At 40.5% G+C, this 524,980-nt stretch overlaps 4 protein-coding genes across 4 annotated transcripts; 2 read left to right on the forward strand and 2 right to left on the reverse strand.

The window, feature by feature from the left end:
• Positions 1–99,828: 99,828 nt before the first annotated feature.
• FZD8 (frizzled class receptor 8) lies at positions 99,829–104,411 on the forward strand. The gene has a single exon (XM_080812556.1). It carries the CDS (start codon positions 101,603–101,605, stop codon positions 103,685–103,687), a length of 2,085 nt encoding a protein of 694 aa, XP_080668682.1. The 5' UTR covers positions 99,829–101,602; the 3' UTR covers positions 103,688–104,411.
• A 24,779-nt stretch (positions 104,412–129,190) lies between these two features.
• On the reverse strand, positions 129,191–134,919 carry GJD4 (gap junction protein delta 4; the record flags this gene model as incomplete). Its single annotated transcript, XM_080810295.1, has 4 exons — positions 129,191–129,341; positions 131,111–131,286; positions 132,162–133,231; positions 134,856–134,919. 4 exons carry the CDS (start codon positions 134,917–134,919, stop codon positions 129,191–129,193), a joined length of 1,461 nt encoding a protein of 486 aa, XP_080666421.1.
• Positions 134,920–162,805: 27,886 nt separating this feature from the next.
• Positions 162,806–400,977, reverse strand: CCNY (cyclin Y). The gene is made up of 10 exons (XM_080810070.1): positions 400,695–400,977; positions 252,061–252,135; positions 234,874–234,908; positions 219,523–219,623; positions 213,298–213,333; positions 212,102–212,159; positions 211,896–212,015; positions 176,891–177,057; positions 167,551–167,713; positions 162,806–163,551 (listed from the first exon to the last, which is right to left on the reverse strand). The coding sequence occupies exons 1-10, from the start codon at positions 400,846–400,848 to the stop codon at positions 163,435–163,437; spliced, it is 1,026 nt and encodes a 341-aa protein (XP_080666196.1). The 5' UTR covers positions 400,849–400,977; the 3' UTR covers positions 162,806–163,434.
• LOC308346947 (uncharacterized protein) lies at positions 400,864–404,518 on the forward strand. The gene is made up of 3 exons (XM_080810071.1): positions 400,864–401,696; positions 402,130–402,190; positions 403,337–404,518. The coding sequence occupies exons 1-2, from the start codon at positions 401,036–401,038 to the stop codon at positions 402,162–402,164; spliced, it is 696 nt and encodes a 231-aa protein (XP_080666197.1). The 5' UTR covers positions 400,864–401,035; the 3' UTR covers positions 402,165–402,190; positions 403,337–404,518.
• The last annotated feature ends 120,462 nt before the right edge of the window (positions 404,519–524,980 follow it).

Here is a 524,980-nt window from a genome sequence, read left to right on the forward strand (position 1 = left end):
AGATTGACTGAGGAACTGTTAAACTAGATGTATATTTTTCAAACTGTGTTGAACAGAATCCTAGGTTTTCAGAAAGATGCCCTAGGAACTGCCTGGAAAAGCAAGACTAGTTCCACCTCTCCCCCTTTTCTCTTTGAGATTTGGCATAAAAACATAAAAATTCATTTTTAATGAGGAAATTTTTTAAAAAACCACTACTGGATGATCTTCAAAGTTATTTCTAGCCTTATGTTCTATATAATTCTATTAGTCTACAGAAGTATCTCTATTTGTTAGTTCTGTGTTTATATAATATTCAAGTATTCAAAACAAAAGTGCAAGGTGATAAACCTTGAGAAAACATATTATAACATTGCACAGGGTTTTTCATCACTACTGAAATTCTGGCCTCCATGATTGTTTGTTGTGGGAGGCTGTGCTGTGTGTTGTAGAACATTTAGCATCATCCCCGTCTCTGCTCATTATATGCCAGTAGCAACCATCGCCCCCGAGTTGTGACAACCAAAAATGTCTCCAGACATCACCAGTGTATTTTGGGGAATCCAAATTGCCCCAGACTGAGAACCACTGTGTAAGCCAAATTTTCTCAAAACCCATTAAGAGAGGCCAGGAAGATATGATCTCAACCCATGATTCTCAAATATACTCTCATGCACTTGGGACCAACGAGATCTCCCACAAGTTAAAAGAAGAAGAAGAAGGAGGAGAAGGAGAAACAGTAACACAGTAACAGAAGAACATTCATACACTGTGTTTTTTCTTTGATCCAGAGAAGTTAGGTGAACAGTTGCCATACTTGTCACTTAAAGGAGGGTCAGTAAGGAAATTGTGTTGCCCTGCAGAGGCTGGCCTCATGACCCCACAATCTACAGGTTCTCATGGAGATCTGCTCATTTAGAAGGGTCCCAACCTCAGGGCTTACTGCTCTGCTCTCTCTGTCTTTAAATTCTTTAGTTGTACCTTTGAATTTGTATTTTGTGAGTAAATTCCCAAGGAACAGTGAAGTGTGTGCTCCCCCTCCCAACCTCCCCACCTCTCTGGGATTTGTTTTTGTCCTCTCCCTTCCCACTCCTGCATCAGCTGTACCCCCGTGGTATCTCAGGGCCAGGCAAGGCATCAGCCATCACTGTCCTATCCTGGCAGAGCCAGGAGCACAGTTTGGAAGGGGCCTTCTGCCAACCCCCAGTCCAGGCAGGATTGTGTCCACTATAGAGGATGTAATCCCTTGGCAGTTTGGTGGTACCATGGAGATCAACTGTCTTCTGTGATTTGGGGCTGCAAGCAGGGGGAGGAGAAACCAATTTCCCCGCCCCCAGAGAAAAACCGAACAACTTCTTTTTCCTTTTTCTTTTTTTTTTTTTTTAAGATTTTATTTGTCAGAGAGAGAAAGCAAGAGAGGTAGGGGAGCAAGCAGGAGCAGGAGGAGGGGCAGAGGGAGAAGCAGGCTTCCCCCTGAGCAAGGAGTCCAATCCCAGGGACTCAGTTCCAGGACCCTGGGACCCTGACCTGAGCGGAAGGCAGAGGTTTAGCTGACTGAACCACCCAGGTGTCCCGAAAACTGGGCATTTTCACTTTGCAAACTCTATAGTTGGCCCTGCAGCCAACAACAGAAAACTGGAGTTTCTCTACCCCTGCCCACAATATACTTGGAACTGCCTTGTAATCTCTTGGAAAGTAAAATTAAGCACTAATCTAGGTCAGGGCTATCCAGAGGCTGCTGGGTCTCAGTTTACCCTCTGCCACCATACATAAGAGCAGCCTGCTGGAGGTCAGAAGGGTGTTAGCCACATGGGTGTGGAGATGTAGGGTACCTTCCAGGACCAACCAGGCCCAGAGAGAGTGTACACCAGACTATGGAGAAGAGAGACCCTCTCCAAGAACTACTTGTACACCTAGTGGGAACCAGAAATATTGGTAATGTGAATTGGCTGCTGGGCTGAGTGCTTGGAACCTACCTGTGTAATGGATAGGCTGGTGGTTTGCTCTTTGGCAGACTCTTGGGTCTTAGTTTCCTGGACCCCTTGGTGGTTTGATCTGCCTTGGAGTTACTGCTTCCCACCTTGGCTCTCCTGACTCTCCCACTTTCTGGCTATTCCTTTCATCTCCTTCAAGGGCTCCTGCTTCTCTGTTCTTTCAAGACTACGTTTAAACATACTTTTCTCTGGGAAATCTTCCCATGTTACCCCACTGAGTCTGCTAGCTGCCCCACATTCACAAATCTTTTGCAATTACTGGTACTTCCAGTGATTATAATGCATTACTAGCTTACTTGTCTGTTTTCTATCAAAGTCGTGAATGTCCCTAGTACAAGGACTGTGTCTTATGCATCACCCAGCAGATAGCATGGTGCCTGGAACATGCCAATTGCTCAATGGTCTTCACTGACTGAGAGATGTGATAAAAATAAGATGAACCACAGAGTATCTAGTTGATTCCAGTCTAACTATTCCACTTCTAACTGTATTGCTCTGTAAACTTTCCTCCTAGTTAATGAAATAATTTATTCTGTTTCCTGGGAACTATGGTTAATTAGACTGATGTTTTTCAGAGACATTCTTTTCCCTGTAAGTACCTAGTAATATACCATGGACCCAGAACAGGCTTGCTTCTGCTGTGTCCCCTGGAACCTAACAGAGTTTCTGGAATATAATAGGTCCTCAATAAATACTGAATGAATGAATGAATGAATGGGACCCATCCTCCAGTATCCAGTTTCACTCCTCAGGAGACTCTTTAGTGTCTTATTAAAGAAAGGGCAGGGAAAACTAAAACACAGAATTATTTTTGTATTTGGTTCCAGAAAAGCATCAATGGCAAAGCCAAAAATAATAGGCATTTATTTAATCCCCACACACTGAAGAAAGAAAAAAAAATGCCTATAAAAATAAATCCTGTGAATGCTTTAATTTTCTGCCAAAGTCAGGAGATATACGAGTGAGCTGGATTACCACAAGGTAAAGAATGCACTCATCTCTGGGATCAGAGCAATCTCTGCATCATGTTAGAACTTGTATCATAGTGTTGTAGTGATGGACTAAATCAAACTGTTGCAACTGAGATTAATTGACCATTTTCTGTGACAAAGTGCTCTAAGTGCTACTGGAGGCCAAAAAACCCATATGTTTGGAGGTCCACAAGGAAATTCTTACTGCAGAAGGGTAGAATTGTCATCAAGTTCTGAACTGAAATAATCATAATGTTTTATACAATTTCTAAATGGTAAAAGGGTCATTTTATAGGTCAGTAATCATAAGTACAGTTTTTTTGTGTTGTTTTTTTTTTACTCTGGGAATTTTCCAAAAGGCTACTAATGAACCCAGAGCATTTTCCCATTATTAAATTGACTGATGTGGATCATGCGGCAATAGGTCAACACTTGAATTAATTCTGAAAGCAAACTTTTCACGGGGAAGTAAGGCAGACCATGCAATCACCACTCACTTTATATTCTTTTCTAAAGAAAGAAAGAAAAAAAAAAAGAAATGAAGTTTCCTATTGTCTAAGATCACCAATGACTAGACCAAGAAGACTGTAATAGGTTATTCAAAGTGTATTGCAATTCTCACAGGTCATATCCATTTCTAGGATATATGCTCATGTTTAAAGACACAGTAAATACTGATCACCGCCTCCAAAGAAACCAGCTCCTATCACAATAAGGAAAGAGAAAAAAAATGGAATTGTACCAAATTTACCTCAAAAGATGTTTCTTAACAGCAACAACAAAAAAAGGATTTCTGCTCAAGCAGCTACTTCAACAGACAATGAAGTCATCCTTCATACACAGTGAACATGGGATCTGCCCTGAGTTTATAAATAGAAAACACATTTTTTACATGCAATATCAAAATATTCCTGGTAAATGATATATTGAAAATTGACAAAAGTCCCTGGACTCATTTCAGCTCCATTTTTAGTATGTATTTTCTTATAATTGCATATAGATAAAGCTCAGTAATAAACCAAAAGGATAAATTTGAATACAGAGATCAGAATACACAAAACAGTTGCTCACAGAAAATAGTCAGTGCCAGAGGGGAATTGAAAACACAAGTATTCTCAGCTACTTTTCATCCAGCATTCCTCATTCGAAATGTGCTGGTAAGTCATTAAGGACAAACGATTCTGCCTTTCATATTTACACCATCATACAGAGTCTAACCTAATGCCTTACATGCAGTGACAGCAAACAAAAATTACTTAATCAAATTTTACTTCTGCTCATCACCACAAAAAGGAAGATTCCTTTGATGAGAAATAATAGAAACCTGACACAAAGTAGCTATAATAATAAATTTTTTTCTAATTTTTACATTTAAAAAAAGAAGTTCAGATTAAGCAGGTTTCCAGATGAACTCAGCAGCCATATCCAGTATCCCATTGCTTTGCATTTCTTCATTTTTTTCACCCTTAGTATCGGCTTTAACTGAAACTGGTAATTGTTACTGACATTATATTCACATGTAACAGTCTAGAGAAAAGAAAAAGAGAGAAAAACAACTCTTTTCTGGCTCTTTCTAAAGGGAAAGAAAACCTTTCCCAGATGTCCTCCAACAGACTTATTGTCAGCTATCTTTTTTATATTGGTTCACAGACCACTATGGTCTGAATGTTTGTGCCCCCCAAATTTCATATGCTAAATCCTAACCCCCAAGTGATGGTATGAGGAGGTGAGACCCTTGGGAGCTCTGCCTTCATGAATGGGATTAATGCCTTATAAAAGAAGCCTCAGAGGGCTTGCTTGTCCCTTCCACCACATGGAGACATGACAAGAAGTCTGTGACTAGGGAGAGGGCTCTCACCAAACATGCTGGCACTCTGATCTAGGATTTCTAACCTCCTGAACCATGAGAAATGAATTTCTGTCATTTAGAAGTCATCAGTCTTTAGTATTTTCTAATAGCAGCTCAAGCAGGCTAAGATACAGGCCCTCGACTAAACTAAGCTAGAAAAAAATAAATCTTATTAGGTCAGATTTATCTTCTGAGGCTGTATTTAGTGACACAGTGTCACCCACAATGACCAATAAAGGCAAAGCATTGTTTCCCCATCCAGAATTTCATTTCAGAAAGTCTGAAACCCTAGCACATGACAGAAACACAGATGGAAGGAGTGGAATCCCTTAACGTCCCTGATGGCCAGGAACACCTACACCAAACTTCTGGTATGTTAGGCCACTGAAACTTAGGTTGTTATCTGTTGTAGCAGCAAATGTCAGGATATTTATGAGGGATTTCTGAGACAACACAAATTTGTTGAGAATAACTGAACTCATATTGAGGACTTGGGGCAAAAGAAAATGCAGTTATAGCCAATGGACCCTAAAGAACTTAAAGCAGGTGTCTGTTTCTTATTCTCTTAGGAAAGAGCCATGAAATCCCTCCAGTGTGGCCAAAGGCTGCTCCCACGTCATGTGGCCTTTCTGGAATATCTACTCCTTGATTCAGGGAAACTGGTACTTGGTCTTGGACTTTGCATATGCTCATGTTCATGCTTAATGGATTTCTACAGAAGCCTCTGCTCTCCCCTAATACCCCTGAGAAACTCTGAGCAGAAGGCTGTATCGCTGTAGCTGACTATTTAACAGAAGAATGTAATGTTGATTTTCCCTCCACCAAATCAAACTCTACCCTGTGGTAAGTGGCAGGTGACCAAGAGGGTAGCAGAGCTGGTGGGCGACGTGATGTGGGGTGATTAGCATCATTTTATAGAGAAGACTTGCTGTGTGCTTAAATTTGGAAACAAAAACTTGTCCTCCAATTTCTTCAGCTCTGACCCATCAAGGATTCTCAAGCATTTTCCTGCAGCAGTCACATGAGATGGTTATTATTTATTCACATCTGACCCAGGTTTCTCTAGTTTATAACTGCATGAAAATCATACTCTGGGATATATGCAGATAAAAACTGAGTAAGACAAAAATGTGGAGTTCAGGTAATTCACTTTGGAGAACACACATTTTGAAAATTAAGTTAAAACATTCAAGAACATTTTCCTCAGCTTTGGTGAGACTGTATCCCAAGAAGAATAGACACAAGAATGGTTTTTAACCTTTCAGAAGTACTGAGGTGAATGAAAATTCTTCAAAGCGCAATGAGTATATTATTCCTTCTTTTATTCTATTCCTGTATCAAAACCAAGGGTTGAAAGGGAGTAAAGGGGAGAGGGTATTGGAAGGCACCAATTGTTATCCAGTTTGTTGAGGAAGGCTTTGTGAAATAAGTGAAATTTTAGGAGTTTAAGTAATGACACAGAGAAAAAAATAAGCAAACAAAGGTTGAAGGTGGTAACTGAAGAGTAAGAGGTCCTGACCCAGGCAAAGCTCAGAGACGAAACAGGATGAATCAATAGAAAAGCCAATCTTATTTTCCCTTAACCATTCAATCAGAAGCTTGGATTCACAGCTAGACACAAACACCTTTTTTGTGAGTTTACAAAATCTATCTTGTGCCAAAATCCTGACTCTCACCACAGTTTGCCACAAACTGTTTATCTCTTTAGCAACAAAATGTAGCAACAAGATACATAAACAAGTTATAAAGTTTCTACTAGAGTCTCATTATTCAGCTAGATCATGCTTCCTTCTAAGGTTGAATTAGAAGATACTAGTTATAATGATTTCTGAAAAATTCAAGAATGAAGAATTAGAAGAAAAAGCAGAAAATTTAGGTTTGCTTTTGTCCTAAAAGCAATATTGACAGAGGAAGAAATTAATTTGTAACAAAAATATAAGTTCACTAAAAGAATAAAGCTCTAAAAAAAAACAAACAACAACAAAAAAAAGTGTACATCTTTTTGGTCTATGATTTAGACTGAAAGATCCAAAGCAACTCACTGCCCCCCACCAAGAAGTTTTGCCATGATTATTTCAGTTAAACACTTAGCAAGTAGGTCAGCCTGAGATGCAAGGAGGGACAACAGAGGGCTTCTATTTCAACCACCCCATTTTGCAGACAAGTGACCAAAGATCCAATGACTTCCCCAAAAATAACTTGAGGACTTTAACAGCATCTGGGCAAGCACTACAACTCGGGGTCTTCCCTCAACAATAAAATCTGCACTCCTGAAAAGACACTTTCAGTCAAATAAATAAATAAATAAATACCCAGTTAGCATCACCAGAACATTTTTAAATTAGTGGATTTTAACTGATGGAAAGAATAAGTGAAGTTGTAGGATTTTGATCAATTTGTTTGAACAATGTTTACTTTTTTCTGGGTAAAGTCTTGCCATGGGTCCACTTGTCAGGAATATATTCATGTTTTACTAAAACAGATTCTCAATCTACCTTTGGAAATACAGTTCAGTACTCTCAAGCAAAATAAATGCAAATCTGCACCAACTGAACTGAAATATATTCTCCTTGTCTTTCACAAGAATTTGTGAAGTCTGGACCACTTCCTTCAGAAACTATCAGGATAGAGTAAATGGGATTCACACACTAATTCCACTGTGTTTCTGATTCCATCAACAACTTTGTACAAAACCTGTGGTCTAAAGCTGAGAATTTTGCCTTTTGTCTTCTAGTTCCACATAATTATTAAATATGTAGCCTCAAAACATGCAAATTTCTACTACTGAATAGAGAGGGGAAAAAATCGAATTAGAAATTCTGCAGAACTCCCAGAGAAGAAAAAGAAAAAGTTTATTCTAATAGATTTTACATATTGGAATTTGCTGCATCTTCTGAACAAATATTTGTGGAAACATAATCCACAGTTTTTCAAACTCCTGCTTCCTTTTCAACATTCTCTTCCAATGCCGTCATAATAAATTTAGCATTGCATTCATTTTTCCACCTTGCCTCTTAGTTAAAAACCATCTAAAGGTACAAAATGCAAAATCAGATTGATATTGTTGAATTTAATATTTGTGAATTCAAGTAAAGATAATCATTGGTTTCAACAAAAACTGCAGGATGCAGACATTTTATGGATTTCAATTACAGAAAAAACTGTAAAACCAGCACATAAACTCTGAACAAATTGCACCATTATTCAAATTGTTTTAGCAGTTAGCCTAAGCACATGGAAAAAAAATTTATAATAGACCACAGACTGACAACTAAGATATACAAATGATAAATATTAGATCAATATGAACATATCATCTCCTTCTAATCCAGTAAGAATTCTTTTCATAATAGACCAATGGTTCTATATGGAGACTTCAGGGTTTGTCTGTTTAAAATGCTACAATACAATTCCTTCCCAACTTCTGTCAAAAATATATTGCTCTCTCCCCATATTAACTACTCTACCACTTGCCTTTTTCTCTGAACTCATCAAAAGGATGTTATTATAAAATAGGAGAAAAATTAATGGAAGCTGAAAATGAGAGGGGGGGGGGGAAGAAGAAAAGAAAAAGCCCAAATCTCAGAGACTCTATATAATTAACTTTCAACCTTCAATTTAATTTGCTCCACTACTATGACAGTAAGTGACCCATTGGATTCTGCACAGTCAACCTAAAATGACCATTTTGTAATTGATGCATTAATAGCTAATCTGATTAATGATGTTGAGTGGCCCTAAAGAAATATCTACTGAGCTAAAACAAGTCCTGGGTTTGTGTATTTATGAGTCCATAAGGAATACTCAGTTTCATTTGGCAACATTAGATGGAAAAAGCATATTATTAAGAAGGTCAACAATCAAGCAAATGAATATCAAGAAGTTTTATTTCTCTTGCCAACCATTTAACTCATTCCTTCCCTTCATAAATACAGAATAAGCAGTCAACTTGGCCTGTGGAGCTCTTCTACCATTCCTTAAAGGTACTTTGGTACCAACTGTACACAAATATTTCTTTGCAGACAGAAGATTAACAATCCTATCTTGGATCATCCTATTTCTCTAGCTTTAATGTTCTTTGTGATTATTTTGTAAATAGACCCCATTCCTTCAATATTCACACCCATTTCCTTCTTCTCTATGGGGATTATGTCTAGGTTTCCTCCTTCATGATCTATGCCAATGATCCTCAACTAGGGTAATTTGGCACCCCAGGGGATATCTGACATTGTCTGGAGACACCTCTGGTTGTCACAACTTGGGCAGCAGGGGATGGAGGCATTGCTAATCGTATCTAAAGGTTAGAGACCAAAGATGCTGCTAACCAACTTACTCTACAAAGGGAAACCCTCCTAACAGAGAATTATCTGTCCCAAAGCTCAACAGTGCCAATGTTGAGAAACACCTAGCCTTTGAGACCAATAAATGTGATGGGATGTTCCGCCTTGGCTTTCCCAGCAGCCATTGAAATACAGACCGAATCTCTCTCTTCCTTTTCATCAACGTATCAAGGGGTTTTAAAGCCATGAGACTGCATGAGTTGTCCTATGAAATAAGTATACATAGTAATTTTTATATTGTTTTAAGAGGCCTAAGAACCGTGTCCTGGGCCAACCCAGCATGCAGAGGTTGGAGAGATGAGGAGGATCCAGCAAAGGAGACTGAGAAAGGGGGCTTAAGGGGTGGCAGGAGGCCAGGGCAATGGTGTCCTGGAAACCAAGTGCGGACAGTGTTCCAGCAGAGAGTGATCAACTGAGAAAATGCTTGATAAGTCAGGGAAGAGGCAGACTGAGAACTGGCAGGTAGATACCACTTCATGGAACCATGAATGACTTCAGTTACAGCAGTTTGATGAAGCCGTAGGGGCAGAAGCCTGATTAGGAAGTGTTCAAGAACATCCAGCTAAAAACTGGGAAGGGCATCCACAACTTTGGAGGAGAATGCCCCCAACTCCCATCCTGCAGAGTTCTTTTTGCTTACCCTCTAGTTACCTTTAGGAGATATTTTCTCCCCATCAACTATTTCAGAAGTATCTCCCATAGACAACATGTTTGATTTGGCCTTATAATTTGAACAGCTCTTTCCTAATTACAGCAAAACAAAAGGTACTTTTTAAAATCTTACTATGACCCAATGGTTTAAGAAATACTTTCAGAGTTCATACCATAACATTTCATGCTGAATCCCCTTGCACCCATGATGTGACCCTGACATATGTCTGGTTGATTTGTATCTGCACCTTCCTCAATGTCTAGCTTCTTAGAATAAAACTTTGGACTTTGCCTACATTCCTGTTTTAATTTTTTTATCCTAGATTTTTATCTCTTATCAGCAACTCCTAACTGTACAACTTTTGAACACCAACTCAGGCTTCAAGGTGCCCCAAGTTCCCCAAGCATTTCAAGTTCCAGGCTTTTTAAAGAGTACAATTAAATATTATCTTTAACTTAATTCCAGACCATAAATCTTTTAAAGCATAAATCTCATTTTGGATCTCATATGACTGCTTGATTTGATCTTATTTATGTCATTTTACTTTATGCTTATTTTAATAATGTTTCTTGGGGTTTTTTTTGCTTGGAATGTCTGTGTGTGTGTGTGTGTTTATAGACTGCATTGTTTGCTTGACTACTACAATGATTCAGAAGGTAGAAATTGTGTTTTTAATTCTATTAATGCATAATTCTTATATATGCATTTAATTAGCAATAACAAAGCAATTTTTATTGAAGTATCATTGATATGCAATATCCTGTTGATATTCATATTTATCCTATTGATACCCCAATTTGATATTTTTATGCAAATATCACATGCAAAAATGTACAAAATTCCCATAATAAGTCTAGTCATCATGCAAAGTTATTACTTATTGACTATATTCCTTATGCCCTACATTATATCCCCAAGACTTATTGGAAGTTTGTATCTCTTTTTTTTTAATTTTTTTATTTTAATAAACATATAATGTATTTTTATCCCCAGGGGTACAGGTCTGTGAATCGTCAGGTTTACAAATTTCACAGCACTCATCATAGCCCATACCCTCCCCAATGTCCATTTCCCCACCACCCTCTCCTGTCCCCCCTTCCCCCCCCCCCGCAACCCTCAGTCTGTTTCTTGAGATTGAGTCTTTTTTGGTTTGTCGGAAGTTTGTATCTCTTAATCCCTTCATCTATTTCACTTTTCCTCAGTCCCTGCCTTTCTGGTAACCAACAATTTTTTTCCAGTATCTGTAAGTCTATTTCTGTTTTGTTTTGTTTGTTTATTGTTTCGATTCCACATATAAGTGAAATCATATCGTATTTTTATTTCTCTGTCTGACTTATTTCGCTTAACATAATATCCTCTAGGTCCATTCATGTGGTTGTGTATATATATACACACAATGGAATACATATATCACATAGTCTTTATCCATTCATCTATTGGTCACTTCTATATCTTAACTATAGTAAATCATGCTGCAATGAACATAGAGGTGCATATATCTCTTGGAATTGGTGTTTTCTTTTCTTCAAATAAATATCCAGAAGTGGAATTGTTGTATCATATGATAATTCTATTTTTAATTTTTGGAGGAAGCACCATATTGTTTTCAATAGTGGTTGCGCCAAATTACATTCCCACCAACATACAAGGGTTCCCTTTTCTCCACATCTTCACCAACACTTGTTGTTTTGTCTTTGGGATAACAGCCAATCTGACAGGGGTGAGGTAATTGTGGTTTTGATTTGCATTTTGCTCATGATGAATCATGTTGAGCCTCGTTTCTTGTGCCTATTGACCATCTGTATATCTTCTTTGGGAAAATGTCTCTTTAAGTCCTCTACCCATTTTTTTTAATTGGGTTGGTTTTTTTGGCTTTTTTAAATATATATTAAGTTGTGTAAGTTCTTTATATATTTTGGATGTTAATCTTGTATCAGATGTATGATTTGGCGAATATCTTCTCCTACACAGTGGGTTGTCTTTTCATTTTGTTGATCATTTCCTTTGCTGGGCAAAGCTTTTTAGTTTGATATTATTACCATTTGTTTATTTTCTCTTTTGTTGCCCTTGCTTGAGGAGACTGGTCCAAAAAACTATTGCTAAGATCAGTGTCAAAAAGATTAATGCTTATGTTTTCTTCTAGGATTTTAATGGTTTCAGGTTTTTCATTTAAGTCTTTAATTCATTTTATTTTGGGGTCTGGTGTAAGAAAGTTGTTCAGTTTTATTCTTTCATATACAGCTATCTTTTTCCCATTGTATATTATTGTCTACTTTGTCATAGATTTATTGACCATAGAGTGGTAGATTTATTTCTGAGTTCTCTGTTCTATTCCACTGATCTGTGTGTTGTTGTTTTTTTATGCCAATACCATACTGTTTTGATTACTACAGCTTTGTAGTATAGTTTGAAATCTGGAAGCATGATACCTTTCTTTGTTCTTCTTTCTCAAGATTTTTTTGGCTATTTAAGGTTAATTCAAGTTGTTGTTTAATAATTAATTGAGTGTATTAATAATTTATTCCTTTTTGTTGCTGACTGATATTCTGGATATACCACAATTTGTTTGATTATTTGCCTATTGAAGGATACCAAGATTGCTTCCAGTTTGGAGCTATTAAAAGTAAATCTGCTATGAACAGCCAAACTATTCCTGAGCGATTATATCTACCATTTTACATTCCACCAACAACATATGAGTGATCCAGTTTTTTCACATCCTTGCCAACATTTGGAATCATCACTTTTTTTTTACTTTAGCTGTTTTGATAAATGTGTAGTAATATCACATGGTAGTTTTAATTTGCATTTCCCTGGTGGCTAATGATGTTGAACATCTCTCTATGGGCTGATTTTCCATCTGTATATTGGCTCTGTTGAAATGTCTGTCCATGTATTTTACTTATTTTCTAACAGGATTGCTTTGTTTTTTACTGTTGAGTCTTAAGAGCTCTTTACATATTGTAGACTATAATCCTTTGTTCATTGTGTGGTTTACAAATATTTTTGCCCTAGTATGTAGTTTGTCTTTTCCCTCTTTTCACATGAGCTTTCACAGAGTAAAAGTTTTTAATTTTGATGGGGCTCAATTTGTCCATTTTTCCTTTTATGGATTATACTTTTGTTTTTATATCTATAAACTTTTTTGCCTAGCTCCCAAAGATTTCTATTTACTCTTTCTAAAAGTTTTATAGTTTTACACTTTATGTTTAAGTCTGTGGTCCATTTTGAGTTAATTTTTATATAAGGCCTCAGTTTTAGGTCGAGATTTCTATTTTGCCTATAGATATACAATCACTACAGAAACATTTGTTGAAAGGTTATTACTCCATTTTCTGGTAACACCTTTCTTTGGCATCATTCATAATTGACAACTTGCCTGTGTGCACAAGTCTTGTGCACTTCACTTAGCATAAAGGCTACATTGCCCTAATAATGTCAATATGTTCATACACGGAAGAAGTCTACTTCTCTTACATGTAACAGTCCAAAGGGAGCAATCAGAACTTACTAGTAAGTCCAACAGCCCAAGGTCACTCAGAGACCCAAGCTCCTTTCATGTGCAGACCCAACAAGTCCTCCAGGTACTAACCTCTTCCCAAAGGTCTAAGCATTCCAATTTGAGAAACATTCCAATTTGAGGGAAAGAACATAAGAGTCCAACCCAAGCAGCTTCATCTTTAAGAGAATAGCTTGACACATCAATTCTGATGCTATCTTACTGGCCTGCACTCTCACGTGACCACACCCATCCAGGAGTAAGGCTGTGAAATGTAATGTTTATGTGGGGAGATGGTGACCAGCTAAAACCAAGAGTTTCTGTTTTGAAAAAGAAGAAAGAGTGAATGCTAGGGATAGTGATCAGTTTCTGCCCCACCGGGTTTGCATATTTCTCTTCAAAGTTCTCTGTACTGGGCCAAATTTTCTTCTTGTATTACTGTTTGTTTTTTAAGACTATTTATTTTAGACAGAGAGAGAGCGCAGGAGCAGAAGGGGCAGTGTGGACAGAGAGCAAATCTTAAGCAGATTCTGCGCTGAGTGTAGAGCCCAGCATAGGGCCCAATCTCACAACCATGTGTTGGCAACCATGAGATGGTGACCTGAGCTGAAACCAAGGGTCAGATGCTCAATGGACTGCACCACCTAGGTGCCCCTTGTATTTACTGTTTTAAAGGTATGTCTGTAGTTACCCTCATGGCCTCATGGCTTTGTTTCCTAAATGCTTATAGATTTTTTTTTTTTTGTCTCCAGTGTTTAAAATTTTTGGTACAATCTCTAAGAGTGGATCTTTAATAATTTTACCTAGATCATTTAAAATATTTTTATTGAAGTCTTTTTTTAGGTTGAGAAAATTTTCTTCAATGTTTTCTTATTATTTATATTAAATTTGTTCTGTTTTATCAGCAAGCTTATTATCCCTTGACTTATTATCCTTATCCTTATTATCCATTGACTGCATCTCTGCTAAATACCCTCCATAAGTATTTTTTTCTCTTACATTTTCATCTCTCTGTTTTCCTTTCTGTTTTCTAAAAACTCTTCAAGTTTGCTTTCTGTTTCACTGATTTGATTTCCTTCACTTAGACATCTCTTCACTGGACTCATTGAATTTCTTTTTTCTTATAATAACTTTTTTCAGAAAAATGTAACCATATCAAAAGTTAATTAAGAAAAGTATAGCTGCATACTCTTTCTATGTTCCCTCCACTCATAGCGAGATTTATTGCATTCCAGTTATTGAGTATTGCCAAATAAAAATGAATTTGATTGTGTTCCAAATTCACAAAGCAACCTCTGATCCAATGTAGAAGAAAAGAAAATTGAGTCAGTACAAAATGGTTTTGTTTGGGGCAAGGAGCAGAGGAATGAGGTCTTGTTTTTTTTATTTTCTTTCTTGTCTTCTGCTATAGTTTGGAAGGTAGATACTCTGCTGTTAATCTAGATGGAATGGCCACTTCACCGAGCATGGCATAGTATAACCACACAGGAAACCTCAACTCTATAGTCAATAGATGAATCTCCAAAGGCAGACCTACTCCACGCTCAGGTTTCAATTTTGTGTGACAGCCATGTTAGGATCAATTAAGGGAGCCTTGAAAACTATTGGGCTCCTAGGACTACTGGTTCACAGAGGTCAGGAGAAGCCTAAGAATTGGACATCCTGAAATTCTGTTAATCTATTTCCATTTACTACCAGTGTCTCTGATGAAAATGTTCTCACTTTTCAGTGACAGAATTTATCCATAATTTATGTTGGGCATTCCTGTGACTCTCAGCTATGCCATAGTTTTGCTCAGGAGTAGTGTTATTGTTTTGTCATTTGGGGTTTTTTTTTCCTTTCATTCCAAGGCCCTTAGCAGATATGTAGCAGAAGTTTCTCTGGGTTTCTATTATGTGTATGTATTAGAAAGTTTGAGAAAAAAGGGGAGGGAGTCAGGAAGGGAGAGGGAAATTGGTTATTTTAAAGGTTATTTATGGGTGGGGAAGTTCAATGTCTCTAGACTACCCAAATATCCTGCCCTACTACTTAAAATATCCAAATATCCGCAAACTGCAGTATAACAATGGTCACCTATAGTTAAATTGGGCAATAATCTTCAATTTTACCCCTTCCAAGCCTCCCTCCCCTTGGTTTTGTAGTTTCCAGTCCTAGCACAGACATGTGCCCCAGGAGAACTCATTCTGTGTCACTTACCAGGCAGCCATAATGTTCCTCAGCTTCCAAACCCAAAGCTTCAGGTGGGCCACAGCTACTCCCTGGGACCAGAATGCAATAAAATGCCCTGTCTGACTCTTTACTTAACAGATGTGGTGTGTTTTTCCCCCTAATGTTAAAACCAGGTTCAAAATGTTCCAAAATAAGCAATTTGCTGTCATTAGATATTTCCCTTATACCACAGAAAGAATTCACACACCATATCTATACCATGAGGAATCCAGAAAGATCTCACATTCAACCCTTACAGCCAGTTGCTATTCATAAAGGCTATTCAGCACCTTCAGGTCACTCGTGAATTTCTTTAGTTATTCAGGAATTGAACAGCTTTGAGACCTTTGGGTCCCTGTTATAGTACAGAGCCAAGTATTGTATTACAAGTGCAAAAATTAATCATAGCAATTAGGTAGGGAAGGGAGGTGTCAAGCCAGCTCATGGTTCCTGGAGCAGAGTTAGGTTACCACACATGTATTACACAGAATATTGTTGTAGTCAGCTTCTTTAAGGCCATACTGGGACCTCAGATGCCTATATTTTAATTTCCTTGATATATTTAAATTCTGAACTGCTATTTTCTCAACAATGACAACAAAAAAAAATACTATTTTGGTCTGCATTTGGATCACTTAGATCCCCTTTATGTTACATTTCTTAATGAACATAATCTTACACTGGTCATTTTTAATTATGAAAAATACATACTGGGCTCAAAATATGCCAATCCAGTATGTTTTTTAATCCCTTTACAATGTGGACAATGCTTTTACCTAAGCACATTCTCTTCTTTCACTTCTAGAAAGGCACACGCTGTGCAACCAGGTGCTAAACTATTCAGGAAGTGCAACAGAAGTTCAGTGAAGAAAGAAGTCCCAGGGGCACAGTAGTGGAAATGCTTTATGAAGAATTCAGGGTTTGAGTGAGACTATGAAACATAAGTGAGCTATAGAGAAGTAGCTGGGAAGGAGGACATATTGTGATTGGAGAAACAGCATATACAAAGGCATGGGAATCAAATAATTACATCAAACATATACAAGATACTCCTCTATGAGATAAACAAAGAGAATAAAATCTGCCCTTAAGGAGTATGAAACTGGTTGGAAAAATACACACAGAGTTAGCAATACATTTCAGAGATATAGGGGACCATAACAAGCATTTCAGTGATAGGGTTGCTATAAGCAGAGGTGTAGATGTGAGGATGAAAGAGGACTGAAAGATCCACACTTGGGAGTCTGGTAGGAAAATAGGTGAAAGAAAGAGAGTGGGACCAAGTTAAAAGCCTTGAAATCAGTTAGGGTTAATTTGTTAAATTTGTTAAATTTGTTAAATTCAGGGAATCTGTGTATAATCTTGGTGCAAGAATCAACAGGAAAAAGTCATAGTAGAACACTTAAAAGTTTATCCAATTACTTCAAGTCCATTAAGTACTGGTCCTCACAACCATACTGTAAGGAAGGTAGACTGATTAGTAAACCAATTCAAAAGCAAGAAAATCAAGACTCAAATTTATCAAGACCCCAGCCACTAGTTTTCTTGATTTTAAAACCAGTCTTCTTTCTACTCTTGCTTATTTAATGAAGCATAAGTTTGGGTTCACTTAGCTTTTATGTTAGACTTCATCTCTGCCCAACCCATTCACATATATTATCCTAAAGTTCCAATAGCACTCAGCAGATATTATTCAGAAATGAAACAATGAAGAATAAATTAAAGTTATCACAATAAAGAAACATGAAAAGGAAAGAGATACATACTGTGAAAGAATCAATAAGATTCAAGGACTGATTAGTCACTGAGAGTTAGGGACTTTCAACTTCATAAACCCCTTCTTCTACAAAATGTATATATATAGTGATTTCATTAGTATAAAGAGGAATATATCAGCATTATATTATGTGTGTGTGTGTATGTGTGTGTGTGTATAAAAAATATTTTTTAACCTAATTTTTTTCCTTTCTCTTTTAGAAGGAATTAAAACATTTTCACAGTTCTCTAAAATTATCACAGGACCTGGCCATTGTGCTTACTATGCCTAATAGACAAATCAGTTCTAGCCAAGGAGATAAAAGGAAGATAAGAGTTTTAAATGATTGCAAAATGTTTAACAAGAGAACCTGGTAGGATCTTTAAACGTTAAGAAGTTAAGAAGAGAATTTAATTTGAAGAGGAGGACAATAATTTTGATTTTGTACATGCAGAACTTGAAGCGACTAAAGAAATCCAAATGAAGATGGCTGGTAAGTAATTTGCAAAGTACCATCTAGTTTCTTGAATATTTAAAAATCAATGGCATAAAGGTGTTATTGAAAATCATTAAGTGAATGATCTCCCCAAGGAAGTGGATTATAGAAGGAACCACTAGAATCTAACAGAAAAGGCTTATGAGGTGTTCTGTAGTTAAGGTGATATAAGAGGAAGAGGAATCAGCAGTACCTTTAGAAATGGTGGGTTCTTGTACTTCTGTGAAGTACAGTGATGTTGTACAGTGAAGTACAGTGAAGTTGGTGATTGGGATTGTGGCTGTACCTTACTTTCAAAATGAAATCCCAATTAGAAGTGATATAATTATGACAATGAAGATGAAGATAGCAGTCACATCTTTTTCATTCTTTCTTCCTGTGTCCTTCACTACCTTTCAATACCCAACATACATACACACACACACACACACACCCCTTATCATAAACTTCCCACATTATGGAACATTTCCAAATGTCTCCATCCAAAGATACCCTCTGAATAAAGATACACAGATTCAATTGAAGAAAATAATCTGTCAACTCAGCCATCTAAGGCAAGCACACTAATTTGGCAAAGGAAAAGTTAAAACAGTACATTTATGATCAAGGTATGGACAGATGGGAAATAGGGAGCTTTTCTCCTTCACCCCAGAAAAATTTTCCTTACTGGTAAACTACTAGTTCCACTATGTGCAGTCCAAATCACTATAATCATTGTCCCTGGATTTATTGAAGTAGGTACGGATAATGCAGTCATATGTACAATTCATGGTGAAAGTCTTGTTTTCTGTGCTAACATTTCCTTAAAGAAAATTACCATTGATGAGGATTGCAACACATTTCCCCTGAGACTCTAGACACTAGGTATTTCAGTGCAATTGCAATAACCTACTCAGAAACAGATGGATTTGCGAATGATTGATGGATGAACAGGGAGGTGGTTGTTTAAGGTCAGTCATCTGAATCATGTCTTGGGAGAGTTCCCATAAAGTTACATAGGATGGAAATCTGGGCCAGTATTCACATGCCTGATTATTGAAGTAAGAACAGCTGCATTTATTTCAACATTCTCAGCTTCACACATACATACATGCCAGTGAAGCTTAGAGGTTAAAATGTAAGAGGAAAATCACAAGTAAGATAATTTAAAAAGAGAACTGAAAAAATACCCTGAAAAACTAAATACATGCCTCAGAGAGGCTGGAATATAAATACAAATAAATTACTAAAATACAGCACAGAGGGGAAAAGAAGGAAAAATGTGAAAGGTTATTAGATGTGGAGGAAAGAATGAGAATCACTAACATTAATGTAATTGGAATCTTAGCAAAAGAGTACAGGAAATACGTAGAGATAACAGCTGAAAATTTTTCAGAATCAATTCAAATCATGAGTCCACAAATAAAAGAAATACAAAGTGTCCCAAGCAAGTAAACGTAAAGAAAACATTAATTCTTCAAAACCTAGTCAAATTAAGGAACAGTTTTAAGAAGAGAAAATATCTTAGAAGCACCCAGAAAGAAAATCTAGATCACCGGCCAAAGAACAATTAGACAGACAGCAGACTTCTCAGCAGCAATGGTGGAAGAAAAATAGGAGTGGAATACTTTCAAAATGGTGACATTTTCTGTCTTTATAGAATGTCAAGCAAAGCTCTCTTTCAAGAACAAAACAATAATCAAAACATTTTCAGATGTTAAAAAATCTGAAAAATCTCTAATGGAAGAATTTTAGGAAGAAGGAAAATGATTCCAGAAGGAAAACCTACAATAAAATCTATGGTAAAAAGAAATGGCCAGCAAAGAAATTGGTAAATTCAAATTGGTAAATTAGAATAAAATTAAACAAGGAATTTAAATAATAAAAATCAACATTGGTAACATCTAATTTGTAAGGTTTACAAAATAGAAGATCAATCTCAAAGACTGGCAGTAGTAGCACATGGGCATGTTGGGGTTACTGGTGTTTGGTTATAAGTCCTTATATTTTTCTAGAGGAGTAAGGAAGCTACTGATTTACTTTACATTTAACAAGTTCAAAGGAAACCAATAAATGACAGAAATAAAGTTTAATTTGCACACAATAAGAACTGAAATGAAAAGGGGGGATATACAAAAGACAGAAAGATGTAAGGCAGTGGATGAAGCGTAATAAAAGTAGGATAAACTAAATGAAATGGTAAAAAAAAAATCTAAAGATAAACAGAAAACATCCTCGTTAAGAGACATGGATGATCACAATCTCCTTGAACAAATGGAATGTAGTCATAAGAAACAAAGAAAGCAATGTCCAGAGAACAAACACCTATTACTAAAAATTAGAATATGCATTACTAACACATACGCTAAAAGTGTGCAGAGAAGCGAGAGCGGGCTGTGTAATGTGGTGGCAGCAGACATAACATGGTTTGGACCCAATCTTCTGCTCAACATCTGTGTGATCTTGAGCAAATGTTTAATGTGAATTTTGCTTTCTAAAGCAATAGAATTGAGATAATAATAATGCTGACATTGTGAAGTTATTGGGAGGATCATATAAGATAAAATGTGGGAAATGCTTACAACAGCACTTGGCACTGAGATACACACAGAGAATTACAAATAGGGTAGACTGAGGGAGCTCTGACAGGTTTTAGACTATGAAAACTTTTGAACATAAGCAATAGGTGGGTGGAATTAGAGAAGTTAAGTCAGTAAAAAGAAGAGAAAATAGAAAAAAATGAGCAAAGACAAAGAGACAGAACTGTGAAGATGAGATGCAACTGGTCTGGGGTGGAACAGAGGTGGGTGGGCTGTCTGGGGAATGGCTCTGGTTCCCTTAGTGTTCCATTTCCTCTCAACCTCTCTTGTCCCTCCAGAATGTATTGCTGAAAGTCAATGGTTACCATGAGAAAACATCTGTATCTAAAACAGCTGTATGCACATTTATCTCATTAAAAAAAAAGAAGAAGAAACTTTTTCAGAGTCTGGACATTAATGTTGTGTGTCACAACCAATGTCATGAGAAATCCAGCAAGAAAAATGTAGTCTGTGCAATTAGTAGCCTTCAGGCTATAAAGCTTCTGTTTCAAACAGTGTCAAAACACTGCAAGATCCAGGAAGACAGAGCCAATTGCCTGAGCAGAAGCTTAAACTCATATTGTTTCTGGCTTCACAACACACATACACACTTACACATATAAGAACACATGCACATCACATGCACACACAAGTACATACACTGGCATAATGCATGCACAGACAACACACAAGCACACCTGCATAGCAAATGGGCACATGTGTTTACACATGCCATGTATGCACACAGCACATATACCATACATATATACACACATACGTAGACACATGCACACATGTCCAACACACCATACTCTACACAGCACACACATATGTTGTACATACATGGGTGGAAACATGTGCACATACATACATGTACCACACACAACACACACATGGTCTCATACCACCCATACAGACACATGTCATACACATATATGCGCACATATACCACATGCTTGTGTGCACACACATACCAACATACATACACACCACATATGCACTAACATACCTACCAGCAAAATAATTAAACAGCAATTAACAATAATCAGATGTCCTTATATCTAGCTTTATTCTAATTCTGTATTTATATTTCGTGTGTTCTTCCCAATATTTGAATCATAAAAATGAATTATATCAATGTTAAATTTATTTTAGGAATAATTAAGTATATTCTTAAGGGTTTACATTATTCAAATAGTATTCTATGCTTGAATCTGTCCTGAATAATGAATTCATTTATGTACCTTGAGAATACAATGATTATAATTTTATAACTAAATAATTGTCTCTCTCCAAACAGTGAAATGTTTTATTACTTTATTATATTATGGTCAAATTATAGCTATATATATATATACACACACACACATATATACACACACACACACACACACATATATATAGCTATATAATAAAAAACATATTTCTATGTAATCCATTGAAGACTATTAAATTTGAATAGGAAATATTTGGCACAAAGAATCCAACACTTGTAAAACATACTACAACAAAGTTCTGAATTATCTCCTTGTCTTTATGCCAATATATAGCAATTCCCTCTCTTTTCTAGTATTTTCCCAACTCAGTCATGAGTCTAAAATAGTTGTACTTTTCACCACTTCCCTTGGTAGCATAGTAGAACATGAAGTCGCATGTAATCATGCTGTAATTTAGCCTGGATTTGTGGAGAAAAACTTTCTCAAACATTTGTGTGTGTGTGTTGTGTGTGTGTGATCCAATGAGTTAGCTAGCTCAAGAAAGTGTACAGTCTTGGAGATCTGTGTTTAGATTTCTACACAAAATAACATAATTGATAATGTGTATATGGGATTACAATCATTTATCAAAAGTCTTTCTTTTAATGGAAGGGGGTTTATACTGAATTAATAAATTTGTTAATTTATTAATAGCTCATGAAAGCCATAATGAAGTCCAGGAGTTTAATGTAAGTCATCACATCTTGAGGTTAAAAAAAAAAAAAAAAAATCCCTCGGAGGAGGAGTCAAGATGGCGGAGAAGTAGCAGGCTGAGACGACATCAGGTAGCAGGAGATCAGCTAGATAGCTTATCTAAGCATTGTGAACACCTACAAATCCAACGGGAAATCGAAGAGAAGAAGAGCAACAATCCCAGAAACAGAAAATCGATCACTTTCTGAAAGGTAGGACCTGCGGAGAAGTGAATCCAAAGCGACGGGAAGATAGACCCCGGGGGGAGGGGCCGGCACCCGGCAAGCAGCGGAGCGACGGAGCACAAAATCGGGACTTTTAAAAGTCGGCTCCACTGGGAGACATCGCTCCAGAGGCTAAACTGGGGGGAAACCCAGGCGGGGTCAGCATAACCCCAGGACCCGCGGGGTCACAGAAGGACTGGGGGTGTCTGAGTGCCGCAGAGCTCACAGGTATTAGAGCGGGGAAGCCGGCTATAGCGACAAAGCCGAGGAGTGAGCTCTAAGCCCAGGGTTACCTTGTGCCGGTCGCAGGCTGGGTGGGCTCGGAGCGCGGCCGGAGGCCACGGAGACAAAAGCGACCCGGCGCTTTTCTCCAGCTCCAACAATTGACTGCTTTCCTCAAGGCGCGACCACAAGCCAGGGAGGAGGGGCTATTGGGCGCTTTGCTCTGAGAGTGCACTGAGGAGCGGAACCCCAAGCTCTCGGCTCCTCCGGGCCGAGAGATTGGGAGGCCGCCATCTTCATTCCCGTCCACCGGAACTCTACGGAAAGCGCTCAGGGAACAAAAGCTCCCGAAAGCAAACCCGAGCGGATTCCTTAGCCCGGCCCCTGGCAAGGGCGGTGCAATTCCACCTGCGGCAAGGACACTTGAGAATCACTACAACAGGCCCCTCCCCCAGAAGATCAACAAGAAACCGATCCAAAACCAACTTCAGTCACCAAGAACAGCGGAATTCCACAGCAGGAGAAAGCAAATCCTACCTGGACAAAATGACAAGGCGGAAAAACTCACCTCAAAAAAAAGAACAAGAGGCCGTACCGAAGGCTGGAGACCTAATCAATACAGACATAGGTAGCATGACAGATCTAGAGTTCAGAATGACAATTCTCAAGGTTCTAGCCGGGCTCGAAAAAGGCATAGAAGATATTAGAGAAACCCTCTCCGGAGAGATAAAAGCCCTTTCTGGAGAAATAAAAGAACTAAAATCTAACCAAGTTGAAATCAAAAAAGCTATTCATGAGGTGCAATCAAAAATGGAAGCTCTCACTGCCAGGATAAATGAGGCAGAAGAAAGAATTAGTGACATAGAAGACCAAATGACAGAGAATAAAGAAGCTGAGCAAAAGAGAGACAAACAACTACTGGAACACGAGGAGAGGATTCGAGAGATAAGTGACACCATAAGACGACACAACATTAGAATAATTGGGATTCCAGAAGAAGAAGAAAGAGAGAGGGGAGCAGAAGGTATATTGGAGACAATTATTGGAGAGAATTTCCCTAATATGGCAAAGGGAACAAACATCAAAATCCAGGAGATGCTAAGAACGCCCCTCAAAATCAATAAAAATAGGTCCACACCTCGTCACCTGATAGTAAAATTTACAAGTCTTAGCGACAAAGAGAAAATCCTGAAAGCAGCCCGGGAAAAGAAGTCTGTAACATACAAGGGTAAAAACATTAGATTGGCAGCGGACCTATCCACAGAGACCTGGCAGGCCAGAAAGAACTGGCATGATATATTCAGAGCACTAAACGAGAAAAACATGCAGCCAAGAATACTATATCCGGCTAGGCTATCATTGAAAATAGAAGGAGAGATTAAAAAGCTTCCAGGACAAACAAAAGCTGAAAGAATTTGCAAACACCAAACCAGCTCTACAGGAAATATTGAAAGGGGTCCTCTAAGCAAAGAGAGACCCTAAAAGTAGTAGATCAGAAAGAAACAGAAACAATATACAGTAACAATCACCTTACAGGCAATACAATGGCACTAAATTCATATCTCTCAATAGTTACCCTGAATGTTAATGGGCTAAATGCCCCAATCAAAAGACACAGGGTATCAGAATGGATAAAAAAACAAAACCCATCAATATGCTGCCTACGAGAAACTCATTTTAGACCCGAAGACACCTCCAGATTTAAAGTGAGGGGGTGGAAAACAATGTACCATGCTAATGGACATCAGAAGAAAGCTGGGGTGGGAATCCTTATATCAGATCAATTAGATTTTAAGCCAAAGACTATAATAAGAGATGAGGAAGGACACTATATCATACTCAAAGGGTCTGTCCAACAAGAAGATCTAACAATCTTAAATATCTATGCCCCTAACATGGGAGCAGCCAACTATATAAACCAATTAGTAACAAAATCAAAGAAATACATCGACAGTAATACAATAATAGCAGGGGACTTTAACACTCCCCTCACTGAAATGGACAGATCATCTAAGCAAAAGATCAACAAGGAAATAAAGGCCTTAAATGACACACTGGACCAGATGGACATCACAGATATATTCAGAACATTTCATCCCAAAGCAACAGAATATACATTCTTCTCTAGTGCACATGGAACATTCTCCAGAATAGACCACATCCTGGGTCATAAATCAGGTCTCAATCGGTACCAAAAGATCGAGATCATTCCCTGCATATTTTCAGACCACAATGCTCTGAAGCTCGAACTCAATCACAAGAGGAAATTTGGAAAGAACGCAAATACATGGAGACTAAACAGCATCCTTCTAAAAAATGAATGGGTCAACCAGGAAATTAAAGAAGAATTGAAAAAATTCATGGAAACAAATGATAATGAAAACACAACAGTTCAAAATCTGTGGGACACAACAAAGGCAGTCCTGAGAGGAAAATATATAGCAGTGCAAGCCTTTCTCAAGAAACAAGAAAGGTCTCAAATACACAACCTAACCCTACACCTAAAGGAGCTGGAGAGAGAACAACAAAGAAAGCCTAAACCCAGCAGGAGAAGAGAAATCATAAAGATCAGAGCAGAAATCAATGAAATAGAAACTAAAAAAACAATAGAACAAATCAACAAAACTAGGAGCTGGTTCTTTGAAAGAATTAATAAGATTGATAAGCCCCTGGCCAGACTTATCAAAAAGAAAAGAGAAAGGACGCAAATAAATAAAATCATGAATGAAAGAGGAGAGATCACAACCAACACCAAAGAAATACAAACAATTATAAGAACATACTACGAGCAACTCTATGGCAACAAATTTGACAACCTGGAAGAAATGGATACATTTCTAGAGATGTATAAACTACCGCAACTGAACCAGGAAGAAATAGATAACCTGAACAGACCCATAACCAGTAAGGAGATTGAAACAGTCATCAAAAATCTCCAAACAAACAAAAGTCCAGGACCAGACGGCTTCCCAGGGGAATTCTACCAAACATTTAAAGAATTAATTCCTATTCTCCTGAAACTGTTCCAAAAAATAGAAATGGAAGGAAAACTTCCAAACTCATTCTATGAGGCCAGCATCACCTTGATCCCAAAACCAGACAAGGATCCCACCAAAAAAGAGAATTACAGACCAATATCCTTGATGAACACAGATGCGAAAATTCTCACCAAAATACTGGCCAATAGGATCCAACAGTACATTAAAAGGATTATTCACCACGACCAAGTGGGATTTATTCCAGGGCTGCAAGGTTGGTTCAACATCCGCAAATCCATCAATGTGATACAATACATTAATAAAAGAAAGAGTAAGAACCATATGATACTCTCAATAGATGCTGAAAAAGCGTTTGACAAAGTGCAGCATCCCTTCCTGATTAAAACTCTTCAAAGTGTAGGGATAGAAGGCACATACCTCAATATTATCAAAGCCATCTATGAAAAACCCACTGCAAATATCATTCTCAATGGAGAAAAACTGAAAGCTTTTCCGCTAAGGTCAGGAACACGGCAGGGATGTCCGTTATCACCACTGCTGTTCAATATAGTACTAGAAGTCCTAGCCTCAGCAATCAGACAACAAAAAGAAATTAAAGGCATCCAAATCGGCAAAGAAGAAGTCAAACTATCACTCTTTGCAGATGATATGATACTATATGTGGAAAACCCAAAAGGCTCCACTCCAAAACTGCTAGAACTTATACAGGAATTCAGTAAAGTGTCAGGATATAAAGTCAATGCACAGAAATCAGTCGCATTTCTTTACACTAACAACAAGACAGAAGAAAGAGAAATTGAGGAGTCAGTCCCATTTACAATCGTACCCAAAACCATAAGATACCTAGGAATAAATCTAACCAAAGAGGCAAAGAATCTATACTCAGAAAACTATAAAGTACTCATGAAAGAAATTGAGGAAGACACAAAGAAATGGAAAAATATTCCATGCTCATGGATTGGAAGAACAAATATTGTGAAAATGTCTATTCTACCTAAAGCAATCTACACATTTAATGCAATCCCTATCAAAATCCCATCCATTTTTTTTAAAGAAATAGAACAAATAATCCTAAAATTTATATGGAACCAGAAAAGACCTCGAATAGCCAAAGGAATATTGAAAAAGAAAGCCAAAGTCGGTGGTATCACAATTCCAGACTTCAAGCTCTATTACAAAGCTGTCATCATCAAGACAGTATGGTACTGGCACAAAAACAGACATATAGACCAATGGAACAGAATGGAGAGCCCAGAAATAGACCCTCAACTCTATGGTCAACTAATCTTCGACAAAGCAGGAAAGAATATCCAATGGAAAAAAGACAGCCTCTTCAACAAATGGTGCTGGGAAAATTGGACAGCCACATGCAGAAAAATGAAATTGGACTATTTCCTTACACCACACACGAAAATAGACTCAAAGTGGATGAAGGACCTCAATGTGCGAAAGGAATCTATCAAAATCCTTGAGGACAATGCAGGCAGCAACCTCTTTGACCTCCACCGCAGCAACTTCTTCCTAGGAACATCGCCAAAGGCGACAGAAGCAAGGGCAAAAATGAACTATTGGGATTTCATCAAGATCAAAAGCTTTTGCACAGCAAAGGAAACAGTTAACAAAACCAAAAGACAACTGACAGAATGGGAGAAGATATTTGCAAACGACATATCAGATAAAGGGCTCGTATCCAAAATCTATAAAGAGCTTATCAAACTCAATACCCAAAGAACAAATAATCCAGTCAAGAAATGGGCAGAGGACATGAACAGACATTTCTGCAAGGAAGACATCCAGATGGCCAACAGACACATGAAAAAATGCTCCACATCACTCGGCATCAGGGAAATACAAATCAAAACCACAATGAGATACCACCTCACACCAGTCAGAATGGCTAAAATTAACAAGTCAAGAAATGACAGATGCTGGCGAGGATGCGGAGAGAGGGGAACCCTCCTACACTGTTGGTGGGAATGCAAGCTGGTGCAACCACTCTGGAAAACAGTGTGGAGGTTCCTCAAAAAACTGAAAATAGAGCTACCCTACGACCCAGCAATTGCACTCCTGGGTATATATCCTAAAGATACAAACGTGGTGCTCCGAAGGGGCACGTGCACCCGAATGTTTATAGCAGCAATGTCCACAATAGCCAAACTGTGGAAAGCGCCTAGATGTCCATCAACAGATGAATGGATAAAGAAGATGTGGTATATATACACAATGGAATACTATGCAGCCATCAAAAGACATGAAATCTTGCCATTTGCGACGACGTGGATGGAACTAGAGGGTATCATGCTTAGCGAAATAAGTCAATCGGAGAAAGACAACTATCATATGATCTCTTTGATATGAGGAAGTGGAGATGCAAGGCGGGGGGGGTTGGGGGGAGGTAGGAAAAGAAAAAATGAAAAGATGGGATTGGGAGGGAGACAAACCATAAAAGACTCAATCTCAAGAAACAGACTGAGGGTTGCAGGGGGGAAGGGGGACGGGAGAGGGTGGTGGGGAAATGGACATTGGGGAGGGTATGGGCTATGATGAGTGCTGTGAAATGTGTAAACCAGACGAGTCACAGACCTGTACCCCTGGGGATAAAAATACATTATATGTTTATTAAAATAAAAAAAAAAAATCCCTCAATAAGGCCACATGAACAATACTGGCCAGACCCACGGAATTAGAGTATTCACACACTGAACATCGGCCAGTACTGCTACTGAATAGATAGCATGGAAGTGGGTGCAGTGATAGAGGAAATAATATGAAAATGTTAGAAAATAGACCCAGGGCTTTAATTTTAGTTGATTATCTATTAAAGCTATTGTGTCAATGTTTATCTCCATATCTTAAAAGGGATATGTAGACATTAATGAAGATCCAGGGTGGACTAAAGACTGATCAAAATGCAGAAAACAGACCTGATAGAGAAAAATTGGGATGGTGTTGTTTTGACCAGATGTAGAAAGCAGAAGAGAACCTGGTTTCTCTCTTCAGGGCTAGAAAAGATGATTCCTCTAGGTACCTTCCTTAAGGGGGAGAGAATGGATTTGTGCACTAAAAGGTGGGATGCTGGATAAGGGTGAGTGTGTGAGGACACATCCTGATGTGAGCTTCTAACCAACCCAGGATTCCCTCAGAAGGTCTCAACCTCAGGTATTCATTTCCTGGTGAGAATGGGCCTAGCGAGGCCTCATCCTATATAAGTCAACACCACATTGTACTGCAGTAGATGAAAGCATGAGGTCTCTTGACTTAAGAGCACAGGTTCTAGAGACAAATAGCTTGAGGTCCCATTTCAGCTGAAAGTTGGACAAGTTCCTTCACCCTTCTGTGCCTCGGTCTCTTCAACAGTAACATGAGGATAATGTGATTGTATGTACCCCCAGGTTGTTGCAAGAATTTAACAATTATGTGTAGAAAACACTTGCCCCAGAATACAGCACATGGTAGACATCAATCAGGTAGCTCATATGATTTCATTATATAGCAATGGGGATGGTTGGCAAAAGAGGAACATAAGATTTAGGGGCTTTCCAGAACATCTTGTATGCCCAACTATTTAAACTATTAATGACAGTTCCTCATCAGTAATGGTGGCATGAAATGAGCTCTACACTGGAGGCCAGAAGAACTGGGTTTGAGTTCTGGCTCTGTCACGCTTTACTAGGGCCATGAGGAATGCCTTCCCTCCCTCTGGGTCTAGGTTTCTTCACCTCTGCCTTATTTAGCTCAAGGTTACTGTGACAATCAAATGGAAATATACATTTAGCCTCTAACTTGTGCTGATTACAGCTCCCTGGCCTGGACTGCTCCAGAGAGGGCCAGGCTAGTGGGGAGGATTATTCATGTGAAAGTCATCACCAGGTGCTATAGTAAGCTGCAAAGTGCAAAGCAAATTTTAGTTGTGGATGTGCACATTACTGTTACTAGGACATGAATGTAAAGTAATGGCCAAACAAGAGATATTGAAAAGTGCTTTAAAGTTCAAAGTAGTATCTACCTAATGTTAGCAGGCTAAGTATTTAGTCAAAGACCACAGATTTCCTTGTGAAACTAATGAGACCAGAAAGAACTCCTTAAGGGTGAGACACTGGGACTTTCAAGCTTACTGCTAATGTCATGGAGTTCTCCAATATCTAAGCTAATATTTTTCTGTTAAATTTGTTTTGGTGTGATTTCAGTTATTCCTTTCCGTTTCTCCCCATCCTTCCCATAAGTGGCCAGTCAGGTCACACTGATAAGTAGTACGTTCCAGACAAAGCCAAACATGAATATAGCAGTGTCCCATACAGGTCCCAAATACCTAGAAAGACTTTTGACAGCCTTGAGGCAACAAAGTATTTCTCCCTCAGAAGAGAATTAAAATATCAATAAGAAAACATTACAGTTGCTCATTTGAGTATAGATTGGGGAAGGAATAGGAGATATTCGTTTCATTTGGTCCCAGGAATTCAGCTAGATAGCTATCAAATCATTGTGAAAACCCATGAACTCAACCAGAGATCTAAGAAAAGAAGAGCTGCAACTCTACAAATAACAAAGTGACAAATTTCTGCAAGAATGACTAGACAGAAAAACTCACTTCAAAAATAAGAACAAGAGGCAGTACTGACAGTCAGGGACCTAATCAATATGAACAAAGTAATATGTCAAAATTAGAGTTCAGAATAATGATTATAAAGGTATTAGCTGGGCTTGAAAAAGCATAGAAAGCATTAGAGAACCCCTTTATGGAGAAATAAAAGAACTAAACTCTAATCAAGTCAAAACCAAAAAGGCTATTAATGAGCTGTAATAAAAAATGGAGGCACTAAGTGGTAGGAAAAATGAGGCAGAAGAGAGATTTAATGATATATAGAAGACAAAATGATGGAGAATAAAGAAACTTTGAAAAAGAGAAACAACTATTGGATCATGAGGGGAGAATTCGAAAGATAAATGATACCATAAAGCAAAACAATATTATAATAATTGGGATCCCAGATAGAGAGAGGGGCAGAAGATATATTGAACCAAATTATGGCAGAGAACTTCCCTAATTTGGGGAAGAAAGCAGGCATTCAAGTGCAGGCAGCACAAAGAACCTCCCTCAAAATCAATAAAAATAGGTCAATACATCGACATATAATGGTGAAACTTGCAAATCTCAGAGATTTGAGAAAGAGAAAGAGAAAGAGAAAATCCTGAAAGCAGCTCCAGACAAGAGGTCCATAATCTACAAGGGTAGAAACATTAAACTGGCAGCAGACATACCCACAGAGACCCAGAAGGCCAGAAAGGATTGGCATGATATCTTCAGGGTACTAAATGGAAAAAAATATGCAGCCAGGAATACTTTATCCAGCAAGTATGTCATTCAAAATAGAAAGAAAGATAAAAAGCTTCCAGGACAAAGAGAAATTAAAGAATTTATGATCATTAAACCAACCGTGCCAGAAATATTAAAGAGGATCCTTTAAGCAAAGAGAGAGCCCAAAAGCAACATAGACCAGAAAGAAACAGAGACAATATACGGAAACAGTGACTTTACAGGTAATACAATGGCACAAAATACATATCTTTGAATAGTTACTCTGAATGTAAATGGGCTAAGTGCCCTAATCAAAAGACACAGGGTATCAGACTATATAAAAAAGCAAGACCCACTTAAATGCTGTCTATAAGAGACTCATTTTACACCCAAAGACACTTCCAAATTAAAAGCAAAGGGATGGAAAACCATTTATCATGCTAATGGACATCAAAAGACAGCTGAGATAGCAATCCTTATATCAGACAAATTATTTTAAACCAAAGACTAATAAAAGTTGAGGAAGGACCCTATATCATGATTAAAGGGCCTATCCAACAAGAAGATCTAACAATTGTAAATATTTATGCCCCTAACTTGGAGGCAGCCAATTATATAAACCTATCAACAACAAAATTAAAGAAACACATTGATAATAATACAATAATACTAGGTGATCTAAACATCCCCATTCACAGCAATGGACAGATTATCTAAACAGAAGATCAACAAGGAAAGAAGGGCTTTGAATGACATTGGACCAGACGGATTTCACAGATATATTCAGAGCATTCCATCCAAAACAACAGAATACACATTCTTCTCTAGTGCACATGGAATAGTTTCCAGAATAGATCACAGTATTGTCAAAAATTGGGTCTCAACTGGTACCAAAAGATTGGGATCATTCACTGTATATTTTCAGACCACAGTGCTTTGAAACTTGAACTCAATCAAAATAGGAAATTTGGAAAGAACTCAAATATATGAAGGCTAAAGGACTTCCTACTGGGGCACCTGGGTGTCTCAGTCATTAAGTGTCTGCCTTCAGCTCAGGTCATGATCCTTGGGTCCTGGGATTGAGCCCCACATCGGGCTCCCTGCTCAGTGGGAAGCTTGCTTCTCCCTCTCCCACTTCCCCTGTTTGTGTTCCCTCTCTCACTGTGTCTTTCTGTCAAATAAATAAATAAAATCTCAAATTAAAAAAAAAAAGAGCATCCTACTAAAAAATGAATGGGTAAACCAGGAAATTAAAGAAGAATTTTTAAAATTCATGGAAACAAATGAAAGTGAAAACACAACAGTTAAAACTTTTCAGATGCAAAAGTGGTCCTACAAGGAAAGTATATAGCAATACAACAAGCCTTTCTCAAAAAAACAAGAAAGGTCTCAAATACACAATTTAACTTACATCTACAGGAGCTGGAGAAAGAACAGCAAATAAAGCCTTAATCCAGCAGGGGAAGAGATTTACTAAAGATTAGAGTAGAAACCAATGAAATAGAAACCAAAAAACAGTAGAACAGGTCAACAAAACTAGGAGCTTATTCTCTGAAAGAATTAATAAGATTGATAAGCCCCTGCCAGACTTATCAAAAAGAAAAGAGAAAAGACCCAAATAAAAAAAATCATGCATGAAAGAGAGATCACAACCAACACTGAAGAAATACAAACAATTGTAAGAACATATTATGAGCAACTATATGCCAACAAATTAGGCAATCTGGAAGAAATGGATGCATTACTAGAGACATATAAACTACCAAAAGTGAAACAGGAAGAAATAGAAAATCTGAACAGACTCATAACCAGCAAGGAAAATCTCCCAACAAAAAGAATCCAGGGCCAGATAGCTTTCTAGGGTAATACTACCAAACATTTAAAGAATTAATGCCTATTCTTCTGAGCCATAGAAATGGAAAGAAGGAAAACTTCCAAACTCATTTTATGAGGCCAGCATTACCTTCATTCCAAAATCAGACAAAGACCCTACAAAAAAAGGAGAATTACAGACAAATATCCCTGATGAACATGGATGTAAAAATTCTCACCAAGATACTGGCCAATAAGATCCAACAGTATATTAAAAAGATTATTCACCACAACAAAGTGGGATTTATTCCTCAGTTGCAAAGGTGGTCCAACATCCACAAATCAATCAATGTAAAACACTGTATTCATAAAAGAAAGGACAAGAGCCATATGATCCTCTTAATAGATGCAGAAAAAGCATTTGACAATATACAGCATCCTTTCTTGATTAAAATTCCTTGCAGTGTAGGGATAGAGGGAAAACACCTCAATATTATAAAAGCCATCTACAAAAAGCCCACAGCAAATAATCTCAATGGGGAAAAACTGAGAGATTTCCCCTAAGGTTGGGAGCACAGCAAAGATGTCCACTCTCACCACTGTTATTCAGTATTGTACTAGAAGTCCTAGACTTGACAACAAAAAGAAATAAAAGGCATATGAATCAACAAAAAAAAAGTTACACTCTCACTCTTCACAGATGACTTGATATCCTATGTGGAAAACCCAAAAGACTCCACCCCAAAATTGCTAGAACTCATACAGGAATTCAGAAAAGTGGCAGGACATAAAATCAATGCACAGAAATCAGTTGCATTTCTATACATTAACAATAAGATAGAAAAGGAGAAATTAAGGAGTTGATCCCATTTACAATTACAACAAAAACCATAAGATACCTAGTAATAAATCTAACCAATAGGCAAAGGATCTATACTCAGAAAACTATAGAACACTCATGAAAAAAAAAATGAGGAAGACACAAAGAAATGGAAAAACATTCCATGTTCATGGACTGGAAGAACAAATATTGTCACAATGTCTATGCTACCTTGAGCAATCTATACATTCAACACAATCCCTATCAAAATACCAGCAACTTTTTTCACAGAGATAGAACAAATAATCCTAAGATTTGTATGGAACCAGAAAAGATCCCAAATAGCCAAAGGAATGTTGAAAAAGAAAACCAAAACTGGTGGCATCACAATCCCCCACTTCAAGTTCTGTTACAAAACTCCAGTCATAATGACAATGTGGTATTGGCACAAAAACAGACACATAGATCAGTGGAACCAAATAGAGATTCCTATTCAACTAATCTTTGACTCAACTCTACTCAACTAATCTTTGACAAAGCAGGAAAGAATATCCAGTGGAAAAAAGAGAGTCTCTTCAACAAATGATGTTTGGAAAATTTGTCAACCACGTGCAGAAGAATGAAACTGGATCATTTCCTTACACCATACACAAAAATAGACTCAAAATAGATGAAAGACCTGAATCTGAGACAGGAATCCGTCAAAATCCTAGAGAAGAATACAGGCAGCAACCTCTTCAACCTTAGCCACAGTAACTTCTTGCTAGACACATCTCCATAGGCAAGGGAAACAAAAGCACAAATGAGCTATTGAGACCTCATCAAGATAAAAAGCTTTTGCACAACAAAGAAAATAGTCAATAAAACTAAAAGGCAACCTACAGAATGGGAGAAGATATTTGCAAATGACATATCAAATAAAGGGCTAATATCCAAGATCAATAAAGACCTTATCAAACTCAACAACAAAAACAAAAACAAAAACAAATAATCCAGTCAAGAAATGGGAAGAAGATATGAACAGACATTTTGCCAAAGAAGACATATAAATGGACAACAGACACATGAAAAAATGCTCCAAATCACTTGGCATCAGGGAAATACAATTTCCACAATGAGATACGACCTCACAACAGTTAGAATGGCTGAACAAGGCAGGAAACAACAAATGCTGGCTGGAATGCAGAGAAAGGGGAAGCCTCTTACACTGTTGATGGGAATGCACCTTGGTGTAGCCACTCTGGAAAACAGTGTGGAGGTTCCTCAAAAAAGTTGAAAATAGAGCTGTCTTATGACCCAGCAATTTTACTACTAGGGATTTACCCCAAAGATACAAATGTAGTGATCCAAAGGGGCACAAGCACCTCAATGTTTATAGCAGCAATGTTCACAATAGACAAACTATGGGAAGAGTCAAGATGCCCATCAACAAATGAATGGATGGAGGCGCCTGGGTGGCTCAGTGGGTTAAGCCTCTGCCTTCAGCTCAGGTCATGATCCCAGGGTCCTAGGATGGAGCCCCACATCGAGCTCTCTGCTCAGCGGGGAGCCTGCTTCCCCCTCTCTCTCTCTGCCTGCCTCTCTGCCTACTTATGTTCTCTTTCTGTCAAATAAAGTCTTTAAAAAAACAAAAAACAAATGAATGGATGAAGATGATGTGGTATATATATATACAACAGAATATTATTCAGTCATCAAAAAAAAATCTTGCCATTTGCAATGATGTGGAATGGAACTAGATGGTATTATGCTAAGCAAATTATGTCAATCAGAAAAGACAATTATCATATGATCTCACTGATAATGTGGAATTTGAGAAATAAGGAAGAGAATCATAGGGAAAGAGAGGAAAAAATGAAACAAGACGAAACCAGAGAGGGAGACAAACCATAAGAGACTCTTAATCCCAAGAAACAAACTGAGGGTTGCTAGAGAGGAGTGGGGTGGGGAGAGGGAATATCTGGGTGATGGACGTTAAGGAGGGAATGTGATGTAATAAGCATTGGGTATTATATAAGACTGATGAATCACTGACCTCTACCTCTGAAATTTGTAATACATTATATATTAATTAATTGAATTTAAATAAAAAATTAAAATTAAAAAGTAAGAAAACATTGCAGTTTATTGGAAAGTTATCAAACTGAATAGTTAATCAGCTTAAGCAGTGAAACTCACCAGTCAGAGCAAATAAAGAAAATCATTCTCTGGAGGCTTTCAGAAGTAAAGGAAATGACCACCCCTTAGAATCAGCCTTGTGACTATTATAATATTTGTTTCAATCTTACACCAAAATTATTTAGGTCATTTCCTGCAATTGATAGAATTGTCCATTAGTGTGATGACATTTGTAGTCTCAGAGTCAAGGAGATTTGTTTGGAATGCTAAGAAGCTTCACACGAGTCTGCTCCTATTAACTTATTTACTCTAACAGTATATAAATGTTTTAGAACATTTGGTTGCAAATATCAGTCAACAAATGGACAACTTAACAAAGAAAGTCACCGCTGCTGGGTTCACCAGTTTCTACTCTGACCTAAAGAGGAGTGGAGGTAGGGGGGAGTCAGTCCATGCCAACTCAAAAGAAAGCGTTTTGCTTCCAGGACTGGCTGCCCTCCCAATTATTAATGAAGACTCCTTTTTTCTATTTCCTAATGATGTCCACAGTTGAAGTGCAAACTGACTGCAGCTGAGGATTTAAGTAGAATATTTCAAGGACATTCATCATAAGTGGACACAGAGAGACCGGACTCCTGTTTCAGCTTCAAGGTTTAAATGTCAAACACCTGGAGACATAATTACTCAACCTTAAAATCATTCTATGAGTTCATTGCTCTGGTTCAGGGAAAGTCAAACTAGTAAGTTAAGTTCAAGATACCAGGCTGGGGAAGGAAAGGGTGCAGAAGGTTGTGGGAGGGCAGCAAGGGAGAGATTCATGATTATGGACTTAATCCAAGAGCAACTTTGCCCCATTACACTACAGCTAGGACATAGTGCACTAAAAATCTGTCTATACATAAACTTGGATGGAAGAATGAAGGATCCCCTGTATGCTTGAGCAATCAGGTACAAGCAATTCAAGGTTCTTACTGAAAGTGATCCAAAATTTTGCCATGAAGAATTTTAATAGGAATTTTAATATTGAAAGAGCTTCTTCTTTGTTTCAAGTTTAAGTCAGCTACTATTTCTAACTTCTTAGGTCTAATTCCTGAGACCTAAAGGACCATTCGCTAGCATCAACAGATTTCCAGAGAACAGACCTTTGTCTTTAGTTTCAAATATTCTGATCCTGATTTCTTTACTTTCTATACTTAATTTCCTTCTACTACTCATCCACTGTGCTGTTTCAGTCAGTCTGAATATAAATGAAAAAACAAAAGAACATGCAGACTAAGGATAGTCTGATCAATTCCACATACTTCCAGGAACTCTTGACTTCAAGATGTTTCAGAATTCTGAAAGGCAGGGCTCACACACTCTTCTCAACTGACCAAATTCCACTGCATCTTATTACTCATAAAATACACTTTTCCATTTCCAGTGGGCATGTAAAAAGGATTCCTACTGTACTCATGCAAAAATCACAGCTAGAAAACAGTATCCTAGCTGCCCAGCAACTTCCCAGCAGCCAGAAACAATCCTCTCACCCCAAGATGGCTCCTAACACTCACTGTCTTCTGCTATGGCACAAGAAGCAGAAATGACCAGAGTGGCTAAAGAAAAGGAAGAAAGAAAAAGTCCAAACCTTAAATTAGGTCACACAGAAATGGTGAGTGACAAGACAAACTAGAAACCTTTACAAACTTGTGATTTTACCTAAAACCATGAAAATGCTGAATTCTAGTATATTATCACACATATATCAAATACTTATAATTCCTACTGCTTGTACATCCCCTAGAATCTAGCCAAACATTCATTTTCTTTTCCTGATCACCCAGTGGAAACCCTGCTGGATGGAAATTATTTCCAGGAAAAAGAAAGCTTTCTTGATTCACTCATCCTTACTGAATGCTAAACAAAGTAAAACAATTCAAAGTAATTTTTTTAGCCTAATAAAATCTCTAAATTTGACTTGAGAATTTAGTCAATGCCACCTTCTTAATTAATAAGGATTATAAATGAGAATGTAAGACGGGCAGTAAATGCAAATCCAGCTGTAATAGAGAACGAGGGGTCACTTCTAATCTTGAAGTTAAGGACCCAGTTAAAAGATAAAGATAAAAAAGATAAAACCAGTATATCTCCAATACAAAGTAGATCTTAGTTTATCTTTCCTTTTCTTTTTTAAGATTTTATTTATTTATTTGACAGAGGGAGATCACGAGTAGGCAGAGAGGCAGACAGAGAGAAGTGGGGGGGGGGGGGGAGTAGGCTCCCTGCTGAGCAGAAAGCCCGAGGCAGGGCTGGATCCCATGACCTGAGCGGAACGCAGAGGCTTTAACCCACTGAGCCACCCAGGTGCCCCAGTTTATCTTTCTTCTTGTTAAAGTTTTGGTTTATGCAACCAAACTACTCTACTTTGGTAGAGTCTTTGGTTGAGTAGTCTTTTTCTTCCTGACTGACTGCTGAAGAACATAATCCACCCCAATCTATTTTTGCCAAAACTGCATGTGATCATTTCAACCAGATTAATGGAAATCCTGGGCATGAACGTACGTGTGACATCAGTGTAAGAAGTGATATCAAGCAACCTAACTGCAAAATTCATAGCATGTTTTCACATAAAAGCTTAAAGGGCCTAACAATTAGCTATAATTTATTATTTTTAAAGTTGGTGGTCAATTTATCAAAGCAGGAAATGTCCACAAAATATTTGTTTCACCTTCCAAAAGTAAGAGTTCAAAAACTCAGGTTCCTAACAGGATAGTCATGGAAAATAATCGTCCTTTTACATCTATACACAATCACTTGGAAATGATTGGCCCTAACCTCTTCTCAAAGATTATTCATTAAAAAGACAAAACAAAACAAAAACAAAACACTCAAAGGGCAATTTGCTGGGTGCTGGAAATAAGAGGATAATTTGATGTGGCCTCTTCATTCAAGGTGTTTACTACCTGATATATATAGAACTAATTTTAGGACAACGTGATATAAGTCGTAATATAGGTATGAACCAAATATTGCAAGTACACCGTTATCTGAGAATCCCTTGTCAAATTTAGTTCAAGTAGGAGCTCACTTTTTACAAAATATTTGTTTCACTTCCCAAAGCTAAAAGCTCACAAACTTGGGTTCCTATTAGGACAGTCATAGGAAAATAGTTGTCACTGTACCCACCAGCAGCTTAAACTCAATTTCTGTTCAGTAGATATGATCATTTATTACACCCATGGTGTTGGGAGTACCCACAGAGATGCAGTCCTATTAGAGGGTCTTCTTGAAAGTACACCACAGGAGTTCTCAGCTTGTGCAAATATCCCAAGAATTACTAGAATATTTAAGTTATTGGAATTATTTCCCTTACTGTAAGCCTTAGAGGTTTAAAAAATGTGTTTTAAAGGCAGGGAGAAAGAAACCTACTGTGTGCACAAATTTTAAATGTTGTTTAAGGCGGTTTCCAGAACTATAAAATGAATTTCCCTTTTTTCTTTTTAGCAGCACAGTTGCAGTGCTGCAAACACAAGCCAACTTGCAAATGCAGACTCACTCTAAGGTGGCAAAAGCCATCTCAGGATGCATCAGGAGAGTTTTGCTGGAAGTCTTCCCCCTCTCATTTCTAGTTCAATGTTTCCACTGGAAACATTGGAAACTGGAAGGGAAGGTTAAAAAAAAAAGAAAAGAAAAAAAGTTCCAGAGTTTAAAAATGTCAGCATTTGACTGATTGGAGTAGCTTTCCTGGCTTAACCACCAAGTTGATTTGATGGGTTCATCCGTTAATACAGTAAAACACATGTTAAAGATTACAAATTGTTTAACAAGTTTTGACAAACAAGTCCCCTGGTGGTCCCGAAATTTCTGAGAAGCAGATGGAAGGGGGACAATTTTATAGATTCCCCCTTCCTTTCTACACAAAGCCACAGAGGTCTAAAGTAGGTATTAGTGCAAATAAGGGACATTGTCAGACAATAAAGAGACACAATTGCCTCTGTTAGCACAACAATTAATTTTGTTTGCAGAGTACCAGTCAGTCTATTTGTTACCAGGAATGTGCTAATTATTCTTGCTAATTACATGCAAAACATTCATTATCACCTATAAGTGGAGCCGGACCCCTCAGGTTTCAGTGACAAATTAATTACTGTGTTTTCCTTCTGAATGTATTTCTAGTCAGTTCTGGTATTATCTGAAAAATAAATGGTTTAGCAGCCCACTTGTCTCTCAGAGCCACTCATTAAAATGAAAAGTAGGCCTGCAGAGCTATATCAATTTTCCTTCCCTATTCTATTAGGATGGTAGTCCCTGAAATTCTCCAAAGTTCTACCACAAATTTATAAACCCTGAAGCCTGGTAAAATGCATGCAGCTATGTCATTTAGTACCAGATGCATATTTCCACCAGTGACCACTCACTGAAATCAGAAAGATACAAACTAAAGAGCAAAGGATCCTATACCCTGAACACACACGGGCCCCTTTGGCCTTGTCTTTTTTTTTTTTTTTTTTTAAGATTTTATTTATTTATTTGACACAGAGAGAGAGATCACAAGCAGGCAGAGAGGCAGGCAGAGAGAGAGGAGGAAGCAGGCTCCCCGTCCAGCAGAAAGCCCAATGCAGGGCTCTATCCCAGGACCCTGAGATCATGACCTGAGCTGAAGGCAGAGGCTTAACCCACTTAGCCACTCAGGCGCCCTGGCCTTGTCTTTTAAAAGGTTGGGGCAACATCGTGTTGTCTAGTCCAAATTTAGAATAACTGAGTTTTATCCCTCTTCAACGTGGGATTCAGTCAATCACAAAGCAGATCTTGAATTGCCAGCTTCTTTGGCCCTTCCATCTTGGTTGGGAACAAATCTGACAGTATAGATGCATATATTTGTATTCTAAATGTGGATTACATCAGAAAGACCAGTATCTGCACATATGTAATTCTGCCTTGACCCTGTATTGCCTGGAATTGTTCTGTCTTGACTGGTCCTAACGGACAAGGAGCCAATCTTTTTTTTTCCCCCCAAGATTTAATTTATTTGAGAGAGAGTGATGAGAGAGAGTACAAGCAGGGTGAGGGGCAGAGGGAGAAGCAGACTCCCCACTAAGCAGGGGACCCCACCCCCACCCCATGTGGGAATCCATCCCAGGTCATGACCCAAGCCAAAGGCAGAAGTTCAACTGACTGAGCCACCCAGACCCCCAGGAACCAATCTTTCTCTTCCACTCTCTCCTCACCTTACACTGGCTCGCCCTAGTGGCTGCTCACTAAAGGCTCATGGAATGACAAGGTGGATCTGCCTGGCTTTGGGCCCATTCTGATGTGTATCCTGAACCAATAATTTGGGGTTAACTCTCACTAACTCCTCTTCCCACCATTTAAGCTCCTTTTCAGGAAGTCTTTAAATAGCATTTCAGGAGAAAAGTTTGCTCCTGAAAGGGAGGTGGGAGAAGGCTATGGTGCCACCGTCTCTATACTCCCAGAAGCCATTTAAGACTAGTTCAGGTACACAGCTCCTTGGAAAGCCAGCATCATCGCCAACCCCAATGGGTTCAGAATGGACCAGAGCCTGAGGAGAAACTATCTCCTTAATCAATCATCTTCCTTTAACCCACTATGTGCCTACAACTCTCGTGGCATATTTTACAAAGTCAGGTTTTCATGGTCCCATAAGTTTGTATCCATGTTCTTTCTAAATCTTCCTCTTATGGGTCCCTCCATATTTGTCTGGGCTCTTTTCAGGTGCCTGTGCCTTTTATACACCAACATTTGGCTTATTTCTGCAATTATTCTAAAATAATGACGTTTTCACTGTCACATACTTTATTCTTTACACTATTTTCAATTTAAAACAGCGTATTAGTGGACATATAGCAAGTTAAATGATCATCCGCTGGAGGCACACATAAATTTCACATTGAAATAATCCACTGTAGGGACACCTGGGTGGCTCAGTTGGTTAAGCAGCTGCCTTCGGCTCAGGTCATGATCCCAGCGTCCTGGGATCGAGTCCCACATCGGGCTCCTTGCTCGGCAGGGAGCCTGCTTCTCCCTCTGCCTGCCACTCTGTCTGCTCGTGCTCACTCTCGCTCCTCTCTCTCTCTCTCTCTCTCTGACAAATAAATAAATAAATAAATAAATAAATCTTTAAAAAAAAATTTTTTTTAAAGAAATAATCCACTGTAGTTGATTTTTCGAGAATTTGGGTTTATGGGCTTGTGGCTGTTATGTTTCACAAAGGAAGAAGTTTAGAGTTTTGGCTTCTTTGTTTTTGATATCACACGTATTTCTTTCTCTAATTTTCCTAAGTCTGTGATCACCTTGTCTGAAATGTGTAAGTTTAAATAGCTAAAGTAAAGCTCTATGTGCCTTAATACGATGAAACCAAAAATGCCTGTAACAGATCATGGGCATATCTCTGCCTAATTTCTGGTATGATAACAGGGAGGCCACCTAGCTGAATTTAACCTCTGTAGCAGGTCACATCTATCTCAGCCTCCCTTTCTTCACCTCCCTGTGCCTTTCAATGTCCTATACCCTACCAGGTCACTACCATGTCCACACCTTGCTTCTGCTTCTCCCACCTTTCTAAAATCCCATCCCTTGTTTTCATTCATTCTCCAGAGTTTACCTGTTTACTATTTAAAATTTTTTTTTTTTACTCTTTTACTATTTAACCACTGTCTAACACTTTTTATATAGTTTAATTTGTCTTCTTCCTATTTCTTCAAGGTTTTGCTAATATCAAATCCATGTTATTTTAGCCAGCCTCCTACCACTTGTAGATCTTCACGAGAGTTCTAGAGGTCAAGTTAACTCAAAGGAATGAATTTCTAATGGTGAGAATGGCTAATAACGTGGTCTCATGGTGATAGAATTATTTTGGAAGCGGCAGGAAGCCCTTGGCAATCCAGCTGCACAATCATACACAGTATGTGACCACTTGCCCAAATGAAACATTCGTCTGGCCTTCCATTCTTTCTGTTCTTCAAGACCTTCAGGGGGAAAGACCACTCTCAGGGATACACTGAAGGAATTCTCTACACTTAAACTGATCTGTTCAACTAAATGTCTAACAAAAGCTTCAATTTCTTAAAATAATAGGTGTTCTAAAATAGAAAGTGACTTTGTTATTCTGAGGGTAATTGTCCAGCATGCAATCCTTGAATGTCAGGCTTTGAGCTCAGTGACCAGACCCCCTTGCAGAGAAAGTTAAGAGTATGCACCTTGGAGTCAAGGAGACATTGACCTTGCACCTGGTTCTTAATATTCTGTGACAAGTCGTTTCTACATGAGTAAGACATGAGAACATCACAAGGTGGTATGAGGATTAAAGGTAAAAAAATATCTGACATTCAAGTACCTTATAGGCCAAGTAAATCCAGGCATGGTTAAAGAACGGCTCTACCATCTTTGCATGTTACTTGGATTTGCACATTGTTGTCTCACCCATCTCCACAGAATTAAAGAAATAAGCAAATCCTAATTTCACTAACCTAAAAACTGAAGCTCTCTTTCCCATTTAGCCTACATTTTCAAAAGAAAACAAAGCAAATAAAACTCCTCCCACAAGGAACCAAAAAAATTTTATGAATTTCTGGTATTAACCAGTACCATCATGCTGTGAGCCTGTGACACACAAAGGATTTTAGGACAAGCAGAAGAAGAGGAAAAGAGGCATGGTAGGGCAGAAGAGAGGAAAAGGCTGGACTCCAGGTCCAGACTGGTTTTGAGGACAGTGGGCACAAGCTACAGCAACCTTCTCCCGACTCCGGAGCTGCAGATCCACCTCTCATGCTCCCCACACTGCACATGAATATGGAACCCTCCACCAGGGACATTCCAACCTGAAACACACACATGCCATTGGCAGCAGATAAGAGGACATGTCAGGGGAAAACCTGATGTATCTTTGCCCTAGAGCTGAATTTCACCTGGCAGGGCCATGTTTCCAAAATCTTCAGTTCCTCTCTTACCCTGCAGCTAAATTAACCCTAAAATTCTACTTCTCGGGCCCGGTTCAGAGCTCCAGGTTTCACATATTTTCCTCCTACACAAATTAAAACTATACAGTGTATCCTTCAGCAGCACTGATCTTTTATCAATTCCTGCAGAGAATGCTGCGCTCCACTCCAGTGTAAGGGAGCGTCTGTCATACCACTGGTAAGAACTACCAGCCCAGAATGAATGCCATAACTGTCCTTCTCCAAATAGTTCTGGTATAACTCACCCTTTACACTCTTTGGCAAACTAGCAGCATTCTATTACATTGGTCACAAAGACATCTTCTCTATGATACATAATCCATTTCCATTTGGTAACTCCCAAAGCAGTTCATTGAGAATATCGTAGAAAGAGTAAACTTAATGAATGATCCTTCTGAGAAGTAATGTCAGAACTGGATTTCTCACAGCAGAAAAATCTTAATAAAATCAGTGTTCCTTTAAGTTTTATTATGGAAAGAATAGGTAATAATTAATGATATGTGCATGTACTATTTTCTCTAAGACTTGCAATGTTACATAAGACTTTGGTCATCACACTTACATCCCAAAAATGGACCACTGAAAGAAAGCTATTCACATTCATTTCAAAAGAGTGTTATAAAATATCACAGAAACTTAATTTTTGGATTTAGGTGGTTTTTACTTACTGATTCCATGAATCAGAAAGCATTCAGTCAAGAAAACAGAAAGGAGTGCTGAAGAATTATACAAAGCTACAGAGTTTTATAGACCAAGGTAAGCATGAACAAGAAGTTATACTAGTTATACTAGTCAAGCATGGATTGGCTGATGCAGGGTTGCCTTCCATATCTGGAATAATAAGGATCTTGGCTAGGTTAAGTTACAGAGCTGAGCAGGCAAGTTCTGAGTGGCTGGGTTTTGGTTTTCTTACATAGGCTGCTAGTTCTGGTTGGCTTACATAGGCTGCAAAGGTACTAGAATCACCTCAGTCTAAATTTAACTCAGTTTAGACTACTATTACAAAGTACCATACACTGGGTGGCTTAGAAACAATGGAAATGTATTTCTCATAGTTCTGAAGGCTGGCTGTCCAAGGTCAGGGTTCCAGCTCTGGTCCTGGCGAGAGCCCCCTTCCATGTTATAGACTGCTGACTTCTTGTATATTCATGGTAGAAAGAAAGCAAGAGAGTTGTCTAGGGTCCCTTTCATAAAGGCATGAATCCCCTTCATGAGGGCTCACCCTCATGATCTAATCACCTCCCAAAGGCTCCACCTCCTAATACTGTCTTAGTGGAGGTTGAGAGTTCAACATATAAAAGGGGGGTAAAAAGGATACAAACATTCAGTCCATTGCAAACACCTGTGAAACTGAATAACATAAGCACAACCCAGACCGCGCTCAACACCTCCATACATTAACAGTCATTTAATAAGTTCCTGGAAAACTGAGTTGCTGGGTGTCATTTGGGAGGTCTCTCTAATATCAAACCAGTCATCATCTCCCTGGTATTTAACATGAAGTCAGGAGTCCATGATAAGGTACTCAAAGTAAAAGAGAAGTTCCACCAAAATAGATGAGAAAGCACGTTCCCTCCAGAGTGGAGTGTTTAAATTTCTTCACAAGAGTCAATCACATTGGTTCATTTAATCAGTAAAACAGATCTAAATGTACCCTGAGCACCTGAAACTTGAAGGACAAGGAATAACTGGTTTACTCAGCTTTCACATCAACGCCTTAACGAATAGTCTGAGCCCCTGCTGTTGCCTGGTGCTGAGTTGAGCTGGCAGCTCAGTGACTGATCTGGACATAGATGTGATTTATTTGGCCAGAACAGTGTATAGATTTTTATGGGCCAGAATTTAAAAATCAGGAGAGCTCACATAAAATCTACAGTTCCAAATACTTTTTTAAAAATCAGAAGTTCTGACAATATCAGGCCACATCCCTGTATGACAAGAGTTGGCTGAACTGGGTACAGGCACCCTCTGTAGCAGAGACCAGTAATCTTGAGGGCTCTACTGCCTCCCCCCACCTTCTGTAATCTTCTATCTGGCTCACTTGTCTCCTACCTTATCTGCTTGGCCCATGTTGGCATGACAGTTTCTGACTGAGCTATAAATATGTAATAAATATATTTAATATTTACTGATTCTTCAGGTGTTCTTGAAGATTTATTTATTTTTTATTTGAGATATTTTAAAGAAGAGTGAGCATGGTAAGAAGGGTAAGGAGTGAGGAGGGGCGGAAGGAGAGGGAGAGATAGAATCCCAAGCAGACTTCGTAGCGGGTGCGAAGCCCCATGTGGAGCTTGATCCTATGACCAGAGATCATGACCCCAGTAGAGAACAATAGTCAGACGCCCAACTGACTGAGTCAACCAGGCGCCCCCTCAGGTATTCTTTAAAGGTCATACTAATCCTGAAGAGAATCTTGGCAGAAAAAATGGAAAGACTTTTTTGCCTAGCACAATCTAAAAAGAAGAAAGGATCCCTAAGAATGTGAAAGGTTATTAAAGACTTGGAGGAAAAGGAGTGGTCACATTAAGACCTAGAACCAAGAGGATAGAGTTGACCACAGAGCAGAAATTCTAGCCAGGAGGTGATACAGCCACCCTGTATGTGAACGATTCTATTCCTGAATGGGACAAGGAGTTGCAATGAAACCAAACCATTCTGATGAGAAACTAAACACATTTTTGGTTCTGAGATGTATTCCATAATCAGATTGCTTTATAAAGCAATGTATAACCAAAAAAAATGCCATCGGTCTTACAGAGAGTCTGGAAATCAACCTGTCCCTGATTCATGAAAACACTGCATGAAAAGCTAGCCCACCCAAGACCCCTGGCAGATGCAAGCAGGTAGACAATATGCTATCTAAAAGACCAAAGTAATTAAAACAATCTCCAGAAGATGAAGGAGTCTTATTCACTAGGAAACAAGGTAGATTGTTAGCAATTAGGCAAGTCAGGACAAGAGAGGAAAAAATGATCAGAGAGAAAGCCCTTTCATGACTAATATCAGCCTTTAACAATGCCAGAGCCCACAGCGATCCCATTTTCCATGGATGTGAATCCTGTTTAAATTGCAAGACACAAAAAACACTTGAAATTGTTTCACTGTTTGTCCTAAAAAAAATCAGAAAGAGCACAGTTAAAAGGACCCTTGGACATCACCTAGATTGAAAATCCTCATTTTACAGATGAGGAAACTGAGGCTCAGAAGGTAACTTTGTTGGCTATGACAGAGCTAGCTAACAGGGAGCCGAGATGAGCACTGCCTTTCCTACCACCTGCTGCTGCAGCCTTCTGATTTCTGAAACAATGCACAGCATGTCATTCAAGGAAATAGGAAATTCTGTGATGCTTTGAATAAAAAAATAATATCTCTTCAGAGAAGAAAATCTAAATAAGAGAAATAGAAAGTAGAATGGGCCTACTCTCCCTTCCTTATTAATTGATAGGAAGGATTCTTCTGAAAAATGCATATCATTTGTAACTCTCATCTTCCACTATGCTATTCTTTACCTCAGAGTAGAAAATGTTTCAAATATTTAACAAATGAAGCTAATTATTCAAAAATAGCTGAATCGCTAATGTAATGCCTAGGAGAATTCGTTTTTTGAACATTTCTTCATTTCCAATGTAAATCCCAGGTAGCTAAGACAGCAGACAGGTTTGGAGAAAGAAGAAAACCCTATCTTTATTTTCAGGCCTGCACTTGACTCAGGAAATAAGTTAATTATTAAGCTAGTTTCATTTTTAAAAAGAAAATGTAATCATTCCTTCTTTATTCCAAATGTATGCTTTACTTAGGAGTAGAGATGTCTTTCCATTTGAAGAACTGTTTGCTTGAGCTCAGAATTACCCCAGGGCAATGTATTATTGATAAATCCATTTTCTTATATAATCATCACTTCACATTTACAGCATTTCATAGGATTCTATTCTGTAACCTTAGCATGGCTTTCCTAGGCAAGGGTGCTAAGATCCATGTTGCTCAGAAAAAAACAACCCTATTCTGCTAGGTTAACTTTTGTATTTGAAGCCTTAGAATAGTTTGACAAGACTTTCTCACAGAAAACACACAATTGAGGTTACTTGTAGCTATAAGGCCTGCAACATTTTAAGACTCATATGCTTATCTGCATACATTTACATGTATTTAGAGCACCTCCATTCAAAAGTATAAAGGTCCACTTTATAAAGATGGATATGGAGGCTATGACTGAGTGACAACACAAAGGCTTATTTAAACATTATTGGTCTCTGCATTCATTTATTTTCTGATGACAGAGGGGTCAGCTAAGGAACTTTACCTCTAATACCCTTCACTAAACCAGTATTGTACTTTTTGTCTTCCTTTTTTATTCTTGAGGGTTGGTTGGTCGGTTTTTGGCTTGTTTTGCTTTTTTGTTGTGTGTGTGTATTTGGCATTTACTTGTGCAATGGGAGAAAAAAAAACACACCAGCTAACATGAGGTGAGAAAAATGCATGGTGTACTATAACAGGATACTCAAGAATCTCTCAAGTGTTTGAATAAACACATACCACACCAATTAAAAAAAAAAAAAAAAGGAGCTGGTTTAGCAAAAAGACAAACATAGTCTTCCGAGGCTGTCCAATGGACAGGCATGTCCAAGTGCATTCCTGGAGCCTGGGACGGCACTAACACTTCCTTTCAGCCTAATGGGCCCTGAGCCCCATCCTTTGTCTGCTGATTAACTGCTCTGTTCATTGACCAAACCACTAATTGCATGTTCCTTATAGTTACCCTCCATTACTGTAAGAATTAATGAGACACAATTACAGCTCCCAGAAATCTCAGGCCTAGCCAACTGCACAGTACTCCAAATGAATTAGAACTCTCGAAGAGAAAAGAGGAAAAAAAAAAAAACTAGTCGATTGTTCACAGGAAGCAGAATGTTTTTTTGTTTAAAAATTTGTATTTATTTGAAGTCGTTTCATAATTGGGCCCAGGGGTGAAAGTAAGAGGAAAGAGAGAAAGAATGGATGAAGGACTTGGGAAACCATGAACTTTCCCTGAGAAATCATGGTGAATGCAAAGGAACATATGTAATTCAGTTGTAAGAAAAACTTAGGTATAAGAAAAATCAACAGAATTAATGCCATGAATTGTACATAAAACCAGTAAGAAATTTGCTACTTAAGTAGAGCATATAGTACACAGAAACATACTGTAAGAAAGTCTTCTTCCTTTTGTCCCCCATACAAATGATATTTTCTCCAATATTTTGCCAAAAATGCTAAGTTGTATTAATATTCCTCAGCTGGTGGAATTTGATGTTCATTAGAACCCATGGCTCATTTGCCTAGTTTTGTGGAAGAATTCCAAGTGACCCAAGAGGGGCTGGCTCTTTATACAGTGGAGGGAAAAGAAGTAATTTTCCCATTACTAAATCTTTCCAAATTAAAAAAAAATAATAATAAAATCTTAACTCTGAATATAGACATAATTCCAGGATACTTTAAATTGCAATTATTCTAAGACTCCTTATAGATTTTACTGATCTTGGTTTTCTTGACTTGTTCTCATACATTTCTATTAAGGTTACTTTGTCACCAGTCTGATAAAAGTACTATTTTATTCCAATTTTCCCCCAAATAAGGACATATTTACATTCTTACATACATATATATGCACACTCAAACAAATTACTGCTACCTTCTCAGAGGAGGTTTGTGTATAGACACACCCCATCCACCCCAACAGGGCTGTGTCTACTTTCCATATCTCCTTCCTCCTTTGCAGAATTCCCTCACCCTCCCCTGCCTCTCAAATCTTATCCGTGCTTCAAGGCCAGCTCCTTTACAACCTACCTCCCAACCCCATCCTCCCGTCAAAAGAAATTACTCTCTCTTCTGACATCCAGAGGCACATATTGCTTGTACCAACTTGTACCAAACATTTGTCACTTAATCATATGCAGTATCAACTTTTCTGCAAATAAATGCCTGAGTCTTTGACTAGACTGCAAATTCCTTAAAGAAAGGAGAGAAAACTTTTCCTCCTCCCTCTACCACCTCCATCCCAAAGGGGCACTTAGCATTTGCTGCCTTATGTATCTGTGAGAACTTAATAAGTATCTTAGGAATAAATAAATCCATGAATAAATGAATCAGTGCAGAAAAAGGCACTTGGGAGTAAAAAGGTAGATGATAAGAAACAGGAATGATTTAACATGCTAAAACGTCTATGAACAGATGTAGAGACAGTTGGCTAAGGGTTAGGGACCCAATGTCTTCCTCAGATCCACTTTATTTGAATATGCTTCAGGGGGAGGGGGTTTATGAATGACTTTAAGGGAGGAGAGGGTTTCCTCTGGAGCTCTAGAAGTACAAGAACTCATTAAAGGGAGGGGAAATGACCAAATGAATGGATTAGCAGGGCAATCAGAAATGCTGTGAGATGAGATATTAGAACCCCAAGAGATTGAGAGCAAAGATTTTGGGTATTGATATGGATATAAAGGAAGTGGCCCATGCAAACATCCAAGGAGAATATTCATCTTAGTATCTGAAATGAGAACAAAGGTGGAGGTGGAGGCAACGAAGAGGAGATAGGAAGGTGAGCCCACAGTAGGTAGTTTCCTTGCTCTCTGGGAAAGGAAAGAAGAAGAAGAGGATATTGTGAGAAGAAAGGAGTACACAGCTGCAAGTGAACATGAGCACAGGAGAAATAGAAAAAGTTGCCTTAGCTCTTCAGGGCAAGGAAAGGCAAACTTCCTGTCTCCCACTGGCACGTCTACCAGTTTGCCAGCTTTCAAACAATTGCAGCTAGTGTTTATCAGTACTGGTACCACCTCAAGAAACTAAAGTCTAGTTAAGAGGATAGGCTACCTCAGTTTTTTCTCAAAACATTATTTGTCAACAGGTATTCAATCTGGACAAGAAATAATAATATTAAATAAATCTGAAATTTCAAGGAGTTTCGATGGGGGAGGGGGGGACAAAATACACACATTTATTCCTGACAAACACACTGAAAAGTGCAGCGTTAGGGACAAGTACACACAGAAAGAGGATAAAGAATTTTGAAGAAAGGAGGGACACAAATACATAAGCTCACCATCCAGATTGTTATGGTCGTCTATAGATTGTCAAACTAAATTCTCACTGTACATCCAGATATTTAGTATATTGTCAACACCATCAGCTTTCATAACTTTGGGGATGTTGTATTGGTTTAATTTATCAGGCAAATTAATAGTTATGGTTTTCAGCTAGACTCATTAGCTGCAGGCATCTATAGAATAGTGTCAACCAAAACCCAAACAACTCCATCACCTTGGCTACTTAATTTAAGAAAGTCAACTACCTATCAGTAAAGTACTCAACTAAAAATTGCATTCATTAAAACACTGTTTTAATTACAAACAAGGATATCAAAAAATGTTCAACCTCACTAATAGTATTTTATATTACATTTATATAATAGACATGTATATTTGTTATTATATGTGAAATTTAAAAACCAATAAGAACATTTTCATCATTAATTGATTCTAGAAGATGCACAATAACCAAGGTCCTCTAGAAAACTAGTGAACAGAAGTTTAAATTGATATAAGCCTTTTGGAGGGGAATCTGTCTCTAGTTAGTAAAAATGAAAATATGCATGTCCTTTAACTCAGCAATTCTACTTACAGAATTTTTCCTAATGAAGTGTTCTCACAAGGGCACAAAGCTATTTCTTTCAGCATTATTTCTAAGTGTGGAAAAATTAGAAATAGTGTACTTACTCAATAATAAGCAATTGGTAAAATAAATTCTGGCAAACTATAAACAATGACATAATATGCAATACATTTTTAATTAACTTATAATCTGTACAGACTAACCAAAAATGTACAAAGTGTGTTTAATGAAAAAGTTAGTGCCAGAATGTATTCAGGAAATGTTAATATGCATCAATAATAATTACATACTAACATATGTGACAAAATTTGCAAGAATACAGATAAGTTATCATGAAGGAGTGGTGAGTAGGCAGAGAAGAGATTACAAGAGCCTATTAATTTCCATTCTACACCTTTCTGTGCTCTTTTGAATTTTTTTAAAACAAGAATATATTATTTGTGTAATCAGGGGAAAAAAGCTAAAATACAAAGAGTCAGTGCTCTAATTCTTTTGAAGTTTCTTCCCAGTCAAGGTCAGCAATTCTACTACTAGGAAACATGAATTTTTCCTCCCTGAGCGGCATACTAAACAACACTACAAGCACACCCACATGAGCTATCAGGCACCTTCTCAAACTCTCCAGGTTTTAACTAGCTTATTTCCACGTCTATCATTAGTCAGTTCCATTGTACCCTACATTCAAAAACAGCTCCAAAGGGACTTGAAGCTATACTGAAAGAAAATGGGGATAATTTTAGACTTTCCTAATTAACATTACTCAGAGTAAATTGAACTCTTTTTAAGTAACATACGCGTTGGATTTTAATGTATTTCAGTGGCACAGATCTGTTTTTATATTTTAAAATATCGGTTGTAAACCCACTTTGTGAAATTGATTTATACACATATGTAAATATCAGTGCATGAACATGAGTATTTAAGCAAATCTGCACCTAGTGGAATCAAATGTCAGCTTTAATACATGCTGTTACATGCTTGGAAACAGTCACTTGGCCTTCTCCCCACCACCATGCAATGTGAAGTTTCATGCAGGTTTATATTTTGTATATTTGATCTTATATACAGATAATGTTGACAAGGTAAGTCAAACTCTCCAAGAATGTAAGTCAAACTCTCCAAGACTAGTAACTTCCAGTTTCTGGTCCCTCAGGTGAAGAACTAAGAAGTTGTCACTGCAACCTAAGGCGTTAAAAGCTGACCAAACTAAAGTCAACAGCCATTCTTAGATCTGCTGGAGAAGCAAGGTCACAGCACAAACTGCTACCCTGAAGATCGGAGAGACAAATTTACCTGCGCAGAAACCAGTGCTGAGGTAGGAAAGTCTAAAAACCGCACTTCACAAATGGCTGGAGACGGTGTTGGCAAGTCAGAAAGTTAAAAATTCCAGAGGAACCCAGTTGCAGGGACCTCGATGCTTCTGTGTGTTTCAGCTCCAATACCTCTAACAGGTCTTCACAGTTAATATTGGAGAAAAATCCCACTGAACCTCCAGCAGGGGAAGGGAAAAAGGAATACTTTGAAACATGTCAGAGCACCAAGTCTTCTTCCCTAGGGCTGCTATCAGGAAAAACGAGCTAACCAGAGCCTAACCTGCTAGGACTTTATAAGAGTATAACCTACCTGGCGAGAGGGGAATGAATACCCAACTCCAGCGAACTCTAACCATTCTGTCCCATCCAAGAGGGGTTTAAAAACAAATCAGAAGCACTGGCAAAGTTCACAACCTCAGGTCACAGGCCCCTCAAAAGACTGAGATCTAATTATTGGGCAATAAATTGCTTTCCCTTCCCTCACACTCTACCACTCCATTACTAAAGCACTATTGATTACAATTCCTTTTACCTAGTATATCATGTCTGCCTTTTAACAAAAAAATTAGAAGGCATGCTAATGACAAAAGCACAGTATGAAGAGATAGAATAAGCATCAAAACAATAGTCAGTTATGACAGAAACATTGGAATTATCAAGCCTGTAATTTTTAAAACTGTGATTACTAACTTAGGTGCTTTAATGGAAAAAGTACACAGATAATGTAAGCAGAGAGATGGAAATTCTAAGAAAAATCAAAAAGAAATGCTAGAAATTAAAAACACATAGAAATGAAGTATGAATATGATGAGCTCATTAGTAGTCTAGACACAAATAAGGAAAAAATCTCTCTGCATGAAGATATGACAATAGAAACTTCTAAAATTGAGAAGCAAAGAGAAAAAAAATGGAAAAAACAGAATAGAGTATTCAGAAACATTGGGATAGTTACAAAGGGTATAACATATGCATAATAGCAATACCAAAGGAAAAGAAAACAAGAAAGGAATAGAATAAATATCTGAAGGGATAGTGACTGAGATTTTACCAAAATTAATGTCAAACATAAAACCACAGACCAAGGAAACTCAGGGAACATTAAGCAGGATAAATAGGAAAAACACAAAACAAAATCCTACACTACAGCATATCATACTTAAACTTCAAAGATAAAGAAAAAAATCTTGGAATAAGTCAGAGGGAAAACACCTTAATTATAGAGTAGCAAAGATAAGAATAATTTGACTTCTTAGAAATCATGCAAGCAAGAGAAGAATGGAGTGAAATATTTAAAGTATTGAGAGAAGAAAACTATCAACCTAAACTTCTGTACATGAGTAATTACCCCTCAAAAATGAAGGAGAAATACTTTCTCAGAAAAACAAATACTGATGGAAGTTGTTGCAAGTAGGCCTACCTTGCAAGAAATGTTAGAATTTCTTTGTTGAGAAAGAAAATGATTTGGCCAGGGGCACCTGGGTGGCTCAGTAGGTTAAACATCTGATTTCTTCTCAAGTCATGATCTCAGGGTCCTGCGGTTGAGTCCCAGTTTGAACCCCATGTCAAGCCCTGCAATGAGCTCTGCACTCGGTGTGGAGTCTGCTTCTCTCTCTCTCTCTCCCTCTGCCCTTCCCTCCACTCATACTCTATGTGTCTCGCAAATAAACAAATAAAATCTTAAAAAAATAAAGAAAGAAAATGACTTGGTCAGAATTTTGGATCTACATAAAGAAAATTATTCATCAAAGAATGAATTAATGAAGGTAAAATAAAAACTTTGATTTTTATCATTTTTAATTCATTTGAAAATAAGTTTTTTAGATGAATTAAAAGTGATAAAAATAAAACTTTAAAAAATAATTTTTAAATGATAATAGCAACAATCTATTTGCTAGATAATATCTATATCTATCTATATATATGCTTATGTATTAATCAGCAAAATGAATGATAGCAATGGCACAAGGGACATGAGAGAGGAATTAGATGTGTTTCATTATCATAAGATACCTGTATTACCCCTGAAGCAATAGAGTGTTATTTGAAAGTGGACTCTGGTTAGTTGTAAATATATATTGCAAACCCTAATCACCTTAACCATCTTAAAGAGTAAAAAAAGAGATATAATTGGCAAGCTAAGAAAGGAGTTCTCTCTTATTTTCCAATAGAACCATATGAAATGACCAATTAAAAAAACCACAAATGACAGGGACATCTGGGTGGTTCAGTCTGTTAGGTGTCTGCCCTCAGCTCAGGTCATGATCCCAGGGTCCTGGGATTGAGCCCCACATCAGGCTCCCTGCCCAGTGGAGAATCAGCCTCTCCCTTTCTCTATCCCTCTACCTCTCCTGCTTGTTGTTTTTTTTTTTTTTTTTCTCTCTCTCTCTCTCTCCCAAATAAATAAATAAAATATTTTTTAAAAATAATAAAACCACAAATAACAGAAAAAAGTGGAAGATAAAAATACAAAGAACAAGGACAAGAAAGAAAAGAGCAACAAATATGGGAGAAATTGGCCCAAATATGCCAATAATTATGTTAAACATCAATGGTTTAAATATACCAATGAAAAGACAGAGATAGAGTGGATCAAAAAGCTTGTCCATAAGAAACCTACTTTAGGGGTGCCTGGGTGGCTAAGTTGGTTAAGCATCCAACTCTTGATTTCAGCTCAGGTTATGGTCTCAGGGTTGTGGGATGGAGCCCTCATTGGGCTCTGTGCTTGGTGTGGGGTGTGCTTGTGATTCTCTCTCTCCCTTTACCTCTGTCCCTCCCCACAATCATGCTCCCTCTCACTCTTGCTCTCTAAAATAAATAAATCTTTAAAAAAAAGAAAGAAACCCCCTTTAAATATAAAGACACATATAGATTAAGAGTAAAGGGTTGGAGAAAGATGTATGAGACTAAAATTAATCAAAAGAAAGTAAGAATAGCTACTTTAATTTTGGAACAAACTTTATATCACAGAAAGTTACCAGGGATAGAGGAGGCATTACATAATGATAAAGGGATCCGTACTTCAAGAAGATATAATAATCCTCAATTGTATATAACAATCCTTAATTGCATATACCTAATAACAGAACATTAAACTGTATGAAGTAAAAACTGACACAACTGAAAGGAGAAATAGATGCCCACACTACTATAGTTGGAGATTTGAACACTCTTCTATCAGAAATGGACATATCCAGAAGCAGAAAACCAATGAGGACATAGTTAAACTCAATAGCACAACTGGATATAATTGACATCCATAGACCACTTTATTTAACAAGAGCAGATTACTTATTATTCTCAAGATCACCTGGATCGTTTGCCAAGACAGACAACATTCTGGGCCATAAAACATACCATAATACATTTAAAATAACAGAAATCATACTATACCTGCTCTCAGAACATAATGAAATTAATCTATAAGTTAATAACAGATAGCTGGAAAATCTCAAAATACAGATTAACCAAAACGTTTTTCAATAAAACATGGGTTAAAGAAGACATCTTAAGAGAAATTTTAAAACATTTTCAACTAAATGAAAATAAAAATATAACTTCAAAATTCACAGAATGCAGTAAAAGCGGTGCTTAGAGGAAAACTTACAGCATTCCATGTATATAATAGAAAATAAGAATAGCCTAAAATCAATAATCTAAGCCTCCACCTTAGAAAACTAGAAAAAGTAGAACTAATTAAATCTAAAGTAAGCAGAAGAAAAAAAATAATAAAAATTAGTGCAGAAATCAAAGAACTTGAAAACAGGAAAGCAATAGATAAAATTGACAAAATGAAAGCTGTTTCTTTGAAAACATCAATACAATTGATAAAACTTTAGCCAGACAAAGAAACAGAGAAAAGACACATATTACTAGTATCAGAAATAAAAGCAGGAACATCACACAGACCCAATGTGTTATTAGAGTAGGCAGATAGGTTTTAACAGGATGCCTGGAGGCCAGAAAAGGGGAAGTCATGGCCAACCCAGCAGCAAGAAAGTCAGAGGCCTGTCCTCTAAAAGTGCACTTTTCCTTCAATACGTTTTCCTAGTTACACCACTCAACTGCTCTGTCTGGTTTGTTCTTGAATTCTTTCTGATAATGAGAGACTCTGGCAGCATCTTTGGGTTGAGTTGAGTTGGGGCCTCAGGGCCTGGGGTCTTCCTAGTCCACTTGACAACACATGCATATTAAAAGGACATTACGAAAACTCTATGTTCACAAATTGGATAACCTGAATGAAACAAATCAATTCTTTGAAGGACATAATCTGCAAATTCACACAAGAAGAAAAAGGTAACATGAATCGATCTATATCTATTAAAGGAGTAGAATCAATAATTAATTATCTTCCAAAACAGAAAACACCACATCTGGATGGGTTTACTGATGAATTCCACCAATTACATGAGGAAGAAATTATACTAGTAGTCTACAATCTCTTTCAAAAGTAGAAGGAAAACAAAGAAGAAAGAGACAAATCAAAAACAGACTCTTAACTATAGAGAACAAACATGGTTACCAGAGGGGAGGTGCATGGGGGGGTGAGTGAAATAGGTGATGGGGATTAAGAATACATTTATCATGATGAGAGGAGGAGACAAGATGGCGGAGAAGTAAGAGCCATTGTATCGACCTGTCCCCTAAAGTGAGCTGATTACCTACCAAAGAACTCTGATCACCCATGAAATCAGCCTGAGATTAGAATTATACACGTCTGGATCTCTATGGGGGCAGAAGATGCCACTGGGCAGGTAAAGTGGAGTGGGAACATTGGACTGATATCAGAAGATAAACAAAAGGGGGAGGGAGCCACCAGAAGCGACCCATTGGAAAGTAATACCCCAATACGAGAGTGCCCTATGATTGGGGACCAGCATTAACTTGGAGTCTGGTTGAAAGCACTCAAAAAGAGCAAAAGATCTTAATGGGAAATTGGTGGAATTGGGTGGTTAGGGACAGGGACTTAAGTCCATGGACCCAGAACAGCTGCTGCTGGCAGGGAACCAGAGAGTGCCGCAAAGAAGCCAGGTCTTGGTCCCTGAGCTGCCTGCACACCTGAGAGCATCTGGGTGGCAGTGCCTGTGAGGGTGAAGGAGCCTGCTGTGGACACCAGCCCAGTCAGCAGAACCACAGCCTTTTGCACTCTGCACGCGCACTGTGCGACCAGGGTCTGAGTCACACCCCACACCCTCCCCTGAGAGAGGTGCGTGCAGGTGCCAACCAGCTGGCTCTCTCTAGGATCCGGAGAGTCTGAGCACTCTCAGCCCAGGCCAGCGTGAAAATCTCAGTGCTCTATCTCTGCTTGGGAACTCTGGCATTCTGGAGCTGCCCAGACAGCCTCGGCTAGTATTTCTTGTGGTTTTGGGTACAAGCGAGAGTTCCTGTGTCCCCAGAGACTGTGACTGGGGACATGCTCTGCCAGCAGGCGTGGGGGAATTTATGTGCTCTGGAGCACCCACAGGGGAACAGACTGAGGCTTCTCTCTGAGATTGAGGTCTGGGTGCAGTTTGCTTTCCTCTAAACCTCCAAAGAACCTCCAAAAGCCACCATGGAGAGAAAAAACAAACTAACAAACAATAAAACCTCCAGAGAACAAAAGCCTGAAAAACCGGTTTCCTCAGAGCCCAGCCCCTTGATGGGGGCAGGAGGACTCAACTCTAGCAAGAGTCTCTGACTCCCTGACAGGCCCCTCCCCAAGAAAGCCAGCCAAAACAACAACAACAACAAGAAGACAACCACCACTACTTCATAGATACAACTTTCATGTTTAATTTGTTCCCACTATTCTGGGTCTTTTCATTTTTTTTAATATAACTTTTTAACCTATTTACCATCACAATGAGATGTTCAATACATCAAATTCCATAATAACCTTTTAACCTGAACTTTTTTGATACATATACCTGTGTTTTTCTTTTGTTTTTCTATTTTTTAATTTTTTAATTTTATTTTATTTTTTAATATTCATATAGAGATAGGCTTCAAGGTAATCCCCTTTCCCCAATCAATGTTACCCCTATAGGTAGACCAGTTTTAAGCCCCCTTTTATCTCAGGAAAGTTGAGTCCTTTAACAAAGATATCAAGATACAACCAAGAAGAATCAAAATAAACTTTCTCGCCCTCACTGAGAATTTATAACCACCCTCCCATCTTTTTCTTCTGTCAGTGTTTCTGTGTATTTGTTTTTGTTCTGGTAGTATATAAATCTTGTACTTGGGGTTCATTTTAAGGGGGTTCTTTTTTTATTTATTTTTTTTCTCTTGTCATCTACTTTTGTTGGTCTTTTGTTTGTCTGTTTTTGTTTGTATACTTCATAAATCTTACCTTTGGGGCCCCTTTGGGCTGGGCCTTCCTTTTTATTTTATCTTTCTTTTTTTTCCTGTCTCTCTCTCTCTCTTTTTTTCTTTTTTCTTTCTTTTTGGTGGGGACTCTCAATTGCTCAGAAGCATCCAAGGGTGCACCTTGCCTGCACCACAATTGATACATTCAGCTACACATCCATTCAGCCATCTCTCACCAAAATGACTAGGAGGAGGAAGGCCCAACAGAAGAAAAATTCAGAGACTGGGCCCTCTCCATCAGAGCTATTGAATATGGACATAAACAGTATGTCAGAAAGGGAATTCAGGCTAACAATTATCCAGGCAATAGCTAGGTTGGAGAAAGACTTTAATGAAAAAAATGGAATTGATTAGGGCAGAAGTGAAAGCCACCAGGGATCGTGTTAACAATACTCTCAATGAGTCCCAATCTAATCTAATTCTCTAAAAGCCAAGGTAACAGGGGCAGAAGATAGAATTAGTGATCTGGAGGACAAACAGATAGAGAAAAAGGATCAAGAGGAAGCCTGGAACAAACAGCTTAGAAGCCATGAAAACAAAATTAGGGAGATAAATGACACCACGACACATTCCAACATCAGAATTATTGGAATCCCTGATGGAGGAGGAGAAAGAAAGAAGACTAGAAGATATAGTTGAACAAATTCTCCATGAAAATTTTCTGAATCTGGTGAATAGAACCAACATTCTTGTACTAGAGGCAGAAAGGTCTCCCTCTAAGATCATAGAATCTAGAAAGACCTCGAGATACCTCATTGTGAAACTGATGCATCATAATTTTAGATAGGAGCTCTTAAAAGCAGCTAGGGAAAGAAATCCCTTACATACAGAGGAAAACCCATCAGAATAACATCAGACCTGTCCACAGAAACCTGGCAAGCCAGAAAGGGCTGACAAGATGTATTCAGGGCACTAAATGAGAAGAACATGCAGCCAAGAATAATTTATCCAGCAATACTGACATTCAAAATGGATGAAGAGATAAAGAGCTTCCAAGACCGGCAAGGTTTAAAAGAGTATGTGACCACCAAGCCAACACTGCAGGAAATATTAAGGGGGGTTCTATGAAAGAGGAAAAAAACCCGAGAATATCACTGAACAGAAATATATGGAGACAATCAATAGAAACAAAGACTTCACAGGTAACACGATGTCAATAAAAACGTATCTCTCAATAATCACTCTCAACGTGAATGGCCTAAATGCGCCTATAAAATGACACAGGGTTGAAGACTGGATAAAACGACAGGACCCTTCCATATGTTGTCTACAAAAGACCCATTTTGAACCTAAGGATACATCCAGACTGAAAGTGAAGGGATGGAGAAGCATCTTTCATACCAATGGGCCTCAAAAGAAGGCTGGTGTAGCCATTCTCACATCACATAAATTAGATTTTAAACTAAAGACTGTAGTCAGAGATACAGAAGAACACTACATCATTCTTAAAGGGACTATCCACTAAAAAGATCTAACAATTGTAAATATTTATGCCTCCAATATGGGAGCAGCCAATTACATAAGAAAACTGTTAATCAAGATAAAGAGTCATATTAACATTAATATATTAATAGTAGGAGATCATAACATGCCACTCTCAGTAATAGACATATCATACAAGCAGAAAATCAATAAAGAAACAAGAGCATTGAATGACACATTGGACCAGATGGACCTCATAGATATATACAGAACATTCCACCCTAAAACAACAGAATACTCATTCTTCTTGAGTGCACATGGAACCTTCTCCAGAATAGACCACATACTGGGTCACAAATCAGGGCTCAACCGATACCAAAAGATTGAGATTATTCCCTGCATATTCTCAGATCACAATGCTTTGAAACTGGAGCTCAACCACAAGGAAAAGTTTGGAAGGAATTCAAACACGTGGAAGCTAAAGACCACCTTGCTTAAGAATGCTTGGATCAACCAGGAAATCAAAGAAGAACTTAAACAACTCATGTAAATCAATGAGAATGGGGACACTTCAGTCCAAAACCTAAGGGATAGAGCAAAGGCAGTCTTAAGGGGGGAATACATAGCCATTCAAGCCTCCCTCAAAAAAAGTTGAAAAATCCAGAATACACCAGCTATCTCTACACCTTAAAGAACTGGAGAATCAACAACAAATTAAGCCAACTCCACACACAAGGAGGGAAATAATCAAGATTAGAGCAGAGATAAATGAGATAGAAATTAGAGATACAGCAGAATGCATCAATGAAACTAGAAGCTGTTTTTTTTAAAGAATCAATAAGATCAATAAACCATTGACCAAACTAATCCAAAAGAAAAGAGAGAAGGCCCAAATTAACAAAATTATGAGTGAAAGGGAGAGATCACAACTAACACCAAGGAAATAGAAACAATCATCAGAAATTATTACCAACAGTTATATGCCAATAAGTTAAGCAACCTAGATGAAATGGATGCATTCCTGGAAAACTATAAACTTCCAAAATTGAACCAGAAAGAAATTGACAACCTCAATAGACCCATATCTAGTAACAAGATGGAAGCAGTGATCAAAAACCTCCCATAAAACAAGAGCCCTATGACCCTGCAATTGCACTACTGGGTATTTACCCCAAAGATACAGATGGAGTGAAAAGAAGGGCCATCTGTACCCCAATGTTTATAGCATCAATGGCCACGGTCGCCAAACTGTGGAAAGAACCAAGATGCCCTTCAACGGATGAATGGATAAGGAAGATGTGGTCCATATACACTATGGAGTATTATGCCTCCAGCAGAAAGGACGAATATCCAACTTTTGTAGCAACATGGACAGGACTGGAAGAGATTATGCTGAGTGAAGTAAGTCAAGCAGAGAGAGTCAATTATCATATGGTTTCACTTATTTGTGGAACATAACAAATAACATGGAGGACAAGGGTAGATGGAGAGGAGAAAGGAGTTGAGGGAAATTGGAAGGGGAGGTGAACCATGAAAGACTATGGACTCTGAAAAACAACCTGAGGGTTTTGAAGGGGTGGGGGGGTGGGACGTCGGAGGAACCAGGTGGTGGGTATTAGGGAGGGCACGGATTGCATGGAGCACTGGGTGTGGTGAAAAAACAACGAATACTGTTACGCTGAAAAGAAATAAAAAATTAAAAATTAAAAAAAAAAAAAAACAAGAGCCCAGGACCTGATGGATTCCCTGGGGAATTCTACCAACCTTTCAAAAAAGAAATAACTCTTGTTCTCCTGAAGCTATCTCAAAACATTGAAGCAGAAGAAAAACTTCCAGATTCTTCTTATGAAGCCAGCATTAACCTGATCTCCACACCAGGCAAAAACCCCACCCAAAAGGAGAATTTCAGACCAATATCCCTGATGAATATGGATGATAAGATTCTCAACAAGATCCTAGCTAATAGGATCCAACAGCACATTAAAAAGATTATCCACCATGACCAGGTGGGATTCATCCCTGGGTTGCAAGGATGGCTCAACATTTGCAAATCAATCAATGTGATAGAACAAATCAATAAGAGAAGCGAGAAGAACCACAGGGTCCTCTCAATTGATGCAGAAAAAGCATTTGACAAAATCCAGCATCCATTCCTGATTAAAACGTTTCAAAGTATAGGGATAGCAGGAACATTCCCCAACTTCATAAAGCCTATCTATGAAAAACCCACAGCAAATATCATCTTCATTGGGAAAAAGCTCACAGCCTTCCCTTTAAGATCAAGAACACAACAAGGGGGGTGTCTGGGTGGCTCAGTGGGTTAAAGCCTCTGTCTTTGGCTCAGGTCATGATCCCAGAGTCCTGGGATCGAGCCCCGCATTGGGCTCTCCGTTCCGTGGAGAGCCTGCTTTCTCCTCTCTCTCTGCCTGTCTCTCTGCCTACTTGTGATCTCTGTCTGTCAAATAAATAAGTAAAATCTTTAAAAAAAAAAAAAAAGAACACAACAAGGATGCCCACTCTCATCACTCTTGTTCAACATAGTATTAGAAGTCCTAGCAACAGCAATCAGACAACAAAGAGAAATAAAAGGTACTCAAATTGGCAATGAAGAAGTCAAACTCTCTCTTCACAGATGACATGATACTTTATATAGAAAACCCAAAAGACTCCACCCCTAAACTACTAAAACTCATACAGCAATTCAGTAATGTGGCAGGATACAAAGTCAATGTACAGAAATCAGTGGCTTTCTTATACACTAACAATGAAAATACAGAAAGGGAAATTGGAGAATTGATTCCATTTACTATAGCACCAAGAACCACAAGATACCTGGGAATAAATGAAACCAAAGAGGTAAAGGATCTGTACTAGAGGAACTACAGAACACTCATGAAAGAAATCAAAGAAGACACAAAAAGATGAAAGACCATTCCATGCTAATAGATTGGAAGAATAAACATTATTAAAATGTCTATACTACCTAGAGCAATCTATACTTTTAACACCATTCTGATCAAAATTCCACCGGCATTTTTCAAAGAACTGGAGCAAACAATCCTAAAATTTGTATGGAATCAGAAGAGACCCTGAATTGCCAAGGAAATGTTGAAAAAGAAAAACAAAACTGGGGACATCACGTTGCCTGACTTCAAGCTTTACTACAAAGCTGTGATCACCAAGACAGCATGGTACTGGCACAACAACAGACACATAGACCAGTGGAACAGAGTAGAGAGCCCAGATATGGACCCTCAACTCTATGGTCAAATAATCTTCAACAAAGCAGGAAAAAATACATAGTGGAAAAAAGACAGTCTCTTCAATAAATGGTGCTAGAAAAATTGTACAGCTATATGTAGAATAATGAAATGAGACCATTCTCTTACACCATACATAAAGATAAACTCAAAATGGATAAAAGACCTCAATGTGAGACAGGAATCCACCAGAATCTTAGAGGAGAACATAGGCAGTAACCTCTTCAATATCAGCCACAGCAATTTCTTTCAAGATATATCTCCATAGGCAAAGGAAACAAAAGCAAAAATGAATTTTGGGGACTTCATCAAGATCCAAAGCTTCTGCACAGCAAAGGAAACAGTCAACAAAACAGAGGCAACCCAAGGAATGGGAGAAGATATTTGCAAATTACAGTACAGACAAAAGGCTGATATCCAGGATCTATAAAGAACTTCTCAAACTCAACACACACAAAACAGATAATCATGTCCAAAAATGGGCAGAAGACATGAACAGACACTTCTCCAATGAACACATACAAGTGGCTATCAGAGGGGCGCCTGGGTGGCTCAGTGGGTTAAAGCCGCTGCCTTCGGCTCAGGTCATGATCCCAGGGTCCTGGGATCGAGCCCCACATCGGGCTCTCTGCTCTGCGGAAAGCCTGCCTCCTCCTCTTTCTCTGCCTGCCTCTCTGCCTGCTTGTGATCTCTGTCTGTCAAATAAATAAATAAAATCTTTTAAAAAAAAAAAAAAAACAAATGGCTATCAGACACATGAAAAAATGTTCATCATCACTAGCCATCATGGAGATTCAAATCTAAACCACTTTGAGATACCATCTTACACCAGTTAGAATGGCCAAAATTAGCAAGACAGGAAACAACGTGTGTTGGAGAGGATGTGGAGAAAGGGGAACTCTCTTACACTGTTGGTGGGAATGCAAGTTAGTGCAGCCACTTTGGGAAACAGTGTGGAGATTCCTTAAGAAATTACAAATAGATCTTCCCTATGACCCTGCAATTGCACTACTGGGTATTTACCCCAAAGATACAGATGGAGTGAAAAGAAGGGCCATCTGTACCCCAATGTTCATAGCAGCAATAGCCATGGTCGCCAAACTGTGGAAAGAACCAAGATGTTCTTCAATGGACAAATGGATAGGGAAGATGTGGTCCATATATACAATGGAGTATTATGAATCCATCCAAAAGGATGAATACCCAACTTTTGTATCAACATGGTCGGGACCAGAAGAGATTATGCTGAGTGACATAAGTCAAGCAGAGAGAGTAAATTATCACATGGTTTCACTTATTTGTGGAGCAAAAGAAATAACATGGGGGACATGGAGAGATGGAGAGGAGAAGGGAGTTGGGGGAAATTGGAGGTGGAGACGAACCATGAGAGACTATGGACTCTGAAAAACAATCTGAGGGTTTTGAAGGGGTGGGGGGTGGGAAGTTGGGTGAGCCTGGTGGTGGGTATTATGGAGGGCACGTATTGCATGGAACACTGGGTGTGGTGCATAAACAATGAATTCTGGTACACTGAAAAGAAATTTAAAAAATAAAAAAGTTTTTAAAAAGAATACATTTATCATGATGAGCAGTGAATAATGTAGAGAATTGTTGAATCACTACATTGTACATGTGAAACATATAACACAGTTATATTAGTTAAAAATATATACTGGAATCAAAAAAAAAGAAAAAAAAAAAAAGACAGAAGCCAGGAGAGTATGTTCCAACTCACTTTTTGAAGCCAGCATAACCCTAATACCAAAGCCAGAGGAAGACATTACAAGAAAAGCAAACTACAGACCAATATTTCTCATGAGCATAGATACAAAACTCTTAACAAAATAGTAACAAATAGAATTTAACAATGTATAAAAATAATTATACACCATAGCCAACTGGAATTTATCCCAGGTATGCAAGGCTGGTTCAGCATTTCAAAATTAATTAGTGTAATCCATCACATCAACAAACTAAAGCAGAAAAACATATGATCAATATCAACAGATGTAGAAAAAGTATTTGACAAACTCCAATATCCATTAATGATACAAACTCTGAGTAAACTAAGAATGAAGGGAACTTCCTCAACTTGAAAAAGAACATCTACCAAAAACCGATAGCTTAGCGATTTGAAACTCAAACTTCCCCTCTAAGATCAGGAATAAGGCAAAGATATTGCCCCATTGTTTTTCAACATTGTATTGGAGGTGCTAGCTAACACAAGATACAAAAAGGAAGTAGGAGGTATATTGGGAATAAAGAAATAAAACCATCATTTTTCATAGATGACATGATTGCCTATGTACAAAATCTTTAAATATCCGCAAAAAAATTCCTGGAATTAATTAATGATTATAGCAAAGTTATAGGATACTTGTATCCCTGGGTAATAAATACAAAAATGTTGATCACTTTCCTAAATACCAGCAATGAGCTGCTGGAATTTGAAATTAAAAGAACATTATTTAAAAAAAAAAAAAAAAGAACATCGGGGTGCCTGGGTGGCTCAGTGGGTTAAAGCCTCTGCCTTCAGCTCAGGTCATGATCCCAGGGTCCTGGGATCGAGCCCCGCATCGGGCTCTCTGTTCAGCAGGGAGCCTGTTTCCCCCTCTATCTCTGCCTGCCTCTCTGCCTGCTTGTGATCTCTCTCTGTGTCAAATAAATAAATAAAATCTTTAAATATAATAATAATAACAAAAAGAACATTATCATTTATATTAGCACCTCCCAAAAATGAAATATTTAGGTATAAATTTAACATAATATGTATAAGCTCTATAAAAGGAAGACTGCAATATTCTGATAAAAGCTATCAAAGAAGAACTAAATAAATAAATGTTTCATATTCATGGATAGGAATTCAATATTCTCAAAATGTTGATTCTTCCCATCTTGGTCTATAGATTCAACATCAACCCAATCAAAATCCCAGCAAGTTATTTGGTGGTTATCAGTAAACTAACTCTAAATTTATTTAGAGAGGTAAAAGATGCAGAAGAGCCAACTCAATGTTGAAAGAGAACAAAGTTGACAGACTAACATTAGCCGACTTCAATACATATTTAATCAAGACAGGGTGGTGTTGGCCAAAGAATAGGCAAAATAGATCAGTAGAATAGAATAGAGAAACCAGAAATAGACCCACAAAAATACAGTCAACAGATCTTGGACAAAGGAGCAAAGGTAACACAATGAAGCAAAGGTAGTATTTTCAACAAATGGTACAAGACAAACTGGACATTCACCTGTCAATAAATGAATCTAGACAGACTTAAACCTTCACAAACTCAAATAGATTCTACAATCCATTTGGTATATACCTAATTATAAAATGCAAACCTATAAAACCCCTAGAAGATAACATAGGATACAAGTGAAATTGAGTATGGCAGTGATTTTTAGAGACAACACCAAAAGTACTATCCATGAAAGAAGTGAATGATAAGTTATACCTATTAAAATTAAAATCTTTTGCTCTATGAAAGACATTGTACAGAGCAGGAGAAGATATTTTCAAAAGAAACAACTGATAAATGAATGTTATACGAACTATGCAAAGAACTCAACAATAAGAAAACAATAAGAAAAAGAACAACCCAACTAAAATATGGACAAAAGATCTGAATGGACGCCACACCGAAAAGTTACAGAGATGGTAACTAGGCATATGAAAAGATGTTCGACATCATACGCCATTAGGAAATTGCAAATTAAAACAAGGAGGTAATAACACACATTGTTAGAATGGACAAAACTCAAAACACTGACAATATTAAATGCTGGCAAGGCTGTGGAGTAACAGAGACTCTCATTCATTGCTGGAATGAATGCACAATGACATAGCCATTTTGGAAGACAGTTTGGCAGTTTCTTACAAAACTAAAAGTATCCTTATCATGAAATCCAGCAATTGGACTTCTTGCTATTTAACTAAATGAATTGAAAATTTATATCCAGTAAAAACCTCTACATGAATGTTTTTAGCAGCTTTACACATAACTACCAAAATTTGGATGCAACCAGGATATTCTTCAGTAGATGAATGGAAAAATAAACTGTGGTACATTGAGACAATAGAATATATTAATCAACACTAAAAAGAAATGATCTATCAACTCATGAAAAGATATGAGGATACTATAAATGTTTATTACTAAATGGAAAAAGTCAATCTAAAAAGATTACATATTACATGATTCCAACTATATGATATTTTGGAAAAAACAAAAACAAAACTACAGAATATCAGTAGGTTAATTATTGTCAGATATCAGTCAGGGGAAGGTTGAATAGGGAGAGCATAGGGGATTTTTAAGTCAGCAAAAATTCTCTGTATGGTACTATCATAATAGATACATGTCATTATACACTTGGTCAAACCCATTGAATATACAACACCAAGAGTGGACCCTAATATAAGCTATGGACTTGGGTAATAATGATGTGTCAAAATGTAGGTTCATTAATTGTAAAAAATGTACCACTCTGATGTGGGACCACAGATAATATGAGAAATCCCTGCACCTTCTGCTCAATTTTTCTATGAACCTAAAATGACTGTAAAAAATGAAGTTTATTAAATAATAAATAAAGCTTATTAATTTTTTAAAAAATGAAATCATAGGGCATCTGAGTGGTTCAGTTCATTAAGCGTTTGCCTTTGGCTCAGGTCATCATGATCTCAGTGTCCTGGGATGGAGCCCCATGTCAGGCTTCCTGCTCAGTGGGGAGTCTGCTTCTCCCCCTGCCTCTGCCCCTCTGCCCCCCACTTGTGCTCCCTCTCTCAAATAGAAATAGTTTTTTTTAAATGAAATCATAACTATTCTATAATCTAAAAAATGCCCAAGTTCATGGTGTCATGCTCAAAGTGAGTTCCTCAATCAGAGCAATTATTGTAAGTAATTGGAATTTGTCTAGATTCATTATACCATAAATTCAAATTATTTTGTCTAAGATACTAAAAATATTGACTCCTATTAATGTGTCATGAATAAAAATGTGAAGTCAGCCTTTTTCACAAGACCTTGTGTTTGTGAGAGTCTAGGAACCCTGAAGATGCAGGAGATCCAGTCCCCCAAAACAATTCTGTGATTAAACAATGTGCTGTCACCTCTTACAAACCAAAAATAGAACTATTTGTTAACAAACATGGATACTTGTCAGCTTTATTGTTCACACCAGGGATTTGCTTTTAAAAACACAGCTGTTGTTATCACTGTTTCTGTTGTTTTTGCTGTTACTGTGCTTCCTAAACAGATACAATTTTGAATTTAGAGTGTAATGTGGAGGCATACCTTGGTTTGTACCAGAGCTGGTTTACTCCTTGTGGACATGGCTAAGTTTGTCTCAGACCTTCTGTCTCTCTCATACTTTGTCTACACACTCAAAGGAAAAGGAAGGTTAATCATCTATTTATAATTAAAATATAAAATCTATCTGAAATACTTCAAATTATTGCTTCGCATTTCAGCTTATATTTTACAGACATGGAAAACTTTCACTTACCAGTAGAGTAACCAACTCTAGCAACACTTCCATGAGGATTCAGACAACATATTAAAATAATGTGTATTGTAAGGGAAGGATAGTATCTTTGTACATCGAGTCCTAGCACAATACTCAATAAATGTTGTTGATACCCTTTAAATTCAAAGATGTCACAAAATAATTTAGTTCTCTATCGAATCTTTGCCTAATCCTTTGCCGACCCTCCATAGCTCTGAGATTCTCTCTCTTGAGAGAATATTTGTAGTGAAGAACACAAATAGTCTGAATTCTGGTGAACTGTGAGGAGAAAACATCTTCAAAAGTCACCAGCGGAGATTCTCAATGCTGTTGGGGAAAAAAAAAAAAAAAAGACTATAGTCTGCTGGCCTCAAAAGGCCTCACTCAGCACAGGTGTCTTACTTCATGGAGCCATCACTCTAATGAGACCGCTTATCTCTATCTTTGGCCACTTGCCAAAATGCAAGAAACTCTAGTCAAGCATATTCTTACATATTATCATTCTCAAATTATGTTTCTTCTCAGCTACCCTACCTTCCAACTCTGCGGATCCTCCTTCCCATTGTTTCCTCTGGCCTTTTATTTCATTGTAAGTAAAGTATCTTTTATCCTCAACCTCTTGTATCTTTGTCCATTCATTTTCTGAATTGATGAATTATAGTTACATCACACCATTTTTTTCCTTTAAAGTCATCTACTAATCCAATTATCAAAACCATCACAGCCTACCTCCTTCTCCCACCCACTCACACACAGTCATTTCTTTTGTAAGGACTTTGGCAATAGTTCAAGATTTTTTTTTTTAGATTTTATTTATTTATTTGACAGAGATCACAAGTAGGCAGAGAGGAAGAGAGAGGAGGAAGCAGACTCCCTGCTGAGCAGAGAGCCCGATGTGGGGCTCGATTCCAGGACCCTGGGATCACAACATGAGCCAAAAGCAAAGGCTTTAACCCACTGAACCACCCAGGCACCCCAAGTTTTTATTTTCATCTCAAAATCTACTGTCATTGCCACATGGCATCAATGTCCATGTGGAGGAGTTTCATTTTCAGTTAAAATGTAGATCATGAAAGATCTTCACTCTTGCTATAAAAAGAAGAAATTAGATATGCTAAAAATATGTTATTAATAAGTGGTGACTCCAAAGTAGTTTAAACAAACTAAATTTCAGAGAGGAACAAGTCCTTCATAGATTAGCAGAGCTCAGAGCTGCCTCCATATTTGGGACTGGGCATTGCCTCATCCAGGCATGAGTGGACAGAGATCAGGGCCTGCCATAAGTAGAAAGACTTTTCTGGGATGAGAAGAAGCAAGCCAAACTTTTAAGAACAATTGGAGCTGGCATGATAGATTGAATTCTGGAAGAGTCCCAAACACAAAATGAATCAATTAGCCTAACAATTCCACCCAGTGGGAGTATTGTTGAATAAATTGTCTTCGGAGTGGAACTGGAAAGTAGAAAGCAATTTTGTAGTGCTATTTAGTGCTTAAGTTCCAAGGTGCTGCTGCTATTGAATTTAGAGGAAAACTGAAACTAACTAAAGCTGGAACCCAACTTCCTGCCAGCCCAAATCCTGATAATATCAGCAAGATAAGTCTCTCTATGATGATGGCAAGGGTAATTAAACTGAAGGGCAAAGAGAGATCCCTATAATCTCATTTGAAACCACAGGATAACTGAAATTGAATAAAGCTGTAGCTAATCCCCAGCTCAGCTTGACTCAGGGTGGGATCTGAATGGTCACCCTCTTACCCTGTCTTATAGAGGAAATGGAATAAATACCCTATCTGAGAAAAATAAACCAAAACAAAAAAATATCTAGTTTAATCTCTGCTGCTTTTTTGTTTTTTAAAAATGTCCAGCATACGTTTAAAATTTAAGGATTGGAAAGAAGCAGAAAATTCACCGATAATCAAGAGGAAAAAACTCAACAGTGGTAGATTGACAATTGCCCCTGCTGTTGAAATTAGACGATAAGGATTTCAGAAAATAATTATCATAAAAATGTTTAAGAATTTAGAGGAAAATATGGATAGAATGAATGAACAGATAGGGAATTTCATCACAGAATTAGGAGTTCTAAAATTTCAAATAAAAATTCCGTACTGAAAGATCTAATATCTGAAATGAAAAATTCAGTGGATGAGCTAATAGACTGACACAGCAGAAGAAAGGATATGTGAATTCAAAGACAAATGCACTGAAAATACCCAAATTGTAACATGGATTAAAAAATGAAAAAAAAATGAACAGAGCATAGGAGGCCTCTAGGATAATTCTGTAATATATGTAATTGAAGTCCCTGAAAAAGGATAAAGAGAACAGGAAAGAATAAATATTATCAAAAAATTTTTTCAAAACTTATAAACGACCACTCAGATCCAAGAAGATTAGCAAACCTCAAGCAGAATTTAAACATTTAGGTATATCATAATCAAATTTCAGGAACTCAAAGAATAAACAGTTGACTCTTGAACAACATGGAGGTTAGAGGCACTGACTCACTAATCCCCATGCAGTCAAAAACTCTTGTATAATTTTTGACTCACTAAAATCTTAAGTAGTAATAACCTATTGTTGACCAGAAGCCTTATCACTAACTCAGCACATATTTGGTGTATTATATATTGTATTTTTACAATAAAATAGGCAAGTCATAAGGAAAAATATATATATTTATAGTACTCTACTACATTTACTTTTAAAAAATCCATGTACAAGTGGGTCTCACAGTTCTAACCAGCCAACTGTATAAGACAATGGAATTACATACACCTTTAATGAACTTAAAGAAAAATATTAGCAACTTATGATTCTATACCCAGTGAAAATATCCTTCAATATCCATGTCAAAAATCCTGCCAATACCTTTCAAAGTTCCTAAGTCTCTGTCAGCACCCCCTCCTATGATCAGTCTGTCTTAAGCCTCCCATAACTGAATTATGTCTGAAATTTTAAATTCCAATAAATCACTGACCATAGCAGGCTCTTCTTTTAATATGATTTCATTATTCTTACTATGCTCATCTTTGTACTGATTCCTACACCACCAATTTGACATATTCTTAAAATATTTTTCATCATTAAAAAAAGTAGAAACATAGTTGATCCTGTATCTCCTTTTAGATTCAATACTATTTTCTTATTTCTTATAGCCAAGTTCTTCAAAGGGAAGATTTACATGTACTGTCTTTATCTCCTACAGCTTGTCTGTCCAACCCAGAACAATGTCCACACAACACCATATAAACTACTCTGACTAAGATCACTAATGGCATATTGTCAAATTGAATTGGTCATTTTCAATATCATCTGAACCTCTCAAAAGCATTTAACCTTGTTGACCACTCTTTCCTAGGAATTATCTCCTCCTTTGGCTGTTTCTTTCTGGCTCTCCTCTTGTATCTCTGATCTTTTTTTTTTCCCTCCAGTTTCCTTTCCGTTACATGTTCTTTTTTTCTGCTTTAAGGAAGTGTCTGCGAGTAAGTTACCAGCTCTAGGATTCTAATATTTTAAGAGAATTGGTTAAAAAAAAGATAATGCATCATTTGTCTATACGTGACTATTTCAAAATAGTAATGACTTTACTATAAGAAAAAGTGTCTGAACTGTGGTTAATGTCATTGATCAAGTGAATCACAGGGGATAATGACAACTCAAAATGATGATTCTCTAAATTTTGAGAAGATAGAAAAGTAAAAAAAAATTATGTTTTTTTCCTTAAGTCATTAACCATGTTAAAAAAATTCCACTTCTATTTAAATTAAATTATTTTTTCTTACTGCCAGTTAGATGCTACTATTCAGTTACTATGGTTTAGGGCATCCACGAGATTGACATTCCTTCCGATTTATTTTTCTGTTGTTTTCTTATTCTGACTTAAATTAAAATATATTAAAATATAAAATATATATATAATACTAAGAATAGGTTCCATATCCTGTTGCAACTTATAAAGAAATGCATTACAATTTACTGTTTTGCTATATTATATAATTGCTAAATTATACCAATTTTACTGTTATTTCTGCATCTGTTATATAAGAATGAATTTTTTCATTTATCTATTGCCATAGTAATATTGTATAACAATCACAAAACATCAGTGCTTAAAACAATAAACATTTATCTTTTGATCTTAAGTCTATAGGTTGGTTGATGATTTTGTTGGGCCCCTCAAAAGTCTGTATTCCACAGGTGGGTTGACTGGGGCTGGCTATTTTAGGATGGTCTCAGGTGGGGAAAACTCAGCTCTCCTCCATGTACCTTCTCATCTTCCAGTGGACTGTTCCAGGTTTGCTCTCACTGCAGTGACAGGATACCAGGAGACCTAGCAAACATGGACAAGGCTTTTTGGGGCCTATGCTCTGAAGTGGCACATAGTCACTTCTGCCATACTCTGTTGGCCTGGAAGAGTCACAAAGCAGGCCAGATTTAGGATGGGAGGACACAGTTCATCTTCTCTGCGAGTAGCTGCAAGCTCATCTTGCCAAGGGTATGGACACAGGGACAAGTAAAAATTCAGGGTATTTTTGCAATCAATTAATCATAGTTGGTCAATTTTATTTTTTGCTATGACTTGGTTTATACAGATATCCACTGAAAGTCGTTACCTGTAAATTTATTCTGTTACACTGTTTGTCATACAGACACATCATATTCACATATATATATATGTTAAAAGACAGATAGAAGTATATCTAAGTGTGAATATGCTGTGTACAAAGTTCACACACATACATGCACACATTTATTAGTATATAAAATTTTACTTTTTTATATAAGTGGTAGACTATTATTATTACTGCATTCTAAGAACTTATAGTAGATGCAATTATACTGTATTCACTTGTACAAATGTTTTCCCTAAAGAATCAAATTTAAATCATTTTCAATGCATGTACGACTAAAAACTTTTCAATTTTTCTGAAAAAAAGATGAGAATGTAGCTTTAAATGTGTTTAGAAAAAACATTAGCATGTATCTTCTGTAAGTGTATGGTCATATGTAGAAGTGAATATATTTTCTTCTTTCCTCTTTTTAACTTGAAAAGATTTGCCTTTACTTGCTCTCTATTTGTATTATGGTTTATGTAAGCTTACTGCTGTTTAAATATCATAATGTTGGACATTAAGCAAAACACAAGAAAGATCATTGAAAACATGGTATTAGAATCCCCAGACCCAGCTTTACACTCTCTCTGCATCTGTGGTCAGATACTGTGGGCTCCAACTGCCAAAGGAGTAGGATTTCTGGATGAGACTTTTAAGAAAAACATCTCTGGGGGCGCCTGGGTGGCTCAGTGGGTTAAAGCCTCTGCCTTCGGCTCAGGTCATGATCCCAGGGTCCTGGGATCGAGTCCCGCATCGGGCTCTCTGCTCAACAGGGAGCCTGCTTCCTCCTCTCTCTCTGCCTGCGTCTCTGCCTACTTGTGATCTCTGCCTGTCAAATAAATAAATAAAACCTTAAAAAAAAAAGAAAAAGAAAAACATCTCTGAAATGGGTGCAAAAGTCGTATCTGTAAGCTCACTCCCTGTTCTTCATTACTTGTTACATAGAGGGAGGGGTGGGTGGAGGGTGCCAACCTGGAAACAGGTAATCAAACATGAACAAGGACGTAACCGATATAAAAATTGATGAAAAGTTTTATAGATGAGCTTGGGGCCTTCCATCCCCTGTTCCTAGGAGCTAATCCTTATTAGCGCACTATTAGACCAATAAATTTTCCTACAATTCAGCAAAGCAGACTGATTCACTGCTCCTGACCAAGGGAGGCCCGAATTACTAACATTACTCCCACATAAGCCCTTCTCTCCATTTCCTTCAAGGAAGTCTTGACCCAAGATTTCAGTGCCTTTCACCTTGATTACTGCAAGTCTTGAAATTAGAGCTCCTGTCTCTGTTCTCACAATAAGTCATGTTGCTGGTCATATCACCCTCCTACCCGATGTTCTTCGGTGGCTCCCAACGCCTGCATAATAAAATCCGATATATTGTCACCCACAAACTCCCAGGTACTAAGGCACCTTCCTGCTGTTGTACTTTGTTTACACTGTCTCCTCCTTCTGGATTGCCCCTCCCTACTCACCATTCCTGGCATTGCTTTGAAGACAAGACCCCAATGTCACCTTTTCTATGAAGCTTTCATGACCTCTCCCCCTCCCATTCTCTAATTCCAGTAAAATCCAGCACTCCCTCTGGTTAGGCAGTGCCTGGCTCTGGCATGGTACCTGCAGAACTCCACTGCACATTTGTAGTACAAGGGAGGGCTCTCGCCAACCTGGCAGCAGTGTGAAGTAGGAGCCACATCAAACTTCTCTCATAACCTGAGTATATGGTCAACATGTAACTGCCAGCTGTGTGAGAATTTACTGTGATAAAGGAACAGATGAATTCTCAGGGCTATAGCTGTACCTAGATGCCTAACCATTTTGAAAATTTTGAGTAAACTTCTTAATATTCCCTCTTTAAGCAAAGGATTTGGATCATAATCAATCAATATAGTCAACATAAGACTTCCCTAAAATAAACCCAAAAAAAGGATGCCACTTACCACAAGCATAATAACAATACATGGTTAATTAATAAAACCAAAGAAAGATATCAACAACTGAATCCCTAAAACAAAACAAAACAGAACAAAATAAAACAAAAAACTGAATCCCTGTCAGCAACCAAACTTATAAAGTATTTAAGGGTATTCTCAGAGGTTAGAAAAATAATTCTTATTTTCTGTAGGTATGATTAAAAATCCATAAAGTTCAGGTCCTCAAAAAGGGAGAAATAAACACATTACTACCAAATTATTTTCCATGTTTGTAAAGACTCTCATTGTTGAAGAGTGTGGTTTCCCAGAATGAAAGAGCATGAGACCTCCTTGTAGTTTTAAGCCTGGAACTGTAACAGCCCTTATTAGCCTGGATGTCCCTGAGAGCAGAGCTTGAGACAAAGGCGTGTGTGCAGGTAGTTTAATTGGGAGGTGACCCCAAGACTCAGAAGGGAAGGATTAGGGAGGATGAAACAGGGCCAAAGGGATAGCAGCTATAGGGATGTGTAATTGAATTGGCCACTGCTGCAGGCAGCTGGTGTTGGATCCTGCCAGGACCTTCTGAGGCGCCTTATTGAGATGCAGGTCATAACTGCCTGCCTGGGGGAGGTAAAGGGGAAACGTTTATGCACTGGCTTTTGCCCCGTTGGTCAAGGGTGGCCCCTCAGGCAATACTCCCTATTAACTCCTGCCCACCCCCCCAACACACACTCACACTCCCAGTTGCTTATGCCTGAGTGTTGAGCCAGTTCCCATGGTTAGGTATCCAACTCAGGGAAGCTCCCAGACTAGTACAGACAGGAGTTGTTATATATTGAGGTGATTCTAGCTGCTACTGTAAGGACCAGTCCAGTGCAAGTTCCAACCGGTTGGAACTTGCACTGGACTGGTCCTTACAGTAGCAGCTGGAATAAAATGAAACAGACTGTGGTGCACAAGTTGTGTCTGATGCACTCAGGAGCTATGCCCCAAATCCATTCCAAGTTTCTAATATATGCAATATAAATGCTTACATAATACATTATAATACTTATGTTTATTATTAACAGACTTTTGAATATAGTTCTTTCCAGATATCCAGAAACCTACTGTAAGATTTCCATTTCTCTTGCAAGTATAGTCCTCTCCTTCATTAACTGAATGGTATCTAACCCACAAAAGAAATGTAATGGAAAATTCATTCATTTATTCATTCAACCAATGTTTATTGTGCATCAAATATGAACTTATCAATGTGCCACCTGCTGGAATTACAGCAATAGGTAAGGCATAATTCCCATCCTCACCATCCAGGAGGGGAAGAAGCTCTGCCATCTTGGTGGAGCCTAAGTGCCGTAATAGAAGATGAATGGAAGAGCACCTGGGTGGTTTTGTTGATTGAGCCTCTCACTCTTGATTTCAGCTGGGTCTTGATCTTGAGGTTGTGGGATCCAGCCCCCCATCAGGCTCCCCACTCAGCAGGGTGGGGAGTCTGCTTGCGACTCTGTCTGCCCCCACCTCCTCCCCAACACCTCCACTTGGCTCCCTGCTAACTTGTGCTCTCCCTCTCTGTCTCCCTCTCTGTCTCCCTCTCACTCAAATAAATAAATAAAACTTTCAAAAAAGAAGATGATAATGAGTGGGAATTCCAGTGGCCAAGTACAGAGGAGGCACTGATCAACAATGTGTGGTGGGACAAATGGGGCTCAGGATGTAATTCCAAAAGTAAATGATGCAGGAGCTTAAATTTGGAAAATAGATTAAAGTTAGCCAGACTGGTGAGATGACAAAATAAATTCCAGACATGAGTAAAAGGCATAGAAGCAGGAGAGATTGATCCATTCTGGAAACTACAGTGGGCCTGTGCAACTGAAGCCAGGGGGCAAGGGTACTACCGTCAGGAGATGGACATGAAGGGACAAATTCGAGGCCTCTCTACATCAGACCATGATGTGACCTGAGGAATGAAAACACTGGATTTTAAAAGGAGTACCATGATCAGACTTGCAGTCCAATGAATAATGGATGGGAATGAAATGGAAGGATATCCATTAGGAGGTGATTGGCAATAGTTAAAGTGCACCCGTTCAGCCAACAATCATGGTCTAGTATGTGACAGGCATTGTTGTGGGAGGGAGGGGCTGGCAATGGTGGTGACAGTGGTGGAAGCAATGGTTACCATGGGGGGGGAGTGGTGGGGGTGCTAGTGATTCTAGTTGAGGGAGTGGTGGGGGTGATCGAAGTGTGGTGGTGGTATGGTGTTCATGTGTGTGGTTTAATGGAGATGGTAACAATATCTAATTTTAGATAACATTGTCTCTGCCCCACGAAATTTCTAAGTACTTAACATATATCTGATTCATTTGATGTTCCCAACAACCCCATAAGGTAGACAATACATCACCCTCCATTTCACATGTGAGGAAACTGGTAATCAATCAATCAATAAAGATTAAAAGAGAATAATTACAGGGTGTAACTCTAGATTGGGGGGCCAGGGAAGACTTCTGAGAGGGTAATTTTTAAGCTAAGAGCAGAATGACAAGAAAGTGCCCAGTACACAAGGTTCAGATTAGGCAGGGGAAGGGTCATTTGGGGAAGGGGAAGTGTTCCAGGGAGAGATACGCAAGGCAAAGACCCTACAAATTGCATGTGCCTGATGAATCAAGGATTGCAAAGGCAGCAGTGCCCTTCAGTTGGTCACTAGCTCAGCTTGTGACAACAGCTGCAGTTCAAGTGAGAAATGGTCAGGGCCGTGAGGCTGGGTCTGTGAAAAGGGTGTGTGGATCTGAGAGATTTTGGACATGGAATCACAGGGCTTGGCTGGTACTTGGGTCAGGAAGGTGAATAAGCCTGAACAGGTCTCATATATCATACACACAGCGAAGCACAAGCCAAGGTTTCTCCACTGGCATCTCCAATCTTTACACAACTGATTATTTTTTTAAGATTTTATTTTTTTTATTTGACAGAGAGAGAGCACAAGTAGGCAGAGCAACAGGCAGAGAGAGGGGGGTAAGCAGGCTCCCCGCTGAGCAGAAAGCCCGACACAGGGCTCAATTCCAGGACCCTGAGATCATGACCTGAACCAAAGGCAGAGGCTTAACCCACTGAGCCACCCAGGTGCCCCTACACAACTGATTATCTAACTCAGACCTGAAAACAGCCTGTCCAGTCAGGTACCATATGCCCATTTTTCTCACGAGGACACTGAAACTTAAAGAAAATGAATAATTTGACCAAGATCACACAGCTTGTAAGTAGTGAGGAAGGTATAATATTCAATATATTTGATTCCAAAATCTCTCTTCTATAATAAAAATTTCTTTAAAAATTCAGAGACTTAAGCCATTCTTATATGTGGCCATTATAGAGGACTATATCCTGACTTCTTTCACTTTTGCCACTAACTCATAATCACCAGAGTCAAACAGATTTTTCAGCAATCAATCAATATAAATAGCTGAGTAATGTATATTTTTAAGCAGATGTAAAATATCAATTTAAAAATAACAAAAATGGTCAAAAATCAAAATTTTATTTAAAATATCTTTACTGGGGTGCCTGGACGGCTCAGATGGTTGGGTATCTGCCTTCAGCTCAGGTGATGATCTCCAGGTCCTGGAATAAAGCCCCATGTCGGGCTCTTAGCTCAGCAGGGAGTCTGGTTCTCCCTCTCCTTCTGCCTCTCCCCCTCCTTGTGCTTTCTTTGTCTCTTTCTGCATCTCCTCAAACGAACAAGTAAAAATAAATAAATAAATAAATATCTTAAAATCTCTTTATTAAGATGTCATAAGTACTTATCCATGATGAGATATATATACACACTTATTTAAAATACATTATCATGATGTAAAAATACATTATCACAATCAATTTAAACCAGACTAAATAATCATAGAGGTGCCTAAGGATATATTGCATGGAGATTTTCCCTACAGCATGGTTACAAGGATTAACAAAAATGGAACAAACCAAATGCCCAACAATATTGTTCTATAACTTATGGGTGGTTTTTAAAAAATAAAATTAGTATCGCGTTTTAATAGAATATCTATTAATGGGAAAAAAGATAGTCACCATGAAGCAATTTAAAATAGAAGTTTATAAAAAATAGCTACCGCATGATCTGCTATTTGTTAATGGATAATTAGATGCATAAGGGTGTGCACAGATGAATGACCAAGGGGCTAGGAATCTAACCAAAACTGAATAGTTACATCTGAGTGGTTGGAATATGGATAGTAGAGTGTGTGTGTGTGTGTGTGTGTGTGTGTGTGTGTGTGTGTGTAAATATATATATATATAATCTGAATTTTATAAATGTTATATAAATTTATATAAATACTCTATAAAGAACACATATTTTATTTTATAAGAATAAATAAAAATAAAAGCTGATGTAGTCTAAAAATTTTTAAATACATCATTGTTTTACTCCAGACTACCTATAAAGAAATAGAAGTATTGAAAGTCTCCATAATGCCTATAATGTTATGTAACAAGATGAGAAAAATGTCAGGATTGAAAGCCTGGTCTCTAAATCAGGTCTTTAGCTGCTATACTCTTTAATTGTCTGGAAAATTAAAAATTGATCAAATCTGTCTAAACAGTGTTGAACTCTACCTCAGTTAAGACTCTTTCCCTCATTTGTATATATTAAAAACAACATCATTTCAAATGAAACAGAAAAAAAATGTTAAAAGCTTTTCTTACTGTCAGAGTAATATGAATGTAAACAATGTGAAAGAGCCCTTCAGATGGTTTAATCTAAACAAACAAAAAAAAATTAAGAATTCAGCCTTGTTTCACTTTTTCCCCAGAAGATAGACTCATAATTAAACTTTTCACCTTTCCAAATTACTAACTCTGTATCCTGCACAGTGGGTGGTTTTCTTTCCAGACATTCTGACTTGGAACAATGTATAAAGCAGGAGTCCCTGAATGGAATTTATAGCTAAATTTAACTAGGCATATTTTAATAAGATTAGCATATCTTTGTTTTTCAACACTAAGTACCTTGCAATTAACTGAATTTAGACAGCATATTGTTTCATCAGAAGTGAGATTTGAAGCCTTAATTTCCATATTTATTGATGTTGTATGTGGAAAGAAGTCTGAGTAAAAATTCCTCTGTCTGCCCTAAAGAGATTTCAAGAAGGAAAGTGTGTTAACCTTTCCAGGAAGCTCATGTAGACACAGAATCTCACCTAGTCAATCCTGACTTCTGGAAAAATTCAGTGTGGCTTTTGCTTGGGGGAAAAATAATGAAATAGGAATGCCTAGATGTTACAGCTATGGGTACTCTGTCTAGACAGAAAGGAACTCAAAAGTTGTCAGTGAGAACATGGCAGCATGTAAGGCTGCCCCCAGCTCCATGAAACATCTAAGAAAGAGTATTGTCAGAACCTTTTGTCTTCTTCATTACCATCAGGTGACCAGATAAAAACCCTCAGTATAAACAAATCAATATATCTTGCTTTCAATTAATTCAAAATTGGCCAAGACTCTTAAAAAAACATAACTACAATGTAACCACAAGAATATAGTTTTCAAGAATCTATAAAATTCAGTCCCAAGGGATAGGAAAGATATTTCTTTAACATCCCCAACTTTTCCATCTTGGATAGCATACTTACAAGAAGACATCCGGTTAAGAATGCATATACATAGGCATTACCCACAGAGAACTACCTTGAAGGGGAGAAAATTAATTTGGCAAATTGCTCAATTCCTCACTAGAAGCTGTGAACACAGCAGTTGGTCACTGGAGGGACAGGCTCTGTTTACTGAAGGTAATGAGTGAAAGATGAAGTTCCTCCCAGGTATGGGGACTGGCTTTTCATGGGGCCACAACCGAGAGATATACAGAAATCTCCCTCCTCCCTCCCTGAAGCTAATTAGCAGCAATGCTGCATGTAAATAAACCCAGGAGGAGGTAAATAGAAATGAAGGGAATTAGAGCTCCAAGTTATCACACACAAATAACTATATGTCAATAATACAGTATATAAGATAATGAAGGAGCTCAGAGAATAACACCAGAATCAATATCGTCTACGTGTGTAGGTCTACACTCTTTTAACATGTTATTAGATGGAATAGTCTTCTAAATATGAAAGCAGTGTCTACCAAATCAAGCAGATAAACCATCTTGGCTGAATGAAAAATTGGACCTCCTTAGAATAAATACATTCTCAGAAATGAGCATGTCAGTATTAATCGAAACTTTTAGTGGTGTACTTGATATAAACATTAAACCACATTTAATGGACTAAAAATGTGGCTACAGAATCATCTCATTCACTTTTAGGAAAATTGAGTGAACTCACAGTTAAATATTTACAGAAGTCTCACTATAATATCCAAATATTTAACAGAAAATGAATTTATTAAATAAGGAAAGCTTTATGTATATATTAATATTTCACTGACACGTGGGAAACGTTTTGGCAAATTACAGATTCTTGACTTTACTTTCCAGAATATTTGTGTCGGACCAATTGTTTTGCTTTCAGTTGCTGCCAATCGGTAATAGTCATCTTCTAATTAATTTGTGAAATGTTTTAATAGTGTTAAATGTTTTAATGTTTTAATGTTTTTCCGATTTTTAACCAATTAGATAAAAATCTAGTGTATGGCATCATTCACTGAATTGGAAGAAAAATTTAAATGTTAGCATCAAATATATTACACCTGTATTGGTTGTAATATTATTCCACCAAATAAGAACTCTAGCACCTGAAGAAGGACATTTGATACTCTAAAAGTTATAATTCAAGTAGAAACCCCACACACCTCTGAATCAAGAAGCTTTATGGAAATCACTGTATGCTCCATCATATAATTCACAGAAGTGTCCATATGCAGTTAGTACCAGTGATTCTGTGATCAAACCAAAAAAAATCAAAGAGGCTAACGTTTCTCAGAGATTGAACAGTCTCTCCAAATGTAGAATGATGACATGAGTCATACTGTATATGAGCAGTGCACACTATTCTATCCTTGTAGGAAAATGGTCTTCTTTACAAATCTAGTGAATAATGTGTGTGTGCATGCACGTGTATGTATTCTACAGTAAAACTATCTGTATATTTATACAAGAAAAAGAGACTAGAAAGACTAGAAAAGACAGAATTTTTAAAACTGCAGTTGACAAGTAAAAAACTGTATTTTTAAAATTTTTTGTCATAGTAGTTTAAATTTTTCCTTCAAGATAATAAATCAATAATATAAACAGATCACTTAGCACAGACACAAAGAATGAATAAGAAAATACTACATAATTATCATAAGCAATCTTCAGTGGTTTCTGAAACAAATTTTTAACTGTTATGATAAAACTAGAGTTTTTACTCTTAGTTTCTGTCTGTTCTAGTCTAATTGATCAATAAAATGAAGCATTCTTCGCCTTATTTTTTGTTAAGTTATATGTGCATGCCAATGAGATAACTTTGGTATTTTGTCTGCCAGTACTCCTTTCCCATGGAACCACAAAGGGGTGATACAGACAGATAGAAAATAATGAAATAGTCCCTACTGACAGTGAACTAGCTTTATGTAATACACTGCAGAAACATCAGAAATTTTAGAAGGCTAAAAATTTGGACTGGAATGAACAGAAAGTGGTAAAAATTTAATCTCTACTTGTGTCAGTTCCAAAATTATAATTCATTAGATTCTTGAATGTTTCACAAAAGAGTAATTACTAACTGAATTCAGACTAAATTGAAATTATTTAGGAATGATGATACCATAACATTTTGTGTAGTATTTGCATTCAGGACTTCAAAACTACAGAGAAAAAATTATGCCAGCTGACACTTTAGACACCATGATGACTAGGCTGAATGCTGTATTTTCAAGAGGATAAGTCCCAGAAATTTGTCCTTTCTTGGAAACAGTTTACTAACCTTGAAAAACAATAAAGATCTATCTCAGGAAGAAACTGAACACAGAAAAAAGAAGCAATGTGTTCTGAAGAAATAGTTATAAGGAGTAAAGCTAAGGAAAGACATTGTTAGAGGTGTGGGTAAATCTGAGTAAGTATTGATCATGAAAAAATCATGACAATATTAATGATGATGAACAATTTGAATGATTAAAAACAAATTGGAACCATAATACTAGAAAACAACATATGAGATGAAGAGGGAGTAGAGCCAAAGCAACAAATGTGGTGAATTATAAAGAAGTGACTAGACATCACATTAACAATCCATTAATGGATAAACACCATCTCAATACATGTAGAAAACCCATTTGACAAAATTCAGCATTCATTCATGGTAAAAACTCTCAACAAGATTGGTTAGAGAAAAACACCTCAACATAATGAAGGCCGTATGTGACAAATCCACAGTCAACATCATACTTCGTGGTGAAAAACTGAGAGTTTTCCTTCTAAGATCAGGAATGAGACAAGGATGTTAACTCTCACCATGTTTATTCAACATAATACTGGAAGTCGTGACAAGAAATACAAGAAAAAGCCATCAGACAAGAAAAAGAAATAAAAGTCATCCAAATCAGTAAGGAAGAAGTAAAATTGTCATTATTTCCAGATGACAAAATATTACATACAGAAAATTCTAAAAACTCCATCAAAAAACTATTAGAACTAATAAATAAATTCAGTAAAGTTGCAGGATACAAAATCAGTATATAAAAATCTGTCATTTTCTACACCAATAATGAAGTAAAAGAAAAAGAAACTAAGAAAATAATTCCATTTATAGTTGCACCAAAAACAATTAAATATGTAAGGGGCGACTGGGTGGCTCAGTGGGTTAAGCCTCTGCCTTCAGCTCAGGTCATGATCCCAGGGTCCTGGAATTAAGCCCCGCATCGGGCTCTCTGCTCAGCGGGGAGCCTGCTTTCCCCACCCCCACTTTTCTCTGCCTGTGTCTCTGCCTACTTGTGATCTCTCTCTCTCTGTGTGTCAAATAAATAAATAAAATCTTTTAAAAAAGAATAAAATGTGTAAGGAGATTTAACCAAAGAGGTGAAAAACCTGTACTTTGAAAATATAAAGGACTGATGAAAGAAATTGAAAATGACACAAGCAAATGGAAAGATACCATGCTTATGAGTTGGAAGAATTAATATTGTTAAAATGTCCATACTACCCAAAGCAATCTCCAGATTCAAAGTGATTCTTATCAAAAGTCCAGTAGTGTTTTTCACAGAACTGAAACAAATATTCTAAAATTTATATGAAACTATAAAAGACTCTCAATAGCCAAAGCAAACTTAGAAAGAACAAAGCTGGGTGCATCACTGTCCCAGATTTCAAGGGAAACTACAATGATCAAAACAGTATGGTACTGGCACAAAACCAGACACATAGATCAATTATAGAGCCCAGAAATAAACCCACATTTATAAGGTCAATTAACCTATGACAAAGAAGGCAAGAATATGCAATGGAGAAAAGACAGCCTCTTTAATAAATAGTGTTGGGAAAATTGGACAGCTAGAGGCAAAAGAATAAAGTCGAATCACTTTCTTATACCATACACAAAAATAAATTCAAAATGGATTAAATACCTAAATGTGAGACCTGAAACCATAAAATTCCTAAAAGAAAACCTAGGTAATGGTCTCTTTGTCATCAGCCTTAGCAACATTTTTGTAGTTAGGTCTCCTCAGGCAAGGGAAACAAAAGTAAAAATATACTATTGGGACTACATCAAAATAAAAAGCTTCTGCACAGCAAAGGAAACCATCAACAAAATGAAAAGGCAATCTACTGAGTGGGAGAAGATATTTGCAAACGATATATCCAATAATGGGTTAATATCTAAAATATATAAAGAACTTGGAAGTCAACACCAAAAAAAATGACTAGTCCAATTTAATAATGGACAGAGAATCTGAACAGATATTTTCCCAAAGAAGACATACAGATGGCCAACAGATGCATGAAAAGATGCTCAACATCACTAAACATCAAGGAAATGCAAATCAAAACCACAATGAGGCACCACCTTATACCCATCAGAATGACTAGTATGAAAAAGATAAGAAACAAGAATTTAGGGGATATGGAGAAAAAGGAACACTTGGGCACTGCTGGTGAGAATGCAAGCTGGTAATAGCCACTGTGGAAAAGAGTATGAAGGTTCCTCAAATTTGAGATTGAAAAAATTGAAAATAGAAATTGAAAAAATTGAAAATGGAAATACCATCCAATCCAGTAATTTACCCAAAGAATACTAAAATACTAATTCAAAAAGAGATATGCACCCTTGTGTTTATTGCTGCATTGTTTACAATAGCAAGTTATGAAAGAAACGTGTGTCCAACAAGAGATGAATGGAGAAAGAAGATGTGGTCTATATACTTACAATAGAATATCATTCAGCTATAAAAAAGAATAAGATCTTTCTATTTGTAACAGAATAGATAGACCTAAAGGATATTATTCAGGGTGACACACAGAAAGACAAAGACCATATGATTTCACTTGTATGTGAAATCTGAAAAACAAGAGGGCACATGTGGTGATGAGCACTGGGTGTTATATGCAGCTAATGAACCGTTGAACACTACATCAAAAACTGATGATGTACTATATGCTGGCAAACTGAACATAGTAGTAATAAAAAAGAAATCTTAAACAAATAAAAATGGAAGCAGAATCATCATACAGAGGACAAACTGATGGTTGCCAGAGAAGAAATTGGGGATGGATGAAATGGATAAAAGAGATTAAGAGGTACAAACCTCCAGTTATAAAATAAGTAAGTCATGGATATAAAAAGTACAGCATAAGAGATATAGTCAATAGTGCAATAACATTGTATGGTGATAGATGATGTCTACACTTACCATGGTGAGCATAGCTTAATATAAAGAATTGTCAAATCACTATGTTGTACTCCTGAAACTAATATAACATTGGATGTAAACTACCCTCCAATTAAAAAAAAAAAAGTGAGTAGAGATATTAACTTTATTAAATCAAATATGGATGTCAAAAACTTAAAATTTACAAAAAAGAATAAAAATAAAATGTGTAACATCCAGTCTAGTAGTGGAAACTAAAGAAAACTCGATCCAATAGAAAGCAGGAAAGAAGGGGAATATATTCCAGAGAAAAAGAGAAGTCAAAGAGAAAGCAGAATAAACCATAAAATAGCTTTCATATCATTATGTATAAATAAATTATAAAATATTTCATCAATTCTAAGGTGCACATGTGTTCACCTTTTAACATCTCTGAAATCAGAATGCATATTTCAATTGGTGGTGTTTTTAAAATGACTGTTGGCCATGCGGCAATTGTAACAAGGATGTCAATAACTCTGTGTATGTGAACATCTAAGTACCAATATCAAAACTTGCATAATGGGTGGCAATACCTCAGAAGAAAAACCTGAAAAAAATTGTAGAGTAGTATTTTAATTCTTAAGAACCAAATCGTTGTGGGGAGGGAGTGAGAAGGTGATGAATCAAACAGGTTTAACAACATTTCCAAAGCTAGACTCAAAAAGAGATTTAATGAGTTAAAAGCCAATAGCATTGGCTTTTAGTTCTTTTGAAAAATGCTGCTTTGGACAGCACAGAAGGTGACCGGGCCTGGAAAACACAAACATTGGTGACCCTACCTCAAAATCTAATTGAGAAGAGTTAGACTCTGAATTTGATGATATTCAGAAATACTTTATTAATTTATTTCACCTATATTTATGCAGAAGAGCAACATAGTATTTTTAAATATCTATAATTACTTATAAGAGCTTTTTTAATAAGGTCCAAATAAGCATTGTGTTGCTGTTTAATTTTACATTTTTTTTCTTTTTTTTTTTTAAGATTTTTACTTATTTATTTGAGAGAGAGAGAGGAAGCAAGCCAGAGAGCGGGGCAGAGGGAGAGGGAGAAGCAGACTGACAGCTGAGCAAGGAGCACTTTGTACAGGGCTTAATCCCAGAACCCCTAGATCATGATCTGAGCCAAAGGCAGACATTTAACTAATTGAGCCACCCAGACGCCTATTTTTTTGTTTCTTAATGGTAACTAAAATGATGTTGTATCATTTAATAAATGTAAAGAAACCAGACCTCCCAAATAAAATACAGAGATTTGCAGATTGTATTTTGAAAATCTAGTTAGATGTTAATAGGAGACTCATCCTAAACCTAATGACACAGAAAACTTGAAAGTAAAGGAATGGAGGGGGTATATCTGAAAAATACTAACAATAACAATAGCAAATCCCCATATAAACATATAGCCACCAGCAAAATTGACTTTAAGGAATAAAAAGGGTTATCACCCAATAATGAAAGGAACAATTCACCAGAAAACTAACAATTTTGACTCTTTATGCACCTAGCAACATAGGCTAAAAACAAACTAACAAAATGGATTTACTGGGAAGAACCTAGAAATTTATAATTTTAAAAGGAGATTTTAACTTACATTTTTCAATAATTGATTAAATGGTCATTTATAGAACCCTACAGACAACAGGGAAAATCATACTCTTTCTAACACACATGGAACATTTTAAAAAATTGACAATGGACAGAGCCACAAAACAAGTCTCAAAAAAAAAAAAAAACCTACATCATTCTCTAACCAAAAAATGTTAAAAGTTAGAATTAAACAACAATTCTGAATAATTCTTGGTTCAAAAAGAAAGTATAGTAACAATTAGAAAATAAATTCAACAAAACCAAAGAGAAAGCCCTTAAAAAGACTGAAAAAATGGACAAACTTCTGACAAGATTATTTAAGAAAACTACTCAAATGCTAAAAATTAGGAGCAATGAGGAAACAAACCATAGACACAACAGAATTTTCACAGACTTTTTAACAAAGTGGTCCTGAAATTCTTGGAGGAAAATGGATTTGAATCACCAGGATAATTTTGAAAAGGAAAATCAATGTGTCCTCGCCTACTAGAATCTAAAGCTCATAAAACTACAGTGATTAAAATATGTTAGTGCAGAGATAGAAAACAGATCCGTGTAGCTGGATAGAAACTAGTTACAAACTTAGGTCCATATAAGATAGTGTACAAGTCATACACTAGAGGTTACCTCACAAATGAAGAGAAACAATGGACCATTCAGTAACTGTATCATCTTAACTGCCAATGCATATGAGAAGAAATAAAATTAGACGCCTACTTCACATGAATCACAAAAATAAATTCCAATGGGTTAAAACCTAAATATGACCAAAAAAAAGCCTCAAAACTTTTAGAAAAAAAATATAGCCTAAATAACTTTTACATGTTAGGGAAGGATTTCTTAAATAAGACCAAAAAAAACATACAGGAGAAGATTGATAAATGTGAGTAGATTAAAAATTTTAAGACTCTGTATTACTAAAGATATAATAAAATTACATATATATGTACATATATGTGTGTGTGTGTGTGTGTGTGTGTGTGTGTATGCATGCCACAGACTCAGAGAAAACATCTTCAAACATCTTCAAAGCATAAGGGATGAATAGCCAAGATACTTTTAGGACCTCACCATATCAAAAAGGAAAAAAAAAAAAAGACAAAATAATGCAGGAGGAAAAAATGGACAAAGAATAAGAAGAGGTAATTTGTGGAAAAGGTAACTCAAATAGCCAAAAAACATATAACCATTAGCAAACAGAAACACAGATTTAAACAATGAGCTTCCTTTGTAAACCCATTAGACTCATAGTCCAATCTCCCCAGTGTTGATCAGACTGTGGGAAATCAGAAACTCCTGCACAGTCAATTTGAAATTAAACAGTCTATACAAAGATAAAGAGGATGTGAAGTATCAAAGATAAAGAAGTATATATATATATATTTCATATAAATATGTGTGTGTGTCTGTGTGTGTGTGTGTGTGTGTGTGTGTGTATTCCAAAAACATTCAAGGGTTCGATTCACATCTTAGGAGCCTGTTTATTTTAGGGAAGAGAAAGGTGGAGGGTGAATTTTAGTCATATTTGTGAAGTTTTCTTTATTTAAAAGAAAAGAGATCTCAAATAGGTCAAAATGTTAACAAATTAAATATGACATATATTTATTGTATTTATTTCTATTGTTTCACAATATAATTTTTTATAAAGTTATAATTTTATAATTTTGTTTTTATAAAGGAGCAAACCAAAGTATCACAATGGGGTTCAGGTGGGGAGATAAAGAAGAATTATATTACTCCCTGGATTATAAAATAATTGAAAAATAAGATACGAGGCAAATGGTGGAAGATAAAATACATCTTTATAACCAACCAGGCTGATTCCACTGTTTAAAAACATTGTGATATAATACATGGTATTTGAATGAGCCCCATCTGTAAAATGTCACTTTTAATACCTGTCTTGCAGATTTTTCATGAGCCTTAGACGTTATGAATATAGAGAGAGATAAAAATAGATATGGACACAGTCATGTAGCAGATTGTTGGTTGCTAGCCAACATTCATCTCTACTTCCCTTCTTTCTTTCTTAGAAATCCTAATTTTATTCACGTATTCATCCTCCTCCACATGGCCAGGTACTTTACAGGAAGAAGAAATAATTCCCAGCTCAGGAGATGGGGTAACTTGACTTCTTTAAGCCAGTTGTGGTAATCCCATTTCTCTTACCAATGAATGGTTTAGGAGTGGGGGTCCAGCCCAATGCTGCCAGGAAGTATTCCAGAAGAGTTTTGAGGAAGATGTCTTCCTAAGAAAGGGGAAAGAAAGAAAGAGCCCCATTGTTGTTTGCTTGTTTGTTGGATTTTGTCTCTGGATGTGAAGCTGAGAATGCTTCAGCCATCATCTGACCCTGAGATCACCACCGTCAACACTAAGGGAATCAGAGAAATAGAAAGAACCTGACTCTTTGATGATATTTTTGAAAATCTGTTATCAACCAACCTGTGAATCTACCCTTCTTCTGTACTTCTTCTTATGTAAGAAAATAAATTTCCATCTTGAATGAACAGGTTTGAGTAGGGTTAACTGTTACTGGTTGCCAAAACATCCTAAATGATTAAAAAAAAAAAAGGTCAAACCCAAAGCCTTGCACATCAAAGGCAGACTATAAATGGCAGCTAACATTATTATTCCACTCCAATCTTGTCCATCCAGTCTCCCCTCACTCTCCTCCAATACATTACCAATGCAACACAGATCAAACTACTTCCATCTTTATTCCGGTCAGTCCTATTCTTAAGTGAAGTGACTATTCCCTATAGTAACTATTAGCATAGAATCCAAACTTCATTTCCTAAGTACAGTTTTTATTGCTCACTCGGGGAATTTAGGAACAAGGCTCACATTCATCACTCTGCAATTATGAATTATAGGTTAGGATTCACTCTTTTAGTTTTACATACATTTTTTACTCTAATCAAAAAAAAAAAAAATCAGGAAGTGTAATTTCGATGGATTACCTTCCAGCAGAAACCTTGGTATATTACTACCATGAGGCAACCAAACTCCAATAGAATCCTAATAGAAAATGAATCCATTCAGATTTTTGACAGATAAAACGTAAAGTCAATCTTTTTGTTCTATTTATTTTAAGACTGGAGGACAAGACCAAAGACATCACAAAATGAAGAGATGATACCACAGGAGATGTGAAGATAAACATTTTTTTTTTAAATAGGAATCCAGAGATCACATTGATCCCACTGCAAACCATAATGATTTGATAATCAACAGGGTAATAGACAAACAAGTAAAACAAGAATCCTTCCATTTTAGCCCCCAAAAGTGGCAGAACATAATAAAGCAAATACACTTGAAGAAAAGATTCTCCCCTAAGAGTGACAGTGGCTTACTGAAGCACAGATTTACAAATGGGGGTGAGAGCAAATACATAACATGAAAAGCCACCTGAAGGTGGAATCTGGTTTACCTTGGGTGAGACAGGAGAATCTCCTGGTAGAAAACCCTGTCCTAACAAGTGCAACAATCACATTCTACTAAAAGGTTTGTAGGCAAGAGTTAGTAAGCAAGGAGCCTTCTGAGCTAGCAGCTACAGAAGAAAGGCAGTTGGATCAATACAGAAACATTGCTCAGCCACAAAGATTTTCCTAAGAAGCATGAATGATGCAAAAATTGGAATAATGTATGGAAAGTGAAATTGAATAAGACACAGAATGCTACAGGAAAGATAAAGAAGAAATAAACTTACATAGGGCATAATTCTCTGCACACTGGATTGTTTGGGGGCACTGGCTGCAGCAGGTAGACATAACCACAGACTAAAACTCCCTTATGGTTCCTATGGATTCCATGTTCTCTGCAGCTTCTTGCAAGCTTTTCGTTACTCGGCCCCACATGGTTCTGGAAACCACACAGGTGAGAAATTTTCATCTCTGGCAGTCTTTAATAGTCATGCTTCCCAGCTGTTCAGTAAGGTGTTCCTTCAAGTAATTGCCCTTAGGGATTTTGTGGTGAGACAGGGACATGAGCAAACACTACAAACCACCCAGCTCGTTCTGCCAGACAGAGTCATTCTCCAACCTGGCCTGGCCAAGAGGCCCTAAAGGCAACCGGATTTCTGAAAGCAGGAATATACTACTCCTATTGAAATAAATAACTGCAACCTTATTAACAGATCCCACCTGCACGTAGTTATAGGGAAAGGAGAAGGAGAGACTTGAGTTTTGCTGGTAATTAACACACAAAGAGCATGAGAATCTTCTTCAAAGACTGCAAGGCTATACCATATCTGACCTTGGACAGCAAGAGTTACACACATACTGGCCTCTTACCACATGGTGTAACAGGCCTTGGGGTTCCAGCGGACACCTGTGGTTACCTACACAAGGCCATCCCCTTACCTTTTCCCTCATTGGCAAAGCTTCGATTTTGTTTAAGTGATCCTTCCTCAGCGCACCGGATCTGAATGTTGTGGCCTATCATCTAATTCTGTTCCAGGAAAGGCTAGATTACAGAAAAATGTCCCTCTTTCTGCCTCCAGATATTGGTATGTGAAGACATGAGCTGTAACCAGCAATATGAAGCCACTTTGGAACCATGAGAGAAACTAACCAATACACTGAGGCTAACAAAGAAATAACTAGAAAGGATATGGTCTCAACAGTGTCATAGATTCACAGAATTAATCAACTTTGCAGCCATCCCACCCCCAGATCCCATGTAACATGAGATAATGTGTCCTCTGGGTCACTTTCAGCTAACACCCTCTTATTGAAAGCTGAAAATACAGTAACAGATGCTGAACTCTGTCTATCCAAATGTAACCTGCCAAAGAAGCAAATTATGTCAACTGATTAAATGCAAATAAAAATGCTTCTGTTCAAGGAATGTTCTTGCTGTTACATGAACAAGTGTAACAAATGTGAAGGCAATTCATCTTCCAGATTCATAAATGCTTTGCCACATGCATTAGAACATTAGGCCTCTCCTCAAATTAACAAACTCAGTGATCGTTCTTCAAAATCTCTGTGAAGGCCTTTCCCAGCTTCTTACCGCGCATGTTTAGTTGTTCCCTAATATTGTGTATTTTGTAGATACTTCTACCAAACAGCTTGTAGTTGTGTATCTGTTGCTGTCCTATGTGAGTTCCCTACAAAAGAAATAATATCTGTGATGGTTAATTTTATGTGTCAACTTGGCTAGATCACAAGGTACCTGTATATTTGGCTAAACATTATTACTGGGTGCATCTGTGAGGGTCTTTCTGGATGAGATTAACATTCGAATCAGTGGACTCTAAAGTATATTGCCCTCCCCAGTGTGAGTGGCATCATCCATCCATTGACAGCAAGAATTGACCAAAAGTCAAAGGAAGGGAGAATTCACCCCTTTTCTGCATGTTTGACCTGAGACATTAGTCTTCTTCTCCTCTGAGATTGGGAACTTCACCATCAGTTCTGGTGGTTCTCAGGTGTTTGGAGTTGGACTGAACTACACCACTGGCCTTCTTGAATCTCCAGCTTGCAGATGGTGGATTGGGGGACTTCCCAGCCTCCATAATCACATGAACCAATTCCTTATAATAATTCATATATATCCCATTGGTTTGGTTTCTCTAGAGAACTCCAACACAATGTCTCATCTACCTTTATAGCCTAACACTTAACATAGGACCCAGCACTTAGCTGGTGTGGCTATTTTAAAATATGGCTCCCCAAATTCCTTCCATTTTGAGGAAAGTCCATGCCTCTGCCCTTGAATCTGAGCTGGCTTTTATATCAACTGGTAGCTGCATGAGTCAACCAGCTTGGTCATTTATGCTTGCCAGGCCTGCAGATGACTGCGATCCTACAGATACTTGATTGCAACTATAAGAGAGATCCCAAGCAAGATCTGTAACCCCCTCTTAAATTCCTGACCCTTAAAATTGTGAAAGGAAAAAAACGTTTGTTTTAATCTACCGAGATTTGGGGTCACCTTTACACATTAATAGTAACCAGAACAATTAGTGCTAAATATTAACTGAATTTATGAGTGAGAGGTAAAGGAGATCTTCCTACCATTAAAAAAAAATGTTTTAAGGATAAGTTCAGGATAACTTCATCCTGTAGCAATTTTTGTGGTCAAAGATACATTTCCTATCCCTCTGTGTAGTAAGAGTGAACTCCTACGAAGCTCAATTCATTTATCAAAGTCTAGACATTGTGCTTGGTGCCTGTAACTTTTGGCTCATCTAACTCTCACAACCAATGGTGGGAGGGGGCTCATATTTGTCATTACATACCTTAAGCATGAAGAAATGAAGCTCAGAGAGGCTACAGGTTACCTGTCTCTATGGGTAGCAAATAACTAAGCTGGAATTGCCCCCAGGACTGCCTGTTCCAAACCATGTCTTCTCTCCACCACTGCACAAACTCTCCTTCACTAACTTGCACTTTACCCATAACCAGTAAAAAGAAAGGTCCAAATAGTTCGGCATATCAGTATGTAATAGCACAGTGGTGACCTAAGAATACATGCAATAGGCTGCATCAGCCTAGGGCAGATCTGGACATTGTGCCAAGGACAGATAAGGCTAGAGCCATCAGAATTCTACTTCTTTTTTTTTTTTTTTTAAGATTTTATTTATTTATCTGTCAGAGAGAGAGAGCATGAGCAGGGGGAAGAGCAGGTAGAGGGAGAAGCAGGCTCCCCGCTGGGCAAGGAGCTGGATGCAGGACTCGATCCCAGAACCCTGGAATCGTGACCTGAGCTGAAAGCTAATGCTTAACTGACTGAGCCACACAAGAGTCCCCAGAATTCTACTTCTAATGCCAGTTCCATGGCCCTGCAATAACAAACTTTGTCCTTTCCTCCCTCACATCCCATTCAAAACCACAGATCTTCAATCAGAAGGATAGCTCTGGATCACTGGGATAGAGAATCCAACCAAAGGTAAGGATAATAAGTCAATCTGTAAATTGCCCAACACATTTTGACAGCACAGGGCTATACATAGGATTGAATATCTGTGGGGGAAAAGATAGCTAAGACATGATTCCTGATCTTTGGTAATTTTGATCCATTTAAGGAAAAAGGACAAAATATATAAAATAAAGAAAAGCACAAAACAATATACAAGTGCTAAGTCTAGGGTTGTTTCAAGACTTTTTCTAAGTATAAAATTCAGACCATTAAGAAAAAATAAAGATTATTCCTAATCAATCCAGTTCAAATACGTAATAAGTAATATTTTTTTGGATTCTTTCTAGTTTTTTCTATACATACATAATGGTATAATTGAGGCTTAAACCATATTGTTCTATATCCTGCTTTATTTCACTTAATACTATATTCTGAACACATTCTAGAATAGGATTTTTTATTAATTTTTTAAAAAATTTTTATTTGACAGAGAGAGACTGCACAAGCATGAGCAGGGTGGGGGAGGGGAGAGGAAGAGGGAGAAACAGACTCCCCATTGGGTAGGATGCCCAATGTGGACTCCATCCCAGGACCCCGAGATCATGACCTGACCTGAAGGCAGATACTTAGCCAACTGAGCCACCCAGGCACCCTACTGGAAAACCAAACCAAACCCTACAGGACTGTGTTTTGAGAAAGCACCCAGGAGTTCATATTAATGTGATACAATTTATATAAATTCCACCTACTAATGCATCCTTTTTTTCTTATGCTGTCTTTATGAATTATTATACTATGAATTATACTTATTATAAACTAATAAGGTTAATCCTATGAAAGTACATTTGCTTGAGAGAGCATGTGAGACTCATACCAGACAAAAAATAAAGTGCTATCATGTCTCAAATTAAAATTACATCCGATTACCTAAGCCTGGTCAAAGATAAACAAAATAGAAAGAAATGTCATTGTCACCTCATCGCCTCCATGCACTTAGTGCCCTTATAGTTATTACCGTATTACTAATGTAAAAGACCATCATTTTAAATGATTCATTGTTACCAGAAGTAAACTCTTATACACCAACATTTTTTAATATAAAGATTCTTTGACTTACATGAGCCCTTCACAGATGGTATTCAGTACAGTTTCTCCTGTAGTATATTTGACTATTTTTTTTAATTACATGGTATAAGACTTAAAAGAAAAAAAAAATCTAAAATTCCAGAATCATGTCCTTGTTTGTAACAAAGTCTCCAAAAGGGAAGGAAGGGGCTTAACAAAAGGAACTCAGCAGTTATACTACCCAGGGTATACACATTATAAATAAAACACGTAGTAAACTGTTTGACATTTATTTCATACCAACTGTACAGAGAATTGTATTGTGTGAATTTCTAAAGGAAAAAAATGTAGATATCAATGTTTTCTTGGATCTAGATCATACTTAATGAATAGCCTGAACAAAATACCCTGGAAGACTATGCATATCGCTAAATGATATTGCTTGAAAGTTAATTTCAACTAATAATATGCAGCTGACTGTGGTTTACCTGCTCAATAGCCATTCTCACTTCCTTGACTTCCTGCCACTAGACCCCACCTGTCACCTGCCACCCACCAGATGCTCGGTCTCCCAGCCTCCCTTGCAGCTAAGAATGGTGTATTGCTTCCAACAGTGTGACCTAAAGAGAAGATCTTCATGGAAAGCTTTTCTTTTCTAATAGGACAGTTGCACAGGGGCAGGCTCTGCCATCTTTCTTGCCTCTGTTGCGGTCCCATGAAATGTGATGACCTGACAACGGGAGGCCCCATGTAACCAAAGGGGAAACCAAGAGCCTAGAAGCCTATCTGCAGGCCTAACACTGAGTCACAATGGTGGAACTTCCTGCTTCAGACTGACTGACATACCATATTAATTAAGTAACCTCCTTAACTAAGCCAGTTTTACTTAGTGGTCTATTGCCCTGAAAGTTCCCAAACTAAAGCACAATGCACCCTATGGCATGAAGAGTTTCAGTATCTGGCCAATATTGCAGTATGAATGAGAAACAAATAATAGTTATTGATTTTTAAAACACATTTTAGAAGAATTATAAAATGAAATAATGACAGTGCAATCACCATTTTTTTTTTTTTTTTTCAAAATGGCAGCTGCATGTAAAGTGAGAATCTGACTCCTGGCCCTTAGTGTATATTTGGCTCCATTGTCTCCAGGCATTCATAACTGGGCCTTCCTACAGCAGACAGAGCAAGAGTAGTTCCTTCTGACAAGATCCTTTTCCTGGTGGTAGAGAAAACAGAAGAGGATGATGGTTAATAGAGTTTAATGTTAATATGGAAATAATCTCACCCATTTTAATTCTAACAGAAATTGAAGCAGGGTCAGTTGACCTCTCTACCTTTTCTTCTATTCATGTAGCAAGTGATTCAAAACATAAATTTTCTGAAAGATTTTAAAATACCAAGAAGCCCCAATATTAACCTATCAAGTTTTATAATCTCCAATGATATAATACTTGCTTGTTTACCTGAAAGAAAATAAGCTTTTAGAAGAAACAATTGCTGTTTTATATAATGTCTAAGAATTTTCATTAGTTACTAAAAGGTTCTCCATTTAATCTTGAATGAATCATTTTATTGGTGTTGGTACAGGGGCCCACACTGGAATCAAGATTTTTATATTGGATTTTTAAACTATAACCCACTGAAATGTAATTTCCCCAAACTTCCTTACAGTCAAGACATATACTATATTGATAGTCTCCTATCTAATTTGGTATCCAATGTTTTATGAAATATTCCCTCCTATGAGTTAGATTCCTGCCTCAACTGTATATATTATTATGCTTGTAGGCTATTCAGTAACAAGACATCTGTTCAGAAATCCCTCTAGAAGGTTTCTTACATTATTTATGTCACTACTAAAACTATTTCCCCTCCCTTAAAAAACAGCTGCTTTACATACATACAAGAGAAAAAAGATCATTATTTAGCCAGCAATGTTGATAAATGATTCTGGTGTCTTTTAGCTAACTGTCATTGCTTTCTATATACTAATTAGCTTTTTATACACTAATAAGTCTCTTCTGCTCTCAAAGACTGTCAAGTAGCCATTTAATAGTAAATTTTAAATTCTATTCTTATATCTTCTCAATTAAGAGCAAATTTTAATGATTTTTATGTAAATGGCTTCAACCTCACAAATCAGTAAGCTCTCCCAAAAGCTTGTACCATGATTTTTGAAAGCGCTGAACTTTTGTCTGCTTATTTGCTCCTGCAAGCTAATATACTTACCAAAAATTTCCACATTCCACATCATCAAAGCTTTCATCTTGTCTCAAAAGAAAAAAAGTTTAAATGCCGATTAAAAGCCAAAATCAACTATTTTCAGACTCAATTTTCAAATGTCAGTTTGTTTTTACCTAATTCTAGTAAATTTATATAGTGTAATTCTAAACTTCACTCTTTGACGTTTTCCTGCTGAAGAAAAGCAGTAGAACTTTTCACCACCTGTGTTGCTTTTGGAAACTAGCCCCTCCCATCTGTGGTCTGGACAACATAGTACCCAGGCGGGTCCTTACTAAGGGGACTGCCTACACACTGCTCTCAGGACTCCAGCAATTACCTGCGGTTGCTCTGCAAGCTGGATGTCCTGGAGAAGGCCCTCTATGAACAAGGTACCAACAAAAGAGATAGGTGACTTTCTACATTCAGCACACCATAAAAGGGAATTCCGAATGCGAAGAGAGGGGAAAGGAATCCATAGAAAAGACCAACTAAAGGTCAAGTCTTTGCATTTTTGAACAGCAACCATTTTCTGCTGAATTAGCTAATACAGTATTTCTCAAGCCTTTGAATTAGATTCCTACGGAGTTTAGCTTTTCCAAAACAAAAGTGGGAAGGAAGTGTTGTTTTTCAGTGTAAAGAGGTTCTAACTAGATTTCAATTAAAAGAAAAAAAAAGATATACAGCTTGATGGATATGCCTAGAATTCTTGGCCAAAATACAGAATTTGCCAAAAACGGGGGGGGGGGGGGACACAGATTCCATTAGCTCAAGCAATATACAAATGCTAATTATTTTTGTTCCACGACAAGAGTTGTTTTTATAAAGATAAACACCACCTACCACCAACAACACCCCCCCCCAAAACTGAACTGGCCTCAAATATACCCTTAATTATTCTTCTCTGTTCCCACACAACAACTTTGGTTCCTAGCCCTACTCGTTCCTGCTATGAAACCTGACAAAAATCTTGAAACAGAAAGACAGAGAAAGAGGAGAGAATCGGGTGGGGGTAGAGGGGGGAGACACAGAGAGAGAGAGAGAGAGAGAGAGAACGTATTTTGCCACCCTCCTGGCTAACTGAAATGCTTGTTCCCGAGATTACAGTAATTACAGCCACAGCATGAGTTCCATACAAGCGCTAAATGAAACAGCACATCAATTAAAAAATAAACACTCCATTCTAAGAGAAAGACAACCCCCTGGGACGTCCTAACAAGCGTAAATGAACCTGCCAGGCCGCCGGCCCCTCGGGCCTCCGCCTCCCCTCCCCATCTTAAAGTAGTTGCGGAGCTGGCAGGGGCAAGTACTCTTTGGCGTTGTCCCAAGCGGCTGCTAAAAGCAGCTTGGGTCCCGCTCTGCTCCTAGCGGATCACTGATACGTGTGGGTGCGTCAGCGCCAGGGCTCAGTACCGCCTCCCACGGTAGAAAAGGAGGCTCTGGAAAAACGGTGAACTTTAGACATGTATTTGTTCCAAAAGTACGAGGCGAAGAGAGACAATCCAGACGCAGTCTGCCCTACTTATAAGTTGGTCTTTCTTTTCTTTTTCTTTTTCTTTTTCTTTTCTTTTCTTTTTTTCTTTTTCTTTTCTCTCTCTCTCTCTCCTTCTTTCTTTCTTTCGGAAAGGAAATTATTTTTTCATAAGGAAGCACTGTGTCCTAGATGCTTTACAGACTTTAGCCCACCTAACTACCGGAATGCCCTTTGAAATCCGCACTATTACCCCACTCTTCAGGTAAGGAAACTGAGGCCACTCAGCGGAAGCGAGAGAATACTGAGCCAGCCCTTGTGCCTGGCGCCTCTCGCGCCCCTGGGCACCGGCGGCTGTGCTCCCGTACACTTCCTGGGGTGCACCCCCCTCCACCGCCCCGTCCAGATCCATCATCCAAAATGAACTGCCGTCCTTCCGCTCCTCCCACATTTCCAAGCCTCAAACAGCATCATTCTAAGAGCCCCCAAGAAGAGCACCCCTTCCCGAGTCTCCTGCAGAGTCCGGCCCCAGTCAGGCTCCCGCGCACTCGCGTCCGCGTAGGTTTCCCACTGACCCAGCTCACGGAGGTGCGCGGGGTCACCGATATTACCGGCCATGAGTAGGCAGGGACGTGACTTGTTTGAAACGAGCCTGGAAAAGCACGCGCGTGCATAAAACCCCCATCCCGGTCCCCAAAAGCAGACTTGGGGAAAAGGAACCAAGAACTCAAACGCACTGAGCTATGTGGCGACGTTTATGGCAAAACCTCGCTCTCTGCGGTCAATCCCAAGGTTACCGAAACTCCAGCTGCAGAAAGCGCGCATGGCCATGGGGGACACTCCTGACCGCCTTAAGGAAGGCCGAGTCTTGGGAGCGCATAGACTCCGCCCCGTCACCCGGCGATTGGCGCTCCCGGCCGAGGGCGGAGACCGAGTCCGCGCTGTATAAATATTCATGAGCCGGCCGGGCGGCGCGAGCTGGGCCGGAGCCGGGAAGTTGGGTGAAGGGCGCTGCTCCCGCCGAGGAGGAGGAGGAGGCGAAGGAGGAGGCGGAGGCGACGGCGGCTGAGGCGGTGGTGGCTGGGCGCGGGCTGCGCCGCTCAGGTGTCTACTCCGCCTTGGTCTGGATTTGGTTTTGTGTCTAGCAAGAAGGGGTCTGCCTACACCTCGCCCGATTGCCGGCCGGAGCGCGGAGCGGACTTTTACCGGAGGCGGAGTCTGTCAGTCCCGGAGGTGGACAGACGGACCGACGCCGGGGAAAGAGGGCGGCGGCCTCTGCGGAGGCGGGTCCCGAACTCAGGCAGCAGAGCTGCGCAGCTTTGGGGGCGAGCATGAGTCCCCGGGGACAGAAAGGGGGCTGCAGGGGCTGACCCGGCGCGGGGAGCGGCCTGGCCCAGCCATCTTGACTGCGCACCGCGGCCCGAAAGGAAACTTGCCGTGCCGCCGCCCTCTGTGTCCGGCAAAGTCACCTCACCGTCGCCGGCGCCTCGTGGAGAAGTGGCCGGGAGCGCGGGAGAGAAAGCGATCGAAAGAGGGACGATGAGCCGGGGACCAGCCACTGTGCTGCGAGAGGGCTGAGTTCGACCGGGAGTCAGCAGGGCAGACTCTCGGGGACTGTGGTGCACGCCTGCAGAACCCTCGCCGCCGGTGCCCAGGCTTCGGACCCCGCTGTGCGGACGCGTCCCGAGAAGGGACTAGGTTATCTGCAGACACCCTCTCCGGGAGAGGCAGGAGAGAGACCAACAGGGCACCCGCTTTACCCTTCTCCGGCTCCCTCGCCAAATCTCCCGGCGCCCCTCCGCGCGCCGCCTGGAGGGCGAGGGCGCGGGGCCGCGGCGCGCAGCATGGAGTGGGGTTACCTGTTGGAAGTGACCTCGTTGCTGGCCGCCTTGGCGCTGTTGCAGCGCTCGAGCGGCGCGGCGGCTGCCTCCGCCAAGGAGCTGGCGTGCCAAGAGATTACCGTGCCGCTTTGCAAAGGCATCGGCTACAACTACACGTACATGCCCAACCAGTTCAACCACGACACGCAGGACGAGGCGGGCCTGGAGGTGCACCAGTTCTGGCCCCTGGTAGAGATCCAGTGCTCGCCGGACCTCAAGTTCTTCCTGTGCAGCATGTACACGCCCATCTGCCTGGAGGACTACAAGAAGCCCCTGCCTCCTTGCCGCTCGGTATGCGAGCGCGCCAAGGCCGGCTGCGCACCCCTCATGCGCCAGTACGGCTTCGCGTGGCCCGACCGCATGCGCTGCGACCGGCTGCCGGAGCAGGGCAACCCCGACACGCTGTGCATGGACTACAACCGCACGGACCTCACCACAGCCGCACCCAGTCCGCCGCGCCGCCTGCCGCCGCCGCCTCCGGGTGAGCAGCCGCCCTCTGGCAGCGGCCACGGCCGCCCGCCGGGGGCCAGGCCCCCGTCCCGCGGTAGGGGCGGTGGCGGCGGGGACGCAGCGGCGCCCCCCACGCGCGGCGGCGGCGGCGGGAAGGCGCGGCCCCCTGGCGGCGGCTCAGCGCCCTGCGAGCCGGGCTGCCAGTGCCGCGCGCCCATGGTGAGCGTGTCCAGCGAGCGGCACCCGCTCTACAATCGCGTCAAGACCGGCCAGATCGCCAACTGCGCGCTGCCCTGCCACAACCCCTTCTTCAGCCAGGACGAACGCGCCTTCACCGTCTTCTGGATCGGCCTGTGGTCTGTGCTGTGCTTCGTGTCCACCTTCGCCACCGTCTCCACCTTCCTCATCGACATGGAGCGCTTCAAGTATCCCGAGCGGCCCATTATCTTTCTTTCGGCCTGCTACCTCTTCGTGTCCGTCGGCTACCTGGTACGCCTGGTGGCTGGGCACGAGAAGGTGGCGTGCAGCGGCGGCGCGCCGGGCGCGGGCGGCACGGCAGGAGCGGGCGGCGCGGCTGCGGCGGCGGCGGGAGCGGGCGCGGCGGGCGCGGGAGCAGGCGGCCCGGGCGGGCGCGGCGAGTACGAGGAGCTGGGCGCTGTGGAGCAGCACGTGCGCTACGAGACCACGGGCCCCGCGCTGTGCACCGTGGTCTTCTTGCTCGTCTACTTCTTCGGCATGGCCAGCTCCATCTGGTGGGTGATCCTGTCGCTCACGTGGTTCCTAGCGGCGGGCATGAAATGGGGCAACGAGGCCATCGCCGGCTACTCGCAGTACTTCCACCTGGCCGCGTGGCTCGTGCCCAGCGTCAAGTCTATCGCCGTGCTGGCGCTCAGCTCCGTGGACGGCGACCCGGTGGCTGGCATCTGCTACGTGGGCAACCAGAGCCTCGACAACCTGCGCGGCTTCGTGCTGGCGCCGCTCGTCATCTACCTCTTCATTGGCACCATGTTCCTACTGGCCGGCTTCGTGTCGCTCTTCCGTATCCGCTCGGTTATCAAGCAGCAGGGCGGCCCCACCAAGACGCACAAACTGGAGAAGCTCATGATCCGCCTGGGTCTCTTCACCGTGCTCTACACCGTGCCCGCCGCCGTCGTGGTCGCCTGCCTCTTCTATGAGCAGCACAACCGCCCGCGCTGGGAGGCCACGCACAACTGCCCGTGCCTACGGGACCTGCAGCCAGACCAGGCGCGCCGGCCCGACTACGCTGTCTTCATGCTCAAGTACTTCATGTGCCTCGTGGTGGGCATCACCTCGGGCGTGTGGGTCTGGTCTGGCAAGACGCTCGAGTCGTGGCGTGCCCTGTGCACCCGCTGCTGCTGGGCCAGCAAGGGCGCCACGGGGGGCGGGGGCGCGGGCGCCGCGGCCGCTGGGGGCGCCGGGGGACCCGGGGGTGGTGGGGGCGTGGGGTCCGGTGGGGGCGGGGGTCCGGGCGGTGGGGCGGGATCCCTCTACAGCGACGTCAGCACCGGCCTGACGTGGCGATCTGGCACGGCCAGCTCCGTGTCTTATCCAAAGCAGATGCCGTTGTCCCAGGTCTGAGTGGAGGGGAGGGGGCACCCGGAAGGAATGGGGAGGGGGGCGAGGAAACCAAGTGCAGCGAAGGGACACTCGATGGGCTGAGGTTCCCACCCCTTCACCGTGTTGATTGCTATTAGCATGATAATGAACTCTTAATGGTATCCATTAGCTGGGACTTAAATGACTCGCTTAGAACAAAGTACCTGGCATTGAAGGCTCCCAGACCCAGCCCCCTTTCCTCCATTGATATGCGAGGAGCTCCTCCCGCCAGGCGTTAATCTCTGTTGGCAGAGGAGGGTGGACTCTGCTGCGTTTCAGAACGCAAGGTTTGGAGCCCTCGCTGGTTGCCATTTGCTGAGCTTGAAGCCAGATCTACAGATTTCACCTGAGGGACCTATTTTTCTCCCTCGACTGTCCTACGTAAACTCTTACTCCTAACATATTCTAGAGGAGGGATGACCGCGACCTAATGGAATTGCACGGTTTGGGTATTCTTAATGACCAGGCAAATGCCTTAAATAAACAAACAAGAAATGTCTTAATTATACACCCCAAGTAAATACGGGTTTCTTACATTAGAGGATGTATTTATATAATTATTTGTTAAATTGTAAAAATGTGTAAAATATGTACATATCCAAAGATATACAGTCTGTACATTTTTTGTAAAAAGTTTAGAGGCCACCCCTGTAAGAACAAATATAAGTATTCTATTTTGTCAATAAAAATGACTTTTGATAAATGATTTAAGTATCACCCTTTCCCCCTGCCTCTTCTAAGCTGTTACCTATTTAAAGTGCTTGCTAAGGACACATTGAAAAAAATGGACATTTTCTGGTTTCTCATTCTGTACACTGACCTTAGGCATGGAGAAAATGACCTGTTAAACTCTATTTCTTAAGTTGTTAGCAAAGTAAATATCATTGTTGAACTGAAATCAAAATTGAGTTTTTGCACCTTCCCAAAAGATGGTGTTTTTCACGGTAGCCCTTTTCTCATCCATGGATAACAACACTCATCTTAGTATATGTAAATGGAACTTTTGCAAGGCAACAATTGCACTTAGGCCTTGTTAATTTATCTTGTACAATATCACTAAAGGCTTCAAAACCCCACATTTATTTCTTGGTGTCCCTGATTTTGAAAGCACCTGGGTTTTCAGGGACTGAACACACTGCTGAAGTGTAGAGGTTAATGTTTTAAACCATAGATCACACTTTACAGTGTAAGTCACTTGACTATCTGGTAGTGGAGCAGGCGCTCTTTAATGGATTAGACTAACGGGTTAACATCTTAATAACCTTCCAGGCTTGTGTATATCAAATGTGCTGCTTTTCCTAGAGAAAAAGCTATTGTTCCTCTGTCAAGACTAAGCTAATTTATTTGAGCAGAAGGCTGTTGAATTAGCAGAAGAATGCTTTGGCAATTGTTGAACTTTTTACCTGTCTGCCCAGTGGCCCAGCACATCATTCCTTTAAGAGGAGCTAAATGAATAGGGTTAATCTGTAGGGAACTTGGTCTTTTGAGTTTGAAAAACTTTGATCTTTTCTCCTCTCCAAATGTGCTGTATAGTCTGAAGTTTCTTTCCCTGCTGCCCGGCTCCTCTTGGTGCAGACCAATTGGCCACCGCGGAGCCTTAAAGTTCTTCCATTAAAGGGATGTGGGACTTTTACTTTAAAAAGGAGAGAGAGCGAGGGAGAGGAAGACTTGTAACAGTTAGTGAAGACCAGAGGCACAAGTGCGCTCAGCCTTTTAAACAGCTTTTCCCGGCATTGTTAGCCAGCCTGCAGGCAGCTAGGCATGGGTTGAAGCATTATAGAAAAGGGCTCTGAATGCCCTACAGGTGGTCTGTGCACATAATCCCCCAATTTAAAGCGTTTTCCTTTGCTGGACAATTGCATTACAAAACTCCCTTCTTTTTCGCCCCTAATTGAACCAATGAACTATTATAAACTACAAGTTTTTCTTAAAAAAAAAAAAAAGAAGAAGAAAAAGAAAGAAAAAAAAAAATCCTCTGCCTAAATTCTATTGACTAAATTCTGGCAAGTTTTCTGAACTGAACCTTTTAAAGCACCGGAAGTAAAAGCTTCTTCAGACATTTCACTTTTTCAGATATTTTTATTCCCCATGCTTGTTATTTTCTGACAGATTAGCAATAATTTAAAAGTAATTGGTAAGGTTGTGTGTTCATACTGAAAAGATAGCCCCAGGTCCCTTATTAACCTGTCAATCAAGATAAGAAATGGGCAGCTACGCTGCTAATGATGGGGGGCATCAAACATTGCAGAGTGGGAGGGGACATATTCCCTGCATCCTGCTAAAAATATTTGTTCTCTTTACTTTCCCTCATAGGAATGTTTATTGGTTAAAAAAAATTTTTTTTTAATTAATAGGTTGGAAGCTACTTCTTTGGCTGATCTTTCTCATGTGAGAGGCTTTTAAGAAGAGTTTCTTGGTAGAAACATTTTGCAAATCCTTTCCAGAGCCACTCTTGGTGTTAATTGGATTTTTAAATTAGGTATGCGGTAAGGACACCTACATTAGCTAATCATGCTGTTTATATTTCTTAAAGTCAGAGGCATTGTAAAATCTTCACCTCCAAGAAGTTTTATTTATTAAAGAATTACTATTTTATGACTTATGTTCCAATAAGTGGCCTGCATCTACCCCAGGGGGTGATACTCATGTGCTGTAACATACATAAGCCAGCCATAAACTACACTTTCAGTTATAAAGTGTAAGTGTGAGAGCACTTTTCATACTCTTTACCAGATATATGGAATAGGGAGAGAGCTAAAAGCCACTACTTAGCATACTGGTTATCTAATGTAGCAGTATTCTCATTACTGAGACATTTTCACTACCTGACATGGTGGGAAATGTCCAACTTTGAAGCTTTTTTCCTTTATTAATCTTTGAACATATCTTTGTAAAATGTCATATTTGATAGCTTTTACTGGCTATAAATGTGCTCAATATAAACAGGCTTATTAAACAAGCAAAAAATCCCTCCCATTCTAGGGCAACTCTTAGTAAGAAGCCATGCACCTGTAATTACTAAAAACTGATTTTAGAGACTGATACTAAAACACAAGTGCCAGTTCTTTGCCTTTAAAACTAAAACTTGAGTTGCAAATTTACTAATATCCAAATGATAGATATACGCAAAATTGATTTGGGGGTTGGAAACATGGAGGAAGAGTATCATTTTGGAAATTTGCGTTAGACAAATGAATAGGTCCCTTGCCTGAATACTCCCCTTTGTGATATACAGGTGTATTCTTAATTAGCTATATGGAACAAGTGTTAGTTGTTTTTTTTTTTTTTTTTTAATTTTGTCTAACATGGAGGTAGCAGACTGGGGAGGGGATATGGTTACTGTGTGGCTAGAAGATCAATATGAATAAAGTCTAATATGGTTAAATCCATTATTAAAGCCAAAGCTCATTACAATTACTTGTGGGAAAAGCTATGCGAAACACTTTCTTTTTGCTTTATAATATGTGCATCTTGTAAGTACCATAAAACAAAGCGGGGGGGGGGGGGCGGTGTAAGAAAGTTTAAGGAGCAAACAATGTCACCATTACAGTTTCTTAACCTACACTGTTGGTGTTGCTGGTTCCTGTAATACTTGAAAGTTTGGGGGAAAGAAATCCGATTGTCTCGCCAAAACAAAAATTAGACAAAGAGACTCAAGCAGTTGCAGAGTACAGGATGCAATTGAAAGTATAGGTGCAAACATTGTTAAGATTTGCCAAACCAATCACGTGTAGCCATCTGCTTTCCACGTGTGATGCCATACTGCCACCTTGTGGTGCCCACAGTTCCAGAACTGGGAGGAGGGGGCAGTTTCCTTCATTCAATTCCTTCATTCAGAAATACTGAGCTCCCACACTGCTGGCCCTGTCCCCGCAAAGAGCCCACCCAGAGGGCCTGCAAGCATTTTGTATTCAGAATTTTGAATTCTTTGGGATCCCCAAACTGCATCAGTTTAAGCCCCCACAAGATCTTATTGAATTAAATCCTCAATATAAAGATTATGTTAAAAATGTAGTTAAGCTATATTGAAATCAAAAGTCTATCTTTTGTAAATTATCTTTTGAATGACTTATTTAAAGAATAGGTTAGTCACCAAAGATTCACCACCTAACGGGAGAGGATCCAAAACTTAATGGGAGAAAGGATGAGTCATGAAGAATATTTTGAGGTGGCATGTTGTTGTCTTGTTTTTTTTTTAAGTGCTACTTTCCAGTTTTCCACATAGAGGTTGATCTGCCGAGTTCCGTGGACACCCTTCAGTGCTGCACATAAATGCTGTTGGTTTGGGTGGGATGCAGGCTCTCCCTTTTATCCAGCCAGGTGTTTGTGGAAACACACCCAGAAATAGAAACTGTGCTGGGAAACAAGGTCAGCCAGGGGAGGAAGGGGGAAGCATCTGCATTGGAATGTCTGACCCCGAGGGAGGAAGATTTCCATACACAGCAGTGTGGGAAGACCAGGCCTTTAACAGGGGTGGGAGGTGGACAGTGCATGTAGAGAAGAGGCAGCCTTACAAGGCCCACATCTGAAGGCTCCTTGTTCTGAGGACAGAATGGTTGGTAGGGACAGGAAAGAAGGAGGCGGCACTGGTCAAGGAGATACAGACTAAAGATCTTAGAGGTCACCTACCAAGATCGTGGAATTCTTAAAGACAGAGATCCCAGGATCATCGAGAACCTGGCTACTCCATTGACAAGTAGCAGGGGAATGTGGAGTTTCAGGTCTTGCTTACTGAGTCTGAAGATGTATTGTGAACAGAGCCCCAAAACCAGAAGCCCAAAGAGGTCTGGACTTGCCAAAGGTCATGCAATCAAGAGCAGCCCTGGGCCTAGAAACTACTGATCCTACTTGCCACTCCTCTTTCTATAGGCCTTTCCCAGCTGCCTGGCTCTCTCTAAATCCCTAAGACCACCACTATGTGCAGGCATCACTGACCATCAGCTTACCAGGGCTGTTTTTACCTAGTTACACAGTCAGACCAAAGTACAGATTTCTCCATGGCATGGTGCTGACCTACACACAAGAACGTACAAACACACACACAGTCTAAGAGCCTGCCAGGACAGCTTTGGAAAGGTTTGCCTCTCTGGTCCCTGGTTGACTTGGGCTAGCTCACCTACTCTGTGCTGCCTGTGTTCACAGTAATGCAATCATTGGCATAGTTTACATTTGCCTAGTTGATAGGACAGAGCCTGTCTGCTAGGCGTAGTAAGGAGCAGCAGGGACCTGGAGAAAGGAGAAGAGTCTGTGGCTGATAGAGCTCTCGCTGGCAAGAAGAGCCAGCAGTGGAAAATGCCCGCTCAGCCCAGGCTCTAGGGGCCTTCAGGGAGAGCCCCGCAGGGACACAGAAGGCAAACAGCAGAGCCACTGGCAGTGAAGGGAATGGAAGGGAGCAGGATCCAGAGCTCAGGGCCTATGGAGTCCAAGGAGAGCATCCTGGAAATCTCTGGAGTGAGAGAACAAATCAAAAAGGAGATTAGTTCAGCCGATTTAAACCACAGGCCCCAGGAGATGACCTAAAAGTCTGGGTGGTACCTGAAAAGGCCAGCCAGTGGCTAGAGAAGGACGGAAGTAAAAGAACCCTCCTGCCAGGCCAAGAGAAAAGTTAGGATGAACTTCAACTCAATGAACGAGTTGTAATGGCTTTCCCAGCCTTGGCAGAGAACCATTACTCACGGAGGACAAAGGTACCTATTTATCTCGCCTTATTTAAGGCTAGCCATGCACTAATTTAAACTAGAAATGCAATCTCCCACACTTGTCCCCTAACAAACCTGTTTCTAATCAAGCAACACACGGGCAGTAGCTCTCACCCCTGCCTACACATTACAAGCACTCAGGGTGCTTCTTAGACATATTAGTGCTGCGGCACCACCGGAGACCAACTGAATCAGAATTTGGGGGGATGGAACCTGGGAAGTCAATGTGTCTAAAACTATCCTAGGTGATTCTCATGTGTAGCCAGAGTTGAAAACCAGAGAATGTAACCAAAGCTGCTGGGTTGTTTTTTTTTTTCTTTCTTAAGAGAAAAATGTGTTTTTAATGTCTTAACTCATAAATGTTTATTATAAGCATGTTAGGACAATAAGTAACATCTCTTCATATTTTCACAGTTTTGTGTAAGCTTATTAAATATAATTTTGAACTTCTGCAAGTAGGTTCAATACGGCAATATTAGGAAAATAAAATAAAATTTTTGTTACATTTGAAAGAATAGTTGCAGATACATTGAAGGTAATAGACGTTATCTCAGAGATTGAAATGGCTTACCTGAACCGAAATGTGTTTGATATGTGAACATGTGAACATGTGTCTCTAAGTTACTCAGGCATTGGGTATTTTTATTTCTTTTTTTTAATTGTGTTATGTTAGTCACCATACAGTACATCATTAGTTTTCGATGTAGTGTTTCAAGATTCGTTGTTTGCCTATAACACCCAGTCCTCCATGCAATTCGTGCCCTCCTTAATACCCACCACCAGGCCAACCCATCCCCCACCGACCTCCCCTCTAAACCCTCAGTTTGTTTCTCAGAGTCCACAGTCTCTCTTGCTTCCTTTCCCCCTCTGATCCCACCCCCCACCCCCGCCTTCACTTTTCCTTTCCTTCTCCTAATGTCCTCCATGTTATTCCTTATGTTCCACAAGTAAGTGAAACCATATGATAATTGACTGTCTTTAAAACTGGTGTTTCGATCTAAAATGAAACAAAATAGAAATAGAAATTAACTAAGCAAATTAGCTATTGTCATCCAACTTGACTAGTTTAAATAGAAGTGGGTTGAGTTTTTTTTTCCCTTTTTGTCACCTAGAGTAAATAAATATTTGGAAGAGGACAGGAGTGCCCTCACCTGGTCCAAAGGGAGAACTCCATGCTTTGTTGTTGGGAACTGAGGATCTTAATCACACAGAACAGTTTTGGATAACCCCTGCTTTTTCTTTCACTTGTAAAGAAATAACAAAGAATTATTTACACAGGGATGATTCTATTAAGCTAGAAATCAAACCCAAACTGTGATCCTAAAAGGAGCCAACAATGTTGATGTATTAATTAGGAAAGATACTTCAAATGTTTTCTTTTTCTTCAGTAAATGTTTATTCAGTGAAACCAGCTCAGCTAGAAATGAAACCTCATCTTGTAGTGACCTAATAAGGGCATGACTTTCCAAAACCAGGTGGTCTGTCATATTACAGTCCAGGAGGCAGGTTGGCTGAAATCCTAGATATGTGTTAATATGTGTTTATATCTTTAAAGGGAACCTGATACTATCTTACCTATTGATGGAATTTTGGTCAAGTTTTAGAATTTTAGGATAATGTTTACTGAGTGCAGAAGTCTACTCTTTCTCTGGATCCCCTGAAATCTGTGACAAGCCCTTAACCAAAGACCCAAAAAATGAGATTCATTTCCACAAGTAAACTCCGAGGTTTTCCTGAGTCTATGTAATAAATATGATTTTAGATCCTGACTGTTAAACCTCATGCAATCACAGATCATGGAAGGGATATAAATTTGCATAATACCATTAAAGGGCATCTTGTAGCTATACTTAATGAGAACGAAAAAAGAGCAAATAACTCAGTTTAATCGTCCTGGAAAGGATCTCATAATGAACATTATTCTTACCTGATTAACTTAGAGCATCTCCAGTAAGACACAGAGAGGCAATAAAATGGAGATGTTAAGAACATAGACTCTGAGGGGCATTTGGATGGCTCAGTCGTTAAGCGTCTGCCTTCGGCTCAGGTCATGGTCCCAGGGTCCTGGGATCCAGCCCCACACTGGGCTCCCTACTCCATGGGAAGCCTGCTTCTCCCTCTCCTACTCCCTCTGCTTGTGTTCCCTCTCTCACTGACTCCCTATCTGTGCCAATTAAATAAATGAAATCTTAAAAAAAAAAAAAAAAAGAACATAGACTCTGAACCCCATTGCCCAGCTCCACTCACGTGTGATCTTCAGCAAGTTACTTGTCCTCTACCTGCCTCAGTCTCCTCTGCGAAACAACGCAAGAATAGTGCCACTTCATAGCGTTGTTAAGAGAATTAAATCCTAATACAGATAAAAAGCCAGTAAAAGCAAGCCACCATCATCAAAGAGCCGGTTTTTATTGTAGCAATGTTTCCACCTATGTTTTGCATCTTGATTATTTTTTATTGTGGTAAAAAACACAAACTTTGCCATCTTAACCAGTTTTTAAGCATACATATTTGCAATGTTAAGTATATTCACATTGTCGTGAAACAGATCTCCAGAACTTTCTCATCTTACAAACTTAAAACTCTACAGATTAAACAACTCCCCTTCCCCCCATCCCCTAAGGTTATAAGAATAACCATTATTCCTTCTGTTTCTATGAATTTGACTATTTTAGGTACCTCATATAACTTGGACTCATACAATATTTATCTTTCCATGACTGATTTATTTTACTTAGCATAATGTCCTCCAAGTTCATCCAAGTTGTGGCATGTGACAGTGTTTCCTCTTTTTTTAAAAGCTGAACAATAAGCTGGTGGATGTATATACCACATCTTTACCCGTTCACCGACTGATGGGAGACTCAGGTAACTTCCACTTCTTAATTATTATGAATAATGCTCCTATGAACATGGGTGTGCACTTATCTCTCTGATACCTTATTTAAAATTATTTTTGAATATATACCCAGAAGTGGGATTACTGGATCATAGGGTAACTCTAATTGTAATATTTTAAGGAATTGCCATACTGCTTTCTATAGCAGGTGCACCAATTTATAATCTCACCAGTAATGCACAAGAGTTCCAGTTTCTCCACATTCTTGCCAGTAATTATTATTTTCTCTTTTTAAAAATTTTTATTTTAATCCCAATGTGGTTAACATACAATGTTATAAATTTCAGGTTTAGAATATAGTGATTCCACAATTCCATGTATTACTTGGTGCTCATCATGGAAAGTGTCCTCTTAATCCCCTTCTCCTACTTCACTATACCCCCACTAGCCTCCCCTGAGGTAACGTCAGATTGTTTTCTGTAGCTGAGAATCTGTTTTTGGCTTGTCTCCTTTTCTTTTCATTCGTTCATTTGTTTTGTTTTTCTTAAATTTCACATATGAGCTAAATCATACGGTATTTGTCTTTCTCTGACTGACTTATTTTGCTTAGCATAATACAATCTAGGTCCATCTGTGTTGTTGCAAATGGCAAGATTTCATTCTTCTTTATGGTTGAATAATATTCTATTCTATAGATATCCCGTCTTCTTTGCCCATTCCTAAGCTATGGAATTAGGAATTATTTAGGAAATACTTAGGAATTAGGAACATTATTTATAATGTTCCAATAAACGTAGAAGTACACATATCCCTTAACTTAGTTTTCGATAGTCAAATACCCAATAGTGCGATTACCAGATCACATGATAATTCTATTTTTAATTTTTTGAGGAACCTCCAGACTATCTTCCCTGTGGCCACGCCAGTTTGTATTTCTACCAAGAGTGCACGAGAGTACCTTTTTCCACATTATCTCCATCACATACCGTTTCACATATTTTCAATTTTAGCCATTTTGGGGGGCATAGTTCAGTGCTAGAGAACTTGACTGCAATTTTAACCATTCTGACTGATGTGAAGTGATATCTTATTGTGGTTTAGATTAGTATCTCCCTGATGATGAGTGATGTTGAGCAACTTTTCATGTCTTTGTTTGCCATCTGTATATCTTCTTTGGAGAAATGTCTGTTCATGTCTTCTGCCCATTTTTAAATTGGATTTTTGCAGTTTTAATGTTGAGTTGTATAAGTTCTTTATATAGTTTGGATACTAATCCTGTATTGGATATGTCTTTTGCAAATATCTTCTCCCATACAATAGGTTTTTTTTCAGTTTTGTTGTTTGTTTCCTTTGCTGCACAGAAGCTTTTTATTTTTATGTAGCTCCGAGAGTTTATTTTTGCTTTTATTTCCCTTGCCTCAGGAGATATATCTAGAAACATGTTGCTACAGCTGTTGTCGGAGAAATTACTGCCTGTGATCTATTCTAGACTTTTTACGGTTTCAGATCTCACATTTAGGTCTTTATCCATTTTGGTATGATTTGAGGAAGTGGTCCAGTCTCATTCTTTCACATGTAGCTATCCAGTTTTCCCACAACCATTTGTTGAAGAGACTGATTTTATCAAATTGCACATTCTTACCTCTTTGCTGAAGATTACTCGATCATAAAATCATGGGTGTATTTCTAGGCTTTCTATTCTGTTTCATTGATCTCTGTGTGTATTTTTGTCCCAGTATTTTGTCCCATACTATGTGAGAAGGAGAGGGAGAAGCAGTTACTACAGATTTGTAATATAACTTGAAGGCCAGAATTGTGATGCCTCCAGCTTTGCTTTTCTGTTTCAAGATCGTTTTGCCTATTCAAGCCCTTTTGTGGTTCTATACAAATTTTAGGGTTGTTTGTTCTAGTTCTTTGAAAAATGTTGATATTTTGATAGGTATTGAATTAAATCTATAGATTTAATAGATTATATTAATAGATTTAATAGATTATATTATATAGTAGTATATATTTTATATATATATATATATATATAGTATATATTATATAGTAGTATAGACATTTTAACAAAAACTGTTCTTCCAATCCATGAGTATGGGGCGTCCTTCCATTTGTTTGTGTCGTCTTCAATTTCTTTCATCAATGTTTTATAGTTTTCAGGGTATGGGTCTTTACATCTCCTCAGTTAAGTTTATTCCTAGGTTTGGGGGGGGTGGTATAATTGTAAATGGGATTGTTTTCTTAATTTCTCTTTCTGCTGTTTCATTACAGGTGTATAAAATATAATGGACTTCTGTATGTTGATTTTGTATCCTATGACCTTATGGAATTCATTTGTCAGTTCTAGTAGTTTTTTGGTGGAGTCTTTAGGGTTTTCTATACATACCATCATGTCATCAGCAAATAGTGAGAGTTTTACTTCTTCCTTACTGATTTGGATGCATTTTATTCCTTTTTCTTGTCTGATTGCTATAGCTAGGATTTCTAGTACTTTATGGAATAAAAGTAATGAGAGTGGACATCCCTGTCTTATTCCTGACCTTAGGGGAAAAGCTCTCAGTTTTTCACCATTGAGTATGATGTTCACTGTGGGTTTTTCAAAGATGGCCTTTATTACATTGGTATGTTCCCTCTAACCCAGCTTTATTGAGGATTTTTATCATGAATGGATGTTGTGCTTTGTCAAATGCTATCATGGGCTTTTATCCTTTCTCTTATTGATGTGATGTATCATGTTGATTGATTTGCAATATTGAACCACCCTTGCAACCCATGATCACACTTGATCATGATGAGTGATTTTTTTTATGTATTGTTGGATTTGGTTTGCTAATATTTTGTTAAGGATTTTTGCATCTATGTTCATCAGAAATATTACTAGACTGTAGTTCTCTTTCTTGTGGGTATTGTCTTTATATGGTTTTGGTAATCAGAGTAATGTTGGTCTCATAAAATGAATCTGGAAATTTCTATGTGTTAGGAAAGTCAGCTATGTCTCTTGCTCTTGAAAGTAGGGGCCTTATGAAGAAGAGGTCCCTTAGTGCCTTGCAACATAGGGAGGATCCACTGCTGCTGCCACAGGATTGAGGCCCCCAAAGTGGGCGGGTGAGAAGATGTGGTGTTGGCAGAGTTTACACTAGTCTTTTGGGGGAGGGGGCTCACAATACCAGGAATCAAGCAACCCTGGTGCAGAAAGCAGATTCCTGAAGGCTGGAGATGTAGGGCTTGGTGTAAGCAAGTTATGTAGTAAATGTGTGGGCTGCACTGGTTCTTGCAGGTGGATGGATATGTATTTATGCTGGAGGGCAGGGGAGGGAAATGGCACCTGCCAGCTTCTTAGTTCCTAGAGGGATCTCCCAGTGATCTCTGTCCCTCTAAAACCTGTTCTGAGATTAGTAAATAACTCTCTCTCCCATATTCCCCAGGCATTTTTCAAGCTGCTGGTTTCGTGCTATACCTCTGTGGGCTGTTTGTCTTGCTATTTCTTGAGGGCAGGGACTCAGCTTCCTCTCATCCTCCCATCTCTCCCAGAGCTGAGTCCACTGATTTTTCAAATTCCAGATTTTAAGTTCCACTGGTTGTAAGAACTCGCAAAATTTGGCCCCTCTGGTTTTCAAAGTCAAATGCTATGGGGAATTTCTTACCCAGGTGGGCTCCCCCGTGTGATAGTCTGTTTCTCTCCCTTCTCCAGGTCCTCAAGTCCCTACCTCCCATGGACAGTCCCACAGGTCCATTTAGCTCCCCACCGAGTCTCCAACCCTTCCTACCCTCTTTGATGTGGCCTCTTCTCTACATTTAGTTGTAGAGTTTGTTGTATCATTCTTTGGGTTGTTTTCTAGGTTATTTATACTAATGTGTTATCTAGTTTTATCCATGGGACAAAGTAAGCTTAGGGTCTTCCTACTCTATCATCTTCCCAGCAATCCCATTACTTGTTATTTTCTGGCTTTGGGGTAGTAGCTATCTTAATGGGTGTGAGGTGATATCTCACTGTGATTTTGATTTGCATTTCTTTCATGATTGGTGATATCAAGCATCTTTTCATACAATTTTTGGCCATTGTATATCATCTTTGGAAAAATGTCTATTCAAGTCCTTTGCCCATTTTTTAATCAGGTTAGATGATTTTTGTTGTTATTGAGTTATAAGAGTTATTAATATATTCTCAATATTAGCACTTACCAGATATATGATTTGCTCCTTTTCCATACATTGCCTTCTCATTCTGTTGATTGCATCCTGTTATGTATACAAGTTTTAAATTTTGACATAGTCTCATTTATTTATATTTACTTTTGTTGCCTATTCTTTTGGTGTCATATCCAAGAAATCACTGGCAAATCCAATGTCATGAAACTTTTTGCCTGTTTTCTTCTCCATGAGCATTTTTAAAGCAAAATGGACAAACTGTCATTGGCAATAAGTAAAACAAACCTATCATTTTAAAAGACATAGATAGCAGAAAGCTCACATGACAATGGATTTGGGATAAAGATGTTAGTGTGTTTGCTGGCCTTTTCTAGTAACACTCCTTACTTCGTATGGGACACCTGCCTATAGAAGAAAATATTCAATATGGGTCCTGCCCAGAGTCCAGGCCAAGCCTAATGTTCTACTGTGAAAATAGCTCTCTGTTGGAAAACAAATCCCAGGGCATAGTCCAGTCTTGGAAGTTGTCCCAACCCAGGGACAGAACTTTACACCACCTCTAAAGCCAGTTTCAAAGATGATGTTATCATTTCCTGACTAATAAATACTAACTTATGCAGATAATTTTTCTCTTAGAAACCATAATTATCTTAAAGTGTCTACTCTTAATAAGCATGAAATGTTTATGCCTTAAAAAATCTTTAATCAAATTTGATTATTAAAATTCTATTTTTAGAAATAATATTTTTTTAAAGATTTTATTTATTTATTTGACAGACAGAGATCACAAGTAGGCAGAGAGGCAGGCAGAGAGAGAGAGGGAAGCAGGTTCCCTGCTGAGCAGAGATCCTGATATGGGGCTCGATCCCAGGACCCTGGGATCACAACTTCAGCCGAAGGCAGAGGCTTTAACCCACTGAGCCACCCAGGTGCCCCTAGAAGTAATATTCTTAAAATATTAAAATACTATTAAAAAGCAGTTTGTTAGAACCAAACAATAGGTATCATTTCATCGCATCATGCCATTTCTGACCTAAAAGGAAACTGTGAGCCCATCTAGGTCAGTGTTTTTTATCCTTGTTGTGAAATAGAATGTTTATAAAATGCTGGTGTCTGGACCCTAGTCCTCCATCAAAGGTTCTGATTCAGTAGGTTTGAGAACCACTCAGCTTGTACAACCCTACATCTGTACTTGGAAATGGAGGCATACAGCAGGTGACCTGTATCACCTTCCCTGAGCACTTTCTGTTCCAATTCTCACTGTTTTGCAAATACTCCCTGCACACACACCGTGCTTTTGAATGTGTTACCCACTGCCTGGAAGTCCCTTCTCTATTAGCAAACTGCTGGTTAGGAGTCTTTTATTTTTAAAGGCCCTGGCAAAAAAAATTTTTTAAAGATTTTATTTATTTATTTGACAAACAGAGATCACAAGCGGGCAGAGAGAGAGAGGAGGAAGCAGGCTCCCCGCTGAGCAGAGAGCCCAATTCGGGGCTCTATCCCAGGACCCTGAGATCATGACCTGAGCTGAAGGCAGAGGCTTTAACCCACTGAGCCACCCAGGCACCCCTCCCAGGCAAATTTTTAATTCCCTTCTAAAGTCTTCCTTGACCACCTCACACTGAGTCATTGTTCCTTCCTTCTCAATTCATTCCTCTCAATTGTATTCTCAATTCATCCTTCTCAATATAACCCTTGCCACACCATATTCTATTTGTTCATGTCTGTCTATCTCTCTCTCTCTCTCTCTCTCCCATTGGATTGTGTGCTATTTGAGAGCCAAGCACCATCTTACTTACCTTTTAGGAGGCTTTCAAAATTATGTTGTACAGAACATTACTTCTTTAGAACATTGTGTTGGTGCCTAGAGAGCAATGCAAAGAGACTTAAGACTTGCTCCTATTTCCAAGGACTTTAAGTACTAATGGGTGACAGAGGACCTTGTCCACTGTCAAAGGGATTAACAGACCTAGAATTCTCTCAGATCTGTGATGGTGCCAAGTGACTATTTTCCTGTGGTACAAAGGGCAATTGATCTATTCTAGTAACAAATAAAAATCCAGTAATGCAAATTCAACTTTTTTGAGAACTCTAAGGCAGAAGAGGCAAGTGTAATGAGACTGTTCCCATCGATAACAACTTCAGGAACTTTCAGTATCACCTTGGGGTGGTAGGGTCAGAGAAAACTTACCCATCTGACCTGGGTTTGAGCAAAGTTTATATGTTTCTCCCAGAAGTGGTGACGGATTTGTTTTGAGTTTCCTGTGTTCTTCTGCTAAGAGATTTGATCTCTTGAGATCTCTTGAGATCAAATATCAACAATAGTAAGTAATTGGGTGTATTTACTTATTGCCACTCTAACAAATTACCACAAACTTCATGCCTTAAAACAACACAGATGTATTATCTTGTCATTCTGGAGGCCAGAAGTCCAAAATGGGCCTTACTGGGCTAAAATCATGGTGTCAGTAGAGCTGTATTCTTTCTGGAGGCTCTAGGGAAAAATCTGTTTCCTTGCCTTTTCCAGGTTCTAAAAGCCACGTGCCTTCCTTGGTTCATGACCCCTTCCAGCAATTGCATCACTTCAACTTCTGCTTTTTTTTTTTTTTTAAGATTTTTATTTATTCATTTGAGAGAGAGCAAGAGTGAGAGAAAGTGTACACATGAGCAGGGGGAGCGGCAGAAGGAGAGAGAGAAGCAGTCTTTCCATTGAGCAAGGAGCCGGATGCAGGGCTCCATCCCAGGATGCTGGCATCATGAGCAGAGCTGCAGGCAGACAACCAACTGAGCCACACAGGCATCTCTCCAACCTCTGCTTCTGATGTCCCATCTTCTTCTCTGACTCATCTGCTTCCCTGCTTTACTTATAAGGATCTTTGTGATTACATTGAGCTGACTCAGATAATCCAGAATAAGAGATCATCCCATCTCAAGATCACAATTTGATTGCATTTACGAAGTTCCTTTGCCACATAAGATAACATATTTGCAATTTTTAAGGATTAGAGCATGGATCCTTTTGCAGGACCATTCTTCTGCCTACCATACTGGGATTAGAAGTACAGTATGTAGCTATAGATACTTTGCCTGTGAAAATGAACATGGCTGTGCCCTGATTTGTAAAAATACCCTCCTAGAATCCAGTGGTTTGCACTTTATTTGATTCAGAGCATTTAGGATATTGATTCAAAGAGATACTAGTCATTTTCATTCAACCATTTACTCATCTCTCCATTTACCCATCATTCCATGCATTCTTTACTCATTTATGCTTCTTAATTTCTGTGTCAATCCACATAAATTAGGCTTTGCTGCAATAACAATTTCAAAATCTCAATGGCTTACCACAACAAAAAAAATAATTTATCACTTATGTATGTCCATCGTGTTTCAGCAAAGGGCTTCTATTCAGCCTAGATGCTCAGAGATCCAGGTTGGTGAAAGCTTTATCTTGCCATGTGCTTCCATTATCCTAGCATGGGTTGGGAAGGAATGTCTTAACTGATTCTTACTTTCTGCCTGGAAATAAACATACGTCATCAGCCATAGCAAGTCAGATGGCTATATGGTACCCCAAAGGGCATAGGAAGTAATCCTGTCATGTGCCCAGAAAAAGAAAAACTGGAAATATTTATTAAATGCCACAGCTCCCCACACTAATATATTCATGTATCATCTTACCCTTCACCATATTTAAGTCTGTCTTCAACTGAAAGCAGTGAAGTGAAATACAAAAAAAAAAAAAAAAAAAGACTAAGATCAGAATTTCCAGGTTCTTACCCTAGTTTTTCATTAGCTTATAATCTTGTTCATTTTTCTGGACTTGTTTTCCCTTATCCATGAATGAGAATAATAATTATTGCTCTTACCATTCTTTTTTTTTCTTTTTTTCCTTGAGGTATAATTAACATAATATTGCTCACCTTCTCACCTAATTCTGAGAAACAAATGACATGATCAAGACAAAAATCATATATTTTAAATCTCTACTTACAAAAACATAGAAGGAAATTCAAGATATACTCCTCAATGAGATGTTTGTGACTTCTAGTGTGTTATAATGGTTAAGTATCAGTGTTTTTCCCCCTCAAAAGAATTTCTTTTATTTTAAAAACTCATGCTGTTCTAAAAATTCATTCAATCAGCACATAGTTTTTGAGAACTGAGAATTACACTGTCTCCAATAACTGCCATGATATGGGAGGAGAAGTCTTTGTACCATTTTCAGTTGTAGACACTTTCTTCATGTGAAACTGAATGACCGTGGAGAAAATGAATTTACAGTAAAGCTAAATAGCAAGAAGAATAAAGAAGAAAGAAAGAAGAAAGAAGAAGTTTTATGAAAAGTAAAGTTCAGATGAAGCAAAATAAAACACTTAAATCAGAGTTGCAACAAAATGCTGCAGTCACAACAGTATTACATCGAGGCACGGTTCCCGTGTTTTAGACTTGTAATTCCATACACTGGAAAACTTTACACTTCATATTTTTTTATGCTGGAAAGTTGGATTTCATATGAAGGAAATGACTAAGTCCAAAATACTCTAAGTTTAAAATGACTCACATACTCTTAAGATTAACAGAACCTAACACTGTATTATGATTTGTATATTTGTACTTCAAAATTCTCAAAGGATTTAGCAGTCTGAGACCAAAGATTGAATTTTTCCAAATCACACAGAAGCTTTTAAATCCAAGTTTAGTGTAATTAAAGGATGAATGTGGTGAATTCCATGAGTTTCCAACACAATCATATTGCCCAACTCAAGAAGGATTAGTGCAAGACTAACACAGATGTTTCCAAGTTCAATAAAGTAAGGGTGGGCCTGATGTGAGTTGATAACTCTTTTGCAGGCCCTAAAGTTACTGATTTAGTTTCATTGTAAGCTGTTCGTTAACTTGTGTGAGAAGTGTCAAGTTAACAGCAAAAGGTGTTAATTCCATTAGGATTATCAGCAGTGTAATTTCCCTAGCATAATCAAGACTTACTAGAACAATTTGGTTGCCATTCTAATCCCTATTTTATGTGATGCTCCAGACCTATATTTTGCCTCTAAATCTCCCATAATATCCCCCATTGGGCCAGAACCTATCTGGAGGTACCCTGCTAGGCTTAGGGCAAGAACCAATTAATTTGAGAAGTAGGTGAGTTGTATCTTTGGGCTCCCATGAGCTCTTGTACTGCATCCTCCTCTTTGATGACTTCCATGTTTCCTTCTCAGGTACGAAGTTCTGTCCTGCATCCTCTTATTTACAATGAAATTTATTATCAGTCTCTTCACTAACCAAACCCAATAAGACTCCAAGGAAAGGAATACAGAACAGATTACACACCCTGTCCATACCAGAATTTCTGTGAAACATAAAGAAATATAGAAAGTATGCTTTCTGTCTCAATAGTACCTAAATGAGTAACAATTTGTTAGGAACAATTGTTGTTAGGAATACATCCAGGGTTACTGACAAGTTCCACTGGGGAGTTATACCTGGGCCGAGTTTTCTAACACCCTTCCATCTTCCATCTCCATCCATAAAGGAGATATATGCACTCCTTTACTTTTGAGTGACTCAACGGAACATTTTCTGGACTTTTGATGGTCCCATTTAGGGATATGGAGTTATTAACATATCAGGCCCTTTAGACCTCTTTGATCTACATACACACAAAGGCAAGACACCGTTTCTCCACTTCCTCATTCAAAGCTACCATGGTCCCTCTTCATCCTATCCCAGCCTCACTCCGGTTCCAAACTCAAACTCAGGGCCTTAAATTCTGCCTCTTTCCCTCTGGTCCTGGTGTTTGCCTTTGATCTCCTCAAGCACAAAAAGCTGCGTGTCCTAGTACTCCCTGCTAGGCTCCCTTCTCTGTCTCTGGGCATCTCTTATACAAAGTTGGTCTCTGTGACTCCAGTCTCTCCTACTTTTCTCCCACTTCCCTCTTTGCTGCCAACAACTTCTCCTCTCTATCCCCAAGAAATCTGGGACTTCCCTTATCTTATCTTCCTTCCCTTCCCCCTCCTGTCTTAGTTGTATCGCTGTTCTGTTATGCTCACCAGTGCAATTGACCCACACACGATGATACAGGGAGCCATTCCTCCCAAGACATTTGGATTTTACAAGGTATCCAAGCTTGAATATTTAGATAAAGTGTTGAGTCTTTAATGGGTAATTTCAAAAATCAGCCATAGGTGGGCCCCACTCAACTAGGAAAAAAAATGTAAGAGTTATAGAAATAGCATTTCACACCTCTGTCTTCAAGATTGGTTGGAGTCACTTTATGAAAAATGAATTTTGAAAGTTTTGTATAACTTTTGAAATTTAAGTTGTGGAAAAAGACATGGTTGAAGTTACTTATACCCCATGCAGACTGATTCTGTGCATGTTGGAGATCTGATTTAAAAAACAAAACAAAACAAAACAAAAAAACAAGTGCAAATGAACTTCTGCATACCCAATTGGAGAGAGATACATAGAATGGGTTAATCAAGCAGCTGAGAAATCCTCTTTTGATTAAAAAATCAGGAGTTGGCAAGGTAGTACTTCCGCAACCATAAGCGTCCTTTCTGTGCCTGGCCTAGAAAAGGAGTGATTAAAAAGCCTTGAGCTGGCCAAGAGTTGATTACAGTGCGGGGAGAGCTTTTCTCCATAATGAGCCGAAAGTTCACAAGAAGCAGTAGGGTGTGGGAAAAGAACACAGGTTTTTAGAGTCGGGTTTAAATTTCGACCCCAGTTGCCTCCACTGCTGTGTGACCTTGAGAAAGTTACCAGTGAGCCTCAGTTTCCTTATCTATAAAATAATATTCACAGGGCTACTGAAAAGACCAAATGACACGGCCTGTGCCCTTGACATGCAGTAGACAATAAATGCCTTTTTCTCCAGACTTGCTTTGTGCATTGCTGGTCAGCTTCCACCCCGATTTCTTACAGTGGCTAGTCCAGACTTAAATCCTCTTCTCGAGCCACCATCCTTAGTGCCTCAATTCTCTCTCCAAACACATGTGGCCTATAGAAACTCCCTAACTCTCCAGTGAACATCCTTATTTGCTCCCACTCTTGTCCTTTACCTCTAGTCTCTAAAGCCATCTCCTTTCTGCTCAAAGCCAGTCCTCTCACCTGTGTTCTTTGTCAGATCGTCTTTCAACTCAAATAGCTGATCTGTTATTGATTCCCTCTCTAATATCTTCGAAACTTCCCTATGTGCTGCATTTGCCCCATAGGCTTTACATTAAAACCAATTTTTTAAATTGTTCATTGCACACCTACCCAGTCCCAGACACTATACCATATATTAGGGCTACAGTGGGGAACTTGGAGCTCATAGAACCTTCTCTAACTATAGCTTCTTCATCTGGACATTGAATACCACTATTGTATTCTGTCTATGTCATGGAGGGTAATGATGTATTAAATTTGGATTTCAGGGGCGCCTGGGTGGCTCAGTGGGTTAAGGCCTCTGCCTTCGGCTCGGGTCGTGGTCCCGGGGTCCTGGGATCGAGCCCCGCATCGGGCTCTCTGCTCGGCGGGGAGCCTGCTTCCTCCTCTCTCTCTCGCTGCCTGCCTCTCTGCCTACTTGTGATCTCTGTCTGTCAAATAAATAAATAAATCTTAAAAAAAAAAAAAAAAAAAAGAAAAAAGAGGGCACAAAACCCCGCCTGGCACACAGTAAATCTTTATGCAGTGTAAGAATCTAATGAGACATACAGTTAAGTAAACAGGAAGTCAGGGAACAGGGTAAATAGTTGTGGGCAGTGGATAAGTTCCCATGGGATGACTTCTCCATACAGCAAGAAGCAAAAATATGAGGAGAGAAGAAAAGTTTAAAATGGTTTCTGGGAAGCACAGGAAAGTGAGATAATGAGGAAAACATGGAGTTGGGGAAACAGTCTTAAAGGTCCTCCTGGAGACCCTGAATGTATAATGGTACCGGTTTGGGAGCTAGGACCATTTTCTCCAGAAAGATCAGCTACCAGGCAGCCCCTTCAGGACACTACCCTGGCCATATTCTCTTCCTAGCAACTTACGCACTGTCCCTGGGGCATCTTGTCCACTTGTGTCTGGAAGTAAAATTGGCAATAAAATATATTAGCATGTTGAAATTTAGTATTTCAAAGAGAAAGGTAAATAGAATCTGAGAAAAAAGACAATTTGGCAACAAGACAAAAAAAATGGAAAAAAGAGTTTTAGGACAGTTTCAAAACATGATTGAGTTTAACACTAAGTCATGCCTACACAATGAATAAGTAACTCTCTGTTCTATCTACCAAATAAGGTAGTGTAGGACACCCTCTGGCAATGACATAGCAATACCAAAGGGTAGAGAGTCAGGGCCTCTTCGGCCAGGGGAGGAGGCAGGACTGTGAGCCCACATGGGATGTGGTAAATACCATTCATCCTTTCAGGTTTGGGGTGGAAGGGGAAACACAGAAGGAAAGAGTTGAGAGTTTTAAACTCAAAAGTGGATACTTGAGAACTTCTGGGGTTCTGGCCCAGTCCCTGCTCAGGGCAAATAAATCAGGGCGGCTTTGACAGAGGGTCTGATTCCTAAATTGGAAAGCAAGAGATTCACTCCCTTAGTAGTGATTGTAAGGATCTTGATAGTCTTGCTGACACCATTCACTTTTCCTGTCCGTTAGGGTCACAAAGGAGGGGTGGGGTCACCTGAAGCAGAGGCAAGAATGCCCAAGGATTTAATAGCAGATCTACATTGATTATTTCCAAATCTATCTCTGTCATACCACTTTCTAAGCTGTGATCCAGTAAGTCCACCTTCCCTCGAGGCATCTCCTCCTAAATGCTCAACAGAAAACTCAACATTGGCACTTCCAAACCAGAAACTCTTTACATCTATCTCCTCCACCAGGAATTTCTCTTAGGAGATGGAACTCAGTAAACTGAAACAGGATCTCCTCCTCTTCCTTATTCCCCATGTCAAACCAGTAACAGAGTCACATAGATGCTGCCTCCCAAACATCTGTCTCCTGTAAACAAATCCTCCACTGAGAAACTTCACTGGAAAGCTTAGTGAGGAGAGCTCAGATAGCCCATCTACCTGGAGGGATGTCACCTAAGTTCTAGACAAAGCACCAGGGGGAAATGGCATTTTCAAGGTTAGCATTTTAAATTTAACCCAGGAAATTATGGCAGCACCCCAAATACTAGTCAGAATGTGGCTGAAACTAGTTTAATAGTTAAGATTGTATGAGAACTTAAATTTTAAAACCTAAGAAGCTAAGAACACAAGCAGATTATATTTCATTGTGGGAAAAGAATAAGGGCATTATTTCAAAACTTCTGTGTTCTTGTATTTCCATTATAATTCTTTAACTTCAAGAAATGTTTGATCTAACTTGTAACCAAACACCAGTTTCATTCTATTCTATAGATCCACTGTAGGACCCTCATTTTGCCTCAAATACCACTAAATACTACTAAAGTGCCCCTGAACCCTCTTTCATTTGTTAATACTCCTAGAAACCTTACACTGTTGTGAACATTAAACTTTATGAGCAATAACACTTTCTATCTGACTACCTTCAAGAAGGCATCCTGAAGCAATAAAAGGAGGCAAAACCAGCTAGGAGAGAGAAGGGTTGGCCACTAACTGACCAGATCGTCTTAAACGAGTTACCTCCCCTTCCTGGACCTTCATCTCCTCAGGTGTAAAATGAGTCACTGATTGGAGTTACTAAGATTCCTAACAAATGGAAGATTCCATGATGCTGAAGTTGGTGCTAAGGGGAAGGGGCTTGGGAGGCCTCCTGAGGGTGGAGTGGGATGTGAAATGTGGGTTATCTAGAATTAGAAGTCACAGTCAGATAGGGCAGAGAAGCAGCAGGTGCCCAAAGGTGTGGCACCCAGAGGGAGCTGAGGGCCGCAGGAAGGTTGAAGAAAGAAAGATAACACCGGAGGTTCAGCCTTCTTCCATTCCCCAGCTGAGTAATGGAGGGGGCCCAATTCTTAACTTGATGCAAAAAGTTTTGTTATTTGGCAAAATGGTAGTTTACTTATAAAAAAATAGATATTTTATGGTAAAAATCTGGAACCATGAAATTTAATTTTTTGGTATATGTTGCCCTCACGTATTGCCCAGTTGTCTCATTGGAAGAGATTGTCAAATGCAAGGATGATCTTCCCTTATCTTTCTCTTGTGACTCATCTCATGCCTTGCACAAGTACCAGACATACAAGAGATGCTCAATAAATACACAGACATATTGAGTTATCTTCAGTATTTACATTTATCTTACTTCAAAAAAAAAAGGTAAAAACTCTTTAATCCACACTTTGATAAATATCATGTTTCTAGGTAGAAAAGTGGCACTTCTTTTTATAGATGAGGAAATGAAGACACAGAGAAAAGTAATGCTCTCAGAGCCCTTAGGTAGTGAGAGAATGGAAAACTTTCCTTGTCCCTGGCGTACAGGTCTTCACCATCCTCTTTACTTCTCCCTGAAGAAACACTGTGGGCACACAACAAAATTTGATGAGCTTGCTTTAACATGAGACTTTATTTCCTTCAAATGGTGAATCGCATACACCACTCCTATAAAATTACTGAATTTTCATTTCTGGAGGAAATGGCACTGGGTATGCCTGGCGTAAACTTTAATAATGCTTTAGGCTTTATTCAGATCAAATATCCCAGGTAAGGAAGACCAATTTATGGACATTTAAATTGCCTCTCGAATACCACTTCTGAGATCAAAAGCACTTCAACTTTCTAAAGCACAAGAAAAGGAGAAAAATAAATTCTTAAACATAAAATAACACATCATTTCATAAACCAAAGGGGAAAACCTCACACACTTTTGCAGATTCCTTATTTGACAACTTAATACCAGAAGGAATTTTTTGTAGCTGTTCAGTACACAGCTGAGGAATCTTACGGGACGAAAGAATATTTGTGTCCTGTTGGCACCCACCTCACACCTTCCTGAGTGGTCACACCATAGGGTTTGCAATATTTACCAAATTCCACCATTGTCTGTCTCGGCTGTCATCTTTTATTATGAATCTACGTCTCAAGCTAAACCTTTGCAGTTAGCAGCCTGATCACGTGAAAAGTCAGGGTGAAGGGCAATCTGACACTTGTGGGCAAAATAAAGAAATTTAATTAGAAATAAGGGACTGCATCTTAACCCAAGGGGATGACTTGTTGTCTTTTTAAATTATCTCCTTCCCATGAGGCCAGATTGTCCACAATTTCTTCATTATCCTTAATTTATCACCTCCTCTGTTATCCAAAGTAAACTCATACAATTCCCAGACCTGCTGCTTAGAGTTCCCAAATCCTGCTTTTTCTGGGCAGCTAGAAGCAAACAAACATAGAGAAGTATGGAAATAGTCAAGAGGTACCACCAGAAATAAATTAACATTTTTGCATCCATAAATATTGCATCCTAAATATGGTCCAAGAGAGGCCTGTGTTGGTAAGAAAGGCTGTGGGGAGAAGGTTGGGAACATTCCTAGGTCTGTGAACATCTTTCTCCTCATGCAAATATTATACGATCACAGATTCCTGGAGAGACCTGTTTGGTGTGCTCTGTCAAACATGGACCAGTTCACTGCCCAAGGAACACCTTCCTGTGACAGACAAGTCTGTCTCAGGGGGCTTCCACACCCACTCTCTCTCATCTGAGCTTCCCAACAAAGCCCACAACTTAAGGCTGTCCTTCTAAGTGCCCAGTTCAGCACTGAGAAAATGAAAGTTGACAGGAATTGGAGGAGTTGTTTGAACAGTGGTACTGAAACAATGACATTTTGCTAGAATTCCTTCCCACCAATTTGCTGACCTGTGACATGATAAGGTTTTTTTAGCTTCCTAGAAAGAAACAGAAGCAAGAGATTTAACGCTAGGTACAGAGGCGATACTCAGTAAATACTAGTTTATCAACGTAGCTTATTTGATGTGAAATCTGATGTCTCAGTCTATTGATAAAACAGTCAGGGGCTGTGTGAGGAACAGGAAGCACCGCTAGAGGAGGGGTGGAGGTTTGGAGGGAGAGAAACAGGACCAGTGACACACAGGTGACAGCCCGAGGAGTCTTTCAGCTTTAATATGGCCAAGGAAATGAATGGCCAATCAATGTCATGGTCAGGCAGGAACACTCTTTATAATCACTCAGTATTTTAAACATGTCATGCCTCCACCCTGCCTGTCTGGAGAGGGAGGAAACTCTTCTTAATAAATCTAGTTCTTGCATTTGACTTTTAATTTCCTGAATTCTCCATGAAACTCATTTCATCCAAGTTTGGCTTATGAGAAAATTAAGTCACTTCTTTCAGTTCTATTGTCTGCCACTCACTCTCTGAGGTTACAACACAGAGAGAAAGTTCCCTGAGGAAAAGATTTGTTCTATGATTGACAGGAGAAAGGAAAAATATATATACATACATTTCCAATGGTCGGGTGGGGGTTGGGAGGAGACATCTGTTTGGTTTCTAGGGAACATTTATCCTAGAGCACAACCGAAATGCAGCTGGCAGGATTTACAGGCTCCACAGCTGCCCCTGCCCCTGAAATGCTCCAGTTGGGGGGGGGCGCGGAAGTAGGGGGGCAGCATCTCCTTCGCAGGAGACATTCGGCAAGTCTGTGTCTGAGAAGCCTAGATGCCCCCTGTCTTCATCAGCAAAACACCACCCTCCTCCTCGTTTCTTGCCTGAAACCAAATTTACACTCAGAAAATTCGTAATAGGTTCTCACATTAGATTGCAACATCCTAGAAAAAGGGAGTCACATTTATTAATTCTGTAAATAATACTTTTCTTGAGTAAACACGAGCATAATCTCATTGATCTTCACGAGCTTGCTTTTGCGTTTGTCTCCACAGCCAGCCAGCTGCAATACGTGTGGATTCGGAGTTTGGATTCCACCAGTGGGCTCCCGTCACTGCCAGACCACCTGAGAATCACCTGGACGCTAGCTGACAAGATTTCTGAATCAAAGTTCCTGGAAAGTTAGACAATATCTAATGAGCCTTTCTTACTGAGCAAACACGAAAGAACTCCACTACAACCAGGCACACGGGCAGACATTTAAACCAACTAAGATCCCTTCTTATTTAAAATGACTTATTTAAAAGTATTTAAAATTAAAATTAAATTAATTTAAAATTCAATTTTATTTATCTATTTATTTAAATTTAATTTAAAATTAAATTAATAATTTAAATCTTATTTAAAATTAAGAGGACAGTCCAAAAGTTCAAGGGGCTTGGGTTCTAGGCCCAATTCTGTCAGTTCTATTCAGACTTGGCACCTCGTTTTTCTTCTCTCCAGCCCTAGTACATCCAAGCAACTGAACTAACGCCCTTGCTTAGCTTCCCCTCCTCGGAGACTCATCCTGTCCTGTTCTTACCATCATTTTCAACTTCTCAAAACCCGTGCTTAGGCATTTAGCAGAATGGAAGGGTCTAGTGAATAAACCCTTATTGTTAAAATGACAGCTCTACACAACACACGGCATCGGCAAATTTCTAAATGTGTGGACCCATAAGGAATCATCTAGTCTAGGTTCCTCTTCCTGCAGAGAAGGAAACTGAGACCCAGAGCTATGAAGTGACCTGCCAGGTAGTGTGGATATGGGATGAGAACCCAGATATCCTCCCCTTGGCTTCTCACCTCTCCCCTTCTCTGTTGGTACCTATTGCTCTGAATAGTATTTACAGTTTTCCATGAAAACATTTCCCTGAAGTCATTTCTCTGATAGTGGGATTTTGGACATCAGCAGACAGGCAAAAGCAGCCTTTCCCAGTGCCACCCAAATAAAATCACACTTGCTTGCAAACCCAAACTTGAGCATAGACTCCAGCAAGAGAAAGAACACAGACGTGCTCTGCCCTGTTGTCTCTGGGCACACGGCCAAGAGGCAACCTCAGCTCAGCCCTTACCACCTTGCTTTCCCAGCTGCTGTCCAGGTACCCTGCATGGACACACACCACCCCCATGTGTTGAGTGGATTTCGTCACTCAGTATGATCAAGGCTAATACTGGGGGCTTGAAAGACCTGTGAAACTTATTTTTAAATAATAATGAAGTGCTAGAGAGTTCTTATATCTCTAAAACTGTGCCCAAACTTGGGAGGTCCACCAGAATTGCATGTGGCAAGGGACAAGAACCAAATTTTCCCCTGAATGCTTTAGGAATATTAGACTCAAAAAATCACATTTATTTAAAAAAAAAATCACGTTTATTGAGCACTTGCTATGTACCTGACATTGAACTACATATTGAAGAAAGGAGTCTGAATCATGGCTTACTGCTTCCAGAGAATGGAGTCAGAGGAGAGATGTACTGCATATATTAAAAACAGGCACATTCATTCAAATAGTTTTATGCCAAAACGGATTTGGGATGATTTAGGTCTTAACCGATTGCTTTGACATCCTGTGGATTTATCAAAAAGGATGTTATTCTCCATCCTGGCAGACGTTTTATTGTCGAAGTCCTTCAGAACGCCTACAAGTGGCCATTGGGTTCATGAGTGCATCAGTTCACCTTTTTATTATTTGCTGGAGTGAACGGCAATTCCTTGTCCTTAGCCATTTTGTGTTGAGTATATCCAGATGGCTCTTCCTCCTCTCTTGATAAGGTAAGCAGGTTTATCCTGCCCCACAGTAGCTCTTTCGGCTACACTGTGTCCATCTGTGTGGCAGTTAAAGGCGACCCTAAGTCCCTCACAAAAGTCACCTCTAACTTGGGCAGCTCCTAGACCCAAACCAGAGCAACTGAGAAGCGTAGGGAAGTGCTTCTGGGAAGCTCATCTCCAGACATGAGGCAGTTTTCTGTTTCCCAAAAAACAGGAACACGGACTGCGAGGCCACAACACTAACAGCGTTTCTCATCTGCTCCACTGGAACATGAAGCCTCTCGGACAGCCTTAGCTGTACGGCTGTCTAAAGGACACAGACGAAGCCCAGACTGGAATACATGTAACAACTCTACCTCCCCTCACCAACGGCGCAAATGCCTCCTCTAGGTCAACTACAGTTCAATTAAAAATTAAAAATAAAGCAAACAAAAATGTGCTCCCTCACGTCAGTGAGGACCAGCCACTTAGCACACACACAGGAACAGCAAGCACCAGGGGAACCCAGCGGTCCCGGGCACCTTATACTCACAAGCAAAAACATCTAAGAGGACTCCTCCCAAATCCTCAATTGTTTAGGAGCCATGTTTTCCATATTTCTCATTTCTCCTATAACAATGTGAGGTATGATACTACAATTCCATCACAAATTTTAATAAAGGCGTGGGGAGAAGTTAAACTAATATCTCTTTATTGATAACATGCATATCAAATGCCTCTTTTATCCAAACAGAAAAACAAAATTAATACTTCATAATAACTCACCGGAAAACATGAAAATATTAATGAGTTCTATTAATGGAAGACAACACACTTAAATTAAGCACATACTATGGTAAAAAAAAAAAAAAAAAAAAAAAAAAAAAACAGAGCGTAGCCTCATCCATCCCCTGACACTCTCCAATTAATCATTTTAGCTTCCAGTCACATTGTCAAAAGCACAATGTGAAGTGCTTTTGTCAAGAGAAATTGTCATCTAAATCAATCTGTGTCTCGAGGAGGTTAGTCTCCCGCGATGTCCATGTGTCCCATGCCCGCTCGCCTTTCTGCCTGTGGATGTTCTCTCGGAACCTAGAGGATTAGCTTTCACACAGGCCAAAGTGAATCTGCATCTTCGTGGGCCACGTGTCCGTTTGGACAGGACAGGGCACCCCGGGGCTGCCTGGCACTCCCTCTTCAGACCCACTCAGACTTTCTGGATCTGGAGTTGGCGAGCCCGTCGGGGGGCTGTAGCTGACCGGATGGATAGCGCCGGCCCAACCGGCTCCGAGACACTAAGAGATGCTCCTCTGACCTTGTGGGACCCTCGACCCTGGGGTCCTGGGAGGCCTCCGCCTTTGCCCTACTCCCGGGCTCTTTGCAAGCCGTGGCCAGCTTCTCGCTGGCAGAGGACAGCACCTCGCTCTCATCTTCATCCGGAAGCCCCATCCGCCCCGACACAGCGGACTTCCCACTGGGGCTGTCGGCACCCTCCGCTCCAGTCCACAGGCCGGGGTGGATGGGCGCCCCCTCCTCCACCCACGCACCGTTGCCGGCCATCGGACCCGACCTAGCGCCCAGGCTCCGGGACAGCGGGTGGCCGGTGGTATGGCCCAGGGGATCCTTTGCGGGGCCCCCGCCCCTGCTCGTCCTCCCACGAACGCTGCAGAGGAGGTCAGCCACACTGAGCAGCAGGGAAAGCGCACTGACCGCCCACATGAAAAGCATCATAATGGACTTCTCCGTGGGCCGGGAGACGTAACAGTCCACCACACTGGTGCAGGGAGCGTGGGTGCAAGAGAATCTCTTGGGGACCAAGAATCCAAAGAGGAGGTAATGCGAGGCACCAAAAGCTGCCTCGGTCAGCACCCGAAGGAAGAGGTGGACGATGTAGCTGGAGGAGAAGTCCGGCACTGTCAGGCGGCAGGGCTCCCTGCAGGGCGGAGGGCGGGGCCTGTCCCCAGGGCTCTGGTCACAGGGCTCAGGGTGGATGGGACCGCCATCTGGCCTACAGAGTCCACGGGCGGCGAGCACGGCCCCTCTGTGGAGCACGTAGACACTGAAAATGGCAGAAGGGAGGAGGACAGACACGCTCTGGATCAGCCAGAACCGCAGGTGGGACACCGGAGAGAAGATGTCGTAGCAAACATTGGCGCATCCCGGCTGCAGAGTGTTACACACAAACCTCTCCTGCTCATCCTGGTAGACGGGGGAGCCTGCCAAGATGATCACCACCATCCTCAGCAGTACCATGAAGATAAGCCAGATCTTCCCTAGAAAGGAGGAAGCAGGAAGGGCACCATCACCAGCATACAAACATATTCCCTTCCAACAACAGTTTTGAATTATTTACAGGGGTGGGACTGGAGAACTGAGAAGTCAATAAGCATGTATTTTAGTCCCCGCAACAGGGGCTAGTTAGCTCATCTCCCAAGTATTTCCAGAGGCCGTGCAATGTGTCAGACACTGTGCAGAACTAGTTGTTTGTAAAATGCTTTGAGACTGACAGATTTTAAAGAAGCATTAGAGTCAAAGATGTTTGATCTGACTCCACTAGTTCAGACTTTTGGTAATGTCTCCTGGACTGAAAGTTCTAGAAAGAAAGTTGAGCTAAGCAAATTAATGATGTAAATAAGATCTTACTCTCTGCAGATAATAAGCTTTCTAAAGAATGTTAGCACATTTGTGTAACTGTGTGTAGCAAATACAAGCTACTAATTATAGTTCAGTCATCTTTATTTTGGTCCAGAAGATCTTTATTTAATTGTTGCTTTATGGTCCTTGAAATCAGATTTCCTTAACGACATTCAACTTCTCAGATTTTTCAATGATTCAGAATTTATTTTCCTCTATTACGGTTATTATGAAATAAGGATGTTCCTCTTTCTTCAATTTACCATGAATAAATTAGATTAACCTAGGAAGTCAAAATAACATCAAAGTCCTATTTTCATGTTACAGGTTAACTCTTTTGGAAGACGGCCAAGGCTCAGTTAAAATAATCTGTAAATATTTTGTGACACGATACAGAAAACATCACCTGACATCAGAAAAAACTCTATCATAAATAAAGGCAGTTAAGCTCAAAGAATAGCATTATGTGATCAAGTCATTGACTTAAATTTGTAAGACCAAGTTGATTTTGTTTAAATTCTACAAGATAATGAGTAAGAAAAATTTCAACCACATCATAGGCATATTGTAATCCTTTTCTCAAGTTTTTTTTTAATGTTTTATTGTATCATTTTGATAGACAAGATAGTAAGAGAGCACAAGCAGGGGGAGCGGCAGGCCGAAGGAGAAGCAGACTCCATTTGGCAGGGAGCCTGATGTGGAGCTCGATCCTAGGACCCCGGGACTGTGACCAGAGCTCAACCGACTGAGCCACACAGGTGCCCCTTCTCAAGTCTTTTTTCTAAGATATCCATACTTCTCTAAAAACTTGACACATCTGCCTCAAACTCAGAAATATTTATTACTTTCTTTTTAAAAAATAAACTAAAATTTGGATTTGGCTGAAACTGCACAAGAGAAATGACTAATCCTTGCAAGTTAAGCTTCAAGGAAAAAGATGCACAAGAAGGAAGTATAATCAAGGCATTGATTTCTCTTTAATTTTTACTGCACTGTTCCTTCTCCTGATCAGGTAGTCAGAGAAAAGGTACTCAAAGATACTCCTTCCACTTGCTTCAGTCTTTGGGCTCAGCACCCAAGTATCAGTGAGAAAGCCCCCAGGAGAGAACACACACATCCAAGACTTCCTTAAATGATGGCGGAACTGGGGAGCCATAAAAGAAAGCTTGAGTACACAGCTCCCTTTCTTCCAGCAACAAACAGGCCAGGCAAAGTGATGAAAACAAAAATACAAGAGCTTTGGAGCTGTTTCCTTACACTCACCCACAATGGTCATGTTGCAGTTGACGGTGATAAGAAGGAATCCCAGCAGGTCCAGACGTTCCATCTTTCCCGAGTGTTGCAGACCCAAGGCTGCTGGAGACGTCGGAAGGCTGTATTCTCCAAGAAGGTGGCAAATCTTTGCAGGAATAAATGTATCTTCTCTACAAAAGACTTAAAGGTGAGAGCTGCAGATATAAATGGAAAGCTTCGAGCTCAGGAATGGGAGGTCAGTTTTCTGTCTCCGAGCTGAGGCGGCCCTGAGCTGTTTGCCTCTGAGGCAAAGCATTCTTGACAACTGCAGTGACCAGAAGACAGCAGGAGTCATCTCTCATTGTAGGCTATTCTTACCCTCTTGAGACATTCCAGGCCTGTGGCAGTGCTCACATGTCTTTACCGGGAGAGCCAGATGCTTCAGGATATAATAGAAGTGACTACATTTAACCCAAGAAAGAAAAAGTTCTGTCAACTAGCCAAGGACTCTTCTCTACTAAAAAGATGTTTCCTCCTTGCAAATATTTCCACAACCATTTCACTTATTAAAAAAGCACTGAAATGTTCATGTTTTGACTTCTCTATGAAGCATAGACTTCCTGTATCATGGATGAAAGCATAAATCTGCATCTTAGACATGTGTCCCAACTTTAGGCTGTGCCTCCGTCATCCTCTAGCTACTTCCTGTCTAGGTGAGTGACAAGAGCTTCCCTGGGGAAGTCACCGAATCTCTCCACATATTCTCACCTTGCATGAGGGAGAATCATGCTGTTCCAGTCCGGGCTTGTGAGAGGCAGACACAAAATGATGATGTTGAGCACTCCTGGCATGGAATGAGTATATAACAACTCAAATCAGTGGAATTTCGATCCCTAACTGGTCCCCCAGACCTTCATAGATTGCATCTTCCTTTTGTATCTCTCAGCCCCATCTAGCCCAGGGCTGCTCCCATTGAATCAGCTTAATAAATGTCCATTAAATTTGTAATAAAGTATCACTGCCTGGCCCTGCTGACATCAATCACAGTTGCATCAAAATCCTCTCGTGGCTGTCACCTTTATATCTAGGAAGAACCCATCCTGCAAGGCTGGGGATCTATCATCAGGGTGGAAATTGTGAACTTTAAAAGGAATTATTTCAATTTTCCATGAAAGCTATTCTTTTATTCCCATCTTTTCTTCATTTCTGATCTATTCTTGACTTTAGTAATATCCCTAAAAAGATTCCCAGAAGAGGAGTACAACAAAGGTCCTTTCATCTTTATTCACATGACACGTTTCCATCCACAGAAAACATTTTGACCCCCTTGAAAGGCACAGTAGTTTTGCTATATTTTAGTCAAATGCTTCAACATGAACAATGAAATTTAGAGAAATTGTGGTTAAGAAAAAAAATATTGAAATAGCTATATGGTTCAAGTATAAAATAAGGGAAAATATCTTTCCTTCTTAATGGACTGTTCATGATACTGGTTTAAAATTTGAAATATCAGGAAAGCAATTTCTGAATTTTGCTGTGTGATTATAAATAGTCCATTCTGAACACGGAATAAAAGGGAATTTTGCGACCTAGAGTAAATTGCTACAGCTTTTCATGCCTCAGTTTTCTCATCAGTAAAGTAGAAAAAATGTGTCTTCTGCATACATACACAGAGTGGCTGTGATATGAAAATGAGATTTAGACATGAAAATGATTTTAAAATATAATGAATTACATGCGCATCTCAGGGTCTACTCCTCTGGGCTCCCATTCTTGGTCTGTCCCTTTGCTCCCACAGCATCTTCTGAACCAGTAATGCTGCCTGTTCTCTCTTCACCTTAATCTATTTTGCTCTTGCTTCTCTAAGTCCATACCATCTCCATTCCTTGCCTTTTTTCCTACTAAAGGATATTTTTGCTCTGCCTGGAGATTTAAATCCCAGTAGCTGCAAGAAGATGTGGACAAAAGAGAAGGAGGATGTGGCTGGAGCATCAAACATATAGCTCTCTATACAATTAGCCCAGCCCCCCATCCCAGCCTCCATGGCCTCCCAGACCTGGCACCCATGGCCTGTGTGGGTACTGGTGGACATGGATGGCGTGCTGGCCAACTTCAAGGCCAGCCTCCTGTGGGGCATCTTCTACAGCCTCCTAGGGGAGCCATAGGTGGCACTGGAAATGCAACTTGGATTCCCTCAACCAAGAGCAGTACTGAGCCCTTTGGCGGGAGCCAGCAGACAAAGTGGCAAGTGTCTGAAACCCAAGGCTTTTTCCTAGACTTGGAGCCAATCTCTGAAGCCTTGGAAACCATGCAGGAGATGAACAACATGCTGGACACTGAAGTTTTCATCTGCAACAGCCCTCTGATGAAGTATGAATTGGATGAGAAGTACCACTGGGTGGAGAATCAGCTGGGGCCTCAATCTGAGAGTGAGATGAGGGACAAAAGTGTGGTCCTGGGGGACCTGATCATTGGTAACAAAGACACCATTCAAAGCCAAGAGGAGACCCCAATCTGGGAGCACATCTTGTTCACCTGCTGCCATACCAGGATCTGGCCCTGCCCACCCACAAGGAGACAGTTGCTCTCCGGGAGTAACAGTTGGAGGCAGATCATAGACAGCAAACACGGGGACAGTGGATGGTAGCTGAAGGAAAGAAAGGAAGGTTGACAGGCAACCCCAGCAGAGCTGAATGACAGGGCAGTGTCATGGTGGTAGCCCCCAGCACTTTGGAGCAGGGAGACATAGTAACCTCCATTCTCACAAGCCAGCCACCTGGAAACTCACAAGATGGCTGGCAAAGAAACATGGTGGGAAACTCACTCAGGAACCTTTTTAATAAAACACTTCGGCTCAAAAAAAAAAAAAATATATCCCAGAATCAATAGGAAGGTTTCTATTTGTGTGGCTGTAGAATGAAGAGAAGCTTTCGGGAGCACTGTGTTCAATTCGATGGAAAAGAAATCCAGTGGGAGTCAGGGACATGAATATGACTGAACCAAATGGCTCCTGGGATTTGTCCACAAATGAACTGAGGAAAAAGCAAAGAGAACAGCAGAACCATATGCTATCCAGCCTTGGCTTACCTCCCTCCTGCTTAATGACATTGCCAATTATTTAGGCCTGAGTTTTATTATCTATAAATTAGAGATGATACTTGGTTTTTAGAGTTGTTGAGGAGTAGTTAGTTTAAATGAGGTTCTAGCACATTATTTGGCCTATAGGAGGCTCTCAATAAATAACTACAGTCATTTCTCATTATTCATGGTATTTGCATTGCATAAAGTTGCCACAAACACTGAATTAGAGATTGCTGGGGACTCCTAGGGGAAACACGGAATTGGTCTGGTCACAACGTTTTAGTCAGTTAATCAATACATAACCTTGTTTTATGGGTGCTTCTGTTAAAACATACCTTATTTAACATGTATGTTTTTTATATATATTTAATATAGTGGGCTCATTAACACTGACCTCACAGCCTATAGTGCTGTAACTCATGCCTGAATGAAACTCAACATGTGTTTTCTCTGTGAGGCACATCACAGGCTTCTTGCTCTCGGGAACCTTAGCATGTCAGCACTGTTTTGGGGGTATTTTAAACAGCACAATCACCAACAAAAAACACAAAAGTCTGAGGGGCACCTGGGTGGCTCAGTTAGTTGAGTATCTATCTGCCTTTGGGTCAGGTCATGATCTCAGGGTCCTGGGATCGAGCCCCATGTGAGGCTCCCTGCTCAGCTGGAAGCCTGCTTCTCCCTCTCCCTCTCCCTCTGTCTGCTGCTCTGCCTGCCTGTGCTCTTATATATATATATATAAAATATATTTATATATATACTTTTTATATAATATATATTAAATATACATATTATATACATAAATGTATATTATATTTTTAAAAATATATGTTTTTTCTAAAGGGCACACAAATTTGAAAAACACAGCACTAAGTAGACCTACTCCCCACCCCAAAGGCTTGTTTACAGTTCCTGAAACAAGAAGGCAGCTCATCAACATGTTCCACCTCAGCTGGGAACGCCCGGGCTGATTGAAAAAGTCTGCAGTACTCCGTGCGTGTCCACAAATACCATGACAGCCTGCAGGTAGAGATTCTGGGTTTACAAAAACAGCTAGCAGTTAGACAAATCTGCAAATACAGAGTGTCCATGAATAATGAGGATTGACTAATAATAGGGACTTACTAGAGGGAAGAGAAACGGAAGCTGATAAAGCATGGATTTAGGGAGGGCGGAGTTATGATAGTGGAGGGAGGAGTCAAGACAGACCCCACCCACTCCCAGTCCTCCTCCAGTCAGAACACTTCCACGTCTCCCTTCATTATATTTATGTTTTGGCCAAGATCCCCCTTTAATAAAGGAATGTGCCTCTAAAAAGAGATGTTAGGAATGTGGACTATGTGAAAATAAGGATGGAAGGCAGCCTAATATCAACGTTTAGAATACAAGTTTTGGAGCCTGATGAGCTAGATGAATATTCTAGTTTCTTGGCCATATGACCTTGGGAAGTTACTTTCCTCAGTTTCCTCACTGTAAAAGCACATTATCTAACCCCTACCCTGGAATGATCGAGAAGAACTGATGAGAGAATACCTGAAGCACAGAGAACAGCGTCCAGCCAATGATGTGTACTCAAACTATTCGTCCTTCGTCTTATCACCCCAAGAATGAGGTGCAAGGGAAGGTGGGGGTCTCACAGTGGCTGCTTCTCCTGACGATGGGTGCCCCAGGACCCTGAGCAGCCAGCCCAGAACCCTGGCATGGCAGGAGGAGGCTCAAACTGTCAAATGGTTACTAGGGAAATAGAATTCATGTTCTGGAAGGCTTGGAAATTATGGCATCTGTTTTGTTTTGCTGCGTGTGTGTATGTGTGTGTGTGTGCATGCGCGCATGTTTAAGGAATAGATTGTCTAATTTGGGAAATGAAGGTTTTCATCATTTCAGGATTAAGATGACTTTTTCAGGATTGAATAGAAAGCAAATGTTCAGCACCAGCACAATAGACTAATCATGCTAGTAGTCACATTTCCTGTGCATGTGTAAATCCAGTAACAATTTATTATAACCACTTACTTTTCTGGCAATATAAGCCTAGGTAATCTAGGGTGAACCAGCTCTGTGCAGACCTTCTACCACCCAAACCCACACACTCTCCCACACCAGACTTACAGCTAAAAATTAACAACCTGGGCAACAAGAGATCCCAAAGAACAGGTACAAGGTGGGAATTTTCTTCTGCTGAGGAATTTTCTTTCCCTGTGGTCTAAGAGCTGCCATTCTTAGACTGTATTTTCAACTCCAGTTCAACTCAACTTCATGGCTTTTAGAAACCAAGGTAGATCTCTTCTCTCTACAAAGCTGACATTGACAGTGTCCCATGGAATTTGTTTTTGTAGCACTTAGACTGATTCTTATAAGCAGAGAGGTATGACTTTCTGGCAAAGGAGGAAAAATATTTCAGGTCAGCTTTTATTTGTGAAGAAAGTGAAAGTCTCCATCATAAGCTTGCTTTATGTTCACAGGTCTTTATGTTAGCCCTTTGAGGGCTGAGTGCTGTGGTTTAAATATTTGTGTCCCCCCAAAATTCATATGTTGAAATCCTAACCCCCAAGATGATAGTATTAGGAGCAGACACAGCAAAAAGAATGGCCTTCTCTGAGCCAGAAGCTTTCCCTAACTAGACACCAAATTTGCCAGCACCTTGATCTTGGACTTCAGCCTCCACAACCTTGAGAAAAAAATTTCTATTGTTAAAAGCTACTTAGTCTATGGTATTATTTGTTATAGCTGCCCAAATGGACCAACACATTGTGATGTCAGCTGAAATCAAACCCCATAGATTTTCTCCCCCTCCAGGCAGGACGGAGTCATCCTGTCCTCATTAATGGTGCTATCACTGCCCTTTGAACTTAGTGATGGCTTTCAAAACATTGTTGATAGTGTGATGAACACAGGTAAGTCAATAACTATTTACTGAGCACCGACTTTGCCTCAGGCACTATCCTAGGCATTGAGGAAATGGCAGAGAATGAAACAGATAGACATTTCTGCCCTCTGACCTTGTTGAACTTACATTCAAGTGGAAAGAACTGAAAAAAAAAACCGAAATAAATATCTTTGGCAAAATGAATTATTAATTAGATGGTGATAAATGCTAAGGAGAAGAATAATGCAGAGAAGGAAGTAGAGGATGTCAAGGTTTAGAGGCGTGACAGCCTCCTTAAGAAGAGCCCATCTGAACAGAGACTGAAGCAGGTAAAGGAGGGAACACATGGCTATCCTGATCCACAAGACCTTCTGGATTGATTCCTATTCTTTCTACTCTTCATGGGCTTACACTGTAGAGCACATTTTGAGAATTCCTAAATGTCAAAAAACCCTTTATAGGGCATGCATATGGACCATATTACCTAGTGCAACCTCCCAGGAACATCATTTACCAGCTCAGTCACAGGTTGAAGCACTAAAGCCACTCTACAGAGCAGGGACCAAGCACAGAGTCAAACTGTTTCCAGTTGTCCATGCCATTTCCTCATATGGCCACCACAGGTGTCCAGCAGGGTCTGTACTCACCGCAGATAGGCCTATTCCTTTCACTGGTGGCATTGTGTGTTTGTTTTCAGGTAGAGTCAAATCAGTTAAAAATTATTCATCAAGTGCACCTGGGTGGCTCAGTGGGTTAAGCCTCTGCCTTCTGCTCAGGTCATGATCTCAGGGTCCTGGGATCAAGCCCCGAATTGGGCTCTCTGCTCAGCAGGGAGCCTGCTTCCCCCTCTCTCTCTGCCTGCCTCTCTGCCTACTGGTGATCTCTCTGTCTGTCAAATAAATAAATAAAATCTTTTAAAAAAATTATTCATCAAAGCAGTTGCTAGTAGACAAAGGAGAGAGATGGCAGACTTTGAGGTTAGTATGGCTGGATGCAGTCCTGGTCCCATGCACTTACCAGTGAGGTTGTTTTTTTATCTTCAAAAGGTAAATGATGATACCTATTTCATGGAGTTGAGGATTCATTCATTTCAAATGTATTGAGTACTCACTAAGAACTTAGCCAAGTTTTGGGAATGCGGTCAAGCAAAAGCTAATGGGCTCTTGACTGTGGCAGAAAGATAATTTAAGATACAATAAATGAGGAGTTCTCAGGAGGCTCAGTCAGTTGAGCATCTGCCTTCGGCTCAGGTCATGATCCTGGGGTCCTGGGATCAAGACCTGCATTGGGCTCCCTGCTCAGTGGGAAGGGTGCTTATCCCTCTCTCTATCCAGTTCCCCCTGCTTGTGCCCTCTCGCTCTCTCTCTGTCAAATAAATAAACTCTTTAAAAAAATAAAATTCAATAAGAGAGCACTTACAGTAAAGTGTGAGGAATAGAGCATAAGGAAAGTACGGGGTGCTGCTTTGTGGGAACATGTGAAGGAGCACCTGCTCACAGGACCATTAGAGAGGATTCTTCCCGGAAGAATCTAGTCTCTTAGCATCTGAGGGCAAGTTATGAGGCAGGCACCAAATTCCTTCCTGATTTCAAGATTTGCCTTTATTATTTTGGAAAAGGGAGTGGAAAGTTGAAAAATAAAAGTGATACTATTAGCAACCCTAAGTAAAGATCTCATCAACTTCACAGATCTGAGGAATCACTGATCAGACCCAAAGGGGCAAATCTTTGGCCCCAACAAAGAGCTAATTAGACTTAAGCTAGTTAACGCTGTGTTCAGTCTAGAAAGGAAAGAAAAAATATTACAATTGCATCATAAACAAAATGTCTCAGGACAAATTCTTCAGAAGTAGTAAGATGATATTAATCTCCCACATATTTCATTCAGTGAGAATTTTCAGAACCGCATTATATGGGAAAATCGGAGACTGTCAGTTCAGCTCCATTCTGGACATCACCTAGAGAGTTTCACCTCAAACTCACAAGTCTAACCAAACATGCTGCTCTTTTTCCTGTGTTCTCTCTCTAGGTGAATGACACCAAGATGCACCACACCCAAGGCAAAATCGCAGCATTCAACTTGCTTTAAACACTTCTTTAAACATTTCATTGCTTAATGCGCTTTAAGATCTCCCCATTGCCTCCAGGCTGGTGTTAAGCAGAGCTCACCAAGCCCTGCGAGACCAGGCCTCCCATCTCCCCAGCCCAGCATTATCCCCACCCAAAGACCTGAATTTCTTGCAGCTCCCCTGACCTGTGTGACCTCAGAGACTTGCCACAGCTGTTTCCTACATATAGGGCACCTTACCTTCCCTGTAGCTGGCTTCCAAAGACTTCCTTCTCCTCCACCCAAGACCAGGTTAGGTGTCCTCACTCGTGCTCACGTAGCATCCTCTGCTTATTCCCGTGTCGTGCAACCCTGGGCAGTATCGATTGTGTATGGCCCCTGACCAGCCTCTCTGCCTCACCACCTCAGCCCCCTCAAGATCACAACTAGACTCCAGTTCTCCTCACTGTTCCGCAATCTTCCTTTACACTCATTTCTTCTCACCTGAGCGTCAGTTCAACTTAGCAATCAAGGGTAGAAAGAATGCAATAGACAAATACGGATTTGAATCTTAGACGCATCTCTTACTCTGGGTCTTATTTCCTCCATTGTAAAACAGGGATCATAATGGCATCTACCTCTTAGGTCGTTAAGAGAATTAAACAAGATACAACATATATGCACCTGGCACAGTGGAAACATTCAATAAATAGTAGCTAGAATTAAGGTCACTTTGTTTTGTATCTCCTATGTCTTTAACCTCATTCTTTTTTCTTTTTCTTTCTTTTTTTTTTTTTTTTCTTAATAAAGGGCTGGGCTTTTTATGGTGAACCAGCTGGAGTGGTTCTTTCTTTTTGCTCAATGAACAGGGCAGTCACAGCACACCAGCAGCACTTTGAACACTTCCTGACTCAATTTTCCTTGGGATTAGACGTTTGTCATCAACAATTTTCCCCCAACTTTTCTGTGTGGAAGGAAGGGAGGAAGACACTGGGTGACTGTGATGTTATGTGAGCTCAGTGTTCGATGAATAAAGAATAAAGCAGTTCATGTCCCCCGCCTCCCACTCTGTGTTTCTCTCTGCCTGTTCTCTACCATGAAATATTAGAAGGGGGAATGAAGGAATTTGATCTATTTTAAAACTCACAACTGTTAAATGCTAACCCTCCAAATATTCACAACCTCTTTGATTTGCAACGAGTGATTAGCCTGTTTGTTACAAATGAAGGATATATTCAGAAGCCCTAGACAGTGGTGTCTCAAAGAGCAGGCGACAATTTGTCTCTGAGCCAATATCCTACCCTGCACACCAGCAATTTGAGAGACAGGGGATCTCCTCAGGCAGTCTTTTTAACTCAAGTTTTCTCTTAAGGAACAAAATGAAAAGAAGGTAGGGAGTACCCATTTCATTTGCTGCGAGGCAGTTGGTACAGCCAGGACCTCCACAGAAACTAGCCGTGCAATTACGAAGCTCCATTTCCATATGAAAGCAAAGACAAACAACAAAGCAGAAAAATTAAGTGTGAGGAAAATGGACAAGGGTTTAAAATAGAGTGACTGGGTGATAATGCAGAGTTGGATCAGGCAGCATCAACCATCGAGAATATCACTTTTATATCTAAGAGTGTGATTTAAGAGTAGGGGACAGCTCAGAGAAAAACAACAACAACAAACCGTGTCCTTCCCATGAGCCAGGACTGACCAGGCCAGTGTACACACAGTCCTTTATGTTTTTTTAAGATTTAAATTCCAATTAGTTAAAATACAGTGAAATATTAGTTTCAGGTATACAAAATACTAAGTCAGCAACCCATGCAACACCTAGTGCTCATGACAATAAGTGCCCTCCTTAATCCCCAACACCTGTTTAACACACCCTCCCCCCACCTCACCTTTGATAACCCTCAATTTGTTCTCTATAGTTAAGAGTCTGTTTCTTGGTTTGCCTCTCTTTTTTCCCCTTGGCTCATTTGTTTTGTTTCTTAAATTCCATGCATGAACGAAATCACAGGGTGTTTGTCTTTCTCTGACTTATTTCACTTAGCTTAATACTCTCTAGCTCCATCCACGTTGTTGCAAATTACGTTTCATTCTTTTTTGTGGCTGAGTGATATTCTATTACCCATTTTCTTTATCCATTCATCAGTTGATGGACATCTGGGTTCTTTCCATAATTTGGCTGTTTGTATAATGTTCTAAATCCAACGTAAAGGATACATTGGGGTGCATGTATCCTTTTGAATTAGTATTTTCGTTTCCTTCAGGTAAATAACCAGTAGTGCAACTGCTGTTTTATAGGGTAGCTCTGTTTTTAACTTTTTTTTTTTTTTTAAGATTTTATTCATTTGAGAGAGAGAGAGAGAGCATGAAAGGGGTGAGGGGCAGAGGGAGAAGCCGGCTTCTTGATGAGCAGAGGGCCTGATGTGGGACTTGATCCTGGGACTCCAGGATCATGACCTGAGCCGAAGGCTGTTGCTTAACCAACTGAGCCACCCAAGTGCCCCCTGTTTTTAACTTTTAACTTTTTGAGGAACCTCCATACTGTTCTCCGGAACTGGCTGCACCAGTTTGCATTCCCACCAACAGTGCAAGAGGGTTCCCCTTTCTCAACATCATCGCCAACGGCTGTTGTTTCTTGTGTTGTTGAGTTCAGCCATTTTGGCAGGTGTGAGGTTATATCTCATTGTAGCTTTGACTCACACATTCCTTTATTTGATGGCTCAAGTATAGGTAGAAGAACAGGAACTTGAACCCAGGGCCTGACATTAAAGCTTTCACCCAGTACCCCTGTAAGAGAAGTATGGCCTCAGCTGTAAGGGAGCTACAAGAGAAACCTGGAGGAGTTTTAAAAATTTGTTTTGTATTGTTGTTTTCTTCTCTGAAGAAGGATGGAGAGCTTATTCAGTGCTTCTAAAGAAGAGCGAGGGTTTCATTCAACAATAATAATACCACCAACTCTGTGCCAGACACTGTGTCCAGATAAGGACATAGGTGAATAAGACCCATCCCTTTGCATCAAGGAGTGTGAGGCAGACAAGTACAATTCTAACAGTAAGAACAGTAACCAGCTTTCCAGATTCCAGAAGATCTAAGACACGGTCATGTTAGAGTAATGAATGATAAGACCTATAATAGAGGTATAAGGTGAGCATTGAGGAGAGTACTAGTATTTGTAGTCTGTGTGTGTGTGTGTGTGTGTGTGTGTGTGTGTGTGCATATGTGTACACAGCCATGTTATAGATGAAGAAAATAAGTCTCCGTGATGTTTCCTGACAGCCTATGACCACACAGGTTATAGTGGCAAAGCTGGGATTCTTTCCCAACTTATTTGACTCCAAAGTCCATAGTCTTTCTGTGTTACAAAGAGATAGAAGCAACCAGGAAACCTGGGGAAAGCTTCATAGAGAAGGTCACATTTCCAGACAACACTAGATGAGGCTTATCTTTTGGGCAGCTCCTTTCTGGAACCAGCTAATATCTATAGCAGGTTTGTTGGTAAGCTACTTTGATCTTTTTTTGGAAAGAAGTGGCATAAATAAATTCAATCATTCATTAAGAGGCAACAAAGAGCTCTTCCCGTTAGCTGAGTTTGGATTTATGGATAAGCTCTTTTAGGGATAATCCATTCTAATCCCAACACTACCCCCAGGCAGTTTTCTTGGGAAATATGACTGAATTTTAAAAGATTAAATTGTGTATATAAAGTGGAGTTTTAAGAATGATTTTTCCCAAGGAGTGGCTCCTTTCTCTTCTTAAGTGGGACTGGTTTAATTAACTATAATGAGTGTGAATCACCCTGAAAACCAATCTTTTTTTCTTTTTTTCAAAAGTATTCTCCTAATGTGAGTGCACTGAGGGCTCACGACTTGCTTCTAACGGGTAGAAAGCGGGATAAAGGGCCTGCAGCAGCTCATTGCAAGACTTATTTGGACCCTAAAGTAGATCTCTGTCTTAAGCAATATTAACAAAGATCTTCTATCAGGTTCCCAATTCTGAGGGTTCTAGCTGAACCTAGAAGTAAGGGTCCAGTAGTAACTTGGGCATAGCAGGGATGACTAAGTAGTTACTACAATGTTTTTAAGACAAGGAACTAATACCTAAAGATGGAAAATAGCCAACAAGAGCTAATGATGTATTTGATTCAAAAATTGAAAGACAGAAGCTTAAGGAAAAAAATACATGAGACATATCTTTTAATCTTTTAATTGCTGTGTGTGTGTGTTCTGTATTTCAGTCTTATTGTGAGCTCCTTGAGGTCAAAGCCAAATCTGTTAAATTGTTTTTCTGTCCCCCTAATAATGCCCTGGGATAGTTTACTCAGTAAATCCATGGTGGTGAAGACAACCTTGAGTAGCCATGTAGTATTTCACTTTTCAATTTAAAACAGCAGCTATAGGGCACCTGGGTGGCTCAGTTGGTTAAGCAACTGCCTTTGGCTCAGATCATGAACCTGGAGTCCGGGGATCAAGTCCCACATCAGGCTCTCTGCTCGACAGGGAGTCTGCTTCTCCCTCTGACCCTCCCCTTTCTCATGCTCTCTCTCCCTCTCATCATCTCTTTCAGTCTCTCAAATAAATAAATAAATAAACATTTAAAACAGCAGCTATAGATGTCGTTTCTTGATTGACTAGTTTATGTAATTTGAAGTTTTGTTACTGGATGCATACCCATTAATATTTTTACATCTTATTGATGAATTGACTCTTTTATCATTATGAAATGTCCCTCTTGATCTCTAGTAACGTTCCTAGTCCTGAAGTATATTTTTCTGATGTTTATATAGTCATTTTCTTCATTATTTTTGTTCTTTTTTAAATTCTTGAGTTTATTTCATTGGTCTTATAGTCCTTGTCTGCTAATTCCATCATCTGGATCTATTATTTCTGAGTCTATTAATATTGACTGATTTTTCTCCTCATTGTGGGTCACATTTTCCTGTTTCTTTACATGTTTAGTTATTTTTACTGAATGCAGGACATTGTGTGTGTTACATTGTTGAACACTGGGTTTTATTTTCCTTCAAAAAGTGTTGAATTGATTTGATAGGCAGTTAAGTTGTTTGATTATTAGCTTGATTTTCCGGAGGCTTGTTTTAAGCTTTGTTAAGGTGGACCCCGTTTGGCCCTTTTAAGGGTATTTCATTTCTAAACTCTTTATTGACCCTTCCAGTTATTTAACAAGCTATCTTCACTTCAGCTGGCCAGAACCTAAATGTCTCCCTACTCTAGATGAGGCCTAGGAATTGTTCAGCTTAAAGCTTCCATTTCCTGACCATATGGAGTTTTGCTCCTTGCATTTGCAGCTTAGTATTCAGCCAGAGACTCAAGGGAACTTCTCTGCACATTTCTAGAGTTCTATATAGCTCCCTTTTCTCTGGTGTCTTATCCTACACTCTCTGACTGTGTCAGTCTTCCCAAACTCTAATCCCTGTCTTCTCAACCCAATGAGACCTCCATGCTCTGCTTGGGTTTTCCCTGGGTCCAGTCTAAAAACTGCCTTCAGATAAAAAAGCTTAAACAATTATAGTGTTTACTTCATTTCTCCCCCTAAAGTCAGGAATTGTAATCCTTTGCTGGCTATTTTCAATAACTGAAAACTTTTGCTTCACATATTTCATCCAGCCTTTTTAGCTATTTACAGTGGGAGTCTACTCCAATCTCATTTATTCTGTCGTGACTATGGGCAGAAACCTGCTTAATGATCTGTGTCAACCTTGACCCAAAATCCCTTTACTCTGGGGGCAGGATTTTTCTCCCATCAATCCTTAATTTATCCTTGCTATATAGAGATATGTATTTGCTGCCAGGATTCTGCAAGTAACTTGATCTGAAGTATCCTAACCAGGCCGTGAAAATGATAGGTAAACCTGGCCATCAGCACATGCGGAGCAGACTGAGTACCCGAAAGAACGAAAAATGAAAAGCAAGAGAATGGAAGAAGAGAAAGGGCAAAGGAAAGAGGTGGGGAAGAGAGAAGATCCATGAGAAGAATGGATGAGCAAAAGAACAAGAATTGTAAATCTTCAGGAATTAAGTTGTTCAGAAGAATAACAGTTCTGCCTATAGCCGGGGTGCTGTGAGCATGGAGGCACAGATGAGAAAAAGGGGACAAAATATTTCTGTTTCAGTCATTGCACTTCCTTCCTTTTGCAAGGAAGTACATATTGATGATAAGAAATCCTTATAATAAGACAATGAAAAGTGATAATGATACTGGAATATTTAAAAAATTTTTTTTTCCATTATTAAATTAAGACAATGGATTTTGGCAATGGAGTGAAGGTGGGTATTGAGTGCTGGAGATGTCAATGAACAAGTGTTCTACCTGTGCCAGATAACACAGCTAACACACTTTCGTTGCTTTCAGCTTCCACAGCAAAATGGCTTACTACGTGCAGTCTATGACATCAGTAAATAATCCATCCTGGAAGGCAACAGGTGTTGAGTTCTCACTTCTTACTTGTATTTCTAATTTATTACTTATATTCTAGACTTAGCTCTTTAGATACAAAGCCCATTCTGTTGCCATGGTTGCCAGAGTTATCGAAGCTAGGAGTATTTTTTTGTGACAAAAGACAAATGATTGGAAATAACATGTTGATGTTGTGTTGTTTTTTTGTCTCTGTGGGAAAAAAAATTCTACGATTCAACAAAAATCCTCAGCCGGACTAAACGGACTGAACAGGCTGGGAATTGCAGGGGATTTCCTAGAAGTGTTTTTGGCCATTTCTCATGGACAACCAAAATCTAAGAGTAGTTGTTTCTTGTTTCTCCTTCTTTTGCTAACTTGGAACACTGAGACAGACCAGAAACTGAAGATGCAAAAAAATGTCTCAAAGTACAGCTTTTTAAAAATGGCCATCGGGAGCAATTTAAGTGTCTGTGGATAGTATGTGCATGAGCTTCTAACATCAGCTATGTGGATGCTTCCTCTACTTGGAGCTGAGAGGAGAAAAGCCTAAAGGATGATTTCAAGCAAAAATTTATTTTGGCCATCGACATGAGAGTTTGCCGAGTTTTTCTGCCTTGTCCACCACTCTCTCTACTACAAGTGAGGGTAGATCAGAAGGAGGTGGCACTCATTGATTCTAAAGTAAGGAAGGGACAATTACCAGATGTGGGACAGGAATGCATTTCCTGATCCACACTCTCAAAACAAGTATTTAAAGAGATCAGGGGTATGCTTGTGCCTCCCTTCAAAGGTGCTCTTAATGTGCCTGTGACAAGTAGAACCCTAATTAAAAATGATATTTGTGATGTCAGGGAACCAGACTACACAGCAGCTGCAGTGTGGCTGGCCTCAGTCCTCTTAGGAGTGCTGTTTGTTGACTGCCATTCTTAAGTCTTAGCTTGATAGGGGGCCAGTTCAGATGACCTTGGCAATGGCAGCACCAGCAACTGACAATGGATGAAAGGGGACGGGTGTTATCTTCAGATGGGGAAGACAACATGACTAGTGCCATTTAAGTATTTAAAATCTCGTGAGAGAGAGCAGCACACATTCCCAGGCAGCATTGGTAGAGCAGGTAAAAGACCTCAGACATCATTGGCTCATCCGAAAAAATTCTTCAGACATAAAAGAGTAAAAATGAAGTTAAGGAAATTGTTAAGGGCTGAATTGCCTTTCCCCCAAAATTCATATGTTGAAGTCCTAACCCCCAATGCCTCAGGATGTGATTGAATTTGGAGACAGAAACTTTAAAGAGGCAATTAAGTTAATGAGGCTATTGGGATGGGCCTAATCCATCCAACTGGTGCACTTAAAAAGAGATTAGGATATACACCTGGGATGCAGGAGCACAGAGACCACAAGATGACACAGGCCGAAGGCAGCCATCCAAAGGCCAAGGAGATAGGCCTTAGAAGAAACCAACTCTACCTACACTTTGATCTTGGATTTCTAGCCTCCAGTACTGTGACGAAATTGATTTCTGTTTTGTAAGCCACGCAGCCTGCAGTACTTCGTTCTGGTAGCCTGGTAGCCCTTGCTGTAGCCTACCTTTATTCAAGGTAGCCCTTGCAAACTGATACAAAAGGTAAAGGAATTTGTCCAAATTCGCAGAAGAATTTGGAGTCAGAGCTCTTAGTCTTCCAGAACTGCAACATTTGACCACAGAGCACACACGTACCTAACAGAGGAGTCACTCAAACTTTAGGAGGGTTTTTTCTGTATGGTTCTATCAAGCCACAGAGGCCCATGATGGGGAAATGTGTGCAATTCCAATGCTCCTTACAGTGATCGTGAGAAGCCTACCTCTGGAAGCTCACGTGACAAGCAGAGCTGGTGGCACAGCAAGCACTCTGAATCTGATGTCTTGGGGCACAGGTGCTGGGGATGGGGGCACGTGTGTGACAGAGCCTGAGAGAGTGTCGTGAAGGGGGGTGGTGGTGGCAATGGGCTGAGGTAAGCTGCAGGACCTCTGACCCCTTCCCAGCTGGTTCTAGCCTGTTCCAGGCAGTAAGTGCCCTGGCTACCACCACCAAACACTCCCAGCTTATGGGTAAATGCCTCCCGGGCTCCTATGGTGCCTGAGAGCTTAGATCAGGGCTATTTTTGAATGGCTGTGCACAAAGAACAAATAAATAACTCCGGTTTAACTGCGAGCTGCTTCAAGGCCAAGTCCCTAAATCTTCAGGTCCTCTTCTAATATTGAATGTCCCCAGGGCGCTCTCTCTCTCCTGTCCATTTGGTCAGAGTTCCGCTCACCTCACCTTTTCTTCAGGCTTTCCACTAGCACGGTTTGCCTGTTTTTAGCCTTGTTCATGGAACTGAGTCATTTCCCTTGAAGTCAGGTTGGTTAATGTGTTTTCACGCAGGAACTATCTTCCGTGAAATGCCTCCTCCGGCTTTCCCATACCCCTCGCTGTACCTTATGTCAACACAGTGTTTTGCTCTCCACAGGCCATTTCCACTCCCAGCGGACATGTGTGCTGGGCTGGGAGTCTCCAAGGGAAGCAGTCTCCAGCCTAGGCAACAGGGCAGACAGGGCTGCCATTCACTGAGATGAGCACCTCAGAGAAGGATCATGGGTGGGGGAGGGAGAGAAAGCAGAGACGTCTGTGACAGTGGGATGTGACTCTGTCCTGGGCTGGAGGCAAGACTCAGAGAGTCTCACGCAGAAGGCTGGCTGGTGAACGACCTGCTCATCGAAGGCATTTCCTTGATTTCTCCACACGTTTCTGCCTTTATCAGCTGCATCACAGGTCCCCACCAAAAGCAACTTCCCTTTTTGTAGATGTACAGTGAGACCTCTGTTTTGATACATAAGGTATTGGCCTCTCTACAGAAGCAGGGATAGGAAATATCACCAACCCAGCCCACCGTGAAATGCCCTTTCCCTAACTTTGACTCTGGCTGCCACCTGCTTCTCAAATTCCTCCTTCATTCTCCCTCTCCAAATGCAGCTACCCGTTTGCACCCATGCACTATTTGTTCAAGCCTCCTTTGCCAAAGGGAATGAGGTTGTGTGCCTTGCATTGGCCCTTTTGCAAACACTTTCTCTGCCACGATCATCAGTGGGAAGCTGGAGCAATCTTGTCTGCCAGGCTGGCCGCCTGAGGCTTGCTGAGGTATAACGCCCAGTGAGTGGCAGGAGGCGTGGCTTGGATGATTTCCTCCAAGCCAAGCAGAGGGATGTGATCATTAAGACCTCTTGAACTTAATCAACAGGGAGTCGATTTTCAGAAATGAGTCAGCTCTCCTAAAGCTGGCACATCTGCATCTAGCCCTTATCTATGCCTTTCTGGAAGCTCCCACCACCCTCAAGGCCATGAGCATCCAACCCTGGCTTTGGGATGGGACTCCACAAAAATGAACTGCAATGCTGGAAAATCCTGTGTGATGCCTAGTTGTTCCAATTATTTGGGGACATTTTCCTGCTAACAGGTTGTCCCTGATTACCACACATCTTCCCGGGACCATCGAATTGTCAACCTAATTCATCCGAAGCTGACAACTCTTTGATCTGAGGGCTTAAGAGTAGAAATTGTTTACTCTAACAAGTATCATATGCAGTCAGAATGTAGCTAAGGAAAATGTCTTCACATAATTTAATACCCCAATTCCTCTTTATCATAGGTAACATACACAAGATGCACAAGTACTTGAAAATATCTAGTCACAAAATCAAAGATATTTCAATAGCTAGGGACATTCAGATTTCTCCAGTATTTGGTTCTAAGAGATTTGATCAGTGAGATTGAGGGGAAGTTGCAAGAAAGAAAGAAAGAGAAAGAAAAAGGGGCGCCTGGGTGGTTCAGTGGGTTAAAGCCCCTGCCTTCCGCTCAGGTCATGATCCCAGGGTCCTAGGATCGAGCCCCGCATCGGGCTCTCTGCTCAGCAGGGAGCCTGCTTCCCTTCCTCTCTCTGCCTCCTTGTGATCTGTCAAACAAATAAATAAAATCTTAAAAAGAAAGGAAGGAAGGAAGGAAGGAAGGAAGTAAAGCCATAGACCCTGATCAGGGAAAGTAGCAGAATGAGTTTGATGTTGTACCAAGTTAGGCTAATTGTGTACGGTGGACATAGACTTGCTTCAGGGCAAATCTGTATTCTATGGAAACTCAAAAGAACAGGCCTGGGAAGACGAAAATAGTTGTCAGGAGGATTTAGAGACTATCTTGCCTTGTTAGTATTAAAGTTTTCTATCGTTGCAGTGTCCCTAATCTTATGTTTGTAACATAATTATAGCTTTTAAAAAGTTTTGGAAAGTGATGGGTCAAGCAATCTGCAAAAGCAAAGGTCCTCTAGTGGAAACAACAAAGTATAGTATGCTTTGCTGTCAGCAATTTCTGCTACTGACCTGTGAGCGAAAAGATAAAATATGTAATTGGAGCGAAAAACCTCCAGCACCCACAAGTGTCCAATTTCAAGTTCAAAATGCCGTGTCTAGGACTAGCCAGTGGGTTTTTCAAAGCCCCCATTTATTAGAGCGTGAAGGTAGCAAGGGAAGGCAGCACTGTGGATTAATGAGCTGGACACCTAAGGGGGCAATGGGTGGGAAAGTATTTTCATTGGTATTCAGTACTAGGCTCTTTAATAAATAGACCATTGACGACTGGGAGAACTCTTTTCTCTTTGCTCAATTCTTTTCAAGCAGTGGATTTGCACTCACAAGACTTTTTTAAGCAATATTTTCTTGAAGCGTCTCTGTTGTTAATGTCACCAGGATGTCTAGGGAAGCAAAATGAACAGAATCTGAAAATCCAAGAAATCCCAGGAAGCTCGTTCTTCCTCCCGGCGGACTTTTTAACAATGGACTGGTTAAGAAGCAGGTTGGCGTGAGTTCAAATCGCCGCTCAGCCCTCCTCGACTTAATGAACTTCTCTTCACCTAAGTTTTCTCAGCTAGAAAGTGAGGGAAATAATACCACTGCATAGAGTAATTGGGGGAATTTAAAAATGAATGCGAAAAGGGATTCTTAAACTTGTTTCTCAGAACGCCGGGGTCTGCCCCTGGTACTGCAGGAATGGCTAAGTGGGTGGAAAGCGGCCCTGCGTGGTTTCTTCCACTAGAGCAGATCCGGGTGCCTGTGCCCTAAACACACTGGGGTTCTAGAGAGGAGTTCACGCTGGGAAAGGGCTGCGCTGGCGACACACTCAATGGGAGCCACTGGTGTGTGCGTGGCTGGTGGGGGGGCGCAGGGAACCGGAGCCGCTGGCATGGAACCGTGGCTTACGCCGGTCGCCCCACCCTGTCGCAACCGACAGGGGTGACACAACAGGGACACCCGGGCGTCCGACGGGGAGGGGCGCCTCAGCCGCCAGGGCCAGGGGCCTCTAGGGCACACCCTCTCCTTTCTCACAACCGTGCGTGCAAGCTGAACAAGATCCTGGGAGAAGGGGAAGGGCGCTGTGTGGGACGGAGGGCCCGTCAGAAACCTTCCGAACTGCTAGTGTTCTTCCAGAGAGGCTCAGCTCGGGAGCCCGGTTTTCTAGCCCATCAGGGGAGTAGGTAGGACCTGATGATCTTCTGGGGAGTCCTGTTTTATAATCATTAACAAGAGGGCTCCGGGCTCCAGAGGGCTGGCAGCACCGCAAGGGCCACCCTGGCCGGGGCTCGCTCAGCCCCAAACACTGACCCTCTACCTTTTGGTGCAGATCCAACTCCGTACTTGGAGTCCACGCACCGATTCCTCCTCCCCTCCCCTGGATCCGGGGACTCAGCATGAACATGGTGAGCACGGATTCTCCACCTCACCCAGAACACGCGTGTCCAGCCGGGCACCTTCTGCTCCAGGTGGAACCGAACTACAGACATGTTTGGGCAGGGGGTGTTTTCTGAAACTCCAGGGGAGAATCTACAGAGCCACACAAATCGGTCATTTGTAGATAGATGGCAGGGAACCTGCTTGGCCCTCCTTTCTGAATGGCTCTGTCTACACATTTGATCAATTGTCCCCGGATCTTTTAGAAACGAGGCTTTCTGCCAGGACGGGAGAAAGTTTCTGATCCACGTCTTTGCAGACAGTGTCTGGGGCCTGGTGCCAAACACCGTGATTCTGTCTCTCTGATAACTAGAGTAGGAGAGAGGTGCCTAGTGCACCCGACTTGGAAGAGAAACCGAATACTGCCTTTGACCACATGTCCAACGCACAGGATTTCTGCGACCATCAGGCCCAGCCACTTGGGGAGGCATCAGACAGGCCCCGGAAGCTCTCCGTGGCCCAGCCCGTGCCGCAGCGGTTCTCAGGTGACACCAGGACCAGGCTGGGCTCTCCACCTCAGCACGCCTGCCGCTCTTCCAGGGTCCTCCCTGCACAGAGCAGATAGCCGCGTCCCCATAACCCGGACGGACCGCTGGGTCCGGTTCTCTCCTCTGGGGCCACAGAGCCACACCGGCTCCATCTTTCAGCTTCTTCGCTCAGTCCTCCCGAGCGCAGATCTCACAGGCCCTCCCAGCACAGGGAGAGGCTGAGACCAGTTCCTGGGACGATGTTTTATTCCCTCATCCAACCAACAATATTTACACAACTTAGAAGGGGCATTTTTCTAAGCTCTGGGGATACCGCAGTGAACAAGACAGAATATCCTTGGCTTCAGAGAGCTTATGGGGGCGGTGTGCAGAGGCAAAAAGTTTCTACCCACTCAGGAAGGACTGGTCACATGAGTAACCAAAGAACTGGTTTAAAACCCACTCTCACGGGTGAATAAGAGCTTCCCAGCAGCAGCCAGGCCAGGCCAGTGTCACCGCAGTAGCCACGCCTCTACAGGTCAAGGTCAACCAACCTCGGTGCCCTGGGCACTGAAGCCCCTGAGGCCCACCCCCTCCAGCAGCCTCCAGATCAGCTGTCCCCTGGGCTCCGAGACCGCGCCTCACAGCTGTCTGTCCCTGAGCAAGCAGTAAATTCAGCCTCCTGTGACTAAGGCGAGTGGGAGGCTCCGCCTCTGGTGGAGAGAGGACTGACCCCCCAAGTGAACCAGCAGGGGCTCTCGCACAACGCCGTGCCACGAAAGAAGACGAGGAGGCTAAGGTGAGTGGTTGGGTGGCAGGTGGGGAGAAGTGCTACTTCAACGAGGGGCCAGCAAGGGCCGATGGGATGACTGAGACATGCACAGTGAGGAAGAACAGGCCACACTAGGACACCCAGTGAAAGTCCGAGGCTGGGCATCATTTTGAGCTAGAAAATGCACCTCAAACTTAAAAATGAGAAATCACAAGCACAGAAGGATAAAACCACAGCCCAGCAAGACCCATACATGCCAGGGGACGAGCCGTGCCTCAAGGGAGGAGACAGGGGTGGCTCTGGGACAAAGCCCCAGGGATCCAATTGTCTAAAGCCCTTAAACTGAGACCTGAGGGGTAGAGGGTATCACTGGAGGGCCAAGCGGGAACTCTGAAATAGCAACTCCTAGATGTCTGCAAAATGGCTGTTAACACACCGGACCCACCATCTGCACAGTAGCTATACTTAGAGCCATAAAAATAACAACCCCTATATTCATGCTTTAGGTATGGCGAAGCTTCATTTAAAAAGCTAAATATTGCAGCTGTCTCTTCTCCCAGGATGCCGCGCACGCAGATGCATGCGACAGGTGAAGCCTGCCTCCTGGGCAGCGTTTCGGGCCGGCGGAGCCGACCTGGACGCCCGCGGGTTGCTGACTGTGCAAGCCTCTCCAACTTCAGCTCCAGCTGGAAAACGCAGGAACAGCACCTGCTCCACTGCCACCAGGGAGCTGCTGAGATGAGGAGAAAGCTTAGTAAACTGAAAACACCCAAGATATAAGGGGCAAGGATGTTTCTGGGGGAAAAAAAACGTGATGTTCAGGATGGAATGACACTGTTCCCACTTCCCAGGTTGATTTCCAAAGCCACATACGCACACATACATCTCTCCCGAGAGCCGTGCCTCCCCAACACCGTCCCTCGGAGCACTGAGAGAACATTCTGGAGTGGAATTCCTTTCCTTTCTATTCATCCAGATCCCACACACACCCAGTTCAAGTTCTGCTTCTCTCCTTAAGCCTGACTCAAGGCTGTCCTGCCTTCTACCTGGGGGAACTCCCCTCCCTCCCTCTAAAGGAGGAGGTCTCGGTTGGGTGTGGACACAGACAGGACGGGGGCAGGAGGCCCGTGGAGACGGGAACAGAAGAGCGCACGGAGCAGTGGCAGCCACACAAGGCTGAAAGTGGGGTGCTGCAGGAGTCACCGGGAGGGCGACCTTTGAGGGCGCCAAGGTCACAGCAGGCCTCTTGGACCCGTGACTATAAGCAGAAGTCTTAAATGAGTGGTGCCAACTTCTGGGGGAACATGCCAGACAGAAGTTCCAGCTCAGGGAAAGGTCCTAAACTGGGACAGAACCGGGTGTGCTCAGCATCCGCTGGCCAAAGGGAAGAGTCGCAGGGAAGAATGAGGGAGAAGGGACATTATTCCAGTACCGTGACTTCCCACTCAAGACACAGTGTGTCTCATGCCTTTTTTGTTGCCTGCCTGTGAAGTTCAGTGTTCTATTTGGGAATCGCACGTGTTGGTTTCCCAGAGCTGCCCCAACACTGCCACACGCTGGAGGGCTTCCAGCAGGCACGGAGGCTCTCACAGTTCTGGAGGCTCGAAGTCTCAAACGAGGCGTCAGCGGGGTCGTGAAGGGGTCTCTGAAGACCCCTTCCTTGCCACTTCCAGCCTATCAGCTGGCCTTGCCACCCCTCAGCTAATGGCTGTTTTGCTCCATCCTCTAGGTTGTCATTGTCCCTAGGTCTCCCTAGGTCTCGGTCTCCAAACCTCCCTCTCTTTATAAGGACACAGGTCATAGGACAATGGCCCATCGTAATCCAGTATGACCTCATCTTAACTAATTACATCTGCAAAGGCCCCATTTCCCAGCAAGGTCACATTTGCAGGTTTGGGATTAGCATGACTTCAGGGGTGAGGGTGGGAGGCTATAGCACATTTCTTGATAGGTTTTCTTCCCTGATGAGGGCAGTGAAAGGCCATATAGCAGGGTGGTTAAAAATAAGCTCTGGAGTCAGGCTTTCTGGCTCTACAACTCTCTGACCGTGGGCCCAAAGCAAGGTTCTAACCTCTGCAAGGCGACACAGCCTCATCTGGGAATGATAATGGCAGCTACCCTGAAACCCAGTGAGGAGTAAATGAATTCAGGTACGCTAGATGCATTGTGAACGTGTCCTGTTTCTGTTCTCAGGTAGGTTGTAACTGGATACCGCTTCGAATGGCACCTCCTTTCCACTGGGTTCTCTAACTGGTTACTGCTGGTGATTAGGGAAACTATCATTTCTGTACAGTGATCTCCTAACTGCCATCCTACTAAATTCTGATTCTTTTCCAGTGGTTTCTCCTCCATTTCCTTGGTAGCCATCACATCAGCTTTAAGGTCCCCTCCCCCCCAAATACCGGCATGAGACACTAAATGACAGTGGAACTCCATGCATGTCTGCAGGGAGAAATGATGTTTCAGAAGTCCCTCATATACATGTCCATGACCAGAGATGGGTTTAGACGTTCTGCCTCATGCTCACGACAGGATGAAATGTGTGTATTTTCTTTATTGTCATGTTGTTTGATCCAGTGGACGGAACCAGTTTTCAGTCCTGATGGACTCCCACCGTGTACAATGCCTGGTGCACAGTACAGGGTTTGTACTCCTAACCTCGTGAGCAGCTCCTCTGCACTCAAAATGCCTGACACAGGGAAGGAGGGATCTTCCCAGGCACTGCTCGGGGAGAACCCTATCACATGATTTTGCTAGTTGTTCTTTTTCCAGATCTAATCAATGAAGGGCCCAGAAATTCTGGAATGCCACTCTTTCAGCCTGCATTTAAAATAACTTAGTTATATGAACAAAGTTTCAAAATAAAGACCTCTACCTAAATCAAGCCACTAAAAGACACAGGAAAGCTTACAGAGACCTGTAAAATCTGAACGCCATCCAGTCAGATAACTTCTGAGCTCATTTCTTACTGTCGTAGGCTCTTCCAGAGGCCTTCGGCAAGGCCTACAAAGGACAGCCCAGTGGCCAGGACAAATCCGCACCCGAGTGCTTGCGGCCCAGAGCGGCACGACGCAGACACACAGTGCCCTCCAAAGACTTTCAATTGAGAGACAACCAAGAGCAGACCATGTCAGTGCTGGTCACAGAACTCTTGAAGCTTCTAATGGAAAGGGACTCAGTATTCCTTTAGCAGCTTCCAAATACAAACTTGATAAGAAAATCAAACAGGAAAACTGGAAACGAAGTGTCCTGAATTGGTCAGGTCCACAACCCATCACCCATTTTGTGACTGCAAGCACACTTCTACAACTCCCTCATTCGTGCTGAGGCAGGGGGCTGAGGGGAGCATTTGTTTTTAGATGGAAGAGCTCTAGTTAACAGCAAATCCTGACCTTAATGAAGTTGCACGTAGCATTTTCCTTGCAATCCATATAGTTTAAAAAATAAGTCTCAAGCCTCCTTTTCCCGTTTCAGCTTGAGGGCATGTTTCTGATCTCTTCTCTTTTTCCACAAGGATATGGGCTCTCTCTGGCTGGCCTCTCAAACGACGATCCATGCTTCTAAGATCCACCCAACACAGTCTTGAAATGTTGACTCCAATGAAGTCAAAGGGGATCAAGTTATTGAAATAAAATAAGGTATCAATATAAAGTGACAATATAAAAGTATCCATATAAAAGGCTCTGAGAGGTCTCTCTCATGCAACATCTTAGTAAGAGGTGTTCAGTATTCTTGTGAATTGCTCAAGACTCAAATGGACTAGGAACACCTTTCCCATTGCTCTTGCGAAGAAGTGGTTCACACTCAGCAGCCATAAATCCTGTGGAATTTTATCTCAATACGGTATTCAAAAAAATGCAGCAGGAAGGCACTATTTGTTCTATGTATTTATTTATTTAACACTTATTAAGTACCTACAACGAACCAGGAATTATATTTTATTGTTTAAAAAATTCAAAGCTGTAAAATATGGCCCCAGGTGAGAGGTTACCAAAAGCAGCCAGATAGGATCAAAATTGCTCACTCCCAAAATTCTGCTTTGCAGTTCTGCTGAGGATCAAAATCCCCAGAACCAAGGGAAACCCCAAGATGGAGATGCCCCTGCCGAAGACCAAGAGAAGGAAGTCGGGAGAGCCAGCCCAGGAGAAGAGCCAGATGACGGGCACGAGGCTCTGACACCGGCCTCACCTAGTGCATTAAGGCATCAGAGCACAACTCGGATCTTGGCAGGATCTCCCACCTTGCCCTCTAATTTGGTTCTAAATCCCTGACTTCTTACCCTTTTCCCAGTGAGGGGGGTGGGGGGAAGTAAAACAAATCAAAAAATTTCACTGGGATATATACTTATTGTCCCAATGACTTTATTTGTTGTTTAAGTCTAATCTAAAATTAAAGTCAACAAAATGTGTTGTTTTCTTCATCCTCCATTAATGAGAACTGTCCATTCAAAAACTACACTAAGACGATGTCATCCCAAATAGCAATCCGGCTTTAACTGTAGGGCATTGAATCACCTTGCAAACAAATTACAGTCACTGTGATTTACCAATGGTACTGTACTGGGTGTTCTTGGGGTTTCTTTTTGGCAAACTTAGAACAAACCAGAGAACAAAATTTAAGTCTTCATCATCATGTAGAAAAATAAAATAAACAAACCTAAAGTGTCTACCTATGTGTCACGTGATTCATACTGCAAAAGTAAAACTAAAATCTACACTTACAGCAGAGTTTTAAAAATCCTCAGTGCAAGAAACATAACCAATTAATACAGATCAATACTTATTAATGAATATGGGAAATTTCCCTATACAGAGGTAGAGTCCAGTGCACAAGGCTAAAACAATATTCAATAGTCTAAACAAGACTGAGTCAGGTTTTACGGAATCCACTTCAAATTTTAAGTTATCAGACTGTATGTACATACATACAATAAATAGACTATACAATTTTTTAAAGTAGTTTAATAAACTCCACAAAATAATAGCAGATGCATTGAAATATTTACATAATTCAATTTTCAAATCTCTCTCATTCAAATAAAAGGGATAAAAATAAGCTTTCTGCTTTAAAGGCAGCAGAACCTCTTTCCTGAAATGGATCGGTAAAATAAGATACTTTACATGAGAGGAACTAATTTATGCTTGAGAGGTATTCATATTCAGCTAAGAAAATATGTCCCTTTTTAAGCTATATAGGTTACGGAATATAAAATGATATTTTCTACATTTTTAGATCTCTATTTAAAGTTCTAAATCCGACTCTTACTTGAAGAGAGAAGCTGATTTTGGTACCCATACAGAGTATATCAACACCTTTATAATGGAAAGATAATTAACTTTTCAGATTCTGTTGTCGGCTTTTGAAAGTTTAGGCCAGAAAGACCTTGACAATATTTCTGGTCCAACCAGTTGTTTACACGTGATAGAAATCTCACTGAAACCTGACTAGTACTTTTGGCCTGGGGATCTTGGGATTTCAACTTTCTGAGTCTCTTCCGTTTCCAAAGTATGTTTCATCAGAAGCAGGCATGTTTGAGGATCAGGTGTAGGACGTGAGGGTACCCAAGACTAATATTCCAAAGTTCTCCACGTTCACAGAGGAAGAAGGTGAAACACAGAGCATCTGCTGCCATTCGCCTCGCAGAGACTTGAAAAGGGAGAAAACTTAGAAGCCTGTCATTGTGACCCAAGAAAATACGCAAAAACCCAAAGCATTATATGCTTCATTGACTCAGATTCTTAGACTTAGTATCAAATTTACTCTGATATTCTATCATTAACCTTTTATTTTACTTGATACAAAAGATTCTCATCTAGCCCACAAGGAAATTAGGGATAATCAGAAAATGAAAAAGTACGGTCATAATTAATGAAGCATAAACCTTCACAGTTTGAATTTTGTGTAACTTCGCTAAGCACCCACAATGAATATGCAAGTTGAGTTTTTTATTCAATCATCCTGTGAAAAATACCTCAGTAAATAGTAACATTTTGCCCTTCAATGATCTTCCCACTGGAATAACCCACCCCCCCTTTTTTTTAATTTTAGATTTTTAAAAAATTTTTATACAAATAGACTAACTTTGATTTAAAGTAAACATATAAAAGTTGAGAAGAATATTGCTTGCAACAATGGACATGGAAGTAGAGGAATGAACTGGGCAGGGGGTACAGAGAAATGGCTCCTACTCAGTAACTGTAGGCAGACACCTAGCACTCTAGAAAAAACTTCACCCAGAGGACACCCTCCACTGCACACGGTTTCCTTCAGCCCACAAAATCTGACTGATTTGTAACTATGATTTCAGGTCAGAGAAAAAAAATTTAAAAACAACAACTGTGAATAAATTGGAAGGCACAAGCACCCATGTGATCTAGAATTTTCTCGGGGTGAGGAATAGGAGGGAAAGGGACACTTTTGGCTCAGCACTACAGTCAAGTTAATTTTGCCACCGCTGAAGAAAAACTGTATAAAATAAAGGCATACAGAAATATAACAAGCGCATCCCACTTGTGAGGAAGAAAGCTCAGAAGACAGCTCACAGGAATAGTGCAGAGAGAAACAACCAGTACTATTTATTTGGATGTCTGTGCCATGGTGGGTACAAACTATATTCTCTGCTCTGTGGGACCAAAACCAAAACAGAAACAAAACCAAAACAAAAATCCCCCAAATCCCAAAAAAGCAGCTAGAAGGAATGCAAGAAGTCTTACAGAACATACTGATCCAGATGGAGGTGGATAAGCGCGCACTCTTGTCTTTAATGCACATCCAACTTTGTTACCTACTGCTGGGTTTTTCCATCATATTCATCTACTGACCAGACGGGGACTTAAGAAATGGCCGAGCCATTTCACCTTTTCCCTGCCTCTACACGACTTCCCTTTCCCTTTGTTTCCTTCTCCAGGATTAGTCTTTTTCCTCCTTGAGGGAAGTGCTGTTAATGACGATGGGGAAGGGCATGAAACGGGATTTCCAGAATACTGATTTCGCTTCCCTGGAGGCCTTGCTGCGTGCGGGCCACACAGCTTGGAGGCGGTCATCAAGGCAGCCTGACAGAGCTATGAATTAAAAAAGAAAAGGAAAGGAAAACAAAAACAAAACCACCCCAAGTCTGTCTTTTCTCAAACTAAAGGAGAAATGGAGGGATGGTGCGGCCTCCAGCGGAGCCCCCACGGTTAGGAGATGATGGCCGGGGACCACCTGGGCAGAGTCAGATTGTCAGCACTCGCTGACCGCTTCCTCGTGGGTCGACGCAGGTCCTTGTACTTGTCCTCGCAGAGGCGAGAGATGGCCTGAGGGGCAAAAGAGAGACAATTCAGGTCAGGGCCAGCCTCTAAGTGCCCTCCACGCCCTCACTCATCAGACACCAGCCACTGCCGGGGGCCAGCATGGTTCCAGGTACTGCGGACACATGGGGACAACACTGACAAGAGTTCCTGCCCCGTGCGGTTTTCACGCTGTGGCCCAGAGCTGTGCCGCTCACAATGGGGGCCACAAAGGATGTACAGATGCAGGCCCCATCTCCAAAGTGCTTACGGTCTGAGAAAATCATCACAAAATGTGCAACAGTTACAGGACAGTGAAGCCTGGTCTCAGCTAGACGCAGGTTCGATGCTGGCTAACCGCTCAGCAGGAGTGGGACCCGGGCCTGTGCCTATTTCAAGTCCCGCATCCTCGTCTGCAAAAGGGGCAAGGAGCACCCACCCACCTTGTGTGGCGGTAGTAACACATCACAGCTTCGTGCTGGGCCACACTGGGAGTCAGAGCCGTTGACCCAGTGTCTGAGTCAACTCTAGCCAACTGATGAAGAAAGGAACTGGGAGGGGCCAATGTAGCAGGGACAATCCACACTGCCCTCATTTTCTTGATGAAGACAGTGAGACTTTGGGGGGAGACCCTCAGCCAAGAGCAAGGCTCAGCCCTTCCTGGGAGTCAGAGCCCAGTCAAGGCTCTTTCAGGGTTACTCCTGTGTGTAGGTTGAGAGCACATCAATGACAAAGTGGGAGCCAGCTAACATCACCCCAGATGTCTTGTCCTGGTCACATTCACCTTTCTTTCTGTCAAAATAACCCAGGGGTGGGGCTGACTTCACTTATGATGATGCAAACATGAGGTCTTTTAACTTGTATACAATTCAAGCAATAGGCCAGGGATGAGGCAGGGGCTAGGAAAACACCTGGCAAGAAGTCACCATCAAGGGACAAAGGCACAAAAGCAGCAGACCCTGATCACATCATGGCTCTCACTGGAGTGACAATAATCCTTCCAGTGGCTCCCTTCAGCTAATAATCCTCCCTGCTTCCCCTTCAGCTAACTCTGTGATCTCTTCCCCCACATCTTCCCCCCACCTCACCCACCCCGCTCTGTGGCGTGCCACTCCGATCCCCATCACCTGAGCCTGAGCTGGCTCCCACTGTAGGTTCCGAAGCAGCTCTTCCCTCAGGCTGGAGGTTTTTGCAAAGCTAAGACATCCCACACTAGAGTCCTCAAGGAACCATGGCCAACTCAGTGAGGCTCCTGGCAACAGCAACCCCCACCCCACTGCTGCTTTTGTGCTCACCTCCTAACACACTAGTTTATTATTATGTTTAATAAACTAGTATTATGTTTACTGTTTACTATCTGTGTCCTCCCAGCAGAACATAAACTCCACTCCAAAAAGCCAGTTTTGTTCATGGTGTCTGGTAACCAGTGCCTGGGATCAGGGGACCCTAAGTAAATAGGTGCCGAATGGATGTGTAAGTTCCAACCAAGACGAGCACGTGACGGGGCACGCGCATATCAGGCTATGGTCGAAGTACTGGGAACAGGGTGCTGACAACTGATTCTCATTTATTTTCCAAAACCCGTAACTGCACTTGGAACTGCAACTTCAGCGGCAGCTGGGAGCAGGGATTAGAAGAGAGAGACAGGAGTTGGAGACGTCTTCCTCCAAATGACAGATGAATGAGGGCAGGAGATGGGCTAGAACACTGGGAATTCCCCATGTGAAACACATTTCACACACATAATGCAGGTGACACACTTCAAGAGAAAATCAGATCCCTCACAGACATGAGAGCAACGATTTTTGAAAGTAAATTATTTTCATTTATTTAAACTCTCTGAGATTACTGTGTGTGGTTTCTCAGCTTATGAACAGTACACAGGTCTGAATGGAATATCATAATGATGAATGAGCAATGTACGATCTTATTCTAGATTTCACGATGTAAACTCTGAGCTTTCACCCCATCTCCCACATGCATACAGAGATACTAAGTTATGTCAAAGAGAAATGACCAGGCTAATGAAAAGACCACTTTGCCTTGGTTCCTGGTGTATGCTAGCCTCCACACTCTACCTTGCACCTATCAAATCAGCCACGTGTACTGCACCTGAGCAATACAGAGCTTCAGGTAAAGGCCACTTCGAGTATGTCTCACTCCCCCTTGCTTTCCATGATGGGGTTCAAGTTTGCTAACCAAATGGACTAGGAGGGAGGCTGGGGTCTGGAGAATAATGAAATCCCATTCCTTAAAAATTATTTCAAAGGGGTGCCAAGTGCTTTTCCAGATAGAAACACTATCCTCCCACAGAGGAGCGTCTCAGGAAGCTCCGATTCTTGGGAGGAGGGAGAACACTCTTGTCAGGACTATGGGCCTTCGTCAGCCCAGTGAGCCCGTGGAGCACTTGGTGTGACAGCCCCAGGAGCAGGCGAGCACCCCCTCTTCCCACTCAGATAACCCACCGGAGTTAACAGCAGGCACCAGCGAGCCCCGCATCAGCCAGCCTGTGTACCCGCCGCGCAGCTGACCCGCGGCACCGGACGCTCTCCCTCGGAGAGCCACGAGCTGCAGACGAAGGGGCTGCTTCCAGGAGCTCCACGCCCGTCCCCTCGGCAGGACTGCAGCCACTGGCCATGAGGGCTTCTGGGGCCTGCCGCTCGGGCTCAAACACGGCGCCTGCTCACTGTGAAATGAATCCTATTTCACGTGTGTACCCGTGAGAGTCTGACAACACTTGTCTGGTTTTCCATTTCTTGCTCAAGAGAAATGGGAGATTTAACTGAGCAGCTGCTTCCTAACAGCCAGCACATTATAGTAAAGTGGCTGAGTTTGGAAAACCACCCTGGGCTTTTATTTTAAACACTGTGCGCCATATCCAGTCTGTTCCACAGTTTTACTGAGTTTCTTCTTGGGATTGGCATACTATGTACTTTTTACAATTTTATTTAAAATCTTGGCTTGTTTAAGCTTGCAAACCATAATAACCTCTTCCCCTGTATCTCTAGACTTTGTTTCGTTCACAGCTATTAACCCTGTTATACCAGCATGCTAGCCACCCTGACCCTGTACCGAATCAGGGGATAACATGTCACTCAGATTAGACAATAGGGCAGGCAGTACAGACCTCCTGGGTCTCACCAAGCTTGGGACATGACTGTACCATCTACTGCTTTGATCAAAGGGTCTATGGGATGTGACCACAACAGTGCCTGGGGATGAAGGTACAGAGAGCCTGGGCACCCCTTCTCTGGAGGAAGGGGTTCCACCAGTGATCCTCCTGGTCACCCCACCACTTTTCATCCAGTCACCAAGTCAGATGGGAAGTGCTAGGTGCAAATATGAAGCTGAGCTATGTACACAAGTCATGAGCACAGAAGGTACACAGCTTAACAGTGATGACCCCAAATCCAGACCAAGACCCATGGGGCTAGCCCCAGCTCTAACTGAGCTGTGGGGAATAAAAAATAAAAAGCAGAATATACAAACTGAGGGTTGCTGGGGGATGGGGGAGGAGGGACAGGGTGGCTGGATTATGGACACTGGGGAGGGTATGTGCTATGGTGAGTGCTGCGAACTGTGTAAGCCTGACGATTCACAGATCCGTACCCCTGAAGCAAATAATACTTATATGTTAATTAAAAAAAAAAAAAGCAGAATATAACCTTTTGAGATTCCCAATCATTAGGGTCGTCTGGTATCTTTTTCCTTATAACAGTGCATGTCGAGAAATACTTTTTTCTGAGCATATCTTTTTAAAAACCAGGTCTTTTTTTTTTTTAACATTTGAAGAATAGAAATGATGCACATTAAATAGAAACTGATATTTAGAAGGTTATTAAAACTATGATTGGATGAGTTATAATCAACTAAATGACCTCACGAACTCTAAATCCAGGGTAACCGGTCTGTATTTCCTAACAACACGCAGTGGGAGAAAATAGCACGGTGACCATCCTCTTCCGGGAGACCCAGATGAGGCTTCTGCAATAGGGCTTCAAAAACCAGTATGTGAAAGCCTCTTACCTCGAGCTTGTGAGCCCTCTCCCTGCTCAGGGGCTCCAAGGGAAAGCTCAGGTTGTTTGCTTCTGCCAGAGAACGAAGATCAAAATAATACTTGGCATAAACACTGGAAGGAACGTTGATGTTGAACTGCAGCAATTCAAGAAACTGTCGCTCCAGCTCATTCCTGCAAGCAAAGACAGCAAGAGCCCATGTTTAGCTGCCCTACCGGGCTGCATGGCCCACCACGGCAAGGTGCTAGAGACCAGACTCCAGGAAACTGTGACCTCCAGAGAGGAAAGCCATCCAAGTAACTGCCTGGCTGGACACCAGAGTTGCAGTTTAGCCACCAAGTAGGTATTAAAAGCCAAATGATCAAGTGCCCAGAAGGATGAGGCCTGATTAGCCAGGGGGACCACCAGCAAGTGCTAGAGGGTGATGCGTCTCACGGAGACCCAACCGCACGCACAGCAGCTCTGGCTGCAAACCCCAGCACGATCCACCAAACATGGGGCAGATGAAGCAGTCGAGAGCTGCCAAGTGGAGTCTGGCAAGGGGCCAAGACAGGAGCCCAGGGGGAAAGCCTGTTACCCCTAGAGGCCCATCTTTCCCCAGTGGCCCTTCCCTGGGAGAAGAGTGGAGGAAGAGCAGTAGGGGCCTCCCCAGGCAAAGCGGGGTGTGGGAGAATGAATCACAGCCCTGGACTCACAAAAAGGGAACCCGCCAACTCTGAAGAATGAGAGCAGTAATTCCCACACCTGAGCATGCATCTAATCCCTCGGAGGGCTTGTCAACATGGACTGAGGAGCCCACCCCAGGGCCTGGTTCAGCAGGGCTGGAATGGGCCTGAGAACGTGTCTTTCTAACAAGCTCCCTTGGGATGATGACACGGCTGGTCTCAGCCCAAACTTCTAGAACCACTCACCCCCAGACACTGGTCAGTAAAGGAGCCAACACAGGTATTAAGATCCAACTGGCCAACCCATTTATAGTTTGATGGAAATGAATGATGGGTAGCCAGAATAAATTTTAAAACTTCTATTTGGAGACCTTCCCCATGTCGATTATCTTTTAGATCAGGGTCATTTCTTGACAGTTAGTACCTGGAGGGAGAAAAGTCCTCAGTGATGGCTCAGTTTGTTGAGCACTGGTCCCAGGTCAGGCACGCAGTTTCAGCATCATCTTCCCCTCGAAGCACCCTGTGCTCCCAAACACACTACACAGCCCTCAATTTCTGTCCTTTATCAGACTCCTCCGCAAGTGTCACCTTAACTCAGTGTCCCTGTCTCCTCCTAGCCAGAAACCGGGCCACCTGGCCCCATCACAATACCTGACATATAGCTAGTGTTTGGTAATTACCCTTACTGAATGGAGCAGGCCAAGCTCAGCTTGGGTGGAGGGACGGAGGAAGGCTTCCCAGAGAAGTAAGAGATGAACTGAGTGTGGAAACAGAGCTCTGGTGGAGAGGAACAAGGGTTGGGGCAGGGGATTTCTGGCAGGAGACCTGATCACCATCTCCTGTAAGTGCACCTGATCACCATCTCCTGTAAGTGCATCTGAAGGCTGACAAACCCTGTCCCAAGTGCTAGGCCTCACCCCAACTAGCCCAGACCCCTCTCCATGGGCTCCACTGAACACCGAGCCCCAAGTTCCAGATGCCGGATGCAGGCACCTGATGTTTTGTAGCCTCAGACTAACTCAGCACCATCCTGTCCCCATGGTGTACCCGAGAACTTGTCTGTCTACCCCCGGTGAGTCACCTCACTAAGCCATCAGAGACTGAAAGGACTCTGTCCCAGTCTTGTGCTGCTGTGACAGCAGGGGACAAGAGCACCGAGGTGGTGGGGAAGGCAGGTTGGGATGTGAGCAAGACTGGTCAGACAGAGAAGGTACTGGGTGAATGCGAGTTAGTACAGAAGGTTCACGGTCCTCAGACGGGAGGACTGAGAAGTCACATTCAGGTCTTTTCATCAGAGAAACACCATGATTTGTCGTTTCTATACAGTCTAGTGAAAGGAGGTGACCTCCAAATGGGCGTATCGTGCTAAATTTTAGAGTCTTTAAAGTCTTTAAAGAGTCTAAATTACTTTGACTTATTTAGGATAATTTTTACTTTAAGTAACTTTTATTTATGCTTCCTTTAAATGAAATTTAACAAGAGATCATCCTGCAAAATACTGGAACTCAGCTAAGATTTTAATGAAACAAGAGTGTAAAAATACTGCTAAGGCCAGAGGTGCCAAAACAAATGGGCTAGAAGGCGCTCTCCCTGGGGGACCGTGGGACAGCCCAGGGACAGACTGCCGCCTGGTGGCCAAAGGCGCCACTGCAGCTCTTACTCTGGAAGCTAAGAAAAACTGGCCTTTTTTCTACAGCTAGTCTGTTACTCCTGGCCCAGAGGGTAGCAAGGTAGCAGTGACTCCTGTTGAGGGGATACTCTCTGACTAAAGTCAAGAGGAATCTCTTTTTGAACAAGGTGGCACTTTCCTCAAGTTTCCTTGGGGAAAAAAAGTCTTCGGGGGTTTCTTTTTTAAGCTCTGAGGGAAATACGGGCCTCAGAGCTGCTGTGCTTTCTAACTAAGGCAAGATTTAGCAAACAAAAGTAATTCCCGAAGTCTGAATTCCCAAACTGCAGTGGGACAGCTTCCAGGGACATGTGACAGCTTGCTACATGACAAATCACAAGAAATACTAACAGTGACGCAGAGAGAACAGGCTTGATGGAATTACTGGTCTCAACAGCATAATCATGAGAAAATCGTTCTGATAAAAAATTTATAAGAACTAAACTCAAATCCGTAAACAAATATATTCAGAAATACATGTTATATTAAATCAAAACTGTAAAGAAACCCAACTGAATTAGCACAATTCACAACTTGTGAAGGGGCCTCTAAAATGGAGTAAGGAGAGTTGTTTTTATCATCTAAACATTTACCATCTATCTGCTTTTCTAGAAAAATGGGTTCACTTTACAAAACCAGCCACTAACAGCCTAGCAATCCCACTTCTGGGCACAGACGCAAAGAACTGGAAGCAGGGACTCCAGGAGAGATCCGTGCACCCGTGCTCCCCGCAGCGTTATTCACAGCAGCCAAGGGGCAGAAGCAGTACAAATGTCCAGATGTCCAGCAACAGGTGAATGGATAAACAAAACAGAGTATGTACAAGGACTGCAATATTTTTTACCTTAAAAAGGAAGAAAATTCCAGTATGTGCTGCTACACAGATGACCCCTGAGGACACCATGCCAAGTGAAATAAGCCAGTCACAAAGAGACAATACTGGGCAAGTTTGCTTCTGTGAGGCATCCAGGGTAGTGACATTCAGAGACAAAGCAAAACGATGGCCAGGGGCAGGGGGATGTGGGGACCTATTATTTACTGGGCACACAGTTTCTGGTTGGTGATCATTGCACAACAATGTGAACACACTTAATGCCACATAACTGTACACTTAAAAATGGCTAAAATAGTCAGTTTTATGCCATGCATATTTTACCACAATTAAAACTGAAAACCAAAGACCAGGCACCCTACACCATGGAGGGTGGGAGGTTTTTGCTGCATCTATCTGCTATGCAGCACTGAAACCAGTCTCTTGGAGCCTTCCCATTGAGATCGGGAACACAAAAAGGATGCCCACTCTATCCACTGTTGTCCAACATAGTACTAGAAGTCCTAGCAACAGCAATCAGACAACAAAAAGAAATAAAAGGTATTCAGATTGGCAAAGAAGAAGTCAAACTCTCTCTCTTCACAGATGACATGATACTTTATATGGAAAACCCAAAAGACTCCACCTCCAAACTCCTAGAACTCATATAGCAATTCAGTAACGTGGCAGGATACAAAACTGATGCAAAGAAATCAGCTGCTTTATTATACACTAAAAATGAAACTGTAGAAAGGGAAAATTAGAGAATTGATTCCATTTTTGTAATAACTCCAAAACCATAAGATACTTTGGAATAAACCTAACCAATGAGGTAAAAGATCTATACTCGAGGAACTACAGAACACTCATGAAAGAAACTAAAGAAGACACAAAAAGATGGAAAAACAATCCATGCTCATGGATCAGAAGAATCAACATTGTTAAAATGTCTATGCTGCCCAGAGCAATCTATACTTTCAATGCCATTCCGATCAAAGTATCATTTGGCATTTTTCAAAGTGCTGGAACAAACAATCTAAAATTTGTCTGCACCCAGGAAAGATCCCGAATCACCAAGGAAATGTTGAAAAAGAAAAACAAAGCTGGGGGCATCACATTGCCTGATTTCTCCTTATTTCAGATTCCTTGTTTATATTTGAAAATGACTCTTCCAAGGTTACTGCAAAACAAAAACAAACCAACCCCAAAGTTTAATTTCTTTTAACAGCATTTTTGCCTTATCAAAGTTCATCCTCCCTTCCCATGCATAGCAACTGTCATTAAGTGCTCAAAGCTGACATGTGGTGGTGTGACCACTTACTGTTGGCAAGACAGAAAGAAACAAAGACTGGCTCATGGCCCTATCTTGCCGCACAACGTCAGCCTGAATCTGAAGTCTGACTGACTGACGCTGGTGGCCCCAACGGTCTACCTGCAAGTTTCAGTGACACCTGTCTTAAAATGTTCTTCAACCTGTGTTCCCAGCCATTTGCGCACATCACAGCTGCCTTCCAAGCCAGAACCCCACTGTCTGAAGGTGGAAAGGACTCCAAGTCCAGGTCCTTAACTGTTGGATGATTCTTTAGCTGGAAGTAAACCTGGGCTCAGAAACATCAGGAAGGTCACATCAGGACACTAGGACACAGGCAAGGCCACAAAGAAGGGTGCAGAAGGAGACAGAAGTACAGATGCCTGGAAACAGCACCAACACGCACATTTTTATAAAGCTTCCCATCTGAAACTTGGAGTCGTCTCCCCACTAAGGAGCCCCAAGGGAAAGCCTAGGGTGCCTCTGCCAGGAAATGAACACTTGCTACTGACATGAGACTAACACAGTGCCAAGTGCCAGAGCCCCTAGTTTCCAGCGATGTCCCACACTGCTCCCTCTCCCCAGACAGGGTACCTCGAAGCCATTGTTGCCCCCAAGTTCATAGAGTTTGACTGAAAAAGACTGAAATCAAGCCTCATTTTTTAATATTTGAACAGGAAATCTAGGATTCTGTACAGATGCTACAAAGTAACTTAAAGCCCCCTCCACAAGCGTAGTTCAGCCACACGACCCCCTGAATGGCTTCTTGAACACATCAGATCTCATTCCTTCTCAATAAAGTTTACTGGATGTGTTAGTTTGCTATTGTAGCAAAATACCCCAAGACTGTCCTTCTGTCTGCTGCCTATAACCTAATCTCTTGTTTAGGACACATATTTGATTAAGGCCTATTCTAATGACCTCACTTTGACTTAATTACTTCTGGAAACACCTGATCTCCAAATACGGTTACACGGTGAGGTACTAGGGGTTAGGACTTCACATGTGCATTTGGGGGAGATGCTACTCAGCCCTTAACACTCTATCTTCTAGCCCCTCAAAATTCACATCCACCTCACATGCAGAAAACATTCACCCCCTCCCAACAGCCCAAAAGTCTTAACCCATTCCAGCATCAACTCCAAGTTCAAAAATCTCAACTAAATCAGGTATGGCTGAGACTAGAGGTCTGATTCGTCCTGAGGCAAAATTCCTCTTCAGGTGTGAACCTGTGAAGCTTCCTCACTGTGGAAGTTATCTGCTTCTGAAGTACAATGGTCACACAGGGATAGACAGATGTTCCCGTTACAAAAGGGAGAAATCAAAAGTAGAAAGGGTTCTTAGGTCTCAAGCCAGTCTGAAATCTAGCAAGGCAAATGCATTTGATTTTCAGGCTTGAGAATAATCTTTGGCTGATGCTCTAGCATCCAGCCCAGTGAGAGGGGAGCTCTGCCGCTGGGCTCTCTTAGCCAAGAGCAGCAGCCCCACATCCTAGTGGAGGGGGAAGTAGCCTCAGCCCCCAAAGACCTGGACCTCCTGTGCCCATGGTGGCAAAGGCAGCCCTGCCCACTTGCAAACTGCCTCCATAGTCATTTTCCCTTTTTAAGGATAACACGTCATAGTAGAGAGGTCTTCTGGAGAATCCTGAAGTGCGACAGCCTTCCTTCATTTTGTCCTGTCTTGTCCCCTTCAGTTTAAAATGGCAGCACTTGCGCTGGGATGACCGATTGGAACACCAAGCCACACTCGTAATCTCTTGAGCAAATACTGTACAGCCACACCATCACTGTTCTCTCCAGAGCACGCTTTCTCATTTTTTGCAATAGGGATAAGCAGAGGTTGGAAAATTTGAGTTCTTCCAAATCTCCAACATCTGGTCCCTTCTTACTTAACAACTCCTTCTTCAATTTCTCTCTCCTCAGATTTTATTAGAGGCAGCAAGGAGAAACCAAGCACAGTTTCTACACACTCTGCTTAGAAATTTCCTCAGCTAAATATTTGAGTTCATTCTCGAATATTCCACCTTACACAAACACTAGAACATAACTTGGCCAAGTTCTTTGCCACTGTGTAACAGGTATTGCCCTTGGTACAGTGTCCAGCATGTTTCTCATTTCTGACACCTCACTCCAAGAGCACCTTTAACAGTCCTATTTCTAGCAACATTCTGTTTGCAGTACATGTCTATCTCTTTTTTTTTTTTTTAAAGATTTTATTTATTTATTTGACAGATGGAGATCACAAGTAGGCAGAGAAGCAGGCAGAGAGAGAGGGGGAAGCAGGCTCCCTGCTGAGCAGAGAGCCCGATGCGGGGCTCGATCCACATGTCTATCTCTTAAGACTGCGAGAAGCTTCCTCTAAAGCTCTCTGCTTTCTGAGTCCTCGTCAGAATCACCTTTCTCAACCATGTCTCTACCAACCAGCTCTTCAAGGTAATCTAGGATTTTTCTAATACGTGCCTCAAAATTCTGGAAGCTTCTACCCATTAGCTAGCTGCAATGCTAGCTCCACATCTCTAGGTAACTGTTAGAGCAGCACCCCACTTGCCAGTATCAAGTCTGTGTCAGCCAGCTAGGGGCTGCCATAATACAATACCGTAGACTGGGGGTTTAAACAGCATTAACTGGTTTTCTCACAATTCTGGAGGCTGGAAGTCCAAGATGGGGGTGCCAGCAGCAATATATTCTTCTGAAGCCTCTCTCTTGGCCTGCAGATGGCCATCTTCTCTCTGTGTCCTTGCATGGCTATCCCTCTGCCTGTGTGGTATCTCAGTCTACTGGATTAGGGCCTGCCCTCCTGACCCTGTTTTAAATCAATTACCTCTTTATGACCTTAGCTCCATATACAGATACATTCTGAGGCAGTGGGCCTTAGGCTTCAACACAGGAATTCTGAGAGAACACAATTCAGCCCATAACACTGGCTATCTGCTGCAGTGCTCAGCGGGGCACTGGGCTTCGTGCTGGTCTATGTATTCCCTTACAATACGCAAACGCTTTCTCCAAGTGTGCCTAAAAACACAACAGCATCAGGGAACAGATTTCTAGATCTGTAACTTTCATATCTCACTGTTAGAACTGACTTGCCCAAGAACACATCAAGGATGTAGGTGCTCCTTCTGGCTCCTCCCGTCCCACTCTTTTGTTCTGGGAGAGAAAGGCAGGCTGCTCACCCTCCCTTACTAAGGCTGCCTCCCCCATGTGAAAAACCTGCATGGTGGGGCAAACATCGGATTACCAAGCATCTGGCTCTTTTTATCTGCCTCTGAATTGCCCCTGTCCCCTTCGAAACCCTAGGCCTCTATCCCATTCCTGAGCTCAGATGGCATTTCAGCCTCACTCGCCTGAGTGGCTTTCAGTCTCATATTTTTATGGGGCTCCCATATTTACAAAATTAAATTTGTTTTTCTCCTCTTGGTCTTATGTCAATTTAATTATTAGACCTAAAAGAACCTAAAAGGGGGAAAAGGGAAAATTTTGTTCCTTACATACATACATCACCAACACAAACAGGAAAGGGCAACCATGATGTCATTCCTACAGCACACAACTCAGTGTCAAATGGTATCACAAAGTTGACGAAGTCACCCCCCAATAAAGGAGATGAGCTTCTAACCACTTCTAACCACCCTGCATCCTCTTCTGTGGTCCTGACGACAATTATTTTAGTAGTTGTTTTCACTTTGAAATATAACCAAGACTTTAATTTTTCTTAATATCAAAAATATCTTTACACTTGTCCTACTTTTTTATAATAAAGAATTAGAGACACAGGAAGGAGTTTTATAGGTCTACAGCAGAAATGGGCTCTGTAACAAAAGACCCAAGAACACAAACAAGTGTGCCTCACAGGGTACCCCAAAAATGGGGTCCCATCCAATCAGTGACCAGAGACAAGGAAGGTCTTAGGCTAGTGAAGAACCCAGGGTGCCCACATGACACCTCCACCAGCAGTCTGCACAGGCACTGTGAGGCTCCCACATTCCCAGGACTACTGGGTCCAGGAACACGGAGGTGGACTGAGACACAGCTGGGAAGCTCCTCCAGACTATAAAGCTTCCTCCAGGAAGCTGTAACAAACAATATTAGAAAAATTTTAGCAAAAATAGTGTCAGAAGTACTAAAAACCATATGGAACTGTAGATAGTTTATCCTGATTGTTTTCTAAAACAGCTCCTTTGTCCTAAGAAGCTCTAAACCTATTTCCTGTATTCCCAGACCCCAGACATCACAGACAATAGGCCTGCAGGTCTCCGGTTAACAATCCTCACCTAAATCTAAGGACTCAACCATCTGAGAAATCCCAAGACTGCCCTGAGAGCTATGGGGATGGACCCCCTTCGCCCCTCAAGCTTATGGCACCTCCACTGAGCTGAGGCTCTGAGACCAGCTGGGGGAGAACATGCAGCCCTGATGAGACCCATGAGAGGACCCACGGACAGAATGAGCAACTGAACTTGCGAGTTCTTCCCGAAATGAAACAGAAATATACTATTTCAGCTCTTCTGCTTTTTGGGGAGGCCGCTGCCCACAAAAGACTGGTGTGGGACATTGTTATGAGTCTGCAGTGAGGTACAGAGCCAGAATAGAAGCCATCACAGTCTGGTGACAGCATTAGTCTATACCTTTCTGATGAAGGTAAAGGAATGTCTGTCCACAACACAGTCTCAGTAACTAGTTTCACAAAATCAAAAAGTGTAACCAGTACCTGTTCATGATCCTAACGAAGAGCAGTATAGGTGATTGCACGTAATGTTCCAGAGCTGTGTCCTTGTTGTACCCACTCACGAGAGACCGTCAGTCAAATTCATTCCCTCTTTACCACACAGACCATTCAGAGGGACACGGTTCCTTCCCAAACACGGCCTCCCCTCGTCCCCACGCCAGCACACACACTCACATGTCCTCCACCGTGATGTCTTTCAGGATCTGACAGTAGTCCACATTCCACACAGCCTGGTCATCCCAAACCTTGGAGGCCAGCAGGATCGCCCCTAGAACAATCCGCTTCCAGTTGGCCGGACAGATGTCTATCTCTGCATATGTTAAAAGTCTTTCAAGGTATACCTGGGAAGACATGAAAATGCCAGAGCTAAAGGACTTGACTCGTTTTTGTCCTACATGCTAGCATACATAAATTCTAAAACCGCCTGACTCCATTTCAACAGCTACTTTAAGCAGGGATTTATCTTCTGATCATACCTATTTTTTAAAAGTCAGAGGGCCCAGCTAGTGTGATGGGAAAGGGACACCGTCCATAACTGAACAGTGTGGATGTAGCTGGATCACAAAATACTGAGGCAAGCACAAACTCCAGATACCACAGGTTAATTTCTCACTCATATCATATCAACTACAATATCAATACAGATTCAACACACAATAGTACAAATTTCAACAGTGTCAAAGGAATAAACCGATTCTTCTCTATCTCATAAAGTTTTTATTTTGAGGTAATTATTAATTTACACACAGCCATCGATAAACCTATTTTTTATTATTGTGGTAAAATATACGTAACATTTACCATTTAGCCATTTTTAAGTGTACAGTTCTGCAGCAGTAAGTACATGCACATTGTTGTAAAGTCACCGCCCATCTCTGCCCCCAGAGCTTTCTCATCATCCTGAACAACTCCCTGATCCCCTTCCCCCAGCCTTTGGCAACAACCATTCTACTTTGTCCCCATGAATTTGACTACTCTAGGAATCATTCAATATTTGTCTTTTTGTGCTGGCTTTTTTCATTTAGCATGTCCTCAAGGTTCATCAAAGTATGTAGCATATGTTAAAATTTCTTTCCTTTTCAAAGCTGAATAATAATCCACTGCCTGTATATACCACATTTTGTTTATCCCTTTTTCCATCAATGGACATTTGAGTTGTTTCCACCTTTTGGTTATTGAGAATAACTGGTGTACAAATACCTGTTTGAATATCTGCTTTTGATTCTCTTGGGCACAGGCGGAGAAGGAGAACTGCTGGATCATATAATTCTATGTTTAGTTTTTTAAGGAACCACCATACTATTTTTCCTAGGCCACTTAACATTCCCACCAGCAATACACAGGGGTTCAATTTCTTCATATCCTTGCCAACACCAGTTATTTTGTTCTCTGTTTTGGTTTTTTTTTTAATAATAGTCATCCTAATGCGTGTGGATTAGGTACTTCACTATGGTTTTGATTTGATTTCTAAATGAAATAATTTTAGCTGAAGTTGGAAAATGAAACCCAGTAACATAAGATTTATAAACTGGCAAAATTTAGCTTGAAGACAGATATCAGAAATACCCACAAAGTGCTTTGCTTACTTTGGGTAACAAGGTAAGAATTTCTCTTGAAGTTTCCCTTCTATTTATTAGTATGTTTTATACTTCTCTCAAACATGGAATTATTATTTCTATAGTTTATCAAACACATTTTATAAATGTGATGAAGGTAAAGTAATGTCTGGAACCACTGTTATCAGAACCCTCTCACACCATTGGTGGGAATGCAAGGTGGTGCACCCACTTTGGAAAACTGTGTGGAGATTCCTCAAAAAATTAAAAATAGAGCTACCCTATGACCCTGGACTTGCACTACTGAGTACTTACCCCAAAGATACAGATATAGTGAAAAGAAGGGTCATATGTACCCCAATGTTCACAGCAGCAATGGCCACAATCGCCAAACCATGGAAGGAGCCAAGATGCCCTCCAATGGACAAATGGATAAAGAAGATATGGTCCATATATACAATGAAGTATTATGTGTCCATCAGAAAGGATGAATACCCAGCTTTTGTATCAACATGGACAGGACTAAAAGAGATTATGCTGAGTGAAATAAGTCAAGCAGAGAGAGTCAATTATCATATGGTTTCACTTACTTGTGGAACATAAGGAATAACATGGAGAATATTCGGAGAAGGAAAGGAAAAGTGAATTGGGGGAAATTAGAGGGGGAGACAAACCATGAGAGACTGTGGACTCTGAGAAAAAAACTGAGAGTTTTAGAGGGGAGGGATGGGGGGGGATGGGTGAGCCTGGTCATGTGTATTAAGGAGGGCACGTATTGCATGGAGCATTGGGTGTGGTGCATAAACAATGAATCTTGGAACACTGAAAAAATAAAATTAAAGGAACAAAATGAATCATATATAAACTTTAAAGAACCTGCTTTCTACAACAGATAAATCTACATAGTGTTAAATTTTTCATAGTTTATAGTGTCCATAAAGTCTTAAATATCATGTAATTTTTTAAAAGGCATGTGGTGGGGGCAGGGGTGGAGGATGTTCCTGGTTGGCTCCATCTGTTGAGTGTCCAACTCTGGTTTTGGTTCAGGTTGTGATCTTGAGGTTGTGGGATCAAGTCCCATGTCGGGTTCCACACTTGTCCCTCTCCCTCTCCCCATACCGTCCCCCAACTTGCACTTGCTTGCTCACTCTCCCTCTAAAATTTAAAAAAAAAAAAAAATCTTTTCTTTTTTTTGAAGATTTTATTTATTTATCTGACAGACAGAGATCACAAGCAGGCAGAGAAGCAGACAGAGAGAAGACGAAGCAGGCTCCCTGCTGAGCAGAGAGCCGGATGCGGGGCTTGATCCCAGAACCCTAGGATCATGACCTGAGCTGAAGATAGAGGCTTTAACCCACTGAGACACCCAGGTGCCCCTAAAAAAAAAAAAAATCTTAAAACGGGAAAAAATGTTAACACAAATACACAAATAAAGATAATTATCAGTTAAATATCAATACTCATAAACGAGATAGTAAAGTCCACACCTGTTACATCACCACGGTCTGGAGAGGAGACTGCACTTTGGGAAATTCTAAAGAAACAGGGCAACTAACCAACTGATTGAGAGAAGTTCACTAAATGACATGAATCTGTCAATAGAAGCACAGGATAATGCCAGAAGCAGACTAAGAATTATATAACACAGGGCCCACAAGATGAGAACAGATACATCAGAGGTGGTGTTAAACCCCTGAACTTAACCATGGCTCCCTGTGTAACAGAGCAGTGACTATGTGCCAGGCATGAGGCCCATCACTGGAGACATAGGAGGGAGGCACCAATGGCTCTGGCAGCACAGTGGAAAATGGGCTGGAAAGGAGCACAGCTGATAGGCATGGGAGACTCTGCCACAGTCGGGATAAGAAGATCAGGGTTTGAACCGAGGACATGACAGGAGAGACTGACAGTCCTATCAGACCGACCTAGAGTCCAGCGACCCCTGACAACCAAGAAGGTGAGCTGCTGCAAGAGACCTGAGGCTTCCAGCTCGTGCAGCTGGATGGGCAATGCCTTCTGAGACGGGGAGCCCTGTTGGGGGAAAGACACTTACAGGTGGACAGCCCAGAGGACGTTCCCCATGTAGGCGGTGCACATACACCTTGTGAAGCTCAAAGAAAACAGCACTCAGAAATGTGTCTGTGGCACATAAACAGAATTAAGCATGGATCCCAAGGCCTGGGGAGACAGCTTAGGGAGAGAGAAAAGGAGGGGCCAGGCCAGAGCCTTTAGAGGCCCTCCTGTTTTAACATCTGGAGAGAGGGTAAAGAGGCAGCAAAGGGGGAGGAGTCAAGATGGCGGAGAAGTAGCAGGCTGAGACGACATCGGGTAGCAGGAGATCTGCTAGATAGCTTATCTAACCATTGTGAACACCTACAAATCCAACGGGAAATTGAAGAGAAGAAGAGCAACAATTCTAGAAACAGAAAATCAATCACTTTCTGAAAGGTAGGACCTGCGGAGAAGTGAATACAAAGTGACGGGAAGACAGACCGCGGAGGGAGGGGCCGGCTCCCGGCAAGCAGCGGAGCAACGGAGCACAAAATCGGGACTTTTAAAAGTCGGCTCCACGGAGGGACATTGCTCCAGAGGCTAAACTGGGGGGAAGCCCAGGTGGGGTCAGCATAACCCCAGGTCCCATGGGGTCACAGAAGGACCGGGGGTGTCTAAGTGCCGCAGAGCTCGTAGGTATTAGAGCGGGTAAGCCGGCTACAGCGACAAAGCCGAGGAGTGAGCTCTCAGTCCGGGGTTACCTTGTGCCGGTCGCAGGCTGGGTGGGCTCGGAGCGCGGCCGGAGGCCATGGAGATAGAAGCGACTGGGCGCTTTTCTCCAAGTGGCAGCAATTGACTGCTTTCCTCCAGGCACGACCGCAGGCCAGGGAGGCGGGGCGGTTGGGCGCTTTTCCCTGAGGCCGCACTGAGGAGCGAACCTGAAGCTCTCGGATCCTCCTGGCCAGAGACTGGGAGGCCGCCATCTTCATTCCCGTCCTCCGGAACTCTACGGAAAGTGCTCAGGGAACAAAAGCTCCCAAAAGCAAACCCAAGCGGATTACTTAGCCTGGCCCTTGGCAAGGGCGGTGCAATTCCGCCTGCAGCAAAGACACTTGAGAATCACTACAACAGGCCCCTCCCCCATAAGATCAACAAGAAACTCAGCCAAGATCAACTTCACTCACCAAGAACTGCAGAATTCTAGAGGAGGAGAAAGCAAATCTTATCTGGACAAAATGACAAGGCAGAAAAACTCACCACAAAAAAAAGAACGAGAGGCAATACCGAAGGCTAGGGACCTAATCAATACAGACATTGGTAATATGACAGATCTAGAGTTCAGAATGACGATTCTCAAGGTTCTAGCCGGGCTCAAAAAAGGCATAGAAGATATTAGAGAAACCCTCTCTGGAGAGGTAAAAGCCCTTTCTGGAGAAATAAAAGAACTAAAATCTAACCAAGTTGAAATAAAAAAAGCTATTAATGAGGTGCAATCAAAAATGGAAGCTCTACTGCTAGGATAAATGAGGCAGAAGAAAGAATTAGTGACATAGAAGACCAAATGACAGAGAATAAAGAAGCTGAGCAAAAAAGAGACAAACAAATACTGGACCACAAGGAGAGAATTCGAGAGATAAGCGACACCATAAAGTCGACACAACATTAGAATCATTGGGATTCCAGAAGAAGAAGAAAGAGAGAGGGGAGCAGATGGTATATTGGAGACAATTATTAGAGAGAATTTCCCTAATATGGCAAAGGGAACAAACATCAAAATCCAGGAGATGCTAAGAACGCCCCTCAAAATCAATAAAAATAGGTCCACACCTCGTCACCTGATAGTAAAATTTACAAGTCTTAGCGACAAAGAGAAAATCCTGAAAGCAGCCTGGAAAAGAAGTCTGTAACATACAAGGGTAAAAACATTAGATTGGCAGCGGACCTATCCACAGAGACCTGGCAGGCCAGAAAGAACTGGCATGATATATTCAGTGCACTAAACGAGAAAAACATGCAGCCAAGAATACTATATCCGGCTAGACTATCATTGAAAATAGAAGGAGAGAAAAAGAGCTTCCAGGACAAACAAAAGCTGAAAGAATTTGCAAACACCAAACCAGCTCTACAGAAAATATTGAAAGGGGTCCTCTAAGCAAAGAGAGACCCTAAAAGTAGGAGATCAGAAAGAAACAGAGACAATATACAGTAACAGTCACCTTACAGGCAATACAATGGCACTAAATTCATATCTCTCAATAGTTACCCTGAATGTTAATGGGCTATATGCCCCAATCAAAAGACACAGGGTATCAGAATGGATAAAAAAACAAAACCCATCAATATGCTGCCTACAAGAAACTCATTTTATTTTTTTTTTTTTTTAATGTTGATTTCCCATTTATTTTTTTTTTTTTTAATTTTTTATTTATTTTCAGCGTAACAGTATTCATTGTTTTTTCACCACACCCAGTGCTCCATGCAATCTGTGCCCTCCCTAATACCCACCACCTGGTTCCCCCACCCTCCCACCCCGCCCCTTCAAAACCCTCAGGTTGTTTTTCAGAGTCCATAGTCTCTCATGGTTCACCTCCCCTTCCAATTTCCCTCAACTCCCTTCTCCTCTCCATCTACCCTTGTCCTCTATATTATTTGATATGCTCCACCAATAAGTGAAACCATATGATACTTGACTTTCTCTGTTTGACTTATTTCACTCAGCATAATCTCTTCCAGTCCTGTCCATGTTGCTACAAAAGTTGGGTATTCGTCCTTTCTGATGGAGGCATAATACTCCATAGTGTATATGGACCACATCTTCCTTATCCATTCATCCGTTGAAGGGCATCTTGGTTCTTTCCACAGTTTGGCGACCGTGGCCATTGCTGCTATAAACATTGGGGTACAGATGGCCCTTCTTTTCACTACATCTGTATCTTTGGGGTAAATACCCAGCAGTGCAATTGCAGGGTCATAGGGAAGCTCTATTTTTAATTTCCTGAGGAATCTCCACACTGTTCTCCAAAGTGGCTGCACCAGTTTGCATTCCCACCAACAGTGTAAGAGGGTTCCCCTTTCTCCACATCCTCTCCAACACACGTTGTTTCCTGTCTTGCTAATTTTGGCCATTCTAACTGGTGTAAGGTGGTATCTCAATGTGGTTTTGATTTGAATCTCCCTGATGGCTAGTGATGATGAACATTTTTTCATGTGTCTGGTAGCCATTTGTATGTCTTCATTGGAGAAGTGTCTGTTCATATCTTCTGCCCATTTTTTAATATGATTATCTGTTTTGTGTGTGTTGAGTTTGAGGAGTTCTTTATAGATCCTGGATATCAACCTTTTATCTGTACTTTCATTTGCAAATATCTTCTCCCATTCCGTGGGTTGCCTCTTTGTTTTGATGACTGTTTCTTTTGCTGTGCAGAAGCTTTTTATCTTGATGAAGTCCCAGAAGTTCATCTTTGCCTTTATTTCCTTCACCTTTGGAGACATATCTTGAAAGAAGTTGCTATGGCTGATATCAAAGAGGTTACTCCCTATGTTCTCCTCGAGGATTCTGATGGATTCCTGTCTCACGTTGAGGTCTTTTATCCATTTCGAGTTTATCTTTGTGTACGGTGTAAGAGAATGGTCAAGTTTCATTCTTCTACATATAGCTGTCCAGTTTTCCCAGCACCATTTATTGAAGAGACTGTCTTTTTTCCACTGGATATTTTTTCCTGTTTTGTCAAAGATTATTTGACCATAGAGTTGAGGGTCCATATCTGGGCTCTCTACTCTGTTCCACTGGTCCATGTGTCTGTTTTTATGCCAGTACCATGCTGTCTTGGTGATCACAGCTTTGTAGTAAAGCTTGAAATCAGGTAACGTGATGCCACCAGTTTTATTTTTGTTTTTCAACATTTCCTTAGCAATTCGGGGTCTCTTCTGATTCCATACAAATTTTAGTATTATTTGCTCCAGCTCTTTGAAAAATACTGGTGGAATTTTGATTGGAATGGCATTAAAAGTATAGATTGCTCTGGGCAGTATAGACATTTTAACGATGTTTATTCTTCCCATCCAAGAGCATGGAATGGTCTTCCATCTTTTTGTGTCTTCTTCAATTTCTTTTAGGAGTGTTCTGTAGTTCCTCGAGTACAGATCTTTAACCTCTTTGGTTAGGTTTATTCCGAGGTATCTTATGGTTTTTGGTGCTATAGTAAATGGAATCGATTCTCTAATTTGCCTTTCTGAATTTTCATTGTTAGTGTATAAGAAAGCCACTGATTTCTGGACATTGACTTTGTATCCTGCTACATTACTGAATTGCTGTATGAGTTCTAGTAGTTTGGAGGTGGAGTCTTTTGGGTTTTCCATATAAAGAATCATGTCATCTGCGAAGAGAGAGAGTTTGACTTCTTCCTTGCCAATTTGGATACCTTTTATTTCTCTTTGTTGTCTGATTGCTGTTGCTAGGACTTCTAATACTATGTTGAACAAGAGTGGTGAGAGTGGGCATCCTTGTCGTGTTCCTGATCTCAATGGGAAGGCTGCAAGCTTTTTCCCATTGAGGATGATATTTGCTGTGGGTTTTTCATAGATAGATTTGATGAAGTTCAGGAATGTTCCCTCTATCCCTATACTTTGAAGCGTTTTAATCAGGAACGGATGCTGGATTTTGTCAAAAGCTTTTTCTGCATCAATGGAGAGGATCATGTGGTTCTTCTCTCTTCTCTTATTGATTTGTTCTATCACATTGATTGATTTGCGAATGTTGAACCATCCTTGTAACCCAGGGATGAATCCTACCTGGTCATGGTGGATAATCTTTTTAATGTGCTGTTGGATCCTGTTTGCTAGGATCTTGTTGAGAATCTTAGCATCCATATTCATCAGTGATATCGGTCTGAAATTCTCCTTTTTGGTAGGGTCTTTGCCTGGTTTGGGGATCAGGGTGATGGTGGCTTCATAAAAAGAGTCTGGAAGTTTTCCTTCTGCTTCAATTTTTTGAAACAGCTTCAGGAGAATAGGTATTATTTCTTCTTTGAAAGTTTGGTAGAATTCCCCAGGGAATCCGTCAGGTCCTGGGCTCTTGTTTTTTGGGAGGTTTTTGATCACTGCTTCAATCTCGTTACTAGATATCGGTCTATTCAGGTTGTCAATTTCTTCCTGGTTCAATTTTGGGAGTTTATAGTTTTCCAGGAATGCATCCATTTCATCTAGGTTGCTTAGCTTATTGGCATATAACTGTTGATAATAGCTTCTGATGATTGTTTCTACTTCCTTGGTGTTAGTTGTGATCTCTCCCTTTTCATTCATAATTTTATTAATTTGGGCTTTCTCTCTTTTCTTTTGGATTAGTGTGGCCAATGGTTTATCGATCTTATTGATTCTTTCAAAAAACCAGCTTCTAGTTTCGTTGATACGTTCTACTGTATCTCTGGTTTCTACCTCGTTGATCTCTGCTCTAATCTTGATTATTTCCCTTCTTACGTGTGGAGTTGGTTTGATTTGTTGTTGATTCTCCAGTTCTTTAAGGTGTAGAGACAGCTGGTGTATTCTGGATTTTTCAATTTTTTTGAGGGAGGCTTGGATGGCTATGAATTTCCCCCTTAGGACCGCCTTTGCTGTATCCCATAGGTTTTGGAGTGAAGTGTCTTCGTTCTCATTGGTTTCCATAAATTGTTTAAGTTCTTCTTTGATCTCCTGGTTGATCCAAGCATTCTTAAGCAAGGTGGTCTTTAGCTTCCAGGTATTTGAGTTCCTTCTGAACTTTTCCTTGTGATTGAGCTCCAGTTTCAAAGCATTGTGATCTGAGAATATGCAGGGAATCATCTCAGTCTTTTGGTATCGGTTGAGCCCTGATTTGTGACCCAGTATGTGGTCTATTCTGGAGAAGGTTCCATGTGCACTTGAGAAGAATGAGTATTCTGTTGTTTTAGGGTGGAATGTTCTGTATATATCTATGAGGTCCATCTGGTCCAATGTGTCATTCAATGCTCTTATTTCTTTATTGATTTTCTGCTTCGATGATCTGTCTATTTCTGAGAGAGGCGTGTTAAGATCTCCTACTATTAATGTATTCATATCAATATGACTCTTTATCTTGATTAATAGTTTTCTTATGTAATTGGCTGCTCCCATATTGGGGGCATAGATATTTACAATTGTTAGATCATCTTGGTGGATAGTCCCTTTAAGAATGATGTAGTGTCCTTCTGTATCCCTGACTACCGTCTTTAGTTTAAAATCTAATTTATCTGATATGAGAATCGCTACCCCGGCCTTCTTTTGAGGCCCATTGGCGTGAAAGATGCTTCTCCATCCCTTCACTTTCAGTCTAGGTGTATCTTTAGGTTCAAAATGGGTCTCTTGTAGACAACATATGGATGGGTCCTGTCGTTTTATCCAATCTGCAACCCTGTGTCGTTTTATGGGTGCATTTAGGCCATTCACATTGAGAGTGATTATTGAGAGATACGTTTTTATTGACATTGTGTTATCTTTGAAGTCTTTCTTTCTGTCGATTGTCTCTATATTTCTGTTCAATGCTATTCTTAGGATTTTTCCTCTTTTATAGAACCCCCTTTAATATTTCCTGCAGTGTCGGCTTGGTGGTTGCATAGACTTTCAAGCCTTGCCGGTCTTGGAAACTCTTTATCTCTCCATCCATTTTGAATGTCAGTCTTGCTGGATAAAGTATTCTTGGCTGCATGTTCTTCTCATTTAGTGCCCTGAATATATCTTGCCAGCCCTTTCTGGCTTGCCAGGTCTCTGTGGACAGGTCTGACGTTATTCTGATGGGCTTTCCTCTGTATGTAAGGAGGTTCTTTGTCCTAGCGGCTTTCAAGAGATTGTATCTACAATTATGATTCCTCAATTTTACTATGAGGTGCCTGGATGTTTTTTTTGAATTTATAATCTTGGGGGGGGACCTTTCTACTTCTAGTACATGAACACTTGTTCCATTCGCAAGGTTGGGAAAATTTTCATGAAAAATTTGTTCCACTATATCTTCTAGACTTCTTTCTTTCTCCTCCCCTTCAGGGATTCCAATAATTCTGACGTTGGAACGTTTCATGGCATCCTTTATTTCCCTGATTCTGTTTTCGTGGCTTCTAAGCTGTTTGTTCCAGGCTTCCTCCTGATCCTTTCTCTCTATTTGTTTGTCCTCCAGATCACTAATTCTATCTTCTGTCTCAGTTACCCTAGCTTTTAGAGAATTTAGATTAGATTGGAACTCATTGAGAGCGTTGTGAACCTCATCCCTGGTGGCCTTCAGCTCTGCCCTAACATTATGAACCTCCTCTCTGGTCGCTTTCAATTCTGCCCTAATCAATTCTGTTTGGTCATCCATAGCTTTCTCCAACCTAGCTATTGCCTGGATAATTGTTAGCCTGAATTCTCTTTCTGACATATTGTCTATGTTGATAGCCGTTAGCTCTGTTGCAGAAGGCCCATCCTCTGTATTTTTCTTCTGTTGGGGATTCCTCCTCCTAGTCATTTTGGTGAGAGATGACTGGACAGATGTAGCTGGGTGTATTGACCGTGGTGCAGTCAAGGTGCACCCTGGAACGCTTCTGAGCACTCAGGATTCCCCACCCAAATGAGAGAAAAAAGAAAAGAAAAAGAAAAAAGAGGGAGAGAGAGAGACAGGAAAAAAAGGGAAGATAAAAGTGAAGGTTCAGCCCAAATGGGCCCCAGGGTAAGGTTTATGACGTATACAAACAAAAACAGACAAACAAAAAGACTGATAAAAGTATATGACGAGAGAAAATATATATATATATAAGCAAAAAAAAAGGAGGAGCCTCGTCAAGAAGAACCCCAAGTATAAGATTTATATACTATCCAGACAAACATAAATACACAGAGACACTGGCTGAAGAAAAAGATGGGAGCATGGTTATAGATTCTCGGTGTGGGCGAGGAAGGTTATTTTGATTCTTCCTGGATGTATCTTGATATCTTTGTTAAAGGACTCAACTTTCCTAAGAAAAAGGGGGATTAAAAATTGGTTCACCTATAGGGGTAGCATTGCTTGGAGAAAGGGGGTTACCTTGAAGTTTAACTCTATATGACTATTAGAAAATAAAAATAAAAAAGGAATAAACTGGACTAAACTAAATTAAAAAATTTTTTAAAAATTAAGAAAATAGAAAAGCAAAAGAAAAACACATGTGTATGTATCAAAAAAATTCAGGTTAGAAGTTTATCATGGAATTTGATGTACTGGACATCTCACTGTGATGGTAAATAGGTTAAAAAATTATCTATATAAAAAAAGAAAAAAAAATGAACCAGAATAGTGGGAAAGAATTAAAAATAAAAGTTGTATCTATGAAGTAGTGGTGGTTGTTCTCTTGTAGTCTTTTTTTTTTTTTTTTTTTCCTGATTTGTTTTCTGGGGGAGGGGGCTGCCACGTGGGTTTTCAGTCAATGATGTTCCCTGAGTTAAGTCCTCCCGACCCCCTCAAGGGGGTGGGCTCTGAGAAAAACGTTTTTTTCAGGTTTTTGTTCTCTGGAGGTTTTTATGTTTGTTCACTTCTTTTCTCTCGCCTTGACAGCTTTTGATGGTTTTGGGAGGTTTAGAGGAAAGAAAACTGCACCCCAACCTCCCTCTCAGAGAGAAGCCTCAGTCTGCTCCCCTGCAGGTGCTGCAGCCGCTGGGCCGCTGGCAGAGCAGGTTCTGAGTCGCGGTCCCTGGGGACGCAGGATCTCCTGCTTGTACGCAAAACCAAGGCAGCTGTGGCTGTCTGGGCAGCTCCAGACCGCCAGAGAGGTTCCAAGCAGCAATCGCACACTGAGATTTTCCCGCTGGCTGGGGCTGAGAGCTCAGGGCTTGCGCGCACCTCTCCCAGGGGATTTTTTGGGGCGCGGCGCCTCCAGCTCTATCGGCTCTATCGCCGCGTGGGTCTATCACCGCGTGGGTCCCAGAACACCAGGCTGGGCGTTCGTGCACCTCTCTCAGGGGAGGTTGAGGCACGCACGCATCTCCAGTAAGGTGCGCGTTCTGCCGTCTGGTGTGGCTCCCAGTCCCTCACGGGAGCCGGACTCCACCCGTTCTCGGGCGCACTGGCGGCTCCGGGACAAAGACCAGGTTTCTCCGCCGCACTCTCCGGCTCAGCGCCAGGGGATGCTGCCCTGGGTCTGGGGACTTAAGCCCCTATCCCTATCCGCCCCGATTCCCACAATTTCCCCGCGCGAGTCTTTGCTCTTTTGAGTGCTTTCAACAAGACTCCAAGTTAATGCTGGTCCCCAGATGCCGGGCACTCTCGTATTGGGGTATTATTTTCCAGTCGGTCGCCTCTGGTGGCTCCCTCCCCCTTTTGTTTATCTTCCGATATCAGTCCGACGTTCCCACTCCACTTTACCTGCCCACTGGCGTCTTCTGGCCCCCGTAGAGATCCAGACGTGTATAATTCTGATCTCAGGCTGATTTCATGGGTGATCGGAGTTCTTTGGTAGGTAATCAGCTCACTTTAGGGTGCAGGTTGAAAAGGCGCCTCCTCCTACTTCCCCGCCATCTTGTCTCCCCTCAGAAACTCATTTTAGACCCGAAGACACCTCCAGATTTAAAGTGTGGGGGTGGAAAACAATGTACCATGCTAATGGACATCAGAAGAAAGCTGGGGTGGCAATCCTTCTATCAGATCAATTACATTTTAAGCCAAAGACTATAATAAGAGATGAGGAAGGACACTATATCATACTCAAAGGGTCTGTCCAACAAGAAGATCTAACAATCTTAAATATCTATGCCCCTAACATGGGAGCAGCCAACTATATAAACCAATTAATAATAAAATCAAAGAAATACATCAACAGTGTAATACTTTTACACTCCCCTCACTGAAATGGACAAATCATCTAAGCAAAAGATCAACAAGAAAATAAAGGCCTTAAATGACACACTGGACCAGATGGACATCACACATATATTCAGAACATTCCATCCCAAAGCAACAGAATATACATTCTTCTCTAGTGCACATGGAACATTCTCCAGAACAGATCACATCCTGGGTCATAAATCAGGTCTCAACTGGTATCAAAAGATTGAGATCATTCCCTGCATATTTATAGACCACAATGTTCTGAAGCTAGAACTCAATCACAAGAGGAAATTCGGAAAGAATGCAAATACATGGAGACTAAACAGCATCCTTCTAAAAAATGAATGGTCAGCCAGGAAATTAAAGAAGAATTGAAAAAATTCATGGAAACAAATGATAATGAAAACACAACGGTTCAAAATCTGTGGGATACAACGAAGGCAGTCCTGAGAGAAAAATATATAGCAGTACAAGCCTTTCTCAAGAAACAAGAAACGTCTCAAATACACAACCTAACTCTACACCTAAAGGAGCTGGAGAAAGAACAACAAAGAAAGTCTAAACCCAGCAGGAGAAGAGAAATCATAAAGATCAGAACAGAAATCAATGAAAAAGAAACTAAAAAAACAACAGAACAAATCAACAAAACTAGGAGCTGATTCTTTGAAAGAATTAGTAAGATTGACAAACTCCTGGCCAGACTTATGAAAAAGAAAAGAGAAAGGACCCAAATAAATAAAATCATGAATGAAAGTGGAGAGATCACAACCAACACCAAAGAAATACAAACAATTATAAGAACATACTACGAGCAACTCTACGCCAACAAATTTGACAATCTGGAAGAAATGCATACATTTCTAGAGACATATAAACTACCACAACTGAACAAAGAAGAAATAGAAAACCTGAACAGACCCATAACCAGTAAGGAGATTGAAACAGTCATCAAAAATCTCCAAACAAACAAAAGTCCAGGACCAGACGGCTTCCCAGGGGAATTCTACCAAACATTTAAAGAAGAATTAATTCCTATTCTCCTGAAACTGTTCCAAAAAATAGAAATGGAAGGAAAACTTTCAAACTCATTTTATGAGGCCAGCATTACCTTGATCCCAAAACCAGACAAGGATCCCACCAAAAAAGAGAATTACAGATCAATATCCTTGATGAACACAGATGCGAAAATTCTCACCAAAATACTGGCCAATAGGATCCAACAGTACATTAAAAGGATTATTCACCATGACCAAGTGGGATTTATTCCAGGGCTGCAAGGTTGGTTCAACATCCGCAAATCCATCGATGTGATACAATACATTAATAAAAGAAAGACAAAGAACCATATGATACTCTCAATAGATGCTGAAAAAGCATTTGACAAAGTGCAGCATCCCTTCCTGATTAAAACTCTTCAAAGTGTAGGGATAGAGGGCACATACCTCAATATTATCAAAGCCATCTATGAAAAACCCACTGCAAATATCATTCTCAATGGAGAAAAACTGAAAGCTTTTCCGCTAAGGTCAGGAACATGGCAAGGATGTCCGTTATCACCACTGCTGTTCAACATAGTACTAGAAGTCCTAGCCTCAGCAATCAGACAACAAAAAGAAATTAAAGGCATCCAAATTGGCAAAGAAGAAGTCAAACTATCACTCTTTGCAGATGATATGATACTATATGTGGAAAACCCAAAAGGCTCCACTCCAAAACTGCTAGAACTTGTACAGGAATTCAGTAAAGTGTCAGGATATAAAGTCAATGCACAGAAATCAGTCGCATTTCTTTACACTAACAAGACAGAAGAAAGAGAAATTGAGGAGTCAGTCCCATGTACAATCACACCCAAAACCATAAGATACCTAGGAATAAATCTAACCAAAGAGGCAAAGAATCTATACTCAGAAAACTATAAAGTACTCATGAAAGAAATTGAGGAAGACACAAAGAAATGGAAAAATGTTCCATGCTCCTGGATTGGAAGAACAAATATTCAACAAAAATGTCTATTCTACCTAAAGCAATCTACACATTTAATGAAATCCCTATCAAAATCCCATCCATTTTTTTCAAAGAAATAGAACAAATAATCCTAAAATTTATATGGAACCAGAAAAGACCTTGAATAGCCAAAGGAATATTGAAAAAGAAAGCCAAAGTTGGTGGCATCACAATTCCAGACTTCAAGCTCTATTACAAAGCTGTCATCATCAAGACAGTATGGTACTGGCACAAAAACAGACATATAGATCAATGGAACAGAATAGAGAGCCCAGAAATAGACCCTCAACTCTATGGTCAACTAATCTTCGACAAAGCAGGAAGGAATGTCCAATGGAAAAAAGACAGCCTCTTCAACAAATGGTGCTGGGAAAATTGGACAGCCACATGCAGAAAAATGAAATTGGACTATTTCCTTACACCACACATGAAAATAGACTCAAAATGGATGAAGGACCTCAATGTGAGAAAGGAATCCATCAAAATCCTTGAGGAGAATGCAGGCAGCAACCTCTTTGACTTCAACCGCAGCAACTTCTTCCTAGGAACATCGCCAAAGGCAACAGAAGCAAAGGCAAAAATGAACTATTGGGATTTCATCAAGATCAAAAGCTTTTGCAAAGCAAAGGAAACAGTTAACAAAACCAAAAGACAACTGACAGAATGGGAGAAGATATTTGCAAACGACATATCAGATAAAGGGCTAGTATCCAAAATCTATAAAGAGCTTAGCAAACTCAACACCCAAAGAACAAAGAATCCAATCAAGAAATGGGCAGAGGACATGAACAGACATTTCTGCAAAGAAGACATCCAGATGGCCAACAGACACATGAAAAAATGCTCCACATCACTGGGCATCAGGGAAATACGAATCAAAACCACAATGAGATACCACCTCACACCAGTCAGAATGGCTAAAATTAACAAGTCAAGAAATGACAGATGCTGGCGAGGATGTGGAGAGAGGGGAACCCTCCTACAGTGCTGGTGGGAATGCAAGCTGGTGCAACCACTCTGGAAAACAGTGTGGAGGTTCCTCAAAACACTGAAAATAGAGCTACCCTATGACCCAGCAATTGCACTACTGGGTATATATCCTAAAGATACAAATATGGTGCTCCAAAGGGAATGTTTATAGCAGCAATGTCCACAATAGCCAAACTGTGGAAAGAACCTAGATGTCCATCAACAGATGAATGGATAAAGAAGATGTGGTATATATACACAATGGAATACTATGCAGCCATCAAAAGACATGAAATCTTGCCATTTGCGACGACGTGGATAGAACTAGAGGGTATTATTATGCTTAGCGAAATAAGTCAATCGGAGAAAGACAACTATCATATGATCCCTTTGATATGAGGAAGTGGAGATGCAATGTGGGGGGGTTGGGGGGAGGTAGGAAAAGAAAAAATGAAAGATGGGATTGGGAGGTACACAAACCATAAAAGACTCAATCTCAAAAAACAGACTGAGGGTTGCTGGGGGGAGGGGGGATGGGAGAGGGTGGTGGGGATATGGACATTGGGGAGGGTATGTGCTATGATGAATGCTGTGAAATGTGTAAACCTGGCGATTCACAGACCTGTACCCCTGGGGATAAAAATACATTATATGTTTATTAAAATAAATAAATAAATTTTTTAAAAAAGAGGCAGCAAAGGAGAGGGAGGAATAAAATCTGGTACGTTCTGCTCTTAAGATGTGTAATACTTTGCAGAAGAAGCTACAAGGCAGACAGAGGTGTTTCTAAGTACCTGCATTAGGCTTACAATATTTTACAGGGCTTATAAAAAGGAAATTGATTTCTTTCATAGTGAAAAATAAAAGATGTAAAAACACTTCAGGCAGTGACTGTGTGGGTGGAGCGGGGTGAGGAGGCCATGGGGGTGAGGTACTAAGAAGGGAGAGTAGGGAGAGAGAGGGAAAAGGGGAGAGAGGAGGAGAAGGGAGGGAGGAGAAAGAGAGGAAGGGAGGGAAGATGGAAGAAATGAACCTTAATGGAAGTGAAACTCTAGGCCAATAAAGAAAAGTCAGATCAGGGGCTCCTGGGTGGCTCAGTCAGTTAAGTTAAGAATCTGACTTTTGATTCTGGTTCAGGTCATGATCTCAAGGTTATGAGATCAAGGCCTGAGTCCGGCTTCATGCTCAGCACAGAGTCTGCTCTCTCTCCCCCTCTGCCGCTCCCTCATTTCTAATAAATAAATAAAATATTTTAAAAAAAGAAAAGAAAAGTCAGACCATCAGCTAGCAGTTCCTCCACAGAGCTTCCCATGGTTCTCCTGATCCCTAAACCACAGGCAGAGGAGAGTCCTACACCGCCTCCAAAGCAGCAGGGGCTCCCTTATGGTTTCTGTGGCCAGCTTGCACCAGCCAACTGTCTGTGAAACAGGTGCACGGTCAATGCCCAGGGAAGTCTGTCAGCCGCTCCCACTGAAACAGGGGTTCTTCCAAGATAGAGAGAGGCGGTGGCTGGCACTCAAATGTTTGCTGAATGAGCAAATAGATGAATAACAGTTCTTTTAGAACTGTTTCTTCTTAAGAAATGTTATTATTCCACTTTTAGTCCTTTATTAATGAATAAACAATTTTTTAAATCTTAAAAACCTAGACTCTTAAAGCTAACCTCAGATACCAGGTGTTCCTCAGAATGGATCAAGGGGGTACTATACTAAAAGCCAAAATCATGAGAAGAAATTACTAACATATTTCAAATTCCAAATAGCCAATAACTGCTAAGAAGTCCAGTCTTAAATATATTGTAAGTAATGAAACAGGAAACCATTATAGGGCAGGTCTACATTGATGTACCAGCAAATTAGTTTGGGTGACCCTTCCACTTACCCCACACCCCCCTGGCTGTGTTTTTCTGAGTATAGTGTAGGTAGTTGCCTTCTCAGTCTTTCCACCTAGTAAACCCTAAGTTCCCTGAGGACAAGGACTGCGTCTCATTCCCACTTGTGTGCCCAGCATCTAGCCCAATGCTAGGACAGGGTGTTACCTCAGAGTGCTTGATTCATGGACACATCACCCACATAAGAGCTCTGGCTCTGGAATCTGGCAACAAGAGGGTACATTTTCATAGAGGGACTGAGGTAAGAACGAGGCAGCCACAAAGAATGGCATCCCAGAAAGGGAACTGCATTGACAAAGGCAGAGTAGATTTAAAGGTGACACTGAGCCCATGGTTTGTGAGCCAGGTGTAGTAGTCAGAGGAGGACTGAGTCCACTCTGCTGTGCCAAGCACAGAAAGGCAAGAAGACCTTCCACGAAGCCCCAGGAAGTCACACAGCATGACATTCTTACTACCTTCTAGCACCTTTGTGGGAGCTTCCAAGCCTCTCAGTGAACAGCAACATAACAGCATTTGGTTGTGACACTTACTGGTGAGAAAAAGTAGGTCACTGACTAGAGCTCAACGATATTTTCAATTTTTGAAGATTTTACTTTTTAATGGCATTTATTGTATTAAATGAGCAAAAAGAGTGGGCTAATGTTTTAGATCATGACTTTCGTTTGTGTGAAAATTGTCATTCTTCAGGTTAAGATCCAGGCCAGGTCAAGCAAACTGCAGCCAGACTCTGACCTTGGGACCCCAGACTGCATCTTTTACAAAGGTGGACAACGAACTCTTTTCATTCTCCATCAAGAAGAGCTACACTTGGGGTGCCTGGGTGGCTCAGCTGGTTAAGTGACTGCCTTCGGCTCAGGTCATGATCCTGGAGTCCCAGGATCAAGTTCCGCATCCCAGACTCCTCCACGGGGGAGTCTGCTGCTCCCTCTGACCCTCCCCGCTGCTTGTGCTTGCACTTTCACTCTCTCTCTTTCTCAAATGAATACCAAAAAAAAAAAAATCTTAAAAAAAAAAGGAGCTACACTTGTGGTGAGCACAGCATAAAGAATAGACTTATCAAATCACTATGTTGTACATGTGCAACAAATCCAACACTGTGTGTCAACTACACTTAAAATAATTAAAAAATTAAAAATTAAAAAAGAATCACAAAATATATAATAATATATGATAATACAAATTAAGAGCAGAAAACTAAGACTGGACCTAAGTAAGTCTTCAGCTTTTTAAAGCATGAGACAAAGGCGGCTGTGGAAACAATGTTCACCCCAAGACTCTAGTCCTTTACACACACAAGGTATGCAAATCTCGCCAAGCTCCCCACTGAAACAGATTCTCACTGGCTCGGTGCAAGTGGGTGATTACTCAATTTTCTTCTTACTTACTTTATACCACAGTCAGTAGACTTATTAATAAGTGTGTTAATGATATTTACAGTAACATTTAATACTAAAAAAGAACAAAAAGAATTCCATGTCTGATATTCCAGTAGGGTTAACTAAAGGAAGTAGGTATTACAACACACTCCATTACCAAGGGAAGCCAGCTGTTATGCTGGGAGATGAGGCATTCATAATAAGCTCCACTTAATAGCATGTAATTTAGCAGAACTTGTCAGTAAGGCCATATTCAAGGGTCAGCTTCAATTTCTTTAGTAAACTCCCAGTTGGATATTTTAATTCTCTGCCAAGTAAAATAATAATTGATTTTGCCTAAACAATATTCTTAGACCATTCATTGCTAATAGGACAAGCTTGCTCAATTAAATTTTCGGATTTAAATTCATGAGAAGGACTATCCTAGGAGTCTCTAGAAAATACAGGTTAGTGAGCAATTATAGAGTAATGAAAAGCATTCAGCTGACTGCATGTAACAAAACTGTTCAAAAGCATGGGGGAGGAATAAAATGCAAACTCATGGAATCAAGGATATATACCAAAACCTTGATGATACTGAAAGTATTCCAAACCGATTTGAGAGAGTTAATCTAGGACTACCAGGGAACACAGTGATGTAGGAGGACCCGAAGCTCACCTCTCCCATGGATACAATTAAGTAACACCCACATCAGTGTGAATAACCCAGAAAACAACCTGAAGACTGGCAGAACAAACTCTCCACAGCTAAATGTAGAGAAGAGGACACAATGAAGAGGGTAGCTAGGGCAGAGACATGACTGGGAGCCAAATGGACTCACAGGGGCTATCCCAAGGAGGGAGGGACATATGGGCATGGAGAGGGGAGAGAAACAGACCCTCACACCAGGGAGCCTGCAGGGGAAACCCACAAGGGGAAGACACATCCTAGCAACAATAGGCTTTGGAAACCAGAGGGGCCAAATTTTGCAATTTCTTACAACCAGTGGGGCTGAACACCTGGAACTTTATTTTTTTTTTTTTAAAGATTTTATTTATTTATTTGACAGACAGAGATCACAAGTAGAGAGGTAGGCAGAGAGAGAGGAGGACGCAGGCTCCCCGCTGAGCAGAGATCCCGATGCGGGGCTTGATCCCAGGACTCTGGGATCGTGACCTGAGCTGAAGGCAGAGGCTTTAACCCACTGAGCCACCCAGGCGCCCCGAACACCTGGAACTTTAAACATCAGTGGTCTCAGCTCTGGGAAAGTAGGCAGGGTGAAAAGAAACTGAGTCTCTGTCCTTAGACAGCACAATAAACAGCCCCGCAGAAATACAGCATACAAAGAGCAGTTTGAAAAAACCATTAGGGGAGGAGGATTTGCTTACTAATTCAAGCATGTCTGGAGGGGCAGAAACCCTTGGGAGACTTCCCCAGGAACAAAGGAGCTGGCAGGGGCCGTTTTCCTCCCCTGCCCCCTAGCCAAAACACAAGGGCATGTGCTGGAACCAGCACAGTGCAAACATGCTCCCACCTAACTTGCTTAACAGCATCCCCCACACCCCCACATTCTCCTGTGGACATGCCCCCTCCAGCCAGGCCTCTTCTCCCACAGGAGGCCCAAGCAAACCTTGCTAACACTGTGCGTCCCAGACCTAGCTGCTTCTGCAGATCTGCCCCCTCCAACCAACAGGCCTCAGTCCCCAAAGCTAAGGTCCCCTACCTTACTAACAATGCCCACCTGCACCCACATTCTCCTGCAGTCCTGTTTCCTCCAGTATGTTTTTGGCCGGAGCCCATCCAATGTGGTGCTACAACCCTGGCAGTGTGCAAAGAGCCCCAACAGAGGCTAGCACAACCCCAAAGTGACTTCTACCCTAGGGACAGAGGAAGATAACCTCATATACCAATCCAACTGTGTGACCCCAGCAGTGGCCTAAGGACAGATATCTGGTATGACTGCAATACCTCCTTCCCCTCCTCCCCGTCCCCCACACAACCAACACTTCTCAGGGGACAAAACAGGGAAAGCATCTGCCACTGGGTGCTACTACATCTCTGGCAAATGCCAAGATGACTCAACTCAAGCCCAAGGCAGTCCCAGACTGGCCTATGTAGGAACCAAACTGTCCCAAAACAAGCAAAATGAGACACTGCAGGCTACTGGACTAAAAGCAAAAGTGGCTTAGCCACAATAGCAGGGCACACACAACACACCCAGGAGACCCTCCAGCGAAGCACCAGGTTCTGGGGAATAGGGGACACCGTAAGGCAGGGCACTACTTCTTTACAAGAACACGACTTTCAACAGCAGGAGACATAGGTGACTTTCCAAAAACATAGAAACATACACAGACACAAAATGAGGAAACAGAGGAATATGCACCAAATCAAAGAACAGGGGGAAAAAAACCACACACACACACACACACACAGCAAGAGAGTTAAACAAAACAGAGATAATATGCATGACAGAGAATTCAAAGTAATGGTCATAAAGATACTCACTGGACTTAAGAAAAGGGTCCAAGACTTCAATGAGACCCTCAGCAAAGAGACAGAAAACATAAAAAAAGAACCAATCAGAGATGAAAAACTCAACATCTGAAATTAAAAACACACTAGATGAATAGCAGACTAGAGGAAGTAGAACTGATCATCATCTGGAGGACAGAGTAACAGAAAGTAATTGAGCTGAATAGGAGAGAAAAAAATAGTAATAAATGTGCAAAGACATTCACATTACAGAGATACCACAAGGAGATGACAGAAGGAAAATAAGGCAGAAAATTTATTTGAAGAAATAACAGCTGAAAACTTCCTGAATCTAGGGAAGGAAACAGAAATCCAGATCCAGGAAGCACAGAGAGCCCCCAGCAAAATCAACCCAAAGAGATCCACATTAAGACACACAATAATTAAAATGGCAGAAAGTGATGACAGAGAATGTGAAAAGTAGCAACAGAAAAGAAGACCTTTACATATGTGGGAAACCCTATAATCTGATTATCAGCAGATTTTTCAGCAGAAACTTTGCAGGCCAGAAGACAGTGGTATGATATATTCAAAGAGCTGAAAGGAAACAACTTGCAGCCAATCCTTCAGAAAAGAAGGAGAGATAAAGAGTTTCCTAGATAGACAAAAGTTAAAGGAACTCATGACCACAAAACAGCCCTACAGGAAATGTTCAAGGGGATTCACTGAGTGGAAAAGAAAGACCATAAGCCAAAGTAAAAAAAGCAGGAAGCACAAAAGGAATAAAATTAAGTATATCTATAAAAATCAGTCAAGGGGTTCACAGAATTAAAAGGAAGTAAAGTATGACACCACATACCTAAAATGTAACAGGGAGAAGAGAAAAGAATGGGTTCAAACTTAAGTGATGATCAATTTCATATAGACTGCTATATGCAGATGTTATACACAATTCTAACGGTAACCACAAATCAAAAACCAGTAATAGATGTTAATATACCAATAATAAAAATGTAAACATGTAAACATGTAAAAAATAAAGCCTATCACTAAAGAAAGCCACCAAAATGTGAACAAAAAGAGCAAGAGAAGAACTACAAAAACAACCATAAAACAAGTAAGAAAGTGGCATTAAGTACTTAACTGTCAATAATTACTTTGAATGTAAATGGCCTAAACACTCCAAAAAAAGATACAGGGTGACAGAATAGATAAAAAATAAGACCCATCTATATGCTGCCTACAAAAACTCATTTCAGACCTAAAGACACATGAAGATTGAAAGTGAAGGGATGAAAAAGTATTTATCATGCAAATGGAAGTGAAAAGAAAGCTGGGGTAGCAGTAGTCATATATGACAAAATGAACTTTAAAACAAAGACTTTAACAAGAGACAAAGAAGGGCACTATATAATTATAAAGGGAAAAATCCAACAAGAAAATATAACAATTGTACATATTTATGCACCTTACATGGGAACACCCATGTGTTCTGGAAACAACACAAATACATGGAGATTAAATAACATTCTACTAAACAATGACTGGGTCAACCAAGAAATCAAAAAGGAAATAAAAAAATAATAAAGACAAATGAATTTGAAAATACAATGGTCCAGAATATTTGGGATGCAGCAAAAGAGGAAAGAGGGAAGTTTGTAGCAATACAGGCCTACCTCAAGAAGCAAGAAAACTCTCAAGGGGCACCTGGGTGGTTCAGTGGGTTAAAGCCTCTGCCTTCAGCTCAGGTCATGATCTCAGGGTCCTGGGATCGAGCCCCACATCGGGCTCTCTGCTCAGCGGGGAGCCTGCTTCCTCCTCTCTCTCTCTACCTGCCTCTCTGCCTACTTGTGATCTCTGTCTGTCAAATAAATAAAATCTTAAAAAAAAAAAAAAAAAAAGCAAGAAAACTCTTAAATAACCAACCTAACCTTACACCTGAAGGAACTAGAAAAACAAGTCCAAACAACCCCCCCCCCAAAATATGAAGAAGAACCAAGTAATAAAGATTAAAGCAGAAATAAACAAAATAGATACTACTAGCAATAGAAAAGATTAATGAACTCGGGAGCTGGTTCATTGGAAAGATCAACAAAATTGATATACCTTTAGCCAGCCTCACAAAAAAAAAAAGAGAGAGAGAGAGAGAAAGAGAGAGGACTCAAATTCAGAAATGAGAGAAACAATAACCAACACCACAAAAAATAAAGAATTATAAAAGAATATTATGAAATATTATAAGCCAACAAACTGAGCAATGTAGAAGAAATGGATAAATTTCTAGAAACTTATAACCTCCCAAAACTGAATCAGGAATAGAAAATTTGAACAGACGAATTACCAGCAATGAAACTGATACAGTAATCAAAACACTCCTAAGAAACAAAAGTCCAGGACCTGATGGCTTCATAAATAAATTCTATCCAACATTTAAAGAAGAGTTAATACCTTTAAAAAAAAAAAAAAGAAAGAAAGAAAGAAGAAGAGTTAACACCTATTTCTCTCAAACTATTCCAAAAAAAGAGAAGAGGAAGGAAAGGTTATGAGACCAACATTGTCCTGATTACCAAAACCAGATAGAGACAACATAAAAAAGGAGAACTACAGGCCAATACTTCTGATGAACATAGAGGAATATAGCGAATCCTCAACAAAATGTTAGCAAACTAAATCCAACGATACAGTAAAAAATCATTTACCACCATCAAGTGCGATTTGGGATGCAAGGGTAGTTCAGTATTTGCAAATCATTCAATGTGATATATCACATTAACAAAGAAAGAATAAAAATCATATGATCATTTCAAAAGACAAAGAGAAGGCATTTGACAAAGTACAATATCCATTCATGATAAAAATCCTCAACAAAGTACGTTTAGAGGAAAAATACCTCAACACAATAAAGGCCTTATAAGAAAAACCCACAACTAATAATATCCTCAGCTCTTCCCCTAAGGTGAGGAATAAGACAAGGATGTACATCCTCACTTTTATTCTACATAGTACTGGAAATCCTAGACACAGCAATCAGACAACAAAAAGAAATAAAAGGCATCCAAGTCACTAAGGAAGAAGTAAAACTTTCACTATTTGTAGATGACATAACAGGACAGTACATACAGAAAACCTGAAAAACTCCACCAAAAAACTGCTAGAATTGACAAATTCAGCAAAGTCAAGGGTACAAAATCAATTTACAGAAATCTTGCATTTCTACACACCAATTAGGAAGCAACAGAAAGAATACAACCCCATTTAGAAGTGTACCAAAAATAATAAGATACCTAGAAATAAATCTACCCAAAAAGGTGAAAGATCTGTACTCTGAAAACTATAAAATACTGATAAAGAAACTGAAGGTGAAACCAAGAAACAGAAAGACATTCCATGCTCATGGTTTGAAATAACAAATATTGTTAAAATGCCTATACTATCCAAAGCAATTTACACATTTAATGCAATCCCAAACAAAACAGCAACAGCATTTTTCACACAACTAGAACAAATAATCCTAAAATTTGTATGGAACCACAAAAGACACAAAAGTAATCTTGAAACAGAAAAGCAAACCTGGAAGCATCCCAATCCCAGATTTCAAGTTATATTACAATGCTGTAATAATCAAAACAGTATGGTACTGGCAAAAAATGGACACACAGATCAACAGAACAGAACAGAAGACCCAGAAATAAACCCACAATTATGTGGTCAATTAATCGTCAACAAAGCAGGAAAGAATATCCATGAAAAAAGTCTCTTCGATAAATGGTGCTGGGAAAACTGGACAGCCAGATGCAAAAGAATGAAACTGGACCATTTTCTTATAACATACACAAAAATAAATCCAAAATGGACTAAACAACAAAATGTGAAACTTGAAACCATAAAAACCATACAAGACAACACAGACAGTAACTTCTTTGATGTCAGGCATAGCAAGTTTTTGTTTTAGATATGCCTCCTGAAGCAAGGAAAACAAAAGCAAAAATAAACTCTTGGGACTACATCAAAATAAAAAGCTTCTGCACAGCAGAAGAAACAATCAACAAAACTAAAAGTCAACCTACACAATGGGAGGAAATATTTGCAAATGGCATATCTAATAAAGGGTTAGCATCCAAAATATATAAAGAACTTAGAAAGCTCAATACTCCAAAAACAAATATTCCAATTAAGAAATGGGCAAAAGACATGAACAGACATTTCCCCAAAGTAGACATACAGATGGCCAACAGACACATGAAAAGATGTTTATCATCCCCTACCATCAGAGAAATGCAAATCGAAACTACAATAAGGCACCACCTTAAACTTGTCAGAAAGGCTAAAATCAACAATACAAGACATAACAGGTGTTAGCGAGGATGTGAAGAAACAAAGACCACTCATGCACTGTTGGTGGGAATGCAAACTGGTACAGCTTATGTGGAAAACAGCATGGAGGTTCCTCAGAAAGTTAAAAATGGAAATACTCTATATGATCCTGCAATCACACTAGTGAGTATTTAGCCAAAGAACACAAAAACACTAATTCAAATGGACACATGCACCCCAATGTTTACTGTGGCATTATTTACAATAACCAAATTACGGAAGCAGCCTAAGTGTCCACTGATTGATGAATGGATAAAGAAGATGTGGTATATACATACACAAACAAAGACACACACACACACAATGGAGTATTATTCAGCCATAAAAAAAAAATGAAATCTTGCCATTTGCAACAACATGGGTGGAGCCTGAATATAATGCTAAGCAAAATAAGTCAGTCAGAGAAAGACATATACCATATGACTTCACTCATATGTGCAATTTAAGAAACAAAACAAACAAGCAAAGGGAAAAAAAAGAATAAGACAAACCAAGAGACAAACTCTTAATTATAAAGAACAAACTAATGGTCACCAGAGGGGAGAGTGGCAGGGGGATGAGTTAAATAGGTGATAGGGATTAAGGTGTGCACTTGTAATAAGCACAAGCCTAATGTATGGAATTGCTGAATCACTATATTGTACACCTGGAACTAATATAACACTGTAAATTAACTAAATGTAATTAAAATAAAAACCTAAAAGAACAAGAAAGTCTGAGAAACAATTATAGACAAGAGGAGCCTAAGGAGATATGACAACTAAATATAATATGGTATCCTGGATGAGATCCTGGGAAAGAGAAGGGACAATGGGTAAAACTAAGGAAATGTGAATAAAGCATGAACTGTAGTTAATCACTATCAGTTCTTTAATTGTAACAAATACACACATATAAGAGGCCAAAAATAATGTTACAGATGTTATATAATATTACAGATGTTAGAAAAAAACTAGGTTTGAGGTATATGGGAACTCTGTACTATCTTCGCAATTCCTATATATCTAAAATTAAAAACTAACTCAAGAAAATGTATCAATAAAAATGGAAATGCAATATATGAAAATTTATGTAAAATACCTGAAGCTTAGAGGGATATTTATTAAATCCCCACATTAACAAAGGAGAAATCTCAAATCAATAACCTAACCTTCCACCTTAAGCTGTAATTTCTTTAGTTTAATTCCCGCTTGGGTATTTTAATTCTCTACCAAGCAAAAAAATATACAATTGATTTTTCTAAACAATATTTGTAAGTAACCAGAAGAAAAAGAAGAGCAAACTAAACCTAAAGTAAGCAGGAGGAAGGAATTAATAAAGATTAGAGTGGAAATAAATGAAACAGATAACAGAAAAACAGAAAATCAATAAAACTGAATTCTTTAGAAAGAAAGTTCTTTAGAAAGATCACTAAAATTGATAAACCTTTAGCCAGACCAATCAAGAAAGAAAGAAAGAAGACTAAAATTAGTAAAAGCAGGAAGAGAAGGAGACATTACAATAGACTTAACAGAAATAAAAATTATAAGGGAATACTATAAACAACTATTATCCAACAAACTGGATAACTTAGCTGAAATGGACAAATTCCTAAATGACACAAACTAAGTGAAGAAGAAATAGAGAATTGGAATAGACTTACAATAAGGAAAGAGATTGCATTTATAATATAAAAACTTCCAACAAAGAAAAATCCTGACCAAAACGGCTTTGGTGGTGAATTCTACCAAATATTTAAAATAAGAATTAACATCAATCCTCAAACTCTTCAGAAAAACAGAAAGGCCTGGCGGTGTGCGCTAAGGAGGGCACATATTGCATGGAGCACTGGGGCACGGGGTGTTATATGTAAACAATGAATCTTGGAACACTACATCAAAAACTAATGATGTGTGGTATGATGACTAACATAACACAATAAAAAACTAAAATTAAAATTAAAAAAAAAAAAAAAAGTGGGGCACCTGGGTGGCTCAGTGGGTTAAAGCCTCTGCCTTCGGCTCAGGTCATGATCCCAGAGTCCTGGGATCGAGCCCCGCATCGGGCTCTCTGCTCAGCGGGGAGCCTGCTTCCCTTCCTCTCTCTCTGCCTGCCTTTCTGCCTAATTGTGATCTCTGTCTGTCAAATAAATAAATAAAATCTTAAAAAAAAAAAGAAAAAGGAAAAGAAAAACAGCAAGGGAAGGAATGTTTCCTAATCATGAGGTCAGCATTATGCTGATTTCAAAACCAAACAGATCACAATACACTCAAAGAGCAATATCCCCTACAAATATAAATGCAACAATTCTCAACAAAAATTAGCAAACCAAATCCAGCAACATATAAAAATAATTATATACCACAACCATGTGGGTAATTTATCCCAGGAATGCAAGGTTGGTTTTAACATATCAATAAAGTAAAGGAAAAACCACATGATCAATCTCAATACATGCAGGAAAAGCATCTGACAGAATCTAATACTCTTTTAAGAAAAACAAAACAAAACTCCACAAATTAGGAACACAAGGGAACTTCCTCAACTTGACAGAAGGCATCTATGAAAAACCCACAGCTAACTTACCCAACAGAAAAGGAGGGAAAGCTTTCCCTATAAGATTTTGAACAAAACAAGGATGTGCACTCTCACCACTTCTATTCAACACTGTGCTAGAGGTCTAGCTAAGACAAATATGCCAGAAAAACCAGGAAAAACCATCCAGCTTAGAAAGGAAGAAGTGAAACTATGTCTATTTGCCGATGACATGACCCTCCATATCAAAAATTCTAAGGAATCTAGTAAAATACTATTAGGACTCAAATGAGTTCAGCAATGTGGAAGGATACAAGATGAATCTATAAAAATAAATTATATTCCTATACATTAGCAATAAACAATCTGAAAATGAAAATTAAGAAAACAATTCCACTTACTACTACATGAAACAAAATACCTAGGAATAAATTTTATGAAGGAAGTGCTAGACTTGTGCACTGAAAACTATAAAACTGCTTAAAGAAAATGAAGAAAATCTAAAAGGAAAGACATCCCATGTTCCCGGACTAGAAGACTTACTAGTGTTAAGACTAAAATAGTCCCCAAATTGATCTACATATTCAGTGCGGTTCCTGACAAAATCCTAGCTGGTTTTGTTTCTGTTTGTTTGTTTTGCAGAAACTAACAAGCTGATTTTAAATTGAAAATGTAAGGGTCACAGAATAGCTAAAAAATCTTGAAGAAGAACACAGCTGGAAGATTCAGAGAAATACCTTCTTTTTTTCTTTTTGAGAGAGAGTGGGAGAGTGGGGGGAGGAGCAGACGGAGAGAGAAAACCTTAAGCAGGCTTCATGCCCAGCACAGAGCCCAATCTCAAGATCGAAGGCAAAATCAAGAGTCAGAAGCTTAACTGACTGAGCCACCCAGGTGCCCTGAGAGTTATACTTTCTAACTTCGACTACAAAGCTATGGTAATCAAGACAGTGTGGTATGGACATAAGGAAATACAAACAGACCAATGAAATAAAACTGAAAGTCCAGAAATAAACTTGCCCATTTATGGTCAACTGATTTTTAACAAGAGTTATAAAACAATTCAATGAGGAAAGGACAGTCTCTTCAACAAATGAACTGCAACAACTGGATATCCACATGCAAGAGAATAAATCTGGAACCCTACCTCACAAAAACGAGTTCAAAATGGATCATACCTAAATGTATATACCTAAATATAAGACCTAAAATTACATAACTCCTAAAAGAAGACATGAGAGTAAGTCACATCACCTTGAGTTATTTAATGATTTCTTAGATACAACACCAAAAGCACGGAGACAAAAGAAAAAATACATACAGATTGGGCTTTATGAAAATGAAAACCTATATTGTAAGTGATACTATTAAGAAAGTGAAATGACAACACAGAGAATAGGAGCAGATACTTGTGAATCATTACCTGACAAGGGACTTTTAAGGCAGAACATATAGAGAACTCTCATAATTCAATAATAAAAAGACAACCCAATTTAAAAATGGGCAAAGAATTTGAATAGACATTTCTCCAAAGAAGATAAACAAACACCCAATAAACACATGGAAAGATGCTCAATGTTATTAATTATTAGGGAAATGCAAATCAAAACTACAGTGAGATAACACTTTATACCCACTAGAATGGCTAACATCAAAAAAGACAACAACAGTGTTGGCAAGGATATTATGTGGAGAAACTGGAACCCTCCTATTAGGAAACTGCCAAGGGGAATGTAAAATGGTACAACCTCACAGAAAGACTGTTACTCAAAAAAATTAAAGACTTACCATATGACCCAGCAATTCCACTCTTAGGTATATAGCAAGAGAAATGAAAATATATGCCTACTCAAAAAAAATGTACACAAATGTTCACAGTAGCATTATTCATAATAGCTAAAAAACAGAAACTCATATGTCCATTAACTGATGAATGAATAAATTAAATGGAAGATTATTTAGCAATAAAAAAGAATGAAATACTCTACATGTTATAAAATGGATTATGTTTAAAAACATTACGGTAAGTGAAAAGCCAGTCACAAAAGACCACATATTGTATCAGTCTGTTCTACGAAATGTCTAGAATAGGCAAATCCCTTGAGAAAGAAAATAGACTGGTGGGGTTATCTGGTCTAGAATGGGGTCTGGGGATGGGGAGTGGCTGCTAAAGGGTTTCTTTATGAGATGACGAAAATATTCTGAAATTAGGCTGTGGTGATGGTTGCACAAGATACCAAAAAACCACTGAAGTGCTTACTTTAAATAAGGGGATTTTATGGTAAGTTAAACTATATCTCAATAAAGGTACAAAAAAGAAGAAATTAATAAAAAGGTAATACATCTTCTGTCTGGTTAGTCCCATTTGTTGCCATCCCCATTTCTTCTCCACTCCTTTCTTTATGCCCAACTCCTCTCTATCAGCTACTAAATAACTTCCTCTCTCTCTCCCATCACCCATCACTGCAGCCCTCCAGATAGAACCAACCTTATAGGCAACATTCAGCCAGGGGCTCAGCTGAGCAATGTCCCCAGGCCAACGACTTCGCCACCCTCCCTTCAGAAAACTTACCTTAATACCTTAAGCAAAATAGCAGAATAGGAGTTTAAAGTTATAAAATTCCCAGTGTAGGAGAAGACTACCACAAGTAGCTCCTGAATGCTCCCCCTATGTTTCAGGCAAAAGTACAAGGCACATCAACACCACTTTCAATTACCTCAGCAGTAGGCAGTTATTCTACACTAACTTTGATATTTAATATTTATTAGGCACTCAGCTTTGTTCCAGATGTTGGTCACAGTGCAGTGAACAAGAAAGACAAAAAGATTTTTTAAAAACATCTTAATCATGGAACGTATAAACAAAATAAGATAAACGAGTAAAACACAAAAAAGTGTTAATTGGTGACAAGTGATATGAAGAAAAACAAAGCAGGAAATGATGAGAAAGGAATGTGGGGGAGGAGGGAGATTACAATTCAAAGTATGATGGCCCCACAGACGTGCCCTTTGAGCAAAGACTTGAAGGAAGGCAGGGTGGCACCACATGCCTATCAGGAAAGAGGATTCCAGGCAGCGGTGCCACATGCCAAAGTCCCAAGGCACGTACTGGTATGAAGAGAGGCAGCTAAGTTGAAATGAAAGGTGGCCTAACCCTGCTATAGGTTACATAAGGGCCTTCTCTGTGTCTTCCTTGAGGAAGATGAGGAACCACTGAAGGTTTTGAACAGAGTAAGAAAAACAATGGTTCAGCACAGAGCCCTGGGCCCCTCTGTCCTATCACCTCTGGGTCATGACTGCTCTAAGTGGTAAACATCTGACCCAAAGGAACTGGGTTAATCACTGATAATAAGCCAATCAAAATTCATCCCCTTTCCAAAATCTGAACTAAACACAAGAGATTGAATTAGCCAGTGTTGGGCCTTCAGTGAAAAAGTGATGGACAGTCAAGGTTAGGGTAGCTACTTCCCTGCCACGTCGAACCAGCCAGAAGCCAACCTGAAATTCAATACTGCAAACCCAAAGGGAGGAGCAGAGACAAGAAGAGGCAGCCCCAGAAAGGGGATGGATAGAGGAACCTGCTATAAGGTGAGTACACAAAATATATGGGATTCCCGAACCTTCCAGTAAATCTCCTGCCTTGGCCTCTTTGTGTGGGTTTCTCATCCTTATAGTCAAAATCCCTGGCTTAGACAGGGAGCTGTATTTTGTTATCCAAGTATCACACATGGGACTGAAATGGCTGTCTGTTCATAGCTCTAAGTTTAACTCAGCTCTAATAACCCCTGAGGGAAAGGACGGGCTCTACAGAGGGGCAGCTGGGCACCATGGCCTTCCAGCCAACCCCGGCTCCCCACAGCTGTGGGTGGGAATATTATACAATGCCCCTAAGTAAAAACTTATCAGAAATCAGCAAAGAGCGATTTCAGTTACCTATCCCCTTTAATTTCCTCATGTGTCAATATCAGTGGCAGAGCTTTCCCAATATTCTGCTAGGCTAAAAAAAATACATTTGGTGATGTAAAGTTACTGTGACTCTTTTAGAACAAAGTTAATTAAGCTGTGAAATATTTGCTTTGCAGTAACTAGGTTCTGAGTATTTGAAGGTCATTGGAAGCTGTCTTACCACAGGCAGGCTGCAGTTTTGTTCCTTGTGGGCAACAGGGCCACAGCTAACTTGCTGTCCTCCCTGCACCACCAGCCTCCTCCCACCATCAGCCTCCTCCTCGGCAGCAGACCAAGATGCCAAGGGAATGCCCAGGAGAAAGGCAGAGGTTAATGCTCTCTGTCTATTCAGACTGAACCCGCTCTGAATGGCTGCTTCCAATTCCAAGGGACACAGCAAAGGGAGAAGGGTCTAGCTCAGAGCACGCATAGATCTGCCTTCTGCCCACAGGCATGCAGGCTGACCCTTGGCCTCACAAGCAGCAGCACAGCAGCAGCAGCAGCCGGGGTGGGGGGGGGGGGGCTCAGTCTGCAGTGCTGTACCCACCACACAGGACCCCAAAGCTGCTCATCTTTAGGCTGGAACTACCAAGACCTCAATACAAGCTAATCTCCTGCTAAGCCACCAGTTTATCTAAGAGGACAAGTGAAGATTTCAGTAGTTATGATTACTGACAAAAATGCACCACTCCTACAGCACTCCAAAGACATGAATTAACCAATCCTCCATGTCACCCTTGGAAATGGAATGCACTTTAGATGTTCTCTCACCATCTCCGCCAAAGCTGGGAAAGTGGCAGGGATTAAAATCTCAGCTCTCTGTCCTCCACAGAACACTAACCTCTTCATGCTAATAAGTCTAAACAATCAGGTCACAGTTGGGTCATAATTTTCTTTCTTTTTTTTTTTTTTAAGATTTTATTTATTTACTTGAGAGAGAGGCAATGAGAGAGAGCATGAGCGAGGAGAAGGTCAGAGGGAGAAGCAGACTCCCCGTGGAGCTGGGAGCCCGATGCAGAACTCGATCCCGGGACTCCAGGATCATGACCCGAGCCGAAGGCAGTCGTCCAACCAACTGAGCCACCCAGGCATCCCGGGTCATAATTTTCTTAAGAATTAAAGGTAAAAAAAAAAATCCCCACCATGTTCCATCCGCAGCAGCTTCAAAATAAATCATCATGGCATGAAAGTTTAGTACGAATCTCACCTGTGGTTTCATCTGGTTTTCTTACCCTCCTTTTCTCTTTATCACCATTTCCCTTTACAACAATTTCAACCCTGTTTCCCTGCTGCATGTTTTTGTAAGAACTTGAAATCCACTGGGTGAATAACTAAGCAATAAATGTACTTCTCACATAGGACCGAAGAGCTATTATCATTCCAAATACCCAATGATTACTTGCTCAATGTCTGTTTTACCCATTAGGTGGCAAGTTCAGTGAGAGAAAGCCTGAACACACAAATGACAAACCAATGAATGAATAAACAAACAGGTTTACTGTTGAATTAGCTGAAGGGCATAAAGCTCTCAGTGTCACAGAGATACAAAGGGTCCTTGGGTGGCCTGTAAACTTTCTAGTGGACAACAATCTCTTCTCAGAAGCAACAGGGAATGGCTTTCTGCTCTCCCTCTGGGAGGGTTCACTCACAGGCACAGCTAACACTTATCTGAGTTGCATGTAATGTAAAAGGTCAGTGAGAATGGGTTCTACTGTCCATCTACTTCCCAAATAAGATTTTACCTAAATAGCCCCTAAAGTTTTAAGAATCTAAGTAAGATTATAGATTTTTATCTCTGTGGGTCTTAAAGTACACATCCATGTTGTCTCTATCTTACAAACACATTATTGACACAAAAATCACAAAAGAGAAGGCAGCAACATATAGTACCCTCTTCCTATAACGGGAGTCATAGAGGATGTATGTGTTCATCATATCTTCTTAATGTCATTAAAACCTTTGCAGGGTTTAACAAGAAACCGGGACATTAGTAGGGCGTAAGTGGTCTTGGTCCTTCTTACTCCCCTTTAGCCCAAGGTTTTACTTATGTGCATTTAATGTTTCAACATTCATTGGTTTTGAATGTGATTTTACAACTGACTTTAGGTGGGGATGGTGGAACAGAATTCACACCCCCTTTTGGGAGATCCATTCTGTACTCTCCCGGGGCGGGGGGGAGACAACCTTGAAGGCGAAGATGTAGTTTCCCGAGGGTACCTGGTGAGACTCCCTGCTTGCAACCACTCCAGTGATCTAGAGAATGGCTGTGGTCATTGGGAAGGCACTCACCAGGGTGACAATGGCACATTCGGCCGTCAGCTGAGCAGCACTGAACAGTGTCCGAACAAACCGGTAAATCTGCTTCTGCTCTGGGTTGTGTTTATCATAATCTGGTGGCACTTCGGATTTCTAGGGAAGGAAATGTTTTCAGATGACTGGCCACCCAATAAAAACAGAAGAGAAATAATTAAACACCATCAGAAGGAAGAGATTACCGAAAGAGGGTGAAGGTTTTCATCAAAAATATCTAAGAGCATCCTTCCATCTGGGTCCCTGGTGGGGAAAATAAGAGAAAATGGAGTTTACTTTCTGCAAGAATGTCACTCAAAATAAAATAAAAATACATTTTGATTTAACATATTTCAAAAAACTAAAGTCAATGTTAGATGTCAGAGATGCTACTGGTTATCCACGAATAATCTCTCGTGTACAATATTTAATCATTTTTGTTTAATGTCTATGAAATGAAGGTTATAAACCACATTTAGCTGAATTAACCTAAGCAAAAAAAAAAAAAAAAATCTAGATTTTTCATTTTCTGAGTTTTCAAATGAACCAAATCTACGCAAGTGACAAACTTCTTTAAACATCTTGCTTCTCAGCAAAGGCTAATGGATATGCTTAAACCATCACTATATGGTAGCTGAAAGGAAAGAAGTTCAAGGGTAAAAATGAACATTCAGTGTGCCCTGGAAATTAATTTGAAATATTCACAACATGCAACTTAAACACTTCATTAAGAGTTTCACGATTTTATACTGAAAAACAAGAGGTAATGTGTAGAAAAGCTTAACTCAGTAATCCATACATCTCTAAAAGAATGGCTGGTTGTTACAAGGCTAGTAAATGACATCAAAAGTGGTGACTTGCACTGGACGCACAGTGCCTTGACCTGGGCGCCACAGAGACCACCGCACTTCACCGGGCCAGCTCCTCCTTCATCTGTTTTGTCATCTGACTTCTACCAGAGAGAAGGTTTCTACTACATTAAAATAATTTACATCTAAATTTACACCAAAGTTTCTTCTCATTTAAAACTATAAACATTTTTTCTCGTGTTGAAGTAGCACATAGTAAATTTTTAAAATAGTAGTTTATAAAAGAAAGACTGTTTAAGCAAATTATACAGAAACTCAAGAGTGAAAAGAAAGCTGGGCATTATCAAGAAGGTTTGCTGTGTTCTGCTGGCTTCAAACACGAACACCCATTTGGTTCCCTCTGACTGAGCTGCTAGCAGTTCAGCACTTACCTGGGAAGTTTTGGTAAATTAAACTAACTCTAGAAATTCCATGACAACATGAGTAAAGAATACAAAGGCTGAAGCAACTAGAACATAAGAGGAAAAAAATAGGAGAAACAATATAAGAGATAATGTGTAATGTTTTTAGCACAAAATTAATCATCCACATACCTGTTTTTGATGTGGTAATATATTGCGAGAGCTACACTGTAAAATAAAATGCAGGGTTCAATGTTTTGTAAGCATATTCAAAATGTTATATATTATCTTTCTGACCATAAATATATAAATTGAAGTAAAAGTCAAACAATTCAACTGAATAGTCCCATTTAATTCAGAACACAGATCAAGAAGTCACACTCTCCAAAGAAGTCAATCTTGTACTCATTCCCTGCAACTATTAAATCTTTTCCAGGAATACAAAAATTTCAAGAGGTATTTAGAAACAAATTCTCTTTCTACTTGAAATTTTAAGCTTTCTTCACTTGTAAAATGCAGGCACTTTGTAAAATCAGGTACTGAAAAGCAAATACCATTGGAAATTTCCAACTTAGTACCTCCTAATTTAGAAAAACTGTAGTTTCTTTATAACTACCTAAAAATTTGAGTATCACCCACAGTGGTTTGCTGTTTTTTTTCTTTTAAATCAATAACCTCCTGGCAATCCACCTAACTTATTCATTCACTTACTGAAATAGTACTATAACTCTTTATTTTTTTTCCCAGATTTTTTTTTTAAGATTTTATTTATTTATTTATTTGTCAGAGAGACGGGAGCAGCACAGAGAGCTGCAGGCAGAACAGGCAGAGGAGGCAGAGGGAGAAGCAGGTTCCCTGCTGAGTAGGGAGCACGATGTGGGACTCAATCCCAGGACCCTGGGATCATGACCTGAGCCAAAGGCAGACGCTTAACCAACTGAGCCACCCAGGAATCCCTATAACTCTTATTTTAACACTACCTTAAAATTTTATTTTACACTTTAAAAGATGTGAATTTAATGAAGAATCTCCCCTCCCCTGAATATTTTTTTCCAAATAATGTTTTTCTGATTAAAAAAAATGTGTTATATTCATATTGTAGAACTTCTGGAAAATATAGAAAGTATATTAAAAAAAAAAAAAAAGTAAACCGTCTGCCTAAATATGACTACTGTTAGCTTGAGATATATAGGTATCTATTCCTATTTGGGGCACCTGGGTGGCTCAGGCGGTAAAGCGTCTGCCTTCAGCTTGGGTCATGATCCCAGGGTCCTGGGATCAAGTCCCACATGGGGTTCCCTGCTCAGCAGAGAGCCTGCTTCTCCCTCTCCCTGCCAGTCTGCCTACTTGTACTCTCTCTCTCTGTCAAATAATTTCCTTTCCTTAAAAGGAAAAAAAGATATCTATTCTTATCTATAAATGATATGTATAAACAGGTTTGCATACTATTTTTTCCTCATTAATATTTTTCTTGCCATTAAAATATGCTTTAAAAACATGATTTTAAATGGCTGCTTACAGTCCACTGTATAGCTGCTGAATAACTACTACCCTGCTACTCAACACTTGTTTCTGGTATTTTGCAATTATAATTAACACCATATTGATACCTTCATAGGTAAGTACTTGTGCAACCTAGGACCATTTTATTTCCATAAGGAAACATTCTGTAATTGAAATTACCCAATCTGAAGTCATTAACAATTGTAAGGCTCCCCACATACACTGCCGCCAATTTTTGCAGAAAAAGGATGCTGCTTTACTTCCCCACCAGTGTCTGCTGCAACTTCATCCTTGCTGACACTTACCTTGACTATTCTGAAAAATGGTTCTCCAACCGGAGAGGTAAAGAAGTGTACTTGTTTTCAATGTGAGTTCCTATGACCACCTATTAAGTTAGCAGGGTTATTCATGTTAACTGGCCAATATATTTTTTTAATTTCCTCTTCTGTAAGTTGTCTAAATCATTCCACTACTTTTGTTTTACTTCAAAATTTACTGAGGGGAACAGAATTTATGCTTAGGCTTCTAAGAATTTCACTAACTGGCTGCATCAGACTGTGCTCTGGGTACTCAGCACAGAAAGCGCCATCCAGGGCACAGGACGCAGGTGGAGGGCTCAGTCCGAAACACATCCGCTTACTCAGTGTTGGATTTCAAACAGCTCAAAAGCTCCCTATGACTTCCTATGACAATGACAAGAAACCTCTCATCTTCCAAGGCACTCTCTTTCTCTGGACATATTCATTCATAGGATTTCAGCTAGGTGTTAAAAGTCCTCTTGAGCAAATGGCAATATATTCTCTTTCTCCTAACATCTTCAAGAGTGTCCAAGCTGACAAAGGAATTATAACTGGGGTGAAAGGGCTTCAGAATTAAAAAATAAAAATTACACAGTTTTCAAGCATACATTAACAGCCCTGTAACGAAAAACAGTAGATGTTATCAACTCTATTTCATAAATGAGAAAAATTCAGGTTCAGACACTGGACTCCAGGATTTCTGACTGGTATAGTGGTTTGGGGCCCTTTTGTGCTACCATGTTGCCTCTGGGAAAAGGGAAGAAATTACTGTTAAACAATTCATTTAATAGTCATGCTGTGATGATAACTGTTTTCTAATCTAATGTCAGATTTAAACTGATGTTTCATATGACTGGATGTGGTGTAGTGACTAGTTTAATCACTTCAATTGACTGAGAAATAAAATGGTTCTTGCCTCCTCTGTAAGGGAGCATGACACAGGAAAAGTATTTCTGGATAGGGAGAACAAACTGGGTTTAAAACCTGGCTGCTTCATTTATTAGAGTTCATTTACCTCCCAGAGCCTATGTTTCCTAACCTACAAAATTAGGACAATTCAGCCTATATTACAGAGCTATTATTATAACCAAACGAAATATATAAAAGTGTTATTTCAAACAAAGTTCTAAAACAAAATTCATTATCATTATAGTTGTTACCCTGGCATAATTTCAACTCAAGGGGTATTTTTGCTTCTGCAAATTGAGTGAAATCTTCAGGGCCCCAAGGTCTTCTGAATCTTCTGAGTCTCCTAAGCCAAAAGCAAAACTGGACATCACCATGGCCTTAGATCTTCAGGAAAAAGAGAGCCACAATGTAGGACAGTTTCCACTCAAGATGATATCCCCAAAAGTAGGAAAACCAAGCTCAGAATTCACCTACAGCACAGCTCCATGGGCCAGTTTAGTTGGTCATCTTGAAAGAAATAATTGTGGGAGCATGGGGCAGTCAGCTGAAAATCAATCCCACACTTTGGGCTTCGGAGGCCTGGTCAGTTCTGCTACATCCTCAGAAAATGGTGACATCTCACCAAAGATGGGCTGGGGTCAAACCAGAGGTATATTTGGACCAAAAGGTTTGCTCAACTATGTTTGCCACACAGTTGGGAATAAAGAAATGCTATTTTCTTGATGAAGAAAACAAAACAGATTTGTGGCCTTGTACTTATCCTCTGACCTAGAGCTAAATGAGCAAAGCACATGACAATCCTGAAACCTCTGAAGACCAAGAGGTGGTGGGTTCCAGCAGCAAAGAGGAGCTGAGCCAGTGGGTGCAGGCATGCGGGCAAGCAGCTGCTCTCCAACCCTCGGAGGCCAAGGACCATGGGTGATTTGGCCACTAGTGTGCATGGGGCTCCACTAGCCCTAGACCCTTTTTGCTCATCATCATTCCTATGTCTGTTATAGGATTTTGGAAGGGAGGATGGAGGTCGGCTGCAGAGGCATGGGGGTTGGTTAGCAAATGCTAAATTCATACCACACAGCTGTTGGCATTTAGGGGAAAGATGGGAAAATCAAGTTCTCAAAAAAGAAATTATGCCTCTGAGAAGAATGAGCACAGAATACCCAAACTTGTTACATTTAAAACTTTTCGTTCACTGTTAGAACAGCACTTGACCCCCATGCATTCCTCAACTAGAATTTGTAAATATGTTTGTTCCTTTGGCAGCCCACATTTTACAGAAGGGTTTTCTTTTAAAAAACTAAGTTAGAAATTGATGTTTAGAAGTCAGAGGATTTTCTCAAAGAAACAAGGTCATACTTGGTTTTTGGGAAGTAAGTTCAGCCCACAGGTACTCACCATGTCCATAATGAAGCTCAAGAGTTTTAATGGTTTTGGTATTTTTAATGTCCCAGGAAACGGGACCAAGAAAAGGGCTTAGATTTAGGGAAAGCAGAAAAAGGAAAACAGGAGTTTCCTTTTGCTAGGTGTCAGGTTAAGTTCCAGGCAGAGTTCTAGAATAGGAGGGCATTCGAGTTTAGCTTCTTCCTACCCTGCTTTCTGACATGACTCCTTCCGAGTATCCCTCTCCCCTTACACCATCAAAGACCTGGCTAATGCTCAGCCAGGCCTGTTAACACCCATGTCTTCTACTCTTCCGCTCCTTGACTACAACACAGCCAAGTGGGATGCAGGCGTTTACGGGGAAGGATTCTGATGGTACTACCTCAGTTAGGGTCCACCCTAGTCCCAGGTCCAAAATACAAATAAATGAACTGACTGAAGGGATTTCAGGTGGTGCAAAGAACATGTCTTCTGGATCAGGGAAGTCACAGTATCTACACTAAATGTTTTGTTTCAACAGTCTACTCTTTAACTGGGCCAGCTTTTAGCTCTTCTTCCTCCACATATTAACCTATAATTTAAAAGTTTTGAGTGAACTTTGGTGGGGGAGGGGAGAGCAACTGTCCACTTACATCAGGAGTTCTCAAACTTGGCTACCTACTAGAATCTCCTAGGGAGGGTGTTAAAAATCCAGATACCAGATCTGCAGGGCAAGACATCAAACATCAGCATACTTCCCAGCTCCCAGAGGACTCCAAGGTGTAGCCAGGGCTTGGAACCACTGATTTGCACAGCAGCACATTTATAACTTAGGTAACACTGAAATATCCAAGTGTTAACCGGTTTTCCCACCAGGCTCCTAAGTGTCTATGTCACAACCAGTGGTCATTTTCAGTTATCTAAGGGGGAAGTATTGAACAACTGAGTCAGATCCATTTGTAAATCCCAAGAGCTCCCGCTGGCCCTGAAAGTGAAGGTGCCCTCTGCTCCACCTGGCCTCCCCTCCCGTTGAAGAGGATCCCAGGATTAGAGAGGTTAGCAGCTTTCATTCCAGGCTCTCTGGAACTTGTGCGGACGCCAACAGCTACATGGTACATAGATCCTCAGGGCTTTCCGCTCCTCTCCACAATCACTAATGATTAAAATACTCCCAAGAGGTACTGCACTTCCTATTTCCTGGCAGGAAACCGTGCCCGAAAGGCTATGACATGCAAACCACTTCCCAGCCACAAACATGGACTGTTTGGGTTTATGCCCACTCACCATTTATCACGCCCTTAAATGCCAAGGTAATAAGGGAAGAAGTTGCATTTCTATTTAGATCTTAGAAAACATGCAACCCTTGAGGACAGAAGGCAGCCTCCCTCCAAGTGGCCCCATCTTCCACCTCCCCCCAGCACCTGGAGTGGCTGCTGTCCACAGAAGACTGACACAGTCCCTGCTGCCTGACTAAAGTTGTGATTTATTGTTACATTTGGCCACACTCAGAATAGGGCTTCTAAGCCTGAAAACATGGCCTACTGAAATGAAAGAATACTTCTTATTTAGAAATTTAAACACTTACATCATACACTAACTTGGCCTGCTGTTAAATGTGTAATTTCTTAAAAACATATAGAAACAAAATACCCCAGGTTTTCTGCAGTTGAAATGATGACCATAGACCCCAGCACATCAGGTTTTCTGCGATCTCTGTCAAAGGCCATTATTATCGCAATGCTAATGGGGAACATTACAAGAAAAAAGTGTTCCTTCCCTATTACCTTCCATTTTAAAATAAGGAAACTGAAGCCCGAAAGGGAAAGGATTTTATGCAGATTCCCCTTTCCCCTTAAACCCCACTTTAAAACAAGGTTTCAAAGAGAAGGGTCTTACCCAAACCCTTCCTGTTGCTAAAGAGCCAAGATCAGGACTCAGATCTCTCAACTCTGGGCAAATACACTTTCACTGTCAGGCCTGCTTTCAACTGTAGCCCTGAGTCTTAAATGGGACCACAAAAGCCCCGCTTTATTTCAAAGGTAAAATGTTAGTAGAGTTATTCCAGGATGGCTTTAATAAAAAGTGGGGAGGTAGAAATCAAATACATGTTCTCATCTACATTTAAAATAATTTTAAAATCTGGTCTTTTATGTAAATGGTAATGTACACAAATATTTTGAACACCCCACATTTTAACTACCAAAATCACTTTTTAGACAGATATCTTCAATAGTCAAAGGCCTGTCCTCCAGCCCAGTCTTACCACTTCCAGACCCCACAACCAACCAGTTAGCTGTCAGGTTAAGAAACAGAAAAAAGCATTCAGTCAAGCAAAAATGTATATACCCACCATTTAATTGTATACTTGAGGTTTGGTTGACTGACTGTGCTATCATCTAGGAAAATAGTGGAGCAGGAGCTGTATTTCCTCGCTATTTGTCCTGGAGGATGCTAGAAAACAATGGCAACAAGACAGGACAATTAAATGGGACTCACGATTCTTCCAAGAAACATCATCCCCTTAAACTTGATATCAGACCACAGAAGGAAAGTGTCTTAGCAAGAAATATTAATACCACCAACAAGAACAGTACAAAAACACTTTCTTTGTACAGTGAAATCCCTTGTTTTTCTACATGTAAAAGTCACCACCACCATTGCTAGTCCCAAACCTCCTTCACTAGGAGAACAGTACTCTCTTACAAGCAAGCACCAAAGAGTGTGTTGCAAAATCCACAAAAATCACCTGCCCTGGGGACTGTGTGAAACAATCAGTACACTGCTCATTACACCAGTGAAAGGCCTAATTAAGGCAGCATCCTGGTTTTATGCATCGAGATCAAGGCAAGAGACAACTGTATCCATTTTCTTTATTCCTGGGGTGCAGTTGATTTGGAGGTCATGGAAAATGCAACCAATGTAAATTTAGATCTCCTTGTTTATCAGCTTGACTTCAGGAGGTGAAGATATAAAGAAAAAAGTATTGCTTGTTGGGGCGAAGCGTATTTTAAAGAGGAAGATTATCGGACACTTTTGAAAATACAACCAATGGATGGCCTTCAGGTAGTGTCTGTTCCAACTTATGGCTGGTTCTTTCACAAATGTATAAACTTTGAGCTCTTTGAAGCACCTCAGCACTGAGAACTACTTCTGAAAGGTACTGGTAAAGAAAAAAGAATTTAAATTATAAACTTATGACATTCTAAATGAATACTAAGTATATTTTTGCCAATATGTGGGCGATATGATTAGTAGACATTACTCCAGATAGTTCTTATTCAAAAGCAAGTTAGGGGGAAAAAAAAATCGAATCACCCAAACAAGTTTCCATTTGCCTGGTGCTATGTTGACAGTGTAATAGGCATATTCAGCAACTGAAGCAAATAATCCCTTTAGTGCTAATAAAACTGCCTGCCTCAAGTGCCCAGCTGCAACAAATTCCTGTGTCCACACTTTACAAAGGTAAAGGAAGCCTCAAAGCTAATCACAGACCAAATGAAAATTTACTTCATTTTTAATAAAGTTTCCTCTGTAATAAAATTATGAAAATATGCAATAGCCTGAGAAATGTAAAACCAATGTATACACAGAATCTCCCCTCAAAACTAAATAAATGGCAGACAAAAGTCACTATTTCAAGTATCCAGTTCCTCAGATCACAGCTAGAGGGCACTGCACTACTGAAACATTATAGCCCTCCCTAGCACTGGTTTATAAATAGCATGTGGGTCAGAAGGAAATAACCAAAGTCAGGAAGGAAATTCAGTTCTCAGGCTTTCCTTCTTAAGCTTACATCCTTTTGTGCCTGTGTAAGAAAAGGGCACAAAGAAAACTCGCAAAGTTGAAGTTACCGTTTGAATGTCAATTTTATGATGGTATTTTCACATCTATCAAATTACAACATTCTGATTACGATAATCCAAAGGCACTAAAAATAATTTTTTCTCTTCTTAACCTCTTATAGCAATCATATTTAAGTCACATAAAACACATCAAAAACTCAGAACATAAGACAGCTCTTAATACAGGCGGCAAACTTTTAAAGGTCTTAGGAAATTTTCCCCACCGGCGCAAAATCTACTACAAAACAAAATCTCAACAGGTATTCCATTTAACACAAAATTCTGTAATCAACTGATATGTTAATGAATTTTTAAAGACACAGGATAACTTTAGATATAACCCCAACAATGAAGCAAAGTACAATGAGAATTCACTTCTATTTCATGTGGTTTCAACTATTCCTTCTGACACACATTTCCCAGGATTAAAATGGGATGGGAACTGCAAAGAGTAAGTAGTTACCCTAAGAAAACATGAGCACGGGTGTCAAGGAGAGGCGATGAGAGACGCACGCAGGTGAACATAATCTACCCCCCTTCAATCTAGAAACTCCTTCTGTGAGCCTGTAGGTAGGCACATCCCTGGTGCACACAGTCCCTGAGGGTCTGAGGGTTCACTGGACAGGAGTCCCACAGAGCGCGGCAGCCTCCCGGCAGTCAGGGCTGGTGTGCAGAAGCCTACAGTTTGCCAGGAGAACACCAACTAAGCTTTCAAACTCTGTAACAATGTCTAACTTGAAGACAAAGCCTCCGTATTGAGTTACAAAGAGATTTTCAGTTGCAGGATGCCTCATCACTCTGAAATACCATTCGGGTGTGAAGTCACTTGTTGAATGTCAGGACCGCAAGAATCAGAGAACGTGTACTTCTCTGGATCCAAAACCTGTGTCACCAAAAAGCTCAAATAAAAAAAGCTCAAATAAACCCATGTCACTAAAAAGCTCAAAGAATCCTGCAGCAGAAAAGCTCTGGACTCTGGGGTTGCTCTCCTGCTCTGGGTTCTGTGTAGCAGCGGGAAGGCCGAGCCAGCCCAGGCACCAGCACGTGCCGACGCGCAGCACCAATGTGTGTCCGGCAACACAGACAGCGGGAAACGTCGGCGATGCCTCTGAAGCAACAGATACATGTACTTCACCGAAACGTGTGTTCTCATGTGTTCAGTATTTTGAATGAGTGCATTGTGCACCAGATATATGGTTCTCGGTTTCAGTATTATCTAACATAATACCACATTAATTTAGTCGTCCCATGATTCTGAAAAGTCCATATGCTTGGACATTCTATGTTTGGCACATCTGAAATCTTCCAATTAGGTTTCAGTCTTTGCTCATAAGTTACACGGCCATACGATGCCCTGGGGAAGAGCAGTCAAGAAGACAGGTGAATCGGACTCAGCCACAACTCACGCCGTGAGCTGGCGCATCACTCAGCCTCCCTCTCTGCACCTCCACTTCCCTGTCTGTGAGACGGAAATAAGACACAGACCCTACCTCCCAGGGTCATAATGAAGAGGAAATGAGGTCGTATTTATAATGCGCTCAGAGCACGGCCAGTGCATAAGAAGCATTACATCAGTCCCTGTTAAATAAGAACATTAAATATGTCCAGAAAAGTGACAGGAATGTTTTTTTTGTGCTAATGTCTGTAACATACTAGAAAGACACAGAACAAAATACCTTAGACAATGTTTTACTGGAAAAGGAAGGGCAAAACAGTATCGTTGGCTGGCTCAGACAGATGGTACCAAGAAGGCCAGTCTTGGTGAAATTACAGTGACATTACAGTAGAGACTGTAATGTCAACCATAAACTGCGTGGAGGGGGAGCAGAGAACAGTCCAATTAGCAAGAAGCCCAATTACGGACTACAAGGAAATAAATGCTCTAAACTATTATTCAAAATATTTTAAGAAAATAAAAATTTTTATCTTTGTAATAGTGTATATCTTACAAATTAAGTAATAAATATGTGGCAAAAAACCTTAGAACTGGAGTGAAGATCATCTAGTCCACCTATTTACATAACGTCCACAGTATAAAATAACCTATTATTTACAGCCAGACCCACTAACACACAATTGTTGGACCATGTATTTAAGAAGATTTTACTGAAGAGTTATCATGTGTCCCAAATAATGAGATCATCCCTTTCTGTGATTCCAATTAAATATCTGTCAGATACAAAAATATGTAAATACACACTCACACATGCACACAGGCACACAAAATCCAAGTGCAGGACAAAGAGAAATGGGGTAGAGGGATAAGACCACCACTGAACCCCAACTATCCCAACCCCCCACCTTCCCAGGTCCTCTGTCAGCGCCTCACTCTGAGCTCCCGCAGGCAGCATGCACTGCAGAGAACTGAGAGGCCATCAGGCAGCATCCGCTCACTTTACTGCTTCTTCCTCCCTGCCAAACACCTACACGCACTGCCCTCCTCACCTCCAGTGGAAGACCTACCATTCTCCAGGCCAGGGCTAGTAAATGACTCCGCCTCTTCAAATTTTCTAGAAGTTGGCTCACACTCCACATGCAACACCCACTCACAAAGACCCCCAAGCTGCTATTGCAATGAGGGCTTTCCAGTCTGAGCTCTCTCCTAGTGTCCTTCTCTCTTTCTGGCTACCTAGTCCCTTTTTGTGGACTCCAATTCTCTCAACTCCCTGGAAGGTGATAGTCTTTTCCTCTCCCTGTACACTCTCTCCCCAGGGGGTCCTCCTGTAGCCCCATTAGTTCAACTTCCTTCTGCTCTCCTTTGAGTCCCAAATCTCTCTTCTTTGACCCAACCTCTCTTCTGAGCTCTCCACCTAAATGTTCCTCATAGGCACCTCTAATGACAAATGAACCTCTTCTTCCAATCAATTATAATGACTTAAAACCAGAAATCCACAAATATTTTTAAGTATCTTGTCTTTCCTTTGGTCTCCTTGCATCACATACTATTGATTCTACCTCCTAAATACATTTCAATTAGCAATAATCGCGCCTCGGATAAACCTCATTGGCTACGATACTGCCACTGCGCAAAGCTTCCTAAATACATTTCAAAAGCATTTTCCTCTACACCCCTCCGGTCACTAACTGGTATATATGAATGGCCTCCATCACCTCTCACCCACATTACCATAGAAGCCATCCTGTCTCTAGGCTCATTCCTCTCCAAACCAGTCTTCCTCTGATGTTACAGTGATCTTTCTACAAAGCAAATCAGATCATGTCCCCTCCCTGCTTAAATGATTTGGAGATTCTCCATTGCAGGGAGGGGACATTTCTTGTCTCTTCATGGCCCCAGGTCACCACGCACTTCTTCCTTCCACATACACTACACTTAGATATAATTAAATGGTGACATGATGACAATAACAACTTTTATTTAATAAGTCATAGGAGGTCAGAGAAATTAAGTAATGTTCCCAAGGTCAAATGTAAGACACCAGAATTCACATTTGTGAACACATCTGCCTGACTCCAAAGTCCATGCCTTCCTACCAACAGCAGAAAGGAGAGTGCCATATATTAAGAAGCTGGCAAACAGGCAAACAAGCTTGGCGAACAGCCAAGGGCTCTTGCCATTGGACAGAGAAATAATAATGACACACTCAGGACAAACTGCTGTGAGACAGTGACTGGCAAAACAAAGGGGCCAAAGTCCTGGCTCTCTTGCAGTCCTGCTAGGACCTAATGTGGATGAGATACTCCAGTACAGGTGAAGCGAGAGTATGGCTGAAATCTGAAAGCCTTGAGTTCAGGATGTAGCTCTGTCACTGATTAGTTATGTAAACTTGGGCAAGGTAGTTAAGGAGGATGATGACACGTCCTGGCTTCCTGGGGACAGTCCAAGTTTGCCCCTGTTGTCTTGAGTCACCAATAACAGCATCCCTTTTCAAATTCAATGGAGTCCCGGCTTGGAAAATAAATTATAAGGTCACCATATGCTTTACTTCCCCTAGCTTCAATGCCTTCATCTGTAAAATATGCAGAGCTGACCCACCCCTCATCGTGGTGCTGTAAGGGCTATCTCAGGGTAACATGTGGGGTGCTGAGCACATGGACATGCTCAATGAGTATTATTAAGTCACTTAATAACACTTAAGTCTCTGTGTTTTAACTTCCCATTTTCAATGGTTGGACAAAACTGACCTACTATTTCTTAGGGCTTGTTAGGATCTAATAAAAAAAAAAAGCATTAGAAAATATGAGGTAATATCAGTAGAGGAAAAAAGTTGTACAAGTTTGGAAACCAAATCAAATCTCCAAAAATGAACATTCCCTCATATTTTTAAAACCATGACCTTCATTGAGAAGGCTAGTTTCCCAGAGCACAGAGAAATGAAATTTGCACTAGTATTCCTTCATTAACAATTAACTAAAGGTCTGATGTGTGCAAAATACATGTAGAAAGAGCACAGAACAGGTGGGAAAAGGGCACTGCCACCACCTGAACACAGTCTCCCAAGACCATGAAGGCAGGGTGTGGTAGCTCCCTCATTAGATTAAGTATTTTTGCCCAAGTCACACAGCCAATACGGAGTGGACACAAGGACATTCTTGTAACACCCAAGTCCATACAAACCCACTTATCCAAGTGGGTAGAAGCATTCACAGCTGAGAGGAGGGCCACAAGAAAGGAGAGCTCTACCAGCATCCTTCCAATACCACCACAGGCCTCAGAGACACAATGACAAAAGAATAGAACAAACAAAAGGAAGACCCCCTCATCTTTGATCTCAAGGTATTAACAAACTAATAATTGTGGAAAGAAAAAGGGAGACTGAACAGCTTTTAGCAGGATCAATTTTTTATAGCAGGGAAAGACTACAAATTCTGAAAGACTAAAAGACTAAAAGGAAAAGCAAACATCCATGGAATTAAGAACAGAAGCAGACAAAATCACTAATTTATGAAGGCAAAAAATAAACCAACATTGGATTTCAAGAACAAAAACTGGGTAAATGCCAGCACTGAGGTCAAATCTTGCTCTACTGTGGGTCATGCATGCTGTCGCTACAAAATAATTACATTCACATTGTACTTCAATCCCAGGTCAAAGCTTGGTTTTATTATGGCTTAGTGTACCAACTCTACAATGAGAAGTACCTTTTGTCATTAAATTTCTGGCTGTGAGCAAAATCCAGAAATATAATCTTTTAGGCCTGACACCACCTGAGGTGGAGAGATTTCCCTGATAGCAGTGAGGGCATGTGGTGCTGCCCCAGGCCTCCCAGCCCCTCAGGAGGCTTTTGCACGGCAACAAGCATAGGGTGTATTTTTTGCCACCTGAGTTCCTTCTGCAGCTACAAAAGAAACAGAGGTTGATTTCTGAAATAACATTTTTCTATTACTTCATTTCTTAAATGCAATGGTATATACAGTCCACACTACATTTTCTGGGGTAGGGTGGGGTGGGAAAATGAGCATATCCCAAAATGCTAGGCGTAAAGTCGGGTGGATGTTTATCCAATGTAGGTCTTAACATTTTTTATTTACAGAAAGACTCAAAAATAGGTTAGACTTGGAGCACCTGGTGGCTCAGTTGTTAAGTGTCTGCCTTTGGCTCAGATCATGATCCCAGGGTTCTGGGACCTAGCCCTGTGTCAGGTTCCCTGCTCAGGGGGAAGCCTGCTTCTCCCTCTCCTGCTCGCCCTACTGTGTTCCTTTTCTCGGTTGCTCTCTATGTCAAATAAATACAAATCTTTAAAAAAATAAAAAAGGTTAGACTTGTCTCAGAATATAAGAAATTCAAGTTTCTTTCCCACTTCATTTGAGCTCACTCTTCTACATAATTAGGAAACTGTTGCAGAAGCTCAAATATGCACAATGCAAATTGTTTAAGGGCCCACACATATCCTATCTCCACTGCCATTCATAACTATCCTGCGAGACAATTCTGGGAGGTAAGCAATAGCACTCCTCTTTTTGGGTGACAGAATCAAAGTGCTATACCAAGTCATACAGGAACCGGGCATCACGAAGTGGCGCTGTGTCAGAACAATCAGACTTCAGGCCACCTGACTCCTAATAAAGTGTTCTTGCTACACCAACCTGTTCTGAAGCATCATCCACTCAAAATTCCTAATGAATGCAGTTATAGTCATATTGGTAAAAATGTTTCTGGTTCCAGAAGGTCATTTCTTCTCTTGGGAAAAGTTTAAAAAATAAAAGAAGGAAGTAAAGAAAAAAAAATAAGAGTTGCGATTTGAAGAAAGAAGTAGCTAATTGTTGATCAGAGTTTAAAACTGAATTCATAGGACTGCAGCCACAATATGAAAAGCCAAAGACCAACTACTCTGAAAAACAGTTCGGCAATTCCTCAAAATGTTAAATATAGAATGGTCATATAACCCAGAAATTCTACTCCGAGGTATATGCCCAAGAGAAATGAAAATACATGTCCACACAAAAACCTGTACAAGAATGTCCACAGCAGCATTATTCCTAATAGCAAAAAGGTGGAAACAAATCAAATGTCCATCAACTGATGAACAGATCGATAAAATATGGCCTAGCCACATGATGGAACAGTATTTGCCATAAAAAGGAACAGATTTCTAACATAAACTAAGTCAATATGGATGCACCCTGAAAACATGCTAAAGAAAGAAGTCTGTCACAAAAGGCTACATAATGTATGATGAGATTTATATGAAATTTCCAGAAGAGACAAATCTGTAGAGGCAGGAAGCAGAATAGTGGTTGCCAGGAGCTGGGGGGAGATGAGAACAGAGAATGACTGCTAATGAATACAAGGTTTCTTTTTGGGGTAATGAGTATATTCTAAAAATTGACTGTGGTAATTTATGAATATACTAAAAACCATTAAATTATATACTTTAAAAGGGTGAATTTTATGGTATGTAAATTATATCTCAATAAAGTTTTTTTTTAAATATATTTTTCATAGAAGGAAAAAATAGTTAAAAACCAAAAGCAAGTAAACACCTGATGGAATGGACTAGAACTGGAAATTAAAATATCAGCAGGAATGATTTCTAAACGTCTTTTTGCTGTTTGATGAATGGGCCAGTGAGAAGCACTGATGTCCAGCAGCAAGAAGTACATATGAAGCCTAGATCTGGGTTTCTAATGGTCTTGTCACCACAGTGGGGGGGAAAAAAAAATCACGGCTCCCTGAAGAAATGGCTGATTTCAGGGCTGACCCAGGGAGGTACAAGTGAGCCTGAAATATCTTAGTGTGCCAAAAAGCAAGAGAGTGCTCCCAAAAAAAAAAAAAAAAAAAAAAAAGTTGGGGCATGCCACAGGAACACAGAACCAGTTTGAAAAAACTGCCACTAGACAAATCAAGGGAAATGTGAGCATCAAAATAATTAAGGACAGGAATGGCTATAAATCACTGAAAAAACAGAAATCCAGAACTCTACACTAAAGATGGATGGATGGTAGAATGGGTGGATGGGAAGAAAGGGTTCCCCTGAGAGCAGAATGATGACTGCCACATGGGAAGGAAGCAATGGAGCTGGATAATCAGCATTCTGCAACCAAAACATAAAGACTGGTTCGAGCAAGAATGATCAACAGATGCTAAATCTGGGGTTGGAGATAGGCAGCAGGATATCTGCATGGCCCAAAGACTACTTATTGGTTGGCAGGGGGAAGGCATTAAGTACTGGGTAGAGAATCTGGACAGCACCTGGCAGGGTGATCAAAATCAACATCACCAATGAAGTCAGAAGGTATCATGTCTCCAGATTTGAAACACTAAGAAGCGCAAGGGAGCATTCCATGAAGAATTCTGGCTGCAAATGCTTTCCTAAATCCTTCACTCAAATCCAAAATGAGAAGCATTTTTGCTTAAAAAAACAAAACAAAAACTGGGGCACCTGGGTGGCCTAATCAGTTAAGCGTCTGACTCCCGGTTTCAGCTCAGGTCATGATCTCACAGGTCTGGTCGTGAGACTGAGCCCTGTGTTTGGCTCCATTGCTGAGTGGAGAGTCTGCTGGAAGATTCCCTCCCTCTACCCTCTCCCAAAATAAATAAATAAATAAATCTTTAAAAAAACAACCAAACAAAAAACACCTGGCCCTGTATTCTTCAACAATGCCAGTGTCATGGAAGACAAAGAAAGGCTGAGGATCTCTCCAGATTAAAGGACACTGAGAGGGCATACCCACTAAATGCCGTGCTTGATCCCGGACTGAAAGCAGTACCAGAGAAAAACATGCTACACAGGACATTATGAGGCCACTTAACACAGTTGGATTATGGACAGTTAATAAAAAAGAATTTTACCAATGTTAAATTCTTGATTTTGATAACAATATTATAGTTATACAGAGAATAGCCTTGTTCTTAGGAAATACACAGTAGAGTAGTAGGAAGTAAAGGGAATGATGTACTCCCCAACAATTCAGAAGAAAATACATAGGCTAATGATCAGAGGATGGGCAAAAAGTGAAAAAACACTGGCTTAAAAGTGGTAAATCTAGGTAAAGGGTATATAGGAATTTGTTGTACTATTATTATTACAACTTCTTTAAGTTTGAAATTTTTCCAGAAAAAGTTAAATATATACATGTGTAAAAAGTTCCACGTTTATACGACTACACATATAACACATATAACTTTATGTAACATACATACGTATAACAATGTTTATATAAAGTAAAAGAACAGACCGTAAGCAGAGATGCTGGGGTGGGAGCCTCTGCTTAAAGGGTAAGGGACAAGACAGTCTGCTTCTTAAAGGGCTTTTCTGGCCAACTCCATACTCCTTCTCAGCCTTCTGTTTTTTCTTTGCTTTCTCTACTCTAGAAATCTCTAAGTGAGGTGATGAAATTGAAACTGACATTAAGAGCAAAACGTGAAAAATAAAATGGCAGTAGTAAAGAGGGTGGCCTGTCCAGCTTACGTAAGGAACAGCTATGTCCCCTCTACCCTTAGTAAATGACAACAAAGGAACTGGGAAGTCACAGACTGAAATCATGTAAGAACAGCTCCTTCCACCCCTACAGGAGTGTCTAAACAATGTGAAAAACAGGCAGCCATGGTCAAGAACTTGTGCTGGCTTATTCACAGATGAGATCTTAACAGCATATACAAAAGACCAGGATTTCAAACAGAGCAACTCCCAACCGACATTACTGCCCTGAATTTTCTAGGACAAATCCTAACACTGGTTTAGTGACTCCTTCACTTGTGTCTTAACAAGGACAATGTAGTTCTCAAAATGACCTATGAAGGCACCAGAGAAGCAGTTTCACCTGTTAGTTATCCTGTATTTGCAGACCTCATCACATTTTACCGGCCACCCTTTATTTGTGCCACGTAATGAGTGACCAAATGAAGAAAGGGAAGGGTGGGTGAGGAGGAAATAGGAAAGAAACAAGTGTTTCACAGACATAACCAAGACACTCAAGGACCTGACACCTTATACCAACTTCTCATCTGTATCAACATTACCAGTGTGTACACCATGATCATTTCCTGATACTCTTAAAAAATAAAAAAAACTGAGATAAAATAACAAAGTGTGCCCCCTCTTTCAATACCCTGTGTCAAGCAGAGTGAGTGTGTGAGAACCAGAGTAACTAAGGTTCCCTTAGTGAGCTGTGAAAATCCTATACACTTGTATTACTGTAACTTTCCTATAAATTTGAAATTATTTCAAAATATAGGTTGGATCTTTTGCTCTTCCTGAACTTTTAAAATCTTACTGAGATTAAAATCTTAGTGAAGCTTCCTTCACACTGTCCAAGCACATTGTATTGATGCTAACATAGCATTTACTCAAAAAATTTGTGTCCTATTACAAGCAAATTTCCCAAAGAGGCAAAGCAAGTTTTAGAATTTTTTAAATTTCAGTTCCTGGATCAAACTCATTCTTCATTCTTGGACTTCTATGGCTTAGCAGATGGAGACGATAACAGAATAGACACCGTTTGAGAAGGAATCTACTCCTATCCCACTCAACACTAGATGGCAGAAATCAATTCAGAATTTAACTATTTAAGAAGACCATCAGCTCTCTACACAGCAGTATACCCAAACAAAACTGAAGAGAATGTATTCCACCCTGATCTTTACAATTATGAAAACACTGTATCCAAAATTAAAATACCAGAAAGACTTTTGTCGGTTTTGGTACTGAACTTGGAAAATTAAACAGAATTTATCTATATCCCAAGAGGCAGTAATAGTAATAACATTGACATATTTATATGGTGTTACAGTTAGTTTGCAAATCACCTTCCTTTCCATTATAACATTTGAGTCAGGTAGGCCAGGAATTATGCCCTATTCTATAAGACAGGAGAACTGTGACTTCCAGACTTTTTCAAGGTCCCCAAATCTTGGGTGCTTGAGGAAATCCTTTTGGCTCTAAGTCCAGCTAACAGTGTGACTATCACTTAACTGATATGTAATACCCTATAGTTACTTTATTCTTTCACAGTTTTTTATCTCATTATTAAGACAAATACTGTATTTGTCTACAGTATTACAAATACTGTAATTATTTTTCATGAGACTAAAGTAGTCCGGCCATTCACCTTCTGATACATTTTTTTTTTAATTTCTCTTCTTTTTAACTTCTTAGAATGATCAATTCACTTAAGGTATGCTGTCATCAAGTGGCAAGAGGATGTCACAGAAAAATTAGGCCGAAGTAAAAGGTGTAAGTTTTCCCTCAGTTTCAAGAGTGATTCTAGACTCCAGACACCTGCAAGGCCACTCACAATTTATAAGAGAGATCTTAACATTTTAATTAAAAGATTTATTAAAATAGCTAACCTTAAAGAAAAAGCAAAGCCAAAACTTTAGCAAATGTTGAATAAAGAACACACTTTAAACAAAGCTCTTAACGCAGCCCTCTTTTTTAAAAACCTAAGTGTCTTTCGTAATGTACTATATTTTCCTACAACTGTTAATACTAATTACATCTAAAACACAGATAGATGCTGAGTAGAATATTAATCTTTAAAATTCACCCTGACTTAACTACCAAAATACATAGAGAGGTTTATCCTCAAATGGTTTCAAGCTTTAAAGCCTATAATAATTCTTTCAGAAGCAGCCTCCTTTTACTTAATCTTTTATGTCTGTCTTGGCTCTTCTGAGTCAGTTAAAGGCCCATCTCTTTTCCAGACTGGGTGGCCTGGGTGGCCTGGGTGGTGGTCCATTCTCAACTGATCTGTTCCCTGCATGATATTCCCAAAGTCTACTCCTGTTACTTGCTAAGGTGTTGCTACCTGGATGCCAGAAAAGCCTAATTTCCCTCCAACTAGTGGAAGTTATTTCCCCACAGTCATCATTGCCCGGAGTAGAGCTGACCACCCCTGCCATTCTAAAAATGGCTGACCTACAGCCACTGCTTTCCTTGTTATTCAGCAGTAGCCTCTTCGTAGATTATCCTAGCAACATGCACTAAGTAGGTTCTTCAGAAACGTGAAAGAGAAATTAAAGAAACAACATCCCTCACAGCAAAACAAATAAAAAATGAGGAGGTTTTATAAGCAAGGGCAAAGAATAACCATCATTCCACAGTTCAACAACCTTTAGTTAGGGCCCCTATACAGAATTGAGTCCTACAAAAGAGCCTATAAAAATTTAATTATAAATGTCATCTCTAACTTTAGATAACTAAGCTTAACAACTTCCATCTAAGTGGGAACTGGCATCATCCTCTGAGAAACATACAGGATGAGAGCTAAGAGGGAGTTCTGGGGCCAGACCACCTGGTTCCCAATCCTGGGTCCACTATTTATTTGGCTAACTTCTTTGTGCCTCGCTTTCCTCAACCATAAAATGGAAATTATAAATTGTGCCTGCCCAGAATGGTTACTAAGTAGGTTCAATCAATTAGAACAGACCCTGGCAGAAACATGGTAAAGTACTCAAGAGACATGGTAAAGTACTCAGTTGCTGCTCCTGATCTGTCTAGTGCTCTAACTTGTAACTCCCCAGTGTTTCAAAACCTGAAAAGCACAGTTGGTTTATTAGCCTAATTGAATCTGCAGTAATTTCGTTCAAATTATATTCCAGTTGGTTGGAATGGCACATTCCAATGGCTCTTCCCAGCACAGCCAGAACCAATATGCTATTTGGCAACTAGGTCTGTTCACGAACTGGAGGGTCACGCTGTTACACAGTCATCTGTTATGGAAGACAGCACGGAGATGTTCTCTACGTAGGAACAAGTACAAAGAGCAGATTTCAACAACTGTCTAATCCATATCCTCAGTCCAAGAGATATGTACTCAGTGTGTGCCAGGACTGTACACAACACAAAGTGTGAGGTTAGGTGGGAGAAATTATACAAACACATCTGCACGTTAGCACGAGGAGAGTACATCTCTATCTCATTAAGCACAATCACAACAGCTGGCACGGACGAACGCCTAGCCTCCTCTTTATTCAAAATGCCTTTACTAGAGCTGCAATGCCCAGGAAAGGTAAGCTGTCTGCAGTTTCAGCTCTTCTCTCTTCCTTGCAAGTTCCTCATCAGATGTGCTAATGAGTCAGAAAGTACGCGACAGCATCCAGCAGGCAAAGAAATGAAAAGTAAGGATTTATAAAATTAGCTCAAATCACTCAAATTTTTGTGTCTAGGTATACACTGCCTTTTAAAATAAGGTGTATGTTTTCCTTGTGACATAAATTTTAATTTCACAGATGCTTTACACAGTGATGCTTCAAAATTTGAGACAGCCAGGGAAGAGGTCACAAATGGTTTAAGAATACAATAAATACTACAGACCCCTCTCTCTGGCCCTTCACACATCGTACAGGCATGTATAGACTGACTCTGCCTAAGAAGATACTACCGATCTCCTAAGCGCCAAGCATGGAGCCCCTTTGAGAGTGTGTGTCCGGCTTCTGAATTTCTTTTCAACTGCATTTTGTCCAGATTTCCAAAGGGCAGGGAAGGCAATATTATAGCTTTAAGTCTCTTCAACGCAGCTTCAGTGCCAAGTATTTCAAAATCCACAAATACTTAAAGGCAGACAGTCTAGAAATTCTCAGAAAAACCCCTGTAAGGTCAAATACATCATTCTTCTTTTCAATATGAGAATTTATAGCATACTTATTTTGGCAATTCACCTACTTCATCCTTCCATACCTCACGGAGACAGTTTTCTTTCCTAAATGAAGAGGCATATATTGAGAGGGAGAGCAAAGTGGCAGGTCTCCACCCTCCTGAAGCGTGCAAGTTGGGGTGCCATGGGTTGGGGAGGTGTTGGTGGGAGGGCGGACAGAGCAGAGATGGGGCCAGCCAGCTGCCCCTGTTGCTCAAAGAACAACAACAAAGTATTTCCAAGAAACACTTTATGCCCGGCCAGCAGGGATAGAGACACTGCTTAGAACTGGCCAAAAGCCTAGAGCTGAATTTTTCAAATCCTTTTAAAACTAAAGTGATATCAAGTTTATTCTTTTCGTGAGCACCCAAAGAACAAAGAGACTCTACTGGACCTATAAATACCAATTAAAGAGAAGCAAGAGTGTGTGGAGGCAGATAGCCTCACAGAAACAAGTATGGGTTTATTCAAATAGAAGTGAGCTGCAAGGAGAAACATAGTCATTTGGCGGTGGGGTAGGAGAAGGAAAGAATGAGAAATTTAAAAGTGGCTTTCATTTGGACCTGTAGTGTGTGCTGTGGTACTGTTCACACACACCTTCCCATGAACAGGAGCAGTGTGGGTTTTCTGGAAAAACACTTCAGACAGTGGAAATACCAAGCCAGCTTGTCCAATTACAAACCAAACTGAGCATAAGTACATCACAGCATTCTTCACATTCTTCCACGTCTTAACAAAATACATGAACCAACTGTACCTACTCCAGACATGGTGATTACACAGTATCATCATTATGAAGAACACAAGAAGACAGCTTCACTTACATGGTTAATGAAGAGACTCTTGCGTTTTTCTCTCACTGTGAAAACAAAAGATGCAACAGAAATGTTACACGCCTGCACGCCAACCCCCTGCAGGTTGCTGAGGACTGGGCCTCTGGCATCATGGCCCCATCCTTCCACTAACCAATGCCCCCAGATGCTCAATTACCATATTTAAGACTACGTGAGCTGCACAAGTGAGGATCCAAACTTGGCTAACAGAGCAAAATACACACCCACTTAAGTACAGCATCCTAACAAAACAACTGCCCCCACGATTAACGGAGCGTAACAGTTTTCCAGTAAGTAAAAAGTACATTATATAGTGATTTCATAGAACTTGTACGCATCCATTAATTTAGAATGCTTAACCAATAATAAGACTATTTATTTCTAACCCCACCTGCCCACAAAGGGATGGGTGAAATATAAAAATATAACAATATATTGTTAATATATTGACACTGAAATATAAAAAAATCACAATAACACCTGCAACACATGAAGACACAAGACAGGTAATGTACATCAGAAGTGTTATTCACTGCAGATACCGATTATGCTCCAGGCTGGGTGCTAATGAATAAAACCAGGCTTCTGCTGTCCAGGAGCCCTTCCAGGGGGGCATCTGCTGTACCTTCTCCCTCTCATGAAGGCTGATAGGACTCATAATAAAAAATACTGCCCTGTCTACGATTTCTCCTATTACTGTCTGCATCATGGCTCAGCCTTTCCCACACCAGACCTTCATGTTTCCCAAAACAGGTGTCCTTAGCCCCAAAGATGTAGAAGTGACAGGGAACCCAGAGCATTATTGAAATACCCTAATATCATTGAGTTTTGCCTCTTTTTTCCTAAACACTCACTTTTGAGGGTACATACTAGTCAGCTGACACGTTTATCGAGTAGGTCACTGTAGAAGATATGAAGAATAGGTTTCCTTCAAGAAGATGACATCCTTGGTCCCTGGGAATCACTAATGCTACCTCAGGGTATCCTAAACATACAAACAGCATAAAAATCGAGCTCATCTGAGGAGGACTTTTTTTCTCGGCAGTCCATGACCCAAGGCAATTTCAATAGTTTTCAAAAGCCCTCCAGCTGATCTGACTGAGGGGCTATGGAAATGTTTTCCTATGTTTACGTTCTGTTCTTCAATTCACAAGGAAACACTTTGCTTTTCCTTAGAAGTCTTATCATCTCTGGAATGAAAGCTGCCCCTCTTGCTATCTCAGAGATGGTTGAGGTACAAAGCAAAAAACAGCATGAGGATACTGCTGAGAGAAGGTGCCTCAACCTGGCCATCAGATGGATTCAGCTGCAGGCCACAGGCACTGCACACAGACTGGGGGGCCACCTAGCCACGCTGGAGGCCAGACCAGCACCCAGCACCCAAACCAAGTGCACATAAAACAGCAGCAGACTGAAAGGGCGCCTGGGTGGCTCAGTGGGTTAAAGCCTCTGCCTTTGGCTCAGGTCATGATCTCAGGGTCCTGGGATGGAGCCCCGCATCGGGCTCTCTGCTCAGCAGGGAGCCTGCTTCCTCCTCTCTCTCTCTCTGCCTGCCTCTCTGACTACTTGTGATCTGTCAAATAAATAAATAAATAAATCTTAAAAAAAAGAAAAAAGGAAAAGAAAAAAACAGCAGCAGAACTGTGTCTGCTATTCACACTGTGGAGGCTGCAAGATTTCTTTTGACCTAATTCCAAATAAGCATCATCCACATGTGAACAACAACAAAAGAAAAATGAGGGTCTGGCAGAAGCACTGGGCTTTAACTTCCTGGCATACAGTTAGTGTGCGTGCACGTACTCTGTGCATGTGTGTGTGCGCATGTGCATCTTTTCCTTAAATTAATTCAATACTAAATTATCATGCATCTATTCAAGGTTGCTCTGCCACATGGGGGTACGATGACATTTCCATGCTGGTTTCCCATTGCCTGAAGGGATCTAGAAACACTTTCTACACAGGCAATAGACCTCACAGGATTTCTAGCGAATTCTGTAGGTGACAGTCCTTCCTAGAACATCCCAGAAATAGGTTTGTGCAGAGGCTTTGTGTCTCCCAATTATGGGAACTGCCTCCAAGGTCACCTTAATGCCCCATATCACCCAACCTCCAAAAGATAAAATATATCCATGCCTCAAGTAATATTAAAAATTCTTATATATGGGTACTACTGAAAAAATTAAGCATTATTCAAAAATAGAAGGAGAGGGTTGAAAATCAGAATCTTCAATAGTATGGACTGAAAGTTTCAATAAGAAAGTTTATAACAAAAAAATAAAAACAAACCACACAAAACAAGTATACTATTCTTGTACCTCTCCTACAAAACTAAGTCTCAGGGAAAAATCAGGCCATTTCCATGAAGCCCACCGGTTCCAATTAAAGAGTAAAAAACAAAATTCCCTAAGACATTATAAAATAACTAAGGATAAGGTATCCAAATCTATTACAGAATATCTTAGGCACTCACTGTTTTTATACAGTGAATACCTCTACCTTATCCTATTTCACTCAGATCAACTGAGTCTGCTGATTCTAATCTGAAATCTGGGTTCATGGGATTATTTTGTATTCTTTATTATTGTGTAATGACACTCCTAAGCGGGCCTTTGTCTACATAGTATCTGAAAGGCTTTTCCACCCATGCATCCCTATGACTGACTTCCTTGTGGAGTGTCTCCTGAATCCCCAAACCAACTGCCAGTCCCGACACAAACAAAAACAATTCCCAACATCCATGCTTATACTAGGTGACCCTGACCGTAAGTGCCTGGATCCAAATAGATACCCATTCCTAACTGGGTGAATTCTCTCTCCTAGGAATCTGGAGATGCTAGTTCGTCACTGCTAGCACCTCATCTGAAGATATGGGGTGGGTGGGATGAAGTGCATCTCCCTCTATGCAGAAAAGAGTTAACACAGAAGGTCTGACTGCCATCCCTGTAATGGCCTGTTTGCAAGGGAGGCCCTAAGCTGATGTCTGGGAATACGGATTTGGGGAGGGTTCCTACCATTCCCTAACTGATAAAAGTGGCTCACTGGACTTACATTGTGCAAACAATACAGTTTATGCTAAACACCTGCTCCCCTCCTGGGAATCTAATTTTGGTACATATTGGCAGAGGCTGCCTACATAACCAGTCCTCAGTGAAAATCCTGGGCTCTGGGTCTCTAAGGAGCTTCCTTGGCTGGCGCATATCAGGGACTGTCGCTGGGGAAACTTAGTGCATCCTGCATGATTCTAGTTGGAGAGGACTCTTGGAAGCCTGTGCCTGGTTTCCTCCAGACTTTGCCCATGCGCCTTTTCCTTGTACTGATTTTGCTTTGTATGTATTCTTTGTAATAAGCCACAGCCATCAATATGACTATATTTTGAGGGCTATCACTCCTCCTGCTGAGTCATCACCCCTGGGCAGGGGAGGGAGGCTGTCTTGAGGATCTCCAATGCAGCTGCCATGCAAAGAAGAAAGGAGGGCAGGAGGGTGAGGAGGAGAAGGCAGGTGCTTCCTTATTCCTAATGGCTTTTAGTCCTTACTTCCAATAACTTAATAAGGTTTCTCAGATACCCTGGTGCCCTTACAACTAATTATTCCTTTTCCCCTAAGCTAGTAGGAACCAGGACTAAGACACTTCCAGAGGAGAAAAAAAGTAGGTGGAATCTCTTACACTGCTAATACCAAAAAAGATGAATTATATTGCTTAAATCTAAATCTGTCTTTAAAGTCAATTTGAAACTACTGAGGCCATTAGTCAGCTCTGAAATTCAAATGGCTTTTAGCCGTTTTGTTATATGTAATAGAATAAGCAATATACCAATTCATTTCTGATATTAGCTTTAATCATTTTTAAGCCTGGATATTTTGGGTTCTAATAACGTATCAATCAAATTTCTCTGGAGTTTTCAGAGTTTCTATATAATTGAGTGACTAATAGGTTTTGCTTTGTTGGGAAAACAGACAATAAACTAATGTGGATCATACACCTCACTCTCCTGGAAAAGGAATAACAGCTCTCTCTCCTAGGATCCCATTCATGATGGTTTTGTAGGAGAATTTTTAATTAGCTATTGAAATAACTCCATAATGACTGAAACAGAGAATGTATTTAAGGCTTTAAAAATAAGCCATCTAAAATGAACAAAAACACTACCGTTAACATTAAGTCTTCTCCAGATAAAATGAGAAAATGGCAGTGTTTGCCATCTGAGAAAACCAAAATTTCACTTAGATTGAAACATGACATTCCCTTATCACAATGTCATAGAAGCAAAATTTCTTTACTTTTTAAAAATACAACTTTCTAAAAAACAACAACAACAACAACAACAACAAATCAAGCAACCTGCCTAATTACTGAGGATTTGTTAACAATCTAAAGGCAATTACAGCTAACCTCTTTTACAGACAGGCATTTAAAAAATTATCTTGGCTTCCCCTGTTCCATCTCTAAAATAGACCTTCCAATGACTGGCATCAGCCACTACTTGACACAAAATGAGGGGACTAAATAAGTCCTAAAACAGGCAATCCAACATCCTTCCTTTGAAAATGAGGAAGCAGGGGTGCCTGGGTGGTTCAGTGGGTTAAAACCTCTGCCTTCAGCTCCGGTCATGATCCCAGGGTCCTGGGATCCAGCCCGCATCAGCAGGGAGCCTGCTTCCTCCTCTCTCTGCCTGCCTCTCTGCATACTTGTGATCTCTGTCTGTCAAATAAATAAATAAAATCTTTTTTAAAAAAATGTTAAAATGAGGAAGTAGCCCATGCAGTCCCAGGCAAGGAGTGACCAGAATGGGGAAGACTGGGGATGGCTTGCCGGGTTTCCCAGACTCCATCCTCTGCTCTAGCCTCCCTCCAAGGGCAGTGTGGCCACTGCCTGGAATCTGCATGAAATGAATTCCATCTGACAACAGATAATTAGGATCCAGTATGAACAGAGCTAAGCTGCTCCACAAAGAAAACCTACTTAGTTTATTAATTATTCTGGATATGAAGGACTGGCAGGCCATTCAAGTGGGAGGCCTTGACAACAATATAAAGAATTCTAGAATTTGTTTTGAAATGTAAAGGTGATTGCTGGGAGAGCAGAGTCAACTGGGACCACTAAAGTCTGGTTCAAAAGAAGAGGTGTTCTTTCCCTTTCTTTTTTCCAGTGTGTGAACACCATACAGCTTTAGACAATCAAAGGATTATATTAATTTTTCTTATAATATGTTTGAGATTACCACACAATTTCCACAGTTTTCAAAATTCAGTGAATTCAATTATTCAGTTAATTCAAAACACAACCATTGAGTCCCATTAGGGAACACAGCTCGGAGGCAAATGCAAAAATATTCTGAGGTCCCAGCGTGTCTAAGCTCACAGCTTCACAGGGCTGTAAGTCATGAACACCAGTGACCGGGACACAGGTTTGTACAGTGTAGGAACACATTCACCCCACACCTATGGGCCCTGTACGAGGTGTCCTGATGAGGTCACTACCCCACGAGGCACCTCTCCTGCACTGCAGGAGAGCAGCTTCTCCCACTTCTCCCAAGAACTCCAGCCCACTCTGAATTATCATGGACCTGCATTTATTTCTAAATCTGGGCACAGAGGAAGGGGATATTCTGAACATTCAAAGTGAAATCTAATTAAGCAAAGCAGATGAAACAAAAATGAAAAGATAAGTTGCAAAGACATCTAGGGCAGATCAGTTGTGGAGAGCAGAAGATTCCAGAGAACAGAACAGGTGGCAGAAGTAGGTACAGGCATATGGAGAAAACCATTCAAAGATCAAGTGTCCATCTAATAAATTGCCAACTAACTTTAGATGTTTTCTGTTCACCTTGGAGAACACCAACAGTCAAAGTATTTACTCAGAAGCACAGAAACCTAAATAAGGTGGATTCTTTGAGAACTTCGCTGATTATAAGAGAAATGCATGCTTACTATAAAAAACACTGGAAAATACTGAGCAGTATAAGGAAAAAGACACAAATAAAATTTAAATTAGGAAAATACAGAGAAACAGAAAGAAAAAATATATAATTCAACAACCCAGAGATAACTGAGTATTTTAGTGTATATCCTCTCAAAGGGAGTCTTTTCTCTACGCATATGTACACAGATGTGTTAAATGCCCTTTTGCATTTTAATATATTAAGATATAAACATGCCAATATACATGTGCACATATGCAAGCACACAAAGAGAAATGTTACCCACTCTTCTGTTGGTATGTTAGCAGTGTCAATGGTTGTACAACGATTCTTTAATACATAAGGGTATTAATTCTTTGTCATATGTATTACAGTATTATTCCCAATTGATGGATTAATTTTTAGGATGCATTTGGACATAAGTTTTCATTTTTAGGCAATTTTTTCTATTGGTCCTATAAGCATGCATGCCCCCTTCCCATCTGAGATTAATATTCACTCATACTGTTTCTAGATATTTATAATTATATTCACCACAGTTAACCTTCAACTAGCGAACCCATCAGAGATCCATTTTGGCACATGGTGGCAAAGTTATCACTTGATTTTTTTAAGGTGACATTCAAAATGCTCTCTATACTTTTATAAAGGACTGCTATCAAATGTTGGTTGCTACCATTTCAGATCTGACCTCTTCCTGGTTTGCTTCCAAGGTGTGTAGAAGCAACTCTTAAATGAGAGGGTTGATCTATCTGTATCAAGACAAGAAACACGGACAGCAGAGCCCAGAGACCATCCTTTCCTCTTCCACTGTAGTCGTCACGTCCCCCCCCAGTCAGACCCAGGGTTCAGTGTGAAGTGCTGCAGTTGGCATAAAGGAGGACCCATACCTAAGAGACCGAGGTCAGGGAAGAGCCTCAGTCCAAGAGAGCAAATGAGGACCTCCACCCCAGAATAAGGACTGCACTTACTGAGAGCCTCTGCTGTCTTAGATTCTGTGCCCAGAGCTCTGACAGATTACATAGCTGGTCTTCCTGACAGTGTCATGAGGAGGCACTAACTCTAGTCCACTGTGGTTCAGGAACACCCTGCGGATCAGGTGGAATCATACAGACTGTGAGGGATGCAGGCTCAAAGCTCCAACAGGTTGATTCTGGAAGGGTGTGCTTTAATACATGACTATCTTCAGGAAATCTTTCCAAGGCATTAGTTGTTCTTACATGGCGACTGACTCGGACTTCTCAATGAAATTCAGTTGCCTCCCTGATGTCGCAGAGGAGATGACCACAGACTTCAACAGTGTAAGGTAGGCTATAGACATGAGACACTGAAAAGCAGGAGGGAGACTGAAAGTCCTCACAGTTTAAAAAGGGGACTTGAAAGAAGCTATAGGAGAGTAAGAGTTTATCACTCCAACTACCAAACCAGAGGGCGCTAGTGAACAGCAGAACACAGCCGTGGTGAAGAGTACAGAAAGCCCTCCCCTCACCCGCCTACCCCCAGCTTGGGGTAGGGGGTGGAATGAATGACTACCCCAAGCCTTACCTCTGGGTTTCTGCTCACTGAGCAGTTTTCTGACAACTGAAACTAGGGAAAGCATAGGTCAAGAGAGACAACAGAGTACAAGGCATATTGAGGAAAAACTGATATCCTCGGTCTCATTTGATTTCATAGAGTTTGTACTGTGCAAGCAGCTTCCTCCAGACTAAAAGGCTCAAGAGATCAGACACTGGGGCAAGGCAATGCTTCCAAGAAAAGTGGGCCACAGAGCCCAAAAAAGACCTCCCTGGACCATTTAATTTACAGGGCTTAGCATGGCCAAGAGACCTTGCAATACCTTGCCTTGTGCAGCTCAACAGATGACTGCAGAGACAGGAGAGCTTCCTGAGGGTGGGATGGCCATGTCAAGTTCAGACCTGGGAGAGGGAAGTCCAAATACACTGCCTGGGCCTCAAAAACCTACATCACCTTTATAATGAAGTTAGGAAAGGTAGAAGAAAGTGATGTTGCAGCATAAACTAGAAAGCCACCTTGTCAGAGAGACTGTCACAATGCCCTAGCATGTCTGCCCAGGAGTGACTCCCTCCCTGCCTTCACTCTTTTATTACTTCACTCATTCAATCCATTTTCTTTTTAAGTTTCTAAGATGTGCTAGCCTCTGTGCTTGGTACAGAGAATGCAAAATGAGGAAAACAGTCCCTATATAAAGCAACATGGAATTTAGTGGCTACATTCACCCACTATTTCTTTACTTACAAACCATAAAAAAATGAACTCCACAAGAGAGGAGGAATATACAAACTGCATTGAATTTAATGCCACTGATTTTATTCTATTTGCCCACTTGGGAAGGAAAAAAAAGCCGCCAATTAAATGTTGAGAAGCCATTGCCTATCTTGACTTCAGAGACATTACAGGTGGGGAACAGTCTATCAGAATAGAATGGATGAAATGGGGGGAATCCGGGGAAGTACCACATAAGAGGCAGACTCTGGGCTGGCACAGGCAAGAAGGAAGAGCACTGAGAATAAGGATGGTGCATCAGCTGCTGTGTGACAGAGCAGAGGGCCTGACCTTTCGGGACTGGGAGCAACTCCGGACTGTGGGAGTACACAGCAGGAGGCAGGGGAGGACTGGCAGGTAAGGCTTAGAAAGGGTCCAAGGGAATGGCTGCATGCCACGCCTAGGGCTCACTGTCCCTTGTGGGTGAGTGGAAACCACTTGAGAAGGACAGTTTGAGCAGGAGGGGCGCTAGTCGACTTGTGTTTCAGAATGTTCCTTCTGGTAGCAAAGTGGAGGAAAAGTGAGAACAGAGTTGGAAGCAGGAAGGTAGGAAAGGGCCCGTGGTCACAGACCAAGTGAGGGAATATGAGCTGAGAGTCATGACACCGGAGGAAGGGATACCAAGCATACAGGGGAGAGATGGGACCTAAGACAGTAACCACAGGACTCCTGGGCTGCTGGCCGGGGAACCAGAAATCCTTAAAATACGGGATGAGGAAGTAGACAGGAGAGGAAAGATGGTGGCTTCCAATTTAGACATAACAGTCCTGAGGGATTAGTGGGACTGCCAGATGGAATGTCTCTCAGGCAGTGGGAGATATGCATCTGCAATACCTAACTACAGTGCCAAGGCAGGGGATGGCTTCTCCTTGCCTGAGGTCCTGGGGCAGAATGTACCTGCTAACAGGTACACGAGCAGAGACTGACTGTGGGCACTGACTGACTGCCCACTGTGTGTAAGTTCAAGACATCTCCCTATTGCCTCATGAAAACGATCTACTAATATGACAGTTATGATCACTGTCCATTTATAGGAAATTATGACCCAGGAGATCACATAACTATAAAGCCAACTAATGGCACTCAAGAGCCTCAGGTCAGTCCCAGAGCCCTGACTACCAAACTAGAGACCAAAGAATGATTCCCTGCAAGAAGGGGTTCACCACAGGCTAAAGATAATCAGTCAGCCTACTTATGAACTCACCTTCCACTACTCTGGACTTCTGAAGTTTCTTGGGCATCTACTCCCTCAGACCAGAAGGAGAAGATAAGGTAAGGCAATCCTAGTTCTCATCATTCTTTCCCTCAAAATGATCTTGTCAACAGATAATTCAGGGCTGGATTAGAGCAGCAGTCTTGAAAGTAGGTTTCAAAGAACTCTTGAACATGGCTGAGGTATGAGGCAGGGGCTCCACGCCCCGCCCTTTTTCTTCACAGTTACCTTTCTCCCACTTCTCAGAAAAAGGCATGCCAACCCACCCCTGGACATGCACGAGCCTGACATGAAAGACCTCTCCCAGGGCACCAGAGGGACAAAAAAAGACCCCGGGGGTGAGGCTGCTGCCTTTATTCCAAGTTCCATAACCTGCAGCACAGCCTGGAATCTGCCCTGGTCCTGTGGCCATTTCTACTAGGGGCACAGTGAGGACATCTGGCTCTCACTCTACAGATATCACACAGGGCTGACAGTTTCTCCTAGCACCATGCCTCCTCAGTGCTTAGACTCCGTCAAAAAGACAGGCTCTGAGGGAGAGACCAGGGGAGCACAGGGATGAGCATAAAGGTACAGCAGACAGCTGGCAAGGCACATACTTCGTCCTACCTGGCTGGCCATCTGTCGTGATCATATAGAGTGAAGGTGGTCACGCGCATGTGTACTGACACATGACATGAACTGAAAAGAAATGAAGTCAGACCACTTCTGGTAGAAAGTGAGTCTGACTTGACTGACTGGCTTAACAATGATGCCTAGCTTTGCCATCAAGGTCACATGAAGGACATACAACATTTTGATAAAAATATATTTAAATCAAAAGAGAAGCTAAAAAGCAATAGTTCAGAGGGAAAAGGACAGCTGGGGAATCTTTCATTCCACATATATTAGAGTTCCATGCATAGAGATGTAAGTGTGAGAAAGGCATGCAATAAATTAAAACCATAAAGTGAAGATCACTCCTCCTTTCGAGGGGTATACAGAATGCAACGGGGTGAAACGAATCAGGCAAGGTATTCTGAAATGAATCACAGATTTATTTTCCCAAGGCTCCTGAATGCACCAGGTTAAATCCGGTGCCACCAAATGGAAATGCTGTTCTTTAACAGCAGATATAATTAAAAGTCATTTGTATGTCTGGTAAAGTCTTTTTGGTATACTTCCCAGAAACTATAGAAGTGAGAAGCTGCTCTCCGGGTGAGAAGCTCTTTTGCAAATCAAAGGATTCCAATTCCTTTCTGTCAACAAAGCAGAAGTAGAACAAGACTGATTTGTAGCTCATCACTAGGGAATGGTTTTGGATGATAAATCCCTTGGAGATTTTTTGACGTATGAATCAGATGAAATAGAATTTAGTGATATTACTATAATAAACCTCCTATTCCCATGTAGGTAGCTATATGAACAAAGTTCCTCAGCATTTACATCTATAAAAACAAGGAATTTGATGTTGACTAGCACCTCATTCCAGTAACATGTAATATTCAGCCATAGAAGCATCTCAGTAAGAAATGTTTTCTAAAAATTACTCCACTTCTCTGTTGACTAATTATCCATTAAAATCTTAATATGTTTGTGTTGTTTTGATCAACTGAGGGTTAATGATAATAATAATGATTTATCAATCCAGAATTTACTTTTAACATTTAGAGATTTGTAATTGTAAGAAATAAAAATTAAATTAAACTTAGATCCATATTTTCATAAAATGGAAGTATGATGGTGTGACAAATGACTTAGAAATATATTACATTAGGATAAAATTCTATAGAGAAAATGACATGGAAATACAGGTTCAAGGTGAAAAAGAAATCATATGAAATTTCCAACAGTTAAAAACGAGTTGTTCATACATTTTTAAATGATTCATGGTGGATTACTAAATCAGTAAGATATTGAGATATTATTTGAAACATTTTTTAAAGATGGATAGTTGCATTTCTAAATGTCCATATTTAAAATACATCAAAAACTACATCCTTTGATAAATGAAAAATTTTTATAGTCAACATAAAAATGTTCGAAGGAGTTCAGAGTTTTCGAAATTATTTTCCATGGTATGTAAGTAAAGGAAAAAAAGAATGAAAACCACTGGTGTAAGAGCTTTGGGGTTCTATGGATTCTTCCATATCTAACAGCAAAAATATTCTCTATGGAACCTGATAGACTGTAAGGGAGACGCACAGAGTGATAGGGACGTGGAGAAAAGGGCACGACAGAGCACAGTGCATACAAAGGTGATAAAGAGAGCTGGGACATGTAGGAAAGGGGATGACAGAAAGGTCATGGGAATGCTCAGATGGAAGAGATTCCTGGCAGGGCACAGGGGTCAGCTGCTTCTAAATGCCAGATAAAAAGAGTACAAAAAGGTTGGTCCCCTCGTGATAGAGAAGTTCAACACGGCCCAGGAACAAAAACATGACCCTGAACAAAGGAAGGCCACAAAACATTTTTTTTCAATTTCAGTATTTCTGAAAGAATGTGCAAAGAAAACCAGGGATCATATTTTTATTTCTGAATTTCAACACTTCTGTTTTGGCTTTAAGTCACTCAAGAGACATTGGTTTTCATTCCTTTAATTATTTCAAGAAATTCTTGAACACAGAGATTACACATATACACACACACAAACACAGACACTTAAGTTTTTATTTTTGTCCATACTCTTTTTTAAGATAAAGAATGTCTAAAAACCATACTAGTTAAAAAAGATGTGGTTTGGCTGCTTTCTCCTAGTACTTAAGAGTAGGCTCTCATGTCTTTGAAAACAATGAATTAAAATAGTATAGAAAAGGAAAAAACCACTAGGAACTATAACTCTTCTCCACAAGCCAAAATGATAGCATGAAAAGCCAAGGCAGGCTAAGCAAACTAATTTCTCTCTCACCTGGCAACCCCACCCAGTCCTGAAAGGAACCTTTGGTCGCTTCTTTGTTGAGTGGCTCTCATACAAAGATTCTGCAATGACATCCCACTTGTGTGAAGAAGAGACTGAGAGAGCAGTCAGTCTGGCTTTGGACAGAATATCCCTAACTTCGGCCAGCTGGCACAGATCTAATTAGGCAAGCACTCTATTATCATTCTGTTATGGTAAAGTTTCCAGTCTCCTTCTGAACACTGAGAAAAAGGATCCAAGGACATCCTAAATCTCTGATATCAGAGGGAAAAGGAACTTAGTAGGTTCTAATTTAACTCCTAATGACTTAATACAGGTATCAGCTAGAGCAGAATAATGAACAGTTGACCCATGGGGAGCATGGCAGATAGTGTGTGTTCATCAGACCATCCAGTGCTGGAGAAGGAAAGAGGATGACGGGTCTGCAGAGTGGAGAGGGGCAAAGGCCGAAGAGCACCTGGCTGTGGCCCCAGGCAGGAGCTGCCCTCAGAAAGAACTGCCATCACCCCACCAACAGCCTCCTACCCACAAACCTAGTGCAAACTACTGAAGGAGTCCATCACCCTGAAGAAGAGAGGGGAGATCACCAAATTCAAAAGAAAGGAATCTAAAGGGTGCTGTGTGCCTTATAATCTGAGATTACAACATTTCTTCCAAAAATTGAAATAAAATAAAATAAAATAAAACAAATTGGTGTGGGTGGGACCCACAATTTTGGACTGCTCTAAGGCTCTTAGACATATGGTCTTATAATGAAAATATAAGTCTGTGCAAGCAAAGAATGATCACAAGCAAATCAAAAATGTCTCGTGGCTTTGTCATTTTTTCCCTTCTTTCAATCACCTAAGTTAAATATCCTCGGTACCAGGCAGAGCATGGCACAGGAGATACTGAGATCCATGACCACTTGCTCTCTAGGAGCTAGTTGTCAACACAGACAAGAAAATAGTTCTAAATACCACAATATGGTTCAGACCATGAAGAAAGCGTTCGTAGATAGAGTGGAAACCCACCAAAGGCCCAGTTAACCCAGCCTGAGGGATGAGGAGAGGTGATAGCTGAAATAAGGCTTAGAGACTGGAGGAATAAGCTGTGTGGGAGACAGAAGGGGAAATGCGGGTCAGTGCAAAGGCACAGGAGGCCACGTGGCACACAGGGGAACCGCAAGGGATTCCATACCGCGGACGCACGGAGATGCAAAAGAAGAAAGTGGGCTGAGAAGGCAGGCAGACAATGGATCACGAGGGCCTTGTCTACTATCACATAAAAATGTTCGAAGGAGTTCATAGTTTTCGGAAAAGAAATCATATGATATTTCCAACTGGCAGCTGAAATTTAATTCTAAGGCAACTGGAGAGCCATTAAAAAAGTTGAAGCAAGCAAGTGACATAGTCAGATCTGATTTACAGAAAGTCTTTTCACCTAGCAACAGCAGCGCCATAGGACTGGAAAGGGATACGGTCACAGGTGGGTCCACAGGCTGCTGCAGTAATCCAACAGGGAAAACAGGAGTCTCAGCTAAGGCGGCAGCAATGGAAATGGTAAAGAGCAGTCGGATTCAGGGAACAGTTTGAGGCAGAAACTAGCACACCTTTGATCACCTGGCTGTAGTGATGTGCCGGGAAGTGCTCCACAGCTGTCCTTTAAAAAGAAAAGAAAAGAAAAAAACAAAACAAAACAAAAAAAAACCCCTGATTTGTAGCATTTGTCAATTTCCACAGGGTAAAATTCCCTTCGTGGCTGTTCTCAAACTCCCAAAGTGGTGTCACTGAACTTGGAACTGGGCAGAAACGTGCACCATCAGCTGCTGTGAGTCGGTGTGAGTGAGCTCCAGCACTACTGCTGGCACAGGAGACTTGGGACAAGGGATGAGTCCAGGAAAAGTCAAGCTTCCCCTGCTCTGGGGACCTGGGTAGAGTAGGAAACACAGGGCACTACCTGTAGTTACTAAGTTCTGACTGGGACATACCGAGTTAGAGGAAGATATCAAGATGTCCAGCAGGCAGATGGATATAAGGGATCTGAACACTGCAGAGAAAAACCTGGCTAGATATCATCGCTGAAACGGACATTGTGAGAAACTGTGAACTGTGTGCAAACCCAGAAGATAAGAGGATAAAGCACAGAACCCTATAAAATACCAACATTACGGGGATGAATGGAGAACTTGATCAAAGATGCCTGAGGGTTTCCCAGGACCTTTAAAAAAGGGAGGGTTTCCCAGGACCAATTCCCTAAATATTTCCCTGACTGATAATCAATTCACCAAAGAATTCACTTAGTAAAGTTACCAAATTTACCTTTTTTTAAAACCCACTTTTTAAATTATTTATATAGCAATTGTTCATTAGAGGTACTTGCTTTCAACAAATTGGCCTGTTTGAATATAAAAAGCCAGAAGAGGAGTTTTAAGGAGCAAGGAACAGTCAGTGGCAGCAAATGCCACAAGGGAGGTCAAGAACCAAGAGAAGCAAAGATGTCCCTCTTGCTCCAGAGAAAGGTGGTGGTGGGAAGATGCTAGGGGACAACTGAATGGAAAGAGAAGTTGAGGTGGTATAGAAACTTCCACTGAACAGAGTAGAGAAGAAAACCTCAGGGAGAGGCTATTGATTATCTTTCCTTTTCTTGTATTTCTTGTGTAACTCAAAAAGGTTTACATGTTGAAAGGAAAGATCCAGCATTTGGGGAGAAATTGAAGGATTAAACAGAAGGGTCAGAAGAATCAATATCCTGATGTTCCAGAAGAGGAAGCAGGAAATAAAATTTGTAGTAAAGGTAAAGGGGAAAGATACACTTCCCTAACTCATTTGTGGAGCAATCCTTCTGTTAGGTCAGAAAATGGCTGAGTTTCATTTTACCAAGACAATCAAGGTACATGTCATCTACTTAGAGACCCTTCTGTAATTCCATTTGATTCCAGTTAGAAAATTTCCTGAATGAGGGGCGCCTGGGTGGCTCAGTGGGTTAAGCCTCTGCCTCCGGCTCAGGTCATGATCTCAGGGTCTTGGGATCGTGCCTCACATAGGGCTCTCTGCTCAGCAGGGAGCCTGCTTCCCCCCTCCCCTCTGCCTGCTGCTCTGCTTACTTGTGATCTCGCTCTCTGCCAAATAAATAAAAATCTTTAAAAAAAAAAAAAAAAGAAAATTTCCTGAATGATATTGGTCTATACCCTGAAGTCACAGGAAACAGGAACCAAACCTGAAAGTATGCCAATCTATTAAGTGCAAAATTTAATTGTTTTAGATTCTCCTCGTTCCAAACCCTCCTGCCTTCTATCACTGCCCTTCCCTTACAATATCCTAACCCTCCCAGTGACTTCCCACTTTACCAGGTCAAGAAAAACATATTCTGTTTTGTTTTTACCTGACATATTTAAAACTTATTTTACAAGTATTTGATGCCTAGAATGATTTATTTTTATGCTTGGAAACACTGACTGACTGTTTTATAAATGCACCAGATTCTTTCAGATCAAGTCAGTGGCTGCTTAAGTAGTGATCATCAATATCACTTTAACATGTCAAAACTGTCACTGGAAAGTTATCAGTTCTTATAAATGAAGTCTGTCTTATAAATGTTTGATTTTCTAGTCAATTTAGGATCTTCTCTAAAGGAGAGCTTAGTGATTTGCCAGAACTGTCAGGGATTGAATTACACAGGACTCCAGCACTGTAATATAATATCCTGGTCACTTCATGGTCATTTAACAAATTTCTCTGGCTACCGTTTTACAGGAAACCAACTGAGAAGATTCATGTTCGCTATACTGTATAACTTTTATCTGTCCTTTGTAGCAAGGGCCAGGGAACAGTGAGATAAGCTAGGGGCTGAAAAGAGAGAAAAACATTTAACAGAAGTTCCACACACTCCTGGGACAAACACAAAGACTGCAGAATAAGCTGGGTAGTAGAAGTTTGGCAAAAAGAAAACATTTACCCTTAGTGTACAGGTTTAATTCAGCTCTCAAATGGCACAAGAGACTTAACAGGGATTTTATTTTGTTTTATTTAAGGATTGTATTTGCTTTCTTTTACAAACTGTCCCAAAAAACAAACACTTCTGATCTTTAGAGATTTATGCAAGTATCAATTCTTAAGAGAAAATGTCTGACTGCTGTAAAAACTGGTAGTATAGAATACATACAGAAATAATCCAGCTGACGAGCAAAATGAGTGTAACTGCTTCAAGAAAGAAAATTCTAGGGGCATCTGGGTGGCTCAGTCCATTAAGCGTTGGCTTTCAGATCAGGTCATGATCCCAGGGTCCTGGGATCGAAACCCACATCCAGCTCCCTGCTCAGCTTGCAGGGGTGGGAGGGAAGCCTGTTGCTCCCTTCCTTGTGCTCACACTCTCTCTCAAATAAATAAATAAAATCTGAAAGAAAGAGGTGGGGGGAGGGAGGGAGAGGGAGGGAGGAAGGAAGGAAGGAAGGAAGTTAGTTCTAAAAACATAACTTACACGGGCGCCTGGGTGGCTCAGTGGGTTAAAGCCTCTGCCTTCGGCTCAGGTCATGATCCCAGGATCCTGGGATCGAGCCCCACATCGGGCTCTCTGCTCAGCAGGGAGCCTGCTTCCCTTCCTCTCTCTCTGCCTGCCTCTCTGCCTACCTGTGATCTCTGTTTGTCAAATAAATGAATAAAATCTTTTAAAAAATAAAAAATAAATAAAAATAAAAATAAAAACATTACTTACCACGTACAAAAGGAAGAAACCCCCAGAGAACACCACCAAACAATACACTTGAGGGGCTACTAAAGGGGATTCTACTTTTACCTTAAGAACCACAACTAGTGGAAAGTCAAGACTTAGGTTACCAACATGAGCCTTTTGTTTTGTTTTAAGAACACAAATAAATTAGTAACCTACCGTCCGTCTGAGATTTACTGAGGAATATTGTGCTGGCCCGAGGATGGTCTGAAGGATTGAATTCCATGTTCAAATCTTTAAAGAAAGAAAAAGAAAACACATAAATATCCATCTGATAACTCAGGGGAGTCAAGATTAATTTTCAGGTTTTTTAACCCTAAACTGATAATACATTCAAGGATTCTGGCAAAAACCTAAGTTATTATGTTAATACATTCTTCTAGGTTCAATTGAGAAACACTGCTATTTAGAAACTTGAGAAAGTCACCCATAAAAATTAGACACTTGGTGGAAGATCTGGTGGCCTCAAATTCCATTTTCTTTTTAAAATTCTGCTCTGCACCCAAGATACTACAAAATAGCAAGACAGAGCTACAAGACTCAATTAAAGGGAATTAGGTGCTACAACCGACTTACCTAAAATCTACCACTATTTAAGCAGTATTTCCTTGTTAAAGGTGATTAAAATAGAGTATCTCAGCCAAATCAGCATTCACAAACTGCTTGATTTAAAACTGTTATTTTCTAAAAAGGCAAAACTTATCCTTCAGAGCAAAGGCCACAGATTGGCCAACGGTGGGCATAATCTGGGGCCATGGATATGTTTTGTTTGAGCCACAGACAAACACATAATGATTTTTATATTTCAAACATATACCACAGAGACAAAAATCTATTTCCAGCTTCTCTTGAAAAATAGATCACTGGGCAACACTGGGTTCCCATCCCAATGGTCACAATGGGCTGAATGCAGCAGCTGCTAGCCGCTCCAGGTGAGACCTAAGATCCCAGTCGCCAGCGGTCAACCCTCTCGCCTCCATGACACTCATCAGGTACTGCTCCTCACTCTCAGACCTTCCCACCCCATGGGCATTTGGTTTTGTAATCCCTGCCTCCAAACCATCTCCAAGAGCTAGAGGCTTGTCAGTAAAGTATAAACAATTTAGAATCTCATCATAGAAGTTTTTCCAGCTTAAAAAAAAAATGATTTCAAGGGAAGGGAAAAAATAGTTAAGCAAAACAAAAGATTTAGGTTAGGGGAGGGAAGAGAAAACCAAAATTACTAGAAAGTCAGAATGGTCTTCAAATCAGGTTCCAACATCAGAACAAAGACTATTTTGAGTTCAATTATTTCAATAAATTTGCAAAGAAACCTACTCAAGGCCAATAAAAATAGATGGTATCTATCCTTAGCTTTTATAGTTAATTAAGTCAAAAATAAAAGAAAAAAGGATGTTCATATACACATGGGAAGCAACACCTAACCACTTATCCACAGAGACTCACCTCAGCAAACCTTTGAAGTAAAAGCAATCTTCCTTACATCAGCCAACGGCTTACTGGACTATAGCTCCTGACCTCACCCTGGGTGCCTGATTTAAACAATGCATTCCTGAATCTTAAATGCTATTTCAATTATCTGGTCCTTCTTCTGTGACAACTATTAAAATCATATCTATAGTGTAGCGGTTTCACAGCTAAAGGCTATGGAAGGAGAAAGCCAAAAAAGACTATTTTTCACACTTGCTTCAATTTGAACTAGATAAAATTTGGCCAGAAATCTGGTGAAAATGAGTCTTTATTACAGGGTTTCCTGCTCAAGTAGGATTTTGTTATGAAAAAGTCAGAGGCGCTTGGTTGGCTCAGTTGGTGAAGAAGCTGCCTTTGGCTCAGGTCATGATCCCAGGGATAGAGTCCCACATTGGGCTCCCTGCTTAGGGGGGAGTCTGCTTTCTCCTCTGCCTCTCCCCCTGCTCATGCTCTCTTCCTCTCTCTCTCTCTTTCAAATAAATAAAATCTTTATAAAAAATTAATAAATAAAATTTTTTAAAAAGGTCAAATAACAAATATGTTACTCAATTATTTTTTTGAGAACTCCAGCATATGAAAACTGAGGGCATATATGTAATCCCAACCATGATGGATGCTGTTAACTTCCAAAATCTTAACTACAGTCCCCATAGAAGTACTGACTGAAAAACAAGGTGCTGCAGTGTCCCATGCTGATGGCAGAGTAACAGAAACTCAATGCCCTAGCCTTGGACAGTGTCAGCACTGCATCTATTTCGAACTCATCCACCAGACCAGTTTTGAGGGATTTCTTTGCAGGGCTGGGGTGGGCAGAAGACTGTCTAGTGACAGATTTTAATCTAGACATTTGAAAAATACACAGGCAGGCCACCCTATGTAGACTCACTTTATCATTAAAAAGATCACTAGGGGTTTGTAAAACACCACAAACAAAAAGTGTAGTTTTTCTGTTTCAAGCCAACAGTGGAGCCAAAATAACACAAGACCGCCACTTCTTAGGGAATTGAGATCCTGCTGCTTTATTTTTAAGAAATGTCCTGGAGGACAATTCCTAGAGATAAAGATTCTATACTATAATGGTCACAAACCCTAGAAATGGCTAAGAATGGAGACATTCACAGATTCTGAGAGAAGGCTGCCAATAATAGGGCATTTGTTATGGTAAATAGTGTGCCTAGATGGGAGAATGCTATGCCACCATAAAACACTTAAGCGAACCACAGTACTCACGGTGAGCACGGCCTCATGTAAGGAATTGTCGAATCACTATGTTTCCACCTGAAACAAGTCTAACATTGCATGTCAACTATACTTCAATAAAAATACTTCATAATTTTAAAACTGTGAAGAATATTTTATTCACATGGAAATAGTAGTACCGTATGTCATTAGGTGAAGAAAGCAGCATGGTTATCATTTGGGTAGGGGGGGAATATGCACAGGCATAATATACATATTAAAAGAATATACACTAATATTTGGTTACCTTTGAATAATGCAAGGGAGACACTCTTTCTTTTCCATGGTTTCTAAGTTTCCTGCATCGAGCATATTTTCATCTGTTTAACTTTCATAATTTCAAACATTAATGTTTTAAAACAACTTGTGATAAATGATGTAAGACTTCGTTACCCTCTAGGTGGCTGGACATTATTTCTCTAGCACACACGGATTTTCCCAGGAGATACCCTTGGCAATCTGGGCTGTGGCTGTCGCATTCCCCTTCCCACAAGTCTGGGGAGACTCGCGCAAAGCCACCAAGCTGAGTCGCCCCACCAGCACCGGCCACATGCTGCAGGAACTCGTGATAAAAGACAATGTGCTGTGAGGGACGAGGGACCCCCACGTGGAGGAGCCTCTGTCCTGCCCACAGCCACCCTGTTAGTACACTGCACACTTCCTAGTCTAAGCAGAGCAGGGCGACGGGGGAAGACAACCACTTGTTCTCCTGTGCAGAGGTTAAGAGTCTAGCTGCGTGATAACAGAACATGAACCAGAATTCTGGTCTCCATCTGAAATCTAGACTCCAAAGTTTTTCCCATTACCCCTACTAGGCCCAGACCTTACCTCAGATCCTGACTGCCCTAGAAGGACTGGAGCTCAAAAGAGAAAGGAGGCAAAAGCCGACACAGAGGAAAAATCCAGAAGCCCCTAAAGCTGGGTTCACATAATCTTTCTTAAGTTCTCCATGGAATTTAAAGTTTGGGATCTAGATCCTGAAGGAGATAACCAGGAAGTTTATACAAAGAAAAATCGAGGCTATCTCTGCTTCTAGACTAAAGAGTACATGTAACACTGCTGAGGAAAACAGACTAATTTTTATCGGCAAGCATGCCCAGACATTAACACATTAGAGCTCAACACTTTCATGAGTTGCCAGGGCATTACTCAGAAAAAAGCATCTAACAACATGCGGGTTTGCATTTTCTGCAATCCTAAACCAGATCCATATTCCATAACTACAGAGTGGAAAGTAATAAAACTCTTGCCAAGTGTAGGTCAATGGGCTAACTTTGCATAGGGCAAGTCTGAAAGCCCCACTTCTCTTAACTGTTCATGTAAAGGTGGGCCAACCGCAGCACCCAGTCTACCTAGCGCTGATTTATATATGCACAATAGCAGAATACAAAGGTACAAGGAACTGCCAGGTGTTTCCTACATAGAGGAGCCCCAGATCTTGAGGAGAAATATGGCAATTACAGTATGTGCTTTGGCAAGGGAATACCAACTTTTCAGGGAACAAAAAATGAGAAAAGGCAGCATTCTCACAAGCCAAGCAAAATAAACCTGCCATATCACTCAAACTTACACTCTGAAGTCAAGCATGACAAAACTGCTACTTTAGCCATAAAGAAAAAAATCCCCACACCGTAGAAAGTCAGGAAAAATGATATCCCAGATGTGAACGAGTTGGAACACATATGGAAGAGTGTAATGATTTCAGTTCAGCTCAGTGATGTTTCTTTCTTTTTTTTTTCCTTTTAAAAGATTTATTTATTTATTTTGAGAGAGAGAGAGAGAGAGAGAGCGCGCGCTCTTGAACAAGGGGAGGGGCAGAGGGTGAAGGAGAGAAAGAATCTCAAGCAGACTCCCTGTTGGAAAGCAGAGGCCCACAAGGGCTTCATCTCACAACACTGAGATCGTAACTTGAGCCGAAGTCAAGAGTCAGAAGCTTTACTGAATGAGCCACCCAGGCGCCTCTCAGTGATGTTTCTGAGTGGCAAGAATTAAAGGAAGAAAGTCATGAAATAACAAGGTTAACATCAGAGATTACAGATGAAATAAACCTCACTGCTAAGGAATGCTAACCATTGTGAAGTCAGTTCTGACAGTATACTACCTATTTTAAAGTCATAAACACTAATTGTTCCCATAATCCTCCTCCAATTCTCCACCATGACAAACACTCCTCACCCTCCCCTACCCCGCTCTTAGAAACTCACAAGCCCTAGCTTTGCCCTCAGACCCACCCGCCTTCCCGGAGCACACACAGCCCCATCGAGCTCTTGAAGTACCTGACGTGCCAACTTATCGAGGAGAAGTGATAACTTAGAAAATTAAATACTCACTAGGCTGGGTGTCATTAAGTATAATTTTAGTGACAACAACACCATCCTTACTGAAAGAATAAAACTCCACTGCAATATTGCCATCCCCAAGAAAAGACCCACAGAGAGGAGCTGGCTAGTGACACCACATAGGGGCCAACAGCTCTGCAACAGGTGAGGTCAGCACTTGGACAATCTCTGGAAGGGGCACAGAGAAAGATGAGATGCAGTTTGTCCTACAGGAACTTACAATTTAGTCAGTGAAACAAGATGAAATATCTGATCCCATCAGAATAGAGGACCAGCCAGTGAATAATGAAGAACAGAGTATCTTACCAAATGCTACGAGATAGAGAATAGTGAGCTTAAAATGAAAAAACTTAAAGCACTGGACTCTTTCTAAGAGTCAAAAATTTATACTGCTTCCCCCTTCCTCCCCTCCCCCAACCCCAGCAAGGCCATTCAATTCAATGAGGTGAACAAACAGGCACTGAGTCTATACTACGTATGTTCAGTCCTGTTGATAACAAAGACCACTTTGGGGTGGTAACCATGTCTGTGTCTTTCCCCTTCCAGTTACCTCCATCAGCTATTTCCTGGGCATGAGAATGCATTCTCGACTTTCAAAGGGCTGTAGTACATTAATAGTGAGACAAAAATTGTATTTAGATGACTTAAAAACAAATCATGTTATTTCTATCACATATTTGCCTTAATAATTACACTGACAGGGTAAATTAGCATTTTATTAGATACCATGAGTATGAATACAATGGGTATTTGTCAAGGTCAGTCCAAACTGCCATGGTTTTCATTCATTCACTCAACAAACAATCCATGAGCATCTCTAGTTCCACATCTTGAGGATACAAGATACAGAAGGGAAAAAACAGATCAAGTTCCTGTTCTAATAACGTGTCCTTCTAATTTTAAGGTGTGAAGTACCAGTGGAAAATACAAAAAGAATAATAAAAAACCATCAAGAACACAATAAATTCAGGATACCTGGGTGGTTCAGTAGTGCCTGCAGTTCAGGTCATGATCCCAGAGTCCTGGGATCAAGTCCCACATCAGGCTCCTTGCTCAGTGGGGAGCCTGCTTCTCCCTCTGCCTGCTGCTCCCCCTGCTTGTGATCTCTCTCCCTCTGACAAATAACTAAAATATTAAAAAAAAAAAAAAAGTGTATGTTAAATCCTATAATCCACATTTAGAAAGCTGAAAATCAACTATCCTAGAGTTCTAGGAATCATTCATTCCCCCAAAGAGAGGCACAAAAGGTGGAGTAGAAAAAACACCTTTTATAATATAAAAGACCTAGATTTGAATACATCTCTGCTAATTCTATGGCCTTGGGCAAATTGCCATACTATGCCATACTGGGTTTCATTTTCCTCATCTACAAAGTGGGCAAATAACTCCCAATTTAGAGGATTGCCATGATGATTAGAAGATATTCATATAAAGCAATAAGCATGATATCTGTCACACAATAGGTACCCCATAAAGAATGGCTATTAAAATTTTAGGGTGTTAAAAAAAACATTATTACATAGCATCTAGCTCAGTGCTAGAGACACAAAACTCTCCAAATATGTATGTTAAAGACACTAAAAATGATGCTAAACCATCATTATACAGTATCTTTTCTCTAGAGTCCTGATTGGAGACTGATGTTTAAAACTTCAGTATTTCAGGGACGCCTGCATAGCTCAGTCAGTTAAGCTGCTGCCTTTGGCTCAGGTCATGATCCCAGGGTCCTGGGATGGAGCCCACATTGGGCTCCTTGCTCAGCAGGGAGCCTACTTCTCCCTCTGCTTGCAGCTTCCTTTGCTTGTGCGCATTCAAGCACATGTGCGTGCGCGCGCGCGCGCGCACTCTCTCTCTCTTCTTTGACTAGTAAATAAATAAAATCTTAAAAAAAAATAATAACTTCCGGGACACCTGGGTGGCTCAGTGGGTTAAGCCTCTACCTTCAGCTCAGGTCATGATCCCAGGGTCCTGGCATGGAGCCCCACATCCGGCTCCTTGCTCAGCGGGGAGCCTGCTTCCCCCTCTCTCTCTCTGCCTGCCTCTCTGCCTACTTGTGATCTCTCTCTCTGTCAAATAAATAAATAAAATCTTTTAAAAAAATAAAAAATAAAAAAATAAAAATAAAAAAAATAATAATTACTTCAGTGTTTCACACTCCTGATACAGATTTTCCTACTCTCATAAAAAAGGACAAGAGGATCCATAATGACATGATGAACCAGCCCCTAAGGGAGGGATTCTTCAGAGAGAAAGGGAAGTTTTAAGAAGTATTATGGAATCTCTAGAGTTGACTTCAAATCTTGGGAACCAGAGTTTTGAACTACCAAATGCTTCTTTACCATGATGACATTTATTAAGACATACAGTCCAATTAAAATATTAACAGAACGGACTTTCTAAGAGTCCACTGCCACACTTTCAGGTGCTAATAGAGATATTCAGTCACACTGCTTTGAGTCCATTTCAGCTGAGTACAGGTTATGAAGGGATCCTTTATTCAAAACTGAAAAAAGTCGAACAGTGTGCTTGCTAACCAGCTTAATTCAGCAGTCTTCTCCTACGCCAGGTAACCTAATTTTCTTCTGTTCTTTCCACAGATGTCACAGTATCAGAGATCCACAATGGCTCATCTTGGCTTTTAAACCAGCACCAGTATTATAAACAGTGTTATAAAAAATTCATGCAATAAAATAATATCCAGGAGTCATTATCTATCGCTGATGGTCTGGAAAGCTAGGAAAAACAGGAAAAGAGAAAAGTACATCAAGGCCTAAAATGTACTGGGTCTAATACAGATAGGAGCCACAAAAGACAATCTGCACAGAACAGTAACTTCCCAGCCTCTACCTCTTTTCTTTGCACTGGCGGCCTCAGTTTCCTATCTTTAAATATTTGACATGATCAAGATCTCAAACTTTTAATTTCAACTTTAGGATGACACGTTTCTAAATCTGGCTATGATCTTCAAGGCAATGATGAAATCCACAAAGTCAGTTTAAAATCAGATTGATCTACTTTTTTTAAAATTACTACTGTCCCACTGTCCCAATAAAAATCAGTGATTATCTCTAGTCATCAGTGCCATGGAGACCAAAATCAAGAGCTTGACTCCCCCCCCCACCCCGCCCTGGTTTGCTCTATCAGTTGCTACCAGGCAAGTCCCATCCCAGCAGCCTACATCCCCACTCACAATAACCACTGTTGCTGTGGCATCAAACTGCCAGTAGCAAAATTCCAGTTCATTTTAAAGCCATCTTTTCTACTCCCACTGATTCTGAGTTTACTCTTACAATTATTCTAATGCACTTAGATTTGATTATTTTCTGTTTTCACTCTAAGCTTTCAGCTTCCTGCATCCCCAAGGGCGGTCCACGTGTGTGGCTTTGTGAGACATTATCTCTAGGTCTACACAACCAGGTGTGCCAGGTCTCCAGGTCCGAGTCTGTGCCTGCATGTATGTGTCTCTGTGTGCATCTCTCTGCCTGCATGTATGTGTCTCTGCATCTCTCTGCTCAAACATGTCTGACTCTCATTCGTGTGCTCTCTTTCTCTCCATCAACCTATCTATCCACCTGTCTCTATCTACCTCTTTCCCATCTCAGTCTCTCTTCCACTCTTTTTCCTCTTTCCCCCACTCCCACCCTCTCCCCCACCTGCCTTCTCCAGTCTCTCTCCACTGTTATTCTGTCTTAAGATGAACCAAAAGAGACAGAGAAAGATCCTAATGTTAAGATTAAAGACAGATTATCCTACCAATATGGCAGACCAGATAAACTAAAAGGTCTCACACTATAAGCACTTAGGAATGAGAGATAAAATATAAGACATCCTTTTAAATGCCTACAAGAGTGTATGTCAATAAAGTAAGGGAGATGACCTGAGGCCTCAGAGAGAACTGAGGTCTTCCAGCAGGGATGGGCTATCCAGCCCTGTAAGCTGGGTCTTAGGTCTCACCTCTCATCCTGGCCTAATTACTAATCTAATCTCTTTTTATTGATTTAAAAGTATTTTGGTTTGTAAGTCACCTTAGTTTAATGCCCTACAGAGTAGGATATAAGCCCACAGAGTTGACAAAAGTTGGAACTCATGCTTTTACATATATGGGCTATGATCTCAACAAAAACTAAACTGGAAGAACAAAAAAAGTCATGAACCTAGATGAAGAAGGAGGTTGGGCCAAGAGAGGAAAAGGCTCCCAATCCCTCAATAACTGGTAACCACTGATGTGTCTGTATCTCTAATGTGGTTTTGGAGTTCTACTCTACATGTAGTTCATGTAGTTCAGGAAATCCCTAGACACATTTATACCAAATTGGTCACATGTCAGTGATATCCCTGGGTACCTGACAGAATTAACTGTAAACTGCTCTGGCAGGGGGAGCCTGCCTCCCAGAGCTCCACCAGATTATGTCCTCTAAAGACAGGCTCATCATTCAAGACACAACTGGCAAGACACAGGAAGAAACAATCCATTGTAAGCAAGAGTCAGAAGACACAACAAATAGCAAGATTAGGCTTTCAAGAACTTGGGATAAGAGAACAATTGGATAGAGACTGTAAGATAAATATGTGCACAACTGTATGTGCTAACTAAACACATAAAGAAATAAAAATGTAAGGGAAAAAGAGCATTTTGGGAAAAGCCCACGTCCATATGTATATCCATATATACATATACATGTATGTATGCATATACATGTAAACACATGTATATTCCAGAAATTTAAGTCACAGTCATTGAAATCTGAAACTAAATAGATGGGTTAAATGGCACATTAGACTCATCTGAACATAGGATTGGTGCCCTGAAGAAACACCTGAGGAAATCACTTAAAATGAAGCACAGAGAGATCAAGAACTAACAATGTATAGGATGAAAAAGTCCAACTAACAGTGGCTCTGCACTCCATAACCAGTCAGAATAAAAAGGACTCTTAGCAAATCCCTTTCATCTGATAAAAGGTATCTTCATAAAGGCTATCTGCCCCAAACCAACAGCAATCCTCATACTTAACGGTCAAACATCAGGCGCATTCTCCTCAGGTCAGAAAGGAGGCAGCAATCCAGCTACCTTCAATTCAACATTATACGGGATGGGCCAACAAAAAAAACAACATAAAGAGAATTTACTGGACTGGAAAGAAACATAACTGTCGTTATCTGCATATAATCCTCTACTTAGAAAATACAAGTGGCTTTGCAAATCTATTGGCGTTAAATACAAATTAAGATACAGAAATTATTCTCATTCAATTACCTTAGTAATCATGCTCCACTGAAGGAGCAGCACCATCTCCCTTACCCTACAGTGTTTAGAAATGTATGGGGACAATTTTGGCTGTCACAATGATAAGCAGCTGCTACTTGTCTGTTACCACAGTCCCACACAATGAGGAACTGTGCCACAAAATGTCAATAAGGCATTCACTGAGAAACACTGTGGCCTAGAGCAAGAAACAATTAACAAATGTAATAATGGTAATATTAAAAAGGCTTAATTTGACTGTGCAGGTTCGCATGGAGCCTGCTGAAAAAAAAAGGCTCAATTTACCGTTACAAAAAACTATCATTAAATTTAATAAAAGATTTTAAGAGCTTATACAGATAATTATAACATTTTATAAAAAAGCTAAAATACATACGTATATGAATAAATATTCTGTGTGTGTGCGCGTGCGCGCGCGCGCGCGCACACACACACACTCATAAATACATACAACTACTCACATGCATATACATCCTTACTTGACATCGCACCCACCCTGTGTCAGACCCCTTGCTACACACTGAGCTGGGATATAGCACTAAACAGCAGACAAGGTTCTTGCTCACAGAATTATCAATCCAAGTGTTTGAAAGTTTAAAGATGATCACTCCGTCTGGTGACAGCTCGTATTACAAACTAATCTCTTCCACTTTGAAACTAAAATTGAGGCGGGGGCTTTTCCAGGATACTTGCTTCATCCCAACATTACTCTCCTTTGAGCATTTTGCTGATTACTCCTACATCCACTAGAGGTCAGGCAAGGAAGAACATACAGAAGGTTATAAAGTCATCACAGAGGGAGTGGGGGGTTGGAAGAGCAGTAAGAACAGTGCTACTACATGCTCACTTCCATATTAGCTTTAGTGGAAGTGTAAGTACAAGCTAACACATCCAAGAATATTTTGTTATACCCACAGTACTGTTGTTATTTGCATATAATCATCCACTTAGAAAGTAAGAATAAGCTCTCGCTGTCTTACATGTTCAGTCATCACTCCTCTATACAACTGGCCAGCCCTATACAACTGGCTGGCCTGGTTTCCCACTTCTCTTTGCCTTATACCCTTACACTTTGTTTTCCCCACACACACACACCTAATATCCTCTGTTTCTCATGGGCTTGACCAGAGCATCCCTTCTGGCAGGAACAGCCCCTTCTAGGTCAGCCCACCTATCCATTCCTGCTCCTACCTCAAATCTGGCCAAGGCTTGGTGGTCCCTGAAAGACTTTCTGACTCATCTAGGCTTGCTCACTTGTCCTTCTCCACTCCAACCAATCTTGTTACATGTCTGTGTTCTAGCAATTTTCTTCTATCTCCATAACTGTTGGTTTGAATGCATGATCCCCCAAATGTGTACTGACTGTATAAAGGTCAATGAATAAATTCAGGTATCTTCTATATGCCACCAAGATACTGAAGCAGACACATAGATTAACACAAGATACTCCAAAATAGTCCCCCTCTCAAGGAGCTTCTATTCTCCGGCCCATATACACACACACTTATTTCCACAAATTCTTAAGCAATTCAGAATGTGGGAAGGATCACATGAGTGACACTGATGGGAAGTGCTCCAAGGATTACTGGGAGAACAGAGATAACTTCCTAGAACAGATGAGATTTCAGTGGACCTGACAGATTCTTATCTGGAGAAGGCTGCTCAAAGGGGGGTACATTTCAGCCAGAAGGAAGAGGATGGACCAAGGCACACGGTGGACAGAAAAAAACATTTTAGGGGACAGCCAGGAGACATACATGGCAAGCCTAGAAAGTTCAGAAAGAAAAGCCAAAGGAAAGCAAAGCAAGAACGGTGGATTCAGGCCAAACTGCAGAAGACCACGAATGCCAGAACAAGAAGCTGCATTTCTCCCGTGAACAACGAGGGACAAGCCACTTATGGTGTTCCAAAATACAAATCTGGCTGCTGGTATCTGTGTTTAGAAAGATATCCTCTGGAAAAAAATTTGAAGGTGAAGGGACAAGTTTAAATTCAAAAAAAGAGGAGAAAAATCACGCATCTGATTTCTTTTTTTTAACCTCAGATAAATTAACTGAAAAATGCTTACTTTGTCCTGGCATCAAATTATTAAGCATATACTGCAGTGTTTGAAGTCCAGCAGACAACAAGGTATTTTTAAAAAGAATGCAATTGAAAGCTTAAAGACTAAATTCTGGCTTCTGCTTAGCCACTTAGCCATGCTACTTCTCCAAGTCTCAATAAAATACAGATGACGGTAATTCTCACACCTTCTTTGTGATCAGTGGCAATGCAGGTTAAAGCCAGCGGGATTCATGGGCCCACGTGGGGACCACATGGAATCAGTACCATCTTAGGATAAGGACCATGTGTACAAAGTCCAAAGGCTCAACAATAATTAACTGAATATTGTAAATAACATAAAATAATGATCAAGTGAAGTAGCTCTTCGAAGGAAAGGAAAAGAAAAATTTGCAAGGCCCAACCATTAACTCAAATGTAGATTAATGCAAAGAGAAGGAATCTCCTAGCAACCAGCCTCTCCTGAGAGGCATGAATTAACACTATCACTGAAACAGGAAAAACACCACTTGGATCACTGACATTTTAATACCAGGCAAATACCTAATCTTTTACATATGGGCAATACTGACAAAATGTGCTACTGTAGGCAACTAAAAAGTGTCCAAAATGACACCCGGAATGCCAGGGAAGAGATATTTAACTCCCTTATCATTATTTAATTCAACAATCAACAACTGTTCATTGAGAATCAATTTGATGTCGGCACTGTGTGCAAGGAATACATTGGTGAATGAGCCTGTGGCCCACTAGAGGGTAAAGGCTAGGGGAGGAGTGAACCAGACAAAACAGCCAACAGTAGTTAAGTGTTCTGCTAGGGGCAAGTGCTATGGGAGAAGCAAGGAGAGAGCTGAGGCTTCCAGAAACGGGTTAGTTAGCCTCAACGCGTTAAAAGTAGGGGTACTAAGTGCAGAACTAGCGTACCAAAGGCACAAAGTTGTTTTGTTTTGTTTTTAAAGGACATACTGAGCCTTTAGGACACACTTAAAATATGTAAGAGTGTAAGGAGAAGTGGTGAGAAAGAGTTCTTGGAAGAGTTAGTATTTTACTGCAAGGGCACCAAGAAGCTAGTGAAGGATGATGTGACATAATCAAACACACGCCTAAGAAAAATCACCCTGGCTGCACAGTGGGGGTAAAAAATGAAACAAAGGAAGACGAGACCAGAGGACAGGATATTAGGAAGGAAGCTGTGGCCATAGTTCACGGGGGAAGGAAGGTGGTTAAGAGAAGTGGATGGACTTGAAGATATCACAATGCATTGGTAACGGGACCCAGCACAGAGATTAGGCACAGCAGAGAGAGGGAGCAGGGAAGACCCACAGGGTGGATGTGCTGCTGGGTTTATCTTACCTGTGGGAAAGCAACAGTCTATTAACCCAGTTAAACCCCAAATACTAACAGCCATGCTAAGTGCCTTTAATTGCTCATTTTTCCCATTTCCCAACACCATTTCCTCAAGTCTAAACAAGATAACCTGGGGGCACCTGGGTGGCTCAGTGGGTTAAAGCCTCTGCCTTTGGCTCAGGTCATGATCCCAGAGTCCTGGGATCGAGCGAGCCCTACATCGGGCTCTCTGCTCAGCAGGGAGCCTGCTTCCCTTCCTCTCTCTCTGCCTGCCTCTCTGCCTGCTTGTGATCTCTGTCTGTCAAATAAATTAAAAAAATAATAATAATAATAAACAAGATAACCTGTTACCATCCAGAACAACGGTGGCAAATCCAGCCTAAGCAGCAGTTTCCTGAACCTTCTCTGCCTACTATTTATTCTGAAGCCTTAAATGATGGCCAGTGTGTAACCCCTAACCTTCTATGATCTGGTTTCTTTGTCAATGACTGCAGAAGAGGTCAACAGCATGAATTTAGTTCCCAAACCAGGCTTACAAGTGCTTATTTTAGAGCAAATGGTGGTAGAAATTTTAAGCTGTGAAAATGTTTATCATTTGCTTATATGCATAAAGTCCTGAAGGAGGATTTTTTTTTTTGCTTTTGCTTTTTCTCTCCAAGGATGTACTGCCAAATTTAATCTTTTTAACTGTTTTAATAAATCTTTTTAAAAGTTCTGTTTGACATACATACTTCCCAAGATCTTGTAAATGATGTCATTTGTTTCAAATTGTAATGTCTTAGTTTCATTGATTCTGCTTCCTTTCTAAGCTTGGTGATGCCAGGGTTTCATTATTCATTACCCTCTACTAGCTCATGTCTCTTTAGAATCCTAACACCAAAAAAATCACTGGTTCTTCCTTCTGTAAGATTCCATAATGCAAAACCCTGGCTTGCACTCCTCCAGTGAAAGAAGTCACTCAGAAGCCATGAAGATCAGGAACCTCCATCTGCTAAAAAACAAACTGTGCGTTCAAGGTACAGAGATCCCCACACCTCACCAACAGGGTTGGCTTTATTGTATCCATTTCCCCAAATATCCCTAATCAAGGCATAATATTGCTGATACACAAGACAATCCTAAGGAATGCCAAAAATACCACTTCTTCTCTTCCTCTGCCTCTCCTAGGGCAAAGTTGTGAACAACACGTGGTGGTAAAAAGCCTCCCGTCCTGAGGAAAGCTCACAACGTCATCTGGGACACAGATGGCTCCTGCCTCGCAAGCTGCTGATGTAGGGGGAATGGCTGGGGGGCAACTTTTCAATTACCACCCCTCTATTTCAAAAAGAAGTCCCACGGACACAGCCTGAGGACTTGCCACAGAGAGTAGCCGATAGGAGCGTGCCAAATGCAGCACGCAATACAGAAGTTACAGCAGAAAGAGACCTTCCCCTCTTTATTTCTGAAAGTTAATCTGCTTCCTGCTAGGTTCAGAATGAGGCTCACCTTGGTTCCCGGTTTCAGCATCTCACTGTTTGGGGATTTTTACAAAGCCCCTTCTTGAGGAGCCTCTCGGATTGAAATGGCAAAACAACAGCAAAGGAGCAAGGGCAGGGATGAAGAGAAGCTAAGTGGAAATCCTAAGAAGTAGAAATATTGGAGAGGAACAGAGAAGAAAACTATCCAGTCATGAGACCAAGATCCTTCTGTGGCTGGTAGAACGGCACGAATACCATTCCAAAAGAGGCAAAAAAAAGCTCCACTTAACATGACCACTTGGAAAAACACTGTTTCTTTAGATATAAAAGTGTAAGATTGTTATTTTAGTAAAAATAGCAGTTTTACTTTATAGTAATACTAAGAAACCATCATAAAAATTCCTATCCAATCTACTTTTGGAGGCTTACAGCTAAGCTGTAAAGACTTGATTTTTAGAGTTAGAATCAAACTTCTGTTTTCCATTTCCCAGAGTCTGGCCAACACTCAAGCAAATGTCTTAAGCCTGGGAGGGACACTGGGAAGCAACTTACATTGTACATAATTTGAGAGTGTGTAGAGGAGTCAGGTGTGCTGGGGATAAACACATAAAAGCATAAGAAAATTCAGTCCACAACAAAATTTATTTATGCATTTTGAAGTAGGCTACACTGAATAATATGAGGGGCAAATAAAGTTACTAATGTTGAGATAGCCAAGTAATAAATCAGACATTTTTTTCTACTTTCAAACACAAAACCACTGAAAGCCCACACTTGCCACAAAGAATATACAACACGAGCAAGAGATCTTTGGATCAAATTTTCATCAGCTGCTCCAAGGCACCCCCAAAAGATTTCCAAGATGCTAGGGAATGGTCCTAAAGAAAGTACACCTTGACTGTCAACCATCAACCAAACCTCAAGCACAGGGTGTAGAAAGTGTCATCCTTCAGATCTTTTCCCTTTGTTTCCATATCTAGGAGGTCATCAGCAAGGCTACCACAGGGCCCTGGCAGGCATCCCTGTCCTGGGTCAGTGTTTCAGTCTGGTTCAATCCGCAGACAGCCCTATCCTGCTTCCCACCCTTCCTATGCCTTCTGCAGTTTATGACACCTGGATGTCTGAGCCCAACCTCCACACACAAGCTCCTATGATAACAAGTACTATATCCTGCTCACCTTCATACACCATACAGGGTTAGCACAGAGCCTTCTCCATCAGTGTATGCTCAATAAATTATTGAATAATAAAACAACTGAACCTCACCTGCTAAAATGAGGAGGTAACAACCGTACCATGTCATATTGCTTCGATGTCATATTCATGAAATATGTCATATACAGAAAACTTTATGTAATGGAGCAGATAAAATAAATATGTTCCATAAACATTCCATGCTGATTGTTTCCTCTGAGCTTCTGTTAGAGGTATTATTCTCCTTCCTCTCCTCCATTTGCTCAAGTCATAGTTACAATAACAGCTCAATACTTAGTGTATGCTATGTTCCAGGCACTGTACCAAGGCATTTCACCTACAGGAAATCCAATTCCCCACCATAACCCTGAAACTTGCTAAAATTATCCTCACAATAATTTTTTTCTAATAAGGTTTAGAGAAGTTAAACAAAATCCCCCAAGCTCACACAGCTTTAAGGAGTGGGCAGATTCTAGGCCTGGGAGAGGAGGGAGATCTGACCAAAGACAAAGGCCATTCTTTTCAATAACACAATGCCACCTTGGAACCATGAAACCACCTCTGACATTCAAAGATTCTATATTAATGTCCCTTATTGTTCCACAAGCATGCAACACTGGACCAAAAGCTACCGGGGGCAGAAGTCTTTAGAGCTTTTGTGTCTTCATTTCCAGGCCGTCAGATGTTGTTTTACGCTGTACCAATGTATTTATCTCAGCCAGTAACACCTCCCTTTTTTTTTTCCCCTTTCTTTCTTTTAATCAGCCAGTAATGGGAGATAAATTAACCACTCTTAATAGACCTGGTATGAAATATCCCACCCACAATTTGTAAAACAATGTGAGCCCCAAGTAGGTGCTCACCCAGTACATGTCTGATTAAGTAATGGGGATAGTAACTCCCTTCCCAAACTCAGCCTCTAGGCAAGTCATAAGGGCATGATGGGTTGAGCTTGGTAGGAGCCAGAAAGCATTCTTCCAGCCCCTCTATTAGACGGGGAGTCACTCCAGCAAAACATGGAATCTTCTACCATAGGCCTCCGTACAAACTCTGGACAATGGGGACCTGCCTTGCTCAGTGTCATGATGCCTCAGAAGACACCATCCACTTCATTCCTTCACACCTTTGGAGAAGATTCCATGGTCCTCTCTGCTAAGAGCTCTAGCCCTAGGAGCCTTCTCTCAGCTCTCCCTCATTATTTGTTTGCATCCCTCTAGAGTCAACTAAGGAATCCCATCTGAGTAAATTTCATCTAATTCTACCTTCTTCTAAATCTAAAATCTTTAACAGAATAAAATTTCTTTACAAAATATGATGGACTTGCCAATGAGTGCTAAACAGAGTTTGTTCTCTTCTGTGTGGCGTGGCCTTGAGGTCATGAGAAGTTTGAAGGAGTTTCCGCTTCTCCCGTTTGATTCTTCTGTCTCCTCCCTCCCTGTGTGTGGGTCAGCACTCTTTCTTTTCTGTTTTCTGCTTTTAACTGACTAAGGACTGAGAAAGCAAGCTATTTTGTTTGTTAAGGGCTGAAAGCAAAGAAGAGTATGAGGGGTCCACCAGGGAGAGAGCCTAGAGCAGGGGTACCCCCTCACACCTAGCGCAATGATTCCCTGAGAGTGGAAACTCCTTATGAATAAGACATGCAGCCAGGCTTGGGGAGCACTGGTTTACAATTTCAGCACACAGACTTTTAGCATGGGCTTCGGCCCCACTCCCCACGTGTCTCCCGCATTCTAGACAGCTGAGGCAAGAGACAGGGAAGATAAGTAAGATTATAGTACTTTGCCTTCACCACTCCCAGCTCACTACAATGAAATCTGAGAGAAGGGATTTGAGGGAAGGGACCCTCTGTCCTGTTTACTGTGGAATCACAATCACTGATGCCTCAAGAGTCCAACACAGAGTTAAGCATTCCACAAATTTGCTGAATGAGGGAGGAATGAATGAGTAATCTAATGAAAATTTCTCTTCCATAATTAACACCCACAATGCAAAATCTTTTATAGACTCCTTATGAGTTGGAACAAATAAATTCAGGAAAGAAAACTCCAATGAACTATGACAGCAGGAGAAAATTGATTCTTTTCAGCCTTAAACGAGAGAAAAGAGTGCAATTTCATCAAAGTAACCAGTTATAGGTACGCAGCCACCAGGATCAACAACTCTGAGATCTGCTGGCTGGAGTCCTTCAGCACACTGACATGACATCCCCCAAAAAGCCCACTTTGAAAAGGCCAAAGGCAAACACAGAAAAACTACCCTATAGGAAAACAGAAAACACCTCTTTGACCTTGTAGAGAAGGTACCACTTCTGTTTTTTAAACAAAGAACACACACACACACACACACACACACACACAGAAACCCCAAAACAGGGGTGGGGGGGGGATAAAATAGCAAAAACAGGTGGAAAAATTTTAGAGAGAATACAACTTTATTTTTACATTTATGAATTTCCCTAGAAGAGAGTTAAAAAATAAAACCTGAATTTGGACTACAGTAAAATAAATGTGCAGGATCCATTATAAAAATGAGTACAGGGCCGTCCGGGTGGCTCAGTGGGTTAAGCCTCTGCCTTGGGCTCAGGTCACGATCTCAGGGTCCTGTCGTCGAACCCCACATCGGGCTCTCTGCTCAGCCTGCTTCCCCCTTTCTTTCTGCCATCCTCTCTGCCTACTTGTGATCTCTGTCTGTCAAATAAATAAAATCTTTTAAAAAAATGAGTACAGATCTGTTTTATGATCCAATTGCTACTTATTTCTAGCAAGGTACACCATCTATCAGAAGAAACTAAAGGCACTAAGGGGTACAGTCTCCCTGTGCTGAGTCCTGTCTGTCCATCAAGAAGGAATGGGTAGGGAGACCTGTGGACAAAACAACCAAGAGCTCTTGGACACCAAGAGTTGAGAAAGAGAACACTGATTACACACCAGACTGAAGTGGGGTGGTCACAACCAGAGATTTTAATTCCAAGTAACATCTGAACCAAATGGAGAAAACTCTTAAAACTAAAACCATGCCTATATAATCAGTGATTATCTGAAAGTAATAAAGAAACTAGATAAGCCAAGTATATAGGCAAGTAAGATTATAAAAGAGTGCCACTTCGAAAATGGAAAAAACAGAATACACAGTTCAGGACAAATACAGTGGCGCCAACACAGAAAACCTAGTCGGACAGCTACACTAAAATGTGAAAATTTAGGTGCTTCCCCCAGGGGAATTTTCAGAGAGGGAGAGTAAAGAACTGGCTCACTGCTTGATTCAGATGGCATATATATAAAACAGATGACAGAGAAAGCAGAACAATCAACCCCTTTTACAGCCATTTATATTCCACAGAATCTGAAGATTATTGTTTTAGGCCCTATATGTCACTCTACAGTACTTCTAGGATTCCTGGCAGTCAAATTCATCACATCTGCAAATTAAAAAAAAAAAAAAAAATCACCTATCAGTATTTCACCCACTTTTAGATCTAATACATAACTTCTATTTTAAGAAGAAAAAGAATTTACTTCCTACCTCAATCTGTAACTATAACCTGCCTTTCAAACATTCCAATTCCAAAGAAAAGAGAAAAGGCAAACCATGCTTTTGGGGGGGGGGGGGGTCACCTCAGACACAGGGAAATGTGATGCGTAACTAATGATAAAATCTGAGATGCAACTACCAAGGCAGAGCTGTTCTGAATTTAATCAAGTCTGCTGAGCTTCAGAGGGATGGATAATAGACAGCCAGATGGACAAGATTTGCATTCAGAAAAGCTACACTAAGAAGATCCAAATAAATGTACCTCAGAATCCTGGCATCAAAGATCTGCTGCCCAGTTTAATAAAACCTGAATTAAAACAATCACAAAAACAAAAAATGTTTAAACAATCCATTTCATTTCTAAAGCTGAATCAATAATAAGGCAATTAGCCCAGCACAATAGAGGCTCAGTCTTAATTCTCTTTTTGTTCCATCTGAGTGCTCAAGCGTTGCTGCCACATCAGGCTCTGATCCAGGTTGCACTGAGAGACACAGACGCAGAGAGGACGAGAACCCGTGAATTCTCTCTCTGTAACTACCTGGTGAATGCTGAAGTCAACTTTATAACTTGGACACATGTGAGTACAATTATACACACACCAGTGCACGCAAAAATCGTGACTCTTCTGCAAAACCTGAGCCATGGGGTAAATATAAGAGGAAAACACAGGGCTATAATGTTACAGCAAAGTACCTACAGTCTGCTATTTTAAGTCAGCATGACTATAAAAAAAAAAACCAAAAGCCAGATTTTTCCAGGGCCTTCAAAGGGTCATTCATATTTCCTGGTTTGTTAATCTAGTAAACAGTGCTCAATAAAATATGCTGAAGGCTGGGGGCTCATGTCTAGTCCTGGCTCCTTCTCATGACTCAGTGAGGGGATGGGCGGCCAAGCTGACCCATGCCTCCAGAGCCCTAGGCATGCTAGGGAGGTGGTCATGAGATGTCAAAGACCCATTTTGCACCTGCCCCAGTTCCAAAGGCCAGTAAGTGGAGGGGCTGAGATTCAGAGGTACCCCAGGCATGCCAAGCCTCACTGGGTTCAATTAACAGCAACCCTACAGAGACCATTTTCTTCCAAATTTTTGATGAAAGTTTAAGTGGAGCCTCTGATCGATTCCCTGTGTCAAGAGAAAAGAAGGGGAAACAACCATATTTATTCAATTTTTTTCCTACTGCAATTTTCAAGGTTTGATTTAGTTTGATTTTTTTTATTTGATTTGATTCTAAAAATAGCGGAAATGTTAGAGAAAAATGTTAACCGTGATTAGCGTTGATTTCAGAGATGGCTTTAACTTGGTGAAAGGTATTTTCTTCCATAATTATAACATCCAAGAGAGTTCATTAAAATCTAACCTTTCCATGGTTACTGTATCCAATGGAAGGGTACATTTCATTCAGACAAAATTTTCAGTAACCTCGGGCCCTTTGGAAAACCCTCTAGGTAAAATGTCCCTTTCCCCGTGCCATTCGCAGCTGGTCAGCCCCATCATCCTTCTGAGACATTAAAGCACTCAGGGTTCTGTTGTAAGTTACTGCCAGCCTCCTCTACAAAGTGTTCACTGGCCTTACTCCTATCCCAGCAGAATTATTTTGGTGGGGACTATTCAACAATAAAGCCAGAACAAAGGCTATGACCAGGGAGAGCACTCCATCCCTAGACATAAAGACACTCCAGACACTAGACCGGGCACTGTGCACACACCATCTCCCCCTGATACACTTCGCTCGGACCTGCTGGACAGTTAAAAGGCAAGGGGCAAAGGGAAGCCACTGCGGTTGTAAAGGACCAAGAGAAGCGATCAGACTGCATTTTCAGCAGATCCTTGCTTCAGGCCGCTATAAAGATTTTCCTCCACCCAAGGACCAAAACCTTGCTTTCTGATTCTAACTCTCCACAATCGTGATCAGGTTTGCCCGGTTTTTCAAAGAGAAACTTCAGAATGAAAAGCTGTACTCTGCCCTGGTTTACTTCTGCTTGTTGTGCCATGGTTCTTGGGTGGGGTTCACAGTCCATTCAAGATAAAAACAGCTTTTCAGTAAACCTGCACTTAACCAGCGTGGCTGAGTCTTTCCTACGGCCATCCTGTGGTCCTCCCTTGGTTACAGGACACAAGCTGGAATGGCTTCTGTGCTGGAAGGTGTAAAGGCTCCAGGCTGCTGGACCATAAAGCATGGTGCTAAGACCCTGGACCTGAGAGTCACCCAGAGCTGGCTCATGTCCCACGTTGGCTACTAACTATGTGCCCTTGGGCAAGATCCTTAACATCCTTATGTCTCAGAAATCGCCAAGATTCCTAACCACACACACAGAAAAAGTCAAGGCAGTCAGAAAGAAACAAAACCACGTGCTTCATTGAATTTGTATCTGTTCTATAGTATAATACACTGTTTTTCAAACTCCAAGTTAGACCCTTTGGGAGGATATGATATCAATTTAGAGGATCATGAATCATACTTTGAAAAAATGAAATAGAACAGAAAAGATCAGAACATAATAAATATAAAATGCATAAAGGTAAATATTGTTTCATGTGTGTTTATGATATAAAACATAGATTTGGTTTTAGATGATAAAATGTATTTTCTTACTACTATGGGTCACAGTCAAAAACCTGGAAAACCACAAGTTTATCAGTAAAACACCAATATGGTTATTACTAGAAAGACAGCAAGCCCAACTGCAAAGAGCCTTAAATATAGCAGATTTTTCTTTCACCTACTGATTAAAATCTTTTAAAGGGTCTAGTCGCTTGAGAGAAAAAAGTAATTAAAAAGAATCCAAAATAAGCTACCAAATGCTGCTCAACTTAGACATCCAATAAGTAGCTTTTGCTAATTCAAATATTAGTATCATGCACCTTCTCAAATAGTAATATTGTAGATTGCCTTTGAAAATTTAAATCATTAATTCCACTCCTGGGTTTCTATCCTACTGTACAGCAGTATCACCACAATTACCTGTTATATATGTTGGGGGCTGAGGGGTGGGGGATGGTTTGGTTGTTTGGTGGTAGTGGTTTTATTTTAAACAAATCCAGCTCTTTAAAGAAAAAATTACACATAAATATTCACAGTTCTCTCTGTATAATGCAAGCTATAGGAACTTTTTCTTTCTTCTAACTTTCCTGTATTTTCCGATTTTTCTCTAATGGGCATATTGCACATTCAAAATGGAGAGGATGATAAAACAAACTTTCCTTTTTAAGCATACCAATGCCACAGAGCTTTTGAATTTTACCATTAAATTTCCAACCTCAAAGAACAAAGGAATTTATTCTAAAACAGCGGAAATGTTAGCAGCCGCTTAGATGGAAAAGGAAAGGGTCAATAAGAACTTCACACCATGAAATGGGAAGACAAACATTAAAAATCAAACAAGTAAAGGTTAAAATTTATTCACCTCTGAATAGGAATATTGTTTCAATCTAAGATAAGCAGGGTTATGCCTGGTTTAAGGCAGACCAATATTATTACTGATTTGATATGAACTAAAGAGTTACTTTGATGTCTGAATAAAAGAGAAGAAATTCATATTTCATTTCTCATTTCGACAGCATCTAGCCTAACGGTGTACTCAGAGATGAACAAAAATAATAGGAAAAACCAATAATCACTCTGAGCCCCAAGTGGAGAATGAAGTATAAACTGTTAGAGGAGGATGTTTTCAACATCATTGCAAACAGTTACATCTCCAATATGTATCACTGTTGTTTACCATCTTTTCTCTAATGCTCAACAGGACAAGTTCTACAAGTTCACTTGCCCCCATCTTCATTAATTCATGTAGGAACACAGAGAAAATTATTAAACTAATAAAGTATTAGCCGGATCCTGGCATACATTACCATCTGAACTATTAAAGGCAAGGGGGAAGAGTGTCTTATTAAATACTGCACTACAATACCAAGTTGAAATAAAATTATGAAAGAGATTGGCACTGTTAGGCCCAATGCTGCTGACATTCCAAGTGTTCTACAACAGGGCAGTGCTGCTGCTGGCTTGGGATGACAGTGGGAAGGAGAAGGTGTGCACTGCCCGGGCCTTTCCCCAGGGCCTTTCCCCAGGCAGTCAGCAATCTCACAAGGAGCTGCACTATTCCTGGGGGTAGAAGACAAGAGCTCTAAGCTTGTCCCCAGGTGACAGGCCAAGCAAGCCCAGGCTGACCCAAGAACTAGGAGGAACAGCCTCAGGAAACTCCTTTGGGTGTTTGTATCCGTTCTCAATCTATGTGATTAAATTTCACTTCTCAAAGCTAACCACCCCAAGCTGAGTGTCATATAGAATTATTCCTCACAAAAGGCCAAAAAAGGAGGAACCAAATTAAATAAAACTTGCTTGGAAAATTACTCTGGTTTCATTTGCTCAGCACAGCCTTTAGCCTGGCTGTACTCTGACATCAAAAGAACCTGTGTTAATCACTGATTTTCCACTTATTTTAAGAAGAAATGGAAAATCACCAACTCATTCTGAGTCTGAGGCACTTGGTAGCATTTACAGTTTACCAAGCACACACACAAAAAACTAAGAATATAGCCGGCTCTGAGCCAACCAAGCAAAACAACTACACCCAAGCAGCTGATCAGTCTGTGATGGAACAAACCATGTTTCTTCTCTGCTCTCTCGACTTCGAATTCACTTTGGTACAGCGAAGGAGAAACAGAGGAAGATTATTTCACAATTTATAAAACACACATGCTAATACATTCACACCATGGTCTTCTTTAAGTTCTTATCCTTATCAATACAACCTCCTGTGCTGGGGAATACATGTTTATTCTGCAAACTCTTTTAAAAAAAAATACTAATTTGTGTTACACATAAAATTTGTTATTTGGTGCATAAACATGCAATGACTAAACCTTAAAAAAACAACAAAAGTGGAAGTTATAATTGCAGGAATCATTTTTATTAAATTTAATAAATGAATGGAAGGGTTCAATTCTAAAACTGAAAGATTTTATAGTAGGGGCACCTGGCTGGCTCAGTCACTTTCGCATCTGACTCTTGATTTCAGCTCAGGTCATGACCTCAGGGTTGTGAGATGGAGGCCTGCATTGGGGTTTTTGCTGGGCGTAGAGCCTGCTTTTAAGATTCTCGCTCCACACCCTCCCTCTCCAATAAATAAATAAACACACACAAGATTTTATAGTAGAATCCTCCTACCCACCCCCAACTCACCTCTTTTAAACAAAGGAATAGAGTCCCACAGGAAGTAATCTCTCCAAGGTCCCAGAGAAGTGGTGACTAGATCACAGATCCCCTAGTTCCAGCCCACTGCTCTATCATATTAGGCTTACTTTAGCAACACAATCTGCTTTAGACAAGAAATTTGGGGGCGCCTGGGTGGCTCAGTGGGTTAAAGCCTCTGCCTTCAGCTGGGGTCATGATCCCAGGGTCCTGGGATCGAGCCCCGCATCGGGCTCTCTGCTCGGTAGGGAGTCTGCTTCTCCCTCTCTCTCTGCCTGCCTCTCTGCCTACTTGTAATCTCTGTCTGTCAAATAAATAAAATCTTTAAAAAAAAAAAAAAGAAAGAAAGAAAGAAAGAAAGAAAGAAAGAAAATTTGACCCCTTGAATTTAATGGTGTCATTCTCCAAACCAGAGGACAGAGAGAAAATTTTAAAAATAAGTTAAAAAAAATTTAAATCTACCATATCTTAATAAAAAATACTGACTTACAAAATGTAAAAAAAAAAAACAAATACCTACCAGTATTATCACTTCCCTCCTTCAGTACCTCATCCCCAACACTCAAGAACAGGAAGATGCAGCTCTAGAACTATGTAATCCTGACGACATCCTTCCTAATACACCACAGGGATCTTTCACAGAATAATCCCTTTATCCCTGTTTATCTTGGTCAACTCAAGAAACCTGCAACTCCCAGGGTGTCCTTTATCATCCCAATTTTCTACACAACCTCTAAAGACATCCTCCAACTAAAACTCTTTCCTTCTGAAACTCACAGTCATCTTCAGCACTGTACTCTATACCGTCCACATACAGCGGTCCCCGCTCTGAGGACACCGCTTCCCTACATGCTCTGATATTCTCTCCCAAACCTGACCACTGCCATGTTCACACCACAACTCCTTTTCCCTCCAGGCCCTGCTCTTCATCCCTGTCTTTCCCATGCTAAAAATCAAGGTAAGGGATCCTATACTGCTCATGACTCCTGTCTGCCAGGACCACATCCTGACCCCACCCTAGCCCCATCCCCACAGTCACACATCTGTAATCACCAATAACGACACTCCCTGACAATGTCAAGCAGTCCCCTCCAAACATCATCTCCTATCATTCCAGCTCACTCCCTCTGGTACCCCAACCCTAATTCCAATCAATTCGTCAACCCATTGAGTACATACACACTGATTCTGCTACCTTTTTTGCTACCTAATCCTTTCTACGACCTCACTTCCTTCTTTATCCAGCTCAGAGTTAGTGAGTCATCAATATAGTGGCTCCCTGGTACACTTGCTTGTCACCACACTCCTCCATCCCTCTCTAGAACTCTCGTGACTGGTCCCACTTTCGATTCTTGACAATCCTCCAGTGGGCCCTTGGTATTGCTAAGCAGCTCCTCTCTATTCACATAGTCCCTCAAACCCCCACCATCCATCTTACTCTTGCTGTCCATCCAGCTGAGAAGACAGAGCCAGGAGAAGCACTGCACCCACTCCCGCCTCCACTCTGCCCACCCACCCGCCTCTGTCCCTCAAACACTTTTACCTCTGGTTCCTACTAGACACGTTCAGTATCTACTCCCCTTCCAGTCTTTCCTAGCTCATGAGACAGCAGCTCCACTCCTCAAGAGACTCAGACCTGGACTCATGTTCTACTCCTCCACATTTCCCACACCCATACATCCGAAACATTAGCGAACCCTGTCAGCTATACCCAGGGCGTAACCACTCCTCACAACTCTGGCTGCTGTGACTCATCTTCTCTCCCTGGTCTCATGCCTCTTGACTCCTCCACAGCAGCCAGAGGAATCCTGTCAAGGATTCCACAGGACCCCATGTCTACTCAAATCCTGAAATGGTTCCCATCTCAGAGTACCACTAAGAAAGGAGTCCCACTGGCTCCAAGGTGGGACACTCTGTGCCCCTGCTGTTTGCTCCCTCTGCTCTCACCCCACGGCCACCTCCCTGCCCTCAAACCCACGAGGCACATACCCAGTATGCGCAGAAGTCTTCTCCCCCAGATAGCCACATGGCTCCTTCCCTCACAGCTCTCAGGTCCCTGCTCAAATGTCATTTTACATGAGAATAACATAATAATAATGTCACTTCATATAAACATTACCAGAGTAATACCTAAGACATAGCAGTTATCACTATCACTATCACACAATCACTATCACTATCACTGAGATGATGATGATAATCATGAGCATCTTAAGGACCAGAGTGATGTCTCTTATCACCTGCTTTTATTTTCTTTCTAAGATTTTATTTATTTATTTGACAGACAAATCACAAGTAGGCAGAGAGGGAAGCGGGCGGGGGGGTGGGGAGCAGGCTCCCCGCTGAGCAGAGAGCCCAATGTGGGGCTCGATCCCAGGACCCTGGGATCATGACCTGAGCCAAAGGCAGAGGCTTTAACCCACTGGGCCACCCAGGTGCCGCTCACCTGCTTTTAAATATAAATAAAAAGTATCTCTCTGGTTTATGTTTTCACCAGCAAAAATACAGTCAGTCTCAGGCTCTCCTGGGTCCAGCAAGCTGGTGGGAAGGAGGCTGGACACAAATGGAGCCCTGCTCTCCACCAACAAAGACCCTGGCAAAGAAAGCAAGCCACTCATGAAAGACAACTTGATGTGATAATAATTCCTGTTCATGAGTTTTATGTTCAAACTATGCACTATACATGGCAATTGTACACTGCCATGCCTTTACTAACAGCAGGCAAAGGACAAGAATAACTTCCTGCACACAACTGTGTTCTGAAAGTCAGTTAACTTAGGACAATTAAGTACAATTTCAATTAACTAAAATGTTCTGTATTTAGGGGGGAAACACTACATTTCTCCCTTGAACAGGTTTGTCCAGTGCCTAAATCAGAGATAATACTTTAGGGATTTATTTATCATGTTAAGTATTTTGAAGAGAACTTTTGAACCTCGCTGATCTATTATCTCATTTATCAGGCAATTAATTAATAACAGAGTTTTACACTGTGGAATCAAACATTGGTTAGAAGCATAACATTTCTTTCTTGCCTGTTATTTCCTTACCAGACTCTACAATTATAGCTACATTTTTTAAAAGGTCCAAATAGCCATCATTTCCCCCCATCTTTTCTGCCGATCAGCTACCAATCAACAAAGTCTGATATCTAAAAAAACAATTTGCATTTTAGAAGTCTATAGTATAGTCTTAATCCCAAATTTTCTCCCATGAGACATATAAGCACAAAATATTTTAAGAAGTCAAGGGGACTTTCTGATTATTTTTTAATAGAACTTCCTAAAGACCTTTTCTTATGAGAGTAAAGAGTGCTAAATACAACCTATAAAACATGAAAATTTAGAAGTAAAAGCATCTATAGTCTGCAACTGATTCTCAAATGGTTTAGGGAAAAAAATAACAGTATGTATGAAGAAAAACAATAAATAAAACAAATGTGGCAAAATGTTACCAGCTGGTGACTGTAGGTGAAGTTAGTCCTTCCATTCCATCTTTCTGTTTGAAATAGCTTAGAAATAAAACATTAAAGGGTATGTATTAGCAGGTTTACTACACAGAGGAAAAGTTATTTGAGATAAACTATCTCCCCCACACTCTCCATCTTTTCTTCCCTCTCATTTCCACCCTGACTACCCCCTTTCCTAATCAAGCATCTATGAAAAGTAGTCTGTCACCTCCTACTCCCTGCTCCAAGTAGCTTTAAAACATGGCTTCTGTCTCCTCTCAAATGAAACTGTTCACACCGGAGTCATCAATGACTTCCTAGTACTCAAATCTGCCGACAAATTTCAGCCCTAACTGTCTCCATCTTTTCTGATAGGGACGTGGATTTAACTCCTGATTGTAAGCTCGGTATCTCCATGCAATTTTCCTCCTCTGACCCCTATATTTTGTTGTTTCATTGAAGGCCCACATTTTGCCCCAACTCCTGTCAACTCCTCATGCACTGCGTTGAGAAGGTTACTGAAGATCCCACAGGCTCAGTGGGAATGAGTGGCGATCATTTAAGCAATGTCTGCAGTGGGTGGACAGTGGGAAGTAGGAGTGGAGGTGGAGCAGCTTGTCTCCTGGAATCCGACATCCCTCCCTGCTCGACCTGGGTTTGATTTCTTGCTCTAAATGCTCTGGTTGGGTAGTTAGTTCCTCCTACAACTGTAACTACTTATTTACAATACCTGCCAAATTTTATCCTTTACGGCATACTTCTCTGATTTCCAGACCTATACTGCCAACCACCCATGGGCAGCTGCATTTACTATCCCACAGGCATGAACTCATTCAGCACCAAAATGTATTCTTTATTCCAAAACCACAAACTGAGTTAAATGGCACTGCTGGTCACCTTCTTGTCCAAAGCACAGATCTAAACATTACCCAGACTTTTTCCATTCCCTTATCCCTCACATATTCAAATCCAGCCAACTCTCCTATTTAACTGTATTCAGAAGGTCCTCTCTTATCTACACCACCTTAAGTCCTCATCATCTATCACCCAGACCACTGAAAAATACTCCTAACTCCTCTCTCTATCTTTTGTCTCCTACATCCCCAAATCCATTCTCCACACTGCTTTATCAAAATTATCTTTTTAAAAATACAAATCTAGGGGCACCTGGGTGGCTCAGTGGGTTAAAGCCTCTGCCTTCGGCTAAGGTCATGATCCCAGGGTCCTGGGACTGAGCCCCACATCAGGCTCTCTGTTCCTCGGGGAGCCTGCTTCCTCCTCTCTCTCTCTGCCTGCCTCTCTGCCTACTTGTGATCTCTGTCAAATAAATAAATAAAAATCTAAAAAAAAAAATACAAATCTAACTTAATTTGCAAAAAAACCTGTAAACCAAAAGCATATGAAATGAAGGAGGTAAGTAACACAAAGCTAGATCATGGCCCCAACTAGTTCTTCTAGTTTCTCACCACCCATCATCAGTGGGGCTGACATTCCTCCCTGTGGTCCTTCCCAGGTTCGTTACTCAGATGTTCCAAACATGACAATGTCTTCGGTTCCCCAAAGCATCATGTTGTTTCACATCTCTGTACTTCAACTGGTTTTCCCTTAGGTAGAAAGTCCCTGTGCTACAAGCAAACTCCTATTTGTCTTTTAAAACTATGTTCAAGGGGCACCTGGGTGGCTCAATCAGTTGAGTGTCCGACTCTTGATTTTGGTTAGGTGATGATCTGAGGGTTGTGAGATCAAGCCCCACATGAAACCTGATTAAGAGTCTCTCTCCCCCCTCTCCCTCTGCCCCTTCCCCTGCCCTGCACATACTGTCTCTCTCATAAATAAATAAACAAATAATCGCACTATGTTCAAAAGTCAAGTCCTATAAGTAGACTTTCCTAACTCCTACCAAAGAACCTCCCATCCAAGAAATTTACAGATGTCTCTGGTCAAGTTATTTCAAAATCTTTTCATTATAAAGCTCTCTCTCTACCCACACACTATGATCCTGATGCATAATCAGTGGTTAATAAACTGAATTAATTTTATATCCCTTTAATGACTCACACTGGCTCAAATTCAAAGTTCTAATTCAAGGTTACTAACAGTTTGTCACTTTTTTATTTCTCCTGTGTATGTATCTACATCTTCCACTTCTACCACACTGATGTACTAGTTCATGAACCAACCCCACGTGGTCAGCAAACTTTCTCCATAAAGCTCTAGATAATAAATATTTTAGACTTCGTGGGCCATACAATCTCCAAGCAACTACTCACCTATGCACTGCAGGTAAAAGCAGCCAAAGACCAGACATAAATGATGGTCATGGCTTCAAGCAGCATATCCCAGACTAATTTTCAACTCAGGCTTGCTCACACTATTCCTCTAGCCTGGAAAGCCTTCTCTCTCTTCTGTCCACCTGGGTTCTCTCCTGCTTAAACCTAACTCTGATTTAGTGCCCTTACTCAGAGACCTTAGACAATGCTCCTTTCTCCACATTTTATCGGTACTTAAAATAACAGCTCATTCGATAGTTAGCCTCTGCCATCCAGTGCACATGAGCCATTTCGCTGACTTACCACCACCATAAGCCTTGAAGGGCAACAAGCCCTGACTTCAAGGTCTGCAAAGGCCCAAGCTTAGCTCATGACCCTACACATAAGGAGCGTATCAACACTCTCCGCTAATCAGGTAAGCTAATATTTCTATCCCATGTGTTATGCCCAGGTACACTTTCACTATTGCTTTACTCAGACTTTTAAACTATTACTCAAAATCTCATTCCTTTATTACTATTTTACCATTTTATATATTTTCTATCTAAAACTATAAATGAAAACTTTTTCTTTTAATAGGCTGGGTATATTTTTTTAAGTATGATCATCTATAATCATCTTATATCCTAATCCCAAGTTTACTTTCTAGAGAAACACATTTTCTTTTATTTTATAAGCAAAGGTAAAAAGCTTCATTAACTGAATTAACTTTATTAAAGGCATCTACACTTTAAAATGGGGTACACCAGTATTAACTGTTATCAAGTTTATGCTAATAACCTACTGTTTTTCACATCTAATTTCTGAGCTGAAACCATATTAACAGAGCACTAAAATTAAGAAAACAAGTGTACACAATGCAGATACACAGAAAAGAAACCCTGTGTCACTTTCTAAAGCCACAAGCACGTAACATCTGGAAAAGCTCTTATTCTTCCTGTCAATGTCCCTGCCAGAGTAAAAGTAATTTCAAAAAAGACTGTCTCTGCTTCTTTGCTAACAATAGTTTAAAAGCCAACTTGTTCTCCACTTACAATGGCTCCATTCTGCAACATGGTAAAACAGGCTGTATTCAGAAGGAAGAGGCCAAAACACCTGTCAGTGCTGCAGAATCTCCCCACCCCCACCACCCTACCTTACCCTCAGACCACAACATTCCCTACAGGGAAACGTCATGCAAAGAGAGGACCTAGAAGAATAAAAGCCCATCTTCCAAAGAACGAAATTTTTATGTAGTATATTTTTTGCTCAGGCTATTTTATAATTGTAGCACTTGGAAATCAGAACTAAGTTTCTATATTAAACTTCTACTACTAGACTTATGTCCCTTTAGTGTGAGGTAAACTTCTATGAAGCTGACATTTTCAAAAATTTTATATTTCAAGCAATTTAAGTCAGTATAATTTTAACCCTTTCTTATTCATTTTACCCCAAGCAATTTAAGTGAGTATAATTTTAACCCTTTCTTTTTTATTTTACCCCTTTCTTTAGTAAAGACGAGGGAGTAAAAAGAGAGGAAAATTCCCCTCCTATCACAAACATTTATCATCTTTGATTTTTCTATTACAGGCCTGGTCTCAAGTAAATAATCTATATGCAAACTATTCATTTCTTTCTAGCTCCCTAAGAGACTCCACCTTCATTTTCCAGCAAATGGGGTCTTGTCGGGGAGATGCTGCTTTAACAATATAGAATGAACTCTGGATTGGCAATCATAATGCTCTTGGCTGGAGAAATATCACACCATTTCTCAATGCCTTAATCCCATGGCCATTGAACAGAAGTAAGAGCAGCCATCCTTAAACAACTTCACGGCAACACAAAACAAATCAATATGGTATATAAAAAAAGAGGTCTGAAAATAGTGATGCTACATGAAAATCTAGTCATATTTCTGCTTAATTTATAACTTAGACAATCTCCCTAATAGTATAATTAACAAGTGTTATTAACATATGTATGCAGTGTTTATCAGAAGGCAAAATAACAAGGGACTGGAGTGTTCTACTGTGCTCCATTATGGGTCATTCTACTTGGAATCTGCTTCAAGCTTCATCATTTCTGCTACCCAGGGTCTCTGTTCTTCTACAAGTTGGAAGTCCTTTTTTTCTTTAGGTCTTTTTTTTCCTTCCTATAGATGAACGTACAACTGTTCAAAAACCAGATGCCAGAAACGGGTCTAGAACACTGGTCTAGCTAACACTAGAACACTGGTATAATAGTTTATTAGAGGACATCTAGGAAAGAATCGCCTGAGGGAGGCATAGGAAGTAGGGTCCAGGGCAGGAGTAAGCAAATCCTGCCCCAGGCGGTTTTTTGTAAGTAAAGTGTTACTGGAACTCAGCCAGGCCCCTTCATGCACATCTTGTCATGGTGACTTCTGCAGGACTGTGGCAGAGCTGAGCAGCTGAGACAAGGATCATGTGGGCCTTTCGAGGAAGAGTCCGCTGACCACTGGTCTAGAGCTAAGGAAAAAAGTTGATGCTGAACACCGGGAAGCATCTGGATACAGGGAATACAGGAAAAGAAGAATGTCTATGGTAAATTAATTTCCAAGAGGTGTACAGGCAAAGATAAGCAGAAACCAATCCAGAAACTTTAGAAATGGTCCCATGCTCTCTTCCTCCCGCATCCCAGTAATGTCCTTCCACAGCCACACTCTTCTAAGTAGAAAGCAAGATTAGTTCTCATAAGAAAAACCACAAGAAATGGAAAATAACTGTTTAGCTCTCTGAAAACATTAAAAACAAAAAAAGGCACTACTATTCCATCCTTTTTATCCACGCATGGAAGAAATATAGGGATAAATAATTTTATTCAGGAGTCTCTTACCCTGTAATGTTAATTACCTCAAAAAACTCTAAACACTTGAAACTGTTTGGAAAACATTTACATAACCCGAACATATACTTTAAAAATAATTCATGAACTTTGCTCACAAAAGAACATTTTTTTGTCCTCATTCCCTACCATTTGCCTTTCTTTGCACACAATTAAAACAACACAGGTAGGGTGTGTGTTGATGTGTTTTGCACAGTGTGGAAGTTAGTAAAGTTCTAATGCAGCTAGTTAAAGCAATCCTATCCCCATTTTACATATGGAAACTGAGGTTTACAGAGATGAAATAGGCAGTCACCAACCATAATGATGGGGAAACGGGTTTGAACCACATCTGCTGGGTTCTACAGGAGAAAAACATTTTAATGTGATTTAATGCATATAAGAAAGTACGAAGTGAAGAAGAAAGAGGAAAATCCCATATATACAATGTAACTTCAACGATGTAAAGAAATATATTAGAAAAAATAAACTGGAAGGAAATAAACAAAATGTTAAAAGTGATATTATGAGGGATTCACAAATTCAGAATGAGTATTTTCCTCTTCATATTTGTATTCAATTTATGGTGAGCATTATTACTATAAACAGAAACAAATATAATTTTTTTAAAACAACATTGTTAGCAGTATAACCATTTAGGCCAGTTGAGGATCAGAGCAAATATTTTCATACATTTCAATCAAGGTCACTCTATATTTCAGCACAACTAAAAGACTAATGAATCATTATGGAGAAGTTGAATCTTATAAAAGACTCTGCCTTAGAAAACAAGAAAGCCCAGCATATGTGCCGTATGTGCTTACTTTCAGAACCAGAATGGATCTTAGAGATCATTGGGTCCAACTCACTTTATAGATGGACAAACTGAGGCCAAAAATTTAAGTTTTTTCCCAAGGACTTACTAAAAAATTAGTGCCCTTTTGACTACATCATATTAAAAAGATTTCCACTAAGTATAGGTAAAATTAAAAGTTTCAAGCATCGAAAGTGATAAGCTTCAATTCTTAGGAAAAGTCACATGTACGTACTTCATGTCATTCCCCAATTATGCCGATAAATAAAACATTCCTCATTATTCCCAAGGAGTTATGAAAATAAACGGCAATGACAACATCACTGTCTTTATAAAAACTTCACATCTTATTCAGCCTCTACTGCCAGACTACCGTCCTCATGGTTAATTTCTATATTTGTTGCTACAGCTTAGAATAGCATCTGTGCCATTTTCTAAGCTAAAGACAGATAATCATTTGTTTCAATGCTAGCTCATTCTTTCTTATCCTTTCTCGGCAAAACTGGACCTGTGGTTATTAACAGAGATCTGGATTTTGTAATTCTGTTCTACAACCACCTTTTAATGGAAAGGTAAAGGAGTTATCATTTGTTTTCTACCTTTTGCCTCCTCTTCCCCCAACACACACTTTTCCTATTGCTAATGCATGTATGTAATTAATATGCTGCCACAAAATGATCTAAGTTTATAGTTCAGTTATAGGTGGGCATGCTTTCCAAAGATAATCATTATAGTATTATCTCTGCAGAGATGTGAGCGTAGCCCTTGGCACTGTCAAACCTCTGAATCCTAAGCTTCTATCAAGGGAGAACAAAGAAATTCCACAAGATTATTTTGAACAATTCTCTCAAGAAATTCAGACAATATTCTCTTTTTTTTTAAAGTGTTATTTATTTTACAGCGAGCTCATGCCACATGAGTTGGGGAGAAGAGCAGAGGGAGAAGGGGAGGAGAAAGGGAATCTCAAGCAGACTCTCCACCAAGCACAGAGCCCGACACAGGATTCAAGCCCACAACTAAAGATCATAACCCAAGCCAAAATTCACGAGTCTGACAGTCAACCAACTGAGACACTCAGGCACCGCTGGACAACATTCTTTCACAGGGAACAGTAGGAATTCCTGAACCATTCTTCAGAAGCTTGAAAACGAGCTAGAAATTTGCCCTAACCAAGGTAATACACAAAGAACATTTCATGAATACCCATAAGAGAACCTAAAGAAAAATTGGGATCACAAAACTAACTTCAGCAGGAATGGCTCTTTTAAGACCATCCAGTTTAATTCCTTCCATTTGTAGACGGCCAGAAGGCGCGGGACAGCAGCCCTGGTCATACAGCCAGTGACAGGGTAGGAGCAGGGACCAAGACACCTGTATACCAAAACTAGCACTTTTTCTATCACATATGCAGCCTGGAGATTCCAGAAATCCAATTTCCAAAGGCAAAGGTATAACACAGACCACAATAGGGAAGACAATCTTTTTTTTTTTAAGATTTTATGTTTTATTTCAGAGACAGCATGCTTGCACACACACACGAATGCGCAAGCACAAGCAAGGGAAGGGGCAGAGGGAGACGCAGACTCCCCGCTGAGTGGGGAGCCCATCACAGGGCGTGACCCCAGGACCATGAGATCATGACCTGAGCCAAGACTCTTAACTGACTGAGCCACCCAGGAGCCCTGGGGAAGGAGAGAGTGGCATGCTACTCACAAAGGTGCACTCAGCAAAAGCACCTTGTATCTGTCCCTGGTGGGTTTCCTCTTCCTTCTGCTTCTGCCTGGAGAAAGAAGGATGGAAATGTAGGAACCTCAGGCCCACGGAATGTCAAATAAGGACACCCAGAAGGTGACGCAGGTCTTTCCTGGTCACAGAAGACCATTCAGAGAGCCTCTCTAATTCTCCCACCGGGGCATTTCAACCAAATTAGACAAGCCATGGGATCTGGACACATCAGAACTTTCTACTTCTAAAAATTCCCAAATAGATCCAGGCCCTGTAGTATACTGCTGGCGGGAAATGTAAAGTTCTTTGGTGGGCAATTTGGAAATATCTATCAAAATCAAAATGCACTTCCAGGAAGATGAAATGGATGTATTTTCCCCTATTTCTCCCGCTAAATAAAACTAAATCCCTGGACATTATATATAAAACAAATATAAGACTCTGAAAGGTGGAGAGAACAAAGCAGACTGGGTAGGAATATCAGGACCAGAGGAACTATGATTTATTTTTTATTTTTTATTTTTTTGACCTCATATAGCTCAGACCTGGAGCTGAAGAAGCGGGCAACTGGCAAAATGAACAAATGCAGAACAAAAAAAAGCCTGCTCTCCCTAGCTAAAAGCACACAAAGGGACCCATCTAACAAGACAGGAAACTTTTAGACAGTAAGCACACTACTCCAGACAAACACCATAGAAAAGACTGTGGCCCCATTTCTACTCCTACCAACAAAGGCTAAGTGGGAAGCCTAAATGTCTACCCTCGAGAGGTAGCTAATAAGGTACCCCAACATCCCCATCAGATTAGGGTCAGAGAAGGCCAAGTAGGGAGCTAGCTGGGACTTCATTCCCCACTGGCCAGTAATAATACCCCCCAAAGGCAGTAATAAAGAATCCCCCACCCCAAACATCTGTTAGTTGTCAACAGAACTTGAACTTATACCTCTATCAGACAGCAGCAAGGCAGTCAGTGCCCCTCCTATCAGTGTGATGTCATAAGACAGCTAAAGTAAAATGTTTAGAAAAGAGCCAGGGTCTCAGTTAATAATAAGAAAACGAGGTCTCAATCAAAAAAAAAAAAAAAGAAAGAAAGAAAGAAAGAAAGAAAGAAAAAGAAAAAAATCACTTATCATACCGAAGAGCTGAAAGATCTCAAACTGAATGAAAAAAGAAAGAAAGAAAAGAAAACTAATATATGGCAACACTAAGATGACACTGTCTCTGAATTAAATTAGTATTAGAATTATCTGACAAGGGGCACCTGGGTGGCTCAGTGGGTTATGCCTCTGCCTTCAGCTCAGGTCACGATCTCAGGGTCCTAGGATAGAGCCCTGCATCGAGATCTCTGCTCAATAGGGAGCCTGCTTCTCTCTCTTTCTCTCTCTCTCTCTGCCTGCCTCTCTGCCTACTTGTGATCTCTGTCTGTCAAATAAATAAGTAAATAAATCTTAAAAAAAAAAAAGAATTATCTGACAAAATCTTAAAGCAGCCATGATCAAATTCAATGAGCAGTTATCAAAATACTTGAAACAAATGCAAAAATAGAAAGTCGCAGCACAGAAAAATGGGAGTCTCAGCAAAGACACAGACAATATAAACAACCGCCAAATGGAAATTTTAGAGCTTGAAAAATACAACCACCAAAATAAAAAGCTCAGTAGAGCTCAAAAGCAGAATGGAGGAAACAGAGGAGAGAATCAGGGAACAGAAAAAAGGAAAGGGAAGGGGAAGGAGGAAGGGAAAAGGGGGAAGGGGGAGAAGGAAAGAGGAAAGGGGAAAAGGGGAAGGGGGAAGGGGGATTGGAAAGGTAGAGGGAGGGAAGAAGGAAGAAGAAAATAAATTATCCAGCCTCAACAACAGAGAATGGACAGACTGGAGTTATAAAAAAAACAAATAAATAATAAAAAAACAAGTCAAGCCAGCAGGTTGTGTTACGAAGGTGTAACATCATTGAAATCCTAGAAGAAGAGATAGAGGACAGAACTTGAAAAGTCCTTGAAAAAGTAATGCCTGAGAAGTTCCCAACATAAACCTACAGACTCAAGTTGAGTGAATCTCAAACTGAATAAACCAAAGAAATTCACATCCATAATTTAACTTCTAAAAACTAAAGACAAAGAAAAATTCTGGAAAACAGCTGGAGAAAAATGACACCACCTATAAAGAAAAAACAAATTGCAGATTTCTCATCAGAGGAAACTATTGTCACGTGCTGAAAGAATTGTCAACCCCAAATCCTACACATGCCAAAAATACCCTTCAGGAATGAAGAGGAAATCGAGATATTTTCATGAAAACTAAGGGAATTTGCTGCCATCAGACCTACCCTGAAAGAACAGCTAACACAAAGGAAACACAGAGGAAATGACAAAAGAAAAAACCTACTTTGGAACATCAGGAATGAAAAAAGAATAGTGCATGCAAAAATATGGTACATACAAAAGGCTTTCCCTCCCCTTTTGAGTTTTCTATATTGTACCAGTAGAAGCCAAAAGTGTAATAACACAGTCTGATGTGGTTATGAACGTATGTAGGGGAAATATTTCAGACAATTATATAGCTTCCACATCTAACGAATGACCTGTTAATTACAAGGAAATTCACTAAAAAATAATAAAATATTGGAAACAACTTCAATGTCCATTAATATATACTTGTACAATACAACATTACATAGCTATTAAAAAGAGTAAGTTAGAAATTTACACACTGGATCCAAAAAGAACCCCAAAGTAGGCAGTCATGGACCACAGCTGTTGTGTATTATGCTATCACCTGTGTGAAGATAAATGTACATTTCTATCAGTAAGTGTATGAATGCAGAGCCCGCCTGTGGAGAGCCACACAGAAGTTAGTAAGAGTGCTTGCTGCCAGGCAGAGAACTGGCATCTGAGGAGCAGAGGAGACTGTGGTGGAAAGGAGACAATTTTCTCCACTTACTATTTTCATTCCTTTCCATTTTTTTATTATCTAATTTTAAAACTTCTTAAGAGAAAGTAAAAACTTCTCACCCTGAACACAAGACCTAGAAGGATGCATCAAAAGCTCAGGGGGAGTAGTAAGTATAATGAGGTATGTGTATTTACTTAAACACGGCTAACATTTTTTTTTTTAAAGATTTTATTTATTTATTTATTTGGCAGACAGAGATCACAAGTAGGCAGGCAGGCAGAGAGAGAGGAGGAAGCAGGCTCCCCGCCGAGCAGAGAGCCCGATGCGGGACTCGATCCCAGGACCCCGGGACCATGACCTGAGCTGAAAGCAGAGGCTTTAACTGAGCCACCCAGGTTCCCAAACACGGCTAACATTTTATAAACACTCGAACTGCCAAGCAAATTCTTGCTACTTTCATACTTAGTCTCACTTAACAGAATATTTTTAAGAGTCAAATTATAATTGAATTGAAAAGCATGCTATATATGTTGAGTCTGAGGCCACAGCTATCAAAAAAATGTAATTTCAAATAATCAAGTCATCACCTAAAAACACAGGGCAAATGGGAGTATTTTGAGTATTTTGGCAGTTCAAACCCAGTTCCATCAAGTCACAACAAATATAAAGCTTTTAAAATCAGCATTTTAAATTATGAACCTGTAAACCAGGTCATTGATAAGAAATGAAAAAAAAAAAACCCAAACCTATTTAAAGCTTTCTGAAAATTCCACTTTCATCAAATGAACAAACATCAAAACTCATGCAAGTTTTAAAACCTCAGAAACATCACAATCATGACAATACATCTCTCCTCGGAGCAAGGCTCAGGTGAGATGGGACGTGGGCTAACATGCCTCAGGTTCAGGTGAAGCTGGATTCCCTCACAGTCTCCCCACTGCAGACCAACTGGAAACTCTTCAGCCAGGCTGGGAGGTAAAGTGAGAAATGGCAGCAGTGGAAAACCCAGCACTGACAAGGCCGCGAGGAACTGAGAGGCAGAAGCAAGAGCTGAGTGACGCCTGAGCTGGGTTCTGACAAAAGGGAGGCAGGGGATTGTACCAGACTCGTCAGATACTATGCATGTTGAAGAACAGGGAGACGTGTTGAGAATCACCTTAACTTAGAAGAGTTACTTTCCGAGTACTATATCCCACCACCAGACATTCCTCAAAAACCCTGTCTTCTCCAAAAGACAATGTCCAAATTCCTGGGCTGGCATTCAAGGCCCTCCTCTCTGGACCCTCCAAACAAAACTCCCCAAGCTGCCATCCCACTGGTGCTCTCCCCAGTCCTTCAAGCCCACTCTCATGGTGGGCTGACGTGCTGACCCTGCTCCTGCCCCCCTCTCTGCATTTCTCTGTCCACCTGAAATGGCCTCTCATCCACTATCTAGAGTGTATCCTGCTTTTATACCTCAGTTTACATCTCCCTCACTTTTTAAAACTCCTGCTGACCACCTCCACCTATAATGAGCTTGCTGCTTCAGAACTCCGAGAAGAACTATACATCATCATTACCACAGCAATAGGGAAAGGAACTTAAACATCTTAATGGCCAGGGTGTGCCAGATACTATTACTATCTCTCTTCGTCCTCAACCAAGCCTACTATTTGATACCTACATAGTACACTATGGAGGAAGATGAGGCCCAGGAAGGTTGGGAAGGGCATCTGAGTACAAGTCCATATACTCCTAAATACAAAAGCTTTTGGCTATAGCAACAGTTCTCAGTTTGACACTGAAATATTCAAATGTACAATATAGTAAGTAAATAAGAAACTTGGGGAGGGCACAGAGTTGTAATGGCAGCGTGACCATGTCATATTATCTTTAAAATAAAGGCAGATGTTGCATTCTATAAATACAATGTGCATGTGATTATTTTAGTATAAAAATAATCTTTCACATTACTTACCCTCAGGCAGAACCAGTCCTCCATGCACGTGGACCATATGGCCTATAGTAGAGCCCACTCTGAGACCCACTAGGCTACACTGCTTCCCAAGGGTATGGCAGGCTTATTCTGCACACTGGGCTTAATCCTTTACAAGGGGACTTTGTGCACATTCTATCTTATTCCACCTTCACAATAAGCCTGTGAAGAGGTAGAATGGATAGTTATTCCCATTATTTCACAACTGAGGAAACAAATTACCAGGGAGATAAGCATTTTACCCAAGGGTCCGGCAACCACTAACTGCCCTGGCAGGGACAGGGTCGCACTTCTGACTCCTTCCTACACTTGTAATATTTGTTTCTAAACATCATTCATTTACATGCCTTCAACAGTGTCTGCTCCATCTCTGAAACACAATCATCCACATACTGAAGTCTGCTTTCGCCAAGCAGTCAGAGCCTGTGAAGCAGGGGATGTGGGTTTCCTCCTTCAACTTCTCTCCCACCAGCCCCCCGCACCCACTCCTTCAACCACCCATAGCATTTCAGGTAGGGAATTCTGTTCACTTACATTCTAAATTTAAGTTTAGGCAGAGAGAACACAGGAGATGATACATAAAAAGGCAAAAAGCGGGGCGCCTGGGTGGCTCAGTGGGTTAAAGCCTCTGCCTTCGTCTCGGGTCATGATCTCAGGGTCCTGGGATCGAGCCCCGTATCGGGCTCTCTGCTCTGCGGGGAGCCTGCTTCCCCACCCCCCCACCTGCCTCTCTGCCTACTTGTGTTCTCTGTCAAATAAATAAATAAAATCTTTAAAAAAAAAAAAAGGCAAAAGGAAGAATAAGGGGCACAAAGTGAAGAAAAGGGGGAAAAAAGAGAACCAATAAATGAAGTAACAGGTAACTGTTTACCCCCAAGTAGCAGCCATAGTTGAGAACAGTAAATTTGCCTAGATTTGGATAAAAAGTACATTCTCAGAACTGTGATATAAAGAAGGAACCAGGCAGAATCATTCCAAAAATAGCTATGTATTGTTTTCATTCAAAGCATAGGATTAGAAAATAATACCTCATAAGCAGAAAAGGGAATCTTGTTCTTCAATTTGAAGACAGAAAAAAAACACATTTGACAAAGGGTTACATCAGGACAAAGTATAAATATAGGAAAATAAAGTTCAAAATTAATCAATTTGTCTTTGATGACTTTTTAAAAAACCATTTGTCAAATAGTGCAAGTTGCCAGACTCCTTCCACACTGTGGACACGCTACTCAATAGTCTGCCCAGCTGGGCCTTCACCAAGGGCCGTGGGAGTCATAACTAATTCATGAGGGTAGAAAAATTACACAGCCATTGCTTTTCCTTGAACCTGTTATGCCCAAATCCCCTATTCAGACAGAGGGAAACAACATAATAACACATGGCACTGGGCCAGCCTTTTCTAGACTTGCCTTTGTAGGGGAAAAACCCAAACTCATAATGAGAGCCCCACGTCAGAATCACATTATCAACTCGGGCTGCCCCTTCTTCCTTCATGCTTCATGTCACTTAAAATACTCTAAAGGGAATGAATTAACAGAAGTTTATTCTCCAGCTAAAAAAATTCGCAAGCAGCCTTCCCCCTTCCCTCTCTGTCACTTGCGAGAGTGTGAATATGATTGACGACACTTTGCAGCACTGAAACTTACTGTCAAAGAAACACTGCCAATACCAGTCAAATTTGTACAGTAAAAGGCATCGCTTTCAAAAACTATTTCTGAAGGCAGCAGAGCTGAGAGAAGTGTATGATATATATATATACTGGAAAATCTGTTTTTTCTTTCTTTCTTTTTTTTAAGATTTTATTTATTTATTTGAGAGAGAGAGAGAATGAGAGAGAAAGAGCATGAGAGGGAATAGGTCAGAGGGAGAAGCAGACTCCCTGCCAAGCAGGGAGCCCGATGCGGGACTCGATCCCGGGACTCCAGGATTATGACCTGAGCCAAAGGCAGTTGCTTAACCAACTGAGCCACCCAGGAACCCCTGTGTTTTTTCTTTTTATGCCTAACAGTTAACATATCTGCTTAATTATTCTACTTTGGGACAGAGAACATTATCCTTCACTTCTTTTCTTTGACAATGATACGTTTTACTATTTGACAAAAACCTGTCAGATGACTATGTTGATATGAGATTTCCTTATGGTATTAAAGGTTAAGAAGAAACCAAAAAAGTGTTTTTATTAACTAAATAAATAAAAAGGCAAAAAAAAATTTTAAAGCTGAGAAAAGAGTGATGGGAATAATACTTTACTTCATTTAAAAGGTCTTACAATAGAAGGGGGAGGAGTATGATGGAGGGCACGTTAGTGACATATTATTTGAAAAGGAAGGCGTCTTTATGTCCCTATGCCAAAGTGAATCCTCATTCAGATGGTAAGACCAAGGTACACATGGTACTAGCACATCAGTACAACTAAAAAGATTTAATAATATTTTACCACATTCCAGATATTTAAGGATGAAATAAAAAGGCACTGATAAAAATGACAAGCAAATTAACACAATGAGTCCCCAGAATGTTCTTCGCCTAACAGAAGCCACTCAAGAGAGACTTCAGAGGCTAAGGTCACATCTCTCAGTTTTGCCAGTAACTAGTTGTGACTCTTTCTGAGTACTAGTTTTATCGACTCTGAAATTAGAGGATTAAACTCGATGTTTCTTAGGGTTACCTTCCAGTTCTAAAATTCTACTGCAAGAAAAACTGAAAAAACTGAAGAAACTGCAAGAAAAACCTGAGATACCAGAAAATTTTATTGGGGTTCTTGTCCTTTCTTACACTATGTAATTAAAATACTTGTTTTGTTTTTCATGTTCTATTACTGGATTTTTCTTATCCAACAAGAAGAACTGAAAATTCCTCTCCAGAAAACATTTGAACTTCTAAACTTAAGTATAATTAAACTTACTAAAACCCAAAATGTGAATGTGTTTGCTTCCATGTTAAAGAAATTGTCATTTTGTGATCCAAAGATTCCAGTGGAAGGAACAGATTATTTCTCTTCATGAGATGACTGATCAATATATATGTCTACCAGATATCTTACTAAGATAAACAGGTAAGGAAAAAGAACTTAAAATATTATTAAAATAGGGACACCTGGGTGGCTCATTCTGGGTTCAGCATCCGACTCCTGATTTTGGCTCAGGTCATTATCTCAGGGTCCTAGGATCGAGCCTCTGTGGGGCTCCACAATCAGCAGGGAGTCTGCTTCTCTCCCACCCTCTCGCCCCCACCCCACGCACACGAACTAGCATGTGTGTACTCTGAGATAAATAAAACCTTTTAAAAAATACATATTATAAAAACACTCAAACAAAAATATGTACCGTCATCTTATGCCCATTGTACAAGGTAGCCTGTTCAGTTATTCTTAAGTGATATGAAAATTACACAAAGGACTGCCCAAAATTCAAAGTTGCAAAGGTAAGCAGTTAGAAATGTTAACTATTTATTTACAAAACTTAGACAATTCCTCTTTATTAAGGCTATTGTACAACAGGCACTCTTGGGTTCTTTCTCATTTCGTCACTCCAGCAGTCTTCCGAGGCAGCTATTAGTCTTCTCATTCAGGATAAGAACACCAAAGCTGGGCAAAATAAAAATATCCACCCAAAGTAAAACAGCAAGTAATGGAACCAGAATTCCCACCCAGCTCTCTAATCCTCCTTTCCCTACTGTCAGACAATCAGCATTAACTTATACCAATAAAACTATGCCACATGACTCAAGTATTTAAATCACTGATCTACCAACAAGGTTTGCCCACACTGCCATTCTGTCCACAATATGATCTATCTATGCTTGTGCCATTCCTCAACAGAAGAAAATGCACCACAATTTTTCCCAGCCTCTGCCTTAAATATCTTACACACCTCAATGTCAGCCAAGGTGTAGATCTTAATTTCTCTACTTTGCAGACGTGAAAACAGAGGATCATAATATGAAGTTCAGTAACTCACCATAAGACCAACAGCCTGTAAGTGGTGGAACCAAGGGGCTGACCTAGCCTGTGGAGCGCCTAAGCCTGAGTTTGGACTACATGCTTAGGATGCTTCTACTTCCCAACAAAATGAACATGGCTTTATCAGATTTTGCACTACAAACACATGTCAAAACTCTTAAGAATGACAGCTTCGCCATTTTTTTTTTTAAATACAGCACTGGTTTCTAAAGCATTTGTCAGCTAGATCAGAGAGAATTCAAAGGTTAGATAAATGACAGGTTGAAGCTATAACCTCAAGGACTATTTCTCTCTCCTTGCATGCTTACAGAAGGGCGGAGGGAGAGAGAGAACTCCTAAATGCGAGCAATTTTACTTACAAGATCAAAGACAGGACAGGAGAAAAACTGTAACAAATTATATAATCATGCTTCTCTGCAATTAACAGGATTAGTATAAAAATTTATTCATTGGAAAGGTTTATCCAAATGACCAAAGATGAATTTAAATGCTGAATTTTAAAAAATATATATATACACATTACTTTTTTGGAAATACATCTACTGCATAAAAGTACACTCATTTACAGAGCCAGTGATAGAGGCATGAAAAAATTCTTTTTTCTTCGTAAACTGGGTTAAAAAGTCAATTGTTACCTTCAATTCTGACAGGCAGTTAGACAACAGTTAATCTTTAAACTCTAATTTCCACCTCTTAATCTGCTTCTCTCCTGAGCAGTTAATAATCCGCACTGACATTGCTATTATGTGGCCAATCTACTCCTAAAGTGAAAAATTCCCATACAGTTCAAATGGTTATCTCCTAATTCATTTATAGGATAACTTCTGATTTTCAGTCACAAGATCATCCACGTCTCCTTTTTCTTTTCCCACTCTTTCCCTTCACCTGTGCCTTTAAAAAAAAAAAAACTACTACTATGAAATCCACTATGACTTGAATTTGAAATTCTATGGTAAGATTTCAGCACCTCATCATTTTTTTTTTTTAATGATCAGACTGAGAAGCAGGGACTTCACTAAGGTCACAGAGTTCATGGGTGGCAGAGCCAGGAACCAGAGAAGGGAGCGTACAAAGTCCTTTAAGTTTATGTTCTTTAATTTTATGCTAAAACTGCTACTGATGGAGCCCATCACTATTAAGCTGTAAGTCAAATACTCAAGGTTAGTTCTTGAATAATCAAGGATTATTTCAAAGGTAGTTAAGAATTTTCCAATCACTTAACAGGCTTTTTTAAGATTTTATTTTTATTTATTTGACAGACAGAGATCACAAGCAGGCAGAGAGGGAAGCAGATAGAGAGAGGGGGAAGCAGGCTCCCCGCTGAGCAGAGAGCCCGATGCGGGGCTCGATCCCAGGACCCTGAGATCATGACCCAAGCCGAAGGCAGAGGCTTTAACCCACTGGGCCACTCAGGCGCCCCTTAACAGGCATTTTTAAACACCTGTTCCAACAATAACAGAGATTCTGCATATTTGTCTCTAATACAGAGACACATAAAGAGAGCTTATAATGTGGTTGGAAATGACTCCAATAAGTGTAAGAATAAGTAAGTAAGAGGAGAACTATCAGTATACTAAACAGTTACTAAATACTTGGAACTGAGTTAGGTATCTTAAAAGAGATTATGTCCAAACTCAGAGCAACCCCGTTTTCTTCCTATTTTGAATGTACATGGAAATTAAGAGTTTAAATAATTTATCTAATGTCAAACAGCCAGGGAGAACCTACATCAGCTATTTTCAAGCTCTCTGGTCTTAGGACCACTCTATAACTCTTAAAAAGTACTGAAGACCTCAAATAGCTATGGTTTATGTGAGTTACATCTCTTGATATTCATCATACTGGAAATTAAAATTGAGAAATTTTAACACTATTTCTTTATTCATCTTAAATCAGAAATACGAGTGTTAAATTACGATAAAAAACTATTTCTACAAAAAATAACTATACTTCTCAAAGCAGAAGTTGATAAGAGTGACGTTATTTTACATTTATGCAAATCTCTTTCATGTCTGGCTTAAGGGAGGACAGCTTTTCCTATTTGCTTCATCCTTCAGTCTGTGGCAATATGCTGCTTTGGTTGAAGTATATGTACAAAATCTGGCCTCACACATACATGAGGTTAGTAAAGGGAAGAGTATTTTAATAGCCTTTTCAGATAATTATATTCTTCTCTGATACCGTGCCAAAAAAGGGTATTAAAGGTTAGCTGCAAATACAGAATCTGAAACCATGCCAATGAACCTTTTGTACTCTGTTAGTTAAAATCCACTGGTCTATCTTGTACTTTGAATGGATATTTTATTCAAGCGAGATTCTCTAACATTTCGTTGGTCATCTGAAAAATACTTATTCATGGATCTTCTAAATGTTGCAATGTCTCATTATTAATTTTTTTTTAAAATCACACTGGGGCGCCTGGATGGCCAGTTAGTTAAGCGTCCGACTCTCGGTTTCGGCTCAGGACATGATCTTAGATTTGTGAGATCAAACTCAGCATCAAGCTCCATGCTCAGCATGGAGTCTCCTTGAGATTCTCTCCCTCTCCCTCTGCCCCCACCCCACTCACTCACTCTCTAAAATAAAATAAATAAAATCTTTTTTAAAAAGAGGAAAAAGCATGGATTGCATGGGTGTGGTGCAAAAACAATGAATACTGTTACACTATAAAGAAATTTTTTTAAAAATTAATTTAGAAAAAGAGGAAAAAATCATATTATTAACCCCATCTCATTGGAAATGTCTTTTTTTTTTAAAGATTTTTATTTATTCATTTGACAGAGAGAGAGAGAGATCACAAGGAGGCAGAGAGGCAGGCAGAGAGAGAGGGGGAAGCAGGCTCCCTGCTGAGCAGAGAGCCCAATGTGGGGCTTGATCCCAGGACCCTGAGATCATGACCTGTGCTGAAGGCAGAGGCTTAACCCTCTGAGTCACCCAAAAGCCCCTAGAAATGTCTTTAAATAACAAGAAACTATTAAAACTCAGGTAAGAGATACAAGTTTTCCAAAATTCTAATTTTTGCATGAAAACATGAACTTTATTATTGGCAACAAGTATTGCCAGCTGTTTTCCTTGAAGGGACCAAGTCATTTTACATATTTTCAAGAAAATATCCACCTGAATAACTTTAGTCAACTGTTCCTTCAACTAAAAGTGGTGTTCCATGAAGGGGAAAAAAAAAAAAGCTAGTTAGCTTGCAACTCAATAATCACATAGGTGCTGCCACTGCTTTAATGCTTGCTAATGAGCCAACGGTTTTACCCACCATTGCCCCTGTACCATTAGTGCTATGTCCATACAGTGAAAAATGCAAATAACTACTGATATTATTTTGAAAGTGTTTCTGATCTCATGATCTACCTCTGAAAGGACCAAAGACCAGATTTTGAGGGCTGCTGACCTACATATCTGAAAAAAACTAGAATATAACATACCCAGGGTAAGAGTAATGAAAAAGCTGTATAGCATCGAACACTTACCACATATTTGGCACTAAGCTAATTTTTTTTTTAAGTGCGTGATTTCATTTAATCTTCAGACAACACAGTGAAATGATACTATTTTAAGATGAAGAAACTGAGGCATGGACAGATTTAATTGGACCAATATCTCAAAGCTAGAAACTGGCAGACCAAATATTCAAACCTCTGTCACCTGACCCCACAACTTATTAACCATTTTTATCTGAAGATCTAAATCAAAAGTGAACTCGACATGTTAGAAAAACATAAAGGTACTTCCATGATGTGCCACCTCTAGGGTATGGTAAAAAAGAACAATTGCCTATGATTCTTTCTCTTTGTAGCCTAAGAAAAGTCAAGATCCAGGAATGCAGTAGCTAGGAGAGGAACTGACAATTCCTTGGTACATTTAACCATACCCCAAATCTACTAACCCAAGTTCCTTGTGGTAAATCATATCCCCCTCCAGGACAGTCGTACATGTTCATTACAACAGTTAACTATCAAGATTTTGATTGAAACAAGGGAGAGGAGGGCTAGAGGTGTTTTAGGTCCTGAAATTACTTCAGTCAATTCTGAGCTCAGGATGGGAGGTACCTCAAGAACCCAAATTTCCCAACCCAAGATGACCCTGCTGTTTCCAAATCAAAATTAAAACAAACATGTGGCTCTTCCTCACCAAGTAACCCTTGTTTAGGGAATCTAAAAAACTTTAGAAGAGAAGCTAGAGCTGGACATTTCATCTCTTCTGTCATTTCAAGTTCTGTGTTTCACAATATTCAGACTGATTTTTACTGTGAACTACTAACCTGTGGTGTCACCCCAAGGAAAATTAGAAAGAAAAATAAAACACAGTTAACAGCTTCTGTCTTTAACTCCCATTGTACTACACTTCTCACCAATCTCACTTCCTTTATGCTATTTCTTTCATCTCGCACTGGATGAAAACCCATGGTGGAGCCAGGACTGGACTGCATTTAATGGTTCCAGTTTGGGTTCGCCCAGCATTTTTGGAGTGCTTACTATATGTGCACGACAACAGACTGGCTCTGGGGACATACTACCAAGTACCAATCCTGCTCTCAAAGGGTTCATGCAACAGTACAGGTCAGCTTAAGATGCAGACAGGCAGTCATACACATACCCCTCAACCCTGTGCAATTTCCACTATCAAGATCAAGTTCTTTAACACAATTATTTCTACAGTCCTCTACTTTTGAACAGATTTCCCTTGGCCAAGCACACCTTTGAGAGGTGTACAGGAGTAAGAAGGACCAGCTGCTCTTTGGTTGAGTGATACCTTCCTTCAAATTACTTTCCAAACAAGAATACCTCAAGGTATTCCCTTGTCAGTTTGTCAGATAAAAAGACAATCTAGTGAATTCATCATGTTACTTATAAGAGACTATCACTAAATCAAAGACTATGCCTTACTACCCAGACTGGTTAGACCACTAGCACTTGGTGTTGTGATTCCAGTAGAAGGTGACTAGAAATACACTTGTTATGAGCTTAACATATACGGAAAAATCTCATCTAAATAAACAATAAAGGAAAAATTATTACAACTTCAACAGTGTGGCTGCTCCTTAAATGTTTAAATTATAAACAAAGTACTTGGGGCGCCTGGGTGGCTCAGTGGGTTAAAGCTTCTGCCTTCAGCTCAGGTCATGATCCCAGGGTCCTGGGATCGAGCCCCGCATCGGGCTCTCTGCTCGGCAGGGAGCCTGTTTCCTCCTCTCTCTCTGCCTACCTCTCTGCCTACTTGTGATCTGTCTGTCAAATAAATAAATAAAATCTTAAAAACAAAAAAAAAGTACTTGTGCCTTGCTCTGAGAAGGGGCCAAGCAAGGACTTTGCTGCCCTAGGGTGGGTAAAACACTCCCTAAAGCTTTCTCAGTAAACAGGATCCTGAATAACTCATTCCATGTGAACTAAACTGTCACTGTAAATATGGAAATTGAGAAAGAGCCACAATAAAGACTTCAGTTAGTTTTCAAAAGGATTTTGTTAATAATGTGTAGTCAATTCTTTCCACATGTCAGGAATCTGTCCTACAAGTGAGTGAGCCGTGGGGAATCCGTCCTATAGGACAGATTAACTCTAGGTGCCTGGTTTTTCCCATTCACGTTACCACTCACAGACACCAAAAGTAAGAACTGATCATATACACACCACATTTTGTAGGAAAATTCAGTTTCACAAACATGCAATCTCTTTTATGTATGATTTAAATGTCTCATGCATTAGTATTTGAAGAAAAATGCAGACTTATGTTACCTTTCTAAAAATTAAAGTTCATCAGATGATAGTTTTTTAAATGTAAACGATGAACACCATTATGTCTCCAGACACACTTGAATGGTTAATGTGCTCTGACAGACACATTACCATGGTCAGAAAGACCACATATGCAATGATGACAAAATTAATCCAATTAATAATCCGAAACAGCTGACATCTTACTTATACTACATATGGATATGCTATTTTCAGTGAATGATTTTCAGTATTACATGTCACTAGTTAACACTTAGTGATCTTTAAAATAAGGAAACTGATGTCAGATATTATCAGGTAAATAAAGTGCTAGAAAATGACCAATTTGATATTTTAGCTGTCACTCAACTATAAGGATCCAAATTTTAAGGATCTTAAGGCCACAGCAAAAGGTTTTATCAATTTTACTGTACTCTGGGAATGAAACTCCATTTATATTTGTGTCTATCTACTGTTTGACTGTCAAACTCTCTTCAAGGTAACCATTATATGCAAATTGTCTTTTATAATTTATTGCCAAAGTCAATGGTACCAAATGATCGCTATAAAATGAAATCATGCTTTGCTAAGATGAAGAGCCAGCTTAACTTGGCCCCAAAACTGTACTTTAAAAGAAAATAGAAGATAAACCATATAAAAGCTAAACCATAATTCAATATGTCTTAGGAATAAGACACATGTTCTATCACACAAAATATTTCCTTTCAGAAATCATTACTGGCCAGACTCAGAAAAGAAATTAAACACACTGCCAGAGTATGTAAAAATTATTTCTCTGGAATCTAAAACACACCCACATAAGACACTGAATACCTTCTAAATGGCCATGATACAGGATTTCAAAAATTTGTTTAGATTTCTCTAAAGTTCTATTATAAACTAAACACACACAACCACAGTATTAAAGGACCCTTAAGGAACGCCTGGGTGGCTCAGTGGGTTAAAGCCTCTGCCTTTGGCTCAGGTCAAGGTCTCAGGGTCCTGGGATAGAGGCCCACATCAGGCTCTCTGCTCAGCGGGGGGGCCTCCTCCTCCTCTCCCTCTGCCTGCCTCTCTGCCTACTTGTGATCTCTGTCTGCCAAATAAATAAATAAAGTTTAAAAAAAAAAAAAAAGAACCCTTAAAAACTAAATTGACAACCACAACATCCTCACTACCTAGTGCAGTAAAAGGCATAGGTTTATAACTGAATGAGTCTTAGAAGATGCCCATCTCTATGAAATTTTTTTTATCAAACATATTTTCATTTTTATCAAACATATTATCCATTATAAAAATAAATATTAAGCAAAAAATGGAAAGCAAAAATTAAGGTCAATACCACCATCATCCGTAGTACAACTCAGAAAAAAGTCCTGTAACTATTTTGGTAAACTTTATTCCAGTACGTTTATTATGCATTTAAATAATTATAACAGTGTATGGAATATATAAAATGTTGTAAGCTAGCTCTTATTGCCTATTTTCGTTTTAAAAGTATCATATGCTAATTGCAGACTGTTTAGAAAATGTAGGAAAAATAAAAATCCAAAATCCCTCCATTTTAACTTTTCACAGTATTCCCTTTCATTCTTTTTCTTTTATTTATATAAAGCTGAGTTCTGTGTCCATATAAAAAACACTTTAATTTAAGCACACATAGTGCTGGAACATTCCTAGAGGCTAACTGGAAGATAATACAAAGAAGCACTTCCTAAAAGAAAACATTTACTTATGGGTTATTTTGTTTTGTTGTATAAATTCTAAAATACTTATTCAACTCATTCCATATAAATCTAAAGGTACATAACACAGTTACTTAACTTTCATGGTAATAAAATCACCACTACATTAGTTTTTACAAAATTCTATCTTAGCCGAAGGGGCAAAAAAATACCATGTAATTCTCTTGGCACATTATCTCAATCATGCAAGTAGTAGTTTCATGTTACTGTAGGGTCCTTAAGTACTGAGGGAGATAAAAGCCTCGGCTCTCAAGGAACTAGAAATGAAGAACATTAGCACTGTGTCCTGAAACAATCAAATCTATAAACTGGATCGGAACTCAGCTATAAATTGGATCAGAATTTAGCTATAAAAAGTCACCAATATACCAAGATTGCCTTGGTTGTTTCAACAGCCCAGATGAACCTAATCCCTCCCCTTATACCAGATGCTAGCCCTTTTTATATTCTTAGAAACCTTAATAGTATAAATTATCCCGTCTCTCTCCTGCGTTGACATTTAATCTCCTCATCCATATTTAAACACGATCAAGTTTAAAGGGAGGAAGATAAACTTTCCTTTCAACCAATATCTCTACCCCAACCCTACCTACAGCTACCAACCAAACCTCCTGACAGAGTCACTAGAGATGCTATCTCCATTCTCTAACCTCTTCCTCACTCCTCATTCCTTAACCGACTCCATTCTAGCTCTCTCATCTTGCTGCTAAAAGCTGCTTCCCCTTGGCTGCTGCTGACTAACATGTGGTTAAGTGCACAAGCTTTATAGAATCCTCTGGACTGAGGCTGCATTTGTGTGCTCACCATTCCACTCTTCTCTCCAGGTTTTCTCCCGGCCCATCTAGCCACTCCTTTTCAGGCTCCCTTATACTTAGCCTCCTTTTCCCAGCCATTAAATGTTAAAGGCGCTCAAGGTCCATCCCTGAAGGCTACTTCCTGAGTCAGCCCCTATACCCTCTCCTTTGGTAGGCTCACTTGTACAAGATGGCTCAGAATCATACCTTGGTCCTAGACCTCTCCTCTAGGCTCAAGACCAATCTGTCTAATTGCATACTGCACTTGTCCATTTGGATTTTTCAGAGGTAATTCATACTCAATATATCCTTGTACTCCCACCATGATCTCTCCTGCACTGTTCCCTGAAGTTCATGGAACCACAATGCAGTTGCACAAACCAGAACATAGTTCCTTCACATATGTATCCAACACATACTATCAATGTTACCACCTAACTCTCTCTGAAACAAAATTCTCTATTCATTTTCATAATCTCTTACCTATGTACAAGTCATCTTTACACATTCAATCTAGATCTTTCTAATCTATTCTCCAGAGAAGTCAGCCAATTCTGACTATGTCTGTCAGTCTTGTGGGCATCTCCCTCCAGCCCTCCACCTATCTATCCTTCCCTCTCTCACTTGAACGCCTTCAATGGCTTCTCACTGCTCTTAGTATAAATTCCAAAAGTATTCACATATCCTACAAGGATTTGCATAACCTAGCCCCTGCCTGTCTCTTCAGGACTTACTCTATATCACTCTACTTCTCACTGTGTTTTTCTAGCCACACTGGTTTCCTGCAGTTCCCGGATGACAAGTCACCTGCTCTCCCCTCTACTCAACACACCCCACACCACCACTACCCCAACCCATCTTTCAGATCTTAACTCAGCCATCACGTCTTCTGTAAAATCTTCCCAGCCCCAGGTGATGTCAGGTTCTCTTTGGTCTAGGCTCTCCTGGAATGCACCCAGCACTCATCACAGTGGTTTTATCTGACAAACGCCCTTCTATCTCACCTGATTATAAACAATAGAAGAGCAGTGACAACATCTGTTTTTGTTCAACATTTCAACCCAATGCTTGGTTTACAATAAGTACATAAGAAGTAGCTACTAAATGAATAAAATAAGATATAATCAGACAAAATGAGTCAATCAAGAGAAGTAGTCCAATTTATGTGCCCACAAACTGTAAAAGTGACTTTACCCCACCTTCATCACTAGGTAATAACAGGTAGTTTACCGAAAGGAAGGTAAGTTTAGATGTCTTAGCTAAGTGGTTCCTGCCAAGAACTGCTGCCAGGCGCAGTGGTGGCCATGGTCCAGAACCCAGCATGTGGTGCTAGGTTCCTCTCAACAGTTGGCGACTATCAGCACTCGCTTTGCTTTTCCTTAAATCCCAATGAGGGATATAATTTGAGACTTGATTTCAGCCTGTCTTACCAAGACCTGTGACAGGTTCCAGCTGACATTATCACTTATTGCTGGCAAATCTTAGAAGATAGTTCCAACTTCCTTGTGCTCTATATTATTTATTTATGTATGTGTCTCTGTGGGTCACAACAATTTATATAGAAAGTATGTGTGTATACCAATAAATATTATATTTTACAAACACATATTAAAACTTATGGGGCACTTATTATGACCAGGCCTAACACAAAAGGTTTTACATGCATTATTTCAGTTAATTCATACCACAAGGCTTTTAGTCTATTATCATACTCATTTTAATGAGGAAGCCGAGGGTTAGAAAGGATATGTAACTTGCCCAAGGTTACCAGCTGTATGTGGATGGCACTTAAAGCCAGTCTGTCTGGCTCTACACCCATGCTCTCAATCACTGCCTCTGTCATCTCTTCTCCCCAAGAGATCCTTTGGATAACTTCACTATGCTTCTGCCGGAGTACCACCAACATTCAAGAGCTCATCAGGACACTGAAAAGAACAATGTTGTTTTGATCTTTTTTTTTTTTTTAAGAGGAAAAAAACATACCATCTTTAGTGTAATCTTTCCACGCTAAACTCAGGCCCTGGCCATACAAAGAGCTAGCACAATGGGTTTATTCTGAGATTCAGACCCACCATGGAGTGAATTTTGGGGCCAGACATAACCACATTCAATCATATGCACCAAAGAGAAGCAGCAGGGAAGCTACAATGAGTAATACAATTTATTTTGTTAAGTTCTTTGAAATTAACTTTTTTGATTGCACCCTTGCCAGTGTAGATGGGAAAATACAAGACGTACTTATTATGAAGCAAGTTTTTTCAGCACTGAGAAAATAACCATGTCCCTCCCTAGAGAAATGCTCATAGCATGCAAACACCACGTACACAGCAACACCAGCACCCTCTGCTTACAGTTACTCCTTGTCCACTTTCATTTACTTTTCAAAAACAAGATTTATTCGAATAAGTCAGTCAGAGACGGACAAATACCATATGGTTTCACTCATATGGTATTTAAAATACAAGATTTAAAATACAAAATTTTAAATACAAAACAAATGAACGTGGCGGGGAGGGAACAACAGGCAAACAAGGAAACAAACTCTTAACTACAGAGAACAAACTGAGGCTTGGGAGGGAACAGGTGACAGCAATTAAGGAGGGCACTTGTTCTGACAAGCACAGGGTCTTGTATGTGAGAGATCAATCAGTAAATTCCACACCTGAAACCAATATTACACATTACGTTAACTAATTGGAATTTAAATAAAAACTTGAAAAAAGCCTTACTGAGGTAGTTATTTATATATAATTAAACATACCCACATCAAGACAGAGAATTATTTTTTAATCTCACCAAATGCACTTGTGCCCCTTTCTTAGTCAATGCACCTGCCCTCACTCCCACCTCTGGGCAAACCCTGATCTACTTCTGTCACTATAAACTGGAATTGTCAGTATAAACTGGATTTGTCCATTTCACATAAATGGATACATAGAGTATCTACTCTTGTCCACTCTATGAATCTTTATCCAGCTGCACAGTTTTGTAAATGCTGATGTTTAACGTACTCCAGAGGCTATACTTCATGCAGGAATGCTCTATTCCAGTGAATCCCAAGGGGTATTGAGGTGGTTCAAACACACACACACACACACACACACACACAGAGTGTAAAAACACAGAAGCCCTAGCATAGCACAGCACTCTACCGAGCGCACGTTGCAGTCAGAGCAGACACCCCAGAGAAGGCTACAGTGAACAAAGCCTGGGAACCACTGCAGAGCGCCCTCTGACACTGGCTACTACAAAACTGAGAGCCAGTCAGGACAGACCCTTTGGCCTCTCTGAAATTAAAGCCTCATTTGCATCTCATTTTACATTTTCAATGTCAGCTTTCTGTCATCTTTCCTTCCATTCTTAATTTGTGATATCTAATTTATGTGATCTAACAAACAGAAGAAGGTGAGCTCATTTCTTCCCAGGGACATAAGGGCAGGAAGGCAGGAATGGGACTTATGCGTGTTCTTTCTCATCCACCAGAGAGCTCTTCTCCACACAAGATAAAATACTCATCAATCCATCCTGACTGCAGCAACGTTCAACCCTGGCTGCATGACAGACTCACCTGACAAGTTTTAAAAATGATGATGCCTGGGGGTGCCTGGGTGGCTCAGTGGGTTAAAGCCTCTGCCTTCGGCTCAGGTCATGATCCCAGGGTCCTGGGATCGAGCCCCACATCAGGCTCTCTGCTCAGCAGGGAGCCTGCTTCCTCCTCCTCTCTCTTTGCCTGCCTCTCTGCCTACTTGTAATCTCTGTCTGTCAAATAAATAAATAATCTTAAAAAAAAAAAAAAAAATGATGATGCCTGGGTCCCCTACAACACACCAAAAAACATCAGTCAGCGGGTCTAGGATGGGGCCTGGGCCAGGCAAACTGTTCGCTGATCGGGGGATTCCACTGGGCAGCCAGAGTCAAGATGCCCTGCCCTGAGGTCAGCCTCTAGGCAGGGTACCTTACCTAGCCACACTACTGTGAAAGACCTAACAGAGGCCATAATCTCTGACACCTGCCACAGTTCTTCATTCCAGTATTTTAATACCTCAGTCCAGTCAGGGACTAGTTAAGTTCGACAATAAAATCCATTTCATGTAGCATGTCCACTGTTCCAGCTTAAACATGGATTTTCCACTGATGCTTAATAAACTTGTGGTAGGGTCTGTTGCACTTGACCACTAATTTAAGACTCCCAAATATTTTTTTAAAAATCTTGTGTCTGCTCTGCACAGGATACAAATATAATTCTGAAGAGAGCATCAATGTTTCTATGATTGTGGTTCTATATGTCTAGGCCAAGACAGGAAGTCCCAGAGGCACAGTGGCTTCTCCTCTTCATAAGTCAATCTAATAATAATGAAGGAACCACAAACCCTATTGTGATACACTGGTAGGTGGAAATTTGGCTCCTTCTTGAGAAGAAAACTGTGAAGTCTTTTCTGAAGTCTTTTCCATCAGAGTGCCGGCTTATGCAGAAACGACAATTCAGGATATTGCTCCAGGGCAGAGGAGTTTCCAGAAAGAGTTTGGCCTCAAGTTAGCATTTTATTTTTGAGACAGTTTCAAGAAGACGGATTTTGGCTTTAAACTCAGTGAAACCATTCGTTCAGCCTCAACAAATTTCCAGATAACCAATGCTTTAATGTATCACACTATTAAAGAAATTCTAAGAGAATTTTAAAAACTGTATTGCACACAATTCTATCTTCCTAAATAGAGTGTTTTAAACAGTATTTTACCTGTTCTTGATGCCTGTCCAACATCATCATAAACCTCAGTGACAATGTATTAATACAGTGAGGCACCCTGGGCTATTTGCACCAACACTAAATGGAGTTTGAATTGAATTGCCAGCTGGGCAACCAGGCAACACGGCATGCTTTTAGAGAAAGCCTCAGAGGAAAGACCTAAGTGCTACTACTCATCCTGTGTGGGACTGGGGCGGGGGGGGGGGGGGGCGGGTAATGTGAGAATGGGTTATTGGCATGCATGGTGTGTGCGTGTGTGTCGGTGCAGTCCAGAGCAAAGAGGAGCCAGGGTTTTCACTGAACGAAGGCTCTAATGTGAGACTGCTGATCAGACTTCTTGGCACTATTGGCTGACGGCAGGACTAAGAGCCTCCCAAGGAGAGAGCTGGAAATTGCAGTCCCCTCCTGGAATCTCTCAGCAGCATAAAAGAGAAAATGACCACCTAGAGGAGAACCAGGTTCAGCGTTGGTCATGGGCACTGGCTGAGTTACTGGCGAGGGATAATCTGTTGGTTTTTAGTTCTTCTGAATGCAAAAGCAACACAAAGAACTATTTAAACATTTATACAATACAGAAATGTAAGTTTATGAAGTGGAAAGTCCTTTCCAATAATGTTACACTCCCTCTACGCAGGTATACTACACACACTTTTCTTCCTCATTCCTTTCTTCCTCAAGGGTCTCTCACTCCCCTCTTACTCTATGACGTTACAAACCATCACTGGATCTTTCTTACTGTTCTTCGGTGAGCCCTTCTTACTTACTTGAGGTACCTTTTCAAGTAGTACTTACAAAGCTCACTTTAAGCCTTGTATAATAACCCATTCTAGGAATGTACCATAACATAGTCAAACAAGCTCCAATAAAGAACTTCATAAACTATGCTGTGATGAACTCCCTAGATCTTTGCAAACATATACAACTATTTCTAGGATATATTCATGTACATGGAAATTCCTAGGTCAAAAGGCATGAATAAATTTAAACAGATGTCTTCCAGTTGCCTTCCAGTCAGGTTATACCGATTCACAGAACAATTTTTAATCTAATACAATGCCAATGCAATAATCTTTAGGCTTGTTCAAGGTTCCTAGCCAAAGCAAGGGAGAAAATAAGAACAAGTCAAGTAAGTGGGTTGTTATCACTCGTTGCTATGGGAACTGCATTCCCAAAGCCAATTCTATTGGGAAGGAGACCCTCTCTCATCAGCCTGGCAATCTCTGCAGCAGCAGAATGGGGCCTGCCTCCCTGTGCACCCAGGAGACATGACTACACATGCGCACAGCGGGAAGGGATTTTCACAGCTACACCTGGAACACAACACACAGGACCTCTTCAGAACCAGGAAAAAAAAAAACCCAGAGGCTGAGGTCCCAGCCAGTTTACCGGGGCAGGAAGAGGGTATTAGTGGCAGAAACCACAGTCCTGGTTTTTTGGGGATTTTTGTTTGTTTGTTTGTTTTTTGGGGGGGTGCCCCCTCTGAGGTTCTTGTTTGTTTTTATAACCAATGCTGTATCTGACATTTTGACTTCCACTTCCACTTCCACTTCCCAAGCTGGTGCAGCCAAAGAACAACGTAAATTAGGCATTTCTCTAGGCTTGTACCTAAAAGTAAATCCAATCTCAGCAAAGGGACTATCTAAAATCACACAATGCACGAGTTTTAAAGCACGAATTTTGTAATCCTTACGTGCCTACTTGGGAGGGAACATTTTGGGACACAAACACCTTGGTTCTCAGCTGTACTCCTATGATGCAAGACAAGGTGCTGGTCTTGCCACTTGAGAGTTGGGTGACCCTGGGCCAGCACTCAGTAATAACAGACATACCTCCCTGAGATGATTCTGTGAGCATCAAACGAGATACTGAATAAGAAAATACTCCAGAAGCCACAAGGCACAGCACAGATAGAATTACTACCCACTTTGGGCCACTGAAATAACAAGGGCCTGAGTCTAAGCAACTTTCGCAAGTCCTCCAGGATGTGCAGGCAGCCCCGGTCGTCTGACTACAGAGCCAGGCTCTTACCCTCTCTGGCTCTGCCACCATATCACTGGGCACAGGGATTACCTCCCCTGGACTCGTTTCCTCATTGCCACACTGAAGGGTGGACTCAGATGTCACCCGAATGGCTCATCTCTAGCCCTGATATCCTACTTGGTGATTTCTATTAGGTAACTGAGAAAGTGACCTTTGGATAAGCGCAGCATTACTGGAATTCAGGAAGAACAAATTTGTGAATTTTCAAAGGACCATGTCTATGAAAGAGCTCTACTACTTTTAATCATTTACCTCATCTGGCTATGGCCAGTAACTCCGGGAATTAAGGCAGGCCAAAGTTCTCCTTGCACAAAAGCTTTTCTTGTACAGTTCTCCAAAGGACTCAGTCATTGAAACAAAACTCAGACATCTGCTACCACTCAACAAACTCAGGGGGAAAAAAAAATCTTTAATAAAGTGTTAGTTTGCAGGGCACCAAAATTACCTACTGCTTATAACAAACACCCTCAATGCACATGTCCCCACCCCACCAAAGAAAGGCTCTTTCAGTAGAAAACTATTAAACAAATGGGAAAAAAACGATGTATAGAGAGTAAAACCAAATTAAAGGCAAACATCACACAGACAAAACGCTAACGAAAGAAGGCCAGTCATCTTATTTTTGGAGACTGCAGGAGGTGGAAAGTGCAACATACAAGACACACTGAGAACAGCATTCACAGATCAAGTGGTTTTTCAGCCATTACTGCCTTAATGAAGGCAGTAACTGTGGCTGATTTAGTACCACCTAACAAAATTCGAAATCAGTATCAAAGACTGCAATTTGCTGAAAGCAAATATTATTTTATTGTGTTTTTAGAGAAAACTTTCATAAGGGCCTTTACTCTAGCTAGACAATTAAATGAGTCGATATTTTTTTAAAGATAAACAGGGGAAAATGTGCCAAAGGTAGATATCTTCATATTTAACTAGATGTTAAAAGTACTTTGAATGGCAAAACTTTCTCCTATCCTTTGGCTCTTAAGTGACAATAAATCAGTCTTCCTTTCCTCCCAAACTAAACAAAAATTAAGAGAAGCCTCTCTTTTTGGTCCCATCCATTGATTAAACGTGAACATAAAACAGATATTTCTAAGGGCACATGGGTGGCTCAGTCAGTTGAGCATCTGACTTCAGGTTTGGTCATGATCACAGGGTCCTGAGATGGAGCCCCATGGGTGGGTGGGCGGCTCCCCACTCAGCAGGGAGTCCACTTCTCCCTCTCCATCTGCCCCTCCCCCTGCTCATGTTTTCTCTCTCTCTCAGATAAAATCTTTTTAAAAAACAGATATTTCTAAGGTTCATAAGTTCTCAACATTTTTAGTAGTAAGCATAATAACTACCATTTTCTGAACATCTAATATGTGAAAAGCACCTTGGTACTTACTCATATTTAGTTCCCTCAAATACCAATGCTATAAGATGAGGAAACTGAGGTAAGAGAGGTTAAAGAAGCTTGCCCAAAGTCACACAGTTAGGCAAATGTTGAAGCTAGGGTCCCAGATCTAATTCTAAGTCCAATGCTTTTTCCAAAATACCAGAGCTCCCTGTATAAAATTGTGGCTGAAAACAAGATGAATGGGCTAACCTACCCTGGCAGCCACCAGGCCAAATGAAAAAATTAAAATTAAAAAAAGATTCCAGAGAGCAGATGTATCAAGAACTAGCAAGTGATAGAGAGCAGTGTTTAAGACAAGAGGCTCCAGAGCCAGGTTGTCCAAGTGCAAATCCTGGTTCCCCTACTTAGCAACCTAATGGATGACCTAGGGCAGGGACTTACCCTTTCAGTACCTGTTTCCCCATCTGCCACACAGGGATAACAGGAGTACCTACCCTCACAAGAATTTTGTGAAGAAAGAATTAAAATTCACCCAAGATTGAGAACAGTTTCTGGCCTATACTAATTCCTGTACTGCTCTTAATAATAGCAAATATTAACAGCAAAGAGAGAATGCAGAATGACTTGATCCAAATCTAACAGGCTACTATATAAGCCAGGAAGAAATCATGAGATAAGTTTTAATAGCAAATATCAATAGCAAAAATAGAAGAGAATGCAGAATGATTTGGCACAAACCTAACAGGCTACTATGAGTCAGGAAAGAAATCAGAAGAGAAGTTATTTAAAAAACAAACAGGGTGAGCTGTAAGAAAGGGCGTGCTGAATGAAAAATGACTGACCACGCTCAGTTAATCAGGGAGGGAACTGCCATAACTAGAGTAAAAGTCCACCCCAGACTCCAGGTTAATGGAATCTGGGAAGGCAAACTCACCTGGAATTTGCAGTTTTGAAACAAGCCAATGGGGTATGAAACTGAGTCCCTGACAGAAATCACCTGACTCTTCTAAATACCAAAGGGAATCAAAAGAAAATGACTTGGCCTTAGACTGGACATGAAAAAATGAAGGTAGGTTAGCCAAGCTCCGGGCTGTTCATGGCAAGGGGGTCTAGAATAACACAGAAAAGGGATGGCTGGATATCACAGGAGGACACCAGCCTGGTAAACCTGCATATGCTGAGCAGTGGAAGATGGGAGCTGGGATTTACTGCAGCTAAAGAGAGACAGCAGCATGAAACACCACGCTATGTTAACGACGAGCTACCCTACAGACAGTAACTTCACCAAAAGTCCACAAAGCAGGAATGCCATCACAACAAGTGTCTTCTCCTTTGATACTTGGCCTCAGAAAGGTACCCCCAGAAAAGCAGAGGAGGCCTACGGACACCTGTGTGGCTGCATCCCATGGCCTCAGCTGAGTCCTGCATCCCAGCTCCAGCCCCAAAGCAGAGCAGGCATCTGCATGAGAGCAGGCAACTGCATGAGCGCGCGCAGCCTGATCTCAGTTGGATGACAGGCCTATCGAGCCGGCTGGCTGTGTTATTAAGAAATAAATGAAAATGTGCAAATTTACATTTGGCCATGACAGGCTCACATTTGGCCTAAAATGCTACAGGGTATGATTCTGAATTAGTAAACAATGACACATTTTTCACCTCAGTCAGCCAAAGCTAGAGTTCAGATAAGATTTTGAAATGAGAATTCAGACTCATTTCCATCTAGACTCCAAACTAATAGTTAAGAATTATCCTCCATTCACATCCAGCTTAGGTTTGACGAGCAAAAGTGACAGAAGAAAGCATCTGCTTTTGCAGCCTGAGAGCTAATTTTTTTTTTAAGTTTACTTAGCATTCAGTTCTTATTTTTTAGGTGAGACTTTTCATTTTCAAATAAGATCTTGAGGTAAGATGGTGATTTTCTTCATGATTCAATTATCAGGGACTGGATAAGGTGACCCTGGATCCCACATTCACTCTCCAGAATCCCCACACAGGCACATGGATTTTACATCATTCAAATCACACTCCAACCATTTTCACCCTTTTTTGGACCTCAAATCCAATCACCTAAAAGCTACCTGTGCCAAGTCAGAGGCATAAAAATATCATCAAGCAGCTTCACACCTTCTCAAGAAACAAGAGGAGATCAGTGAGAAAGACCCAGAATATCCAGGAAGACCTAGTTTCTCCAACTAGCTCCAGCCTGCCCATCAGGACCATTCCACAATCTGGCTTCCCTGCTACAAGGTTAACAATTCCAGAACTTTATCAAGCACTTTTCTTGCACAGAGAAGGACGTGAATCACTCAGGCATTGCTATATACACTTCTACTTATAAATGAAAATTAAAGCATGATGCAGATTTCTCTAGGAAGCAAAGTGGTTTAAGTGAGAATTTCTAGAATTTATATACATGATGATATTTCCACTATTTTATCTGTAAAAAAGAGCACAAGAAAAATCAAGCAAGCACAGACATAGGACCCCAATTAAGAACAATAGAAAATTAAAAACAGGAGTCACCAAGACTTCTCAAGTAGAGAAAAATAAAATTGGATAAGGAAGAAATCATTTGTGGGACCAAATCTGAACTGTGCTTAGTAAAATATGATGGCCACATTTCTTTTTCTTTTATCATACATACTTTTTAAGTGTTGGTTATGAAATAAAGCATTCAAGATCAATTTGAAGAATGAGCAGGGATGAAACTAAAATGAAACGCATGTCTATGGAGGTCTAGTCTGGGATAGTCTCCCAATTATCTCTCTACTCATTCTCTCAACCTGTAATTTAGCACCTCTCCACCCGGCAAAGAAAGAGAAAGGCCCAATGTGATCCCGCTCTTCTTTTATGTTCCCATTGCCAGCACCCTGAAACACACCTGTATTAGTCATTCCCAGAGGTCCTCCGTCAGTCTTCCTGCTGCAAATCTCTACCTACCTCTGCCCTCTGTGCCATTCCAATATGGCTAAAATGGTTTCTTCGTGACATTTCTTTACATACAATTTCTAAGGTCAATGGGATAAAATCCAAATTCCTTAGCATCATATCGCATTAGAGATGCTTCACAATAAACCTCAACCTGCTTTTTTACTAATTTTTCTTCAAGAATTCCTAAATAATAGTATTAATATGACTGAGCACTCAGAGTATATCAAGATAACAACCTAAGTACTTCATATGCATTAACTCACAACTACTGTGTGCTATAAATACTATTATTATTCCCATTCTGTGTCAGAGAAAACTGAGCACGAGCAAATCAACTGCCTATGTCGGGTCTCCTGTGAGTAAGCAATGGGGGCCAGGATTCCTAACAGCTGGTCAGACTGCAGAGCCATACTCAGAACCACTATGCTATGTTGGTCTCTACCTTCCACTGTCCACCCCCCACCCCCGCCACCCTACATGCCTCTCATGCTTGCAACTCTCTCTACTCTGAGTTCCAAATATGCTCAATTCTAACTTACCCCATTCGTTATCATTTTAGGTAGAACTATGACCACATCACACCTGAGTATACAACATCTTGCAGACAAAAGAGCTACCCTTATATGAATTCTGCCCATAGTACATGGCTCTCAGAGCTTGATATATGGAAACCGGTTGACTAGCATGCTTCTGCCTTCTCTCCAGATTCTCCCTCCTGGACAGAGCGCGTTTTGTGGCACAGTAGCTTTCCTTGAAAAGATGCAGTGATCTAGCCAGGAGAGTTTCCAAGCCCTTCTGTTCCTCCATTCCAACTGCGGGCAGATACAGGTATGTGTTGGTTGTGAGACAGCTCAGTAAACACTCCATCCAGGCCACAGAAGAACGTTTCCCACCTGTCTCTGCTCCCGGCCATTAATGTTTGCAAGCCCTGATATAAAAGAGAGCACTTAGCTTCCTGGTACATAAATTCTCCACCCTTCACTCAAATTGAATCTAAATGATTCAGTTTCTACCTTACAGCACAAAATCCATTTTATAACTTAACAGCCTCAGCCTCAAGCTTTACTGATGATTTTTCCTAAAGGAGACACACTCCAAAAGGCCATGAGTTTAGAGCTTTTTTAGACTGACTGCAAATGGTATCAGCTGAATGTCACTCAGCATCTTGCTGACGGCCTCTTTGGAAACAGCTGATGAGAAAAGAGAACAGATTGCCAGAGAGGTCAACTAGTCCTAGTGGCTTGCTCTTCACTCTCCTAGCTCTGTCAGTCCACAGATACGTTGAGAGATCCTTAATGCATGTAGTGAAATCTCTTTTTTTAAAAAAGATTTTATTTATTTATTTGACAGAGATCACAAGTAGGCAGAGAGGCAGGCAGAGAGGTGGCAGGGGAAGCGGGCTCCCCGCTGAGCAGAGAGCCCGATGCAGGGCTGGATCCCAGGATCCCGAGACCATGACCTGAACCGAAGGCAGAGGCTTAGTCCACTGGGCCACCCAGGCGCCCCTCTTTTTCTTTTTTAAGATTTTATTTATTTATTTGAGAGAGAGAGACACAGCAAGAGAGGGAACACAAGCAGGGGGAGTAGGAGAGGGAGTAGCAGGCTTCCAGGGGAGCAGGGAGCCTGATGCAGGGCTCAATCCCAAGACCCCGGGATCATAACCTGAGTCAAAGGCAGACGCTTAACAACTGAGCCACCCAGGCACCCCTGTAGCGAAATCTCTTATAATTCTCTGGTGAAATCAGTTCTGATAGCTGCCTTGTTCATTATTATTGGAGCACGAAATTTAAAACAAATTAACACAATTAAAAGATGCAGATTTAATTCCCTCAAAAACCTAAGAGCCACAGAAGGCAAACACCAGAGGACTAAAACTGTGCACAACCAAAATCTCTAGAAAGCATCCAGTATTTACAAATGCATCCTGAGGAATTGGGTTTTAAACTTTCCCTTCATTAAGACAAAGAAACATGTTCAAACACTTTAATTGAAACTGACCACCATTAACATTTCTTTCCTCTATAGATAAAACCATAAACAGACCTAAGGATAACTTACTAGCTCCTGACATACACACATGCGAACGGCAATGATCTTGCTGGCACAGGATTAAATCTGAATCACTGTTAAGGATAACAGTGACGATGATGACAAGTATAGGCAGTTTTTTACACTTGGGGCATTAAGAATCATTTTATATTTACCACTGTCCTACTAGTGACCCTATTTTACCAACAAAGAGATTGAGGCAGAGTAGTTTAATAATTTGCTCACAGTCATGCAGTAAGTGGTGGATCAAGAATTCAGACTCTGAACCCAGAGCTCACTCTGAACCACTATGCCCCACTGCCTATGGGATCAGCCCTTTCCACTACTCCCTGAAAGGCACCGCCATGGGAAAACACCTCTATTAGAATCCGTAAAGGTGACTGAGTCTAACATACCTCCTTGACAGAAAAGCTGTTAGGAGAAGTCAAAGCAGTGCAGGAAATCTAGTGAAGACTAGCGTTTCACATGCCTCCCTCATTTCCCAGTCACCCCTGCAAAGAGCTGAGGCCAAGTGACAGGTTCAGGCTAATAAACTACAAGAAGAAGTGATGTTTCTCACTTCCAAAGTAAGGCAGTTAAATATACCTCTTCCATCTCTCTCCTTCTGCCGAAGTGACCGTGGAGAAGATGGAAAAGGGTCACCTCGCCAGCATATGATTTTGTGTAAGCAAGAAATAAACTTCTGCTGTTATTAAACCCTGAGACTTGAGGGTTGATGATTGTAAAAAAACTAGCAATAATGATTATGACTAATACAAGAAGCTTAAGAACATGTTCCCAGACTTGAATTTCCTTCCTGTTGTACTTAAGCTGGACTCTTTCTTCTCTGGTTTCCTCTAGGCTACAGTTTGATCCCACTGACACCTGTCTGAAGATTATTTTGCTTCCAGAGGCCAAAGCAGTCACAGCTAGAGTGATCTCTAGGGCAGCAGGCCATGTAAGCAGGTGGTTCAGATCTGTCCTTCCAACTGGGCCCCATTCTAACCATCTAAACACTCTGTTTGGACAACAGTCAAATAAATCTCTGACATGTACTTTTGTATAATAAAAAAGCCCAGGAACCAATAAGGAATCTTGCTCTTGCTCTGTGGTATCTTCATGACCGTTTTCTGAGATAAATTTAGTACAGTCTAACTTGGAAATTCAGGAGATAATTCGGTAGGCTTTCCCAAACTTATGACTTATTTTATGATTCTTCTCAAAAATATAATTCCAATTTCTTCTCAATCAAAAGCATCCCCCATTCTTATTGATAATGAGTGGCCTGAAGAGATCCAGGGGACCTCCCCGGTAATTCTCAATACCATCAGGAAGTAATGTTGTGAGTCAATAATGAAAGGAATAGGAACCAAATAAAGAGTGCTATGTACCTAAATAAATACATCTCCAGAAACCCAAAAATGCTGCTTCATCAAAATAAATGGTGGGTGATCTAGGACAGAGGTAACACTCACACAAAGCCTAAACACAATAACACAAACACACACCCAACTATCATAAGTTTCCAAGTCATGTCACAGGTTGCTGATTGGACATACAACCTTCATCAGTGTCACTACCTGCCACAGATGCCAATTTCCCTTCCTTTTGATGTGTAAAGCTGTTCTTTAAGTAAGTATGGGAGGCGGACGCCTGGGTGACTCAGTCGGTTAAGCATCTGCCTCCAGCTCAGGTAATGATCCTAGGCTCTGGAATCAAGCCCTGCATCAGGCTCCTTCCTCAGCAGGAAGCGTGCTTCTCCCTCTGCCTGCTGTTCCCCCTCTTTGTGCGTTCGCTCTTGCCCTCTCTCTGATAAATGAAAGAATGAATGAATGAATGAATGAATGAATAAGGGAGGGGCACCTGGGTGGCTCAGTTGGTTAAGTGTCTGCCTTCAGTTCAGGTCATGATCCCAGAGTCCTGAGATCCAGTCCCACATCAGGCTCCCTGCTCAGCTGGGAGGCTCTCCCTCTGCCCTGCTCGCTCTCTCTCTCTCTCACACACACACACACACACACACACACTCTCTCTCTCTCTCTCTCTCTCCCTCTCTCTCTCAGTCTCTAATAAATAAATCTTTTAAAAAAATGTTAAATAAGTAAGTATGGGAGGAAAAAAAGCAACCGTTTCTTCTTGATATCCAATATTGCCAACACTACATCATGAAAGATTGTCTTTTTAAAAATCACTGGTTTTTATATATGAAAAACTATTTCTCATCAGCTATTTAGTCAGAGTTGGCAATATTGTTTGCCTAGCCCCTTGAATTCCCACATTTGAGAGGTACGACAGGAGGAAGCTGGCCTGCAGTTATTTGAAAGTGGGCAGTCCCAACAATTACTGTGTAGGCTATCACATTCCTCTCATTCCCCAAATCTGAGCCCTTGCCCAGGCTTCTCAGGAGGAGACACAGACAGCAGCAGGCCTGGGTTCCTGGGACTGCTACCACCCTTTCCTGTCTCCTTCCAACACCCAATGAGACAGACCTGAATGGCAAAAACACCTTTCCATCTCTCAGTCACCCTCCTACTGCAGCCTGAGAGAAGTTGCTCTGAAACACTGTTCTAAATTATGCCATTCTTCCTTTCTGCCTCCAGGACCATGCTTTCTCTCCTCTGAAGGCATACAACTTCCCCCAACCTTCCCTTCCATCTGCATTCTCCCTCATGACCTTCTATGTACCTTAAGATCCATCCTCATAAACTGCTTACCTTCTCCCCAAAATACACCATGGCCTGTCAAGTCCCAATGGCCCTGCTCCCACTCGTCTCTCTGCCTGGAATGACCAGTTTAATCCTGGCTCCTCATTCCTTCTTGACTGGAGAGAATCTCTGCACCCTTCAGAGCAGTGTCAGTCTCAAGGTGTGGCTTGAGAAGGCTCTAGCTCTACCTCCCAAACTACCCCAAATAAATACTGTGCTTGCTGTGTAACCCCTTCTGATCAGACCACCACTCTATTCCTAAGACCCTCGTACACGTGGAAATTCTGCAGCTACCATGTCAAAGTTCAGATCACATTTCATCTTCACTATGAAAATGTCTGCTGGCATGAAATGAATCCCTCCCTTCAACCATGGACCTCAAGTTGCTTGAGGACATGCTGCAAAAGTCTTAAGATTAAGAGATATACCATGGAGCTTTATTCTGTGGCAGGCAGTCTGTAGGCTTCTCCTCTACCCAATCATTCCCACCTCCTAGCATTCACTCCCTTATATAATATATATATATATAATATATATATATAATATATATATAATCCCCTTTCCTGAATGTGGGTGAGGAGAACCCTTCCAATACCCAAGTTCTGGGAGTACCTTGGAAACAGATGCTTCCCCAGTCACATGTCCAGATGAGACCCCAGCCATGGCAGTCACCTGGATTGTATCTTGTGAAAGACCATGAAGCACAGGACCCAGCCATGCCCAGACTCATGACACACAGAAACTGTTATAGTAAGTTTATTGTTTTTAAAAATGTGTGTGGTAGGGGCGCCTGGGTGGCTCAGTGGATTAAGCCGCTGCCTTCGGCTCAGGTCATGATCTCAGGGTCCTGGGATCGAGCCCCGCATCGGGCTCTCTGCTCAGCGGGGAGCCTGCTTCCCCTTCTCTCTCTGCCTGCCTCTCTGCCTACTTGTGATCTCTCTATCTGTCAAATAAATAAATAAAATCTTTAAAAAAAAAAAAAAAAAAAAAAATGTGTGTGGTTTTAAGCTGTTAAATTTGTGATAATTCGTTATACAGCAACAGAACACTAAACAGAAGGGATAGGTTAAAAAGACTAGAAATCCTTGGGCTAAAAGACCAGTATCTGCAACTCCCTCTTTGACAGTCACTCAGAAGCAGAAGGGAACTTGAGAAGTCCAACTTCCACTGGCTCTGCATCCCCCCCTTTATGGAAGAGGGAGAGAGAGCAACGTGCCTGCTGAATAGTGTAACTTGCCATCTCCATCTGTCACTTCTCAGTCAAGTTCTGAAAAGTAAGTCCTCCAAATTTTGACCTCCTCTCCCATTTAAATGCCACTGGAGGGTTTTTGTTTTTCTTCCTAAACTCCTGGAGCTCCAATGGCCCCGTGTGCTCAGCCTTACCCTGTGGTGGCATCTGACAGTTGGCCAACCTCTCCCTGCTTAACACTCTCCTCCAAATAAGACATCACCTTCACAGGTTCTCCTCCCACCTGTGAGAACACTTCCTCTAAATCACCTTCAAACAGCTTCCTCCCTTGCCCATATCATACGCATATATGCCCTCCTACAAACTTTACACCATTTCCCTGAGCAATCTCATTCATTTTCATGGTATAAATACCATTTATTTGCTAATAAGCTTAAATATACCCTTTTAGGGCAGAACCACATATATCCATCCAGTGGCCTGCCAGACATCTTCATCTGGATGCCATGAAACTCAAACTGTAAACATAATCCAAAAATTAATCTCATTCTATTTCTATTAAGATAGAAATGTTCTTTCTTCTCCTGCATTCCTAACTTTGGTGATTTCAGTACCAACATCCACTGAGTCACCACTGAATTCACTAGACCCTTTTGTCTTTACTCCCCCTTCCTCCAACCATCCACTGAGTCCTACTAATTCCATCCTCTAAATAGCCCTTGAATCTATCTCATCCTTTCCTATCATCCTGCAGACCTTCACCACTTCTCTCCTGCAAACTCATCTCCTTGACTGCAGTCTTGGCCTCTTCTAATCTAAGCCCCCAAGAACCACATGAAAAAACAGCGTAAAAATCACCTCCTGGTGTCTACCTCTCTTGTGACTCCCTCCAAACCCCCTCTAACAATACCATGAGACTTAACGGATCAATCATTCAATAGGCACTGTTCTAGATACAGAAGATAGAGCAGTGAACAAAGGTCTATTCACTTCCATGAAGCAGCCCACTGTGTATGCCTCTGATTTCACTTATGCTGCTGTCCCTAGCCTGACCCCCATCCTCTTGCCCACCTAGCAAATTCTTAATTCCATCTTCAAAACCTTCCTCTGGGAATGCTTCTCTTTTATCCCCTGCCCCCCACAGTCATTCCTTCTTCTCTGCTGCTTCTGTACTTTGGGAACATAGGCTATTTTTGTATGTATGTCGCATAGTAATTTCTTTGATTATAACCCCTTCTGCCCTTCTAGACGGAGCTACCCAAGGGACTGTTTCTATTGATCTCTGAATCCTCCATGTGTTAGCACCATGGCTGATTTTGTTATAGGCAATCGATAAATGTTAAGGTAACTGAATCTCTGTGTGCAGTAAATTGGATTATTGTTTTCAAATATATGTTCCCTCCCCGTGACAGGGTTATAACTCCCACCCCCCTTGCTCCCACTACCCCGTCAAAGGCCATACACTCGCATCCAGTGGAAGTTTACTTCTCCACCTCACTGACTTTGGCCATGTGGCACCCTTGGCCAGTGGGATGGAGCCAATCATGTTTTCCCCATCCCCACAGTAGCTACGAACACAACTCCGTGGTTTGGCTCAGATTCTCCTATACTCCTGCCCTCCCCATGAGAACTGCATGTCCCAAACAAGCTGCTTTTTCGGTCTGGATCCTGATTAATAGATACTTGAGCCAAGCAGAACCCCGCAGAGGCCCAGCTCACCTGCACCCCTCATGATATGAACAAGAAATAAAGGCTGTGACTGTAAGCCAGTAAGATCCTGGTGTTGTCACCCCAGCAAAGCCATCCCAGATTTTCTAGAACATTCCAAAGAGTCATCAAATCTCACCTTAAACACACACATTTAGGGAGAGCTTTTTTTTAAAACATTTCAAAAATATTTCTTAATACTGATGCCAAATTTACTTCCTCCTATTTCCCAAGCTTGAACCTACTCTTACCTACAGATATTTTATAAGACACATATAACAGCCTCATATTTGTAGACAACTATCACATGATGTCTTAAGCAGACTCAAGGTTAAGCGTGCCACATTCCTCCAACCATTCTAGGTAATCTCTGTCAATACCCGTGTTAAATATCTTGGTCTTGTTCCTCAAAATATACTCTCAATTTTGTCAAAAACTTCAAATGTGGTGCTAGAATTGTAACAAACAGCCTGCTAGATATGACCTGACCATGGAAAAAGAAATCCCTTACTAGAACACAAAACTTAGGTTGGCTTTTTCTTTTCTTTCCCAGGTTAGCAGAGCAGCAGAAACAGGCTACAAGATGGAAAAGATACAGTTCACCATAATCTTATTTCAAACAATACTGTCATCAAACCAAATCCCTAAGCCTTGATCCTATGAGATGTTTTCAAGCCTCCTGTATTTATATAGCTAACTAACTACACACATATTACATGTATCACTGCTAACCACTACCTTATTTTATTGGTCCAACATTACAAATACCAAGATCATTTAGACCCACACTCTACCATTCAACACTATTAACTAGTCCTCGCCCCCAACCCCATTTTTTGGTGCTTCATATTTGACGTACTTTTTTGAATCATTTTAATCTGATGAAATTACTTAACAGGTAAGGGTCAAGGTTGGACACTAACAAAACACTAAAGAAATCTGAGGTAAAATGGTGCCAACAAAGTCATACATGTTGTTTAATCTGCCAGAAGCCCCTTACCCTCCACCCACCATCATTAATACTTCCAACCAATATGCTTTTCTATATTTTCCAAAAGTTCTAAGACTTGCCCCAAACCCAGCAACAGGAAACACATGGGCAGTGTTCTCAAGACCAACAGCATCAGTGTCACCTGGAACTTTTTAAAAACGCAGTCTTTGGCCCCAACCCCAGACCTAAGGTGTCTGAAACACACCCACTGGTGAGTCGGAGGTGGCTCAAGTTGAATCAGAGCTCTAGAGCAAAGTCCTTGACTGGCCTGTCCAGCAGCTCTCCCAAAAATGTATGATATCCTTGTGCAGATTTCTTCTCTTTGAACTGTGCCCTGCTCTTAGTTAGCTCTTATTTCTGAATAGCCACTAACTACTTAATCAGCCTTTCTAGCAAAAGTACAAAAATAAATAACAAGGCAAAGTCAGGGTCCCAGTCCAGAGTGCTCAGAGGCTGTCTTTTCTTCCATTTAGGAAGATGAGGACATTATTTGCCTTATTTTGTAACATTTCTTTCCCACTGTTGATGATTTTCCAAAAATTACCCATAATGCTTCTGTGATTACATGTGATAGTTCCCTTAGCCTCTGAGACAGAACTTTTTAAAATCTCTCTTAATAATTGTCCTCCTGGATGGGGTTTCAAACTGTGAGGTTGGTATACAACTACAGCAGGGATGGAAGTTGGAAAGAACCGAGCTGATTGTTATATGTCCGCCTATATCACTCATGAGTGTGTCTCTTTGTTGGTCCTGCTCAAGAGAGAAGATTCTGTTCCACTGTTTTGTTTCGTCTTCAACAGTGGTGAAAGCCTCAGTTCAGTGTAGGCTTTGACATTGTTTGGAGAAGTCAGAGCTTTCCATGAATCTATAGTTTCCTCTGTCTAGGGGGACAGAAGAAGGTTGACTGTTTTCTTCTTACTTTGCTCTTCTGTACCATCTAAGTTGGATGTAAGAATCACAGACAACTTTTCCACACAGGGACAGAAGATTTCTATGTATATATTTAAATTTTATTTTAACGGGAGTTCTTTGAAGCATTCCGTGCGATGGCTTTCTTCCCTAGGAACCACCATCATCAGTTTAACTGAAGACAATTTCTTAATTTTAGAATTACATTTTTCTGCTCCCTCATCATCTTGCCACTCTGGCCCGGTCTCCAGAGAGCAGGACACCGGCCACTTTTCTGTTCACAGCTGTTGGTTCCCAGCTGCCTGCAGTCACTGCACAGTGACTCAAACCTCTCAGAGTGTGTGGCCCAGGCGCCCTGCGCACAGCCGCCCCACCGCAGACACTCAGACAGCAGCTGCCGGGGAAGTGCGCAGTCACCCACAGCCAAGCGCCCACGCCTGTCTGAATTCGGCGGGCTCTCACGGCAGACCATCTGAAAAAGAGGCAGTGAAGGCACTGAAGCTATCATTGTTACAACCTGGGCGCTCCGAGGCAGGATCATTGGTATTCAAGTGGGATCATTGAGGCAGATGCCAGATGCCGCACTTACCCTGTGAAGGCAGCTGGCTACACAGCATCACAGCTCCGGACTTGGAGTGGGGTCAGAGGCCTGTTAACCCCTGGCTGCACTACACAGTCTATCAGTCTTTGTGGGGGGGAACACGGCCTTCTTAATGTAGTCATTGGCCTAATAACAAGGTATTACATAAAGTAAATCTGATTTCTCCTTCATATGTGTGCCTGGAACAAAGTAAAAGACTAATTCTTTATTTTTGTTTTTCTCCATAACTAGAAAACAAGAATGATAACCAAGCAGGACGATGGAAGAAAAGAAAATCGAGCCATTAATAATGAAACAATATGGTCTGTTAGTTGGTTTTAATCAATTTCTCATGTCAGATTCTCTAAGTTTTTGTTCATTCTACCTCTAACAACCTGCAGTAGAGCTGGAGATTTTTGTTCCTTTTTTCCTCTGAAAATAAATTTCCCTCAATCCATTATATCACTAATTTTAAGAAAAAAAAAAAAAACCAACAAAAACCTTCTGATTAAGAAAGGAAGACGCCTTTGCTTGAAAGTAGCTGCTCCCTACCCACCCTCAAAATACTTTGGGAAACTTAGAACTGATTCTGTTCAAGGACAGCTGTTGAAGGAAAAGACTGGCAGATAATCATGTAATTTGGAAATAACAGAGCTAAAAGGAAAAGGTGTGTTGTCGTCCTGTCATAGATTCTAGGCTTTCAGTATTACCTCCCCAGCAATGAGGATTTAATTAGACAGATGAACAGCATGATCACAAAAGAGCACATCTGCAGCTTCCTCTGCTCTGGTGAGCCAGTATTTCTTGACACAGAACTTTGCACTCATCTCTGCCCCTCCATAAGTTCTACTCTTAGTAAACCTGAGAAGTCATCACAGAACAGTACAAAGATTCTTTGCACTGGCCATGCAGTATAAAACTCCACCAAGATCGGAACTTCTGGTGCTGGACACAGCCCAACAATGCTGACACTTGGGCTGGGGCCTGTCAGCTGCCACACCTCCGCTGTGCACAATTCTGCATGTCCTTCAGAGCACGGTTTATTGTAGTCAGTGTTCCGTAAAGCACACATTCAGAAGTCTCTTTTCTTTTCTACCATCTTCTCTCCAAAGAAATAAAGTGCACATTAAAATAATAGATCAATGCCACCGTATGCCTACTATTAAAAAGAAAAACACAATAGTCTGGAAATTCACACTAAGGTTTCCACAGCAACTGTTCCACAGCCCAACTTGCAACATTAACCATTCCATTCTAAAATGCTTCAAAGGACTCCAGAAGAGAAAGGGGTAGTGGGGGGATGACCAAGTTACAGTACTGGGGGGAGGGAAGAGAGACTCCCTTGTTTTCATGTACTTGAATTCTCCCCACTGAAAATACTGTTCAAGTACATATTGCACCATTCATATTCCTAAACCCAATTATCTAATTAGATAATCCTGGAAACATCTACTGATAGTTTTTTTTGGGGGGGGGGGGAGATGTTCAGGAAAAACTCCTACTAGACCATGATGCAAAGTGTCTTCTGTGAACTGGCTAATTCAACGGGACCAACTGAAATGCCTTGAACATTCATTTCCAAAATCGGGGGAGAGGATGAGAAGGAGTTTAATTGTGCAGCTTCCCCTCCTCGAAAGAGAACAAAACCCCCAGCCCTGTACCACGAGATTCTGAATGAAAAGCCTATTCACCAAACTACAAGGAGAAGTTTTTAGTACTCCACAGAGTTCACCAGGCTTCCTCTATAAAACTGCCCACATCAAATATATGTTGCTGGAAGGGAATCCAAATATAAAGAAAAGCTAGCCACGTGGTTTAAACAAGGAAAGAGAGACTAGCATGTCCAAAAGGCTTCGGTAAGACTCTGGCTCCACATGTTTTCTGAGTGCCTCTATAAACAGGAGAACAATAAGCCCGGCCTTCAATTTTATGGGCATGTGGCCTCAAACACCAGTTTAGAGGCTGATCCTGTATACAGCCCAAATGGCCCCATTCTGTAGAAGGGCTCTCAATATAATTTTCTCCCCCAATGTGGCATCAAAGGGAGCATATTCTTGGGATCTGCTAAGGGGAAATCCAACTATATATTTCCCTATCAAAACTCTGCATATAAAAATAAAAATCTATTGCAGAAAAGACACAATCCCTCATTATTTGAGGGAAGCAAACCAAAAAATATCCTGTGTTTCCTTTGCAGGAAGATGTTTCACCCCTGAATTTAATCTAGAAAGCATGCTTCCTGTGTTGATCCATATGGCAGGAGGCTGGGACCTGAGGTCACGTCACCATCTCTCACCACTTCCAAATTCTAGCACCCAAATTCAGTGGTAGGGCTAGAGGCTTCCAGGAGATGAGAGCAGAGAAGCACAAGGCACCAGCCCCTGAGGGAACCCCCAACCCTGGCCAAGCATCCCAGAAGATGGAATAAAGTCCTGAGCATGGGAAGCATCTTTGAGCATGGACAACCGTGCCTGAGGATGGGCAAGCAAACCTGAGCATGGACAAGCACACCTGAGCATGGCCAACCATGCCTGAGCATGACCAACCACGCCTGAGCATGGACAATCATGCCTGAGCATGGCCACCACGCCTGAGCATGGACAAGCACACCTGAGTATGTATGGACAACCACGCCTGAGCACAGACAACCACGCCTGAGAATGGACAAACACGCCTGAGCATGGACAAGCACGCCTGAGCATGCACAAGCATCCCTGAGCATGGCCAACCATGCCTGAGCATGAACAACCATGCCTGAGCATGGACAATCATGCCTGAGCATGGGGAAGCACGCATGAGCATGGGCAAGCATCCCTGAGCAAGGACAACCACATCTAAGCATGGACAAGCACTCCTGAGCATAGACAAGCACACCTGAGCATGGGCAAGCATCCCTGCGCATGAGTAAGCACACCTGATATGGACAACCAAGCACGTGTGAGCATGGACAACAATACCTGAGCATGGACAACCATGCCTGAGCATGGACAACCATGCTTGAGTCTATGCATGGACAATCACGCCTGAGCATAGACAACCGTGTCTGAGCATGGGCAAGCACCCTGAGCATGGACAAGCACTCCTGAGCATGGACAACCACACCTGAGCATGGACAAGCACTCCTGCTCATGGACAAGCATGCCTGTTCACGGACAAACACGCCTAAGCATGGGCAAGCATCCCTGAGCATGGACAAGCACACCTGAGCATGGGGAAGCACCCCTGAGCACGGACAAGTATGCCTGAGCACAGACAAGCATGCCTGAGCACGGGCAATCACGCCTGAGCATGGGCAAGCACGCCTGAGCATGGACAAGCACACCCGAGCATGGGTAAGCACACCTGAGCATGGGTAAGCACGCCTGAGCACAGACAACCACGCCTGACCATGGACAACAATGCCTGAGCATGGGGAAGAACCCCTGAGCATGGACAAGCACACCTGAGCATGTACAACCAGCCTGAGCATGGACTACCATGCTTGAGCATGGGCAAGCATCACTGAGCACAGACAAGCACGCCTGAGCATGAACAACCATGACTGAGCATGCACAAGCAAGCCTGAGCATGGGCAAGCATGCCTGAGCGTGGACAACCATGGCTGAGGAAGGACAACCACGCCTGAGCATGGACAAGCACACTTGAGCATGGGCAAGCACGCCTGAGCATGGACAAGCATGCCTGAGCATGGAGAAGCCTGCCTGAGCATGGAAAAGAAGTCCCTGGTCTGCAGTCAAGCAGAGCGTCAGCAGCTAGACACTGGGTCCACAGCGTGGTAGGGAGTTATGATCTGAACACTGCATTAGGGAGAGATGTTTAAAATGATCCCCACTTTCAAGATGCATTTAGTTGCCTTATGATCAAGCACATGCAGCAATACACCCAAATAAGATGTGAAATTTTAAAAAATGGAGTGGTGCCTGGGTGGATCAGTGGGTTAAGCCTATGCCTTTGGTTCAGGTCATGGTCTCAGGGTTCTGGGATCAAGTTCCACATTGGGCTCTCTGCTCAGCAGGGTGCCTGCTTCCCTGCCCCCCGTCCCCCGCCATGTCTCTCTGCCTGCCTCTCTGCCTACTTGTGATCTCTCTCTGTCAAATAAATAATATCTTTTTTTAAAAAAAATGGAGAAACCTTGTCAGCCTACAACAAGTGTTTGGAACTCAAAATGCATTTCCACAGAAAGCCAGCCAGCCCCTTCCTTATCCCTGAAATCTGACAATAGCATCACTGTCCAGAGTGCCCTCTGCCTCACATGTAGATCAACGTGAGAAGCTAAAAGGAAAGCAGAAGGGAAGGAAACACAGGAGTAGGTGGGCAGGAAAGGAGGCAACCAACACCATACTGAGGTAGCTTTAGGTATCTCTTCCGAAATGAGGACTCTCCTGGAACTGTTCAGTCCTAACTCAGGCACTGCCAGCATTACTACACCTACCTAGAGTTCTCAGTCTTCAGTCTGGGGAAAGGGTTCTTTTGGTGCCCTGCATACAAGGCTGACCCCAGAAGTGTATTCTGAGTCCCTCCTACCATCGGTTCTGTGTCTCTCCCTCACCTCCTAGAACTCAGTCTCCTCAATCCAGGGCCAACAAGTCAAACGGTGCCCCATATCAAATGCCTGTCCTAGCCTCCAAAGTATTCCTAGCCCTAATTATCTGAGTGCCCCCCAACCTCTAACACCACCAATCAAACTCTTCTGTCGTGTGGAGATCTCAGCTAGGTGTGACCAGTCAAAAACTACCTCCTGAACTAAGGTGAGAGAAAAAAAGTGACAGCTCCCTTAGCATGCCAAAGCGATATTTGTATCTAAATAATAATAAAACTTATTGAACTCAACAGGCAGAATTTCAGGCAATAAGGTAAAGAGATCTGAAGGGAGGAAGCAGTCAGAGACTTCACTACTGCCTGCACATAGGCCAGGTACCAGGAAAACTCCCCTGGACACAGCTTCTTTTCTTCAGAACACAAGTTTCCCACTAGCTTCAAGTTTGTTCTGCCCTGTTTATTCTCCTTAAGAGTTCACACAGCAATGACAGAGGGTGCTGGCTCTGGGCAGGAACAGGACTGTGTTATGAAACTCGGGGGTCAAACAGTTCCCTTGGGCGCCTTTGTAATAAGCATTACTTTGAATAACCGCCCATTAAGCCCAACACTGGAACTGTAATGGGCAGAAAAACTGATCTGACTCTAATGCTTCCAAATTTCCCGTACCAAGTAGAAGCTAGGATTACAACCCTTTAAAGCTGAGAGTCCTAGAAGCACAGAGCTTTGAAAGAATCTTGCAAATGGCCATTTGCCCCCAAGAAAAGCAATGCTGCAATGAGGAGGCTACAGCCAATGCACAGATTCCTGCCCAGTGAGCTTCGTGGGGAAAGAGCCAGCAGAAGACTCCAGAGGTGACTCAACACCCCACCCAGTAATGCTGGAAAACCTCAGCAACCACTCTTATAGTTGCACAGGTAGGGGGTGACCCTTGCCCAGCAGGAATCTTCTTTTCTCAGGGAAGTACCCCTGCAGTCAATGTCAAACTATCTTGAGCTCCCCCATCAACCGGAAAGAGCAAAGCTGGAGTGCTGCCCCGACCCACCCAAGAACAGAGAACCCAAAAGGTGGAAAACTGTTCCTTATAGAGTCTGTGGAAACATCAGGGCACCACGGCTCATTAACGGTACCACAGGAGACTATGTAACATTCAATTACTCAGGACCAAGAAGAAGGGCTAATTATCCAATTCAGGGATTATCCAGGCCTCACTTCCCCCTCCACTCCTCCTCTTGGCAGCCTGCCCTTCCTCATGCTTCAGCTAGGGAGGAGTGAGGTGAATAAGAGAGGTGAAACACCAGTCTGCTTGTCTGATAAGTGGTTTGGGAAGGAGAATAAAACTACTAATCAAAAGGAAGCTTTCAGACTAATTACAGCTTTCTATATTCCAGGCTCTTTCTATTGGTTTCCATATTCCATGATTCCCCTGATCCCGTTACCATAAATAAGAAAGAGATGGGTCTAAGTTTCATAAAAATGCAACATTCATTGCCACATGCACTAGTTACTGAGCACTTGCTAAATAAACAGGGTGTAAAACACTGCTGGGGACAGGCATATGAAAAAGCTTACAGAGATGCTAGCCCTTCCAGGATACCACGGCTTACAAGAGAAGGCAGACGCAGAAAGAACCAGCTGCACTGTCATATAGCAGTGTACATGCTGGAAAAGACCACAATCCTCTCTTAGGTGCCAACCCCATGACACGGACACACTGGGCTACCTGAGAGCAGCTTTGAAACTCCACAAAGGATGCAAGTTCTGCCTCTCCAAAGAGCCCCAAGTCCTAAATGGAGCCGCCTTTCAGAAACAATTGAATATGAAGGTAAGAGGTTTTCTTCCTTTCAATTAATTAAAAAAAAAAAAAAGAAGAAGAAGAAGAACCCATAGGGATAAAAGTGTCACATGGCCAGACACACAGGCATACAACAGAGCTCAGAAGGCCAGCACTACACCTATCACTTTCTGGTGAGACTATTCTTTTGTTTTTTTTTCCTGTTATTATTATCGTAGTAAGCAAGACTCCAAGGAGAATAATGCAGGAGTCACTAGTTCAGGTTACTTTTAAGGAAGCAGATAAATAAAGAAAAGAGGATAAAACAGAAAAACCATTACTTTGTTAAAGGAAATTATGCTGTTTCATTACACATCTACCTACCTTCTTCACCCCCAAATTCTTAATTCCTGTTTTAGAGAGCAAGTACAAGCAGGGGACAGAGAGAAAAAGAAACAAGCTGGGATGAGCATAAATTTCAGAAGAGAAGTCATTGAGGAGGACAGCAGAGTAGGAGACACCAGCAGTCCAGCTCCCCTCCCTGCAGTGGCAGAGTTGTTCTGATGTTAACTATTTTAGAACTATGGAGTCCGCTGAAGACTTATAACTTCCAGAGAAGACCCAGACAGTAAACTGCAGTTGGGCCAATTATCACCTCTTAGCACAACAGTAGAGCATGAGGGTGTTCCTGCAACAGCTTGTGTATTGCTTTCAGGAGCCACGGTGGGCAGGAAGTATCTGTAGCTTCTGATCACAGAGGCAAAGAGGCTGGCAGTTGTTGTTGCAAGCCCTTCCCATTCTGGATGAACTGACTATCCCGAGGACTTAAAGAGCTGGCAGCCTTTTGACCCCTTCATTTTTCACGTTTTGCCCTTTGAAGAGCCAGATGTTAAAAGACTAGAACATTCAAAAAACCATGACATACACAGGGAAAACTAGAAAGTGATTGCACATGCCCAAAGAAAGGACCTAAAGCTTATCCTCGGCACAAAGAAAGCCTACAACAATCAAGACACAAACAAAAGTAAAAACAATAACAACAGCAACAACAAAAAGCAACCCTGGGGAAGGGGAAGAATCTGATTTCTAAAGTTACTACCTTATGAGATTCAAATGTCCAGTATTTAACAAAAAAAAAAAAAAATCACAAGACATACAAAGAAACAGGAAAATATGACCTGTTCACAGAGGAAAAAAAAATCAACAGAAATGATTCCTGCAAAGAACTGATGACAGATATATTAGACAAAGACTTTAAAACAACTGTCTTAAACATACTCAAAGAACTAAAGGAAACAGTCAAGAAAATGATAAAGATGTAATTATCTGACATCAATAACTGAAAGGGGTGGGGACAGAGCTGTCAATAAGCATAGTTTTTGTATGTTACTGAAGTTAAACTGGTATAAATTCAAATTAATGTTGTAACTTTAACATGTTAAACATTATCCCCATGGTAATCTTAAACAGCTATGGAATATACACAAAAGGAAACGAGGAAGAAACTTAAACATTTCACTACAAAAAATTGACTAAACACAAAGAAAGTAATATAGGAAATGAGGGACAAAAAACTATAGGATAGCACAACTAAGTCCCTTCTTAATAGCAACTACTTTAAATGTAAATGTATTAAACTTTCCAATCAAAAGAACAGAAACTGGCAGAATGGATAAAAACATGTGAACTACAACAGACTCACTCAAGATCCAAAGACGCAAAGAGATTGAAAATGAAAGGATAAAAAAAGATACTCCATGCAAACAGTAACGAAAAGAGAGCAGGGGTGGCTATATTAATATCAGACAAAAAGATTTTAAATCAAAAAAGACTATAAGAGACAAAAAAGAACATTATGTAGTAATTAATGGCTCAAAACAGCAAAAAGAAAATTAACATTCGCATACCTAATAACAAACATCAAAATGCATAAAACAAAAACTGATGAATTGAAGGGAGAAAGAGACGGTTCCACAATAATAGCTGGAAGCTTCAATACTTGACTCATAATAATGGACACAAACAATACAGAGAAGGTAAGGAAAGAGAGGCCCTAACACAACAAGACAACTAGATCTAACAGACATATACAGAACAGTCTGCCCAACAACAGCAGCATACATCACGCACATTCTTCTCACGTGCACATGAGATATTCTGCAGGATAGAAAATATGTTAGGCCACATATTAAGACCCAATAGATTTTAAAAAGTAGATATACAAAGAATTTTCTCTGATCACAAAATGAAGTTGGAAATCAATAATAAAAGTAAAACTGGAAAACACACAAAAAAAAGTGAAAACAAACAACATACTTTTAAACAACCAATGGATCATAAAAGAAATTACAAGGGAAATTAGAAAATACTTAAAGATGAATAAAACAAAAATACAAAACCAAAAATTATGCAAACACAGCAAAAGCAGTGCCAAGGAGGAAATTTATAACTATAAATGCTTACATTAAAGAACAAAAAAAAATCTCAAATCGACAACCTAACCTTACAGATTAAAGCACTAGAAAAAGAAAAACAAACTAACTGGGCACCTGGGGAGCTCAGTCAGTTAAGCATCCAATTCTTGATCTCATCTCAGGTCTTGATCTCAGGGTCATGAGTTCAACCCCAGCACTGAGCTCCATGCTGTGTGTGGAGCCTACTTAAAAAGAAAAAAGAAGAGAAAAAAAAAAAAAAAACCTAACCCAAAGTTAGCAGAAGGAAAGAAACGATAAAGATTTGAGCAATCAAGATTACAGCAAAGATGAACAAAATAGAGAATAGAACAAGAAAGAAAAATCAACAAAACCAAAAGTTTGTTCTTTAGAAAGATCAACAAAATTAAATCTTTAGGTAGATGGACAAAGGAAAAAAAAAGAGGGAAGACTCAAATCACTAAAATCAGAAACAAACGTAGAGACTTTACTACCAATTCTACAGGCATAAAAAAATTTTTAAGAGTACTATGAACAACTATACACCAAAAAATTGGAGTACTGTGATCAGAAGGCCCTTCAAAATTGAGGAAAATGAGAAATGAGAAACTTGTCCTAAAAACAAAAACAAAAAATGTGGACTAATAGGCACAAGAAGTCCTGACATTTCAAGAGCACCCCTAAAACATGAGCCCCACTACGAACCACCTGCAATGACTGCAGCAAATGGCAAAGTGATCCAGATACTTCATCTTAAGATCTGATTCTTCAACCCATCAACCTTTCAAGGTACCCCCCCAATGATTTTTTTCTTTTTAGCAAATGTGAACTATTCAAATCTGCAATCAAATGAATGCTTTTGTTAAACAATTAAAATCACAATTAATAGGGTTTCCAGTTTGAAATTCTTTTATAAAGACACATAAAAATGCTAATGCTAACTTAAGCAAGGCAGTTTGGGCAACGCCTTATTTTTCAGCATTCTCAGCATTAATCTATCCTCCTAAATCACTCCCATCCAGGCTTCCCAGAGTGAAAGAAATAAACTAAACATTTAAATCAGTAAGAGAAACCAAAAAACTCCCAGATATGTCTCTAAGAGGAAGAGTCCAAGACCAGCACAGCCTGAAGGTCATTTCTAGTCACACTTCACACCTCTTGGAAAAGGTAGGAGATACACATATAATAAGTGACCTATTTTCCCAGCAAAAGGACCTAATATATACACATACAATAAGTGACCTATTTCCCAGTGAAAGGACCTAATACTCAAGTTGTGCTGAGCACTGGAGAGGTAACAGGTTTACTAATTAGTAACAGGTTTACTAATCCGAAGTTTTGTCCAAAAAAAAAGGCTCATCAAACACATTCATTCTGCCTACCCAGTCATACATCAGTACAGACTGCTTTCTTGTATGTCAACATACACCCTTTTTCTGCTGACTTTACCTACCCAATGAAGCCTTTACCACACTCAGAGACTGGAGAAAATGGCCTGTAAGTTTAATAAATGCAAATAAGCTCTAAAGCCTTAGCTCACCTAGTCAGCTGCCTCTTTATAAACTATGGCTTAATGGGCACCTGGGTGGCTAAGGTTATGATCCCAGGGTCCTGGGATGGAGTCCCACAGCACGCTCTCTGCTCAGTGGGGAATCTGCTTCTCCCTCGACCCCTAACCCTTGCTCATGATCTCTCTCTCTCTCTCTCTCAAGTAAATAAATTAATTTTAAAAAATAATAATGGCTTGAGAACCATTTAAGAGAAAAGGTATTAAGAAAAGCATCAGGAAAGCAAAAACTAGCTGTATGAGGCCTTCAGACCAATATGACGCTTTACATAAATTCTCCCCAAAACAATCTGTGAGCAAGGTAAGTGCCCCTATGAAACAGGTACAGTGAAGTAGAAGGTACATGAACTAAGGAAAAAGAAAAAGCAGGGGGCCAAGGTAGCAAATAATGTAAATTCACACCAACTCACAGACATGTATCCCCAAAAAGCAAGGCCATGATTTCTTTCCGAATGGATAAGAGGCACAGGACACCACTCGTGGCAAAGCCAAGAAAAATCCCAGGACAGCAAGGGAGAAAACACTGTTGTTTGATCATTCCCTCTTCCTGCCACAAGTCAATTCAATTTGTCATCTATTAAAGGAGCTTCCTACTGGGCCTGTACTAAATTTAAAAAAAAAAAAAAAAAAAATCCTGACACTTCTTAAAAACAAGGAAGACTTTATTCAGGACTAGTGTGATAGATGTCAAGACTATTGCAACAGGGAAGAAAGATGGCACTCAACTTGAAATACCTGGACTAGGTTCTATAGTGCCCACAACATGAATCTTCCTGGTCTCTCTGTCCCATTCTCTCCCCATCATGCATGTCACCTGCGCATCTCACTTCTCCTCACAACTCTACAGTGCCTCTACGGCTCTGCAGAACTAGCCTGGGATTCGAGGCTGCTCCTCCTTCACCTTCTCCTCTGCTCTTCTATGAAAACACACACTTCCACCAAAGTGGCCACCTAAACACACCTTGGACTCTCCTGCCCCCTTGCCTCTCCCTGTTTCCCCACCACCAGAACGTGCCCCTTGGACACTCAATGAAATCCTAATTCATTTCAAGATCTGGTTCTAATGCCAATGCCTTTGAAGCCTTCCCAGACCCTCCCAGCAGGCCCTGACTTCCTCATTCCTGATGAGCCCACACATTATTTTTTAATGCATTTAGCCCCATCTGAGTTCTAAGTTCCCTGAAGGCAGGGATCCTGCCTTGGACCACTCTGCATCCTTCACAACATCTAGGAGAGTGTCTTCCCTTGGTCTTTAGGTCCATGGGAAAGATCTTTTCCTTCCTCCTCTACCATAAAAATCAAATTAGCCAATAAAACACTACAGACTTAAAAACTACTAAGAATAATCTATCGGAAAGTATGATTAAGAGGGTGCTTCCCATTACATTTACAAATCAGGAAGAGAAAAAAAGAATAAAAAGAGAGCTCCTGTCTTTTAATTTTTTATTTAAATTCAATTTAATTAACATATGTTAGTTTCAGAGGTAGAATTCAGCAATTCATCAGCTGCATACAACACTCAGTACTCATTACATCAAGTGCCCTCCTTAATGCCCACCCATCACCCAGTTACCACATCCCCCACCCACCTCTCCTCCAGCAGCCCTCAGTTTGTTTCCTATAGTTAAAAGTCTCTTATTATTTGCCTCTCTCTCTGTTTTCCTCTTATTTTTTCTTCCCTTCCTCTATGTTCATCTGTCTTGTTTCTTAAATTCCAGGAGTAAAACCATGGTATTTGTCTTTCTCCGATGGACTAATTTCATTTAGCCTCTAGTTCCATCCATGTCATTGCAAATGGCAAGATTTCATTCTTTTTGATGGGTGAGTAACAAGTCCATTGTGTATATCTATATCTTCTTTATCCATTCATCTGCCGATGAACATCTGGGCTCTTTCCATAGTTCGGTGATTGTGGACATTGCTACTGTAAACACTGGCGTGTGTGTGCTCCTTCAAATCACTATGTTTGTATCCTTTGATAAATCCCTAGTAGTGGAATTGCTGGGTTGTAGGGTATTTTTTTAAAATCTATTTTTAACTTTTTGAGGAACCTCCATACTGTTTTCCAGAGAGAGTGCAACTGTTTGCATTCCCACCAACAGTGTAAGAGGGTCCACCTTTCTCCGCAACCTTGCCAAAACCTGTTGTTTCCTGAGTTTCTAATAAGAGAGCTCCTATCTTAAAAGATTTTACTATTATTCTCTTCCAGGTTTATAAACATTTTCTAAATTTTCTGCAATAAACATATATTACCTTTATTAATACAGACAATGGCACCTTAAAAACACTTTCAAGGAACATACAATAAATATTATAGGAATTTAGAGAAGGCTGAGATTCATGTGAGTAGGAACAGGCCATGATATGGTCATAAAGAAAGTATAGGCAATGAAGGGCTGGCAGATAAAAAGAGGACGGGGAGGAGAGAGAGAAGGGAGGAAGGGAGGAGGAGGAAGACAAAAAGAAGATGGAAGGGGGCAGGGAGAAAATCAACTTCTGAGGCTATGGTTTATTGAGAACCTACTAGATCCCAGGCTATTTAACAAGCATGATCTATCTCACCTAACCCTTGCAATCACTCAGTGAAGTAGGTATTACTATTCCCATTTTAAAGATGACAAAACTGAAAACTAGGGAATGACTCGCCCAAAGCCACACATCTAGTAAGTGATGGAGTCTATGCTCTTTCCACTCTGCTAGGAATTTTTCAGCTGGGTTCTGTGTTTACCAGAAGGATCCGCAGACACTTAGCCTCAGGCCCCAGCCCTCAACACGAAGATTCTGGGTTCCCATTCAGCATCAACCTGACCAGTTCCACTGTAATCCATTTTATTATGCATTTCAAGTATCAATACATATTTAAAAAAAAAACAGGAGTTCCAACATTTCAAAAAATAAACCATAGTTTGAAAACACTGCCCTACCCCATACCACCCCACTACACAGGCCCTGAGATGGCTGAGGTATATGCTGGGCTGGGGAACACAAAAGGAGAAAGAAGCCTGTCCTGGACGTGTGTTAGGGAGCAGAGAGAAATAAGACTGAAACATTAGAGCCTAGAAAGTTCCTAAGACCCTGAAGTAAGGCAAAGGGAAGGAAGCCCTTTTATTAGTTGACACCTGTGATCCTCTGACTCATGCCAAAACCAAAGGTGTAGGCACAACCTCTAAGCAACCAGCATTTAAACAAAATTTTCAGAAAACCTATTGTTTTCATTAGGACCAGCTTTGATATAAAAATTTTCAAATACCAAAACAAATGCAACAGATGTGCGACTCTATTTTAAAACCACTTGAATATGTGCAAATGTTCCAAAATAATGTATGTTTTCTCGGCATTTCTGCCTCTGGGATACTGTCTGCTGGCTCACCAGGCAACCTGGGCAAGGTTTTGGGGGTGTTTCTCCATCCCAGGCTTGCCTCCTACTAATTACTCATTGAAAGACAGCACAAAAGGCATTTAGAGGAATTCAAAATTAGCTGACAAGAGTTTATCTATATTCGGTCACAAAATAAAGTAGGATCAAATTATGCTCTTATGCTGATTTAATTTATATACTATATTTTATCCAAACATAATCTGATAGTTCTCACAGTTTGGAAGCATAATCCTTATGGCTAAGTCAACAAATGCTTGGTATGAGATTTTCTTCACTTTCCATTTACTAAATGCTGAGCTGATTTATTACTAAGTGATATTCTCTGTTTAGAGGAGAGCAGCCTCCAGATACACAAGCGTTAATTCATTTAGTTCATTTGGCTTCACGCTCATGACCAGTATCAGATGATGCCTTTATAAGAGATGGTAACAATAATGCATTCTTACTCCACACGTAGGTTTTCTGAGCCTGGCATTTAATGGCTTTACGGAGGTCAACAGATGAAAGGGTTTTTGAACGATTCTCATTGCTTAGCTGTAAAAGTCACAATTCTCTAGCTTAAAAGCTGGTTCATAAACAAAATCAGGGAGCTGAAACAGTTCTGTCTGAACATACACCTCGTAAGCACGCGCGCTACACATATACCAGGAGCTACGGTGATGCGGGGAATTCAAAGATGAAACAGACACAGTGCCTGCCTTTTAGAAGTTTGTGAAAGGTAGCAGGAGTGAAATACATGTAAACAGATAACTTCTATGTAACTTGGTATAGATCAGGGTACTACATAAACACAGAAAAAAAAACCTGTGGTGGGCAGAAAAATAGCCCCAAAATGTCCACATCCTAATCCCCAGAACTTGCAAATATGTTACCTCACGTGACAAAAATGAACTAAAACTGCAGATGGAATTAAGGTTACTAATCCACTGACTTTAGAACAAGGAAAGCATCCTGTGTTATCTGGTGGACCCAATATAGTCCACTTAAAAGTGGAAAGAGGCAGCAGAAGAGGAGAGAAAGAGAGGTGATGGCAGAAGCAGAGTTCAAAGATGATAGCTGCTTGCACTGAAGATGCAGGAGAGGACCCGGAGCCAGGGAATGTAGCCAGACGAGGCCAGGAAACAGGACTCCCCCTAAAGCTTCCATGAAGAAGCGCCAACCCCTTGACTTTAGCCTACTGACACGGAGGTCAGACTTCTGAGGTAGAGAACTGTACTGTTTGAAAGCACTAGTGTGTACTCATTTGCTACTGCAGCAATAGAAAATTAATGAAGATCCCTTTGGTTGGAAAAGAGAGTCATTTATATGTGGAAAGAGAACACTCCTTCTTACCAACACCTCATCAGCCACGCTCACCAAGAAGAGCAATGCCGCTAAACCCTAAAGCTCAATGCAGAAATGCGAATGCCAGGTGGTACACATTCATTGCGTGATAAAAAGTCTCCAGTGGCTGTCCCTAAAACATGTTATATACCCACCGGCCAAATGAGTGGTGATCTGGGAGACAAACTACTCACCAAATACAAGGCCACAACTATCGTGCCAGCACCACCACTGTGAACACTTTGGCGGCGCAGACAAACGGTCCCGTAGACCTTCCCAACATCTGCTGTCAGACGGTCTAGTTTGCTTCTGCCTTAGTCAACTGACACTATAAATAGAGCCTACTATGGAGCACAACACTTAAATGTGACTCCAGGAAAAGCTGCAGAATCATTTTCCAAACTCTGACCTGGAGCCAGAGAGAGTCTATTCCTCTGGAATTGCTCTCCAGAGGAGTCAAAAATAGCCCCACTTACCTGCCAGGCCGCATTGTGAAACATTAAAGAAGCATGAAAAAGCCAAAAGGGAGGCTTCCCCTGGATACCAGCCCAGTATTTATCTGCTCACTAGAGATGACTCCCGGAAGCACGATCTCAGCAGGACTAAGGCGGGAGGGGAAAGGCCACACCTAATTTGGTTATTTTCAGGAAAGCCCTGCTTATGCATGGAATTCCACAGCTGTGTTCCCAATTTATCAACGATAAATTTAAATATCATATTGTGCATCAGTGAGTTCACGCAGTTCGTGAATTCTACATGCTATACGCTTAATTCTACATGCTATACGTTGACTACTAAATTTATTCCAACACTAAATCCAAATTTCTGTCTCCTTTTCTGAACTTAGAAAGTTGCCCACAATAAATTTTTAAGTAATAAACTGAATGTATACAATCACTTTTAGGAATTTGTGTTTGTGTATACTTCCCTCCTCCCTTTCCTTGAGTTCTTTCTTTTCTTTATCTGCTCATCTCCTCTCAGGATTACCACCTGACATTCTACTTTGTATATTTGTATATTTGATCAACTAATTTAATTGGTTGATCAAATTTAAGCTATTCCCCTTCCCACCATCCTCGTCCCACATATGCACCAAGAGAACACTGAGCTGCAGCTTAGGGTTACACTATTAACTTAGTGTAGTGCAGCCTCCTCTTCATTTCTACCCTCCCCTGGCACTCAGAACAATCTTAGTCATTCTAATCTTCTGTTTTCTTATGGGAGCTCCTCCAACCTCCAGACACACTAAAGGGGAAAATAAATATATAACCGTGATGCACACAGCTCTCCTAGGAAAGGTCTGCAAGATGGTAAGTTAACATGCTTTACTAGGGATCCCTTTCCAACCAAGACCTACCTTCTCTCTAACACCAAGATTAAGAGAAACTAAGGATCCTAAGGCCCCACAGACTCTGCTATAATACAAAGATAACAAGAGAAATCACAGAATTATGTGGTTAATGGGAATGTGATCAATGATTTCTCAACCAGCCAACACCAAGTTAAGCAGCCCCAGGTCACATGACACAAATTCTGAGTTCAATCCAATGAAATTATCTGGAGGTCCAAAAGTACGACCATGTCCTATTCCTCTATTTCTCATTTTAATGAGATTGTTGGAAAAAAAATATGAATAAAGGACCAAAATATCTAAATCAAGGGAAACACTAGTACAAACGTGTAGCTGATGTTTAGAACCCACACATACTTATTAGTTGTCTTAATGTTCACTTAAATTGACAGTATAGTGTGCTAGCCTCTTTTCTTTCAAGTGGCTCAACAAAGAGCCACTGTCTCTTTCAATTAAAATACCTAAACACCTCATTCTTAGAAGGAGAGATATTGATGTGTGATGGAGCAGTATCTTACACTGGGTCGTTCTAATGATACAAATACAACTCAGTTTTAAAAACTTTGTCAACTAGGGCACCTGGGTGGCTCAGTCCTTTAAGAAACCAACTCTTGCTTTCAGCTCCACAGGTCAGGACCTCAGGGTCATGAGATGGAGCCCTGCGTGGGGCTCCCTGCTCAGCAGGGATTTGCCTTGGGGTTCTCTCTCTCCCACACCCTCTACCCCTCCCCCCACTCTCACACTGTCTCTCTTGCTCTAAAATAAATATATCTTTTAAAAGACCTTTTTGTCTAATATCAGAAGGAACACAGTGAAACTAAATTTCACTTGTTTAAAAGGTAGTATCAGGGGACACCTGGGTGGCTGTCAGTTACGCATCCGCCTTCAGCTTGGGTCATGATCTCAGAATCCTGGGATCAAGTCCCACATCCGGTCCCCTGCTCAGCAGGGAGCCTGATTCTCCCTCCACCTGCTGCTTCCCTGCTTCTACTCTCTCTCTCTGCCAAATAAAAAATAAAATCTTGGGGTGCCTGGGTGGCTCAGTGGGTTAAGCCTCTGCCTTCAGCTCAGGTCATGATCTCAGGGTCCTGGGATTGAGCCCCATGTCAGGCTCTCTGCACAGCGGGGAGCCTGCTTCCCCCCTCTCTCTCTTCCTGCTTCTCTGCCTACTTGTGATCTCTATCTGTCGAATAAATAAATAAAACTCTAAAAAAAATTTAAAAATTAAAATAAAATCTTTTAAAAAAAAAGTAGTATCAGGTATTCGTGAGGGTGTGGAACAAATGCAATTTTTAAACTCTGCTGCTGGGAGTACATATTCCACTTTGGAACACTGGTGACAGAGTATTTCACGCATGGACTAAAGTTTGTAAGTAGCAAATAACAATATTACACCTCAAGTTGTTACCCTCTTTTAGATTTTAAATACAAACAATGGTCCAGTGGTCCCACAAAACGAGGAAATCACAATCACTGTGCTAGCACTGTTTATTTCAATTTACTGTTTAGCTCACAGGGGCTGGAGACACACATTACGTACAAAGTGAGTTCAAGATTACAAACCATTATGAACTCCCTTTCACAACTAATGTGTAGAGCTACATCAACATATATGGAGCTAAATATACAAGATTTAACTTCCATGTGAAACAGAATGTTTATTAAAGCAAAACAAAAGCCTCAACAGTTACTACAGCAAATACCTGGAATCTTGGCCAACAAAAGATTTGGTGGGGGAAGAGTTATCACGGACACTGTTTATAATGGCAGGCACATGGCAGTTAAAAAGAATTAAAAAAAAAAAACAAAACAGTCTGACTTTTAGTCAGCTCTATCCTTGTTTTTAAATCCTCTACAATGGATCCCTGTGTTGCCTGCAGATGGAGGGGGAAGCAGATCACTCCCATCTCCCTACTCTTGGTTAATCACTGTGTGCCAATTAGGGTTAAAAAGGACAAGTAATAAAAAGTATGTTAATATGAAATTTACATACATTTTATAAATATGTGCAATTTCTTTAACCTAATACCTCCAGTTCTAGGTATCTATCCTGTGAAAACATGCAAACATGTTACCAAAGAGACTTGTGCAAAATGTTCATGGCCATAGTATTTGCATTGGCTATGAGACAATACATTATATTAATGAGTTAGAAAAAAACAGAATAGGTAAATAAAATAGGATATAAGGATACAACTGAATACTGTATAGCAATTAAAAGGAATAAAATAGAGCTCTAGGTTTTACCTATAATATTCTAATTCTTAATTTCATGTATTTGTATAACACAGATTTAATACTTTCAAATTACAATAATGAAAGATGTAAACAACCAGATTATTAGCCACCATTAATTCTCAGCAGGCCCACAGCTGTTACAGTCCTGGGTCTCTGCTCTATCTTGGCACCACAAGCACTGTAAAACATGAGAGGAGCTCAATCCACATGCTGGGAACAAAGGTCTCTGGATCAGATTTTGTGCATTAATGTGAGTTCCTAAAGATGACTGCCCTTAGCTGAAGTGGTGGCCCAAAGGCAGTTCGTCAGTCATCTAAGCACTGGCAGAAACTTCTGAGTTAAACAGGGGTGTACATCTAGGGGAGAAATTAGATAGTCCTCCCAAAAGCAACAACAGAATTCTCGGAGGGCAGACTGCCATCCTAAGTCCACAAAAGTGTTTGCTAAGGAAAGCTCCTCCACCAACCCAACCTAAGAGTGCCCTATGCCAACCGTATGTACGGGACTGGCCCGGAGCCATGTTAGTGCTAAGTGTGCAGACCCAGATGGAATCAATGTGTGTTCAAGTCTACTTCAGTGAGTCGTGATCTGTATCATCACTCCTCCCACTGCAGCGTCACTAGTCTCATCTGCTTACGTTTTTAGGACATTACCAGGAAAACCCCTTTGACTAGAATTTGTTAAGAGTAAGTTGTTGTAGGGGCGCCTGGGTGGCTCAGTGGGTTAAAGCCTCTGCCTTCGGCTCAGGTCATGATCCCAGGGTCCTGGGATCGAGCCCCGCATCGGGCTCTCTGCTCAGCGGGGAGCCTGCGTCCTCCCTTCTCTCTCTCTGCCTGCCTCTCTGCCTACCTGTGATCTGTCTGTCAAATAAATAAATAAAATCTTTAAAAAAAAAAAAAAAAAAAAAAAAGAGTAAGTTGTTGTAATTCATTATTTTGGAAAGTGTTGTCTGTGGAACATCATACTGCCATGTGCTTAAAACAAAGAGGTAAAGGTAAATAAGTCTGGGAAATGTTGCCTTATATACATTCTTACTCCCACTCCCCATGATGCATGCCATTTATCACATTAAACATTCAGCAAAGTGCTATATGAAAGAAATCTGCTTTACTCTAAGCCAGGGTTTCCCAAACATATTTGACAAAGGAACCTTTTTTCCAACTTAAAAGGGCTCTTTCCCATACTTGATCCTAGAAAATCCCTAGAGTTACTATGAATATTGAAGATTCCTGGGCTCTACGCAAACCTCTTCATCAAAATCTTCAAGGGACAAAAATGAACTACTGGGACTTCATCAAGACCAAAAGCTTTTGCACAGCAAAGGAAACAGTCGAAAAAAACAAAAGACAACTGACAGAATGGGAGAAGATATTTGCAAACGACATATCAGATAAAGGGCTAGTATCCAAAATCTATAAAGAGCTTAGCAAACTCAACACCCAAAGAACAAAGAATCCAATCAAGAAATGGGCAGAGGACATGAACAGACATTTCTGCAAAGAAGACATCCAGATGGCCAACAGACACATGAAAAAGTGCTCCACATCACTCGGCATCAGGGAAATACAAATCAAAGCCACAATGAGATACTACCTCACACCAGTCAGAATGGCTAAAATTAACAAGTCAGGAAAGAACAGATGCTGGCAAGGATGTGGAGAAAGGGGAACCCTCCTACACTGTTGGTGGGAATGCAAGCTGGTGCAACCACTCTGGAAAACGGCATGGAGGTTCCTCAAAAAGTTGAAAATAGAGCTACCTTACAACCCAGCAATTGCACTACTGGGTATTTACCCTAAAGATACAAATGTAGTGATCTGAAGGGGCAGGTGCACCCAAATGTTTATAGCAGCAATGTCCACAATAGCCAAACTATGGAAAGAACCTATATGTCCATCAACAGATGAATGGTTAAGGAAGATGTGGTATATATATATACACTGGAATACTATGCAGCCATCAAAAGAAATGAAATCTTGCCATTTGCAACGACGTGGATGGAATTAGAGGGTATTATGCTTAGCGAAATAAGTCAATCAGAGAAAGACAACTATCATATGATCTCCCTGATATGCTTAGCGAAATAAGCGAAATAAGTCAATCAGAGAAAGACAACTATCATATGATCTCCCTGATATGAGGAAGTGGAGATGCAATGTGGGGGGTCGGAAAAGAATAAATGAAACAAGATAGGATTGGGAGGGAGACAAACCATAAGAGACTCTTAATGTCACAAAACAAACTGAGGGTGGCCGGGGTAGGGAGAGGATCGTGGGGTTATGGACATCGGGGAGGGTATGTGCTATGGTGACTGCTGTGAAGTGTGTAAACCTGGCGATTCACAGACCTGTACCCCTGGGGCTAATAATACATTATATGTTTATAAAAAAATAAAAATAAATTATTTTTTAAAAAATCTCCAAGGGAGGGGCCATGTCGTTTAAAATAAATATCCCAGTTAACTTAAATCACAGCAGTCTAAAAAACACTGACAACTAGCACTTGGTCAGAAACACTTTTTGTTAAAAATGTTTCTAAGTCAATCCCTTGATTCAAGGTCACTATTCTAATCTAAGCATTATTATCCACTTACAGTACTGATGCTCCCCCTGCTTATGCTCTCTCATTCTCTCTCTCAAATAAAATCTTTTTAAAAAATAAAATAATAAAATGACAAATTTCAAGAATCACACACAATGATAGAATTATAAACCTCAATAATAATATCACTGTTAACTTCAAATATACCATTTAAATGCAGAAATATGTAGTACCACAGGGATTAAATGCACAAAAAATGTTTGAGGCAAGCTTGAACAATTTTAAACTCTTAAAAATCTCTGGAAGTGAATGCACATCACTGAGTACCCAGTGTTGGGGGCCAACTGTATAATTAAGAGTCTCTGATTCAAGTTCCATGTAGAATACAGTATCTATCAAAGGGTAATCAAAAAGTGCTCATTTGAAACTTACATATATATTATTAAAACTCAAGTTACCATAGCAATTACTTAGAACACACACCAACAAAAGATTTTTGGAGAAGGAATATGTTATCACTGACACTGTTTAGAACTGCAGTCACAATTCTAGAATTTTAGGTTTTGCAGACAAACTTTTTGGATGCTTTTATTATTGTTATTAAATTCCCTGCAAACAATGCACCCCTTATTATCTGCACCAGAGCAGACTACTCCCACCACCCAAGCCTTGGGATAACAGTCTGCCTAACGTGGTTAAAATGGTATTCAAAAGTTTCAAATCCAAAACCAGTTGGCTACAAAAGGCTAGCGGAAAGAAAAAAGTCACAAGAAAATCATCATAAAGGAAATGGTGAAATGGTCAGGTCTCCTGGTCCCATCTCAGGTCCAATTCCAGCTTACCATGTACGTCAGACAAGCCATGAAACTTCTTTAGGCAATTTAGCGTTAGGAGACAGACTTAGAATGTTGGCTGCTGTGTAACCCTTGGGTAAATTACTTAATCTCTCTGGACCTTTCAATTTTCTCATCTTCAAGATGGAGATATAATACTATCTGCCCCCATGGGGTTGCTGAAGGTAATAAAAGGAGAGCAGAGTTAAGTGCCCTATATAAAACAGCTAGCTGCACCTGGGCAGTATCTTGAAATTATTATATCTGGGTGATGAATATATAGAGATCATGATACTGGTCTCCTTAATTTTGTATTTTTTTTAATTTTTCAAAATAAATGTTTAAACTTAGTTGTTATCTTAACATTCTTTACAGAAGCATACCTTGAAGATATTGCAGAGCATTGCAATAAAGCAAATCAAATTAATTTTTTGGTTTCCCAGTATATATAAAAGTTACATTTAAAATTAAAAAACAAAACAAAAAAAGGGCATCTAGGTGGCTCAGTCAGTTAAGTGTCCAACTCTTGGTTTAGGCTCAGGTCATGATCTCACAGTTTTTGGACTGAACCCCATGTTGGGCTCCATGGTGAGTCTGCTTCAGATTGTCTCTCCCTCTGCCCCTCCCCTGTTGGTGCTCTCTTGTGTGCATACTCTTTCTCTATAAAATAAATAAATAAAAATACAAAAACAAAAAGTTATATTTATGATAAACTGTAGTGTAAGTGTACAAGAGCATTATGTCTAAAAAACAATATACATACCTTAATTTTAAAATACTTTATTGCTAAAAAGTGTTAACCACCATCAGAGGTTTCAGCAAATTGTAATCACTTTGCTGGTGGAGGCTCTTGCCTCAGTGTTGATGGCTGCTGACTGATCAGGATGGTGGGACTGTTGAAGGCAGGGGTGGCTGTGATCATTTCTAAAAATGGGAGGCTCAGTCGGTTAAGTGTCTGCCTTTAGCTCAGGTCATGATCCCAGAGTCTTAGGACTGAGCATCACATCGGGCTCCCTGCTCAGTGGGGAGCCTGCTTCTACCTCTCCCACTCCCCCTGCTTGTGTTCCCTTTCTCTCTCTCTCTCTCTAATAAATAAAATAAAATCTTTAAAAAAAAAAGACAACAATGAAATTTGCCACACTTGTTTGACTCTTCCTTTCACAAATAATTTCTCTGAAACATGCAAAGCTGTTTGAGAGCATTTTACCCAGAGCAGAAATTCTTTAAAAATTGGAGTCAGTCCTCTTAAACCCTGCTGCTACTTTGTCAACTAAGCTTACGTAATATTTAAATCCTTTGTTGTCATTTGAACAATCTTCACAGCATCTTCTCCAGGAGTAGATTCCATCCCAAGAAACTACTTTCTTTATTCATCCATAAGAAGTAACTCTTTATCCATTAAAATTTTATCATGAGATTACAGTAATTCAAATGTAACAATAATGAAATGTCTAAAAGACTGCAAGCAGTACCAAAATGGGACACAGACACAATGTGAACAAATGCTGATGGAAAAATGGCACCAACTGACTTGCTCAACGCATGGTTGCCACAAGCCTTCCACATGTAAGACTAGAACACACACACACACAAACACACACACACACCATTATCCGTGAAGAGCTATACAGCAAAAGCAGTAAAATAGGTACGCCTACATATAAAAGACAGGAGAAATACGGATTTCTAAGGTCTCCTTGGACTTTAAAACCCTATTACATACCCTAGACTGGAAAGAGGGCTCAATTCCTAGGTGCGTATCAGGAATGAGGCAAGACATTCCAGAAGTAAACTCAGACCACCAGTCATCTCTAAGAGTAATCACTGCATAATCAATGCTTTACACATAAATGTTCAATGACTGGATATCAGACTAATTCCAGGCATTCATTACAAAGCACAAACCAAAGTGGGACCAGCACTTTCAGATCCAAGCCCTCAATGATCTGAGACTGCTGTCTGTCCCAGGAAATAACCTGAATCTTTCTATTCTTTGTGGAGAAGAGGCCAGTAAATGTCACAATGATGAGAACTGATCCCCAGGGAAGGACATAACCAAAAAATGCTGTATAAATTGAATGAATTCATACCACAAATGACTTTAAGGCTTTCTGAGGGAAATTTACATTCAAAAGACAGAAAAATAGGCATTCATAATTAATTCTATTTGCTGACTGTACAAATAGTTGAGTAAAATATCAGCAAAACTTAGAGGATCTATTATAAACCAGGAAAAACACCTATGACCAAATACACTTTCCAGAAAGCTGAAATGAAATGGCTGTCTGAATGTACACAACATACAAAGTTACATAAAATTTTAAAGACTGTAGAAGTAGTTCAGACAGACCAAAAACAGAGGTGAGAGGATACCAGTACCTTGAAAAATGACATAATTTCACTTGAGCAAACATCGTAAGAGTCATGATATGTTACTGAAAGACAATACTGACCCCAAAGAAATCACCTTCTGAAAAAAGACAAACCACACCCTCTTCCCAAGCTCCAAGTGACCCTCAAAGCAGCATCTTCCTTTCCACTAAAGCAATGCAAAAGTAAAAGCAAGTTTTAAGAGCTAGAACAGATGTTTTGACTTTGAATCATCTAATACTACAAACATGTAACTACACAGTATACTGTTAGAGTGCATGTCCTATTGGCTTCCAAAACACACCTTCCCATGTGTAACCTACCAATGACAGTTTTCCAAGTTCAAAAAGTCCTATCACAAAGTACTCCTTCTCAATCCATCTATTAATTCCTATGCATTTCTTCATTCAGCTGTGTGACCTGCTTTGTTAGTTTCGGCCTGATGACTGCTAAAATTTCTGGAAGACAGCTATAATTCCCCCTCCTGTGTGATGAAAAGAGGTTTCAAATCCTCCAACAGATGGTTGGCCCAGATTAACTCACTTTCCTAACAAGTCCCAGGGTAAAATAGGGCTGGGATGGAGGACAGAGATAAGCAAGAGAGAGCGCTCAGTAAAAGAAAGCAAAAATGAAATGGGACAAAACCAGAGAAGGAGACAAACCTAAGAGACTCAATCTCAGGAAAGAAACTGAGGGTTGCTGGAGTGAACCGGGGTGGGAGGGATGGGGTGGCTGGGTGATGGACACAGGAGAGGGTATGTTCTATGGTGAGTGCTGTGAACTGTTTAAGACCGATAAATCACAGACCCGTACTCCTTAAACAAATAATACATCATATGTTAATTAAAAAAAAAAGAAAAACAAAATAAGAAAATGGGGAGGGGAGAAAGCAATATTCATGCATTCGTGGCCTTTCTATACCACTTTCTTTTCTTTTCCCACACACTACACTTTGTTCCTAATAGTGTAACACTCTAAATCAGTTAAAATGCCTAACTTTATTATGGGAAAGGAAATGTGCAGTTATAGGATACGCAAAGCTGAGATCATGCAGATTTATAATCATCACTAAATCCAAAAGTCCTTCCAGCTGCTCACTCAGTCACTCCCCTAGAATCAAACTGCTAGTTGCTAGGTCCCTGGAGAAAGATGCCTTTGCCTCGAATACAGTCTGGCTCCATTTCTGATGTTTGCTAACAGCTTTCAAGCCCTAGCTCTCCCTGGTTCCCTTTCTGCCCCACATGTAGGCAAGCTGGTAAGAAAGCCCAGGGCCCCCTCCTTTGGCACAAGCAGGAATTTCAAAACACCCAAACATGGACAGGCAAGCAAGGAAGACCTCAACCAAGCTCATTTTCTCAGCAAAATTAAGCCATGCCAGTCTTTTCCCTGCCCTCTGACAACACTCTCAACCTACTTCAAAGCCTGCCTCATGCTCCCGGACAAAGACTGATTATGTGAGTAGGAGCCTTCTCATACTCTCCTGGGGTGCATGTGGCCTCATCTTTGACACATGAACCAAATTTGGGGTATGGTCCATCCCACCTCTGTAGAGTGGCAACAGCATATTCCCTAGTAAATCACCCTGAATACTCCTGACTTCAAGTCTGCTCTAAGGTAGCCACTTAGCACACTGACTCTTTTAATGTCCTCTTGACTCTGGCCATGAGAAAACTCTAATTAAAATAAGCAAGCATCCATTAGGAAGAGGGAGGCCTGAGGACTGGTGCCCATTCTGCAACTGACTAACCATATGCCTTTAGACTGACATTTATAAGTCTCATTTTCCACACCTATAAAATTCCCTGTCTAACTGGTAAGATCATGGTGGGGATCAAAAGGGACAGGATATAGGACATCACACTGATAATCGTAACTCCTACACTTACCATAGATCCCTGAGGTGGGAGCCTATCTCCCTCAAAACATCCTGCATTGTAGCTCCCCCCCCAACACCCCATTTCCAGTCTCCTTCAAGTCCCCTTCTGTCTCTCCTCTAAAGGCTCTTTTTGGGAGCTACTAGTCCACTAAAACAAAAACAAAACAAAAAACCCTCCTAATAACTCTTCTCATGACACATACACCGTTCTTAGCATAAGAAGCAACCAGAGAGGACTCTAGGCAAGCCCTTCCAGGAAGTTAGATTCCTAGATTAGGACATGGATTAACACCAGGCAAAAATCTCTTCTTTAATGTAGTAAAACACTGAAGATCACATATCTTCATCACACACACCGAGGCCAACAACTGAAGTCCCCTTCCAACTCCTGAGCCCTTTGGAGGAAGACAGTTATTTTGGTCACACCACAGAGAATTCACTTACAAAAGGAGGAAAGCAACTTCTCCCACTTAAAACAAGATCTGCAATAAGGAAAAACTCAAAAGCCAAGCAGATATCCATTCTGAAAAATCTAAATATGACAAGAGTCACCTCCAGGTTAGTTATCCAAATAGCAGGGTTGGGATAAAGTGTGCAAAAAGCTCTTCCAACTCTTTAAGATAATTGCTTCAATACCCATGAACATTTTGTCCCCAAATGAAACAAACAAAAAACACTATTTAAAGTGCTGAAAAGCCAGGTCTTAATATTAAAATGGTCCCAGGTAAAACCTGGTCCCAGCTTTGGCACAAGTTGTTTGGGGCCAAAGTACTACTCAACTTCCTCATGTCCTAGCTGCCCCGGCTGTGACACGGTACAGAGCTCAGCCAGTACCTGCACTGCATTAGCATCTGCATTCTGTCTACTCATCCAAATGAACAAGGGAGCCAACTCCTGGAAAGGGCTGACTATTGGAAAGTACACACTCACTCTGCCTGCCTCAGACATCTTCATGGGCTCAAACATTACTCACATAAACACCTGACAGGGGGCTCTTGGCTGGCTCAGTCAGTTAAGCATCTGACACTTGATTTTGGCTCAGGTCATGATCTCAGGGTCGTAGGATCAAACCCTGTGTCAGGCTCTGCATTCAGCATAGAGTCTGTTTGTCCCTCTCCCTCTGCTCCCCCCGCCCCACTTTCTCTCTCAAATAAATAAATAAAATCTTTGGCGGGGGAAGAACATCTGACAGCTAGGAAAACTGCCAGAAGTCAAATATGCAAATTCTTCAGTTATCTGGTGTCCTTCAACATCAAAGTTATCAAGAAATCACTAAACGGTGATCTCTACATCCAGTAAAGAGTCTCTTCCACCTCAGCATCCAGCAAAACAAGTATTTATATTTAACATGCCCTCCTTCCAATCCTAACCCACAGGAGTTCATTCACTAATCTCACATTTATCAATGTCCTAATCCCTCTGGGATACTTTGTCCAGTACTTAGGATGAAAGATAAGAGCCTGAACCAAAGACAACAGACCTATAAATAATACAAGACAATACCAGTTGGATATATATACTTAACATCTATTACATGCTAGTCCAGCAGTTCTCTAAATGTAGTTTCTGAATCCCCAGGGGTCCCCAAGAAACTTTCAGGGGTTCTGCAAGGTCAAAACTACTTGCATTGCAATACTAAGACTTTCTTTTGCCTTTTCACTGCAGTAATCGTGCAAATGCAATGGGGAGCAAATCTGCTGGCACCTTTCACAAAGCCAGGTAGTGACACTAAACTGTGCCACTGTACTCTATTCTTCAAATCACCCACTCACAGGAGAAGGGGGAAAGAAAAAAAAAGCAAGCTCAGTTTCATTTAAGAATGTCCTTAAATGAAGCAATAAAGATTATTAACTTTATTAAAGTTTTAGCCTTGAGTATCTTTTTAATATTCTATGTGATGAAATGGAAAGTATTTCAATGGTCATCTTGAGGAAAAGCACCTAAGTAACTGTTTGGGTTATAAGCTAACCTAGTCACTTTTTTCATAGAATATCATTCTAACCTCAAAAAACAAATGACTATTCGGGCTTGCATATCTGTTAATTTCTGAGAAAATATTTGATAAAGGAAGTCTTGAATTACTTCAAATACTTAAGGCCAGTGATAAAATCTGAGCTTTCCCCCAAAGTCAGAACTCTGGAAAACTCCCGCCATTACAAACAACCTTAAAACTTCCCAATAATTAAAACACTTTTCTGATTAGATCAGTGTTGAATCAAATGAATTTTAGATAAATAGATGAAATATGTCAACATTAGGAAGATCTGCATAACTTAGTAAACCAATATTTTCCAAATGACACAAGCATGGTGTTACAAAATCTTGCTTGGGTAAAACATTCACCTCAGGTACAAGCTTGATTAATAAATTTTAATGTAACAGAACAAATGGTTTCAGATTCCACACTGCAACTAATCTTCAATGAACTACCACCTGTCAAGTTTTGGTACAGTATCTAAGAATATCCACATTATATATAAAGGACTATAAGAAAAATGCTCCCAGGGCTCCTGGGTGGCTCAGTGGGTAGAGCCTCTGCCTTCGCTCGGGTCATAATCTCAGGGTCCTGGGATCGAGCCCCGCAACAAGCTCTCTGCTCAGCGCAGAGCCTGCTTCCCACCCTCCCCCCCACCCCCCGCGCTGCTGCCTGCCTCTCTGCTTACTTGTGATCTCTGTCAAATAAACAAATAAAATCTTTAAAAAAAAAAAAAAAGAAAGAAAGAAAAGAAAAATGCTCCCAATCCCACAGCTAACATTATATTTAATGGTGAAAGGTTGAAAGGTTTTCCTCCAAGATCAGAGAAAAGACAATGGTAAAGAAGTAAAAGATCTATACTCCAAAAACTACAGAACACTTTTGAAAGAAATTAAAGAGGACACAAAGAAATGGAAAAGCATTCCAGGCTCATGGATCAGAAGAACAAACATTGTTAAAATGTCTATACTACCAGGGCACCTGGGTTGGCTCAGTTTAAGTGTCTGGCTGTTGGTTTCTACCCAGGTCATTATCTCATGGGTCATGGGACGGAGCCCCATGTCCGGCTCCACAATCAGAAAGGAGTCTGCTTGAGATTCTCTCCTGCTGCCCCCCCCCAGGGGCACACACATGCACACACGCCCCCTCCCTCTCTCAAATAATTTTTTTTAAATGTCTATACTACCCAAAGCAATCTACACATTCAATGCAATCCCTATCAAAATATCACCAGCATTTTTTACAGATCTACAACAAGCAAATCTAAAATTTATATAGAACCACAAAAGATACCAAATATCCAAAGCAATTCTGAAAAAGAAAAACAAAACTGGAAGCATCACAATTCCAGATCTCAAGCTCTATTACAAAGCTGTGGTCATCAAGACAGTATGGTACTTAGCACAAAAACAGACACACAGATCAATGGAACAGAACAGAGAGCCCAGAAACGGACCCACAACTCTATAGTCAACTAATCTTTGACAAAGTGGGAAAGAATGTCCAATGGAAAAAACACAAGCTCTTCAACAGATGGTATTAGGAAATCTGGGCAGCAACATGCAGAAGAATGAAATTAGACCACATTCTTACACCACACACAAAAATAAATTCAAAATGGGTGGAAGACCTTAATATGAGATAGGAAACCATCAAAATCCTAAAAGAGAACACAGGAAGCAACCTCTTTGACCCCCACTGCAGCAACTTCCTGCTAGACACATCACCACAGGTAAGGAAAACAAAAGCAAAAATAACTATTGGGAATTCATCAACATAAAAAGCTTCTGCATTGCAAAAGAAACAATCACTAAAACTGAAAGGCAGCCTACAGAATGGGAAAAGGTATTTGCAAATGGCATATCCAATAAAGGGTTAATATTCAAAATCTACAACTTACCAAACTCACCACCCAAAAAAAGAAAAAAAGAGAAAAAAAAAAAAAAAACCCAGTTAAGAAATGGGTAGAAGACATGAACAGACACTTTTCCAAAGAAGACATCCAGAGGGCTAATAGAAACATGATGAGTGAAACATCACTCATCATCAGGGAAATACAAATCAAAACCATGATGAGATACCACCTCACACCTCTCAGAATGGCTAAAATCAACAATGAACAACACAAGAAACAACAGGTTTTGGTGAGGATGTGGAGAGAGCCCGAATGTCCACTGCCGAATAGATAAAGAAAATGTGATGTGTGCATATATATTCACACACATACATACACACACAATGGAATAGTATTCAACCATCAAAAAAATGAAAACATGCCTTCTGCAATGATGTGGATGGATATAGGGGGTACTATGCTAAGTGAAATTAAGTCAATCAGAGAAAGATATATACCATATGAGCTCAGTCATATGTGGAATTTAAGAAAGAAAACAGATATGGGAGGGGGGGGAGAAAAAAAGGAGAAAGGGAAACAAGCCATAAGAGACTTTTAACAACAGAGAGCAAACTGAGGGATGATGGAGAGATGTGTGGGGAAAGGGCTAGAGGGATGATGGGTATTAAGTAGGGCACTTGTTGGGCACCTGGGTGGCTCGGTGGGTTAAGCCTCTGCCTTCGGCTCAGGTCATGATCTCAGGGTTCTGGGATCAAGTCCCGCATCAGGCTCTCTGCTCAGCAGGGAGCCTGCTTCCCCTCTCTCTCTGCCTACTTGTGATCTCTCTCTCTCTCTCTGTCAATAAATAAATAAAAATCTTAAAAAAAAAAAAAAAGTAGGGCACTTGTTATGATGAGCACTGGGTACTATACATAAGTGACGAATCACCGAATTCTACTCCAGAAACCAGTATTATACTCTATGTTAACTACCTAAAATTTATATTTTAAAAAAAAGGAACATGAAGGGAAAATTTTTAAAAAGAAAAATACTCCAATCCCATAGCTAGTATTATATTCAATAGTGAAAGGTTGAAAGAGTTTCCTCCAAGATCAGAAAAAAGACAATGGTACCCATTCTCACCACTCCTATTCAACATAATACTGGAAGTCCTAGCCAGAGTAATTGGGCAAGAACAAGAAATAAAAGGCAGAAGAATTAGAAAGGGAGAAGTAAAACTGGCTCTATATGCCAATGACATGATTTTATATACAAAAAAATCCTAAAGACTCTACAAAAAAAAAATGCTAGATATAATCAATGAATTCAGTAAAGTTACAGGATAAAAACTTAAACAAAAATCAGCAGTTTCTAAACACTAACAATAAATTATATGAAAAAGAAATAAAGAAGACAATCCCATCTAAATGGTATCAAAAACAATAAAATACTTAGTAATTAATTTAACCAAGGAGGTGAAAGATCTCTACACTGAAAATTATAAAACACTGATGAAATAAATCAAAGGAGGCACATATAATTGGAAAGATATCCCATGTTCATGAATTGGAAGAATTAATAGTGTTGAAATATCTCTACCATTCAAAGCCATCTATAGATTCAGCACAATCCCTATCAAGAGTATAATGGCATTTTTTACTGAAAGAACAATCCTAAAATTTGGAAGCACAAAAGATCCCCAAAAGTCAAAGCAATTCTCAGAAAGAACAAAACAGGAGGTATCACACATCCTGATTTCAAGCTGTATTATAAAGCTATAAGCTGACAAAAACATACACAGGGCAGTGGAACAGAATCAAGAGCATGAAAATAAACCCATGTATACACACTCAACAAATACCTGACAATGGAGCTAGGAATACTCAATGGAGAAAAGACAATCTCTTCAATACATGGGGCTCGAATAACTTGAAATTTACACGTAAAAGAATAAAACCAGACCCCTAGCTTACACCACTCATAAGAATTAACTCTAAATGGATTAAAGACTTAAACATAAGACCTGAAACTATAAAATTCCTAGCAGGAAACGCAGGAAAAATGCTCTTCAACATGTGTCTTGGCAATGATTTTTTTTTATATAATACTAAAGGACAAGCAAAAATAAATAAATGGGACTATTTATTTTTAACTAAAAAGTTTCTGCACAGCAAAAACAAATTTAAAAAGATCAACAAAATGAAAAGACAACCTACAGAACGGGATAAAATATTTGCATATCATATATCTGATAAAGGCCTAATATCCAAAATATATAAAGAACTCAAGAGCAAATAATAATAACAATCCAGGGCGCCTGGGTGGCTCAGTGGGTTAAGCCTCTGCCTTCCGCTCAGGTCATGATCCCAGGATCCTGGGATCGAACCCCACATCGGGCTCTCTGCTCAGCAGGGAGCCTGCTTCTCCCCCCACTACACCCCCCACCTGCCTCTCTGCCTACTTGCAATCTCTGTCAAATAAAAAAATAAAATCTTTTAATAATAATAATAACAACAACAACAACAATCCAACTGAAAAATGGGCAAAGGACGTAAATAGACATTTTTCCAAAGAAGATATACAAATGGCCAACAAACACATGAAAATATGCTCAGCATCACTAATCACTGGAAAATGCAAGTCAAAACCACCATGAGATAACACCTCATGCCTGTCAGAATGGCCAGCATCAAAAAGACAAGAGATAACAAATGCAGGCAAGGACGTGGAAGAAAAGGAACCTCTGTGTACTGTTTGTGGGGCTGGAAATTGGCACCACCACCATGGAAAACCGTATGTTTAACACACGTTTTCAGTTCTCTTCAGCATATACCTAGAAATAGAATGGCTGGGTCATTGGGTAACTCTATGTTTAGCTTTTTGAGGAACCACCAAACTGTGTTCCACAGTGACTGTACCATTTTATATTCCTGCCACAACATATGAGGGTGTCAATAATTCTTAACACTGTAAATGGGGTCCTGAGACATAAATGTTTAAGGACTACTGGGCTGAGGGAATACTGAGATAACAGTCCCATTCCTCAATGAGGCCATTATGTACCACAGCTCAGACTCGTAAAGACAGATCCAAAAATCACCTCTTAGAGCTTCTGAGATATAGTACAGGTAACAGTTTTTCTGCCGCTCAGCCCACACCCCAAAATGGGGCAATTCTCTGCCATTGTTGACTGTGGTTCTAACACCATTAATTGCCCCACCACTCAATTCTCTCTATTCTCTCCTATCTCTTTTACTTTGGTCCTTAGCGTTTCTTTTTCTCCTAGTGTTTCTACTGTGCTCCTTAGCTTTCCATAAAAGACTCACTTCTATATATATAACAGCAGGCAAGGGCACTTGACTTTCTGCCCTTATTAAACTCTTCTCCATGCATCTGTAATAGTCTGAGAACTTGTTTCTTCACCTACAAATACAATTTCTCTCAACTGCTTGTAACTTTCAGTGGTACTCCAGAATTCCTAGGATATATTCTCCTTAACTGAAGTTCTACAGTATTTGTTACATTTGTGAAGCAGCAAAAACTAAGACCTAATTATACTTAAACCAAGTCTTACATGATTTTTGGAGACATCAGTTTCCCCTGAATTTCAGTACCCCACCAAAATTTAAGTAGTATGTCTCGATATTTCGATTACTGAAAAATAGTGACCTTAGGAGCACAATCACAGAATTATGAATGCGCTTTACAGTAACACAACCTCAAAAGCAAATTTTCCTTTTATAAATTTTAACTGGAAAAGAAGTACAAAACAAAATTGCATAATAATGACCCCCAACGATGTCCACATCCTAATTCCCAGAACTTAGTTAGGAATGTATTACTTTTCATGGCAGTAGGGAATAAAGTCACTAACCAGCAAAATTTAAAATAGGGAGAGTATTCTACACATTACAGATGGGTCCAATGTAATGGCCATGATCCCTGAAAGAGAAAAGGGAGGCAGAAGGGGAAATCAGAGTGATGAGATGTGAGAAGGACTCAACCCACTGTGGCTGGATTTAGAGATGGGGAAAGGGGCATTACAGCCAATGAAAGTGAGCAACTTCCAGAAGGAGGAAAAGGCAAGGATACAGATTCTCCCCCAGAGCTTCTAAAAAGAAACAAAGCCCTCCTGCAGGATGACTTTTGCACCCTGAAACCCAGAGGAACCTCCCAAGCTATAACACTGTAAAGTAACAAATTTGGGTTGGTATAGGTCATTAAATTTGTGGTAATTTGTTATGGCAGTAACAGAAAACTAATGCAGTTTAAATCCCTTTTTCCCAGTAATTACATAAAGATTCCCACCCTCCCCAACTCCAATCCCCCACTCCCCACCCCATTCCATAAGAAGCAGTCATCTGTCCACACCCTTCCCTTTGAGTTTTTCAACTTCCTTTCTTACAGTTTGAATGCTTATTCTTAAGCCCTTGTTTCTGTCAACTGACAAGCATCAGAGTACCTACTTAGTACCACTTCCTAACAAGTGACATGTGCTTTTGTCTGTTTTGCATCCTGTTTTTAACAATCCAAATTTCTTCCAAAGAAACTGCAATGAAATTTCAAAGTGTTGGCAATGACCACTTTTCCCTCCTTTCTGTCAGCATTATCTTTGGCATTTTACCCATTTTCCAGACACATGTATTAGGGCCTCTAACATGAAATGAATATAAATTGTGTCAGAATGCATGTATGACAAACCACGGAACAGTTTGCCAAGATCAAAGCTGCATCACCAATCTACGGTATACTTTCAATCCGCTCAATAATGAAAGAGCACCTGTAACTACAAAACGTGTCAACACCATCTCTTGGTTTGAAAGCATCATTCATCACTGGGCTCTATGTCACAAGACATATTTATAGCACTAAAGATTAATGTGCACACACTTATCACAAAGAAAGATGACAGAGAAAACTCCCTGTGACTGGCTATGGAGATCAACAGAGTGAATGCCCTGTTAAAACGTTTATATTGCTGTGTCAAGTTCTCACAGAGCAAGCTTCTTTTCCTGTTTCTCTGTTAGGAGACATCTGTATTCCTACTGAGAAAGTGAAGGATCAGCTATCCAGGAACAATGCCAAATGCCTTAAAAATTAATAAGAAGAAAAATTAACCCCATGGTAATATTCCATCTCTGGTTTCATAAGCTTTATGACATATATACTTCACACAGCTGCCCTACTAAAACCTCAAAGCCTCAGCATTTGTTCTGAAAAGGAGAGGGCCAAAAAATAAATCATTCGTTGAGTCAGCTGTAAGCAGAAGGACTGTAATTGGTAAACTTTAATTGTATAAGCTGTATACTGCTATTCTTGCTATAAATATTATGAACGTCTAATCATATGCTATTCCAAACTAGTTGTCAATCAAAAAAACTGTACAAAATAACACTATCAACCACACATGTACTAGTTTCTTAGAATAAATATTTCCTTCTACTCAGTCACCATGAAAAAAAATGAAACTGTCATTTGCGTGGGGCACTTCAGAAAGCAGATCAATATAGTCATAAAGAGGATTGCACTTCCTCTTTACACATTTCAGTAGACACATCAGCACTGGAGTGGAAGTACAAAGTAGAATACACCAGACTTTCATTCAACATAATGGGGGGAGGACACTAACTCACACTGCTCTACCCTTTATCATCTATCAGATAGTCAACCAAACAATGTTGTGAAGCAAGGAATCCATTATTAACAACTATAATGAGGTCTACTGAGCACTTATTACATACCAAGCCTAGGCTCCACCTCCCTAAAAAGTGGGTTTCATTATCCTTACTTTGTAAATTCACAAAGTGATAGGATATAACCACTCCAGACCATATCCAGTGAGAAACAGAGCCAGAATTCAAACCCTAGTTGGCCCAAATCAGGCATGTCCACTGACACTTACGTTTTCTTATTACATTTTAGTATATTTAAGATTACTCCTGGGTTTGAAAATCCTACCAGTGTATAACCCAGCAAAAAAAATAAAAGCACAAATAAAAACAACCTTAATTTTAAGCCGTGTGTTTCAATTCTCTATGAGCTGAGATACACAGCTAATTAACATATAATGAAACACAAAGGAGGAAGGCAGAGCAGGAAAGGGCAACTCCTGGCAAAAGCAAGAGCCAATGCGAGCAAAGGCACCTTGGCAAACAAGCCGGGGATAGTTCAGGGAATGACAAATGGAACAGAATCTGTGAAGGCGCACAGTGAAGAGAAATGGCCTAAGAGATGGATTGGAGACACACTTCAAGGTTCTCACGTGCCCTGGAAGGCACCGGAGCTTATCCCACAGACTCACAGTGAGTTGTCTAAGGCTTGTGAAGAGAAGATACACAAGACAGACTTTTGCAAAAATTCACCTTCCTAGAATCAATTCAAACTACCCTACGCACACTGTTAACGTGTGAAATTCCTCTTCTACCTGACAGATAAAAATGAAGCAATCTGAATGCAATGCTCCCTTCTGCCTCCCATCCTCTCCTCCTTCCTCATTGTCAGAGTTAAGGGACTCCCTGGGAGGATCCCATCCGTTGCCTCCTCCTCTGGCTTGGCTCTTGAAATTACTCTGATATCTTTTCTTCTATGCTGGCTCCTTCCTCTGAGCCTTCAAAAAAAATAAGCATCTGCCATTTGGGGGGAAAAAATAACAACACATACCTTTTCACTTTCAAATCGCACCAATGAGTGATCTGTCCTCATTGCTGCATCCTTTGTTGCCTTTAATGTAGAAGCTTCTGCTCCCACTTAAATCTTTAAGAAACACACCAGGGTACCATTAATAGCCCACTGCATGCAATGGAATTTACTCAGCCTTCACCAACTTGCCTGAACATTCAATACTGTTTATCACCCTCTTCATCTTGAAGTTTTCTTCCTTTTGTGGCTGCCTCTCATGGTTCCTGTCCTAACTGGTCATCCTTTCCTGTTTCTCATTCTTCCACCTGCCTTCCAAACACGGGTATTGAATTCCCAAGGCCTATGGCCAGTGCCATAGGAATAATTACGTATCTGCCCTGTCCTGATCCTCCTAAGCTCAAGTCCCAAACTTCAAACTGTGAGGAGGATGAAAACACCTGTCAAGTCTAGTACAGACTTAGTTTGAATAGGGCAGGATAAGACTTTACATAGGCAGACTGCAGAGGGCATCACGTGCCAGTGAGGTCAGTGAAGGCTGCTGAGGGAAGTGACTTGTTCAAAGAAATGTCTGCAGAAAGTTAGCCTGGCAAGACGGTGAAGGATGGATTTAGAAGCAGAAACAGAGGCAAGGAAGACCACCCAGTTAAGCCTTGAGAAATAAAAATAGGAACTAGTGTGACAATAGTGGAACTAGGAAGGGGAGGACTGTGAGAGTCTGAGCTGAATGAACAAAGAGATATCAGCTGTCCAGGTCCCCTCTCACCAATCAGCCAATCCTTAACAGGTATCACCTTCCTCCCATGTCCTTGCACAGGGCTGTGCAATGGGACTACCGCCACCACCCCGTTTTGAAGGAACACACAGGCCAAGCAGGCAAGATAGGAAAAGAAATCCAGCCTCTTTTTTTAAAACCACATAAAACAGTTTGTAGTGTTTGTAGTGAAATAAGCTACGAAGAGACAATCAACAATGAACAGGCTTCTATCCAAGATTAGATAGGAAAGTAGTAATGGGGAAAGTATGAAGTACTTCCCATTACCTGACCAAGTCTCTGGAATAACTGCACAGCAATAATAACAGAGCAGAAGACTCTGAATCATTATCATCCAAGGTCTGTAATTAGCTAAGTTTATAATTACAGTGTTCAATTTAGTCTTCATACCTAGCCTGCTTCCAGGTACACAGCAAATATAAATCCCCAAAGAACATATGGGGCAACAAAACTCACTTCCCCTCTAATACCCTCACCTGTGAAATCCTGGGATTGATTTGTAAGGCCTGAATGAGTATAAGGTAAAGGGCAAATCATCTGGGCAATTTACTGAAAACATATTCACCAGTCCCATGCCTATAAATTCTGATTTAGAAATCTGTATTTTTAGGTAAGTCTAATGTATATAAGTATATAGGTCACATTTAAAAACATTCTTAAAGGTGGTCTGCAAAATTTAAAGTTACACAGGTCGGAATTCAAATGCAGTCTCTATGGTATTTGGTCACCTCTAACCTAAAAAAAATATTTATTTTGGGAGCCTCTGGGTGGCTCAGTCGGTTAAGCATCTGTCTTCAGCTCAGGTCACGATACCAGGGTCCCAGGATCTAGCCCCACATCCGGCTCCTTGTTCATTGAGGAGTCTGCTTCTCCATCTCCCTCTGCTCCTCCCCCAACTCATGCTCTCTCTCTCTCTCACTCACTCTCTCAAATAAATAAAATCTTTCCCAAAAAAATACTGATTTCTGAGGTCCAATTTATGAAATACTCACACATGTGATTGTACATTAGTAGACTTAATCTCAGAAACACATTTCAGTTGCAAATGTTTATATACCTTCAGCTTACCTAAGTGTTGGTTCAGCACAATAATAAAAATCCTATGAAAATCTCAGGCAAAATGAACTCAACAAGGGAAAACCGAATGGAACAGTTTTCTCAAAAGCATATGTTAAGCCAAGAAGTTATTCTCTTATATATTTTCATAATTCTTTCCCATAAATAATTGATCTCTTTTGTATTTTCTGAAAGCAAGAATACCAAGTTTTCAGTGACTACTAATACAGTTCTTTTTAAGTCTTGCCAGAGACCACAGCTTTCCTAAACTCTGTTGAGCCTTTTACCCTTGGCTTTGCAAATATGATTAACAACAAACCTACCCCTGACACCAAACAATGTTCATACACTTAATAATTTGGCCAGTGCTTCTGGAGAGATGAAATTCAGAGCTGATGAGCCCAAGGTCACAGGAAGGTTCTCTGTCAAGGCTCATTTGTCCTGCTTTGTTCCTCTATCCCACTGATACCCCCATGGAAGTCATCAACACAGTCACCAGTACCTAATATATTCTTTACTAATCTTGTCCACAATATACTGCAAGGACATTCCTGCTTGATAATTTATTAGTCCAGATTGCTTTTTATAAGTTTAGCACTGGACTACTTCCACAAAGCAAACTGGACAGATTTCCATGATGTCAGATCAGCAGGAAGTTCCTCAAAGATAACAGTCAAGCTACCACCATTCCATTCTGTATACTCAAAAAGTAGAACACTGAATGATTTCTGAATACAAACAGTGATAAGATCTCGGAATTCAGTAATGGAAAGCACACCAGCTTGAAGTCTGGAGATGTGCTCATTGAGGCCAGCCTTATGACCTCAGATAACTCTGAGCCTTAATTAAGGAGAGTCCAGTAAGATGATCTCTGAGGTCCCTCAGAGAATCTAAAATCTATAATCTTATGACTCTTCATCAAAAATCTTCTTTAATGCCAACCAAGAAGGGCACTCCCCATGCCTGCAGCAAGCCTGCACCCACCCACAGGACCAGTCTGTGCAGCAGTCAGTGCTCCAAGGAATCACTGAGCTCCACCTCTGGGGAGCACTCTGAAAACACCATAAAATGATGATATATCCTGAAACCGTTCTACCACAAACCTGGGAATGGCAGAACTATGACAGCTGAACAGAGTATAAAATGATGACCCTAATCTACCACATCCATGAAAATAACAAGTACATACAGATGAACACCTAGTAGAGATGATGGGAAGCAAAAAAAATTCCAGAAAAGTTCATATAAAACTCAGAATAATAGCATAGCCATTCAATTTTAAAAGCTCTTTTCTGTAAATAAGAAAAGACTATGATTATCCCATTTTTGCAGCAGAGTAATTTCTACAAATCAGGGCTAGAGATGAGGATGAAAGCTTGAACCCCAGAAAACAGACAAGACTCACCCAAGGTCATGCATCTGAAGACTGAATGAATACTGTACCAGGTCTCCTGGTTTCTGGTTAGGTATTTTTCCACTACAGAGGTGCCTTCCCAAATAAGCAGTGCGCATCTTTGTCATAATGACCTCTAGCAAAAGGACACATTCAGCAGCCTCATCTGTGTTCAATTCCGGGTTCTATCCATTTGTACTTTCCTTTAGCATGAGTTCCTTTAGCATGTACACCTAAATCACCCTTCGGATGATTTTACCCATTTCCTCGTATTGATACAAAAAAAAGTAACTAATGCCCTTCTGTCTGAGTATTAACCAAGCATTTTAAACCAGCATCTATACTGCAAGGTTTTAAAAAGGGTATTGTGAAATGGTGCTGGGAAAACTGGACAGCTATGTATAGAAGAATGAAACTTAGCCATTCTCTCACACCATACTCGAAATGGATAAAAGACCTCAACGTGAGGCAGCAATCTATCAAAATCCTGGAGGAGAACATAGGCAGTATCCTCTTCAACATCGGCCACAGCAACTTCTTTCAAGACACGTCTCCAGAGGCAAAGGAAATAAAAGTGAAAATGAACTTTTGGGACTTCATCAGGATAAAAAGCTTCTGCACAGCAAAGGAAACAGTCAACAAAACAAAGAGGCAACCCACAGAATGGGAGAAGATATTCGCAAATGACACTATGGACAAAGGGCTGATACCCAAGATCTATAAAGAACTCCTCAAACTCAACACCCAAAAAAAAACAGATATCATGTCAAAAAATGGGCAGAAGACATGAACAGACACTTCTCCAAAGAAGATATATAAATGGCTAACAGACACATGAAAAAATGTTCATCATCATTAGTCATCAAGGAAACTCAAATCGAAACCACACTGAGATACCACCTTACACCAGTTAGAATGGCCAAAATTAACAAGACAGGAAACAACAAGTGTTGGAGAGGATGTGGAGAAAGGGGAACCCTCTTACACCATTGGTGGGAATGCAAGTTGGTGCAGCCACTTTGGAAAACAGTGTGGAGATTCCTCAAAAAATTAAAAATAGGGGTGCCTGGGTGGTTCAGTGGGTTAAGCCTCTGCCTTCAGCACAGGTCATGATCTCAGGGTCCTGGGATCAAGCCTCACATCGGGCTCTCTGCTCAGCAGCGAGCCTGCTTCCCCCTCTCTCTCGGCCTGCCTCTCTGCCTACTTGTGATCTCTCTTTGTCAAATAAATAAATAAAATCTTAAAAAAAAATTAAAAATAGAGCTACCCTATGACCCTGCAATGGCACTTACCCCGAAGATACAGATGTAGTGAAAAGAAGGACCATCTGTACCCCAATGTTCACAGCAGCAATGGCCACAATTGCCAAACTGTGGAAAGAGCCAAGATGCCCTTCAACAGACAAATGGATAAAGAAGATATAAATAAAGAAGATATGATCCATATATACAATGGAGTATTATGCCTCCATCAGAAAGGATAAATACCCAACTTTTGTATCAACATGGATGGGACTGGAAGAGATTATGCTGAGTGAAGTAAGTCAAGCAGAGAGAGTCAATTATAACATGGTTTCACTTACTTGTGGAGTATAAGGAATAACATGGAGGACATTAGAGAAGGAAAGGAAAAGTGAATTGGGGGAAATCGGAGGGGGAGATAAAGCATGAGAGACTGCAGACTCTGAGAAACAAACTGGGGATTTTGGAGGGGAGGGGGGGGTCAGGGGATGGATGAGCCTGGTAGTGGGTATTAAGGAGAGCACATATTACCTGGAGCACTGGGTGTGGTGCATAAACAATGAATCTTGGAACACTGAAAAAATAAAATAAAATAAAATTAAGATGTTAAAAAGGGGGGCTATTGTGGAGGGAGGGGGCGGTATATGTGGATAGACAAAATTAGAAGTCCCCTGAGAGTAGGTTTTGGTCAATGGAATTTTTAACTTCTGGTAATTGAGACATGCCTTTTTCTGGTTTAGGAAAATGATGTTTAAATTGCAGAGCTGTGAAGATGTCCAGGGAAAAGATACATTTATACAGGTATGTCCTGACAACTCTGCCTACCTCCAGATTATACTGTTCATGAGGGAAGACGCACTCTGACAAACAGCGTGTGACGTCTCTAGGAGAGGCCACCTCTGTGAAACCTGTCTCTTTCAGAACTGCATTCCAGAGATGTCTAAACTGTCCCACATTTTAAGGTATTTGTTTTACACTGTAAAATCCATAAAATTTTAAATTTTAAAATTTAAGCCCATATCTCATAAGAAATTATCTTTACCTAGCAATATGAGTGTTTCCTTTGTACCAAGTACTCTACCTTTTCTTTCATTTAATCCCTAAAACAATTCTATAATATAGATATTTTTATTATCCCCATTTTACAGAAAAAGAAGTTGAGGCTGAAGGAAGTTAAGTAACAGGCCCAGATTCTCACAGCCAGCCAACCTTAAGCCCAACCGAAGAGACGCAGCTCCTGACCCTTGGGTCTTCCTGCCTTTCAATAACTTTAAAGGTAAGAACATTCAATTACACTGAGAAATATCCCTGTCTCCAGACAGGAATTCTGATTTCCCTCTTTATTTAATTCCCCCTCCATATAACCTACTCACTGATATCCAATGAATCCCCTAAAAACTCCAACTCAATCATCCCATCATCCCCCTGCTGAGAAAAACACTCTTCACTACCAAAGAATAAAGCTCAAATTCCCTTGCCTTCCATGAGGCCTCACACAACTTCTCCAGTCTTCTCTCTTAACTCCTGTATGAACCTTTTACAGTGCCGGAATTGCTCTCTGAAACGCTCGCTGCAAATCCACTTTATTTGAAAAAGAATTACCGGGCATCTACCACCTATCACTTAGTCCATTACTTTCTGTTGACCATCTCCTAGTGCCAGCACTGTGCTCGATTCTGGGGTACAATGGTGAACAGGAGGGGCGTGGGCTCTGCCCTCACAGAACTGAGAGGCAAGCCTTCTACATACCACCCTCCATGCCTCAGAAACCTCATTCTCTCCCTTTCATCAAAATTCCACTTAGTGCTCCAAGGTCCAGTCTGAGCCCGCCTCCTCCTCCTGACTGCACCCATGGTAGTCCTCCCCCAATGTGGGTCATGCAGCCCGCAACACTCACACAACAGTTCCTGTCAGTACCCCCGACTTTCCTCTACGGCTACAGCAAACTCAGTAATGAGTATGAAGCACGGCACAGTGCCAGGCACTCAACAGGTTCTCAATAAACATTAATCCATTCATCTCTTCCACCGTTTTATAAAAATAATGATTTCTTATTTTGTAACTTTTCACTGTAAATCTTATTTCCCACATGAACTCTCTATTCCTTAATGAGCAAGTACTGTTACTCCCATCCATATACAACCCATTACATTTTCATATGTTCAGTACTTTTAAAAAAAAAAATCTTTCATTATGCATTCTAAAGTTTGAGGATTTCATCTCCCTGCTAGTAACCATGCACTGTCTCAGGCTGTTTCAGTATAGGTCCATTTCCACCACAATTTCAAAATTATTATTTAAAATAATTCAAATAAATAAGCATATGAAAAGATGTTCCACACCATACGTCATCAGGGAAATGCAAATTAAAACGAGATACCACTACACACTACCACTACCCAATAAAATGGCCAAAATACAAAAAGTAGCGATACCAAATGCTGGCCAGGATGTGGAACAACAGGAACTCACATTATTAACAGAAGAGTGGGAATGCAAACTGGGACTTTGGAAGACAATTCGGTGTTTTCTTACAAAGCTGAAGATATTCTTACCATAATCCAGCAATCACATTCCTTGTATTTACTCTAAGGAGCTGAAAACTTTATAGCACTTTCTATTTATAAATGCCAAAACCCAGAAGCAACCGCGATGTCCCTCAGTAGGTGAATGGATAAATAGTGATACATTCGGAAGATGGACTATTATTCAGCACTCAAAAGAAATGAGCCATCAGCCATGGAAAGATATGGAGGAACATTGAATGCATATCCAAGGGCAGGCTGCTTCAAAATGTGCCACTCTGGCACACTGATTATTCTGAATAAAAGGAACTAAAGAGACCTCCTACCTAAGAAGGATATTCAGACCCTCCTCCATCACCCTAAAAGCAGGAACTAAATCTTCCAAGGAAAAGCTATCCTCAGGGCACCTGGATGGCTCAGTCAGTTAAGCATTTGCCCTCAGCCCAAGTCACGATCCCAGAGTCCTGGGATCAAGCCCCACATCAAACCCCACACTTAGCCCCACATTAAACCCCCCCATCAAGTCCCACATTGGGCTCCCGACTCAGCAGGGAGTCTGCTTCTCCCTCTTCCTTTGCCCCTCCCCCTCCACTTGTGCTCGGTCTCCCTCTGTCTCAAATAAATAAATAAAATCCTAAAAAAAAAAAAGCTACGCGCGCACCACCCCCCCCCCGGCCACCCAATACCAGGAGCTAAAGAGACATCCTTATCACCAGAGATGGGAAATTTAGAGCCCAGAATGCTGTATAAACAACACTTGTTACTTTTTACTAATTTAGTACCCAAGCCCAAATTCTGTTTAGAATTCCTTACTAATAGACACTCCCAAAAGTCAAGCTTTCTTTGTCCTGTCAATTCTTAAAGATTTATTGTCCCTTTGTCTGAAAGTATAAAAATTGCCTACCTCGGTCATTTCTTTCTCAAGTTCCTTACTGTGCCTCTGTGCGCAGGAAATAAAACTTTGATTTCTCCTGTTAATGTCTCGTGTAAATTTAATTCTCAGTCCAGCTGGAAGACCTTAATGGATAGAAAATAATTTTTTCCTCCCTTCAAACCAATCTGAAAAGGCTATACATTGTGTGATTCCAACCATATGATACTCTGGAAAAGGCCAAAGTATGGAAACAGTAACAAGATGAGTGGCTGCCAGGAGATAGGGTGGAAGAGAGGAACAAACAGAAGGCACACAGAGGATTTTAGGGCAGTGAAAATAATCTGTATAATGATGGATACATGCCATCACTGTACATGTGTCCAAAGCCACAGAATATAGAACACCAAGAGCGGACTCTAAGGTAAACAATGGTCTCTGGTGATTATGCTATGTCACCGCAGGCTCACCAACTGTAACAAACGTACCACACTGGTGGGGGATTCTGATAATGGGGGAGGCTACGCTTGTGGGGGTGGGGGGGCCCAGGGGCTACAGGAGAAATCTCTGTACTTTCTCCTCATTTTTGCTGTGAACCTGAAACTGCTCCCAAAAAACTTTTTAAAAATAAAGATTAAAAAAATAACACAGGCCACTTTCTTTCAAGAAGCTCTGAACTTGAGACCTTTCTCAAAACAAAGATAAGAGCACATCCTAACCAAAAGTGTGAAAGAAAAAAGGCCCCCTTTTGTCCCAAATATAAAATAAGCATCTGTTTTCAAAGCCAGACTGGAAGCAATGACCAGTCATTTGGCTAACTCCAGCAGAAGATGTGCCAGCCTCATAACAACCACACCATCGTGCTGAGGTGGGCCTCTGGTATGGGAGAAGGCAGCAGCACTGGCGCCCAGGGCAACAACACAGAGCCGTGTACCTCACCCCATGAAGAGAGGGTTGCAGGGCTCCAGACTTGCTGTCCCAGGAACCAGGTTTCTCTATTAAGTGACGCAACAGACAGCATGTACAGAACCCCAGGCAGAGAGGATGTTGGCAACAGCTCCCAACAGACCAGCCAAATGAGCTTCAGCCTCACTCTACAGAGATCCCTTTCAAGATATCATCCCGACATCAACCCAAGAATTCAGGGTCACTTTATTTTTGCCCTGAATGAAGCAGAAAAAATGGACAAAAGATTTATGAATATGTGGATGCTACCTTAAAGGTACCTTTGTGTAAACATAAAATCCCTAAAATGTTTCTCATCCGGATGAACCACCTTTCACAAATGCCAGTTTAGAGGGCAAACTGCACAACCTTGTGGGGAAGGTTAGAGCAGGTGGCAACAGAGAGCACTTTAGCAATGTACATTAAACAAAACAAAAATCTAAATATATACCTACTACCCTCTGACTTAGAAATGCTAATCCTAAGAATTTCCTAAGGAACAAAGATGTAAACCCAAAACATAAGTCTTCTAATGTCTTCTAAGAATTTTATGAAAAATAAAAATTGTCCATAATATAAAGGATGATTAGATAAATAAATGATGGCAGAATCATAAAACAGAATACCATACACTGACTGAAAATGATGAGACAAAAGTATGTTTATTGACATGGAAAAGTTAAAGGGAAAAAACTTAAGTTTTATAATGGTCCCCAAAAGGTACCTCTCAAGCAACGTAAGGAAACAAGAGCAAGGAAACAAGTAACACTGTTTCCACAGCAAGTCAGCTGAAACCCTTTTAGTGGAGATTTTATATTGAGCAATGGACAATTCAGTTACCCTCTGAATGTCTCTGTCCATTCCCTTCCATCACACTTACACTGGCATTCAAAGCACATCTCTCAAGGAACTAGCAATGACAGCCCGAGACCTGTGCTATCCAACAATAGTCATGAGCCATGTACGGCTATCTACATTTAGATTCTTTAAAATTTAAAAACAAACAAACAAACAAAAAAACTAAAATTCAATTCCTTGGTTACAATACCCACATTTCAAGTACTCAATAGCCACACGTGGCCGGTGGCTACCATATTAGACAGCGTAGATATGGAACACTTCCATCATCAGAAACTCTCCTGGAGGGCACTGCTCTGGAAGATAAAACAGGGCTTAACCAATAAAGAATGGAAGTGCATGCAGCCAAATCTTCAAGGCTGGTGTTCACACGAAGCTGTCACCCGGCCTCTAAAGCAACTGCTGGAAAACCACAAACTCTCATCTCTTAACAGAGATGTCAGCAATAACTAAAACATAAACTAATAACATAAAGTATGCATCTGACTGAAATCCTCTGACGCTGAAACCTACAAATGTTAACCTTAGTCCAATGGTATATCCACTGCACAAAAGACTTCCTCACTGTTCTTGGGAATGAATCCAGCTCATTTCAAAAACAAACAAAAACCCCTCATTTCTTAAATTTAGATCCAAATCAGTATTAAAGCGTTTGATCACTCAACTTGTATATGAATCACATCCTGCTTTTTGCAAAATAAAAGAATCTAATTTATTTTCAAAAAGCATATCATTGCTGCCATCCCATCAAGAAAACATATGTGTAACAAGCTAAAAGGAAATTACTATTTTTAGAAAGCCAGTGACCTCACTGAGATGCATTTTGTGCACATATGTACACAAATTAGTATATTTGCATGTACCTGCACATACAGACACAGAAAATGAGAAAGAATAAGGTATGCATTTACGAAACACTCTAACACAGCATCTTCATCCTCCTGAGATACATCAACTCTTAAATTTTTCAGGTCAATGAACAGGAACAAGGAACTCAACCATCTAAAGCAGAAGCGAATCTCTTCCCATTCCCTACAACAGAGAAACAAATGTCTTCTATCCAGTTTTGTGATACACTAATAATTCTGTAGCTGATAAATCAATCTAATCATTGTTAACTTATTTAATAAGTTTATTATATAAACTTATTATATAACTATATCACTTTTAACTTATGTTGAGAGAATTTTCAGATTACAGAAGAACTATAAAATTTCAGAGTTCCCATATCATACTTTTCACTCAGCTTCTCCAAAGGTTAATACCTTATACAGGCGGAATATAATTTTCTAACTAATATTAATACTACTAAATATTTTATTTAGATTAATAATTATTTTCTTTTTATCTAATATTACACTTAACTGGAAATTTCTTTTCTTTTTAAGATTTTATTTATTGGGGCACCTGGGTGGCTCAGTCGGTTAAGCATCTGCCTTCAGCTCAGGTCATGATCCCAGGGTCCTAGGTTCGAGCCCCGCATCAGGCTCTCTGCTCAGCCGGGAGCCTGCTTCTCCCTCTCCCTCTGCCTGCCACTCTGCCTACTTATACTCCCTCTCTCTCTGTGTCAAACAAATAAGATCTTAAAAAAAAAAAAAAAAGATTTTATTTATTTATTTAACACAGAGAGAGAGAGAGAGAGGGACAGACAGAAAGACAGACAGAAAGAGAGGGAATACAAGCAGGGGAAATGGAAGGGGTCTGCTGAGCCAGGAGCCTGATGTGGGACTCGATTCTAAAACCCTGGGATCGTGACCTTGAGCCAAAGGCAGATGCTTGATAACTGAGCCATCCAGGTGCCCCTGGAAATTTCTAACATACAAAAATTAATGGGGGCAAAAGAGAACTGACAACTCAGAAGCCAAGGAAGTTGAAAATGATCTCAATTTACAACAGGTAACCCAGTGGCAGGTAATCCTGACAGTAACAACATACAAATCAGAGACCATTTTAGCTCTGTTTTTTTATTATTCTATGGCTTTTACTCTGCGGAGTTTATAATTTATTCAGTTGGTAGTAGAAAGCACAGAAATGTCTCCTTATCTGTTAAGCACAGAAGAAATTAATCTAGGGTTTCTTTTGACATTAAGATACTAACACTGCAGTAAAAGAGTCAACCATTGATCCTACCCAAGGCTTTACATCAAGAAGACAGTTAAACATATATGTGTAAATATATATTTTTTTCTTTTCTAGTTGAGTATCAAATTTATGTTACTTTTGCTTTCAATTTCAAATGCCCTCCAGAAAAATAATCCATGTCCTCCAGGAAAGATAACATATCTTATTTATACTCCATAAACCTCACCAGCTCAATAAACATTACCAGGTAAGTTTGAGACAGAACTGACTATCAAGTATGAAGCCCAGTGATAAAAATCTTTCATCTGTATTTGGAATTTTCCACCTTCCAAAGCATTAATGCCTAAATTTCAACATGATGCAAAATACATTTAAGGTTGACTATTAAACATGTCCTAACTGGCTAGTCTCACAAGCATATACATGGTGTACTTGGGATTTATACCAGCACTAGGAGAACTCACAAAAAATTTCCACATGTTGGAGTTCCTGGGTGGCTCAGCCAGTTAAGCATCTTGATTTCAGCTCAGATTATGATCTCAGGGTCATGAGATTGAACTCTGTGACACTAGACATGGAGCCTGCTTGAGATTCTCTCTCTCCCTCTTCCCCTCACAGTCCCTGTGCGTGCGATCTTTCTCCCTCTACAATTAAAAAAAAAAAAAAAAAAAATCCACATTTCAACAAGGGCTCAACTGTCTCTAGAACCATTCCCCAGATTAATGCAGCCTTTGCTTTGGTAAAGACCTCAATTAGTAAAAGAAGATTTTTCTTGTTAATTTTTTTAAGATTTTATTTATTTGAGAGAGAGAGCACGCACACACAGAAGCAGAGGGGAGGAGCAGAGAGAGAGAGAGAGAAGCAGACTCCCTGCTGAACAGGGAACCAGACACGGGACTCCACCCCAGGATTCCTGAGCCACACAGGTGCCCCAAAGAAGTTTTTTTAAAACTGTAATAATTACAAGACAGAGTTAATAGACTAATGTATATAGAAACCATATTTTTGGAAAAACACAAAACCAGTAGCTAGAAAAAATGAAGTACAAAATCAAAATTCACAGAGGTGAATTGCCTAATAAACATACTAATGAAGGTAATGTTCATACTAAAGCTGACTTTCACATAAGAATTCAAAACTTTTTAGAAATGTATTCTTTAATATTTTATACAACTGTGAACATGAATTCAAAGATTATCCTAATGATCTGCCTCTCCCATCACAACACATTTTTAAATTAGTTAAATGTTTAACATTATTTTTAACCAATTAAAAACATGTCTGGTAGTCAAAAAGCAACCTTTTGGTATATCTAATTACACAAGGGACAAACAGGGTGCAAAATTTAGTCAACTTTCTGTTAATGGTGTTGATGTAGAACGAATAACCTAAAGACAAGAATAAAAAAAAAAATTCTATTAAATCTGAATACCTCCATTTCACTCCTGCATGTCCATTCTCTTGTTCCAAAGGATGAGAATTATGGGTGAAAGGGTTAAAAGACCAGATATCATATGAGATATGAGATATCAAGGGATCCCAAACCACCAAGAGTGCTGTAACACACATCTGTCATCGAATAAACTTCCATCATTTCTTTGACACCAATCTGGGGATGGGAACATTCAGATCTTTCCACATTACTTGCATTTGAAAATTATGTTCTTAACAGGAATCTACAAAATGAATTTTGGAAAAACTATTACTTATGATTGAAAAAGAGTGTATAAACCTCCCTAAACTCAAAAATTTTACCCTCTCCCTTCTCAAAGTCAAGTCTTCCTCTTTACTTCTCCACCTCCCTTCACTAACATAGCACCCATCCAATCTCCAAAGATTCAGGGTCAACTGTGAATCCTCACTCTCTCTTACACCTTTACGCACAAAATTATATTGCTGCCTCAGTCGTTTCTTTCAACAATGATTGCATAACTACTCAGTGGCAGGTGGGTGGGGAATACAAAGACTTTTGTAAAAGCCTTTGCTCTGACTCTTAGCACATTTGCAGCGTTAGAGTGGGGGAAGGGAAGTACAGCAGCAGCAAGAGAGCTTCTCTGTGTAACTTCCTTTTCATTCCAACTATCCCACAATCAGACTTTCTCAGTGAACCAGCGCAACTGATCTCACTGGTTCTGATCTTTTCTCATGCCCGTCAAGTTCTCATATCAACAACATATTAATCTTCCTACGGCTACTTTGAGCAAGTGAGCCTACTACCCAAAAATCCTGACACTCCTTAACACGGCATTCAGGGCCCTACATCACATGAACTCATCAGGCTACAACAGACCAAGACTTGTCCAGACTATTCTACCGTTCTTCTGAGAATAAACTGACTCCATTCGCCATGACCCAAATAAATCCTGTAGTTTCCCACCTCTAGGCCTTTCCTATTGTCATTCCCCTTCTACCTGAAATGTCTTATGTTCTTCTATTAACAAGAACCACCCACCCAAAAGACCCAGTCCAATCCATTATTCCATGAAGCCATCTCAAATTACTGGAGGCAAAAGTTCTCTCTTCCACCTTTGACATCTTACAGCATATTTTTTTCATCTGATTTTAGCATCTACTTTTGTAACGTGGTACTTACGACACCCTGCCTTAAGTGATAATGTGTATACTTCTCATCTTTCACTATTGGAATGCCATGACCTATTCGAATTTAGTAACCTGGAAATCAGAGGTCATGTCTCGTGTATCTTTATAATACTTACATACTTAATATAATATTGTGTTCCTCAGTAGATGTTCAATATTATTTTTTAATGAATTAATGAAGATTTCAGTGAGCAAACTGACAATTTTCAAACCGATAATACAAATTACCCACATATGCCTGAAAAATATCATGTAGTTTTTTTAATTCCTCCCTACTATGTGTCAAGTTTTCTTCCTTTGCCTCAAAAAGGCAAAGGATGGGACACCTGGGTGGCTCAGTCAGTTAAGCTTATCTGCCTTCGGCTCGAGTCACAATCCCAGAGTCCTGGGATGAGGCCCCGAACATCAGGCTCTTTGCTCAACAAGGAGCCTGCTTCTCCTCCCTCTACTCCTCCCTCTGCTGCTCCCTCTGCCACTTCCCCTACTTTGTGCTCTCTCACTCTTGCTCTCTCTCAAATAAATTTATTAATTAAATCTTTTTTTTAAAAAGGCAAAGAACTTCCAGAAATGTCTCCTAAGGAAATGCCTCCAAAAACATTAGAATAAAATATATTATTATTTATGAGAGTTTTTAAAAAGAAAGAAAAACCTAAAGGACAAAATCTAAATCTAAGTATGCAATGCTACCATAATTAGTACTATCATGATTAAATACAGAATTGATACACCTGGGGTACCTGGGTGGCTCAGTTAAGTGTCTGCCTTCAGCTCAGGGTCCTGCGGTCCAGACCCGTGTGGGGCTCCCCGTTCAACAGGGAGTCAGTCTGCTTCTCCCTCTCCTCTGCCCCTCCCCTGCTCATACTCTCTCTCTCTCCCTCCTTTTCCCTCTCTCTCAAATAAATAAATAAAATCTTAAAAAAAAATAAAAGTACAACCTACAGTAATATCATGTTAGAAGATTTACAAGTATTAGAATTATTATAATTAATTTTATAGTAAGAGAAAAAGAAAATTGGGAGTCATAGTAACAGCACAACCCCAATTTGAAAGAAATATACATCTACATCTATGTACACAAAATATGTGTATTTGAGAGAATACAAATCACTGAACAAGTAGATGAATAAACACCTGCGTTCTGGTAATCTCCCGCTACATAAACTTGCCTTCGATTCCACACACTTGTATTTTTTTATTTTTTAAAAGATACATGAATCTAAACATATCATCGGGTATTTCTGTTCATATTACTGTAAAAAATAGTGTAAAGTACTTAAAACAAGCAGTGCTCTGCATAGTGGGATTATAGATAATATTTTTCTATAGACTTCTCTAAATTTTCTACAGTGAATATACTGCTTCTATAATCGAGGAAATAACAAATATTGTCTTTTAAAACAAAATCATTCATTTTGGTCTCATAAAGGTAAATATGACATGGCAATCCAACTTTTGGATCAATCTGATTCATATCACATTTAAGATTAAGTGACAATACAAATTCACCAAAAATTAAGTTTCAAAACACAGATCCTTCCAGCAACTCCATTTCTGAATATATACCAAAAAGAATTAAAAGTTTAGGGACGCCTGGGTGGCTCAGTTGGTTAAGCGGCTGCCTTCGGCTCGGGTCATGATCCCAGCGTCCTGGGATCGAGTCCCACATCGGGCTCCTTGCTCGGCAGGGAGCCTGCTTCTCCCTCTGCCTCTGCCTGCCGCTCTGTCTGCCTGTGCTCGCTCGCTCTCTAACAAATAAATAAATTTTAAAAAAAAAAAAAAAAAGAATTAAAAGTTTATACACCCATGTCTGCAGAAGCATTATTCACAATAGTCCAAAGACAGAAGGAGCCCAAACGTCCATCAGTAGATGAATGGATAAACAAAATGTCATATATGTATTATGATGGAATATTATTTGGCCTTAAAAAGGAATGAAATTCTGACAGATGCTACACCATGGATGAACCTTGAAGACATTCTGCTAAGGCCAATAATCCAGTCACAAAGACAAATACAGCATATGGAATACATACCTGAGGTACCTGGGGTAGCCAGTCAGAGAGACAGAAAGCAGAAAGGGAGTTGCCAGGGGCTGAGTAGGGGGAGATGGGGAGTTATGATTCCGTAAGTACAGTTTCAGTTTAAGAAAATGAGAAAGTTCTGGGGAAGGATGCTGCTAATGGCTGTACCACAGTGCAATGTATCTAAGTGGTTCTGAACTGTACCCTTAAAAATGTAAGTTTTATGTCACCTCTAATTTTGCCACAATTAAAAAAACACACACATAGTTGTTTACAATGAGATGATGTCTGCAGAAGTCCAGTGGCTCTGGATATATCACGGATAGTTTCACCTAGGATTCTCCAACAAATGGCATCTACGAACTTAGACTGGATATAAAGAGCACAGTAGACAGAAAAAAGGCCCTAAGAACAACCTCATTCACATTCACACAATAGCTTCTTACAGAACAGACCGGTACACAGGTGGGACAGGACAATGGAAGAAAACAGCTTGGTGAACGACAATCAGAAGCAATATAACTATTTTTTATGGAGGTATCAATTACACCACGAAGTGAAAGAGGTGCAGAAGAATGGGTCTGCCATGGTGCCCCAGACACCCTGCATGTATCCAAACAGCCCATGTAGGCAAGGTCTGAACCACAGCTAATATGACTTGGAGGAATATCTTATGATCTTCCTATATCACAAGAAGGGGGGCTGGTCTATGGAGCTGCTAAGAGACTGTCTTAGGCCAACTGGGCTGCTATAACAAAATATCACAGGCTGGGTAGCTTATAAACAACAGAAATTTATGTCTCACAGTCCTGGAGGCTAGAGGTTCAAGATCAGGGTGCCAGCATGATTGGGTGAGGGTCCTCTTCTATGCTACAGACTTACTGTGTCCTCTCATGGTAGCAGGGGCTAAGGATCTCTTTGAAGTCTCTTTCATCAGGTACTAATCACATTCCTGAGGGCACCACCCTCATAACTTAAGCTCCTTCCAAAGGCCCTACCTTCCAATACTATCAAATTGTGCATTAGGATTGCAACACATGAATGCGGTGGGGGGCCCACATTCAGACCACAGCAGAGGCCATCTCCCATGAGCCTCTGGTGGCTGTCATGAGACAGGTTCTCACTGCGTCCTGGGTTCTGGTGAAGTATAGGGCGCTCTACAGACTTGTCTACCCTGCAACCAAACAGAGTTCCAAAATATAAACCCACTTAACTGCAATCTAGACTTGGCTTCCTGGCGGCGGTCTATCACATGACACAGGCAATCGCTGGCCTCTTACTTCAGCTGCACCCTGTTTGGTGTGTTGGGAGAAGATTACAGGAAGCTAACACCTTTGGCGTATTCTTCTTTTCTCTGTGTGTAGGTAATCAACCACCTAAATCTAAAAGTGATTTGTTGTATCTTTATTGATCAAATCGGTCAGGCCTTCGCCTTGCCTTGTCTTGTGTGTGTGAGCACAAGAAGCAGTCACAAAGGACACCAAGTTCTTGAGACAACTGCTACAAACCAAATGATACTCTTTACATGTGAACAGGACAAAGCAGTGGCCAAAATTCACCTTTTCAATTTCACTTGTTCTTATGTGCAGTACAGTCTTGTCTTCCTCCAATAAACCCATCCTTAAGAGCAGAGACATGTTTTCTTCTACTTACCTATATAATTTGATCAGCTCCGGGTAGATAGCTTTATGCACTGGCAGTACTAGAAGTACTGCTGACCATCTACACACTGTTATTTTGCCCCTGAGCCACAAGTAGATAAGGTGCTGCTCTTAGACTTCATAGAAACAACAAGCAAAATCACAACAGTTGAAGAAAGGAGAGAGAGAGACTTATTTAAAGCCATGTTTTCAGGCATCATGATTTGCTACTGACGTTACTGTAATGTTCTAGAAAGGAAATCATTACATCCTATTTTTTTAAGGGGGAAGAAACCTTTTTTACAAACCAAGAGAAAATTTATTTCTACAAAGCAAATATCCTGCCAGAAACTAAGGAAGTGCTGAGGAATGATAAGAATATATCTAAAGAACACAGTTTGGAAAGGAACCAGTTTGAAGAGGCTCCCATCAACCAAACCTGGGCAATTCTAGCTACAAAAAATAAGAGATTACAACTCATCAAATAAAATAAGAATCCATGACTCCATACTGATAATTATACAAATGGGAAGAAGGAAGAGCTCTTCCTTATAGTGCCTACCAAAAAATGGAGAAGAAGCTAAAAAACTATTAATGGACATTACAACTAATGAATGAAAATTTGATAAGACATAGAACACTTACATTGTCTCATTCTCCCCACAAATAACTTATTGTTATTCATTAAAGCTACGTTACACTGAAGAAACCTGAATGGTACCACCCCTTAACCAAGCAACAAAGTTAACATCCCCGATGCTGAGAAGACTAGATAGCATGTGCCTCTTGATATGATGCATCACTTCTGCAATATTGCTGCCAAAATGTATATACAACCTGAATCTAATCAAGAGAAAGCATCAGACAAACCCAAACTGAGTGATATTTTACAAAATAACTGGCCTGTGCCTTTTAAAAATGCCAAGACTATAAAACACAAAGAAATGTTTATTAGATGTTGAATAAATACAGGATCTCTATTCGTTCAAATATTTACTGAGCACCTACTATGTGTCAGGGACTGCTCCAAGTAATGGGAATACCATGATGGGCAAGACACACATAGTCCCTATCCTCATGGAGTTTATATTCTGGTGGGGAGGGGGAGACATTCAACAAATAGGCCAACAAAGTGAAGTGAGAAAATGATGGAGCTGCCACAATGGTGGGAGGATTCCTTTCTCTGGCTTGTGTTTCTAGGAACAGACCCCCTGTGGAGGTGACACGGGCTGCCCAGGAGCCAACCAGGTAATCATTTTTGGGAAGATCTGGCAAAGCAGAAGCAACAGCAAATGCACAGACCTAGACAAGGACAAGTGTGGTAGTCTGACAAACATCCAGGAAGCCCCTGATGTCGCTGTAGGAGAAGGGAGGTTTGTGCAGCAGGCGGGGACAAACACTACCAACTGTGAGCTGCGGGGGAAGAGTCTGTGTTTACTCAAATCACAACAGGAGTCAAGCAGGATATTAGGCAGGGCAGTGACATGGTTAACTCCACATTTGTTAAGGGGCGAGAGACAGGATTACAAGAAAGAACAGCCTGAAAAGAATAAATTGTAAGAAGCACTTAATAAGAAGGCAGAGAAATTTGCTCCATCTTTCCAGAGATCTCTGCAACTACAATACAGAGCCTTTTTTCTCTACCAGATTCTAACAGGAAATAGCAGCACTATTACCAAATCTAAATCTACAATAACGGAGTATTATGTGAGTAATACATTAGGTTAAATAATGGGAGTAGATTTTTCCAAAGCAGCACCACCCAGTGGACCCTGCCATATTAGAATCACTCTTCTGGTCTCCACATCCGCCCTGCCCCATAGCCACTTGGCCTTGCTTCCCCCATCCGTACACACCACCAGCTTCCCCACAAACTTCCAAGGGCTGTTCAGAGAGCTATCTACCGCACAGCAGTTCCCAGAGACTACTCTGCCAGTCTCAACTTTTTTTTTTTAATTTTTTTATTTTAATAAACATATAATGTATTTTTATCCCCAGGGTACAGGTCTGTGAATCTCCAGGTTTACACATTTCACAGCACTCATCATAGCACATACCCTCCCCAATGTCCATTTCCCCACCACCCTCTCCCGTCAGTCTCAACTTTTAACCAACAAAACAATGTCTTACCATGTATAAAGTTAAGCATTTATCACATACTTAATCTGCTTTAACTAAAGCTACTACTGGACTGCTCAAATCACACTCTAAAGACAAAACTCAAAACTACTCATCTGAGTAATCTACAAAGCAAAAAGAAAATTACTACAGGAAAGGCTTTCCATTCCTATCTTCTTAATACAAAAATTTTTACAGCTATGTCAAAGTGTGCATTATTTTTAAAATGCTATGGAAGTAAACATGCAAAAATGTCAAAAAAAAACCTTCTTTGACTCCTTATAATTTATTTAAATCAATTATAGCCAAAAGCATAGTGTATGTGAAGACACTAAAGGGGCAGTTTTAGAAAAGTTTTAGGTTACATAAACTGCTAAAAAAAAAAAAACCTAAGATAAGAAAACTGACAGATGTTCACAGCATAAGAATGTTTTGTAAAAAGTGGATGAATCTGGAATTTATGAGGGGCAAGTTCAGAAAGAGAAATAAATCATAATTTTATTTAAATTTTATTGGTAATTTTATCCAAAACTTACTGATTTTCTAGCTTTTAAGTTCACAAAAGTCTCAAAGACATTTTTTTTAATTTCTTAATATAAATAATCATGCTTTTCTGCTAAGGTTTGTCTTTGTAAAATGGGTGCTAATTTATCCCCAACCTGAGTTTTACTAAATTAGTTCATTTTAGGTCTACTATTTGGGGAGTATAGTGGAAATGCCATAGGAAAACCAAAACATGGATTTTAAAAACAAACATATGAGAAAATTATTTCTAACTTCCTTCTCTGGCCTTCCCCAACCACTCACTATCCCCTCCATCTTCACCCCTTATATTCATTCCCCACAACAAACAGTGGAAACGCTTCCTTCCATACCCTCAGCCTTGGCCTTCACCATGCCAGAGATAACTGATTACCTTTCCCGGGGGAAACCATCCTATTAACTTATCTAAATGAACTCAATACTTTCACCTGGGAATTAGGAGCACAGATCCTAGTCAGTCTTTTGTGGACCTAGAATTGAAGACATCGGGGTAGCCATTTGCTACCACAGAAAAAGAAAAAAAAGCTATTTTATAATAAAGATCTACAGAAAAATAAATGAGACATAAAAAAAGATCAGATCAACTAAAACTGACAAGAGAATTTAAAAGTAAAATACTTAAACAGCTGCCTCAGTTCCTACAAGCTATCCAACTCCTCTATTCCTTGTGAGACTCAGTTATACTGCCTTCCATAAAATCTCCTCAAGACTTCCAGGAATTCTTCCCTCCCCCACTCCCCACCCCAATCAGTTTCAATGGACTTCTATTAGACTAAAGGGTCTGAATTAATGCTTGTGGAGAGCAGCCTCCAACACAGCCCCTGAAGTATCTCAAGGTATCACACCCTTGTACAATACCATCCCCTGGAATGCAGTCTGGATTTTAGTGACTTGATTCTAACAAACAGCAGTGACAGAATGTTACTTTCAAACTGATACAGATCAAGGCAATGGCTTCCATCTTGCAGGTCTCTCAGGGTCTCTGAGATCACGTGCTCTGGGCGGAAGCAGCTACCATGTTGTCACTTAAAGAAAGGCCAATATAGCAAAGAACTGATGTGTACTGCCGACAACCAATGAGCACTTGAGGCCATGAAAAGCCATTTGAATGAGTTTGGAAGCAGAATGTCTCCAAGTTGCGCCTTGAGAGAACTATAGTCCCAGCAGACATCTCAACCACAACCTTGTAAGAGACCCTGAGCCAAGGGCTCCCAGCTAAGCCTTGCCTGAACTGCTGACACAGAAACTGAGAGATAATACTGCTGTTCTAAGCTACTACATTTGGGGATAATTTGTTACACAGCTCAGTTAACTAATATAATTCTCTAAGACATAATTCTAACTCAGATTAAAAAAAAAAATAAGATGGGGCGCCTGGGTGGCTCAGTGGGTTAAAGCCTCTGCCTTTGGCTCAGATCATGATCCCAGGGTCCTGGGATCGAGCCCCACATCGGGCTCTCTGCTCAGCATCGAGCCTGCTTCCCCCTCTCTCTCTCTCCCTCTGCCTGCCTCTCTGCCTACTTGTGATCTCTGTCAAATAAATAAATAAAATCTTAAAAAAAAAAAAAACTAAGATAGGTCAAGATTAATTTCTTCTTGGGAATATTTAACCTTGTTCTGAGAATCGTGCTGAGTGAAAATGCTCTGACCTTCCCCCCTACCCCCATTAGGAGACTTGGTTCTCACACCACAAATCACTATAAACTAATCCCTCTTAGCATAGCTGCCATATCTGTAAAGTGAGGATCTCTAAGGCACTTGATAGTATGAATGTTCTAGGATTCTATGAAGGCTATTTTCTCATACTCAACAAAAACAGCATATTGCCTCCACAGATCTGAAGACATCTATTCTGTCTCCCACGTTACAACTTTAAGTAATCATTTTACAAAATCCAGAATATATGCAAAATACACAAAACTGGTCTCCAATGCACATCCATCCACTATGAAATCTTTTAGAACAAATGTCCTCCTAATGAGCATAATTCATTACATAAGATGTTTGGGGATTAAGCCACCAAGTTCCACATTACTTACTTACTTCAGAATGAACCTATGTGTCAGTCCACCCTGGATCTTTCAGAAACAGAGTTTCCTTCTGCCTGTAGCACACTTCCTGCCTCTTCCCTACTCCCATCCCTCTTGCCCTTGCCATACGATTGTCTTGGCAAAGCCCTCTCTGACCACATACCCTCATCAACCAGAGCAGAAGTAATCCCTCTGGCCTCCCTTCTACCTCTGGATATTGCAATCATCCATTTGCATATCTGTATCCCTTAATAGATCATTAGGACCTTAAGAGCAAGTTTCGAGTTATATTGATCTTGCATTCCAGGTATCCTGCTGGGAACATGGAACTCGGTACTTGGAGGAACTAATGTTTGTTGACCTACTGAAAAAGTGAACCTTAAACTCCTGGTTGGGGGTGGGAGTGAGGGGGATCAAATTCTCACACTTCTTAAAAATGTCCCTCCTGGAGTCCCCCTGCCTTCAGCTCAGGCCATGATCTCAGGATCCTGGGGTCAAGCCCTGCTTTCTCAGTGGGAAGTCCGCTTCTCCCTCTCTCTGTCTCTATTAAATAAATAAATATAATCTTTTTTTTTTTAAAGATTTTATTTATTTATTTGTCAGAGAAAGAGAGAGAGAGAGTGAGCACAGGCAGACAGAGTGGCAGAGGGAGAAGCAGGCTCCCTGTGGAGCAAGGAGCCCGATGCGGGACTCGATCCCAGAACGCTGGGATCATGACCTGAACCGAAGGCAGCCGCCTAACCAACTGAGCCACCCAGGCGTCCCAATAAATATAATCTTTAACAAAAAGAAAAATGTCCCCTCCTCAGGGCCAGTGTATCTATGGACTGACGACAGTTGTCATGACTTGAGCCTCCTCATTGCGGGCACCGATCAGAAGCAGACCCCTGAGAGAATAAGCATCTCTCAGCAACACTTGCTTCCTGAATTCCACTTCCTCTCCAACTTCTTCTCTGTGGCTGAAGACAACACATTCTGGAATCACTTCCACATAGGGGATTTACCACTTGCTAAAATATTAGTTCAGAAAAGAAAGGAACTCCCTATCTTCTCTGCTTGCCTAATTCCTTACAGTATTAAGCATTCTGCTTAATATGGTCTCTTCATCTACAGCGAGAATTCCAAACTGGAAACCTGTAACCATGTTTGAACTCTGGAAAAAAAAATAATACTAATTTTGTGATCAGCTTTCAGCCACCTCCCACACTGATTCCCACCATCAGCATTAACAGTTACTTTCAAATAAAAAATAAGAGAGACATACATGTATTAGATAAACCTCAGTGAAATTAAACAGAAAGTGAAATGAAGGCTAAAACATCATACACCAAGCATCTTATAATAACGCCTGAAAATCAGATGAATTATCTACACAGTCAGAAACAAACAACATAGCTAACTTCGATCTCAGTGATCACTCCCATCACAGGCTGTCTAAACTGAACCACCAAGCTGTTCAACGAGAAATGGCTCCACAGACTGTTAGGCTAAAGACACTCAGAAGGAACATTGGTCTTTATTAAGTGCATATGATTTGGGGCACCTGGGTGGCTCAGTGGGTTAAACCTCTGCCTTCAGCTCAGGTCATGATCTCAGGGTCCTGGGATTGAGCCCCACATTGGGCTCCCTGCTCAGCAGGGAGCCTGCTTCCCTTTCTCTCTCTGCCTGCCTCTCTGCCTACTTGCGATCTCTTCTCTGTCAAACAAATAAATAAAATCTTTAAAAAAGAAAAAAAAAAGAGCATATGATTTCCATTCGTTATAAATAGCCCTTTGTATACAATACCCTAATAAAGAGCTAGTTACCTGCTCACCAAAAGAGGTCCCGTAAGGGCACCTCCTAAGAAGCACTTTTGTTCATCTTGTTCCAATGGTTCTGTATGCTTAAAAAGAAAATATCTCAAAATTCTATGATCATAATTTTGTTTCAGAATTATGAGCACCTCATAAGAAGCACTTCCATTCATCTTGTTCCAATGTTTTTCTATGCTTAAAATGAAAATATCTTAAATGGTCTATGATCATAATTTTCTATTTCAGAATTATGTCCCTGGTCCCCACAAACTGCTAAGAACCCTTATGTAAGTAGTACAAAATGTGTTTTGTCATATTTTCATTTTGTGCAAACAGGCTTTGTGTATCATTTGCATTTGAAAACCAACTCAAAGAACTCAATACGCTTGAGTCTAGTAAGGCTAGATCTTCCCTGAGAGACCTTATTTCATGGAAAAAGGCATATACTGAGGTTGGTTAAACTTTAGATTCACTCTTAAAACAATATTTAATTTCACTTTGGAGAATACAAAAAGAAGAGGGAGAAAATATCCGAGGTCCAGCTGTTTCTGCATGACTTGACTTGCTCGGATGAGTTTAACTTCCATATCCCTTCCAGATGGGCCACATGAACAAGGAGTGGCTCCTCCTTATGACTCCAAATAATGCTACAACATAGTTCTGCAGACACTGACAGCCCCAGGTATAGTCACAGCACCGCTGACTTGGTCTTCCCATCTCTCTACCAGGAGCCTTCTCAATCTCTGAGTAATGGCTCCAACAACCCAGTTTTTCTCTGTGTCCTGTAACAAGGGTGCTGAAAACCACCTCTCTAATGAATAGCTGTACTCTCATAATAATAACGTTTCCTGACAAATAATACATGCTACATGGCATAGAAGGGGTTAACTATACATCTTCAAACCTCAGGCTTTGGGAAAATATCTTCAACTTCAAGAATCACTTCCAGGGTGCTTGGGTGGCTCTGTCGGTTAAACATTTGCCTTCAGCTCAGGTCCTGATCCCAGGGTCCTGGGATGGAGCCCTGTGCTGGGGAGTCTGCTTCTTCCTCTCCCCCACCCCCACCTCAAGCTTCTGTAGTCTCTTTCTCAAATGAATAAATAAAATCTTTCTTAAAATTTTTTAAAAAAGAAAGAATCACTTCCACTTGTATCTTTACCTTAAACTAAGGGACTGACATTTCTGGTTCAAATATTTTTAGAGGAAATGTTTGTCAGGAATACAACATCACCACATTTTTTGGAGCATTCTTCACCTAGACAGGCTACAATTCAAGACTTGAATTTTTAACCACTATTTCAAGAAACCAACACCACCATTTCCTTATTCCAGCAGAAGTGTTCTCAAGTAAAGAAACTGACTCTTGACATCAAATAATTTAAATAGGTACTTCCCTAAATATTTTTTCCTTAAGAATATAACAATGCAAGATAGATGCAACCGAGGGATTTTTTTTCCCCCCAAAGGTTTCTACTAAGATGTTCTTGAGTATCAGACGGCTGAATCAAACACTCATTCTGTTCACTGCCTGCCTCAGGCGGCCAGGTCGTCAAGCTGTGGCTGATGAGATTTCAAAAGGTCCACAAAAATACTAAATTGCACTGAACACTTGTCAAACCAAGCCAAAGCTACTGCAGAAAACACAGTCAGTTCAGAGAATTACAGATTCTAATAGTCCTTCCATTTTTATATTCCTCATCAAAACAGACTCTCAAAAGGAGGGTCCACTGTCAGTACTATAAAATATGAAAAACCCACACACAGAACTAGCTGATTTTTAAAATTGAGTAAAAAATAAAATTAAAACTCTTGGCTAAAAGAAGAAAACTTACCACACCTTTCAGTACATTACACCAAAAAGGGAGGGAGGGAGGGAGGAAGGAAAGGAGGGAGGAGAAGCTATAAAGGAAGAAAATTAAGTGATTTATGAATTTAAGTAAAGAAATTACACATTACCTTCCTGGTACACCTTCCTACCACCCATGGTCAGAATTGCAAGCAATGTCTTTTCTGTCAAAAATACCATTAGGAGCACCATCTTAGAACATGATGCTAGTTCTAAGGAGTCCAAATGAACAATGCATTCGTTTGCAAAGCTGGTGGAGGAGGGGCAGGACATTCACATCAAGTCTGAAGTTAATGGCAGCCCCTGGAGCTGTGCAGCCTAGAGTCTATGAAGTTCCACCCCCAGGCCTTGAATGTGTCAAAGTGACAGAGATAGTAGAACCATTAGGAAGTTGCTCTACTGTTTATTTTTCACCCTGAATCCTGGAACCTGCAACTCAATGGTTCTCAAGAGAAGGAGGAGGAGAGCTGCCCCCTTGGGGAAATTATACTTGGCAATTACATTTGTGGTGTCATGACCGGGGGTGGGAAGATGCTACCAGCATCTATTGGGCCGAGTCAGGGACACTGCTAAACATCCTACAATGGACAGGGCAGCCCCCACCATCAACAAAAAATTATCCCACCCCAAGTATCAATAATGCCAAGGTTGCGAAACCCTGACACAGATTCTGAACTTCTACTTTACTGAAAGGGTTCCAGAATTTTATGCTAAGAAGCTAGGCTCAAGTGAATATACTTTCACACGTGAATGTGGCTAAACAAGACAAAAACCCATTTATGAATGCTACTTTGAGGAATAAAAAACTAAAAACTATACAGGCAATGTACAGACTGTCCTTCTTGACTGGACATCAGTATTGTAGTTTGACATCACATTTTTCAAACCATGTTAATCAAAGTCGGACACAGACAGTAAGAGGAAAACACTCATTTGATGCCTTGAACTATCAACCTTTCATTCCCAAAGTGAATGCACAGATCTAGTCTGAGGACAGAGGAGACTAAGACGGCAAGGACGAGGCTGCATTAAGCCATGCCTAAGGTAGCTGGCCGCCATTTAGCAGACTAATGTCCACACTCATCTATCCACATGGGCCCTCTGCTCTCAAACTTTCACTTCGGCCCAACACTCCTTCCCACAATCCCCTTCATGCTTCCCTTCTAGTCCTGTCACAATGTTGTCTTAGAAATATCCACACAAGAATAAATTTCATTGTCAAAAAACCCAACAAATGTTCCTCAGAATATTTACTACTTAAAGATTTTATTTATTTATTTGTCAGAGAGAGAGAGAGAGAGAGCGCGTGCAGGCACTAGCAGGCAGAGTGGCAGGCAGAGGCGGAGAGAGAAGCAGGCTCCCTGCCAAGCAAGGAGCCCAATGCGGGACTCGATTCCAGGATCCTGGGACCATAACCTAAGCCGAAGGCAGCGGCTTAACCAACTGAGCCACCCAGGTGTCCCAGAACATTCACTACTTAAATGAGAGAAGAAAATATTGTCTGGATAGCCAGTCTCCTGGTTTCATGTCAGAATTCCACAGGGCCTCTCCCAGCAGAACATATCCATCAACTCTCAAAGTCACTGCCATGCTTGCTACCCACCCCAAATCGTTCTCAGGTATGCAGAGGCGCCCAGACATCACCCAATATAAAAGCAACCAATCCAATATGGAGGCCTATTCTTTACCACTCAGGGCTTTGCTGGGCTGTTGCAATGCATGTCATGTTGTCTTGTATCTGGATCCCCCCCTGACTTGTCCCACCTTAACAATGCTGTCACAGCTCCTCCTCACCTCCTCTCTTCATGTACTTCACTTCCAAACGCCCAGGGGCTGCCAACAGCTTGTAACATGAGTTACCAAGTAACCCTCCTACTGCAGAAGAGAGCTCTACACATAGCCAAGTGTGCTCACAGAGCTTGCACGGTGCTTCAGATACATGGCCTGGCAGAAAAAGCCGTCTTCCGCAGAAGCAAATGGTTTGCAAAGCAAGAATATGCTCCCCATCCCTTAAATTTATCCCTGAGTGGTTAATAATTAAAGTCACACTTTTGAATACTGGCTTTACCAGGCTTTCTCTGCACTTCCTACGAAATATAAGAAATGGAAAAATCAGACACTAGATTTATTTTATAGAAAAGATATGCTAAAATTAAAGCAAATAAACAATTTGTATCTCTTCAGTAACACCAACTTTAGCTTTCAAGAGACAGAAGGCAATCTCTAATGCTATATAAACCCTGTTTACCCATGCTTTTCAAATAAAACTACACATTAAAATAACAGCCCAACACTTACACACAGCTGGAGGCTGTGGGAAAATAAAATTATCCATATAAACTTTCAAAAGTAATGTTCACTGTAAATGAAGTAATCCTTGATGAATTTGTGAGTTTGAAATTTTTGAAACTGAATTAAACACAGCATCATGACTTCATTTCTTAACCCGGACTCTAATAGGGTACACAGAAGCCCTAAAACTTAGACTTTTAAGCAACTACACAAAGCCTGGATCCATACCTAAAAAAACAGATAATTTAAAGGATAATTATGATTACACTTAATGGAATATCTGTAATCAATTAATATCCTAAAAGAATATAGATTCATTAATGGTAGAATACTAAATTTAGAGTGAAACCTTTTCTTGAAAGGCAAAGAACAGATGTCTTAACCCATCCATCCATGCACTAATTTCTCTGATTAATGGTAAATTTGAAAAAAGTTTGGTAAACTAAGACAAAGAGTTTACCAAATATATCAAAATACATTTAATAACTTCTCTTTTCCCTTTCTGCCCACCAAGAGCAGAAGCAACCATATACAGGAAAGAATCTGTTTAGAAAATGCTTTAAACACTACATTCCTGGTTTTGCAACACTCAGTTATATTACATATGCACTCCCATGGAGGGTATTTCCAATTCTGCCTCCTTAAAGCCAGAAGGTCTATAACCAGATGTGTCCAAAATAGAAGTGACTTGCATTTCACCGTCCAACTAAGATATCTACAAGGCTCACAAAGAAACAGCCAAGGATGCAACTGCAGTTGCTAACAATTATCTTTATGTACTCCAGCTGTATTTTTCTCAGTGCCAAACGCCAGCTGACAGGTCTACTGATGCTAGCACACCTCCACTGAGCATGGCACTCACCAACTATCATACCCAATGAAGCCCCACTATACATCCCAAGTAAGGAGCAAAGATCAGAAAATAATGACCCAGGAATTAAAATAACATGTACTAGGGAATGTGGCTACAGAGTAATAAAACCAGGTTACGATATTTTTTTATCAAAGTCATATAACCATGGGAAAGGGAACACTTAGCCCAGAAATGTTATAATCACCCAAACATTTTAGAACTCCTTTTTTAGAACAGAATTTTTCAGCCATACTAAAAAACAAATCAAGAATAAGAGTTTCTTTACAAAGTCAAAACTAATGTATAAAATGTCAATATTCTGACAAAGGTGAGGAAAAAAAAAAGATTTCAAGGTTTCCCAATCCAGTATTTAAAAGCAACCACCTTCCTGGCGAGGCAAGAGAGATGCCCAGAGTGTTATAGTTTGTAGCTGACCAGCCCCAGAGATGACCTCTTTTCTCAGCTTCACCAAGACTTTCCAGGCAAAATCTTGCTGACTTGCGGTATCCGTCAATTTGTGTGTTGTCAGATGACAACACTCAGTTGGAGCTTTGAAACACCCCTTTTCTCCAGGAATCATACAGCAAGAGGAGCCCCTAGAAGAAGCAAAGTAAGAGAGCCACAGGGAACAGCTACAAACAACATGAACGGCAGAGGAGGGGAAAGGAAAAGTGCGTTAGGTATCTTCTGAGCTCTCTGCAGTTGTGGATCTAGTTAGACTTTCTGGAAAGAAATGGCCGCAAACAGCCCCCAATAACTTGCTTAGGGCTGCCTGAGCTCATTTTTCAGCCCATCAATTCCCCTTCACTTAAGGAAGTATTTTAGCATAATAAATGTATGCACACATAAGCCTTAAGACCTGCTCTGATTCCAAACAAAAAACAAAAAACAAAAGACAAAACCCTGGCGGCTTCAGCCTCCATCTAAGGTCCATATTAACATTCCTAGCAATTTATTTTCCATGACACAGTCAGGGGACTGTTTGGGTGGGGTCTATTATCTCCAGGACTACCACTGCTCACTGCAGGACATCACTGTGTGACTCGGGAGAGATGCAACCCGGAAAACTAGTGTTAGAGCAGTATTCCTATTCCAAGTTCAACTTCGCATTCAAAGGTCATACAGCTCTTGGGGCGCCTGGGTGGCTCAGTGGTTAAAGCCGCTGCCTTCGGCTCAGGTCATGATCCCAGCGTCCTGGGATCGAGCCCCGCATCGGGCTCTCTGCTCGGCAGGGAGCCTGCTTCCTCCCTTCTCTCTCTGCCTGCCTCTCTGCCTACTTGTGATCTGTCTGTCAAATAAATAAATAAAATCTTTAAAAAAAAAAAAAAAAAAAAAAAAAAAGGTCATACAGCTCTGTATAACCTCATCCTATCCAGTCCCAAAATTCCAGTTATCCTTCTGGCCCCACCTTAAGAACACTGACTGCAATGATGTCTTTGTTAGGATAAGCCCCTCAGGCTCCCAGCTTCTCTGATTATGGAAAGTTCAAACATAATTTGTTGTAGATCTTGGAACACACTTAATATTTAATGCAAGAAAATCAACATGAGGACCACGTTCATAATAACATATATTCGTCAAGTATTTTCTGGAAGCATTTTAGCCCGATTTTGATTCTCGTTTTAGGTACCTCAGGGCTTAATAAGGCTAGGCAGCATTTTTAAGCACATTCTTTTTAAGCAGAGAGAAAAGTGAGGCTCACCAAGATGGAGGGCCCACAGTAAAGGCAGAACCATGTCTGGAACATGAGTCTCCTGATTACTGAGCTCCTGCTCGTTGCCCTCCAACACACTTCAGAGAGCTAGAGGCACATCCTATAAAGCCCCGGGGAAGAGCTCGTCCTGGACTTATCCTTCTTGAGTTCCACCTCATTCCTCAGCAAAGGTAGAATAATGTTGAGTCTCAGAGCACAGAGAACAAACGGTGTCCTGACCAAGATTCCCAGCAACATACCACTCAATGTTTCAAGCTGACACGAAATGCGGCAGGGAAAGTGAACTCTCTCCCTCCTTGCGGGTACAAGCTGAAAATGATACTGAATGCACGAGATCAACCGCTGTGGACTCACCCCGGCTGCCTTCTTGTTGACTCATGAGAGGATTCGTACTTTGAAGTATGACAGGCATGATACCGTCAATAACACTCTTGTGAAAATATCAAATGCTGCTTCCTTCAAGTAAGCCCAACAGGACACGCTTGGAGCCAAATTTCTGACCCTATGTGACTAAAACAGAATTTCAAAGCCACTCACATGTCTTGCATCTTGTTTCTTTTTTTCCTTTTGGTTCTACCCTTTCCTAGATAGGAATGAATTTAATCTTTGTGTTAGTTTCATCCAGCCAGAAATGTGAGAGTAATTCATCTCCTTAAGATGATAAAGACAATGAGCTTTGTAGAAAAGAGTGAAAATATCTACTATTCCATAAAATTATTTCATCTTCACTCCTCTCAAAAAGTAAGCAGTAAAGTAAAAACCCTAATCACAAAGTTTTGCTAACTCAAAGCATACAGGCAATGAATGAATGTCTTAAAACAAAGTGGGCATGGGCCAGACATGAGGGTAGGGGGTCAGTTTGTAGACCCAGGTCACTCCCTAAGTAGCTGTCACAGGGTAGTTGAGATGTGGGGCTCTAGCAAGTGATAGCAGATTGAATTCCAACTCTGACACTAACCAGCTATGAAATCTTGAGCAAATTTCTTAACTTTCCAGTCTCAATTTCTTTACTGTAAAATAGAAAGAATGACATAGACTTTAAAAAGACAACACAAGTCAAGTAATTAGCATAACACTTGGCCCAAAGTTAACACACAGTAAATTCTACTACCCTCGTCCATGATCTACATGACCTGGGCAAGAGACTGCACCTCTCCAAGATTCAGTTTCCTTATCTGTAAAATGAAGATGGGGAGCAAACGACTCCACGATTCTAAACTAGAGAGGAAAATAAGTAAGTAAAGGTCATGAAATCTTCATCAGTGCTTTGGAGAATGGCCCTCTCCACAAACCTTTAAAGTGCACCTCTCCATACTGGCTAATATGCACCAGTCCATGCTTGGTCAGGGTGACTTCACAAATCTTGCAGGTAGTGCAGCTAATAAATCTTAGTCTGGAATGAAAGTCCACAGGTATGGGTTTTGTCCAGCAGGCTGGAAATGGTAAGTGGGTCTGACACACAAGAAGAAACCCAAAGAGATGAGGTTGTAGAGAGCCAAAGAAACCAAGGGCAGTAATTTAAGCTAATTCTGTAACAGATGCTTAGCTCATAAATTGCTCCTTTGTCTCCCCACCCTTGTAACAGTGAGTGTACTTTTTCCCCGTTATCCTTCCCTGACCTAGGATGAGCCCCTTCGGCTTCTAGTTTCTCCGACTACGGAAGTTAAAACACCATTTGCTGTATATCTCAGAACACTTCACAATTAATAAAGAAAATCACCAGGAGTCGCTAAGTTCATAATTACATATGTTCAGGTTGTATTTTTTGGTTTATTAACTATTTTGGCCTCATTTTGATCTTTAAGGATTTAAGGCCACAGCTAAAGCCATTCATCTTAAGAGATAAGGAAAAAGACTAAACATATCACACTGTTAAATAGACTACAATTAGCCATGATTTGTTTTGGTATAGGTTTTTTTTTTTTTTTCTTTTGTGATGCTTTAAAACCTTTCTTAAGTTTCATTTTCAGGGTTTCACTCTACCTGCTACCTCTCAGGTTAAAACACAAACAAACCAAAACGTTTCATATCCACTCCACTTTCATTACAAGTCTCAGTCTTTCTCTACTTCCCTCCTGTTCTTCTTATGCAATAAGTATACATGATGTACTCTAACTCCAATGTCCATAAGTTGCTGACTTCACTCATTCATTCAAACAAATATAGAGTGTCTTCAGGATAAAAGACCCTTAGGGAAACAAAATGAATCAGCAAACAAAACGAAAATGTTCTACTGAAATTTATGTACCAGTAGTTGCATTATTATTATCTATGTATATATTTATATATTATAGGCAATATGTAAGAAACAGTAATTCAGAGAATGTATACTAGGATCGCTGATGGGGTAATAGGAGAGATGTTATAGGGGGCCATGAGGAAGGCCTCACTGAAAAGATGAGGCATGAACCAAGACTGAAGGCAGCTGAGAGAGCCAAGAGGAAACACAGAAAAACATTCCAGGCAAAGGGACAGCGCAAAGGCCCTGGTGTGAGAGCATGTCAGGTGTATTCAAGGAACAGCACTGAAGGATGCCAGTGTGGCTAGAGTGAGCTGGCAAGTTGAGTGAGGAAGGCAAGGCAGATCACACCGGGCCTTGAAGTCCATTGTAACAACTCCATCCATGGTAAAAGTCCATTGTAAAGCTTTTACTTGATATGAAATAAGGAGTCAATGCAGTTTTTGAGCAGAGGAGCCACACATTAAAGTTCATAAAAGGCTCTCACCATGGTTGCCATGTTTGTTTGAGAACAGACTGTAGTGGGCAAGGGTAAAAGCAGGTCTATCAGCTGGGTATCTTAGCTGAGACAAGCAGCAGGAGAGGTTTTGAGAAGTGTTTGGATTCTGGATATATTTTGAAGGTTGAGAGCCATTCTTTTCTAGCAGACTGGGTATAGGATGTTGGAAAAATTGGGTTGTCAAAGAAGATAGCTGAGCTACAAAGGATGAAATTGCTAGCAATTATTTTGAGGCAAACCCCTAAGTGACGCTTTGGCACAGATGTTACAGGCATTCTTATCCTGATTTACTTAGTCTCATCAAATTTTAATTTCTCTTTAAGTCCACCCCTCTTTCTCTCCTCCCACAGCAATAATCTAATCAGGAAAGGCCCGTTTATTAAAGATATATGATGTTTCTTCTCAGAGAAACTGTGGCTATGACTATAAAGACAGATACCCTCTCCCAGAAAGCAACCCCAGGACTAGTAAATGTGCAATGGCTTGCTAGTCAAGCAACAATGGAAAGTACCCATGTGTCCATTGCTGGCTGTATGACTGTAGGCAAGTCGTTTTTCCTCTCTCTGCCTCATTTTTTGTGTTAAAGTAAGGATAATATTATCCATACGGTTATTGTGAATACTAAATGAGTAAGGAGATATCAAGCAGTTAGAGCATTTGGCACAGAATAAACAATATATAAGGCTGCAAATATTACTATCATTGTCGTTAAGTCTTTTTGTTAATTCTCAATCTCAGAAGAATTTTACAAGAAATAATACCTAGGGAGGTGATGAGTCTAATACAATTTCCAAAAACATGAATAATCTAATACTAAGGTACACATGAGTTCAAAGACAGGGCAAGTTGCTGGTAGGTGTCATGGAAGCCTAACTGCCTTAACTCAGTTCTGAAATATTACAGGACAAATATTACCCATTGTATGTTTTGGGTAGGAAAAACATGGATTCAAACCTTCTACCTCTGTGATTTTAAGAAACTGACCTACCACAGAAGCCCCATGAACTTCTCTGAATCTTTCAATTCTAGTTGTCTAAGATATCTCTAAGGATAAAGATGGTACTTGAGCACTTTGGCTTTTGTGATATATTCAAGAATGCTTCAGCTATAGTTTTTAAATGTTTACTAATCATCTATCAATATAATTCAGAAGTTACAATCTATACTTATTTCTATATGCTATTTAACTTAAACAAGTCTGTTCTCTTCTCCCAGCTTCTGACTCTGAATGAATTTCTACGGAAAATGTCCCTGAACAGACTTACCCAGCCAGGGATTCTCAACCCTACCTGCATCTTCGAATTACCTGGACAACTTTAAACATATTAATGCCAAGGCCCAGTCCTAGATTTCTGGTGTAACTGAAACCAATGTTGAGAACCACAGATAGGTAAATCTGAGAAGTATTATCTATTGAATTTGGCGAGACAGAAAGAATATTGTTTAAATAGTGAACCAGCCAGTCTTATACAACGCTGATAGGCAAAAACATTTGGAAATAAATTCTCCATGTTATGCACTAATATTGGGAAGAGGCTTTATTTTTACATAATGAATTAGGAAAATACAGACAAAAGGAAGATTAATGTTTCTTAGATCCATGCTGCATACTATTATTGACTATAGAAAGGAAAAGGGGTGGGGCTGGGGAGGGGAGAGTAATTATAACCAGGTATTTGGCAGTAAGTCTTAGAAGGCTTTTGCCAGAGAAAAATAGACTAGTATTGTGTGTTACTTCATTTGAAAGATATCTCAGTTTTAGTCATCAAGTCAGCTTTCAGAAAACATTTGGAAGACCACCAACCCTTGCTTTGTTAGTTCGGGATAGTGTAAGGGACTCTAGGGCAAGTTAAAAAGATTTCTAACCTAAGTTCATAGTGTCTTTTTACCCCAGAACTCAATTCATATGATGATGCTAGTTTAAACCCAGAAATGTTAATTCACTATTTAAACAATATTCTCTGGGGTAATGGCTTTCTATAATAAACTCATTCATTCATTTATTCCTTTAAAAAAAAAACACTTATTAAATATTTATTGTATGCTAGACATATCCTCCAGATGTTTGGACCATACCAGTGATCAAGACAGACCAGACCTTGGGACACCTGGGTGGCTCAGTAGGTCAAGCCACTGCCTTTGGCTCAGGCCATGATAATCCCAGGGTCCTGGCATCCAGTCCCGCATCGGGCTCCTTGCTCCGAAGGGAGCCTGCTTCTCTCTCAGCCTCTGCCTGCCACTGTGCCTGCTTGTGTGTGCGCACGCGCACTCTGTCTGACAAATAAATAAATAAATAAAATCTTAAAAAAAAAAAAAAAAGACAGACCAGACCTTAATATCCTTCCAGATGCCTTTAAATGCATGAATTTCAAGTATAACTGTAATTCAAAGACATCTAAAGAGATTATCATATTTTCTAAACTTGAAATATAATGTGGAACCCTAATTTACTAAGTGCCTACTATAAACCAGATGTTCTATTAGTCCCTTTAATATATGGTACTCATTTAATAAACTTGCTGACCTGCAGAGATGACATTACTATTTAGAAGAAATTAAGAGACCAAACAATGAGAAAATTCTTTCCTTTAGCAGAGTTTAAATTTCCACACTAGAGGGAATTCTCCATCCTAAAGCTGTCAAGAATGGGACTTATCACAAAGTTGTGTCAATTCATTCACACAAGAAATTTTTTCATCTTAGCTCAACTATATCAACTGGGAGAAGACTTGGGGTTTAAAAAAAGAAAAACCACGTTATCACAAGAATATATTTCCAATTTCACATTTTTTTAAGTTGAAATTATGCAAACTGTGTTTCAAGCATGATGCAGAAACTACCTATCCATATTAAGCCACATACCTTAAGGATAAATTAGTACTAATGGATCTACTGTGGGACATAAATAAACACACATTACTAGGTGCAGTGATCAGTCCTTTAACTTTATAAACACCAGACAAAACATCACTCAGTTCAGTCAGAAATCCACAGGACTGTAATTCTGCCCCAAGCAAAAACTGGGTGACAACCCAAAGATGTCTCCAAACCATTTTGATAATAATTGAATTTGTAGTTTCGTTTTGTTTTTTTTTTTTTTTCAGTTTTCAGGTGAAGCTATTTGACTCCAATCTTGCACACACACAAAAATCCTTTTTTAAGTTTTTAACGGAAATAAGGAACTGCCAATTGGGATCAATTTGTAAGTTTCCGGGGGGAAGCTGATACACAACAACCCTGTTCTCCAAACTCCAGGTAGAGACTAACTCCAAAATGGGATTCACTCCTCCTTTACGCCAGGGATCATACACTCCCTTCGCCTTCTAAAGGACAAACAAGCTCACCATTCCCGGGAATAACTTGGCTTGTGGCTACGTTCACACAGTGCCTGGGACGCAGGCTCTCGGGGCGGGTGCACCCCAGCACTGGCCACTCAAGTCTGGACAAGGGCCAGCTCTTGTCACCTCTCGACCTGCACCCCTCCGCCCCCGCGGTACTCCCGAGCCTCCCGCTGGCAAAGTTTCCCCGCCGCTCGCTCGGGGGTACAAGCCAGGACGCCCCTGGGGGTCTCCGGGACCCCAGAGCTCCCGGGGTTATGGGGACCAAGACCCGGTCCTGCCCTGATTATAGAAACAGGGTAAGAAAACCACAGCAGCCTCGGCCACACAAACGCTGGGGGTGCAGACAGAGCACGGCGGATGCGGGAGGGTTGTGGGGACGTCAAGAGGAGGCTCGCGAGGCCGCCGCCCCGCGACCCGGACTCGCCCGCGCTCACCGTCGATGTTCTCCCGGTCGCTGATGTGCTGCAGGTTGCAGCCAGTGTCCTCGCGGCTCAGGTCCGTGTCGGGCCGGTAGGACTCCAGCCGGGAGTGGGTATTCCTCCGGAGCTTGGGGCTGGACGACACGCAGCACGAGGTAGTGTTCCCCATCTTCGGTGGCCCCCAGACTCCTGCTGCTCTCGCCTTCCTCCCGGTCCCCGGGAGCGGGGCGCGGGCGGGCGCGGGGCGCGGGCGGCGGGGGCGTGGAGGGGAGACCCGCCCGCCCGCCGCCGCGGGAGGGGGCGGAAGCCGCGGCCGGCCCCCGGGTCAGCAGCGGCGGCGGCGGCGGGGCCTCGCCATGGGCGGCGGCGGCGGCGGCGACGAGCGGGCGGCGGCCCCGGCTCCCCCGGCTCCCCTTCGGCCTCCGCACTCGCCCGCCCTAATCCGGCGGGCCTGTCCGCGGCGGAGGAGCGCTCGGGTCCGCGCGACTGCGGCCGCCGAGCCTAGCTCACCCCGCCGCGGCCATGGCGGGCGGCGCCGCGCAGGCCGCCTCCCCCCCCCGCAGCGCTTCCCGGTCGGCGCCCGGGTCTCCGGCGGCGGCGGCGGCGGTGGCCTCCGCAAGAGGTTCCGGTTCAAGCGGGGGAGCCGCGTGTCCGTGCGGGGCGGAACGGCGGGCGGGCGTGGGCACGGCTCTCCGCCCGGCGCTGCAAAGCCCGGTGCTGCCCGCGAGGATGCTCGGGCGCCCTCCCCCGCCGTCGGCGCCCGCCCCCGCCGCAGCCCCCGCCCCGCCCCGTCGCCGCCTCTTCCCTCTGCCCTGGAAGCAGATCGGCGGCGGAGGAGGGAGGTCCCGTGCCAGCGCGGCCCCGCGCAGAGTGTGGGGTCGGAGCCGGGGGGTCGCGCTTCACGCAGGCAGGCGTGGGAGCCACAGACCGCGCGGTTGGAAGCTCAGCGTCTCGATGCCCTTCCTCTCCCGCTCTCCGCGTCCTCCACCTCTCCCGGGCCTAACGCTGGGACGAGAGGTGTGTGCGGCGGACCTGCGCCCCTCGGGGGGCGGCGGGGTCCGCCGGGGAGTGCTGAGGGGCCGGAGCGGCGGGGGCGCAGCCGAGAAGCCTGAGGGAGGGCTGAGAGCACACGGAGGGTGGGGATGCGGCCGCCTCCCTGGTTTGCGCAGGGGCTGTGTTTCTCTCACCGGGGGGGGGGGGGGGCGGCGGGGGGGAAGGGGTTCTTTTATTTTGAAAGTATTTAAAAGGAGACTGGACCTTGATTTGGGACTTCTCGCTTCTGTTTTTAGTTTTGCCAGGACTTGATGGTGACCTTGTTTTAAGCCGTGAGATAAAGCTGGGGGACCCCAAGCTACATTAATGTCGAATTAGCTGCAGTGTTTTGAGTTTCTAGGAAATTAATGCGAAGTGGAGATAGATAACTTAACATCAGCTCTCCTTTGCTTTTCAGTGCTGTGCGGTTTTGTCTTGCTGAGAGCAGCCTGACCTGAAACATGTTAGCTAAGATAAAGGTATGTGAAAGTGCCTGGCTCACGTGAGATGTGCAGTAAATAATGGGGCTCCTTTCCCTCCCGGCACCCCAGAATGACCTTCTTGCCTAAAGTGGCAGAAATAACCTTTCCACTCTTTTTCCAAATAATCAATGAAGGAGTCATGAGAACATTCAGGGAAAAAAATGACTTTGAACCCAAAAGATATGGTGCAACGCTCATAATTTTGTATCTGAGGAAACCGAAGTCGAGAAAGTTGAAGTGCCTTGATTGGCCCAAGGTCCCTCCCAGTCCAAGTTAGTGACAGATGGAAATACTAAAAAGGAAGAAAAGGAGTAAGGAAACTTAATACTTATACAGCATTAGCAACGTGTGGACAACTTGCCTGAGGGGTTATAAACACTTATTTCATTTAATTCTCGGTATCTAGGCTTTTTTTTTTTTAACAACCTGTGCTGTTTCTGTCTTGCACTCATGTTTATACATTTATTAGTCAATAATCAAAAAACCTCATGCTCTGAGCTAGATTAATGCCATTTGTTGCAATAAGTGGCAAAGTGCTGCCATTTATGAGAAAGGACATGTAAAAGGACGTTTCAAAGAATTGCAGCCCTGAAAGGTGGGTAAATATCAACGGGACAAAATAATACTCTATGTTAAGGCAGTTTTGACCTTTTGCTTCCCAAGAAAGTTTGAATGGGACATAACTGCAAGTCAGTGAATGTGTATATTCACATTTTCAGGGCTACAGTGTATGGTTAAGATGGGTAAAAATTGGGACAGGGGTTATCATATTGTCTGTTCCGACTGCTGTTTTGTAATTGGACCACTATAAGCATCCAAATACTGAATCATAGGTGTGTGGCATATCCACTTAGGCATATTAAATAATCTCCACTTGATTGTAGAATTTACAATATTATATCAATGATAGGCTTTGAAGGGTTTAAGAGGAGAGGCAGAATAGCTGTCTGCAAGCTTCCTGTGCTGGTGGGTCGTCGGGCAATGTTAACTAGAAAGAGCATCTGGAGGTGAGGAAAGACAGGACTGGGGGTCAGGGTAGCCACAGACTCTTGCCAAAAGATGGACAGCTGTTGGGCTGCAGGGGCTTTTCTGTCCCCCACCTTCCCCAGTCCCCCTTTGACACTCCTGCCCTGTTCCCTTTAGGAATGCATCTGTTGGACTTACACAGAAGTGGGACTTTTGGTCAGCAGGCCCAGGACTAGAGCTCAAGCCTCATCAGTGACTTTCCTGAGTGCCACACACACCCCCAACATACACACACACACACTTCAGACTCCTCCGAGCAAAGACACCGCCTCTTTGAAACGCAGTGACACTTTAGAAGAACTTGCAGAAGCAGTGATGCCAAGATGAAAATGAAATGTGTTATTTATTAAATACCTGCTAGAAGCCATGCTATGTACTAAGTAATTTTTTACATCTAAGTCTATGCTGTTTCCCACATTTTACGAATAAAGACACTTTAATACTGATAATTAAACCTAAGATCAGACTACTGAAAAAAGGCCTAAGTGGAGATATTAACCTTGGTTCTGACTGCTAAGTCCATAAGGTCCCCCCTCAGCTGTATCACCCAAACACCTCCTGCCCCCACCTTCAGGTATCACTGAACAGGAAGGGAACAAAGGCAGATTACAGTAATGAGAGAAGAAATCTGCAAAAGTTTTGAGTGGAAAAGAGATTCTTGTGTTGCTTCTCTCCTTTATTCTCTTTTTGAAGGAAGCTTGCATTGACTGTTTAGGACTAGTTCTAGACTTGAAAAAGAGAGGGGATCTTATTTCTGTGGGCCCCACCCTTCTAACGAGAGTAAGTAGATAGGCAAGAAGGTTGAAGAGAAGCATATGCAGAAATGTGCATTTAGCCAATGTCTTTGACATTGCGTCACTTGGGAATCTAAATGCAAGGACACTTCGTCAATAGAGTAAATCTAGCCCAGGATTGGGACCAGAGGGAGAGAGGGAAGGTGAGCACTGCAACCCAAGGCCCTCATCCTCCAGTCATTCAGCCTTTTGAGAGAACATCAGCCTGGATATACTCATAACCCACCCTGCTCTTTAAGTAGAAAGAATCATTTGGGTATTTTTTTTCCTTCACCTTTCTCTAATTACTATTTAAGATTTTGGTCATTGTGGGACACCTGGGTGGCTCAGTTGGTTAAGCGTCTGCCTTCAGCTCAGGTCATCATCCCAAGGTCCTGGGATTGAGTCCCACATTGAGCACCTTGCTCAGCCCAGAACCTGCTTCTCCCTCTGCCTGTTGCTCCCCCTGTTTGTGCGCTGTCTGTCTGTCTGTCTCTCTCTCTCTGGCATGTAAATAAATAATCTTAAAAAAGAGTTTTGGTCATTGTGAAGAGGTGAGTATGGAAACTCAGGTGAACAACCTAAGTCATTGCTCTTCAGATTTTCTTTTTAGCAGTAGGAGCTTTTTTTTTTTTAAACAAAATTTTCAGTGGAACCACAAACATATAATTGATATTAGTATTAACCTATAAGATTATAAAAAGCAGGCTATTAAGAAAAAGCTACCTTAATTGAATCAGGTAGACCATAATTATGGTCTTACTTCAGTCACACTTATATCTATGAAATATGAATCACCCCCTAGAATACAGAAAACACTGAGCCAGGTTAACCCAGAGCCTGGACTTTTGGTCAAAAGAAGAAAAATGGATAGAGTCTTAGGAAAAAAACCTTCCCAGAGTATATCTGCCCTTTTCTTATCACCTGGTAACCAGTTTCCTTTGTTACTTACTCAACATTTGTAAGGCAGTAATCGAAAAACCAAGACCCTTTTGTTGTGCCACCAGTGTTCTTCCTGTCACCATCTTATTTTCCAGGGACCTCCCCTCCAGATAAGGCCTCCATCTAGTACTTGAAGCTAGGCAGTGTAAAATATGAACAGCTATTGGGGAAGTCTTTCCTTTGATAGCCACTTGACCTTGACCAATGTAAGTGATTCATTTATTGAAAAAACATTTCTTAAAAGTATACTGAGCCAGGCACCTTAGGAATACAAAAATGGATACGTTTTAGTTCTTACCCTTGAGAAACTCATCATCCACTTGGAAGCTGATTTATCTATCATGCAACTGAGAATTCACCTCCTGTCCCCAGGCCAACCAGCCTTAAGAAGTCTAATCTCTCTCTTGCCCTTGCCAAACTCTTACCTGCTTTATCATACCTCCATGCTGACCAACAAGAGATATGGTAAAGGTATGTGCAGTCTCTAAGAACTAGGTTGTACTTTTGATAAGGCAAATCCCAGCATCTCACAGCGTCAGACTGGGAGAGGCTGTTACTTCTCTAACCCGTGTCAGTCCCCCATCTTCCTTTTTATGGAGCCCTCCATTTTGTGAGGACCTCGGAGATGATAGCTGGCCTCAGAGACGATAGCTGGCCATGTGACTAAGTTTGGCCAATGATTTGTGAGTGGAATCTTACAAGAAAACTCTCCGAAGGTGTTTCCTCTTCTCTGCTTCTTGGAATGTGGAAATGATGGCTGGAATTCTAGTGCATACTTTGGAATACCAGCTGACCTTGCAGATGAAAGCCATGAACTAAGATATGTCCCCGTATGCTTGTTTAACTGAAAGAAATAAATTATGTTGTATAAGCCACGGTTATTTTGAATTCCCAAGTAATATGCAGCCAAATCTGATCCTGATTTGGCAAGGATTTTATATTATCCTTTGATACAGTCCTGTGTCTCTGTGTCAGCAATTTTCACTGATTGGCCCCGAGATGATGGGGACTCTGACTAGAATGGTGCAGTCATCTTATATACTTGGCTCTCCATAGCAGAATCAAGATTGGAATGGGAAAATGCAGTAGGCAGGTTCTGGAGTCAAGATTAGATTTTGTGGCAAAAAGAAGTTGTTTCTCCAAAGACAGATTAGTCCCCATGGAAATTAAAAGAAGTAAATGCCTGATGTATTACTTTAATATAGCGCTCCTTCAGCATTCCCAGAACTGGAACCAAAGGTTCCTGTGAGCAGGAAACTCTAAGAACACACTGTGGTATATATGCTGAACATCCACCTGACCCAGGAAATTGACTCTTTCCTGTCAAAAAGGACCTCTCTTCATGACTCCTCCATTGACTACTTGGGAAAAGGGTAGAAAGTTGGTTTCTGCCACCTTGTATTCTTCTGAACACAGGCAAGATGTCTTTCTAGTCTAAGATGGCTGGTATTGGGGGCATTGGTAGGGATTTACTGAACATCTACCGTGAGCCAGACACTTTCACATACATATCTTTATGTTATTTAACTGACCTCAGTTCAGACCCTGTTCCCAACAAGAAAAAACCCAGCAGCATTTTAAAAGTAAAATAAGGATAGTTGATGAGTTGTGTTAACTTACTGCCTCTTCCTCACATTTTTAGTCTCCAAGGAACTCCAAATACTCTACAGCTGTAACGCAACATTCAAACAGCCGTGGGGTCCCTAGGGGCAGTTAGGTCGATCCTACTGAAGTGGGCAATCCTGTCACTTCTCTTAAGATTTGTCAATAGTTTCTCACTACCTATAGAATAGAAACTGCACTCTGCCTGGCGTTCAAGCCACCACCTTTTCTTCAGCTGATCAGAACTGCTCAGAACTCACTATCAGGCCTGCCATTCCTGTCTCGCTTTACTTGTGTGACTCCATCACCTAAACACCCTTCCTACTCTGCTGCCCACCTCCATGTTTTTAATCCTCAGCCTTCAAGGCCCAGCACAAACACTTTGTTTATGATTTCTGCTGGAAATCATAAAATCATAGGTTTTATCTAAAACCACTCATCTCTTCCTACTTGTTTTTATGCATTAATTTGTTTTATCTTGCCTACTAAACTCTATGCTCTGAAAGGGCACCCTCTGTGCTTCCCTGCTTGTTCTTTGTGGCCCTTTGCACAGTGCCTGGCATGTAGGATGTGCTTAAGGACTGTTCGTTACCTGAGTACCAGGCTCGGCAAGTACCTGAACACACTCCCTCCCTTTTTAATCCCTGTGTCTCTCCGTTCTTTCTTCTCAACAGAAGAGCAGACCGAACCAGGAAGGGGGTTGTTAGTGATGAATGTACAAAGTCTTCACTGATAATTCCCTTTTATTATATGGCGAAATATTAGAGGAAATATGTCTTGCATTGTGAAGCTCTTGAGACTGATAGAGATATATAGGCAATAAAGTGTTTATTACCCTTTCTGCCTTTTCGTGAATGAATTAATCAGGAAAACAGCCCTTATGAAATGGAGTTGTGCTTTCAGAGCCTAGTTCTGACTGTATTAGAAAGAAACTATCGTTCCTTAACTTGTTTACTTCAGAAAGAGAAGTTGGAATCCCAGAGCTTAGGTTGCCACACTTCATGGTTTTTTTTAAACCTGAAAGCACCCAATTCCAGAAGAAAAAAAAGGTAATATGCAGTATGTGTGTGCATGTGCATGCAAGCAGCAGATACACACTCAAAAGCCACATTCATCCAGTTGACATATTTTGCCAGTTTGTCCAAGTCAGTGAAGGGGCAGATTGCCCATGTCGGGAGACGTTTTTTAATGCCACCACTGGGGAGGGAAGGCCCCTCTGTCTAGTGGGTAGGAGCAAGAGATGCTTGCTGAACATCCTGTACCAGGACGGCTCCTACAGCAAGAGATATACAGCCCAAAATGGCGGCTGTGCCGAGGTTGAAAAGTCCTGTCTAAATTGGCCAGTTACTGGGACACCTGGGTGGCTCAGTCGGTTAAGCCGCAGCCTTCGGCTCAGGTCATGATGCCAGGGTCCTGGGATCGAGTCCCACATTGAGCTTCTTGCTCAGCAGGGAGCCTGCTTCTCTCTCCGCCTCTGCCTGCTAGTGCCTGCACGCACGCTCTCTCTCTCTGACAAATAAATAAGTAAAATCTTTTTAATAAATAAATAAATTGGACAGTTATTTACTGCACAAATGTTACTGATTCTTTCCATGAGGAGGGACACATCCTTACACTTTACATAGCACCTGAAAGAAAGCAACAGTTCATTATCTAGTTTAGCTTCCCACCGAAAATGGTTTAAAAGGGAAAAGTGGTACTTGTTTTCAAAAGACAAAGATAGATTGTTAATTTCAAAACGCTGCCTAAGATTAATGTCTATAGGAGGGCTTTTAAACAGTCATTCTGGTTCCAGTTTTCCCACATCACTCTAGGAAGTTATATATGTGAGCCTGGAGGTCCACCCAGTTGCAGATAAGCAGGCCTGTAACAGATTTTTTTTTCTTAAATGAGAAAAAATCTAAGAGCTTAAAACGAAAACAGCCTTTGAGAACATTGTTGAGTTAATGTGCAAGGCACACAAAACACCACTGGATTTATTCTAAAGTCAGAGGTAGTGACATTTCCCTCCTATTAGCCCTCATTCTATATTTTGCTAATATATTCCCTTTATTGAGGGAGACAGGATTTCTTTTGACCATTTGATCATTTGCCATATTTTTTCTTTTACAATAATGTGATTATACTATAAATAAAATTTGATAGCCTCCATTTTTTTCTTACAGTGTCTGAAGTACTTTCCCAAACCAGTGAACATTTTTTTAAAAACTATCACAACTGGGGATGCCTGGGTGGCACAATCAGTTAAGCATCCGACTCTTGGTTTCAGCTGAGGTCATGATCTCAAGGACCCTGGGATCAGGCCTGTGTCAGGCTTCTCGCTTAGTGTGGAGTCTGCTTGAGACTTTCTCTCCCGTTCCCCCTGCTACTCCCCCCCGCCCCCCGCCACCGACTGCTCACGCACTTTCTCTAAAATAAATAACTCTTTTTTTTTTTTTTAAAGATTTTATTTCTTTATTTGACAGAGGGAGAGATCACAAGCAGGCAGAGAGGCAGGCAGAGAGAGAGGGGGAAGCAGGCTCCCTCCTGAGCAGAGAGCCCGATGCGGGACTCGATCCCAGGACCCTGGGATCATGACCTGAGCCGAAGGCAGAGGCTTTAACCCCCTGAGCCACCCAGGTGCCCCTAAATAACTCTTTTTAAAAAAACTATCACAACTGCAAAATATATGCTATAGATGTGCCATAATTTATTTAATATTCCACAATCACTGGACGTTTCATTTGTTTCTTTTCAATATAATAAAAGACCATTCTGAGGTGTGCATTTTTATATACTGATTTTTTTTGCATCTGCTTATTTCCATAAAAGGAATTAGACTGAGTCATTTTGACCAGATAGGAACATCTTTATTTTTTTATTCTTAAAGATTTTGTTTATTTATTTGACAGAGAGAGAAAAAGCAAGAGAGGGAACACAAGCAGGGGGAGTGGGAGGAGACACAGGCTTCCCGCTGAGCAGGGAGCCCGAAGCGGGGCTCGATTCCAGGACCCCAGGATCATGACCTGAGCTGAAGGCCTGAGCCGAAGGCAGATGCTTAACGACTAAGCCACCCAGACACCCCCAGATAGAAACATCTTAAAATCTCTTGATAAGTATTGCCATATAATATTTTAGAGAGTTCATACCATTTTGCACAAATAATTGTTTCCTTTCTGGAGCAAGCTCAGAAAGGAACTTCTGGCCTTTCTGTGATCTGTAATTGGATGAGTTTCATTGCCTCTAACGTTTTATACACACCTATATCACAGGATTTATTATTATGTGTTACTTTTTACCTACATTTCTCCAAGTAAATTCTGAAGTGGAAAGCAAAACGTGTCTTATTTTTTGTAGCCCCGGTACTGTGAACAGTAATGTCTAACAGACACTCCATTCTTAAGAACAGCAACACCTGGCAGGCATCAAGGCACCGTCAGGTAAATCCCAAGAAGCAGTAATTGTCTCAATCTTAGTTTCCCAGTGATGGACCACAGTGGTTTTGCATATCTTAACAGAGGGAAGCTGCATACAATTAGAGAGCTGTGTTCTAAATCCAGCCCTGACAATTCTTCAGCATATTGATGAGACTTTTCCTTCTGTCCAGCAGGTGAACTTATATTTGATATTACCTGCAATGTTTCCTCATGATAATATCACCTTACCCCAAGACCTTCAAGAGCCTACAGAATGACTACATGACTATTAGAAACCTCATAGAAACTTCTTCCTGTTGCTTAGTTATAATCCTTCTGCATTTCCTGGGTCTTTTACCTTGGCACAGTGCATGATGCTGAGTTTTAATGAATGTCAAACAGTCACTGTTTGGGTAAGTGCCAAGAAAAACAATGAGTGATACAAAGAAAGCAGTGAAAATCTGTACCTTCTGCCTTTATCCCAGCTCCACATCTGCACCTTTTATCATCAGCCCCAAGAATTGGGGTCTTCTGTTTGAAAATGAGCTGAGTTCCATAACTTCCAAAGACTTCTTGCTATCATACTGGGCTGGAGAGAAACTGTTCAAAGCAGGCACCTCCCTTAGGAGTGTGGCCTGAAGATGCACAGGCCCCCTTTGTTTGGTGATGATGCCCTCACTGCCTAACAGGGTGCTTGAAATTCCCAGCTGGCCTCCTTTGGGAATAAGGCCTTAAAATCACATTTTGCCTTTGATAAGTGATATCCGGAGTAGTCACACATTAAAATGTTACTGTTCTCTAATAGCCCAGTTGTAACCAGTTAGTATATCTGATTAGCCAGAAGGATCACTCCTCAAGGCACAAAAGCAGTGGTAATACAGGGCTGTATCTTCATTCATAAAACTCTGAGGGGCTAGAGAAAAGGCAAGAGAGAACAAGACCCACTCTTAGGGGGTGCTCAGCCGGGAGCCACTGTGGAGAGGGTCTGGGAGTACTCAGAGGAAAACATGGGGGTGAGGGAATACACAGGCGACAGTGGATCAGGTGAAAATAAAATCAGTGCAGAGAAGACACAGATATAGGACCCCCATGACCTTAACCTGCTCCCAGAATGTATAGGTCACAACTTTGCTTGGGACACTTATGTATATAAGTGGTAAACAGAAGATGGGAACAAGATTTAGGTTCCCCATCTCCCATACTCTTAAGATGCACATGGTAACATTGTGAATGGAGTAGAAAAAGGCTTTCCTTCTCAGGAAATAAAAAACACTTCCACTCTTGTTAACAATTTTCTCCACTCACAAGTCTGTAGAACTGATTTAAAAATATTTGAAAGGAGTAATAACATTCATAGATATTAAGTTATTTGGGTAAAATATGCTAAAACTCAATGCAGCCTAAATGCCCTTGAAGCAAATTCTACTGTATACAATGGAACCTATGAAGTCATAAAAATAAAGATGTATATACATCTATACTTATTATTCTAGAAAGCCATGAAATATTGTTGAGGGGAAAAAGCAGATTACATATGTCAGTGTATCATTTGATCCTATTCATGAAAAATGATATTTCCCTATAAATACACATGCAAAGGGACATGTTTAGAGATATTCACAAATAGACTGTGTTAACGATAATAACCATTAAAATCAAAACCTAGTTGATTTTGTTTTCCTCTGTTCTTTTTTTTTTTACTTTAAATCTCTATCTTTTCCAAAAGCCATAATGCATTTCCTTGCTGAATCCTTTACCTCAAATGCTTTTCTTCCCCTGCTAGCCTTCATTTAAAACTATTGCCTGCTAAGACAAGCAAGGATTGTGAAGTAGAATCCATGCAAATGAATAGAGTGGCATCCACACTGGAGGACATCTCATCCATGGCCATAAGATCAGGAGACAAAGGGAAGTAGAGGTTCTGATGCAGGAAAGTGCAACCTGGATATTTGGCATTCTGTATAGAATTCTGGCTCTTCGATTAACAGGCATCAGTTGTTACCGTTTCTTGCCTTTGGGCACTGAACATGGTATCCTCCATTTTATTTAACTTACTGTAAAATGATATTAGCTATGCTGCTACTTAAGCTATCTTCTGTCCACTTAGTTTCTGTCTTTTGAGGGCTATGCCCCCTCACTACCCCACCCCATCCCTCACCCCAGGAATGTACTCTGAGTGGCAGAGTAGAGGGAACTGTATATGTTGAATCTATCAGTACCATTTAATTATTAAGATGTTTTAAAAGTCAGGGGCGCCTGGATGGCTCAGTCGGTTAAGCAGCTACCTTCGGCTCAGGTCATGATCCCAGGGTCCTGGGATCGGGCTCCCTGCTTGGTGGGGAGCCTGCTTCTCCCTCTGCCTCTGCCTGCCGCTCCCCCTGCTTGTTACCTCTCTCTCTCTCTCCCTCTCTCTCTCTCTTTCTCTGTTAAAGAAATAAAATCTTTGGGGTGCCTGGGTGGCTCAGTGGGTTAAAGCCTCTGCCTTCGGCTCAGGTCATGATCCCAGCGTCCTGGGATCGAGCCCCACATGGGGCTCTCTGCTCAGCAGGGAGCCTGCTTCCTCCCTTCTCTCTCTGCCTGCCTCTCTGCCTACTTGTGATCTGTCAAATAAATAAATAAAATCTTTAAAAAAAAAAAAAAAAAAAGAAATAAAATCTTTAAAAAAAAAAAAAGACATTTTAAAAGGCAAATCTCCAAAATGCAGACCATTGTCTTCTCCACTAAAAAGTATTTGACAAAGGTCGAAACTTCAAAGATAACAGAAATTAAAGATATTTGATATGTCAAGGGAGAGTGAAAACATACTAACCCTCGAACCCAGCAAACAATGCTCAATCCCTTTAGGAAGTCTCCATTTAGAAAAAGAACCCTAGCAAGTGTCCTAAATGAGGTGATGAGAGGCTCACAGTACCTGCTTTGTAAGACCAGACCCAGCCTTGTGACTGCCCACTCCGAAATCCAGGTCTCCTGCTCCTCTGTTAATGCTTTCTCCTCTACATCATCCACCCTCAAGAAAATTACAGCAGCTGAGCTCTGTAAAATTAAACAGATTAATCAATCAACATAAATCTGTAACAATTCTGTGGAATTACTAAGAATTGAGCTTATTTTGATTTTGATTTGTAACATAAGCCCTAGACAACAAAGTAGTTGAATAAATCCCAGTTCAATTAATCAGTACAGCAAAATGACACCAACACGTACTTGAAGAACCTGTTGGAAAGAGTGCAAACATGGAAGAATTGAACTGCCATATAAGCAATACACCGAGTAATTGCCCTAAGAGCTGGGAGAGGGAACCATCACTTTAGGCTTTGGTGGCCTTTAGGGGCTCAATGGAAGACTCATATTTATTCAGAACCAAAAATCCAAAAGTCCAGTAAGGAATTATTTTTTTAATGGAATATTAGGCTACATTTAACAACGGTCTTTATAAAGAATATCTTGTTATAATTCTAATTCTCTGAATAACAGTTACTTGGACACACTTGAATATAATCAACATTCTTAAAGCTACATGAGAATGTCTGTGATCAGCCAGCCCCACTCACAGAAGCCCTAAAAGAGATTTACATCTAAATGTCAACATAGGGGACGCCTGGGTGGCTCAGTTGGTTAAGCGGCTGCCATCGGCTCAGGTCATGATCCCAGTGTCCTGGGATCGAGTCCCACATCGGGCCCCTTGCTCGGCAGGGAGCCTGCTTCGCCCTCTGCCTCTGCCTGCCACTCTGTCTGCCTGTGCGCTCGCGCTCTCTCTCTCTCTAATAAATAAAATCTTTAAATGTCAACATAGTATAAAAATATGAAGAATTAGTGAGCTATATAAATAACAAATTACATGTTTTTTGTTTGTTTTTAAAGATTTTATTTATTTATTTGACAGAGAGATCACAAGTAGGCAGAGAGGCAGGCAGAGAGAGAGGGGGAAACAGGCTCCTCACTGAGCAGAGAGCCCGATGTGGGGCTCGATCCCAAGACTCTGGGATCATGACCTGAGCCAAAGGCAGAGGCTTTAACCCACTGAGCCACCCAGGCCCCCCTATCTACATATGTTTTATCTCAAAATACAGCATTGACATTTTTTGCTATCCTAGTTCAGTCAAGATGACCAGAACAGTCTCAGAGAAGCAGAAATGGAATTCGATTTGGGCTAAGAAAATTCAAACCTGATTATATTGATAATGCCTTTTATTTCCCTTCCATTTTTTAAAAATCAATTTTAATGAGGTGTAGTTTACATAAAACCAAATACTCCGATTTCAATTGTCAAACCAGTTCAATGAGTTTTAAGAATTTTAGCATACCGGGATAACCACCACCACAAGATCTAGAACATTTTTGATACCTGCCAAATTCCCAAAATCCAGGTCAGTACTCCCCACCCCCACACCACCCCTCATCAGTTTTCTGTCACTGTGAATCAGATTTGTCTTTTCTAAAGTTTCATAAAACTGTAATCATACAGGATGTATAATACCCCGGTATAAGGCTTTTTTTAAGATTCAAATGTGTTGTTGCATGTATGACTAGTCGAATTTATGACTAGTTCTGTTTATTGCTAATTAGCGTTGCCATGTGTGGATATTCCACATTTGTTTATATGCCACAAAAAATGATTGGACATTTAGGTTGTTTCTAGTTTTTGTCTATTATAAATAAAGTCGTTATGGACATTCATGTACAAGTCGTTGTGTGGAGATTTACTTTCTTTTCTCTTGGGTAAATATGTAGAAATAAGACTGCTGGGTTTTATGGTAAGTATATGTTTAACTTTATAAGAAATAACCACTTTTCTGAAGTACTGGTACTGTTTTACATTCCCATCAACAATGTATGAGATTTGTAATTGCTCCAGATTCTTAATATAACCACTGTGGTTTTACTTTTTTTTTTCCCTTTAAGTATGGGCATGGAACGCAACATGGGTCTTGAACTCATGACCCTGATGTCAAGACCTGAGCTGAGATCAAGAGTTGGACAGTTAACTGACTGAGCCACCCAAGCACCCCTCGCTGTGGTTTTACTTTGAATTTCCCTGGTTAATGATGCTGACACATTTTTGTATGTTCATTAATATATCTTATAAAGTGTCTTTTCAAGTTTTTTGCCCAATTTAATTGGGTTGTTTATCTTACTGAATTGTAGTAGTTCTTTATATATTCTGGATACAATTCCTTTGTCAGGTATGTGTTTTGGGAATATTTTCGTCCATTGGGTGGCTTATGTGTGTGTGTGGGTTTGTTGTTTTTATTTTTTTTTAGTATTGTCCTTTGAAGGGCATAAATTCTAACTCTGTAGAAGTCTGATTTATTGATAGCTTGATATCAATAGCTTATCTCTCATTGTTTATGCCCTAAGAAATATTCTACTACCTCCAGTTCATATAGATTTTCTTCTATGTTTTGTTTTAGAAATTGTAAGTTTTACCCATTAAGCTTAGGTATATGATCCAATTAGAGATTAATTTTGTATGTGAAATATGCTAAGGATCAAGGTTCATTTTTTTTCAAGTGATTATCCAGTTGTTCCTACACCATTTGTTTTTCCAACTATGTTTTCCCCTTTGAATTACTGTGGCCCTTTGTCAAAAATTATTTGACCATATATGGTATTTGACCATACCATATATGGGTAGGTCTGTTCCAGGATCTACATGACGCATATGTTTATCCTGCAGTATAGTAAGGTAGCTTTGTGATCCATCTTGAAATCTGATAGTTGAAGTGTTCCTGTTCAGAATCATTTTGGCTATTCTAGATCTTTTGTGTTTTTATATAAAAATTTTAGAATAAGTTATAAAATTGCCTGCTGGGACTTTGATTGGGATTGCACTGAGCTATGTAATAATGGTTGGGGGGTACTGACATCACAATATTTAGTCTTCAGTTTAGAAACTTGGTACATCTCCATTTATTTAGTTCTTCTTTACTTTTGTTTGGCAATTTTTGTAGTTTGTTGTTGTTTTTGCACCTACTGCATTAAATTTATCCCTAAGTAGTTCATCTTTCAATACTATAGTAAGTGGTATTTTATTTCAACTTCCAAATGCTCATTGCTGGTATATAGAAAGACTAGATTTTTGTATATATAGCCTTATATATGCTAAATTCAATTCTTCTATTTGACTTTTTATAGATTACTTAAATTTTTCTACATATACAATCATGTCATCTGCAAAAAAGGCAGTTTTACTTCTTTCAGCCTGTTTCCTTTTATTTTTTTCTTACCTATTGTACTAGCTAGTACCTTCAGTATAATGCTGAATCGAGACCTTGACAGTATTATCCTTACTTTATTTTCAGTGCTGGTGAAAGCATTCACCCTAATAGATGATGTTAGCTAAAGGTTTTTCAGATACCCTTTGCCAAGTTGAAGGTTCTTTCCATTTCTAGTTTGCTTTTTAAGAGGTTTTTGTATCATGAATGGGTATTGAATTTTATTAAACATTTTTGTGTATCACATAGGAAGATCATCTGGTTTTCTCCTTAGTTCTATTAATGTGGCAGTTACATTGAAATTTTTTTTAATATTAAGGCAACCTTGGAGCGTCTGGGTGGCTCAGTGGGTTAAGCCTCTACCTTCGGCTCAGGTCATGATCCCAGGGTCCTGGGATCGAGCCCCACATCGGCCTCTCTGCTCAACAGGGAGCCTGCTTCCTCCTCTCTCTGCCTGCTTCTCTGCCTACTTGTGATCTCTGCCTATCAAATAAATAAAATCTTAAAAAAAAAAAAAGGCGCCCGGGTGGCTCAGGGGGTTAAAGCCTCTGCCTTCGGCTCGGGTCATGATCTCAGGGTCCTGGGCTCGAGCCCCACATGGGGCTCTCTGCTCAGCAGGGAGCCTGCTTCCCTTCCTCTCTCTCTGCCTGCCTCTCTGCCTACTTGTGATCTCTGTCTGTCAAATAAATAAATTAAAAAAAAAAAAAAAGAAAGAAAGAAAGAAACAGGCCTGGTCAGTCCAAGTGTCCTGACTTAAAAAAAAAAAAAAAAAAGAGCTCCCTGGGATCATGACCTGAGCCAAAGGCAGAGGCTTTAAACCACTGAGCCACCCAGGCACCCCTATTTTTATTTTTTTAATGGTTGCAAGATCTGTGGTAATGTCCTTTTTTTTTTTTTTTATTCTGCTGATGGTAGTTTTTCCTTATCTCCCCCCCGCCCCCCGACCCGGTCTCACTAGAAGTTTATCAGTTTTGTCATTTTTCCAAAGAGATCTTATTAGGTTTTAGTGATTTTTTTTTTAAGATTTTGTTTACTTATTGATTTGACAGAGCGTGACAGAGAGAGAGAGAGATTGCACATGCACGTGAGCACACAGGGGGAACAGCAGAGGTCGAGGCACAAGCAGGATTCCCACTGAGAAGGGAGCTGGATGCCAGCTCCATCCCAGAACCCTGGGATCATGACCTGAGCCAAAGCAGATGCTTCACTGACTGAGCCACCCAGGCGCCCCAGTGATTTTCTAATATATAATTTCCTATTCTATGTCACTATTATTTTGTTTCCTATATTATCACTTTTAACTCCTATATTTATTTATTATTTTCTTCCTTTTACTTTGATTTAATTTGCTCTTCTGTTTCTGGCTTCTTGATATGGGTGCTTAGATTGATTTTAGCACTTTCTTCTTTTATAATTGAGCATTTAAAACTATACATTTTCTTCTAAGTATTTTTCATATCCTACAAATTTTGACATATTTTTACATTTTCATTCAGGTGAAAATATTGTCTAATTTGTGACTTCTTCTACCCTTGGGCTATTTAATTTAAATGTTGTGTTTGTTTAGTTTAAAAATTTGGGGGGTTTCTGAATAATTTCAAATAATTCCTTTTTTTTTTTTTTTTCAGAAAATGCAATCTGTAATTATTTTAATCCTTCTAAATATGACAAAGCATGTTGTTTGACCCAGCATTTGGATCTTAGTAAATGTTTCATGTACACCTGTGTTTTACTCTTGCTGAGTGAAGCATACAGTAAATATAAATTAGATCCAGTTGTTCAATAGGATGGTTCAAATCATCTATACTGTTACTGATTTTCTTTTTTCTATCAATTACCAAGACAGGGCAAAGGAAGTCTCCAGCCATGACTTTGTCTATTTCCATTTACACTTCTATCAGTTTTTCCTTCATATATTTTAAAGTTCTGTTTTGGGTGTATTCAACTTTAAGATTGTTAGGTCTGATGAATTCCCAAATCTGCATTGTTCCTGTTTCTTTTCCTACCTTCTTTTAGGTTGTGTTTTAGAAGTCTGCTTTATTTCCACTGTTAGTTTATAAGCTATTTCTCTTCATCCTAATTATTAACGGTTCCTCTAAGATTGACAGTATCATTGTTTAACTTATTCAGTTCTACATCGAAGTAATATTATACCATATCTTATATAAGATATGTAAGACACTTGCAACATTATGCTTGCTTTTTCCCCTCTTGTCCTTTGAGCCCTTGTCATACATTTTATTTCTTTTTTTTTTAAGATTTTATTTATTTATTTGACAGAAGAGAGAGAGATCACAAGGAGGCAGAGAGGCAGGCAGAGAGGGAGGGAGCAGGCGCCCTGCCAAGCAGAGATCCTTGGACCCTGGGATCATGACCTAAGCTGAAGGCAGAGGCTTAACCCACTGAGCCACCCAGGCGCCCCAATCATACATTTTATTCCTACACCTGTTCGTGAACATCACAACACACCGTGATTTTTTCATATTTTGTTTTTTTCTTTGCTCAGTTACCATTTAAAGAAATTAATAAATTAATACAAAAAATATTTCATACTTATCCATATATTGACCATTTCTGGTGCTCTTCGTTCCTTTGTGTAAGTCCAAGTTTCCCATCAGATAGCATTTTCCTTTTACCTGAAAAACTTCCTTTAACATTTCTTTTAGTACAAATCTGCAGGTGACCAAGTCTCTCCATTTTTGCTCATCTAAAAGTTTGCTTTTGTTTTGAAGAACATTTTTACTGAATATAGAATTTTAATTGACTTTTTATTCTTTTAGCATTTTATAGTCATTTCATTTTTTTCTTGCATATTTCTGATGAGAAATTTGTTATAATTTCTATCTACATTCCTCTGTGTATAATGTGTTTCCTGCTTTCTCTGGCTACTTTCAAGATGTATCTCGTAATCACTTTTCAGCAATTTGACCATGATATACCTCCATTTGTAATGCAAATATGTGTGCTTATTCTGCTTGGGATTCTTTGGGATTCCTGCTCTGTGGTTTATAGTGTTCATTAAATTTGAGACTTTTTTTAGTCATTATTTCTTATGTTATCTACCTCCCCCTTTCTGGATTTCACATATATGAAGCCACTTGGTATTATCCCACAGGACCCTGAAGCTCGGTTCACTTTTTTTAGCCACCTTATTGACATATCATTTTCAAACCATAAAGTTCAGCTATTTAAAGTGTACAATCCAATGGTTTTTAATATATTTACAGACTTGTGCAACCATCACCATAATCTAATTTTAGAACCTTTACACATTCCCAGAGGAACCCTTGCATGCATTAGCAATCATTCACCATTCCTGCTCTCCCCCAGCGCCTTCCAGTCATAAGCAACCACTAATCTATGTGTCTATGGATTTGTCTATTCTAGACATGCCATATAAATCATCATGTAATATGTGGTCTGTTGCAACTGACTTTTTTTCATTTAGCATAATGTATTGAGTTTCATCAATGTTGTATAATTTATCAATACTTCATTCCTTCTGGTCACCACGTAATATTCCACTGTGTGGGCATACCCTTGTTTATCCATTCATTAATTGATAGACATTTGTGTTGTTTTCACTTTTTGATTAATATGAATAATTCTGCAGTGAGAATTATATGTCCACACAAGTATGGACATATGTTTTTATTTCTCCTGGGGTAGATACCTAACAGTGGAACTGCTGGGTCATATATTATCTCCAGTGTTTAACATTTCAAGGAATGGCAACACTGTTTTCCAGTATGGCTACAGCATTTTACAGTTCTCACCAGAAACAAATGAGGGTTCCAGTTTCTCCATATTGTTCTCAACATTTGTTATTGCCTGTTTTTCACTCTAGCCATCCAGGGGGTATAAAGAGGCATCTTACTGTGATTTTGATTTGCATGATGTTCAGTATCTTTTTATGAGCTTATTGGGCATTTGTATGTCTTTTTTTGGAGAAACATCTATTCATATCGTTTGCCTACCTTTAAAAACTGGGTTATTTATCTTTATGTTATTGACTTATAAGAGTTCTCTACATATTCTGGAAACAAGTCATTTATCAGATGTATCATTTGCAAATATCTTCTCCCATTCTATGAGTTCTCTTTTTATTTCATGGTTTCTCCTGCCTGGAGAGTTTCTGTCACATGAGGAGTGTTCTCTCATTTGGTGGACTCTTGTCTTACGTTAGATTCCTTCCACATGGTGAGGTCCTATTTCTTGGTGGGGTCCTCATACATGAGAAAGTCCTGTTTTGTGGTGGGGTCCTCCCACTGTGTAAGGTCTTCCCATATGGTGTGTCCTGTCCTTGCAGTGTTGTAGACCTCTTATATAGTTGAGTTTTCCCACATGGTGAGGCCCTCCTACAGTGAGGTCATATAGCTCATGGTTAGGCCCAATCTGCCTTCCAAATCTACATCCTTACCTCATCTATACCTTCAGAGAAACTCGTCTCAATCATCATCTTCCCTTCTACCACCTACCCAATCTTAATTTCCTCCCCTTCATACCCTAGTGCAGACCCTTATTGCAGAGAGGGTCGTTTCTTCACCCTTGTCCTCTGAACTGCTTCTGTCTCCTCTTGATGGCCCTCCCATGAGCCCAGACCTGTCCCTGATCTCCACTCTGGTTCTCCGCATGATTATGATTACTTGGGAGAGCTTGGAATGGACTCCTTTGACTTGAGTATCAGCCTTGAGAATTTCCGGAACACTCTAATTAAAGCATTTGTTCCAGGGCACTGGGGTGGCTCAGTTGGTTAAGCGACTGCCTTCGGCTCAAGTCATGATCCCGGAGTTCCAGAATCAAGTCCCACATCAGGCTCCCGGCTCCACAGAGTCTGTTTCTCCCTCAGCTTCTCCCCTCTCATGCTCTCTCTCACTTTCTCTTTCTCTCTCAAATAAGTAAATAAATAAAAATCTTTTTAAAAAATTGTTCCATTAAATTCTACCTTTCTGGGGCGCCTGGGTGGCTCAGTGGATTAAGCCTCTGCCTTCGGTTCAGGTCATGATCCCAGGGTGCTGGGATCAAGCCCCTCATCAGGCTCTCTGCTCAGCAGGGAGCCTGCTTCCCCCCCCCCTTTCTCTGCCTGCCTCTCTGCCTACTTGTGATCTCTCTCTCTGTCAAATAAATGAATAAAATCTTTAAAAAAAAAAAATTCTACCTTTCTCTCTCTTCCCTTTCCCTCATAAAAGCTTTGACTGAATCCAGAATATAGTTTGATTTACCCAGTTTTCCTGCATAATACTCACACTAGTTCTAACTCTTACTGGCATCCTTGGTTGGGGTACTCAACCCGAGAACTGTATTGTTCAATATGGTAGCCACAAGCCACATGTAGCTATTAGTACTTGCAGTGTGATCAGTCCAACTGAGATATGCTACAGTTATGAAAATACATACTGAATTTCAAAGACTTAGGAACAAAAAACTAAAATATGTGACATACTTTTTTATCTTAATTACCTATTGAGATGATAATATTTGTGGTATCTTGGATTAAATAAAATATAAAAATTATTGTCACCTGTTTCTTTTTACTTTTTTTAAATGTGGCTACCAGAAAATTTTAAATTATCTATGTGACATATACTCTATTTCCATTGGACAGCAGTGCCCTAGAACTGGTGTTATATCCCATAAGCTATGCATTCATCCATGGCCTGAAATTTTAATGCAGCCAGATTACCTAAAGACTTACCTGCGCCTGGACTCCTCTCAGTGCTGTGTCCTAGGACTAGACCACCCAGCCCACAGCCCCAGAATTCAAACCCAACAGTCCCAAGGCTAGTTTGTCCTATCTTTGAACACAGGGCCTTGGACTCCTTAGGATAATTTTTTATCATAACTTGAATTTCTCCAGCCACTACTGTTTCCTACTCTGCTTCCTTTTCTCTTCATTTGGTCATCTCAGCAAGCCCCACCTTGAGCCTACTCATAATCTCCTCCACTCAGTTCACTTTCATGGAACCCCCTCATCCTCCTCTCTTCCTGCATAAATGCTGCTTATGTAACCAGGCCCAGGCCACCTCCTCCATGAAGCTTTCCTCACTGCTCCAGTACTTTATTGTCCTTCCCTCCAACGCAAATTCCTATGGTTATATTCATTTTCTGCTTCATCACTTAGCAACTGGGCACTGTTTGGTAGTATTCCCACATTCATATATGTAAAGATGTCTACTTAACTGGTTTGTTAGCTCCTGAGTGGAGGAGTCATTTCTTATATTTCTTTCCACCACCCTCCCTCAACCTAACAGAGCACAATAGGCGAGGCAGGCAGGTAAATATTTGGCAAACACCTACTTCAACCACTGATTAGCCAAAATATTCAATAAATTCAAAAACAGCACTTCCCAATCTCTCTAGTTAAATGGGAATTTACTGGGTTGTCATAATTATTCCAGCACTTGCATTACTACATGACTGCTGTTGAGATTCCTGAATAAAACTAAAAACGGAAGCAAATCCATACTTTTTGTTATTACCACAGGGAAATACATAGTCAGAAAATTACAATGTGGTTAAGCTTCTTTCACATTTTATTTTATAGTATAGTAGCATAAAGCAGCTAACACTTCAAAAATAAGAGGATCATTTACTTTTCTATACATGCCTTTTAAATTCCGTGTAAAAAAAAAAATAAGGTCAGATCTAGTGAAACTGATGTTTTCTATCTTCAGTAGATACAGTAGTTTATGTATCTTCTTCATTATTAGATACAGAACTAAATTCAAATCTGCTACTCAGTTTTCAATTGATGAAGCCAACAGTTGCACATAGGTAGTTGTTACAGAGGGGGTGAGGACACAAATCAGTTCATAGTGTGAGAATACAGAAAAGATAATACTTCAATACGTCAGATATTTATTTGTTACTGTTAACGGATTTTGAGTCACTAGAGTGCCTTGGCAAACTTGACCTGTAGTATCAAATACTATTTAGCAGCCTGAATCATGGTTGGTGGGAGCTCATCATATAGACATTAACTTCTGTTCAAACATCAAGAAGCTATTTCCCTAAAATCTAGGAGTCATCTCATACTCCATTCCAAAAAGGATTAGGTAACTAGCATGGTTTATCTTCAAATAAACTTTGTAACTTTGTAATGTAAGACATCATCTAACCAATACCTCCGTCATTGAATTCTTGCCTATCAGAATGCTTTAGCAGCACATCCTACTATTCAATTGTGATTGTAATACACTCTCTTGGTATGTTCTACTTTTGTTCTTTATTACTGTGGTTATTACCTTAAAAATAAACAAGAAACTAAAACAGTTTCACAACCATCTAAGGGAGGCTCAGAAACCAAGAACTTTTTTTTGGCAAGATGTCCACAAACAACTGAATTCAGTAAACATAAAGAGTCAAAACTATTCCCACTCAAAAATGTGTTTAAAAAACATTACACCAATGTTAGCAATAACACTGAGGAAATGAAGAGCCTTACTCTAGGAAGGAGAAATTGGTTCAAACTTTCCAAATGAAAATTTTGCAATCAATACTCATCAAAAGCCTTGGAATATTATAAACCAGTTAATCCCGAATTTCCATTTCTGTGAGTTCATCCAAAAGAAGGAATCATCGGTACTTTAAAGATAGAATTATATGGGCTAACTTTGGAAAACAGTGTGGAGATTCCTCAAAATATTAAAAATAGAGCTTCCCTATGACCCTGCAATTGCACTACTGGGTATTTACACCAAAGATACACATGTAGTAAAAAGAAGAGCCATATGTACCCCAATGTTCATAGCAGCAATGTCCACAATTGCCAAACTGTGGAAAGAACCAAGATGCCTTTCAACAGACGAATTGATAAAGAAGATGTGGTCCATATATACAATGGAATATTACTCAGCCATCAGAAAGGACGAATACCCGACTTTTGTATCTACATGAACAGGACTAGAGGAGATTATGCTGAGTGAAATAAGTCAAGCAGAGAAAGTCAATTATGTGGTTTCACTTACTTGTGGAGTATAATGAATAACATGGAGGACATTAGGAGAAGGAAGGGAAAAGTGAATTGGGGCAAATTGGAGAGGGAGATAAACCATGAGAGACTGTGGACTCTGAGAAACAAACAGGATTTTAGAGGGGAGGGGGTGGAGAAATGGGTGAATCTGGTGGTAGGTATTAAGGAAGGCACATATACTGCACACCACTGGGTGTGGTGCATAAACAATGAATTTTGGGACACTGAAAAAAATCAAATAAATAAATAAGAATTATATGGGCTATACATTGCAGTGCTAAACATGTGGCCAAGTTCTACCATCAAGGAAATGGGTGAAACAGAATACAGGAGAAAGGTTCACCTAAGTATCTTCTTTAGAGCATGTGCTTAGGGGAAATATACACTGTGCCTCTCATTTCCCAGCCCTGCCCACTGGCCAGCTCTCCTACTCTGCAGCCAAAATATCTGCATGTGCTCAACAGTAGCCTATCGTTAAATAAATTATGCTCCAGCTGGTGGAATAGAATGCACTATTAAAAATCTTATCGGGGTGCCTGGGTGGCTCAGTCGGTTAAGCATCTGCCTTTGGATCAGGTCATGATCTCATGGGCCTGAAATTGAGTTCCACATTGGGCTTTCTGCTCAGCAGGGAGTCTGCATCTCCCTCTCCCTCTGCCACAACCCCCTGTTTGTGTGCACTCTCTCTCTCTCTAATAAATAAAATCTTTCAAAAATCATATCAGAAAAGAATATTTAATAAAATATCACTGTATGTTATTACATATTTTAGAATAATATTACTAACCCATGTGATTTTATTCCTATTAACAGAAGGAAAAATGGGACCACTTAAACACCAAAATGCTCAAAGAGGCTGGGATAACAGGTCATTTTTATTTACTTTTTCTGTTTATCTCTCTTTTCTAAAGTTTCTACCATGAATGATTAATAATCAGAAAAAAAAATATTCAAAATGATTGCAACCCCACACACACAAAAAAAATTTTTACTTTAATCTTGGCGACTTAAGCAAAGCAAGTTGTGTGGTATCCTTCTCTGCTCTGAATTGTTTGAGTGGTGTGTAGTTTGGGTCTTGGGTGTGCCTGGCAGCGTCCATACTTAAGGTGAACCATCCGGAGGCACTGGCCCCTCAAACAGGCGATTAAGTGCACACTTGAGACTTTGTTGTCAGTGAAAACAAAGCTTTTGTACGACAGAAGGGACCTCAGAGAAGTGGCAGTTGTGTGGGCAAAGGCGCCAGAAAGGAATCTGTAATTCATTGCTAGCTAGCAAGAGGCGTAATTCTACCTACATACATCATTCTTCAGTGACTTGGAATATTGAAAAGAAATCCTTAATGATCAAAGGATTTGCTACATTGTAAAGAATTTGAAAAAAAAAAGGGGGGGTGTACTATGTGGCATCTGTATGTTCTACAGATGAAATTGGAAAGACAGTTACCATGCATTTGGCATTTTCTAGTTTTTGTAACACTTTCACATACCCGAGTCCAGAAGAAACTGTGCAGCCATTTAAGGAAGGTTTGAAAGGTGTTTTTATCCCTGCTCTGCAGATTAAGAAATTGGGGCACAGGGAGGATGGAAGAACTTGCCCTAGGACATAGTACACAAGATGGAGATAAAGAGAAAGTGAAGATCCAAGTTCCTGATTCCCAATCCAAGGCATGAAGCCTATTAAAGAAAAAGGAAGTGCTGTCATGGAACAATGATAAGTGTGATTCTCCCATTTCCTCCATTTTGCACTCCCAGTTGTGTTCTCCAAGGTAATAAGATTTACTGGGAAGTAAAAGAAAATATTAGACCATCTATGGATGTTCATTTTGTAGCAAGGAAGGAAAGTAGGGGGGAAGGAGGGTGGGAGGGGAGGATTAGGCTTTACAGATATTAATCTATAGATTGACGCTGGTATACTCACACAGTCCTACATCAGACGGCCAAGGGTCTGGTGTGGGGTCCACGTGCATGACTTTGTATAAATGAGAGTTTCTAAGAACCTAGTCAATATGGATTATGTTACACAGCTAAGTATAAGGTAAAAACAAGGGCAATATAATCAATTCTAACAGGAAGTCACCCCAAAATAATTCTAAATTATCAAGAACAACATTTAAATTATAAAATTATATCAACTATTTTTAATCATGAACTAGTGAATGATGCAGCTTGAGACATTAGCTAATTGTAGTAGTACATATATATAATTTGAAATTAAATATTGCATATATTGAGACTGAATGCTCAAAAAAATTATACTACTGGATGTAAATAATCAAAAAACAGCTTGGAGGCCACAGAGATAAAGCTTTTGAAAAATCTCCACTTCTTTTTGAGTGGGACATGGTCTAACTGTTCCACTGTCATTTAAGAAAAAGCTGCAAAATGATTCCCTCCCCAGAGTTCTTTTTTTGTGTTATACCTGTTTCATAATCGCAGAGTTGTGAAATTCTCCCTGTCCACGGCCATTTGCGGGCCTTCCTACATTTAACTTTTTTTTTTAAGATTTTATTTATTTATTTATTTGAGAGAGAGAGTGAGCAAGAGAATGTGAGTGGGGAGGAGGGGCAACAGGAGAGGGAGAAGCAAACTCCCCGCTAAGCAGGGAACCCAAGGCAGAGCTACGGCCACGTAATTCTACAGTGTAGAAAAGACAACCTTCCTTTGGCCCTGTGCCCGCCTTCCAGGAGAGCCCTAGCCGAATCCTCTCCTCCTGTCAGTCTGAAGATTCTCCATCATCTGCTTACTCCCCACCATCCCTCCCCCACCCGCTTCTGTGTGGCCCCCACACTCATGTCTACTGAACCCATGAGCTCACTTCCTCACATGGCCCAAGTGGCCACCTTCTGACCTGTCTATGTAGGGTGCCGTCATTTCTTCTATTTTCCTGTAACTATCGAAACCAATGACTCTTGTCCCCTTGGCGGTCTCTTTTCCTTATTTTGGCACCTAACCCTATGCATTATCATCACCTGGGTGGGATATCCCTTTTTCTCCACATGGCTGATTCTCGACTTTTTGTCTCCAGCCCTGACCTCTCATGCGTACTCCTCTCCATTTGTCCAGATAGTTACAGGATTCCCACAGGCCGCCTCAATCTCCATGTATATAAAATGAAACGAATCCTCCTCCACGTATCTTCCTGATTTTCAGTGCCTTGTCAGAAGCATCACTATTTTCAGGACTTGCAGGGCAGGAAATTCTGGAACACTCTGATCCTCCTTCTCTCATTTATCATCCTCATCTAAGCTGGCACAGAGTCCTGGCAATTTGCCTTTAAGGAGTCCCATAGATTTGATGTTTCCTCTGTTCTCTGTGGCACACCCCGCTCTGCGCCCACATCAGCTCACACCTGTATCTCTCCTACGTCCTTTTGCCCAGCTGCCTTCTCAAGCCAGTATCTGCCCTTCTAATCTGCCACTAGCCCGTGAGGCTGTAGCCAGACTAAACTCGGTAATAGCTTGTTTCATAACATCACTCTCTCCAGGGCTCAGGAGCCAGTGAGCTTCCCACTGCCACTGGATCAAGTCCAAGAACTTTCACTTGCCCTGTGGTGTCTTTCTAAGGAGACCGCTCCTAGCAATCCCATTTTACCTCTGACTCCCAATAGATGCTCTGTTCTCACTGGAGTGTCGGCCCCATCGGTTTCCTGCCCTCTGCACCTATGCTGGCAGCCTTTCGAACCTTGCAGCCCCCCCTTCCACGTGCTCAGCCATCAGGTGACCTGTCCAGTGCCAGCTCTGCCATTTATTACCACTGTCACCATAGAGAAACTAACATCTCTGAACTTCAGTGTCTTCATCTGTGAAATGGATACATTGCCACCTAATTCCAGGAGGGTTGAAAGGATGGAATGACACAACATGTGGAAGGGTAATTATTTAGCCCAGCACCCAGCGCAGGGATCATAATTGTACCTCTTCTCTGGGGTAGAAAACATGATTAGCAAAGTAAATGGCCTGTGGTGAACACTCAGTTGGGTGAGTGCGTAATAAACATGTAATGTATATTGTCCTAAACAACCTTTAGCCTCTATTAACGTTATCTGACCACAGACCCTGAAAAATTTCATTCTTCTTTTAACTCCTGTGACACTTAAACCCTAACATGTAAAACTTTATGACAGACTCTCTTGTGAACTGTTTCATGTCTGTTGTCCCACCTCCCTAACCTGTTTCCAAGTTCCTTGAGGGCAAGGATGGTGAGATTATTACACCTGACTTCATTCATCAAGTCTGAACTGCAGGCTAGCACTTGACACGGATAAACTCACTTACCCTCATGACAACCGGATGGCAGCTTGTTGTGGTCATCCCTTGTTAGGAATCAAGGAACAGAAGGCCCGGAATCGATGCTGGGGAGCAGCAGAGCTGAGACTCTGCAGTCTGGCCCAGGGGCCAGGTGTGCTCCAGTCTACTGCTCCTCAGGGCATGGGATCCCACCCACTGGAGTGCTCGGGATTTGGTACAAGTTCTCTTGGAGCAGACATGTTCCTTTAAAACTATTGGAGAGGAGGGACACCTGGCTGGCTCAGTCAGTAGCGCTATGCCTCTTGATCTCGGGGTCGTGAGTTTGAGCCATCATTGGGTTTGGATTACTTTTAAAAAACTGAGAGGAATAAAAAAACCATGTGAGCTGGCACTACTGCCACCTTTCTGCCCCCCTGAAGACTAAACTGTCCCTAAAAGGAATCAGAATTCACACAAAAGCCAAGATTACTGTACTGTTGGGTGCTTTGCTACCTGAAGGTTATTTTACCACATAGGATATTGCTATGGTATAAATGTGTGTGTCCCTTTCCAAATTAATATGTTAAATCCTAAAGCCCAAAGTGATACTAGGAAGTGGGGCCAGGAGGAGACTAGGTTATGAAGACCGAGACCTCTGGAATCGCATTCGTGCCCTTATAAGAGGCCCAAGAGAGCTCCCTTGCCCCTTCCACCATGTGAGGCCACAACAAGAAATCTCACCCCCACCCTACACCATGCTGGTGCCCTGATCTTGGACTTACAGTCTCCAGCACTGTGAGAAATAATTTTCTGTTGTTTTTAAAGAGCTCAGCCTTTTGTATTTTATTACAGCAGCTGGAACAGACTAAGAAATGATGGAAGAAAGAAAAAGAGAAGAAGAGGGGGAAAGGAAATGGGAACATACAGCAGAAGTAGTGGGAATAGCGAATGGAAAAGAAGGGACACCACAGAGGCCAGATCTTCCCAAATAGCCTCCACGAGTGTGAGTATCTCATTCTGAATGGCCAGCAACCCTCACTTATGTGTGGCTTTGCACTTGCCCTTTCTTGGTTCCCCCCAAGCAAGGGGAAGAGCTCTACTCCGAGGTGCTGGATTGGATGGACCAAAGGCTAGGGATGAGGCTGCTGGAAACCCAGCAGAGAGGCCAGTGGCCCCACCAGGGAGACCTCCCCTCCCCTGGACTGGTCCTGTGAGAATGCAGTATTGCGCAAGCACGCACAGCGCTGGGTGCTGACATTCACATTGTACCTGATGACAAATTCAAGATGGCGTATAAAACAAGAATTTAAAGTGTAAAACAAGATGTTTTACAACACTAGAAACTCACTTTGAAAAACAGCGGTGGGGGGCACCTGGGTGGCTCAGTGGGTTAAAGCCTCTGCCTTCAGCTCAGGTCATGATCCCAGGGTCCTGGGATCGAGCCCCACATCGGGCTCTCCGCTCAGTGGCGAGCCTGCTTCCCCCCTCTCACTCTGCCTGCCTCTCTGCCTACTTGGGATCTCTCTCTGTCAAATAAATAAATAAAATCTTAAAAAAAAAAAAGAAAAGAAAAGAAAAAGAAAAACAGGGGTGGATTTCATGCACCTTGTACCAACCAGTTTTTTGGCAGAAATGAAGCAGTGTAAATGAGGGGCCAGACCGGTGGCACCATGGTCCTGAGGACATTACTTCTTGATACTTCTGTATCAAGAGCTGGGTCCCTGGGAATTTTGCTGTCATCAGTGTGAAGGCAACCAAGCAAATATCTTTTGCAAATGGACATTTCCTAGAAGCAACCACATGTCACAGTTACCAGTACTCACATGAAGGAAGATAGGAGGACTGTCCTTTAGCTCTTGCAGGAGCAGAAAATAAGGAGAATTAAGAAAAATGAAGCATGGCCGCAAACCATAGGCAGCCTAAACCTCACCTCATCTCTGCCTTGTTTAACTGGTAAACAGCAGGTTGGTTACAATCATATGACACCAGACGCTGCCACAGCATTTGTTGGTTACAGTGAACTCACTATTAGCTCATGTCACTGGAATAAACAACAAATGTGCCAATTTTTCAAAACCAAAGTGTTTTGCATCTAATATGTATTTCATGTTCCTGCTCCCTGCAAGCCTCTCCTGAAACAGATTTGATAACATCCACTACACTTTAAGGAGGACTGCTTCACATTTCAAAGGGTAACAGCATGGATTTTTATAGTACACTTCTTAGCAGGAGGGAATTACGGCATAACCCACAGGAACATTTTTCTCTTGCACACTCAACTGAAAGCTTTAGAAAAATCACAATTTGCATTAAAAGGTGCGTGTTTACTATTGGTATTTTCAGTTACATAAAAGGTAAATTTATTCAAGCAAGAGGACAACTGTCCATAACATTTCCCTGACAACTCTGGCTACAGTTTTCTCCAAGCAACGTCAGGTTTCCTATTTTTTCCAGAAGAGATAAAAGGGAATGCCTCATGAAATGTACCTTAGATGTTTTAGTTCAGTACCACACAACACTTCTGTAGTAGGCTCCAAAATACTACATAGAGTTGTAATAGCACCAGTAATGAGTCACTGGATCAAATTACACTTGAATTCTCTTCCATCCCCCTCCTTTCTTTGGCTCCCCTTCTTCTTATCTGAACATCTGATCTTCCTAACCTCTAACTTCACTACTTCCCCTAACAGCCCAGTGGTTTTCAACTGGGGCAATTTTGCAATCCCAGGAGACATCTGGCAATGTCTGGAGACATTTTTGGTTGTTGCCCCTGTGGGGTGCTACTGGTACCTCATGGGTAGAAGTCAGGGATTTTGCTAAACATTCCACAGTGCACAGGACAGGCCCAACCACAGAAAAACTGGCTTCAAACGCAGGTTGAGAAACCCTACAATAACCTAACCAGAACATTAAAACAAAGTAAAACAAAAAGCCTTCTCAAGAACCTACAGCGGATCCTTATTTATTAGCTTACAGATGTCAACCCCCTCCGCCTTACTTTCAACAACTCCTAACATACAACTTTTTTAAAGATTTTATTTATTTATTTGACAGAGATCACAAGTAAGCAGAGAGGCAGGCAGAGAGAGAGGGAGGAAGCAGGCTCCCCGCTGAGCAGAGAGCCCGATGCGGGGCTCGATCCCAGGACCCTGAGATCATGACCCGAGCTGAAGGCAGTGGCTTAACCCACTGAACCACCCAGGTGCCTCATCTCCATATCCTAACATACAACTTTTAACCATAACTAAATAATTACCTGCTGAATTGTCATGTGCAGGAAATGCAAAGATTCCAGGAGACTGAGAGCTTGGTGCCCTCTAGAAGCTCAACCGCTGATGTAGGAGACAGATCACTGACAGCATGTACAGTAGGTAATAGGAATCTTCTGTCTCCTGCCTCTGATTACCTCTCATCCCAGGCAGACTGTGATGAGTGCCATGTAGAGAGCAGTGGAAGCTTGCCTCCCACTATTCCCCACACAAACCCTGCTCTTGGCTCTCTTTTGCAAAATAAGATACTCATGGGTCAGGACACAGCACTCAGATTTCTCAGTGAGGGGAGACCGTGCACTAAGCTTTCTCCACTCCTTCCTACCCCTGCTTGAAGATTTGTAGGCAGCCAGCAAGGGTTAAAGGTGGGTGCACAGCAGCGCAGAACAGCACAAACCAACCAATGCTTTGGGAACTGAGATCAGTGTATTTAAACTTATATCGCTAAACCTTAATTGATCAAAATCCCCAGGAAAAAAAAATTGTACATAAATCCAACATGCATTTGGTATATGTGAGAGGACTATAGTACACTATAAACTCATGGTTTTCGTTTTCTCTTTCTCCCTTGTCTCTTTAACTCCTAATAAATTATTCTTTGGTTATACTGACTAAATATATAATATATACAAGAAGCATTTACATTTGAATTTCTCGAAATGCAATTTTCTATGCAGACTTGAATATCCATCAGTGTGATGGTCACTCTACTCTTACTGCTAATTGAGAAATTAATATTGTTGTCAATGGCTGTGATCTAGATTGAATTTGTCAGCTATAAATCATTCATCCCGAGATGCTCTTAGGTGCCTGCAAATTGCTTATTTCAGATTGACAGCTTTGTTCTTGATTTTAAAATATTAACATGTCAACGTATTCACCTGTTTTGATAGAAAAATAGCAATAAAAATTGGCTTCTTGGGGCGCCTGGGTGGCTCAGTTGTTAGGCGTCTGTCTGCCTTTGCCTCGGGTCGTGATCCCAGGGTCCTGGGATCAAGCCCCATGTGGGGCTCCCTGCTCAGCAGGGAGCCTGCTTCTCCCTCTCCCACTCCCCCGCTTGTGTTCCCTTTCTCAATGTGTCTCTCTGTGTCAAATAAATAAAAAAAAATCTCTTAAAAAATATAAAAAATAAAAGCTGGCTTCTGGACAAAAGAAGAGAAGACTTTATATGTCAGGCCCACCTATCTCAGGTGTTCAAGAAATGAGAAGAGACATTCAATGCATGAAAGCTCTGTGCAGCCAAGAATATCTGCAAAATGATTATTCCAATCCGCCACAGACTATGTGGAAGAGAAGCTACTTTACTTTACCTTCATTCTCCCAGGTAGGACATAAATGATTCCACTAGAGGATATTTCCAGGGAAGTCTTTATATCCTCTCTCAGACATCTTTTTCTAGTGTTGATGAAAATGTAGTTAACATTTCAATCTATGTTCGTAGTTGGGCTTCCATCATGTCTAAGCATAGGGGCCATAAATGTGTTAAACAGGATATTATGCCTGTGGTCAGACAACAATATTTCTGAAAGCTAATATAGTGTTGCAATCAAGACCTTATCTCGGAGACCAGATTGTCTGAGTTTGAATCCACTTATTCGCCATGTGACTTCTCTAAGCCATCTTTCCTCCAGCTGTCTTAACACCAATCTAGCAATTTCTTCCTGCCTCGATACCTTATATAAAGGAGGATAAAAGTGGGACCTGTCTCATGAGGTTGTGGTGGGCCCTAAGTCAGTTATAGAATGGGCTAGCACATAGTTAACATTCAATAGATGATAGTAATTGTTACTTAACCATGTGTGCATGGGCAATATCCATTCATTATGACCTCATATTTCAAAATGAAAATTTGAAATTCCTGATGGTATATGTACTAATTGCAAAAAATAGCAATGATATAAACAGACATGAATAAAGAAGAAAGTAAAAGTCCCTTCTGACCCTTCCCCTTAAAAATAACCACTGTGAAGAGCTTGGTGTAGTTATTGTCAGACATTTTTATGCACCAGCTCATTCATACACACACATGTGTGCGCATGCACATGCACACTTACATATTCACACCCATGTACATGAGCTAATATTTTTTTTCAGGTTTCTGCCTTTGGTTTCCTCTCCTTTAAAATTACGAATATGAGAGGGTGGTTGGGTTACAGACATTGGGGAGGGTATGTGCTATGGTGAGTGCTGTGAAATGTGTAAACCTGGCAATTCACAGACTTGTACCCCTGGGGCTAATAATACATTACATGTTAATTTAAAAAATAAAAAATAAACAAAATTATGAATATCTTCTCCTCAATGATTTGATTTTTATGTTTAACTCTAATCCTAATAGACTTTATTATGCTGAGCAGAGACCCTGCTTCCCCCTCCCCCATCTCTGCCTACCTCTCTGCCTATTTGTGATTTCTCTCTCTCTCTGTCAAATAAATAAATAAAATATTTTTAAAAAGATTTTATTTATTTGACAGAGAGTGAGAGTGCGAAAGGGAACACAAGCAGGGGAGGGGCAGCGGGAGGAGAAGCAGACTCCCCACTGAGCAGGGAAAGATGCTTACCCACTGAGTCACCCAGGCATCCCTTTTTTATTGTAAATTCTTAAGAAAGGCTTAGCTCACTAGTTGCATAAAGTTGGCATTGAATCTAGTTCTCTCCTACAACAAGAAACAGAACTGTAAAATTTCTCTCCAATACCTAAGTCACTCTGAGATTGTGATTTTTCTATTCTTTAAGTCACATTTTTATTCTTTTCAGGAGATGAACAATGGAATTGCATACACTAAATGCTAATTAATAATAAAAACGACCTGAGACCTAGAATACTAACTTTAATAAATAATAGATCTTATATGACTGGTCTGAGAAAAACCTCGTATTTAACCTAAAAATGCTTTCAAGAAGTGTATCTGCAACCATATTTTTCCCACAGAGTAATCACTAAGTAGTAGAAAGAAATAAACATAGATTTCAAATAACCATATGGTAATGATAAGTAAAAAATAGATCATATGGACAAATGCAAAAGTAGTTACAAGAAATGCAAATATAACCAAAGGAGAAACAACTGCTTCTGGCCATGAAGCAGTAACTGGTACTGGATTTGTCCTACTATAATAAACAACAGGACACCAGAGAAGATACATAAAACAATTGTTTTCAGACAGTGAATAACAGAGGAAGAAGAACTGTAACCACTGAGAACTGAAACAAAGTAAAGCCTGTGAAGGTCCCAGTTTTCTTTCTGGAGCTACTTTTCAGACAGTGATGCATGGAAGGGTAGCTCTAGGAGAGCATGGCAATCTTGCTGAGTTGGGGAAAGAGTAATGAGTTAGGGAGGCTGAGGCAGCTGGAATTTGCAGGCAGAGCACCAGAAATGAGTAAGCTAGACAGAGCAAGAGCTCGAAATCTGAAGAGGATCCCCATTGCCTCTATGAGGCCAGGCAGAGAACATTAGTAAGGGCACTCTAAAATGAACCCCCGTAGCTCACACAGAGATCTCTGAACTATTCAAGTTCTGGCCAGACAGAGCAGAGAGACCTTGGAAGTACAGGTGACCTTTTAACAACATGGGTTTGAACTGCACAGGTGCACCTACACACATGGATTTCTTTTTGATAAATACAGTGCGGTACTACAAATGCATTTTTTGTTGTTGTTCCTTGTGACTTTTCTTTAAAACATTTTCTTTTCTCTAGCTTACTTTATTGTAAGAATATAGTATATACAGTATATCACACATATACCATACAAAATATGTGTTAGTCAATTGTTTATGTTATTGGTTAAGTCTTCCACTCAACAGTAGGCTATTAGGAGTTAAGTTTTGGGAGTCAAAAGTTACATGCAGATTTTTGACTACATTGTGAGGGAAGTCAGTGCTCCTACTCTCATGTTGTTCAAGGATCAACTACATACTGATGAAAATTCTTACATTATTGTAGAAGTGACATGATACTCTTTGAAGGTACACTAATAATTAACGATGCATGCCATAAACTTTGTATCAATCATTAAAAAGTGGAATGAATTAGTATAATAAATTAGTCAATGGAGGACATAAAATGGAGTAGTAAAAAATAATCCAAAAGATAGGAAAAGGGAAAAAAAAGAAAGTATATGAGGCAAATAGAAAACAAGTAGCAAAACAGTAGATTTAAACCTAACCATATCAATAATCACATGTAATGCATATGGACTAAATATTCCCATTAAAAGTCAGAGATTGGGCGCCTAGGTGGCTCAGTGGGCAGCTTCGGCTCAGGTCATGATCCCAGGGTCCTGGGATCGAGTCCCACATGGGGCTCTCTGCTCAGCGGGGAGCCTGCTACTCCGTCTCTCTCTGCCTGCCTCTCTGCTACTTGTGATCTCTCTCTCTCTGTCAAATAAATAAATAAATAATCTTAAAAAAAAAAAGTCAGAGATTATCCAATTGGATAATAAAGTTAAGTCTTACTATATGCTTTCCACAAGAAATTCACTTTAAATATACAGATACAGGAGTGCCTGGGTGGCTCAGTCATTAAGCGTCTGGCTTCAGCTCAGGTCATAATCCCAGGGTTCTGGAATCGAGCCCCACGTAGGGCTCCCTACTCCACAGGAAGCCTACTCCTCCCTCTCCCACTCCCCCTACTTGTGTTACCTCTCTCACTGTGTCTCTCCCTGTCAAGTAAATAAATATAATCTTAAAAATAAATAAATAAATAAATGCCATTCCTAAACGTGAATATACACAACTGCTTCAAAATACACGAAGCAGGGAGTAGTAAGGGGACCTTAGGATTGCCTTGTTCCTGAAACAAAGGTAGAAAAATATGAAAACCTTTCTAAACACCCCAGAAATCAGTCGAGGACGGAGAGAACAAACTGCACATCTAAAGGAAGAGAAAAGGCCACATTGTGGAAGGTAGGAGCTGAGGAGAGTTGATTTAGGGGAGAAAGGAATTGCAGGTGCAGCAGCGAGGGAGCCCTGATCATGGAGAGAGGACTGAGAGGGAGAGAGAGAGAGAAAAAACAGCACAAAAGGGACTACACAAGAAAAACTCTTGTCCAAAACCATTGACTAGGAAAAGGACATGGCTGATTATTGCAAGTTTTTATAAGCATCAGAGCTCAAAGTATGAAGTTTTAGAAGTCTTCTCCATAGCTGGGGTTGAGCCTGGTGGGTTAACAGTGCTCCTGTGGGGAAGGAGACCACAGAGCGAGCAACATGGCCTGAGGACCCCCTGAGGTGCAGAGGTAGAGACAGCCTCCCTCTTTGGAGTGGCCCAGTCTCTTAGGGGACAAAAGACAAAATGGGCCCCACTGAGCAGCCTCGTTAATTACTATAGCAGCAGAGGCACCTGCTGAAGGCAGCTAACCTGGAAACATGTTTGACTGTGTTTTACCATTAAACTCTGAGGCCCTGCACAGTCTGGGCTTTTCTGGGACAAACCGGCAAGAGCCCCAGTGTGGTGAAATCCTTCCTGAGAGGATCAGTGGAGGTTCTTGCCCTGCCGAGTCCCTAAAATTTGGAATGTTGAAACCCAGCTGGTGTGCCTGAGATAAAACACAGGAGCATTGTGCCATCAGGCAGAGAGATGCCTCGGACACAGACACCATGAAAGCAGGGTTCTAATGGAGCCAGGAACACAAGAGGGGAGATCGTTCAGTTTTTTGTGAGGGTTCCCTGACAGTGGAGGGCATGAACTCCCCTCTCTGTGAACAAGAGAATGGAGTGATGCCATCCAATCTCCCCCCGCCCACCCTGGCCCACAGCACAGACATACTTCAAAGTGAGCAACACAGTGCCTCCAGTGGAGACTCAACACACTTACACCAACCCCTGGCCCACTGTGCCCTGCAGGTGCATTTCCTCTGGAGTAAGTCGGCCTGAGAATCAGCGCAGCAGGCCCCTCCCCCAGAACACCAGCAGAAACCCCCTCGTGCACTGAGTCTGATCATAGAGTGCTGCAAACCTTCAGCCCTAGGGGAAATAGGATCTAGTTTTTTCTCCTAACTCACAGACCAAAACACACCTAGTTAAAACTTGCCACACACTAGACCAGGTCCAAACACCCCACTGCAGGCAAGGAGAAAATCTTCAGAGGACTGATCTGAGGAAAAGTGCAACCAAAACACAATAGCAGAATGCACACAGCATACACCAAAAAAACTTCCTGAAATGCCAGGCCCTGGACAGTATATGGCCTAGTCTTAATTTAGCCATTACGTTCAGGAGCAAAAAACATACAGGCTTCCCTAACACATAGAAGACAGAGACCTAGACAAAATGTCAAGACAGAGGAATTCACTCCGAAAGAGAGAACAAGAGGACATGGCCAGGGATCACAGATATAAGTAATATGACTGACCCATAATTTAAAATGACAATCATTGGGGCACCTGGGTGGCTCAGTGGGTTAAAGCCTCTGCCTTCAGCTCAGGTCATGATCTCAGGGTCCTGGGATCGAGCCATGCATCGGGCTCTCCACTCGTCAGGGAACCTGCTTCCCTCTTTCTCTGCCTGCCTCTCTGCCTACTTGTGATCTCTCTGTCAAATAAATAAATAAAATCTTTAAAAAAAAAAAAAACGACAATCATCAGGATACTAGCTGGGCTTGAGAAAATTATAGAAGACACCAGGGAGTCCCTACCACAGAGATAAAAGACCTAAAACTAGTCAGGCTGAAGTAAAAAAATGCTATAATGGAGGTGTAAAACTGACTGGATGTTTTGACAACAAAGATGGAAGAAGCAGACGAACGAATTAGTGATATAGACGACACTATTATGGAAAATAATGCAGCAGGAAAGAAGAGGGAAAGAAAAATACCAGATAATGAATGTAGACTTAGGGAACTCAGTGACTTTATAAAGTGCAATAACATTCCCATCATAGGAGTCCCAGAAGAAGAAGAGAAGGAAAAGGGGATAAAGATTTATTTGAGCAAATTAGAGATAACCTCCCTAATGTGGGGAAGGAAACAGACATTGCAACCCAGGAGGCACAGAGAACTGCCATCAAAATCAACAAAAGTCAGCTAGCAACAAGCTATATCGTAGTAAAATTTGCAAATACACAGACAAGGAAATGATCCTGAAAGCAGCAAGGGGGGGAAAATGTCTTTAACCTGCAAGGGAAGACAAATAATGTTTGCCGCAGATCTCTCCACAGAAACTTGGCAGACCAGAAGAAATTGGCATGATATATTCATTGTGCTCAATGGAAAAAATATGCAGCCAAGAATACTTACTCCAGCAAAGCTGTCATTCAGAATAGAAGGATAGATAAATAGTTTCCCAGACAACAAAAACCAAAGGAGTTTGTGATCACTAAACCGGCCGCAAGAAATACTAAATGGGACTCTTTGGTTGGGAAAGAAAGCTCAAAAGCAACAAAGATTAGAAAGGAACAGAGGAAATCACCAGAAACACCAACTTTCCAGGTAATACAATGGCACTAAATTCATATCTAACAATAATCACTCTGAATGTAAATGGACTAAATGTTCCACTCAAAAGACATAGGTTATCAGAATGGCAAAAAAAAAGACCCATCTATATGCTGCCTACAAGAGACTCATTTTAGATTAAAGACACCTGCAGATTGAAAGTGAGGGGATGGAGACCCATTTATCATGCTAATGGTCATCAAAAGAAATCTGGACTAACCATACTTTTATCAGACAAACTAGATTTTAAACCAAAGATTGTAACAAGTGATAAAGAAGGACACTATATCATAATAAAGAGGTCTATCCAATAAGATCTAACAATGGTAGGTACTTATGCCCCAACTTGGGAGCACCCAAGAATATAAATCAATTAATAACAAACATAAAGGAACTCATTGATAATAATACAATAAGGGGCGCCTGGGTGACTGAGTGTGTTAAGCCTCTGCCTTCAGCTCAGGTCATGGTCTCAGGGTCCTGGAATCGAGCCCTACATCAGGCTCTCTGCTCAGCAGGGAGCCTGCTTCCCCCTCTCTCTCTGCCTGCCTCTCTGCCTACTTGTGATCTCTCTCTCTCTCTGTGTCACATAAATAAGTAAAATTTTTAAAATAATAATAATAATACAATAATAGTAGGGGGCAGATCATCTAAGCAGAAAATCAATAAATAAACAATGGCTTTGAATGACACACTGGACCAGTTGCATTTAACAGGTATATACATAACATTTCATCCTAAAGCAGCAAAGTGCACATGGAACATTCTCCAGAATAGATCAAATACTGGATCACAATCAAGCCTCAACAAGTACAAAAAGACTGAGATCATACCATGCATATTTTCAAATCACAACACTATGAAATTTGAAATAAACCACAAGAAAAAGTTTGGGAACACAACAAATACACGGAGATTAAAGAACATCCTACTAAGGAAAGAAGGGGTTAGTGAGGAAATTAAAGAAGGAATAAAAAAAAATACATGGAAGCAAATGAAAATGAAAACACAACAGTCCAAACCCTTTGGGATGCAACCAAGTTGGTCATGAGAGGCAAGTATATAGCAATACAGGCCTACCTCAAGAAATGAAAAAAGTCTCAAATATACAACCTAACTGGGTTGCCTGGGTGGCTCAGTTGGTTGGGCGGCTGCCTTCAGCTCGGGTCATGATCCCAGTGTCCTGGGATTGAGTCCCACATCGGGCTCCTTGCTCAGCGGGGAGCCTGCTTCCCCCTCTGCCTCTGCCTGCCACTCTGTCTGCCTGTGCTTGCTCACTCTGACAAATAAATAAATAAACTCTTAAAAAATATATATATATACAACCCTAACCTTTCACCTAAAGGAGCTAGCAAAGGAACAGCAAATAAAGCCTAAAGTCATCAGAAGAAAGGAAATAATAAACATTAGATCAGAAATAAACAATATAGAAACAAAGACCCAGTAGAACAGATCAACAAAACTAAGAGCTGCTTCTTTGAAAGAATTAATAAAATTGATAAACCCTTAGCCAGATTTATCAAGAAGGAAAGAGAAAGAACCCAAGTAAATAAAATCTATAGATTTATGAAATCTATAAATAAAATATAAAATAAAATATAAATATAATATAGTATAATAAAGATATAATATATTACATAATTGTGTAATATTATGTAACATATTATATAATATTATGTAAATAAAATATAAAGTAAAATCTATAGATTTATTTTCTAGATTCAAAAATCTATAACGAACTTATCAAACTCAAGACCCAAAAAATAAATAATCCAGTTAAGAAGTGGGCAGAAGACATGAACAGACATTTTTCCAAAGAAGACATACAGATGCCTAACAGACTCATGAAAAGATGCTCAACATCACTGGGGGACCTGGGAGGCTCAGTCAGTTAAGTGCCTGACTCCTGGTTTTGGCTCAGGTCATGATCGCAGGGTTGTGAGACTAAGCCCCAAATTGAGCTCTGCCCTCAGTGGGGAGTCTGCTTGAGATTCTCTTCCACCATCTCCCTCTAACCATCTCCCCATGCTCTCTCTCACTCTAATAAGTAAACAAATAAATCTTTAAAAAAAAAAAGATGTTCAACATCACTCATATCAGGGAAATACAAATCAAAAGCATAGAGATACCTCTTCACACATGTCAGAATGGCTAAAACTAACAACACAGGAAACAACAGATGTTGGCAAGGATACGAAGGAAGGGGAACCCTGTTACACTGTTGGCAGGAATGCAAACCGGTGCAGCCATTCTGGAAAACAGTATGGAGGTTCCTCAAAAAGTTAAAAATAGAGCTACCCTCTAGCAGTTGTACTACTAGGTATTTACCCAAAGGATACAAAAATACAGATTTGAAGGGGCACATGCACCCTGTTGCTTATAGGAACATTATCAACAATAACCAAACTATGGAAGGAGCCCATACATCTGTTGACTGATGAATGGATAAAGAAGAGGCAGTATATATATATATACCAAGTAATATTACTCAGCCATTAAAAAGAATGAACTCTTGCCATTTGCAATGACACAGATGAAGCTACAGTGTATTATGCTAAGCAAAATAAGTCAACCTGAGGAAGACAAATACCATATGATCTCAGTCATATGCGGAATTTAAGAAATAAAACAGATTAACATATGAGAAGGAAAAAAGAGAAGGAAACAAACCGTAAGAGACTCTGAACTACAGAGAACAGGGTGCCTGGGAGTCTCAGTTGGTTAAGCGACCTCCTTCAGTTCAGGTCATGATCCTGGAGTCCCAGAATCAAGTCCCGCATCAGGCTCCATTCTCAGCAGGGAGTCTGCTTCTCCCTGTGACCCTCTCACCTCTCTTACGCTCTCCCTCTTTCTCTCAAATAAATAAATAAATTCTTTTTAAAAAAAAACTGTAGAGAACAAACTGAGGGTTGATCGAGGGAAGTGGTTAGGGGAATGGGCTAAATGGGTGATGGGTATTAAGGAGGGCACTTGTTGACATGAGGACTGAGTGTTATATGCAAGTGATGTATCACTAAATTCGACACCTGAAACCAATTTTACTGTATTTTTTTTTTAAAGATTTTATTTATTTATTTGACAGACAGATCACAAGTAGGCAGAGAGAGAAGGGAGGAAGCAGGCTCCCTGCTGAGCAGAGAGCCCGATGCGGGGCTCGATCCCAGGACACTGAGATCATGACCTGAGCCGAAGGCAGAGGCTTTAACCCACTGAGCCACCCAGGCGCCCCAATTTTACTGTATTTTTAAATAAACCCTTGAAACAAAAAAACTAACAAAACCCCCCACAAAATATATGAGGAAGAAACTGACAAAAATGAAAGGGGAAAAAGACAAATCCACAATTAAAGTTGGATAATTCCGCACCTCCGTAATCCATAGAAATAGTAAACAGAGGGGCGCCTGGGTGACTCAGTGGGTTAAGCCTCTGCCTTCGGCTCAGGTCATGATCTCAGGGTCTTGGGATCGAGCCCTAAATTGGGCTCTCCGCTCAGCAGGGAGCCTGCTTCCCCCTCTCTTTGCCTGCCTTTCTGCCTACTTGTGATGTCTCTCTGTCAAATAAACAAATAAAATCTTAAAAAAAGAAATATTATTAATATTATATCAATATACTTAACAATTTAGTTAATATTTATGATAGACTACTTAGACAATTCCATGAAAGATAGAGGTTACCAAATTGACACAGAAAGAAACAAAAAATTTGAATGTTTCTATCGTCTGATTTTAATTTCCACAAAGAGGGGCACCTGGGTGGCTCAGTTGGTTAAGCAGCTGCCTTTGGCTCAGATCATGATCCCAAGGTCCTGGGATCTAGCCCTGCATGGGGCTCCCTGCTCAGTGGAGAGCTTGCTTCTCCCTCTCCCTCTGCCTGCCTATTTGCCCACTTGTGCTCTCTCTTTGTCAAGTAAATTAATTAATTTAATTAAATTAAAAATTTCCACAAAGAACTCCATGCTCAGGTGGCTTCATTACAAAATCCAATCAAACATTTGAGGAAAAAATAACACCAATTTAACCCAAACACTTCCACATGCAAGAGAATGAAGTTGAACACTTACCTTAACACCGTATACAAAATTTCACTCAAAGTGAATCAAGGGCAATGATTTCTAGAATATGACACCAAAGCACAGGCAACAAAATAAAAAATAGATAAATTGTACTACATCAATATTAAAAACTTTTGTACATCAAAGAGCATGATCAACAGAGTGAAAATGCAACCCACAAAATAGGGGAAAACGTTTGTAAATCATGTACCTAGAAAATAAATCATATTTCTAGTAATTTCTAGTTATATCCAGAATACATATAAAGAACTCCAACAGTTTAAAAAAAAGGAAAGAATGATTTTGAAAATTGGCTAAAGAAAAAAAACAAAAAAACAACAAAAAAAAGAAAATTGGCAAAAGACTTGAGAAGACATTATTCTCAAAAAGATATGCAAAAATACAATGAACACATGAAAAGATGCTTAATATCACTAATCATTAGGGAAATGCAAATCAAAACCACAATTAAGATGTCATCTCACACCCATTGTGTTGGTATTATCACAAACAAAAAATACTCAACCAAGTGTTGGTGAGGATGAGGAGAAATTAGAACCTTTGTGCACTGCTGATGGGAATGTAAAATATTACAGCCCCTATGGAAACACTTCTTTAAAAAATAAACAATACAATTACTATATAATCCAGCAATTCCACTTCAGGGTTTATACCCCCAAAGAACTGAAAGCAGAAACTAAAACACATATTTATTCACCCTAGTTATTCAGCATTATTCACAAGAGTCAAAAAACGGAAGCAATCTAAGGATCCATCAACAAATGAATGGATAAACAAAAGGTGCTACAAATTTGGTATATAAATACAATGGAATATTATTCAGGGATAAAAAGAAAAGAGATTCTGAGAACACCTGGGTGGCTCAGTGGGTTAAGCATCTGCCTTCAGCTTAGGTCATGATCTCAGGGTCCTGGGATTGAGCCCTACATCTGGCTCTGTGCTGAACATGGAACCTGCTTGAGATTCTCTGTCTCTCTTCCTCCCCTCAGCTCATGCTCCCTCTTTCTCAATCTCAAAAAAAAAAAAAAAAAAAAAAGGGCAAAAAATGCTTCTGGAATGGTGACATGAGGAACTCTATATATGTGTTCCCCAGTGAAACAATCATAGCTGGTAAAAATTATAATTTTCCTAAGGGAATATATCAAATGAAGAAACATTTATTAAATCTCTGTAAGAAGAGCAAGAGTCTATGGCACTTGAGCCTTGGCCTTCTACCTCCCCTGGACAGTGTGTAGAACAACAGAGCAATTGACTAGCAGTTAGTGAAGCCTAATATTTGTGTGTAATACCTAATGAAGCAGACAGCTTAACAAAGAAGCTATGATGACAATATCACACCAAATAGGAAATATCTATAAAGATATGGAAATTATTTTTAAAAACAAATGGAAATTTTAGATTTAAAAAGTACAAAAATACAAATGAAAAAGTCACTTGAGAAACCCAATAATAGATTTGAAATGGCCGAAGAAAGAATTAATGAACTTGAAGATAGTAAGATATATTATGAAGTCCAAGGAACAAAAAGAAAATAGAATAAAGAAAAATGAACAGAAAAATGTGGGATACCATTTTTTCCTCTTTTTAAAGTTTTTATTTAAATTCCAGTTAGCTAACATGCAGTATAATATTAGTTCCTGGTGTGGTGAGTCAACACTTCTATATATCAATCACCTGGTGCTCATCACAAGTGCATTCCTTAATTCCCATAACATATTTCCCTCATCCTCCAACTCACCTCCCTTCTGGGAAACATCAGTTTGTCCTCTACAGTTAAGAGTCTGTTTCTTAGTTTGCCTCTCCTCTCTCTCATTTTTTCCCTTTTGCTCATTTGTCTTGTTTCTTAAGTTACACATATGAGTGAATTTATATGATATTTGCCTTCCTCTGACTGACTTATTTCATTTAGCATAATACTCCCTTCATGTCATTGCAGATGGCAACATTTCATTCTTTTTTATGGTTTAGTAATATTCCATTTTATACACACACACACACATACACACACATCCCACATCTTCTTTATTCATTCATCAGTTGGACACTTTGGCTGTTTCCATAATATGACTATTGTAGATAATGCTGCTATAAACAGAAGTGGGTGTATCCCTTTGAATTAATGTTTTAGTATTCTTTGGGTAAATACCTAATATTGTGATTCCTGGATCATAGGGTAATTCCATTTTTAACTTTTTGAGGAACCTCCATACTGTTTTTCGAAAGTGGTTGCACTGGTTTGCAATCCCACTAACAGTGCAAGAGCGTTCCATCATTAAGTGATGGAAGTACGAGAGGAAAGGGTAAAAGAGTAGGGAAAAAAATTAAACAAAATTATGACTTGAAAATGTTCCAAATTTGATTTTTAAAAATCTACACACCTAAAAAGGTCAAACAACTCAAATAAATGCAGAGAGTCACATCTGGAAACATCATAGTAAAAGTTTTAAAAGCCAAAGAGAAGGAGGAAATTTCTTTTTTTAAAAAGGATTTTATTTATTTATTTATTTGACAGAGAGAAAGAGATCACAAGTAGGCAGAGAGGCAGGCAGAGAGAGGGGGAGAAGCAGGCTCCCTGCTGAGCAGAGAGCCCAATTCCTGGCTCGATCCCAGGACCCTGGACCATGACCTGAGCTGAAGGCAGAGACTTAACCTACTGAGCCACCCAGGCACCCCCAGAAGGAGGAAATTTCTAAAGCAACAAGAATAAAATGAGTTGTTACTTACAAAGATACCCCAATAAGATTAACAAATTATTTCTCTTCAGAAATGATGGAGAACAGAAGCCTCTGGGGTGACACAGAAAAAACATCTTACAAAATGAAAATGAAATAAAAAATTCATGGTAATTTCCAGGTAAATGAAAAACTGCTTGCAGAGCTGTCTTAAATAAATATTAAGTTACCGAGGAAACTTCTTCAGGCTAAATGCAAATGACCCAAGACAGTAATTCATATCCCATGATACTGGAAAAGCAATTGTATGAATAACATGTATATCATGCATAGTTAGATCCATAACATAAAAAATATAATTTCCAATAACAAGCACAAAGAAGGTAGGTGGGAGAAAAGCTGTATTGGAGTAAGGAAATGATACCAGATGGCAACTCAAATCCACAGGAGCAAATAAAGAGAACCAGAAATGATAAATAGTAAGATTAATATACCAAAGTCTATAAATATATACTTGCTCTTTTTTCTTTTCTTAGTTCCTTTAATAGACCTAAAAGTACATATAGTAATAATTATAGCATTGTATTGGATGTGTAACATATATAGATACAATATATATAATGATAATTGCACCAGAAAAGGGAAAAGGGAATAGACCTATAGTCATATCTATAGCTCAATGGAAGTAAGTTAGTATAAGTCTAAAGTAGGTTCTAATAGGTTAAGATGTATTTGGTAAGCCCTATATAAACCACTAAGAAAATAACAAAAACAATGAAAAATATCATTAAAAGAAGTAAATGTTCCACTAGAAAATATTTACTTAAAACAAAGAAAGTAGCAAAGGAGGAACAGAGGAACCAAAAAAAAAAATGAGACATACAGAAACAAAATGTAAAGTAATATATGTAAGTTCAATTATATCCATAATGAAATAAATGTGAGTGTACTAATCAATCAATCAAATAGCCAAAACTGTCAGACTGGGAAAAAATTCAACAATATACTGTCTGCTAGAGAAACATTTTAATAAATTAATTGTCTTATTTATTTATTTATTTATTTAGAGAGCACCTGGTGGCAGGGAGGAGAAGAGAGAGAGAGAGAATTTCAAGCAGGCTCCACACCCAATGCAGACCCCAAGGTAGGGCTCTATTGTGCCCCTGAGATCATGATCTGAGCTGAAGTCAAGAGTTGGACACTTAACCGACTGAGTCATCCAGGTGCCCCAGAGATACATTTTATATTCAAAGATATGGGTAGATTGAAAGTAAAAGGATAGAGGAAAGATATATTTTGCAAACAGCAATCATAAAAAAGCTGGAGTGGCAATACTATCATCAGCTAAAATAGACTCTAAAGCAAAGAATGCTATCAGAGATAAAAAGGAACATTTTATAATGATAAAAGGCTCAAGCTATCAGGAATATACAAAAATTATAAACATATATGCACCTAACAACAGAGCCACCAAAATGCAAAAACTGACAGAATTGAAGGGAAAAACAGACAATTTGACAATAATAGAAATTTTAATACTCCACTTTCAATAATAGAACAACTAGAAAGAAGAACAAGGAAATAGAGATTTCAACATTTATAAACCAACTATCCTTAAAAGACCTTTACAGGCCACCACCAAACAATGGATGGCAGATTACATATTCCTCTCACGTGTACATTCACTAAGATAGGTCACTGCTAGAATATAGAACAAGTATCAAATATTTTTAAATTTAAATTATATAAAATATGTTCTACAAGCTTAATGGAGTGAGGAAGGGAAATCAATAACAGAAAGAAATTGGGGACTCAAATATGTGGAAATTAAACAATATATTCTTAAATAACTAATGGACCAAAACAAATCACAAGGAAGATCAGAAAATACTTTGAGATGAATGAAAATGAAGACACAATTTACCAAACCTTATGTAATGCAGCTAATACGGTATTTAAAGGGAAACATAAAACATCAAATTTAAAAAGAAAAAATATCTTAAAATGACAACCTAAACTTCCACCTGAAGATAGTGGGAAAAAGCAAACTGAACCTAAAGGAAACAAAAGGAAGGAAATAACAGAAATTAGAGCATAGATAAACAATTAGAAAACAGAAAAACACCACAAAATTTTAAAAGACCAATTTTGTCCTTTAAAAGAAAAAACTGACAGGGGTGCATGGGTGGCCCAGTGGGTTAATCATCTGCCTTTCGCTCAGGTCATGATCCCAGGGTCCTGGGATCAAGCCACACATTGGCTCTCTGCTCAGTGGAGAGTCTGTTCCTCCCTCTGCCTCTACCCTTCCCACCTGCTCATGCTCTCACTCATTCTGTCTCTCAAATAAATAAATAAGTAAATAAAATCTTTTTAAAAAAGTAAACAAAACTGACAAATGTTTAGCTAGTCTGACCACACAGAAAGCAAAATGAAGAAGAAAAAGATGCAGATTAATAACAAAAAAATGAAAGGAGGGGCTCCTGGGTGGATCAGTCAGTTAAGCATCTGCCTTTGGCACAGGTCAGGATCTCAGTGTCCTGGGATGGAACCCCATGTGGGGCTCCTTGCTCAGCCTGCTTCTCCCTCTGCCTACTGCTTCCCCTGCTTGTGCTCACTTTCTCTCTCAATCTCTCTGTCAAATAAGTAAATAAAATCATTTTTTAAAAAAAAAGGAAAGAGGGACAATATTACTGACAGAAATTTTTAAAGATTAAAAATTATAAGGAATACTATGAGTAACTGTATGCCAATAAATTAAATAATGTAGAAGAAATACACAAATGCCTAAAAGAGATAGAGAAATTGACTATTAAAATTGAATCAAGAAGAAACAGAAAATTTGAATAGACCTGTAGTAAGTAAAGAGATTGAATATAATTAGAAAACTACCAAAATAAAAACTCCAGACCCAGATATCTTCACTGGTGAATTCTACCAAATATTTAAGTGAGAATTATTCTATATATATACAATGGAATATTACTTAAACATCAAACAAAATAGAAAGAAATCTTGCCATTTGCAACAAAATGGATGGAACTAGAATGTATTACACTAAGGGAAGTAAGTCAGTCAGAGAAAGACAAAAAGCATATGATTTCATTCATATGTGGAATTGAAGAAACAAAACTGATGAACAGAGGAAAAGGAAAGGAAAAATAAAAATAAGAGGAAAACAGAGAGGGAGGTAAACCATAAGAGACACTTAAGTAGGGAGCAAACTGAAGGTGCTGGGGGGTGGGGGTGGAGACTTGTGTAAATGGGTGATGGGAATTAAGGAGGGCACTTGTCATGAGCACTGGGTGTTACATGCAAGTGATGAATCACCAAATTCTACCCCTGAAACTAATAATACACTATATGTTAACTAGCTTGAATTTAAATAAAATCTAAAAAAAAAAAAATTCTTCACAGACTCTTCAAAAAAAGTGAGAGGATAAAGCACTTTCCAAATCATTCTATCATGCCAATATCACACTGATACCAAAACCAGAAAAAGACCTCACTAGAAAGGAAAACTGAAAACAGATGCAAAATTTTACAACAAAAACTCATTTTAGAACCAAAGACACCTCCAGATTTAAAGTGAGGGGGTGGAAAAGAATTTACCATGCTAATGGACATCAAAAGAAAGCTGGGGTGGCAATCCTTATATCAGATAAATTAGATTTTAAGCCAAAGACTGTAAAAAGAGATGAGGAAGGACACTATATCATACTCAAAGGGTCTGTCCAACAAGATCTAACAATTTTGAATATCTATGCCCCTAACATAGGAGCAGCCAACTATATAAACCAATTAATAACAAAATCAAAAAACACATCGACAATAATACAATAATAGTAGGGGACTTTAACACCCCCTCACTGAAATGGACAGACTATCCAAGCAAAAGATCAACAAGGAAATAAAGGCCTTAAATGACACACTGAACAAGATGGACATCACAGATATATTCAGAACATTCCATCCCAAAGCAACAGAATACACATTCTTCTCTAGTGCACATGGAACATTCTCCAGAATAGATCACATCCTGGGTCCCAAATCAGGTCTAAACTGGTACCAAAAGATTGGGATCATGCCCTGCTTATCTTCAGACCACAATGCTCTGAAGCTAAAACTCAATTACAAGAGGAAAGTTGGAAAGAACTCAAATACATGGAGGCTAAAGAGCATCCTACTAAAGAATGAATGGGTCAACCAGGAAATTAAAGAAAAATTGAAAAAATTCATGGAAACAAATAATAATGAAAACACAACTGTTCAAAATCTATGTGACACAACAAAGGCAGTCCTGAGAAGAAAGTATATAGTGATACAAGCCTTTCTCAAGAAACAAGAAAAGTCTCAAATACACAACCTAACCCTACACCTAAAGAAGGTGGAGAAAGAACAGCAAAGAAAGCCTAAACCCAGCAGGAGAAGAGAAGTAATAAAGATCAAAGCAGAAATAGAAACAAACAAACAAAACCACCAGAACAAATCAACAAAACTAGGATCTGGTTCTTTGAAAGAATTAATAAGATTGATAAATCCCTGGCCAGGCTTATGAAAAAGAAAAGAGAAAGGACCCAAATAAATAAAATCATGAATGAAAGAGGAGAGATCACAACCAACACCAAAGAAATACAAACAATTATAAGAATATATTATGAGCAACTATACGCCAGCAAATTTGACAATCTGGAAGAAATGGATGCATTCCTAGAGATGTATAAGCTACCAGAACTGAACCAGGAAGATATAGAAAATCTGAACAGACCCATAACAAATAAGGAGATTGAAGCAATCATCAAAAATCTCCCAAGAGGGGCACCTGGGTGGCTCAGTGGGTTAAAGCCTCTGCCTTCGGCTCAGGTCATGATCCCAGGGTCCTGGGATCGAGCCCCACATCGGGCTCTCTGCTCCGCAGGGAGCCTGCTCCCTCCTCTCTCTCTCTGCCTGCCTCTCTGCCTACTTGTGATCTCTGTCTGTCAAATAAATAAATAAAATCTTTAAAAAAAAAAAAAAAAAATCTCCCAAGAAACAAGAGCCCAGGGCCACATGGCTTCCCAGGGGAATTTGACCAAACATTTAAAGAAGAATTAATTCCTATTCTCTTGAAACTGTTCCAAAAAATAAAAATGGAAGGAAAACTTCCAAACTCATTTTATGAGGCCAGCATTACCTTGATCCCAAAACCAGACAAAGACCCCATCAAAAAAAGAGAATTACAGACCAACATCCTTGATGAACACAGATGTGAAAATTCTTACCCAAAATACTAGCCAATAGGATCCAACAGTACTTTAAAAGGATTATTCACCACGACCAAGTGGGATTTATTCCAGGGCTGCAAGGCTGGTTCAACATCCACAAATAATCAATGTAATAGAATACGTTAATAAAAGAAAGAACAAGAACCATATGATACTCTCAATAGATGCTGAAAAAGCATTTGACAAAGTACAGCATCCTTTCTTTTTTTTAATTTTTTATTCTTTTACTAGCATATAATGTATTATTAGCCCCAGGGGTACAGGTCTGTGAGTCGCCAAGTTTACACACTTCATAGCACATACCTTCCCCAATGTCCATAACCCCACCCCCCTCTCCCTACACCCCTACCCCTGGCAACCCTCAGTCGTTTTGCAAGATTAAGAGTCTCTTATGGTTTGTCTCCCTCCCGATCCCATCTTGTTTCATTTATTCTTTTTCTAACCCCCAAACCCCCCACGTTGTCTCTCAACTTCCTCATATCAGGGAGATCATATGATAATTGTCTTTCTCTGACTGACTTATTTCGCTAAGCATAATACCCTCTAGTTCCATCCACGTTGTCACAAATGGCAAGATTTCATTTCTTTTGATGGCTGCATAGTATTCCAGTGTATATATACACACCACATCTTCTTTATCCTTTCATCTGTTGATGGACATCTAGGTTCTTTCCATAGTTTGGCTATTGTGGACATTGCTGCTATAAACATTTGGGTGCACGTGCCCCTTTGGATCACTACATTTGTATCTTTAAGGTAAATACCCAGTAGTGTGATTGCTGGGTATAGGGTAGCTCTATTTTTAACTTTTTAAGGAACCTCCATGCTGTTTTCCAGAGCAGTTGCACCAGCTTGCATTCCCACCAACAGTGTAGGGGGTGTCTCCTTTCTCCACATCCTTGCCAGCACCTGTTCTTTCCTGACTTGTTAATTTTAGCCATTCTGACTGGTGTGAGGTGGTATCTCTTTGTGGTTTTGATTTGTATTTCCCTGCAGCATCCTTTCTTGATCAAAACTCTTCAAAGTGTAGGGATTGAGGGTACATTCCTCAATATCAAAGCCATCTATGAAAAACCCACAGTGACTATCATTCTCAATGGAAAAAAACTGAGAGCTTTTCCCCTAAGGTCAGGAACACAGCAGGGATGTCCACTATCTCCACTGCTATTCAACATAGTACTAGAAGTCCTAGCCTCAGCAATCAGACAATAAAAAAGAAATTTAAGGCATCCAAAACAGCAAAAGAAGTAGTCAAACTATCACTCTTTGCAGATGATATGATACTTTATATGGAAAACCCAAAAGACTCTCTGTTAGAACTTGGACAGGAATTCAGTAAAGTGGCAGGATATAAAATCAATGCACAGAAATCAGTTGCATTTCTGTACACCAACAAGAAGACAGAAGAAAGAGAAACTGAGGAGTCAATTCCATTTACAATTGCACCCAAAACCATAAGAATAAAGGAATAAACCTAACCAAAGAGGCAAAGAATCTGTACTCAGAAAACTATAAAGTACTCATGAAAGAAACTGAGGAAGACACAAAGAAATGGAAAAATGTTCCACGCTCATGGATTGGAAGAACAAATATTGTGAAAATGTCTATGCTACCTAAAGCAATCTACATGTTTAGTGCAATCCCTATAAAAATTCCATCTATTTTTTTTCAAAGAAATGGAACAAATAATCCTAAAATTTATATGGAACCAGAAAAGATCCTGAATAGCCAGAGGAATGTTAAAAAAGAAAGCCAAAGTTGGTGGCATCACAATTCCATACTTCAAGCTCTATTACAAAGCTGTCATCATCAAGACAGTATGCTACTGGCACAAAAACAGACATGTAGATCAATGGAACAGAATAGAGAGCCCAGAAATAGACCCTCAACTCCATGGTCAACTAGTCTTTGACAAAGCAGAAAAGAATGTCCAGTGGAAAAAAGACAGTGTCTTCAACAAATGGTGTTGGGAAAATAGGACAGCCACATGCAGAAAAATGAAACTGGACCATTTCCTTACACCACACAGAAAAGTAGACTCAAAATGGATGAAGGACCTCAATGTGAGAAAGGAATCCATCAAAATCCTTGAGGAGAACACAGGCAGCAACCTCTTCCACCTCAGCCACAGCAACTTCTTCCTAGAAACATCTCCAAAGGCAAGGGAAACAAGGGCAAAAATGAACTCTTGGGACTTCATCAAGATCAAAAGCTTTTGCACAGCAAAGGAAACAGTCGAAAAAACCAAAAGACAACTGACAGAATGAGAGAAGATATTTGCAAACAACATATCAGATAAAGGGCTAGTATCCAAAATCTATAAAGAACTTATCAAACTCAACACCTAAAGAACAAATAATCCAATCAAGAAATGGGCAGAGGACATGAACAGACATTTCTGCAAAGAAGACATCCAGATGGCCAACAGACACATGAAAAAGTGCTCCACATCACTCGGCATCAGGGAAATACAAATCAAAGCCACAATGAGATACTACCTCACACCAGTCAGAATGGCTAAAATTAACAAGTCAGGAAAGAACAGGTACTGGCAAGGATGCGGAGAAAGGGGAACCCTCCTACACTGTTGGTGGGAATGCAAGCTGGTGCAGCCACTCTGGAAAACAGCATTGAGGTTCCTCAAAAACTTGAAAATAGAGCCACCCTACAACCCAGCAATCACACTACTGGGTATTTACCCTAAAGACACAAATGTAGTGATCTGAAGAGGCACGTGCACCCAAATGTTTATAGCAGCAATGTTCACGATAGCCAAATTATGGAAAGAACCTAGACACCCATCAACAGATGAATGGATAAAGAAGATGTGATTTTATATATATATATATATATATATATATATATATATATACACACACACACATACATATATATATATGAATACTATGCAGCCATCAAAAGAAATGAAATCTTGCCATTTGCAATGACATGCATGGAACTAGAGGGTATTATGCTGAGTGAAATAAGTCAATCAGAGAAAGACAATTACCATATGATCTCCCTGATATGAGGAATTTGAGAGGCAAAGTCGGGGGTTTGGAGGGTAAGGAAGGAAAAAATTAAACAAGATGGGATCGGGAGGGAGATTAAGAGAGGGAGACTCTTAATCTCATAAAACAAACTGAGAGTTGCAGGGGGAGGGGGATAGGGAGAGGGTCATGGGGTTATGGACATTGGGGAGGGTATGTGCTATGGTGAGTATGTAAGCCTGGCGATTCACAGACCTGTATCCCTGGGGCAAATAATATATTATATGTTAATAAAAAATTATAAAAAAATTTACAACAAAACTCTGCTGAACCTAGCAAAATAAAAAAAGAATTATGCACTGTCATCAAGCAGAATTTATCCGAGAAATGCAAAGGTGGCTTAACTTCTGAAAATGAATTCATGTAATACAAGTATCGATACAATAAAGGACAGAAACCACATGATCATCTCAATAAAAGGAGAAAAAGTATTTGACAAAATTTAACAACCTTTCATGATTTAAAAAAAACCCACAACGCTAAAACAAAACAAAACAAAACAAAAAAACCCACAACACTCAATAAGAAATAGAAGGCAACATCCTTAATCTAATAAATGGCATCTCTAAAAATGCACAGCTAACATACTTAATGGTAAAGACTAAGTACTTTCACCCTAAGATCAGGACAAATGTCTCCTCTTACATCTATTCAATATTGTTGTGGAGGTTCTAGTCAGGGCAGTTACCCATGATAAAGATATAAAAGCATCCGGATTGGGAAAAGAGAAGTAAAATGATCTCTGTTAGCAGATGGAATGATTTATATGTAGAAATTCTAAAGAACTTACTAGAAAAAAAGATTAAAACTAATAAATGAGTTCAGCAAGATGGCAGGATAGAAGATCAATATACAAAACTCAACTGTGTGTGTATATATATGTGTGTGTGTGTGTGTATGTATATATATACATTTCTAATGATCAATCTGAAAATGAAACTAAGAAAATAATTCCATTTACAATAGCATGCAAAGAAATAAAATACTGAGGAATAAATTTAATAAGTGAAATGCAAAACTTTTACTTTAAAAACTATAAAATATTGTTGAAAATTTTAACATGATCAAAATAAATGGAAAACAACCCACATCTTTTTAACAAATGGTGCCAGGACACCAGGACACAAAGACCAACCCCAAATGAATCAAATATATAAGTGTAAGAGCCGTAACTATAAAACTCTTAAAGGAAAATATAGAGTAAGTCTTCATAATCTTAAATTAGGCAATGGGTTCTGAAAGATATGATTGAAAGCATGGACAACAAAAGAAAAAATAAATTGAACGTTATAAACATTAAAAATTCTTGTGCTTCAAAAAAATTAAAAAATAAATTAAAACTCTTGTGTTGCCAAGGATACCATCAAGAAAATGAAAAGGCAATTCACAAAATGGAGAAATACAATTGCAAATCATATATCTGATAAGTGTATATAGAGTATACAAATAACTTTTGTCACTCAGTAATAAAAAGACAACCTAAGTAAAAAAAAGGCGGGGGGAAGGGGTGCCTGGGTGGCTCAGTGGATTGAAGCCTCTGCCTTCTGCTCATGTCATGATCCCAGGGTCCTGGGATCAAGCCCCACATCGGGCTCTCTGCTCAGCGGGGAGCCTGCTTCCTCCTCTCTCTCTGCCTGCCTCTCTGACTACTTGTGCTCTCTGCCTATCAAATAAATAAATAAAATCTTTAAAAAAAAAAAAAAGGCGGGGGGGGGGACAAAAAAACTGAATTTATCCAAAAACAAACCAACATGCATCAGTTATTAGGGAAATGCAAACCAAAACCACAATGAGATGCCACCTCACACCCAATAAGGTGACTGTAACCCTAAAGATAATAACAAAGGTGGTGCAAATGCAGAGAAATTGGAACCTTCCTACCTATCAGCTATCAGTGAGAGGACTGCTTTGGAGAAGCAGTCTAGTAGTTCCTCAAGATCCATAGAGTGACCGCATGGCCCTGCAATTTACTCCTAATATATACCTAAGAGAAATGAATACTTACATCTACAATTAGTTGTGCACAAACGCTGTAGTATCGTCATTCATAAGAGAAAAAAGTGACACCACCACCATTAAGTAAAATGTGGTCTAGCTGTGTAATGGAATATTACTTGGTAATACAAAAAAATGAATGCTACACTTATACATGCTACACCATGGATAAATCTTAAAAGCGTTAGTCTAGGGACACCTGGGTGGTTCTGCGGGTTAAAACTCTGCCTTCGTCTCAGGTCATGGTCTCAGGGTCCTGGGATTGAGCCCCGCATCGGGCTCTCTGCTCAGCGGGGAGCCTGCTTCCCCCTCTCTCTCTCTGCCTGCCTCTTTGCCTACATGTGCTCTCTCTCTGTGTGTCAAATAAATAAATAAAATCTTTAAAAAAAATAAAAGCATTTGTCTAAGTAAAAGAAGCCAACTTCAAAAGACCACAGTTTGCATGATTCCATTTATATGAAATGTCCAGAATTGTCAAATCTATACAGATATAAAGTAGATTATTATGTGTCTAAGGCTGGGAGAGTTGAGGGTAAGTGTGTAGTGACTGATTATGGATGGCAGTTTCCTTTGAAGTGTTGAAATGTTCTAAAATTGATTGTGGTGATGTGTGTACAACTCTGAGAACATACTAAAAAGCACCGAATCATTCACTTTAAATGAACAAATTATATGGCATGTGAATTACATCTCAATAGAGACAAATCTATTATGCAAAGGAAAAAAATCTATTAAAATGTCAATGAAATTCACCACATTGGCATAATAAAAGAGAAAAATATAATTTGATCACTACATGAAAAGCAAAAATAAAATTCAACACCCTTTTATAGTATTAAAAAACAAACAAACAAAGCCACTTTCTAAATCAGTAAGTAATTCAAAGGAAAATTTTTGACTTGATAAAAGACATCTACCAAACAAACAAGCAAAAAAAAACCCAGCAACAATTAAAACCAAGAAAAGTCTAAAATAAAACCTACCTAATGGCGAAGCTACCAAATGCTTTCACCCTAAGACTGACAATAACGTGGGACGTTTACCTTCACCACTTCTCCATTGCCTATCTTGGGCAAAATGTAAGAAAAAGAAAGGCTCACAAGTTAGAAAAAAAGAAGTAAAACTATATTCACAGGGATATATTTGTGTATGAAGGAATTCCTAAGAAATGTAAAAAAAAAGGCTTGTAGGACTAGTAAGTGACATAAACAAGACCACATGATACAAGGTCAATATAGAAAAACGTATTGTATTTTTACATACAAGCAACAAGTAATTAGAAAATAAATATTAACATCATTTATAGTAATATGCAAAATGAAATAGGAATAAACTTAACAACACGTGCAAGATCTGTGAAATGAAATGAAAACTCAAACATTTTTTTTTAAGATTTTTACTTATTTATTTGACAGACAGAGAGCACAAGTAGGCAGAATGGCAGACAGAAGAAGAGAGAGAAGCAGGCTCTCCGCTGAGCAGAGAGCCTGAATCAGGGCTCCATCCCAGGACTTTAGGATCATAACCTGAGCCGAAGGCAGCAGCTTCATGGACTGAGCCACCCAGGCGTCCCATGAAAACTCAAACATTTCTGAGCAAAATTTTAAAAGACCTCAGTAATGAAGAGATACTTATGTTCATGGGTTGGAAAATAGAACCTCAATCTATAGATGCCATGCAATCTCTGACACAGTTCCAGAAGGATTTTTGAAATTGAAAAGCTGATTCTAAAAAAAAAAAAAAAAAAAAAGGACTAAAAAAAAAAGCTGATTCTAAAATTTATATGGAGGGGCGCCTGGGTGGCTCAGTCAGTTAAGCATCTGCCTTCAGCTCAGACCATGATCCCAGGGTCCTGGGATCAAGGCCCATGAGGGGCTCCTTGCTCAGTGGGGAGCCCTGCTTCTCCCTCTCCCCCTGCTTGTGCTCTCTATGTCAAATAAATATATAAAATCTTTTAAAAAAAAGTTTATATGGATATCTAAAGAACCTAAAATAATATAGCGTCAAAGGACGAAGTTGGAGATCTTACACTGCCTGATTTTAAGACTTACTATAAAGCTACAATAATCAAGAAAGTGAGGAAGAATCTAGAAATAAATTTATGCATTGGTGGATATTTGATTTTTGTCAACTGATTTTCCACAAAGTTTGCGAAGCAATTGAATGAGAAAAAGATATTCTTTTCCACAAATGATTGCTGGTACAACTGGATATCCTCACGAAAACAAAACAAGACCCTTGAACTTTTCTTCACTCCACACATAAAATTTAACTCAGAATGGTTTATATACCTAAATGTAAGAACTAAAGCTATGAAACTTCTAGGAGAAAACTTTGGAGAAATCTTTGCAATCTTCAGATAAGCGGATACTTCTTAGGACACAAAAAGCACAAACCATTGACTTCACCAGAATTTAAAACTTCTCCCCGTCAAAAGATAACATTAAAGAAATGAAAAGGCAAGTCATAGATTACAGAAAATATTCATAATACATACATATGACAGATGACTCATTACCAGAATACATAGAGAAATTTTATAACTCAAAATAACCCAAATAGGGGCACGTGGGTGGCTCAGCCATTAAGCATCTGCCTTTGGCTCAGGTCATGATCCCACGGTCCTGGGATCCAGCCTCACATTGGGCTCCCTGCTCAGCAGGAAGCCTGCTTCTCTCTCTCCCACTCCCCCTGCTTGTGTTCCCTCTCTCACTGTGTTTCTCTCTGTCAAATAAATAAATAAAAATCTTTAAAAAAAATAACCCAAATAAAAAATGGGCAAAAGATTTGAAGAAGTATTTCTAAATATAAAATCTAGAAATGACTCATAAGCACATGAAAGGATGCTCAGTGACCAGTCATCAAGGAAATGGAAACCAAAACCATAAGATTCACTACCCACTTACTAGAATAGCTAAAATTTTAAAACTACCAATACCGACTTTTGGTAACTTATGTGTAGCAAGTTCAATCTTTATATATTGCTGGTGGCATGCAAATAATACATTTTTTTTTGGAAACAGGTTGACATCTCTTATAAAGTTAAACATATGTTTACCATATGGCCAAGCAATCTCACTTGTAGGTATTTACCCAAGAGAAGTGAGGACACACATCCACACAAACACTTTCACATGAATGTTCATATCAATTTTATTCACAATATTCAACACCTGGAAACAACCCAAAAGTTCATCGAAAAGTGAAAAGATTATCAAATTGTGGTATATTCACAAAATGGAATATGAGTCAGCAATAAAAAAGGATGAACTACTGGTACACACAACAATTTCGGTAAATCCCCCAAATATAATGTCAAATGAAAGAAACTATTCACAGAAGAGTATATACTATATGATCCCACTTGTATGAAGTTTTAGAACAGGCAAAACTAATCTAATACTATCAGAAAATAGTTCGTTTGCTTGGGTCCAGGTATGGTGGGGAATGATTGCCAATGATGCATTAACTTTTTGGGGCGATGGAAATGTTTTATATCTTGATTTGGGTGGTCATTACATGTATGTGTTTACTTGTCAAAATTTATCATACAATATGTCTTAAATGTATGCATTTTATTATATGTAAATTAACCTCAAAATGTTTATTTTAAAAAATAAATATATATACTATTTAAATGATTTAAATGATTTTAATTAAATAGAGTAATAAGAGATCCTCAAAATAATTTTAGGGCTGCTCTTTTTTTTGAAGAAGGGGCACACAACATCTGTATTTTGACAAAGTATAGTAGAAACATTTTTATAATCATGAGTGCTTTAATCCTTTGAAGTGATTCTAACCTTTGAGTTTCAGCCTTGGCTAAGAGTAAATCCCTTTAAATTCCAAATAGAAAACATTTTCTTAAATTCTGAAAAAAGAAGCTATTCTGTCCTGTTCCAAAATTTTTAACTGCCTGATGTGGCCCAGAGGTGACCTTGTTTGAAGTAGAAAGAACAACTTCAAAAATCTCTCTGCTTTTTTTCCTGTGGTCTGAAGAGAGACATAACAGAGGAATGGATCCTAACTTCCCTTTGTCTTATTAAGTCATTTAGATCTAGAGGGAAAGGTGTCCTTAAGCCATTATATATAAGAAATTAAGTTCATTAGTCTAAGATATTAACATTTTTATAAACAATACACAAATTACTTCGTTTATATGTATTTCCCTGAAAAATGGGAACTTCTGAATGCCACTATGATCACTGACATGTTGACTTAAAGCTGGATAATGCATTTTGTTGGAATTTAGTATAGAAAAGCTTTAAAATAAAAAACAAGAAAACTTCATTTAGAACCACAAAGTCATGATATTAAGAGTAGCATTTAGGGGCGCCTGGGTGGCTCAGTGGGTTAAGCCTCTGCCTTCGGCTCAGGCCATGGTCTCAGGGTCCTGGGTTCGAGCCCCGCATCAGGCTCACTGCTTGGTGGGGAGCCTGATTCCCCCTCTCTCTCTGCCTGCCTCTCTACCTACTTGTGATCTCTCTCTCTGTTAAATTAAAAAAAAAAAAAAAAAGAGTAGCCTTTAGAGCTGATTAGAAACTCACTTCCAACATAGTGATATAGGTAAATCAAAAGTAAAAGGATAAAAGATATACCATTTGAACCTTAAAGGAAACCTGGAATGGTTATATTAACACCAAATTAGACTTTCTAACAAAAAAATTACCAGGAATAAAAAGGAACATTGCACAATAATAAAATGTTCAATTCACCAAGAAGACATAACAATCGTAAATGTGCGTGCCCCTGGGAACAGAACTGTAATATACATGAAGCAAGAGCTGACAGGGCCAAAGGGAGACACAAGTCAACTGGTACAGTAGAAGACTTGACTCTCCTCTCCCTGTAATGGAACCAGTAGGTGAGACATTAGCAAGGATCTAGAGGAACTGAGCATCACCATCAACCAACTGGATCTAACTGATATTTATAGGACATTTCAGCAACCACAGCAGAATACACATTCTTTTCCAGTACATGGGTAATACACCAAGATAGACTAGTTGAACCATAAAACACACTTTTAACAAATTTGAGAGAATTAAAATCATACAAGGGATGTTCTCTAAACTTAATGAAATTAAGCTAGAACTCAGTAAGAAAAAGAGGAAAATCTCCAGATACTTGGAAATTAACACACATCTAGATCTCTGATAAGTCAAAGTGGAAGCCCCAAGGGAAATTACAATTGAAACTAGAACACAGTGAAATTTGGGAGATGCACCTAAAGCAGTGACTAGAAGGAAACTTACAGCATTTAATGTTTATGTTAGAAAAGAGAAAAAGGTCTCCAATCATAGTCGAAGCATCCACACCAAGGAACTAGAAAAGAAGAGCAAAACACACCTACCACCAGTAGAAAGAAGGAAACAAAGATTGGAGGGGGGAAAAATCACCAAAATTGAAAACGGGAAAATAAGGATCTGAAAAGAGCAATGAAACTGATAAATCTCTAGAAAGACTGGCAAGAGACAAGACCCAAATTACCAACATCAGGACTGAAAAGAGGAGATGTGATGACAGATTCCGCAGACACTAAAAAAGCAATAAGGAAATACTATGAACGATTCTGTGAACATAAACTGGAGGAGAGTAGGAGGAAGGGGAATGAGTAAACTTTGAGGATGGTGGATATATTTATTTCCATGATTATGTTGACAGTTTTATAAATAGATACATATATCAAAACTTACCAGATTACAGATTTTAAATATGTAGTTTGTTGTATGTAAAGCATACTTCAATAAAACTGTTCTTTAAAGGTACACCCAGGTGGCTCAGTCAGTTAAGCATCCAACTCCAGATTTTAGCTCAGGTCATGATCTCAGGGTCCTGGGATTGAGCCCTGGGCCAGGGTCTGCCCTCAGTGGGGAATCTGCTTGAGGTTATCTCTCCCTCTTCCCCTGCCCCTCCTCCTGCTTGCACTTGTGTGAGTGCGCACACACACTCTCTCAAATAAATAAATAAATCTAAAAAAGAAAGAAAGAAAGAAAAAACTATTTAAAAAAAAAAAAGCCTTTATGGAACAAAACATTTTTCCTTGGAGATGGTTAGAGCCTTCAATGCATCCATTACCTGCCGTCTCTGCTATCCCCACCCTGCGCATTGTTCCTCCACCACTGATTTTCTCAAGTCACAATAAGGGTCCCTAACACTTGTAGCATGTGCAATACAGTATTATACTTTCTATCCACTTCTATCTCACTCTCTATACACTGAATTACAAAACTGAAAGATGTTAGTTAGGGTCTACTACAGCTTGATCCACTTAAGTATCAAGTATGAGGGGCACCTGGGTGGCTCAGTGGGTTAAGCCTCTGCCTTCGGCTCAGGTCATGATCCCAGGGTCCTGGGATCGAGCCCCACATCGGGCTCTCTGCTCAGCAGGGAGCCTGCTTCTCCCTTCCTATCTGCCTGCCTCTCTGCCTACTTGTGATTTCTCTCTCTGTCAAATAAAAAATTAAATAATTAAAAAAAAAAAAAGTATCAAGTATGAGTTTTATCATAAAAACTCAAGTATGAGTTTTTTTCCTCTAGTATCATCAATTATAAGAGACTAGAATTATTCAGAAGGATGTTCACCAGCAGAATTCCTAGAAATACATGGATCAAACGCCAGCTTGGGCTTTGGGGAGAATCCCCAGCCTCCATTAAGGTTGCAGACTACAGAACTTGACTTAAATGCTCCCGGTGGCAGAGTGAAACCCAGGAGAAGTTCACTCAGGTGTACAGCACATCTTGACACTCCAAGAACTACAACCTTGGAACACATGACAGCATGTAACTACAAGCTAGAACTCTCTTGGGCATACTGTGCTTGGGCACCATAAGATTTATCTTTTGGCTTTCTTTTTTTTTTTTTTTAAGATTTTATTTATTTATTTGACAGAGACACAGCAAGAGAGGGAACACAAGCAGGGGGAGTGAGAGAGGGAGAGGCAGGCTTCCCACTGAGCAGGGAGCCCAATGTGGGGCTCGATCCCAGGACCTTGGGATCATGACCTGAGCCAAAGGCAGCCGCTTAACCACTGAGTCACCCAGTCGCCCCTCCTTCATTTTTTGTTAAGCAGCAATATACAATTTACTGATGCTAACAGCGTGCTGCTTCTCTTCATTGAGTGTCCACAACAACATACACGGACACACACAACCTCATCCCCATTTTCTTTTTTTTCTTTTTCTTTTGTTTTTTTTTAAAGATTTTATTTATTTATTTGACAGACAGAGATCACAAGTAGGCAGACAGGCAGGCCGAGAGAGAGAGGAGGAAGCAGGCTCCCTGCCGAGCAGAGAGCCCGATGCGGGACTCGATCCCAGGACCCTGGGATCATGACCTGAGCCGAAAGCAGAGGCTTTAACCCACTGAGCCACCCAGGTTCCCATCTCATCCGCATTTTCAATGTGCAGCAAACACTTGATGTCAGGAGGCTAAATGATAGAAAATGTGCACAGAGTGAGCCTCCTCTTTGGTGGGAGCTTTAATTTACACATTTCTGTGTTGGAACAGCCTACTCTGGAGCTTCCTCCTCCCATCCTTCCTCTCCTACCTTCCCCTCTCCTGCCTTATCCTGTCACGGAGTAGTTTACAGCATGCTTTCCCATATTGTTATTCCTTTAAAAATGGAGATATAAATATCTCCCTTGCAAGACTAAGGTACAGATTTAGCGCGCACACACACACACACACACACACACACACACACACACACGTTAATCACTAGCACAGTGCCCTGGCATATAACAGGTGCTCAAAAAAAAAAAAAAAAGGTGAAATCACTTGACTTTCACCCTCCTTTCTGTACTACTAAATTAGCAGCAGCCAGAGTGAAGAGGAAAATGTTCAGGACCAAGAATGGCGAAATGGAGAGAAGTCCCGGCAAAGCCCATTTTCTCTTCTCAGAACATGGTTTTGCTCAAAATGATTGTTCTTGAGCATACCCATCTGTTTTATAGCCATTCAGTTGGCTCAAGCAGGAGGCCTACTCAGGTGGTCTGGCTCCTAACACACATCTATGCTCCTTCTCCCCTTTGCTTCAAACCACTCAGTAATTAGTCATTTATTTGGAATATCCTAGATATTTAGTCTACCCCTTTCCTGCTACTACCTATCTTTATTTAAACAAACCAAGACTCTACCTTTAAAAAAACAAAAAACAAAAAAATTCCTATCTCTAGTCCTCTTCCCCCTCCACCTCCAAATGCCATGTTTCTTGCCTCTTCTTCACAACCAAACTCTATAAAATGTTTTTCCACTTCTCACCTCATGTTTATATACTCTTTGACTTACCACAACTTGGCTTCTGCCCAAATCATCTAATCATTTAATTCTACAACTATTTGAAGGATCTCTGCTCTCTGATAGACATTTCTAGGTGTAGGGAGACCAGTATGATTGGATGGAAAGTAGTATGAGATAAGGTAGGAGGGCTAGTCAGAAGCCAGATCATGGAGCACTTTGTGAGCCATGGTAAGAATTTGGATTTTTCTTTGGGTGAGATGAGAAGCCAATGGGGGATTTTGAAAAGAAAGATATGACAGGATGTGTTTTAAAAGGATCACTGTAGTTGCTATAAGAATAGACAGATGTAAGCGGGGGAAGGAGAAATGGTCAAAAAAGAGACCATTGAAGTGATTATTGAAATAATCCAGATGAGAGATGATGGTGTTTTGGACCAGATGAGTAGTGTTGGAACTAGTAAGAATGAGTCTGATTCTCATTATACATTTTTTCTTTTTCTTTAAATTAACATATAATGTATTGTTTGTTTCTGATTCTCATGTTTCTGAAGATGAGGTTGATAGAATTGTTAGAAGGGGATGTGAGATGGGACGCCTGGGTGGCGCAGTTGGTTAAGCGGCTGCCTTCGGCTCAGGTCATGATCCCAGCGTCCTGGGATTGAGTCCCACATCGGGCTCCTTGCTCGGCGGGGAGCCTGCTTCTCCCTCTGCCTCTGCCTGCCACTCTGTCTGCCTGTGCTCGCTCTCTCTCTCTAACAAATAAATTAAAAAAAAATTAAAAAAAAAAAAGAAGGGGATGTGAGAGTCAAAGGAAAGTCAAGAATGGCTCAAAGTCAAATGAAGTTACCATTTACAAAAAGAAGCCGCAGGGAGGATCTGATTTGGGCAGGGGATGGAAGTACAAAATCAAACCTAGTACATAGCTCATTAGAGATGCCAAGGAAGTGGTTAATTATGTGAGTCTGGAATTCAAAGGAGAGGTCTGGGCTGGAAATATACATGGAGGAGCTATTAGCATATAAATATTTAAAACCATATGCCCCAGAAACAGAACCACAAATACAGAGAACAAATTGATGGTTGCCAGAGGGGAAGAGGGTGGAGGGATGGGCAAAGTGGGTGAAGAGCAGTGGAAGATACAGGCTTCCAGTTACGGAATGAATAAGTCACAAGGATAAAAGTTACAGCATAGGGACTATAGTATGGTGTTGTAATAGCCTTGCATGATGACAAATTGTAGCTACACTGTATAGCAAAATGTATACAGTTGTTAAATCACTATCTGCACACCTGAAACTGATGTCAAGACATGTCTGGGGCACCTGGGTGGCTCAGTCGTTAAGCATCTGCCTTTGGCTCAGGTCATGATCCCTGGGTCCTGGGACCGAGCCCCACATCGGGATCCCTGGTCAGTGGAGAGCCTGCTTCTCCTTCTCCCACTCCTTCTGCTTGTGTTCCCTCACTTGCTGCCTCTCTTGCTGTCAAATAAAGACACAAAATCTTCAAAAAAATAAAAAATTAAAATAAAAAAAACATGTCTAGATGAACTATCCTAGACAACAAGTAGCAAGAAAAGTTTAAAGCCTGAGCTCTGGGGCATTCCTTTATTTAAAGGGTAACATGAGGAAGATCCATTGAAAGAGAAAGAGCAATGAAGTTAAAAGAGTAGTGATGTCCCTGAAGTCAAGCAAAGATAGTATTTACACTTCCTCACTAGTGAGGAAGAACTCTGAATTGCTGTTGAGAGGTCCAGTAAGATGAGAACAGAAAATTATCCATTAAATTTAGAAACTTTCACAACTTTTTTATTGTAACAGTTTTATTGAGATATAACTCAGATACAAGTCACCCCTTTACAGTGTAGCATTTGATGGGTTTTAGTATATTCAAAGAGTCTTGCCACCATCACCACAATAAATTTTAGGACATTTTCATCACCTTGTCCGTGCTCATCCACAGTTGTAAAATATATTGGTACTTCATTCCTTTTTATGACTAAATAATACTCCATTATGTGGATATACTAAATTTTATTTATCCATTCATCGGTAATGGACATTTGGGTTGATTTCACCATTTGGATACTATGAGTAATAGTATGCTTCCTTTTTTCAAGATTTTATTAATTTATTGGAGAGAGAGACAGAAATAGCAACAGAGACGATGAGTGGGGAGGAGAGGGAAAAGCAGGCTCCCCGCTGATCAGAGAGCCCGATGTGGGACTCGATCCCAGGACCCTGGGATCATGACCTGAGCAGAAGGCAGATGCTAATCGACTGAGCCACCCAGGTGCCCCAATAATGCTCCAATGAATATTTGTGTACAGTTTTTTTTTTAAATGTAAACATGTTTCCATGTCTCTTGGCTACGTATTTCTGGGTCAAAGTTCAACTTCTTGAGGAACTACCTAATTGTTTCCACAGCAGCCATACAATTTTACATTCCCACCAGAAGTCTATGAGGAGTTCCAATTTCTCCACTTCTTCACTAACACTTCTTATCTGATGTTTTTAATATAGCCATCAGTATAAAGTGGCATTTCATTGTGGTTTTGTTTTGCATTTCTCTAATGACTAATGATTTCAGCATCTTTCATGTGCTTGTTGGTCATTTGTATATTGTCTTTGAAGAAGTATCTATTCAAATCCTTGCCCATTTTTATTTTTATTTTTTTAAAAGATTTTATTTATTTATTTGACAGATAGAGATCACAAGTAAGCAGAGAGGCAGGCAGAGAGAGAGAAGATGAAGCAGGCTCCCTGCGGAGCAGACAGCCCGATGTGGGGCTCGATCCCAGGACCCTGGGATCATGACCTGAGCTGAAGGCAGAGGCTTTAACCCACTGAGCCACCCAGGTGCCCCCCTTGACCATTTTTAAATTGGGTTATCTCCTATTATTGAGTTGTAAGATATATTCCAGATATAAGTTCCTTATCAGATATGATTTGCAGACATGTTCTTTCCTTCTATGGGTTGTCCTTTCACTTTCTCATAGTATTCTTTGAAACCCAAAATATTTTAATTTTGTTGATGTCCAATTTTTTCTCTGGTTGCTTGTGCTTTTGGTGTTATGTCTAAGGATCCAATACAAGGTCATGATTTCCATGTTTCTTCTAAAAGTTTTATAGTTTGGACTCTTACACTTACTTATTCACACCATTTTGAGTTAATTTTTGTAAATGATGAGAGGCAAGGGTCTAAGTTCATTAGCATGTGGCTTTCCAGTTGTCCCAGCACCATTTGTTGAAAAGACTATTCTTTCCACACTGAATGGTCTTGGTACACCAGTCAAAAATCAATTGACCATAGAAACATGAATGAATCATGGAAATTTTGGTACCTGCAAAAAAGTTTTAATGAAATAATGGAGACACAGTCTAATGGGAATGATTTCATGACACCATGAAGGGAGAGAAACTGGAAAGAACGAATAGAAGTAAGTTTTTTGCTAGTGGGAAGAGCAAAAAAAATGGAGCCATAAAAGAAGGGTGAGGAGTTCAGCTCCTGGCTGAAAACCCATGTGTTGTTAAAAAGGAAACCACAGGATTCCAAATGGAATCACTTATGTTAAGGGCCCCAAGTCAGCAAAACAAGATTTAGGGAACTACCTAACCTAACTGCACCTCCAACTCCTTCCCTCCAGGAATGGAACCTTTAACCAGTCAACCTGGAATTTCCTGGTCAACACTAGGAAATTTACTGATAAAACTCCTGTTCCCCTTAGGAGGATGACCTTGTCTAAAACAATGTGTTCTTTGCTAATAATTTCTTTTTTTTCCATTCCCTCTCTGCCTTTAAAACCTTGCCTTTCCTGCAGCTCAACAGAACTACCCTCTCTCTACTTGCCAGAATCGATTAATAAAACCAATTCGATCTTTGAATTTTACATGGCTGCATTTTTGTTCTTTAATAGTGTGATCTTTCAAACTTGACCATAGGCAATCACAAAGGCCTTCCCGGCAGGCCTTACAGGGGAAAGTGTCCCCCTAACCAGACTTGGTCCACAGCCAGTGGACCGCAGTCTCTGAAGGGAGTTGGGGACTCAGACTCCTCTGGCCAGCTTTGCTTTTAGGTGCGTTTGCAGTCAGATCCAGGCATCTCCAACAGAAGTCTCTTTCTCTGGGGTCTTTGGAAGCTTTGCTCGGGTGTCTCCTCTTATGGAGAAAGGAGCAGAAACCACGAAGACACCCTCTCTGCTCTCAGTACTCAGTTCTTTTGCACTCCCAGCCCTTCTCCCTTTCGCTCTCCCTAGCCCCAGGTCCAGAAAATTCCTAGAGCCTTTTGGTCTGGGCTCTTTCAGCAATGAGACAATGAGAGGGATTAGCCACTCCTACTCAATGGACCCTTGACTAACGTGAAGTTCATGAAGGAAACTAGACCAGGGTCGAGAATGGTGGTGTTTCCCTCCAGCTTTGTCTCTTGCTTACACCATTGCTTTCAGTGAGTGAAGTCTTGACTCTCACTTTCATCTTGGCTTGTTTTAATCACTACTCCAATACCTGGAGGCTCAGCTCCCTCGAGCTCCTCTGAGCCCAGCCGATGACAGAGGGTTACTTCTTTAATGGAAGGCATTAGCAGCATAACTGTATGCTGATGAGGAGGAGATGAAATGAGAGAGGTGATAAATCATGGTAGGTCTGCCTAGATCCTCTTACTGTAGGGCTGACACACTCACCCACAACTGCTGGTGATATAGCCTGAGAGCCATGTCACTCACTGGGAGATTACCTCAGCCACAGGGCACTAACTTGCCCAAAGCTATTTCCCTTCCCAAGACTAGCTTATGCAGACATAGGGTATATTCTTCATCCCAGAGCACCCTGTAGGGTTGGCTAGGTTGCAACTGCATTATAGGGCAGCTTCTCTCTGCTCTACTGTGTCTACCTCACTTCCCTACACATGTCTCCCAAGAGCATTTCCCCAACAAACCTCTAGCACACAATGTTCCTTCTTTGTTTCCAGGGAATAATCTAAAGATTGGCGTGCTCCTAGGAAGCAGACTCTAAAATGGGATTTTGGGGCTGGATCCCTTGCTAGCAACAAGGACCCCATCACTAGTGGCGGTGAAGTGTGGACAGGTCTTGGGATGCTGTAGCAGTTCAATTGCCAAAACTTTCACCAGCAGCGAACCAGTTAGGATATGACTAGAACAGGACGCACTGGAGAGATAAGAGGGAAACGATGACTACGAAGACTATGGAACTGAGTAGCTGTTGCTAAGCACATAGGTCCATGGAAAATAAATAACGACAGGTGTTCAGGACAACTGATTCATCACTAATTCAGGACAAAATGTGAGAGCCAGAGGGTCTCTTAGCAGTGTTTCAGGAAATCCTAGTCTCCTGGACCAGGAGAGCTGACAAAGAGGAGGATGAGACTTGGAGCTTAATCTTAACAGTAGCAGAGCTCCTCTCCACCAGATCTCTGTACATGGTCGGGATCTAGTAGAAAAGGAAGTAAAACCCTAAAGACTTGGGTTGGGAATATCTAGGTGGATGTCATTAAGAACCCACGGGGCCTGCAGAAGTGATCCATTTCCCCTTGTTAAAATACAGTACCCTCCCTTTGCTTCAAGATCTTGCAGAGTTCTCAAACAAGGCAAGTGCTTTGCAAGACCTTGCTGTCAACTTTCAGGATCAAGCATAGCCCTCTGAGGATGTCCTGGGCCTGCTGAGGGAGGAGAGGGACTATACACCGAAGGTGCTACAGAATCCATGCCCGCAGGAGCTAAGAGGATATACATCAATGAGGTCCCCAGGGGGCTGGATCAAGAGCAGCTGAACATCAGATTAGGTTAAGTAAGAGTTATCCACTCCCGTGATGCAAGATTTAACACACTGGCAGGCGTGTTAACACACTGTGAGGCCCTTGGAGACTTGAAAAAAGTGCTGGGCCAAAGGCATGTTGCACAAAGACAGAATACCCACAAGCTATGTTCTTCATGAGGGCCTGGAACACACTGTATTTAGCAAAGCAATGAGGAAAGGACTGGTGGCAGGGAACCAAGAATTGTGGGGAGCTCAGTGGTGACTGTCTTTTGGAGGCCAGTGCTGATGAAAGGAGATCTCTTTCACAACTGGGCTCCTTGACATAGCAATGAGGATTGCAACTGCCCAAAAAGATAGAGACAGATGGCAGCCCTTGACCATTAAAAATCAAGATGAGTGAAGATAGGCTGGAGTGGCAGTTAGGGGAGTCCCTGGACAGAGAACCAGGAAGAGGACTAACAGAACATGATGCTCTACTTAAATTTTTAAAAGAAAAGATTATCAGGAAGCTAAAAGTTGTCACCCCAATAAAAGTCATGATCCCTTGTGCAGTATTCTTAGATCCAGAACTTACTGACCAAAGGAGAAGCCAGTGTCTGCAAAAGCATGGCAGGTGTATGCAATAATGATTCCCCAGAACTTCCACAAAGAACAATGACTGCTTACACAGGTAACCATGCATTGGTGAAAGGGGACTACTTAGACTTTTTTTTTTTTTTTAAGATTATTTATTTGACACAGAGAGAAAGAGAGATCACAAGTAGGCAGAGAGGCAGGCAGAGAGATGGGGAGTAGCAGGCTTCCTGCTGAGCAGAGATCCCGATGCAGGACTCAATCCCAGGACCCTGAGATCATCACCTGAGCTGAAGGCAGAGGCCTAACCCACTGAGCCACCCAGGCGCCCCCTACTTAGGCTTTTTGAGGATTGTCGGACAGTCTAAATTGGTATTAATATCCGGGGATCCAAAACACCACCATACCTTCTCTCTTAAACTTGGAGTGGATGGGATCACAGAGTGAGTGGGTCCAGGTCCAGCTCACATTGAGTTGACCTACCCATTGGTTATTTCTGCAATCCCAAATTAACGATAAAACGGAACTGACTTTTTAGTTGTCAGAACTCTCAACTGTAAGATAAGAGTTATTGTGGTGGGAACGCCAAGTGTAAAAAAACAGAACAATACATTTTAATGAATGCCTCCTTCAAAGCCTTAAAGAATGAGTTGCTGTAGTCTCTCTCATACCTCCATTTAATTCACCAATCTGGCCCATATGAAAGCCAGATGAATCATGGCAGATGAAGGGACTGTGGCGGCCTTAACCAAGAAGTAGCCCAATGGCAGCTGTTATGCCGGATGGGGCATCTTTGGCCTTTAACCCAACATCAGACACAGACATATATGAGACCATCTGTCTGGCCAATGTGCTCTTTTCCATCCCTATCAGAAAGAAGGATTATAAGCAATGAATATTCACATGGACAGGAAACAATATCCGTTTCCCTCTTTCCCCAGTACTGTGTTAGCTTCCCTGTTTCCCGTCACATTATACCTGAAAGGGACTTAGACATTCTACAGAGTAAGATGTTGCGCCACTATATTGATGACATGGTGCTAATCAGATCAGAGGCAGAAGGACAGCAAGTACCTTGGAGGCCTTGCTAAGACACCTGCAAACTAGAGTGGGGAGGTAAGCCCGTGGAGGTTTAGGAGACTGCTACCTCAGTGAGGTGTCCAGGGGTCCAGAGGGCTGGGGCAGGCCGAGATATCCCATCACTAAGGAAAAAGCACAGTGCTTGGTGAGCCCCTCGAGGGTCTGGAGGTAACATATCCACACTTGGGAATATGGCTCTACCCCATTCAGCAGATGTCATGGAAGGCTGCCAGATGGGGCCCTGCAGCAAAAGCCAACTGCGGTGGGAGCCGTCATGCTGCTGGGCCCTCTGACCCAGCAGACCAGAGCGACTAGAAGTGTCTGTGCTGGAGAAGATGCTGTGGGAGTTGATGACAAGCCGGGTGTGAGAATCACAACGTGAACAGCAAGGCTGTTTACCTCTTCAAAAAAGGAAGCTCCTGTCCAGCAATTGGTCCTGCGAGTGATGATCTCTCTAACCACAGGACAACAGGTAACCCTGAGCCAGAGCTGCTCACTGTGACTGGTGTCTGTCAAACGTACTGGGACATACGGTTGGGGCGAGGGGACAAAGTGGTCAACAGCAAGCCTTCTTAAGAGGACACAGGCACACTCATGCAGGATTGAACCCAGGCCCAGCCAGAGAGTGCCAGCAAGCGGCCTGGGCTGCTGAGAATGAGGAGAGGCAGCTTTGGAGACTGGAGGAGAGAGGAGGAAGGAGAAATGCACATTTAGGGGAGTGCTGGGCAGCATGGGCTAGGGAAACAGCAGGCTTTCAGGCAACACTCAGAGCCTGCTTGAAATGAATGCTGATTTGTGACAATGTCACAATTTCAGGTCACCACGGGTTTGCATTTTTCTCCATCCACCTTCAGTTGCCTGGATGCGGGTGGGGTATGTTTTTTCAACCATGGCTGGGATTGTGCCTCTATGTGCAACAGAAGGAGAAAGGGGCGTGTGCAGTGAGGGTGTAAGCCAGGGAGGGATTCTAAGGATGGACTGCGGAACCCAGCGGGTACAGAGGGAAACAGCGCGAGGCGGGGAAGTCCTCTTGGGGTTGAAGGGCCACTGGCATGAGGCTAAAGAGAGTGAGCTGGAAAGATAGGTAGAGGAGGCTGAGTGGGAAGCTCAAACTCCTGAGCCTGTCAGCAGACAGGGGTCTGGCCAGAAGAGGCAGAAGCTCCAGAAATACAGACAAGTCCATGGACAGAAGAGCACCCACAGGTCAACTGACAGGAATCTCACTATTTCAAGGCACGCAGAAATTCTGACCCTAATCTGCAGTTACCACAGGATGTAAGAAGCCTTGTGGCATTAAACTTTAACCCAGCCCTGGAACACTGCCTGTGGATTTCCTCAACACGGACTCAGAGACTTGAGGTGTACTCCATTTGTCTTCACCTTTCTATTGCCTGACAGACGCACCATTGCTAGACCGTGCACCTACCACACAGGATTTGTGTGCAAATTAAATGAGCTAATGTGTATTAAGTGCTCAAAATAATGACTGACATATAACTCTCAGTAGGTATTAATCATCATTAATTAGAGAACAAATTAAAAAGCAACTGTACACACACACACACACACACACACACACACACACAGAATAGACAGATCTATAGAGTTAGAAAGTAAATCAGTAGTTGCCAAGGGTTGGGGGTTAGAGAGAGCAATGGAGAATGAGTGCTAATTGGTACAACATTTTTGTATGTTTTGGGGGGTGGAGTAGGAAAATTAATGTAAAATTAGATTGTGGTGGTGGTTGCATGAATTAGTAAATATACTTTAAAAAAACCCATTGAATTGTATACTTTAAGAGGGTGAATTTTATGATCTGTGAATTATATCTCAGAAAGCTGTTTCTTTAAAGAAGCAGCAATGAAAGTTATGCCAAACAAAGCTCCATTGAGGTACTGATACTGAGAACCATGCTTATCTTCATTACTCTTCTAGGGAATTATCCTTTATTAGCTTTGTAATAGCCTGTGGGTCATTTTCACTATGCCAGTAACAGTACCATACGTGAGAATCCTGAGAAATAAAATATCACAGTAGAAATGACTGCACTTGCCAAGTGGTTAGGACATGTTTATTTGAATGCATTTTAATTGGTGTAATTGCATTTCGGGGAGGGAGCATTTTCTTCAGTGTCTCATTCTGTGTTGGCATTATTAATAGCCTGTTATCTACTCACACAGAGCAAGAAAAGCATGCACTTCCAGGGGGATAGGAGTAATGCTAATTTTATTCATTTGGCAATACCCGGGGAAAAGATAAACTGATACAGAGAAAAAAACAAGAACCAACACTTTTCTTAGATGTATCTGCTTATTTTATGCCTTTGGCCTGGTTCAGTATGCTTGACCGTAGATATCCCAAGACACTCATCATTCATTCATTAAACAACTATTTATTGAACTCCTTCTATAATGAGAAACAGAATATTGCTCAAATATGAGTGGAGAATTATCTTAGGAAAAAATAAATTTAACTTTTTATAGTTTTTTGACTACAATACTGACTCATGTGTAGATATGCAAAGGAGGAGGCCAGGTCTCCATGTAATTACAGAAGAAGCATAAGGAAATTGTATAGGTGTTTGGTGGCAGCTGAGACATAAGTCACCCATGCAGTGACCTCTCAGCATATCACACGGGACTGGCCTTCTCCCTGTGGTTCTCAAACTTCAGTGCACATCATGATCACCTGTAGGGCTTGGTGAAACTGGAGATTGCTGTCTTTGCCTAGAAATTGATTCAAGAAATTTGAAGTAGAGCCTAAAAACATTAATTTCTAGAAAGTTCCCATGAGATATTGGTATTGATGATATTGATGATTGATATTGATGAGATTTTAATGCTGCTCTTAGAAAACCTACCCTAGTCAGAACCATGAGAGAGGAAACATGTTTAGTACCACCTTATCTTCTTTAAGCTTCCTTCTCACTTTTGGGTATGTATGAGACCTTATTACAAAGAAGAGTCCCCTAACTTGGACCAAAGCCAGCAAATTTCCCTTTTCCCCTCCTTCCCTTAAACCCAGCTTCCGGGGACCCTCTTATTAAAGCCCTGTTTTTGGTAGGAAACAGCCAACCAATCTAATAAGCGAATCAAAGGAATGCTTAGTTCTTGCCAAGGCATTCATGCGTGACCCTATGCTATAACACTGTTTCCTTTTGATATTCAGCTTGAATTTTCTCAGCCTTCCTTCAGGCCAGATCTGTTGTTCTATGCATGACAGCTTCGGCAGTAATGTCTATACTGATACTCCATTTTAATAGTTTGTTTTCATGGAAGGCATAGCTTCATTAATAATTTATTAAATTATTAAAGCAAGAGAAATCTATCAGTCTCATATTCTCAGCATGGAAATCATACAGTATCTTTTAAATGCATGGCACATAAATTCTCCAAAGGTGCCTTAGGAATAGGCTCATAGGTAGGTCTATAGCAAAAATCTGAGGATTGGGGCCAATGCTTGAGGGACACCTGGGCAGCTGGTTGGTTAAGCATCTGCCTTCAGCTCAGGTCATGATCTCAGGGTCCTGGGATTGAGGCCTGCATCAGGCTCGCTAATCAGCAGGGAGTCTGCTCCTCTCTCTCACTCTCCCTCTGTGTTCACTCTCTCAAATAAATAAATAAAATCTTAAAAAAATCTTTGTGGGGTGGGAAGCTATGGATGCTATATGTGTATGTGACTATAAATTAGTAAGTCATTGCATCTACATATCTAAAATTAGACTTCTTAAAAGGATTTTTAAAATGTTTAAATTTTAAAAAATTTTTAAATTAGACTTTTTATTTTGTTGACTGGAATGGGAGAAGATATTTGCAAATGACAGTACAGACAAAGGCTGATATCCAGGATCTATAAAGAACTTCTCAAACTCAACACACAAAAAACAGATAATCATGTCAAAAAATGGGCAGAAGACATGAACAGACACTTCTCCAATGAAGACATACAAATGGCTATCAGACACATGAAAAAATGTTCATCATCACTAGCCATTAGGGAGATTCAAATTAAAACCACATTGAGATACCACCTTACACCAGTTAGAATGGCCAAAATTAGCAAGACAGGAAACAACGTGTGTTGGAGAGGATGTGGAGAAAGGGGAACCCTCTTACACTGTTGGCGGGAATGCAAGTTGGTGCAGCCACTTTGGAAAACAGTGTGGAGATTCCTTAAGAAATTAAAAATAGAGCTTCCCTATGACCCTGCAATTGCACTACTGGGTATTTACCCCAATGATACAGATGTAGTGAAAAGAAGGGCCATCTGTACCCCGATGTTCATAGCAGCAATGGCCACGGTTGCCAAACTGTGGAAAGAACCAAGATGCCCTTCAACAGACAAATGGATAAGGAAGATGCGGTCCATATACACTATGGAGTATTATGCCTCCATCAGAAAGGATGAATACCCAACTTTTGTAGCAACATGGACGGGACTGGAAGAGATTATGCTGAGTGAAATAAGTCAAGCAGAGAGAGTCAATTATCATATGGTTTCACTTATTTGTGGAGCATAAGAAATAACATGGAGGACATGGGAAGATGGAGAGGAGAAGGGAGTTGAGGGAAATTGGAAGGGGAGATGAACCATGAGAGACTATGGACTCTGAAAAACAATCTGAGGGTTTTGAAGGGGCCGGGGGTGGGAGGTTAGGGGAGCCTGGTGGTGGGTATTATGGAGGGCACATATTGCAAGAAGTACTGGGTGTGGTACATAAACAATGAATTCTGTTACACTGAAAAGAAATTAAATTTTAAAAATGTTATAACAAAAAAAATTAGACTTTTTAAAAGGATTTAAAAGGACTCTTTAAAATTAATGTGGAAGAAAGAAGATTTGAACAAACTATCAACTACTTTGACCAAACAGACATATGAAACAGTACACCCAACAACTATAAGTATATATATGCTTTTTAAGTACAATGGAGCATTCACAAAAGTAGACACATAATGAGCCATAGATTAAGTCTTCTTAAGTTTCAAAAGAGTGAAATATTACAGCATCTATTCTATAACAACAAAATCAAATTGGAATTCATTAAAATTAAGATATAAAGAAAAGCCCCAAATATTTGAGAAGGAAACAACATACATTTAAATAACTCACAGTAAAAGAATAAATCACAAGGAAGTTAGAAAATATTTCTAATTGAATGCTAATAAAAATGCAACATATTAGATTTTATGGGATGCAGCCAAAACAGTACTTCCCTAGAAGGAAACCAATACTTAAAAATACTGATATACAGGGCAATAAGAAAATTTTTAAGATGTTTAAAGATCAGTGATCTAAGGTTGCAACATAAGAGGCTTCTTAGGAAAAGAGGAGCAAATTAGGGGTGCCTGAGTGGCTCAGTCAGTTAAGCAACTGCCTTTGGCTCAGGTCATGATCCCAGGGTCCTGGGATCGAGCCTCACTTCAGGGTCCCTGCTTAGCAGGGGAGTACGCTTCTGCCCTTCCCCTCCCCTTGCTCATGCTCTCTCACTCACTCTTTCTCTTTCAAATAAATAAACAAAATCTTAAAAAAAAAAAAAAAAAGAAAGAAAGAAGAGCAAATCAAACCCTAGGTAAAGGAAGGAAGGAAATAAAAATCAGAAATTAATGAAATGGAAAGCAACCAAATATGGAAAATTAACAAGGCTAAAAGTCAATTCCTTGACAAGTTTAAATGAGTTGATAAACCCCTAGTAAGACTGACCATGAAAAATAGGGAAAAATATAAATTCAGCAGTTTAGATGAAGCAGGAACACAATTTACCAAAAAGAAGATAACCTGAATATTTGTATATCTACTATGTAAACAGAATTTGGTAATCAATAATTTTCCCATAAAGAAAACTCTAGGCCAACAGTCTTGGTGAATTCTATTAAATAATTCAGGAAAAAATAATGACAATTATACACAAATTCTGTTAGAACAGACATAAGTCCACAAAAACTAGTGAGATATGACAAGAAAAGAAACTTATAGACCATACTCTGGGCACCTGAGTGGCTCAGTGGGTTAAAGCCCCTGCCTTCGGCTCAGGTCATGATCCCAGGGTCCTGGGATTGAGCCCCACATTGGGCTCTCTGCTCTGTGGGGAGCCTGCTTCCTCCTCTTTCTCTCTCTCTGCCTGCCTCTCTGCCTACTTGTGATCTCTGTCTGTCAAATAAATAAATAAAATCTTAAGAAAATTATAGACTATACAGAGATAGAGGCAATAATCCTTACAAATAATTATTAATTGAGGTGAAAATGGATAACATATCATGAGTAAGTAGGGTTTATCACAAGAATGCACAATAGGCTTAACATTTGAAAAATCAATGTAATTCTCCATATTAACAGAATAAAGGAGAAAGACTATGATTTTCTTAATAGACTCAACCTAATGCAAACCAAAATCCCTGTAGACTTTTTTTTTTTTTAAAGATTTTATTTATTATTTGACAGGGAGAGACACAGTGAGAGAGGGAACACAAGCAGGGGGAGTGGGAGAGAGAGAAACAGGCCTCCCACTGAGCAGGGAGCCTGATGGCGGGGCTCAATCCCAGGACCCGGGACCATGACCCGAGCCGAAGGCAGATGCTTAATGACTGAGCCACCCAGGCACCCCCCTGTAGACTTTTATAATTAAAATTTAATTCTAAAATTTCTGTGGAAAAGCAAAGCTCTAAAATAGCCAAAAATCTTGAAAAAAGAACAAAAAGGATTATGAAGGATTATGTTACCTTGTTGCAAGATTTACTACGAAGCTACAATAATCAAGATAGTGTGGTTAAGCAAAATAACAGAAAAATAAATCGATGAAATAGAAGAGAGTCCAGAAATAGATCCACACACATATATATGGTCAATTGATTTGACAAAGACACTGTGATGTTTATATGCCAGCTTGAGTAGGTTATGGTACCCAGTTTTTTGGTCAAACACTAGTTTACATGTTGCTGTGAAGTTATTTTGTAGATATGATTAATGTTTACAAATCAGTTGACTTTAAGTAAAGCAGATTTCTCTTAAGGGTGTTTGGTGAGCCTTGTCTAATCAGTTGAAGACTTTAAGAGCAAAAATTGAGGATTGTAGAAAAAGAACCAACTCTGCTTCAAGATTGTAATATAGAAATCCTGCTGGAGGGCACCTGGGTGCTCAGGCAGTTAAGCATCTGCCTTTGGCTCAGGTCGTGGTCCCAGGGTCCTGGGATTGAGTCCCTCGTCGGGCTCCCTGCATAGCAGGGAGTCTGCTTCTCTCTCTGCTTCTCCCCCTCACCCCTGCTGTGTGGGTGTGCTCTCTCTCTCTCAAGTAAATAAAAATCTTAAAAAAAAAAAAAAAGAAAAAGAAAAATCCCGTTTGAGTTTACAGCTTGCTAACCTGCGCCACAAGTTTTGTACTTCCCAATCCTCACAATCTTTTTTTTAAGATTTTATTTATTTGACAGAAAGAGATCACAAGTAGGCAGCAATGCAGAGAGCCCAATGTGGGACTCGATCCCAGGACCCTGAGATCATGACCCAAGCCAAAGGCAGAGGCTCAACACATTGAGCCACCCAGGCACCCCACTTCTCACAATTATATTAAAATCTCTCTCTGAGAGAGATAGTGAGAGAGAGAGAGAGGAAAAGTAAATATAAACAACTTCTACAAATCAATAACAAAAGGGCAAACAACCAAAAATTTTTTAAATGGTCAGAAAAAGTATAGATACTTCACAAAGGGAGATATATGATTGAACAAAAGCAAGTCATCAGGGAAATGCAAAGTAAAACCACAATGAGATACCACTTTACACCCGCTTCAATTGCTAAAACTAAAAACACTGACAGCACCAATGTCAGTGAGAATACGGAGCAACTAGAAATCTCCTACATTTCTGGTTGAAGTGTAAGACGGAAACCACTTTGGAAAACAGTTTGGCGGTTTTTATGACCGCCATGACACAACGGAAATGAAATTATGTGTCTGCACAAAGTCTTACACAATGTCATAATTGCATCCTATATAAAGCAGAAACTTGACACAACCCTAATTTCCATCAAAAGAGGTATGGGGGTGCCTGGGTAGCTCAGTCAGTTAAGTGTCTGCGTTTAGCTCAGGTCAGGATCTTGGGGTCCTGGGACCGAGCCCTGCATCAGGCTCCCTGCTCAGCGGGAAGCCTGCTTCTCCCTATCCCACTTCTCCTGTTTGTGTTCCCTCTCTCGCTATCTCTTTCTGTCAAATAAATAAATAAAATCTTTATTTTAAAAAAAAGGTATGAACAGACAAGTTGTGATATATTTACATAATGCAATACTATTCAGCAATTAAAAATATGAACTACAGGCACTTTCAAAACTATGGATGAATCTCAAAAATCTTATGTTAAGTGAAAGAAAGCAGAGAGAAGAGAGTACATACTGTATGATTCCTTTCAAAAGAACTTCAAGACTAAGTTACACCAGTATGTGGTGATAGAAATCAGAACAATAATTGCCTTAGGGAATGGGTACAGGAAAACCTTCTGGAGTGATGGAAATGTTCTATGTATTGTGATTTGGCTTAGTGACTACATGGGTATATACATTAATCAAAACCAGATTGAATCATTAAGGATCTGTACATTTAACATTATATAAACTTTTTTTAAATTAATAAACTTTATTTTTTAGAGCAATCTTTGTTTTGCAACAAAATTGAGTAGCAAGTACACAGCTCCCAGATAATTCTCTATCCCCATACATGCACAACCCCCCCCCCATCAACATCCTGCAACACAGTGATACATTGTTACAATCAGTGAACCTACATTAATGCATCATAACCCCAATCCATAGATTATATTAGAGTTCACTCTAGGTGTTCTACACTCTGTGGGTTTTGACAAAGATATAATTTCATGAATCCACTATTGTAGTAGCATACAGAATGGTTTCACTGCCCTAGAAATCCTCTGCTCTGGCTATTCTTCCTTCCTCCCCACCCATCCTCTAGCAACTACTGATGTGTTTATTGTCTCCATACTTTTGCCTTTTCCAGAATGTCTTGACTACAGTACGTAGTCTTTTCAAATTGGATTCTTTCACTTAAGTTCCCTTCACATCTTTTTATGGTTTGATAGCTCTTTTTTTTTTTTTTTTGCACCAAAAAATACTCCATGGTTGGGTGTACCACAGTATATTTATCAATTTATCTACTGCAGGACATCTTGGTGGCTTCCGAGTTTTGACAGTTATAAAGGTGCTATAAATATCTGCATGCAGGTTTTGTGTGAACAAGTTTTCAGTTCGTTTTAGTAAATACCAAAGGGCATGATTGTTGGGTCATATGGTAAGAGTATGTTTAGTTTTACCAAACTGTCTTCCAAAGTGTCTGCACCTGTTCCACGTCCTCGCCAGTATTTAATGTTGTTAGTCTTTTGGATTTTGGACTTTCTAATAGATGTGTAGTGATACCTCATTGTTTTAATTTGCAATTACCCAATAGCATGTGCTTAGAAATATGTTGTTTAATTGCCAAGTATTTGGGGGATTTCCCAGCTATCTTTCTGTTATGGATTTCTGATTTAATTCCATTGTGGTCTGAGAGCAGACATTGTATGATTTCTATTCTTTTAAACATGTTGAGGTTGGGGCGCCGGGGTGGCTCAGTGGGTTAAGGCCTCTTCCTTCAGCTCGGGTCATGATCCCAGGTTCCTGGGATCGAGTCCCACATCGGGGTCTCTGCTCAGCAGTGAGCCTGCTTCCCTTCCTCTCTCTCTGCCTGCCTCTCTGCCTACCTGTGATCCCTGTCTGTCAAATTAAATAAAATCTTTAAAAACAACAACAACAAAAAAACATGTTGAGGTGTGGTTCATAGCCCAGAATGTAGTCTATCTTGATGAATGTTTCATATGATCTTGAGAAGAATGTGCAATCTGCTGTTGTTAGATGAAGGAGTCTATAGATGTTGGTTATAACCAGTTAAGTGATGGTGTTTTGAGTTCAGCTATGTTCTTATTGATTTTCTGCCAGCTGGATCTGCCCCCTTCTCATTTCTTGCTTTTGATCCATTCTGATAGTCTGTCCCTTAATTGGTCTATTTAAGCCATTGAGTTTTAAAGTGATTATTGATATAGTTATATTAATATCTACCATATTTGCTACTCTTTTCTGTTTGTTGTTCTTTGCTCTTATTTCTGTTTCTAACACTTTTTCTGCCTTTTGTGGCTTTTTTAAAAAAAGATTTTAGTTATTTATTTGGCAGAGAGAGAGAGATCACAAGTAGGCAGAGCAGCACACAGAGAGAAAGGGAAGGGAAGCAGGCTCCCTGCTGAGCAGAGAACCTGATGTGGGACTCGATTCCAGGACCCTGAGATCATGACCTGAGCCAAAGGCAGAGGCTTAACCCACTGAGCCACCCAGGTGCCCCAGCCTTTTGTGGTTTTAATTGAACACTTAATATGATTCAATTTTTCTTCTTAGCATATCAATTATACTTCTTTTTTTTAATTGAAGTTTAATCGACAAACAATGTTACATTAGTTTCAGGAGTGAAACATAGTGATTTCACAACTCTATACCTTATGCGTGCTTACCATCTGTCACCATACAATGCCATTACAATAGCATGGACTATATACCCTATGTTATAACTTTCATCCCCATGACTTCTTTATTCCATAACTGGAAGACTGTAACTCCCACTCCCCTTCACCCATTTTGCCCATCCCACTTGCCTCCCCTCTGACAACCACCAATTTGTTCTTTATATTTATGGGTCTGCTTCCGTTCTGTTTGTTTGCTTTGTGTTTTTGGATTCACCATATAAATAAAATTATGTGGTATTTATCTTTCTTTGTCCAACTTATTTCATTTAGCATAATACCCTTTAGGTCTACCAATGATGTAAAAAATGGCAAGATGTCATTCTTTTTATGACTGAGTAATATTCCAACACACACACACACACACACACACACACACACCCCACATCTTCTTTATCCATCCATCAATGGACAACTAAGCTTTCTTCCATATTATGAATATTAAAAAGAATGCTGCAATGAACCTAGGGATGCTTATGTCTTTTCAAATTAATGTTTTTCTTTTCTTTGGGTAAATACCCAGTAGTGGAGTTGCTAGATTGCATGGTATTTCTCCTTTTAATTTTCTTGAGGAACTTCATCCTGTTTTCCACAGTGATTGCACCAGTTTACATTCCCATGAACACTACAGGCAGGTTCCCTTTACTCCACATCCTAGCCAACAATACTTGTTATTTCTTGTCTTTTGGATGCTAGCCATTCCGACTAGTGTGAGGTGATAGCTCACTGTGCTTTTGATTTACATTTCCCTGATGATTAGTGATATATCTGTTGGCTATCTGTATGTCTTTGGGAAAATGTCTATTCAGGTCCTCTGCCCATTTTTAATTGGACGTGTGCATGTGTGTGTGTGTGTGTGTGTGTGTGTGTTTTGAGTTGTCTAAGTTCTTTATATATTTTGAATATTAACCCCTTAACAGAATCATCATTTGCAAATATTATCTCCCATTCAGTAGGAATGTCTTTTCATTTTGTTGATGGTTTCCTTTGCTGTGCAAAAGCTTTTTATTTTGATGTAGTCAATTAGACTTTTTAAACTTTTTAAAGTGATTACCATAGACTTTGCAATATACTTCTATAACTAATCCAAATTTACCTTCAAATAACACTATACCAACTCAGAGGTAGACAAATACCAAATAATAACAAAATATTCCTGACTCTTCCCTCTCATTGCTCATGTTACTACTGTCATTCATTTTACTTATACATGAGCATACATAAATACATATTAATACACTGTTACCATTATTTTAAATGAACTGTTAACTGTTAGATCAATTAAGAATAAGAAAAATAAATTTTTAGGGGTACCTGGCTGGCTCAGTTGAAAGAGCGTGGGACTCTTGCTCTTGGAGTTGTGAGTTCAAGCCCCACATTGCATGCAGAGATTACTTAAACAAATATTTTTTAAAGAAAGGAAGAAAAATAAATTTTTATTTTACCTTCATTTAATCATTCTCTAATGCTCCTTTATGCAGATCTAAGAGTCCAACCTATATGGTATCCTTTCTCTCTGAAAAACTTCTTTTAACATTTCTAGCAGTTCAGCTCTACTGGCAACAAAATTAAATTATTGTTCACCTGAGAAATCTATTTCTCTTTCACTTTTGAAGTATATTTTCACAGGGTACAGAATTCCTGGTTGGTGATTTTTTTTCCCCTCTACACTTTAAATATCTCATTCCACTCCCTTCTTGCTTCCATGGTTTCGAAGGAGAGGTCATATAATGCTCATCGTCATTTCTTTTTTGGTAGGGTGTATTCTTCTTGTGACTTTTTTCAAGATCTTTCATCTTTGATTTTCTGCACTTTGAATATGTATTGTTTTAATTACATTTAAACATATTGCACTGAGATTCAGATACTTTCTTCTGCATCAGAACTTTGTTGTCCATTTGATCCAGTTTTTAACACTTAGAAGGACAGTACATTTTCAGTTATGTGTTAACCTATCACATTCTCACATTATCACATTCTGAGTCAATTACTTTATTTTGCCACCCAGCTATTTATTGTTCAACTCAATCAGGAACTTACAAGATAGACAAAAGACCACAGTCATGCCTGGATTGGCTTTTATTCATTAGTTTCTCCGGTCTTAATTCCGGGAATCAATACTTGGTGTCTTTTTTCTCTCACAAATGAGAGCAGGACGCCCATCATCTTCTTTTCACACCTGCATCTTCAAAGGAGCCTCTCCCATGGCTTCCCGCTGAACTCAGACCAAATCCACTCCCATCCTCCACTGCCTGGAGAAACTGAACCTGTTTCTCCAACAGAAATGAGTGCTCTCTGCTATGCATGTTTATTCTAACAGAGCTGTTTATTCCAACAGAAATGAGTGCTCTCTGCTATGCATGAGATGATAGCTGCCTTCCACAATGGGCTGCCTAGTCCATTCCCCACTTGGCAGTTATAAAAATAAGGAAACCAGGAGTCTTTGAATATGTAAGCAGAACTCACACGAAGACTAGCTTTCCAATGGCTGACACAAAAGTCCTAGTGTGAGGCGGGAATGAGCCTCTTCCAGAAAGGGCTGTTTTATATGCTGTTGTTACAGTAATGTCATCTTTCAAGTCAAGCCTTAGAAAGTAGAATAAATTCCATTCAAATCAAATCAACAAATACTTGCTAAGCCACAAGTTGAAAACAAGACTCCCAAATAAGACCTATCCTGCTGCCAATGATTTCCCACCCACCACCTGCTGTAGGGAGTATCTCTGTGGCGGAGTATCCATTAGGGCTCTTGTTCCCTTCTGCTCTATCTGTTTGCTGTCACTGAGAAATATTGTTAGTTCTACACAAGAGGATCCTCTCTATACAGGTTACAAATAGAACAAGAAATATGTGCTTGTGTCCACGCTTGAGAGTTTTAAATCAACTTAATACATAAAGTCCTTCCTTCCACGGAGTAATCAAGAGAAGCAAGCTAAATTTCTCACGTAAGAAGTTGTCTGAAGATAATATAAATCGTCTTCTGCCATCTTTCCTTCTCCATACCTACCCAAGGATGGCTTATGTCATTTAGATTAAAAAATAATTACACTTGTAAAATGTGAAGAGTAGGGCTGCCTTCAGCAGTGTGGCTCATAGACTTTCCTGCAGGTGCCTGTAGGTATGTCCTTCACAGTGAAGGGAAGAAGTGAGCACGTGCCAATGACAGGCTACTGAGCTGCATACCCACCTCTACCAAGACTTATTCTGTGCTCTTGATTCTTCTAAGTTCTATGCTTCAGAGTACCGTACCCTGAAAAGCCCCACTTTCTCCTTAACCACTAAGGAAAATTAGGTAACTTGAGGCAATCCTTGACCCCACTTCAGTGACATGATGCCTTTGCTCAACCCGAAATCCTCATTTAAAGCCAGGTGTGGAAGAAATACCTTGAGTCCTTTGGCATTGTCCTTTTAATGCTCTATTCCATTGGTTCTCAACTCTGGCTGTTATAAGGTGGAGATCCAGTACACATGGGAGTCACTATAGGCAAAATGCCTCCAGAGAAATAAATAATTTATTTTATCTTTATTTTTCTTAAGAGTTTATTTATTTATTTATTTGACAGAGAGAGAGAGAGAGAGAGAGAGAGCGCGCACAAGAAGGGAGAGCAGCAGGCGGAGGGAGAAGCAGGCTCCTGGCTGAGCAGAGTCCAACGTGGAACTCCATCCCAGGACCCTGGGATCATGACCCGAGCCAAAGACAGATGCTTGACCAACTGAGCCACTCAGGCACTCAGCAACAAATAATTTAAATACAAAAGCTGCAAACCTAAGTTTAATAAGTGATGATAGAAATAACCCAGAGATCTCCAACCAAAAGTAATGAAGTAGAAACCCTAATCTCCAACTTTCTTTTCCATTTACCTAACTTTCCCCCTTTGTCAAGAAAACAAATAAGTTAGTACATAATATGCCCCAAATTATTTCCTCACACTATTATCTTCGTTACCACATATCTCCAGTCTACTAATATTCTCACTATTATATACTTAGTCCTTTAATTGTTAAGATTTTTATTGTGGACATATCCCAGGCATATTATCAGCATTCTTAAAATTAGAGACATAAGTCTTCTCTCAACATCTACTTTAAGAAAACAAAAATGCTTTTCTTGTGACGTATGCTTGGTGTGATGTTCATGCTATTCATTATTTAACACACCAAGCCTTGCAGGAATCCCCCAAATTTTTAAATGTAACTGTTAGATTCTAAGGTAATTCAGGGATCCCAAAAGTGATTCCTTCAGTTAGCCTTAGTCAGGATTTGGGCACAGTAGAGGGAAATTATGTCTGGTAACAGGCCCTGCTTGGAGATGAGAACCAGGCAGTGATTCTAAACCCTGGAAAACTATCTGATCAAGCTCAGGTGAGGCTCAGGAATATTTTTCCAGAGTTTTGTAGGTGGTCCACATCCACAGCTGATGTTTAGAATCTTTATCTTGGGAAAAACTTCTATCTTAGGGTGTGCCAACTGGCTGCTTTCTCAACCTAGTCCCTGATCTGGGTCGTAGACTTGACGCACTACTACAATTCCAAAGAGGACGGGCCCGTGGAACGATGGGATGGTTTCAGTCCACCCCGGGGTGGGGCTATGGCAGGAGCAGAGTCAGTATTGCAGGAGGTAGACTCTTACATATAAGAGTTTCTCTGTGTTCTGACCCAAAATGAAACCCATGATTCAAGATTCTCTTCCTTCCAAAGTCTTGTCTTAAACAGATTCTGAGAAGAGTTGGCAGGAATTAGTTCATCAGTTGCATTGGTTGTGATAAGAATGACCAGGTAACATGATACTGCTAGAGGGTGAGGAGACTTTGGTGGCAGGAGGCCCCAGAAAAACACTGAAAAAGGCATTGGAAGTGGGAATAGACAAAGGACAAACTGGACCAAATTCTCGTTTCTGACATAGAGGTTGTGCTTTCTCTGAGCTGGATGGCTTTGATTTCTTTCTGAGATATCAGTGGAAGACTGTCCAAGTGGTGAGAGGAGCATGTGAGTCTCCATAGCCATGTCATATCTCAGGGTCTCCTTTTCAAAAACTATGCTGGATGGTTACGCTTGAAACGTTTAGGAGACCACATTTTTTTTCCTTCTTTGAAGAATTAGGCTGAAAATACAACTCCACCCTGGGAGGGCTAACAGAAGTTAAAGTCATAATTTTTAAAAAGGCCTGAGTTTTAAATCTAGGGCAATGGTGGGTAAAACTATAGTCTGTAGGTCAAATCCCACCTGTTGCCAGTTTCTGTGTAAGCCTCAGGCTAAGAGTGGTTTTTAAATTTCTAAATGATCAGAAGAGAAATCAGAAGACTAGTATCTTCTGATGTGAACATTATGAAATTATTTTCAGTGTCCGTAAATAAAGCTTTATTGAAACATGGCCATACTCAAGTGTTCACGCATTGTATACTTCAATGACAGCTGAGTAGTTGTCACAAGCTGTATGTAGTACTCTGTTACTTTGCAAACTGCTCAGCCCACCTCAAAACACAGTAACACGGCTTTAATTCAACAGCATTTTGAGAGCCATGCATATTGCCATAACGTGACATTTTATAATGTGCATAGTGCATGCCCATCATGTCAAGACAAAAAATGGAGAGAAAAATAAACTTCAAATAGTACACTTGTAAGACAATGCAGTGTGGATTATTTTGTCATCAAATTGGATGACAAGAACTGTGTCATTATAAAGTGGTGCTATTTAGCTGTGCTAAAAATACAGTCCCTGTTGGCATTACCAGATAGATGAAGCAATCATAACAATTTTCCCAACTCACAGGAAAGCACATCATAAAAAGCAGGAAGTAGAAGAAGAAGGAATACTTTATTATAGCAGAATTTTTTTTTCACAAATTTTTTGGAAATGAAGCTGCAACCGAAGATTCCAAATAGCTCATTTGTTAGATAAAGCAAGTTATACACCAATGGTCATATTTGATTACAAGCCAAAGAAATATGTCCAGAGAATATAAACTGGTTTAAAACTATTAACTTTTGGGCAAAAAGTTACTCCAAGAGTTGAGGACATTGGAAGCAACATCAATAGTCAATTTTAAAAGAAGCCAAATGATTTCAAGTGGTCTTCGTTGGCTTTTGATAAGCCAACATACTGTTCAGTTGTTGTTATTCAAGGAGTCAATGACAGATCTGAAGTCACTGAGCTTCATCTCTATGAATGGTCTCCATGAAACAATTACAACTGAGAATATTTTCAAAAACAGCAAGAAAACACTAATCCAGTACAACCTGAAGTGGAATCTGCTAAGATGTCCTACCACAGATGGTGATAAAAATGTATGTGGAGAAAAACAGGGCTTAGTTGGATGAATTTATAGTTTTTGAAAATGTAAGGTGTTTAAAGACTTCATTGTGTTCATTGTACTATTTATCAGCAGTTACTTCTGAGGAATATATTTGATACCATGTATTTTTGAATTGGTAGTGTCGACAGTGAACTTCCACTCTCATGGATGTAAAAATCTTCAGTTCTATAAATTTTGTCATAAATGGAAGCAAATCTCTACTTGTTCTACCACACAGCCCCACAGCAGTGTGATGTTTAGTGGTGACAAAATTTTACTGAGGTTGTTTTCAGCTCAGGGTCAAGATTGAAATTTCTCTGAACGCGGACCTTCTTCAATCACAATGATTTAACTTTGAAAGACTTTGGAAATTATTTTTCTAAAGATTTTTAAAAATTTGTTTATTTGACAGAAGGAGACACAGCAAGAGAGGGAACACAAGCAGGGGGAGTGGGAGAGGGAGAAGCAGATTTCCCGCCAAGCAGGGAGCCCAATGCGGGGCTCGATCCCAGGACCCTGGGACAATGACCTACGCCAAAAGCAGATGCTTAATGACTGAGCCATCCAGGCACCCCTGACTTTGGAAATTAGTTTTTGCTGCAGATTTAATATTTCTTAACGAATTGAGCTTAAAACCAGAAGGCAAAGCTGCGATTATGTAGAAAACTTGTACTGCTGTAAAGTCGTTTTGATGACAGCTAATGTTGTTTGAATCACAAGTAATATCAAGCTGTGGTATTTACTTCCTATGTTGTCAAAAATTAAAAGAAGAAGTGAAGAGTCTCCATCCCACACAAATTTGCAGAGAATATATTTTCCAAGCTCAACCTACAGTTCCGGCAGGAGTTTTTGGACCTCACTCCACATGCAAAGGAAAAGCCCCATATTTCAAAATCTATCTAATTGTGCAATTTTAGCTTCTGCTTAACTATCAGTTGAGCTGATTAATCTACAACAATGTGCTAAAAGGCACATATCAAGGAAAGAATATAATAGAATTCTATAAATGGCTCAAGTAATTAATGTTCTCTATTAAATCACATGCTTCTGATTGATATCACTATTCAGCAGCACCTATTTGCATGACAAGACATTTTCTTATCCTGTAAGTACCTACCTCAATTTTGCCTTTTAGCCTATGAAGCCTAAAGGATTTACTATCAGGCCTTTTAGAGAAAAAAGAAAAGCCCCTGATCTAGAGGACAGTGAGTATGTGAAAGATGGAGGAAGACCTCATTAAGTTCACTCGCTAGAAAGTTTGGTTAAGTACGAAGTGTGATTATTCTGATTTAGCAAACAAAGCCTTGTCTGCAGTCATGTTACTTGAATGAAAAATAGAATTGGACCTGAAGCTACATCTTTCTGCTATAAACTTACCACGTACAATTTAGTTTCAGCAAACAACAACAGCTGTCTTGCATTAATGATGCCAATTTGAATTTTTATTAGTTTTATAGTTTTGTGTTTCATCTGTACATCTTGCTTTAGCTTCAGATATCAGTAAGACTTATCCTCGTAAGTAGTTTATATCTAATATTATATTTGTTCATATGTGTAGCATTATTCAAAAAGTAAGTTTAAGTCACAATTCTGAAGCTCACATTTTTTTCCTTCAAAAGAACCCATTAAATACTCGAGTTTGAGAAACACTGTCTTAACTCAAACTTCCCCGATGCCAAATGCCAGGGCAACTGTCTGTCAGGTGTGAGATGTGAACATAGGTGAGAACCTCTCCAATCTTCCCAGATGTGTTTTCTTTTCTTTTCTTTTCCTTTCTTTTTAAGATTTTATTTATTTGCCAGAGAGAGAGAGAGAGAGAGTACACACAAGCAGGCAGAGAGGCAGGCAGAGGCAGCTAGAGAAGCAGGCTCCCTGCTGAGCAAGCAACCCGATGCGGGACTCGATCCCAGGACCCTGGGATCATGACCTGAGCCGAAGGCAGCGGCTTAACCAACTGAGCCACCCAGGTGTCTCCCCAGATGTGTTTTCATTCACTAAAAAGGAATGCTATGAATACACCTAAATCTGATTTTTCAGGAAGTGTTTAAAAAGTTGAGTGAAGGGGCACCTGGGTGGCTCAGTGGGTTAAAGCCTCTGCCTTCGGCTCAGGTCATGATCTCAGGGTCCTGGGATCAAGCCCCACATCCCCACATCGGGCTCTCTGCTCAACAGGGAGCCTGCTTCCTCCTCTCTCTCTCTGCCTGCCTCTCTGCCTACTTATGCTGTCTGTCAAATAAATAAATAAAATCTTAAAAAAAAAAAAGTTGAGTGAAATATTTCTTGTCAAGAGGTCATGGAAATGATAGAGCATCTGGAAGAGACTGTGTTGGGCAGACCTGACCTTAACAAGAGTCTGATCTTAGCTCTTCAAATGCAGTGGTTCTCAACATTAACATGTACAAAACCACCTGATGGACTTGTCTAGCGTGCACAGTAGCAAACTTTTCTCCCAAAGATTTTCACTCAGTAGTGCAAGGAGGAGGCCCAGGAATATTCTCTGATTGATAACACATGGACCGCCATATTTTGAGAAACATGCCTGTAGCTTCCTGATCTTCATGGTTTCATTCTGCTCTTTACTTTAGAATCCAGAGGATCTTTTGTGAAGCTCCCTGAACTCCCTACATACAGCAGGTGACTTGAGCTATTTGGTTTGTAACTAGCTAGAAGTAACTCAGGTTTTAAGATTCAAATACCAAATAAAGGAACTTACAGATAAAAAATAAAATGTGACCAGGACTCATTTTCTATCAATCTAGTTATTTTTTTTAAAAAGCGTTAAACAGCAATCTCACTAGTCTCACATTTGTGATTTTCTGCAATCTCCACTGAAGGTCAAACATACATGAAAAAGCCCTTGCTTCATTACCTAAAAAGACAGACGAATACCTTCATTTTAGATAAAAATCATGAGTCCAGCACATTCTTACTGGTTAATATAAAATCTGTACTACTGAATGGAAGTCTCAGTGTAAGGCATCAACAACCCAGTGTCTGTAAATGAAACTTTAAACCTAAATTCAGGCCACTTCCTAAGCCAACGTTGCCGAGGACTTTTACTGGGTATGTTTGTACAGGTTACCTGTCCCGATGACCCGCTGCCCGTTAAAACATAATACATTCATTAGAAACAAAAGTTTGTCCTAGGAAAGAAGAGATTTTTAGTACTGGAAAATTACAGGATCAGGGCTCACCTGGTAGCAAAAAGCTCCAGGGCAGTGAGTTCCAGTCCCCGCTCAGCTTCTGATGTTGATAGGACTGAAGGGGCTTGGGTTCGCTGCCCAGTTTCCTCACCCGTGAACCTGGAATAACAATGCACCCTCCTTTACAAAGGAACCATGCTGTGTAGCAAAGTGACCGACGCTTTCTCCCTATTCAAGAGACCAGGGTATAGCCTCATTGTTTGTGATATTCCCCACACATACTCCAACGACTCCTGACCTTTTAACTATGAATTACTCACTTAGTCTCCGTTTCAGAGACTTAGTCTCCGTTTCAGAGACCTTCTATTCAGAGCCCTTTGGGTTCCTTAACCTTGCTTATCTCCCTGGCTTCGGTCTCTGTTGGTGAACCCTCACCGACATTCCTGACGAACATTACAACATTACGTTTGACTCCCACATCACCTATCCTTCCCAGCGACCTGCGGCCCGGATCCTCTCAGATGTCTCCACACACAGTGCTCACCGCCATGCCTCTGCCCCGCCGCTCCTGGACAAGCCTGTCAGCCAGCCAGCCAGCTGTCCCCGGGGAGGCGGCAGCTGCTCTTGCGGGGGCTGGAGCGCGCATCTCTCCCTGACTCTTACCCCTTCCTCCCACGTGCAGCCCCTCACCACACTGTAATAATGCCTCTTATGTGTCATAACTTATGTCACGACTCCCCTCCGGGCGTGTGTTACCTCCTGGCTTCTGTCAGATTCCTGGCATTCTGTACAGGGGGCAGGTCAATGCATGCACCCAAGGTGGGAATTAACCGTTGGACTTGTCATTCTTCAGCGGTTTGGTTTATACATTTGGGCTGGAGAAAGATGAGATGAGAAGAGAAAGGACGCATCCTGAGGAATCCCCTAGTATCCTGAAAGCTCTAACATGAGCCCTCATATGCGTTCAAATATCCTAATATTCGACTCCCCAAGATTGTTCCCAGCTAAATGGATTCCCTTTTCCCTTAATCAATAAACATTTTTGCAATCCCACAGACACCATTAACTGAAAATGTTTTAGTGTGCTATTTGTACTTCGTATGTCACAATTTATATTTGAAAAGGCATTCTGTATGATCCTTATAGACGGAAATAGTAACATCCCACTAAGATGGCATTATAGGGAAGGGCTCCATTCCACGTAAGAGAAATTTCTGGATAAATGGAAATTTCCTCATTAAAGACCAATCTTCCAAAACATTTCACCATTTTTTCAGTCTTTAAAAAAAAAAAAAGTGAAGAAACAACAAAAAAGGGGGCACCTGGGTGGCTCAGTTGGTTAAGTGTCTGCATTCGGCTCAGGTCATGATCCCGGGGTGGGGAGCCTGCTTCTCCCTCTCCCTCTGCCTGCTGCTCTGCCTGCTTGTGCTCTCTTTCTCTGTCAAATGAATAAATAAAATCTTTTTCTTTTTTATTTCACAATTTTTGATGGAACTCTTTAGTTTTTGAAATAATAGTAAAATTAAACTCTTCAATATCTACATAATTAGATTATCAATGGATCTATTTCTAAAATATATGTAGATGCCTGCCTCCTTATGTAATGGAAATCAAACATAATTTGCTTTTCAGTTCCAGCTCCAGAGCATTGGTAAGAGTATTCATTATTAAATGTTGTAATAATCCAGTACTAATTTTGTTTCTTAGACCTTTTGTCACTCAATATTAGACTGCCAGATGATACTTCCTGTTATTATTTCACTTGCTGACTTCCTCTAATTCACTGGTTCTAATCTACTCCAGGGCAACAAACCAGGTAACCAAACTTGAGTTAGAAACATGCTTGTGGTAGAAATGTACAATGGTGCAGTTGCTCTAGAAAATATTATTTTGTGGTGCCTGGGTGGCTCAGTGGGTTAAGCCTTTGCCTTCGGCTCAGGTCATGATCTCAGGGTCCTGGGATCGAGCCCCACATCGAGCTCTCTGCTCGGCGGGGAGCCTGCTTCCTCCTCTCTCTCTCTCTCTCTCTCTGCCTGCCTGTCTGCCTACTTGTGATCTTTGTCTGTCAAATAAATAAATAAAATCTTAAAAAAAAAAAAAAGAAAGAAAATACTATTTCACTCCCCTCCCCAATAGAAATAGAATTACCATATAATTCAGCAATTCCATTTCTCAATATATACCCAAAAGAATTGAAAGTAGGCCCTCAAAGAGATATTTGTACACCCACAGTCACAACAGAACTATTCAGGATAGCCAAAAGCTGGAAGCAACCTAAGGTCCATTGACAAATGAATGGATAGGATGCCTGGGTGGCTCAGTTAGTTAAGCATATGCCTTGGGCTCAGGTCATGATGCCAGGATCCTGGGATTAAGTCTCACACAGAGCTCCTTGCTTAGTAGGGAACCTGCTTCTCCCTCTCCTTTTGCCTCTCCCTCCTTCCCCTGTGCACTCTCTCTCTCTCAAAGAAATGAAACCTTCAAAACAAACCAAAAAAAGCACAAATGAATGGATAAACAAAATGAAATATATCCATATGATAGAATAGTATTATAAGGATTCCCCCCTCTCTCCCCAGAGTCCTACATTGTCCTGGGCACAGTGATCGTTCCCACCTAGGAACTCACCCCTCACCCACTGTTCTACTCTGCCCCCCGCCCAGTAAAGTCCTTTGAAATCCCATGTAATGGCTCTTTTCTGTTGCCTCCCTCTTTTAGGTCACAGGAGGGTCGAAAAAGGAGAGAAAGGAACTGAGTAAGGGGAGACGGAGTGAGGAAAAAAAATCAGCTCAAGAGGAGGATCAGGGGAGAGGACGGTAGGCCCTCACTTCCTGCTTTGCATCAAGCATGAGGGCTAGATCAGAGCACATGCGTGTGTGTCTATTATTATTTCATTTTACAGATGAGAAAAATGGGGCTTATGGTGAGGTCCCCTTCCAAATGCTGAAAATGAGTGAAGTAAGAGAAACAAGGACACTGTTATGAGTTCATTATTTTCAGATTATATCCTTCCTACTTGGGGAGGTGTTGAGAAAAAGTTTAAAAAAAAAAAAAAAAAAAAAAGGAAGGCAATCCTGTCACATGCATAGCCTGAATGAACCTTGAGGACACCATGTTAAGCGAAATAAGCCAGTCAGAAAAGACAAACACTGTAGAAACAGGTTGGGGAGTTGGGGAGAAGGGAAAACAAGGAGTTGTTCAACGAATCAGAGTTTGAGTTTTGCAAGATGAAAAGAGTTCTAGAAATTGGTTGCACAGTGATGTGAACATACTCTACACTATTCAACTATATACTTGAAAATGGTTAAAATGGTGAATTTTATGTTATGTGTATTTTACCACAATTAAAAATAAAATTTATAAAAAGAATTAGAAACACGCATTAATTCATTCAATAAGTATTTCTCTTGTGCCTACTGTGTATCAGACCCTGCTCTTCGTGACAGGGAAAAAGTGCTGGTTTTGTCCTTCATGGAGCTCACATTCTATTGTGTGGTATATAATAGTATATATACCTTTACAGTCTACCTAATAAAGTGTATGATTTTAGGACACTCGTTTTAGAACATAAATGATTTCTCTCTGAGATCTGCACCCTGACATATCTGAATGAAGAATATATCTGAAGTTAAAATATCTTAATTCCTAAAGAACATGATGATTAAAATGTAAAGACTGACCTATCACCAACACCTTTTGGGTGTTTGCTTAGTCTTCCTTTCCATTATATAGAGTAAGGAATGGGATATGAGAGACTGAATAGACAAATGAGCAATGGTCAGACTACATATGAAAATGAAACGTTGACCCACAACCTGCAGCAACGTGCCCAGGAAACCAACCTCTTATCTATAATAAACAACCCAGGAAGCCAGCCTGCTTTAAATCAGACTTACAGGGAACAAGATTGCTATCTCTAGTGACAATGCAGGAAGCTAAACAAAAACTTCTATAACAATCAGCCTAAAATGGCCAGGACTTGATTAATGACTGACAGCTTCCCTAAGTTTTGTCCCTGCTTCCAATTTAGGACCAACCAGAGAAAGCCAAGTAGACCCCCCTATAATCAGTCACCTAGGATGCCCTGCTCCCAGGCAGCCTTCCTCCTGCCTCCCCATGCCAACAGCCCCCAATCGGGCATTCCCAAAGTCTCCCCTTTGTGTACTTTATAAAGCTTTCCCACTCCTCTGCCTGCCGTTGAGTCTCCGCCAAAACACAAGGGACTGTGGCTGTCTCCCTTACTATAGCAAGCGCACAATAAACAGCTTTTGCTTTTCTCATTTTGTTGGTCTTTGTTTATTTCCACAGATGTTTACTATATACTTGCAAACTGCGAGTCAATCTTTTAAAACAGTTAGTAACTCCCAAGACATCATTGTTCCAGCTCCTGGGTTACTAGCAAGATGGTTGGCTAGTCCTGCCCGTCTCCTGGTGCCCAGCTCTCAGCGAGGGGTCGCCAAACATTAACCAGTCATCCAGCAGATGGCATGATCACCACGCTCCTGCCCCTGATCAGGAGTTCTTTCATTATTTCAGTGGCATAATTTTTTAAATTTTATTTTATTTTATTTTATATATTTCGTTTGAGAGAGAGAGAGAGAGAGAACATGAGTGGGAGGGGCAGAGAGAGAGGTTTTTGTGGTTTTTATTTTTTTTTAAAGATTTATTTATTTATTTGGCAGAGAGAGCACAAGCAGGCAGAGCATCGGGCAGAGGGAGAGGGAGGAGCAGACTCCCCATGTAGCAGGGAGCCTGATGCAGCGCTCGATCCCGGAACCCTGGGACGTTGGCCTGAGCCAAAGGCAGCTGCCCAACCAACTGAGCCACCCAGGCACCCCTCTGTGGCATAATTTCTAACAATGAATGATCATTTGAAAAATTCTTTTAAAAAATTATTTTTCCATTTAGATTCCTAGTTAATCTTCTACTATACTTACTTAGGCATGGAGAAATAGTTTCCATTTTGTTTGTTCCAATGTTCGTGGAGGGTTGGATGACCTCCAAATAATGGGGGCATTTGTACAACCTACCTTAGATTATATGTGCAAGAACCTAGGAACTATTTCTGCTCGCTTGTACCTGAATAACTACTGGGTAAACATCAGGTGTAAGAAATATTTGATAAAATAAAGCTGGGTTGACTTTGGTGCTGAATAATCACGGTAATGGATATTATCTTTCAAACACATGGTGTGCTCTTCTCCTTCTACCGCCAAGTATGACCTCCCTCTCTTCTGTTGGCAGCATCCATTTGCCTGAGGTCAGATTATTGTTCTTAGGGCAGAAAGGCAAAGAGAAAATATTACATGTTTTTTGCAGTCTAGGTCTTTGCTTTGGAGAGTTTTGAGGATCCAGGCTTGCAAAACAGGTTTTCAAAGAGAAAGAGAAAGTATTCCAAATACTCTCTCTTTATGTTTCAAGAGCCAGATCTGGCTGGCTCAGAGATTATAACAAGCACATAATTTTGAACAATGGATGATCATTTGAAAAATTTAAACTAGAACAATTTTACTGTAAACCAGAGTGTAAGGGAATCTCTTAAAAAGGAACGGGAAAATAGAAAAATCCCTTCTCTTATAGGTGTGGGGAGGAACAGCAAGACAGATGTGTGCTAAGATTTCCCCTCTAATGAGAGAACTAATGGGGAGGATGACATCTCCTGGGCTGAGAGGAGAGATTTGGAAGATTTCCTGTGCTGTTTCAGACTCACTAAATCATCCCTCAGATTAGATTCTTATATAAAATGTTAAGTGAAATGCATTATGTAATCAGTCTTAGACTTTGGAATTCATGTATTTCATGGGAGTCTGTGCTCTACTACCCGCTTCACCCCCAGCTTCCCCCGGGGAAAAATGGAAAAGGTCTAACACAAAGGATCCTTTTGTTGAAATCCATTTGTGTCTGTTACCTTTTAAAAACATTGAATGTGTTAATTACGTTAGTTTAAGAAAACAAAATATGTATACTTTTCAGAAGAATGATTAATTATCAGATAGGGCTCCTTTTGAATCTGTGCAGGAAGACTAATCAGTCGGGGATATAGGGTGTCATTTCTGTTTCTTTATCAGTTTGGCTCCCTCTAGCTGTCAGTTTGAAAATTTTAATAGGTTCTAAAATGACACATTCTTGGCCCCCTTTTATAACACAAAGCAGAGTGATTTTTTCATACAAATGTTTGGGAGGACAGTATTCCATTGTATATATATACCACATCTTCTTTATCCATTCATCTGTTGATGGACATCTAGGGATGCAGCCATCAAAAAACAAAACAAAACAAAACAAAGCATGAAATCTTGCCATTTGCAACGACATGGATGGAACTAGAGGGTATTATGCTAAGTGAAATAAGTAAATCAGAGAAAGAATTATCATATGATCTCTCTGATATGAGGAATTTGAGAGGTAGGGCAGGGAGTCGTAGTGGGTAGGGAGGGAAAAAAATGAAACAAGATGGGATTGGGAAGGAGACAAACCATAAGAGACTCGTAATCTCATGAAACAAACTGAGGCTTGAGGGAGGTTGGAGGGGTAAGGAGAGGGTTGCTGGGTTATGGACGCTGGGGAGGGTATGGGCTATGGTGAGTGCTGTGAATTGTGTAAGACTGATGATTCACAGACCTGTACCCCTGGGGCAAATAATACATTACATGTTAATTTTTAAAAACGAAGAAGAAGTTTTGGGAGGAAATGATAGACTGATAGAATGTATTTCTTAACAAAGATCATATATAGATATTTTTTGAAAAATTACTAAGGTTTGTATATAGGGTTGACAGATTTAGCAAATAAAAATATAGTATACCCAGTAAAATATAGATTTGAGATTGAAAAACAAATAATTTTTTAGTATAAATAAGTTCCAAGTGTATTACTTTGGCAACTCTATGTATTTTATATCTTACATCTTATTTGACAAATGAGGATTCTGAGGATCAAAACTTCCTACACCAAACTCTATTTTTCCCATTTTCACATGGCTTATTCTTGCTTTTTCATTCTTAGGCTTCCTAAGTTGCCTCCAAAAATCAGCTCAGAGGTCTGATCAGAGGACACTTGATTTTAAGCTGTAAGGATCCTGAGATATCTTTGTTTTAACATGACCAGGGGAAATGATCCAATAAGGATTCTTCTGTGTGCAAGTCCCCAGGAGACTTTTACCTTTTACTGAATCCTCTCCACTTGGACCCTAGCGTTGACCTCCATATTTACAGAGAAGGAATTGAGGCTTAGAGAGACTTGTCCAAGGTGACATGACTACTAAGTAGGGAGCTGAGTTTTAACTCACATAGTCGGCCAGAACCAGATAGTAGATGCTCCAAGTTCATGGGCCGGGCAGTATCTGTCACGACCACGCAACACTGCCGTCGTCCAGCAAAAGCAGCTATAAGCAGCCCACAGATGGACAGGTGTGACCAAGCTCCAGTAAACTTTGTTTATGGACACGGAAATTTGAATTTCCTAGAATTTTCACATATACTTAGCTCTAGAATAGGGATTGGCAAAGTGAGCCCGTAGGTCAAGCCCTGCCCACCGCCTGTTTTTGTAAATCAGGTTTTTCATCTTTTCTCTCCTTGGTGTTCTTCTTGAAAGGCATTCCCATTAATTCTTCATTGTAGATTAATTCATGCAGCAGGTGTTGTGATTAATCAAGTCCAATGTTCTATCATTCTGTGGTGCAATGTAGGGCTTTTACTTAAGTAATTGTCTTACAGTCTTCTGGATCTCTTTTTAAAAAAAAATTGGTAGCATTACATGGTAGCTATGAATTGGCATAAAACTAGTGATTATTTTAATGAAATTGTTCTTTAATCAGGTAGTCCATTAGGCATTCTCTTCTTGGTTGGGCACTAATCTAGGCACAATAACTATAGAAAGAAATGCACTTTTCTTCTTTGACAATTCATCAAGAAAACACTTGAATTTCTCTTTGGAATTACATTTGTGCTCATCCTTTGTGGAAGGACAAATAACTGTGATAGACATTGAGATCCTGGTGGCACCTCACTGAGTATTCTCACCTGTGCTGTTCCCAGAAGAAGGTGTGTGAAGGAAAAATAAAGACATTTGCTTGGGATTTGGGTTTTTTTCCCTAATACTTATTATTCACATATTATATATTTTCCTATCAAGTAGTAACATTTTTTTCTCCTAAAAATAGATTAAATCTTAAGCCCCCACCCTAAAATGCCACAAAAGATGAATTTGAAATTGTTAAAATTTAGGTTTTTTTTTTTAAATTTTATTGTGTTATGTTCGTCACCATATAAAACATTATTAGTTTTTTACATAGTGTTCCAAGATTTGAAATTTAGATTTTTAATTATTTTTATCGTGCCTTCTCAGTGCTCAAAAGAAATGGGTGAATTGGGACACCTGGGTGACTCAGTCAGTTAAGCATCTATCTTCCACTTGGGTCATGATCTAGGGCTCTGGGATCAAGTCCCACATCAGGCTCCTTGCTCAGTGGGGAGCCTGCCTCTCCCTCTGCCTGCTGTTCCCCCTGCTTGTGCTCTCTCTCACTCTCTCACTGACAAATAAATAAAATCTTTTTTTAAAAAACTGGATGAATCATACTAGATTATGGGAAATAGTTAAGGTATTAGGTATTGTAGAGTGTCAGAACATACCACCCCAAAACATACTACTTGCACAAAATGATTATTTTGAGCTAAAGGCAACTAAGAAGACAAAGATACAAGAAAAGCTATCTGCCCACCCCACCCCCCGCCACACCAATTTGCCTAAAAGCAGTACATACATTTACAAAGTTGTCCTCCTCTTCTCACTACTGGTAAGGACCAAAATTAATCACTAGAGACAATTTTAGACTTTAATCAGCCTGGAGACAGCACCAGAGGAGTCCATATAACAATCTTTACCAACAAGCTTTTATTTACCATTAGTTTTCCATAATGTGCGTTCCCACAATTGGGAGCCCCCAGAGACTCAAAGTTCTTTTCCTTTGTCTTGCTGCTTCTCGAACACTTTAGTGTTCCCTTGCTGAGATGCTTCATGAGCCTAAGTTCTAACCATCCCTTTGAGTTACTCAACTCTGAGTGGTCCAGGTGTAAGGGTGGTGCATATGCTAATGAACTTCTGCTTGGTTTTCTCATGTTGACTTGTGTTTTGTCAGCCCGGTTTATAGGGCCCCAGCCAGAGAACCAAAGAGAGTATAGGAAAAAGAATTTTTGTTCCTCTACAATATCATGAAATTATGTTCTCTGCTTCACAAAGGGATTGTGTTCCTGGTTCAACATAAATCCCTCTCCAAACACATGCCCTGAGGCCTGAGGCTCCAGTCATGTCAGGCAAGGAAGAAAAGAGCCTCTATGGATGCAGTTGTCACTCCTGGCTGGGTATCAAAATTATCTGGAGAGATTTTAAAACCACAGTTTCCTTAGAGTGTTAGATTCAGTAGGCCTGGGCTGAGGCTCCATAGTTAAGAACACTTCTTCTTATGGGGCTGAGTAGAAGTCTATATGAGTTCCCTCTGGCCACTGGAATAAATTACCACAGACTGGGTGGCTGAAAACAACACAGATTTATTATCTCAATGGTAGAGGTCCTAAGTCTGAAATGAAATGGCAGGGCTGCATTCCTTCTGGAGGCTCTAGGGGAGAATGTCTTTCCTTAACATTTCCAGCTTCTGAAGGTCATTTCATTCAAGATCATTGGCTTGTGGCCTCTTCCTCCATCTTCAAAGCCAGTGCTGTAGCATCTCTTTCTGACGTTGACCCTCAGGCCTCCTTCTTATAAAGACCTTGCAATTACTTTGGATCCACCCAGATGATCCAGAATAAACTCCCCATCTCAAAGTCCTTAATCACATCTGCAAAATCCCATGTAAGGTGACATACTCAATTCCAGGGGTTAGGGTGTGAACATCTCTGGGAGCCTTTATTCTGACTACTCCAGAGCCTGAAACAAGGCAAGCATACAACTCCAACCCCAGCACTCTGCCACCTGCAGACATCACTAATTGCTCCACTATTCAACTAGTCTGTCCAAGGTTTTTCTTTTGCAAGAGCAGAGGAGCAAAGAGAGACAGAAAGAGAGAGGACTAGGGTGCCAAAGAGATCTTCTTTGGCTCAAACACCTTTGCCCTTCTTGATATCTGCATGACAAAAGTAGGGACTTTACCACAAGGACAGTCTCTTATACATTGATAGATAAACAGGTAGATCTATATATATCTTCAAGCTCATCCTCTCTGCAGCCAATGCAAAGATATATATTTCATACTCAGTGAGCCCCCAAAGCCACGAACTTGAATCTTTTCCTACCAAGGCCTGTTGGTCATCACAACCCTAACCATGACTTAAAGTCCCACACTAGAGAAGAAGTGGGGCATAGTCTTGATCATGGCCTTGGACTTGCTCCAAGGGCCTTCCTGCTCAGCAATGAGACATGCCTATCCTCACTCTCTAGAAGTTTGTGGTCAAGAATTTAGCATCCTGGGTTATGCCTGCTTCTACTCCACTGCCCACATCTGAGCACTCTACTACCAGGTCTTGGTTCTAGAGGACTCTCAATCCTGTTTCTTTCCTCTCCTCTTCTTGAATTTAGCTTCCTTAACAGAATCAAGGCATCTTTCGGTTTCCTCAGTAGTGCTCTGCTTTCCTGGTAACTTGCTCCAACAGAGCCCGATTTCACAGACTGCTTCCACTAGCTCCCCGTCTGCCCTGTGCTTGTGGCACAAGTCTCTCTGGTTTCACACATATGCAGAGGTCTTTCCTCCTTCTGTCAGTGTGTGTTTAGAGATCTGACATATGATTCCTGACAACACTCTTTACTGCCGAGTTGCCATCTGAATGTTTCCAGGCATTCTGCCACAGGCACCAGTGGGTTGACAGCTCTAAATCTACTCAATCCACCACTGAAGGTGTTGACTCCATAAATTTCTTCTTGAATCTCTGTGGCTTCTCTGTGGCTTCTCTGAGGCTCCTGTTGCTACAACATTCTGTGGCAAGTTATAAAGATGGACAAAAAGGTCCCTCTCTAGTTCCTGTCCTGCATTCCCCAGTAACATACCTGGTTTCTGGAATCTTCTCACCTAGATAAGAGCTTCTGCACTTACTGGCAGCCAAGCTTATAGTCAACCCGATACTGCAGGGTCCAGGGGTTCCCATTTTATAGATAAAATAGAATTGGGTCTTCATCCAAATATGACTGCCACGGATCCTTCACCCTCCTATGAAAGTTGCCAGTTTCTCTTTTTAAATTATGTGTCTATTCTAGACCTTGGGGGTAAAATGGACAGAGAGTTCAGAAAGATCATCTCTCGGGGCACCTGGGTGGCTCAGTGGGTTAAGTCTCTGCCTTCAGCTCAGGTTGTGATCCCAGAGTCCTAGGATTGAGCCCCACATTGGACTCTCTGCTCAGCGGGGAGCCTGCTTCCTCCTCTCTCTGTCTCTGCCTCCCTCTCTGCCTACTTGTGATCTCTGTCAAATAAATTAAGAAAATCTTTAAAAAAAAAAAAGCCCCCCCAAAACAGGATTTAAAAAAGAAAAAAGGAAATATCATCTCTCCTCAAAATTAATGACCACAGGGACGCCTGGGTGGCTCAGTGGGTTAAGCAACTGCCTTCGGCTTAGGTCATGATCCTGGAGTCCCCGGGATCAAGTCCCACATCGGGCTCCCTGCTCAGCAGGGAGTCTGCTTCTCCCTCTGACCCCTCCCCTCTCATTATCTCTCTCTCTCTCCCTCAAATATATAAGTAAAATCTTTAAAAAAATTAATGACCACAAAAATGGAAGGATTAATGATGCAGTAGCAATTTTAAAAAGGTGCATGTGTACAGGGGTTGGGGGGAGTTGTTTCATTCACATTATAATCTTTAAAAACTCACATCAACTTTTCTGCAACGGGTTTGCCACCAGGACATGGGTGTTGTGAAAACCACCACTAAGCCTAAACCAAAATGCAAAAGGAAAAGACTCATATCAACATTGTCATCATTGGATGATTCTGGAAGTCTACCACTACTAGTTGTCTGATCTATAAATGTGGTGGGATTGACAAAAGAATTATTCAAAAATTTGAGAAGAAGGCTGCTGAGAAGGGAAAGGGCTCCTTCAAGTATGCCTGGGTCTTGGATAAACTTAAAGCTGAACATGAATGTATCACCATTGATATCTCCCTGTGGAAATATGAGATGAACAAAGTATTATGTGACCATCACTGATGTCCCAAGATGCAGAGACTTTGTCAAAAATATAATTACAAGCACATCTCAGGCTTTCTGTGCTGTCCTGATTGCTGCCACTGGTGTTGGTGAATTTGAAGCAGGTATCTCCAAGAACTGGCAGATTCGTGAGCATGCCTTCTGGCTTACACACTGGGTGTAAAACAATTAATTATCAGTGTTAACAAAATGAATGGCACTGAACCACCCTACAGCCAGAAGAGATATGAAGAAATCATTAAGGAAGTTGGCACTTACATTAAAAAATTGACTACAACCCCAACAGTAGCATTTATGCCAGTTTCTGGTTGGAATGGTGACAACATGCTGGAACCAAACACTAACATGCCTTGGTTATAAGGATGGAAATTCACCCGTCAAGATGGGAATGCCAGTGGAACCACAGTGCTTGAAGTTCTGGGTTGCATTCTGCCACCAACTTATCTGACAAGCTCCTGTGTCTGCCTCTCCAGGACATCTACAAAGTTGGTGGTAGGGTAAACTGTCCCTGTGGGCTGAGTGGAGACTGGTGTTCTTAAACCTGCCATGGTGGTCATCTTTGCTCCAGTCAATGTTACAATTGAAGTAACATTTATTGAAATGCACCATGAAGCTTTGAGTTCTTTCTGGGGACAATGCAGGCTTCAGTGTCCAGGACATATCTGTCAAAGATGTTTGTTGTGGTATTGTGGGTCACATCACAGCAAATTAGACCCACCAACTGAAGCATCTGGCTTCACGGCTCAGATGTTTACCCTGAACCATCCAGGCCAGATCAATGCTGGATATGCACCTGGGCTGGATTGTCACACAGTTCACATTGTTTGTAATTCTGCTGTGCTGAAAGAGAAGATTGATTGTTGTTCTAGAAAAAAAGCCAAAAGATGGTTCCAAGTTGTTGAAATTTGATGATGCTTCCATCAATGGTATGGTTCCTGGCAAGTCTATGTGTGTTGAAAGCCTCTTTGACTATCCTTCTCTGGACTGTTTTGCTGTTGGTGACATGAGACAGATGGCTGTTGTGGGTGTGTGTCATCAAGCAGTGGACGAGAAGGCAGCTGGAGCTGGCCAGGTCACCAAGTCTGCCCAGAAAGCTCAGGAGGCTAAATGAGTATTATATCCAATACCTGCCACCCCAGTCTTTGACAGTGGTAGAAGAACAATCTCAGAACTGTTTTGTCAATTGGCCATTTAGGTTTAACAGTTTGTGGCTGGTTAATGATAAATGCATTGTAAAACCTTCAGAGGGAAAGATGAATGTTTTGTGGACCATTTGTTTTGTGTGTGTGTATATGTGGTGGTTTTAAATAATTGGTTTTTAAAATCAGTACTTTTTAATGGAAGCAACCTCACCAAAAATCTGTCACAGAATTTTGAGACCTATTAAAACAGAAGGGTTTTTTTCTTCAAAGATTTTATTTATTTATTTATTTGACAGAGATGCAGCAAGACAGGGAACACAAGCAGGGGGAATGGGAGACAGAGAAGCGGGCTTCCCACCAAACAGAGAGCCTGATGCTGAGCTCGATCCTAGGACTCCAGGATCACGATCTGATCATGATCTAAGGCAGACGCTTAATGACTGAACTACCCAGGTGCCCCTAAAACAAAAGTTTAATGAGAAAAAAAACAAATCTCATCAAAAAGAGAGAGAGAGAGAAAGGCAGAAGATTCCTACTATCCTCTTGATTGAGCAGGGTCCTAGATGCTTCTAATTCATCCCAGTTCCGACCACCATAAATAGTATAAGAGGAAGGAAGCTGGGTGGGGGAAAAATCAGTAAAAATCACCATAATACACCCAACAAAAAAGAGGCAGGTGAAAAAGATACATAGGAGGAACCCAGGTATACGTTTTCTATGCTTCTTCTACTCACCATCTTGTTTGCTGAGCAATGGAAATCCCAGCAATAAACAGGCATTGGGGAAAATAGAAGGCAAAGTGAAAATAATAAAAGATTTTATGAGGGAAAAGGTGTCAAAGGAAGAACCAGAGTGAGTACCTGGTCAGTTTCATCTGTTGTTTGTTTTCCTTTATTGATCCATTGTCTTCAGCATCAAATATGATGTTAACTGGTACTTTGTTTGACATACACATATTTACAATCATATGTAAAAGGGAAAAGTTTAATGCTTCTGCTATAGTTTTAAAATCTGAAATGGGTGCTGAAAATAGTAAAATTTTTTGGCAACAAGGGAGATAATATGATTTTTTTCCTCTTTAATACATATGTAAATTATATCCTTAGATTTCTTAATATTGAATTATTTTTACATTCTTGAGATGCCTTGCTGATCTATATTATTCTTTAAAAGTACTGTTAAGGGGCGCCTGGGTGGCTCAGTGGGTTAAAGCTTCTGCCTTCGGCTCGGGTCATGATCTGAGGGTCCTGGGATGGAGCCCCGCATCGGGCTCCCTGCTCAGCAGGGACCCTGCTTCCCCTTCTCTCTCTGCCTGCCTCTCTGCCTACTTGTGATCTCTGTCTGTCAAATAAATAAATAAAATATTTTAAAAAAATAAAAAATAAATAAAAGTATTGTTAAATTAGGGGCTCCTGGGTAGCTCAGTCAGTTAAGCGTCTGACTCTTGATTTCAGCTCAGGTCATGATATCCGGAGTGTGGGATGGAGCCCAATCATGGCTCTGCACTCAGCAGGGAGCCTGCTTGGGATTCTCTCTCTCCCTTTCCTTCAGCCCCTCCCCCCTGTTTTCTTGCTTGCTCTCTCTCTCGCTTTCAAATAAATAAATTGATCGTTTTTAAAAAGTACTGTTAAATTACATTTGAAAATAGTATATTCAAGGTTTTGGCTTCCATATTAAAAGCCTAGATTGGTCTACAATTCTTTCCCAGTCTCGAGATGGCACCAAGGCAGGTTGGTTTGACAACTACCATGATGAGGAACTTCTGACTACATTCTAGAGTAGTTTATTTCTAGCCACAGCCACTGTCAGAGGATAACAGGAAGAACCCCAAAATGTGAGCAAGATACCAGCTGCATTCCCTTGTTTCTGTAACTGTTCATGCTGTCTCTATTTGCCTCAAATGTATACTACCATAAAGTCATAGAGTTATACACACGCACACACGCACATAGAGGTGAGCAATGTTTATGAGTTAGGAACATATGGGATTCTGGGGAGGCATTTATCACACATGAATGCTTCCCATCCTCCAACCCCCAAGCCCTGCAAAACTGAACCCTGGACCTGCGAAAGTCTCCCCTCTTTAATGCACAGTAATTTGCACCTTTTTCAAACCTGGAGCTGGCTCTTGTTGAAATCAAGAGACTTGATTCAGCTTCTACCAAAGCACATAAATGTATTTTCCCAAGAGAAATAGTTTTTTCTCTCAAAAGAATTATGGTGCCAGCTATAAAGATAAAACAAATTTTCTACCTTAAAATAGAGGCTACAAAATAGATGCATTTTTAACAATCTTTTGAGCAAGAGACCTTATTTGGGGATATTTTGTCTATAGAAGTTATTATATTCCATATTTTTTTACTTAACAATTTTTTACCTAACAATTAAAAATTATAGATAAAATACAGAATGCATACTTTATTATTTCATGGTGCTGAGTGGAGTCTGCAATCTGTAGGCTTGTGAATAAACTTCACCAACTAAAATTCAAATTAATGACAGAGTGCCTGGCCAGCTTAGTCAGTAGAGCACGAGACTCTTGATCTTGGGGTCATGAATTCAAGCCCCTCCTTGGCTGCAGACTTTACTTAAAAAATACATACATACAATTTAAATTAATGGGATCAAAGGCAAATTGAATCACTAAAATCACTCTAATGTTCTGCTTAGGCCGCAGCAAAGAACATGATGGCTCCATCAGTTAGGAATTACATTCCTTCCCTGGGGGTAACAGAAATCTCCACACAGTGGCCTAAGTGCAAGAGCTTATTCACTCGTATAAAATCCCAGGGCCGGCATGGCGGCTGCACATAGGAGGAGCCAGTCTCTCCATATTCAGAATATGACCCATAAACAGGTCACCTCATGGTCCAAGTCTGGATCCCAGCAGGGTGTCTGCAATTCAGGGAGCAGCAGGGAGCTAAAAGCAGGTCCTCTCTATTGAACTGGCTTCTGTTACTGAGCTTCCATCAAGTCCCACACATACTTCCACATACATTTCCTTACCCGGAAGTTAGTCACCTAGCCATGTCTCTGAACATATGGGAGATGAGGAAATGTGGTCTTCTTTCTAAGAGGCATCTATTACTAAGAACAAAGGGGAATGGCATTTGGTAAATGGATGGCCATTTCTGCTACAATAATTCAGTTATTGTTGATGTGGTATGTAAAAACAAAGTTCTAAATTATGAAATATTTCAAATAGAAAATATCATATCTGTGTACCTAATACTCAGAAAAAGCATTTGTTTCAAAAATGTATAAGACATAGATTGTTGTAGGCACACCCTAGGCTCACTGTTCTCCAGATGTCGCCACTGTGTTCATGCTCAGGCATATCCTGCCCATGCCTGTGTTGTCTTTGTCAGCTTATATATGCACTCTTAACTACACAGTGTGATTTTGTGTGTGTAAAATTTATACAAATGTTGTCATAATGCTTCATATCATTTCTAGTTTTCCTTTTTGGGAGACATGTTGTCAGCATTGATCCTTTCAGCACTTGCAGATATAATTCATGCATAATCTAGCACCACTTACCAAAGAGTCTATTCTTTTCCTCACTGGTTTGTAATACCACCTCTAGGTGTACCAAGTACTCAAGGATGGTTTATAACTCTTTTCTGTTTCATTGCTATCTTAGTCCATCTCTGTATCAGTTCCACATGGTTTTAATCCTAATAGTTTTATATAAAGTCTTGATACCTAAAAGACAAATCTCCCTCCTTTATCTTCTTCAAAATTGTTTGGACTGTTTTTTACTGTATTAGTTTCCTGTTGCTCTTATAACAAATTACCACAAATTTAGTGGCTGAAAAACAACACAAACTGATTCTCTAACAGTTCTGGAAATCAGAAGTATAAAATCAAAGTGTCAACAGGCTCTGGAAATCAGAAGTATAAAATCAAAGTGTCAACAGGCTATGTTCCTTCTGGAGTCTTTCCATCTCTCTCTGTGATCACATGGCTTTTTTTTCACTCTGACTTTCCCACTTCCTTCTTATAAGGATCCTTGTGTTTGGGCCTACCCAGATGATCCAGGATAATTTCTCCATCTCAAGATCCCTAACTTAAAAAAAAAAAGTCCCTTACTTAATCACATCTGCAAAGTTTTTTTGCTATGTAAGGTAACATATTCACAGGTTTCATGCATTAATACCTGGACATTTTGGGAAAAGTGATTATTCATCAACCACTTTGAAAATTTATAACATAATCTTAGTTTTAGATCAATTTGCCAGTTTCTATGGAAGAAGACACTCTGTTAGGATGTTTACTGCAATAGCGTTACATTTATAGAATACTGTGAGAATTGGTATCTTTTAGAATACTGAGATTTTCCATTCATAAACATGGTTTATCTCTTTATTTAGCCCTTCTTTTGTACTCTTTAGTGAAGATAGATAATTTTTTCTGCAAAATTGTACAACTTTTTGTTGTATTTATTTTTAGGTGCTGTATATACATTTGTGCTATTGTAAAAAGGATTTTTTTATTATCACAGTTTCTACTTGTTTTGTAGGTATGTACGAATACTATTGAATTTTAATTTATTTACCTTGTACTTAGCAACCTTACTGAATTTTCTTTCATTTCTAAAATTTTATCTGAAGATTCTCTTGAATTTTGTACACAGACATTCTTTTCTGTAAATAATTTTTTTCCTATTCTTTTCTTATACTATTTTTTTCTTGTCTTATTGCATTAGCTAGGTACTTCACTGCAAAGCTGAATAATCCTTCTAACTTTTTACTTATATGCTGGTTGCTCTTAGTACTTTGTCAAGTTTCAGGAGTTCCCTTCTATTCCTGGTTTGCCCAGAGAATTTTTTTTTAGAAGCCTTTTATTTATTTTTTTAAGTATTCTATACCCAATGTGGACCTCGAACTCAGAACTTCAAGATCAGAATTTGCATGCTGTACTAACTAAGCCAGACAGGTGCCCCTATTTCCTTTTTAAGAAAAGGCATTGAATCTTATGATGATTTTCTGCATATAGTGAAATATGTTTTTCTTGTTTAATATGTTAATGGAATCTATTAGTATGTATTCCTAGGATAAACTTTACTTGGTCAAACTATGGTCTTTTTAATATATTGCTGATTTAGTTTGCCAATATTTTATTTAGGTCTTTTGTATAATAGTTTATCCGTTAGATTAGCCTATACATTTTCTTCATTGTACTGGACTTTCCTCACTTTAATGCCAATGTTAGACTAATCTTGTAAAGTTAGTTACTTAGAAATATAGGAATTATTTATATATTTTGGATATTACACTTAAGTACATATATTACAAAAATTAGTACCCCATTTGTGTTTTTTATTTCCCTTAAAATAGAAATTCTTGGGGTGCCTGCATAACTCAGTGAGTCAAGCATTTGACTCCTGATTTCAGTTTAGGTCTTGATCTCTGAGTCATGAGTTCAACCCCCACGTGGAACCTACTTTAAAAAAAAAAATTCTTAATTTTAATGTCAAATAAGTCAATCTGCTCTTCTCTGATTAGTCTATTTGTGTCTTGCTTAGGGAAGCATTCACTACTCCAAGGTCAAGGAACTATTCTCTTATATGTTCTTCCGATAGTTCTGCTTCTCACATTCAAGTCTTGGTACGCCAGAAATTGACCTGCAGATATGCTGTGAGGTAGATATTTTTTTTCCCCATGTGAATAACCAACTACCCAGTACCATTGGTGAAGTGTGTCTCCTTTCCTTGTTGATCAATAACCCATCCCCACAGCCCCAGAGATGTGAATGTTGCTGCTGCCCTTGCAGTGGCTTGTCTTTTCCTATGTTTTGGTCAGCTTTATGGGATCACTGATCCTTGAACCCCCCAGGTCTAAATTAGGAAAGCTTTCCTCTAGAGATGGTTTGCTTCCCTATAATGCCTGTCTGGCTCCAGAACCCAAGCCCAGCTTCCCCACCCTACCCCAGCCCACACAAAGTGTCCCAGAAGCAATACTGCTGTCCACCTCTACCAACCCAAGGCAAGCCCACCCCTTCAGGATGCCACCTGCTCCAATCCAACTTGCATTTTTTTCCAGGGGGTGGCCCTTGGAGAGTGTGGGGTAGATATTTACAGAACCTAGTTGAAATGCAGTGGAGGGCTTTCAGAGAAACTTAAATAAGTAAAGTCCAGACCAATCTCTAAAAATTTACATACATAGTGTGTGTGTGTGTTTGTGTGTAATTTTTGTAAAACAACTGAGATCATACTTTTGTTTTGTGCTGTAATCTTCACTTTTCTGATGTCTTGGAAAGCATTGCTTGTTGATATGTAACATTCATATGTAATTTTGATATTGTAATAGTATTTAATAGTCTTGATTGTGCCATGCATTATTTAACCATTTGTGTACTATGTCCAAAGACCAGCGGGCCTGCAGCATTTTACAAGTCTCTAGGAGAAATAGGCAGGGTGTGATTTTCAATTTAGAAACAGAAAATGAGAAAAATAATTGTCCCATGCTTTAACAATCAGATGTAAATACACTGTCACTGGAAGTGACCGCTGTGTCATTTCAGGCATGTTAGCAAATGTCTGGGGGGGGGGTGCTAGGGAAGGGTGACATCTGTTTTTTTCTCCTGTTGCAGATATTTCACATCAAAGACAGCTCCTCAGGCTGCAGATGTCAGAGGTTGACTTAAGGGGACCCTTTAAATTCAGGTAATTGTATGTGAATGAGGAGTGCATGCGTGTGCACGCGTACACACACACACACACACACACACACACACACACAGTTTTCTTTTTGGACGATCTTTTTCCCAAATAGGGCAGAGCCACTGAAGATGGATGCCTCTCACTGTTCAGAAACTACCCTGGAAACCCAGAGGGATTTCTGGGTGCACAAAGATCTAGGTTGTCCATTCTATATCATTTCAGAGGACATCAGAAGTGCATAAGCAGAGAATCCAGATACATAATCAGGCCTCCTATAGATATGACTGCCTGTCAGTGTTGTAAGTGGAATGTGGGGTTCTTCTTGTATCCACTGGTAAAACACAAAGCCCAATGACAAATCCTTGGTTGGTGAACACACAGTGTGTCTCAGTTACTGCCCCGCCAGGTGAGTTTGAAGGTTTCTTCTTAGATCAATACAGCTAGGCATAAGTAATGTACGTACCTCTTTAGGCACTTGTCCTATACCCAGAAGAGTCACTGCCAGTTCTGAGAGTCTCAGATTTACATCGTTTTACTGCTCTTAACACACACAATTTCTAGTGTAGAATGGAATGTATAGAATAGGATAAAGAGCTCAATGTGGACTATCAACAATTACAGTCTTTATCATGAAACCCAGGACAACCATATGCTGTCATATTCTCCCACATTATTCTAAATTGTCATCATCAAAAATAAGAATTAAGTGCCAGGATTAGCAACTATTCAAACAGGTGCAAAACATCTCCATAAAAATATTTATATAATTTCAGCAGTTAAGGTTTTGCCCTAAGTACCAATATCTATTCCATTTCTTCTTTTTAAAAAATTTTTATATCTTATTTTTTATTATATTCAATTACCCACATATAGTACATCATTAGTTTTTGATGTAGAATTCAATGATTCATTAGTTGCATGTAACACCCAGTGCTCATCACCACACATGCTCTCCTTAATACCCATCACCAGGCTAACACATCCCCCACACCCCTCCCCCTAAAACCCTCAGTTTGTTTCCTGTAGTTCATAGTCTATCATGGTTTGTCTCCTCCTCTGATTCCTCTGCTTCATTTTTCCCTTCCTTCTCCTAATGTCCTCCATCCTATTCCTTATGTTCCACATTTAAGTGAAACCATATGATAATTATCTTTCTCTGCTTGACTTATTTCACTTAACACAATCCCCTCCAGTGCCATCCATGTTGATGCAAATGGTGGGTATTTATCCTCTCTGACGTGTTAAGGTACTTCAGACCCCATTGTGGAGTGAGAGTCATGGTGAGGGAGCAAGAATTGGTGATGGAATTTTATTTTTTTAATTTTTTTGTTAAAGATTTTCTTTATTTGACAGAAAGAGACACAGCAAGAGAGGAAACAAGCAGGGGGAGTGGGAGAGGGAGAAGCAGGCTTCCCGCTGAGCAGGGAGTCCAATGCGGGACTCGATCCCAGGACCCTGGGATCATGTCCCGAGCCGAAGGCAGACGCTTAACGACTGAGCCACCCAAGCACCCCAGTGATGGATTTTTAGTTTAATGTTCTATTGATAGAAACCAAGACTCTAAGGACCAGATCAACAGAAGTGACAAATAAGCTGTGCAGAAACGGAGGAGATGTTTACCACCTCTGATCTCCATCATCTCCTATAGGCGGAAGGTCCTTTGATTTAGATAAGCCTTCAATTAGAAGCAAATCCTTGAGTGGCAACTATGATATCAGTAAAATCATAACACTTTTAAAAAATGTATGTTTAGGGATGCCTGGGTGGCTCAGTTGGTTAAGCAGCTGCCTTCGGCTCGGGTCATGATCCCGGTGTCCTGGGATCGAGTCCCACATCAGGCTCCTTGCTCAGCAGGGAGCCTGCTTCTCCCTCTGCCTCTGCCTGCCTCTCTGCCTGTGCTCACTCTTTCTGACAAATAAATAAATAAAATCTTAAAAAAAAATAAAATAAAATAAAAATGTATGTTTAATCCCCTCATAGGCTTAATAACAATGGATCTTTTCATTTCTGAGTATTGTTCTCATTCCTAAGTAACTGATTGTGTGAAATATGCTCAGCCAAAGATGTAAACTTTTTTATTATTATTTAAATTGAAGTTAGGTAACATCAGTTTTACGAGTAGAATTTAGTGAGTCATCACTTACATATAACCCCCAGTGCTCATCCCAACAAGTGTCCTCCTTAATGCCCATCACTCACCTAGCCCGTCCCCTCCTCCCCTCCCCTCCTGTTCATTCTCTATAGTTGAGTCTCGTATTGTTTGCCTCCGTTTTTATCTTATTTGTCCTTCCCTTTCTCTATATTCATCTGTTCTGTTTCTTAAATTTCATATGAGTGAAATCAAATGGTATTTTTCTTTCTCTGACCTATTTCACTTAGCATAATACACTCAAGTTCCATCAATGGCAAGATTTCATTCTTTTTGATTGAGATACACACACACACACACACACACACACACACACCACCACCACCACCACCACCACCACCACCACCACCACCACCACATCTTCTTTATCCTTTCATCAATTGATGGACATTTGGGCTTTTTCCATAATTTGGCTATTGTTGAGAATGTTGTTGTAAACTTTGGGGTGCATGGGCCCTTCAAACTGGCATTTTTGTGTCCTTTGGATAAATACCTAGTAGTGCAATTCCTCGGTTATAGGGTAGTTCTGTTTTCAACTTTTTGAGGAATCTCCATACTGTTCTCCAGATTGGCTGCACCAGTTTGCATTCCTACCAATGGTGCAAAAGTGCTCCCTTTACTCTGCATTCTCACCAACATCTGTTGTTTCTTGAGTTGTCAGTTTTAGACATTCTGACAGGTATGAGGTGGTATCTCATTATGGCTTTGATTTGTCTTTCCCTTATGAGTAATATTGAGCATCTTTTCATGTGCCCATTAGCCATCTGGATGTCTTCTTTGGAAAAGTGTCTAATCATGTTTTCTGCCCATTTCTTGACTGGATTTTTTGTTTTTTGGCTGTGGAGTTTGGTAAGTTCTTTATAGATTCTGGATATTAACCTGTTATCAGATGTTATTTGCAATTATCTTCTCGCATTATGTCAATTGACTTAGTTTTGTTGATTTTTCCTTTCCTGTGCTGAAACTTTTTATCTTGATGAAGTCCCAACTGTTCATTTTTGCCTTTGTTTGTTTCCTTGCCTCCAGAGACATGTTCAGTAAGAAGTGGCTGCAGTCAAGGTCAAAGAGATTGCTGCCTGCATTCTCCTTTAGGATTTGATGGTTTCAAATGTCTTACATTTAGGTCTTTCATCAATCTTGAGCTTGTTTTTGTGTGTGGTGTAAGAAAGTGGTCCAGTTTCATTCTTCTGCACGTTGCTGTCCAGTTTTTCCAATACCATTTGTTGAGGAGACTGTCATTTGTCCATTGAATATTCTTTTCTGCTTTATCAAAGATTAGTTGACCATGCAGTTGTGGGTCCATTTCTGGATCTCTATTCTGTTCCATTGACATTTTTTTGTCCGGTACCATATCATCTTGATAATTAGAGCTTTGTAATACAGCTTGACATCCAGAATTGTGATGCCTCTTGATTTGCTTTTCTTTTTTAACATTACTGTGCTTACTTGGAGTCTTTTGTGTTTCATACAAATTTTAGAATTGTTTGTTCTAACTCTGTGAAAAATGCTGGTGTTACTTTGATAGGGATTGCACTGAATGTGTAGATTGCTTAGAGCAGTATAAACATTTCAACAATATTTATTATTCCAATCCATGAGCATGGAATATTTTTCCATTTCTTTGTGTCCTCTTCAATTTTTTTCACAAGTGTTCTATAGTTTTCAGTATATAGATCTTTTATCATTATGGTTAGGTTTATTCCTAGGTATCTTGTGATTTTTGGTTCAATTGTGAATGGGATCAATCCTTGATTTCTCTTTCTGCTGCTTCATTATTGGGTATAGAAATGCAACAGAGTTCTGTACACTGATTTTATATCCTGCAACTTTCCTGAGGTCATGAATCAGTTCCAGCAATTTTCTGGTGGAGTCTTTCAGGTTTTCTACATAGAGTATCATGTTGTCTGTGAATAGTGAAAGTTTGACTTCTCCCCTGCCTATTTGGATGCCTTATATTTCTTTTTGTTGTCTGATTGCTGAGGTAGGACTTCCAATACTATGTTGAACAAGAGTGGTGAGAGCAGACATCCCTGTCATGTTCCTGACCTTAGGGGAAAAGTTTCAGTTTTTCCCCATTGAGGATGATATTAACTATGGTCAAAAATGTAATAGTTTTGTGTGGTTTTTTTTTCTTCTAAGTGTGTCTCACAAAGCTCAAATACTTTCTAAAGAAATATAAAAATCAAAAACTTCAAGAATAGAATTCTTTTCTAGTTATTATGAAATTTCCAAGCACTTTGAGGTATAAAACATGCTTAACCATTTTTCTGTTTTCAGAGCAAACAAAATAAAATCAAATTAGTTGACTATAAACAGGCATAAACAATCTTAACAATCTTGAGTGTGAAAATGTTCTAAAACTGGATCATGGTGATGACTACACAACTAGGCAAATTTGCCAAAAATCATTGAATTGTATACTTAAAACAGGTGAGTTTTATGATATGTAAATTATACCTCAATAAAGTTACACACAACAAATTAGTTGCAATGCTTCCTATGACCACAGAATGTCAGCAAAGTCAGCTAAGAAGGATTTCTCTATAAACCTAATTTTCCAAGGAGAATGCCAGCAACCACTAGATGTAGCTGTGTTTCACTACAGAAATGCCTTTGTTCTGGCTCTCAAGTGCCTGAAGTTATCACGCACCAGAGCCAGGCATCAGGAATAGGGAAACATTTTCAAATATTGGTTTATGCAGACCTACAATGATTCAAGCAATCAAATCATCTTATCCATGGTATATACAATAAATAAAACTAATATCATGCTACAGTAGTTTTCAATAAGCAACTAGAAATTCATTCTTACTGAAAATATTAAAATCATTTAAAACTAGTTTTAGACTACTTATGCATTCTAGTAAACATATTATGTAAACTTTAATTATGACAATTTTATTTTATATTTTTTAAATGTACATTTTAAAGTATGATTTTTTTAAAAAAGATTTATTTATTTGACAGGCAGAAATCACAAGCAGGCAGAGAGACAGGCAGGGGGCAGGGGAAGCAGGCTCCCCGCTGAGCAGAGAGCCCAATGCAGAGCTCTATCCCAGGACCCCGAGATCATGACCTGAGGCGAAGGCAGAGGCTCAACCCACTGAGCTACCTAGGTGCCCCTTCAAGTATGATTTTTAAGATTGTGATCTGTGGAACACCTGGGTGGCTCAGTGGGTTGAGCGTCTGACTCTTGCTCAGGTTATGATCTCAGGGTCATGAGATCGAGTCCCTCATTAGGCTCTGTACTCAGCAGAGGGTCTGCTTGAGCTTCTCCCTCCCTCTCCTATTGTCCCTCTCACCGCTTGCACAAGCTCTCTCAAATAAATAAATCTAAAAAAACCTTTTTTATCTAAGTCCCCTTAAGTTAGACAAATTAACGAGTGAACTTTTCAAGTAACTAGGTAACATGAAAAAATCTTTTAAAAGGAAGACAGTCTCTCTTATTACCTCTTTAGTTCTTTTGAGAACATAAAATGCACTGGATTACAGGCAGGCAAACCCTCTAATACACACTGAAAACCACAAACATTTCTGGGCTGGTGATACTTCCTCTTACGCAGTATAGCCCTGTTAGAATTAAGAAGGGTGGAGGAAACTTGTGAGCTGGAAATTTTCTCAGTCGCATTTGGAGCATATTTACAAGTAAGTGAAATAATATTTGTCCAAATAAAGTCTTCATGTGTCAAAATCTTAACCTAGGTTTCCCCAATAAAAATAGATGCCATGTCTTCATTATGAGGTCAGTTTTAGGCTAAGACCTTTTTGCTTTTGAATTCTGGTTAATATTTGAAACAGTCAGAATGACAATTTCTTAGACTAATGATTTGAGTACCAGGAATCCAGAAACTGCTCACAGGAATAAGAAAAAAGAGGACTTGATGAAATGTTACTTACATTAATTTTTCTAAGAAATTTGAGGGTCAACTGTGTTCTTTGCAGTATCACCAAATGTCAAGGTCAAAGTAGATGAAACCGAGGTTAAGTGATGTGGCCAAAGTGACACAGGTAGTTAATGAAAGAGTGAGGTCTAGGACCAAATCTTGTGGCTCACCGCCTAGGTCCTCGTTTAAAACACGCATCCATTATTCATTCTATGCTTTATATTATCTGTAACATCGGGGGTTTTCTCTTGTTTCTGTAGTTCTTTTTACCTAGTATGGATGTGAAAAAGATAATGATTGCTTATTCAAGAGCTATAAAATACATCATGAGACAGTGATGTTTGAGTTGCTAAATGCTTTGGAAGAAATATTCAAGTAATTAGTTATGGTGAAAATGTCTTAGGACTGAGAACGACATGTGGAATCCTACTGTGCTTTGGTGAATGAAGTCTATGCCAGCTGTGGAAGGGCTCCCCTAGCTATTTGGCAAAGCCCCCATGGCAACCCAGTCTTCTTTACTCTCTGCCACTACACTGGGAGCTCCTGTTACTAAGAACTGGTCTGCCAACTCCCCCCGCCCCCTGCCAAACTGCATGATCCTATAAGTATTTCTGGAGCAAGAGCAACCAGCCATTTAATGACGTAAGTCATGTCTCTTGACGAGAGAGATTAATGAGTCAGGCATGTTATGTACCCTTGATAAAAGAGATTTGTGTTCTACCCTTCAGGGTCTAAGCTCCAACCAAATCCAGCTGGGTAGTATTAATTTAGACATCCGAATAAAAGGATAAATGCAAGTAATACAGAGATCTGTATACACATGCCTGCAAATACAAAACTACGCTGCCTAAAAGCTGCAACCTTTGTGGCATCAGATGTATTTTCATTTTAACACTGACTGGCTAGGTGATTTAAAAGATAGTAAGAATTCTAACTGACCAAAGTAGCAGGTATGTGTGTGTATTTTAAAAAACTTTTTGTATGTATATCGATTTTTAAACAAATTCATATTGAAATGGATTAATGTTCTAAAATTTGGAATTTCTAACATTCTGTTATTATTCATAAGTTCATGTATCACACCAAAAGTCCCTGAATTTAAGTTGTTCAAAGGCATACCATTACTATCACTAATCTAACCTCTAAGTAATTGCCAAGTATCACCACTGCCTTAATCTTCAATTACATTTTTTTGATCTTTCAAACTAAGATAACAAAACAAATGCTGATCTTGGCATCTACTAAGCAACAGGATATGCTATATATATTTTTTTAAACTTAGAAATATCACTGTTCTCCCACAGTGAATGAAAGACACACTTTTCTCAGTATTGTCAATAACTTCTAGTGATATGATCGTGTCTCTCTGATCCTTCTGAGCCCCACAGTCTAATAACAGGTTAAGATATGAGTTAAAATGCTATCCATGGCCACGACTGAATGACACCCCAGGTAGTATGGAGGGGCAAAACCCTTTGACATTGGTCTCATTTTCCATTGTGTTCTAACCACTTAGAGTAACTAATTACAAATAATTAAAGCAAAATCAGCAATTTTACTACAAAGTGGTTCATTTTAAAATTACTTGTTTACTAAAAATATGACCCGAAAGCAATTTTTAAGATTCCCATATCCAATAGTTCATTCCTTTTGCAAGTAACTGTGTACCTGTATAGTCAGGGGCAAATATATAGATAGTCATATGACTTCTTGTCAAATTATTGTTCCTCCTTCCATAATAATTTACCCAAGACTTCCCAGAGTGCTATGAACATAATTCACTAAACTAGATGGGAGAAAACTTTTACCCTCTACCCTCGGGGGACTTTGACATACCCTTGGAGAGTTCATGGCAGAAAATATTACCCATCAGTTTTGAAATTTTCATAGACCAAGAATGTTTAAAAGAAGGAGTTACAGAAATGGCCCATACATCATGTCAGGCTGTGGCTTGACACCAAAAAGTCTTGTAGGCTCAGTAAATATTGGATGGGTGTAGCCATCCATGACTTTGGGGAACACTGGACAAGGCCTGACCCCAGACAGTGTTCTCCAGCATCAGTGTGCTTCAGAAAAAGGAATGGAACTGGTTAAAAATAGAAATACTCAGACCTACTAAATCAAAATTCCAGATACATGGAATGCCAAACAGAATCAACATATGGTACAGTCACATTATCCTCTATCTAAAAAGCCCATTTTCATGAAGCACTTCCTTATTTAGGCTATTTACTTCCTCAAGAGTTTACCAATAATCACTAGGTTTTAAAAGGTAAGAATTTAAAAGTCCAAGGCAAGCCTGACACTGGCCTGCCATGAGTCAGAGCTTTTCAGAGCTCACCAAACACTAAGAGCAAGGCTTGTGTATTTGTTCTAGAGACTATTACACCACATGTCAAATATCCTCACAGTAGTAGTCCACGACAGATCTGGCAGGGTCCCTGCGCCCTCCCACTGTTTCAAGGAGACCAGCTGGAGTTTTCTTTGGTGAGCTGTGGGGTTTCATCTATTCAGACCTCAAGGGCAAATGCTTTCTCAGGAAGCTGTGTTTACACCAGAGCTGACTGAAAACCCAGTCTAAAGCAAAATGGAAGCCTCATGGTAACAGACTACTACACTAGTTGAGAGGTCTGAGTTATTTCTAGTCTTTTTTTTTTTTTTTAAGATTTTATTTATTTATTTGACAGAGATAGAGATGGCAAGGGAGGGAACACAAGCAGGGGGAGTGGGAGAGGGAGAAGAGGGCTCCCTGCTGAGCAAGGAGCCCGAGGGGGGGCTCAAGCCCTGGACCCTGGGATCATGGCCTGAGCCAAATGCAGCCACTTAATGACAGAGCCACCCAGACGTCCCAATCCTAGTCTCTTCATTGCCAATAGCCAATACTTAAGTCAACCTGAAATTTGGTTTCCTTGTCTCTAAAATTAAAGGAAAACTTAGAGTTGATCTTTCAACAACACAAGGGCTGGGGTGCTGACAACCCCCTCCCCATGGTCAAAAATCCACATATAACTAAATCCACATCCACTAAATCCACATATAACTCCCCCAAAACTTTAATAGCTTACTGTTGACCAAAAGCCTTACTGATAATAAAGTCAATTAATACATATTTTATATACTGTATGCTGTATTCTTATAATAAACTAAGCTAGAGAAAAGAAAATGTTAAGAAAATCATAAAAGAGAACAAAGTTCCATACCATAAAAAATCCACGTGTAAGTGGACCCATGCAGTTCAAACCTGTGCTTGTTCAAGGGTCAACTGTATACTTTCGGGACTTCTTTTACCTTGAAGATTCTACTTCAATGTGTACAACTGTAGCTTTGATATGCCAACAGCTAGTCATTAAACCAGAGTCATTTTCTCCTGAACAGCACCAGGGCAGAGAGAAACTAATACATGCCTTCTGCTCGTGAGAAAAGGACAGGTTTGGTATTTGTAGATCGAACAACTTGGAGCCACAGAACTCTCTTTCAGCAGGCCACCTCCTGCTGTACTTCTCTTGGTCCCTTTTGGGCCTTTGGTGGAGTTTAGGTCAGAGCCCCAGGACAGAGGCATCGTGCCACCACTTGTTGGGTTCTGCTCTTGGTCTTGAGCTCTACCAGCTATGTGACCTTAGGCAAGTTACTTAACCTTGTCTCTAAGCCTGTTTCATCTGCCAACTGGGGATGATAATAAAAGCACCAAGACTTGTTGGGGTATGAGAATTAAATGTGATAAGCCTATAAGGCACATTGGTGCTGGCAGACTAAGCACTCGATACATGGAGCAATGAGTTTTGATTACAGATGCATGGTTATAGCAGCCATAGAACTCAGCATGAACCTGGAGAAAGTCCATGAAGTCACAATGCTGCCACAGCTGCCAGTCCTCTCCTCTTCCAGACTTATTCTTACGAATGCAACCTCACTTACTGACTTGAAGGAATGAATGAACATGCTGACTCCCTATATCTCTTTCCAGAAAGTCCAGATCACACAGCTCTGAAGATGGGACAGTGACGAAAGGAAGCATGTGACATGATCAATGCACTAAAAGGATCTTCTTCATGAAAAAGAAACTGGTAGTCATGGCTGCCCTCCCAGGAGGTAGCTTCCAGTCAGAGACAGGAAACTGACTTTTCACTATACGCCTTTGTACCTTCTGAATTTCGAACCTCAAATATGTGTTACCTATATTAAAAAATAATTTAACATGTTAATTTTTGAAAATTAAGAAGACACCTTATAACTTAAAATCAAGTTTACACCTTCCCCTCATGAGAGTTGGGGAGCTGAAAGCCCAGCCTCACTTGTCCTTCAGAGCATCTGAGTGCCCGTCACTGCTGTCTCGCCCACGCATGCCCCGAACTGGAGGGGTATGTGTAGAAGCCATGGGAGCTGGAAGAGAGGGAAGGTTCAGCATTATTTCACATTTTGACTGGTTTCTGCACAAAGGAACCAAAGGCATTTCTACTGTAGATTTAGAGCAGGTCTTTTGCTGTGATTCTATTCTTCTGCCCCAGGAAGGCAAAGACCAGAATTAAAAGAAAGAACAGAGAGTGAAGAAAGCGTGTGTGTGTGTGTGTGTGTGTGTGTGTGTGTGTAGTCCAAATAACCCATGCTGGCTCAGCTTTTCCACATTGTTTTCCCAAATATTTTTCTAATAAATAAATCTGAAAAAACTTAGCATACTTTTGAAAATTAAGACTGGCTTGGAAATAACTAAGGGTTGCATTTTATTTAAGCAAGTACAAGTATAACAAAGGTATAGTAAGGTTAATTTTCCCTTTTACTCATCATTTCCCATCCCTGATGGAATTATGTGTGAATCTGTAAAGAGGATGGACCTGAAAAGAAATATCTTTTTTTTTTTTTTAAGATTTTATTTATCTACGTGAGACAGAGCTAGAGCATGAACAGGGGAAGGGGCAGAGGGAGAGGGAATAGCAGACTGCCGGCTGAGCAGGAAGCTTGCTGGTGGGGTGTGGGGTGTGGGGTGGGGGCTGATCCTTGGGACTCCGAGATCATGACCTGAGCTGAAGACACCCAGGCGCCCCCTTGAAAAGAAATATCTTAAAGCTCATTATAAAAGTAAGGTATCACACAGTAGCCCATGACAAAATGCATCTTTGAAGAACAAACAATACTGTGTTAAAAACGCTTTGCGCTAAAAATATATTTGGAATTCTAAATGTATAAATGTGGAGTGTAGCTATGATAAGATGGATGTATATAGAAATAAGCTGTACGCAAAGCAGAAATATTGAAATATGCCACACTCGAGTAGGTCAGAATCAGGCCTGTGACTTTAGGATGACCCCAGAAGAGATAAGCCACATTTAAATGCCTGAAGCCCGTGGTACAGGCGATAGAACAGAACAAAGTAGCGCATCACGGCGAAGCCAATTGGCAGCAGCTCGGCTTGTCCCACGCAGGGCCGAATTGCTTCATTATTTTTGGTTCTAGACTAGAAAAACAGTGTGTTGGTTTCACAAGTCCTCATTAAAAAAAAAAAGTGTAGTTTAGGCACTCGGGAAACAGACTATTAGAAGGCATTAGAAGACTCTCTGAAGAGAACTGAGAAGTGTTAGTTGCTGACGCGAGACGCGGTGCTTCCGGCAGGCCTGGCGCTCAGACACGTTTGAACACACAGCAGGAGTCGCTCTGCTTCATTTTCCCTATCAGATGACTGAGCATCAGGAAGCCCTAGTCACATCTGACAAGGGGGTGTGATCCCACGATTCAGGGCCGGTGGTTTCTACATCCGGTAAGTCCAGATTCTGGAGATTTTAGGTGAAATGAGCGCGCACGCAGGCACGGCCCGGGACTCTGCACAACAGTGTCCTACAGGACAGACCACGTGCGCCCGGCGGCCCGCTCACGCCGGCGGCAGCCGTACAGTGTAAGGCTGAGTGGAGAGCGGACGAACTGTGCTACTTTTAGCAGCGAAAGTTTGGGTTTCAGGGACACAGTGAAGGAGCAAGAATCGAAGAGCTCCCACGCGCCGCGGAGAGCGTGAGCCCGCCACCCCCACCCCCAGCTCTCCCTCACCCCCTGCACAGCCCAGGCGCGCATCAGCCATCGGGCGCCTGCCGTCAGCCGCCCGCACGCCCTTCTTCCAGAACCCGTCTGATCCCACACTGATGCCATATGTTTCACACAAGCCTGAACCCCTCTCAGCCCCGGGCGGGGGGTGGGGCTGGGGCAGAATCTTCACTAGGAACCCGGAGCAAAACGCGCAGCCAGAATCTGGTCGTCATGCCACTGTGAAGTCACTAAATGAAGCCACCCTGGGATGCCCTATGTCTGGGTTTCTTGTTTTGTGAGGGAACGAAATCTCCTTACTGTTTAAACCACTAGGGAGTGGGGAGACATCTGCTTTTTGTGACCCCAAGTAATGAGATGCAATCCTGTTCCTCTGAAATAACCTATTTTCTAGAGCAGTGCACACACACGAACAGATGCACACTCCCTCTTATAAACTAAACTCTGGTGTAAGTACTAACTTCTCCTAAATTCATCTGAAGTCAAGCTCCTTGGAGAAGAGCAATTGCTCTTATTCCCTGTCCAGAATACCCTCCTCCCCAGCACTATCCGTTACTTCAAGGCCCAGTTCAAAATCTGCCTCCTCCATGAACAGTTTCTTATTTAATCCCTGCCTACATCTGTCTCTAATTCCAACATATGGCATTTACTGTCTCTTAACATTTTTACAGTTTGCCTGCCGATCCTTGTGTCTCCCTCTCAATGTCTACCATACTGAGCACACATTTGATTTACAGTGACTGAGTATAAAGCACCATCTTCCTTCACCTGAAACATGGGATTTTCCTTTCCTCTTTTCTTCCTTGTCTTCTTTTCTCATCTTACTTCTCTGTAGAAGAAAAGACAAAAATTTAGGTAAAAGAAATTCAGAGCTCAGACCCTGAAGGAAGGTAAGTCTTTCTAAAGAAAGCCAAAAATGGCATGGCCTACCTTCTGGGAGTTACAGACAAGGGAAAGAATTATGACATGGGGGAACAGCAGTTAGACACCACACCAATGACCTTCTGTTTTTGTACCTCCCTAACACTCTGACTAGGTCTCACTACTGAAAGTAGGGGAGGGGGCATCCTTAACAAATCAGAAGGTACAAGAGAAGATGCAGCAGAGTCCAGCTCATGGTAGGCGTTCAACAAATGTCTCAGGAGTGCATGAGAGAGGACAGATCATCTTATGACTAGAGTTTTGGGCT

Source organism: Martes martes, assembly GCF_963455335.1.
Source record: "Martes martes genome assembly, chromosome: 8".
Lineage (NCBI taxonomy): Eukaryota > Metazoa > Chordata > Mammalia > Carnivora > Mustelidae > Martes > Martes martes.

What these genes read in the sequence shown, in the direction of transcription:
- FZD8 (XM_080812556.1), top strand. Translation starts at nt 101,603, where the DNA reads ATGGAGTGGGGTTACCTGTTGGAAGTGACCTCGTTGCTGGCCGCCTTG.
- CCNY (XM_080810070.1), bottom strand. Translation starts at nt 400,848, where the DNA reads ATGGGGAACACTACCTCGTGCTGCGTGTCGTCCAGCCCCAAGCTCCGG. An exon ending in AAAACCTTCACCCTCTTTCG is followed by an intron (nt 212,016 to 212,101) that starts GTAATCTCTTCC and finishes TTCCTTCCCTAG; the next exon opens with AAATCCGAAGTGCCACCAGA. An exon ending in AATGTGCCATTGTCACCCTG is followed by an intron (nt 177,058 to 211,895) that starts GTGAGTGCCTTC and finishes ATGTCTTCCCAG; the next exon opens with GTATACCTTGAAAGACTTTT.
- LOC308346947 (XM_080810071.1), top strand. Translation starts at nt 401,036, where the DNA reads ATGGGCGGCGGCGGCGGCGGCGACGAGCGGGCGGCGGCCCCGGCTCCC. An exon ending in GCCTAACGCTGGGACGAGAG is followed by an intron (nt 401,697 to 402,129) that starts GTGTGTGCGGCG and finishes TTTGCTTTTCAG; the next exon opens with TGCTGTGCGGTTTTGTCTTG.